The following is a 522,741-nucleotide window of genomic DNA, read 5'->3' as shown; positions in this document are numbered from 1 at the left end:
AATCCGCTTTCTCCTGTTCACCTCGCGTAACTAGGTAAGCACTTCCTTTTTCCTTTGTGAAAAATCCCCGTCCAATTCCCAGAGTTCATCTTTCAAGTGTGCTCATATGAGCCACTTGTACAGTATGTAAGCAATTAATGAGTATCTACATCTATACACATTTACATGAAGGCATGAAATTGAACAGTGTACATACAACAAGTACAAAAGTTATTTTTACACCCAAGCATCCGAAATTATCAAGTAAACAATTTGAGGATGGTCTTAAAAGTGGTCTTGACTTAATCTCATTTACTTTCTCTTCCTTCTTTCAGAAATCAAACCAATTATCCAGCTCTATCTGAGATTTTATGGGGATTCTTAGTTGGTTTAATATTTATTTATTTCTTAATCCAAAAAATGGTTCGGTATTTAGTGGGATCAACTCGATATTCCTATTTGTGGAATAGGAAAAGATATTCTACGGATTAAGATTGTAGAGGGGGGAAAACTAGCATCAAGTGGGGTGACAGCCCCAAAGGAGTTGAAATTACAATTGGGGCATACAGCAAAGAAAATCTTTTGAGGGAAATATTCTTAAAGTGCCAAGAAATTATTTGGAATGAGACACTTAAGCCCACTTGGAACCTACACTTTGGGATCTAGGGTCTTGAAGCACCGTGGTGACACTTTAGAAGGCAATGTATCAGCTTGGCGTTCGCCCAGGACTACGACCCTGATTTGGCTCGCAAATGAGTCGACTTACATCCGGCATCCAGCCTTGGTAACTTAATATGCCCAAAATTGCAGTGCATAGATCCGTATCTAAGTGAGCTTAATGTCTTGCTTTAATATGGCCGTACCCGACTTCGACAAATCTCATCTGGAAAATTTGTTTACAAAACAATAAAGAAATTGATGAATAATAAAATTGAATTAAAAGCTATAATTCAATGAAGATATTCAATTTGTTCTATTGTTTATTTTAAAGTGGAAGTTCAATGGAGTACATTAATCGACAAACTAATTTTTCTCTCCTGTTGAGACCAGATGTGTAACTAAAATTTTCCAAGATTAATAAAACTTCAGATCAAATAAAAACTTATTGAATTAGATACAAAATATTCTAATTATCTATTGGTATTTTTGAATTACTTTGAATTGTTCACACAGAAAGATCGTGATTTGGGATGAGCCAGCCTGCACCCCGGTGAGTTAGGACTTAAGAATACACTCAAAGTATTCCCCGCTTATCGTAAGAAGCGACTAAAAGAGATAGAAATTTGTGGGTTAGAAATCTGCATATTTTGGAACTTCATTACTACCGAAACGTTAACAACGCCTCGGATAGGGACTGACCTCACCACAACGACCTTTGCCTATCGAAAACAGACTATAATTGATTTCTGGAATGTGCGCACGCTCCTCGACAGCTGTAGCGAGGGTCCCCAGAATACTCGCTCTCTCCAACCTCCAGCGATATATACTGATTCTGAGCCTGGGGCTCTGGAGAGTACTCCTCTCCCTCTTGCGGCAATGTGCTTTTGTGGCCGATTTTTGACAGACTTCTAACTGCAAGATTTCGGTGTAGGTTAACCAATTGTACTTTCGATATAGTGGAAAAGGATGATTTCTACGAGCAATTAAACACAGTTCAGGAAAGATTTCCTAAAAGTGACATTGTGATCGTGATGAGTGATGTGATGGGGAAGCACGGTCTTGACGACCGCAACGGTAATGGCGGGAGGTTCGTGGATTTCTCCAGCTTCCACCGCCTCGCCATTGGTGGCAAATTCTTCGAGCACAGAGCCTGTAATCAGGACAGTTGGGTTCCAACTGACCGACCCCGTACGAGCAACCTTATCGATCACTTCGCGATTAGCAACAGATTTAGGGGTTGTCTTCTAGATGTGCGTAACAAGAAAGGCGCTGACATCGGCCTCGAAAGAGATCATCATCTTATAGTAGCTTACATTCGCTTGCGTGTTGCGTCCGCCACTTCTCACAGGGTAGAGGAGGTGCGACCTCCTAAATTCAACATCGACCGCATGGTACCTTGCTGAGCAAGCGGCAGATCTATTGAGTAACGTGCTTGAGAAAATCGACGACCATTGGACCGCCATCAAAAATGCTCTTTTTCTCGGGTGTTACACAGGTGGTCGGTTATATCCCGAAGGGTTGTCATATGATCAGGCGGACTGCGGAGTCGTGAAAGCGGAGCTTTACACATTCGAACTGCGATAGCGAGCGAAACCCTGAGAAATTCAGCTTAGTGTTCGTCGTAACAAGAGAGTGAAGTGGAAGATGCCGCAGATCGCAATGATTTCAGAACTATATATCACATCACGAAAAAGCTTGCATCTTGTCGCAAATCTGTCGATGTTTGAAGGACGTCATCGGTCGACTTGGGGTCAAGCAGTGCACTGCAGGATAGACTGACTCGGAACATAGCTCCCTGAAGGATGAGCTGTCTCTCCTCTGGGGCGGTGCGTGGCTTTTCAGGAGTCATGCCTCTCGTCCAACAAGACCGTTAGTGAGTGATGATAGCGACACCCTGTACGAGGTAACCCTACTAGGAACAAAATGCTACGGATCTAGACTGGGGAGTCGAAGAACACCTCCCCCAATACAGGGTGTCATGCGTACCGTGCCCATTAAATAGTTTGCAGTCGGGGGTAACTGACTGTATTCGAACGAAGCCTCACTGATATCTGGTCGCCTCAATGAGTAAATTAGACCTTAACGTGCTACGGGGGCTATGGCACGGCAAACCCCCCAGCAAAGAAAAAAACGAAAATCAATAAAGCGGGACCCCGTACCGCACACAAACTGGTTAATCAGGTGGAGGCACATCTCCGAAGTACTGAGAGCCAGGTGATTACACCCAATAAGGGAGAAGTTGGGACGTCAAGCAGTGGATCCAAGGTTAACATTTGTATACTGCATGGACAACAACCAACAAACGCCACTACTCAAAAAGCAAGAACCAGCAAAAGCAGGTCTGAGATAAATATATCAGACGTCAGGAAGGAGACAGGTCTCAGTGAAGAAAGTGCTAAATGGTACCTGCGCTATCTGAAGGAAGGCCTGAAACCAGAAGAGGCCCTTAAAAAGGCTCAGAATAGACTTAAGCCATCTCTACCGGAGCCGAGATGAAGGGAATGCTCCCAAAAAATTCAAACCTGAATCCAAGAGAATAGAAAACCCGAGCAGGTCAGGGATGAAGGCAGGACTCAGGAAGCCCGCCATTAACTATGCTAGTGCGGTCAAGGGCATTCGACTTGCCATACTGCCAAACATGTTTCCCGAGCAAATACTCACTCGTGAGGAGCAGGAAACCATTGAGGACCTTGTCGTCAGGGGGATGTGCAAGGGATGGACTTCGATACTGGGATACGCTTACGACCAGGCCTTATACTGATGGACCGCGCACCGGAAGACACTGCAGAGTGGATTAGAACCATAGTTCCCAAATTGCGAGGCTGGGAAGGGGTAGAATTATCAACATTTGCTGGGGATGATATACCAGGAACCCCCATGATAACAGTTTTTCTCCCAAAACCCGCGACAATAGAAACGGAAGACTTTATGGGCCTCCTAATCGCTCAGAATGAGGATCTCCATACCCGACTATGGAGAGTCTTCAAAAGCAAGGTGGGGCAAGGGTAAACTCCTCACGATGGAGGTAGATGACCGATCCCTGGAAGCAATCAAACGCCGAAGTTGCCATATCCACTACCTATTTGGCAACATACCCGTGCATGCGCACCGGGAAAAGCCGAGAAAAGACAGCTCGGAGGAAACACCGGGTAAAAAGCATACCGAGGTCCCCGAATGAGTCTCGAAAGCCATAGAGACGGAAAGGACTAGATCAACCAGGGAAGTAGACCTGCTGCCCAGTGAAGAGTAGAAGCTGAACGACCTAGACCTAGAACTCCTAGGGCTCAGGGTGGACAGTGATGCGCAGGAAAGCGTCTGCGACTGTGGAGAAGAGCTGCAAACAATAACAGAGCCAATAGCCAGCACTAAGATAAACTAAATTCGCGGTCTGCAAGGAGGAAGCATGCAGGTAATTTGGAACTCCTCTTGTGAAAAACCAAAAGCTTGCATAATTCTTAAGCGAAACTTAAAATACATATGTCTTTCAGAGTTCCTGACCGGGGACCCTGTGGCTACCCAAGTCTCATTGGAAGCCGGGAGGTGCACTCGAGAGGCAGTCGTGGCATCGGGATACTTCCCAGGAGACGAAATCCGGGAACGAGTCGCAAAATTGGCGAAGTATTGTGAAAAAAGGACGTTACCAGTTCTCCTCGGCTGCGATGCCAACGGCCATCACAAAGTAGCAGCGACACCAATCGAAGAGGTGAGCACCTTCTTGGATTTATTCTTAGCAATAAGTTATAATATATAACTTAGGGAACACTCCAACATTTGTGACCAGCACTAGGCAAGAGGAATAAAAAGAATAATAAGAAATCCCAGGAGAACGGATTGGGAATCCTACGCAACGCACTTGAGAAACAACATTGCCCACCTTCAAGGGGGCGGTGACATCAAGAGCAAACTGGAATTAGAAACGGTGGTGGAAAACCTCAAAACAGTCGTCATTGACACATGTGACGCCAGCTGTCCGGGTAAAACAGTTAAGTCATCAAGGAATGTATCATGGTGGAACAGGAACCTAGCCAGAATGAGAACAGAAGCACGAAAACTCTTCAACCGGGCAAAACAAACCGGGGACTGGCAAAGGTACAAGAATTCACTGACTGCGTATAGCAACACGATCAAGGAAGCAAAACGGAACAGCTTCCGGGAATTCTGTGAAGCGATCGAACAAATCACAGAAGCAACCAGTCTTTACAAGGCTGTAGCCAAAGACGGGGGAATATCCTCTGTCTGTTTGAAGAAGGAAGATGGGACATTTACGGAGAATGAGCAGGACAGGGTACACCTACTTCACAGAACTCATTTCCCGGAGTCCTGACACCCCAACAACGAACAAGGCGAAGAAAGGCGAACTGGAAACTAGCAAAAGAGATATGCTCAGCAGCTAGGCTAAGGTGGGCAGTGGGAACATCTAAACCACTGAAATCTCCCGGAGTAGATGGCATTTTCTCAACACTAATCCAGAGGAATTATCTTAGAGTCTCTTCTGAGGATGGTAAGGGGGAGCATAGCACCGGGATAAATACTAAGGGCATCGAGACAGAAAAAGCGGTATTTATTCCGAAAGCGGGTAAAAAGGATCCTTTTCACCCTAAATCTTTCAAACCAAGTTGCCTAACATCGTTCGTACTCAAAACGGTGGAGAAGGTCATATACAACTATATTAGAGCTAACGTTCTAAAGCGTAATCCCCTATATCACTGTCAACACGCTTACCGGGCATGACGGTCAACTGAAACTATTCTGTATCAGCTGACAGATGTACTACGGGATGCTATAGAAACAAAAGAAATAGAACTGTGTACGTCGGAAACACTTGTCGGAAAGCCACGAGGGCTCTGATGACTTGTAGGTCCATAGCAGGAAAAAAATGGGGTTGCAGACCGAAGATACTGCTTTGGATATATACTGCAATAGTAAGGCCAATGATTACCTATGGAGCGATAATCTGGGCAGAAAGAACCGAACTAAGCACACAATCCAGGGAATTACACAAGCTCCAAAGACTGGCTTGCGTGTGTATCAGTGGGGCGATGAGGACATACCCAACGGCATCCTTGAAAGTCATTCTGGGATTAACTCCTCTCTATCTTCACATACAGATGCGGGCAAGATGGGCAATATTCAGAATGGCCGGGAGTATCAGCGAGGCGGGGAGCTGCCTAAGCCGAAGGAAGATTGATAGTCTTTCTAGGCGGTATCCCGAATTACTGATACCAAAGAATAACATGACCACGAGGTTGCACTTCGATAAGAAGTTTCAAACACGTAGGAGTAACAAGGCAAACTGAGAGAGCATGGCTGCAACATACGGCTTAAACCAGCAACTGATAACTTGGGACACTGACGGATCCCTCACAGCAGAGGGAGCCAATATGGAGGTACACTAACATATTCCAGGCGGAAATATAGGTCATAGACAGATATGCCTCCTTTAATCTCCAAAGGAACTACAGGGGGCAGAACATTGCTATTCTCACAGATAGCCAAGCAGTGATCAAGGCACTTAGGTCCAACCAGGTGAACTCTAAACTGGTATGGAAATGCCTTAAGAGACTGAATACACTCGGCTCGTCCAACAAGTCATGGATACTTTGAGTTCCAGGCCATGCTGGGTTGGAAAGCAACGAGGCAGCGGACGAACTAGCCAGGAAGTGAGCAGGGACGCCTTTACACGGGCCAGAGCTCTTCTATGAAATCGGAAACGGTTTCATGGCTATGACTCTAAGAAATGAAGAGGAAGGATTGCTTAAACCTCACCAAAAAGAACCTCAGAATCATAGTGGGAATTCTCACTGGTCATTATCGGCTGAACTATCACCTAGGGAAGCTAAGCGCGTAGATAACTGGCACTGCCTGCAGATTCTGTGCGGAGTGTAACGAAGCCTCTATGCACGTTCTGGGACAGTGTCCGGCACTTGTGCAAAGAAGGTCCAGGCATCTGAGGGAGCACTTAATACCAGATGCAAAGTTGAAAGATCTGGAAGTAGGGAACATACTAAAGTTCTTGACGGTTATAGGCTTGCTTGAGATACTATGATCGATAAGTACACTATAACCAGTAAAAGGGGCACAATAGTTCTTCAAGGACCCGGTGCGACTTTCCCTTAACAGAATAATAATAATAATCGGTCGACTTCTCATCCACGATGATGAACAACATCGATCAATTTGAATATCTAGGAAGCATGGTTTCTCCTGACGGCGATACCGAACTGGATGTTGCCCGAGGTATTACCAGCGCTAGATCCGCTTTCGCAACCCTACGTAAAATCTGGAAATGCACGTATCTCAACACTAAGATGAAGTTAAGACTGTTCTGTGCTACTGTTCTTTCTGCGTTGCTATATGGAAGTAGCATGGAACAAACATGGAAAGTGAACTCCACTCTTGCTCAAAAACTCCAAGCTTTCGGTAAAAGGGCAACAATTGCATTGCAAGCTATGCTATGCAATCCACTCTCCTAAGATTGCCGACGAGTGGGTTGCCCCAAGGACACTTCGCGCAGAACAGTAGAGGACGAGTACGAGCGCCTCGGAGGGTCGTGGGGAAACTGGAGTGCACTTCAGGTAACCGCGAACGAGGTGTGATTCCACGCTATGAAGGGCAAAACATAACATATACACTTGCAATACGATATACTGAACTTTCTTTCCTTTTCTTGACATGATTTACAAGGAGTAGTAAAATATAATGTCTAGTGCTACGAAAACAGCTTATAACATCTCTCTCAACCATCTATCCCTCTTTCGCCGCTGGGGAGATGAGGAAAATGACGGCATGTATTCTACGAAGCAAATTAGAACTTCGTTGGACTATCCTTTTGGGTTACGGTTGGACGAAAGGCTGGCAACTCATCCCTGGGACGAAAATCGTTGCTACGAAACCAGCCTGACCGAATAGATTCAGCCCAAGAAGGCTATACGCAGGAGGAGCAACTGCAGCAGCATTGTGCACCTTTCGGATAGAGACAAGGTACGTAAGTGATATTGGTGTGTCGATGTCGCCTAGATAGTTTCCTTGTGTGTATTTCTTGATCTTATCCCAGTAGGAAAACGTTGCATCCAAAAGATTGATCTTGAATGCTTGATTACATTTACACTTCGCTAGCCAAGGCGCCACCATCAGCGAGCAACGTCTAAATTGTCTTATAACCAGAGCAAAGAGAAACGCGGACGGATATCGACAGCGAATACATCGAAAATGGCTACGGAAGCAAATGATTCAAATAGCCTTATCCACAGAGACAACTTCGTTCTCCAGTTAGTTAGTTCTCCCAGGAGCTGCTATTATAAAGGTAAGGAACCAACAAGGTAAACCGGTCGAACTGAGAGCCATATAGGACAACGGTTCCCATATCACTATTATAACCGAAGCTGTAAATAAACAGCAGGCTTATCTGGAGTTGCAAAATAACCGCATCAAAGGGTTGAATTGATTCTAAAATCAAGAGTATCAACCCTTACACGACAATTGGACACCCTTGCCCTGCTACATATAATCCCATCGCAACGATCGCACAAACTAGATAGCAATGCTTGGACTATCCGAAGGATAATCAATTGGCCGACCCTCAATTCAACCACCCAAGCCGTATTGACGTGCTGCTCGGAGCAGATATATACTACGAGTTACTGAATTTGTGACAAATAGGCTTGACCAAGGCCCTTCCAATACTGCAGAATACTGTCTGCGGGTGGATAATTGCTGGTAAAGTAGCAATACCCAGCACACCAAGTGTCAACTGTGCAGTCCCGAATATCAACAATACGGCTGTCAGATTGCACGGCCAGAAGATTCGCTTACGTGTTATTGGTGACCGAAGAGATCCACCATGGAAAATTCGTCTGGAACGCCGACGTGACTCACTAAGGCATCACATTGATAGACTGACTCAATTCAGCTCTGGCAATGCCAGCAGACGGGTGAAGAAGAAAGTGCAGAGGATTTACAGGGATTATGCCAACCCCAGTGAAACACCCGTCGTTAAAATTCTGGACACACTAAAACTGAAACTTTTTGTTGTATGCAGTCGGTTGCGACGGTATGACGAAAGTCACTGCAGACGTGTTCAGAATGCAACGTACGCGAGGAACCAGCGGGGCTTTCCCAGATCACTCAATGATTCCCAACAGAACGTGCAGACAGCAGTTTTTGGTGACGGAAGCGAGAGAATATTGGGGTGGACTTTGAGGGTCAGCCGCCCAGCATGCTGAGCATACCAAATGGACCACCGCCGAAGGCAACCGCCATGCTGCTACACCCGGCACCCGGGAAAAGGAAATTCGACGAGCCAGAAACAGGGGCCCTGATTTGGATCGGTCGCTGATTAAAAAAGAATTTACCGGTATACACAGTCGGTTGCCATATAGCATAGAACAGGTCGTTAGTCGGCCAGCGGAATTTCCACCCATCCTCACTGGGGAAATTACCTACCGTATCACTGAAAAGGACACGGTACAGGACCCCGCGGGCACAAGACCGATTATTTGCTTACCAACCATCTCGCTCAGGCGGGTGTATTCTGCTGTACTGTGATTTTAGTGTGGAGCTCGGGTGAACCTCCGCTAAGCCGCTCACACATTGCAGCGCCTCCACACTACCCTATCCCGGCAAAACCCGATTGCTGGCCCGCCAGTTCTAGGGGCGCAAACCTCAGCCCCGGGGAAAAAAGCCGTCGACGTCAAGTCTAAAGAAGTGCTCCCCTCGGTTTAAGACTTTATAACGGCCTTCACATGGTGATTGCAGGGGGTTCCGGGAAGCATCAACGCGAACCAAAACGTGTGCACAGGCGCCCAGGTTCTTGGGGGCGTCAACCTTCGTCGAAGATTGACGGGATGGCGGGGGTGATTTTAGCTTGACCACGGCGTCCCGAAGCAAGCGCAAAAGCTCAGTAGTGGAAAGGGCTGACCTAGTATCGAACACAGGATCGCTAGAAACTCTGAAGTTCTCCTCATATACCACTCGGCGGAGCTGACGCCAAACTCTTCACGATGGCTATACGTAGACCAAGGAGAACGAAAGGTGGGACTTGTGACCACGAAGAGCCATCGTGTGCCATTATAGCGGTCCTATACCAGCGTTCCAGTATCCCATTGGATTGCGGGTGGTATGCAATCGTCCAGTGGCATTTGAAGCCTAGGAGTTTGCCTAACTCCGAGCATTGGGTAAACTCGAACTACAATGACTTCGGCTAGTCTTCCAAAGCGTAAGATCCATTCCAACAAAGGACTTCGGCGCACGATTAAACGGCAATGTCGGCCAGAGTTATTGCCTCAGGCCACCACATGAACCCATCGATGATTGTGAGGCAATACTTGAAGCCATACGTATCTCGCAGGGGGCCAATTATATCGATGTGGATCGTGTGAAAACGCTTGGTAGACCGAACGAATGAGCCTACTTCTTTCTGTACATACTTGGTGGCTTGACACTTCTGGCATGCGATGCATTGTCTGATCCAGGAGTTAACATCCTTATTCATTGAGCGCCAGAAATATTTGCTAGTGAACAACTGATTCGTTGTCCAAATGCCTGTGTGGGGAAAATTATATACTGCATGGAATACATCCTAAAGTCGCCGAAATATATGGCCTAGGTCCCTTTTCGGAGGTTGAGTCGAAAAGAGAAAACTTTCGCAATTGGTATTTGGGATTGTCCCTGGAGCTCTGAAGCACTGCGTCATCCTTTTGTGCCTCGGCGATTGCGGAAAAATCGACCGAACCTGCTACGGTCTTTGATTTCTGAAACGCGTGACAAATATTGTCCTTGTCGAACACGTGCTGCTTGTCTAAAGTAAATTGGCTTATGAAGTTCAAATGCCGAAGTTGGCGAAGGAATTCTTTGTCGGGCTTCTGCTTCAAAGCGAAAGTAAGAAGCTTGTGATTCGTGAACAGTGTGAATAGCCTTCCTTCTAGGGAATATCGGAATTATTGACTGGCTAATAGTTCACGATAGTAAGTGCTGTAGTTCTGTTTAGCTATATTCAATTTCTTGGAAAAGAAGCTCAACGGCTGCCAGATTTGGTTCACCTTGTGGTGAAGGGCGAAGGGGGAATGTCTGACGGATCGACGAATACGGCTAGGAGTGTAGCGTCCGCCAGCTGTCATCTGGCTAGCTCAAATGCCTGAACAGCTTCTGTAGACCACGCAATCACGCGTAAGTCTTTGGTCTTAGATGCAAACAAGTAGGCGTTGAATATCTCTTGATGTTACGTGACTATGGCAAGAAACGGCGATAGTAGGTTAATATTCCCAGAAACCTCTACAGAGCCTTGATTGGTTTTGGTTGTGGGAAGTCTGTGATGACCTAAACCTTGTCTAGATCCACGTGGGTTTTCTCAGGGAAAATCGTGTGGCCTCAAAACTTCACCTGCTGTTGAAGGCATTTGCATTTTTCAACATTAAGTACAAGACACCGATTTTCCGTGTTACCAGTTTCTAACTGAGTCCCCACGGGTCCCCTAACTCGCCTAACAGGTTCTGCCAACAGCGAACTCTGCTTCGGTTTATTGCACTACTCTCTCTCCTTTTGGCTTATCTGTGCTCTGTATTGTGGTACATGACGCCTTCCGGTCGATTAAATGTTGCGTCAAGCGGCGGAGCTTGTGACACTCCTTCCAGAGCTCTGCAATTTTCGCCATCTCCCAATGCATAGAAGGTTTGCCACGTCTCGATGCCCTCCCAGGCATGGAAGTTTCACAGGGAATCGTTGTCAGGTTCATAACTGAATTTACGATCGTGTCAGCTGCAGCGCCACCACCCATAGAATTGTCCTCCAATGCGGTCCCACCAGCTTCAAAAAGATTCACCTTTGCGGCAAAAGTGCGAAGGGGTGGGGCACACCGAGAGGCTGCGTCAACCACTTGGAGGGCAATGTATTGACAGTCGCTTGCCGAGAAGTCTTCCAGAAGTCGCGACACCTGTTATTCCGACGCGAAGGTTACTTCTCAACCTGGACTTCCCTCGCAGCCTTGCCGTCGTAATGTTGGTATGAATCTGGTGTTTAAAAGTGTAAGTCCTGTTCTCGTCGCCATTTCGAAAATTCGTTTCCGTCTCGAGTCGGGGTGAGCCAAGTCCATTCAAGTACCCTTGCATTGAAGTCAACCCTGAACCGGATCTGCCACTCCGTGCCCAAGATAGCGTTCTCCAGAGCATCAAACCTGCGTCGAAAGTCCAGCGCAGTCTCATTCGGTGTTAGACAGGTACTGAAAAATGTTACCCCTAAACACCGAATGTAGACAAAACCGCCACTTCGGCCTTGGGGAATCCCATTCAGAACCCAAATGGCAACCGCTCCTGGTAAGTCGGTAGGCTATGAAACTGGATCCTTGTTCCGCTCACTGATCAGCACTAAATCAACTTTGAACTCCGCAGCGAACTTTACTAGCAACTTATACACTCTGGAGCATATTGATATGTGAGATGCTTTACACGGGCCAGAACCCTTGGAATCGGAAACGGGTTTATGACTATGCCACTAAGAAATGAAGAGGAACGGTTGAGGTAACTATACTGGTCGAGCCTACCAGGGATGGAGCAGTCCAGGGTGCTTATTGGGCGATACAAACCCATGCGCACAAAGGACCACCAAAAAGAACCTCCGAATAATAGTGGGAATTCTCGCTGGTCATTGTCGGCTGAACTATCACCTAGGGAAGCTAGGGATATCTACGGACACTGCCTGCAGGTTTTGTGAGCTCTATACACGCCCTGGGACAGTGTCCGGCGGTTGTGCAAAGTAGGTCGAGGCATCTGGGAGAACACTTAATACCAGATGCAAAGATGATCACTATCGTCGGGGGCACAGGACTAAATGTCACTCGTGGTATTGACAACGCTAGATCAGCTTTCGCTGACTTGTCTAAAATCTGAAAATGCAGTTATCTGCACCACGATCATGGAATCCCACTGTTAGTTGCAAGCCCTCGTCTACCACGTATCATCAGAGTGCAATGGCCTGATGCTAACTCAAACCAAGAGCTCTTGCGCACTGTGATTGCAAGGCGGAAGTGGCAGTGAATAGGTCACAAGGGTTAAATGGAAACCATACATATAATATATTCTTCTAGCATCCACGCACAAGGCCCTCGAAACACCGGATTTCTCCCGCTGTTCCTCACAGAGTAGACTCAATTATATACAAGTGCCATTCGATTCCTACTCAGCGAAAAGCAAAATCCGACTTCAAATCCACAGATTCATTATATAATGCAGAATATAATTCCCATATCAAGTCTTAACTTCAATTTAACCCAAAAAGTAAAAGTAATCGACTTCGTTATGAAACCACAGAAACCAAATCCAACCCATCTTCAAATCATTTCTACCGCCATAAAACTCCTTATATGATTCAAAGCCGCTTCCTAATCTGACCACCATTCCACCCTCTCTTCAAATGGAAATTCCAAAGTCAAAGAAAGTCTATGATGATATATGTAAATTTTACAACTTGCAGTTTACCTAGCCATTCCCCATTTATGCAGAATTAATTGAAACAGAGAATATGAATTTCCAAGGGTATGAATCTGAAGGGTCGAAAATCTGCTGAGGGGTTTTTTCCCTGAAAGGAGAAAATTAAATAACGAGGTCATAGTGCAATTGCATAACTGAAGATTACCGCAAACACTTTTAATTGTGAATGTTGGGAGGGATGTGTTTTTATTTTACGAGTGTTTAAGTGTATTCATATGAAGTGGGGGAGAAAGGTTTGTTTTTCAATTAAGATTGCACAAAGTTTTCAATATGAAGAGGCCCAAATCATGCGCCATGGTTTTCTCATACAATTTTTCGCTCAAACCATAAATTAGATATAAGATTTAAATATCTTTAGTTGGTACTATCATATGAAGCTCCCAACGAATATGTGCTCTGCACATTTAAAATGAAAAGCGGGGGAAGCGCCTAAATAATCGAGTATCATGCATACTTGTATCTTGTTTTTGAAACCATATAAACTGATAATTAAAGGACCAATAGGAAATCACTAAAATGTGGTACAAATCCAAAATATCCGATCCAAAACGTCCATTACCAGCTAATAAGCTAAACAATCTAAATACCGCGACAACGCTCCAACACAATCCAATCCGCCCAAACATGCAATTCATATGCTAATAGAAAAGATTCAGATTCAATACGAGCGAAAATAGCATTTAATTATTTAAATTTTTGTCTACTACGCGGTGGGGATTGTGGCTAGAGCGGTGGTATCCAAATGCAATTATAGAAACCCTGCATAAGCTACGTGATTGTTCCGGATTAACCTCAAAAATACAATATATACGCAAGGGAACATTGCAGAAATAGCTTGGATATGAATGTGTTGGCGTTGGTCTCCACTGATTTGCATAAAAAGATGCACAAAGTTGCAGTCTTTGGATATGCATTTCAACGTCTATGTAGATCCTGTGCTTATGCAGGCAGATTGAGGAGCAAATTTGTAAGCGTTGATATGAGAGGAATGATAGGAGCATGAGGTCACCGAAGGCTGCTTGAATGGAAGATTTAATCTTATAGGATGGAAATATAGTGAGCAGTCTCTGAGAGACACTCGTCGGCTGGAGGATCCTTCTGTATTGTACGCCAGAAGATGCTTAAGATTAAGTGATGTTGTTCGATATTGAATGCATTAGACTGAATTGGACCAGCCTTCTGGTAATCAAGTGGGCAAGAAGCACAAGAAAATGGTCATAAGAGGACTGCAATCAACTGTGGTCAAGCTTTGCTCTGTATAGCAAATAGAGGTCGAGAGCAGCAGACCATGTCCTCCCACACCACCTCCTTCCTCAATCTCAAGAATAAAATCATGCCCAGAACAATGGAAAGTCTCATTAGCAACAAAAAGGACGATACCACCAAGTCTTCATCCTTGACTAGCTTCCCCAAAACAATTAGCAATTCAAATAAAATAATGGTCACGTCGGGAGCTTGTAATCTATCTTTAGCTTTTTTTCAATTCCTACCCTGTCCTGTGAATGTCTATTCACCATTGACTGCACCTCCCATTGACTCACAAATGAGGGAGTGACGAGATAAGACAGGATGATATTCACGTGTGCCAGTTGCAACATTTTATTCCTCTTGCAACATCACTTCCGTACTCCAGAGAATTCTCTGCAATTCTATGTCCCGATGTGCTGTGCAATTTCGAAAAGATAACAATCTGTTTCAGGCAAGTTCTCCAAAGTTCGTTGAATATGTACAATTTGCATGCAGATATAGTGACGTGCATCGGTGAGCACATTCGAGTATCCTTATTGCTTCCATGCTAAAGTCATGCATGCATCCATGTATGTCTATGCGTTTAAACTAGAGACCAAGACCTCTACACTACAATTGTGTGGCCTCTGACATCAATCCTGTTCAAGTCATTCATTCCACGCTCCTGCGAATACCGAAATGATAGTGGGGTGGGGGTTGAATAGGATAGTATGCATTGGATGGAGGTTATTGTAAACTTGGCATTCAGTTTCTTCGCTGGTGAGGAAATACATATGAGTTTTAGCTGTATCCGGATGAAAACTTTTCAGATTTTCTGCACAAGCTTAACTAAGAGCATTCAGAGATTTTATTTTTGTTTTTGTTGTGATTTCTAGCTTTACAGTAAATGAACTCCTGTGATCCCTTGAAGCGATAACTTCCAATTTGTTTGAAGTTACATCTTACACCAGATTGTAGTGTCGTATCAAAATTATTTAGCATGAATATCGGTAATCTTGTATTCAACGGAAGTGTTGAAGTGGAAAAGTTTGGTTTTATGTAGAAGAAAATGGATAGATTGAGAAATGATATATATGAGCTCATCTGGAATTTGGCAGGCTAGACTTATACACCTTGCTTCTGGTTAAGGCTGCATAGTGAACCAACGCATACTTGACCTCCTTGTGGTGACCACTGCCATCTGTATAATATGAACAGGTTGCCTCAGTGACTTCTCGGAGCTGCCCGAGTAACAAGCTCTGTCACAAAACTGACAGTATACCTACTTCCTAAGTAGTAGTCTTGCCCGGTTCACGATGCGAGCCTTATGGGCCGTCGACAGTTCTCTGCCGACGATGATGGGGTGATCTGAGCCTAACTCTCCCAAGGTGATAATTATGACCTGTATCAGCAGCCAGCTCTTTCCCGTCAGGTAGGTGCACGAAACGGGTATTAGAAGACCGCGTCGCCACCAGCGTGCGCTGAACACTGTGTGATTCGCATGCCATCGGCAAGGTTCCTCCAGAAGAACGTCAGTAAAGATGTGAAAAACGGCTTAAAATTGGAAGAACTACTAGACCACATTTTCCTCTACAGGCGAACATGGACAGTAGGTGAAGATGCGCGAAAAGTATAAATAGTCACACTTCCTTCCGCCCAAAGTCATTGCCAATATGAATGGTAAATCACCAACAGAAAAGACGAGGGAGCGAAGACCTAGACTATCGGCTCTGCTCATTAAACCGGCAGAAGCAAGACATTTGTGGAAGTTTTCAACGAGATCCGCCGACAGTGCAGCATAAGTGTCTTCTTTACGGAGACCGGAGGGTGGCGAAGTACTCGTTGAATTAGGACCAAAGACAACAACGTCCTACGAGGCTTTCAAACGGCTACTAGCAGAAAAGGCTCTTATTGCTAGTTTAGAGCTTATGTGATCTCTTGAAATCCAAGATCTCGACAGAAAAGGTCGTTATCAATGTTCGGAGATAACCGATGCTTGGATAGGAATAACTTCTGCGAATTCTCGAGCCCAAAAACTCGATGTTGTGGAAGTTGCCGAGCAATACGCGCTTACACTATGGATTTAGGGACCTGTCAGGAGGACAGTATACCATAGATACGTCCAGGGAGATCTTTAAGCAAAGACCTGCAATGAAAAAGAAAATTGCGTTCCCTGCCTGGATACTGCCGACTCAGGGCGGTTTCCAATATTCATGGGAAAATGGAAATGGCTAGGACGTGGCTGATAGGATCCGTGTCCTACAAATTAACATTCACCGGGGTTCTACTGCCAACAAGTTGCTAGCGAAGTTCACTGCAAATGTTATAGATGATCAGTGATCAGAGAGCAATACCGAAGTAATGACAAAATTTCATGACATCTCGTCTTATCGGCTACTGCTACTCTCTAGGTTTGAAACGACACCCTATGTCGGGTTCTTGCCTGCCGGCTTTGTCTGGATTCGATGTTTAGGAATAATGTTTTTAGCATTTAGCTAACACTGAATGCGAGGATGCCGAACTTTCGACGCCGGCTTGATGATCTGGATGAGGACGGTTTTGGCACGAAAGGGTGATCTCTGGTAGGGGATAATTTCAATGCTAGGGCACTTGAATGAAGCCAGTCTCACCTAGTCTCCAGAGGGAAACAGCGGCAAGAACCGTGCGGATCAACGTCAAAATTACGGCCCCCAGGCTGCGAAGGAAGCATCGCTAATATAATCTTTGCATGGGAATCGCTGATGCCTTCAATGGACGGGAAGTGAGTTCTCGAAGACTTCTCGGCAAGTGGCCACTACTATATTGTGCTTGAAGTGGTTGACTCTATATGTCAGTGTGCACCAGCCGGCACGTCACGAAGATGACCATCGGGAGATTCATCGAAGCTCTTGAAGCACGCAGAGTCACGCTGAACGGCACTTCAGAGGGTCATCAGTAATGAACCTGATAACGACAATCATATGAAGCTATGTACTGGTGCATTGCGAAAATTGTCGGAATGCGAAAGGAGTGTTTTAGGTTCCGCCGTTTCGCAAAACGTCAACACGCCCGGGAGGAAGCATGCGCCACAATATGCATAGTAAAGCTGGTTATTAAGTGCAGAGCTAGAATCCTTCTTACAGTGGCTGCATACAGCCTAGACCAGCAGTTCAATTTTTCTCGTGTGCTAGTTTAAGGAGCTGTTTCCCTTTAAAAGAGCAACAAATAATGCCACTCTAGCGAATCTCGGTTCACAAAGGCTTACACTTGCCGCGAGTTCAAATTTCTCCATTCGGCTGCGTGAATGCTTGAAATTTCGTCCTTCAGCTGGTTCTAGCCACACCATTGTTGATTCAGTTCAATGGAGTTTGCCACAAACACTCTTCTGCCAATGAAATAGCATAGATCTCCGCCTGGAATATAGACATCATCTTTCCGAGAGGTCGGGCCAGTTCTATAATCGGATTCCCGAGAACATCCTTCTTCCATGACTAGCCCGTCGATGAAACTTATTAGGTTTGTAGTCCCAAAAGAATCGTGATCATTTATCGATCATTTTTCTTTTGGGAATTACGACGGAGCATGTTTTTTCAAAGACGAAACTGGAAGTCAATATGATTGGCAGGCATCAGAACCATTTGATTTGCTAAGGAATTTCCAGATAGACGCAGGACCGCCAACTTTCGGTTGTGAACTTGTCAACGGGAAAATCGGGAAAACCTTGAATACTGCCTTATATGGTCATTGTTCCATAGACATCCCATAGATAGTGATGGCAACAATGCAGAAGGCGGCGAGAACTGCCCGCTTTACACTATGGAAGAGCTCAAATAGGTAGCTCTCACTATGAAAAATAGGACGACAGGTCCTGATAGTATTCCGGCAGAAGTCTATAAGCTGACGTTCCTCCAACGGCCAGATTTACTGCTCACAGGGCCTTACCTGAGGGTATTTTTCCTTAACACTGAAAGGTGTCGAGGCTTGTGCTAATCAACAAAGAGAGCGGAAGCTCTGAGCTGCCGTCTGCATACCGACCGCTGTGCATGCTTGACACAGCTGAGAGAGTACTCGAAAAGTTCATCGATGCGTGCTACCGGGGATTTACCGCCGAGGCAGTTCAAATTTAAAGTAGGGAGATCCACGGTGAATGCTTTTATGAAAGTCGTGAATGCCGTTCATAACGCTGAGACACACAGCCGCCTTGTCGACTTGCCGCTTGATGTCAGAAATGCCTTCAATTCCGTAAGGTGGACAGATATGCTAGGTACATTGAGAAATTCATTCCATCTGCGGGGATTATCAGAGAAACTGTTTCCTATTCTATGAGGCACCAGTAAGCCAGAAGAAGATGTAGATTGCGTCAATCCTAGAGTCGGACCTATATAACACTTACTATGATGCTCTGCTAAGACTGTATATTCCAGAAGAGTCACGCCTGGTCGGTTATGCGGATGATGTTGCAGTTGATGCTCAAAAGTTGCGAGGCAGACGGGACAACAACCCTGTCGGCTGAGTGAACAACAAGCGACCAGGGAAAACCTCTACATGGTGGCACCGGGAAACGCTACATCCACGTTGACTTGCTAGTCGTGATGCAGTAGGCAAATGTCCTGAAGCCTAGTTAGGGGGATCAGGCCAAGGTTTCACCATCTGGTACCAGGAGAACCGGGATTGCCCTCCGAGGACACATGTCTCAACAGAACGCTTGGGGAAAATGTTATAGGTCGGGTTATTTGCAGTTAACCCCCGTAGAGAGTTCTATGGTTGTTGTTCTATGTATACTTCGCATCCACCGGTATGAACGCTAAACCCGCACTCAATACAACTTCGTCCTGCGGTACCTTGATGAGCAGGTATGCTGACGGCATTGACATAACTATATCTGGAAAATTTCTGAAAGCAATCTCATACCTGACAGAAAAACTCAAGTAAGATAGCCAAACATTTAAAGTCCTGATGGAGAACAAGGAACAAAATTCATAGTCATTAGTTCTGAAAAATTATATGCCCACATCTCCGTCATTGAATCAAAATACCAGATGGAAAACTTTTGAAATGCAGAAGGAAAAGTGAGCCAAGTTGTTGGAAGGATACAGAAAGCATGTGACGCTTCCGTGCCACACTACATTGCCCTCAAGAAGCGAATACCCAAGTTCTGATGGAATGCCGAAATTGAAGAACCTCGTAAAGTTTTCCTTAAAGCCAGGAGGCACCGCCGACGTAGCAGGAACCGACCTGAATCTAAAGATATCATCATCATCATCAACGGCGCAACAACCGGTATCCGGTCTAGGCCTGCCTTAATAAGGAACTCTAGACATCCCGGTTTTGCGCCGAGGTCCACCAATTCGATATCCCTAAAAGCTGTCTGGCGTCCTGGCCTACGCCATCGCTCCATCTTAGGCAGGGTCTGCCTCGTCTTCTTTTCCTACCATAGATATTGCCCTTATAGACTTTCCGGGTGGGATCATCTTCATCCATACGGATTAAGTGACCCGCCCACCGTAACCTATTGAGCCGGATTTTATCCACAACCGGACGGTCATGGTATCGCTCATAGATTTCGTCATTGTGTAGGCTACGGAATCGTCCATCCTCATGTAGGGGGCCAAAAATTCTTCGGAGGATTCTTCTCTAGAACGCGGCCAAGAGTTCGCAATTTTTCTTGCTAAGAACCCAAGTTTCCGAGGAATACATGAGGACTGGCAAGATCATAGTCTTGTACAGTAAGAGCTTTGACCCTATGGTGAGACGTTTCGAGCGGAACAGTCTTTGTAAGCTGAAGTAGGCTCTGTTGGCTGACAACAACCGTGCGCGGATTTCATCATCGTAGTTGTTATCGGTTGTGATTTTCGACCCTAGATAGGAGAAATTGTCAACGGTCTCAAAGTTGTATTCCCCTATCCTTATTCTTGTTCGTGTTTGACCAGTGCGGTTTGATGTTGTTGGTTGATTCGTCTTCGGTGCTGACGTTGCCACCATGTATTTTGTCTTGCCTTCATTGATGTGCAGCCCAAGATCTCGCGCCGCCTGCTCGATCTGGATGAAGGCAGTTTGAACGTCTCGGGTGGTTCTTCCCATGATGTCGATATCGTCAGCATAGGCCAGTAGTTGGGTGGACTTGAAGAGGATCGTACCTCTTGCATTCACCTCAGCATCACGGATCACCTTCTCGAGGGCCAGGTTAAAGAGGACGCATGATAGCGCATCCCCTTGTCGTAGACCGTTGTTGATGTCGAATGGTCTTGAGAGTGATCCTGCTGCTTTTATCTGGCCTCGCACATTGGTCAGGGTCAGCCTAGTCAGTCTTATTAATTTCGTCGGGATACCGAATTCCCTCATGGCCGTGTACAGTTTTACTCTGGCTATGCTATCATAGGCGGCTTTAAAGTCGATGAACAGATGGTGCAACTGTTGTCCATATTCCAACAGTTTTTCCATCGCCTGCCGCAGAAAGAAAATCTGATCTGTTGCTGATTTGCCTGGAGTGAAGCCTCTTTGGTATGGGCCAATGATGTTCTGGGCGTATGGGGCTATCCGGCCTAGCAAGATAGTGGAGAATATCTTATAGATGGTACTCAGCAACGTGATACCTCTATAATTGCTGCACTGTGTGATATCTCCCTTTTTATGTATGAGACAGATTATGCCTCGCTGCCAATCGTCAGGCATTGATTCGCTGTCCCATACCTTGAGCACAAGTTGATGAACCACTTGGTGTAACTGATCGCCTCCATATTTAACCAATTCGGCTGTAATTCCATCGGCTCCTGGCGACTTATGATTTTTTAGCCGATGAATTGCACGGACTGTTTCTCCTAAACTTGGTGGTGGCAGTATTTGTCCGTCGTCTTCAGTTGGCGGGACCTCCAACTCGCCGATGTTCTGGTTGTTCAGTAGCTCATCAAAGTACTCAACCCATCGCTCTAATATGCCCATTCTGTCGGAAATCAGATTCCCCTCTTTGTCTCGGCAGGATGAGCATCGAGGTGTATAAGGCTTCATCCTGCTGACTTGTTGGTAAAACTTGCGCGCCTGGTGCGGTTGCTCCCTGTACTTTTCGAGTTCACGGACTTGTTGGTTCTCCCAGGCTTCCTTTTTCCGTCTGTGAAGTCGCTTCTCCGCTCGACGGAGTTCGTGATAAGTCTCTGCGCGTGCCCGCGTTCTTTGAGAATGCAACATTACTCGGTATGCGGCATTCTTCCGTTCCGTTGCTAGCTTACATTCATCGTCAAACCAGCCGTTCCGACTCCTTTTGCGGCTGGGGCCAAGTATATTTGTGGCCGTATCCATGATAACGTTCTTCAGGTGGTTGTGAAGATCGTTAGTTGATGCTTCATCTCCAGGTCCTCTATTGACTGCGGTTATTGCGGCATCCATTTCCCTCTTATAGGTGTCGCGGAGGGTTGTGTTGTGGATGGCTTCAGTGTTCACTCTCACCTGATTGTCAGAGGGGATTCTAGGTGGTATTGTTATTCGAGCTCGGAGCACCATGCCAACGAGATAGTGATCCGAGTCTATATTGGCCCCCCTATATGTTCTGACATTCATCAAGGCTGAGAGGTGGCGGCGTTCGATCAACACGTGGTCAATTTGGTTGAAAGTGGTCCCGTCTGGAGAGGCCCACGTATGTTTGTGGACCGCTTTCCGCGCAAACCAGGTACTTCCAACAACCATTTCGTGTGACCCTGCTAATTGAATAGTCCGCAGTCCGTTATCATTTGTTTTTTCGTGTAAGCTATGGGAGCCAACGTATCGCCTGAATACGGGCTCCTTCCCTACTTGGCTGTTAAAATCCCCAAGTATGATTTTGATATCATATCTGGGACAGGCTTCGAGGGTTCTTTCTACTGCCTCGTAGAAGGTATCCTTCTCCGACTCTGCAGTCTCCTCTGTAGGGGCGTGAACGTTTATGAGGCTTATATTTCTAAACTTGCCTCGCAAGCGCAGAGTGCATAGCCGTTCGCTTATACTTTCAAAGCCGATAACAGCAGGTTTCATTTTTTGGCTGACTAAGAAACCTACTCCGAGCACATGGTTTACTGGATGGCCGCTATAATATATGGTGTAGTGGCTCTTCTCCAGGAAACCGGTCCCTGTCCATCGCATCTCTTGCAACGCTGTTACATCAGCCCTATATTGGGACAGGGTATCGGCTAGCTGCTTATCAGCTTCATCTCTGTACAGGGAGCGCACGTTCCATGAGAAAATGCGCAAATCGTTGTTCCTTTGTCGTTGCCGGGTCCGTCGTTTTAATATCCGTCCTATCCGAGGCTCCTGTTGTGGCTTCGTAACGGTTGTTTTCCGTGTAGGGTTGTCAGCCCTACCCAGCCCCCAACCTGGAGGACCAGTTGGTACAATTTGTCCCGTTTTTAGGCGCGGGAGACTCGCCTTCATCCTTCTCCGTCTGCAGCTTTTCGTCAAGAAAGAGCTCCCAGCGGTCACCACGTGGAGGTGGAGATAGGGTTTGGTAGTAGAGCTGTTGGTGTTGGTTCAGCAGGCATTTCCCAGGTTTTATGCTCCATCGTGGGTACCAATCCACGTTTCGCCCCGGGACCTATACTACCCTTTGTATATCTAAAGATATACAACCGTTTAAAAATGCCCAGGAGAGAATTACAAGCAATCATTTCTAGAAGTAAAACTGAACACTTCAAGAGGTTACGCAAAGAAGCGGATTCCGACCCCTGGGGAGGTGCACACAAGGCAGTCATAGCATTAATCCAGGGACAACGCGGGGATATCATTAGTACTCTCTGAATCCAACTTACCCACTGTTCAAACAGAATATAAATTCCCAAGGTAACCACTGAAGTCCTGGAAGCCGCTTAAAAAGGTTGTCGAAAATAAAGCCTCAGACTCAGTGGTTCAATAAAACATTTACAACGGGCTTGAAGGAAGAGATCTTCCCGAAAAACTGGACCAATAGAAGCTTGTCCTAATCCCGAAACCAAATAAGCCTTTGGGAGATCCTTGGTCTTATAGCACTATATACTTATTAAACGGCATCGGGGAACTTTTCGTGCGGGCCATTTGCAACAGGCTTGCAAAGGTAAAATAGGGAGGGTGGTCACTCAGATGCAGGTCGGATTCCAAAAAGCAAGATCTACTGTCAATGTGACAAAGACGAAACAATGCAGGTCAAACAATCTTGCGTGGTAGTTATTCTCGATGTTAAGAATGCCTACAATACTGCAAAATGGAACAAAATAAATTGCCGCTTTAGCCAAATTAGGCTCTTCCAAATACTTGATGCACATATTCATAAAATTCCTCCAGGAGAACAACTTGCGGGATTCCACAAGGATCAATCCTGGGCCCTCTCCTGGACGAGCATAAAATCGAGGTACTACTAAACGAAAGAAGCAAGCGTCGACAAAGATCAGGATTTGTGAACATATCATAAGTTGGCAACCACACTTAAATATCTAGAAATCATGATTGACAAAAAGTGAAATTTTTAGAAACAAAAGCTTCCAGAGTTGGCAAAAGTATTACCGAAGGTAAATGGCCCTAGGCGTCGTCGGTTCCTTACCTCAAGACTTGTCAGTTCCACCTTGCTATACGCAGCTCCAGTTTGGGCATCGGCATTAAAGCTAAAAGCAAACAGGAAAAAAATCGCAGCCCCACACTGATTAAGTGCAATGCCAGCGTCATGTGCTAACCGTAGAATAGCATACGAAGCAGTACGTGTAATAGCATCGACGTCTTAGCGCACGAGGATCGACAGGAATATGACCCAACATATAGAATCGGCGAGTCCTTCAATTAGTTGCAAAAAAGATGAAATGATTCACCGAAAGGGCGCTGGACTCACAGGATTATTCCAGATAAAAATGGATCAAATGAAAGCACGGTGAAGTTAGCTAGGACCTAACTAAATTTCTTAGCAGATACGGACAGTACCTTTATACCTTTATCGCTTCGAGCGCAACGACACCCCATATTAAGCGACATGCCAGATGATCCCGGAGGATACAGAGCATGTTGTTTTTAACTACCGAGGTTCGCTGCACGCAGGCCGGAGGTAAAAATGGTCACCGAGACGCTATTATCTCCGGAGACGAGGACCACATGCTAGCCTCTGAAACAACTCAGAGGGCGGTGAGAAAAATAATGAAAACGGCCCATAATCTTCTGAGAAAGAAGGAACCTCGAAGACAAATAGTTAATAACGTCACGATCATAACCGTTTCTTCACATTAGACCAAAGTACCACACGAGATACGAGCGAAATATCTTGGGACTCACATCTTCTAATTGAGGATAATTAGGAGTTACCCCATGACAGCATTGACCCAATCAAAACTATGATGACAAACTGCTCAAAATCCATAGAATCACCGTTTATCTTCGAAAAGCCTACGCATATCTTTTATCTGAACACGAAGCATGCCATCATACCAATCTGACGAAGTGGTCCATTGACTCATGGGGTTTTTATCAATTAAGTTCAATTAAAGTGAATTGTGGCATGTGAAAATGGATTATCATCAAAGAAGTCTGAAAGTCTAGAGCGAAATGGTTCTATCCATTGCATATTTTTAATTTACCCAAATTAAATGCAAGCTCCGCATTTAAATATTATGCAAAAATGATCCAATATTTCAGACTTTACTTTCAATTCAGCACATCCGAAAGTCAATAAAATTTATTTCAGGTGTTGAATGTAAAGCGGGAATTTCAAATTAACCAGGACGAGCGTATGCGACATAATCAATAGGAAAATATCGGGAAATATGCATAATTTAATGATTTCCGCAACATGCATTTAACTGTAGATTCACACGTTGAATTGAAGAGTGTTTTCCTATTGAAACTATGGTACTATGACATGGAAAAGCAGATTAAAGTTTCAGTAGATGCGCATATGGGAGAAATTTTATGGATATTGGTTGTGGCCCTTTTTGAAAATATTGGGAAATGCACGCTTTCAACACACCTGCATGGTTATCAAAACATTAATCTATATTTAAAATTGAATAAATATTGGCTTGATAGCTTTGAGTGAATGCTTTGAATAGAACTCATTCCTAGCGACAAGCTCAATATTGTCTGGGAAAAGGGCTTCCTTTTTATGTGTAGAAAATCCTTTTTGGAAAATGTACTATCAGACCAGCACTGGGGAGGAGGTGTTGGGAAAATCGGAACTTTGGCTATGATGGGCACACCAAATACAACGACTGGATAAAGCGCTGACATAAATTCACTGCAGCCGATAAGGATTACTTAAAAAGGGACAATATGGACTTTTATTGAAGTATTTTCATTTCCGTCAAGGATTTCATGATGATCACTTCGAAATCATATAAGTGAACAATTGGAACGTTAAAGTCGTAGTTAGATTGTGAGGTACTGAACTTTTCGAACTTTTCCTTTGGTCAAATCATAATGTGTTTACATTTAGAATGCCAGACTCACTTTTGTGTAATCCTGACATCCAAAGTATTAGATTGCACTAAATTTGCACAAAAATGACAACTTTGACCCATTATAACTTCGTTAGTAATAATGGGATTTGCACCAAACTTGGTAGCTTTACAGCTAATGTCAAAACTAATATCTGTTCTGAAAAGAACTAATCGAGTGGGAGAAAGATCGTGGGTAATCGTTAAGATTCCAAAGAAAGGCACCCGTTTTGAGTATAACAATTGGAGGGGTATCTGCGTGCTCCCTACCATCGCAAAAATCATGACTAAAATAATCCTGAAACGTATCTAAGAACATCTCGAAAGCTTGATCGACAGAGAGCGGAACAGGAAGTGTATCTCGAGTACTTTACAAAAGGGTTCCAGAGGTAAAATCTCATAAGAATTTGAGGTCTACAGCGAAGCCTACCAGGGTTTCATCCTGTCACCAAATACTACACACAGGTGACGTTTAACATTTTACCTTGTTCGAAGGACGTGAAAGAGTTCGATGGACCATGACATCCTTCCCCTTGATGACGTGTATTTGCTCTCTCACCGCGTCATGAACCTTGGCCAAATAGATCTGGATTTAGAAAGAGAGTCAAGTAAAGTTGGACTGAAGATAAACTCCGACAAAAGCTAGGTTCTCAATCTTATGAGTCATCGCACACTTCTGACACTATCTCAAACAATGAACTTGTCCAGGCACGTGCCTGTCCCTCGCACGCACCGTGATCATAAGACGGAAGACACAGTGGATAAGTCATACTTTAAGGAGAGGCGACAACATATGTAGCCTGATGTATTAACAGCACTAGATCGGCTTTCACTGTCTTTGGACAAAAATCTTGAATCATCTTGAAATGCAGCTGTCAGATCCTGAGATTGTGCTGATGTAGTGTTGTTTTTGTGTTGCTATAAAGGAGTAGCACACCCACTGTCACTCAAACGCACCAAGCCTTTGCCAACACCTGTCTGCGCCTATAGTAGTTGAATACTACACTAAAAGTGCCCAAAACACAAGAAGAGGCAAGCAACAGGTTTCTACTCTCCAAGTGGTAAGGAATCGTAGACTTCGAATCCAATGACGACTTTGAGCAATTGAAACACGGCTGAGACATGGATTTTAAAGGCCTCACTACATTAATTTTCCCCAACTGCCATAATGAGGGGAACTGGAACCATGACTAAGGCCGATCTGAGGATGACACTGTTGCCTTATTCTTTCAGAAAACGGAAGAGGAATCAACGAAAGAAGGAAACTTCAACCAGAAAGGAGAGGGCACTACAGGCTAAATCTTGCCTGTTAAAACCTTCTCCGTCCACCTTTACCAGGAAAAATGAAAGAAACGAAAGCTGATGTAAACCCAACTGATCAAACAAAGGTGTGTGCAACCGAATCCATGCAGCCTGCACATCGTTTGCCTGGGAAGGCTCCTACCCGACGTCAGAACAAGATATTGCAAAAGAAGGCAAAGACATGGAAGATGCAATATCGCATGTGGCTCTGACCAGAATAGGAAAAATTCTTTCCCATTGGATAGTATCCATGCTAAGAACCAAGACAATCGTTTCTTTCATTGAAAGGTGGGATACTTCACAAGCTACCATTGGCTCCTGCCAGACGGTTATGTGTGACTCACTCTCACTAAAGCCACCTCCTTCTTCTTCCACTCCCCCACAAGACTCCCGCGGGACTAGATCAGAATTTATTCAGCAATCGTGTTCGCGTTCGTGCTTCTCACTCGTTCCTTCTTCCGGGCTGACTTCCTCCTATCTAAGCCTCATGTGGGTAGCTTCGATCATCTTTTCATCCATATCCCCTTCGATTTCAGCATATGAGTCATGGTGTTTCCCGGAGTGAAATGTCCCCCGGTTGTAGCTCCTAATGCGGCGTTTTGAACCGAAAACCTCTGTCATTGAAATAGGACACGTCCTTTGCAATGTTCGATAGAGGCATGTTCCATAACCTTCATATCCGCTCAGAACCGGTGTTAGGTTGAAACCTACTTTCCAATGAGATCGCTCGATCCATCTCTGAACATCCCCTATGGTTCTGTAGGTTTATTCTTTCACTTTTCTACGTCTCCTGCCACTCAGCGATAATTTCAATCGATGCGAACTGCCGCCTACTGGCAAATGGTCCTCCGGTGAGATATGCTCGATCATAAAGGCATTGTCCTTTTCTCGCCAGAATATCAATCATTACTGCACCACGAAAACCGCTTCGTCGGATATTGTTTAGTAGGAGCAGCATGCTTGTTTTTTGCTTTCTATAGTAAGGCTGCACAAGGCTGGAGCAACATATATTCGGTAGGATTCTCGCCAGCAGTGTTTCGGTGTTATATTCCTTAGTTACTGCACTCCTCGCATATAATTTGAAATTTAGCCTCTGGTAGATCATTACGCCTAAATACTGGAACGCAAGCTGGGAATGTACTATCTGCGTTCCAACTTTGATCTTCATAGATGTACTCTTCCTTCGCTTAGTGATAAGTACTGCTTCCCTCTTATGCTCTGCGAGCGATAGGCTTGCGTTCTCCAGCCAGGACTTAATGACCTAGACTGTTTCTTTGGCGTAAATCTCGATCTTATCAATGAGACGTACGTTATACATAATTATCCACAAGAGTGGCCCTAGTACGGATCCTAGTGGAACTCCGCGTGTTGTTTGGTTTGATTTAGGTCCTTCATCTGAACAGCAGCACAGAAGCCTATCGATTGAAATGTCGGCAATGATGCCCACTAAGTACTTCGACCGGCCCAGTCACGTGTTATCACTGCACAGCATTTGTTCTTTCAATGGTAGCTTTAGCTATGTTATTCACCAGGGCAGAGACCTTTTCTTTCGAAATCCGAACGGGTTCTCAGAGAGATCATTTTTCTTTTCAGCAATCGGAAGTAATTTGCTGTAGATTATTCAAATAATTTATCAATATTATTTAAAAGACATATCGGTCTGCAGGACGAATGTTCACTCAAAGATTTGCCTGGCTTGGGAATGAAAATTAGCCTCTGCTTCTTCCACTCTATAGGAAATTCTCCTCTCCTTCCTTAAGACATGCGATAAATATCTCGGAAAACATAATTTGGCACTAAGAATTTGGCATTAAGAATCTTTTTGGGGATACTATTCAAGCCAGGAGCCTTATTTTCTTTGCAGTTTCCAGGACCTATTTCTCGCTTACCATTGGAATTTTGACGGGTTCCACTGGGATAATGGAGAGGCTAGCGGTATTCAAATTTTGTGAGAAAAGGTTCATCACTCTTTCGTGCAACAAATAAGAGCAAGTAGGGTGGAGAGCGTTTGCCTTTGATTTTGGACATCACTGTCTTGTGGGCGTACTATAGCCAAATAAATTTTTTTTCCGCGCCTCTTTGTATTGTTCAAGTAGCTGCTTGTATCCAGATCAATTTCTGTTCCATTGACTGCGTCTTCTGGCCTTGACACAAGTCTTGTGGCATTCCTTTGATTTCAGGTTGCACCAGAAGTCCAGTATTCGTTTTTGGGAACTCTGCAGCTTTTTCTACTTTAGTCCAAGTGAAACCTTGAATGCAATAGCCGTGCTTTGCCTTTAGTACTGGTAATCTTCCATTGGACAACTTTCTTGCGTTTCTTGCAGAGGTTTTTTAAGGGTCCGTTGAGGAGATTCTGCTTTCCCATTAGACTCTCTCAGTCAACCAAGGCAATCTAATCGGTAGTCCAGTAGAAACTATAGGCAGAGCAACCCCCGAAGGTAGTGCAATCTCACCGGTGCTGTGATTGATAATGATTCAAATTCGACTGATACTAGATAGGAGCTGGGTAAAGGTTGTGACGAATGGCAATGGCTTCGTAATATTGGTATCAGGGAGGTTTCCCTCAGCTGAAGTTACAGATGCCACGTTGGGAAAGTTGCCAAAGTGGAGTTGTTGATATTTACCACAAAGACAAGGATACCCAAATTCCGAAAATATCTGGGTGTGATCCTCGATCCTAAATTAAATTAGAGACTAAAAATATAACTGAGTGCAGGAAGGCCTAGACAGTCTTCTTCGCCTGCAAGAGGACGTTCATAAGAAAATGGAATACAAGGTCGAGCATGGTTCTTTAGATATACATATGTTAGTTGTAGTTCAGCATATCTTAATGTATGATTCTACTGTATAGTGGCCGCGCTTAGCAAGAAATTCAATAAAACTACGCCTACTAGGATTCAAAAAACCACATGTGCAGGTGCTACTGAGGCTTTGTACTCCTGTCGGATTTATGCCGGCTTCGTATTCAGTTGTGTGTGTGAATTCAAGGGCTCAAGTACCCAATATTTTATGTTGAAATCTCTGGCACCATCGATGGACGGGTGGTGAGTCCTGGAAGACTTCTCGGCAAGTGATCACCAGTAAATTGCATGCGCCATAAAGGCAGAGTATGGAGTGCAATAAATGGAAGCAAAGCGCGCGGTTGGCAGAATCTGGACAAGGAGGTGAATGAGTACTAAGTACCGACCAGATAGACCGCATTGTACCGGCATTATTCCCCAGGCATCCAGTACGGGTTGATGTTAATAGCGCAGAAAGCGTCAAGGATTGCCCCCTTTTTACAGTGATAGAGTTTGAAGAAGCAGATCTCACTATGAAAAATAAGAAGACACTAGGTCCTGATGATATCCCGGCGGAAATTTACAAACGCTTGCTTGAAGCAAGGCATTTTTCCTTGTCGATGGAAGGTAGCGAGGCTCGCGCTGATCAGCAAGGGAAAACGAGACCTGGAGCTCCCATCTGTATACCGACGGCTATGAATGCTTAACACCTCCGAGAAAATACTCGAAAACTCATTAGGAGTAGACACGCTGAAACGATCAGCGCTGCCGGCGACTTATTCCCAAGCCAGTTCGGGTTTAGGACAGGGAGATTCACGGCGGATACTATTATGGACAGTGCTCCTCATAACGCTTCACGTCAGAAATGCCACCAACTTCGTAAGATGGACAGATATGGTAGACCGAACTGCCTCTTGCGGATATTCAGAGATTATCTGAAAGACCGCTCCTCGTTCTGTAAGACGCTAGAGTGCCAAAGAAGGATGAAGATCACGTCGGGAGGAGCACAGGGATCCATCCTAGGGCCGGACCTCTGGAACGCTTCCCACAATAGTCAGACGCACTGTTGAACAGGTGCAAAGCAGACTTGGCATATTGGTACGACTGCTAAACGGATGGACGACTGCTCATGGTTTCAGCGTTCGACTGGAGAAAGAAACCGAAGTAGTCATCTTGACCAGAAAGAGAATCTCGGCCCTGTATCCCATATCGATCGCGATTGACTATAGAGTCAAAACCAGCGGTTAAATGCTTTGATTTAAATCTCGACTCGAACAAGGCCGCAGCTGTGGTCTCGAGCTTGTGTTTCGCAAGGGCGAAAACTTAAGAGAGGTGGTTGCCCATGAAGAATTTTAACGCACATTTACCGAGTGGACTGCGCAGCTCATCGACAATTTAGATCCGTGACTGAACCGAATGCACGGTGAAATTGATTACATCCCTACCAAACTTCTAAGTGGGCACAGAGTTTTTCAGTCTTACCTGCAAAACTTTTGGAAGGGACGATCTCTTGATTGTGTGTTCTGAAATGAAGGAGCGGACGACGTTGAGCACATCTTTTTCTTTTATGAAAGATGTGATGGCTTTCGTCGGCAGCTTTATGTAGATACAGGGGAACTCTGTCCAAACAACATTGTCCAAGAGATACTGAGAGGCGCTGGCAGATGGAGTCGTGTTGCGCATTATGTTCAGGGTCTTCTTATTGCCAAGAAGATTGAGCTCGACCGGCGAAGGGAACGGATGGCAAGGGGTTCCCTGAAATAACAACTCCCTTCCTCCCCTTCCATCCCGTTGGTGAAAGGAATTCCTTGACTCGAAGGCTCCCAGAGCCGGAAGAGCGGGAGGGCTACCCCGAACTAATGTATTAAATGGTTACAGACCAGTTCTCTGATGACAGCGTACTGCTGTGGGAGTCCAACACTCTGTACGTAAACGCATTCACCTAACTTAACTTTTGAAGCCTCACATTGAAACAGAGCAAATGGACGAACAAAAAGATACATACTGAACCGACTTTTTGGTTTACAATAAACCTTAGAAAGCCGAAAACTTCCAATAAATAAGGATCATACGAAGTCATCCCTTACGGTACTCACTTCCAAATACGAGACTTGGGTTGCAGTTTTTCGATTTCTATATTTACTGTGAAGCCGGATGAATTTTTATCGTAATTATCAACTTAAACGTATCAAACTCAGTCGGATCATTAGTAGATCTATCAATACCCCAGCCGAAATGGAATCCTAACGAAAATAACTCAGACAGAATAACAGTGATAATATCACAATAAACTGCAATTATTCATCACTCGATGAAAACATACACATGCATTATTAATTTACCACCTAAATTAAATGCATCCAAACTTTTTGGCACCCCCTTTCACCTTATTACCACCATATCGTAGTCACAGAGTGTTAATTCTTCGTATTTATTTTCAAAGCCTTCATGCATGGCCATTTTATCGTGAACAGAGGGACAAATTGCAGATTCAATCAAACAACAAACATCACAATGGAGTGTGAATGTGCTAAAGGTCATGAATAAACAAATAAATTATATAGAGAGAAAATATAATTACGTATGCTACAGTAAATAAATAGGAGATGAATTTTCCATGGAACCATAAAGACTGAATGGAGCTAGTTTGGACGTTATTTCACTCGGAAAATTATTCAAATTCCGGAACACATTTATTCAGTATTCCAATTTGATTTTGATGGAAGTACATCATCTATTTGTTCAGTTGGTACTAGGGTCGGAGTTCGAGAAGGGATAAATTGTTTTCTGATATCCATCCCTGTCCAGGATACTACTCCGGAGCTGAAATACTCAGCAAGTCGCTTGGGGTTGATACTTTATAATTTTCACTTCACTCTGGACTAAATCACTAGGTCACACAAACGAGAGCTTCCGGTGGCTGCATTCCCACAAGAGCACTATATTTCTCGGATAATTGAGCACTTCTGGTTGATACGCTTCCAATCGACCCTCTTACTTTACCCCCGAAAACTCATAAAATTAAAAACCGATGGAAACTTCTCAACAAACTTTCAAACTGTCCAACTCTTCTCCTTTTTAAGATGCATCGAGCAAGAACTATAACTCATTGTTACGACCAAACATTAAAATCAGCACTAACAGACCATTGAAAGTAGAGACTCCATACTATATCCATTATCGCGAGCAGTCATCAAAAATTCTGCAGTATTTCAACATGGAATTTCTAGAGCTCGCCGGCCAATTGGGAGAATTGAAAAGCGCGTCCATAATCTGTACGCATATTCACAAGTTAATTAAATCTGATCATGGACCAGAAGATTATTCTCCGTCATGGCTCTGTGATCAGAACATAGAAATTCCAATTACTTTTTGTTGACAAAGTTTTGAGAATTAGCAGTGTTAATGGGATTGATAGATGTTAGTCATTGAACTATTCCACAAGGGATGAACATTTGCCGCAAATCACTTAGTCGTCCATTGGTAACCATTAAGGTCTTGAACCGAATAATTTGGGGGATGATTATAGTTGTTCTACAAAGGCAGGATAAATTATACCGTCACTTCTTCTCCCTCATGCTGATCTTAAAGAGCGAGGAACCATTTAACTCTGCCTAATATCCTTACACCTCAGACCTTCCTAAAACGAAATCCAAGCTGAATATACTCACAACCAAGGGGCAAGGTGAGTAGCTGCTCATATTTCGAGCATGAAGACACCCAAAACCTATCAACGTGGGAGATCTTGTTAAAGTCGTAAGAAACCGGCAATTTCAAGTTTTTTTAAAGAACAGAGTATGAGTAGACAAGTGGAACCAACGTGCATAGCGGCATTTTCTACAGTATCCGCTTCCTTCCCTATGGATATAGCACATCACCCACACTTACTTAAGAAGTATCGACCACGAGTTGTAAAGAGTAGTTCCGCGCATTGAACCCACAAGGGGCTCTGCCCGCAATATAGGCGCAATCACCAGAAACAACCGGACCAAGAGCACATCCCTCAGAAATTCACATGGAGTATGTATATTTGTGGTTGTCATTCAGCCCTTGGTGGGATATAGCGCCTTCGGGCGCCCGTCAGACTGGTTGATGTTTATCTTCGGACCAGCTCTGCTTGCCTCTCTTTCAAAATCCAGAGCCACTTGGCCAAGCTGCATGACCCGGCAACAGAGCAAGCAGTTGTCGTCACCGTAGTTAAGTTGTTTGGGAAAAGATGTCATCGTCCATTGGGTTTATCCACATCCTCCGGTCGAGGCAGCAAGAAGAACGTCACCGATAACACCAGCGCTTTGAACCTGAAAATCGCCCGAAATTTTACCTTGGTGCAGCACGTGACATTTTGCACCATCATATGTCGCAATGATAATAGCTGTTAGTTTCTCCGGGATGCCCATCCAGTGTAGAGCATTCCAGATACACTCCTTGTTCACACTATCGAAAGCTTTCTCGATATCAGTGAAGAGCAGGTGCAGCAAATATCTCCGCACACTGTTCCCAAATGATCCATAGAGTGTTGATGTGGTCAATGCAGGAGGATCCCGAGCGGAAACCAGCCTACTCTCGGTCCATCAAGCTTTCAGAATGTGCTGTGATGCGTTCCAGGGTTATTTTAGTTATTATCTTTGTGACGGCAGGGTGCACGCAGATACCCATTCAATTGTCACGCTTAAAACGGGTCCTCTTCTCTCTTGACGATCATGCCCTTTTTCCACTCTTCGGGGAAAGATCTCCTATTCCCAAGATTTCCGTACCAGTGGAAGCAGCAGATCTGCAGTAACTGCAGGTGCTTATCCTTGCAACTCTGCGGGGAGCATTAATGGGTGAAATGATTTCTCTTCTGCTTGGAGGAACAGTCCATATCCGAATGTTACGGTGACTAACCATTTCATGCACAAGAGCAGGAACTTCATTGAGTGTGATATGGTTAAGAACCATGATAAAGGGTTCTTTCCACCTCTTCAATTGTTCATCGTCGTGGATGGGTAATCGACCGTTAACGCCCTTCACAGGACCATCGAAGGATTTGCAACAACATGCAAGTTCTTTCTGCGACATTTTCCACTTCCCTAACCAGCACAAATGTAAATTTCCGCTTGTCACGGCGTACACTATGCTGAACCTCTCGGGATTCTGCTCGGCATCCGAGTTCATGCGCGTCACACACAATACGTGGCCGACCATCTGCGTAAGACCCGAGAAAAAGCATTTTTGATGGTGGCCCAATGCTTATCGATATTCCCGGCCGTGTTACTCAGTATATTTACCGTCCGATCAGCTTTCTTACTGTCAAGTGACAGCTGAGTCATACAACCCTGCGAGAAGTGACGGACGTACGACGCAAGCGAACGCAAGCGACCATCAGATGCTGATCCCTTTCGAGGCCTATATCAGCACCTCCCCTGTTACGCACATCCAGAAGACAACTTCTAAATCTATTATACTGTGGCCGACCTTGTACGACGTCGGTCAATTGAAACCCAACTGACCTTATGACAGGCTCTGTGCTCGAACAAAGTGCCATCAATGATGAAGCGGTGGAACTTGCAGAAATCCACGAACCTCACACCGTCTTCGTTGTGGTCACCAAGACCGTGTCACACAATGTCACCTTTAGGAAGCGTCCCCTTAAAGCATCCTTCTCCACTATATCAGAAGTCCTCGCTGGTGTGTAGCATTGTACAATTGTGATGTTCCTTAACCTGGACCACAGTTACAAGTCTGTCAAAAACCGGCTCCCAGGTCAAGAGAGCGCGCCTTGCGATAGCCGTTAAAAGCAACTCGACACCGGATTTGCGTCTGGGACCACTTGGCTTTCCAGAATACAAAACACATCACCACTATAGGGAAAGAAGTAACCTCCAGGATCCAACCATCTTGCTTTGCTTAGGCCCAGAATGTCCAGTTTATATCGCTGGGATTTCCGCTCAAGTTGGAGAAAGCGAGCATTCTGAGGATCTTCGTTGCCGTTATCGAGAAGCATGCGCACATTCTAGAAACCAATCATAGTCCGCTTTCGATATGCAAAGGTCGTTGCAGAAGGTCAGTCCCTATCCGAGGCATTGTTGACGTTCCGATAGCAATAACGTTTCAAAATTTACAGGCTGCTGGTCCACAAAATTCTATCCCGAGGGAATGCTTTCGATGTATACATGCTTAAACCCTAACTCGCAACTGTTCTCAGATAATCCCGGTTCGGCTTAAAATTTGAAATTCTGGGGTAGTTCTATGCGTCAGAAAGGGGGCGGCTTGACAAAGGCAGGGAAATAGATAATAAGGGGGAACGCGTAATTTACATCCTCGAACCGAATCATTTTCACAACAGCTCAGATCTATTCACATAATTTTCACCCCGACTCTGGTTTTCCTCTCTATCCCCCTACCAACAAGGACCATTCACTATTGTACTAGAACACGAGTTAGTTTTTGGATTGTGAGTGCTCGCTTTTTCCAATTTGACCGAGAGTTCACAAGCTGGACATTCTGGAATTGAGTGAGGTCAGATGGAGAGGAGTCGTCACCTCCAGCACTATACTGTTAAACTCTGGAAAACATGATGCAAGCAGAGGTCAACTCGGTGTCGGTTTAATCCTTACAGCTACCTCAAGTGGCACCTTCATTATTTAGAAGCCAATTTCGAACAGGATACTAACTACAAGATGCCGGGCCAGAATGAAGAACACTTCAATAGTATAGTGTTAAACACCAACGGAGAAAATACTTTCTACGAACAATTGAATGCAGTCCAGGAGGCAACGGTCGTCTTCTGTTCCACAATGATGAGCATCTCAAGAGGTGGAAGGAGGGTTCTCAGTCGTATAACATCAGTGCCCATGTCGGGCGTTCAGTAGAGCGGACAATTTTTTAACAGAGATTTTGCTTATACAATGATCAACACATCGAAGAGATCCACGATCTCGGACCAACATGACAATGCCCGTCCCCGGGAGAGACAATCCGAAAATTCGCCAAAGTTCCCGTTCAACAACCTGCAGTATCAAACCCAACGAAATTCCTGATCGTTACCAGACAGACCTTTAGTAATTCCGTAAATGACCAGCATTTCAACAATAACACCACAGTCCACAGCTGGTATAATGACACGGTCAGATGAATCATCGTAATTTCCTTACACTCAATTCCAAAAAGGTTTTCCCTAGGAGCCACCCTGTGTCTCTCTGAGGGTGATATGTTGTTGGGAGCCAATTTAACTACCTTGAAGGATGAAATGTAGCCAGAAGCCAAGCCTCTCGTCTTCCAAGCTAGTGGGTGTTGATAGCCACACACTGTACGAGATGAGTCTACTATTAACAAAACACCACCGATCTAGTCTGGGGACTCAAAAAATATCTCCCCCAATCTAGGGTGTCATGCGAACCGTGCCTAATGAATAGTTTGCAGTCGCGATAACTGACTGTATCTGAATGGAGCCTCACTGATACCTGGTCGCCTAGGTGAGTAAGTTAAGTGTGACCTTACCGTGCTATGGGGGGCTATAGCACGGCGGACCCCCCCCCCCCCCCCACTGAAAGATTGCGCGACGGAAGACATTACGGAATGGCTTAGGACGACTGTAGTGCGTAAATTGCCAAGCTGGAAAGGAGCAGAATTGTCGACATGTGCTGGGGAGGATATACCAATGGCACACATGGTAACAGCGTTTCTTCCCAAAGCCGTAGCGCTAGCAAACAATGATCTTATTGACCTCCTAATTGCTCAAAATAATGATCTCCTCCTGTACACAATTATTGAGGGTCTTCAGAAACAAGAGCAAAGGCAAACTCCTCACTTAAATGAACACTCCCTGGAGGCAATCAAACGATGAAGGAATCTCGGAGGCCATAGAGGCTGGAAAGACAGGATTAAGCAGAGAAGTAGACCTGTCACCCAGTGAGGTAGAAAAGCTGGACGGCCTAGAATTGGATCTTCTAGGGCGCAGGGTAGACAGCAACATACAGAAACGCGCCATGTCAGAGGAGGAGAGTAATATTCCGATAGTGCAGAAGAGCTCCCAAACACTAACGGAGCCAATGGCCAATATTAAGATAGTCCAAATAAACCACCACCATACCGGGGGTCCATTTGCAATGATTGTAAGGGCAACCTTAAAGGACAAAATTGGAATAGTGCTGGCTCAAGAACCGTGGATGTACCGGGAGCAGATTCGCGGTCTGCAAGGAGGAAGTATCCAGGTAATTTGTTATTGCTTTTGTGAAAAACAAGAGCTTAATTTAAAATATACTTATCTTTCAGAGTTCCTGGCCGAAGACCTTGTGGCTGTCCAAGTTTCTCTCGAAGTTAAGGAGATATTTCGGGAGGCAGAGAGAGCAATAAGGAATCTTAAGAGAACGGATTTCGGCCCCTATACCAGGTACCTCAGCAACAACATGACTCATCTACGAAGGGGCGATGATATCAGGAGCGAACTGGAACTGGAAACAATGCTAGAAGACCTAAACAAAGTCGTCATTGAGGCATACGAGGCCAGCTACTAAAAAAGTTAAGTCGCCAAGGGAAGTACCCTGGTGGAACAGGAACCTAGCCAGAATGAAAACTGAGGTTCGAAAACTCTTCAAACCCGAAACTGACCGAGGTACAAAAATACACTGACCGCGTATAGCAATGCGAGCAGAGAAACAAAAGGGAACAGCTTTAAGGAATTCTGTGAACGGATAAAACAAAAACAAAAAAAGACAAGCCTGCTTGAAGAATATAAATGGGACATTTGCCAAGAAATAGGAGGTTGGAAGACGACAACATTCTGTCCGACACCCCAACAACAAACAAAAGGTGCAAAAAAGAGAGCTTGAAACTACCAAAAGAGATAAGGTGGGCAATCGGAACCTTTAAACCACTAAAATCAACCGGAGAAGATGGCATCTAAACAGTACTACTCCTGAGAGACCTAAAAATCATCTACGAGTCTCCTCGGAAGGTAGTAATGGCCAGCAAAGCTTGAGATATAAACCAAGGGTATGGAGGCGGAGAAAAGCTGTCTTTATTCCAAAATCAGGTATCCAAACTGGACTAAGAATTACTCATGCCTGGTGCAGGAAAACAGGGCTGTGCATTAATCCAGCCAAGGCCACCATAGCACCATTCACTAGGAAGTGTAAGCTTGATCACCTGAGAGCCATTCGGTTACATGGCATGGAGGTGAACCAAGAAACAGTGGTGAAATATTTAGATATTAACCCAGATTAAAAATTACTCTGGAAGACGCATGTGGGAAGCACATGTCAGAAAGCTATGACGGCTCTAATAACTGCCAGATACTACTTTGGATATACACTGTAATAGTAAGGCCTACGATCACCTATTAGGCGATAATCTGAACAGAAAGAACTGAACTGAGCACAACAGTCACGGATTTACATAAACTGGCTTGTGTGTGTACAGTGGGGCAGGTCGTTCTGGGATTAACTACTCTCCATCTGCACGTGCAAATGCAGACAAGAAGGGCGATCTTCGGAATGGCCGGGAGCCTCAATGAGGTGAGCTGCCTATATCGAAGGAAAATTGATATTCTTTCTAGGCGGTACCCCGTACTACTGATACTAAAGAATACCATGGCAGCGAGTTTTCATTTTGATAAGAAGTTTGAAACACGTTGGGGTAACAGGGCAAACTGGGAGGGCCTGGCAGTGACATACGGCTTAAATCAGCAAATCAGAAGGAGCGGGCGGCAGGGCAAATGGTCTAAGGAAAACGTACTTTGAACCAATTGATAAAAACACTAGTATATTCCACGGTGAAATATACACCATAGACTGATGTGCCTATTTCAACCTCGACAGGAATTATAAAGGTCAAAACATTGCTATTCTGACCGACAGCCAAGCGGCGATCGAAGTACTTAGGTCCAACCAGGTGAACTCCGAACTTGGTGTCACTGGTCACTGCCGACTAAACTACCACTTGGGGAAGCTAGGGATATCTAGAGACACTACCTGCAGGTTCTGTGCGGTGCGTAACAAAACGCCGTAAACGTTCTAGGACAGTGTCCGGCACTTGTGGGAGAATACTTAATACCAGATACCAGATAGGAGTACAGTAGTTCTTTTAAGACTCTCTCCACAGAATAGTAAATCAGTTCCAAAAGAGATTAGGCGGAAGCATGTAACCGATAATTAATTGATTGGGTATCTGAGGGTGATCTTAGTGTCACAGGGTGTAGTTACTTTATGTGACAACATAGACTCTGCCGTAGTTCCAAAGCTAAGCAACTAAAGAACTGTGGTAACATCTAATGGTGCTTCTACCCTGACTGAAGTTACATCAGCTGTCACAGAAGCCAAGAAAAGTAGACTTCCTTAAACCGCATTCTCCACTAATGCCTATACAACTGACTATACCATGCACAATAGCCAACTATCGTATCATCTAGGCTTTGGCTCACAGGACCAACATTTTAAATAAATAAAATAAGTTTTCTAAAGAACATACTTAACTGATAAAATGGCGCCAAAAACTGCCAAAAAATCGCAGTGGTTACGCAGATATTGACCCAAGATCTGAATTTACGACGTTACTCCTGCATCATTTCCGTCCTAAATAAATGAACTGCACACCCGCGGTAGCATCTTCTTTTCTTGCGAAGGATCATCACTTGAAACATCGCCGCATCGATAATAGGAAGCTTGCATATCAGGACGACGACACAACCAGAATGAACTTCCTCACCACAAAAATTGTTCCTCTACCGATAACCGCGCTATCTCTGGTCTAATAGAAGCCACACATCCAGGGTTTAATTTTCGACATCTTGTATGCAATCCCTTCATATACCATACCCAAACCTTTAACTCTTTCATGACTTTAGGACAAAAGACAATACCCCTCCCAATCCTTGCAAATTGTTTACCTGCGAATAATGTCACTCAATGTCCTTTTTCCGTCTGTCCTGGACGTCTTTATCACTCACGTCCTGCAGCCAATTAGATCTCTCATAAACTGTGCCAACAAATGTGATTCAATAAATTTGTGTTAAATTAAGCGAAATGTGAATGGAGAAGTGAAGACTTGCAAATTGATACTATCAAATCAAGTTTCATATACTTCCTGTGAAAGTGGAAAAAATATCTCCCTCAAGGATGCGAAGTCGCACTGAGCTTGTTACCACAACATTCATTGACTCGGAAGAAGATCCGACGGAATCCGATGACTCGGAAGAAGATTGGCGACCCTCGCAAAGTGGAAAACGACGACTGTCGAAGTCATCAAAGGTTCGTCGCAAAAAGCGAACGAGGCTAAATATTCCCCCTGCAACCCATAATGCATTCAAGGAAGCCTGGGGCCATAACCAGCCTGCTGAGAGAGTGGTCAAGGAGCGACACTACTTCCTGCCCAAGCAAGAGCCACATCAATCCACAGAAGATATAGTTGCGGAGCAGAAACTTCTTTTGGAGAAGTTTGCGGCTGGGAAAAATAGTTCCGAGAAAAGCAGCAATAGCGGTCCGTTCAGGCTGTATCTGTACAAGAGGGACTTGGATGAGAATTATAAGGAGAACTCGCATTTATGTTTGTGGGGACGAGATGGCACGAACCTGCTGCAGAAGTATATCCGCGTGAAGACAACGAACCCAGACGAGTTTATATTTACAACATCGTCAGTGGTAAGTGGCTTTATCCCTTTGTCGATTTAGAGACTCATGTTGACCATAGGAACTCCTTTATTATTTGCTTTCTACTGTCAATGAAGTTATACTCTCCATTCCAATGTTAATGAAATTCTATTTCAGTTATCATTGCACTCTGGGCACTAATGAGCCTGCGATAATCCACTTCCACCATCTTCATTGTCATCAGGGGTCGACAAACCAAATCAGCCCTTTGCGCCCATATTTCGACCATCATTGTACTTCTTCAAATACCACTTTTGCAAATATTCGCTATTTTCTTAGGGATACAGCCTTTTTGACCCTTGACCACCAGAATGCATTGCGTCGGTTCACAAAGGACGGCGCAATAACCGAGTTGGTTGAGTGCCAGCCTCTCAAACTCGTTGCTTCTTGGTTCGAACCCTCGTTCGTCGTGGAAGTTTATGTTCGTCTCTCTCCAGTCTTCTTTTCCGATTATCATTTGCACAATAGAGTGATGATAACGATACCTCTAGATGTCTTGGCAATTTCGCAAAGTCTGGTTCAAACCATCCAGAAGTATACCATTCTGTAAAAGAGCTCGAATAAACTCGATGGATCTTTGCAATAGCCAATCACCGGGAACCATCACCAAACCCCCTCTACATCTTTTACATCGGTGAAATCGTTCAAACCTAATTGCTTAGCACTGAATGCTGAGGTAAAATCCGGCATCAGCTCAAAATAACATAAAAGAGGCTCTATGGATTCCTGTTACTCCACAAAGGGGTGAACAGGAGACATACACTTGGTTCAGTGACCGCATCTATCAGTTCCTTATGCCTTTTCTCGTCTCCCCAACCAGTCTGGAGCTATCGATTTCCTCTTTGAGTACCCTTTACGGTATTCACAAGCCACCCATTCGTTGATCATGCCCAGTCCTTTGAAAGTTTCACATTTTGATCACCTTGTAGTTCTCCCGGTCATCGTGTATATCTCTGTTGTACCTAATTCCTCCGTCATCTCCTCGAACTCCTTCAAGAATTTTCCTGAACACCATCCTTTCAAGGCATTTTGCAATTTTTCAGAAGCCCCAGTCGAAATCCAAGTTTTGCATTGCCTCCTTTCCTTCATCGTCGTGCTTCACGAAGATTTCTTTGCCACCGAGGTAGGAGCATGATATTGATGTCATCGGCGCATGCTATCACTTCCACTGATTTCATGAGTAGCGCATCTTTGATATCAAGCTGGATTTTTCTGTCTAGGTGCTCAGGGGCCAAATAAGTCAGACTGTTCTGAATTTGCCCCTGCAAAGTTGACTCCATGATAGTAGCTTTTGTGAAGGTATCAGTGGCCGCTCCGAGGAGCCCAATTAGCGCTTTGGTGCACCGTTTTGATGAGCTTTTGTGAAACTAACTAATTTAATTAGGATGCCAAACTGGAGCATAACTTCGTACAGTACCTGACAACACCAAAAAATATCAGTTTAACGTCGATATTGGACTCCCAGCACTTCTTAAACACTTGTTCTAGGGTGAATAGCTGATCTATTGCCGAGCGTTCATCTTTGAGCCGCTTCGGTGCTCCCCGATGACTATTTCCGCGTAAGGTTTAAGAGTGCTTTCCAAGATTTTGGTGAACACGTTGTAGGTCGAACAAAGCGAGAGAAGAATTCCCTGAAGAATTTTTGCTCCCTTACAAGAGGATGGACTATTCCGTAGCCTATATAAGGACGAAATATATGAGCGATAACATGACCGTCTGGTTCTGGATAAAATCCAGCTCAATAGGTTGCGATAGACGGGTCTCGGAGACCTGGGTCCTTAGCAAAAAAAATTGCGAACTCTTGGCTGTATTCATGAGAAGAATTCTCCGAAGAAGTTTTGGCTCACTGCATGAGGATGGACCACTCAGTATTCAGACGAGCTGCATGACACTCCTTTGTCGGGAAAAACGGTGACCAAGTCCCCAATCAGGCGGAAATGCAAGTAATCTGACCTGAGAGAATGGACTTCACCCGAAAGACAAGGGTACAAGAAGAAAGGCTACTCAGGAAGTGCGGGGTAGTCCTACCGGAAATGAAGGCTGCTACCATCGTCCAGCGAAACATCTCCATTGTTGTCAGAAATAGCACCATGGAGATAGAAGAACTGCTGGACCTTAGTACAGTCCTGGTTGACTACCGAGGAAGAGCTGAGGAAAAAGCACATCACTAGTGCCGCATCTAGTTGCGCAAAACGCAGTGCCCTCAGCCGCCAGAGGGGGACAAAAAACCGACAAACGGAGGCGAGAGAAAAACAGCGGGATCTGCCGACGAGGACGCAGCATTGAGAATACCACGAAGTGGTAACCAAGCGGACCAAGCATCGTCGAAAATTGAAGAAAATCCAGCAACAACAACCTAAGTTAAATAGCAACAGCAGTGGCTCCGCTGTAGAAAAGTCGACTACGACATCAGCATCAAAGAAAAAGAAAAGAGGCAAACCACGGGCAGAGGCCATTCTCATTAGCCGAACGAAGGGAGATCTTTAGCGGAAGTTCTTCGAAAAGAAAAGTACGTCCTACGAGACAGTCCAAAGCATTCGAGGCAGCTAGAGTACCGGACCGCCTAACCATGCTAATTACCTCGTGAAGAAGAGTTCCTGTAGATTTGTCTTTGAGGTAGGCGTGCTGGGACGTAGATAAAGCACTTTCTTCTTGCCTTAATCAGCCTTAAGTAGATATCCAGGACGTTCACTAGTCTTCAACATGAAGGAGGTGAGGCTGATTGGTTCAAAGTCCTTCGCGGACCCATGGCCACGTCTGTTCATTTTCGGTATGAAAATCACACACGTGCGTCTCCAAGAGTGATACAACTCCGGCAAATGTCGACATGCCACGGCGCAGCCTTTTCTTGCTGCTTCTGTAGCATGACTGATATTATACCATTGAGGCCCGGAGATTCATATGCGGAGAGCAATGAGGATCTGACGTCTATCTCTCCTCACTGCAGGGGAGTGCGTCTGAACCAGCAGCTCCTGGGTGTTACCAGAAGCTTCCGTCCAAGAGCCTTCCCACTTGCTAGGAAAGGATGGATTCCTAGGTCTTTTTGGACAGAATTTTACTGAGTCTCGCAGTGGTTTCAGTGTTCGGACAATAGTCTAATCAGGACCGTCTCTTAGCAGTCTTGATGGCCGACAACTATTCCTTCTGGCAGTCTTTGTATGACTACGAATATTTGTGCCTGTTGCAGATTTCCTTCGTCAGCCAAGGTGACAATATCTTCTTGTTGTATTTAGCAGGGCACGAAACTTTAAAGGCGGTTTCGATTGCCTTTTCCAGAGCCACGACCTTTAACTCCAGTTCGCCTGTCATGCCAACCTTACCAATTTGGGCAACGGACGGTTGTTCTTGGTAAATTGACCCTTCTTCTAATTACATGTCATGAGCCATCCCAGCCGAGGAAATATACACATTCTCCGCTCCCGCTTGCTTCAACGTGCAGACTCCGCTCAATGAACATCTCCGACAGACTGGCCTCAACGCTCAGTTAGTAGTTCATGCCTCGTCAGCCGATTGTTACTGCTTACCTGTTTGCAGAGGTTGCCTTCTGCTAGTTTCCCAGCCATTTGTTGCTACATTCTTCGACAATCACCTACTATTTAACGAGTCCTTTTCATCCCACTCGTCGATAATACCGGATTTCTTATTTTTAGTAGGGGAAATCTGTTCCCTCCAAACACAGCAGAGTTTAAAGGAGCGGAATGCTTCCTGGAGTTCTATCATCTCAACTTAAATAATGATCACACAATGTCCAGCCAGAATAGTTGAAATCCTGACTGAAGTTGGAGGGAGGCATGTCCACATTGCAATAGTCAATTTGAACTCGTTTTAATTCCCACAGCTCTAGTGGTTAAGTTGATGCATTGAAAATGATGCTGCCAATTTTAAAACTGGGTTGAACTTTCCATTTCACCCCTTTAACACCAGTTTCTTCATGAAATACTCGACTATTGAAACCATAGCGACCTTAGGTCAACTGAACTTAACGTCGGGTTTGGCAAGGATTATTGTTATTTGTTAGAACTCCCAACCTTTTCATGTAAATCACTTAGTTTCCGCCTGTGTATAGCTTTTCACTGCATGGGCTCAGCTTAATCATAATTATAGGCTAACATTAACAGCCTTATGGTCCCGCCCTGTTTTCAACCATTGGAGATCTGATACTTTAAGTACCATCCACCTCCTTTCTGCAAGATCTCTTACGTGAAACCGAAAGCCATTACATAAATCACAGGGAATGAATTTGCTAGAGAAGGAATTGTTTAACTACCCCATGATCCTCGGTTTTCAGATTGCACAGCTTTGCCGCCCCTTCGTTCTTAACAATCTTTTACGAGATACCCTTACGCCATCTGTATCTCCGAAACCTGGCTGGACGATGCCATATCAAACTCCAAGCTCCCCGAAGGGTAGTCTACTTTCGCGCTATGACAGACGTCGGGATGCTTCTCGTAAGTCTACCGACGGTGGGACCTAGTTGTAATAAAAGATACACTCCCCGCCGAACTCGTGTTCTCTACTTCTGACTTTCTTTTTGACTGTGTTGCTCTTCGTGTCTCCCCGCCCAACTGCCTCCCATTCATTGTATATATGTCCCCTGTGCTTGCCCTTCTCATCTGTATGAAGAATTGTTTGACAGTTTGTCTGAACTCCTTATTGTCAGACTCCCTTCCCTCCCTTTCTTCCTTTGCGGAGATTTTAACTTTCCCATGCTAGACTGGCCTAATCATCCTTGCCTTCCAATTCCTTCCAACAACCTCTTCCAGTCTTCCCTTCTACTTTCTTCCTTTATGAACACTTGCTCTGTCCTGAATTTCAATAGCTCCAAAAACTCTTCGGGCCGCACTCTCGATCTCTTCCTTTCCAACCTCCCCGAACGCCACCTCTCTTTATTTGCTTGCACATCCCCGTATGTCAAAACTGACGCTCACCACACCCACTTGAACTTCAAGCGGATCTCCCTCGTTGAAAAGCTAAAAATGTATGTCTCCCAAATTCAACTTCCCCAAAGCCAATTTTGACGGTCTGAACTCAGCTTTGGCGTCTTTCAACTGGGTTCATATATTAAGTAACTCATCGTGTGATCAAGCTCTAAACACCTTTTACAATATCCTGTCCGATCTCCTTTCCTGTTATATCCCTTCTTCCCCTCCCTGCCTACGTTCGTACCCAACTTGGTTCACAACGAAAATTCTTATTAGCATTCGCCTGAAACATACACTGCGGATGAATTTTCGGGCTTCTAAGAATGATGCCGATCTTGCTCACTTGAAGGCTATCCGCTCTACTGTGAAGTCGATGGTTAGAAAAGCGCGTAAAAGGTACTTATTGAGCGTCGAAGTCGCCCGCGGTAACTTAAAACCCTTTTTGGTTGCACGCCCGCAATTCTCGTAATCCCACTCAATCTCTCCCTTCTTCTATCAGTTTTGCTGACTCCGCTGCCAACTCCCCACAACAATCCTACGACCTTCTCTGCACCTACTTCTCTTCAGTGTTTTCTCCCTCGAGCCCTTCACCCTCTACACCTCCCATAACTGCAGACTACTCCGAATCTCTGGCCATTCCTCTCCTTACGTCTTCCTTGGTTGAGTTCCCCATTGGTAATCTTGACCCCAATGTCGAACCTGGCCCCGATGCGCTTCCCAAAATCTTTCTCCCTAACTGTAGAAAACACATTTCGCTCCCCCTGAGTATAATCTACAACAAAATTCTAGAAGGCCTCTGGAAAGAAGCCCTTATTATCCCTATCTTCAAGAGCGGAGACCCTTCTTTTGCTGTGGACTACCACCCCATTTCCCTTCTCTCCTTTTACTCCAAAATCCTGGAAAGGTAGGTCAACGACTGGTTGACCGCGCACTTCGGTCACCTCATTGTTAAGGAGCAGTTTCGTGAAACATAGATCTACGGGTTCAAACCTTCTGGTCTTTATCAACTTTGTTGCTAAATGCTTTAATTCACGACAGGAGGTATAAATAGCATATACCGATTTCTCCAAAGCCTTTGATACCGTTGACCATAACATTCTCCTCTCTAAACTTTCATTACTAGACTTCCCTCCCTCAATTATCTCCTGGCTTTCCTCCTATCTCTCATACCGTTCCTGCAAAGTTTCTTTTTATGGTTACTCATCTCGTTCCTTCTCTCATTCCTCTGGTCTTTTCCAAGGCTCTATTCTTAGCCCGCTACTCTTCCTGTTTTTCATCAATGACCTCGCCTCCATCCTCACCTGCCCCTATTTGCTTTACGCAGACGACCTTAAATTGTTTGCTTCTGTCTCGTCTCCACTGGACTGAGTTCTCTTACAGTCCAACCTTGATAATTTAATCCGTTCGGTCAACAAGCTAACACTGAATGTCAACAAATGCCACTGGATGTGCTATTCGCTTAAACCCTCCCCAACTTCCTTTTCCTATTTTCTCAATGGACAACCCCTTTCACTACTGACCTCCTTCAAAGACCTGGGTGTAATATTCGACAGCAAACTTCGCTTCAATTCCCACTTCGTTGACATCATCAATAGAGCTTCCAAAATGTCTGGTTTTGTCCTAGGTTCCACCTCCGACTTTACCTCAATTCAGCCCTCCTTAGCACCCTTCTACTCCCTTGTCAGAAACATCCTTGAATATTGCTGTGTAGTCTGGTCCCCCTTCCGCATTCGTGATTGCCGCGCTCTTGAAGTTATACAACGCAAACTCACCCGGACCCTCTTTTACAAAAAGAACCTTCAACGGGTTGATTATCCTTCACGACTCCGCGCCCTCAATCTCCCCTCCTTGCAGCAACGCCGTATCTTCCTTGATATGTGTAATCTTTTCAAACTCTGCAATTGAATGATGGACTGCTCCGCTAACTCCGATATTACTTTCCGTATCGCCTCGTCTCATAATACACGTAATGCGGACATTTTTTCTGTACCCTTTCACTCTCCGACCCCGAGGCTATGCCGGTCCTACAACGCCCTACAGCTTGGGTCCTTTGACTCTATTTCCTTCTCTAGTTTTAAGCGTAAAATAAGCCATTCACTTGCTCCTCCCTCTGAGGACAATATGTAACAAGGAATTTGATTTGTCCTCATTAAATAAGTAAAATTTTTAACCACCAACTCCCTAATTTCTAGTATTCCAGCTGGGACGAGCGTCGACGAAGAGACTTCACCACCATATCCGTTAAATATATGGAAGAAAACAATCGACGTGTGACTCTGGTAAATCCAGCTGACTTGGTCAATTTAGCAAATGAAGCGATTGCACGCAGGAAAAACTTCCAAGAGGCAGGCAATAAGCAGCATTCTCCGAACGAAGCAGGATCAATGAGGTGTCACTTCGATAACGAAGATGAAAACGATGAGGACGACGACGAAGATGATGACATCGATGACGACAACGATGAAGATGAGGATGATGATGATTACGACGATGACGGAAGCTATGACGAATCTTCGGAACAAGAACAGGAAAACGAAACAGCACCCGCAACAGAAAACAATGCTCAAAGTTTTGATGCACAGGAGGATGATAATCTCCAAACTGATGACTCAAATGATCAATAATTAAGATAAGGAACGTAAACGATTTAAGAAGATAAATGTTAGGCTAAGGCTTGAAGACATATTCCTAAAATATCATAGATTCTCCGTTATATGTGTTTTATGGTAATCGCCTAGAATTTAAAGATGCAGGAAGCATTGCTCCTGCTTAGATATAGTCATTTTAAAGCGGCCCAATCACTACTTCCGCCGCAAAGGAAGCGTTCCAATTATAATAATACGAATACAATGCATACCTAACAATTCTCTGACTGTTCATGGCTAAACGAACATTAACACTTTATTTATTCCATTCGTGTCGCTCAAATATTTTCTAGTTTTTAGTCGCAATGTATATTTTTTATTATGTTTATATCGACGCTCCGTCATATTTACGTTGAAGGTGAGGTGATTTCAAAAATCAGCCCCATTTATGTCAGGATTCAAAATCGTTTTCATATTACTTATATTTTAATCAGAAGCTATTTTTATTCCATATAATTTACTAGAAATATTGAATAAGATTCTAGTCCTATGAATAAAGTTGACCTGAAATATTAAGGCCCAAAATTGAGTCTATCTTTCCACGCAATCAAACCCAGCGACCCTCGTACGAGTGCCAAAAAGTTTCGTCGGGATCATCCTAAAAAACAAACAAATCTCATGCATTTGCACATCTTTCATTGTTTTATTACATAAACTAGAAATTGAGAAATTAAAACAAGTTGTACACGAGAAAATCGGGCAACACACAGCATTTGCTTTTAAATATATATGTATATATATATCCATATCTGGTTTTCTTGAAACCATTCATCATTATCATTAACGCCGTCGACTCTTTAAGGAAATATTTTAGTAGAAAATTAAATGTCCATTGAAACATTTCCAGAAGAAAAAAAGGAACATTAAAGAGCAATCGATGCCTCGCTACCGACGGCGTTCACCTTTCACAGTTTTACGTTTCTCCTTTTTCTCTTCGCGCTGTTGTTTTTGACGTTCTCGGTCCTCTTTATCTTTCTCCTTTTTCTTTTGACTGTCCAGTTTTGCTTGTTCACGACGCTCTTTTTGCGCCTGCTGTACATCGTGAACATTTGTATTTTTCACTAAGCCAAGTTGGGCTTCCTCGTCGGAGGGTTCGTCACCTTCTTCACCGTCACTGACGGAGGTCTAGAAAGAAAAATTATCGATCAAGAAAATTGAATGTATAAAATGGATTAGTATTTTAAATGCTGGGCTTGGGAGCGTTATATGTCATTAACTACGGTAGCCTGCAGGAGGTAATGTGGTCAGCATTATGCTCACTCGGGATTAATACCCTAAATTGGCTCAGGTACTCATTAACAGGTGAGTCGCCTGGTGTCCGACATTCAATCACGATGTAAATCTCTCTGCCATCAGTGAGATTTAATACGCAACTTTCCATTGTGATAGCCTAGCGCTCCACCCACTAAGCGTGTTCTGTTCCACAAAATTAGTTTTCAGAGGTGGCGAGGTAGCAAACCCGTCGGTTGAGTCAAAACCAAGTAGCCAAACTCTAAGCACTGGCACCACATCGACTTGTTGGTCGTGGATGCAGTGGGCGAATGCTGTAAGGCCTAGGGCAATTAGGCCCAAGTCTACACGGGACTCATCTGAAATGGTTGCTGCCACGAAGCCTCACCAGAGATTATCTGGTGCCATCAGAACCGGATTACCCTTCTGAGAGCATATGTACCAGAAAAACTCCTGGGGGATGTTTTCTCGGTCCGCTTATGGGAGTTGCATGGTGGTTATGCCCATATCGCCAATGAGGCTCCTTTTGAGTTCCAGCGTTGAATTGCGCTGTGTAACTCGGACGCTATACCCCTTGGTTGCGGTAGAGATATTAAGCACACCTCGCATCCACTGGTATGAATGTTGAGCCTGCACTCAGTATAAACCAGTATAGCTATGCCAATCACGGTGAGACTCTAATTCTGGTCTCCCAAATCAATCGGGGCGGCCAAATTGTACTATACGTCCCAAGGCGAAAAGTGAATTGGTACCCAATGGAGCATTAAACTTGTGAAACGTTTCCTAAATCAACACCAAGACCTACCAAACCCTATCTCGACGTGGTTCTTTCTTAATAAAAAATTGCAGACGGAGAAGAATGAATGCGAGTCTCCCGCGACTAAAAACGAAACAAATTGTAACAATTGGTCCTCCAAATTTGGGATTGAGGATGAAGGCGAGTCTCCCGCGCCTAAAAACGGAACAAATTGTAACAATTGGTCCTCCACGTAGGAGGGAAAACCGAAGTTACGAAACCACGAAAGAAGCCTTGGACTAGACGAATTTTACAACAACGAACCCGGCAGCGAAAACGAACTAACGATTTGCGCATTTGCTCAGGGAACTTGCGCTCCCTGTACAGATCGAATGGTGCCCAGCAGCTGGCCTGTCCCAATATAAGGTGGTGCGTTCCAAAAGATGTGCTGGACAGGGACCGATTTCCTGGAGAAGAGCCGCTACACCATATACAGTATAACTTCGATTCTAAGACGCCATCGAATCCAAGACGCACCCTGTTTTTAAGGTTTTGTGTTTTGTGGTCTTTTGATTTCAACATCATCGGGAAGCAAACTGATATACTACTTCATCCGCGTCACAATAGCGACCTTTCTGAGGGTCGGTAAAGAACTTAACTGATGCCTTACAACTAAACAATCTTCTTTTCTCCTTTTTCCAACGACGCACATTACACTCATTAACATTCACACCCCTACAGAGGAGACTACAGAGTCAGAAAAAGTTACCTTTTACGAGACCATAAAGCGGGCCCTCGAAGCTTGTCCCAAGTATGCTATCAAAATCATTCTTGGAGTTTTTAACAGTCAAATAGGGACTGAGCGTATTCAGGCGATATGTCTACTCCAATAGCTTACATTAAAACACTTATAATAACGGACTGCGGATTATTCAGTATCACACAAAATGAAGGTTGGAAGTACCTGGTTTGCGCCAAAAACCGGGCACAAACATATATGGGCCTCTCCAGACGGGACGACTTAAACCAAATTGGCCACGTACTAATCGAACGCCGCCATCTCTCAGGCTTGATGAACGTCAGAACTTAATGGAAGGCCAATATAGACTAGGATCACACTCCGGGCTCGAATTACGACACCCTATAGAATCCTCTTTAAAGATCAGGTGGGAGTGAATACTGAAGCCATCCACAACACTGCTATCCGTGACACCTATAAGGGGGAAATGGATGACGCAATAACCGCGGCTAACAAATGTCCTTGAGATGAAGCATCAGCAAATGATCTTCACAACCACCTGCAGAGTGTTATCAGTGATACGGCCACAAACATACTTCACTGCAACTGCAAAAAAAGTCGGAACGGCTGGTTCGTCAATAAATGTAAGCTAGCAACGAAACGGAAGAATGCTACATATCAAGCAATGCGGGGATACGCAAAGGCCTGTCACGAACTCCGCTCCACTCGGCAGAGCGAATTCACAGACAGAAAGAGAGTTTGGGAGAACCAACAAGTCTGTGAACTCGAGAAGTACAGGGGGCAATCGCACCAGGCGCGGATGCTCGATTGGAGCGATAAATTGAAAGCTTGAATGAACTGCTCAACAACCAAAATATCAGCAAGTTGGAGTTTTACCCTGGCTATGCTATCATAAGCGGCTTTAAAGTCGATGAATAGATGGTGCAACTAATGTCTATATTCCAACAGTTTTTCCAACGCTTGCCGCAGAGAGAAAATCTGATGCTGATTTGTCTGGAGTGAAGCCAATGATGTTCTGGGCGTATGGGGCTATCCGGCCTAGCAAGATAGCGGAGAATATCTTATAGATGGTACTCAGCAACGTGATACCTCTATAATTGCTGCACTGTGTGATATCTCCCTTTTTATGTATGAGACATATAATGCCTCGTTGCCAGTCGTCAGGCATTGATTCGCTGTCCCACACCTTGACCATAAGTTGATAAACCATTTGGTGTAATTGTTCGCCTCCAAATTTAACCAACTCGACTGTAATTCCATCGGCTCCTGGCGACTTATGATTTTTAAGCCGATGAATTGCACGGACTGTTTCTTCTACACTTGGTGATGGCCGTATTTGTCTGTCGTCTTCAGTTTCCGGGCTCTCCAACTCGCTGATGTTCTGTCGGAAATCAGATTTCCCTCTTTGTCGCGGCAAAATGAACATCGAGGTGTGTAAGGCTTCATCCTGCTGACTTGTTGGTAAAACTTGCGCGCCTGGTGCGATTGCTTCCTGTACTTTTCGAGTTCACAGACCTGTTGGATCCCCCAGGATTCCTTTTTCCGTTTGTGAAGACGCTTCTCCGCTCGCCGGAGTTCGTCATAAGTCTCCGCACTTGCCCGCGTCTTTTGAGAATGCTACATTACTCGGTATGCAGCATCCTTCCGTTCCGTTGCTAGCTTACATTCACCCTCAAACCAACCGTTCCGACTCTTTTTGCGGCTGGGGCCAAGTATGTTTGTGGCCGTATTTATGATATCGTTTTTCAGGTGATGATGAAGATCATTTGTAGATGCTTCATCTCCAAGTCTTCTGTTGACTGCGGGTCTTACGGCATCCATTTCCCTCTTATAGGGGTTGCGGAGGGCTGTGTTGTGGATGGCTTCAATGTTAACTCTCACCTGATTGTCAGATGGGACTCTGGGTGGTGTTGTTATTCGAGCTCGGAGCACCATGCCAACGAGATAGTGATCCGAGACTATATTGGCCATTCTATATGTTCTGACATTCATCAAGGCTGAGAGGTGGCGACGTTCAATCAACATGTGGTCAATTTGGTTGAAAGTGGTCATTACAAAATGGACATGTAATATCTTGAAAAATTCCTATTCTGAACATATGCTCAGCTAGTAAATTATAGCCAGCCAGAATGCCCGCAATATTTCTGTTTTTCGACAAAAGGCGAGGCAAGGTCCACCCAGCCCATAAGCTGTGAGAGCTTGTTTCATCTTTTGCTCTACATGTTTGTTCCAAAGAAGCTTCTTATCTAGAATAATTCCCACTTTTTCAGTTTGTTAGGTAGCGATCAGTTCAGCACCCAGCAATCTCTACGATAGCATATCATAGATCCACTCAATTAAAGTTTCATCATCCGATTTTCCAAGAGACTTGGCCGACTCATCCTTCGTAAGGACTCTGCACAGCCTAGACGTCTCGCTTTCTTCTTCCACTTCCTCACAGTACGCTCTAAAGTCTCGCTTTGAACGTTTTACGAGCCTCTTATATTCGCCCCGTGTTCCGGGTATTCATCATCCCACGGTGCTCTTCGGACACATATTGATTTGAAGACCACAATCAGAACCCCGCCCCGCCGCACAGTGGTACTGATTTATACTGAGTGCAGGCTCAGCAGCATTCATACCACCACAACTAAGGAGCAAAGTGTATAGTTTTAAAGCGAAACTCCAGGCTTGAATCTATGAAGAGCTCTGCCCGCGATATGGGCATGACCACCATGAAACTCCGACAAGGGGGCCAACCGCAAATAACCGGGCCGAGAGCAAATCGCCAAAAAAAAAAGTTTTCTGGTGAGGCTTCGTGGGAAAAGCTACTTCAGATGCAATCTCGGGTCTGATCGCCCTTCTCGAGTTCGTGGTTACGGCTCTACCCAACGGGTAAACTGCAATCAGCTCTGTGCGGACACAATACGTAAGCAACGATAAACGACCATCAGGTGGTGATCCATGCGCCGAAGTCAGCGCTTTGTTACGCACATGCAAGAGACAACTCCTAAATCAACTGCTGATCGCAAAGTGGTCAATCTGATTGCTCGAACGGTGTCCGTCAGTTGAAGCAGTGTTGCAGAAAACCACGAGCCTCCCATCATTATCGTTACAATTGCGAAGACTTTGAATGAACTCTTAAGCCCCAGCTCATAGGGCAAAAAGGCTTCCATGGGCAGTGAAGATGGAAGGCCCTGTCCACCTAACGCTGTCAATGAGAGGGTGAGTACTAAGAAATGCCCCCTTTTCTCTGAAAAGAAATTAGAGGAGGCGTTCTTGGATGAATGGATTGGTATCCCTAGCGAAGTGAAAATACACAGTCGCCACTCTCGGCGAGTAGTGCTCCATGTGACCCTAGACATAAAAAACAATTCCCTAGCTCTGGAGAAAACCGAAGTCGTTGTCCTGACCAAAGAGATGATTCCCACAGTCCTCCATATTCAGGTTGGTTAAACTATGGTCTTGTTGAAGCCGGCGGTGAAATACCTCGGCATCATGATAGACACGAAGATGAACTTCTATGAGCAGAAGACTGCAAAGAAGACTGCGGCTAGAATATTCGTTCTTCTTTATGGTTCTGAAGTATGGGCTGATCCATACTCATACAACCGAGGCAAACAAGGAAACTATCACTTGTGAAGAGAGAGCCCACGCCCTATGTGCATGGCCGCAATCGTAGGAAAAGGAATCTAGAAGTAGATAAGCCTCGTATATCATCAGAGACATGCGTTCGTGGTTCAATCAAAAGTACGGTGAGGTTCATACTGAACAGACTTAGTCTGAAGCAATGTGGCAAACAGTTCTGAGTTTGTGTCGACGCACGTTTTAGCTGGTTGTGCCACAAAATCTCACGTACTGCATCGAAGTAAAGTCTTAAAAAGTTAAATAGACGATGACATCTTTTCTCAAACGCCTCGACTACCCTGATGAAATCTGTTTGCCCTACCACCGGATCATGGACCTTGGGTAATTGGCTTTGAGTTTGGAAAAAGAGGCAAGTAGAGTTGGACTGAAAATAAAAACCAGCAAAACCGTTAACCAAGCCTATTAATAAGCAACTTCGAATAGGTCGATCAATTTGTATATCTAGGAAGCGTCGTTTCTGCGGAAAGTAGCACCGAACTAGATGTCAATCGACGCATTAACAGCGCTAGATCCGATTCCGCTTCAAACGAAGGACTTGGCACACGATTAGGCGATGCAATCGGAAGGCGAGAGTGGCAGCGGATTGTTCACAGATTAAGGAGGAGCGACAATTGCATTGGTGGTTACCCCATGCAGTAGAACTCAATCTCCTAAAATTTCCGAGGAGTGGGTCGCCTCAAGATCACTTGGCGCAGAATAGCCCAGGAGTGCGAGCGTTGCTTGAAATTCTGAGGGGCTAAAGTGCATTTCAGCGAACTACGAACGCGTAGGGGTGAATGGCAACCAGCGTATCACATAGGATTACCTTCTGAACGTCAGAAGAGTGCCTAATATTCAAACTCGACGGAATGTCAACTTAAACCGCCAAACAAGTTGGCATCAAAGCAGTATAGAATCGAATTTCCTAGAAAATTATCACTTCGACCCACTAGCATGCATCGCATCTTAAAACGCCACTTACTATCTCTCCATACCAATGGAGTTAAGAAAGGTAAACCCATATGGGCTTCTGCATTTTACGAAGTTCAGATAGTGCCGCCTTATGGACCGTAACTAAGAAAATCATGCGTCGCTGGGACCAAGAATACCAAGGTTTTTTTATAAAAGGAAACCTTATTAAAAGCGACTCAATGTCTGTCTGTTAGTCTCTGCCTCTCTATCTGAACCTATTATCATGAAATTTAGTGAGAACATGTGGTCTGTGAAGACCTTTACATGCAGTAAGTGGCATAGTTTTCGACTAAAGGAGAGGAGTTCCCATAAATGGTGTTTTAAAGAATATTGTCAAGTGGGATATCAAATGAAAGAGTTCAATTAATGCCTTTCAAATAAAACCTAGTAATAACTGCCGTTTTGTTCATTACTGCTGGTGATATCTCAACACAGCGACATAGAGGTGCCAAGGATGGTTGAAGCCCGAAGAGCTAGTAAGGGACATGATACTTTTTTTGAAAAATCGAAATTTCTGCTGTCCCTAACCGAGCTTCCCACTTTGCTCCAGCTAAACTACAACTAAACGTACATAATGCACTACTCACTTGACTGTATTGCGCCAAAATCTGTTCCCTGATCCTCATCTCCTCAGCTGTGTACTGTCGAGGGGCGGTGGTTTGAATCTTCTGGGACTCCAGCATGCGAGCTAGTTGAGCATCAACATCCTCTCCAACCTTCTTGGCGCTCACTTCTTCCTTCTTCGGCTGACACGCATCCCATTTGCCAATTATCTCCTGCACTACATTGTTTAGGTCGTCTTCCTAGAAATCACACACGCAACGATTACATTTGACCTGATCCTCACCAGATCCTAGCTTCCACTCACAATCATTGCACCCAAGATGCCTTCGAGCGCCTCAACTTTTTCCTCGGACGTTTCATCTCCTTCAAGGATTCCTGTTATGTACGATCCGAAAACGCTCTCGTCCACATTAAGATTGCGAAGTTTCTCACTCAACCATTTAACAAAGTCAGCGTCCGCGGACATTCTTAGCTCCAGGGATGATTTTTCGCGCACCACACTTCAGAAATCCGATGATGTTGCTGGCACGGTGCGACCCAACGGCAAATCAGATGGACAGAAGTGGATTTTGACAATTCTGTGACATTTTACCGTGTTGTTGTTGTTGTTTATTGTGGACAGCTGCCGGTGATGCGCGCACGTGCTATGTGGAAATTATAGGAGTCGCGAATATTTCGCAATGTTAGCTGGGATTTAAACCGAATGGATTTTACGGGGAAGTGTACACAAATGTAGCAGGTACACAAAGATAGGTACGAAGCTTCGAAAATTCGTACGCAGGAGCTTCCAACTACCGATGCCAGCGCCCAACAAAGTGGAATCCAAATAGATTCAACAAGTAGCGAAGTATTTTCCTCCTTTTTCCCGAGGAAAATTGGCTTAAACTGCAAAATTTTGAGGGAGAAAACTGCATTTGGAAGGCTATGATTGAACGTTTATTGCAATACTCCAGCTATCGTAGTTTTTGAGTTATTATGATTTTAATAGTATAAAGACGACGACGTGAACAACGCCACGGATAGGGGCTGATCTCACGCCGAAGACCTTTAGCTATCGAAAACGGATCCTAGAATGGTCGCATTCTCCAACTCGAATGAGATTTCCAACGTTATAAGCTGGACATTCTGAGCCTAAGCGAAGTAAGACGATGGGAATCTGGAGAGTACTCATTTCCTTATTGCCACACTAATGGCAATGTGCTCTTATACTCTGAAAAACCGAGTAGTAGCAGACGCGAATCCAGCGTCTGACTGCAGGATTCCGGTCCAGGTTAAGGAATATCACAATTGTACAGGGCTATGCTCTAACGGAGACCTCCAAAATAGAGTAGAAGGATAACTTCTACGAGCGATTACAGGCAGGTCAGGAGACGCTTCCTAAAGGTGATATTACGACCGTGATGGGAGAATTTAAAGCGAAGGTGGGCTCTGATGACACCTTCCTCGAACATGTGATGGGGAAGCTCCGTGGTGGGAGATTTGTATTTCTGTAGTTTGCGCCGGCTCGTCATTGGCAGCACTTTGTTCGAGCACATTGTTTTCCATAAGGTCAGTTGAGTTTAAACTGACCGACACCGGACGAGCAATCAGATTGACCACTTTGCGATCAACAGTAGATTTAGGAGTTGTCTTCTATATGGAAGCAGAAACCGCCGCAGCTCATAATGATTTGAGAACTGTATACCCCCATCACAACAGCGATTGCATGGACCGTTAACGAACAACTCCTCCTCCACGATGACGAATAACTGAATGGATGAAATGAAGACTTCACCACGGTTCTTAACTGTATCGCATCCGGTGAAATTTCCCCACTTGTGGATGAATGAAATAGCTAGGCACCGTAACATGCGGATACCAACTGTTCCTCTAAACAGAAGAGAAATCATCTCGGCCATTAATGCCATCAAACGGAGCAAAGTCGCTGAGCTTGCAGGTCTCCCCGCAAAATTATTTATCGCTGCAACACTCGTACGGAAATCTTGGGAGTCTGAGACCGTTCCCATAGTGTGGAAGGAGAGGATGATCATTAAGATTCCAAAGACGGGTACCCGTTGTGATTGTGACAATTGGAGGGGTATCTGCGTCCTTGATGTCGTCGCAATGATAATAGCCGAAATATGCTGCCATCAACGAACACCTCGAAAGCTTGATCAACAGAGAGCTGGCTGCTCTGGATCCCCCTGCATTCACCATATCAACACCTTGCGGATTATTTTGGAACAGTGCGCGGAGATTAGATCTTCGCATCACCCGCTTTTCATCCAATTCGAGAAGGCTTTCTACAGTGTGAACAGGGAGTGTATCTGACGTGCTCTAATGATGTCGCAATGTGTCACGTGCTACATCAAAGTAAAATCTCAGAGTAATTTGAGGACCAAGACGCGAACAGTTTATCTTATCGCCTATATTATTTTCTATTATCGGTGACATTTTTGATACTGCCTTATCCGGAGGACGTGGAGAAGTTCAATGGACTATGTGATCTTTTCTCAAATACCTCGACTACACCAATGGCTTCTGTTTGCTCCCTCATCAAGTCATGAACCTTGGATCGTCGCGAGCCATTAAGGCGGCCTTTAGTGTCCGGTGCCAATGTTCCAGCATACCATTGGGCGGCGGATGGTATGCTGTAGTCCTGCGACATTTGAAACCAAGGAGCTTGCCTAACTTCGAGAAAAGAGTAGACTGAAACTGCATTCCCTGGTGCGTGATGAACACCAAAGCGCGGAATCCACTCCTGACAGAGGGCCTGATTGTGCCGTAATACCAGTCAGAGGTATTGCTTCAGGCCACGGCGTAAACCTGTTGCTGATTGTGAGTTAATACTTGTATCCGGGCGAGTCTCGCAAAGGGCCAATGATGTCCAGATGGATGGTGTGGAAGCACTTGGTCGACCGAGGGAACACGCCTACTTCCTTTCTTACGTGCTTGCTGATTTTGCACTTCTGGCATGCAATGCACTATCTGGCCCAAGCGTTTACGTCCTTGTGGGATGGCCAGAGGTATTTTCCAGTGACTAACCGGTTCGTCGTCCTGATGTCTAGTGCACAAGATCATGTACTGCCTGAAATATTTCCTTGCGACAATCGGCCGGAATGAATGGTCTAGTTCCCTTATCTGAGGTCTCGCAGAGTAAGTAGGAGTTTAAGTCGAAGATAGGAAACTCATTCAACTTGTATTTGGAGTTTGCCTTCAGGCTCTGAAGCTCTGCGTCGTCTTCCCGCGCTTCGGCAAGTGCCGTATAATCGACCTCGGCGGGGACTGTGACCTCCGATATTCACAACAAAGCGTTTACAACGACGTTGTCTTTTCCAGTCATGTGTTGGATGTTGGAAGTAAACTGGCTGATGAACCTCAGTTGCCGAAGTTGGCGAGGGGACGCTTTGTCAGGCTTTTGTTTAAGCGCGAAAGTAAAGGACTTGTGGCCCGTGAACACGGTAAACGGCCTGCCCCCAAGGGAGAAGCGGAAGTATTTAATGGATAGGTACGCGACGAGTAACGCACGATCGTAAGCGCTGTAGTTACATTGAGCTCCGTGATTGGCAGGGGAAAGTTTTTATCGTTTCAACCTTGTCTGGGTCAGGTTGGATTTCGTCAGCGGTTATCATATGGCTGAAAAATTTCACCTACTTCTGTAGGAATCTCCATTTTGCAACGTTTAGAACGAGCATGGCCTCAAGGCAACGTTGAAAAATGCACGCGAGATGGTCCAAAGGCTCAGATTCAGAAGAAGAGACGACCAAAACATCATCCACGTAAACGAAGAAGTATAATTTTCACAGGACAGAGTAGATGAATCTCTGAAATGTCTGCGCAGCGTTGCACAAGCCGAAAATCATCCTAGTGAACTCCAAAAATCCGAAAGGTGTGCAGATAGCCGATTTCTTTGAAAGCAACATGCATTTGATGGTCTACCTTGGCTAGGCCAAAAAGGACGTGAAAATACGGCAAATGCGCGAAATCATGGATGAGTGGAATAGGGTACCTTCATTCGCCGTTTGGCTTAGATACCAAATGAAATGGAGATGACCAACAGCTCCAGAGCTAAATACTTTATCTTTTTATGATATTAAATTATATTTAGCACTTAATTATATGCAACATGAAATTAAATTGATATTAATTGCCGCAATAGATAAGCTCGAAGACAGAAGACTCTCTATTATTTTCTTTTACGTCCTGCCGTCAAGTCATGGCACTCTGCTCTCCACTCCTGTAGCGAGGTCTAAACTGAGTGGAGAGCGCCGGTGGCGTCATCTGTCCGCTCGCATTCGCAACATTCGAAATAAATTTCGAATGCCGCGAATCCTGCCGCGCCACAAGCTATTGGAAGATTATCAAACACTTTTCTTGCAAAAGCTAGCTTCTGGGGTGACAGAGGACACCACGGTCGGCAATGTCCTCGAAAGCAATGGAAAGATTGTCGCCTTTAAACGGGTTGCGAGGTCTATTAAAGCTTTGTTCCGCAGATCCGCCAACAGCCCACAGTAACAGGAAGTCTGCGCCTAAAATGGGGATGCTAATGTCCGCCACATCGAATCGCCACGAAAACGTTCGGTGCAGTCTGAGACTCACATTCACCTGCCTCCCGGCACTGCGACTACCAGAGCGCCCATTTCGGGAGCAGATCTCGACCGTGACTGCGATCGAGATCGACATCCCGTGAGCTTCGTAACGCCATGAGGGATAACACCTCCAGAGACCCCGAGTCCGCGCAGACCAAGATTGAGCGGGTGCTTTCCAAGAACCGCTGCAACCAGAGGGACCTCAACAGCTCTAAGCCGACCTCATCCCCACCCATCTTCCTCATTTCTCGAAGCAACTGGCTAGGGGTATGGTCGCCCAGAGTCAGCTCATTCAGTAAGTGATTTAGCTTCGCTTCTTCAATCACTAAAAGCCGGCGTATGAGTTGCTCCTCCAGCCGCACATAGGAGCAAGGTTTTCTCCTCCCGCGACATGTCAACCAGAGAGTGAAGCCAAGACGGGACACCGGAGCGGGAAAACTAAAGCGAAGAACAACAAAAAGGAAGCCAAGTCAACTCACGAGGAGAAATTAAAAGAAAAGAAAAGATAATGATAAAGCGATGACACTATGAATAAAACAGATTTAGTGTGAACAAGTCCAAACATATATGAATATATATGTAATAACGCGTAGCCGGGGCGTAATTGGATACCTCTCGCAGATCCGCGCGAACACCTGACGGGGTCGACAGTTCAATTGCAGCCACAATCATATGGGTTTGGGGAGATCAATCAGGCGTTTAATGTCCTCTATTGTTAAGCCGTGCGCCCCTTCTGCAATATCCGCAAGAAAATGCCGATTGGGAGAGAGCAGATCAACGACTTCGACGTCGACTTCAATGACATCACTGACACCGACAAAAAGGCACATAGGCAATATTCACGAGTGTTTAGTGTCTTAAGCAGAGTTTCCGACGGGATAGAAGCCTTAGCTACTTTCTTATATTGAGAGGCGATTGAATGAGGCAGTAGCGTCAGTCCCTGCGCGCCGCAATCACGTCAGGCCGTCAGCTGCGTCGGCAGAGGCGAATTGACCACGGCATGCATCCGTGGTTCACGCCTCCGCTGTACCGCCACAACATCGTTGTCTTTTCACTGAAAATCCACGATACGATCATTTCCATTATGAATGAAGTGAGTAAGAGTGACAATGAACTCTCGTCTTTGTCACAGATTCCATATTTCAAAGGCACTGAACCGTGCAAACGGTGCCTGCAAACCCTGTATCCCATCTTCAAATACAGCGTCCAAGTAAATAAAGCTATTCTTTGACAAAGAGCTGATCAGACCTCTCCTCATTTTCGGTATCATCTTTTGGTCCAAATACATTACCAACCAAATCCTATACGATTCCTGCCAAACTCCCCACATCGACGCTGTTCTGGCCCGTCACGCCGTTTAGTTCCTAGCCTAACGCCAGACACACCATAACCCGTTTATCACTCAGGTCATACAGATTGAAACGTCGAAAAGAACCTTCTTCATACCCATCTGTCCCCTCAACTTCTCTTATGCTTTCAATCCCTAAACCGCCTCTTTGAGCCCCAAGATAGAGAATTCTTCTACATCGGTAACTACTCCCAGTCCCAATTTTCAATCCCTATCTATCCTTAGTACCAAACCCCAGCTTCTAACTTCCAATTCTGTCCAGCGTGGAGCCCACCCTGAACCCAGCCTCTAATTCTACCCCTTCTTCCACCCAAAACGAGGTTTTTCTCCCCCAGAACGACAAACCTAAATGCAAGCACTTCAACTTCTACGTATGGAAAAGATAATTTTGAATATCGTCTTTTTTATTCTTCAAGATAATATTAATCTATAACCGTAAATGCAATTTGCTATCGGATTCTTATAAAAATTCAGACTTTTCCTATAAAAATAAGTAACACAGCTTAGAAAAAAGACTTATAAGTCGTAAAAATACAAAACGCATCAATGTCCCCTGGAGATTGCAAGCAACGTGTGCAAGGTATGGCGCATCACCTTTTTCACACCTCATCTTTTGTCAAGCTGAGATCTAACCGCCGTAGGTTTTCGTATTAAACACAGGAATCAATCGTTCATCCGCAAAAACAACCGGAGTTCGTCGTCCTTAAAATCAAGTTATATGGAGCGTAAATATGTGATATAAAAATAAATAAGAGGATGAATACTCACTTTTAACAATTGGTTTAACGCCAGGCAAAGGGTCATCTGAAAAAGATTGGATGAACGTTGCTATCTTTAAAAATTGAAGTGATAAAAATTAACTCTACATCTAAGCCTAAACTTTAATATCCAAAGTCATTAGATTTAGGGACATTTCCATCGAAAAGGCATAAGACTCTTTTCAAAAAAGATCCAAATCCACAGTAGGTAAAAAAGGGAATGTGGAAAAAATCCCTTTTCAGTTGAGGAGGCTGGGAGACCTGAGTCCGGCCCCACTTGGTGACGGACCGGACCACTTGGGAAGCAACTTACTTCCTCTTTTGTAGTCCACGGACTCCTCTTTTTTGGGTTAAACACCCAAGTTTTCAAAAAAAAACGGAAAATTTGGTTGACGGTTTCGTCCAGGGCAGTAGCAACTCATCAGACGCTACCTCACCTCTGCCCTGGGAGCAGCGTGACCGAAAGTAACGACAGATGGTAATCGCCCCATTTAAATATAATCGCAAATACGTAATGGGTTCGAATTATATTCAAGTGAAGTGAAGGTGAGGCGGCGTCTGATGAGTGAATGGAGCGATGGAGTGATTACCATCTGTCGTTACTTTCGGTCACGCTGCTCCCAGGGCAGGGATGAAGCAGCGCCTGATGAGTTGCCTCTGCCCTGGACGAAACCGTCAGTCAACTTTTTCGTTCCTTTTTTAGGTCAAAGATATTTCTTTTTCAGCAGAAGGACTGTTTTTCGTGAATTAATTGTCCCCAGTTGTTCCCAATGCGGGAAACACAACTGGCTCCCGAAGTAAAGTACATCCAACGAAAATCAAAATAAAATCTTCAATCTAAAAAGAAAGAGTAAGAAATGGATTACGGTTTCCTCTAGAGGAAAGGCAACTCATCAGATACTACTTCATCTCTGCTTCAAAAACAACGTGAATGAAATTGCTGGCCAGGGATTAAAGATATCCCTTTATTACCCACAACATCCAAGCTAACTTTACATATTTAACGCTCAAATAATGAATTTATATATTCATTTAAACAAGAAACAACTCATAAAAACATTTACTCACCCTCACGCACGATCGTATCATCATCACTAGAATAGTATTCTTGAATAAGATCAGAATTTAGCGGATCTGACGATGCGTCGCTTTCACGAACGCGTTGCAATGATTTCGTCTTATCATTGTTATTGTCAGGTATAATTAACTGTTCACTTTCTGTAAGAAAAATTAGAAATATTCAAAATGCGACACAGACTTTGGAATACTTGAAAACTGAATACTACATTAATTCGAATCACAACACGTTCAGGGCCACCATGATATCATACAATGCAGGAGGTCGCTTCTTTGTGGACATTGCGCTTCTAATTACAATCAGCACCCAATACACTTCCTTTCAGGATTTCTGTAGCTAGCTGAAAGGAGGATATCAACTGTGTCGCTAATTTCTATCCCGCCTAGGATCACAACGTCACAACATTCGTACAAACGAATCCTTCCTGAAACCCGGGATCCAAAGCTCCAAAACCCTCTACTACTGAACCAGCCTTGCATTTAAGCTTGAAATTAGTTACCACGTTTCCCACACAGCGTACACCTTCATTCCTAGAAGCTACACTGCCGGTACTAATCACTCAGAAGTTGGGACCAGAACACAAAACTCCGCCATAACCGATCCTAACTTCGGGCAACAGTTTCAGTACTCGCCGAAAGTTCGGAACTATTTTTTAAGAGCATATAAATGGATCCTTTGCATCTACCAAGTATTCCCAGGCTCTATGCATTTACAGGAACTCCGAGAATTCCATCTCAAATCAATGATGAGATCGCGTCTCGATCGTAAGCTTACATGGCAGTACTGCAACTATAATCACTTGTGTATTGTGGTCCAGTTGGGGCTGTCACATTGCACGGTCAGAAGATTCGCTTTCGCGGGAACGTCGGCACAACTCATTAAGGCAGGACATTGCTAGGCTGACTCAAATCAACACTGGCAATGTCAGCACACGGTTCGGAGAACAAACAACAGAGTTTTCCGGAACTATGACATGCCCCAGTCCCCACTCATAGTTGATATTCTGGACAGACTAAAGCAGAAATTTGCGGATGTTACCGAAGAGGAAATACGATGAGGCCTAAACAGCTCGAAAAACTGGAGGGGTCCTGGGCTGGAGAATTTCTAGTACAAAATGTTCACCAGAACACACGCTCGGCGGGGAGATCTGTTACATCGGTGCAATTCTCTTGCTCGCATTCGGAGTTTGAAAATTCAAATTTGAGTCGTCAAACGGAGAGGAAATTTATCAGTATGAAGGCACTGCACCCCAAAATGGCAGGTGATTTTTCTGGGGGATTGAAGGATGGAAAGAGGAAAGGGAATGTTGCTCATGTTGCAATGGACCGCCAAGATTTTAATCGAGTAATAAAGGTGGGAAAAAGTAATCCCGTGGTCAAAGGGTAGTATAGGTTCCAGGGCGAAACGTTGAATACAATGAAGCATAAAACCTGGAAAACGCCTGCTGAACCAGCATCAGCAGCTCTACTGCCAAACTCTATCTCCACCTCCACGTGGTGGCTGCTGGAAGCTCTTTCTAAACGCAGACGGAGAAGGATGAAGGTAAGTCTCCCGCGCCTAAAAACGGGACAAAATGTTTCAACTTGTCCTACAGGTTGGGGGTTAGGTAGGACTGACAACCCTACAAGGAAAACCGAAGTTACGAAGCCACAACAGGAGCCTCGGACTGGACGGATTACACAACGACAAACCCGGCAACGACAAAGGAATAACGATTTGCGCATTTTCTCATGGAAGGTGCGCTTCCTGTACAGAGATGAAGCTGCTGAGCAGCTAGCCTGTCCCAATATAGGACTGATGTAACAGCGTTACAGGAGATGCGTTGGACAGGGACTGGTTTCCTGGAGAAAAGTCGCTACACCATATATTATAGTGGCCATCCAGCAAACCATGTGCTCGGAATAGCTTTCTTAGTTAGCCAAAAAATGAAACCTGCTGTCATCGGCAAATTTAGAAATATAAGCCTCATAAACGTTCACGCCCCAACAGAGGAAACTACAGAGTCTGAAAAGGATACCTTCTACGAGGCAGTTGCGAAGCCTGTTCCAAGTCAACTAGGCACGGAGCCCGTATTCCAGCGATACGTCGGGTCACACAACTTATATAAGGATACCAATGATAACGGACTGCGGATTATTCAGTTAGCGGTATCGTACGAAATGTTTGTTGGAAGCTCTTGGTTTGCGCAGAAAGCGGTCCAAAAACATAAGTGGGCCTCTCCAGACGGGACCACTTTCAACTAAATTGACCACATGTTGATTGAACGCCACCACCTCTCAGCCTTGAGAATGTCGAACATATAGGGGAGTCAATATAGACTCGGATCACTATCTCGTTGGCATAGTGCTCCGGGCTCGTATTACAACACCTACAATCCCCTCTTCCATTCACAACCCAGCCCTCCGTTACACCTACAAGGGGGAAGCAGATGTCGCAAAAACGGCAGCTAACAGATGCCTCGGAGATGAAGGATTGTGGCGCGGCAGGATTCGCGGCATTCGAAATTTATTTCGAATGTTGCGAGTGCCAACGAATAGATGGCGCGGATCTATCCACTTTGCGGAGCACGATACGGGAGTGGAGGACCGGCGAGTGTGCCATGAGTTAGGGGCAGAAAAGAAACAAATGAAGGGAGACGTCTTTTCTGCCTCTAACGTTTGAGAAGCAAGAAGTAAGTCAGTTCTCAACCATCAACCGGACTGGTCGTTTTGGTTTTGTATTTCATCTTAAATTAAAGAATAATTGTAAATAATATAAAAAAGATAAGTTCTATGATTATGTCAATTCAAACGATTCGCTTTTCAAATATTTTTCTTTTGAATTAAATTAAATATTTTTGTATATAAAAGACAATTTAGTGACAATAATGCAATAGCTTTATTAAAACTGAATAAATACTTAATTGGTGACCCCGATTTTAAAAAAAAAAAGTTCGTGCCCTTCAAAAGTTACAACTGATAACAACACATCTTGATGCCGAATTTCATCGTAAGGTCTATGAATTGGAACGCAGCTTGGAAGAAAGACATCGTGATATTTTCAAGAAACGTTTTGAGATCATAAATGGAGACTATGAGCCAACTGAAGAAGAATGCAATTATTCGGATGCTGAATATACTCTGGACTATACTCGCGCCATAGATGATTTCCCATTGTCAAGTAATAGAAATCCATCCACATCCCGAGTCGGAGCACAAGCAAGAAAGAAAAACGCCCTCCTGCACAACAACAACCACCACAAAATCAACAGCAGCAGCAACAGCCACCACAGCAGTATCAACAACAACAACATCAGTGCCACAACAATCAACAACAGCAACAAACGGACGTCCCCAGCACCGCCAACGCCGCAGCTACAGCCGACAAACTCGACCAGCGCCACCGTCGAGGAGCTATACTTAAGTGAAATTATTATTCATTTATATATAATATTTATTTATTTATTCAGTTAAAAAAATAGTAATAAAAAATTTTGAAATCGCTGCAAGAGACGGCGTGGAGGTGTTTGGCATCGCGAGTCCTCCATTTTTGGTGGTGTTTTTGGTCTGCGCTGGATAGCGTCCGCTTCGTTTTTTCTCGTTTCGTGCGTGCATTTGTGGGTGCGGCCTGCCGTGTCGGTGTAAAGTTCACCGCGTTTCAGTATAAACTCACCGCGTTTGCATCTCAATCTCGTACTTTTCGTGAAACAAGATGTCTTTTGACAATAAAGACGCAGCAGGCCCATCGGACCCGCAAGTGACCGCCCTCGCCGTACGCGTTCCTCCGTTTTGGCGGCGGAACCCCGAGCTGTGGTTCGTGCATTTGGAAGCACAGTTCCAAATGTCCGGCATCACATCGGACGCGACACGTTTCAACTACGCGGTGGTCGGCCTGGACGAAGAGTCCATACTTCTGGTGTCCGACGTGGTGAAGTCGACATCGTACGTGCAGCTCAAGAGCGAGTTGATCGGGCGCCTGTCGGCGAGCGAGTCGGCAAAATTAGACCACTTGCTGGCAGGTTTAACCTTGGGTGATCGAACTCCCAGCCAATTGCTTCGTGAAATGAGGCAATTGGGTGGGAGTAAGATCGGCGAAGACCTGATCAAGTCGCTCTGGCTGCGTCGGCTCCCGGAGGGCACCCAGGCGATCCTCGCTTGCGTCTCCGGTTCCTTGGAGGAACTGGCAGCGACGGCCGACCAGGTCCAGGAGGTGTACGTACGCCCAACCTTGGCGGCCGTTCAACCACCGTCGGATGAGGTGGGTGAATTGAGGCGCGAGATTGCTGCTTTAACAGCCAGTATGGCCGAGATGCGGGCGACGTGGGACGCTCAGCGTTCGGGCGCCAGATCGCGAGCACGCTCACGGTCTGCCATCCGAAAAGGGCGATCAGGTAGCAGGTCGTCAAGACAGTCCACGGACCAAGGGATTTGCTGGTACCACCGCAGATTCGGGGATAAAGCGACAAGATGTACGCTACCGTGTAGATTCTCTCCTACCGCAAAAAACTAGGTCCGCGGGGGGTCTTGGCGGCGGCCACCCAGAACGCAGCGCCACGTCGCCTAACTATTTTCGACCCCCTCAGCGGGCGCAACTACCTCGTCGACACGGGTGCGGAAGTTTCGGTTCTTCCCGTACCCCAGCATCATCAACTTTTCCCTCAACCGCTCAAACTTGCGGCAGCAAATTCCTCCCGCATAAACACGTACGGGTATAGGCAAGTAGACGTGAGTCTTGGCTTGCGTAGGACGTTTTCGTGGCGTTTCATCCTGGCGGATGTCAGCTTCCCCATACTAGGCGCAGACTTCCTGTGTCACTATGGATTGCTGGTGGACTTGCAAAACAAGTCTCTTATAGATTCCACGACCAACCTTAATTCGTCGGGACATATGGTATCTCACCCAGGCAATAATCTTTCCGTTCTTTTAGAAGACATTACCGACTCTCGTGTTCGGGCACTTCTCCAAAAGTTCAGCCAGATTACTACCAACTGTAGTCTCTCCAAACCAGTGAAGCACAATGTGCAGCACCACATTATCACTACTGGTTCCCCGATCTTCTCGAAGGTGCGTCCTCTACCATCTCAGAAACTGGCAATTGCACGGAAAGAGTTTGAACAACTCGTTCAACAGGGTATCTGCAGGCCCTCAAACAGCTGTTGGTCTTCCCCACTGCATATGGTCCCTAAGCCAAACGGCGAATGGCGCCCATGTGGGGATTACAGAAGGCTAAATGCACAGACTGTTCCTGACCGATATCCAATTCCACTCATCCACGACTTTGCGCATCACCTCGCGAATTGCCGCATCTTTTCGACCTTGGACTTAACCAAGGCTTATCACCAAATCCCAGTAGCTCCTGAAGACATTCCAAAGACGGCAATATGCACACCCTTTGGACTCTTCGAGTTCACCCGGATGACTTTCGGATTGTGCAACGCGGCGCAAACCTTTCAAAGGTTCATTCACTCAGTCCTGCGAAACCTCGATTTCTGTTTCGTATATTTGGATGATGTTTTGGTCGCTTCTTCCACTGAGTCTGAGCACTTAGCCCATCTCGAGTGCATTTTTCAACGTCTCCTTGAGGCCGGTTTAGTCCTAAACGTTGAGAAATGCAAATTCCTTCAACAACAGGTGAGATTCCTCGGCCATTTCATTTCCCCTGAAGGAATACAGCCCGACCCAGACAAAGTGCAAGCGATAACTAGCTTCCCGCGTCCAAAGACAGTGAGGGAGTTGAGGAGGTTCTTGGGCATGCTAAACTTCTACCGTCGTTTCCTGCCCAAGGCCGCCCATTTCCAGTCCATTTTGAACGCGTACTTGTCTGGCCCCAAAACTAAGGACACACGAGAGATCGTGTGGTCTGAAGAGGCTATCTGCGCGTTTGACAAATCTCGTCAACAACTGGCTGACGCTACACTCTTGGCATTCCCTCTGCAAGATGCACCCCTAGCCGTTTTTGTTGATGCCTCTGACATCGCAGTAGGTGCTGCCCTTCACCAAAAGGTGGACCAAGTTTGGCAGCCGTTGAGCTTCTTCTCGAAGCAGTTGAATCCCGCTCAACGGAACTACAGCACCTACGATCGCGAACTGCTCGCCGCATACCTGTCCATCAAATACTTCCGTTTCTCCCTAGAAGGCAGGCCGTTCACAGTGTTCACGGACCATAAGCCTCTCACGTTCGCTTTGAAACAGAAGCCCGACAAAACGTCCCCTCGTCAGCTTCGACACCTGAGCTTCATAAGCCAGTTTACGTCGGACATCCAGCACGTGTCCGGGAAGGACAACATTGTTGCTGACGCTTTGTCTCGTGTCTCCGAAGTTAACATCCCCGCCTCACTCGATTTCTCGGCTATTGCCAAGGCGCAAGTGGATGACGCAGCACTTCAGAGCCTCATGTCCAACCCCAAATACAAATTTCGGGAGTTGCCCATCTTCGGCTCAAACCTCTCGCTCTGCTGCGAAGACTCGGAAAAGGGACCTCGGCCATACATTCCGGCCACATTTCGCAAGGAAGTGTTCCACGCAGTTCACGACTTGGCGCACCCCGGCATCAGGACAACAAACCGGTTAGTCACCGGAAAATACTTCTGGCCCTCCATGAACAAGGATATCAATTCCTGGGCCAGAGAGTGCATCGCATGCCAAAAGTGTAAAGTCTCCAGGCATGTTAGGAAAGAAGTGGGCTCATTCCCCCGCACCACCAAGCGTTTCCACACCATACACCTCGACATAGTAGGGCCTTTGCGAGACTCGCACGGTTATAAGTATTGCCTCACAATCATCGACAGGTTCACGCGGTGGCCTGAGGCAATACCTCTGAAAGACATTACGGCGCAATCATGTGCTGAAGCCCTCTGTCGAGAGTGGATACCCCGCTTTGGCGTCCCTGCAGTGGTCATCACTGACCAGGGAATGCAATTTGAGTCCACCCTTTTCTCCGAGTTAGGCAAACTCCTTGGTTTTAAACGCCAGCGGACTACGGCATACCACCCACAATCCAATGGGATGTTGGAACGTTGGCACCGGACGCTGAAAGCCGCCATTATGGCACGCGACGACCCGTCCTGGACGCAAGTCTTGCCTCTCGTCCTACTCGGCCTTCGTACAACCCGCCGAGAGGAATTTGCTGCCAGCCCCGCGGAGTTGGTTTACGGGGAGAACCCAAGACTCCCAAGCGATCCGGTCTTCGACAAGAGATCGGGTCTCACGGAGTCGGGGTTGGTGCGTCTGCTGAGGGACAATCTTCGGCGCATCAAGGCGCCACCACCCACTCGACACTCGTCCATACCTGCTTGTTCGCCCAAGGAACTGGACACATGCACGCATGTGCTGATCAGAACGGATGCTGTCCGGAAGCCGCTGCAGCCTCCATATGAGGGCCCGTACCGCGTTCTCGAGCGGGGAGAACATTTCTTCCAGCTCGAGATCGGTGGTCACAGGAGGGCGGTCTCTTTGTCCAGGCTGAAACCCGCGTGCGCCCCGAAGCAACGTCGTGTCCGCTTTGTGGATTAACGGCGAACGAAGTTCGGGGATCAGTCGCTGAAACCCCCTAGGTTTCATCTGGGGGCGGAGTGATGTGGCGCGGCAGGATTCGCGGCATTCGAAATTTATTTCGAATGTTGCGAGTGCCAACGAATAGATGGCGCGGATCTATCCACTTTGCGGAGCACGATACGGGAGTGGAGGACCGGCGAGTGTGCCATGAGTTAGGGGCAGAAAAGAAACAAATGAAGGGAGACGTCTTTTCTGCCTCTAACGTTTGAGAAGCAAGAAGTAAGTCAGTTCTCAACCATCAACCGGACTGGTCGTTTTGGTTTTGTATTTCATCTTAAATTAAAGAATAATTGTAAATAATATAAAAAAGATAAGTTCTATGATTATGTCAATTCAAACGATTCGCTTTTCAAATATTTTTCTTTTGAATTAAATTAAATATTTTTGTATATAAAAGACAATTTAGTGACAATAATGCAATAGCTTTAATAAAACTGAATAAATACTTAAGGATCAAGAAATGATTTTCACAATCACCCGAAGGGCGTTATCATTGATACGGCCAGTCGTAAAAAAAGGCGGAACGGCTGGTTCGACGATGAATGTTAGCTAGCAATGGAACGAAAGAATGCCTCATGCCGAGTAATGTTCCATTCTCAAAAGACGCGGGCACGCGCAGAGACTTCACGAACTCCGTCGCTTGTCCAACTTCACAGACGGAAAAAGGAAGCCTGGGAGAACCAACAAGTCTATGAACTAGAAAAGTACAGGGAGCAACCGCACAGGCGCGGAAGTTTTACCAACAAGTCAGCAGGATGAAGCCTTATACACCTCGATGCTCACCCTGCCCAGACAAATAGGGAAATCTGATTTCCGACAGAATGGGCATATTGGAGCGATGGGTTGAGTACTTTAATGAGCTACTGAACAACCAGAACATCGGCGAGTTGGAGGTCCTCCCAACTGAAGACGACGGACAAATACTGCCACCACCAAGTATAGCAGAAAAAGTCTGTGAACATCATCGACCCATACCAAAGATGCTTTACTCCAAGCAAATCAGTAACAGATTTTCTCTGTGTGGCAAGCGATGGAAAAACTGTTGGAATATGGATATCAGTTGCATCATCTTTTCAACATTAAGGCCGCCTATGATAGTGCATTCGAGAGAAGTATCCTCCGAATAATTTTTGGCCCCCTACATGAAGAGCCTACATAACAATGAAATCTATGAGCGATACCATGAACGTCAGGTTGGGGATAAAATCCGGAAAGTCTATAAGGGCAATATCTATGATAGAACAAGAAGACGAAGCAGACCCTGCCTGAAATGCAGCAATGGCGTAGACCAGTACGCCAGACAGCCTTTAGGTGTATCGAATTGGTGGACCTCGGCGGATGTCTGGAGTTGCATATTAAAGCAGACCTAGACCGGATACCGGTTGTTGCGCCGTTGATGATGTTGATGATTAAAAGTAGTCCCGAGTGCTTAAGAATTTGTGTTTAATTCCTGATAGTCCGTTTCAGTCTAAAGTTTAGAAAAGTGTCGGCTTTGAGTTTTGTGGCTTTTGGCTTGTATGTATCCCCCCACCGTTCTCGGTTGCTCGAATAGCTGAATCCCAGTTCAAAGAAAGTTGCGGATCGTGATTCTGATCATGTAGCGCATTGGGTAGAAAAACACCCACGAACGCTTACCTGCCATCCCAAGAAAACGAATGTGAACTTTATCTGGAAAGGTTAGCCCCCAGAGGCTGTTAAATGGCCACCATCCCAGGGCGGGTGGAAAATTTTCGTGGTGAGAGGACGGTGTACGTCGAGCGCGAACGCTCACTGCGAGGGATAGAAGGAAGTAAGCAGTTTGTTACCAGGATCCTGCATTCGTTCAGGGGAATTGATTTTCAGAGCCGGCAATCAAGATTAATCCACGTCCGGATGCAGGTCCAGTGGTTGTGGATGCAAAATCAAGTCAAGTTGGTACAATTTTTCTAACATGTTTCACCGATAAGCGGAAGGTTTAGGCCCCTTGTGCGTTTGACTACCTTGTGCACTTCGATCCAGACAAGTAGAAACGCAACGCGACCGAGTAGTGTCGATGGGATGGTAAACTCATGCTTAACGGACTCAGAGAGACTACAATCAGTAGTAGTATTTTTGAAGAAGTACGCGAATATGTGGGTTGACAACGTCTTTAAAAACGATCGAAAGAGTGTTGGTCGTGTAGGTTAAGATTCTTCCTGATTAACTTAAGGGAAGTTGTGGGGTCAACAAGGGATCTGTTCTGCAGATCAACTAACAATCCATAGTGGCTCAGGAAATCTGCACCTAAGATAGGAGTATTGATATCCATGACAATGTAGCACCAAGAAAACGATCATAGAAGTCTTAGATTAATGTTTGCGTACGGTGCGTAATTTGCTGCAGACAGTTTTAACAATTGCGGTTTCAATTTATGATTCCAAGATGCAGGAAGAACCGAGACATCAGCGCGTGTTCTGACAAGGTAATCGAGCCAGCTCAAGGGGTTACAAATTGTTAGGCGACTTGGTGCTGCATTTCGGGTGACTGTCGACAGAGCTTCCAAGAAGGGTAGTTTCTTGTCTACAAAGTGGAGGGGCTAGTACATTTTGCGGTCTTTTCGCCAAATCTACGATAGTTTCAGCATGCCCTGATGACCTACTCCCCGATCGCCCTTTTCAACAGACAGACCAGACCGTAATCTAGTCTTACTTTTCGAATGCAAACACCGACTGACTCTGCCAATTTAGAATCGGTGGCTGTCAGCACTGCATACTTTCCGATGTAGCTGATCCCCTGGCTTGACGTCTCATGAGACACTTCGCCAACCACGGGTCGCACGTCGACCTTGTGAATTTTATCTATAGAGGCGACCCAACATATCCAGAGACCCCAAATCTGCGCATGCCAGGGTAGCCTGTGAGCTCTCTGAAAATCTCTGGAAGCCCAAAAACTGTGACAGTTCGGTACCGGCGTCATCACGACTCAATTACTTAATTTCGCAGAGCAGTTGCTTCAGCACAGTCACCAAGCTCTGCCAGTAATTGAATAAGTTTACCGGTTTCACTCACTAACAGGCGCGACTAGAAAGCATCATACCCGAGTCGCTCCTTTTGTTATTCTTTGTTGTCAACTATGACACCTGCCGGCTCGCACCTGTCACCGAGACTCCCAATATAGACTTCCAATGCACCCCAATCTCGCATCACCCCTCCCCCCCTGATAATCGACCAAACAGCGCAGCACCATGAACATCAACTGAAATCCATGCCGACATCAGCGACGCACAGGTTATAATCATTTAATTTGGAAACGCTAACAATGAAATTTACGATAAGTGGGACATAGCGTGTCACCAAGGGCTAACCACCCATCGTTGCCGTTTCAGCTCCCCCAAGATTTCCCGAGAAGCTTCCAATTTCCTCCATCATTCGACACTATGTGTTTCTAGGGTAAGCCACTCGTTGGCGTCCTGAAATTGCGAGGGATTCCTCTCTAGCTGATGTGTTTCCGGTCAACTTATGTTGGGAATGCGCCTATGGATCCCCGACCCTTCGAAGACTCGTCCCGTCAGAAATCATATAACTGTGACTTCTCTAGGTGCTCCTTAAAACTCAATTTGGCATCAATTATCACCCCAAGGTATTTGGCAACTGGCTTAGAGACGACCATATGCCCACCGACTTCCATATTTATAGTGTCCTTTCTACAGTTCTTTATAAAAAAACCGTCCCTGTTTCGTAATCCACCTGGGTTAGCCCGACACTTTACAGCCAAGACCTTAGCACTTTTATTGTCTCCGCTGCGTTGACCTCCACATCCTCTGCGTGCTTGCCTGCAATAAACGTAACCCTCTCCCAGAACGGGAAGCACAAACACCCTCTAAGCCTCTAGTAAAGACTACTTGTCCAAAAGTACACGGAATTGACTTTTTTACCTAAGAAAAACGTCCGTAATCATTTCCCCCTAGTTCTCGGCATGTCAGCTCATTGCTCTGACAGAGATGTGCAGAGGATATCGGCATTCGCACCGCCATAGTAACATCAAATACTTTCACCGCCTATTGGGTGATCTGTTTCTATGGGCGGATCATTCAGGGATATGTCGGGCTTGAGCACCGAAAAAAACGTGTCCACCTCAAAAGCAGCAGCACGATCTGAAAGTAGTTGTAGGCAGTAAAAAGTTGGCTGTATGTCGCCAGCGCATTAAATTCGCTGCTGTGATCTTCGGTCCACGTCTTCTCGCGAACCATAGTGCTGAGGATCTGCACACACTCGCCAAGTGTAGAACTGGACGATACATAACAGCTGAATATGAAGGACTTTTCTACGCAAACTCATAGCTTTACTTAGCCAGTTCGATCTTTAATCCAATTGTCACGATGGTGGCTTTGATACAGCTCACTAATTATAGCTTGCCAAAGAAAGGCCTGCGCCGTCCCGCAGGGGATAAGGTTGGTTTGTATCAGCCTCACCCACGATTTACGTTGAGGACTCTCGTGCACTCCGAGCACATAAGAGTTGTGCAACGCACTCCACCGTCGCTGCGGATGTAGCTCTCCGCTCCGCATCTCCTAAATTACTTCGACCTTCGCAATGTCACCGAAGCCAAGGTATCTAAAGTACCATTTCCGTGCCACCCGCCTCTATTTACTTTGCTTTCTGCCGCCAGTTCAAGTGCTACCTCCACTGTTAAGATGATGATAGCGATTTATGTCCCACTCTAGCTCTTCGTGGCGTCTTTGCCTATTATTCTCCAAGTCCGGTGGTAACTCTATGTATGTCCTTTCAAACTATAGAGATCTCCGCCTGCTAGACCTTATGTATGTCCACTAAATGACCTAAGGAATTTCCAATCCCTAGATTTCTTGGACTCCAATATAATATCTTCTTTCTGGAACTGACGGCTTACGTTATCTCCCAAATTGGTGAGTCTTAGATCTGCCTTCAATCTACTGAGTATGAACCTAATGTGGGGATCTGCGAACAATCAAACTTCTCCTGAACGGGTCCGCCGATAGGACCAGTGAAAAGAGAGTTGGAGGAGAAGTTATTTAGAGAGCGTAACCTGTGCCCTACGACTGCTTTGAGAGCAGAAAGGTCAAACAGACCGATGTCTATAGAATCTGTAGATGTTACTCACCATCCCTACTTATACTACTGGTATCACCTGCGACATGTCGTTCTTCCACAACCTCTTCCGTCTCATCAACGTAAACTATTCGCGTAGGTCGCCGCCGGGACGTCGACGGGGTTCCAGCATCCGATTGACGCATCTACCAACAAGGAAAGGTCAGAATTTTGTTGAAACTCTTCATTTTTTGGAAGAATTTTCTCAGACAGAATCCGCTTAAGGACTGAAATCATCACTAACCTCAGCAACAAGAGCTCGTCCCTCTCTGCTAATGCGCTGCACACTCCGCATTGATACTTGATTTACAATTCGATCGAAACTATCTTGAGAAGCTGTTTCCATCGAGCCTACAGTGGTTACAGCATTGCTCCGTGAACTTTCGTCCTCTGTTTGCTTCCTGCGAATGTACTCCTGCAGTCGATCCTTGGCGCGCTTATAACAGGTCGTGCACATGAGCGTCTCACCCTGAGAACCACAAACCAAACAGGTAAGATATCTTTAAAGATTTTCTATCAAAATAAACGAAAGACACAACTCCAAAGCAAACCCACCGTCACTTGCGGCTTATACTTCTTTATGCTCTTAAGAATGTTTCCTTGGGGCTTCTTGAATCGGTTCGATTCGCGTTTACAGAAATAACACCTATTCATCGTGGCATCTGAAGAATATAATCGGCCAGAATATTAGTGGGGAATCGGCACTAATGTAACTTACTGCCAGTTGAGTTCACAACAAAACATTACAAGACGAGGGGGAAAAGCGTTTACACAGACGGCTCGCGCCGTTCGCGCCTTTTCAAATCTGACAATCAGCAGGGAAAGGGTGACAGCGCAGACAGCAACCGAAATCTGCGCTGAATGAACCAATTTGACGGTTTGAGAGCCTATGAGCGGAGAAAATATGGACGGTTTTAAACTAATACTGACAAATTATTTTTGAAGAAATGATCCGGGGAATCAGATGCGACAGGAATTAGACAAATGTGTGCAAGAATTATTCGCGCCTCTACTTATAGATATTGAAGCCAGCACTTGAAAGTGTGAGCAAGAATCTAGACCAGAAGAATATAGCTATCAGTTGCTTACCGTTTTTGTTGTTTTTCGAAGAAGGTTTCTCATTTCATCTCTAAATTACGCATGGAACTAACAATAATAATACAATAAACTTATCCAACAATATGGAACGGAGTCAACAGATGGTGCATGCCACGAAGCACACATATATTTCAGCAGTTAACGCAGGGGACAATTCGGTATCCCGACGAAATTAATAAGACTGACTAGGCTGACCCTGACCAATGTGCGAGGCCAGATAAAAGCAGCAGGATCACTCTCAAGACCATTCGACATCAACAACGGTCTACGACAAGGGGATGCGCTATCATGCGTCCTCTTTAACCTGGCCCTCGAGAAGGTGATCCGTGATGCTGAGGTGAATGCAAGAGGTATGATCCTCTTCAAGTCCACCCAACTACTGGCCTATGCTGACGATATCGACATCATGGGAAGAACCACCCGAGACGTTCAAACTGCCTTCATCCAGATCGAGCAGGCGGCGCGAGATCTTGGGCTGCACATCAATAAAGGCAAGACAAAATACATGGTGGCAACGTCAGCACCGAAGACGAATCCACCAACAACATCAAACCGCACTGGTCAAACACAAGCACGAAGAAGAATAAGGATAGGAGAATACAACTTTGAGACCGTTGACAATTTCTCCTATCTAGGGTCGAAAATCACAACCGATAACAACTACGATGATGAAATCCGCGCACGGTTGTTGTCAGCCAACAGAGCCTACTTCAGCTTATAAAGACTGTTCCGCTCGAAACGTCTCACCATAGGGTCAAAGCTCTTACTGTACAAGACAATGATCTTGCCAGTCCTCATGTATTCCTCGGAAACTTGGGTTCTTAGCAAGAAAAATTGCGAACTCTTGGCCGCGTTCGAGAGAAGAATCCTCCGAAGAATTTTTGGCCCCCTACATGAGGATGGACGATTCCGTAGCCTACACAATGACAAAATCTATGAGCGATACCATGACCGTCCGGTTGTGGATAAAATCCGGCTCAATAGATTACGGTGGGCGGGTCACTTAATCCGTATGGATGAAGATGATCCCACCCGGAAAGTCTATAAGGGCAATGTCTATGGTAGGAAAAGAAGACGAGGCAGACCCTGCCTAAGATGGAGCGATGGCGTGGGACAGGACGCCAGACAGCTTTTAGGGATATCGAATTGGTGGACCTCGGCGCAAAACCGGGATATCTGGAGTTCCTTATTAAGGCAGGCCTAGACCGGATACCGGTTGTTGCGCCGTTGATGATGACAATGGAAGGGACAAGGATGATCCTTTTATCATGGCCGAAGAACTAAACTTGATTTTGGCCTCGAGGTTAGCTGAATAAAAGTTAAGTTTGAGCTTAAACATTTGGGATTAATCTTAATGGAATGTGTAAAACAAAACCTTATTAAAATCGATTCACTTTCTGTCTGCCCCACGCATTTTTCTCACAAACTGTTATAGCGATTGACACAATATTTGGAGGAAAGGTGCGAACTGTGAACGCACACGCTTACAGTGAGTTATGTCCTTTTACGTCGAATTTAACGGGAGGTCCCCATACATGCAAAAGATGGGTGTACATTTTTTCACCGAATATAATCATGTGGAGTATCAAATGAAAGGTCTCGATTTGTACTTTCCGAAGTTTTGACATCTGTTGGAAAGGTGGGGAGTGCGTCTGGTCGACAGTGATCATTTCTTCAGTGAACCTATTCTCTGCAACTAACCAACCGAAAAATCTGAAAAGAAGACGGCCACTATATGGTGCCTAGGCTCCGAAATACCCTCCATACTAATAGCTGTTCAAATAAAGTTAAGATAGTATATTACTATAATTTTTAGTAGTTAGCTGCAAAACCCCCCCTAAATTCATCTTAGCACCACTAAGTTATGAAGTGATGCTATAGCCTGCTATAGAGTGTGATCCTACCCAGTTTGGTGGAAATCGCACTATTACTAACAAAGTTATAACACGTCAAAAGTGTCGTTGCTTTGCAAATTCGGTACTGATGAGACAAATGCACACTGAAATCTCTTTATATAAGAAATACACAAAACCCTTTCGTATCTGAAGCATCCAACTTCCGGTTTCTCAACTTATTATTCTTTTATTTCTTTTTTGGCACAAACGAGAAAGAGCACTCATAAAGATGTGAATGCGTCGCAAGCGCTGCGCCAAATTCCCCTTGATGTCTGCCAATAAGCCGGGACTTTATTGGATCGGCGGCAAGAGCTAGCGAACCTATACATACCAAGCTAAAAACTCTGTCCACGGGTTTGCATTATGACGATTTGTTGAGGCCTGGTAAGCGTGTGAAAGCGCCAGATCGCCTACAAGCGCTAGCAAACCTACAGAAATCAAACCAAGCATCCTATCCACACGTTTGCGTTTGCCACTTTTCCTTAGGGTTTGTGGATGCACCTCTACGTTCTATACTTCAGTGGACAGGAGGCTTATCCATGTCTATGTCCTCCTTAGAGCTTTAGTTGCCATTTACCCCTTGGTGGGCATAATGTTGCAACCACACGTACACGTCATCATTCGGGTTTCGCCGAAATGCGCTTATGCTCCCCGCGGGGCTTCCCCCGCTCTTTCGTCGATCATCGTGACAGGGTCTGTCTATTCTCCTTAATATGCGACCTATCCGTTGCTATCAGCCAATGAAGAACTGCCTTCCACAACTGGTATTCATTGTGATCGACGTATCAACGAATGTCTCAAATCTAAAATTTACCGCATTGTCCTCCTTTATGGTTCTGAGTGTTGGCCGACTATAAAAGATAATGAACGGCGTCTTTCGGTAATGAGGATGAAGATGTTACGTTGGACTAGTGGCGTCACACGTTTTGATCACATCCGAAATGAGGATATTCGCGATCGATATGGGGTTGCACCAATCGTGAAAAAACTGCGAGAGAGACATCTTCGATACTATGTTCACGTAATTCGCGCCAACGAGAATTCACTTACCAAGATTGGTCTGAATATCGAAATCAATGGTAGGCGACCAAAAGGCCTGCCGAAACAACGGTGGGTTGATACGCTGGATGGGGATTTGAAAGCCTTGCGATTGCATCCAGATACGGCTTTTAATAGAACCAAATGGCGAAACCGACCACGACGGGTGGATCCCGCTTGTGAACGGGACGAAGGTTGAAGGAAAAGAAATTAAGACACTCGTTTGATGAATGATGCATTCACAAGGAAAAGGTCATAAGTGGCAAAGACAATACGATCGTCACCCTCATTGCGTGCTCCACCATGACACCTGTTGCTATCTGCCTTTTCACGCACGTAACCATTAAGGTCGCCTGCAATGATGATGCAGTCATCAGTAGGCGCAGAACTTCTTGCATCGAGAAGGTGTCCTCCTCGGCATCAGGTCGAGTCGTCTGTGGTGGATATGCAGTGAAGAAGTGAATAGTGCGATCATCATCAACGGCGCAACAACTGGTATCCGGTCTAGACTTGCCTTAATAAGGAACTCCAGATATCCCGAGGTCCACCAATTCGATATCCCTAAATGGTGTCTGGCGTCCTGACCTACGCCACACACCATCTTAGGCAGGGTCTGCCTCGTCTTCTTTTTCTACCATAGATATTGCCCTTATAGACTTTCCGGGTGGGATCATGGTATCGCGCATAGATTTCGTTGTTATGTTGGCTACGGAATCGTCCTTCCTCAAGTAGGGAGCCAAACATTCTTCGGAGGATTCTTCTCTCGAACACGGCCAAGAGATCGCAATTTTTCTTGCTAGGAACCCAAGTCTCCGAGGAATACACGAGGACTGGCAAGATCATTGTCTTGTACAGTAAGAGCTTTGACCCTGTGGTGAGACGTTTCGATCGGAACAGTTTTTGTAAGCTGAAATAGGCTCTGTTGGCTGACAACAACTGTGCACGGATTTCATCATCGTAGTTGTTATCGGCTGCGATTTTCGACCCTAGATAGGAGAAATTATCAATGGTTTCCAAGTTGTAGTCTCCTATCCTTATTCTTCCTGTTTGACCAGTGCGGTTTGATATTGTTGGTTGGTTGGTTTTTCGTGCTGATGTTGCCACCATATACTTTGTCTTGCCTTCATTGATGTGCAGCCCAAGATCTCGCGCCGCCTGCTCGATCTGGATGAGCGCAGTTTGTACGTCTCGGGTCATTCTTCCCATGATGTCGATATCGCCAGCATAAGCCAGTAGTTTGGTGGACTTAAAGAGGATCGTACCCGTTGCATTTACCTCAGCATCACGGATCAAGAGTGGAGAATACAAAAGTTTGTTTTGATCCCAAAGGCAGGTAAGCCGATAGGTGAACCAACATGCTATAGACCTATCCGTCTTTTGAATACAATAGACATGGTCTTCGAAAGAGTAATCTATAACCGGCTATATTCAATAATTGGTAGTAGCGGTTATTTATCAAATAGGCAGTTTGTCTTCTGGAAGGCTCGGTCAGCGGCTGATGCTACCAAGCTGGCTTTTGAGCTAGCCAGAAAAGTCTATGACGAAGGGAAATACTGCGCACTGGTACTTTTGACAACAAGAACGCGTTTAATTCTGCCAGATGGAACCATATCATCGAAGCGTTCAACGCGGCACAAATGCCAAAATATATATTAAATAGAATCTTTGATTACTTCCGAAAGCACTGACAAGGATGCTTCCAAATGTAGGCGGCTAGAAATATAGTTGACGATTACTTTTATTTCGAGTCGTCACCTCTGTCCTTCAATACGCGGCACTCGTGTGGGCGTCGGCGACAAAAATCGGAGAAAATCGCAAACATCATCAAGCTACATATCGGTTAACCGCTCTTCAAACTTGCTGCACCTACCAAATAACATCCTTATCCCAGACATAGGTATGTGGACTACGCGGAACCACGGAGAGACGTGTTACGATCTGATTCAGTTCTTAACCCGACACAGCGGATACAGGAATTACCTCTATAGGTTCGGTCTAGATGAATCGTCCGATTGTCCTACTTGTGAAGGTCCAGCCGAAAATGTAGAACGCATTTTCTTCGCTTGAAGTTTGAAACAAAGGTAAATACCCACTTAACGGTGAAAAATCTGCTTTCAAATACAGCATGGGGCTCGGTAGTCGCAATGGTGAAATGGATCAATCAGCAGTTAAAAGCAGTAGAAACGCAGCAGAGGCAAGAAGGGATGCTACTGCAATTAATGCCACGCAAAGCGGTAGCAAATCGTTTAGAGTGAACAGCTAAGAACTGAACAACCCCGCGAAGCAATACCAGAACGGTGGTCCCGTGGGAAGAGTGTGGAGAAAATATGGGATGCTTTAGTCGGTAAGAGTTCAGCAGGCGTGTCCTAAATTTCAGATGTGTATCCATGATCGATTTCGTCCAGTCAAAAAAAAGACAGACAGTAAACCGATTTTAATAAGGTTTTATTTTACACAAAATCTTATAAGCGCAGTTAGAATTATTGAACTAATAAAAGATTTGAGTGCTTGTAGTTGGGACTCACTCCAAACTAGTAACTTAGTTGAGTCAAAGTTAAACTCATAAGCCACAAACGATTAGTTTGTCAACATTAATTACATTTCTAGCCAGCTCCTAGCCCTTGTTCCTATTTCCAAAAAAAAAAATCTTCCAAAAGACCATACAAACCCTGCAACATGGCAACCTTTCCAAATCCACAACTTCCACTCGTCAGTGAAACTTTTCCACAACTTCATCGCCGCAATCCATCCGCTTTCCAATCAGCCAAATTCAATAGCTCAGACTGGCCGAAACCAAAATACACAAACCGGTGGCCATCTTGGAAAGCTCTCGCTACATTCGCTGCGTTCGCCCCGTGCAATACCCCCGCGCCAACTCCTAATCTAAACTTAATCTTCTTGATTTCACCCATTGCCATTGCCCGTGCGGCTCATCAAATGAATTTTTGACGCGTGAGATGTGTTTTATCATTTCGTCGCACTCGGTTTCTGTGCAATATCCCAGATAACTTTTCATCCCAATTCGCCGCGCCGCGACTGCTCGTCTCAAGGATCGAATTGGAAGCAAAAGGGAAAATGTCAGTTCACGGATTGGCAGTCGCGCCTGCAAATTGTTTTCTTGTTACGTTGTTGGTGTAGTTTTGCGAGCGGCGACAAGTTTCGTGACCGCGGCAGGAGTTTTGTTGTCCGCTGTCGGCACGAGCGAGACTTTTTTTTGTGTTCTTCTTGGCCCGTCCGCTTGGGGCGAGGAAAATTCACTGTCAAGTGTCGAGTGAATGTCGCGGGCAAGGCGCCGGAGCGTTTCCTAGGCCCGGGGACGAAGATGTTTTGATTTTTCCGCAGGAGCGCCGACTGGCTTGGTGTCCGCATAGGAATTTTCGCGGTGCACAGTCCGCCTGCACTGGATCGCGCGTGCAACGGTAAATCCTTCCATAAATAATTCGGGAAAGAAGAAAAAGCTGCGCGTTCGCTGGCCGTGCACTGGAATGGAAGTTTTCGACATTTTGTGATTATGGTAATGTTAGGAGAGTTTGTGCGACGGGTTCCATCGCGGTGCAAGTGTGCGTGCCGACGTTGCCGTTGAACGGTCGTTGGAGCGAGCGAGGAGCGCGAGAGCGAGACTGAGCCAGGAGAAGTGGCGAGCAGTGGAGTGGAAAACGGCCGTCTCGCCTCCCCGCCGAGTGATTTTCCCGTCCGCACGCTTTCCCGATGAATGTCAGACATTGGCAGGCGAAAAACACGTCCGTGCCCACGAACGCCGTTTTCGCGTGAATGTCAAAATCACCTGCACACGAAAACACAACAAATTGTCGTGCTGGGCGTCGGGCGCGAGCACGGGACTGAGTGCCGTCCATGGAGCGAGAGTGCGCGGAGTTGTGTGACTGAACAGAGAACGCGCGCGCACGGGTTTTCCTTTCGCCCGGAGACAGGACCTTGACGGGTGGTTTTCCACCGTGTGACTTTCAGCTGCCTTCCACCGCGAAAACAAACAACCAAAACACAACATTGTCGGGAACGCAGCGTGTGAAGGAATTCTCCTCGGCGACTTCGTGCGCTGTCAAGTTGGTGCTGCGCCGTGAAATCGACTCGTCGCCATGTTGACATATGAACGTGAAATGTGTGAGTGAATGACGACAAGCCGCCAACAGCGGAGTATTGGGTTCTGTTCGAAACGTCAGTTTTCGTTTTCTTGAAGAATTTTCCCAGGTCCGCGGTCCGTGCCGCGGAAAATCAAAGGAAATCAGTGATCCTATCGTTTGCAGTGCGACAGCGAATGCTCCCGACGGGTGACAAGTGCGTTTGAAGTGAATGTGGTCAAGCAGGGAAGAATCGTGAGTGAGAATAATTTGACGGTGGACGTCAAAGTGGAAGTGAAGTGACACGAATTTGGCTCTTCTCGCGGCGATAGGCGCCCGCGGGGACCTTCCTTTGGAGGACGTATCCACGCGCACTGCCGAAGGACTCAAGATAAACTTTTTCGTCGGTGGAGTATGTCAATCGGTTTTAAAGGTGAGGCTTGGATGGATAAATTAAGAAATTCTCCCCCGAATTTTGCCCACTTGCGAGCAGATTAACCTTCAGTTGTGTTGTAGCAGCAGCGAACAAACACACGCAAGCGGACAACTGACAAATCGATGACGTCTGACGTTTTTCTGTGCAGACACCGTCCCCCCGTCGCTCCACGAGCAATGTTTGTAGTTTTCAAATATTTCCAATTGGATTTCGATGGTTGCAGCTTGTGGTGTTTAGTTTTGCTGGTTTTTGGGTCGAATTGAGGAATCGCTTGCATATTCTTATTGTCTACGTCTCGATTTGGAAATTTACCGAATTTTACTAGGCTTGCGAGATGTTTGCTTCTGTTTTCAATAAATTTTAGTAAATAAAGTAATTACGAAGGAACCTATCCCCCTAGCATTGGAAAAAGTTCGGTACAAACCTACGTACGAACTTTCCGTCCTTCATAGAAGTATTTTCAACCACTTACAAACTCAATTTTTCAATTAAAAAGCCACCACAATCTTTGGGAATAGTGTCGGTATAATGCGGTCCATCTGCTCGGCCTTAATTGAACAGGGTTTTTGCAGATCCCCGATTTTTCTGGTTACCAGTTTGTAACCGAGTTCCCACGGGGCCCCATTCACCTCCATCCATTAATATGTAAAAGTTTTGCCACGTCTCGATGCCTTCCTGCGCGTGGAAGTTTCGCAGATCATCGTTATCAGGTTCATAACTGAATTTACGATAGTGTCAGCTGCAGCGTCACCACCCCAAGGAGTACCCTCCAGCCCGGTCCCATCTATTCCGAGAGTATTGACAAACCTCCCAGTGTTCACCTTCGCGACGTTCCAGGCTCAGAGAGCGCAGGGGTGGCGGCCAACCACTTTGAAGGCAATGTATTGATTGTCGTTTGCCGAGAAGTCTTCCAGAACTTGCCGCTTGTCCACCAGCAACACCAGTGATCCCGACGCGACGGTTACGTTTGGAATGCTTCCTTCGCAGTCTGGGTACGGCAACGTTGGGGTGGATCCGTTGTTTAAAACTACCAGTCCTGTTCTCGCCGCCATTCCGAGCGTTCGTTTCCCTCTGGAGTTTGGGTGGGGCAGGCCCCATTCAAGTGTCCTGGCATTCAAGTCATTCCCGACTAGAGTCCGCCTCTCTGTGCTCCCATCCTCCAGAGCATCAAGCCTACGCCGAAAGTTCGGCATAGTCTCATTCGATCACCGAATCCAGACAAGGCCGTCCTCTCGGCTTTGGGCAAGTGCCTAAGGAGGGTGCTGCCCCGAACCCAGATGGCAGCGGCACCTGATATGTCTAGGTGCCATGAACCTGGGTCCTTGTTGAGGTACTGCTCATTGACGAGCACTAAATCAGGTTTGGTTTCCGCAGCGAACTGCGCCAGGAACTCGCGGTTGTACTCCGGTGCATATTGATTTATAGGATGCGAATTATGTTGATTGCGTCCTAACTCTTTCCAGTTTTGCTCTGAAGACTGAACACCGCCCCGAGAATGCAGTATGCGCCTTTCCTTTTCAGCTTTCGCCAGAGTAGTCGACAGTGCTCCTACTCAGCTTAGATTCGAAACCATCTGGTTAGTTTCAGCAGTTTCCAACCAGGGCAAAGTGGAAGACCGGCGGCGTGTTGCAAGACTATGACACGGTATTCTTTACGGACGGATCAAAGATGGCCTATGGAGTCGGCGCGGGGGTTTTCTCGAATACACACGGTGTATCCAAGTCGTATGGTCTCCCAGGTTTCGCCAGTGTATTCCAGGCGGAAGTACTGGCGATATTGGAAGTCTGTCGATGGCTGGAGCGTGATTCGAGTCCCAAGCGTAACATAGCCATTCTGACCGACAGCCAAGCGGCCATCAAGGCCTTGTACTCAACGACGACATCATCCCGGTTGGTGGGGCAGTGCAGAGACACGCTCAACCATCTGGGCGGCACGCTCAAGATCACTCTCCTCTGGGTTCCCGGGCATAGGAACATAGAAGGGAATGAGCGGGCTGACGGATTGGCTAGGCAAGGCTCTGCTCTTCTCTTGGCAGTCCCTCGGGGAACACAGTCGGTGTTCCGCTGGCGGCTGTCGGGGGCCGAGTCTACTCGCACTACCTAGCAGCCGCGGGCCTGAGATGGCGAAGGCTTACAAGCTGTGCCAAATCAAGGAGAATTTGACCCGCTTATAACATAGCCCGATCACGAGAGCTCCTGTGCCAGACGCGCGCAAATGCATTCAAGATTACGGCGGTCTGCACGGGGCACTGGCCCATAGGGGACCATGTCGCTAGGCTCGGCTTACCCTACAACTCGCATTGCCGAAGCTGCGGAGAAGGAAGGGAAACCCTCATGCACTTTCTCTGCGATTGCCCGGCTCTGGCTCGAGTCAGGCTGCGGACACTGGGTAAACCATTCTTTGGGGACCTTAGTGAGATTTCTAGTTACAGGGTCGGAGAGCTGCTTTCCTTCGTGAATGCTATGGGCTGGCTCTGAAGATCCGAGCCAGCTGGACTCCGCTTCCCTGTTCCTATAACAACAGTCACGGTCTTAGGAGTTTGTGGCATCAAAACGGCGCACCAAAGCGCTAATTGGGCTCCTCGGAGCGACCACTGATACCTACCCTACCCTACCTTTCTGCAACTATAGCACTGCGTGGTACTGTCTGGGTTGCCGTCTCCGTTGCAGGTGTCGCATCACTTTGCGAGTCCTCGTTTCTATTTGCACATCCCCATGTTTCGTCGGGTATTTCAGTCCTTGCTGCGTCCTTCGCTGGGCGAGCGAGGGTATTTTCTTGCTGGGTATAAACGCAGCCAACACACTCTCCATTCCCACTATTTCCTCGTTCGTATTGTTTTTATTCGAAGAAGCTACCGAGTTCGACCTTGAGGCTGATTTTAGCAGGAAATAAGAGGGGTCTGTGCCATACGTTACAAGGAAGAAATAGTTGTTAATATTAGCATTATCTAAAACTTCGTTCGCTTATCAAGGACTAGTTTAGGAAGTAGGCACTATCTTAAAACTTCCTTCCTGGGAAATATGTTATTTGTTTGAATTTAATACGCTAAAATCAAGTCTGAGAAAAGTGCCAATGAATGAAAGTGAAGCATTAGGGCAGACTCACCGTTACCTTTCAAATCAAAGGTATCTTAAGATTACTTGATTAGCACTAGCTTTTTTTTCGCTCAAAGGGAGGTAGTCGCTACATCAGCTCGGCCTCCTGATGCTGGATGCTTTGAATGAAGCCGTCGTCCTGTTTATGAAACAGCCCCGTGTTAGCTCGGGATAATTGTTTCCTCAGGATATTCCTCACGTGCATTATGTGCTGTGGACGTGGTGGTTTGTTGAACCGATCGTAGATTTAATCCAAAATACAGTTCGGATGATCACCGATACTCATTAAGATATTAGTTGAGCAATGAAGTTCAATGCATTCAATCCTCTCCCACTGGCTAAGCTGTTCGGGAGTTAAGGATCTGGTCATCATATCGTACTCCAAGGTAATTCCTTGTGATGTCAGGAGCTGGGTAATTTCTATTTCCTAAGCGGTGTGGTTACGCCAGTGAAATGCATTAGATAAAACTCCGTTTTCTAGGATGGCGATACCAGATTTGTCTACTTCCTTCGGTACCACGATTAGCGTGCTCCCTAGCTTTTCTTGTATTCGTGACAGGGTATTCGCTAGGGTTGCTGCGGATAATGATTCCTGCTCCTGATTGGATTTTGTGAAACACTTCGTTGTGTTTCTGAATGTGCTCTAACCAACCGGTTTTGCGCCGTATTCCAAGGGGCCATTTCCGCCATTGCTTTGGAAACTTGGTCAACTTTTCCAGTAAGAACATCCAATTTGGCTGTTAAAGCTCGTCGTGTCTCTCTCTATCCATTTGATAGTGGTTAACAATAGGTTGCCGTGGTGTTCCATGATTTGTCAATGTCTGTATAAACTTCGTTATTTATTATTATTGACTTTTTGTTCTAACTGACTGACGAGCTCCGTATAACGTATGTCTAGACACCGTCCAAGTCCTTCCTTACCAATGTGCAATATGTTGGTATAGATTTGTTGAGTAGTATGTATGTCTGCGATAATCTCTTCGCTTGATATATTAACGTTCAATCAACATCGTCCCTTAACCAACCATACTTGTCCCATGTGTTCAACATATATACGTGGTTCAGGATGTTTAAGGGTTTAGTTGTCTCTGACACCCGTCAAACAGACCAGAAAAGTACACAAGGCAATCGCTAATTTAGACTTTTTACATGTTCGCTTCGAAGGCCTGGTCTCTTGTTTCCTTTTATATGTATTCGAGTTGATGACACCGTCTCCTGATGGTTGCTCGACTCCACAGTCTTCATTACTTGGTAACAGACTGATCTATGCGATTGGCCGCTGGATGATGTTGTTCTTTGTTTTTACTGTTACGACCCTTGATAGATCATCGCATTCGGGATGTACTGCTAAGATTCTTCCCAAAGGCCATTGACTAGATCCTGGTTTTAGAATTTGATCAGGACTAAGTCGTCTACCTTTATATTTTGGTTTCCATTGCACCATTTCGCTCGCTGTTGCAACTAAGTTAAATATTTAAGTCTCCATCGCTACCAGAAGTGTTGCTCGAGTCTCTGAATCAGTTGCCTTTTTTTAGTAATGTTGTTCTCCAAATGCCCGTCTGGTAATTCAAAAAGGTGCTCTCCGGTTGGAATACGTCCTCAAGTGAAGTGCGTTAAGATCATGTGGATCAGTACTTTCTTTTTTTTCAGCCTTTGTCCCGTTCACAAGTGGGGTTGGCTTGTCGTGATCGGTTTCGCCATTTGACTCTATCGAATGCCTGAGCTGGGTGCAATCTCGACGCTTTTAAATCCCCATCCAGCGTATCAAGCCACCGTTGTTTAGGCCTGCGTTTTGGTCGTTTACCATCGACTTCGATGTTCAGACCAATCTTTGAAAGTGATTTCTCGTTAGCACGAATTGCGTGACCATACCATCGAAGACGCTTCTACCCCATAACGATCGCAGATATCCTCATTTCGGATGTGATCAAAACGTGTCACGTCACTAGTCAAACGTAGCATCTTCGTATGCATTACCGCAAGACGCCGTTCATTGTCTTTTATAGTCGGCCAACACTCAAAACCATAGAGAGCGACAGGACGGACGACATTGCGATAAATTTCAGATTTGAGACGTTCGTTGATACGTCGATCACAAAGAACACCAGTTGTGGAACGCTACTTCATCCAGGTTGCGTTAATACGTGAAGCAATTTCATAACGCAGTTCTGCATTGGCTGATAGCGTTGACCCGAGGTATTTAAATCGCTCGGTTCTGGGCTGATCACTTCCGCTGACAGTAATTGTGCCTGTTTCATGGGAATCGGTCATCAAAAATTCAGTTTTGTTTAAATTCAATCTAAGACCGTGTACCATGAGGCGATCATTCCATTTTTGGACAAGTTGCTCGAGATCATTTTTGCTATTAGATGCTAGGAAAACATCATCTGCATAAAGCAGTATATAGGGCGCTAGACGTTGGATATTCTGTGTGACGTTGTTCATAACAAGAACAAAGCGGACTGGTGAGAGGGCACTTCTTTGATGAACACCAACAGAGACACGGTTTTGATAATAATAATATTGTTAAGAGACGTCACACTGCGCCCTAGTGGAACTATTGTGCCCTCTTACTGGTTAGTATACCTTTTTTTGCTCCCTCACAGAGGTGGGAAATCTTACATACGTTCGTCCCAGCTCCGCGGCAAAAACCCCGGAGCTACAGTGAGCGCGTGTGGGATTCGCAACCACTAAAATCCATCTCCGGTGTCTCCAGCCCCAGCCCGGTGGGACCACCATTTAGGTATTACTTCGCGGGGTAGGTTTGCCCTTAGGCACTCGTCCTTCTCCTCCTTTCGGCTTTTCTCCTTCTTCGCTCCTTCAGCAACTCCTCCAGGATTCGCACGATTGCGGCGCAAACCGTAAGCCAGTTCTCTCTTTCGGACCTCAGCTTCTCCGGAAGGTCTCCGACGTTCCTGCTCAACACTTGGTTTAGGCTCCTCCTTTCGATTGCGAATCTTGGGCAGTGAAATATCACATGCTCTGGATCCTTCGATATGTTACCGCATCTAGGATAATTCGGAGAATCATCCAACCTAAAGCGGTGCAGATACTGTCTGTAGCAACCACCGTGTCCCATGAGGACCTGGGTAATGTCATAGTTGGGCTCCCCATGTTTCCGCTCAAGCGACGGGAATGAGGCTGTGCGTGCACCGACCCACTCGTCCCATCTGCGTTGCCACAGATCAGCCGGCTTGGTTACGACCAAGCAACAAACTGGACAGGGAATATTCCTTCTTTCAGGCACGCCTCGAAGGTGTTGGCCAAAAAGCCATTCCTAGTAGTTTCAAAGCTCGGTTGGAGATATCATCTATACCTGGGGCCTTGCTGTCACCGATCCTACCACATATTGGTATTATGCCCTCATTTAGCTGACCTCTGGATCGTCGCCATCGGGCTTTCCTCTGAGCCTCTTTGCCCGGAAATATGCAGCTCGCTAACTTGCGTTGTCGTTGTTCTACCAGTAGTTGGGTTGCCTACTAAGGAGCAATCGCCTTCTGGGAATAGTAGCTTCCGACATCCATCGGGTGGTTTGAGTGATTTTTTCTCTAGGTTTGAGCGTCACGGAAAACGTGTCCCCGTCAAAAGCTTTCACTGTCCAGCCGAACATACGACCCGGCATTTTTCAAGAACTCTTTCAATCTTGATCCGCCCTTGATTTCCATGCAGATTGCCTGGGGATCGCTGTCAGCCAGTCAGTCTTCACTGACATACTAAGCGACTATTGGCTAAAACCGTACTCACGTATGTCAGGTCCACTAGAAACCCCAGGCCCCTTCCACGGAAAGTGGAAAGGCCCCAACATTCGCCAGTACCACGTCTAGCTCCGCGAATGCTTCGAGACGAACACGCCGCGCCAAACTCACATTAATTGTCTTGCTGCCCCACTCAAGAACGTACGCATTAAAATCGCCCACAATTATGGTCGGCCAACCTCCTCTTGCACCCAAAACAAGAGCGGCAAGCATATGCTCATATTCGCCATAGCAGCTGTAGATGGGGACGACTTTCACCTTCGCTCTGGCGAAGCCCTCCTCCGGGTGCTCCATTATTTCCTCGAAGGCTTATTCTCCACGAGCCAAAGCGCTGCTTAGTCCGTTTGATCTTTGCCCCAAATGCTACCATCATGGTTTCGATACAGCTCACTAATTATGGCGAGATTGACGTTTTCCTCACGAATGAGTTGCGAGAGTAGATCATGCGCCGTCTCGTAGTGGCTGAGGTTTATTTGTATCAACCTCATTTGCGACTTGTGTTAAGGACTCTCCTGTATTCCGGGCATCTGCTGCTGCCTGCAATGTGCCGATGATCCACCCTCTCCTTCCCTTTGCACAGTAGGTAATTTGGGATCGATCCACAGTCCTTGCTGATGTGGCCGTCCGTTTGGCACATCCGGCATAGCTTCGATCTGTCATCGGCACTAAAACATGCCTTCGCGATATGACCGAAGCCAAGGCATCTAAAGCACTGCTTCAGCGATACCTGCTCTCTAAGACGACACACAACCCAGCCTATTTTTGTTCTCCCTGCTCCCTACTACTGCTGCAAACAGTTTCCGTGCTGCTTCCACTCTTAGACTGATGATGGCGGTTTGTATCCCACCGTAGGCTTTTTGTAACGTCTTTACCGCTGACTCTTGAAGTCCAATGAAGTTGAACTCTTTTTCCGAAGCCTTAAGAACCTCCTCCTTCATAGTGATTTCATCTATACCCTTGCAGACTATAGAAATCTCCGGATTGCTAGCCCTGATTTCGGCTTTTTTACTTTCCAATTTGGCTCCAAAATTTATCCGCCGGTATATCTTTGGACTTCTTGAGCTCCAGCGTAAGGTCTTCTTTCTGAGTCCATCTAATACGGTTAATATTATTTACCAAAGTGGTAAGTTCGGGGTCTGCTTTCACTCTCTTGAGAATGTCACCGTATGACCCTTTGCCACGCTTGAAGATGATGGTAGCCTTCGACGGTATCCTATTTCTCCAGGCCTCCTTTTTAGGAGATTCGCATCCTCCCCCCAGAATTGTAGGTACATGCGATTCATCAGCAGTTTGAGCAATCCTCCTTATTTGATCCATCCCTTTTCTTTTCGGGGATTACTGGCAAGTTAACTCGTTTAACTGTTCGCGCTGCCTCTTCCCCGGTTTCTCCTCTCCCGAGTTTTTTGTGGCCATTAATTGTGTTGCCTGGCTTACTTTTTTAACCGAATCCTTCACTCCTCTTTCATCCTAGGCTTTGACGGAAACCAACCTAATGCCTCGAATTATGGCCCTTATACTTATATGGATATTCCGGCGTTCCTGGATAAATTTGTAAAACTCTAGGATTTTATTATCTAGTGCGATGAAGGCAGCTCCCGATTTGTCGCTGCATGTTATGTCGCTCAAGTAGTTATTCGGTATTGTTTCCTCCTTCGCGTAAACCACTGTACTCTCCCCCACGGGGAATGCCTGTAAGGGTGGGGATCTACAAAGAATCGAACTTTTTCTGAACGGGTGCTGCAGCCACTATACGAGGATCTATATAAGGTCCTTGAGCGTGGCTAACACACGTTCAGTTTGGACGTCGGTGGCAAGCCCAAGATGGTCTTTTTAGACAGGCTGAAGCCTTTCTTCCAGGATGCAGACGATACTAGAAGAAAGTGTGAGCGCCGGTGCGTAGAAACCCCTCGGTTTAAGCTGAAGGCGGAGTAATGTGGCGGAGCGAACGTACGCAATTGCGGCCGTGTTAGCCATGACAATTTTGCCTGTCAAAAATTGTTTTTCGAAGTCGGTGGAGAAAAAGTGGAAAAGTTATTAATAATCCCAGTCTTTCTGTGAAAATAATATAAATAGTTTGAACTTTAAGACAACTTAACAATAGGGTGGAAATCTCACAAAAATTATAGTAAATTTTACTCTCGAATTGTTTCCTCAGTGAGACGCGCCTCCATGTCTATGCAGATTAAAAAAAAGTCGCGTAGAGAAAGAGTCATCGGCAAAACGGAGAGTTATCGCTAAATCAAGGACCTATTTTGAAAGCAAAAGCTAGAGATGGACTGGTCTTCGTATTTTGTTCTTTGATTCGTTGAAGATCACTTTGACATCATTTATCACATCCAGGGCTTTGATGATCATGTTCGAAAGGGCCTTGTTGCTACCATAGCCAAATTATAGTTGAAACTGCTCCTCCTGCAATTAAGGCTGCATAATGGTTCATCAGTCATTTCGGAAAGGTGGGTGATTAGCAGAATAAAAAGGTTTATGCCATTTTTATGGTGCTTCAAATAGGAGCCGGTGAATCTTACGGTGATTTTTTGCCCATAAGGTACTGTTAAGGTATTGTCATTGAATAATGACAATCAACGGAGTTTTTTGATGATCTGACGCGACTATTTTTACTGATTTCCTATTCCAACGAACTGCATCCTATTTTAGTGATTTTTTATGCTTCGATTCGCCTTGAGTCGCGAAATATGAAGTTTCTGCCTGGACTTGCCATCCTCAAATTGAAATGTGTCTTGTAAATGCGCCATTGAATCATCAATTAGTTGTATTGTGGTGTTGCCTCTACGTTGTTGTTGAAAACTTTTTAAAAATTTTGAACTTCCCGGCTTTGTGCCTGTTTTCCGTTCGATATATAGAAGGCAACCACCCATGTAAAGCGATCCTGCATGCAATTTTCCGATTCGAGCTGATTACCGTCAGTTGAAATCATCCATAGATTACTCATTGTCCCAACTGTCCATCTAGTTGCCCATGTGCCATCAATAGCAAAACAATAATAACAGAAGAAATGAGATGTAAATAAATGATTTTTATAGGAAGCTGAGGATTTTCTTTAAATTGAGGACATTTGCCGTCTGCTCTTTTCTCAAAAGCCGCTGTCCATGTAGTCCACGTGATACAAGAGAGCGTTTGGAGTCCCAAAGGACGTGCGTTATTGTCAGCTAAAGCTTGAGGGGAGTGACAAATAAAGTTGCGGACAGGCTAGCACAGTAGCATGCAGGCTCGTGTCGATTGACGCTTCGATGAAGTAGTGCGGACCGACAATCGTGAATTTTACAATTGTGAGGTGTAGCCTGTCCTGGTAGTTGGCAATATCCAACTCATTAGGTCATCCCCTAATCTGTTTATTCATTATAAAGCACCGGAATGTATCGACAGCAATATGCAAATATGGATTAGTGTCTACTTCAGCATAGGAATGGGAGTCAATCCGTGTTAAGTGTTTAGTAGGCATCCATTTTGAAGAGGAGGCGACTTCAATTTTTCCGTCCTCTACAGATGAACCCTTTTCAAGTCAAATTATCCGGCTTTAACTCGAATCTCATCTTTTCTCTTGTAAAGGGATCCTCGCTTTTCATCTTCTAATAGTTCGTAGATTCATTCTCTAACCCTTCAGGTAGTTCTTGGATAAATGGAGTTCTAAGAACTGCAAAGATGCCTGGTTGAGATGGAGTTTCAAGTTTCGAAATTAATTTATTAATTAATCCATCATCCCCCAAACTGTGCATTGGAAAATTGAAACTGATTTCATATTTACATCCACTCCTCTCTGCTCTGTATCCTTCTCAAGTGAAAATGTCTACAGTGTTACATGCGTCCCTTATAGCTACCAAGAAAATACATCGAAAGAGCAATCATCGGTTCCTTTCTCATGTACGCGCAACGGGTGGTTGATGGACAAATCTGGTTCAATTACATAATGAGGGGGCGAAAAGATTTCGAAAGAGTAACACATAACATGCCATAATGAATGATTGCCTATTTTTAGAAATTCAGTTACGTCTTAATAGCAATTTAGCTGGATTAAAGGCAACCAACACGAGCAAGGATGGAGACAGGGAGCTGGAGGCTGTGGCGTTCTTACACCAAATATTTAACTTGGATTGAACACAACACGAAAACTCGATAATTTGACATGTTTCTTGTTATTATTTTATTTTTCTTTTACAAATTACGCATTCAAATTGGTTTAGGGTCCATTTGGTTGCTGTGCCTTTCATCAATCCCCACCCTTAAGTTTTAATAAGTTTTCAAGTGCATGACCGCTCTCAGATTTAGCAGCAAATTGAATTCAAGTTTTTCAGAAGCGGTCTTCCTGCACAAGAAAGCCCCGAGTAATTGGCTTTCATTTCGATCAATTTTAGGCCTGCGACTGAGGAAGAAGTTTCTTTTTGTGTAAAGAACGGTATTTTTCAGCCACTTTCTCGAAAATAAAACGTTAATTTTCGCAAGAATATTAATGCCTTTTTTGGATTCTCTAATAAGAGGGTGGAATTCATTTGTGGGGGTTCCCATTTCACATTTAATTCTAAATTTTGATGTAATACGTAAGCATTTTATTAAATTCTATTCGAATCAACAAAAATTGTCTAACGCGGAGTTACTGGGTGCTGTTTCTCCCCTATTTAATTGCTATCCCCCGTCTCCTTCATTATTATCACACTTGATTTCATGCAAGTTAAAGCCTACAATAGCGGGACAAGCACAAAGCACAAAAAAATACTCTTGGCGTAATCAGGGTCCGAACCCAGGGCACGAGTTCAGAAATTTTTCATATTCCAACATTTCAATTCTAGAGAGCGTTTTCTATTGGGGTAGTTAAAGGCTTGATTTTTGAAACGTTGCTCAAAATAGGGGCCTCCAACCGTGTTATTTTCTTGCTGTTAGGGTCTACTACCTATTCTACTGTCGTCCTTTATCTGATATTATCTTAGACATCAGGAGAAACCTTAATATCGAGCTTCTTCTGGAAGATATCATCACAAGCAACCCTTACTGGACTGTTTCCTGTGTCCCCTCTTCTGCAAGTACAATCCGCATTGGCCTATGGCTCACTTGTCAATATGTGTTTTTGGAGTGGATACTTTTGCGCACTTACTATAAATGTCCTTGAAAGTGCAGAAATTGATCTGATCAACTGGTTTTTCCCTGAATCAATCATAGCTTTGAGAGTCAAGGCGGTTACAATATACAAAATTTTGTCGAAACGCTGGTCACCAAGATGAACTCTCGGTAGCATAGAAAGGTGGTGTGTTCCAAAATATTGTGCTTTCTCGATTATTAATATGTTTACTTTCTTCAGTGGCCTCTCACTGCTCTTTTGTCAATCCAATTCGATTGGTGTCCGGATGGCTCAAGTCATTAGAGAGCCGGGCTGTCGTAGCCGAAGGTCGCGGTTCAAATCTCACTGGTGGCAGAGGGGTTTGTTGTAGTGACTGGAGGTCGGATACCAGTCGACTCAGCTGTGAATGAGTACCTGAGTCAAATCAGGGTAATAATCTCAGGCGAGCGCAATGCTGACCACATAGCTTCCTACATTGTACTGAAGTGTACTGTAACGGTCTTGAATGAAGTGCTCTAACACACTTCAAGGCCCTGATCCCGTGCCAACGATTATTATTATTATATTCGATTGTCGTCATTCGCACACTAGTTTCCTGATAGGCTACAATTTGGTTCGCAAGCGACTCACTTTCTCGTTGGGATCAATCGCGGACATTTTGTCGTATATCAAGTCCACTATCTTGATTATGTTGATAATTTCTCCTATCTAGGGTCGAAAATCACAACCGATAACAGCTACGACAATGAAATCCGCGCACGGTTGTTAGCAGCCAACAGAGCCTATTTCAGCTTGCAAAAACTGTTTCGGTCGAAACGTTTCACCATAGGGTCAAAGCTCTTATCGTACAAGAGAATGATCTTGCCAATCCTTATGCATTCCTCAGAGACTTGGGTTCTTAGCAAGAAAAATTGCGAATTCGCGCAGAGAGAAGAATCCTCCGAAAAATTTTTTGTCTCCTACATGAGGATGGACGATTCGGTTGCCTTCATAACGATGAAATCTATGAGCGGTATCATGACCATCAGTTTGCGGATAAAATCCGGCCCAATAGCTTACGGTGGGCGGATCGCTTAATCCGTATGGATGAGGATGATCTAGCCCGGAAAGTCTATCAGGGCAATCTCTATGGTAGAAAAAGAAGACGAGGCAGACCCTGCCTGAGATGGAGCAATGGCATAGGTCAGAACGCCAGACAGCTTTTAGGGATATCGAATTGGTGAACCTCGGCGCAAACCCGCGATGTCTGGAGTGCCTTATTAAGGGAGGCCTAGACCGGATACCGGTTGTTGCGCCGTTGATGATGATGATGCTTGCGAAACTGACTTCCTTACAAATTCCCGTCGGCAACACTAGTCGTTGGGCGGCTATACATAATGGTTCAGGTTCGCAACCCTTTCATTCCCTCTAGACATTTTTTGCAGCATTCAAAGGCAGAGTCTCCTAACAAGGTGCCGTTTTCCGTCTGAACTAGAATTGCCGTAATTCAATGAGAAACTTGGTTATAATCTTTTGCTCCTCGGAAGGGTGCGTCTTTTTCGAACATATTTTCCTTGATACAAGCGGGATCCGAAAGGATTAGGATCAGTTATACTCTCTTCCCAATGACACTGGCCAACTGTGATTCTACCCCTCGGTATAGGAACCGTCTGCTATTTTTAAGAAAATTAGTTTTGCTTACATTCATGTCAGTTCAAATCCAGAAACTACAGACACTTGTCTGCAACATCCTGGTTGTGGGACGAATTCGCTCAATACCACCAGTCCCCCGTTCTGACATTGGAAGGATGTGTTTTAAAGTACTTGCGGCCGAATAGCTAAATGTTCATATATGTATTAGGGATAGATTTCGACAGAGGCAGGTTCACAGTCGATAGTATTCATGATTTCCAGGAATATCTACTAGGCGTACCCTATAAGTCACACGGCTCTCAATTGGTAATCGACTGGAGCTTTGAACGTAGCATCGAAACCGAAACAGCCCTATGCAGTTACTTGCGATTTTTGCTCTTGTGAAAATTTCAGATAGTAAAGGATACCATAAAAAACGGGTGCAAGTTTTAAGCTCAGCGTGAATTTCTCCTTTTTCTCAATGTTTGCATTATCCATCGGCTGCCATATGCATTGAAAGGATCCTATGAGACCTTTTGTTTCTCATAAAATTCTGTAAGGAAGAAGGTTTACCGTACTCACAAATCTGCTGTTCATTGCCTATTCCCCCGTCGAAGGCGTCTAATTTAGCTACCCACAAAGGGGCCGAAAAATAAGAAGGGGGGGGGGGGGGGCGTCCATAAGCTCATCTCTTTTTCAAATCATCCACCGTGTTATTGAAAAAGACCTTGAAGTGTTAAACTTATCTGACAATCAGCTCGTGTTTGTACCTGAAATATTATTAAATTGGAAATATCCTCGAGCTTTTGCCCTAGAAAAAATGATAATTGAGTATAGTTGCTTTTACCTGGAGCGCAAAACAAACAAGGTAGGAAGTAATGGCGCTTCCAGAGGTCATAGTCACAAAAGAAGTCTCACTTATTTTTTCTTTGTAGCATCCTTCTTTCTCGCAACGTATTTTATATTACCCAAGGGAGCGAAACATGCATTCAGTGATTTCGGGGAGATGCCTGCTTTCCGCCGGTATTTCCTGAGTTAATTGTTGGATTCTGTTCCTAATGAACTACTTGCCAGACTCTGGTAATGAATCAACATTTTTGCTTTTTTTCTAAACTCTAAAAGGTAGGTACGTAGCGTAGACATCGGCTTTAGTGTTGTGGTCCGCTGTTTTTATGCTACAAGTTCCTTAGACTATGATTCCTGTAGGAGCGTCAAAGGGAGCGGAATCCAGCCAGCTCTGATCTTCATTGCCAGCCCGTAGAGTTTACAACAGAAGGTAATTCCGCATCCTACAACCAGAGATCTCGTTGTGCACCTCAAAGAATCCAGTGTTCAATGTTCAAAGACTGGCACTAGCTAAAGCTGGGCAATCGCAGACGAAATGTTTGAAGGCTGCGAATTATATCTTGAAACTCGGATTACGTGTGGCGTAATCCATTGAGAGTGACCAAAGTCCTCGCGGTACTTCGTATAGGATTCTACTGTGGGTGTAGGAGGTGTGAGAGTACATTAAGGGCTTCCGCCGAGCAGCCTCAGCAGCACTTATATATGCCGCTACATTCAATTGAATAGTACGTTGGGATAGGATAGACCACCGCTATGTACATCCAAAAACCCTCCTTGCACGGACTACCATTCCCTTACCGAGGTCTTCTTATAGGTGTAGAAGGCCTTCTTAACTCTCAGTTTTATATTAGAGAAACACAAGCAAAAACTTCACCTTGCTGGAAAGTACCGAGTTGGAATTCGAGCATCCTTGTCTCGGTAGTAAATGACATCAGCTCTGTTTTAGTTACATTTATGCCAAGTCCCCATTTTGCAGCCTTCATGAACAACTTTCTAACGCGTCCCCATAATCTCGTTCATAACGGAAGGAAACATCCCTGACACAAATACCACCAGAACGTTACCATACGCCATCATCTTGACTCCGCCTCTGTCAAGTATCCGTGGAATTCCATCCATTAAGCAGAGTATCGAAGAGATGGCGCCACCCTGAGGCGTCCCTATTGTCACAGCTCTGGTCACGTGGTCTTCTTTATCACATGGTCATTTGTCCCCAGATCCGATTCCATTCCATTCGTAAGATATCTTTCCAATCTTATTCTGTTTGGTCCAGAAGGTCAGGTAATGTATGTTGCTTGTAGTGCAACAAGCGCTCAATCGTGCTCATGAGCGGCGGCTTCTATGGATTTGCCTTTGAAGTAAGTGTACTGATATTTGGAGAAGAGCGACCTTCCCGTGACCCTAAAGTGAATGTTCAGGACGCACCCGACTCTATGCGGAAACAATGCACATGCGTCTTCAGGATTACGGTTCACATCTGAATGATATACAGCTCCGGTGAAATTCTACAACTCTTTTCTGCTGTTTTTGAAACATAACTCGCATTACGCCGTTTAGTCCCGGAGAAGACTGGGCCTGCATAACCTCCAAGCGGGGTTTTGACTTATAGTCCTTTTTGACGGTGTGGAAGTTTATCGGGACTATGTAGAAGCTTCAAGGTCTCATCAGAAGATTTGGTCTCCTATGTTCATTGGCCAGGATCCTATTGAGCCTCGTAGACTCGTTGATGCTTCCAATATTCTGACATAATCGAGCCAGGTTCGCTTTCTGGTAATTTCGCTAGCCAACTTGTATGTCTTTAAGCAATCCTTGTATGGCTGCCAGTGTTTGTACAGATCTTGAAGACCTTCCCGAAAGATTGAATAGATCTTCGTTTCGGTGACAACTCTAGGAGTTATCCTTTTTCTTGTGATGCTCGTAAGCAGATTAAGTCCATTTTTTGAAAGATCGATATTCATTGCGTCGGCGAGTCTCTTGTACTTGACCCTTGCCTTCTTGATAAAGGCGCTGTTCAGATAGTGGTTTCTATACTCCGCAATTTGTTTGCGTAGTTAACACAGTGTGTGTAGTGGACGTACAAACGATTATTCAAGTTAATTTGTGATAACTGAAAGCGTTTATCCTATATCAGAAAACTAATGAAATCTAATCGTCCAGAAGTTGGCAGCTACGTACAACTCCATCGAAGCGCTCATTAACATGTTTTTTTTTTAATTTTCTTAACCAGTTTGTATAGGAGAGTCCTACTCTTGGTACTTCAATTCATGAATTCTAAGCTCGGCAAATCCGGGGCTTGCACGAGAATGAACATTGTAGCTCAGACTGCAATTAAAGGGTAAATGACTGGAGTTTTTGTTTCAGGAGTGAGGGGTCCTAAGTCCGCATCTACTTGATATTGGACCGGACCGGATGGAGAGCAACTTACTCTCCCTTTTGGTCCACGGGCCCCTAATTTTGGGCTTAAAACCCAAGTGTTAAAAAATTAGAGAAGAAGATGTCTGGTGTTTTCGTCCAGGGCAGGGGCAACACATCAGACACTATGTCACCTCTACCCTGGGAATATTGTGGTTTAGAGATGTTAAGGATCCTTTTCATACATTCACAAAACATGCCATGAGAGCGAATTAAGACCAGCGTACATCCTTGTTCTGTAAATCCAAAATGAATTGCTCTCCATTTCGTTCGGTACGAAATCAAGTAGATGGTGACTTAGGATCTCTTATTCTTCAATCAAAGAATTAGTTCATGCTTTCTAATTAGACCAGTAAAGGTGCAGTTCCAAATTCTAAACCAGGATCGACAGTCGATCTTAAGCCTTTGGTCAAGAAAGAATATTATACTTCCATCCAGGAAGAATATTGTCATTATTCCAAGTAGATAATGTGGATTCAGGCAGACATTTCTTAATTGATCGTTACTTGAAGGATCGATACTTGCAGGATTGAATTGTTTGAATTTGTCAAGAAAGCACAACGGGGCGCAGGAAGGGCTTATTTCCAGGATTCGGAGGACACCAATATAACACATGGCTCAACCCAAAAAATGTAGAAACATAAAATGTTTGTCATTACGTTAATTTTATGTCAGAACTCCTTTCCCCTGTACATAGTCGTTTCAATCTGAAATATATTGGATGTAACCTCTGTTTTGAAGTGGTTTGAAACCAAAAGACAGATCAGATTCAGAAATATAACTCATTACGACCGTGCCAGGTTTGTCACAAACTCCTCGCAAAATATTGCCTCAGAGTTCCAGGTACCTTATGGGTACTGAACTTGTTAAAGAGGTCATCGATGAGGAAGGAAGCTATCATTCTATAATTTTTAGCCGAAAGGTATGATCGGGTTTTGACAATAAATGGAAGCCATTCTGATCACACAACAAATCACAAACTTTCGAAAGGAAAAGCTGCTCACAATTGGGTGAGGGTATGGGAGATGTTTTTTTTAGATTATCAACGAATCAATCTGCCCGTCCGTCCTTCGCTACCCTACCGTCGGAACAACTGTACAAATTGAAACTCGACAAATGAAAATAATAAGTTTCGCAAGAAAGCAAACGCATGTTGTCATCCTCTTACACTTTTCTCAAATAGAACATTTCCTCCTTTCCTGATGAAAAACATAAATCAGTAACAAATAATCGAATTCGATTATCGATTTTTGTGGTGAACTGTACAGAGAAAAAAGAGATGTTAACTAAATTGACGATGTCAGCAGGAATCCGTCACTCGAATATGACACCAGTCGACAAGGAAACGCTCTCACTCTTTAATTCAAAAAACGGACTTCCCACAAATAAAGGATAATCTGGGAGCGACTAATCCATCTTGTAAGTTTCTTAACTGCCTCCTCCTGCACGGTTGATGTCTCGTTTAAGATTCCTCCAATAACTGCATGCCAGGATCCTAAGAATTTTTCTTTTCATTCAAGTAATTGGCCGGTCGATCGAGTAAAAATAACTTAAAACTCATTCATTCCTTGCCACGAGCAGTCAACATAAAATTCATCACTCGCGTATAATGATCAAAACTACACGCTGTGCTTGCCAGCATGCAAATATTTCCGAACATATCCGCTTAGGTACAAAAATTTAATTATTACTTGTGCCAATTCATTAAGCAAAACACATTTGATAGCACGCTAGCATGGACATGTGCATAGCATTGCAATGCTATTTAGAAGGAAAAAAGGAGGCGATGATAATTTTTGTGTGTATAATTACTAAATAGGATTTAGGGTTTCGGGAACTTTTAATGTTGCATCTAAATTTTACTTTATATAAAATATATTTTAGATTATCTTCGTGCTTTCAGTCGCCTCCTCCGTTTCCTTTTCCTAGAATCCTAGAAGCAGCCTAAAAAATGTTCAATACCTGTGACCACCTTCAACATAAAAACTAGAAAAAAAACAGGACCAAAAACGATAAACACTGATCCTTTTTACCTAAACGATTCTCCAAAATTTTCTTAGAACCTACCCCGAATAAAAAAAGATAAAAAACGAAAAAAGATCGACCAATGTCCGGTTGTTGCTTTAGTTTTGTCCGTTTGCTAGCGACATGTTCGTTGAATTTTGTGTGGCTTTAAATACCCGAGTATGTCGTCGTCTCTAGTGTGCACAGAATTGTGCTCTTCAAAATCATTTAACATCACATCCCCAAAAAACGTTTCTTATGTGTGCATCTAAAATATCATATTCCTGTAAAAATAGTTCTTAGATCTTCTGGACGGATGGAGAATGGAGCTGAGAATGGAGTCTGGGGTCCTTAGGTTGATTCATTTACCTGCGTTGACTGGCTGGTAATTCCTTTCTTTTATGTCGTCTACCCAGTGGTTTTTTGGGGTTCTTTTTGTCTTTCTTTCGTCATTCAGTATATTGTGCACAGATTATTCAAACCTGAGATGAAATCGGGCGATTTCAAGTTTGAGGATTTTTTTTTAATTTGTTGATTTTTGTTGGGGAGGACTGTGCATGTGTGTTAGATTTCCTTTTTATTGTTGTTCCTTTTTTTTGAGTCGTCAGAGTAAATTTAATGTTTTGCTTCATGATTGGATGGATATGCTTGGGGGTATGCGTGTTTTCACTATACAAAGTAGGAGCTCATTTTACAATATGCTTTGAAATGTTGTCCTTTTTGGGGGTTATTGTTTTGGGTTCTTCACTTAAAGTATGAGCCAGTTGGTTTAGCATTCGGACTAGTATGAAAGGAGACGCTTGCAGAAACATGGAAGTGGTGACAGAATCTTGAAACTAATGATATCGGTCACAGTTCGTGGAAAAGACATTCACTAACATCCGAATTTAGATAAGAGTCCATTGTTCATTCACTTGGAAGCAAAAGGGTGGCATCACCTAACTAGCTAATACCACCTTTTTATGGATCGTCGGTTTCTATTCATCCCAGCAGTATTTGACAAGACCTCCTCATTGCTATTCCATCCCCAAAACTTCAGTAAATTCAATCACCTATAATTCCTCCAAAAATATCTTTCTGTTCTGGACATACCTCTCGATTCTTTATGACTAATAGCTTTCATTTCACTACTAAACATTTCGGATGCACGTTCGATAACAAAAACATAAAAAAAATAGTTTATCTAATGGGTCAATCACCTTCCGCACTCACGCGCAAGGTGGTGGTATGTTTATCCAGAAAAAAAAGTCGAAACAATACTATGTACCTCAAATACGAGAAACTCTAGCCGAGCAGTCGAAATTATTTAAGTTCTTATCTCTTAGTACGCCGTAAACGCAATTTAGACTCCCTCTCTGTGGCACTCGCCCCCTGGCTGCTCCCTCATCGAAAGTGCGTGCGCTGGCTCCACTCTCACCACATGTGTGCAAAAAAAACCCCGATCTTAGCATAGACGCGACACCAGCTCTCCCAAGTCCTGCAACTGATAGTCATAGTAACTAATGGCCCTGGGCATTTTTTAATAGTGTAAGAAATTATCATAGTCATACCACACACGTTAGGGAAGCATATATTCACCGCTATTCATTAGAAACCTCTGCAATAACAATAGGCTCTTAAGAAGCTACGTATGCGGTCTTGGATGTATATTTAGTGTTCAATAAATATTGAGGCGCGCAACCGAACACGGAGTTATAAAGAATAAATGATTGAAATTGAATTCTAATTTCATCGGTTCATAAATGAATTTATTGTTTTTCTTCGGTCGTTCGTTGACATTCGTACATCAGTCTATGGTGCAAGCAGTCAGAATTTCGCTTGAATCGTATCCGTAAACAGAACTTGTCAAATGTGGGTCACTAGAAAAAGAATTAGCAGTAAACGTTTGGATTTGTTTGAACAATGAAATCATCGTTAGAATCGATAGTTAGTAATCTCAAGTGGTAGATTCGTAAGGGGACAAACATTGTCGAAAGTAGTTTCTTAGAATTCTGCAATGGGTTTTTTGTGGGAATCTCTGCGATAGGGCCATAGTGTAATAGCATTTTTCGAGTTCTTAGTTCAGTGACCAATGCGAAGTTTGCACGTTACCGGCCTAGAAAGAATAAGCTTATTTTTTTCAAATCGAAAGTCAAGACTGTTTCGATCCTCCAGTGGGTCCTACAGAAAGGCAATCTCTATTATATGGCTCGTGAGGATATTCTATTCGTGTGAAACTAGAAATTTATGTAGTAGTTTTAAAGACCACACACCAGTTCGTATCTAAAATATAATAGATACAATAACTACATGGAAAAGTATATCTCATTTATCATTCTAATCTATTCTATTCTATTCTATGTATCTATTCACAGGACCAACAATCACCAAACAAAAATTAAATAAAAATCAATTGTTACTAAATTGTCCCCCATCTAAGTAGTATTCAAGTCCAACAATACTTAACTTCAGTGATCGTATGAGCACCGGTTTTTCCTTTATTTGCTTTTGGAATTGACTTAATTAAAGTTTCTTTGGTAATAGTTCATGGGGCACCATCATGATATTTTGTAGATTTTTCTATTGGTTGACCCACCTGTATTTTTGAACCACTATTTCACAACCAACTTCAGAACTAAGTCCTGTTTAATAAAACCATAATCCTTTCATTTGATACACTACAAAACTATATTCGAGGAAAATAATAATACATAATAAAGTCAGGTCGCAAATAGTAATTTAGAGAAGGTTACACCTTCTGACTCATTAAATTGCGGGAGATCCTAAGACCACTCGGGTTAACCAGGATCACCTACGAGGGCTAAGCTATCCCAAAATTTAAAAAAAAATGGCTTTTCGCTTTTGAAATAACACAGCCCTCAAGATCACTCCACAGTTCAGCGTGTTTTAACGAAGTACAAGGACATCCATAACAAAAGTGTATGAAGACCACAGGCATAATTCCACGGTCCTTTTCCGGATTAATTTGGAGACTAAAATTAGACACCCCGGCCACTAGCACCGCGGTACTGGTTTATATTGAGTACAACTTCAGCATTCATACCAGTGGATACGAGACCTATCTAGCATCTCTGCCGCAACTATAACAATAGTCCCATTACATTCGGCGTTCTACGTGAGTACTCAGAGTGTCGGCCTAACCCCAAGGCTTTTTAAGGCACGGATTTCTTTTATAACGACAATCAGAGCCTCACTGTGACAAGCCCAAGGTACCTAAAGCCTCTACTGAACTAAGGAGTACAGCATCCAAGTTGTACAGCCCAACCCCACGTTTGAGACCGGCAGGATTTCGTCCGACATTTGCACATAACTACAACCCCAATGGAGCTTCTACAAGGGACCAACCGCAAATAACTCAGCTGAGAGCACATACCCAGGAATTCTTCTGAGGCATATTAACTCAGAGAGCTATCTCAATTCCCATGATCGCCCTAACTAGGCCTGGGAGCATTTGCTTACTGCATCACGACCACCAAGTCAATGTGAATCCAGAGTTTCTCGATGTCATCACGTTGCGGTTCTCCATTGATTGATTCTATTGGCAGGTTTGCTGCCCCGCGCCACTGCTTAGAGCACAAGGCTATCATACGGAAGGTCGCGGTTCAAATCGCGGAATTTGTATCGTGGTTTGACGTCGGATACCAGTCGGCTCAGCTGTGACTGAGTACCTGAGTCAAATCAGGGTAATAATCTCGGGCGATCGGAATGCTGTCCACATTGCCTCCTATAGGTTATTGTAATCCTGTAGTGTATCGTTACGGTCTTAAATGAAGTGCTCTAACACACTTCAAGGCCCTGATCCATTATTATTATTACTATAATGTTTAGTAATTGACTAGAAAAGCCCCCTTAAGTTCATCATATGATCATGAAATGCAAGGTGGACTATAAGACAGAGCATACCAAATTTGGGGGAAATCGCACTATTACTGTAATAACAAAGTTACTACAGGTCAAGTTGTTGCTTCTGTGTCAGTATCACGGAAAAGTGGATATTCTTACATAATATAATCATATATTGGATTGGGGAAAAAGAAACGCCGTATTTGTGATCGAAATTTGACGCTTTATTTAACATACTTAGAATTATCCAATTTAAGTCAAATATGCGCCGTTTTGTTCGCAAACTTGTTGCCATTTAGAAGGCAACTTCATTATCCCCCCTTATAAAACCCCCTCCTTATTTACAAAAAACTCACACAGTCAGTTTTCGCAAGCGCCTTTTGAGGCCAAGTTAGTAACACCAAAAGCATTTTGCATGGACCAGAATCACTTGGTGCCAGGTCCGGACTATACGGTAGGTGCGATTGGACATCCCAACTCCCGTAGCTTCTGGCAGGTCATAAAAGATGTGTGAGGCCGAGCGTTGTTCTGGTGGAACACAACACCATTTCTATTGACCAATTCTGGCCGCTTCTGGTGAATCGTCTGCTTCAAACGGTCGAGTTGCTCACAGTAGAGGACCAAATTGAGGGTCTGGCTATAGTTGACCAGCTCTTAGTGGATGATTCCCTTCTAATCTCACCAAACACACAGCAAAGCCTCCCTGGCCGTCAATCCGGGCTTGTTGCGACTCGCGGCGCTTCGATAACGATCTTTTTCGCTTGAGGTTATCGTACGTGATCCTCTTTTCAAGAGATTTTTTTGCGTCAACTCGTGTCGCACCCAAACATCCAGTTTTTTGGAATCTAATCTTCTGCAAATGGTTCCAAACGGTTTTATGGTCTATACTCAGTTCCTGGCCAATCGAGCGAGTGCTCACATGCCGGTCTACTTGGATGATTTCGACGATTTTATCGGTTTCTACGATGATTGGCCTACCAGTACGGGGTATATTTTCGACATCCACTGCACCAGAACGAAATCGATCGAACCAACGCTGTGCTGTACGAATCGTTACAGTATGGCCTCAGGTAGTGAAAACGTAAAATATGACGAATTTCTTGCTTGGTGGATTCCATCTATGACGCGCTATAACTTGAGGCTGAAATGTACGATCACAACACACTCAAGAGACACTTGTAGCGCACATTACCGTCTTCAAATCGCCGTATAGTATGACCCGATGCGATAAGTACAACACAAGATATGTTTAAGGGTCGCCATCTATTGACAAAGTACGACATTTCTTTTTCCCTAATCCAATATTACGGGCAAGGTACTAATGGGACAAACGTTCACTCAAATGTTTTTATAAAAGAAATACACAAACCCTTTCATATCTGAAGCGTCCAGCTTCCGGTTTCCCGACTTGTTACTTATTTCAGGAGCCACTTCGCAATTTTTAAGAACGATGAATTCGTTGCTGCTATTATCTATCTGACCTCTTTGCCTTCTTTATGCAGATCGGGAAGGCATTTGATTCTAGGCAGCGAGGGACTGGCGATTCTCAGTTGGGAAGCTCTCTTAATGTTGGGTTTGTATTCTGCTAGAGCCTTTTTCACCCTTTTAGTAGAAACTGGCAGAGGGTCTTTCCTGATAAGTAAAGTAAGTTTACTTTCATCTAACTTTTTCGGTACTAGGTCGTCTTATGCTTCTTTGTTCATCATGACCACTGTATTTCCTTTGTGTGCTGGTAAGTAATATACGGGTTTCTCTTTCAATTCTTCAATTGCTTGGTCGACACACCATTCACTTGGCGTACGCTACACACATATGTTTCATTGATGGATCAAGCTATTCGTTTTATTCGTTGTGACAGAGACCGCGCGGCTTTGGGTACTAGAACTGGCGAAGACGTCTTGATCGCTGTTAAATCTTACTTCAGGGTTGAACCCATCCTGTGAACGATATCGTCTCCAGATTCGAAGCTAAATTGGAAACTGAACATGGGCCTGCAACTGTAGAAAGAAGTTCGTCCTCTCCCTACTCGCAGCTGATTTTTGCGCTAGGCGGCGATACAATAGAACAAACTTAAAAGGATTCGAAGAAACAAAAACCATGGCTTTTTTTATACAGCTCTTTTTCGGAAAGTTTTATAGTGCTTGGTCATGGTCCAACCAGTGAACGGAACGTCGTCGCTTACCCTAGAGAATCTACTTTTCGTCATATGTCACACTCCGGTCAAAAGACGTTCTTCATAACTAAAGGAAGAACAGAAGGCAGTTCAAAATGTTCCGTTTCACCTACTTGTCGAAATGGTAAGTTTCCCAATTTCTCGCAGGTGGTTCACAATTATTACAGTTGCAACTCCTAATTACTCTGCAAGTTCTAAGACGTTTGTGCGCGAATTGGCTCAGTTGGTCACTACCCTCGTTGTTTTCAATGCTCCCGTCATCATTGCGGAATTTCTTGAACCACCACGTTCGTTACTGGTTCTTGGAGTAAACGCATCATTGATGCTGCCAATTGTTCCGGCAATTTAGCCAAGGTTCGGGAGCGATGGGAGAGTTTGAGGAAAGTTCCCATCCTTCACACCCTCCGGACAAGGTAGCATGAAAAACGTTACCGCTGACAAGGAGAAATAATATCGATGACAAGATACAACCCTGAGAGACTCTACTTTGAACCTCAAATTACTGAGATTTTACCTCAATGCACATATCGCTCTGATAAAAGCTATTATATTGTCAGGAATGGCACTCCTGCATAAAGTACGCCACATTTACTCTCTGTTGACACTGTCGAAAGTCTTCTCGAAACCAATGGGGGACGCAGATATCCCTCCGATTGTTGCACTCAATTCGGGTGCTCTTCTTTGGAATCTTTACGATCATCCCCTTCTTCCAGTCTCCGGGAAAAATCTTGGACTCCCAAAATTTCTGTAGCAGTGGAAGTAGCAAATCGGCAGAAACTGCAGGTGCAGCAGTAAATAACTCTACGAGGGAACTGTCAAGCTCACCGGATTTACTCCGTTTGAGTGTATAGATGGCTCTCTTCTGCTTGGAGGAATAGTATATTACGGTGACTAGCCGTAGCTATCATCATCCACACGAGGAGGAATCTTACCGGATGTCATATGGTTACGAATCAGCTGCTTGCGGATGAGAAGTTGATCTTTAACATGTCTCATAGGACCATCGAATGATTTGCGACCATATGCAGACTCTTTTGTGATCCGGTTTACATTTTTGAAAACGTTGCAATGTGCAGTAGCTTTCGCTTCTCTCACCAGCGCAATAACAGATGGCGGTCCAATGTTCATCGATATTCTCAGGCGGGTTACCGAGGGTATTTGCCGTCCGATCAGCAACATAGCTGTCCCACTATCGAAGGGACCTGGATCATATAAGTGGTCGATCTTGAATTTAGAGAGGCTACAGATTTCCATCCCTACGGAAAATGGCGGGCGCAACATGCAAGCGATAGTAAGCGAATGCGATCCCTCTCGAAGTTGAAGTTCGCAATGTGATCAATTTCATGAATCATACGGTGTCGGTCACTTAAATCCACGTGACCTTAAGGCAAACTCCGTGATCGATCAATGTACCACCAATAACGAGGCGGCGGAAGCCTTAGAAGTCCACAAACCTTCCACCATTATTGCTGTTTGACCAGGACCGGAATCTTGCAATTAGAATCCTGTCATAAACCGGCTATTAGGTCAAGAGAGGCGTGCCTTGCAGTAGTTTTCAATAAAATCCGACACCGGATTCGTGCCTAGTACCACTTGACTTTCCAGAATACAAAAGGACACTGTCGCAAGAGTTAGGGAGGTACTCTTCAGACTCCCACCCTGGTACTTCGCTTAGGCCCAGAATGTCCAACTTATATTGTTGTCAACGACCGTACGCACACTTTAGAAGCCAATCCTACCTAGTCCGTTCTCAATATTCAAAAGTGTTGGCGTGAGGCCAGTTCCCATCCGAGGTACTGTTGACGTTTCAGTGGCAATGAAGTTTCGAAATTTACTGTAGGTCATTCTTTGTTAAGGATCTATTCGTTTTAAATCAGATGGGACGATACAGCGACAACTCTCAGCAGTTTGTTAGACTTCGATAACAAAGACAATCTTGTTCCACCAAACTTGGTTCCTTGTCAACAGCTTTTTCATGAGTGGCGTCTAAACCTTCAACGTTGTTGCTCCAATTGTCTTATAAACCTCCGATAGTTCCTTCTTCAGACAGGAGGCAAGACTTGAGTCCAGGACGGATCGTCACGTGCCATAATGGCGGCTTTCAGCGTCCGGTGCCAACGTTCTAGCATCCCACATTGGTTTGCGGGTGGTATGCCGTACTCTGGGTTCGCCTGGTGTTTGAAACCCAGTAGTTTGCCTAACTCCGAGAAAAGGGTGCACTCACATTCCACTCCCTGGTCAGTGATAACCACTGCAGGGACGCCAAAGCGAGGGATCCACTCTCGACAGAGGGCTTCGGCACAAGATTGCGCCGTAATGTCCTTCAGAGGTATTTCCTCAAGCCACCGCGTAAACCTGTCGATGATTGTAAGGCAATACTTGTACCCGTGCGAGTTCCGAAAAGGTCCTACTATGTCGGGAGAATGAGCCCACCTCTTTCCTTACATGCCTGGTGGCTTTACACTTCTGGTATGCGATGCATTTTCTGGCCCAGGAGTTGATATCCTTGTTCATGGAGGGCCAGAAGTATTTCTCGGTGACTAGTCTGTTGTCCTGATGCCTGGATGCCCTAAGTCGTGAGCCGCGTGGGACATTCCTTGCGAAAGGTGGCCGGAATGTAAGGCCGGGGTCCCTTTTCCGAGTCTTCGCAGCAGACAAAGAGGTTCGAGCCGAAGATGAGCAACTCCCGAAATTTGTGTTTGGGGTTGAATTTGGGGCTCTGAAGTACTGAGTCATCTTCCTGCGCCTTGGTAATAGCCGAGAAGTCGAATGCGGCGGAGATGTTAACCTCGGAAACACGTGACAAAGCGTCAACAACTATGTTGTCCTTGCCAGACACGTCCTGTATGTTGGACGTGAACTGGCTAATAATGCTCAGGTGTCAAAGCTGACGAGGGGACGCTTCGTCGGGCATATGTGAGAGGCTTATGGTCCGTGAACACTGTGAGCGGCTGCCTTCTAGGGAGAAACGGAAGTATTTAATGTTTAAAAGTACGCGGCGAGCAGTTCTCTTAGAAGAAGCTCAACGACTGCCAGACTTGATTCACTTTTTGGTGAAGAGCGGCACCTACTGCGATGTCAGAGCAATAAACAAAAACGACTAGGGGTGCATCTGGTCGAGGAAATGTCAAGAGAGTAGCATCAACCGGTTGTTGTCGGGATTTATAAAACGCCCGGACAGCCTCTTCAGACGATATAATCTCTCTTTGTTTTGGAGCCAGACAAGTACGCATTCAAAACGGATTGGTGTTGGGCGGCTTTGGGCAGGAAATGACGATAGAAGTTTAGCATGCCCAAGAACTTCCGCAACTCCTTCACGGTTTTCGGACGCGGGAAGCTTGTGATTGCTTGTACCTTGTCTGAGTCGGGCTGAATTCTGTCAATCTCACCCGTGTCTGAAGGAAATTGCATTTATCAACGTTTAGGACTAACCCAGCCTCAAAGAGACGTTGAAAAATGCACTAAAGATGGGCTAAGTGCTCAGACTCAGTGGAAGAAGCGATCAAAACATCATCCAAGTACACGAAACAGAAATCGAGGTTTCGCAGGACCGATTGAATGAACCTTTCAAAGGTTTGCGCCGCATTGCACAACCCGAAAGTCATCCGTGCGAACTCGAAGAGTCCCAAGGGTGTGCATATTGCCGTCTTTGGAATGTCTTCTGGAGCTACAGGATTTGGTGATATGCCTTGGTTAAATCCAGATGCGAGATGATGCGCAAAGTCGTGGATGAGTGGAATATGATATCGATCTGGAACAGTCTGCACGTTTAGCCTTCTGTAATCCCCACAGGGGCGCCATTTGGCTTAGGGAACATATGGAGTGGGGAAGACCAACAGCTGTCCGAAGGTCTGCAGATATCCTGTTGCATAAGTTGTTCAAACTCTTTCCGTGCAATAACCAGCTTCTGGGGTGGTAGGGGACGCACCTTCGAGAAGATAGGGGAACCAGTAGTGTTAATGTGGTGCTGCACACGGTGCTTCACTGGTTTGGAGAGCCTACACCCGGTAGTAATCTGGCTGAACTTTTGGAGAAGTGTCCAAACACGAGAGTCGGTAATGTCTTCTAAAAGTACGGAAAGATTGTTACTTGGGTGAGATGCCATTTGGCCCGACGAATTAAGGTTGGTCGTGGGATCTATAAGAGACTTGTTTTGCAAGTCCACCAGCAACCCATAGTGATACAAGAAGTCTGCTCCTAGTATGGGGAGCTGACATCTGCCAGGATGAATCGCTACGAAAACGTCCTACGCAAGTCAAAACTCACGGGGCGGAGGCTGGAACTTGATATCCTTGGGCTACTGCTGATCGTTGCCGCGGCTACTCCTGTCCCTGCTGCGTGGCTCTGCTTGCCGTTTCCTTCCCGTCAGATGTCCGCCGGTGACACTTAGACAGCTCAGGCCGTGGGCGTGATGTAATGAGCTCTAGGAAAGCTGCGAAGAGTAACGGCGGCGTCATCCACCCGCTCGTATCAACTCCTGCTGCGCCACAAGTCCACATCGCTGTCTCATTAAGTATAGTATATTTTCATGAAAAAATACCTGAGCATTCCGGCCATATTTTGCTAGAGTGTTGTTCGTTAGCATACCAAACTGTTTTCAAAGTTTGCTCGTTGAATTTTCCCACACTTTAGGTTGATTCCGTTTTACTAGTCCACAGACTAAATCGATCCTTGATTGCCAGTTTGGAATTATTTTTGGAATCAAAACCTTCCCATGAAAAGTAAAAGCCTTAAAACAGTATATCCAGCTCTGGGGAGTCTTCAGCAAAACCAGCCCCCTTGGTGACTACTTCGTTCTGCAATTCTACCTCTGGTAAAGCCATTAAATCCATAATCATATCCCTCGGTTCCGGCCAGAGCTGTGAAACAGATCCGATTTTTTTTAAGTATCTTTACCCCGTAGATATCTGTTCATACTATTCTGGGTAGCATTGTTCTTCTCTAGCTTGCTGACCACTGTGATTGCATGTCAGGTGATGTAAGGTGAGTCAGCACTCAACGAATTTATGCGCTACCTTCTTACCAAAATCTGCAAAACGTAGATAAGTTATGAGAATATCCAGTATAAACAGGTAACCGCATCTATGTTGCCTAAGCGAAGCTAATTTCAGCGCAGATATAAGGAGCGGACTACGTAGGAATCAAATCTGCTAGAGCAGCACCGAATCCATAAATATATCGTCAAATCGTAGAGAACAAAAGTTTCCAATCTACGCGAAGCCGCATAGCTCATAAAACTATCTGAAAGATACAACAGATATTTGGCAACGACGAATCTAAAAATTTCTTTTGCTTCGCTTCACCTTTTTTCTCGAATAAGCCACTAAGCGAAAATATGGCGGCTAGAAGAGAGAGAAAAGTTGTGGCTTTTTGTTTTGCTCTTGGAGATTTTTTTTATTGTTATAATGCTTTATGATGGTGTTGTGGATGATGATGATGATGATGTTGATGACGACACGAGCCTCCCCACAACTCCATGTTGGCGGCACGGGGAGCTTTTGGCAGTGCTGCCCGATGTATCGCTTCAATATATTTCGTGTTGTGCTGTTGTGTGGTGATGAAATTGTTGGGGTCTTGCGCAATGGAAATTCTCGTGGAGAATGAACCGAGATTGGGAGCTGAGTGGTAGGTTTTTGGCGTTGAAGCTTTCCAGCTTGTGGAAGCAGCGATACCAGCTTTTTCCTCGCCACCGTCCGAACATTGCGAACAATTGCGTGGAGAGCAAATGTTGATAACTATTTGGAATTGTTGCTGTTGTCGCTCTGGTTCGGTAATGGGTACTTTGGTGTTGTACCTCTAATGTCTCCGAGTTTCTTTAATAGTTTGTAGTATTATGTGATAATTTTTATGTTTATTACTGCTGCGAGATACCGACGGAATTTATATTCTGGGCAATAAAATTTTCTCTAAATGGAGAACGCTGGGTGAACACTACCAGACCTATCTGCGTTCTTTGTAAAATATGTTTCTATGCGGGGCTTAGAGCTCATTAGGTGATGATGCTCCGCAGTCCCTAGGAGAGGAGAAGCACCTTCCCTCTTGATTAGGCGAATTATGAATTGATTTCGTACTTGATCAAATCAAAGGGGTTTCTTGTAAAATTTCGGGTTTGCCCGTCAAATTCCTGATATAGATTCGTTGTCCGGGTGGGCAGAAGTCAGTATTTGGTCTGATTTGCAGTGGTATCCACTCCTTATTCAAATTTAGGTAGTTTCTAATTTCTGTGTATTGAATGAGCGTGGGTTACTCCCAAAATTGATTAAGGTTTTTCAAATTTATTTACCTTTCTTGACTAGCAACACCAATAACTCACTGACATTCTATAGTGTTCTAGGATCAGAGAATATACCCGAAAAAGACAAGTTTGAGCCACTATTATTTCGGTAATAATAATTGAATTTCTACCAAACTTTTCAATATTGTGCTGTACACCATAACCGATATTTAAATGTTTACTTCTAGAATGAACTTAGGTGTGTGTTCTAGGAAATTCACAAAATATAGAAATGCATTACAGTGCTCATTCCGTGATCTGACATTATCGGGGCTAAAAGCTGTGTTATCATAAATGTTCGGATTACAGATTTTTGTTGAAAACACATTTAATTGCATTTCATCATCATCATGACATCTAGAGTACATTACTTCCAAAAATCTCGATCCGTTGACCACAATTGCCAAATCCTATCATCTCTTCCTATCTTTTTCCACCACAACAAATAAGGCCAGTTGGTGTGCCTTAAGCTTCGACCTACAGCTGGATCATCAAAAATTTCAAGCAGCCCCCATGTAGGGCTAAGTTGGTGCCACAAGACTCTTCGCACAAAGATTCAGTTGCTTTTGGTCTAAATTTCACATCGAAGCAGAAACACAGGTTTGATAATAGTCCTGTATATCTGGAATTTGCTTTTCGTGTGCACCTTTTAAGGTTTTGTGTAAGCACAAAACCTTATTAAAACTGGTTTACTGTCTGTCTTTCTGTCCGTCACACGCATTTTTCCCGGAGACGGTTATAGCGATTGACACTAAATTTGGTACAAAGATGGGAACTGTGAACGCTCGCACATACAGTGAGTTACATCTTTTCACGTTGAATTTAGGGGGAGGTCCCCATACATGCAAAAGGGGGGTGTAAAACTTTTTTGCATCAAATATAGTTATGTGGGGTATCAAATTAAAGGTCCCGGTTGGTACTTTTCGAAGCCGGTTTTAGTTTTAACATTTGTTGGAAAGATGGTGAGTGTGAGGGGTTGAAAGTGATCATTTCTTTAAGGGGGCCATTCTCAGAAACTACCCAAACTGAAAAATCTAAAAAAAAACCAGGAGGCTGCCACTATATGGTGCCTGGGCTCCGAAATACCTTCCATACCGATATCTGTTCAAAAAAGTTAATAGTATATTACTGTAATTTTTGGTAATTGGTTGGAAAATTAAATTCATCCTAGCACCACAGTTTGCAGGGATGTAGGCTATAATGTAGAGCATGACCTTACCAAGTTTGGTGGAAATCACACCATTAGTAACACAGTTATATGATAATACATCAAAGTTGTAGCTTCGTTGAAAATTGAAGACTATGTGACTATGACTATGAATACTCTTACATAATATATGGATATATCACGTGCTACGTACTAAGAAATACACAAAACCTTTCGTACCTGAAGCGTCCAGCTTCCGGTTTCCCGACTTGTTTTTATTTCAGGATCAAAAAGACCTTATTCGCGAAACTTGTTCTCCGAATTTCATCCTCGTTTTTGATATTCTTTCTCAAGTGACCTATGTATCTTCAAGGATCAGTAAATAGTAGGATTGATTTTTTGTGGTCGATATAAAGCGACGGAAAGGAGTCTGGGGTGGAAATGCCTTCACGAACAGAACGCTACCTACTCAATAACCTACACACCTTTACAGAGTAACCACAGTGTTTTCTGTGAACATTGGAATCGCGGTCACCACCCAACGGAACCTCAAACAGCGCTACATCATCAAGTTTTGCTTCAAATTTGGGAAAACCGCCAAGGAAACCTTCGATATTATTAGACAACATCAAGCTATTCCAGCGGGGGGAAGCTCTTCGAGGATGGCTGATGCGCCGATCGCCCGTCCACATCAAGGGTTGTCGGAAAAGTGACAAAAGTGAAACTGGACCTTCGGTTATGAACTCATCTAATTGGTCAAAAGTAAAGCCTTTACTGTTCAAATCACCACCACAGAAAATTTGACACTGAGGAAAGTGTGCACAAAGTTTACCCCAAGAATTTTAACTGATGAACGAAAAGCAAATCGTTTTCCAATTTCACGGCCAAAAATCGCCAGTTCGCGGAAGCTCCATTCATGTCCCCTGCCACATCACCATGTTCGCGTGGGAGTGGCTGGCATGGTATCGCTTTGTCTACCTACCCTCTCTACAGCGCAGATATGTCTCCTCTTGCAATTTTCTCTTCTCCTATTATCATTTTCTCTCCTCCTATTGTCATCTTTTGTGGTATTGGCTTTGATTTTTTTTTGCTTGGGGCACTTATGTCTATTTGAGTTTTAATACAAATTCCTTTGCTGCAATATTAGCTCTGGTTTCGGGTATAGAAAGTTCCTGACGCTAATATCATCCGAGTATGCTACCAACTGGGTGGTTTTATTAGTAGTGTTCCATTTGAGTCGGTGAACATTCATGGATGACAGAGATACAGATAGAAATGTTTTGAAAACAATGGAAGCGTGATTGTCTCCTTGCTTCAAGTCCGAGTTTGTGCTCAAGCTCTATTTCAATGCTGTGTTAACGTGAGATCCTGTATTTTCCATCATCAGTTTTCTGATTTGCGCCATTTTCAGTGGAATTTCAAAGTCGAGTATTATTTTGCACTGCATAACATATTTTTTTTGAGAATGATGGGGTCCTAAGTCCGCATCAACTTAATGCTGGACTGGACCAAATGGGGGGTAACTTACTCCCTCTTTTTTGGTCAACGAACCCCTCGTTTAGGGCTTAGCATCCAAACTTTAAAAAAATGTGCATTACAGTAAGTTACGATCTATACTGCTCGCTGCAGCTCATATCAAGCCTTAGTCTCCAGAATGCATTGCCTCCAATTATCTCGATCAAAAAACCGTGTCTTCCAGTTCGAAAATCTTAGAATTGATCTGCAATTTGCGCCCACTGGTTTCTCCCTACGTTTCCTTGGCTTCGTTTTTGGTCAGCTACCATCGGCTCTGCCTTTCAGCATTCATTTCGGAATCCTTCTCTCGTGCATTCTTTTGATGTGGCCAGTCCATTGTAATTTCCAAATTTTGACTGGTGTCGATGCTGGTCGGTCGTCAAATAATTCATACAATTCATGATTGTATCTGATTTGCCAGGCATGTTCTCCCTTCACGGCTCCGAAAAGCTTACAAAGGATTGTTCTCTCGACGATATCGATCTGCTTTTTTGACATTTACGTCAAGGTCCACGTCTCGCATCAATACAGCAGCGCGAGACGAATAATATCTTGGTAGATGCGTAGTTTATTCCGTCTATGTTCTTTTCTCGATCTCGTTATGGGGAGTACCTCGTAAATTGCTTTATGAGCAATATTGCTCTGTCATTGGATTTCGTGTTTTTCGTTTCCGTCCTTCGATAGTAGGTCTCCTAGGTAGATCCACCTATTCGAAATTATGCTCACCCATTGCAATGCCCTGCATACTAGCAGCCGCCTTTCGAGTTTGGGTCATGTATTTCGTTCGGGATTCATTCACCCTCTGTCCTTCACTCGTTACTAGCTCCAACTGCTCGAACACTTCCTTTGCACGAAGCATCGATCGGACAAGGGCATTTAAGTCGTCTGCGTACGCCACAAATTGAGCAGATTTTACCAGCAACGTACCTCTGGTATCAACGGCGACCACCTTCCTCACGACGTATTCCAGCAATAAGTTAAATAGGGTGGGGGCGAGACCATCTCCTTGCTTATGTCCTGATACTATAGATAAGCTTTGTGTCAGTTCATTTTGGACTTTTACCTGGCTCTCGTTGTTAGTCTTAGCTTCGGTGGATTTGTCAGCTCGATCATTATTGTGTACAGAGCATTATGATTTACATTATCGTACACCTGATAGAAGTCAACGAACAGTTGGTGCACATCGATGTCATACTCCCAGCTCGTATCAACCACCTGCTTGGCTGCGAATATCTGGACCGTTGTCGATCGTCCAGATCTGAAGCTACCGTGGTATTCCCCGATGATGTTGTCTGTATATCCTCTCAGTCATCGTTCGATTATATTCGTCACACCCTGTAATACATGCACAGCAGAGAAATTCCTCTGTAGTTTTCGCAATGCAGATGCCTGGTCCTTTTTGTACACTGGACAAATTACACTTTTCCTCCAATCGTCAGGTATTTGTTCGGTTGTCCAGATTCTGCTGATTAGCTTGTAGATTCGGCTGGTGAGCTCTGTTTCCCCTTCTTTTAAGGGCTCGGGATACCATCGATTCCGGGAGCTTTATGTGATTATAATTTAAACAAAGGTACTACTACTTGCACAAAGTCGAGGGTGTGGTCATTTGTTCTCCGTTTGGGTCATCTTGAATTTCAAAGGGGTGCGGATGTGTCGTTGTTGGGTTCAAGAGGTCTTGAAAATACTGAACCCATCTTGCTTTTATTTAAGTCGCGCTGCTGATAATATTGCCCTTCTGATTTCTAAGAAGATGGTTCGCGGTTTGAAACCTACCCCCCATCTGTTTTACTATACTAAATGCTATTCGGTATTGAACTTTCTTTGTTCTCACCTGCAGATCTTCTTAGCGTATCGCCTTATTTGATACTCTCTCTCTCTATTCTCTGGCTCGAGCTCGTCTTTCGAAAAGTTGTCCATAAGCTTTATTTTTCTTGTTATTCGCTTCCGGGTAGGCAGCATTGAACCATTTGTTACGATTCCTCCATTCCATATGCCCAAGGGTGTTTTTAGCTGCAATCTGGATACCGTCCCTAATTTTTCGCCATATTTCGTCACAACTTTGCTGTGGACCAGCATAAGGTAGTGCGTCTAAATTTGTCTTGATTGTGTTAACCACTTCGACCATGTTATCTTTCAATTTTTCCACATTGATTTTAGGAGTCCAGCTACTGTGACTGCGGCGGTTTTTGGCTATTCGACAATGACATTTCTTTCTAACCAGAAAATGGTCTGAGTAGCGTCCTCATCAATATGTTTGTGGGAACTCTTTTTTTTTTCGCCGAATACGTGGCCGATTTGATTGATGCCCACGTTACTATATGTATGTTCTTATGGGGAAACCAAGTGGAGCTTACAACTAAATTTTTGTTACTGGCGAAGTCGATGAGCCTTTCGATATTATCGTTGGTTTCATTATGATTGCTCTGCTCTCCTGTTATGTCCCTGTGGAACAATTCGTTGACAATTTTAGCGTTGAAATCTCCCAATAATATTTTGATTTCATTGGAGTCGAGTGTGGAATTCGTCTTTAATGGCATCATCTTTGTCCTCCGTTGGTTCGTATCACTTGATATACCACACATTGGGAAACCTAATCTTGAAGCGGATTAGGCAAATTCGTTCAATTAATCGGTTTGAAGTCAGTCACCAGCTGCCTAATTGTGTTTTTTTTTGACAAAGGCGACATTGAATTCTTTGCTTTTGCGCTCTTTGTCGCTGGTAAATATTGTGTAAGGTCTGTAATCATTTACTTCGCTCCCGAGCTATTTCATTCCTCGGAGCGTAAGGGTGATAATGTTGTTACGGGATACTTCCTGGAGGAGCTTCCGCAGTTCACACGTTCGAAAAAGCGATCGCACATACAAGGCCTAAAAGAGTAATCCATTTTACGTTATTGAAGTCGTTGCCGTTTGATTCGTCCAATCCTAGGCTGTATCCTGAGTTCCTGGACATATTAATTTCCAAGAAAGCGTTATCAGCACTCCCCTACCAGGAGGGCCGATATGAATTTTTTTTTATTCGTTTTACGACGCGGAATGTCTCGCCTTCACCCTCCTCTGTCTGCTGATTTGATGGCAATTGGGTATTTTGCTACACAGCAGACGGAAGGTGGGCAGCGGTGAAGGTGGGCACTAAGCGCCTTAAAACAAAGAAAATCGTTTTAATTTTATGGGTAGTAGGGGTCATACTTTAGAAATGGGAGTCTTTAATAAGTAAATAATAAATAAACTTCAATGCAATGATCCAGGTATGTTACTGACATATTTTACCATCATCTTTCGAAGAGGAGGTGAAATACGGTCTTTTGAGCATATTTTGCATAAAATCCTATAAAAATCAATTCAATGTCTCCCCGCCTGTCTATCTGCCTAGATGTGCTAAGCCTATTGCCAGGAAATTAGTCGAGAGCCTATGATTTGTTAATTTCCCTGTATGCAGCCAAAAGCATACTTTTAGGCTGAGTTCAAAAGTAGAGGGCAGGTCGCACATACCTACGAAAGGGAGGGTATTTTTTTCTCAGAATATGGTCATGTGGGGTATCAAATGAAAGGGCTCAATTAGTACAATTCAAAGCCCAAATGTTAATATCTAATGCAGGTCTCGCTGCTAGAACCTATCCAATAAAAAAAATTAAAAAAATCAGGGTGATACATCTGAACGAAATCTAGGTCTTCAAGTACTATATTAGTCATTATCCTCTCTTATCCCCTCTCTACCTACCATGCTTGTTGGAGGATTTTAGGACATCTCCTAAAGGCAGAGAGTTGGCAGATAATATCCTTTCGAGGTATTTTCGCCTTAAGTTTGAATGGGCATCGAAAGTAATACTGAAGTGAGAAAGTGATGGTTCTTTTACTCTCCTATTCATATAAGATGCTTTGCGAGGGAAAGAAGAAAAATCTATCTGGTAGAACCTACACCAAATTTAAAATTAATCTGAAGGATCATCAAATTCATTGAAAGATGAACTTATAATGCCAAGGTATGTAAACAATTTCACAAATGGATCCATACTGCACTTATCGTAGATTTTCAAGGAAAAATATTCGTGTGGAGGACAGCTGTTCCACTGGTCATCGCTTTTTTCTGATTCTACATCAATATTTCAATAGAAATGAAAAAATAATGTTCATTCTATAACAACAATGTTAAGCAACTTGAAATAGGAGGATGGAATTACGATTTGTTCTTGGCATTAATTCTGCTGAAACTTCTCTTTCTCGTTTGAAACTTACACTTTTATTTATAGTTGCTCTATTCATAGTTGCCTTATTTATAGTTGCATTCTCAAAACATTGTAATATTTTCCAACACTGGACAGTTCTTGCATTAAACGTTTCCCTAAACTTTTCTTTCGACCTTTAACGGCGTTCTCATTGCACTCACCAACCAGCTTATTCGTGGATTCTGCAAAACTCAACTGTGAACAGCATTGAAACCACACATTCGTCAATTCAAAGTTGACTTTATTTTCAAATTGAAATGAATATTTTTCTTCCAGTTTTCTGGTTTGTAAACATTCTCAATAAATCATGAGAACCTCGAAATTTTGACCTTAGATTGAATTTCGGTGGATTGTTGTCACTTCTGGTGAATATAAATAGCAATTTGATATGATGGCTCTGCTTTAAATTAGAAATTTAAATTTTATATAGTTTTTGAAAACTGAAGACAGAACTCTATCTGGTCACGGAAGACTTTGAAGGGACGCAATAGAAAAGTTCCAGGATCAATCCTTCAGAATATTTCCTTTGCAGTTTCAAATACAAATCTCGTTGGCGCCTTGTGATCGGTTCGTGCCTGAGATTGACGTTACGAAGATGTCAGTTTAGTAGTGACATGAATACTTTAGAAAGGTTTCGAATCGTATTTAACATGGTGGGGTGGCACAGAAGAAGGATGTTTTTGCGTTCTTTAATAAATGTACAAAGTGGAATGACTAGAAGATTATCTTCAGATGACTTCTGTTAATTACCGACAGTGGTCAATGATGATATGGCCCTTTGTGATTGACAAAAACTGACTCGCAATGGTCTTCTCTAGCTCTCAAAAGATACTCTCTTTGTTGCGTTGCTTTGCTGCCACAAACTCCTAAAACCGTGACTACTGTGGGAAGGGAAAGAGAATCAGAATTTAGCCCGTAGCACCTTTCCTTGATGTGTCAAAGACTCGCGACTAGCGTCTGCAGGTAGCTAGATCTGGGCAGACATGTATACGGAATCTGGGGGTATCTCCTATGGCTAGTTCTTCGTACAAGTTGCCGAAATGCGTCAGGATTCCTTGACTTAATACAGATTAAAAGCTTTTACCATCTGAAATCACCGGCTGTGAAGTTTCCAGGAGTTGTTATGAAAGGAATGCTGATTCCCCTCTACCCCTGCTATCAGAAATCCAGAGGAAGATGGCTTTGAACGTGTCGTTCAGATTGTGAGCGACATGTGCTATTATTATGACTATATTACGCCTCCAGTCTTACCAGTGACTTCGCTTAGAATACCCTGATATATTCTAGAAGACCGTGCGGCCTGGCTGCTCTGTGGGTACACAAGAATACTCCGGATCCAATTCTGCAGACCATCTTAGCCCTGTCGGTAAATACCCAGCAGCAGATCGGTCTTAACCCCTCCCTCTGTCTGGTTGGAGAGTCCACCGCTTTTGTTTAATCTCAGCTTGCTTGTGGCAAAGTCCGCTGAGAATATTCAAAATTCCGGTGATATTTCATCTAGGATTTTGATATGACCCTGGGCCACCAAAATATTAGCATAAATCATCATATAGTGTCGTCCATCGCTACCAAGCAGAGCATCGGAGAAATGATACCACACTAGGGGTCCCTCTACTTGGTCTTCTCTGGTCAAATGGCTACCTCCCTCTCCTCTGGTTCTTTACTGGGTTACTATCCATTGCGTAAGACCCTCTTCCAATCCTATCCTGATGGCCGTGGCAATCACGATGTTGACTGTTTGCTCTATATTCTGGAGGTATATCATTTCTAGTGCAATCGTGCTGATTGCCTCGTAAAAAGCGGTCTCTGTGAATTTTCCCTTCAAGTAGACGTGTTAGAATTTGGAGATAGGAGATCCCTTTTGGTATGAAAATCATGCAAGCATGTCTTCAGTATTGTGATACACGTTTAAGCGAAATTTACCTCCTGGAAAGCTCTTACTGAGTTACGCACAGTGCCTGATTCTGTTGATGTTCTAACAATATTCCAGCCAAAACCGGTTCCTAGCAATCCTAGTATCCGCCTGATATCTTTTCAGGCAGTTCCTGTGTGGTTGTCATTATTCCTATGATTCAAGGTAGTGGTGACAATTTCTGAAGATGATTTCGAACACTTTTTCGAGAGTCTCGTGTTACAATTGGGTAAATTTAGCTTTGATAGCTTGATTAAACTTTCTCCAGTCGATCCTTCTGGCGTCTCTGAAAGGATTGAAAAACGAAATTTAAATTGAAAAATATCCAGCTGTGATCCGAGAAAGATCTATGATCAGACACGTTCAGTTGTCTACTTTGAAAGTCTCATCGCCAGTTAGTATTACATTATCAAGCACTTGCTCCGTATCGTCGCAATTCTCTGAGCTGGGGACGTGGAAGGTTGATGTACTGCCCCAATACCCACCAATAGGTTTGTTAACAATAAATTCGGAGGGAAACTTACCTTTTTCGGCGATTTCCGCGCTGCTGCAATGCGGTGTCGCAGTCTAACAAAAGATTGGCGTGTCTCGATGAGATGAAAGACGTCAGATGTTGTACATCTTCTGATGGTCCTGATAAGTCGTGAGCAAAGTAAGCCGAAGAAATATACAAGTTTTCCGCTTCCACCTGTTCCAGTCTTAACATCGTTAAGTCACTGCAATGCAGGTCCGTAAGAGTGCCAGCTTTTTCTGGCAAAGGTACATACTCTAGGCTTGCCCCGATTTGTCTTTCCAGTTCCGAATAAATTGCAATGATGATTCCGCTTCCTCAGATCCAAGGTTCCTGCGTTAGTGCTGATCTCTTCCTTAAGGGGGGAGGGCGGCAGTTTAACCGGGGCGTGCTTCAAATGTTGTAGATTTATCTGCTCTAACATCGGCATGCTGTATTTGCGTAGGGGAACCGGCGATCTTTATTTACTCCAAACGCTGGTTGGTGGCGTAAACTGGGTCCAAGTCATCGACCGGTTTCGAAAAGCGGAACAATGTGACCTTTGCATTCCGAATTGTACTCCATAGTTTCCGCAGCTTTTTCAAATCGCTCCAACCCTCCAAGGAGTAGAAAAGGTGGGTCGGTTGGGGGGGGGGGGTTGCTTCTCCTTGACCGGAATTCGCTGCAAAGCTGGTCTTTGCATGCTATGATATGCCTTGCCGTCAAGGAGTTGCTCAATGACTAGCTCCGACAGTCCGGCCTTAACGTTGGTGGATACCTTCGACGTAGCTGCCAAATTTCCCTCAGGCCGCGTCAATCGTAAATGACTCCTAGCCACATCGCTGAAGGGCTTTGCAGTGCGCGTTCAGTGGCATTTGGCTGTTTGCACAGACTACACGCGAATTCCTACAAACTCTCCTCTTGTACTCCTGTCCGAGCTCATCATGAAATCGGTCCCGTTTGAAGGCGGCTGTTTTTCCAGGCGTCTATTATTATATTCCTTAATAATCACCTGGTACTTAATGAGGTTATATTAGTTCAACTCCACGACAGCACTGATCTAGAAGACCGTACGGCCTCTTGAGTAGAACTGCAGTGACCTGCCGCTTTTTCGTTGGCTTCCGTTCCCAGAGAGACCCACAACGTAGACAGTTTCGAGGAAAGAACACTATAGCTGGTACCCGCTAGGTGCAGTTCGATGAGAATGGTTTCCAGGTTAGAAGTCGCTAATCCGCCTCGCTTCCGGAGGTCCCTGCTGTTAGTTCTGATCCACTACCTTCAACAGCCACTAGCAGTTTATCTTCCGACGGTGAGCCTGGCATTACTGATACTTTTTATATCATTCGTCTTATTACCACCAGTAATCTGGGATAAAATTCACCTTGGCTAGCCCGGCCAGTAGGGGATTGCCCTAAGTTGCCCAAAGTATTCAGAGCCCGTATACTAGGGATCTAAATCCTCGTTGATTACGCAGCTCTTGGCCTGCGCTGTTTTACTTTCAAATAAGGTCCTATCAACAGCTTATACACCAAAGGAAGGACGGTTGCCGGACTGTAGCTTCGATTCATCGTCCGCCAGATTCGGTTACCCTTAAAATATGATCACCATAATAACAGGAGTCTAATCAAAATCTAGCCTTGCGGACTCTTGATCCGTCCGGACTGAATTTCCAGGGGCTACATCGCGGAGGTCTTGTTTGGAGTTGTTCAATTATGCAATCTTCACCTGAAGCAAAATCGGACTAGGCTGCCTACATTCGAATGGTCCTTAAAAATATTTCCCTTTTTAGTCTACTAAGAATTCCTCGATAGATTTTCTCCGAAGCACAGGATTATTGCATACACTTCTGCCTAACACAAAGTGGAGTGTTGATCTATGGTTACCCACTCCCCATGCCATCCCCTCCCATCTCAACTTCTATTTTTGACGCATTTATGTATCATAGAATTGGGTTTCCCAGGTGACTGTCTCCATAGGAAAATTGAATCTTCTTGAATTATTGAGGTCAGGGCTTTATGAGTTTCGGTAGAAATTTATTAACATGGAATCGCCGCCCATTTCCAGGATTTTGTTGATGATTTCGTGTGTGACATTTGTCCGTATGCTGCTGATGTTCATGCGCCTTTCAGTTGAAGTCTCATCTCTCTCTTTATTATGATGTAAAAGGTTGACAGTTTCAATGACAGCCCCAGGCCAAGCGTGGGTGTATGATACCGGTAATGCACAGACAAGTAAGCTATTGGTACCAGAATAATTCCTCTGTAGCTTTCTTCTGTTCCACCTTGACTATCATATTAGAGCTCCATAGATGAGCATGGGTTTTACTACACCTGGTATATCCATTATGTCATGCGTAGTTTTAACCCTCATTTTTTATCTTATGGCAAAGAGTATTGGCTTGCCCTTGATTATTACAAGTTGACCTCATTTGTTAGCGAAAACTTTTCTCCAAAAAGGGTAGTAAACTCATATTCATATAGTTTTCTTTTCCTGATGTATGTTGGGATTAATTTTAAGATATTCCCGATCATATCAACCTTCCACCAAATGCATAAATTCCCCCATAATAAGAATGCTGATATCAGTGTATTTCTGGGCATAACGTTTCGGCCTGTTTGGTAGGACCAGCAGTTCATCTACTAAAAGGACTCGCAGTAGTAGATGGCATTTGAAATTCCCCCCTGTGGACATATTTGCCTTTTAGCAAGGATCGTGGTAATCTACATATGGTATTTCCTACACCGTGTCTTCTGACGATTGATATCATAGACTCCAAACAAGGAAGTATTGTGGGAAGACCCTGCTATACCCACAAGGACTACGTTAATTGTCTCTTTGTTGTTGAAGGAGGTTTCAATCCTTGATACTAGCCAATGCAAAGGTGTCTCTTAGGATTTCGTTGGTTGGTAAACATGTTGGTCGGGGTGCAGAAGGGGGTCAGACTGATTGGATTGTGACTTTCAGGTTCGGTTTTGCCCTGGTTTTGCTAGGAATGCCACTCCAATTTGCTTCTTTGCCATCAATGTCGAGCCGAGTGCAAAATTGGCTCTGTATATGTTATATTCACTAGCTGCTATTTCACGATCAAAGTACCCTGCTGTAGGATTATAGGGTAGACCAGGGAATTCGAAGAGTTCAAATAAGTTTATCGGCCATTTCATTATACTCAAATTTATGACCGAGTTGAATAATTTCCAGTCATCCTTGTTTGCTCGTTTATACGAAGCCCATGCTTCCAACTGGATTTCACGACCCGTTTTCAGGCTAGAAATTGGGAAGTGAACTTGAAGAGTTTCCAAAGTTTCTCAGTTCTTGTGTGTGATCCGTAGATTTTCAGCAGCGAATCAACGAAGGTTGGCAGCTTGGCCACCGTTGCATCTAATGCTATAAGCAGCTTAGACAAGGAGGTATATAAACCAAGCACATCGCTTCCTAGAATACCCATAGCAAAAGCGCAGAAGAATGTGCTCAAATGTGGGCGTCAAAAGCCCCAGAAGCCATAACCGCATCCGAGCGTAAGGGGTTAGAGGAGGGTTCTTAGGATTGAGAGCCGGCTCCGTTGAGAAGGAGCTCAACGATTATGAGATCTCCTTCAATATCTAAGGCAGAAAAAGACCTACTCCAATTGTACCCCGTTAATGCAGAGAAATGTGCAGAAAAAAAAATGGAGACTGTGGAACAGAAGTCCGACCTAGAAAAGTCACCCTTCATTTTGCTTGAAGTGAAAATTGTTAAGTTGCCGTTATTTATCAAAGATGAACACCACACGCACCAAGCATATGGTGAGAGCGATCCAATCGCGGGAGATGCAAAAAAATCCAAGGAGAGAGATTACTCCTTTAACAGTAACGAAGTCGAAGCAGGTGACACCTAACCGTATATTCATGGATGCGCAGAGGGTTCGGAAAAAGGAAGACGAACATCCAGGAAATCAGCAGGTGCCTAAAAAACAAAAAGGCGTATCGCCCACTTTCAGGAAGGCCCCTGTGGTAGGTGGGAAAATATTGCCTAAAACACTAGCGCCACCAAGGAAGCCGATATCAGACCAAAAGGTACACGAGAGTTGGACTAAGTTTGGGGCAAAAAAGCCTAAAAAAGAGAAGGATGAATTGAGGATCCGTCTTGAGGCGATCATCATTTCAAACACTGGTAGTATGACCTACGCAGTCGTACTAAGAATTGAGAAAGCTAACCTTGATCTCAAAGACTTGGGCAAAATGTGAGCAGCAGATCTCATGCTGGATCAGTCATTCAAAATTTGCTCTCGCAGGAATCGAAGGTACAAGTGGTTATAATAAGCGAAGCCTAACCCTAATAATAATTGGAACTTTATCAATCAATCTTTTGGAGTCGCATTCCTTCTTGTAAGGTCTCCACTTCCTCATAGAATTTCCTTCATTAGTCTTCTAAGGATCTCTATATTGTACTCGTTGTACTTAGTTGCATTCACCTTACTTACCCGTCCTCTCAGCCTTAGTTTCTATTGTATGTTAACAAGGTTGTGGTTCCGCCTGTTACATTTAACAAATATTAATATCCAGACTCCCGCATCTATTTTTAGTTTGAGTTCAGTTTAGTTTACTGGGGGGAGCCGCAGCTCCGAGCACTCAGGCCATTGTTAGGCCCATTGTACTATCCCCGTAAAACGCCTACTCAATGGCTTCCCGCCTACGGTGTGCGCAGGCTTTAGCGAATCTGAGAACATTCTCCAGAGGCAGAGAGTGTACAGATTCTTCATTGAAGAAAACCTTCCCAAGGTGTCTTCGTCTGAGATCTGGGGATGCCTAAGGCATATACTTTTCCGAACATCGCCTTTTCAATTTTTGCCGTCTCCGTATGGTTGCCTTTCTGGTAGGCGTGTTGTTTTTGGTGAAGTAGCCACTTGGGAATGCGTGTATCCCTTATGAACCGATCTACTAGTCTTTGTAATCCTTTTAGCAGAAAGGGCGTTAGACTGTCCGATCGGAAGCTTTTTGCGTCTGGGTAGGTGGATTCCCTGGTTTGGGAATGAAAAACACCTTCATATCACGCCATTTAATTGGAATATAAGCGTGTGCTAGGCATGCGTGATATATATTCCGAATATGTAGACCCAGGGCATCCATTCCCTCTATTACTAGCGCAGAGAATAATGCCATCCAGACCTCCAGACTTCTATCTATGGAACGAGTTCAATGCCCATTTTACTCGTTCCAGTGATACTACTTTACACACCAGATTCCAGTTTCTCGGTTGAGGGCTGTATCTACCTGTTGGGCCCGAGATTAGATTTTTGATGCTGCCTGGGAAGTGCACTTCAAGCAAATGGTTTGCCGTTTCTTCATCGCTTTCGGTGTACCTCCCGTTTTGCAAACTTAAATAACCCAGTTTCTGGCTACGTTCTATAACCAGAATCCGCTTCAGCTTTGGGGTTGCCTCAAGAGAATTAGTCTCTTCGCAAAAGCGTCTCCATGATGATCGTTTAGGCGATCTTATGCTCTTGTTTAGAGCCTTCTGTGCCTCTTTATAGTGATTCCAGCCAGCGCCTGAAAAACTCTTCAGAGCACGATTGAGGAGCATCCTTGTCGTTTTCCTCTGTTTTGCCAAATCCGAGTTCCACCATGGTGCTTTACCCTTCTTTGGCATCTTGAGTGGACAGCTTTCCTCGCAAGCTTCTCATACTAGTTGTGATCATCTGGGTTGTCTTCTCAATTCCAACGGATTTGATGCGCTTCCCAGGGATCGTGACTCGGGGGCTCAATTCTATTTTATACATCACCCAATCTGTCTTCCGCGAATTCCGGAGTAGGTGGAGGTGGACCTATGGCTATTACGAAATGAATGCGTCTGTCATCCGAGAGTGTGATATCCTTTGATACTCTCCACTCTCCGATAAGAGCCGCGATGTCAGGAGATGCCACCGTGATGTCGATGACCTCTCGCCTGACCACGTTGAAGAAAGTGGGTTCATTACCCAAATTAAGGATCTGCAAATCGGTTCCTACTAGAAACTCCAGATGTTCAAACTTCCCCAGCATATATGGTGAGCGTTGACATCACATCCTGCTATTATCCCCATGCCTCTACTTTTGGCATATTGGATAGCTCTGATGAATGTTGGGAACGTCTTCTGCGTCATAGGGAAAATATGCAGAGGACCATAGTATCTCTTTATCTCCCTGTTGACTTTTTATGGTTAGTTTAGCGGATGTGGTGTCGCCATCACATAGGTCGTAGCCTGGAAGTCTTTTGAGACTCAGGTTCTCCATCGATGAGCTTAAGGTTGCCCCTTCACTCGGGGTTGGGTCGTCACGATCGAGGTTTAATTGTGTTTGCTTAAAAGGTTTATCGTTTTGTTTTTTTTCATAATTGGCTGCCGTGGCCTCAGTTTTATCGGGGAAAGTAGGTCGATCTCGGCAGAGCCCCCTTTTGCCGAGACAAGGCTAGTTTAAACTGAAGATCGTCTGGTACCCAGAGTTCACCATTTACGACCACATCTTAACCCGTGTGACCATTCAGCCCTCAGCACGGTAGTCAAACCTTGACTTGGGGTTTTGATTACCGCTTGCCTTCAGGTGTCACCTCCCGTTTCCTAGAGGATGTTCCTTACTAAACTCCCTCACCACGACAAGGTAGGTAATCTTCGAGGAATCTGTATAGTTGACTGAAGGTTTATTTGAGTTACTTTCAGTTTTTCTTGCTCATCTACTGATGGGTCCGAAGGTTCACTGGGAGAAACTAAAATAACCTTTCCAGTCTCCGGCTTTAAGTACCTTCAGACTATCGTCATTGATGGACGTGGAATGAACGACAATCGATTTTCCGTTCTTGGGGACCCTGTATTCTGGATTTTGGTCTTCGCTTCTTCTTCGATTAATATCATTGTATCCAGGTACCTAGATGTTCTTGAACATCACACAGCCAGTGGACAAGTTTTACACCTCCTTACCTTAGACAGAATCGGTCGCTGGGCTGTCCTGCTCTTAGGCTAGTTTCCCTTCTCGTTTCACCGGGCCGACGAACGTTGGTCAAATGGAAGATTGATGAACACATGCAGTTACTTTATGTTAACCTATTCAAAGATGAAACCTTGAAAAAAATATTAAATCCGCAATCCGGAATATTCATCGAAATATTCTTTAGAATAATAAAATGCTTTATTCACACAAAACAACTTAAAAATATTTTCTCCCAGAAAACTATCAGAAATTTCATGTTCGGCATATTTCCCTGTCTCAAACTATTCCCACATTTGCGCATATTTTTTGCTTTTGATTAATCACAACACATACGTACTCTGCATACAATATTCCGCCTAAAGCAAAAAAAATGTGCTAAATTCACGAAATTCGTGTATTTCGAGTGAATTGCCATTTTTACAAGGATCGTTAAATGTTTTATTTTATAAACAGAGCCCGCTTATGATTCAGATTATTCATTTTCGTTTTCAATTTACTTTTAAAATTCATACATGCAATGTTTGACCTGGTTTTGATATGTTCAGTATCTTTTTTTATGAATTCACATCTCAATTTGCTCCAGATTTAAATAGATTTCAGTTTTTTGGGGGCGTCAATGAGTCATTTTCAAGGACAATGCTTTTTTCAGAATAAGTAGTTGCTGATTTTTAAAACTGCAATAAAAAATCCTTAAAATGACCATAAATGCTGAGAAGTAGACGCAAAATACAGGGAACTTTTTTATTACAAATCGAAGTATATTTAGTGCCATCATACTATCATCGACGCTCATCTTTCCTCTCTTTTCCGTGTCCCGATTGATGTTTGGTCCAGCGTGCTTCAAACTCAAATCTGGCAGCGAGTTTCCTTGTCAGAAGTAGTCCCTTTAGCTGTTAAGGGTTGGTTTTGTAACAGAATAAATAGTATACTCTGGGTAGCAACAAACTTCTCGTTATGTTCGGTCCTCTTCAGTATTGGACATCATGTCAGTTAGGCCAGCAGCAACTTTCCCTGCTTCCTCGTCTGTGTAGTTCAAGTAAAGGTTAATCGATGATCCAGCATAACACCGAGAACAGTTTGAATTATATCGCACGCTGTCCCAGGCGAAACCCTAGAACTTCTTTCATCTTGCGGCTGCTGACTATTACAGCCTCAGTCTTGTGTTTCAACAACTTGAACTTATGTGATACCAGTCATTCCTTGATAAGCCTGATCGATGCCCAGACAACATTCTCAAGACGTTTGTCCACTATCACAATTGCAATGTCGTCAGCACAACCAATAAGGTTAGCTTTCTGCGGAAGTTTGATTTCGTAGCACATGTTCATATATCACGTCCCAGTGTAGTGGCATCCTGTTGCATATAATGCACACCAACAGCTTCCATATATTGTCCAGTAAACAAATGGGTCGGTACGACGAAGATAGACCAGCATCTGCCTTTTCCATTGAGTCGGGAAGATGCCCTCTTCCAAACAGGTGTTAAAAGTGGAAATGAACCATTCTAGTTTGCTTATTGTCGCAGTCTTCAAAGCCACATTCGTTATTTCGTTCAGCCGGGTATTTTTTTCGCTGGGGGTGCTTTCTTTCGACTGCAATAATGCATTTGTTTGGCTGTGCAGACAGAGTGGTCTATTCTTCGCAATGAAACTCAATACTTAGTCTCCGGGGCCCTACGCCCTTTTTCATAGCCATTACCGCTCTACAGGTCGATGTTGATCTCTTCGAACAGCTCCTTAAAGGAACACAATTTGCTAAAATTTTTCTTTCGCTGCATCTGTTGTTGTGAAACTTTCCTTCCTGCAGTGTGGCTCTTATTATCGAAACATTCAGGGTCTTTCTCACTTTTGACCTTGCCAGCTTTCAACAACTTGTTTGTCCACACAGCTCGTCCCCACGTACTTGAGGAGGGCGATCAGACCCGGGTCTGCATTCATCTGAAGTGATTTTAGCCACGAAGCCTTACCGGAGGTTATCTGGTACCATGGGAATTGGGACAGCCCTCTGAGAGCATACGCTCCAGGAGAATTCCTGGCACATATTTTCCTTCGTAGTAATCTTGTCGCAACCTCCTCACTTAAGGATTTACTTACCAAGTTCCCCTAGTGGAGCGTCCTTTCATCCAGAAGCAGTTTTCCACCCTAAATACTTTCGCTAGCACTGCATCGATTTTCCCGTCGTTGATATGCACTCTGTTGTGCCCGGTGCAATCTTTGTCACTATCAATACCTGTGCTCCATAGGAAGTCCTTTTTATCCAGCCGTCGTTTTCCCGCTTTGGACTACCCACTTAACAAACAGTAGGCAGCTCCCAGTTCCGTAGGCTTTCCATACTAGTTCCGCCTGCACTATTCTGAGTTGGAATAATTCAGTTTAGGGCATCCTACGTCCACTAAACCGCAGTTCACCTGTGTCGTCGGGATTGCAAGAATTGGCGTGCAGGAAACGTTCACTTCAACTGAAAAGTCGGGACCCTACTTGGTGTGTCCTGTGGAGCTGGGAGAGACATGGGCGTCCAACTGGCACGTGCGGGTGGGAAGTCCATTTACAAGGCAACTTCTAATGCATGGGTGTGTGCCTGGGGCGCAGTTGCTGCTATTTAGATATCAACGGCTTTGATTTCTATTCGGGGTATTCTTCCCTGTTTTCCTTCCGTTTACCCAATCTGCGCGTGTACGCCTCCAAATGCGTACAAGTGCATGTTCGTACGCGCCGAGAATTCCCTTATCTGCACGAAGGAGCATGTCTGATTAAAGGTCTAGTAATTCCTGTTTGACTCTTTTTTCGGTAACACGCCCATTTGTCAGAAACCTTTATACCTATTGACACGAAATTCCGCAGATAGTTGCAGTATGCAGTGAATTACGCTATTCCACGTTGAATTTAGGGGGGGGGGGGGGTCCCATATATACAAAAGAGGAGGTATCATTTTTTTCATCGATTATAGCCGTATGGGTAACTATGGGGATCAAATGAAAGGCCTCCATTAACACTTTGCCAGAAGGTCTTAGTTTTGGCATGTGAAGGGATTGAGTGCAGGGGCTAAGAATAGAGTCAATTCTATCCCATTTTGGAAAGTACCCAAGCGGAAAATCTGAAAGAAAGTAGGCAATCCATGCATATGTCCTCTAGGCTGCAAAATACTCTCCGTCCTGATATCTGCTCAGATAAACTTATTGATATTGGCGTGATAATCCATTTGGATGTGGACCTTAAAGTAGTCAGCGTGGCGCTCGCACGTTATTATTACGCTGATTTGACTTAGGTACTCATTCTCCGCTGAATCGACTGGTATCCAGCATCCAGTTGCTATATAAATCCCAATGCTTGGATTTTCCGTACCTTCTGCTTACACAATCCTTCCCCTTCTGCTTCTGTACATCATCATTTTATATGAATAGAAATGTAGGTGTAGGACACAGGATGATATCTTGGGTTATTTCCATATTCCCAATATTTTTCTTCGGGAAAGTGGGAAATATCGTTAGTGTAGCTAACTAAAAAGCATTAATGTAGAAGTTAAGTGAGCCTTCTTCTCCTGGAATTTCCTCTTTGCTTTCAGGTAGGGTAAAGGGGCAGTCCCTTCATGTTACTCGTCAGATAATGATCAAGTACAACAAAATCAATACCGGGAACACTATCCTCTTAAAAATATCCCCTTCCCCCTTCCTTCATTTATTTAACCGGCATTATCCCTGCAAATGGTAGAACCAAAGGCGACGTGGAAGATGTCAATATCAGAATAAACCAGGATGACGTTTGTTACACCAAAAACTACATGGAGATCTCATAACTAACATCATCATCAACGGCACAGCAGCCGGTATTCGGTCTAGGTCTGCCTTAATAAGGAACTCCAGACATCCGGGTTTTGCGCCGACGTTCACCAATTCGATATCCCTAAAAGCGGTCTGGCATCCTGGCCTACGCCATCGCTCCATCTTAGGCAGAGTCTGCCTCGTCTTCTTTTTCTACCATAGATATTGCCCTTATAGACTTTTCGGCTGGGATCATTCTCATCCATACGGATTAAGTGACCCGCCCATCGTAGCCTATTGAGCCGCATTTTATCCACAACCGGACGGTCATGGTATCGCTCATAGATTTCGTTATTGTGTAGGCTACAGAAACGTCCATCCTCATGTAGGGGGCCAAAAATTCTTCAGAGGATTCTTCTCTCGAACGCGGCCAAGAGTTCGGAATTTTTCTTGCTAAGAACCGAAGCCTCCGACAATTACATGAGGACTGGCAACATCATAGTCTTGTACAGTAAGAGCTTTGACCATAGGGTGGTGAGCCGTTTCGAGCGGAACAGTCTTTGTAAGCTGAAATAGGCTGACAACAACCGTGCGCGGATTTCATCATCGTAGCTGTTCTCGGTAGATAGGAGAAACTGTCAACGGTCTCAAAGTTGTATTCTCCTATCCTTATTCTTCTTCATGTTTGACCAGTGCGGTTTGATGTTGTTGGTTGGTTGGTTTTCGGTGCTGACGTTGCCACCATATATTTTGTCTTGCCTTCATTAATGTGCAGCCCAAGATTTCGCGCCGCCTGCTCGATCTGGATGAAGGCAGTTTGTACGTCTCGGGATGTCGATATCGTCAGCATAGGCCCGTAGTTGGGTGGACTTGAAGAGGATCGTACCTCTTGGATTTACCTCAGCATCACAGATCACTTTCTCGAGGGCCAGGTTAAAGAGGACGCATGATAGCGCATCCCCTTGTCGTAGACCGTGGTTGATGTCGAACTAACTAACAAGCAATGCCAATTTTCGTATATCCATCTTATATGTTGAAAAAATTAAGCCAATTGGGTTAGCCAAGACATATCATAAACCAGAAGCCGCAGAGACAAAGAAATTCTGAAATGATCGCCAGACAATTCGTCTTGAGTCTGGTCTGGAACAAATGGAATTTCAATTATAGATTCAATTTCAAAATAGATGGGACTCGGGAAATCGAGCTTATAATTCTTGGTTTTGATCTGCGTTCTTTTTTGTCCCTTGGAATGGCTTCTACGTTGTCACTGTATTTATCTTAGCGTCTCTTCTGGGGGTGGTAAGGGGAAGAATAGCACTGGGATACATACCAAGGGCATGAAGACGGGCAAAAGTGGTCTTCATTCCGAAAGTAGGTAAAAAGAACCCTTTTCGCCCTAAATCTTTCAGACCAATTTGCCTAACATCGTTCGTACTCAAAACGGTGGAGAAGGTCATAGACAACTATATTAGAACTAACGTTCTAAATCGTAATCCCCTACATCATTGTCAACACGCTTACCGGGCAGGACGGTCAACTGAAACTGTTCTATATCAGCTAACAGATGTACTACGGGATGCCATAGAAACAGAAGAAACAGCACTGTGCGCATTTTTGTATATTGAAGGAGCATTCGACTACACATCGCACACAGAGATACAAGATGCCCTGAGCCGCAACTCCTGGACTGCTAACAAATACTGGAATACAAGTCCAGGGTTGCGCGGATGACATTGTTTTAATCTGTAGAGATAGAATCCAAACTGGACTAAGGGTTACTAGTGCCTGGTGTAGGAAGGTGGGACTGCGAATCAATCCAGCCAAAACCACCATAGTACCATTTACTAGGAGGAGGCAGCTTGATCACCTGCGAGCCATAAGATTACATGATATGGAGGTAAAACGAGAAAGAGAGGTCAAATATTTGGGAATTACGCTAGACCAAAAATTACTCTGGAAGACACATGTCGGAAACACTTTTCGGAAAGCCACGAGGGCTCTGATTACTTGTAGATCCATAGCAGGAAAAAAATGGGGTTTCAGCCCGAAGATACTACTTTGGATATATACTGCAATAGTAAGGCCAATGATTACCTACGGAACGGTAATCTGGACAGAAAGAACCGAACTTAGCACACAAGCCAGAGAATTACATAAGTTCCAAAGACTGGATTGCGTGTGTATCAGTGGGACAATGAGGACATGCCCAACGGCATCCCTGGATGCCCTTCTGGGATTAATTCCTCTCCAGCTGCACATACAGTGGCAGACAAGGAGAGCAATATTCTTTCTGGGCGGTATCCCGAATTACTAATACCAAGGGATAACATGACAACGAGGTTTCACTTCAATAAGAAGTTTGAAACACGTTGGAGTAACAAGGCAAACTGGGAGAGCGATGCTGGGACATACGGTTTAAACCAGCAACTGATTACTTGGTACACTGACGGATCCCTCACAGCAGCACTTCATTCAAGACGGTAACAGTACACTGCAGGATAGCCTGTATGGGCTAATGTGATCAGCATTGAGCTGGCATGAGATTATTACCCTGATTTGACTCATTGACAAATGAGTCGCCTGGTATCGGACATCCAGTCACGATAACAAATCCCCCTGCCACCAGTGAGATTTGAACCGCGATCTTCTGCGATGACAGCTCAGCGCTCTAACCACTTGAGCCATCCGAACACATAATTTTATAAAATGGAAGAAAAGCATTGCGCATGTTCGGCGTTCTTCGATCACTTGCAAGTGTATGTGATGCAGTGCATTATTGTGCGGCTAAGTGGTTGCAAACACAGTTGTTTATGGCTTGCCACATGAGATGGGGAAACATACACCAGAAGACCATCTAAGTGCCATCGGCACACTCCAACGACGAGAACCACGGGCCGGTTAGCTACCTCATATCTAGCCCGTGATAATGCAATGACTTACCATAACCCCTAAAAACTTGATTTGCTCATCCTGTGTGTAGTCTTCTTGGTTCGATGATAACATTCATTTGCTCTTTAACATATCTATTGGGTTGTTGTAACGTACATACAGGACAGGAAAATTAGCTCACCCATTGAATCCGATTGTGGCAAAATGTTTCCTCTAGAAAATCTACCCTCAGTCAGATTCTTTGTGACAATTCTATCACTGGCAGAACCCCCCGTCAGCTCAGTGCTTGGTGCTGCACTTCCAGTTTAAATTGAGGGGCAATTACGTTATATTCATTAATCACGTATTCTTCGCATCACTAGTATCTGGTCATTCGGTGCTACAGTGTTAGGTGGCGCTCTCCAATTTTAGAAGTGGTATTCATTAGATTCGGTAGATATATTAGATGCGCTTGTTATCAATGTTAAGCTTCGGTGAATTCTGGCTAGGTTGCTAACGCTGCCATCTCACTAAGTAATACCTCAATTGTGGCCAAAAAATAGATCAGTTTTTGTGGACGATCATGGGATTATACCTATTTCACAGATAGATAGATCCTTGTTTCCTTCAAATCTTTGAAATCTTACACGAAAATATCGTCCAGGGCAGAGGCAACTCATCAGATACTGCCCCACCTTTGTCCTGGGAGCCGCGTGATCAAAAGCGGCTACAGGTGGTAATCAAGCACACGACATGAGTGCGAATTATATCCAAGTGAAATCCGTCTGTCAAATTCAGACCCAAAATAGACCGAAGTGAAATTATTTTGTTTGAAGATTGAGGGAATCCTAAGTCGCTTTCAGTTAATGTAGGACCGGACCAATTGGGAAGAAACCTTCCTCCATATATGTGATCCACGGACCCCTCTTTTTTGAGCCAAATTTTCAAAAGGGTGACTGACGATTTCTCTCCAATTGGTCCGGTCTGACATCAACTGGATGCATACTTAGCACTCTCTAGATCCTCAAACAAAGTAGTGTAATAGATGTTAACCAATGCAGAATCGCATCAGAGGTAATTTTATTCGGTAGTGCAGGAGTCCTCCCGGAACGATGGCAAGAGCAATTTAATTGCGTTCTCATCCCCTCTCTATTTCCTCCTTTCTACCACTTGTCCAAAAATAGCTGAGATACTCGATCAGCTTTATAACTGCCATAAATCTGAAACGTTCTAAAATAGATAGATGCTGATGGACATCCATCTTTTTCCAATCATTAGGTCCTTTTGGATATTGAAATTAAGTGGAAATCTTTATCGTTATTGCGACTTCGAAACCAAATTTATCACAATAAATTGTTAAACGGATGTTTCTGGATTCATTTGCAGGATTTCATGTTAATTTTTCGTGCCTGCAATACTCATGAATTATAATAAATTAATCCTCAAGTACTAACACTTCCCAAGCTCAGCATGACTTTCATGTCCTCGATTTATCTTTTTTCCTGAAATTATACGCGTGCATTAATTACAAACGCACGTGTATTCAAAACAGTAAAAACAATGTCGTTTCGCTTCCAGCTTGCAGAAATCCCAACATATTTCCCATAAAAATATGCGTAGGGCATCTGAAATTTAAGAGGAGCGTTGGCTCAGATGTGCAGCCATACACGCTTCATTATATTCGAGCTTCAGATTTCATTGAATTGTGAAATTAAGAAAATTAATAATAAAAGAAAATTAGTCATGGCGCACTACTTGCATAGTATTTACATGGATACCTTACGGCATGTTTAGCGCGATGATTTTTGGTTGATTGAATTTGGCATATCTCCCAGTTGTGGGGCTGATAAAAGAGGTGGAAAGAAATGCGTAGACTCAGCTTCAGATTATGAAGTTCTACTTTCAAGTTAGCATGAATCGGTTAAATTAGAAGTAAGAATGCTCACTGGATGGATAGGGCTAGAAGCCGAGCCAAATATTTGGAAACTGTTATTTCAAACGTAACTTCAGTTACAGGTGTCTGCAGTGCTTGGAATTTCAATTAGCGATTTTGGGAAAGATTGAGAAATGAACCAGAAAAGCGGGAACTATGTATGATGATTTTCTGTGTTTAAATGTCGACGTTATTTGATGTTTGAAACCAGTAAATTTACCTTTTGTATAAAAGATACCTAGAAAGTTGCTCTTGGGAGTCCTATGGTTTCTAAAAAAAATCCTCTCTGTGGGTCCCAAGAAGAGCCAGACACGTGGATATCGCATTTTTTCAAGCAATCTTTCCATAAGTTTGATACTTTCAGATTTATTTGGGCAACTCAAATGACACTGTTTCCTGCAATGAATTTCACGATCTTGGCACTAATGTAAGGAAGTCCTCTTTAGTAATACTTTTTATTTTACCACTTGTATTTACAATTAATATTTTAAATAAAATACGAAATTAAAACGACCTGCCCGGTCGGTGGTTCGCAACTTAATATCTTCAATTACTTCTTTTCATATTCAGTTATTTTATTTACAATTCAAATTAGCAAAGCCTACTACGCCACGGAGAACCCCGGTGGTGGCATTTATCAATCGAATCAACAACATTCGAAATAAATTTCGAATGTTTCTAATTCCGCTGCGCCACATCACTCCGCTCCCAGATGAAACCTAGGGAACTCGGAACTGCGTTTCCATTATTCGGCAAAGAGAACGCGACGTTGATTTGGAGCGCAAACTGGCTTCAGCCTGGACAAGGAGACAGCCTCTCTGTGTCCCCCGATCTCGAGCTGGAATAAATGTTCGCCCCGCTCGAGAACACAGTACGGGCCTTCGTATGGAGGCTGTAGCGGCTTCCAGACAGCATCTGCCCTGATCAGGACGTGCATAAGTTGCTCAAATTCTTTCCGTGCAATAGCCAGCTTCTGGGTGGTGTTAAATGGTGCTGCACATTGTGCTTCACTGGTTTAGAGAAACTACATTCGGTAGTAATCTGGCTGAACTTTTGGAGGAGTGTCCAACACGAGAGCCAGCAATGTCCTCCAAAAGTACGGAAAGATTGTAGTTAGGAAGAGATGAGATTCTGCCTGACGAATTAAGGTTGCTTGTGGAGTCTATAAGGGACCTGTTCTGCAAGTCCACCAGCAACCCATAGACACAAGAAGTTTGCGCCTAAAATGGGGAAGCTGACATCCGCCAGGATGAATCGCCACGGGAACGTCGTACGCAAGCCAAGACTCATGTCCACTTGCCCGTAGGTAATAATGCGTCAACGTCAACGTCAAACCTGCCAGCAAGTGATCCAGCTTAGGTGACTCACCGACAGGCGCTTGATCAGCTTAGTTTTCAACAAGCTGTAGGAGGCCGACTTTACGATGTTCGCTACCAGGAGGATGGACTCCTCATCCAGGCCCACAATGGGGTAGTTAAACTTAGTCGCATCCACTGTGATTCCGGACATCTGGAATTGCGGCTCCAGATGGAAGGGACGCGCACAGCGCGGGCGGTCACGTGAGGGTCCGATGGGCCTGCCGCGTCTTTATTGTCAACCGACAAAACAAAAGCTAAGTTAATAACGCGAGTTTTTATCGAAAACGTGGCTGTATCGAATTCCACAAGGCCCTACTTTGACTACGGCAGACCTCACCCAAAAATGCCCGTACGACAGAAAAAGAAACACCACCGATGTACCCCGGAGCGGACGCTTGTCGCTCAGACCAAAAATAAACTCGCCACGACAGCGGAACTCCAACGACGAATTTTAAAAAGGATATCGTCGCCGTCCCTCGTGGCGGTTCTACATTTATTTATGCTTTAACTAGAAATTCAGGATGTAAGGGTGATCCTTGTCAGCGGCTCCGGCTCCCTGCGATGACGTCGTCGAAGTCAGCTTCCGCCTCTTAGAGGCTGGTGGCTCAACGGACTGATCAATGATTTCATCACTAGACATCCGGGGCACACGTCTTCCAGTGGGCGCTGATACGGGACGTCCTCTGCAGAATTCAACTACGTGGTGGCCACGACCACGACGGTGGCGTTCAATGAAATGAATTCCTTACGATCGCTCATTCGAAGTCGCATTCGCGGTGCTGCGTCTGGCTCCTTCTGGCGCACGATTTAACCAAATTCGCAACGAGCGGCACACAAAAAACAGCCCGAAACTGGCACTGCGACGATGTCGGCTCTTGCTCAAGTCCTGGCTGCGCAGCCTTGATCTACCTAGGCACAATCGTCGCAATTGAAAATTTCCGAACAATTAAAAACTGCAGATTTTTTCCCGTTCCAACCAATCGGGCGAGTTCTTCGGGGTCACTAATTGAGTAATACATTTTATTTTACCACTTGTATTTACAATTAATATTTTAGATAAAATACGAAGTAAAAACGACCTGCCCGGTCGGTGGTTCGCAACTTAATATCTTCAATTATTTCTTTTTCATATTCAAATATTTTAGTACACTTCAAAATTAGCAAGGCTACTACGCCACGGAGAACACTGGTGGTGTCATTTGTCAGTCAAATCAACAACATTCGAAATTTCGAATGTTGCCAATCCCGTTGCGCCACACCTTCATAATTTCTATGTACACATATTATATTTAATGTTAAATTGACGAGATACGAGATGACGATCCATTTTTAACATGATTTATTCTTTTTTCTTTACAGGTGAGCAACATAGAATTGTCTATTGAAAACAGGACTTTTGGACTAAAGATACTTTTCCGTATGTATTGTATCCTATATTCTTGTAAGAGTGTTTTGCATCCCATCTGGATTTTCAGTTCTTTCCAGCCATGTTTTTCTGAATCCGTCAAACCAAAAATTCTACGAAAATTGGAGTTAGTCATCATACCCATTTCTTTTTTTTGCGGCTAAGCCAGGATGTGGAATCTTTCAAAGACATCAACAGAAATCGCTGACGAGCAGGGTTCATGCAAGTAAATCCGCGCCTACGTACTAGGTCACATCCTTCAGCCGCACACCCCGCGAAACTGTCGTTAGATATTACTTCACGAGGCCGGTGAACAATTATGTCATTCCTGTGTGGCTATCATACGCATTTCTCTTTTCGCTATATGAAATTCTTTTTGGGCATTAGTTACGAATATCACTAATTGTCTTCCCAATGGAGCATGCGCTCCCCACCAGAAGATGCACGCTGGGAATATTGGCCATCCGCGCCCCGAAACGACTGCAATAGAATATTGTATGTTCTGTGTCTTCTTCCTCGCATGGGCAGGTTAGGCATCCTGGCGAGTCGTTATGCCCAAATCTGTGTAGATATTTGCGGTAACCACCGTGACCAGATAGAAACTATGTTAGCTGGTAACTAGATTGGATTGAACGTCCATCGGCACTTCGTTGAGCTACCCCATCGGGCCTACTATCTAACCATTTATGATGCCATTTCCTTATTCTTGATCAATTGCACATTGTCTTGGGTTGTCGTCCTTCTGATGTAGATTCGTGACCTCTCTTCAGCCAAGATGTTTACCGGCAATAGTTCGACTATAACTAGCGTCACGTCGTCCGATATCGTTTGAAAGCCACAAATCACTCTTGGGGGACATAATCTGCACGAGCCTAATATGTTTCTTCCGATTGCCTTAGTCGTTAATGTTGCAGCCCATACAGGAGCGGCATAGAACAAGACTGAGCTAATGACTCAAGATAGCAGCCCTCTACTGACGTATTTGGGTGTGCCAAAATTTGGCAGCATTCGCGAGAGTGCAACCTGCAACAGTGCTTCCTTTTTTCCGATGTGCTCTACATGCACTTTGAATTTGAGCATATTGTTGAGCACCACGCCTAAATATTTAGCCACCTCCTTGCTCCTTATGTGGTCTGGCTTCCAACACAAATTTTGAAGTACTTCGAGGTCTGCGGCTTTTGTTTTATGATCGGCGAGCCCTAATTCCGCAGTTTCCAATCAACTCTTCATCTTCCAGATCGTTTCATTGGCTGTTGCCTCAATCTCGTGGATATGCTTTGCCACAACAATCACAGCAACATCGTCGGCGAAACCTACTACTTTTACCCCTTCTGGTAAATGTAAGCGGAAGACTCCATCATACATGATGTTCCGCAAAGGGACCCCTGAGGAACTCCAGCTCATACACGGTAGTAATTTATGCCTTTGTCGACTCTCGTACTTTAGCTCCCTGTCATCATATACATATATTGGATTGGAGATATTTTAATGATATTCGGCTAATTTAATTTACAACTGCTTGGCGTTTTTCTGAAAAGTGGTCATTTCTTTCTCTTGGCGGCTCTTGTTGCAAATAATGAATCCACTAACGGGAGAAAAGAAGTGGGAGGAGAGGAAACATACACTGAGAACAAGTATTGGTATAGCAAATCCCATGATAGTTGGAGGGGAGAGTTAGCATAGACGCTAGACGATTTAATAGAAGGAGGAGGTAACTGAGCGGGTTTGCGGAAGTTGCGAAAATGAGACCAGAATGGTTTGAATTCTCCGCGCTGCAGTGAGTCTTCAGCACTGACTAGATATTCCTTTCTGGACTTAAATTTGCCCGAGGAACGCAGTTTTGAAAAAGAAAGAAGTCATAGGATCCAGAGGACAAAAACTTCTCCATAGTAGTGAATTTTTGACGAAGGTTTTTGTGGACATCAGTGGGACAACCAGATAGGATGAAAGCGCAAGGACTTAGGAGAGGAGGTAACGAAAGAGGGAAGAGGATCTGATAAAATGATATAGCAAGTTCTGAGTACTTGAAAAGAGGGGAGCCCAGTTGGCGACTGGCTGAGCTCAGGTCTTCGAAGTTTGCTTGATGAAAGTTAAACTTGGCAGGCTTGCGTATGGTAGGGAAGTGGAGCCGAGTGACCTGAGCATAAAACTCGAGAGCAGAATAATGGGTATCATGAGCAACGTAAGAGCATGCATGAGTGGATTGGAAAAGATCAAGAGTGCGATTCAAGTGATTATTGGAAAGGTTAAATTGGGGCGCGGCACACGCGTTCAGTTAAAATCCCCTCAAAGAGTGAAAGGAAGGATGGGGAATAAAACTTCTGGTAATCGGTGGAAGAAATCTCCGTACAGCGAAGAAGGGCTGAGGCAAGAAAATACGTTGAATATGATAAATGGGCATACGTTTGGTAGAATGACTGGACTGTGGAAGAAATTCCCACCGGACGCGCGGATGTAGGCCATAGTGCAGAGCACAATAAAGCGTTACCCACCACAAATGTGTTGCTCTTACGCTTCTTGCGCGCATTTTTTTTTTGGAGTAGGGTAGGTGAATGCGTTTACGCACAGAGTGTTGGACTCCCGCAATAGCACGCTGTCCTACTAACAACTAAACACCTACCTGGCATCAGAGAACTAGCCTGGAACCGTTTGTCACATTACTTCGAGCTAGCCCTTCCGCTCTCCCGGCTTTGGGAGCCTTTAAGTCAGGGAATTGCTTTCACCAATGGGAGGGGAGGAGGAGGTCAATCTTCTTGACAATAAAAAGAGCCCGAGTATAATGCGCAATACGATTCCAGCTGCCAGCGCTCTTCAGCATCTCTCTGACAATGTTGTCTGGAGAGAGCTCCCCTGTGTCTGCATAAAGCTACTGACGAAAGCAGTCCCACCTTTCGCAAGAGAAAAAAGTGTTTTCAGCGTCGTCCGCCACTCCATTGCAGAACACACAATCAGGAGATCGCGCCTTCCTAATCCTGCGCAAGTAAGACTGGAAATCTCCATGCCCAGGAAGTAATCAATCTCACCGTGTGTTGGGTTCAACCACGGGTCTAATTTGTCGATGAGCCGCGCAGTCCTTCTGTCCCTTGGCTCATTTTGCCAAGAAAGTTGCCACCAGCTTTGCTTTTATTTATAGCGCTGCGGAGTCTCCCTTTTACTAATCTATTCTGTGCCTTTATGGCATATGCCTCATCGTTGGCGTGCAAACGTTGTACTAAACGAGCTTATGACACTCCCCTCGTAGGTTGGCAACTTTTACCCTCCACCAGTATATAGAAAGCTTGTCGCGCCTGGCGCTCCTCCGGGGCATAGAGGCCTCACACGCCGTCGTTATCAGGTTCATCACTGAATTTACGACGATGTCAGCTGCGACACTACCACCCCCCGGAGTGCCCTCCAGCGCGGCCCTGCCTCCACCCTCCACCAGTACATAGAAAGCTTGTCGCGCCTGGCGCCCCTCCGGGACATGGAAGCCTCACACGCCGTCGTTATCAGGTTCATCACTGAATTTACGACGGTGTCAGCTGGTCAGCTGGCCCTGCCTGCACAAAAAGCTCCGACGAACTTCCCGATGTTCACCCTCGCGACACTCCACATGCAAGAGGGCGTCTTGTTGGTGCTCGCCGGCAGGTAGCGTCAAACATTTCGAACGCGATGTACTGGTGATCACTTGCCGAGAAGTCGCCACCCGTCCACCGATGATGCCAGAGATTCCGACGTGAAAGTGATGTCAAGAATGCTTCCTTCACAGCCTGGGCGCCGAAATGTTGGCGTGGATCCGGTGTTTAAAACTACGAACCCGATCCTCGCCGCCATTTCCAGAATTCGTTTCCCTCTGGAGTCTGACTGAGGCATGCCCCATTCAAGAATCCTAACATTCGTCCCTCAGTGCTCGAAACGGTATTGTCTCGTTCACGTCAGGTAAACGCTAACATACTTTATCCCTAAACACCCGATCCAGACAAACCCATTTCGCCCGCCTTTGGCAAGAACGATTTCGTGTTCGTCCCGAACTCAGATGGCAGCGGTGCCCGATAAGTCGAGATGCCATGACAACGGGTTCTTGTTTCGTTATTGCTCGCTAATCAGCCCTAGATCATCATTTACTTCCGTAGCGAACTGTGCTAGCAACTGGTGAGCGGTTGCACTGCGGTGCATGTTAATTTGTAAAATGTGAATCATGCCATTCGCATCCTAGCCCTCTCCAACTGCGCCCTGAAGATCGGACACCGTCCCGAGCCCGCAGTGTGTGCAACGCTCTCACCAGAAGCGACACGATCCCTGCAGAGAACGCAACTTTCGCTTTCATTGCAGGTCTTCGCTTGATGACCCACTTGGCCGCATATCCGGCATGCTATCCTCCTGTCCGGTCCCTTGCAAGCTGCTGACGTGTGTCCATAGTCCAGACACCTGGACCTTTTCCCCCAATAATAGCCTCTTGACCGCTTCGCAAAACGTGCTCTCATCATCTTTGGGCCCAGTTCAACGAGAACTCCGCCACTCTTTGTTTTCCGCATTGACTTCTGCTCCCTTATCTTCCGGTTTCATCCTATAGCGGATTTCACTAAGGACTTCCGCAAATGTATTGCTTCCATCGGCTTAATGAGCAGAGCCGACGGTCTAGTCCTTCTTCGTTTCCTCATCTTTTTTGGTTTGCAGTCTCCAAGTCTTTGGACAGACGTGTCTCCTTCAGGCACCCCGTCCTCTGCGTTTTTTCTCCAGTTCGCTTTGCAGTTGGTTATCTGCGGTCCGTTTGACGCAAGTAGCGTTCGCAGCGTGGAGTCCGGCGGTTTCTGCTCTCCCATCGTCTTCCGCTGCTCTCCATGTTCGCCTATAGAAGGAAATACGGTCCAATAGTTCCTCCAGTTCCATCAGCCCGTTTTTGACGCCTTTGCTGAAGTTCCTCTGGAGGAACGTTGCCGACCGAATACACTTCACCACTGCTGCGCATTTCCTGATGAGCCTTTCCTCTTCGGCTCTAGCTAGGACTGCACTTGCACTCGGTTTATGTCCGAATCCATCTGTTCAGGACTAGCGATTCTGACTGGGCTTTCTTCCGGAACAAGGGCACTACAAGGCATTGGGGTTGCAATCTCCGCACGGTCAGTCGCGCCACTTGATAAAGCTTCCTCTTTATTTGGGCGACCCGTTGTCACATCGGGTATGTCAGCCCTCGCTGCCTCTTTTGCTGATCGCTCCGGTGAACAACGCATTTTTATGCTCCGCCCAAATGTACTCAGCTCTTCCTCTTTCTCTGTTGTTTCGTCGATTTTTTTTATTAATTTATGTTTTTTTGTCCATGAAGAACTAATCAACGCATAGTGTGCAAGGGAGCGGCCCCGCAATAGTGTACCCTCGGGGACACAGCCCCTACCCCAGTTCCCTGAGGCCTGACCTATGTTTAGCTGATCCCGGAATTCACGGACGAATCAGCGCTCGCTCGGGCCAACGCGGTCTACTAACACCGGTTCAATGCACATTACCCAACCAGAGTCTGGAAGGGGCTCGCTCTTCACCGAGAAGCTCTCTCGAGACTATTACCTAGGACGCAGGTATACTGCCAGCTAGGGGATCAGAACTACTTACTCGGGCACCTCAAGGACGTCACACCCCGTATCGTAAGCCGCCCGTTAAAGGTCGCTAATGACCCCTTCTTGCGCCCATTACCCCTAACAGAGGAGTCTGGTGAATCCAGTGTGGGTCTCACCGGGGAAAGCAGTTTGTCCTCACCTTCCGCCGAAGATTTCGCTTCCTTTGGACATTACCGCACTTGGGGGTGCACTACAGGGTACCCCACCACGACAAGGTAATGTCCAAGGGCAGTATCATGCAGTTTTGATTGATTAAAGGTCCTGTCCGTTTTGTAGACGGAGAACTGAATTTTGTTTTGGTCGTGTAGCTGCTGTTGATGCTTTTTGTGTTTACTCTCGTCGGAGAATCTAAAGAAAGTTGTGTGTTGCAAAGCACAAGTCACGGCCGTGGATGTTAACAGATATAAAAGCAAATAAGCGACTGTTGGGGGTTCAGTGCACCTCAAACATTCCGCATTCTTGGATTCTGATCTCAAGTCCTACACGAGTCTTGTTCCGAGGTATGTGCAGTTGGGCACGTTCACATTTGATCCAGTTCGGTCTTATCGAAGTGTCCGATGCAGTTCTTGCCTCATCACTTTCGTCCTGTCCCCGCTCACGCGAAACGCTTCAATCACCCCTCGCTGCAGTTCCAACCGCAACAAAAGCGAATCTGGCAAATTGTTAATGTCATCAGCATACGCCAGCATCTGCCACCCGCCCCAAAATCGACTGTAATCATTACATCGCTCCATAAACACTCCATTCCTCCTTCCCATCCCGTGGGAAAGAAAATCCAATCCTCGAACGTCATAACAAATAATTAACTCGCCAGAAAACAGCTGTTCACTTGGCAACGCTGCAGAGAGACGGACCACGGCGACACGGTCAACAACAAATAATTTGTTCTCCTCATCGCGGCCAAGTTGAGTTGAAGTCGGCAAAGGACGGGGCCAGCCGAGCGGGCCCGACGCGGTGCGAGTGACAAGTAGCGCGGCGAGAAGTCATGTACGTAACGAAAATTTCAATGGTGCCGGCTTTGTCTGTCTCGCTCGCGCCTGGGTATCTAGCGGGGACTTTGCGTGTGCCGTCCCGTTCTGGCGGCTGAAGAGAAATTTCCAATGCTGTGTTGTTGACGAATGACGACGCAACTTGCTCGTCGGCCCGACCGTTGCCGACCGCGAGCGTGTATCTTTCGCTCTCTGTGGCTGTGGCTCGGTCGTGGATTTTTAGTTGGAGTTGAAATTTGACGCGATTTACACGTTACCGCTCGCTCGGTTGTCCGTTCGACTGCTCGCTCGTCGGTCCATTCGTTTGCCGAGCATTTTTCGAGTGCGTTGCGTCCTCTTATTTTCGGCAGCCACTGTACTGTTGCGTGCATCCTCGGTTCGCTCCTGCAGGGAATCCAGTGCCCGTCGCCGCGGCGATTGTGAACTCGGACGCGTCGGTCGGCCGTCTTCGCCCCAAATTGCGCAATTAGTTGAGTGTTTTTTTCGGCACGCACTTTCTTCGTCGTCGCAGCCGCGACGGCCTTCAAAAACGACGACTGTGCGTTGGGTTTGTGTCGGATGCGCGGCGCTAGTGTGATGGCCCGCGTGAGTGCGTTCGTTGTGTTTCGTGCTTGATTTTCCGCTCGATTGCGGTGGTTCGTGTGGGTCCGCAGCAGATTCGTAGGAGAGTGTGGTGCGAAAAAGGTGCGAGTCCAGTTTAGAATTCACAGAGTAAGCCCCGCTCGCCGTCAGTGTTTTCCGACGACGCGCGGCGGCTCAGGACGAAGGAATGCGTCGTGAGCAAGCCGAGCCCGAGTCTTCGTCGTGTTGCCGTGAGAATGTTTCCAGAGTGCGACCGGTGGTCGGAGCGGGACGGCGATAGTGCACGCAGAACCTAATGTCAGCGAAATGTGCACGGAGTGTGTGTGCTAGAAGCGATAAGAAAGTGCTGTGCCCACTTTGCAGCTTGCGTGGTTGAGTGTCGTTCCCGTCCGGCGGCGGCGGCCAAGTAAACAAATACACGTCCCGCGACTATCGCCGTCGCGGTCGCACCAGCGGAGGCTCGGGGATGCGTTGCTCTGGTTCCCGCACGGGGTGACTGACGGACGGCTCGCGACGTTTATGTGATGGAATGATGGACAGCCAGCGAGCGTCAAGAGCGATTTTGTTGTGATGCGATAATAAATTTTCGGGAAAAGGTCGTGGATTTTCTGTTGGATCGGAGTAGTCCCCCTGGCAGTGCGTGCTCCCGGGGGGCAATGACGCCCGTCGCTGGAATTCCGCTGACCCGTCAAGCGCAGACCAGGCTCCCTTCGCTTTCCGAGGAAAACCCAGAATTTCAGTCTCGGCCGCAATCGAATTTGTCATCTTGCGGATGGCGCTAGCCATTGTACACTTTTTTATTATGTAAATCGACATCAAAGCGAATCGACGACGGCGACACGTCTCGCCGATGTCGTCACAGCGAACGCGTTCCGCCACCAAATTTTATGGATTGCGGAATCGCGAAGTGTTGCCAGCCGAGCGTCTGGCATCCTTGCTGGGACGCTCGGAAGGGCTGCAAGGACACCAGCCTGGAGGCGTGGGAATGCTGCGCTAGGCAAGGTGGTCGAGAGAAGAAAAAATCGTGTGGAAATACGTTTCGCACCTGTTGCTCTCTCTCAAATCTCATCTTTGCTGTTGCTACCTGTTGGCTACGCATTTCTCAATCCACCCAGCCAACAACAACGTCCAATCGGAGTTTTGGCCTCCACACTCGACGTTGGAACTGATGAAAGTGGACATTCTGGAATTACCCGAAAATTTTAAAATTATCTCGTTGAGATTGACTCTGGAAGCAATAACGGTAATAGGAGAGTTTTCGTGTTGCGCATTTCCATATCAAGGGAAATTGTCAAGTGTTTCCACTTTTTGGTAGGCTGCCGACGCCTACACACCGCGCTCTGCACAGAAACAAAGTGATTTTTGTGAAAGCTGAGTACCGCGAAATTAGTTCTTGAGATTCGACGAGTTTTCTACAAAGGCGAGCGTTTCGGAGCAATTCTTTCATGGAGATGGTGCGTTAGAGGCAGGTTTTGAATGGACCAATCGCCTACTAAAGTAAACAAATACAATCGCTTTGAAGTGCATTCCGAAATTCTATGAAAATACCTAAAAAGGGAGTAAATGCCGGAGCTCAGGACGCCAGTGAATCGCAATCATGGTCAAGTTTTCTTAGAAAGCAAAGGAGCAACTATGCCGAGATCAAAATCATTTGCCCCGGAGCGACTCCCCATTTTGATTTAGGCAGAATCCCTTAATTCTTCAAATTAATGAAGATTCCGATATGCCACCCCATCAAAAAGTTTCCTCTTCGATTTTGAAGATTTGTACCTCGATGTAAAGGAGGCCGAGGATGTGATACAAAAAACTGATATTGGATGTGATATTTGAATGATCCTCTTGTGAGATTCATGGCTGCTTTGCTGTTGGAAGCAAAAAACTCACCATACCACATTTATTTTGCAGATAAATTACACGTTAATCGGTTGTGAACTACTGGCGAGTCCCTTCAAGGAGGGAGAGAAAAAGAGATTCTTTCCGGGCTTCCTGCGAGTTGTAAAGCTAGTTCTGAAATCACATCTCTCGAGAAAGAATAAATTAAGCGCATTGAATGTATCCGCTATCCCTTCACTGGCTTACGCATTCGAAATATTATGGACGGAGGTGAATGCGTTTACGCACAGAGTGTTGGACCCCCGCAACAGCACGCTGTCGGACTACCAACTAAACACCTCCCTCCTGTCAGCAGAGAACTAGCCTGGAACCGTTTGACACATTACTTCTGGCTAGCCCTCCCGCTCTCCTGGCTTTGGGAGCCGTCAAGTCAGGGAATTAATTTCACCAACGGGAGGGGAGGGGAGGAAGGGAGTTGTTGTTAGTTCAGGGAACCCCTTACCGTCCGATCCCTCCGCCGGTCGAGTTCAATCTTCTTCGCAATAAGAAGAGCCCGAACATAATGCACAATACGATACCAGCGCTCTTCAGCATCTCTCGCACAATGTTGTCTGGAGAGAGTTCCCCTGCGTCTGCATAAAACTGCTGGCGGAGGCCGTCCCACCTCTCGCAAGAGAAAAAGGTGTGTTCAGCGTCATCCGCCACTCCATTGCAGAACACACAATCAGGAGATCGCACCTTCCCAATCATGTGCAGGTAAGACTGACAACCTCCATGCCCACTTAAAAGTTGGGTAAGGAAGCAATCAATCTCACCGTGCGTTCTGTTCAACCATGGGTCTAATTTGTCGATGAGCCGCGCAGTCCACTTGCCCCTTGGCTCATTTTGCCAAGAAAGTTGCACTAAGGGTGCGTTGACGTTCTTCACGGGCAATCACTTCTCTTAAGTTTCCGCCCTTACGGCGATAGATAGCTTTGCGCTCCTTGGCAAGGAGGGCAACGGGAATCACTCCCGCAATCACCATCACAGCCGGTTCGGAGACGGTGCGATAAGCAGACGCCACTCGCAAAGCTCCCCGCCTCTGCACTTGAGCGAGGCGTTCACGATGCACCTCATTGTCAAAGGCATCAGCCCATACCTCCGCACCATAGAGAAGAACGGACTGCGTTGCTCCCATGAGGAGACGTCTCCTAGTTGATATAGGGCCCCCGACATTCGCCATTAGCCGACTCAAGTCCGTGACTCCAGCTGCGGCTGTGTCCGCTGCTGCTTTGATTTACTCGAAGAAGCTCATCTTCGAGTCGAGCATTAAACTAAGGTATTTAATTGCTGGTTTTGACTCTATAGTCAACTCGCCCATCGATATGGGACGCAGGGTCGGAATTCTCCTTCTGGTCAGGATGACTACTTCGGTTTTTTCCAGTGAAACCGTGAGCAGTCATCCATCCGCTTACCCGTCGCATCAATATGCCAAGTCTGCTTTGCGCCTGTTCAACAGTGCGTCCGGCAACGTCATCTGCATAACGGACCAGGCGCGACTCTTCAGGCATATCGAGTCTCAGCAGACTATCGTAGGAAGCGTTCCAGAAATCCGGCCCTAGGATGGATCCCTGTGCTACTCCCGACGTGATTTCCATCCTCCTCTGGCCCTCTAGCGTCTCATAGAGCAGGGAGCGGTCTTTCAGATAATTCCTCAATATCCGCAAGAGATAGCTTGGCACGTGAAAGGAGTTCTCTAGTGTGCCTAGCATTTCTGTCCATCTTTCGGAATTGAAGGCATTTCTGACATCATGTGTTATGAGGAGCACTATCCGTCGAGATCGGCGACTGTGTGCCCGGGCTCGATTAAACGCATCTACGACTTCCATAACAGCTGCAGATTGTACTATAGATTTCCCTGTTCTAAACCCGAACTGCTTTACGGATAAGTCCCCGGCAGCACGGATCGCTTCAGCGAGTCTACCCATGATTTACCTTCTCGGCGTGGTCATAATAAATGAGCGAGTGGAGAATGACCCGTGCATAATGTGTGCTTCGATGTTAAAAACGTTGGACCATCTTATTTCTGGTTTCGCTGTAATACACGAACAGGCATAATGCTATATGTAAGGTGATTAATCAAAACCTTGTATATAAACATGGATTGATCATGGGAACATGTCCGGTTTACCGATATGAGTCACCGTCAGTACTTGAAAGTTCTGCTTACAGCGCACATATCACACAAAAAGGCTAACGTGCTATTAGTTGACAAGACGGGTCGCCCCTTGTATATTAGTGATCTTGCTATCCCCTTTATAGCAACGTTGAACGGAAATACGTGGAGAAAAAAGTGAACTACATGCCGCTGGCTCAGGAATCTGGCATCTCGAACGGGTTTTTGTTTCTCCCATAATATTGTCAGCTGCAGATATTGTACCTAAATCCCTCACAGCTTCCTTTGATGTTCTGGGTCTCTCACACAGTCTGGTTCAAATCATGTAGAACTACAGTCCAATTAGTAGGTAGGATCGTCCGATTCTGAGCGCTTCGCGTTTAGTGGTGATTGGATAGAATCCGGCATCCACCAAGATTGTGAAAACTAGGCAAATAATAATATGGCCTTGAAGCGTGTTAGAGCACCTCATTTAATACTATAGCGGTACATGACAGGATTACAGGTACCCTGTAGGAGGTAGTGTGCCACAGCTGAGGCGGCTGATATCCGACGTTGTTATGATGCAAATCCCACTGCCCCCATTGAGATTTGAACCCGTACGATAGTCCAACTTTATATCCACTGAACCATACGGAGATCCTTTCTTTGAAAACAAAGTCAAAAGAAAACGAGCCAATTCGATGCGCTTCCTAACCTCTTCCTCCTTAACTGTAGAAAACTCATTTCCCTTCCCCTGAGTATAATCTACAACAAAAGTCTAAAAGAATGCTACTTTCGCCCATCTCTGGAAAGAGGCCCTTATCATCCCTATCTTCAACAGCGGAGACCCTTCTTTTGTTGTGAACTGCCGCCCCATTTTTCTTCCCTCTTCTTGCTCCAACCTCTTTTTGGAAAGATACGTGAACGATTCGTTGAACGCGCACTTCGACCACCTCATTGTCAAACAGCAGCAGCTTCAAACTTTCTAGTCTTTACCAACTTTGTTGCTAAATGCTTTAATTCATGACAGGAGGTACATGCTATTTATATCGATAACCATAACATTCTCCTCTCTAAACTCTCATTACTAGACTTCCCTTCCTCAGTCATCTCCTGGCTTCCCCCTATCTCTCATACCGTTCCTGCAGAGTTACTTTCCATGGTTACTCATTTTGTTCCTTCTCTCTTTCCTCTGGGGTTCCCCAAGGCTCTATTCTTGGCCCACTACTGTTCCTGTTTTTTATCAATGACCTCGCCTCCATCCTCACCTGCCCGTATTTGCTTTACACAGACGACCTCAAATTATTTGCCTTTGTCTGGTCTCCGCTGGACTGTGCTCTCTTACAGTCCAACCTTGATAATTTAGTTCATTGGTGTTCGGTTAACAAGCTAACACTGAATGTCAACAAATGCCACTGCCGCTTAAACCCTCCCCAACATCCTTTTCCTATTCTCTCAGTGGACAACCCCTTTCACTACTAACCTGCTTCAAAGACCTGGGTGTAATATTCGACGACAAACTTCGCTTCAATTCCCACTTCGTTGATATCATCAATAGCGGTGCCAAAATGTCTGGTTTTATCCTCTTGCTCCGACTTTACCTCAATTCAGCCCTTCTTAACACTCTTGTATTCTCTTGTCAGAAATATCCTTGAATATTGCTGTGTAGTCTGGTCCCCCTTCCGCGCTCTTGAAGTTGAACAACGCAAATTCACCCGGACCGTCTTTTAGCAAAAGAACCTTCCACGGGTTGATTATCCGTCACGACTCCGCACCCTCAATCTCCCCTCCTTGCAGCAACGCCGTATCTTCCTTGATATGTGTACTCTTTTCAAACTCTGCAATTGTCTGATGGACTGCTCCGCCAATTCGGATATTACTTTCTGTATCGCTTCGTCTCATGCGGACGTTTTTGATGTACCTTTCGCGGAACTCGAGATTTACTTTCACTTTCCGATCTCGAGGCTATGCCGGTCCTACAACGCCCTACAGCTTGGGTCCTTTGACTCTATTTCCTTTTCTAGTTTTAAGCGTAAAATAAGCCATTCACTTGCTCCTCCCTCTGAGGATAATATGTAATAAGGAATTTGTTTTCTGTGTATTGTCCTTATTAAATAAATAAATCTCGGGTAAGGTTTTTCCTACCTATGTCCTTGTTTTCCAGACATAATAATAATAAGTGCTAAATTCGAGCTGATACACTTGATGTACTTAGATGACATCAAGTTGATTGCTGATACTGACGACCATCTTAGAAGTCTGTTACGAATAGTAGACATGTTCAGCAGTGATATTCGGATGGAATTTGGATTAGATAAGTGTCGAATCGAATCTATCCGTAAATTCCCTGGGTAACCCATGCTCGAGGTTGTGACGACTACAGACGTCTGAATGCTCAGACTACTCTAGACCGGTATCTCATACCATTCATTCACGATTTTGCGCACTCTTTCGCAAACTGCCGGATTTTTTCCACCTTGGAATTATTTAAGGCATACAATCAGATTCCTGTAGCTCCCAAAGGCGTTCCCAAAACGACAATATGCGTAACTTTCTGACTCTTCGAGTTCACTGAGATGACCTTTGAATCGTGCGGCGCAAATCTTTCCGAGATTCATCCACTCTGTGCTGCGAAACGTCAACTTCTTTTTCGTATATTTAGATGATGTTCTGGTCGCGTCTTCCTCTGATTGCGAGCATTTAGAGTACTTCGGGTGCATTTTTCAACGTCTCCTTGAGGCAGGTTTAGTACTTAACATTGAAAAGTGCAAATTTCTGCGATCCAAACGATCCACCATCAATCGATCCTTAACGCGTTCTTGTGTGGGCCGGAAACCTGATTGTGTGGTTTCCAGAGTCTATTCAGGCGTTTGAGACCACCAAGCAACAGCTGGTGGATGCTACACTTCTGGCACTCCCTCAGCAAGATGTACCCCTGGTAATATTCGTCGATGCCTCAGACATTGCCTTAGGTGCTGTTCTTCATCAAAAAGTGAACCGAAACTGGCAGTTGTTGAGCTTCTTCTCCAAACAGCTCATTCCCGCCCAACTATAGCACCTATGATCGTGAGTTACTCGCCGCGTACCTCCCAATTAAATACTTCCTGTATTCCCTTGAAGGCACATTGTTCACGCGTCCCACGTAAACTTCGGAACTTGAGCTATATCAGCCAGTTCATCACACACGCCTGGAAAAGATAACGTGGTCGCTGACGTTCTGTCACGTGTTGCAGAGGTCAAGATCCTCGTCACCGTCAATTTTCCGGCAATTGCCGAGGCGTAGAAGAACGGCGGAGGTCTTCAGAGCTTGAAGACCAACTCCAAACACACTTTTAGGTAGTTAGCATATACTGAGAGACCTCAGACAAGGGACCTAGGCCATATATTCCGGCCGATTTCCGAAAGAAAGTATTTCACGCCGTTCACGATTACGGCTTTAAATGCCACCGGACATCCGCGTACTATCCCTAATCCAATGGGATACTCGAATAATGGCACAGGACGCTGAAGAGCGCTATAATGGCCCAAGACGACCCTTCTTGTTTGCAAGTCCTGCCACCCGTTCTTCTTGGCCTCCGAACAGCCAATCGCGAAGAATTTACTGCAAATCCCGCTGAGCTGGTATACGGAGAGAACCTGAAATTCCCTAGTGAGCGTGTTCTCGATATCAGGTCGGGACTCAACGGTACCGGTCTGCTCAAGGACGCACTGCCAAAGTTGAAGCTAACCATGCGAAAATCGTGGCTGACGTGCCTAGGGATCTGGGCGAGCAACTTGCGGGTCTCATGCACCAGAGTGTGAATCGTGGCGGCCATGACGTCGAAAAACAATTTTTGACAGCGAAAATTGTTTTTCAGTGTCACGACGATTTGCCTCTTCCCTGGTAAGAAACCGTGAAGCCGTCATCGCCTGACATTTTTTGAAGTTTGAGTGCTAAGCCCTAAACGAGGGGTCCGTTGACCAAAAAAAAGAGGGAGTAAGTTGCTCCCCGTTTAGTCCGGTCCGGCATCAAGTTGATGCGGATTTAGGACCCCACAATTCTTAAAAAGCAAATGCATTTGTTCTTTTATTTAATAATAATGATGTCTGGTGAATACGGCACGTGGGGTAACACCTTCCAGTCGAGTATTCACAGCGTTTCCTAGATCGCTTTTGCGACTTGCGACCTGGCATTATGGTACTGGAAAACGACCTTGTCCGTGTCTGGCCGTTCTTCTTGTAGCGCTTGGTTTAGACCCAATAGTTGCTGCTGGTGAAAAGTCCGCTGTGACCGTTTGACTCAGTTTCAAGTCCTCGGGGTGGATTACTCCTTTTTAGTCTCACCACATACATAGCGATGTTTTCTTATCGTGGATGTTCCTCTTCGGTTAGGATGTTGATGGCTGGCCTCGTGAAACCCATGTTTTTTATGGTTTGGATTGTCGTGGTAGCTCCGCTTTTCACCATCCGTTACAATCCGATGCAGGAATTGCTTTCTTTCATGCCTTCCCGGAAGCAACTCGCAGACAGACTTGTAGAGGTCTTCCAATGGTGCTCGCAGAAAATCCATTTGGCACCCATTTTCCTCACATGGTTTTTAGGTGGTATGGAGTAGATGGTCGATCGGGCTTGTTGCGTTTGACAGGAATCTGCATCCAATAGTGCTTGCAATTTCGCACCTTTTCTTCGATCGTCCATGGTCTTTATCTTCTACACTGAAGTCGCCATCTTTGGATCGAGAAAACCACTTTTGATACATGGCAACTGTTGGAGCATGGTCGCCGTATGCCTTTACAAGCAGTTGATTCGAATCCGAGGCAGTTTTCTTCAAGAAAAATAATGCAGCAACACTTTCTGCAAATGATGTTTTACAGACAAACCGATAAAGAAATAGAGTCAACTGCGTTAGATAGCTGACAGATAGGCCTTTCGAATGCAGTGTTCTCACATGTAAGGTTCAAACCGGTAACAATGATGTTGCCATTTATCGGCCATGCGAATAGTCATTTTCACATATCTAATTTTTGAATCATCCTCGAACTTAACTTTTGTGAGATTTATAAGACCTCAACAAAGTCGCATCTTAAATAGAAAATTATAAGGGATTTCGGCTTTTTGCTAAATATTTCGTTACGGAATTTAAGGAACCAGTTCCAGGACTCACTTGGTCTTACCAATAATTCTTGACAAAATTTCATCAAAGAAATTTCGATGGAAAATTGACTATCCATAGTTTCAGTATCTATTCATCATCATCAACAGCGCAACAGCCGGTATCTGGTCTAGGCCTGCCTTAATAAGGAACTCCAGACATCCCGGTTTTGTGCCGAGTTCCACCGCAATTTTTCTTGCTAAGAATCCAAGTCTCCGAGGAATACATGAGGACTGGCAAGATCATAGTCTTGTGCGGTAAGAGTTCTGACCCTATGGTGAGACGTTTCGAGCGGAAAAGTTTTTGTAAGTTGAAACAGGTTCTGTTGGCTGCCAATAACCGTGCGCGGATTTCATCGTCGTAGCTGTTATCGGTTGTGATTTTCGGCCCTAGCTAGGAGAACTTATCAGCGGTCTGAAAGTTGTAGTCTCCTACCTTTATTCTTCCCGTTTGGCCAGTGCCGTTTGACGTTGTTGGTTGGTTGGCTTTCGGTGCTGACGTTGCCACCATATATTTTGTCGTGCCTTCATTGATGTGCAGCCCAAGATCTCGCTCCGATAGCCGCCTGATCGATCTGGATGAAGGCAGTTTGTACGTCTCGGGTGGTTCTCCCCATGATGTCGACATCGTCAGCATAGGCCACTAGTTGGGTGGACTTAAAGAGGTTCGTACCTCTTGCATTTACCTCAGCATTACGGATCACTTTCTCGAGGGCCAAGTTAAAGAGGACGCATGATAGGGTATCCCCTTGTCGTAGACCGTTGTTGATGTCGAATGGTCTTGAGAATAATCCTGCTGTTTTTATCTGGTCTCGCACATTGGTCAGGGTCACCCTAGTCAGTCTTACCAATTTCGTCGGGATACCGAATTCTCTCATGCCCGTGTAGAGTTTTACCCTGGCTATGCTACCATAGGCGGCTTTAAAGTCGATGAAAAGATGGTGCAACTGATGTCCATATTCCAACAGTTTTTCCATCGCTTGTCACAGAGAGAAAATCTAATCTGTTGCTGATTTGCCTGGAGTGAAGCTTGTTTGGTATGGGCCAATGATGTTCTGGGCGTATGGGGCTATCCTACCTAGTAAGATAGCGGAGAATATCTTATAGTTGGTACTCAGCAACGTGATACCTCTATAATTGCTGCACTGTGTGATATCTCCCTTTTTATGTATGAGACAGATAATCCCTCGTTGCCAATCGTCAGGCATTGATTCGCTGTCCCATACTTTGAGCGCAAGTTGATGAACCACTTGGTGTAACTGGTCGCTTCGATATTTAACCAGGTTTTTTTTTCTTTTTTTCGCTCGATCCAACTCCAGGAGTTTTGTCTGCACCTCGGCTACTGCCTCATTTACCGCCATCCAGTTTTCCTCCGACTTCAGCATCTCTTCCACCAGGTTGGAGGACCCCTAAGATGCTGTTCAACCTCCTTTTCTGCTGCAGAAATCTGGGACAACATAACGTGCTCCGGGTCCTCCGTTGTAGCACCGCATTCAGGACAGTTGAGAGACTCGTCCAACTCGAAGCGATGCAAGTACTTCCTATAGCCACCGTGTCCCGTAAGGAACTGTGTGAGGTGGCAATTGAATTCTCCGTGCTTTCGGTTGACCCATTTCTCGATACACGGGATAAATGTATTGGTCCACCTGCCCTTGTTGGAGTTATCCCATCGTTGTTGCCACTTGCCACACAACTCTCTCCTGATGGCTTTTTGGATTTGCCTTCCGTTTTTCTTAGAGCCAGTGTGGGGGGATCATTCCTGCGATGACACACACTGCCTCCGTCGACGCCGTTCTAAATGCGCTGCACAACCTTAGCGCAATTGGCCGGTATGCCGAACTTATCTTCTTTCGGTTGACAGCGTAGTTCAGCTCCCGCCCACACAGGGGCCGCGTATAGCAGGATCCACCTCACCACTTCCGCGATGAGTAGTCTGCGACTATACTTCGGCCCTCGCACATTAGGCATCATCCTTGCAAGGGATGGGCTGGCATTTGCTGCCTTCTCTCGCGCATAATCCAAGTGTCCCTTGAAACTCAGCTTGGCATCGATCATCACCCCCAAGTATTTGACAACCGATTTTGAGACGACCTCACGATTACCAACCTGGATGGTAACCGTGTTGTTCTTCCTACGGTTCGTAATGAGGACCGCCTCCGTCTTTTCGTCCGCCAGGTTCAGCTGGGCCATTCGTAACCATGACTTGATGGTATGAATGACTTCATTTGCATAAAGCTCCACGTCCTCGGGATGCTTTGCAATTGCAACTACCGTCAGGTCCTCCGCAAAACCAATCAGCGTTATCTCCTCCGGCACGCGAATGCCAAGCACACCGTCGTACATTATGTTCCACAGCAGCGGTCCCAATACAGAACCTTGAGGCACACCTGCTGTCACAATGTACTCCTTCGGCCCGTCGTCCGTCTCGTACCAGAGAAGTCTGTCCGAAAGGTAACTCTCGATGAGCCGAGCCAAGTAGCTAGGAAAACCCAGTTTGGCCAAAGCGCCCTTAATCCAGCCCCAGTTGGCTGAGTTAAAAGCATTTTTGACGTCCAGCGTCACCACAGCACAGTATTTGCCCATGGTCATTGCATTTCGAGCCAATTCCACGACCTTTGCTGCTGCATCGACCGTAGAACGGGCTTGCCGAAACCCATATTGCCGCTCTGAAAGACCACCTGCAAGCTCGATGAACGGGAGCAGCCTGTTGAATATCACCCTCTCCAACATCTTCCCCATTGTGTCTAAGAGACAAATAGGGCGATATGAAGAGGGCACGCCGGGTGGTTTTCGGGGCTTCGATAGCAACACCAGCTTCTGCCTCTTCCACTGGGCGGGAAACACTCCTTCCGCCATGCACGATTCGAATGTGCTTGCGAACCACCTTGGTCTGGCCTTGACCGCCACCTTCAGAGCCCTGTTCGGAATTCCGTCCAATCCCGGAGCTTTGCTGTCCCCAATGCTCCTCTTTGGTAACATCAGGGATCGAGAAGACGTCCTGCTGAACTGCCAGTTGGGGTTATCTTTCGTCCTGCTGCTGCTGCGGCAAAAGAGTTGTAATTATTTGCAACAAGAGCCATGGGCATGTCACTTGAGATGATTTTCGCCCGCGGATCTTCTTCATTACAACTTGGTAGGCCTACCAAGACATTTAGGTTCTAAATTACTACATATGAGACCTTTAGGTCCTGGCTGACTGCATGTGAGGCCTTTAGGTCCGGGTTAATTGTAGATAATACCTTTAGGATCTGAGTTTTTTCGTGGCAGTTTGCATTTACTCTGGCTGCTGGTATTACCTAGTGGCCTAGTTCTCCCCAATTTTCATCCGTCGCTTAGTGTCTTTGATTGATTGTTAGAGGAGAACCTATTCCTTGCTCTGTGCTTCCCAAAATCTTGACATTTTCTTCCTTTCTACATGTTAGCAAGGATCCTTTTTTGGGGTTGTCACACCTACCTTCGCCTCAACCTATATTGATAATTTGTGCTTTATTAATCCGCTCTAATTGATACCATGGTTAGCGCGATTGACTGGTCAGCAGTTGACTTACGGATCTATGCCAAATTGAATCGCTCGCACAACATTTGATCGCTGATATCTCGCTCGCTTAGCGATAATGTCTTCAAATTTAACGAAAAGATTACGACGTTATCGTGACACGATTCAATAGAAAATTAACGGCAATCGCTCAGTTGAAAGTAAAATTCTTTTCTTCTAAGCAAATTTTTCGCTTGCAGATTTTAACGCGAAGCAAAATTAGATAAGAAAAAAAACGCACAATTGTATAAAAGATAAAGATACACCGAAAAAATTGTAATAATTGGCTGCATATTTCGCTGTAATTATAATAAAAGAAGTGAGAGAAGCTCCGAATCGTAAATCTTTATGTTTCCCTTTGTCGACAAGAGAGCATGGATATCTTTTTGTCGTCATCGTCGACTTTTAGTGCGAGTAGTTAACTAGTGAGCGTGAATGGATGTGACGAAATCTACATCCGCAACAACAAATATCAGAAAAGCAACGGCCACAGAAAACGTGTGCATTTATTTTTTTCCTCGACGAGACTTAAAATAGTGCCTCAAAATTTGGGATTACTCAGACTACGTAAGTTTCCTTTGTTTGATTTATTAATTTCTTTCATTGTCAATAATTCATGAGTAATGTCAGCCTCAGTCGATTTGTTTGCAGGGAGAAATGGGGAGGTTTCGATACCCGAGAAGTGGCCAATCTATCTTAATCCGAAATTCCTCGAGACCTTTATCTTAAACCAGTCCAATCTCGTTGTTTTTTCTTGGATTGTAAATGCAATGATTAAAGTAGAATTAATTGGAAATGCTTGCTAGTGTGGTAGGACTGCGGGGCTGCTTGTATGGGTCCAGCTTCTTTGTTTCCTAAAAATCAGTGAATGAAAAGGAACAAAAAAGGGCCTAGGATGGAATCATGTGGAACGAATCGGTTGGATACGACTCTGCAGCGCGCTACAAGGCTAGACGTTCTAGTTGGGAGTGTAATTGGAGATTATTAGATTGAATAATGGGGCTGCGATCACCTCAGACCCCTACAGGTTGGAGGCTAGAGTTTAGGTCCGGAATTACATAAGATTTTCTCCAGAGTCCCCTTGATCTTGCCTGAAATCTCTCCGACACAAACGACAATCTTTTGATTACAGAATTGAGATGTAAGAATCGGTAACCTTACACTTCATAAAACTGAATAATAATAGACTCCATTCACGACAAAACCAAAACAAATTAGGCGAGCGTGTAGTTGAGTGGGTCTGTCGCGGTCGGTCAGTTGGCTCCACGCATCTTGCTGCGGCTCATCTCCTCTGATGTCGAGCTCGCAGCATCCGCAGCCCCAATAGAGAGATCACAAGAAAGATTCGAAATTGTCTGTGACGGCTGAGATTGAAGCTGAGTTGGGCTGCACTGTGCAAGCACTCAAGCCCACAGAACATAGGGCCCAACTTGTGATTTCATTTTCAAGCTTAAGATTTTCGATGATTTTGGGCAAGATGGACAACAGTTTTCGGCGAAGCTCCTCTCGATGATCTTGGCGTAGTCTCACACGAGGCTCCAGGTCGATTGCGGTGCGGACCCCACGAATTTCTGCATTAGACAACGAAAATCTAAGGAAACAAGTTTTGAGGTAGTGATTCTGCCCTCGTCGTCTGGAACCCCCGAAAAATCTAGAAAGTCTCGAAACCACCACCACCACCACTATCAACTGATCGCTCTATTAAAAACGATTCGTATGCGAGGAGCTGTCTATTGTGTGGTGGCCAACAGCTTGGATCAAGGGGGGCTGCTAGCTGGCTGGGTTGCTTGCGGCTGGTTGTGATGTGATACGATAGCCGGAGAGCGGGAGAAAGAACACATTTTTCAAGGTTCTGATTCTGTAAGGCCATTGACATTCAATTTTTCGTTGTTGTTTGGGGGCTGCTGTTGCCAATGTTTGGATCTAAAGAACTCGCTGGCCAACTGAGACCGGGGCTGACGACTTGGACACCGAACTTTGGTGGTTCAGAGCTAAAACTGTTGAAGCCGAACAGATGCTGTGCCGCGCTACCTGTGGCCTTGGCTTCGGTTCATTTTATTCTTTTACTATTTCTTCAGTTGAGTTTTGGCTAGCTCTCGGTCAGCCACTCTCTTGGCGCGAATAGAGACAATGATGGTGATGTTTTGATCACCATTAGAATTTTTAATTATCGAATATTACGTAGTGTTTGGAGCACAATAGAAAATCTCATGTTTTGATTGCGCTTATATATTTGGAACTGGATCGTCAATCGTGGGGTTATTTATAGATGCAATTGCGAGCTTCTTAGGACTGACAGGTTTCTAATTTGATTTGAGAGTGAAGTAATAGCTGCTCATGAGACTAATTTGGAGGTAAAGTGGTGAAAATTAATTTCCATAAAGTTATGAAATCTCGTTACGCTTTCGAACAGAGCTCAACTAAGTTTCCGTCCAATTTAGCCTGTGACATCATCTTTGTGTGATTTCACTCCTGTTTACTGATGTATCCCCATCAGATTTGTTTTTCGGTGGAGATCTTAGACTAAAGCCGCCATTTGGAAATTTTCTCTGTTGTTTATATTTCTTTAATTCCTTTAAAGGATTGGGGAAAGAATGCTTGTCGTACTCTTTACTAGAGACAGTCTGAAACCTCTGCCTCAAATGGCTGGCTAATATGTGGAAGAATGCAATCATTTCCCTCTTATTTGAAGGCATGGCCGACATACTCGTTCGTTATATTTGACTTCTTTTTCTTCAGCCTTTGTCCCGTTCACAAGCGGGGTCGACTCGCCGTGATCGGTTTTGCCATTTGGCTCTGTTTTTAGGTTTTTAAATCCCCATCCAGCGTATCAAGCCACCGTAGTTTAAGCCTGCCTTTTGGTCGTTTACCATCGACTTCGATGTTCAGACCAATCTTGGCAAGTGAATTCTCGTTAGCACGAATTACATGACCATACCATCGAAAAGGCCTCTCGCAATTTTTCCACGATTGATCGAGCTGTACTCACATTTTTTTTCTTTGTGCGTACACGGAGGTGGAAAATCCTAGAAAGACACGTCCGCCGCAGCTCGAACGCCGGAACTACAGCGGGCGCGTGTGGGATTCACACCCACTAAAAACCACCCCCGGTCTCTCCAGCCCCAGCCCCGCGGGACCACCATTGGGGTATTACTTCGCGGGGTAGGTTTGCTCTTAGGCACTCATCCTTCTCCTATTTGCAGCTTTCCTCCTTCTTTGTTCCTTCAGCAACTCCTCTTGCATTTGGATGATTGCGGAGCCAACCGCAAGCGACTTCTCCTCGGACTCCAGCATCTCAGTAACCAAGCTCTCCGGGGTCCCGCTCCTGCCCAGCACCTGGTTTAAGCTCCTTCTCTCCATCGCAAATCGTGGGCAGTGAAACATCACATGCTCTGGATCCTCCGGTATGCCATCGCATCTGGGACAGTTCGGAGAATCATCCAACCCAAAGCGATGCAGATACTGCCTGTAGCAACCACCGTGTCCCGTGAGGAACTGGGTAATGTGGTAGTTGGTCTCCCCATGTTTTCTCTCAAGCCACACCCTAATGTTTGGAATGAGCCTGTGCGTCCACCGACCTTTCGTAGACTCGTCCCATCTGCATTGCCAGAGATCAAGCGACTCTGACTTTGCCGCATTTCTACGCTGTGCATGTCCCTCCATACGTCTTGCATTGTACAGGACACTCATTTCTTTGGCCAGAATGTCAACCGGGAGCATGCCTGCCACCGCCAATACTGCCTCATCTGATGTGGTTCTAAAAGCACTACAAACCCTCAAAGCCATCCGCCGGTAAACCGAGTTCACCTGCTTCCGTCTCTGAGAGTTTGCAAGCGCCTCTGCCCACACAGGCGGCGAGTAGAGCAGGATGGAGCGCACCACTCCGGCTAGCACCAACCTCCGGTAATGTTTCGGTCCACCAATATTCGACAACATTTTTGCAAGTGCCGTGGTGGCACTGGCTGCCCTTTGGCATGCATACTCTAGGTGTTCCCTAAAACTCAATTTGGTGTCAATTATTACCCCAAGATATTTAATAGCCGGCTTTGAGACGACCGTATGTCCACCGACCTCCTCTTTCACAGTGTTATTTTTTCTGCGGTTCGTTATTAAGACCACTTCCGTTTTCGCGTCCGCCAAGATCAGTCCGGCCTTCTCTAGCCAGGACTTTACTCACATACAACGGGAGTTAACCCGAAGTATCTCGGTTCGCATGGTAGCAGTATACTCCTGGTAAGGTTTCGTGACCAAATTGTCACTTCAGATGAGTCCCCGTGCAGAAGTGAGTACAGTGTCTCCCGGTGCTCCCACTATGGAGGCTCTCCTTGGCCACTTGGTTTTGGTTCAGCCGACAGAGTTGTCGCCCCGACTTCCTCATCGCCACCTCTGAGCACCTCATTTCGGATGTGATCAAAACGCGTCACGCCACTAGTCCAACGCAACATCTTCGTCTCCATTACCGCAAGACGTCGTTCATTGTCTTTTATAGCTGGCCAACACTCAGAACCGTAGAGAGCGACAGGACGGACGACATTGGGGTAAATTTTAGATTTGAGACGTTCGTTGATGCGTCGACCACAAAGAACACCAGTTATGAAACGCTAACTTCATCCAGCCTGCGTTAATGCGTGAAGCAATTTCATAACGTTGTTCCCTATTGGCTGATAGCGTTGACCCGAAGTATTTAAATCGCTCAGTTCTGGGCAGGTCTCTGCCGCTGACAGTGATTGTGCCTGTTTACTGGGGATCGGTCATCAAATATTCAGTTTTATTTAGATTTAATCTGAGACCGTGTTGCATGAGGCGATCATCCCATTTTTGGACAAGTTGCTCGAAATCATTTTTGCTATTAATTGCTAGGAAAACATCATCTGCATAAAGCAGCGTATAGGGCGCTGGACATTGGATGTCCCGTGTGACGATGTCCATAACATGAACAACGAAGAAGAAGAAGGTCGCTTGCTTGATGAACACCAACAGAGACACGAAGCGCTTTTGATACATCTGCCATATTTCGAACTTTACTTTTCGGATCGTGGTAGAGCAGTTGAGCCCAGAGCACGAGTTCTTCTGGCCCTAAATGTTGTCGTAAAGCATACCAGATGAGTTCGTGTGGTACACGGTGAAACGTTTTTTCTAGATCCAGAAATGCAATGTAAAGAGGGCGATACTTCTCACGGTGTTTTTCCATGAGTAACCGCGTAGCGTGTATTGCGTCAGTAGACTGACAAATCCGGCTTGATTCACGGTTATTTCAACCATTTCGCGAATATAATTGTCAAGAATGCGTTTAAAAATCTTTATGGTATGGGAAAGTAACCGGATCGGACAGTAATTTGAACATTCTGCTGGACTACCTTTTTAAAGGTTTTGTGTAAAACAAAACCTTATTAAAATCGATTCAATGTCTGTCTGTCTGTCAAACGCACTTTTCTCCAAAACGGCTAAACCGATCCGAACGAAATTTGGTGATGAGATGAGAGCTATGAAATCCCACGCATACAGCGAGTGGCATAAATTTAGGTGGAGTTCAATGGGGGGCTCCCCATACATGCAAAGGAGGGATTGAAACATTTTTTTCGCCGGATATAGTTGTGTAGGGTATCAAATGAAAGGTATCGATTCGTGCTTTCAACCCCCTTTCAATATCTCGGGTCAATGCTATAAGCTAATGGAGAACTACGTTATGCTCCTCACATAGGCAAACCCAAAACCTTTTATACCTGAAGCGTCAAGCTTCCAGTTTCCCGACTTGTTTTCATATTGGAACTGTGGTACTTTCTTGCCAGTCAGAGGTGTTCTACTTTCCTGAATAACCCGATTAAAGAATTCACTGAGCCACATTGTTGGGTCCACGCTCTCCGCTTTCCCGAGCTTAGATGTAATGTCGTCAGGTCCTGTGGCTTTCCCCGATTTCATTTGTTTTATTGCCTCCTCGACTTCAGTTGCGCTGACACGAAAGTCCTGGGGGTTTAACGTGAGTACCTGCCGTGAAGGCTTAATCCCACGGTCCTCTTCGGACACGGATTGATTTTGGGACTACAATCAGAGCCCCGCCATGCAGGCACAGCGGTCCTGGTTTATACTGAGTGCAGGCTCAGCATTCATACCCGTGGATGCGAAGCCTATCGAACACCTCTGCCGCAACTAAGGGGTACGGCACCCGAGTTGTACAGCGGAACTCCACGCTTGAGCTCCGAGGAGCTCTGCCCGCGATGTAGGCATAACCACAACCACCATGAAACTCCCACTAGGGGACCAACCGCAAATAACCGGGCCGAGACCACATCCTCCAGGATTTCTCCAGGAGCATATGCTCTCAGAGGGCCATCCCGGTTCTCATGGTACCAGATAACCTCCGGTGAGGCTTCGTGGCAGAGACACTTCAGATGAGTTCCTTGCAGACTCGGGTCTGATCGCCCTCCTCGAGTACGTGGGGAAGTTGCGCTCACAGGTGGAATTGCTACAAATGGTGACAATGGTTGTGGAAGTGGAGGATGAGCAAATTCTTCAGTTGAAATCTACTCGAAGTATTCTTGCCATCTATCTGTCGCGGCTCCACGGGTGGTAAGCAAAGTACCGGTCTTGTCATTAACGCAACAGAAGTGTTCGATATTCTGTGTGGTTTCGTTACGGCTTTTGGCAAGTCGATACAGATTTTTCTCGCCATCCCGAGTGGCCAGTTTATTGTAAAGATTTTGGTAATGGTCCGCTCGGGTGATAGCGATTGCTTTCTTTTCAGTTGGCATTTTTATAAATTTGTCAATTGGCCGGTGTTTTATCGTCGAGAAATTTGTGGTAGAGGCGTTTCTTTTCACGGACCTTTAATTCAACATTGTCTTTTCAAACCCAAGTATTTCGGTTGATGTACCGCTTACCTGGCGTGGTGACCCCGAGGGTTGCAGAGGCCGTTTTCTTCCACGATTCTTCCACTTTTGTAATGGTTGGTAGTCGCGTAAGTGAGATCATTTCTTCTTTCTTATGAAATCGTCACCATTTAATGCGCGGCGGGAAAATCCGTTCCTCACGCTGTTTTATCGGTGGCGTAGTTCGCAGGGCTGCAATCAATGGCCGATGTTAAGGTGCGATGGTCTCATAGGGAACGGCTTTGCAATTAGTGGCAGTGATAAAATGTGGGCATCTTATGAGGCAGGCACGTGACAAGTCTTTTCATGGAGAAGTTTCCAGAAGACATCGTTCTCGGCATCAGGTCGACCTGTCTGTGGTGCGTACGCGGTGAAGAAGTGAATAGTGCAATCAGCCGATATAATGGTGAGCTTCTCATTAACTCGTTCGACTCCTATAATAACATCACGGAAACCTCTGAGATGGCAATGCCAACACCATAGTGAGTGTGTGGGCTACCAAAATAGAGAAGTTTATAACCATTTTTACCACGTTCGCGTTCAATGTCACAGCTTTTGCACCAGACCATCGGCTTTCTTACAGAGCACAGATATCAATGCGCCTTTTCCGAGGAGCTCTTCCGAGTTCCTTGGTCTTTCAAGTTAGGGGGCCAATATTTAGCTTTTCACCCCCAGGACCTTCCTGAGACGTCCGAATACTGTTACTGTTCTGCAGCCAGTGCTCTTAGGGCGACACGTCTGCACCGACCAAGTTCTTCGTTTGAAATAGGTTAGCGTACGCTGGTGATAAATCACGGGCAGATGTTGAACTTGTCAACTTAAATAAGACGGGTATGACGTCATCGTCATATGAAGTGATTTCATATGAACGGCGGATTTGGAATTTGGAAACATATCAAGGAATATTTAGAACTTTTAGGTATGTACGAATGGGAAAACGTGCATAGGAAATTTCCCACACAAGATGCATACAAAACCTTTATATCCGAAGCGTCCAGCTTCCGGTGTTCTGACTTGTTTATTATTAAAGATTGCAGCATCATCACGAGGAGTTCATGTATGGAGTGAGGGGAATATGTAAGTCCACTTGGACATCGATCACAGTCCCGACGAAACCTACCTCAAAACCCAATGCAAAACAAAGGAACCGGCAGCCTATGGTATTCTGAGGTAGGGTCACAACTTTCTCCCAGTGAAGAGCTTACCTGTTCACTCCAGGTTTGTCGTTCATAGGTTAGGGAATGGGTGGAAGGCACTCATTTTTGGCAAGGCTAGGAGTTGGTTGGTGGGAACAATTTGACAAATTTTTACATATTAGGAGGTACTCTTTCGGCCACTTGGTCCTTGGCATGCTATCAGGGATGCTCCCCTGAGGTGATGACCAGCGATTCTTTGCCACGATTTCATTTTTATTGTGTTGGACACCAGCAGAGACCTTGGTTAAGCTTTGATAATACCTTGTTCAAGAATGTTGTGGAAAAACACGGTTTTAGGAACTATAATGACAGTAGTAAGAGGTTTAAAGACATTTAGAACTTTCACCATCACTGTCACTGGCGGTTCATTGTCCTAGTGATGGTCCTACTATAGGGTCTGTTGGGTTTGGAAACAAGGAACAGCACCTTGCCTATTACTGGAAGATTCCGCATTATCCTACAGCCTAAGTGCCGCTGACACCATCTGCATATGACTCTTGATTACTCCGTCAAATATTTTTTTTGCCATCTATGCTGTTCGGTGGTTGCATTATTCCGAGAGTTTCGCTTGGTCACTGTGCACCTGCCATACTTTGCCTAACTTTTTTTTCGATTGTAGACAGGTTTGTTCGGGTAAGCCGAGTTACCAAAGCAGGGAATTAACTTGATGAGAAGATGTCTAGGCTACTTGGAGGGCGCTTATGAACGACCAAGTATTTTTTCAATTACTTAAGCCTCGGCATATCCTTTCTCTTCCTGTTGTGCAGCTCCGTTAATTTCTGCGTCTGTCCAGAGCATCCCAACCTCTTTATTTTTTTTTTTTGGGTAAGTCAATGGACCAGAATTTTGCTGACCCTGAATGGAGGGTTCGTTATCCATATGATCGTAACTAGCAGTGCGAATGTCTTGTATTAATAATTTGACTAAGAGAAATCCTTTTAGTAACTTCTAGCAGTAAACATGGTGCATGACGTTTCGTACTTGACCTGTCACCCTTGAATCCACAAATGCTGGTCCTCCCAATGGTCCCGGTTATCGGTATTTAAACCATATCATTCCCGACCTAGTACAAGATCATCTTCCTCTTATCAGAAAATAGCCCCTGAATTCCAACCTCCGAGTTTGCAACGTTCTCACGAATCTCATAACCCTCACCTAAAATGATCTTCAAATTCAATTCGCTGATAAACACTTGGATGCAATCAACCCATTAAGATGTTTTGCCGGTGCTGATGATGCTCCCATCGAAAATAAAAATCAAACAAGACAAAGGGTTGAGAGAAAAATCTAAACAAGGCCAAGTTAATTTTCGTTTGGTTAGAGTTAGACGAAATATGACCCCGTGGCCAATCGAGCACAATCCGTTGTCTGCCCTTCTCTTTCGATAATTGCAATGCATCCTCCCAGAGTACTTGTATGAAGCTAACAATGACGTTGGTGAAGTACTGACGGAAGCAGTAGCGAACAATGATAGGTAAACAAAAACAGGGATCTGAAATAAAAGATTGAACCTAGCCGAATTGCTGCATCTCTTTTTGCTTGGATATGTACAGAAGATGCAGAAGCATTTGGTCCAGAGGAAGATGGGATTTGGTGATGCCGGTCAACGTAACAATTCAGCAAAGTAGATTTTTTTAAAAAACAATTCTTGGTAGAACCTCGGGTGCATTGATAGCCTCAGGGTATGGGTGTGTAGCGTAGAAGATTGAATAAATTGGTAATTGGCCATGTTTTGAGCAAACTCATCTGAAAATTATTTTTTTTTGTTGTTCAATAAATTAGCATCCGTTGGAGTGTTTTTTATTAAGAAGGTCTTCAAGCTTTCGGTCAGGTTTTTTTTGTACCTATTTTCTAATCGGATTGCTTGGCTTCTAATTACCAGAAGCCGCTCGTTGTACTGTAATTTTGGTTTGGGCTCTTATCATCAGTTACTTTTGATAAAAAGCCACTGTCGAATCGTTTTTATGGCAACTTGGAGTGGTTGGTAGCCGGTATTTCAAGCGATAAAATTGAAGGTTTCGCTTGTTTTGGTTCCAACGTAACTTATTAAACAAATGCCATATTTCGGGGATCAGTTTTCCCTTTCTTCACTGTTTTTCGTTGAAACAATATATATTTTTTTTACTGCTTGTCATTATCATCATTGCGTCATCAAGGCAAGACCTCACAGTCAGTTACTCCCGCAAGTCATCATCATCACGAGTATACGAACAACTGATTCCTGAAATATCGTATTTATTTGATAAATTACTTTGAAGCCAAAAACCAAATCATTTGTGTTGTGATTGCCAGAACTGATCACTACTACTGTTTCGTAACGTCCTATTTGATTCCCAGTAGTGGGCAGAGTTTTAAAACGCAGTATGGCATCTGGACTGCCTGTGCAAAATGAATAAAACTTTCCTCCTAGAGGAGAAGAAATTCTAAGCGACTTTCCCTTAACAAAAATAGATTGGATACTGATTCGCGATGATGGTATTGGTTTCAAGTAGCCTTAAAGGTTCAGTCAAGAAGACTGCATATGCGAAATTCAACTCTCAGCGCATTCTTCCAAAATTTTATGGGGAGAAAAATCATAGCGCATCTTCGATCGCTTTGGTAATTGCGGGAGAAAAATTCCGCGCATAAGGTCGGGTACTATGTAGTGCCGTGTATGTGGTGCAGTACATTTGTGTGCGCCCACGTGGATGCGGTCATGTGGCGCTGCACAGTTGTTTATGGCTTATCATATGAGATGGGAAAGCAAACAAACATTTAAACGTCATTGACACATCAATATATTACCCACATCGGTTAAAGATACACAATGACATTCCGTGCCCCTTTGACTCTGGATTTGCTCCCCCTGTAAACAGTCTTCTTGGGTTTAATATATGTTGGCTCTGAATTGACATTTCCTAATTCCTTGAAGGTGTTACAGTTTGGAGATTTCTATCTCCCAATTTTAGAAGGTTTTCCAATAGAAACGAGTCAATGTTGACAGGCTGCGGCGGTCATATTGCTTTGACAGCATCTTTCAAATCTGTTCTTTATGTTGCATTCGCTAATACCAAATCCTTTGGGAAATTCCACGTTTGGGCAACACCTGATTTAAGATTTCATTCGTTGTCCAATAAAGTATTCATTAGCACAGATATTATGTGCGTGGGGCCTATTTCACAGCAGACTCGGTGGCTCTTTAAAGTAGACTCTAAAATTGGTGGTTAAATTCGAAACGGCTGGTCAATCAGCCAACAGTTCAACTTTAAGGGGGATTTGGGAAGAGTTTTCCCGTATTGTTCAGAGAAATTGCAAATACTGTACTTCGGGAACTAACTGCCGCCTTCGTTAAAATGTTCACTGGAAGGCCATTTGGCTTCCGAAATATAGTCAATGTTCCTCTATAAATTCTATTTTCTTTTATCAGTTATTGTCCGTATGTCAAAGGATTTATAGTCTGAAATCATTGCCAATGTCCGTAAAAGTTTGGAAGAAAGTCTGAGGCAATAAATTCCTCGTCGTGCACAAGAACTTGGCTTGTCGCCTTGTTTGACCGTATAAGATTCATCTGACTCAGGAACTCAGAGTTAATGACCATAAGCAGGACTCCCAAGTTTGACCGAAAAACCATCTTAAGCACGAGTCGTATCTTCAACGATTGAAAAATTGTCGAGAATGGGACCAGCACCAAATGGAAATACATTTTGGTCCGGTGGACTTTTTTTGGCCTAAATTGAACAACCTTGTCGTGGATGGAGCCACACAGCCAACCTCACGATGGCCATTCTGCTGCATGAACGACCTGAAGGTATGACCACCTTTCAGAAAGATGACGTAAATTGGCTAAGGAGATTGTGTGATTAGACCCTTTTTATATGGTTTTCAGTAGTCGCAGGTCCAACTAAAATCTCCCAATAGATCGATGCCTTATAATCCAGGCCATCGATCAAATTCAAATTGAACCACTAAGAGGCTTTCACATTTATTTATCACGTCTGTGCTCGATAGGTCACTTTTGATGGCAGACATGGGGTCCAGTAGAATATCTCGACAGTTACTGTGGGATTAAGCACTGACTGAGTGTGTCCGCCAGAAAAATTGAAAAAAAACTGAAGATCATCCTCTGAATGACTACGAAAAACCATTCTTGACACTATCGATTGAAAAATGTGATCGCATAATTAAAATGTTCAGAAAAAGGGATATCGGGGACCAAGACTCCATTTGAATGGTGGCGGTATTGGTGAGGATGATAAAAGCTTCTATTCAATAGTATAGTATCTAGGTGCTCTGAAGTGGTTTCACGGTTGCACTTGTCAGGAGTGAGCGAACTCGGCACCCATCGCGGCGGCAGATTCCTCATGCAGGATTTGATCCACGCGGTCCTTTGGGATGCCTACTGTTTCAGCTATCTCGCGCACCTTCAATCGGGCGGTCTGTCAACACGAGATCCTGGATTTTTTTCACGTTATCCTCCGTGGTAGCCGTTTTCGGGACATCTGGGTTCATCAAAAATCTACTGCGACCACGTTGCAACTCGTGAAATCAATTTTTTACGGTCGCCATTGCAGAAGCAGAGTCACCGTACACAGAATCTAAGCTCTCTTTGATTTCCCTGCGTGTTTTCGAACACCGACCGATATTGCTCTCCGAGGACACACCCACTTCAATACACGGTCAAAACAAAGCTATTAGTACGATTCGGCTGAAAGGAAGGCAGTGAGGGTCTGCGAGAATATACTACACGATATTGAATTTCTCTTTCGATAGTGGCGCCAACGGGCGGTAAGGCTAAGTACTTGTCGGACCGCTCTCGTATTATAGTATTGATTCAAAAACCTGACATGGGTATGGTATTCTTGATTCAGACCTTACAGCTTAGACTAATCAGGTCTGAAACCACGGCGCTGCGCTTGATTTGATTCATTCTCATGTATTCGCATCGTAGAATTAAGGCAGTATCTGGAGAGTTACCTGTGCCGTGATCAAGAAGCCGAGTTTTTTTTTTTAAAAAAAGTTGCTATTTGCCCGAAAAAGATGTAGGGATCAGTTGCTTTTCGGAATTAATGCAGTCCACCATCGAAGAAATAGGGATCTGGGCTCCTGCCTCAAGTGGTTTTTTTTTTCTGCTAAGATCTGTATCGGCAGTGTTTCATTCGAAATGATTCATTCCAGTGTCAGAAAAAAGGTGATGGAAGTCAAACGTCGCAAGGTCAAGCGAGTATGCTGGAAGGGGCGAGAGTGATCTTCAATGCTTTTGTAATCTATCATGTTCAATGCCACAATTTGGTCGTCATCGACCTCGGTGAACCTTCCTGATTGGAGAGTATTTTTAATGTCGAAATGACCAGTGCGGAATTTCTTAAAGCTGGTCAGACACTGACGTTCTTGCAGAGCATCGTCACCAGAAATTTCATGCAACATTTTCCAAACTTGACATAATTTAAAAATGGGTAAATTTGGTGAAAATACATAGTTTGATCTTCTATCTTCAGCTAGATAGCTAGGTAGGTATCAGAGGCCACTTTGAGGAGTCCAATTAGCGCTGTGGTGCGCTGTTTCCGTAGTCCGTAGCATTTAGGAAGGATAACAGCTCTCCTACCCTTCTCCAAGAGATCTCCTTGACGTCCTCAAAAAATAGTTTACCTAATGTTCGTAGTCTGGCTCTAACCAGAGCTGGGCAATCGCTAAGGGAATTCTGGAGGATTTCACCCTCCACTCCATACTTCGTAAGCATTAGCACGCGTCTAGCACAAGAGGTCTTCCAATCGGATCTTGTTATAGGTGACCACAAGCTCCTAAGACCAAAGTAAGAAAAAGTGGAGCAGAGTCCAGCCAGCTCAAATTTTCGTAACCAGCCCGTAGCATTTACGAAGGATCTCCCTCCAACTCTACTCCTAAGGATCTCCCCCTCCTCTAGCTAGAACAAGGGTATTGCAAAGGGAATACCTGAGGATTTCACCCTTCACTCCATAATTCGTATGCATTAGCACACATCAGGCACAAGAGCTCTTACGGTCGGGTCTTGTTATACGCGGGCCAAATCCCTTGGCTTGGCGCAGGTAGGAAACCTTCGCCTTTTCAAGTCGGTGGCTGCTAAGCAGTGCAGTCCTGACAGTCGACAGCGGGATGCAGACTGTGCCCACCGAGAGAACTCCAACAGTGGAATCCACCCTGGCCAGTTCGCTTATACAAATCTATGTTCCTATAACCGGGAACTCGAGGAGAGTAACTTTGAGCTTGCCACCCAGACTGTTCAGCGCATCTCTGCATCGTCCCATCAGCATGAAGATTGTCGCTACTGAGAACAAGGTTCTAATAGCCGTTTGACTGCCGGTCAGAATGGTTATATTACGTTTAGGACTTGAATTGTGGCCAAACTATCGACATACTTCCAGTACAGCCAGTATTCTTGTGGTAGCGTACAAGTCACCTACATTGTGTGTATCCGAGAAAACTCCTGCATCCATACCCACAGACCACCGTTGATTCCTTGGTTGTGAGTCCTGTAAGCCGCGGGGTATATACGTTCTATATTCCCATTTTCTTCGGCTTGACCATTTTATAATCCATCTGTTCAGGTGACTCCATTAATGCAGAGCAGGAAAAGTTGACGGATTGGACGAGCTTATCCGTGCGGATCTTCGGAAACCTGGGAATTTCGTCGTATGTTATCTGCTTAAGTTTTACGCCCTTCCACGGGTTGCTGGTCTTAGTGACGTTAATTCGTGCCTTGTCGGCCGGTTGTTGCTGTTTTCCTGTTTGTAGATGTTGCTTGGTGTCTAAGCCATTGCACACTCTCCTCTTCTTGTTTTCCTGTTTGATTTCATCTTAATATCAATTACGCTTCGCTTTCTGCTGGTAGGCTTTGTTTTTGTATTCTTCAACAATCGCCTGGTATTTAGTGAGGACCTTTTCATTCAACCCGTCGAAAGTGTCGGTCTCATTATTTTTCGCAATTCTGCTCAGAATATATATGGCCTTTTGGTATTAGTTCTTGAGCAGGACTCCAGTAGGCCTTCGCGTCTTAGTTGGCTTCCGGGGTCGAAATTTTTACCCCGACATCGACAATTGCTGGTTAGGAGTAATATGGTTGGTACTCGTTACTCCCAGTTTGGTGACGCTCCCTTTGCTGTTGGTTTCAGCACAGCGGTGGTACAGCTGCAATCGACTGTGCTGTCCTCGAGGGCTTCTGTCTCCTGGCTGGATCCCAGCAGCTTGCCCTCCGATAATGCGCCTGGTATTCCAAACTCTTCTTCCTCTATCGTCTGTTTCTTTTTTGTTTTTGTTTGTTGAATGCATGTTTTGGTCCCTTGAGTAATCCGGGGGAAATGTCCACCCTGCCTAACCCGGACACCACAGTAAGGGTCTTACTTGAAACTGAAGGTGCCCAAGGTATTTAGAGTTCGGATGCTAGCATACTGGAGACCTTACTCCTGATTATTGACCACGTCGTATACTATTTCACTTTGGCTTGAGGTCTTTTTAGCACCGAATGCAGAGAGGTCCCGGGGTTATTACTTCGGTTCATCCTCCCGTCAGATACGTTGCCTCGAGAACATGACAGTCAGGCAAACAGATCCTCGTCAGTTGGATTAACTTACTCCCAGCCTGGCCCCACAGGTGAGGAGGTCCTATGAGGATTTGCGGAAATATGCAACTTTAACCTGAAACATAATCAAACCAGGAAACCCTTCCGTGTTCGGCTTGTGGAATGTTGTTGATTTGGCTCAGGTTTAAGTTGAAACCACTTCTGAATGCTGACAAACCGTTTGTAGTAGTATCCTTCCTTGGTGTCGCGCTAATTCCAAAACGTTATAAGGGAGGGGCATGGGGAGGTGTCAATGCATAGTGTGGCCCCTGCAATTTTAGTAGCCTGACAGTCTGTCTAAAACACAAAAGAATCCACTTCACTCACCAAAGTTGACAGTTTGGTCTGGAATCGCTTGACGGAATGTCATTGGGTCGGCTTTGTTTGAAGGCAGTTATGCCCGGACGGTAACTGTCAATTCAGTATGCTATATGGCCACATGTTGACGAAGTTTCTGGGTCTAAAGTTTGAAGAGTTGCGAGGTTATGACAGAAACACTTGGTATTCAGTGGGGTGGAGCTAATTGTCATATTTCAACTGAGAGTGCGTCATAAGCGATAGGTTGTCCCCCGAGGAACCTTCAATTTAAGTCCAGTGAACTCCTTGCAATCGAAAGACTGCTGACGTTCAATCCTTAATCATTCGCCAATTTTGTGGCAAAGATTGTGTAACTACACGATTTTTTGGACCATTCGGCTCAGGGGCAAATAGTTGCACTTCTAGCTCAGCACATTGCCCCTATTTATACGGTAATCTCTTTAAGATCAGGGAGTAATATATATTTCTGAAGTCATAACTAAGATGAGAGTATCTTTGATATCACCTAACGATAAAATTTAGAATTTTCATGATTTCTCCGAATCAACGTTCGTTTTCTGGAACTTACCTACAAATTTAAAACCTCCTCCGGGTATGAATTATTTATCTATCATATGTTTTTTTCTATCTTGTATCTTTTTTACATTTCACCATGAACTTCGAAAGAAATCGAAATGAGTAGAGGCTTCGGGGGAGAATCTTATCAACTCGTTTGGCTACTGTTGCCGGTGGGCTGAGATAGGTCTAATTAACGAATCATTTTGTTCAGTTCAATTTCCGACTGGAGCTTAACTTACGCATCATCGATTATAGGCGGATTTTTTTTTCTGTTGATTCGCTTTCCTGTGGATGGATGCCATCACGAAAAGTCAAACTAAGCGCACGATCTGTGTAGATATCTACGAGCAAAAAGATCGGAGATCGTTAGAAATTCAAATTTCTAAAACGACGAGATGTTGTTGCCTTGTTTACTTGGACGCTTGTTGAGTATTTTGATTTTATCAAAAGTGTTCCAGTACTGTACTATCTGAGGGATCTTTAACACGTGCAAGGTTATTGGCATCTTTGACTTTAGAGGATAATCAACTTTTAGGGATAGAATTGTCAGTTCACTGGATCAAGGACGGACAAAACGGGAAAATGATCTTAATAAATTGTTCTGTACGTTTGTAGAAGAGTTCCTAGGGGAAACACATTGTATTGAATTAGTCGAACGGAGGGTAGCTAACCAACTTTTCTTGTTGGGGCTGAGCTAACTGCGCGGCTTAGTGTTTAGAGTATTGAGTTCCTGCAACGTAAGGTCGAAGTCCAAATCTCACTAGTGGCAGAAGGACTTGTAAAGTAAGTGGACGTTGGATACCAATCGAGCCTTCTGTGAATGGGTACCTAAGCCAAATCGGCGTAAATCTCCCAGGCGAGTGCAATGCTAACCATATTGCTTTCTAGTGGGCTATGGCTTCAAATGTGAAAAAAACCCTATATTCACACTGGATTGTTGTACCACCACCTACTTTTGGAACAACCGACTGTGTTCAATTTTTCAGGCTGATCAGTTGGGAAGTTGGGAGAAAGGATCGGCGCTGTTTTTGGCTCTTCTCTAGGGGAACCTTCCGAAGAATACCAGCACAAATTTCCTACAAATGGAAACATTTTTCAGTTATCAGGACGAAACTCTTCCAATTTACGTCGTTTCTCAGTGATAGGCACCAATTTTTCATGATGTACAGTGTGTCTAAGAGGCATCATGAATTAGCTCTTTCTCGGATCATATAAAAATCCTGTGGTACTCTCCTATACTAATACCTTTCTCTTTTGTCGTTCTGTGCATCCACAATCTGTCCGGAAAGCGAAAGTTCCTTAAGAATGACGCCACGATGATCGAGGAAGATCACCGGCATCGTTTTCACCTAGGATTTGCTCATTCGGGTCTTTTCGGGCGAGGAGATTCAATTGTAAGCCATTCCGAACTTTTAGGCTTTGTTTCGGGGTCGTATTGGGAACACAAGGTTTTGCCTTCAGTAACTACTTTAGAGAGAAAATTTGAGGTTTTTCTAATGCTTTCAAAAAAGTTTGTTGGCATTTGCAAACGATCCGCTTTTTGGGGCAACACGACAGCCCCTGATATTGACAAGCTTTCCCCCTTTCCGAAACGACTCATGTAACTCAAATACACTTAACCGGTTTAGGCAGCATCCTAGTGGGCCTGCTCAATCATATTGAAAGTTTTATTGGCAATTTCTACAAGTTTTCATCAGAACTTCACCAGTCAGTATTGTTTTGATGTTTCAGGGTTGTAAAGCTGAGGTGCGATATTGGCAGCCGCCCTTAAAATTTGCTGTCATAACCTGAATCATTGATGGTTCCTTGTAGATCTTTTTGGAAGATTTCATATTTTCCATTATTTCTGTCAATTCGGGTCGTCGATGGTATTTCATCTTTTTGAAATAGTTTTCCCAACTGCTCAAACTCTCGAGGTTTTGCAAAATCATTACCTTGCGAACTGCTCAAATATTGCAAAAATGTATATGCCAGTTTTTCCAATTTGGAAACAAAGCTTTATAGTCGCAGATTGTGCACGAGAAAACATGCATTATTCACTCCTCCAGCAGAAGGTGTTATTGCAAAAACTCCGTCTTCCAGAAAATGAGTTCATTCCTTTTGGGCGTTGTGACTTTGGTTTCGGCACCAAAACAACCTCTGATTCTCGTTTCCATCGACCTTATGGGCCGAGTTTAAACACCGGCAATTGTCGTAGGTGTTTGTGATCCTTAATTATGGTACGATCTTCTTCTTTAACCTTTATCACGTTCTAAAGGAGCCCACTATAAAGGTTCCGTCAACAGGAAATCCGGGCCCTGGATGAAAATTATCCGGGAAACGGGGTCCGTGAAAATTTCGTGGGTCTCTTTTTCCTTCAAATTTAAATTTCCGGGCCCGGAGAATTTCTCGCTTTCCGTCCCCCTTTTGTCAGGCCTGTCGCCAATTGATAATCTATTTGTATGTAGAGGATTGAAATACTTCAAGCCTGATGTAATTGGAGATCTTTGAATGGTGAACTGAGGGGAATTTCAGCGAGCAGTGATGACTTATTGTCTAAGTCTGGCCTAATAGAACCAATATCCCCAGAAAATTTCATTGCATGTGACAGCCGGATAGACAGACAGTGAACCAGTTTTAAACGAAGTCTTATAAACGGCTCAACAGGGTGGACGAAACAATGTTCTTATTTGAAGTCCTTTCTAACTAAGCAGGGAAGGGAGAAGCTCATAGATTCGTCGATAGTCTGTTACTCTATTTGTGACTGTGGCTCACGCAATGGTAAAACTTCTACTGCAAATTATGCCCAACAAGCATACGCAATCCAAACAGACACCCAAAGGAGGCAACGATGTATTTGTATTTACCCTAGTTCGAATCCCAGCATCAGTCATGGATGTTTTTGATAGTGTATTCAACTTATTTTTGTCTGAATGCTGAAAATTACCTTTACCTCATTAAAAATAAAGCAGCTAGCGATCTATTCTCATATGGAATTGTGTATTTTTGCCCTCGTGTTTGGTACAAAAGAATTGTAAATTTTGTTTCTGGTCCACCGACCTATTCAGATCATAGGATGTGGGCTGGATAAGCCCTAGAGGTCGACCAGCACCTGAGCCCAATCTTCAGTAATCCCCGTCAAAACAGACTTACAAACTTCGTGGAAAATATGAATGTGAATTTAGTGAAAATTTTAGTGTTTATCAAGGAAGATTTGCCTTTCTTGATTAAAGTTTCTGTTTCATCTTGGCATGTACAATATTTCGGGAGCCAGTTATTTCTTTTTTTCATTTTTGGTGTGAAATTTACTACAAAAGGAAGAACTGGTTTCCGAAACACTATATATGCGGAACGCGCGGCATTCGGACTATGGCCTCTATTTGAGTTTCCTTCCCACGAATGTTGCAGATTCGGGTGAAGGACGCTAAATCGCACATGTAAGGATAAAACATTATTTGACTCGTTCTTTTGCTTAAAAGTAAAAATGAGTTATTCCTACTAGAAGAACACATCATATTTTTGAGGTTTGATTTCTGGTTGGTTTTGTAATACATTTTTAGGGTGCCAAGTTTGTTTGCCAAAATCATTTGGATTTAACAGTCCACTCAAGGCCAATGGAATGGCTTTATCTGGTTTCTGTGTGTATGTATAACGTTTTTCAGCATCTACCTAATACCGAAAGAGACCACCTCCGTTTTCGAAGCAAACTTGAAACTCTGGCGGTTGTTATTTTGGGCATCGAGGACAGACTTTGATGCTGGAGGTATACCTTATCCGGACTGCAGAAGAAAATTGCTTTGGGAACGATAGTCTTAGTTTTAGATTTGATTAGATTTATGTCGTGTGAGGAGGAGTGGCGAGTTTTGAAATAATTCTCGGGATACATCACAATACAATAGGGCGACCCTATCTTGCGGAAGGCACTAATGAGATGGGGGGGGGGGGATTCGTCGAAGGTTTTGAAACAGGCAGAGTTGTGTTGGACGATACTTCGCGGAGTAGAGGAGCTGCAGCTAACACTGTCGTAAATGCACTTATGAACTTGATAACAGTAGCCTGTGAGGCTTCCATAACCAGGAGAGCCAGTGACAGGCTGTCTATGTAGTTGTGAACGGCGATTGCCGAGGTGCCATAGGAATTTAATAAGATCTGCCCTCGGCATAGCGTCCAAACGACCGAAAGGAGACACGCATCAGAATACCAGAGATAGTCGACGAGGTCATCCGAAGATCCGGCTCCATTGGGGTTGATGGGGTTGGTCATTAGTATGAAAGGCACCGAGCATTGCCCGCTTTTCATCATGAGAGAACTACAAGAGTCATATATACATATATATAAGAAGGAGCTAAAACCTATCGATATCCTGGTAGAGAAACACAGACAGGTGCTCCACCAACTGCTGGACCTACTGCTATTGTATCATATATTCAACCCGTGCCTAAACGGGACATTTTTCTTTGTCACTGGATGGTGGCAAGGCTCGCGTTGATCAGCAAAGGTAAAAGAAATCTTGAGCTGCCGTCTGTATACTGACCACTCTGCATAGTTCACAAAGGCGGAGACCGCTCGAAAAGCATTAGGATTAGGGGTAGACTCGCCAAAGCGCTACGTGTTACGTAATTATCCTAAAGAACTGGTAGTGCTCTTTGTAACGCTTGATTTCAGAAATGCCTTCAGTTCCGTAAGATATGTAGATATGTGAGGAACACTAGAAAATTCTATACACTCGGCAACTCCTTGTGGATCGATCCCTGCTTTGTTACATGCTGGGGACCACAGGTGGATAGATATCACGTTGAGAGTGGCACACGGATCCTCCGGGTTCCTGTAGCGCTTCCTACGATAGTCGCTAAGACTCAACATGCCAGCAGAGTTGTGCCTGGTTGGATGCGTAGATGCCATCGCGATAATTGTTGACAAACACACTATTGAGCAGGTGCAAAGCAGATCTTTTTGGAAAACGACACCAGAGTCAGATGGACTGAATGGTTCGTTGGTCCGCGGTTGAGTCAAGACATGACGCAATTTCTAAGCGGCCATGGAAGTTTTAAGTCTTAGATGTACGAGATTTGGAAGGGACGACCTTCTGATTGTGTGTTTTGCAATGAGGTAGTGGACAACGTACGTTATACCCTTTTTTCTTGTGGAAACTGGGATCGGAATCATCAGCAACTCTATGAAGCTCCATGGGAGCACTACAAAGCATTACATTTGAGTTCTTCCTATCGCGTGAAAAATTTAGCTTGAATTTGCAGGGAGCGGATTACGTGAGGTCCTTCAAAAAAATTCGTGTCGCGAAGGCTCCCTAAGGTGGGAGAGCGGGAGAGCTAGTCCGAAATGAGTCAAACGAGGTAGGGGATTAGCGAAGAAATTCTGCCTCGAATTGGTCATTAGAGGAGCAGTGGAATGACTTTTGACAAGATTGACGATGTGACGAATGTTTTACCGCTCTACTAAAAAACCTTAGTTCCATTATCAAGGGTAGTTTCCCATAAGGGTTCAACTACCAAGTTTAGTGTCCTTTCCAGTTTTCTGTTTTTTTTTCTTTAAAACGTTAACTAAAGTAACATACTTCTGCATTTTTGGTTAAAAATATCGACCATCGCTAGCTACATATTCTTGTCAAAATGCCTATCATTCGTAGGCAAACCGTTCAGCCATTTTTTACGGATTCTGCCCAACTTATCTTCTCAACTCACCAAATGCGGTACCCATCGATGCAACTAATTGGGAGTAAGTCGGATGACATAGCACTTCCCAGTTGTCAGGCAAAATCTTTTCATTCAAATATTCTCTGTGTCTCGATAATAGTGCAATGCTGTATGTTATTACCTGAAATGCTCCGCTAATTGGAGGGCTTTTTTCTTTAACTTCTTTTATGCACGTAGGTATGTAGGTATCAGCCTTTGCTCCGAACAGCACTGTGATGCACCGTTTTGATGGCAAAAATTCCCTAAGACTGTGACTGCTACAGGAAGGGTAAGGGAAACAGAATGCAGCTCGTCTATATTTTCACAGATCTCTTTGAGTTTCCCAAACATTTGATTACCTAATGGACATAAGGTGGCTCTAGCTAGAGTTAGGTAATCATAAAGGAAGTGCATGAGGTTTTCTCCTTCCTCGGTATCTTTGAATTGCAGGGTATGCCGAGTCTGGTGACATAGTCCCTTATAGACGGATACACATATTCCTTCCTCTAAAGGTGTCAATCCATTACGGTTTCTGTCGGGTTTTAAGTGGTTTAGGCCTATCTTGACTTTCCTCTCGACTTTTCCACGATGGATGTGACATATCGATCGTGAATGTTCCCTTTTGGTACGTGATTATAGCAAGGTTTGTCATTTAACTACCACAAGAACTCCGTCGCCAGAGGTGGTAGTCGTTGGTTGTGCCGATTGCCTATAACTCGTCATAAAGGAGGAGAGAGGAACAGCACTGTATTACGGGTTAGATTTAAAACCTTAATTAATGCGACGATCACAAAAGACACTAGTTTTAGAGCGTGATTTTATCCGAGTTGGACTGATATTAGCACAGACCATCGTTGCCTGAAAGAATCGATCTAGGGTGCTAAAATCGCAGTTTTGGAAAAGCCTCAGTGGAGTTGATCATCAGGAACCGTAGGTTTCGTCTTTTTGTCTAAGCATTTCGATTTGCAGGATTTTTTTGTTGTTACGATTCAAAGCCATTTTCTGGATAGCGCTGATCAGTCAAACTATCAGGGCCGAATACTTTGATGAAGAATTGAACATGGTCCCTATGCTAGACAGGGGAATTCACTAGTTGGTTACGTCGCATTTCCCTGATAGCCCAAGTCGAAGTTACCTTTCGGCTAAATTTTAGGGTTTTGCCTACGACATGTACCAAGGGTTTTGCTGGTGAAAACCTTTGGTACCGATGCTGTTCTGTGTGTTATTACCTGGAAAACTTACTAGAAAAGCAGTTTGAAAATTGGAAATAAAAATTGATAATAAGTGTTAAGGGTGAACTGAAACCGAGAGCTGACAATGAGAATAAAGGTTGCTTCGGGTCATATCCACATCTCTAGAAAGGCAAATGGCACTTAATCTCAGGCACATGCCTGGAGTGAACCTGTCTTCTGCGAGACTAAAACTTGAATATCCACTTGGCCGGGAATTCTTCAGATACATATTCGAGTGTTTTGAACCTTTTCTACATCCATAATGTCAAGAGTTGACTCGTGAAGGATTCCTCCTAATGAAGTTATTTCTGAGGAAAACCTTTTGCTGCTGAAAAAACGAACAAAAAGCCGAAAAGTGATTTTAAAATATCCAATTTTGCCTTAATACCCCTCAGATTCTGAACACAATCAGCTTCCAAGCTTCCAGTTTCTTATCAAATTCAGAGATAATCTCCGAGATACAAATCAAGATTCAGATTACTTCTCTTATCGATATATAGGCCCGTCGTAGTCGTCGCCGCCGGGGCCGTTAACCATGAAAGTTTTTTTGAAGGGCAACAGAGCAAGCCCCAAGATTGTGTGCTTCTTAATTTTAATCTTGTCGGTCTCTAACATATATCTGACGTCATTGGCCGACTACTGACCGGACCATCACTTTGAACATATTCCAATTGGTATCTAGTCACCGCGGCGGCTTCAGCTCCCAACTGCTATGCCAAGATACATCTCAAGACTCTTCGGGTTGTAGTTCCTTTGGTTGCTGATTGCAAAAACATGTCCAAGTTTAGGAGAATTATTCATCGCACTGGCAAACGCGCTGTTCCCGGCCGGTAGATGAGGCCGACGGGAAGCGGAGCTAGGTAGCTATAAAGCTCTTGGGGTCGTTACGTAATGAACTAGCTAATGGCTATGTTACACTTTTGCATCCAACAATGGCTGACTGGCTGGCTGGCTAGCAGTCGTGGATGGATGCTATCCCGCAAGTTTAGCTGCAAAATTTATTGGATATTGAATGGGTTTTGTATGTAGGTTCGGCTGGTTCTCATCGTCATAAGATTTTCGATGACGCTTTCTATTTGTGTAGGAAGTGTGGAGCAGCTCTAATTTGATGTGTGTGCAACAATTCAAGAAATAGCTAGCAATCAAGCTCCCATATTGGTCGGGGGGACTACGTGTGTCTGCGTCATCTGCACATACTTTCATATGTGCCGCTGGCGGATTTCATATGTGATGCTGGGAGCTGAATCAGTAGTTTTTCGGACGTTTAGTCTAGGGAAGATTTTAGGGCTCTAAATGGCTGTTTGCTGGAAATCAAGTGCCCGTATTCACTTTAAGAGGATCATTTGTATTACTCTCAAATCTCCTCATCTTAATTCGGGATTTGTAACTCACATGATGTTGGAGATGGGTGAACGTTCTACGAACTTTTTCTGTGATCGAGTGGTATCTCTGCGGTATATATATGCGGTGGTATATATGATTGCGTTGTATTTTTATTGTATTTTTGACACAAAAGGCTGAATATTTTGCTATTCATTTCGAGCAAGATACAGAAGTCCTCATTTTTGGAAATTTGTGGGAATCAAAGACCTTAATACTTAACATCATTCTCAGCAACAGAGCTTTTAGCGACTTTAAAGGGGTAGGTGGAATTTGTATTGCTGATACCCAGGTGATCTAGGAATCTTATTTGGAGAATTTGAAATTAGTTTTTACAAAAGGACTATCCAATGCATCTGTCTTGCTTCGAAAAGAACAAAGGCTATCGATACCCTGGCTAGAAGAAAGTACCACTGCGTTGTCTCAAAGAACCATCCCCACCAGGGCTTAGCCTCAGACAAGCGCGCCGGGAGAGACTTTCCAGAAGATTACCCTGATCCCCGTGCTACTGCATGAAACCTTCGTTGGCGCAATAATTAAGCCAACCTACAATTCGTTTTTGACAACTACAGAGGTTGACACTTGCAAAAGATAAAGTGATATTTCCGGATCACTGGACAATATACAAGAGTTACTTTTGCTGGTTTCCAAATGTGACAATTTGGTTCCTACGTTATATCAGTTTGACGGGGTCACCTGGCTGTAGGAGGTTTCTATTCCATGCCTCCTGCAGATGACTTATTACCGATTTATTGGGGAATTTTGCTTGTCCTCCACTTGAAATTGTGATTTGCCATTTTACGGTTTTTTCTTTTTGTCGATTGCCTCAGGTTTGTGGTCATCAAAAATCTAATACTTCATAAGAGGCCTTATTTGATAGAAAAATGACCATAATTTCAATACCTAGGTACATTGTACACATCTATTCCGTTTGGACAATCACAAACATCCAAGGCTGTATGCTCCCTAAATCTGGTAGTTACCAGACTTTTCGTTCCGATTCGTACGATATACACCTTCCAACAATCTGAGCAAGCGATTTTATATATACTGCTCATCTTCTCTTCCGTTTTTCGGTTCTTTTCCCTAGCCACCTGGGATTTCACCTGGTAGATACGATTTGATCCTACCAGTTGTATGTCGAACCTTTTCAATCTCCGTTTTATATGCTTGGACAGATTTGAGATCTTTTTTTTAGAGGGGTTGAGGTCGATTGTTGAGTGTACAGTGTAGTGAGATTACTACGTTCTTCTCCTGATCATCGTGTCTATGGTGGTGCTGGTGTACCCGTTCTTCCTTGCAGTGTCCATAATGTAGAGTTTTTCGCTCCGGTAGGCTTCCTCTGTGAGTGGAAGCCATAAGCTGCCATTTTATGCTGGTCGCTATGGAACGAAGTGGCCGGGATTGTACGCTGGGTGCTAGTGGGTTTCCTGAAAATATAAAAAGAAAATTATCCGTTTTGATGTTTGCCTAATATATCTAAGAAAGGCAATTGGTTGTTAACTTCGATCTCATGAGTGAAAGTTATTTTAGGGTGTAGCGTGTTGATTTTATCCAACATCTTTTGGATACTTGTCAAAATGTCATCCACGTACCGCAACCATATATTTGGCAATAATCCATCCTGCTCCATTTTCTCCTCCAGTGATGCCATAAAGATTTCACTTAGGAGTGGGGAGAGAATTTAGTTAGTTTGGTTAACTGGGGGGAGTCGCAGCTTCGAGCACTCAGGCCATTGTTAGGCCCATTGTATGATACTATCCCCGTCAGTTGCTTATCCAATGGCTTCTCGCCTACGGTGTTCGCAGGTTTTAGCGAATCAGAACATTCTCCAGAGGCTGAGGATGCCGGGCAGCTGCATAAAAAGTACAGGGCCCTCTCCTCCTCGTCCTCACATTGGCTGTACATAGCCGAAACCACAACTCAATCTTTTTTATATGGTAGTTTAAGGGGCAGTGTCCCGTCAAAAGCCCTACTAGGGTTTTCATGTCCCACTTCTTAAGGGACAACAAAAATGCCGCTCTAGTGGCCCTAGGCTCCTTTACAAGAATTTTCGCTTGCCGGCAAGAGTCCAAATTTCTCCACTCGGTTGCGTGAATCCTTGCAATTTCACCCTTCAGAGTAGATTTGACAGTAGATGGTCGGATTCCAAGGGCTGGTTCTGGGGTGGGGAGAGAGGATTGCCCATCGCTACACCCGAGGTTTTCTTGAAATATTTTCCCTTGAATGTGAAATAATTTTCATTCGTGCAGAGGGAAGCCAACCTCGCATATTGTTTAGCCTTTCTCCTTCATTCTGGTGTCGAACCAAACCGTAGTAGTCACTCTCCAAATTTTGTTACTGCCTCTTTTACAAGCGCACTGGGAAATAGAGCTTTGACTTCAAATGACACTTTGCGTTCATTATCTGCCAAAGCCCTCACTACACTCAATCTTTCAATCAATTCTTTCGAATGTTTGACAGATTGTTTCCCGTTGATAGACCCCAATTTTTGGCGTTCCTCAACCAACCACTTCGCAATGTTGTAAGTAGGGGAGTTAGAATCTGCAATAATCGCCCTCATCTCATTGCCTGATTTGTGTATTTTTGGTTGGCATCTAATTCTGAGAGGGATTGGGCATCCACAGCCGGGCTGGGTTATCAACCACTTGGGAGCATTCTTTTAGGGCGTTCTCTACTTGTTTTTTGCATCCTGGTTGCGGATCATTCCTCAATTCAAAATATTTTCTTCCAGTCAACTTTTCCATTACTAGATTGCCGTAATGTTGCTTAACCATAATTACAATCGCATTACCTTTGTCCGCTTTTAGGTAGTATACCGGCTTCTTCTGCAGTTCTCGTACGATATTGGTCTCCCGCTGGTTTTAGCGAACTTTTGAATCTTAGTTTGGTAACCGATGGCTTTTGATAGTTCGTGCCGGATTGGAGGAGGTTGTTTAGGTTGAGGATAGAGTTTTGGTTCGCAGTGAACTTGTGAAGTTCTGATTTCGATACAGTATTCTTGACAGGACGCCGATCAACAGGAAAAAAGGGAGGGTATCAAGGACGGGCAGTGCCACTATCTTTTTAAAGATTACAGCTGCAGGGTTTCATTTGGGATGGAAAACGCTGCCAGATGACATGGGATTAGTTCGACCAATTTTCGGCTTTAAAAATTATCTTGAAAAGCTGAAGTCTCCGCATTCTGATAACGCGTTATTCGGATCCCAACAAGGAAGACTCTAGGCGGAGAGGTGAGTCATGAACTAGACAATCTTGGCACGGGACAGGGATGTTTTGAGCTTTCGATGGAGGCAGCTGCAAACCACAATGGTTTGTCGCATCATTGACAACAGTTTAAGCTGTAGACTCGTTGACCGTCTTTCTGCAAGATATTACTAGAATTCTTACTTGCTTTGCTAGCACAGTTATCCAAATCGGTGTTGTTTACAAAAAAAAAGCAATCTAACGAACTCTTGAATTGAATTGGCAACTGTCTTGTCTTGAGCAATTTATATTTGACAGCATCCTGACGATGATTTGTTCGCCAAATTCCCTCCATTAGATTGTTGGTGACAACTACTCGTTTCCCGAACGATAGGCCATTATTTCTTAACCTTTATTTTATCTCCAAGGTTGTTTCGTTGCCGCACATTTCGACTTCATCGATGCAGCTTGCTTAGATTGTCATTCGGAAATTAGTGGTGTCTTCAAGAAACAAGGCGTTAGTACTCTGGTATGCCTAACTATCTACAGCAACGAGTCCAGGACCCGGAACCTTGTGGGGCACCGCAAACGGCCAAAGATAATTTTGTCCCCTCCTCTGAGCTGCAGCACCGTAGCTTTCTTTAACAGGAATTTGAGGACCGTACATGGGATTTAGAAAGCCCTAGTAATTTATTTCAGGTGCAGAGCTACGATGTTGCCCGAAAGGGTTTTATTTTGATTTGTCACCAAATTGATTTTGGGTAAAGCATCGGTTTTTCATAAAAATAGTGCTTCAAGGTTTTGTCCAAGGCGGAGGTAACCATTGCTTTTACACTGAGAGCGTGACTAAAAATCATAATCACTCGATACAGCCCCCTTTTATTCATCATAAATTAGTCTGCTTACGGCTTAAGTTAGTCAAAGTAGATCCAGTTTAATTTTTGTATTGTTGGATGAAACTGTCAATCAGAATTGTTGTAAAAAGAACGGTGGTTCGTCCAGAAGGAATTGTCCTTCCATCAAAAATAGGCGGAAGAATTTATTTCTACTTCCATTAATTTGGGTTAAGTATCCTTTGGAGAGTATACTTGATCGCTGAAATAGCTACCTTTTATGCGCCACCGCAATATCAAAATTGGCTTAATGCCATAATAAGGTTTCCTAGACGTTCATACTTTACCTCCAGTTATAGTAGTTCTACGCTGTTCTGCATTAATGTCATACCTAGTTGGATCGCTAGGTTGATACTCATGTGATGTGGTTCTTAGTTAGAATACCGCTAACTAATCTAGTTAATAGTAGTTTTTATATTATTTGCAGATAATAATGACATTTACTTTCTTTTGGTAGCCTATCTGTGATGGCAAGTTCTGAGCTGCTTGAGAGTGAAGGCGCTTATTGCATTTTTTCTCTGGTGTGGTGCTCTCCTTAGTCACGCTCCTAAGCTGAATCTTTCAAAGATCTTTTTCATCGATATTAATTCAGTTGGCATATTACTAGACCATTTGTTTGTTTGATTTCGGCCATATGCTTTTTTAGGTTCTTTATATTTAACTTGCTGCGCAGGTTTCCTCCATGGTGAGGATCGGGTTTAGGTCCTTTTATTGGACTCCAACTAACAAGCGTCCAACTCATCGAATGATACTTGATATTTTTCAGCAGATCATTGTATTCGCTTTATTGTAGTTACTATATAGTTCAAAGTTCTAGTTGTTGCTATGTTTGTCTGGTTGCTAGAGCTTCTGATTAATAGAAAACAGCATTAGATAAATTTTCCTCGTCGGTTTGAAGTAAGTTTGATTCGTGGTTGGAATTCGATTCCTAACTGACACATTGCGATGTAGCTCTCCAAAGTCCATTAAGTTTTTTGGGTTTCATCTGGCCTATTGTCCTGGTCGCAATGTAGCGTGAAAGGATAACCTTCCATTATCACACTTTAATTTCGGTTCCTTCATTATTTTGATCCTTTTTTTAACTAGATCAATGTGCGAAACCGGGCACTCCAAGCAATCCAACGAAGGTTCTAACTGCTTGCAACATGGGGGCAGTTAAGCATCGACTGTCTGTTTGTTCCTCAGGTTCACGCAATTTAGTCGGAATCGGTTGTACCTATTGGCATTAAATTTGGTTGGGAGGGGGGCAAGTAAGGAATAGTATTTTATTGGGTTGAGTTCTCCGAACATTGTGATGTGGAGTATCATATGAAGGAGTCGAAAAGTACAGATTCTCGGAACCCATTCAACCGAAAAACAAAAAAAATTCAAGTTTTGTATGGAATCTATGTCTCGAAGTAAATCCCATTCTAATATCTGCTCAAGTCAAGGTTGTTATTGGAAATCCACTGTTAATTTTGACTTAGGAGTCCACAATTTTTCGATTCTTTTCAATATAAATATCGCATTAAAACGAGTAAACAAGCGATGCCCACATAAGCTAGACACTCTGTAACTTTTATCAATGCCATCACATGAAGGATCGTTTGGATACTTCTTGTGTAATATCAAAGTTAAGCCTTATTAAAAATGAATAATATTTAGATGGGGACCACTTGAGAGTTACTTTTTCGAATAATTTTTATCTTCAATTTTCGTTGTAAATTTCTTTATGGCTATAAGTCAATAGTGCTTATCTCCCATTACTGCGTGCGTTAAGCATCCAGCTCTGATGTAGGTGTTAACTGAATCACAAAAATAGGGTTAATTTCGTAGCTTTTTTGAGGAGACGCTTAAGATTTGCAGCTCCAGGCGACCAACAAAGTGAACCTTGCATGAATTTTTGCAATACTATATGTATCTGAGATTGGACAAGAAAATACAGTTCTTTGGTAGCTTTTGGGCGAATCCAACTGACATTCGCTATCATATCTTGTTACTTTTATAAGGATTACCCCCACAACAACCATCAAGAAATTTTATTTCAGCTAGAGGGAGAGAGCCTGTAGGAAACCAGCCAGGCAAAAATGGTAAGGGGATGAAGCTGGCATACGAAAATGCTGTTTCACCGAACGTAATACCACTAAATGTCGAGACGATGCCAATTTTCCAGTAGAGAGCCTATCTACGGATGGAATAAAGAAAACTATTCAAGTTGCCATTGAGGAAAACGACTGTCCAGAAGGTGATGAATTAGAAAGGAAAGAACGATCTTATAAAGGGCCTAAGGGAAGTAAAGGAGACACTTGAAGGGATTTTGCTCAAAGAAGAGTATAAGTTTGTGGTAAACTTTTGAAGGGTTTGATGGAGCCATTGAGAGGCCATACGAGCGGTCAAGTGATCACCATCAAGTTTTATTCAGCAAGAAAAAGGCATAGAAGATAGTGCTGGCGCTTGCAGTTAAAAGACAAAATGTCAAAATATGCACATATTTGTTGCAGGATATGTGGAAGCCCAGCTTCGGGGCCGGAAGTAAAACGTAGTAAGTCTTAGCTGAAAATTTTTGAATCTGACGAATGCTTCTGATAGGGCAATTGGAGCCAAATTGGTAGGTCCCCTGCGACAATTGGTATTCCTAGGTATCTCGTAACTTTTATTCAAGGCACGGTAGTAGGTAACGCTAAAAATAGCTTTGGTTGAGGTTGTACTCATGAGGAGATGCGGGGACAAGGAGGATTTGCATCAGGCCTGGATTTTTTGCGAAAGACACACATAATAAAGTAGTGAAAGCTAAAGGGACAATAGAGGAGCTCGCATAAGATGCTCCCTTTTTTCTCAACAGATCTTTTTCTAGGTCCTAATCAATTTCCGGGTTCCACTAAGCGTCTTAATTGTGGAGTATCAATTTACATTATGCATTTTAAATATCTTGATCTTCCGATTGATTATAAGCTTCGATATTGGTCGTCCTTTTTATAGATAAAGATGGATTAAAAGTATCTTTTGTTCATAAAAGGAATATTTGGTATCTGAAATGTGATCTCTCTCTTCCATTTTTTTTCTTTCATGGCTGAGAACATCTCTGAAATTGAGAACTATATTTCTTATCATGGTTATGGGTAGCTTACCAAATTTGTTTTTCTCCGTGAAAGATAGATGTATCTGATCCAAAAAAGAGCTAATATTAGATGATAAGTTACAACATGATCTGTATAAGAAAAGTTATGAAGCATGCATACGTCGACACAAGAAAAACTAAGCTTTTCATGTCACTCATCACTCGGGCCAGATTTTTTATGCAGTAATGAATCACTCTTGCCGGTCAATCAGTTTCAACGAAATTAATGCCTTTTGTTGACATGATTTGAATTATCACTTTTCTCGGAAGCAACAAGATACGCATGAAACGGTCCCCTCTAGCTAGCTATATCAATTATCATTTCTTTGGAAATTGGCTTAGTCGCCTAAGATTCAGATTTCGAGAAAACTGTAGGTTATAACTTGCAATAAGTACAGTTTCCTGAATATCTCTCAGCCCAGCGGGCATGTCCCCTTGATTTTTCCATGAAACGCTAACTTTTATCTGATTCCTCGTAAAACGTGCACTTTGGTGACGAGTGCCCCCAACCGAAAGATTTCGATCTTTCTATTCAAAAGTGATGGATTTCGGTGTAAATTTCTCTTTGGAAAGTTTCACCGACAATATCAGAAACACGAACGTCATTCTAGCTCGGTAACATGACTCGTTCTTATGCTTAGTTTCCGCAATTCGCTCCTCGACTTGGTTGACCTCAATCACGGCCTATTTCACATTACCTTGTTAATATACGCAATTTCAATTTAAATTCTACACCATCGTCCACCAAAGCTGCGCTGTCTTTTCTCAAAAGCATTTCTAAAAGCCCCTTAACCTGAAGAATGTAAAACGCCGGCCGGTTGTGCGTCGCGGGTCCCAAGTATCTTTATCTCCTCCTCACCATAAATCTTTCGATTTTCTTAGTCACTTTACCGCCATTCGGTTCCGTTGCTGGCTACGTCCATTCTGCAACTATCCAACCAGCTTGGATCGTTTCTCGTTAGCTTCTTATTGCATTCGCTGCTTCTGGCTATTTGGCTGGCTAAAAGGCTTGGCCGGGTCTCGGTCGTTTCGCTATAGATTCGAGCATACGCCAAGTGGTTATGAAACAATCTTTACATCCGAAGGTAGTTAGCTAACCAGCCATCTCTCGTGGCCACACGGCCGACAAACTCCTCGACACTCAATGCAAATATCCATTTGTTTATATTCTAACACCTTTTCTGCGCTCGGTGCTTTCCAGCAACGGTAGTACGGCGGGAATGGCGTTAGCAGTTTTCTTGATGGTGTGGCGATGATGCAACCATGCCATGGCCTACTCATTACTAGGGCTTCTCTCGGACGTCGAATAGTTGTCGTTGATTTCTAGTTCTTAACGGTAAAGTCTAGAGTAGAAAAAAAAATGTTGAAAATGAATGAGGGAGCCGCCAATGAATAGACTCCTAAGCGCAGGCTGCCAATACCGATGTAGTCGATTGAGTCATAAAGCTGTTGGGTTCGTCTATTGAATGATGAATACGTAATTTTCGTTATGTACCTTCATAGACTTAGGGGGAATGGATACGTGGATATATTGTCTTCTGAGAAAATGATTTTCAGTACGTTTTGTTTATCGGGAATTGCGCAGACAGAATATCCTAAGGTGTCCTATAGCGGAAATTCAGTAAAGATATTCTCTGGTTTTCCTTCCTTTGACACCTTTTCGCCCATTCATATCGAGCCTAGCTTGAACTGCGATCACTTCTATTATCTATCTAATTTGGTAAAGGACTAGAAATAAGTTACCTATGAATGTGGCAGGACGTCAAATCCGCCGTCAAAAAATAACGCGATCTAAGCCAATCACATACTGTTGTCGGCAAAAAAAGCTGGTGAAATCGTCAACCATTGAAAAAGAGAGTGCTCAGAAAGCACGCAGCGATCTCAAGAAACATGAAGACTGCCACCATTGTCCAGCGATTGCATAAACGTCAAAATGTCATCAGGTAGTTCCGAAGTTTTCAGAAAATCACTGAAGAAAAACTCAGGATTACGCAAACTGGAAATGCCGCACCCTCACCCTGCTGGAGAGGTAGCAGACACCAGATGCAAAAAGACGAAAAGAAAATGACAGACCTGTCAGCCATGACGCAGAGACCAAAACAACGTAGTGGTGCAATGATCGTAGTGACCCCAAAGTTAAAGCCAAATGCGATAGTAACAACTGCACCAAAGAAAAAGAGGTGAAGGAACCACGATCAAAGGACCTTTCTATTAAGCCGAACAATGGGAAGTATTTTGCGGGAGTTCTTCAAAAAAAAAAAGAAACCCACTACAGCGCTAAGCCAAAAGATGTTCAGGTGAATATCAAATCTGAGGAGTGACAAGGAGATGTTCTGCGAGCTACTTCAGAGCATCCTGGTTTCGCAAACAATTATCGTCAGCCTCGAATTTAGGTGTATCCATGAAATACGAAATCTGGATTGATGGTAAAAAGGTATACGACGCGATCAAACGGGCTTAGCCGGATCATAGTGGAAGTCATATTGGATTGGAGAAAAAGAAATGTCGTATTTTGTCAAAAGATGGCGACACTTAAACATATCTTGTGTTGTACGGATCGCATCGGGTCATACTGTACTACGATTTGAAGACGACAATCTGTGCTACAAGTGTCGCTTTGACAGTGTTGTGATCGTACGTTTCAGTCTTAAGTTATAGCGCGTCAAAGATGGAGTCCACCAAGCAAGAAATTCGACATATTTTACGTTTTAGGCCAATCGTTGTAGAAACCGATAAAATCGTCGAAATCATCCAAGTAGATCGGCATGTGAGCATTCGCTCGATTGGCCAGGAACTGGGTAAGGACCATAAAACCGTTTGGAACCATTTGCAGAAGATTGGATTCCAAAAAAGCTGGATGTTTGGGTGCCACACGAGTTGACGCAAAAAAATCTCTTAGACCGAATTAACGCCTGCGACGCACTGCTGAAACGGAATGAATTCGACCCATTTTTGAAGCAGATGGTGACTGGTGATGAAAAGTGGATCGCATACGACAACCTCAAGCGAAAAATTCCGTGATCGAAACGCGGCGAGCTGGCCCAAACCATCGGATTGACGGCCAGGAAGGTTTTGCTGTGTGTTTGGTGGGATTGGAAAGGAATCATCCACTATGAGCTGTTCAACTATGGCCAGACCCTTAATTGGGACATCTACTGTGAGCAACTCGATCGTTTGAAACAGGCGATTGACCAGAAACGGCTAGAATTGGTCAATAGGGATGGTATTGTGTTCCACCAGGACAACGCTCGCCTCACATATCTTTGATGACCCGCCAGAAGCTACGGGAGCTCGGATGGGATGTCCTATCGCACCCACCGTATAGTCCGGACCTGGCACCAAGTGATTATCATCTCTTCCGATTCATGCAAAACGCTCTTGGTGCTAGTAAGTTGACCTCAAAAGAGGCTTGCAAAAACTGGCTGTTTGAGTTTTTTGCAAATAAGGGAGGGGGGGGGGGGGATAATGAAGTTGTCTTCTAAATGGTAACAAGTTTGCGAACAAAGCAGCGTATATTTGACTTAAATCGGATAATTATAAGTTTGTTAAATAAAGCGTCAAATTTGGATCATGGTAGTGGGAAAATAACGATCTACCCAGTCGTTATGGTCTGTAGGATCCTGATCTGTAGGATACAAAAAGGGGTGGTTCTGAGTCGGTGCTCCAAGTACTGATTTGATAGGTTGATACCCGGCCCAGAACAGAACAGAAATGTGGTAGGTCTGGACATGTTCGCCGGTAGATGCTGTGCTCGAAGGATGACTTATTTATGTTTATTTTTTAAAATACGGAAACCGTAGTGTCAGCTTTGAGATCTTTAGTAGGTTCATCGTATTACATATCTAACCCCCAGTCGAGAAGCCGACGCCGCACCACCTTAACTATTTGCATAGATAATGCAGCTCACCTTCCTGTTTCAGGGTGATATCAGGCCTTAAAATGAGTAAAATCAAAAGTAAAATATTCTGCGAGCGAGTATACAAGGTGAGTCCATCCACTCACGAATATTAGAGAGGAGCTGACTTGTCGCTCCGCAGTGATCAGCACCGAGATTAGGAGCTTATCACTGTGGTATCCTGATACAGTTTGGATAGGAATTTGTAAGTTCTTAGAGCAAATACTGAAGTAATTTGAGAAGATTCCAACAGTCATAACTAAATAACGATAGCATTATGAAACTCCCGGCGCCGTGGTTATAAGAATAATACTATCCCTGGAGTGGTTCTTTATGTGGAGCCCTCAGTGGCAGCAGTACAACGGTCTAAGGTACTAAAAAATTACCTGCTCAGTGATTACCAATACAATTTTTTGTAGTAATGAGGGGAAATTGACGTAGGCACTTTTTTCAACGCCCCCTCAAAGTGAGGACGCGGATAGAAGGCAGAACTGACACTAACCTGCCGCACATTGAATGAGCTGAAGCATTGTTGGAATGGAATAACCAGTCGCCACTCTTCCACATTTTTGGCCTTTTGCGACGGTTGGCCTCTCTCGATCCATTTAAAACTTCTTCGTGATTCACTAGGAGCCTTCGAAGAGCATCAAAAGTACTTGTCAGCATCACCTTGCATTTCACTCACCTAATGAGGTGATGGATCGACTTTGGTGATCTTTTTTGGTTTTTGGTGATGTTTCACTCGCCCACTGAAACGAATGAAGCCTGGCGAGGTTTTTAGGTTATTATGAAATTTCACCCATCCACCTGGATTGCTGGACCTTCGTTTTAGTACCGTAACCGTAACCCATCGGCTTGTTGATTTTGTCAACGTGTGGGTCATCAGTTGATGCGGAACGGTATTCAACAATCCATGTCTTTTTGAATACACTTCGTACCTCGTACGTCCCCGAAAATTTGGAACTCACCAATCTTCACGAAAATAGTTAAGACGAAGTCGTGGAAAAGGGACGTACTAAAGATTGGTCGGTCTTCATTATAAGAGAACTGGAATAGACGATCTTGTCTTATGAAGACCAAAGAAACACCGGCGCCTTATGGTATCTCCACTGAAGCATTGAAGCTTGTGTTCTTCTTGTTGTACCTTCTCGTCAATAAGTTAGTTAAGCTCTAAAGAAAAATTGTAAAATCGGAGCTGCATGACATACCCTTGTTGGCAAAAGCACTGACGAGGCTATTAATTTCTTGCTAGTGCCAGCTATGTCAGCGGGGAGGACGAAAGACGAGGGCAGAAGGAGAAGCTACTCAACAAATGTAAAGCGGTTTTAAAATAAAATGAGGACGACTACCATCGTTCATCAAATGGATATGGGAAAGTGAAACGGATGAGCTTCAGGATCTTATCACGAACCAACGAAGCTCCTCGAAGGAGGCACAAAATATAACGCTCTCAGTTCGCGGTAGATGTGAAAGATGAAACGAGCCGAGGAAAAAACGGACATCTAGCGCCAATAGTGCAACGACTAAGTATTTTAAGATTTTAAGATGAAAGTATTTTAAGCTTCGAAATATGGAATTACAACCATTGTGCAAGCAAGAACTGTTCAAAATGGATTGCACAAATATGACCAGTTTCAAAGTGGAAGTTATAGTAAACTTCAAAGGGCTGAAATCCCCCCCTGTCACCTTCGCTGAGAAGATAGCGAAGCAAGATCTTGATGGCATAAAAGTATGTATGGATACCTCCCCCGATGTTTCTGGTTTTTTGGAACATAGCTGGGATACGCAAATAATTCGAAAGACAAAACGGGGGTAGGATCGAGATAGAGGTTCACCATAGCCGAGCGCATCAATGAAAACTGTCAGTATCACCATGGCATTGTATAGAACTTGCGCTTCACCCACCCATGACGACTGGATTCGATCGCTGGCAAAAAATTTCCCCTTCGTTCATGTCATAACCGTAGCCCATGGTTGATCATCCGTTATGATCCTTGACAAGTTTTTGTCTCTTGAATGATCAAGCAATTCTTGACAAGCATTTTGGTCATCTGCTATCAGCTTTGAGATTAATTTCGCGTGAAAACCTTCAGTTTTCGGCCAAAACCTCGTACCAAGCTACAATTGATTTTCAGCCCCAATTACCTAATGGTGATATGTCGATTTGTCCGCGCCGGTGTGTTGATTTTGTCGATGTGTGGTTTGTTAGTTGATGTAGCAGAAGATCTAGGACGCTCATCATCTTCAATCGACTGTCAACCACCTCTAAAGCGTTCATAACAGCATCACTGCAAGTCCGTAAGCTAGCGACAACAAAGAACAAAGAAGCAATGGCACCGGTACCGGTGCAACTGTTAGAAAAACTCGTCAAGTCAAGACTGCCTGATGCGATCTGACGGGCTGAGTTGGACTGCAGTTATTATTAGTCCTCAGTATCCATTACAGGTATGCTATAAAGTATACTTGCAATCCCATGGTTAAGTAGCTTAGGACATTGGAAAATCGGTTTCATGTTCCAAACTACCTCTTGCGGGAATGGACGGAAGGGAGAATGAAGAATGAGTATCACATTATTGATGTCAACCCGTTGGGAAGTACTCGTACTCAAAGAGAGCCGTCAAATCCGACCTTATAACACGTTCCATTGGAAGTGGCTCTTGTCACGAAGCCTCATCGGAAGCTATCTAGTTTCATGGAAAACGGGATGGCCCCCTGATAGCAAATGTTTCGGGAGAATTCCTGGCAGATATGCTCTCGTCCCGGTTGGCCCTCTTGTGGGAGTTTTATGATGGTTGCGGTTGTGTCCATATCGCGGGCAGAGCTCCTTGTGGGCTTAAACGTGGTGTTGCGCTGCACAACTCTTTGGTTGCGGTAGGACTATTAGATAAGCCCCGCATCCACTGGTATGAATGCTGAGCCTGCACTTAGTATAAACCAGAACCGCGGTGCCAATTACTGAGGGGATCTGATTGTGGTTCCCAAATCAATCCGTGTCCGAATTGTTAAATCCCCAGGACCTTTCAGCATATAGGTGGATCAGGGCTTTATCCTTGGTCTGATGTAGTAGTTATCCTGGTCAAAGGGAGGATTCCGAAATTTTTTTCTATGTAAGTTAATCAGATCACAATCAAGTCAACGCTGGCCTTGGGCTAGACTCCGAGAAGAGTTTCTTCGAGTAGAATCGAATTTGATTCGGTTAGTACTGCTACGTTTGTAATTAGCCAGATGATGACCAATCACAGAGTTCTCGCATCCGGTAAGCATCCTTCACTAATGTCTGGAGTTCAGTTCATCTTTCTTTATGGTTCTGAAGTGTAGAATGCCACCTTCAGTAATTCTACCACATTGCCTAGTTCAGATAAAATAACCTAGTGCTTTGTCAGCAGCACTCGTGTACCGTACTTTCCTACAGTCAAAGAGATGATTGGTGGTGTCATGAGTTATTCCGATCATTCTGCACGCCACAAAGCCGAGGTCTATATATATTACGAAAGGCGAGGAAGGTAAGGACGTGGTCTCTTTCAAAGAAAGGCTATGCATATGACAGCAATCCTGGGAATACAAATTCAAGAGATTGATTGCATAATTTGTCACGGACTTTCGACTGTGGTTCAGCCAAAGGCACAATAGAAGTTCCACCACGATGGTGCAACTTCTAAAGCCCAAGTCCCACGAGTTGTTTTGTTGAATCACGCTGGGCTCGAGGGCTCCAGTGTTGAAGCCTCCTACATTTATAATAATCATCTATGGAACAATAATCCCAATTTTCGTCGTAGGGCCTTATGGAGTATTAGAGAACTTCATTCAAGATTGTATGGTATGGCTAGCATCCAATTAGGAATCCTTACTAGGTACCAGTTGGGAATATCATGCAGTTTACGGCCGGGATTCGAAGATTAGGAAGTTCTCTTTTTTGTTCGTTAGTACTTTATGGAGAATTAATTAAATAGGTCTATCTCGAATTTTTGCTCTCATTCTCCAAGATGCCGTCTGTGTTACTTAAAGAAGGTACTCAGTAGACACGGTCACTTTTGGTCTTGCGCTTCAATTCGGGAAATCATGCTCCGGCAATTGTATTTACTGCAGGAAAGGAGTGGTTGTTGACCCCTACGCTTTCTTCTGTGAGTGTCATCTCCAATATTCTAGAGAGGGAAAGTTTTTCTCGGACTATTAATGGAAACTATGCCACGAAGCGAGGACGTGGAACCGAGTGTGCATTATACTTAAGCGATTCCTGCGACCGTTAGCTATTTCTATTTCTCTCTTCGATTCTGCCATCATTCTTCCTTGGTGATAAGATATTATCTCTAGGTTTTCATTTAAACCTTCTATTTGAAAAAAGCCCTTCTTGAGTTCATTATTTTGATGGACTTCAGGGAAATCCTTAAAAACCAGGTAGCAGTTTCACATCTTCTTTTGTGACCCTAGAATGATTAGGGTCTATTAGATTCGTAGGCTCTATTTAGAAGCATCGACTGCGTTTGATGCAAAACGCGAATGAAGAAGGGTGCGTGCATCAACCTAAAATCCTTTTTATTTTTTCAATTATTTCCATATTTTCCTAAAAGCAAGTTTCCATCTAAATTGATTTTTTTTCTCTTGCAGGTGGCTGGCGTCACAGCGACCACGGAGCGCCCTCCAGCTCCTCAAGCGCCTCCACAGGGCCCATCTACATTGCAGCTAACCGATGAGCCCCACATGTCAATTGCTGCAGCCGAAAATGCAGGGTAAGTCTCCTAAAACATTAAACATTTTTTTTTGTATTGCTTCCAGGAGAACCGAAACAATTGCTTTGTTTTAATTCCAACGTATCTGTCCTCTTCAGCATAGTAGTGATGATAGTTTTTTGTATGCCGTGAAAGTGGGCGCTATTTTTGAGAATTTTGGTTGAACTAGAAGGAATGTGAGCTATTTTTAGAGAAGTAGAATTCTAAGTATACTTCCATGTATAAAACTGCGGAGATTTTGCGAAGAAAATGGATATGGGCTATTCGTTTGTTTTATGAAATATTCAAATTAGTCCCGAAAATTAATTCACGGAATTCCTAAAAATGTTTCCAGGACGGAAATTCAAGATGTGATATTCTTGTGCCTCCTTATATCTTCCCATTTATCTCTGCTCATGTTTTCAGGCTCAATTAATGGCTGAACTTACTTTTACATAAAAGCGATGATGCGTAACTCCTGTAACTCCTCCTTTCATCAAGGAGGGTCACATACACACATAAACAAAGGTACATATTTAAAACATGATTATTTCCACGTGAAGCACTTTTCTTCTTATGATTTTCATAATTTAATCATATTTTTAACTGGTTTTCCTTCCTTCAAATCGAGCCTACTTGTCTGTTATGTTAGTAAACATTCTTGGCATATTTTCTTTAGTTTTTTCTCTACCGGTTTTTGTGCAGAAAACGAAAAAAACTATTCTTGAAGTGATCTCTTTGTCGGTATAATTGGAATTTTGATATTCTTTTAATATCCAATTGATTATAATCAGTATCTTTAGCTTTCGTGAAAATATTCATAACAGAATCCATTCCAATGGCGCTGGCGGCCATTAATCAAAAAAGAAACGGAAAAAATACTTGATTAAACCCAACTGACCTTGATCGATTATTTAATCAAATGGATTTGAAATTGAAATGTCTCAAGTTTCACTATAAAATCTATTATGTTTAAAATATGTAGAAACGTTGATTCTGCCAAGCAAAACTAGATGAGAAAATAGCAATGTTGGGTGTTGGGTTCGAGGAAAAATCTTTTTTTATGCATAATTAATTTGTAGTGATGCGATAGTTCCCTGAACGTGCAATTTCACTTTTGGCTTCTCACGTTTTTCCTTTCTCATTTCTTTATTTCTTCATAGGAAGATACAATTAGTAAGAATTGAACTTTCCTCCTCTTTAACGCCGTTCAAGAAGGAATAACTTCCAAATTTGTGTGGATTTTTGGTCCTTCTTCAAATGTTCTTTTCTGGTCGGTATTACCCCATGAGTGGTGCTTTTGAGGCTTCGTAGAAGATCTAGTTGAATATATACTTCGTAACATTGTCGTTTTTAAATATGCCAGGATAATAGCGGAGGAATTACCGCTCCTTGAGACGGAGTGGTCCCCAAGCAAATATAGTCCTGTGGGACCTCAAATGAAGGGTCTCGATTAGTAGTTTCTAGTGTCGGTATTAGTTTTGACATTAGTTGTAAAGAGGGGGAGTGCGGGGGTTGTGAAAGGATCATTTATTTAAAGGTACTGTAAACATTTTAGCTTGATAAAAATGAGACAATTGTTCACTCGAACGTATAAGACATACACAAAACCTTTCATACCTGAAGCGTCCAGCTTCCACCAGAGTAGAGGAAGATGACAAATGCGAAGCCGGAGATGGTTTCGATTGAGGCGATGGTATCCTCAAGGGATTAAACGACATTGGCGGGAAGAAAGAGCTGTGTGGCGAGAAATTTGGTGGAGACCAGTATTACGGTGCCTCCGGCAAGGTAGGAGGAGATTTCGCTAGGATGATGTCTACTTCGTTAGAGGGTACATGTGAAGCCGTGCGGTTTGGATTGCCGAAGCGGAAAGCAAGAAAGGCCGAGCGAAAAAAGACAATGAAATTACGTGTGTTCTAGTGACTGTGTTTGAGTTGGTCCGAGAAGGAGCTGCCCCTTTTTGGGCTTTTGCCATCACTTTGGCAAAGTTAGGGCAGTTGCGGTAGTTGACGGAGTGGTCACTTGCACCACAGTTTATGCAATTAACAGATGACTTTTTTTCTGCACCTTAGAACACTCACCTAGCTCACGTGTGCCTGCAGTTCGATGCCGCATGGCCGACTCGATGGAAGTTCTATACTTCTAAAGTGCTTTTACTGGAATAAGATCGTCCATTTGAAAGAGGCATCAAAGGTGAGGTTCAGTCTACGGCCGTTTTACTACGTCCTCGATGTGATGAAGGGTTTGACGGACAACACACTGGAGATACCTTAAACCTTCAGATTGTCGGTAATATCCTGCGCGAAGTATACGAATAATAAGTCACGTGGTAATTTCCGACGAGAGAGTGTAAGTAAAGAACTTCGCCTTATTCTCCACGTTGTTAAAGTTTGGATTTTTGTGGAGTTTTTGTGTGTTCAGCAGGCGCCGCTGGGGATATGCTTCATTGTGCGTATTTATGGCAAGGGAGGGAAATATAGCCTTTGCGCTCAGATAATACGGGTCTATAGTACTCGATGCCTAATCCCCATGTCGAATCAAAGGTTCATCTACATAGCACATAAGCTGCGAAAGCTCTTTTGATATTTGCCTGTACATATTTGCTCTAAAGATTAGACCGTATCAGAGCTAGCAGTAATGTTGATAGCAGAAGTTATTCTGATCGCTCTTCATGCTGTAGAGCGTAGATCTATACATTTCAAAAAGGTGATCGAAATGAAGAAGTCGCCGCTTGTAAAGAGAGAGCCCGCACTCTTAGCGCATAGTAGCAATGGTGCGAAAAAAAATCGAGGGGTAGATGGTCCGCCCTTCATCAAAGATGTGAGGCCGTGGTTCAATCGAAAGCGGCTATTATCTAACCCTACTGGTCGGGACACACGAGTGTTTCCAATCTTACTTGGGGAAATCCAGGTTACGCATTTACTGCAAGGATGTAATGGGCGATAACTTTTCTTTTGCAGAAGGCGGGAGCGCCATTGCTATCATCTGTCAACGAAAGGGTGTCAAGTATCTCCGGACTCCATAATGCAGGCCATACTGCAGAGCAAGGGCATGTAAACCAGAGTGACACGCGTTACACTCAAGCGCTCAAGGCAAAAAAGGAGATGGATAGGCGAGACGACACGGTAGGGGAGGCTCCTTGGACCACAGGATTGTGCTTTTACATTGAATAGGAGGTGCGTCAAACGTAACTAGACCAAACAGAGAGGTGGTTTAGCCAGCAGTCTTTCTAACTCACTTTAAGAACAAAGCATTCACCTCCTTACACAAAAAAGGATTTTAGTTTCATTTGAATTTACTGAAAGCCCATGCCTGAGGTACCAATTATCAATCGACTCAATAGCAACTTGTATATTCCCACACAACGTTCTGAGGTGACGACCAACAACTAGAACAGTCACGTCATCGTCATAAGTTTGGGTGTATACTGGCAAATTAGGTCGTTTACATAGCAGTGAGTCGATCGACATACTCCACAGAAATGACGATAGTATACCTCCTTGTGGGCAACATTCTGTTGTCAAGCAGCGATTAAAACCTACTTTAGCAAGCAGCAACTTCTGCGCTAGTATAACAGATCCACATAATTAAAACATCATCATCATACCTACAAAATTTTTGGCAGATCACTGAGGCGAAAATGCGTTCAATATACACGAACAACATGGCAGACTTGCCGTTCAGAGTTACGTACTTGATAAAATTAAAGGATGAAGCGCTGGCTCACTGGACTTTCCACGCTCGTAAGCGTGTTGGTTTCCATTTAGCCGATAAGAATATGGCAGTTAGATAGATTTGAGAAGAATGATTAAGTTCTCCGTGTTTGAATAGTAATCATCTTTCTCCATCTTGATTGTGATAACTACTTTAATTTTCTAGCAAAAAATGGGTGTGTCCGAGAGGAAGTGGTAGAAAAATATTTTCTAGAGGTTGCTCTAGGTACTTCTTATCCTCCTTTAGTATCAGTGCATAGTTGCTATCCATGCCAGGTACTTTGGAGTGCTTAAAAGATTGTGCAGAAGCTCTTACTTTTTCAATGGTAACCTCCACTCTTTTGCAACACTCTCGTATTGAAAAATTCCCAGAAGCCGTTGATTCACTTATACTTCTGTCACCTATTCTCCTGGCTGGTGCACTTCAAAGAGAATCCAACTTGATCCTTTTTAGGACTCTGCAAATTTGGAGTTTGTCATTCGGCTTCCAGTTTCTCACAGTAGTTTAGTTTGGTCTAATGAGCGAGCCGCAGTGCCAAGTACTCAGGCCTTTTGCTAGGCCCATTGTACTATTCTCTAAACTGACCTTTCAAATGGGCTTCCTCTTGCATCTGTCAGAGGCATAGAGGGCGCAGATTCTTTCTTGAAGAAGACCTTACCGAGGTATCTTGATCTACGGTCTGAGGGACCTATTCAGAACATAGATCAAGGGCAGCTGCGTTTGGAATGCAAGGTCGCCTTCTCTTCATCACATTGGCTGCATATAGCCGAGACCACCAGCTTAAGTTTTTTCATGTCGTAGTTTATGGTGGAGTGTCCCGTTGAAAAACATAGTAGGGTTTTCTTGACCCACTTCTTAAGGGAAAAACAAAAATTTCGGTTTAAAGTCTTCCTTCATAAAAATTTTCGCTGCAGACAGGAATTCAAGTTTCTCCAATCGGCTGCGGGAATCCATGCAATTCCGCCCTTCAGAGCAAACAATGGATGGTCGGATACCAAATGCTGGCACTAGTTCCACCATTATGAATCCACACCCTTGGCGATTCAATCTGTCAATTCTGCCATTACCAGTGAATGTCTTCGTTCAGTCAGTCGATCGTGCATGGGGCCAGACATATGCCCTATTTATAAAGCTAATCAGTCTCCACCATCAGCCTATTGATTCTACAAACTCGATTCCGAGTTAATCTGGTTGACTGCTTGAGTATTTCAAGTTCTCGGTTCAACCAAAGACCAGATTTATCACATTAACCTCGAGTAGTAGCGCTAGCCTCCTTCAAGCACTCTAAAAGTGCGTGATCCCGACCTGTCGCCTGGGGAGCTGCCCTTTATTTCCAAGAAATTCATTGAATTTTCCCCAATCCGTTTTCCTGGAAACCCATTTTTGTACGACAGTCCGGTCGCCCGGAATGCTCAAGCTAAATAAAGTAACGGTGGTCTGACAGGGAGATTTCATCTAACACTCGGTAGCCTTTATGCAACTCTTAACATTTTTGGAGTACACTTCTCCTTGGACTGATAAACGTGCTGGCACACGCCACTTCTGCCATAAATACTCGGCGATTATGTTTTGGGATCATTCTCGTTAGGGATACCTTTGCTGCCTTCTCCGTGGTCATGTAATCACCAACACGGGTATTAACAGTATTCTTTTTCCTGGGGTAATAAAGACCCCTCCACCATTTCTTCCGCCAGGTCCACTTTTTCCGTTCGTAACTATAATATCGTAGCATGAATGGTTTTATCTCTTTATAGTTCTGGATCCACAGGGCGCCAGTAGGTCGTTTGCAAAACCAATCAACGTCCTTTCCACAGGCACGCGAAGGCAGTGTACTCCATCTTGAATTGCGTTCCACAGTATTGGCCCCCAATACATATTGCCACAATGTACTCTTTTGATTTATCGACCGCTTCATACCAGAGAAGTCTTTCTCAATTAATCGATCTAAATAGCTAAGGACACTCAATTTAACCAAAGTGCCCTTAACCAACTGCAGTTTGATGGGTTAAAAACATTCTTGACATCTAGCGTTACCACTGATCAGCACTTACCAATCGCATCGCAGCAGCCTGTATATATCATCCTTTCCAAAATCTTCTTCATAATAAAAGATACGGTAACATGGCGGGGGCACAGGGTGGTTTTTGGGCTTGCCATATCAGAACCAATTTCTGCCTGCATCACTAGGTGGGAGACACTCCTACGCCTTCACGATTCAAATGTTCTTGCGAAACACTCGAGCATAGCCTTTGCAACTGACTTGAGAGCTTTTTTCGGAATTCCGTCCGATATCGGACCCTTTTATCTCGGCAGTTTCTACTCAATAACCTCATAGATGGAGAAGACGTGTTGCTCGATAGTTGAAAGAAGTTGGCTTTCCTGCTGGGGAAAAAGATCGATGATTTTGCCCAGTGTACCCAAGTGCGTATAAGCATCGAGGTACAGCTGGTTGTAGTAATCCTGTTTGCTTCTACAAACAGTCATTTTAAGGTTACTTCGGCGATCCCGATATTTTCCTTCCAACTCCCGACGTTTTTGTTTCCCTTTTTCCCTTTGGCAATGGATTTTATGTTGCATGACTGCGTTATATCCTACTGACCTATCATTTCCATCGCTGTTCCCTGTGGTTCATGACAAGGCTGCAAGTTATGTCTTCCTCAAAAATCCCGGTGGATCAGCCAAGCCTTCTCGCTTTTTACTTCCAGTGCATTTTTGCTTGTCGCTTCCACTGTTTCTAATGTTGGGAAAGATTGTTGGTAGCTCTGTTTGCTCACCCGCCAGACTATCCCTCTCAAAAATTAGGTACTGAAGTACGTCAGATTGACGATCGAATCTAACCCTCTGTCCCATAGGTTTCGAGCAGTATGGTGGCCGCTATTTTTCGTTGGGCTTTCCCAATTTAAGGTCCACGCCTAGAAATCGCCGCCAATTATTTTAGGGCTATGATCTCTAGCGTCCAAAATCACAGTGTCTAACATCTCCTCCGATTGTGCTATTCGTTGCACTGGTAGGAGGGTAGCAGCTGTAGATAAGGACGGCGTTCCTTTTTGGTTCTGACAAAATCGACTCCTGGGAATGCTATTATTTTTTGTAAGGCTTGTTTTCCATATACCCATATCACGGCGTTACAAGCCTTATCCTTGATTCAAGTTGCCCCTCCGCTGACTTAAGGATATTTCCACTCTTTTAAAAGGAACTGCTTAACTGTTAGCATCTCGACGTCGAGTTTAAATTCTGGTTCGTCATGGATGTTTGGGTTCGCCTATATCCTGTTTCACTGATGAAAGCTTGTCACTTACAAGGCACTAAACGCCGGCCTGATGACAGAGGTTGAAAAGATGGAGATTCTCCCCGGGCCAGGAGTTTTCTTGGTGACTCAGGATGGACATTTCAATAGAGAAATAAGAGGGATAATATGGGATCTGCATTATTTTCTCCTCAGATTTGTATAATTTTCACTCCGGGCCCGATTTTCAACCGAAAATTTACACTCCGGCCTTTACTGAGTGAAATGATAACGAAACTATTGAAAATTGTTTTTCTTCCTTTGCGGAGTTCTGTCAAGGAATTCGAAAATTGGAAAGTTTTGAGAGAATTCTTTGATAAAACATTGCTAGATACTAAGCAAATGAAATTGTTTTTAATACGGAATATTTTCGCGGTATTTGTTGAAATCACAATGGGTCTTGGGGTTGAATTTTCTGCGTAAATGATTCGAAATTAGGCCGGTTCCATCCGTCAATTTTTCCCTTTTCTATTTTCTCATAACTTAATTAGAACTGCTATGTTTTGTTGAAAAGTAAACTAAGGAACACAAGAAAAGGATATGTTTGCGTTTTTTTCCGCATGGAAAAGCAACTTCGTTTGAGGAAGTATTTCGCAAAGATCATAACTTCCTTAAAATAAGGACGTTTAGTCTGTTTTTTTTGCGTCTAATGTAACTTGATGGAAATCAAAATCAAAGTAGATTGTGATTCTTGAACTTTCTCATTGCCTATAGGATTCGGTTTAAATTGTGCTTAAAATAGCTAAAATTAACTCATTGTTTTCGGTCCATCTGAAGGAACAGGTAAATCTATTGATTGTTTTTTGAGGAAACTCCCGATGTGCTTAAAAAGGAGCCAAAGACAATTGAAACTATAAACATGTGAGGTCATTTTCGAAAAGTATCATAGTTGTTATGTTGCCAGATATAAAAGTAGTGAATTCTCCTGATCGCCTGCTACTCTTATCTCTTATAATGCGTAGGGTAAGAAGCTTCTCATAGTATACCAAGCGCCTTAAAGGGGAAGCCTGCTTGTCAATTCTTCATTCAAAGTCACACCTGCCGAAATTTAGATCTTGAGGCTAGTTTGATTCTCTTTTTGCAAACATTTATATTTTTGTTGAGGATGCTGGGAGTCCTAAGTCCGCACCCACTTGGAAAGCAACTTACTTCTTTTGAAGTCCTCTTTTTTTAGTTAAACCCAAATTTTTCAAACGGAGTCCGTGGACTGCAAAAGAGGAAGTAAGTTGCTTCCAAACTGGTCCGGTCCGTCACCAAGTGGGTGCAGACTCAGGACTCCCAGTATCCTCAACAAAAATTTACTTCGGCCTGGTTAAGGTCTGGACTTATGACGGATTTCACTTGAATATAATTCGTACCCATTACGTGCTTGCGATTATATTTAAGTGGAGCGATTTCCATCTGTCGTTACTTCTGATAAGTTGCATCTGCCTTGGACGAAACCGTCAGTCAGTTTCTTCGTTTTTTTTTTTTCAAAAACATTTATATGTTTAGTAGGCAGGAGAGTGAATAATCGTAAAAGAATTGAAAGTCTATGCATGAGGCAGCCCTCGAAATAGTACAGTCGCTTAGGGTTTTGAGTAAAACTCAAAATCAGGCTTAGTCGATTATCATTGTATTTTTTGGAAATTGATTGAAAGTTACTCTTAAATTCAACTAAAAATTATGAAATGGCTCAGTAAAATATATTGTGAGCTGAAACACGATACTGGAAATTTTGGTGCAAATCCTACTATTATCAACAAAGTCATAGGAGGTCAAAATTGCTGCTGAGCTTTCCGGTTTTCGACTTGTTTTGCAAATAGATTGGTACACATGCTCCTTGTAGATTCTTTATGTCCAAATAGTTTGATGCACATATGTGAGTAATATTTAGCCCTTTTATTGATTTGTTTTATGAATTGAGTTCTACCTCTCATTCCTCGCGTACAAGAGGGTCTTAGTTCAAAAACGTAATTGATTCTGTAGTTTTCCTTCTTTGCAGTTATTTTCCAGTTAAGGATAAATTTTGCCCTTCACTGGTTAAGCATTTTCAATCATGATTTCTGTCATTTTTAAGGGAAGCTTTTTTGCTTTTTATCTCGCAAGGACATCCTTCTCTACATCCACGTCATTGATCTTACATCGAAAAGATATTACATGGTAACGTAATGAAATATATAAATACATTACAAGGAAAACTCAATTACCTGAGGATCAAAGAGTCTACCTTGTCCTTCAAAAGACCATCTTCTCAACTTATCATCCAATTTATATTCTCTTCTTCTATAAAAGCTAAAATTTTATACGACCCACCATCAAACTGAATCTAACTAAGCAGCAATATCTGTCCATGTCTCAGCTTGTTTTTTTTTATCTCAATACTACCCTCAATACATGTTAACGTGAAAAAGCCAAAAGATAATGGATGTGAGCACTTGTGTCTGTGTGTGCTCATTTATCAATTTTACCTCAATAATAAAGTAATAATGAGGCATATTAAGTGAACTATGAGTTTTAGTTAGATAAAGCACCTGTTAACAGAAATTGATTAGATTTTTTTGTCTGATGTAACAGCTACGGGAGCTTAATATATGCTCGCTACACATTTGTATCTAAGATTTCGATTGAAGTGTATCTACATGAGGTACATTGTCTTAAACTAACGATAAGATCTTTTTTATAATGCATTAAGCGTGCGTGTGAGTAGTGGGAAAGATTAGATGGAATAACTAAGAAAGATACGGGAAAAAATGTTATTCATTTTGTAATTTATTCTCGCTGGGAATATCCTGAATTATATCAGTAATTGGTATATTTTCTTTTAAGAAGTTATTTATAAATCAACCCAGTTGTTGTTGAGATGACGGCAAACTTCAGAAGTCTTGGAAGGAATTCTTGAGTAAAAACTAACGACTCAGACTGCAGACCCGACAGGCTAGGCTGGAGAATCTTGTCAGTGACTAGATAGAATCTAAAAGAACTTCTTATATAGAGGGAGCCCTTGGCCAGTCTTCTGCTGAACTCACTTATTATTCACAACATCGAGGGCGGATCCTTGTGAACCCTGTCAGATTTTGAACATGACTATAAGACTATAAGATCTTTATAGAACTTCAAGTTATTGCAGCAACTCATTTTTTCTAAAAGAAAAGGACTAACGGTTTCGTCCAGAGCAGAGGCACCTCTTCAGACGCTGCCTCACCCCTGCCCTGGGAGTAGCGTGACCGAAAGTGGTAACAGGTGGAAAAACGCTCCTTTATATAATCATAAAAACACGGTAAGGTTGCGAATTATGTTCAAGTTAAATCGCCAATAGTTTAAGCCTAAGCTAGGCTAAAGCTAGGTTATCGTTTGGGATATGGGGGATCCTAATTCCACATCTACATGATGTTAGACCAGACCAAATGGAGAGCAACTTACTACCATGTTTTTTGGTCCACGGACCCCTCGTTTGGCCCGGTCCAACATCATGTGGATGTGAACTTCGTATCCCCCATTATTATTATTCTGTTAAGGGAAAGTCGCACCGTGTCCCCTTTTACTGGTTATAGTGTACCTGTTGATCATAGTATCTCAAGCAGGCCAGTAACCGTTAGGAACTTTAGTATGTTCCCCACTTCCAGAAGTTTCAGCTTTGCATCTGGTATTAAGTGTTCTCCCAGATGTATCGACCTACTTTGCACAAGTGCCGGACACTGTCCCAGGACGTGCATAGAGGTTTCGTCCTCCTCCTCACAGAACCTGCAGGCAGTGTCCGTAGATATCCCTAGCTTCCCTAGGTGGTAGTTCAGCCGACAATGACCAGTGAGAATTCCCACTATGATTCGGAGGTTCTTTTTGGTGAGGTTTAAGCAATCCGCCCAATATAGTTCCCTCAACCGTTTCTCTTCGTTTCTTAGATTCATAGCCATGAAACCGTTTCCGATTCCACAGAAGGGTTCTGGCCCGTGTAAAGGCATCCCTGCTCCCTTCTTGGCTAGTTCATCCGCCGCCTCAATGCCTTCCAAACCAGCATGGCCTGGAACCCAAAGTATCCAGACCTAGCCGAGTGTATTCAGTCTCTCAAGGCATTCCCATACCAGTTTAGAGTTCACCTGGTTGGACCTAAGTGCCTTGATCGCTGCTTGGCTATCGGTGAGAATAGCTATGTTCTGCCCCCTGTAGTTCCTTTGCAGATTGAAGGAGGCACATTTGTCTATGGCGTAAATTTCCGCCTGGAATATGCTAGTGTACCTGCCCATTGGCTCAAACTACATTTTCCTTGGACCAATGACACCGGCACCCGCTCCCTCTGCTGTGAGGGATCCGTCAGTGTAGCAAGTAATCAGTTGCTGATTTAAGCCGTATGTCGCAGCCACGCTCTCCCAGTTTGCCTTGTTACTCCAACGTGTTTCAAACTTCTTATCGAAGTGAAACCTCGTTGTCATCAGAGTGAAATTATGCGGTGTTTCCAACGATTAATTAATTGTCATATTGTCCCTCGGTATCAGTGATTCGGGATACCGCCTAGAAAGGATATCAATCTTCCTTCGATTTAGGCAGCTCCCCGCCTCACTCATGCTACCGGCCATCCTGAATATTGATCTCCTTGCCTGCATCTGTATGTGCAGATGGAGAGGGGTTAATCCCAGAAGGACCTCCAGAGATGCCGTTGGGCATGTCCTCATTGCCCCACTGATACACACGCAAGCCAGCCTTTGGAGCTTATGTAATTCCCTGGCTTGTGTGCTGAGTTGGGTTGTTTCTGCCCAGATTACCGCTCCATAGGTAATCATTGGTCTTACTATTGCAGTATATATCCAAAGTAGTATCTTCGGGCTGCAACCCCATTTTTTTCCTGCTATGGATCTGCAAGTCATCAGAGCCCTCGTGGCTTTCCGACATGTGTCTTCCAGAGTAATTTTTGGTCTAGCGTGATTCCCAAATATTTGACCTCTGTTTCTCGTTTCACCTCCATATCATGTAATGTTATGGCTTTCAGGTGATCCAGCTTACGCCTCCTAGTGAATGGTACTATGGTGGTTTTGGTTGGGTTGATCCGCAGTCCCACCTTCCTGCACCAGGCACCAGTAACCCTTAATCCAGTTTGGATTCTATCACATAGGGTATCTTCATATTTTCCCCTACAGATTAGAACAATGTCGTCCGCGTAGCCCTGGACTTATATTCCAGTATTAGTTAACACGTCCAGGAGTTCATCCACTACCATACTCCACATCAGCGGCGATAGTACTCCGCCCTGTGGACAGCCTTGAGTGGTGTTCATGCTAATAGAATTTGTACCTGTTTGTACCTCTATTTGTCTGCTTTCTAGCATTTTGCCCATCCAGAGTGCCAGGGTGTTTCCCACTCCTTTGCGGCTCAGGGCATCCTGTATCTCTGTGTGCGATGTGTTGTCGAATGCTCCTTCGATATCCAAAAACGCGCACAGTGCAATTTCTTTTGTTTCTATGGCGTCCCGTAGTACCTCTGTCAGCTGATACAGAGCAGTTTCAGTTGACCGTTCAGTATCCCCCATATCCCAAGCAATAATTATATTTTCTATTGGCCATGAAGAGGTCATTATTGTCATCTGTTGCTGTCCAGTTGAAGCTCTAGCGTTCGGTGCTCCTTTTCTATTTGGAATTGATTTATTGAATTTGTGAGAAGAACAGTGTTGGAGCAAGCTAATTTAGTTGAATTCCCTGCATGATGTGACGCAATTCCATCATTGTCCTCAACTCTCCTTTGGTCCTTGCAAGGGTGTGTAACCGTAAGGTGGCAAATATCACATTTAAGGGTCTTTCGTTTATTGCAAGCCTCTCGCTTATGCTTGTGTGAAGCGCAACTGACGCAGTAAATTCTCTTTGTTGCCGCTTTACTCGGGTTTGGGGCATTTAGGATTGTTTTGAGCCTGAGTGCAGATAAAACAATTAGCCCCATTTCTTCATTCCCCCGTTATGACTTGCTAATCTCTTTTTGAGATTTGTGTTTTGTGCTTACCTCGGCCTAATTGATCATGCTACTCCCCCATTTCAACTGGGAGACATTATAACAAATCGATTTTCGAGGAATTGATCAACTTCCTCAATTAAATTTGGTAATTTCGAGTAGCAACATCCTTTTTCCTTGTTAGTACAAAAGGGGCGAAATCCACACCGACTTTGGGATCGAATCCAATCTTCCGGAGATTTTTAATGACTGATATCATAGTATCTAAGGCCCTCCCAGGGGTTCTGGCGTCCTTCTGAGTTAATGATGGCAAGTCGATCAATGCTTCAATCTCCTTTTCCACTAGAGCCCGGTGATTACTCTACCATCGGTCCAATAAGTCCCACAATTTATTATCACGTCGAAGTTTGCTTTGCAGCATCATCAACCTCTTAGCTCAGCCTATGTCTGAACCATCGTCAACTGAATCAAATATACTTTTGAAGAAATCATATTGACTAAAATTTTCTTTAAAATTGGGGCTATCAAGTACCGGAAGACAAGGTCGAGGGCAATAGCCTCTGCTCCAAGAAGGCCATTCTTCTCTGAAACTTCTTCTGGGCGGAAATTGATCATGCGTGAAATGTGGGTTATTTTCTCTATTGTGGTAATCTGGCTGTCCGCTAGCTCCGTTGATTTGTAAGTTGGTCTCTTTGATCTTGAGGAGAAGGGCCAGCAACTGGACTCATTTGCTCTCTAGGGCGGTAGTTAAAACGTCTGTCGTGTGATTGCTCTTCTTCCTCCTGATTTGGTGATCCCGTTGGAGGTGCTCCAGTAAGATCATTGAAAGGATGATTACAATTCTGGACTTGGGCTTTTTCACAGAAACCTATTGGATTGCTTCTAGTCGCACCTTCCGAAATCGGCATGGCCTGCCCACCCAACGAATCCTCTGTGATAATATCGGGATGCACACGTTTTATACATCAGGTCCTAAGTTGAATTTTTGGCGAGAATAACTTTGTAGTCCGACCGAAAATCCAAAAAAACTCTTGGAATCTCCTTCCATGCCGCCTCAAACCTTTCCCACGTTGTTTTTTCTTGTCTGAGCTTGCATTCTCGAATATCCTCGATTTTTAGCAAGCGCTCCTGCTATTTATCGAAGATCCATTTTGGATTATCAAAAAAAAACCCGCTATATTTTCCAAGACTGGTTGAAATTTGATTACCCTTGAAGGCATTCCTGAGCTGTCAGTTTGTTTATTAATTCTTCTAATAAGGATGCTCGATACATCAATTTTGGAGCCTTATTGACTTCTAGCACACGCAGATACTTGGGCTGTATTTGGCCTGATCGTAATTAGAGGTTCTTTCGCCTCGAACGTGCACCAATTTTTGGAACCTTATTGACTCCTAGCACACGCAGATAATTGAGCTCGGGCACACAAACTTTTTAAGTTACTTCCTTGCAGGCGTGGTAATTTGAGGCTCTTTTGCTTCGAGCGTGCACTAATTTTAGAGCCTTATTGTCTGCCTAACACACGCAGATAATTGGGCTTTATTTATCGGACCTCATTATATTAAGACATTCCCCTATTGGTCTTGAGTTCACCCGATTGGTATTATCCCCTATGGTTTCTTCGGGGGTTAAAATAGGCACACTTATCTTTAGTTCATATTTCTGCTTGAAATACACTACCATGTTTGTGTACTTACCCATTTCGTATGCTTTCTTTGAACCGATGACCTCCCCTCACTCCAAACCATCAAAGCTTTGTAGATCTAAAAAATAATCAAATTTTTGTTATAAAAAAAAATATATTTATAACCCTTTTTACCAAATTCCTTCAGTCACCTTCAAAATACTGACTATTAGATGAGGTCCTCTTCTGAAGTTTTTCCCACTGTTGGCGGCTGGTTATTATTTTGTTTTGATAACCGTCACATAATCAAAATGCTTTTAAATTTTTCTTCATTCTCAGAACCAGGAAGAAGTCACACGGTTTATCGAATATGGAAGATGGAGATCGAGAGGACATTCTTTAGACGACAAATAGCAGGTTCACTCGTAACGCCGTATAAGCGTTATTGCACTTCCTCTGCACATCCTCTTGCAGATGTGTTGAAACCTCCAAGCTTTGACTAACCATTGACTAACCAAAAAAAATCCGAAGAGCAATTTCATTTGACCTCACTTTCTCGAGGTGTTAGGACCCTTCTATTGGCTTAACACTTCTTTAGTTTCGTGGTCATACCCGTTTGGAAACATCTGTACGGCTCATAGTATCCTAGAGATCTTGGTGTCGTATTTGGTAAGGTTCCGATACAGATTTTTCAAGTAGGAAGCAACATTTAAAATCCAACTTTTGTTTTTATACCTTTTACATAACGACTGCGCAGTCGGACTGCGATAACTGTAAGAGAAACTCAACAAGGTCCGTGCTAAATCCATTTCGCGGTAAAGTTTTCCCTAGTGACTGTCTGTCCATGTCTATTTGCCATCGTTCCCGGTTCGTTGAAATGCCCTTTATCACTCTCTAATTTTTTTCTGGGGACCTACATCCCCCCTTTACTATTCTTCGCCATGTGAATCGCTCGTTTGTCACTTCGAGAAGGTAGGTTCAATTGCAAAGTTAACAACGCGTTGGTTGCCCTTTCTTAAAGTGTGACCTATCTACTGTCACTTCTCCCCTTTAATCAACACATCTACGGCTAATTGCCCGTACCTCGTCTTAGGCGAACTTTTCTCAGCCCAGAGTATACCGTTGACATATGGGCTTGAAATTTTTGAGTAAGAGTGTTGGTCACATTCTTTGTGTTGCTCCCATATAACAGCACGGAGAAACTTTCGAGCGGGACAATCTCAATTTGGTACTGGTGTTGAGGTGAAAATTTTAGATAAAACAGCACAGCCAGACCAAGCGCTGTTAATGTGTCATGTGACATCAAATTGGGCGTTACCGTCGGAAAACCCGTTACCAAGATACACAGAATGATCGAAATCCTTTTTGTTTGGCCTGTTGATGGAAATAGGAAGAGTTCAATGAGCAGCCAGACTGAGAATTTTGGATTTGTTGGTGTTTATTTGCCGTTCGACTCTGCTTGCCGGTTTTCGCAAATCCAGAGCTATTTGGCTAAGGTCCATGACTCGATAAGAGAGTAGCCATCAGCGCGGTGAAAGTGTTGATAAGGTGAGGAAACGTGTCGTGGTCCATCGAAGTTCTCCACGTTCTCTGGACAAGGCAGCCTGGAGAACCTCACCAACAACAAGAAGGAATCAATGACAGAATGCAATCTTTCTAGACTCGGCTTTGAACTTAAAATTTCTCGGAAATATTACCTCAATGGAGCACATGATATGTTGCTCTGATACTAGCTGATACTCCCTGGAATGGTTCTCCTGCGTAGAGTATTCCAATTACACTCCTCCATGCTGTCGAAAGCCTTGAAATTGATAAAGAGCGGCTGAAACAGCGATCTAAACGCTGCACGTTGCTCCAGAATTATTCGTAGGATGTTGATATGGTCAATACAGGAGGATACCGAGCGGAAACCAGTCTGATCTATCCCGTTGAAACTTTCGATGTGGTTTTTTAATGCGATGCAAGATAATTTTAGCTTTTCTCTCTCAAAACGGGACCCCTTCTTCGGAATCTTCACATTCATTCTCTTCTTCCACCTAATGAGAAAGATCTCAGATTTCCAACATTTACGGATTGATGGGAGAGACAGCTACGATGACCATTTTCATGGGGAGAATGTCAAGCTCATTGGCCTTGCCCCACCCATTAATGGCCGCGACGATTTCCCTTTATTTGGAGGAGTAGCCCGTATTCGCATGCTGACTAGTCAGTTGAGAATCATTTTGAAATTTTCCCTTTACTTCTTAAACGGCCTGTTACCGTGGGCGAGGAATCTACTGTTAAGGTCCTCACTGGACTATACAGAGACTTGCCACGGCCAAAAAGTTCTTTTGCGATGCGGTGTACGGCAGTTATTATTTCCGGGGCCTCCTGTTTCCTTGACAAGCATAGTAATGAACTTCTTTTCGTCAGGGCACATGCTACGTTTTACTTTCCTAAATTTTCTGTGGTACCGGAGTTCAAGCCCATCACATTTGTTCCCACTTGCAGCATCAATAAGAGCCTTCAGTGTGTAACACTCTTCGATCTGCTTCCATGACGCAGCTATCAGCCAGATAGTATGGCGTTCCTTCGGGGCGGGTCAACAACTTTATTTGTACCGGAGAGAAAAATGCTTTTAATGGCGGCCCAGTGCTCATCAATATTCTCAGGCGAGCTCTTTAAAAGTGTCTGCCGTTCGATCACAAGATAGTTTTCCTACTGCGGAACGAAAGCTGGGTTCCGTAAGCGAATCTTTTTAACTTTAAAGGTCAAAGCTTCCCACCCCTGCAACAAGTTGCGGATGGCATACGCAAACGAAGTTAGGTGATCATCAAGTAGTGGTCTCGGTCGAGGCCGATGTCGGTGCCTCCCATATTCCGCACATCCAGGAGACACCTCTTGAGTCTACTGTTGATCGCCATTTAGTCGATCTGGTAAGATGAATGTGGCCAGTCAACTGACACCCAATTGACCTTAAAACAGACTCTGTGCTCGAACAGTGTGACGCCAAAGATGAGACAGTGGATGTTGTAGAAGGCCACAAACCTTTCCCCATTATCGATCCGGTCTCCAAGACCAGTTTCCAGTGAGGTTTTATCAAAATCCACCTTGGTATTCAGATCTCCCATCATGATTGCAATGTCTTCTTGGGAAGCCACCCCTGGGTTGCATAGATTGCTCGTAGGAAGTGTATTCGTTAACATCGGACGTTTCCTTTGGTTGAGATGCTGCTTAACCTAGATCTCGTCGTTAGCATTACAATCATTAATCCGATACAGGATTTGGACATACTTCTGGTAGGCTTGCCAGAATAAAAAAAACTCAGTGCCACAAGTTGGAGGGAAGTGCTCTCTAGAGTCTCATCATCATACCACGCTCAACCACAGAATATCTAGTCTGTATTACTTAAATTCTTACTGAAGTTGCAACAAGTTTTCATTCTGGCGAACTTCGAATAATAGACCGTTGATAAAAGCAGAAGGTCGTAGCTGAAGTTCAGTGTGATTTCGAGGCGTGGTAGCTTTCTATCTCTTTCAGTCCTTCCCCTTCATCTTCAGTTCCTTTTACGACAAGTATGGGATACCTTGAGTGAATTCTATAACCCCTAACTCATAGGGAAATCCCTATTTCAGCATGGCACCCACTTAATAGGAAGTGCCATTAGTGAGGGTAGGGTCGGACCTCGCTTGCTTCGTCAAGATGTTATGCGGCCATTCAGACAATCATCATTCTTCCTTTCGTTTGAGAGATAAACGAATTTGGGACCGTTTATGGCGGAGGTATCTTGTAACCCATTGCTAAATGTAAACTTAAGAGGGTACTCATCTCTTCAATTGGTATTGCTGCTTCCCTGGATATCGTTGCCAGCGTTGATATCACAGTCGAGAGGAAATTGTAAGTTTTTCCTCTGTCAGTACTTCACAAGTCTATTGATTTGTTTTGGTAGGATCGGGGATTTGCCTCCTTAGAAAGTTGCCTGATGGGAGGATTGTCTTTGGAGCTGTCGTCGATTCCCAATGAAATGTTGACAGCTCCGATTTTTGCAATCAGGAATTCTGAAGGACATATATATTTAAGGATTTAAGTTCTCGGTTTGTCACAAATGGAGTCTGGTCTTATTTCAAGATCATGAAGATGCCCTGGTGCCTCCGGGGATCTTAAGTCAGCAGATAATGTTTCAATGACCTCCTTGGTAAAGGATAGAGGGCCTAGTCTTGGTTATCTTATTGCTGGCCATTGGTTACATTAATGCCAGGAGTTCTTTTCATCGCGCTATGTCATCGTCCGACATAGCGCTTTCCTGTGATTCGCTCTTCGCCCTGGGAGATCCAGGTTCATTTCTTTACTCAATCTGTCGTTTCGAATTCCATAACTCATATGGTTCCTTCAGGGATCTCGGCGGACTCACCACTCGATGTATCCTCTGAAGTACCTTTCTCCCGTTCTTGCATATGCACAAGGATGTCACAGAAGCTGTATTTGATATGGCACTTGTTGCCTTTGCTTCCCTTAAACTGGCACATCTGATTGGTAGCATATTTTGGGACAGTAGTCGTTGCAGTGTAAAGCAGTACTAAGAGGAGGTAGCGGTGACAATTGATTTTAGTAACTTTTTTCAGCGCCTCCTCATGGTGTCAGATAACGTATTATCACTGCTGGAAAAATTTCCGCCTAAATCAATAGATTCCACAAACCAAACCCCCGCGATTCATATGAGTGTTATGTAAACTTTTGTTATTTTCGCATCATCACTGGAATTTTATCAGTTTAAAAAAATATTTCAAGGTTGTGAAATAAAGCTGGCATCAACATCCCCCCGACTGCTTGCATTTTACTTAAATCGCGACTGCTCCACGCTCTCCGTACTCTGCTATGTCAAAAGAAATGCAAAGAAAGTTAGCAGTAGCAGCTCCAAGTATCACTTTTTGAATGACTCCGGTGCGGTACGGTGCCGCGGAGTGGCCTAGGCCATGTTCGTACACATGAGAGATTACTGATATTAATACTAGACATCGACCAGGCCGACTCATACGAATCATGTACGTAACTTTCCCATTCAAGTCTCATTGAACAACAACAGAAAACTACCGAACCTCGAAAATTAGATTAGTAGGCCTGGGCCAACTTTCACTTTTCTTTTCCAGCAGCATTTGCAGTTTACTCAGTGCTCGGTGGCTGCCCGCCCCTCTCCTCTGGGCTAAGATTAGTACCTAATTGACGACGACACCATGAGTGGTGCTTGGAAATCGCATCTGAAAACTTGGCAGATACTGTTGCATCTCGCCGTGTGGAATGTGATGAAAACTTTGTAACTTTGTTGATTAGTCGAGTGGAGTTTTGACACCGCCATGAGATGGTGCCGACTGGAGCTGGGAGGGAAAATGAAGAGTGGAATTTTCAAGAGCTGATCTCAAAACTATGCTAAACTGTTCGGTTGCGCTTGAAGGACATTGGAAGCTTTCATCAGAAACATGAGCAATGTTCCGTCCATTTTAGGAGTAGGAGGTAGCTGGGTGAACTTGAGAATGAATCAGCAAGTTGGGATCCAATCGAGCCAGGCACCTGGAGTTCGATTTTTCAGTCGGAGCTTCGATTATCCGTTCCTTCTTCGTCTATGACCTAGGGCACAGACATTCCTTCCAGCAGCTCGGTGGCAGGCGTACTAACGCCATATGCATGTGGAATGCAATCTACAATCAAATGCAGTTGATTTCATGCACACACGCGACCGAATCTCAGCCCCGATGGAGGCAAAACAGCAGCTGAACTAGCTGACACAGTAGACAAGCAAACAAACAATCTATTTGCGGTATCAAACTCAACATTGAATTCAAATGTCATGTGCATCGTGAATGGGGCACGAATGGCACGGCAACGTTGCACTTCTTGTTTTGCTCTGCTGCACTTCGGCGAAGTTTAACTTGACGAAGGCAAGCAAAACATGCAGCTCCGTTTTGTTGTGCTGCGAATGCACATTTTCAAATTCAATAGCACAACACACACGCCAGCCAACCAGTAGTCCCAGGTCATATGTGCTGCACATGGGAGCTTCATATGCACAGTAGTCCGGGCGATTTCGTATGCAATCTCGCTACGACTGCAGTCTGCATTATGGTTGCATTGCACAACATTCACTCCGGCCAAGCAAGTCTCATCGTTGTTCAGTGTGCGTGGAAAATGCAGTGCTGGTTGAAAATGGCTCGTACTCTGGAGTTCTACTAGTTCGACCCGACCAAAGGTGACTCAGTTCTGTTTCGCTTTCAACCGAATCAGGATCGTTAAGTATCTTAGGCAATAAACGAATAGATTACCTGCCATCTAGCAACATGACCATCTTCATGAGCCTCCTAGAACCTCGCAATTAACTTCCGACAGAAGACCTCCCTCGCCGAATCAACTGACCACAGCAAAATCTGAGTCTAGAACCGCGACTCCACTCGACTAGAAAAAAAAAGATTTAAAGATTTATCTGATAAGTTTATATTCTTACGTAACCGCGACTTATGTTAGCCTCTCGCAATATACTACGGATTTTATGGTTTATGTGAAAATTCATTAGTCATTGCCCCCGGAGGTGAAGGGGGCTCTAAAGTATGGTTGTAATATATCAAGTTGTCACACAAAAATCTTTTAGCACATACACTGATTGAAGGCCTTTTGTTGCTCAGGTTTTTTCTCTTTTCAATCTTCCAACATCAACATCAGACCATTAATTGCTTACAAATCGAAGATAAGTTTAACTTTTTTTTGCTAAAGATGGATTTAATCAAATTTGAAAGGTAATGAAGCTGCCGTGGTTGATTGTTGGCTGTTGAGCTTAGCCTCGCGACAAGCCAAGTACAAGTACAGCTTTTTAATTTAAATTAAGTGTATCTTTAGCAGCAGATTGAGCTGTTTGAGGATTAATTAGGAGTTAAGATATTGCAAGAGAAAACCAGTATAATTCACTTGATTCGGGCCAGAAAAGGAAAGGAGAGGTGGCGTGAGGGTATATCAAATTCAATGGTAAACTACGTGTTATTATTGGATTACAAAGTTTTAAATTTTGAATGTTGGCCGCTTTTGATACGGAAGATCTAATGATGCAACTTAAGCACATTGACGTAACTGCAAAAATAGGCTTAGCAGTTGAATCCTCATAATTAGAGAAAGATGTGAATCTGCAAAGTTATTGTAATCAAAGTGAAGACTAGCTGCTTTCCGAGCGCAATTCGTAGTGCGACTTCAAGTCTTGGCAAATCATAGCAATCGGGAGCGGGTAAGCTTGCAGAAAGTATTTCAACATTAGATTTTGAGGGTACTGATTTCGTGCTACTAATTCTTAAGAGGGGACCATCATTCCAGCGCTCAAATTCTTTGGTAGATCCTCAGTCCTTGTGTATTCCTTGGAAAGGTGGGATCTTCATCATTATCATCAACGGCGCAACAATCGGTATCCGGTCTAGCCCTGCCGTAATAAGGAACTCCAGCCATCCTGGTTTTGAGCCGAACTCCACCAATTCGACATCCTTAGAAGCTGTCTGGCGTCCTGAGCCTTCGCTCCATCTCAGGCAGGGTCTGCCTCGTCTTCCATAGATATTTCCCTTATCGCCTTTCCGGCCTGGATCATCCTTATCCATACGGATTAAGTGACCCGCCCACCGTAATCTATTGAGCCGGATTTTATCCGCAACCGGACGGTCATGGTATCGCTCATAGATTTCGTCGTTATGTAGGCTACAGAATCGCAATCCTTATGTAGGGGGCCAAAAATTCTTCGGAGGATTCTTCTCTCGAACGCGGCCACGAGTTCCCAATTTTTCTTGCTAAGAACCCAAGTTTCCAAAGAATACATTAGGACTGGCAAGATCATAGTCTTGTACAGTAAGAGCTTTGACCCTATGGTGAGACGTTTCGAGCGGAGCAGTTTTTGTAAGCTGAAATAGGCTCTGTTGGCTGACAACAACCGTGCGTGGATTTCATCATCGTAGCTGTTATCGGTTGTGATTTTCGACCCTAGATAGGAGAAATTGTCAACGGTCTCAAAGTTGTACTCTCCTATCTTTATTCGTCCCGTTTGACCAGTACGATTTGATGTCGTTGGTTGGTTGGTTTTTGGTGGTGACGTTTCCACCATATACTTTGTCTTGCCTTCATTGATGTGCAGCCCAAGATCTCGCGCCGCCTGCTCGATCTGGATAAAGGGAGCTTGTACGTCTCGTGTGGCTCTTCCCATGATGTCGATATCGTCAGCATAGGCCAGTAGTTGGGTGCACTTAAAAAGGATCGTATCTCTTGCATTTACCTCAGCATCACGGATCACTTTCTCGAGTGTCAGGTTAAAGAGGAGGCATGATAGGGCATCCCCTTTTTGTAGAGCGTTGTTGATGTCGAATGGTTTTGAGAGTGATCTTACTTTTTTTTTATCTTGCCTCGCAAATTGGTCAGGGTCAGCCTAGTCAGTCTTTATCAATTTCGTCGGGATACCGAATTCTCTCATTACTGTGTACAGTTTTACCCTGGCTATGCTATCATAGGCGGCTTTAAAGTCGATAAAGGGATGATGCAACTTATATAGCTTATAGATGGTACTCAGCAACGTGATACCTCTATAATTACTGCACTGTGTGATATCTCCGTTTTTATATATGAGACAGGTAATGCCTCTTTGCCAGTAGTCAGGCATTGATCCGCTGTCCCACACCTTGAGCACAAGTCGATGAACCACTTGGTGTAATTGGTCGCCTCCATATTTAACCAATTCGACTGTAATTCCATCGGTTCCTGGCGTCTTATGATTTTTAAACCGATGGATTACACGGACTGTTTCTTCTATACTTGGTGGTGGCAGTATTTGCCCGTCATCTTCAGTTGGCGGGACCTCCAACTCGCCGATGTTCTGGTTGTTCAATGGTTCATCAAAGTACTCAACCCATCGCTCCAATATGCCCATTCTGTCGGAAATCAGATTTCCCTCTTTGTCTCGGCAGGATGAACATCGAGGTGTGTAACGCTTCATCCTGTTGACTTGTTGGTAAAACTTGTGCGCCTGGTGCGGTTGCTCCCTGTATTTTTTGAATTCACAGACCTGTGTTCTCCCAGGTTTCCTTTTTCCATCTGTGAAGTCGCTTCTCCGCTCGCCAGAGTTCGTGAAAAGTCTCCGTGCATGCCCGCGTTGTATGAGACTGCCGTTGCTAGCTTACATTCATCGTCAAACCAGCCGTTCCGACTCTTTTTGCGACTGGGGCCAAGTATGTTTGTCGCCATATGTATGATTAACACGTTCTTCATGGAACGTATGGAATGTATGAAGGTCATTTGATGATGCTTCATCTCCAGGATCTCTGTTGACTGCGGTTATTGCAGCATTCATTTCTCTCTTATAGATGTTGCGCAGGGCTGTGTTGTAGATGGCTTCAGTGTTAACTTTTACCAGAGCTCCCAACGGTTACCACGTGGAGGTGGAGATAGGGTTTGGTAGTAGAGCTGTTGCTCTTGGTTCAGCAGGCATTTGCCAGGTTTTATGCTCCATCGTGGGTGCCAATCCACGTTTCACCCTGGGACCTATACTACCCTTTGACCAGGATGGGATCTTAGCAAGACAAATTGACATTCGCATTCGGGAGTAGAATCCTCCATTGGCTTTCCACAGCCAGCCGTTTTCTGGTAGATAAAACCTTGTTCAATAGATTTCCTTTGGTGAGTCTCCTAATCGGTATGATAAGGATTGTTCATGCCTGAAAAATGTATAGAGGCAATATCTCTGATAGAACAAGAATGCGTGGCAGACCCTGCCTTGGATGGAGTGATGACATAAGCCAGGATACCAAACAGCTTGAATTGTCGGATCTTGGTACAAAACCGGGGCGCTTATACTCCCTAGGTAGGTACAAATGAAAAACCTTTCAAGGAAGAGGAGAAAGGACACAATTTCCAAATAACACCTGTAAGTTATTTACCAGGGAACCGGAATCATGATTCTTGCGGACGGACCTTATCGGCTAAATGTATATGCATTTTCTATTTCTTCTCTATCTTTTTAAAAGTTATCACACGCAATCCAAAAATTATTTCTCTGCACTAAAATGAGCGAATAGAACAGGGGATCATGCCAGTAATTGCGGACAGCAGCTCGGCACTCGACAACTACCACCGCCACTTGTACTAGGAAGAACGGTTTTGCAATGTGGTATCACATCGGAAGAGACGTTACAAAACATTCCTTATCATAAAAGTAATATCATCATTACTTCTCTGTTAGGTCATCTGATGGGTAGGTAGGTAGGTATCAGTGGCCGCTCCGAGGACCCCAATTAGCGCTGTGATACGTCGTTTTGATGCCACAAACTCCTAAGACCGTGACTGCTGTTGTGGGAACAGGGAGTCAGAGTCTAGCCGGATCGGATCTTCAGAGCCAATCGCCTGTAGCATCCACGAAGGAAAGCAGCTCTCCCACCCTGCAGCTAGAAATCTCTCTGAGGTCCCTTAAGAATGGTTTACTCAACGTCTGTAGCCTGACTCTAGCTAGAGTTGGGAAATCGCAGAGAAAGTGCATGACGGTTTCCCTTCCTTCTACGCAGCTTCGGCAATGCGAATTGTAGGGAATGCCGAGCCTGGCGGCATGGTCCCCTATGGGCCAATCTCCCGTGCTGACCGCCGTAGTCTTGAATGCATTTGCACGCATCTGGGACAGGAGCTCTCATGATCGAGATATGTTATGGACCAAATTCTCCTTGACTTTGCAAGTTACGTTGGGTTGTAAAATATTATCGGAAAAATACAAGACGGTCATTAAGACATACGAAATCCGTAGGTAATTAGGGTAAAGATGAAGATATGGAAAATCCCACAAAAGATAAAAATGTGTATTAGAAACGTAAGTGTAAACCTAAGAAGAAATTTGTATCTGGGTTAGTGCCAAGTCTTTCGAAACGAAGATCGAAAACCGATCTTTTAAGTGGCACAATAGTGCGAGTAGGCTCGGCCCCCGACAGCCGTCAGCGGAACACCGACTGTATTCACCGAAGGGCTGCCAAGAGCAGAGCCTCACCTGACCAATCCGTCAGCCCATTCATTCCCATCTATGTTCCTATGCCTGGAAGATATCGTCTCTGAGTACAAGGCCTTGATGGTTGCTTGGCTGTCGGTGAGAATGGCAATGTTACGCTTGGGGCTCAAATCTCGCTCCAGCCATCGACAGACTTCCAATATCGCCAGTACTTCCGCCTGGAATACATTGGCGAAACCTGGGAGAAAAATACGACTTGGATACACTGTGTGCATTCGAGAAAATCCCGCGCCGACTCCACAGGCCATCTTTGATCCGTCGGTAAAGAATACTGAGTCATAACCTTGTAACACCACCGCCAGTCTTCCACTTTGCCCTGGTTGGAAAGTCCACAGCAAAGTTTCTCGTGAAGTTTAGCTTGCGTGTGGCATAGTCCGTGGCAAATGCCCAGATTTCCCGAGGTACTTCGTCTAATGCACTATAGCGGTGTACATCCAAAGAACCATCTTCGGCCGGAGACTCCATTTCTTTGCAAAGGTTCTCTTGCAGGCATATACAGGCCTTCTTAACCTTCAGTTCTATGTTCAATCTCCAATTTAGCTTTGAATCCAGGATTACACCCAGATATACATTTACATTAGAGGAAAGAACCAATCTTTGTTCATTCAGCGGTGGTAGATGGAATTCAGGTATCCTTGTTTTGGTGGTGAATAGCATCAGTTGCGTTTTTGTTGGGTTTATGCTGAGTCCGCATCTTGCGGCCCACATGCACACCTTTCACAACGCTCCTTCCATGATGTCGCTCATAATGGACAGAAACTTCCCTGATACTAACATCACCGTCCGTCGGCATACGCCACCATCTTTAGCTCGCTGCTGTCCAATGTACGTAAAATTTCGTCCATTACTATTAACCAGAGCACCGGTGAAATGGCGCCAAGCTGGAGCGTGCCTCTGTTCACAGCTTTGGTCAAGTGGTTGCCTCCCAGATTCGACTGGATTATCTTGGTACTTAGCATGGATATAATCCAATGCGTGAGATACCCCTCCAATCCAATACCGGTCAAGGCTTCCTTGATGGCGTTGGTACTAACTTTGTTGAAATCTCCCTCTATATCCAAGAAGCTAGGTGCTTGGGTGTATTGCTTGTGCTGCAGCGATCGCTCAACCGTGCAAATTACCTCGTGGTGATGTGATGTTGTGATGTTACGGAATATTGTGATGTTAAGTGATGTTTTGATGCAGTTGCAGCACTTTCCATTATGGTAATATGATTGATGATATTGGCAAGAATTTGAACGAGTAACACACAGTCTTGAGATCTGGGACCTAACCATACACTCGAAGTCTTCGCTGCTTACCGTAAAAGGCGACTTATATAAAAATATAGGAATCTGTAGGCTAGCAACCTGCAAATTTCGAAACTTTATTGCTAACGAAATGTCAACAACGCCTCGGATGGGGATTGATCTCATTCCGAAGATCTTTGGTTATCTAAAACCGATTATGATTGGTTTCTAGAATGTGCGAAGGCTCCTCCACAACAGTAACTAGGATCCCCAGAATGCTCATTTTCTCCAACTCGAGCGAGAATTTCGACAATATAAGCTGGACATTTTGGACCTATGGTGGGAATCGGGAGAGTACTTCATTCCCTCCTGCGGCAATATGCTTTTGTCCTCTGGAACATCAAGCGATAGTAGGAGCTAGTTCGCTTTCGGGTTGATTTTTACGGCTGTCGCAAGGTGCGTTCTCTTGATCTGAGAGCCGATTTCTGTTAGGATTCTGGCTGCAAAACTCCGATTCAAGTTAAGGAGCATCACAATTGTACGTAACAAGAGAGGCACTGATATTGGACTTGAAAGGGTTAGAGGGCTGCGACCCCCTAAGTTCAGCGAAGACCGCTTGTATGATCCCGCCGTTGCTCGACAGTGGGAAAGCTATCTTGCTGATCAAACGGCAGATGCACAGATCAAATCCCTACCAGTTGATCTGATAAAAAAAGCAAGGGAAAGGAAATTCAAAGATCGATACAGGAGTATTAACTCCGGATAGATGGGGTGTACTCTGTTTTGCAATTGGTATTTGATGAAATCCGGTGCTAGCGGTTTTGGTGTCGAACAAATTGTTGATTGTGTAGCTTTTCAACATTAAACTGGCTGGATTTTGGCAGTTGAAACCTATTAATGGTTAAGATAGTTTCCAGGTAGTTATATTCCTCTTTAGTTATAGAGTTGTTTTCTCGACCCTGTGACAAAGTTGATTCCACTGTGCAGCTCTTCAGACGCGATCTTCTCAGTGACATTTTTGCCTTCTTGCTTAAACTTTGAGGAACCTCTCGAATTTGCAAGAAATGGTTTGAGCTATGAGTAGGAATGAAGAACTGGCGACAGAAAATCACCTAAAATTGATGTCAAATTTAAGTTCTCTAGCTTAGGAAAAGGTACCAAAGAATTGCTTGTGTGATCATCTTCCCAGTGTTGTTTATGTTTATGGAAGCACCAGCGCGTTAGCGTAGGTGCTATAAAGAGCAGAAACAATATTGGAGAAGGAATCACTTTGTTTTACGTTTTCAGGAGGAGCCTTTGTGAGAGGAGTACGTGAACTACAAAAGAGTAGTAAGTTGCTTTCCAAGTGCGTGTGGTCTCAGCATTCCCAGCATCCTCAACAAAAAAATTTACTTCGGCCTGGTTTAGGTCTGGGCTTGGATGGATGGATTTCACTTGAATATAATTGGTACCCATTACGTGTTTGCGATTATATTCAAATGGAGCGATTACCACCTGTCGTTATTTTGGGTCACGCTGCTCCCAGAGTAGAGGTGAGGCAGCGTCTGAGGAGTTGCCTCTGCCCTGGGCGAAACCGTCAGTCAACTTTTTCGTTCTAGCCTTCGTATATTACGCTCGCATCTACTCCGCGAGACTCAATTCTCTCTATCATTGGTTCACCTACTTAATTTCGAAGTCATCCAGGTTTTGCAGAGACGTTTTGGAATATAACCTTACATGAAAAACACTTCCTGCAATAAAAAAATGCGGCATGCTGGCCTTTTCGGCTGACAACATAATTTTTGTGTAAATAGATGAATATAAAGTGGAGAAGAAGGCTGAGAAGGTATCGGCTTTGTCGTACATCCAATTGCTTCACATTTTACGATTGCATTCAAAAACCATTTAATCTCCTCGATTAAGGAGTTGAGTTGCGAAATCTCTGATGAATCCTGGCTCTGTTTCTTCGACAACAGAAGTGAAACGTACCAAGCGGATAGCGTAATATGCAAAACCACTGCCAATTGCTGGTAGGTACTCTTATATTGGGTTCTTCGGCGATTTTCCATGCGGTTACTCGCCTGCTTTTTTTTTTTTTTAATAAGGTTTCGGACGGCCTCCATTTCAACATTGAACACTTTTGCTCTTGAGTGTCGATTGTGTCTCTAGTCGTCGGTCTTTTTTCCGTCAAGCGAAGTGAGAGGCCCAAAGGGATGATGAACAATAATATAATAGTATAAAGTTTGGCATTATGCCCTTAGGAACATTTAGGGATAGTTTAAGGGATAAAATACGCAGGCATTTAGAGACACATATGGGATGGCCTAGCTTTGCAATGACGCAAAGCCGTTTATCGTGAAAGTGGTGAGTAGTTTATCTAAATCTAAATTTTGAAAAGGAGCACTCACCTGGTTTGGCTGTCAAAAAGTGCAGAGGTTGTCAAAAACATCACTTGCAACCTTCTAGATACCATTGATCATTGGGGATTGACAGTCCACATGTTGGTTCTGTGGCCCTATGAGACAATTATTCTGCAGCGACATAGCTTAACTCGAATTGTACTCCATACTACTACTCTAAAAAGATTTTGGTATGAATTAATGTCTGGACATTTTGGTTGACACTTTGACATTACTATTGGGTAATCTACTCTCAGACCATTATCAGCGAGATGGAAATTGTGTGGTTTTCGTGTTTATGTCCGACCAAAAGGAGAGTTGTTTAATATCCAGAAGGACTTATACATTGCTAACCCGATTTGGTGGTCTTCGGTGGAAATTCAGGGTGGTTGGAGTCTCCTACTAAGGTAGGTAGGTACACTGGTTATCTGCTGTTTCCTTCGAATTTGTCTATTGGGTAGGCAACAGTCCTTTCGGTTTTGCAATGTATCATCATACTGGCACATCTTCCCATTTTTCTGTCAGATGTTGATTCAAAATGATAAATGAAACTCTTAAAATATACCTGGAATCCAAATGCAAAGGTTCTTTCATCTGAATTGGCCTTCAAGTTAAATGACTGAACGATATTTAAAAATTTTATTAGGATTTCGTCCCTAGCGTCCTGGGACAACGGTTTTTCTGTTGAGTTGTTTCAAGTTGAAATAGCCTTAATCTCATGAATGTGAATTATTAATAGCCAAAGTAGGACACTTCGTATATCCCATCCTTAAACTGGGATAATCGAATAGTTACCGCTAAACCCTCTGACTTGCCTCTGTTCAAAATATCTCGTCATGACGAACGAACTCCCAAATATCCGTGTGCAGATAATCCACTGAAATGGTACTTATCCCTGCTCCATATTCAAGCCCTGGTTTTCGCTTTCAGGACTACTAAATATGCCAGTAGACTGTCCCTAATTTTGTTTATATAAAAGCTGAACGCAATGTTATTTGTCTACATTTTATTCTCCTTTCAGGAGACAACTGATGATTTTTTTCATACATATAAAGCCTGGACAAGGATATACTCGTATTACGCACATCACCATTGACTAGTAATTTTTGTCATTTCATTTCTATGTTGTTTTATCATCATCGTCCAATTCCCGGTATTTATTTATCCTTTTGATGGTAGTTCGTCATTCAAACACATAACATTCATTTGATTGTGCTCGATGAAATTCATGGTATGGTTGGAAATCTCTCAAATTAATAGAATGTCAGGTTTCTGGAGAAATGTCACGTTCATCATATGAATCGCTTTGTTGAAATTAATCTGTTCCAGTTGAACTGGTATATTCCTAAATTTCTGTATAAACGACGCGATTTAATCGGGTTATGATGATGATGCAAGGCCATTTCCTCGATGAGCGAAGGTAGTGCTTGTCCTGTTTAGCTCCTAATTGGAACATATGACCTCCACAAAACCTTTTCATCGTGACTTATCCTGCGTTATCATAGGGATTTCCGCTCATTTTTTTAGTATTCATTTTCGTTCTTTGCTCTTTCTCTGATGCGTAGCATCAGCGTAGTTTAAATCCCCCACGCCCTTCGGACAAGGCAGCATAAAGAACGTCACCGATGACAAGAAAACATAATACCTGTGACAAGATGCGACCTTGATGAACCCCACTTTGGACCCCATTTGCTTTGAGATTTTACCTTAAAGCCGAACGTGTCACTCTGCACCATTATATGTCGCTTTGTTATTAACTATTATTTTCTCCGGAGTGCTCGTTGGATCATCTCTTTTTAGGCTTCTTGTCAGTTGCTGGGCATATTATCGACTCTCCTAGAATCCGGCTTGAACCTCTTAGTTCTGGTTCTCTCTGGTTTTTGGAACCAGCCTTCATCGTTTGAACGAGATTGATCTATTTGTGGAGGGGGGGGGGATGTGTATTTATTAAGTTGATATTGGATACCAGTCATGAAAGAAGCAGAGAGCAAAATTTGGAACCACAATTTGCATAAACCAAATAAACGATGTAACTGGAAAGAATCTGTAATCTGGTCGGCGGCGATCAGAAGTGACCAACTAATCAAGTAGGTTTTTCTAGAATAGATGCCGAGGACTGGTCGGAGTATTCTTATAATAAACAAAGACGCTAAACTCGAAGAATTGGAGCCCGGATATCACATACCTCGAGCCCTCTGTTGTTGGTAAGAGCCAACGTCACCAGGGACTTGATATTGAAGGTCAAAGTCAGTGACAGACTTCGAGAACGGAATTAGTGGTGTTTTCAATGAGACTGTGCGCCACTTTCATTATCATCACACCTTCTGTTGTGCAAGTGATGAGCAGACAAGAGAGTGTGCGACAACTCTATTCTCTGCAGATTAGAAGCCCCGGAGAAAACGGAACACAGCTAAAAGCAGTGAAGCTTAATTTTGTCGCGCCAAATTCGAAACTGGCATGTATCACTCTACGTTACCCTGCCCCTAAAAAAATATTGGATTGTCATTGTTCCTTGAATGGGTATACTGACTTTGTTATTTATGGCGGGGCTCAAATGTTGGTCCCCAAATTAATGTGTGTCCCAAAAGAACCTTAAGCCTAGATGGTAGATACAAATGCTGCCTGCCAAGAAACTGGGAATAGCGCGGCAACCATATCCGCCTGTCATCGTTGTCTGTTTTCGGAATTGAGTTTCAACTTCCTACTAGACTTCCCGAGAAGTTTGCACTTCTTCTCTACAACAGATTTCGCCTTCTTATCGGCAAGTGTTGCATACCGAAATGGCCATAGTCACAGACCAAAATAACAGATAGGTCTCAGCGCGTTCGAGCAATCGTAGCAAGCTCACAGGTAACAAAAGGCTACTAATGAGAATCTTCATTTAGAGAAAAAGTTGCACATGCGTTACTACATGTTCTTCATCAGGTTTCACCGTGCATCGACCAAGGTGCCGGCTTCGTTTAGAGAAAAGTCGCAAATCTGCTAGGAGAGGGGTAGGTACTCAGAAACTTGTAGATAGCCCTTACATCACCTTAATTATCCTCCGGCCGAGGAAGGATGGCAACTGGTTCTTTTGTGTAGACCACATCCATGTTACCACCCATCCATTGTTTTTTGCACAACGTTAAGGGTTGCACTCTTTTCAACATTATCGTATCGAACTAGCCGATCACCATGTCCTGATGGATTCCGAAAAGCAGAAGAAGAAGGTCCCATCAAACGTTCGTCATCTCTAAATATATCAAAACGCTCTGAAGCCTCACAATCTTTTCAATATTCACATGGCTCGGGTACAAATTATGCGCCAAGGGCACTCGATCACTGATGGAAAGATCGAATGCAGGAGCACCATCATTTTGACGAAAAACTTAGAAATTGCGTTGGAAACCACCCAAGGCTTTACCGTGCCGGCGAAGGTACTTAGACCTTATTTGTAAATGGAGGGCGAACAATTTCCACGTAGCAGTGGGTGGCACCCATCCTTTGAAGAAAGACCTTCCATATTGGCCAGATAACACTTCTGTTACGAACGACGAGCCGCGATGGATAGATCGCAGGCTCAACCATGAAGTTGCGCTGCACAATTTGCGTGCCATACCCTTTAATTGCGGCAGAGGTGTTAGAGAGGCGTCGCATCCATTTAAATCAATGCTGTGCCTGCACTCAGTATAAACTAATGCCAGTGCGCTAGTCACGTCAGGGTTTTAATTGTGGTCGCAAAATCAATCTGTCCGAAAATAAAACATGGGATCATGCTTACACGGCAAGTATTCACATAAAAGTTCCAGCACCTTTATGTCAGCGACACTGAAGTCGAGGAAGCAATCAAATGAATGAAATTGGAAAAAGCAACAAGGCATGATGACTTCGCATCTTGGTTCTGGAAAGCAAAGAGCTGGGACCCAACACTGTGACTCAGTGACTTCTTCAATCGGATCGTTCAGGAAGGTACACCATAATCTGACTAGCAATAAAGCACCACCGTTCCAATATGGAAAAAGAAAGGTAGTCCTGCAGAAATCGGTCCGATCGGTTTCTGATCCATAACATGAATATTTTCCAATAAATTCTTGATAACCACATTCGCGCATCGTTCAAATAATCGTGAACCAATCCGGGTGTGTCAAGAACTGCGGAGCTACTGAACGCAATTCCTACATTTCTGGATCTAGAGAAAACGTTTGACACGAACTCATTTGGTACAAGTGCCAGAGGAACTCATACGCTGGGTTAAATTGCTCTTTCACGATCCGAAAAATAAAGTCCGAACTGTGACGGATATATCAAAACTTCTTCGTGCCTCCGTCGGTGTTCTGTGCATTCGCGAGCGCCCTCTAACAAATCTGTTACACGGCACATCAAACATCCTTACATACTACTCTATACAGATGGTGTTTTCTCACCTCTTATAACGAAGCTCATGTTGATCAATTGATTATTTGTGATCGACCCATCAATCATCAATATCAACGGCGCAATAACCGGTATCCAGTTTAGACCTACCTTAATAAGGAACTCCCGACACCCGAGATCCACCAATTAGACATACCTAAAAGCTGTCTGGCGTCCTGACCTACGCCATCGCTCCTTCTCAGGCAGGGTCTGCCTCGCCTTCTTTTTCTACCATAGATACTGCCCTTATAGACTTTCCGGGCTGAATCATCCTCATCCATACGGATTAAGTGATCCGCCCATCGCCACTTGTTGAGCCGTATTTTATCCACAACCAGAAGGTCGTTGTATTGCTCAGAGATTTCGTCGTTATGTAGGCTAGGGAATCGTCCATCCTCATGTAGGGGGCCAAAAATTCTTCGGAGGATTCTTCCCTCGAACGTGGCCAAGAGTTCGCAGGTCTCCGAGAAATACATAAGGACTGGGGAAATCATAGTCTTGTACAGTAAGAGCTTTGACCCAATGGTGAGACGTTATTTGTCCGTCGTCTTCAGTCGGCGGGATCTTCAACTCGCCGATGTTCTGGGTACTCAACCCATCACTCCAATATGCCGTTTCTGTCCGAAATCAGATTTCCCTCTTTGTCTCAGCAGGATGAGCATCGTGGTGTATAAGGCTTCATCCTGCTGACTTGTAAAACTTGCACGCCTGGTGCAGTTGTTCCCTGTACTTTTCGAGTTGACAGACCTGTTTGTTTCACCAGGCTTTCTTTTTCCGTCTGTGAAGTCACTTCTTCGCTCAACGGAGATCTTAGTAGGTCTCCGCGCGGTCCGTCATTTGAGAATGCAACATTACTCCGTATGCAGCATTCTTCCGTTCCGTAGCTAGCTTACATTCATCGTCGAACCAACTCGTGGTCCGACTTTTCTTGCGGCTGGGGCCAAGTATGTCTGCGGCCGTATCAATGATAACACTCTGAAGATTATTTGTTGATGCTTCTTCTACAGGATCTCTGTGAACTGCGGCTATTGCGGCATCCATTTCCCTTTTATAGATGTTGCGGAGGGCTGTGTTGCGGATGACTTCAGTGTTAACTCTCACCTGATTGTCAGAGTGGATTTTGGGTAGTGGTGATATAGAAGTTCGGAGCACTATGCCAACGAAATAGTGACCCGAGTCTATATTGGCCCCTTCTTTTGTTCTGACATTCATGAAGGCTGAGAGGGGGCGGCGTTCAATCAGCACGTGCTCAATTTGAAGTTGAAAGTGGTCCTCCCCCTGGAGAGGCCCACGTTTTGTTGTGGACGACCGCTTTTCGCGCAAACCACTGAATAAATCGCAGTCCGGGCGGCGGGCATATCGCATGAATACGGGCTCCGTCCCTACTTGACTGTTGAAATGTGTGTATGATTTTGATATCATACTTGGGACAGGCTTCGAGGGTCCGCTCAACTGCCTCGTAGAAGGTATCTTTCCTCGATTCTGCAGCCTCCCCTGTAGGGGCGTGAACGTTTATGAGGATTATATCTGGAAATTTGCGTTGTAAGGGCAGAATGCATAGCCTTTCGCTTATATTTTCAAAGCCGATAACAGCAGTTTTCATTTTTTGGCTGACTAAGAAACCTACTCCTAGCACGTGGTTTACGTTATAATATGTGGTGTAGTGGCTCTTCTCCAGGAAACCGATCTCTATCTAGCGCATCTCTTGTAACGCTTCTACATCAGCCTTATATTGAGACAGGGTATCGGCTAGCTGCTCTGCTGCATTCGGTCTGTACAGGGAGCGCACGATCCATGAGATAATGCGCAAATCGTTATTCCGTTGTCGTTGCCGGGTTCGTTCTTTTAAAATCTATCCTGTCCGAGGCTCCTTCTGTGGCTACGTAACATCGGTTTTCCATGTAGAGTTGTCAGGCCTACCTAACCCCAAATCTGGAAGACCAATTGGTACACTTTTTCCCCTTTTTAAGGCGCGGGAGACTCGCTCGCCTTCATCTTGCTCCGTCTGCAGTTTTTCAGGGAAAGAAAGAACTCCCAGCGATCACCACGTGGAGGTGGAGATAGGGTTTGGTAGTAGAGCTGTTGGTGTTGGTTTAGCAGGTGTTTCCTAGGTTTTATGCTCCATTGTTGGTACCAACCCACATTTCGCTTTGAGACCTATACTACCCTTTGATCCCCGACCCATCAATGGACGTCTGAAATCCGAAATTTACCGCAGTGTCATTAATCCTGTCATCTTCTATGATTCTGTGTATTGGCCGACTATAAGAAACAATGAGCGGCGCCTCGCGGTAATGGATATGATCACATCCGAAATGAGGATAGCAGTGATAGATATGGGGTTGAATTGATTCTGAAAGAATCTCGACAAAGGCGCCTTCGATGACATGGACATGTAATTCGCACTGACGAGAACTCATTTATCAAGATTAATTTGAACATCAGAGTCAATGGGAAATGGCCGAAAGGACGATGGAAACAATGATGACTTGATACGCTGGATGGTGATTTGTGAGCCTCATGATTCTATCCAGATCAGACCTTCGACCGAGTAAAATGGTGCAGCCGATCAAAACGAGCCAACCGCACTTCTGAACGGATAAAAGATGAAGAAGAACAAGATAACAATGAAGAATTGCAGCAGAAAGTTCCGTTTGGTTTCCATTTGTCCACTGTATCAACCGACCGAAGGACACGTAAAAAGTAAACACATCGCAGTACCAGGCAAGCGATTTTAATACATAAACATTGACATAGTTCGACCACTATCGTTCATGGAAAGATGTCGGTATTGCTTCACTATGATCAATCGATTTACTAGATCGCCTTAAACGAATATCGTGGTATGCACAATATCTGCTCAGGGCGATCGGTTCGAAACTTCGTCTCAAATTATTTCTTATCCATGCGCTTAATTTGCCACTCAATTATTTAAATCCTTTATAGGATTCATCGGCGTAGGGAGAATCAAGACGACCGTATAACGCCCGATGAATTGTTAGTACGCGGGCACCAAATTCTGAACGTATCTATCAAAGTTCACGAAACTCAGAATCAAACAAATATTATTCCGACCATTCTTTTAGGGCTATGAAACAACCTGAAGGAGAATATCGGCACATCAACTGCTGAGGGGACTTTGTTTTCTGGGTAGGGTAGGTGAATGCATTTACGCACAGTGGTGGCATCCCGGTTTGGTGCGTGGTCGGATTACCAACTAAACATCTTCCCCTCGTCAGAAAGCTAGCCTGGAACCGTTTGTCACATTACTTCGGACTAGTCCCCGAACTCTCCCGCCTTGCGGAGCCTTCAAATCAGGGAATTCCTTTCACTAACGGGAGGGGACAAGAGGAAGGGTACTGTCAGTTCAAGGAATCCCCTGTCATCCAACTTCTCCACCGGTCGAGTTCTATCTTCTTAGCAAGAAGTACCCGAACGTAATGGCAAACATGGCTTCACCTGTCAGCACTTCTCACCATCTCTTCGACAATGTTGTCTGGAGAGAGATCCCTTATGTTTGAATAGAGCTGCTAACGAACCCCATCTCACCTTCTACAAGGAAAAAAGGATGATGCGTGTCGTCCACAATTTCATTGCAAATCTTCTGCAGGTAAAACTGAGAACCTCCATGCCCACTTAAAAATTGGGTAAGGAAATAGTCGATCTCACCATGCTCTGCCCTCTGCCTCTAGTTTCATTTTGCCAAGAGAGCTGCCACTCGTGTAGGGTGCGTTATCGTTCTTCACGAGCAACAACCTCCCTTGGCTCATCTACCTTGCGCTTGTATATGGCTTGACGCCCCTTAGCAAGAAGGGCAACGGGGATCACTCCTGGGATCCCCATCACGGCCCGTTCAGAGACGTTCACGATATTTCTCCTTGCCAAGAGCGTCAACCCATACCTCTGCGCTGTAGAGCAGGACAGACTGCGTTGAGCTCATCAGAAAACGTCGCCTTCTAGACGTAGGACCCCTAATGTTTGCCATCAGCCTACTTAACGCCAACACTCCAGCTGCCGCCTTGTTCGCTGCTGCTTTGATTTGCTCAAAAAAGTTCATCTTTGAGTCAAGCGTCAGCCCGAGGTGCTTTGCCGCTGGTTTTGACTCGATTGTCGACTCGCCGAACGATATGGGACGCAGGGTCTGAATTCTCTTTTTAGTCAGGATGACTACTTCGGTTTTTTCCAGTGCAAAGTTGAAACCATGAGTAGTCATCCATCCGCTTATTTGTCGAATCAATATGTCGAGTCTGCTGAGATAACACTCTGAGCCTGCCCGAGGATTTTTTTTTTGAGAGGACGTCGGAACTAGAGTCTTTTCTGCATCACCTGAGAGAGCCTCATTAAAAGGATGATGTCACAACACCATTGCAAACATGTTAATCAAAGTGGGCGTCAATCTAACGTTCTGATGCGTCCCTTTCTCCATTTCAAAACTTATTATTTCGTCCTATATCTTTGTGGGAGAGAGAACTAATGTGTTCCACGGAAGTATGGATAACAGCCTGATTACTTTCGTCCCTGTGGGCTACCAAAATCAGTTTTTCAAGTTTTATAATGTGAAGACAGTAGAAGCGAGTACTTTTATTTACGAGCAAATATCCACTTCAAATAAGGCTACCTATTTTCACTATCTTTACGCATATCAAGTCGAGATTTCTATGCAAGTAGGCCGCGTCCTTAAACTAAAAATTATCTAAAATCAATTCATATCTTTTCCGTTTGCCAAAGCTACATTTCCAAATATTTCATACTTTTTTTCTTGAAATTAATTGCTTTGTACATTGTATCATCTGAGAGCCAGCCGCCGCTGCTATAATCACGAAGCTACCATGCTGATTCGAATATTCAAGAGTGATTATTTCAAATTTCGCGGTATGTTTGGCGTTTTTTTTTTTTGTTGGAATTTTTTTCTGCTATATATGCTTGGTGTAGTAATAGCCTTTGATTAGATGAAAGAAAATAGGAAAAATACTGAAAGAGGCGAATGAAATGAATCGATGGCTGGGACCATCCCTTTGACCATTAGCTAAATTTCAGACGAGCTCGCGACGAACACGCCTCTACGCGTGGCTGGCCCTCGCCGTTCCTGGAAAGTAATGAATGGCTAGCCTGACGGTCATTTGGAGAGCTCGCTCAGGATGGAAGTCGTGTTTCTGTTTATAGATACATTATTTTATACAGAGGAACAGAAGTGACTCTTTTGAATGGGAAACTTCGTTTGAAGCTTTTTTGGTATTTAGTACTGGGGGAACCTATTAGGTCTAGTGGAAAATTAGATAACAGTCGGTAGCCGGTCGATAGGTTGGATTTCCATTACGGGAGGAAGGAGGACGCAAATTTTTGTAGTCGATCCTCTAATTTGGCCAGAGGCTTCGGTCGTTACCTTATCTTCAGGTGCTGTCAGAAGTTTTGGTCTCATCTTTTGATTGAATCGTTTTTCGGCTCCAAATCAAATGCAAAGTGCCCTTAACTAAACAATTCTAGATATTTCTGAATCTAACCCGGTTCCCGACTTACCCTTCTAATACCCCAACCGGCACCAACTTTCCCACTGGTCTTATCGCTTCAGCTATCTCTCAAGCCATCTAAAATCCAAATAAATGAAAGCTTTTTATTTTTGCGTCGCAAAAATTTTGTCGGTGTTGCTAGAATTCTTCGTTTCTTCGTTCGTGTCCATACTGTGGATAGAAATTCAAGAGAATGAATAGCAACCGTGGAAACTTGAGCGTGAATTTCTGCAAAATCTGTAAATAAAAGTGAAACCTCTTTCGGTTGGGTCGCGCTTACGTGAGGCTCTCTGGCCTCTATATCTCACGACACGGGCCTGGCCTGGCCCCCGGTGTATCTTCTGTAACACTGTCTACACAGCACAACACGGCTAGGTTGCGCTATCTAAACTTAATTAAAATTATTATAATAAGCAAAGCGAGCTCGTGTGTTTTCTTCTATTATAAAAGAGTCTTTTTGTTGGGGCCATTGTTATCGTTCGTCATCCAAGCGCTTTTGATTCGTTTGCAGAAAATTGAATGATAAACAATTTTTGTGTGTATGAAAGTTTTCTTGATTCAATTACAATATTTTTACTCGGTGATTGCATGTTCTTTGTTTTCATCAGATTCTCACTGGACAGTCAGATTTCAATTCGCACGGTCAAATTGTTTATACAATTTCGAGGAGCGAAGGGAGGGGCTGAAATAGTTTTCAATTGCTTTAGTTCGTTTAGCTGACGGGAAAAAAATCCATACAGGGCCTTAGTGATGAAAAGTAGGACTTCAATTCAGTTTTCCGGAGGAGTGATGAATGAAAACCTTACGGCAAACGTTCATCACCCATTCAATGGCTATCACTGTGTACTATAGAATCATCCACGACACCTGGGACCTGGGAAAATATAAAGCAAACAAGGGCCTGTGTTTTACATCTAAAAGGATAATATTGTTTCTCATCTGTCAGCGTGGAAGGACCGCCAATTTGTTATTGGATTGGTTTTTGTGCTTAGGATAACCCAAACCAGGAAAATCCATCTGGTTTTTTGACACCCATGGGTCAAAAAAACTGTTCAAAATTCCAACTATGCATTCATCTTTTCGAGGACACCTCACCTAAAAATCGTCTTATTCTAAGCTACTAAGGTTTGTCATTAAGGGCAGCACCACTGGAGTGTTCCGCCGACACACCTTTGCTAGCCTTTTCTTTATCCAGAAGGCGAACAGTGGGTCGGTTTGTTAGGTACATCCGTTCCTCCTACGTTATGCACAAAGTCACGAGTCTAAGCTGAACAATAGTTATAATATCACGAACATCACCTTTCATTACCCTAACCGTACAGGTGATGTCATATTGCCAACATCACATATTACACTCAGAAGCCGATATTATCTATCGCCGTAATCATTTTCCAGACCAAATTCAACGAAAAGGACAGGGAATTACAAAATTCGCATTTTCGCACGCGATTGTCGGCTGCAGAATTCACCAATCGCTACCGCCACTTGTACTAGCGAGAAAAGGAAAAATTCACGGACATTACAAAACATTACTTATCACAAGAGTGATACTGCCAACATTTCTCTACTGAGTGATATCAAGTGATGTTGTGATGTTTGGATCACGCTTGGTGATGGAAATGTAATATTACACTTTAGGGTGCAATCACATTACCGCATATCTCGCAAGCACGGCTGTCGTGGTCGATAAATATATAGTTGTTATTTACCACTTGATGGGGTGTAGCGCGTCAACCACATCTACATCGCTTGCGATCCGCTGAAATGCGCTTCAACTCCCTCAGGATTTCCTGAGGCGCCTGAATTCCTTCTCTACTGTTGTGCGATAAGTGCTCTTGGGGTGGCACACTCATCGGCAATCTTGAGAAAGTGGGTTCTACTGCATGGCATAGTCAGAAATAGGATGTTCGTCCCTTTTTAATATGCGACCTATCCACTGTCACATCCGCCTTGAGAACACATCACGTATGGATGGCAGACTTGTGCACTGACCAATTTCTTCGTTTGAAATAGTTTGAAAATATTAAGCTAGCGTACTCCGATGATACGTCGCAAACAGGTGTTGACGAAGACTTGAAGCTTTCGAGTGTCAGTGGACTGGGGAAAAAAGGAATAGAGGAAAACGGAATGGAATAGTTTCCAAGCCACAATAAAGAAGGCCAAGAAGAAAAGAAAGAACAGATACACGGATCCAACCAGACGACAACAGTAGAGCAGAAGTGTCTTCCATATGGAAAATGAAGTGCTATGAGGTCCTCGTTGTATTAGGTTGGAGAACAACTGGTCAGGGTACGCTCTATTCGGTGGTCAACAGGCTACTGCGATAAATAGCTTTCTGGCCTAGAGCCCATGTTCTCTTTGAAAATCTACACTAGGGCGGAAGTGGAAGACGCCATCAAGGAAAGATATCCACCAGTATCCAGAGAAGTATCAACTCAGTAGCACAAAATCTCGCTGTAGTAGAAGCTTTTGAACAATATTCAATGAAACGTCTTAACAACAGGAAAATCAGAATTGTTTGGGCAATATGTAGGATCCGGCTACAGTCGACTATGGGTACTCATCTACAATCTGCCAGGGGTTTGATTGGAAGGGTCCATGTGGCATCATGTAGACAGATAGACCATAATACGAATACCAGTTACGAAAACAAAGGTTCCTTTTCCTGCAGGGACCATGATGTGTTCCCTGAGGCTTGGTACGACGCCCAATTTACAGCGTGTAACTGGGGATAGGACTAGGATAGGATCAACACGGCCAGATGGGCCAAATGGGCTCGGGTAGACAGGGCAAAGCTGTTTGGTGACAACGATCCTTGCTATTTCCCAACCAAACCGACTCACTCCTCAAAGTTAGTAGCTCGCGATAATCACAAGTCTAACTGGTGGTGAACCAACGTGAGCGGCCATAACGACGGCGGGTCGGCATGGCATGAATTTATGATTTGATAAACGATTCGAAATAGGCTGCATATGAGCCCTTACTACCCTAGAGTGACATCTTATAGGAACGGTTTTTAGATTAATGTCGTCTTTGTCCCAGTGGTGGGGCTGAAGTACCTTCAACACTATTACACTATTGTATTGGTAATGCAGGTTCAGTTGATATGGATCCTAGCCCCTGATCCCGGCTCTGATCACAATCCTTAGAAATCTGTACCAACCCAGGTGTGACCTCGCTGCTCGCATAGGCAATCACGGAGATCATTTAAGGCGACTACACTTTCTAGCGGAGATAGCAGCTTGCAACTAGGACTAAATGCAATGACAACAACAACAACAATTATGACGACAACTGGCAATAGCGGAAATTTTTAGAAGGAGCAACAATACTCCATGCTCTTCGCTCCTGGCAGCTAAAGGGGAGATTCCAAAGAGGTGAGACACCGTTGAGTTCGAATTCAGAAAAATGGCCAGAAACAAAGATGGCAAGTTTCGAGCTGCGTGACACACCCTTGTCGGGAAAAAAGATTGACGCCAGGCTACTCTCCATGTACTACTTCCATATTGCAACACATAAAGAACACTAGCACAGAACAGTCTCAACTTGATTTTGGTGTTGAGACAACTGCGCTTCGAGATTTCAGACATGGCAGCGAAGGGCTGCTACGTCAGCAGAAACCAAATTTCCTATATACAAAAAGGATTGATGGGCAGCAACATCAATGCAGATAGGGAGAGTGCGATGACTCTCTAGACTGACAATATTGGTTTTCGTGGTATTTGCCTTCAGTCCAATTCTACTTGGTTCTCAAATTCATAGCGATTTGGCCAAAAATAGTAAAGAAATGTAATCAGTGTAGTCGAAGTGTGTGAGGAAAGATTCTTCTTCTCTTCCTCCGGGCAAGGCAGCAAGAAGAGGGTCATCGATAACAAGAAGAAATAATATCGTTGACAAGACGCAAACCTGACGGGCACCATGACTCCGAAATCATATTTCTCTGAGCAGCACGTGACATTTTGCGCCATCAATTGTCGCTTTGATAATAGCCCCTCCTGCGTAGAATATGCCATATACACTTCCTGTTCACGCTGTCGAAATCTTTCTCGAAAAAGCTGGAGTGCAGGGAGGTCAATGTAGGAGGATCGGGAGCAGAAACTAGCATGCATGGTTCCGCGATCAGCCAATTCTTATGACACCCCTTCGGAACGTGACCAACGATCTGCGTAGCACCCGAGAAAAGAACATTTTTGATGGCGGTTCAATGGTCGATCGATATTCTCATGCAGGTTACTCAGTGTATCTGCCGTCCGATCGGCAAGATAGCGGCAACTGGATCATGGCAGCGGTCAATGTTGATAGTAGGAGGACCACAGCCAACACAGGCGAAGGTAAGCGACTATCATATGGTGATTCCTTTCGAGGCCAATCTCAGCGCCTCTTTTATTACCCACGTCCAGGATATAACTTCTAAATTTTCTGCTGATCGCAAATTGCTCGTACGGTGTTGGTCAGTTGAAACCCAACTGACCTTATCGCACACTCTATGCTCGAACAAAGTGGCCAATGACGAGCCGGTGGAAGCTGTAGAAATTCACAAACTTCGTTTGTAGTCTCCAAGACCGTGTCTTCCCATCACATGTCCGACCAAGGTGTTGTCAGAGTCCACCTTGGTATTCAGATCACCCGTTATGATCACAACGTCAGCCTTAGGAAGCCCCCTGAACTGCGTGTAATTGCTTGTATTTATAATTTCTCCATTATATTGGAAGTTTTCGTTGGTACCAAGCACCGGACAATCGCAATCCTCGTTAACGTGGACCGGAATCTTGCAGTCAGAATTATGGCAGAAAGCGGCTTCCAGATCAAGAGAGCGCGTCTTGCGGTAGCTAACAGAAACAACCCGATCCTGAACTCGCGTCTCCTATCACTTGGCTTTCCAGAGTATAAAAATACATTCCCACAAGCGTAGAAAGAGGGTTGCAAGGTTTGCATGGTGTCTCCAGCCAAAGCTTCATTACCATATCAGACCGAGATTTTCCGCTTCAAAAGGTATATACAGGAGATATGAAGGTGGTTGCACTGAAATATCAGCGTTAAATTTTCTAGGGAAGAGTAAACAGTTGATGAATCAGAGCATGTACTTCTGGATAATTGCGAAGGACAAGGAAAAGTTACTTTTCGGGAGGGATGTCTCTCTTGGCACGTCAAATATGTCATAGGTTTTGCTAAGGGACAAACTCGGAATGCTTGGCAATAGTGGTTCGTTTAGGTGTGGAAATTTTTCTGTTAAAAATAGTGAGAGTATGAAGTCTAAATAGAAATGTGTGGGTCCTCCGGCTAACAAAACATATTACCTCTTTCTCAAAATATTAAAAAGTAAAAAGGTTCATAAGAGAACTAAAATAACCTCCACAATGCAATGATTGATCTAATCTTGTGCTATCGCAGCAAGACCTGGACGAAGAAGCAAAGGGGAGAGTCCTCAGAGAAATTCTAGATTCAGTGAGAATCTTCCCGATGGCAAGCCTTATTTAGCAGGGCATTGTGTGGTTATATGACGAGTGAAAATCCATCACCCATCCATATTGAAATTCAGGAGCATGTGAGCCTTATATAAAGGATGGGCGCGACTTGCAAGTCGCAGTAGAAAGAAGAAGAAGGTTGTTAAACATGGATAAATGACAATTTTTCCAGTAGAATTGACGACGTCCTCAAACTTAGATGGCCTAATATTGTGCTTAGGTCGGACGGCTTAAAAGACACATTTGTACCTTGTAAATGTAAAATCAAATCCAACTCAGGGTCCTCCAGTATTCCTGCATTTGGGATGTTATCCCTAATTTGACTTGGGGGGGGTAGTACAATTTCAGGCCCAGCCACCTATTAATTTTGGTAACACCAGGCCATGCATTAAACAATGTATTTGTTTCTATAAATTTAACTACTTTGAATATCTTAGCTAAAACTTGCAAGTAACCATTTATTTTCTCTTTCATTTCAGGTAAGCTGGAAAAACATCCTTTTTTACGCCAACGAGTGATAAGTAATAATTTAAGGAGTTTCTACACGCATTGATGAAATCATTGAGTTGTCTATGGTGTCGATTTTAATTGCATTGTCTTTAATTTGTTGATTAGAATTTTGAAATAAATTTCGAGACATATTTTTTGAGTAAATTCAATGTTGGAGAACATCTCCTTCTTCCTTAACCTTTGCCTCGTTCAGAAGCGGGGTACACCAGTGATCCAATGCAACATTTTCGCACCATTACGGCGAGGCGTCGTTCATTGCTAACAATGAAAAGGGCAAAAGGGCGAACAAGATTGCGGTAAATTTTTTATGTGAGACGTTCGTTGATACGCCGATCATAAGAGCGCCAATTTTGAAAGTCGAAGCTCTACTTATTATTTTTCAACTTTAGCCAGCCTACTTTATAAAACATACTCAGAAGAAATTTGGTCCGTAAGTGGGAGATCGTGCATTAATTGCGCCTATGTGTCTTCATCGCCGGTTTCTGAGAATACGTTTCTTTAAAGCTTGCTAGGTAACTAACCCTATTACATACAATCCTAGGAAGACTCAATAGTAGACCTTGTTTTAGCAGGATTAGTTTCTCGCAATTGTGCACCTAAACGCTTCTACACCTTCGTCGTCGTCAAAATGGTGACGTTGCATTTTTTTCCCAGTGGTCGGAAATATGTGGTAATCACCAGGTGACATATTGGGACTGTAAAGCGGACGTTACAATGTTTTCCAATGAATTTCGACCAATTTTTTTTTAGGTAATGCAGTTATGCGGGGCCGGACGTGTCCATGGTCAAAATCGAACTGCATGGCATGGGTTGCCTTTTTCGTGGATAGGCCAGTTTCATTCCATCAATCGGTTGGCGGTTGTTTGTTTATGCCCTCCACGCCCTTAAATTCTCTTCACAAATGTGTATAGGTCCTTATTTTTGGCCGATCATGAAGTGTAGAAGTGCCTTTGTTTCCATCGTTGTGCCCGTGGGCGCACTGCCAAACTATATGCACATTGTATATCGTCAATCGTCCTAATAGATGTCAACCAGGGGACTAAAATGGCAAAATCCCCCAATATTAACACTGATTAAAAAAGGTATTGTATTGAAAATAAACTTGGCTAAAGGATGGACCTTTATACATTTCCTCCATGATAAGATTTTGGATTAATCGTAACTCCGCAGGTGTATTTATTTTGTATGCATCTTCTGGCACGATGAACGCCGTGTCTCTTGGTCCCTACTTTCGCTCCTGAGGTACTCAAAGTTTTTTCACTCTTGAATTAAGGCTTACATATTTGGTGGGCAACTCTTTCTGTCTGCTGCTCTCCTCCTCCAGCTTTGGTCATCCTTACGTTTTTGAGATATCATGGCTTTAAGCCATGCAAATATCGAAACTTCAACAACGCCTCGGGTGAGGGTTGAGATCATGTCGGAGACGAAAATGGATTATGATTGGCTTCTGAAATCCACGCACGCTCCACGACAACGATACCGAGGGACCTCACAATGCCCGGTTTCTCCAACTCCAGCGAGAATTCCAACAATAAAAGCTGGGACTCTGGAGAGTACTCCTTTCTCTTGAGGCAATGTGCTTTTTTACTTTGGAAAGCCAAGTGGTAGTAGACGCGATTCGGGTGTCGGTTTCTTTCTGACGATTACCGCAAGTGCGCTCTTGATCTGCAACCCGGTTTTTGACAGGATTTTCACGGCAAGGTTCCGGTCCAGGTTAAGAGGTATCATGACTTTGGAGTGCTATGCACCAACGGAGATTTCCGATATAGGGGAAAATGATGCTTTCTACGCACAATTACACACCGTTCAGGAGAGGTTTCCTAAAGGTAACTTTCTGATCGTGATGGGTGATATGAATGCCAAGGTGGGTTCTGACAACACCTTACTCGGATATGTGATGGGGGAAACACGGTCTTGGCAACTGTAACGATAATGCGCCTCCGTCACTTCTCGCGGGGTTGGGGAGCCCTCAAGTTCGACATCAACCGCTTGTATATTCCAGACGTCGCTCGACAGGAGGAGACCTATCTTGCTGATCAGATACCCAAATACACTAAGTAACCTGCCTGAAAATATCAATAAGCACTACGCCGCCATTAAAAATGTTCTTTTCCTGACTGCTGCACTGGCCGTACGCTTTGTTCCGAAGTGGCAGACTGTAGAATTATGAAAGCGGATTGATGAACGGTAGAAATTGCACGCTTTTTAGGAGTGATGGCGGGCGTGACGCTTTGTTACCGAACGAAATCCTGGGTAGATCAACGTAGTATGCACCGTGACAAAAGGGAATTTATTATTGGGCTTGCCAGGAATACGGTAGATATCCACAGATCGCAATGATTTCAGAAGTGTATACCGCATCACGAAAGAGCTTTTATGTGGCCAACAATTTTTCGAAGATCCTGCGAAGGACATCAACGGTCGACATAGAATCCACGATGACGAACAACTGATGAAGTGGAAAGAACATTTCACCACGGTTCTTACCCGTATCACATCCTATAAGGTTCCTTCTCTTGTGGATAAAAAGAAAGAAGAAAGTCTAAACAGAAGAATTATTTCGGCCATCAGTGGTCTCAAACGGAGTAAATCCGCTGGGCTTGACGGTCTCTGCGCAGAGTTCCATTCGTAGGGAAATCTCGAGAATCCGAGGTCTTTCTCAGAGAAGCAAAGTAGATAATGATCGATAGTTAAGATTCCAAAGTAGGGCACCTGTTTTGAGAATGATAATTGGAGGAGTATCTGTGTCCTTTTTGCTGTCGTAAAGATAATAGCATAAATAATTCTGGAACCATCAAAGAACACTTCGAAAGCTTGATCGACAGAGAGCAGGTTGGTGTCCTGCATTGTTCACATCAACATGGTTCACTTCACCTGCTCTTCATCGATTCAGAGAAATTTTTCGACTGCGTGAAAAGGGAGTGTATCTGGCGTGATCTACTTCGCTCTCTATGTCACGTGCTACACTGAGGTAAATTCTCAGAGATTTTGAGGTTCACCGGAGTGCGCATCTTATCATCGATATTATTTCTTATTGTTACCGATGACGTTCTTCATCATGCCTTGTGCGGAGGACGTGGAGGAGTTTAATGGGCTGTAACATGTTTCCTCACACATCACAGCTACACTGATGATATGTGTTTGTTCCCTCATTAAATTAAAGAGCTTCGTCACATGGCTCTGGATGGGAGAGGCAAGTAAAGTTAGAATGAAGATAAACACCAACAAAAGGCACCCACCCTCATCCCTGAAGTATCCCGACTGTCATTGAAAAGTTCCAAATCTTCATTGACACCTGTCTGCGACGTATCATCGAAGTACTCTGGCTTGATACTATTTACAACAAAGAAATTGGTCGTCGTACAGTGAGTCATTGAGGGTTTTACGTGGGTACCTGTCGCGGAAACTTAATCCCACGGTCTTCTTAAGACACGGATTGATTTTGTGACCACAATCAGAGCCCCGCTGTGACAAGCAACGACGGTACCAGTCTATACCAAGTGCATGGCTTAGCATTTATACTGGTGGATGCAAGACATACCTAAATCTTTACCGAACTAAGTAGTACGGCACCCGTGTTGAAACGCAACACCACGCCGAGGCCCGAAGGTCTCTTCTCGCTTGAGCATAACCACAACCCCATGAAGCTCCCACTAGGGGAGCCAACCGCAAACAACCGAGCTGTACTCACATACAACAGGAATTCCCCCGAAGTATGTGAGTCCAGGGGCTATCCCGGTTCCCATGGTACCCGTATACCCTTGGTAAGGTCTCGTGACCAATTGCCACTTCAGATGAGTCCCCGTGCAGATTAGGCCTATGGAGCATTCGCCTGCTGCATCACGACCGGCAAGCCAAAGTGAATACAGCGTCTCCCGGTGCCACCACTATGGAGGTTCTCCTCGACCATTTGGTTTTGGTTCAGCTGAGAAGGTTGCCGCCCCGTCTTCCTCACCGCCACCTCTGAGCACCTGGTTGTCGTACAGCCCAGATACTCGTTGATGATGTAATCGGTAGGTTGAAGTGGCAGTGGGTAGGTTACATATTAATGATGACAATTCCATTACTGGCCAATCCCAAGGTGGTCGAAAAGTAGGTCCCCCCAAGAGGAGTAATGCAGAACGGTAGAGGAGGAGTCTGGGGGGTGTCGGGAAGTCCTGGGGAGAGTTGAAGCGCATTTCAGCGAGGGGTACGATGGTGTCAGTTTTTGGAACGTTGGTCTCTGCGTAGTTATGACTCTTAGTTTCTCTGTAGTTATGAGACCTTATGAATGTCCTTTCTCCGTAAAGTATTCGCAATGTTGTTATCAGCACAGTGAATGAATTAAAATGGGAAAAAATAGCAGGGAAGGGTGTTAGATATGCGGGTTGTTCAGTTTCTACCAAGAAATCTGAGTTAATTGTGGTCTGTCTAAAATTGTCTTAGTTGAAATGTCCGTTCAGTGATGTCATTCTTAATGTGGTAAGGCCGGGATCGTAGGGATGGAACCAGGTCCGGGAGAAGATTTTGCGAGGTTTCCCCAAAAAAATCAATTTTTTAGGTCCCTCTATTCTGGCCCCAAAAGAGAAAGCTCTGGAAGGAATTATCCCCTTTCTCCTCCCCGATCGGGCTGGGAAAAGGATCTTCTAGAACGGAAGGATTCATGCATTTATTCCGGCCTCCCTTCTCGTGTATTTCACTTTTCAAATGAAATTCTTTCTCCCGAGCTGTATCTCGATTCTGAGCTGTTCATTTCCGTGTCCAAAAATTACCCAACAATCGCAACTGCCACTACCGAAGCTACCTCCATATGTACAGATACAGTTATTAGCAAATATCGCACGATCGATCACAACAAAATGACTCACGGTCGCGAATCTCTCCCCCGGTCTTGGCGAAAGATTGAAGATTATAGCACGCGACAAGACGCCAGTAAGGCAGCAGCGTCGAGTGTTGTGCAGGTCGATTCCGCCATAGGAAATGGCTGCGTCTTGGAGCCGTGTTAAGCTCATTCCTCGCGTGGAACCGGCGAGTTCTTCTCTCTTCCCTGATTTATTTTTAATCGAAATCTCCAAATGGAACTGTACTTGTTCAATGGGGGCTGCAGATGATGCACACGCACTCGCTTGGATGCGGTGCAGGAGAGCGGGCTCGGCTCTTCCCAATCGAATCAACGAAATTTTAATGCACTTTCCCTTATCGCAAAATTTCGATGCACCAACAACAACTGCCACGAACTGACGATGTGCAGCAGCGTCGTGCCGAAATTGCTGAGGCCACAGAGCCCGAGTGTTGGTTGCATTGTTGTGCGGGGGAGCTGGGCGGGGTGGGGGAGGAACGCTGAACCGGTGCAAGTGTAAACGTACTTTACATGCAGTGCCATTGACGGCTCTACCTGTTTGCATCACCTTCGGAGCGAGGGTGAGGCGACCGTGGTTCGATTTGTGGGGCCGGGGCCGATGCATCGAGCGCACTCCATTCTCCACATGTTCCGTGCCGTGTGGCATTCGGAAGGCAATGACTAATTGCAAGTGCAATAAACCTGTGTCAACAGCAGGGGCAGATGCTCCTTCTGGCGGCGGGCGGCCGAACTGTTGTGGCGGAGCGATGGCGCGCACTAGCCGGGGGGCGAGGCTGAGGACGGGGGGAGCATTGTAGGTGAGAAACCGAACGGAATCAACACAATCCGCTTTCAGGTTGCCACAGTCACGAGTGCGTAATCGGGCCCGGAGTGCTTTGTTGTTGGCGGAATGGCGTCTCTTTCGCCAGAATTTTGGGGCTTCTGGGGAGCTTTTCGCTCGTCCACCCAGTACGGATGGGGGCCGGACCGGACGACGGACACTCGCTTGCTGGAGTCTCGCCGCTTCCAGGAACAACGTGCGCTGCCTCACAATTCCTGCGCCAGGGAGGCGCTATCCCTGCATCGCTTCCCTCCGCTAGTTGTTAACTTCCTTCAATTTTTCGGCAGTGAAGCGGCTTTGAACGCCACACGAGGACATTGACATTGACACTCTGTTCATTGACATCCAACGTCGAGAAGCTTCGCATGAAACTTGCACAAACTTTTGGGCGCAGGCCGGGGACGAATGCGGGGGTGGCATTTTGGAAACGGGACTTTTCGGCATCTCCGGCTTCAATGGCATCCATCAGGACTGACCGGAGAAAGTTGTCGGGGGGAGGAGAGAGTTTCCATTTCGGCTCGTCTTGTACATACTTTCACCAGCGACGCCACGCGAATTTTCACTGTGGAAATTCTATTCTTTCGACTTGTCTCCTGGCAAAAGGATGCGACGCGAAAATTTGTGATGGCGTTAATGCCGCAGTAATAGCGTGTGTGATTGTGAGTTGAGGGAGGTCCTTTGCGTGCCAAAGTGTTAAGTTTCGTGTACCTGAGTGGCAAGGGAAGGATTGTTAGAGTGGAAATGATGTATAAGGTTGATAATTACAATGAATGCGTCATTCAGATCGTTATAACTTAATAACTGGCTTCTGTGAATTGCAAATTGAGCCGTTCTTAGTGACGAACAATTAACTTTGAAAAATATTCAAATTCGAATTGAATAAAAACCGTTGTGCGAGGTTTCGAGTATTTGGAAGAAAGTGTGATACAAACTCCTTGAAGATGACAATATACCACAGGTGAGACGTCAAAATTGACTCCTAGATAAGTTCAATGCAAGCGATCGGCACTTTGCAGCCCTAAATATTAAGTAATCTCTGCTATTCTGAATTCTGTAACGGTAATCCTAACGTAATCCTAAAATTAGTCAAAACCCAAACCGGGCGAATTTCCAGTTAGATGGTCTCATTTTGCACATTTAAAAGGTCCTTGGCCTCGTCTGACCCTGACCATGGCATGGATGTTCGAGCGTCGAACGCCTCTGCTACACTCGAAAGTTAACTACGATTAATGATAATATTTAAAGTAAATCCGAGAGTTTAGTGATAATCCCAGAACAATGGATTGAAGTAGGAAGATGCGACAAATAACTTGTTTTTCCGGCGTCTGGTTCAGGGATTGGAGTCTTCTGGTCAGTGGCAGGTCAATATCTCATTTTTCTTGGGTGTGTTTTTTGTCTACTCCCACTTGATATGTGGGACATTCGAATAGTTTCTTTTTGTTTACTGTTTCCATTTCGCCATTGATTTTGAGTATTTATTGCAAATTTATAAGCCTTACGTATCAGGATAGCCACGACAGCTCTAACACGATTTTAAGGGTTGATTCCTCTCTTATAGCGTTGAAGCGGATGCTGTAGCTTCAATAATCGTACATCAAGTGTTATAATGAAAGCGCCCCTTTCCTATAGCATCGGCTGCTAGTTGGAGAAAATAGATCTCCCAGTATTGCAGTTACGGACGGATCAAAGATGGCCTGTGGAGTCGGCGCGGGGGTTTTCTTGAATACACACGGTGAATCCAAGTCGTATGGCCTCCCAGGTTTCGCCAGTGTATTCCAGGCGGAAGTACTGGCGATATTGGAAGTCTGTCGATGGTTGGAGCGAGATTCGAACCCCAAGCATAACATAGCCATTCTGATCGACAGCCAAGCGGCCATCAAGGCTTTGTATTCAGCGACATCTTCCAGGCTGGTGGGGCAGTGCAGAGACGCGCTGAACTGTCTGGACGGCACGCTCAAGGTCACTCTCCTCTGGCTTCCCAGGCATAGGAATATAGAGGGGAATGAGCGGGCTGAAGGATTGGCCGGGCAAGGCTCTGGTCTTGACAGTCGGTGGCGAAGGCTTACAAGTTGTGCCAAGTCAATGAGAATTTGACCCGCTTATAACATAGCCCGATCACGAGAGATCCTGTGCCAGACGCGTGCAAATGCTTTCAAGTTACGGCTGTCTGCACGGGGCATTGGCCCATAGGGGACCATGCCGGTAAGCTCGGCATACCCTACAATTCGCATTGCCGAAACTGCGGAGTGGAAGGGAAACCCTCATGCACTTTTTCTGCGATTGCCCGGCTCTGGCTAGAGTCAGGCTACGGACACTGGGTAAATCATCCCCAAAGGGGACCTCAGAAAGATTTCTAGTTGCAGGGTGGGAGAGCTGCTTTCTTTCGTGAATGTTACGGGCTGGTTCTGAAGATCCGAGCCAGCTGGACTCTGCCTCCCTGCATAACATAACGTAACAACAGTCACGGTCTTAGGAGTTTGTAGCATCAAAACGCCAATTGGGGTTCTCGGATGGGCCGCTAACACTTACCTACCTACCATTGCAGTTAGAGTGCAAGTTTACCTAACGAATGGCTGTGTTGAGGTTCTCGGGATTCGGAAAAAAGATAGTGGCAAGATTGCGCGTGCCAGAGCCTTACGATTACAGACCCGAGTTTGACGATCAAAAGGGAAGATCCATGACGTATCAATCCTTATTCGATGCTTCTCCTGCCTCAATATACAATGAGGCGCAACCTTTCGGGTCTTTTGACTTCTGCTCTGAGACTAACCGGCTAGCATCATGGCAGGCGTTCAGCCGTCATAAGAAAGCGTAGGTGTTCCCAAGGATGACCATGATTTGTCCAAAGACAAGGTGGTAGCGGGAAGTCTCTAGACCTGCTTGGCTAAACGAGAAGGACAATTGATGGGCAACAATTTGGTATCTCGATTTTTTTTTATTAGGACCGAAGTAAGCGCGTATATCAACGAACAGGGAGCGACTTACTCTCCCCGCAAGAGTTTGCTTACGGGGAATTCAATGCGATGTAGATATGTTGGATAATTTACTGGTCCGAAGCCATAGGCCTTAGCTGTACCACATATTTAAGCGTTATGGATTCGAAGATTCCAAATACATGATTTTCTCCTACCGTTACCTATTGTTGTAACGCTTGCTGTGGTACCATGTTATCTGATGCGATCCAACTACTATATTAACACAGGGGTACTTTAGCGTCGACTTAACATGTAATTTCCAAGTTACCTCTAATCTACTTCCTCAAGATTCTGTTTCATTGGACACCAACGTAACCTCGGCTTTTGCGACCCATCTACCAGACTCTATATATGGCCTGTCGGCGACTGCAGCTAACTACACTGGCGCCATACCTATGTCGCTCCGGCCGATTAATCTCCCGCTTTCCTCTACTATGCACTTTTCTATAAAAGATCGCCCAACCCAACGGTATCTCCAATTCTGCGTCCCTCGGGAGAATCCTCAATACTTGAGCCCAGAAAAGAATATCTGCCCGGAAACCTCAATCCATTCTGGTCCCACCTTGGCAACTCCCGCAGTCACGCCCAGCTATCTCTTTCTTCCATTGAATTTTCTGGCTTCTCTGGTAACTCCCACCAGCTATTTTATGACTTAGTCTGCCGCTATTTTTTCTCAATCTATGTTTCCTCTCCTCTTTTCTCAAGCTAGTTGATGCGGCCTGATTCGTACCTCCTACCATTCCCCTCCTTATTTCTCTCCTTGTCGTCGAATATCTCGTTGAAAAGCTTGACACGAAAGTCGGCCTTGGATGCGACAGTTTTCCAAACCTCTTTTTGCCTAAAACTCTCCATTTCCCTCTCTATTATTTTCAACAAGAACCTTGGAGAGAACCATTTTCCTGACGTGTCAATGGCTTTGTCAATGTGTGGTCCAGCATTTGGTCAGACGATTGTGTCAAACAACTACGATATCCTTCTTTTGGGGGTCTCTTATTTCTTCCTCCTAGCTCCAATGGGACTTTTTGTGTTTGGGTTGGTCCGAAAATTCTTGCGTTTTTCATCAACATCAATACGATACCTCGTCTTTGGGAGTGGTAAATAAACGGCACTTTGTTTTGGCCATGTCTAAATTATTAAAATGACATCCACATAAAAATAGCATTTCCCCGAACAGTTTTCATAAATTAGAACAAAATTCCGATCTCATTTGCTGGATGAAGTAAAAGTAGAAGGAAGCATCGAGTTCCTGGATTACTTTCTTGGTGAATGAAAGTTTTGTTTCATGAATTTCGAAGAAAATTTTGACAGACAGTCAAATTACTTTTTGGCAACAACTATTTGGTTTTCAAAGCACGTAAATATGCCAAATACTTGATGGCTGGACAATAGTGCAACATTCCAATTCAGGCCACTGACGTTTTTTGCCTGTTGGGAAGGCGGTTTCAGGATGCTTTTGCTGAATCATAGTTGACGAGTACAAAGGGAAATATGAGTATCTGATGACTGCATATTGCTGCACGATACCAGAGCATTTTCCTATTGATCGAATTTGGCTCCGGATTTATTTTTTAGTCAAGGCTCGCAGTTCCACAGGTTTCAGCTCCATAGTATGGTGCTTCTGGTCCTCTCTTCGTTTGCTTGATTGTTGGTTCATTGTCTTCTATTCCACTGTGACTCGGGAGTCTGAGTGTTCAGGCTTTGTTGTACACCCCGAACTTAGCGTACTTTAAGATATTTACATCAGTTTAGCTGTTGTCTTGGCTATTACTTGGAGTTTCAAAGTTTTGCATCCTGCAGTCCTTTGGTGATTGAAATGCAAGTGCCTGCCCATGTTGTATATCTTCTCCTGCAGAAGTAAATTTTCCGTAGGCCAATGACTTTTAGCTTTCTTCGTCTGTATACTAGGTTATAGGTTATCATTTCGTGGTTTTTTTTCGTACACGGAGCTGTGAAAATCTTTGAAAGTCACGTCCACTCCAGCCAAGCCGCATTATCGGAGCTAAGCCAGTCTTCGACTTCAGCATCTCCGCGACTATATTGTTCGGACTCAGGCTTGTTCGCAGAACTTGCTTCAGATTCCTTCCTCCAGTATGAATGTTGATCAGTGGAACACCAGTTGCCCCAGCTCCTCCGCTATACCATCCAATTCGATGAATTATCCTACCAGAAGCGATTCAGTTACTGCCTGTGGCAACCACGGTGTTCCGTGAAGAACTGGGTACTTGGTCTCCTTGTGTCTTCGCTAAAGCCTTATATTGAGAATGAGTCTGTGCGTCCAACGGGCCTCACATTTGCGTTACCAAGGATCATACGTCTCTGACCTTGCCGCGGATCTACATTCGGTGTGTCCCTCCATACGTCCTGCACGGTATATCCCAACTTTTATTTCGCCAGAATGTCGACTAGAATCATATTTGCCATTACCAGTACTGCCGCATCTGATGTGGTTCTAAAAGTGCTACAAACCGTCAAAGCCATTAGTCGCTAAATCGAATCCATTTCCTTCCTTCAGGAATACCTATGTCAACCAACGTCCTTTTAATTCGGTTTCAGTTGGTGGATTTAAATGCATTTTTGACATCTAATGTTAACGCCAGAATTCAGTGCGTCACGTTCATCACCATGTTTATTCCATACAACGTAAAATATGGCGCGGCGAAATCCATACTACTGCTCTGGTAAACCATTGTTTCTTTCGACGATGAGAAGCATCCTATAAAAGGTGTTAGCGAAAAGGTCGGGCCTAGTCTTCATCGCCAGGATGTCATCCAAACCTGGGTCCCTCTATTTCCCGCAGCCTCTCCTCGGTTACTAGAGGTATCGCGCACTCATTGAGTTGAACCAACGTTTGCCTTCCGCTGTTTTGTTGATGAAGACCGAAAGTGGCTACAAATGGAAATCGAATATAATGCGTACTCATATATTTGCGATTATATCTAAAGGAGCGATTTCCACCTGTAGCCACTTTTAATTCTATTGGCTAAAAAGACACTCTCGTATGTCAATCCCAATATAGACCCCAAATCCCTTGGACTTCCGCGATGATCATTATTAGGAAACTAGCCTCGAATCGTTTGACACATTGCCTTGATCTATCCGCCCTCCCCAGCGCTCCTACCTTAGGAAGTCTTCAAGTCAAGGAATTCAAGGTAAGGGAGAGGAAGAAGGAAATTATTAATTCAATGAGCCCTCTGTCATCCGGTCTCTCCGCCGGTCTAACTGCAATCTTCTTCACAACAGGAAGATCCCGAATGTAATGCGCAACACGACCATCTGCCAGCGCCCCCGAGCCTGTATAATATTGCCAACTAATCGCAACCCACGTCCCACAAGAAAACCAAAATGTGATCAGGTGGTCCACCACCAACCTCCCCCCACAGCCAGAAGTTTTACCTTCGCAATCTTATGTTGGTAAGACTGAAAGCTTCCTTACTGATTTAGAAGCTGGGCGGGTAATGAAGGTCGTGGGAATATAACGTGATTACCTCCCGTATGGGCATAATCCCACGATCCAAGGAGGCCAATCACAATTTCTGGACGGACAACATATTCCCTTGAAAATATGCTCTCAGAGGGCCATCTCGGTTTCGGTGATCACTTCAGATGAGTCCCTTGTCGAATCTGGCCTCATCGCCCTACTCAAGTACGTGGGGACAACCATGGGTGAGGTAGTAATCAATCTCATCATGCTTTCGGCTCAGCTCTCTAAGTTGCTGATGAACTGCGTAGTCTGTTTGCCTCTTGATTGGTTTTGCGGAGAACTGCCATGATTTCATCATCACAGCTGCCAATCGACTTGATACACGAGGTCTATATTCTCTTTTTGGTAAAGATATTTCGATTTTTTCCAGTAGAAAAGCAGCCATAAATCTGCTAACTCATTGTATCAATATGACTAGTCTGTTTTGCCACCGTTCAATATTGCGTCTGGTAACAAGTGATGCAAAATTATCCACATCACGGACCAGTTGCGACTCTGCCATGTTGAGTCTTAGCATGCCTTATTCTCGACCTGATTTCCATCCTCCAAAAGTTCCGGCGAATATCTCGACTTTTACCTTCGAGACGTTCGGAAGGAGAAGACCAGACGGAAGCTACGTCGAGAATGCTTCCTTCGTAGCCTGGGACGAACGTTGACGTGAACCCGGTGTTTAAAATTACGAGCCACATTCTCGGCAGTCACTTCCGGGGTCCATGTCTCTCTGGAGTCTTTATGAGGCACTTTCCATTCGAGTGCCCTGGTACTGAAGTCAACCTCAACCAGAATCCACCTTTCTGTGCCTAAGAGACAGCATCCTCTAGAACATCAAGCCTGTGTCCCGTCGGTCTTGGATCCGAATTCCAAGTTAGGGACCATTCCGAACTCTCATGGCAATGGTACCCCTTACGTGCGTACAAATAGAACAAGCGTCCAGAAAATATTGTTTACGTAATATGACGGTGGTAAATATTTCCTAAACGGTGCATAGTTTGTCCATCGCGCCTACACCCCTTCGTTGCAGATTTTGCCTGAGAATCCTACACTTCTCTACTGTTCTGTGCCATGAATTTCTACGGATACCAAACGTACGTAATATTTTTACTTTAGATGCCTAACTTTCGATTTCTGTTGTATGCCAGCACACCTTCTTCGGCCTTCGCTTTTTTTTGTAACGAAATGGGCTCGTTTAGGTCTTGTTCGCGGCATTTTTAAAACATCTAGCATGACATGCCATCACTGTTTCGAGTGATCGTTTCCGATCAACCTAAATATTTAGGCCAATAATAGTTAGCAAGTTATCAGCACCGTGAATAGACAATCGAAGGACGATAAATTCGACGTCATCCCTTCCACGACGTAATCTTAGCAAGTTTGTAAAATCAAACGAAACAATCATAATTAATACAAATAGCTGTCAAATCGAAACTTGTAATGAAGCAATCTGGGAACTTTATGTGGTGCTATTCAATGGTAACTATCTCTTGGAAATATTCTTCTTTGAAACACCAGCACTTATTGATCCACCATGGTAGAGTTCGCCATAACGTCTGATCGCCATGTTGGTTAATTTCGAATGGTTGTTATGACAGAAGAAAACGTCACAGCCTTGCCAACCCAAATTTAATTAGTCAATATTTTTTAAATATTTTTTTGTTTATGTGAAGTTGTGTTATAGTCGGGGAAAACCATGAGTGACGGTTAGTTTTAAATTAACCTGAACCTGTTCGAATTGAGATATCACTCCCCAGCTGCATCCATTTTTGAATTTATGGCAGAACACTGTGAAATGATAATTTCAAGGAAAAATTACTTTTCATTTTGCCGGCCCTCGAAGTCTAGATTGGAGGGAATTTAAAAAGAAATATTTCTTCGAATATTTCTCGTTTCATTTAACATGCAGATGAAATTCAGGCTGCCATGTATGTATGCAGTAGAGCCTTGTCAACAAAAACAGCCAAAGTAAATGAATGATTAGTTGAAACCATACCACAAGCTGCCGTTGGGCATTTTATTCTCATTTCCACACTCCCATTGTGTATCTAATCATGTTTTCTTTGGTCTTTCATTCAGGATCTTATCCCATTTTCTTCTTATTTTCAATTTTCAACCCATTATTCATTCACCCACAGAAAGGGGGTTGATTTGCCAAAAATACGTGCCACCTACATGACCGAATCGATTTATTAGCGTCTGAAACAGTAGGATATGAATGGAAACTAGTCCGTTTTGCTAATTCTAAGCAATTGAAGATTTGCGTGGTAGCTAAAAGTGGAGTGGAAGTTTTCCAGCTTCCTGGTAGTTTGAGAAATAGGTTTCTAGCTCCTGACCGGCAGGGTGTCGTTTGTAGTCGCATTCATGGAAGGATGCGAACCCTTAGTCTGAAATAATCGTGAAAATATTTCGCGTGGTATTCCAAGTCCAATAATGGAATAATGGCAATATTTGGGTGATTCTTTCGACGATTCCACTCTATATTCCTGTCATGTCTGAATGCATTGGGGGAAGTCCCTTTGCTCTTCTTCTTAATTGAATGTCTCTTCTAAATGAAAATTAAATACGACATTTCCACTGTTTGGTATAATAAAGCGAGCAATTGTCATCACCATCATCATATAAACAACAGTTGAGGAAAATCGATACGAGGTGAAAGCAAGCGAACCAACGAGCAAGCCTGTACTGAAGGAAAAGCAAGCAAGGCTTCCTCCTTTCATTCCGTCGCCCGTTCCAGGAATTTTCTTTTGCGTAGTAGCAAAAGCGAAGCAAAACAAATTTAAATAACTATAGCAACGTGTGCCATACACAACAGAACACAACATTCTAAGGCCATCACGCTACATTTGCAAGGCATTGACATCAAAGATTCGAGCGCGTTACGATGGAAACGGTGCGCTCGTTTTTCTCATGAGAGAAAGAGAGATTGAAGTGAGGCTTGTCGACATGGTGCCCTCCTGATGGTGCGGATGATGGCTCATTCCGCAATGGGGGACGATGTGATGTAAGCTTTCCGTGGGAATCTTCGTCCCAGTCAGCGACGTTTTCATGTTAGGCTTAAGAGGTATCAGGCCTCACGCTGGAAGGATGCTGAAAAACCCAATGGTTGTTGCTAAGTACAGATAGCAAAAACCTCCTGAATGCTGAGCTACTTCCCTTCAGAATCAGTCAAGGGTAGAAACAGATGAAAGTGAGATGTTATCCCTTCTACAGTTTGACAGCGAACATGGCCAAAACAATGGAAGCAAACCTCAAGTCAGATGGGTTAAGTCTGGAAACAAAGCCTCCCGAAAATACTATGTACATTCAATTCTCCGTATCAACTGGCTACATCCCAAGCATTCCCGTCCTTGGTCAACATGAAATATAAGATGAGACGCCGCAACCACGTGTCATATAGTCTTACCTTCCCTCTAGCTTGTGAACGTCTAAGGAAACGTGGCGCGTGCTGGGGGTGTGAAGATGGTGGAACAGGTGGCAGAAAGCTTTCTCCTTGCAGGGATGATATTATGAAATGCGCAAAGACAGTCGGCCCCCAAACACAACCTGCAAATTCCTTGTCACTCTTGTCGAAAACAACTCGGTCTCACATCGAACGTGTGGGGGGGGGGGGGGGGGTTGAGGTGGACAAGTGTGTACATCTATTTGTTCAGTTGGCAATATGGGAACGGTGTGTGTCTGTCTTATCTTCAAATTGATACGTGCTTAGTAGCTCAGTGAAGTGGCTGAAGATACGTTTTTTTTTTGTTATCATTCAATGTAGGCTCGGCTCTGGGTCTGCTTGACATTCCTGACCTACTCTAATCCCCAAGTCCTTTCTTTCGTTTCGTAGCTCTTCCTTCTCACTCTCAATTATTGTCACTTTGCTTTTCACTACGTTTTGTTGTTGTCGTTGTTAGCAAGGAAACAGCATAAGTAGCGAGGCTTGTTAGGAAATTGCGTCTTAACTCACACTTTTTGTGTTGCCTATTGAGAAACACAAAAAAGAGCGACTTTGAAGTAGGTGGAATGTATCTTGTATCTGTTAAATGGGCAGCAACATTCAAGTACCTGCATTTGGTATGGTTCTAAGTATTTTTTGATCTTTGCAGGACCGTTTGGTAGTTCCAAGGACAAGTTTGGTTATATTAAAATCTCATGTGACAAAGAATGAATTGAAAACAAATTGAAATATTTCTGTCTACCATTTTGTGCTGTCGCATCGCTTGCGTTACAAAAATAGAGCATACAAATGGCTCCTGATATTTGAGGGATCAAAAATTAGATATCTACTTGATTCGCGTGGCGATAAATTCTTAATCAAGTGGGATGATTGCTATGTGAGATTTTGATATTAATTTTTCATCGCCCTCTTTGACATTTGTTAGCTAATTGGATGCCCACAAGGAATATTTTGATTTAGTTTAAATACAATAGCTTAGATACTCTTAGACGTCAGAAACAGTTCCTAAAATTGTATTAATTGCATCTTATTTTGTCACTCCCAATGGACTTTATCTTTAAAGTGAAATACGTAAGTGTTTTACCACATATCCGGGACCAAACGAAAAAGCAAACCGTATCATTAAGGGAAGAAATCTAGTCTCAAATTTCCATACTAGTGCGTTTGTGAAATTAGCCAGATTTTCACCTTTATTTGACTTAAGCTGACCTTTGAATTTATCAGTAACAAACCCTCAATAGAAGTACAACAATTCCTTCTATTTCCATTGATTATATGCCAAAGTCATTTCTGTATTTGAAGCCAGCGGTAAAGCTCGTGTGTCGTCTATTTTCAAGAGGAATAAGATAGGTAGGTAGGTATCAAATAGTAATTCTCTAAGCCTACAAGCAGAGATTTGAACTCCCTAAAGAATTCTTTACCTAGTGTCCGCAGCATGGCTTTAGCTAAAGCTGAGCAATCACAAAGGATGCACCTGGGGATTTTTCTCCCCTTTCCGCAACTTTGCCATTGCAAATTGCTTTGGTCAAACCGCTTTAATCCTGTGCGCTATTGTGTGCATTTGGCCCAGAGATTCTCGCGGTTAGGTTTTAACCAGATCCTCCTTGACTGGTAAGATCGTTTGCAGTTATCGGCTGTCAGGTGGTGCGAGTAGATTCTATCTTTCACAGTCGTTAATGGGACGCGAACCTCACCGACCGTGAGACCATTAAGAGCGGAGCCACGACTCACTAGTCCGATTCCTTCCTTCCTTCTCAGTTCCTCTATGTTCCTATTATCTAGTGGGGATAGAGGAATGCCACTTTGAACAAATCGTTCAGATGTTCCTACTAAGTACAAAGCCTTAATGACTGTCTGATTTTGCGTGTGATTCGTATCATACCCCAGCAATCGGCAGACCTTCAGTATCGCCTCGAACCTCCACTTGGAACATATACACTAATCACGGAAACGGACTAGGCTAAATTGCACTTTTCCGAAAAACTCCAGCATCGAAACCAGATTATCTTTGATCCGTTGGTAAAAAATACTGTGTCATAACCTCGCCTTCCAATTCTTTCTAATAACTTCTCCCACTCTCCCTTTCTACTATCTTCTTTCAAAACTACTTGGGCCGCACTCGTGATCTCTTCCTTTTCAACCTTCCGGAGCATTACCTCTGTTTTTTCCTTGCATATCCTCGTATGTCAACATCCCGCCATCCCCCATTTGGCTTTGAGACCTTTTTCGATCAAAATCCAAAATTGCACCTTAACCTACTAAGCTAATTTTAAACTTAGCGCCAGTCAACTGGGATCACATATTATCCTATTCAACGTGCGGCAAAGCTCTTAGTATCTTTTACAATATTTTGTCCGATCTCCTTTCCTGTTATATCCCCTCTTCTCCTCCTATATACTTGTCTGCGTTCTTATCCAACTTGGTCCACCAGGGAAATCCTTAATAACATTCGCTTAAAGAGTGTGCTGAAGAAATTGTGGGCTTCTCAAAATGACACTGAACTTGCTCATGTTAATACTATGCGCTCCACTGGGAAGCCTATTATTTATAAAACTTATAAAATATACTTGTTGAGCGTCGAGGCTGCCCTTCCCCGCGGTAACTTGAAATCATTTTGGTTCCACACTGGCCATTCCCGTAACTACACACAATCTCTCCCTTCTTCATCAATTCATCAATCAATTAACTTTGCTGATTCGACTGCCAAATCATCGGAACTATGATGCGACCATTTCTCTGCCTTTAATTCTCTTCCGTGTTTACTCCCTGGACCACTGCGCCGTCTACGCCTATTTTTGGTCCAGGCTGCTCCGAATCTCTGGCCATTCCTCTCCTTACGCCTCCCTTGGTTGAGTTTCTTATTGATAATATTCATACCGACGTTGGACCTGGTCCCAATGGGTTTCCTAACCTCTTCCGTGTTAACTATAAACAACACACTTCCCTTCCTCTGTGTATAATCTTCAATAAAACTTGAAGAATCTACTTTCCTCTTCTCTGGAAAGAACCCCTTATTATTCCTATCTTCAAGAAAGAGATCCTTCCCTAGCTGTAAACTGTCGTCTCATTTCTCTTTTCTCCTCTTGCTTCAAAATTCTCGAGAGACATCATCGAATGGCTGAGCGTACGCTTCGGTCACTATATTGTCAAACAAAAGCATGGTTCCGTATAACATCGGTCTACTGCTTCAAACCTTCATGTCTTTACCAACTTCCTTGCTAAATGCTTTAATTCACGACAGGAGGCACATGTTATTTACACTGATTTCTCCAAAGCCTTCGATACCGTTGACCACGATTTTATCTTCTCTTCACTTATCCCGTCCTTTCTGTCCTTCCTCTGATGTTCCCCAAGGCTGTATACTTGGCCCTCTACTATTCCTTTTTTTATTAATGTTTGGATTAACGTCTATCAAATTTCGATTGAATCGGTGTAGCCGTTTTGAGGAAAAGTGCGTGTGCCAGACAGTGTATCGATTTTTGTTTTGTTTTACACAAAACCTTATAAAGAAAAACAATTTGATCACTATTGCCGGAATAGCCATATTGATTCCATGTAGGGAAGCGTTGTTTCTGCGGACGGTGGCACCCCACTTGATGTCGACCGACGCAGTAAATTCTGCCTTCGTCTAAAAATTGAAAATGTAACTACCTCAACATCAACTGCAAGTTGAAACTTAGTCGGCGTACAGTCCAGATACCTCTGGTTGTACTGATTAGAAAACATAGTTGGCAGTGAATAGGTCACACATTAGAAAAATTGGGAAACTTTGTTGGGGGTTGTGTCATGTAATGGAACTCATTATTCCAGCATCATCATCATGATCGGTGCAACAACCGGTATCGGAGGCTTTTCGGGCTGGATCATCCTCATCCATACGGATTAGGTGACCCGCCCACCGCAATCTGAACAGCCACATTTTACCCACAGCCAGACGATCGTGATATCGCTCACAGATTTCGTCGTTATGTAGACTGCTGAATCATCTAGCCTCATGTAAGGTGCCAAAAATTCTTCGGAGGATTCTTCTCTCGATGACGGCCAAGAGTTCATAATTTTTCATGCTAAGAACCCAGGTCTCCGAGGAATACATAAGATCTAGCAAGATCATAGTCATAATAGTCAAAGTCGTACATTAAGAGCTTTGACCTTATGAGACGTTTCGAGCGAAACAGTTTTTGTAAGCTGAAATAGCCTCTGTTGGCAGCCAACAACCGTGCATGGATTTCATCGTCACAGTTGTTATCGGTTGCAATTTTCGACCCTAGAGAGGAGATATTTTCGGTCTCAAAATTGTAGTCTCCTATCTTTATTGTTTTCGTTTGACCGGTGAAATTCGATGTTGTTCGTTCTTTGTTCTTTGGTTCTGATGTTGCCACCATGTACTTCGTCTTGCCTTTATTAATGTGCAGACAGATCTCGCGCTGCCTGCTCGATCAGGATGAAGGTAGACAGCATATCTCGGGTGATTCTTCCCATGATGTTGATATCGTCAGCATAGGCCAGTTGTTGTGAGAATGAGAGTGATGGTGCTGCACATTGGTCAGGGCCAGTCTAGTCAGTCTTATTAATTCACTGGGGTACTGAATCCTCTCATGGCCGTGTACAGTTTTACCCTGTCTATACTGTCATAGGCGCCCTTGCAGTCGGTGAAAAGATGATGTAATTGATGTCCATATTTCAACAGTTTTTCCATCGCTTGTTGCAGAGAGATCTGTTGCTGATTTGCCTGGAGTGAGGCCTCTTTGGTGTGGGCCAATAATATTCTGAGAGCATGGGGCTATCCAGCCTAGCAAGATGGCGGAGAATATCTTATAGATGGTACCCAGCAACGTGATACCTCTATAATTGCTGCACTACGTGATATCCCCTTTTTATGTATGTGGTAGATAATGCCTCGTTGGCAGTCGTCCGGCGTTGGCGCTGTTCCACACCTTGAGTGCCAGTTGATGAACCGCTTGGTGTAATTGGTCGTCTCCATATTTAACCAACTCGGCTGTAATTCCATCGGCTCCTATCGACTTATGGTTTTTAAGCTGGTGGATTGCACGGACTGTTTCGCCGATGTTCTGGTTGTTGAGCAGTTCATCAAAATACTCAACCCATCGCTTCAATATGCCCATTCTGTTGGAAATCAGTTTTCTCTCTTTGTCTCGGGAAGATGAGCATCGAGTTGTATAAGGCGGCATCCTGCTGACTTGTTGGTAATACATCCGGCGCGTGGTGCGTTTCCTCTCTGTACTTTAGGTATGATTATACTTGCGACAGACTTCGAGAGTCCACTCAATTGCGTCGTAGAAGGTATCCTTTTCCGACCCTGCAGTCTCCTCTGTAGGAGTGCGGACGCTTATGAGTCGTATATTTCCAAATTGCCTAGCAAACGCAGAGTCCATATCCTTTCGCTTATATTTTCAAATCCGATAACCACAGTTGGCAGGCGTTTCCCGGGTTTTATGTTCCATCGTGGGTACCAATCCACGTTTCGCCCTGGGACCTATACTACCCTTTGATCGCCCGTTTATTCGAGCATGGCTGATGAATAAGTCGGAGTTACATGACGTGGAGCAGTTTAAGAGTGAAAACTTCTCGAGAAGTGTAAGGAACTGAAACACATTTCAGCCAATTGACAACTTCAGTGGTGTATGATGCTCGCCTGAAATTAGTACCCTTATTTAACACCGGTAATTATTGACAAAAATAAAACAACACCATTCAATACCAGTGGGCAATTGAAATTTAAAATTCCTTCTATCTAGACTCGAAAATCACAAACGATAACAATCCTCTCTATCTTTTCAAATGCAAAGCCATTTAGCCAAGACCCATGACTCAGTGAAAGAGCAAACCCTCCAGATAAGACAGCGTGAAAAACGCCACCGATAACAAGAAGAAATAATATCGGTGGCAAAGTGAATCCTTAGCGGAGTCCGTTTTTCACCTCAATTTCACGCCAAATTTCGCGTCATATGATGTCTCTCTCAGAATAGCTATTAGTTTCCCCAGAAAACCCCACCTGCGTTGAAAGCTTTGTCGCAATCGATGAAGAGCTAGTGAAGCAAAGATTTAAACTACGCGCAATAGTCCAAAATAACCCATAGGATCCTGTAACGCATGTAACGGTGATTGACCATTTTATCCACAAGACGGGAAACCTCCCCGGATGTGGTAAGTTAAGAATCGTGATGAAGTGTTCTGTTCACTTCTTCAGTTGCTCGTCATCGTAGTCAGGAGTCGACCAATAACGTCTTTCGCAAATCCATTGGAAAGTTTGCGACCACATATAAGCACATTTTATAATGCGGTATACACTTCCGAAATGATTGCATTCTGCGGCATTTTCCGCTTCCTTGACCAATGCAACAGCAAATGCCTTTTTGCCATAGCACACTACACTGAATTTCTCGGATTTCGCCCGCTATCAGAATTCGAGCGCGGCACCATCATCATTCGCAGCGATAAACAGAGTCTCCAACTCCTCGTTCATCAATCAAGATTTCACAGTAGGCCAGCTCTCGCGACATGGCTGACGACCTGCATAGCACTTGAGAAGAGAGCATTTTTGATGGTGGTTCAGTTCTCATCTATATTTTTAGATGCGTTAATCAGGGTATCTCTCGTTCGATCAGAAAGATGGTTCTTCTATTCTCAGGCAACAGGTGGATAATACAAGCAGTCGGTGTTGAAAATGGTGGATCGCAGTTCTTCAACGAGAAGTGGCGGACGCAACACGGAAGTGATCTCTTCGAACCCGAGGTGAAGGCCTTTCTTGACACACAGATCTAGGAGACAACTTAAGTGAACTTAAAGCAATCAATCTGATATCATATGAGTCGGTCAGTTAAGACCTTGCTCACCTTACGGCAGGCTCTCTCTTTTTCTTAGGAAATGTGCCATTTGTGACGAGGTGGTGGTAGCTGCAGAAATCTCCCACCATTGTCGTTACTGTCGTCAAGACCACGTTTCCCCAATACATGTCAGAGCAAGGTGTTGTCAGAGCCTCAGGGTCTTGACATTGACATTGATTACTATCACAATGTCACCTTAGGAAGCCTCTCCTGAACTGCGTGCAATTGCTCGTAGAAAGCATTCTTCTCCACTATATCAGAAATCTCCATTGATAGATAGATAGCACTGTACAGTTGTGATGTACCTTAACCTGGACCGGAATCTTTCAGTCAGAGGTCTGTCAAAAACCGGCTACCAGACCTTGCGGTAGCCATCAGAAACAACTAGACACCGGGCTTATGTCTGCTACCGCTCGGTTTTCCAGTGTACAAGAGGACATTGCGAAAGTGTGACAAGAGGAAGAAAGAAAGACCTAGAATGCCCAGCTTATATTAGTGAAATTCTCGCTCGAGTTGGAGAAAGCGAGAATTCCGGGAAGCTTTATCGAGGAACTTGCGAACATTCCCAAAGTCAATCATAGTCCGTTTTCGATAACTAAAGATCTCCGGCGTGAGGTGAGTCCCTATCTGAGTCGTTGACGTTTCGGTAGCAAAATTTGCAGGTTGCTTGCCAACAAATTTGTATCTCTTGTAGTCGCTTCTTACGAAAAGCAGGGAAGATTTTGAGTGTATTCTTGAGCCCCAACTCGCAGGACATATGATTATTACCACGTGCGGATGTTTATTGCTTCCCCAACGCAGGACATCCAAATATACATGAAAAAAATAAAGAGTTGACTACGGATTCCAGTAGAAAACTTCTGTTTCGACCTTGTGAAAACGTCCCTGTCGTTATGTCATTGCCATCATTGAGGCCCAGCTTTTTTCGTCCTGTATCTAAAAAAAGTGTTCGCAGAATCCTTAGCAATCAGATTAGGATGTCAAGAATGTTAACTTTAGGAAGCTATTTTTGGATTGCATTAAGTCGGCTTTTGAAAATGTCCTTTCCTTCTGGATCAAAATTTCCGCCGGCGCAAACCTATTTATATCATTTTGAGGTGTCGCTCAGCTCTGTCTAGGCCGAAATTTCACGGAAAAAATAAGGGAGAGGCTGAATTCAATCACAAATAATAAGCCAATTCTATGAATTTGAAGTGAAGTAAGAAGTTCGACATCATTTCTATCCGCTGGGGTATCGATCGACATACGAACTGTAGATTTGTTTGCACCTGGACCACAATTACATAGAGCGTAGTACCTTGAAGTTCTCTGTAGATCTCTTCAGTTGCTAATGCGAAATTTTACCATAACTTTCGGTTAATCCGACTCAGCCAACAAACATCGACTCAAAATTTAAATAACAATTCTCGGTCCGCTATCATCCGCATATCCAACCAAATTTATTTACGTCATCGCACATACTTTCACCAGGACCACACAATATCCCCATCTAAAGGTATTTAAACTCCATGTCAGTGCCGTTAAGCAGGTTAATGGACAGTACGACATAATCCATATTGCATGTGTACTAGAAAGATACATCCATCTAAAAAAATCATGGACCGGACGGATCTGTAAGTGCTTTGACACTGAAATTTCTGAAGGCAGAAATGAATTTTTTCCCGTTCAATGACTTACCTTCCTTCCTACCCCAGAACGAACTTGCACGTCCGTTGAAAGAGTGAACATTGCGACGTCACTCCCTAAACTCATATGTGAAGTGTACTCGGTATCTGCAGAGGCATTGGCTGCATGTGAACTCTCCTGAACGGGGGTACATACACTCATTTTTGGGAATTCACTTTTCGTAAGTGATTGTACTCACCTATCAAGTGTGTGTATCTAATCGATATTAACACGTTAATAAATGACGTTTGGTAAATGATATCTTTAGATATTTTCTCACAGTTTTATTAGAAGGTTTTCAGCTATTTATAGGGAGACTTTCATTTAGTTTATGAGAAGGGCGGAGTTTTTTCTTACTTGGAAATAGTGGGAATGTCACGCAGGAAATACAAGTGTTCATCTAATAATAGGATGTACTTAGTGGTCAGCGTGAAGGGAGTAGTAATCACCGCAAACTAACTTGAACCATCAAAAACTTCTTTTAATTGGTATCTTTGAGAAAACGCATTAATCTTTAGTTCGTTTCAAAACTATTACAAGACGAAGCTATCAAGACCCCACATCATATTCTCATGCTCATTATCTTATGTAGCTCAAAATACCGATATAATAAAAGTAATATATTTTCTCTTCTCTTTACAGGTAAGCTGGATTTTCCAATGATTAAGATAATATTGAGGAAAATTGATAAAACGCAAGTACTTGAACACATGAAAGCAACTGAAATGAGCGATAGTAAATATGTTTTGCAACCAATTGTAATAACAAGTTTTCGTTTATAATATTGAATCGAGTCTTTCAATTATTCTAGCACGTCTGAGATTAATTAAGGTAATTGTGTCGATATTTAAGATATTGCATCGTTTACTCTGGATGCTCATATTCTTCCATAGTTAGTACTGAAAAAGTATTTGGGTCAAAATTGCTTCCCCAGTCTTTTGTGAACCACATGGAATTTTTTGACAGTTTGGCACATTTCAGCGGTTTCCTTCAAAAGTTAACGAAAATGGTTTAATTTCTGATCGATCGTTATATGTCAGGTGCTAAAGACTAGGAATGAGCTTATTGGAATACAATAACGTTTCTGAGAAATCAAATCTTTTCTGGATAAAATTCTAGTCGGATTACATTTACCCAATAGCGCCTGAACAGCGCACCAACCACACCTACGGGGTTACGGTTCCTTGAAATGCCCTTCAACTCCCCCGAAGACTTCCCGATACGCCCGCACTCTCCTCTACTGTTCTGCATCGGAACCGCTAGGAGAGTGGGTTTCACTGCATGGTATAGCTGGCAATTGAATTGTCGTCCCTCCTTAGTATGTGGCTTATCTACTGCCAGTTCCGCTCTCCGGCTTGTGTGCCGACCGGGTTCTTCGATTGTAGGCCAGAATACTCGAATGATACGACGCTGGCGGGTGTTGACGAAGGCTTGGTGCTTTTGAGTAACAGTGATGATATAGCAACACAGAGAGAAGATCAGGATAGAACAGCCTTAGCTTGATCTTGGCATTGAGGTAACTGAATTTCCAGGTTTTAGACAAGGGAGCAAAAGCGGATCTAGCTCAGCATCCAGTTGCGTGCGCCGTTGGCAGAAATCATTCTTAAATATACAAATCGATCGACGTCTTCGATTCTCTGCCCATTAATTCATATAGGGGGAGTGTGTTGACTCATATGCATAAAGCAAAATATAGAGCGCTAAACGTTGGATGTCCCGTGTGACAGTGTTCATAACCAGAATGAAGAGAAGTGATAAACAAGGGGTAGCTTCCTCCAAACTAAAATTTTTAGTTATAAATGTAACTATATATTTCGGGAGCGACTTACCCCCTTCATCAGTACAGAGTGATGAGAGGGCGCTTCTTCGATGAACACCAAAAGAGATATGAAGCGGTTTTGATATACTCACCACACTTTGAACTTTACTTTTCGGATCGTAGGAGAACAATGTAATCCAGTGCACGATTTCTTCATAGGTTGCACAGGTCGCTTTGTGGACCGTGTCTTTATCTTGATTCCACGATTCTTCCACATTCATAATAGTTGGTAATTGCCACCATTTTATGCGCAGTAGGCAAGGACGTTCCTCACGCTGCTTTATTGGTGACCTGATTGACAAGGCGGCGATCAACGGCCGATATTGAAGCGCGATGGTTTCATAGGGAACGACTTTGCAGTCAGTGACGGTGATAAAATGTCAGCGTCTTATGAGAATATAGTCGATTTGCGTTTTACTGTTTCCACTATAAAATTTACGAAGATGAAACAATCGTTTGATGTATTCACAAGTACTGTGAAGTGATGGGTGTGGCATCTTTCTCGGCATCAGATCGACTTTTTTAATAGGGTCACGGGAACGCTCTGAAACGGTAATGCTAACACTGTATTGAGTGGTACCAAAATAGAGAAGTTTATATCGATGTTTACCGCGTTCGCATTCCATACGTTAGACACCAGACCATCGGGTTTCTTATAGAACACAGATTTCAATGCGCCATTTCCGAATGACTCTTGCAAGTTCCTTGGTCTTTCCAGCCAATATTTAGCGTGCAGATACGTGTTTATTTTGATCGGATTAATTTTCTTCCGACCTGATGCCGTCCATGAGTCAAGAACCCTTGCCCAGTTTGTTGAGAATTGGACCGGTTCCCATCCTGCCGCGTTGACTGAGGTGAATGCCCTAGCATTTCAACGAGGCTCAGCATTTTTGAACACGGTTATTTTGTTTAACGATATTAAATGCATTTTGTTGGTCGGCCTGTCGCCGGACCTGTCACCAAAAGAGATCAAATATGATTTAGCATAATGGGATAACTCCAACTATACTTTATTTACCTCTTTCTTTGATCTCAACATTTTATTTTATATATTTGTATTTTGACGCGGTGGTTGAGAGGCTGGAGAGTTAGTCTCTCATTCTCGTTGCTCTGGGTTCGAATTCCAGTTGTCATAGATATCTGTGTTGGTCTCGCTTCTGTGAGCTTATGACATGCACAGCGTTAAGTGCGCTGACAGTGAAATCGAAGCCTCAACTGCACTAAGGAGTGAACAGGGAACACTTTTTACTGAGGATAGTACAAAGTACGCTGCCTCGAATCCTCCGTCTTTTCCTGGGCTTGGGACCTTTACAGCGCTTTTTCATCTAAACTTAAAAGTATTGGCATTGTGCATTCAATATTCGTAGTAATTGAAATGTCCCGATATCAAGGATTAGTTATGTCTGCTGTTGCTTCTGGTTATTCAAAACCGTCTATAAAGTTATACAAGCAAAAGGGGAGTAATCGTCTGATACAACATTTTGATAGAACAGTGCCGTCCGATTATCAAAGCCAGAAAATACCGTCAACAATTTATTCGTGAAAAAGGACTACTTTTCAGCTCTAGCCCCCTACTTGTGCATTAAATGCCAGAACTGAGACCAACTTTGAAAAGTACTAATTGAAACCTTTCGTTCGATACCCCAAATGAATATATTCGGTAAAAACCTTAAATTAAACTTGGAACAATGTAGCTACCCGCTTGAGTGCTAATTCCCAGTTTGCACTTTCCCACCAAATTTGGTGTCAATCGGTATAGTTTCTGAGAAAATTGCGTGCGAAAAACGAACAGACAGACATTCAGTAAACCAATTTTAATAAAGTTTTGCTTTGCACAAAATCTTAAGAAAAGATAGGGTTCCACGGGAGAACTGTTGCATAAAGGGATTAAAAATAGGGAAGTGGTAACATCTATCGGCACTGGCACTGGTTCATTTAGACCGGATTAGGCACTTCTCTCGGTTACAGGCTAGCCCGACGTGAGTTGCTTCGATGACTTCGATGATCTACTGAGTTTTCGCCAGCGCGGAATACGACTATGCCATCGAAAACACTTACGTTGGGCCCACTTGCATATCGATCGGCCAGTAATCGGGACAGTAAAAGAGTTCACCGTTGGCTGATATCATTTATATCGAATGCGAATTAAATGCCACCTAGTTCTTAGAAGGAAAACATGATGCGACCCCACGTAAGAGTGTCTATTACAAGAGCAAACAGGCAACATGAGAGAGCGATTCCTTGATGAATCATCATCATCATCAACGGCGCAACAACCGCTATCCGGTCTAGGCCTGCCTTAATAAAGAATTCCAGACATCCCGGTTTTGCGCCGAGGTCCATCAATTCGATATCCCTAAAAGCTGTCTGGCGTCCTGACCTACGCCATCGCTCCATCTTAGGCTTATTAGAGCACGCTAGATAGGCTCCCTGTTGATGCCGTGAAAAGCTTTCTTGATGAAGAGCAGGAGAAGCAAAAATCTAAACTCCACACCCTATTTCAGAATGACCCGCAGCGTGTTGACGTGCTCTAAACAGGAGGATATGAAGCGGAGACCACACTGTTCTCTATCGATCAAGTTTTCGAAGTGTTCTTTGATGCGATCCAGAATTATTGTAACTGTTAGATAATCCTACAACTGTCACACTAGCTATCCTTCTTTGTAATCTTAATCACCATCCCTTTCTTGCATTCTCTGGGAAGGATCTCGAATTTCCGTACGACTGGAAGTAGCAGATTTGCAAAAACTGAAAGTGCATTGATAAATAACTATGCGGGGAGACCGTCGAGTCCAGCGACTTTACTCAGATGGAACTTCACCAGGTTAAAAATCATCTCTTTTGCCACTCGTTACTGTGAACGAAAAGTCGATTGTTAACGTCCCTCACAGAACCATCGAAAGGTTTGAAACCACATGCAAGTTCTTTCGTAATGCGGTATACAGTTCTGAAGTCATTGCGTTCGACGATATCTTCTGCTTCCCTGACCAGGGCAATAATAAATTCCTTTTTGTTACGTCCCTTTTGTGGCCGATGTCAGCATCTCTTTTGTTACGCACATCCAGAAGACAACTTCTGAATATTCAGCTGATAAAAAAGTGGTCGATCTGATTGGTTGTACGGCGTTGATCAGTTGAATCCCAAATGATCTTATGATAAGTCCTGTGCTCGATAAATGTGCCACCAATGACCAACCACCAATCCACAAACCGCCCACCATTAGCGCTGTGGTCGCCAGTATCATCCTACCACATCACATGTCGGAGTAAGGTATTCCAGATCACCCATCGCGATCACAATGTTACCTTTAGGAAGCCTTTCCTGAACTATGTGTAATTGTAGAGAGCATCCTATATACCACTATGTCGAAAGTCTGCGTTAGTGCATAGCACTGTACAATTGTAATTCTCCTTAACTGGGATGGGAATCTTGCAGTTAGAAATCTGTTAGAAACCAACTTCCAGGTCAAGAGAGTGCGCTTTGCGGTAGCCGTCAAAAGCAACCCACTATTGTGTCTGCCATCACTTGGCTTTCAAGAGTCCAAAAGCACATGGCCACAAGAGTCAGAGGAGTACTCCCCAGAGTCCCACCATCTTACTTCGCTTAGACCCAGAACGTCCAGCTTATATCCTTGGAATTTTTGCTTAAGTTAGAGAGAGCATTCTGAGCACCCTCACTATCGTATGCGTATGCATATGCACATCCCAGAAACCAATCATAGTCCTTTTTTGATAGCCAAAGATGAGGTCAGTCTCTACCCGAGGCGTTGTTGACATTTCGGTAGCAATAAAGTTTCGAAATTTGCAGGTTGCTAGCCCACAAATTTCTATCTCTTTCAGTCGCTTTTAACGACAAACAGGGTGGATTTATTCTTAAGCCTCAATTCACAGGTAGGGGTTTTCTAGCAAATCCGGTTGTTTTCTGTCAATTTTCTTCCTGGTATCGGATTGGCTTATTACTGTGTGTTAAGGTTTTTTAGACTAACGTGGAAGGAGTAGCTGCCCTGGTCTCATATTGAGCTGCAGGAGTAAGTTGGAATGCGTGCATTATCTCTAGATGTTTGTCTGGGAAAAAATTGGGCCTGGTGGATAGTTGATATCGTGCAAAAATTTTGTCATGAACACGAAGGCTCGTTCAAAAATGTGGTTCGGCAGAAGAAGCTCCGACGTCATTTTCCAGAACAGTTTGCAGTTAGAGGAGAACAGTGGAAAGTTTCTGCACCGAATCGGTTGTTTCGTGATACATGAGAGAAGCTTTAGGTGAACGGTGCCAACATTCAACCATGCCCTTCGTCGTTAGCTGGTAAACATTTGTCCTTGTCTTCTTCGAGCCAATTAGTTTGGCAAACGTGAAGTTCATATCGCTTTGAAAACGTCTGAAATGGTGTTTGTGTCGATTTGATTGATAGAAGTGCTTTCAGGCCTTCGGCTGAAAACTGCAAAGCTGCTGGCTCCTTATTCCTATTAGCGTACTCCTTAGATAAAAAAGAATCATCAGCGTTAGAGTCTACTAGAAATACGGATCGTGTAATTGAATCCTTGAAACGCTTGACCTTTCTTCTTGACCTCTCCTTCGATTGTTTGAGTTTCTCTAGTTTTCCTGCTTCTTATTCGAAGGTTGTTTTCAATTGTAAGGTTTCTGGCACTATCTAGCACGGTCTCCAAAATCTCGGTGACAATAACATCTCTGGAACAGCCTCAAGGACTGGATCATCCTCTGCCTTTGCTTTGGTTCTTCATGGAGAAAAGATAGCTTCAACCTCGTCAAGTCGGCCGGGCGGGTTGAGACTTCTTGAATTGAGAAACAAGTGTGATGTCGAAATTTTTGGCGTCGTGCTAGAATTTTAATGTTTCTGATGTTATTTTGCTGAGCAGAGATTTTAGCTCGGCCATGCTAAAGAAGTTCCGCGGATGGTCGCGGCAGAATGGGAGAATTCCTATAGTGTTCATAGCGCTAAGGATATTTTCCTTTGGCTCGAATAGAAGAAGAAGATTGTACTGCAGCCTAGTTGTTTTTTGCTGGGCAGTAATGCATGTTAAAATCAAGGCAATGGAACAACTTTGCTCGATTGTGAGGGGTCCATATTGGTTAGGTTCGGATCAGATTCTGTAATTGTTTGTTTTACCTTGATTGTCGTTCGTTTTGGTGGGTGGTCGCTCGATCATCATGGTGGTCTATTTTCGTTCCTTTTCGGCTATGCATCTGTGATCCAGTTTCAGTTTCTCTCTATTTTCAGTTTCAGCTTCCTACACTACGAATAGCTCCATCTGAAAACCGCTGGCGAAAGTTGGGAGACTAAACTCAGGGAAGTCATTTGACTGAATACATCCCGGCTTCGACTTTACCGTTTTGAATTCTTCAGTGACGATTCTCCCGCATCATCCTGCTGGTTGAAATGCTCTTGGCGAAGATTTTAGTGAGGCTAACCTTTCTTGCAATATAGTTAGCTGAAGATGTTACAAGTTCTCTGGAAAGTGGCTCAAGAATACTGTTGTTTGTGTAAATCTTGGCATTCAAATTTTTGCCATCGAGGAACACTACATACTATGGTATATATCATATGGTAGTCGAGGGGTTATTGTAAACTATTCAGCGCCTCTGCAGGCCATGATCACAGTCTGTTGAGCTTCATGGTATTGTAAGTTTTCCTCAGAGCAGGGTATCCCGCAAGTCAGCCATAAATAAAGATGGAATGTACTATGATTATGTATAACTAGAGAGCCACTTTTGAACAAAAATAACAAGCCAGTATGGCTTTCTTGGCTCACAGTGCTTCGTATCGAGGGAAGTTTTGCATCTAGTTCCGCGCCAAGATGCGTCCTATTGGTACATACATGTCGTTCTTTGGTTATTCAGTTCGATGAGGCCGCCGTTGTGATGTCCTGTCGATCACTGCGTGGCACGATCGGTTTCATCTCATCTTCATTTTTGGTCAGAACAGTCTCGTATCTTTTGTTTCAACAATTCCTCGTATTGCTCCTAAAACATGACGAACATGCAGGTAGGTCATTGTCAGTAGAAACTGCTTATTCCTAGCGTAGCCTTGCATTCATTCCTAAAGGAGTGTCAGGATTCGTCTGCTATGAACTTTATGATTGATTGTGATGCCACTCATGCATGGGCAACGATGAGTATTCATTTAGTGTGAACAGGAAAATTGGTTTGCCTACCTAGGGGTTGCAATTACTAAGTGTGGCAATGCACATCACGAAATTCAGTGATTCAGTTCGCACATCCTAACACGTAAAAGATTGAAGTTGTAACCGCTTGATTTGTCCGATCTGAGATTGTGGGCATCTTGGGCACCTTATCAATGTATCACCCAACTCTCAAATTGGATGGCTGGTCTCATTTTTTTTCCGTTTCGGGTTGCAAAACACTCGCTTTCTTGCTCCTTCTCAGGTTTCAATATTAAAATATCTATTGGTTACCACGACGTGGTGGAGAAAGGTGGCTTATCATTAAGTATCTTTTCTTGAAAAGTTGCTAAGGAAATACACGCTTTTATATCACAGTAACACGATGTAAGATGTTCAGTTGGATAGAACGCCTCGAAAATGGCCCGTCCATATCGTAGATAAGGAACACAGAAAAAACGATGTCCTGGTCACTCATTTAGCTAAGATCTTACATGACAGCATCCCAGGATTTATTATTAGCGAACTTCACTGGAAAAGGGAGCGAAGGACAAAGCCGCTTGGCGTTCCATTGAAAACTTTAAGATGCTCCAGTGTGATCAGGGTTAATTTTGCTTCGGTTGAGCCAGATACTAAGGACTAATCGGTGGTTTACAAATGCCAATTATCACCCGACGAAAAGTTAAGTTCAAATCTTTTTGGGAAAGTAACATATATTATTGACGTTTTTTGGGATGCAAGGGGATCATAAACCTACTAAGCAGAATAAATTAGAAGATAATAAGAACTATTAAGAAAAGATGCCAGGCAATTTTCAAGTGAGATTCTTTTTTACCAGGACGCCGCATTTATTTATAAAGCCGAAGTTACCAGTCGCAGATCGGATTTTGACCATTGAACCTTATTCCACAGATCTGGTCTCCAGCGAATTCCACTGCACCTACATCCTCGTTACAAAAAATAGCTTTGAGGACAGAAATTTCGGGGTGATAATAATGAACGAGGTCGAAATAAAAGGAGAATATCACCGTCGTGGATGAATCGCTGTCAAAGATGATCCTTCTCTCTTCCCTTCTGTCTTCAACAATTAATCAGATTCAGCCGAACGAACCTCTGGACGCAGTCCCTCGGTCCACCTTAATTAAGAAAGAAAGTTCTAAATAGTTTCCAACAGAAGAGGCCCTCTCCCGCCAAATGCTGGAAGAACGAGGCACGGAGCAACAAACTTTTCGTTGAAGTAATTTCGAAGGAGGCTTCCTCGTTCTCTAAACATTCATGGTACCATCTTCGACAGACAGTGATGAATTCGAAGGAATCCTAGGAAATCCTGAGTGCTTACCCTTGCCTTTTTGGAGGATAAGTTAAGTGTAGAGTTTTGCTACCAGGAACCATTCATAATTCTATTGGTTTACGCAAACATGAATTGGTCAGCACACTATTGAGATTCTCCCTCCGTCGAAATTATGTTCCCACTCATCAATTTGCCTTCAATCGAGAGTTCAAAGACGGAAGAATAAAATTACAATAATCAAAATGAACATTGATATCTATATATCATAATTGTGGAGTTGTCTACGAATATATCGCGTGTGGGTCTCCCCAATACCTACCTTCCATGAGGGGACTGAGTTAAGGATCATAATCCTTTACTGTGTATAGTAATTACCTAAATTGCTATGCTATCCACTTTGTATTTCGTAGCGAATTCAAGAAGGGTTTGGATACCGAGTAGGGTTTGGATTTCAGGACTATAAAGGATTCACTCATTCTCGGATGCTTATGTTATTACGGTTGGTCCTTGGCAGTAAGGTGATACGAGGTAGAGACTTAGTTTTTTTACTGGAGCATAAAACATTTTAAATCCCCCAGAAGTTTTTAGATTATTTAACGTACTATACGAATACTCTACGGTACCAATTTGTTGGGAGTCTAAACAAAAAATGAGAATTGGGAGATATCAGAAAAGTTCCCATAATTCTCTAGGTTCCCTGCTTAATGGAGTATTGATTGGGTGATATCACAGGACCTGGGCCTAGATATTAAAACAAACATTCCCAAAATTAATTACACCCTGGCTCCTTGGAATCAACTCTTGCAAACGGGTCCGGAATTGTTAAACGAACTTCCAGTTCCAATGACGACACCATCTCTATCTCCGAGGTAAATGCTTTGACTTCATCTTAAAAATCCAGTGCCCCTTTTTGAAGAGTCTGAAGTTACGTCATGCACTTGGTCTTCTAGAGCTCTATCCCGGATGATATTATCCTACATCCTAATTTGCCATTAATGCACACATCAATAATTCAAGAAGCTCTGCTTGGAGTCCACACACTACTTGGAATATAATTCAAGGGCACATAAAAATGTCACCCATATGCAATCATGTATAAAATGAATCTCTTCTGAAAACATATTATTGTAGGATTCATATAAGAGGGAGTAATGCATGGGCAGCGAATCCTTCTTGCCGGGTATGGATGGCTAAACGTAATAACAATGAATCAAATTTAACTGATACTAGTTTGATTTTAATACGCTTGGTGCTGACTGGAAAGGAAGTTTTCGATACATTTTTCTGCATTTTGTTAAGATTTGTATCGTTAGGAAAGTTATGAGTGCGAATTTCAAGTATCTAATGCATGGGGTTTCAGCAAGCTGTCTGGAAAATTTGGTAATACATCATTTTCAGCATACGTTTGTCTGGCTGTCTACGTTCTACAATCGAAACTACTGAAGATAAAATTGTTTAGTTATGAATCAGACTGAATAGGTCCTTAAAAGGATGCTGCAGATTATGCTTGCTCTTTCGTTTAGAGGTGGAGTTTGAGGACTATGAACCTAGGGTGGGATATCTATTCAAAAATATATTTTGAACGAGATTGATACTAGAAGTTCTAGTGATACCTTGTACTATGCGAAAGGAAATATTTCCTGTAGGACTTTAGATAATCAAAATGGAAACCGACCAAGAAATAATCTTTTAACTTTGCCGACCCTTTTTAAGTCCGACTTGCGTCCCGGTGTCGGGTGCGAAGGATAGAATCTACTTGCACTATTTGACAGCCGCTGACTGCAGATGCTGAAATTTCACCATCTGCGCTACGTCGAGACGGATTTTGTACCCGATCGCTAGTGCTTTTGGGCCAGACACTTGCAACTGCATACAGGATTACGATTGTTTACGTCGGGCACTGACCTACAGGGGACCATGGAGCCAGATTCCACATACCCTACAATTGGCGTTGTCAAAGCTGCGAAGAGAAGGCAGAAATCCTTAGACACTTCTTTTGCAATTGCCCTACTCTAGCAAAGTCCAGGTTGCAGACACTATGTAGCTAGGGCACCCTAGGACCTAGGGCAAGGTCATCTACAGGCAGACGTCCCACCGACTCAATCGTCGCGCCAGGGTACTGCACGTTAAAATCTGCTTTTTTAGCAAAAGGACAGAAACACCATTCAACTCAAAAGAAAGAGAGGATAATTCCCCGTAGTTAGAACGGGAAAAGCCTTTCATAGTTCGTCCGCATTAAATACAACTGATGTTGTTTTCGGAAAAGACTATTATGGAACTGGTCTGACCTCTCGGGGGACGAAATGACGACCAAATCCCAGGTGAAGATATAGGTACATATGGCAGCATACAAAAAGTGAGACCGCATCATTTGAATCTGTATTGATTATCAAGCAACGTTATTGATAGTAAATAGTAGGTTCATATGAAACCAGTTTGTGTGAAACTGCTTCCTCTTACTATTGAAACTTGGTCAAGTGTACAAAACATTCCTGTTGTGAAGGCCAAAACACTCGAATATTGCTGGAAATGGGAAGGTTGACAGACTGCTCCGTCAAAGGTTTGGGTTCACTATGGAGGGATCACTTCAAACTGTTCCTTAAAATTCTGCGGTGGAAAAGGTGGAGATGACCCTGCATTTCACATAGAGGTGGCCAATTTCCTCAGGCCTTGGACGTAAATAGCAAAAGTCGGCGGACGATGCAGGTAGGAAGTCATTGAATAGGGGACTTCGGAAGGCAATGGGTCCATGAAAAGGAACTGCGGCATCCACAGTCTTTTAATTCACTTAAGATCTAAAAGGGAAGCTGATTTATTACTACATCATTATTAGGCCAGCCAGCAGTCGATGGCTTCGAAGCAATCGACCATCATTAGCGACACTAAGAGAGTTCAACATTTCAAGGTATTCAGGAATGGCGCAGAGCGGAAAAAAGGCTTTAGGAACCAATCAAGGAGATGGAATCCTCTTTTGCCAGGACTACATACTTGCACACAGTCGAAGTTAAAATGACTGAGACTTGCGAATCGGACTTGTAGCAGTTCTTTATTTCCAAGGCAAACAGATGGAGTTACCTGTCTCAAGGAGCAGCATTGAAGACAGGTACTCGGAGATAATTGCTGCTGCAGAGGAATTTTTTAACGCATAAGATGACATATTCTTAGATGGCATTAAGGCTTTGATGAAACGGTGGTTGCAGGGGTAGAGCGCCGGCCTTTCAATCTCGCTTTTCTGAGTTCGAATTCCAGTCGTCATAAGTGTCGGTGTTTGTCTCGCTGTGAGCTTATCACTTGCACAGCGTTAAGAAACTGAAGCACAGTTCAACTGAGTGGTTGCCCTATACTCCACTAAGGAGTGAACAGGAAATCATTATTGGGCCTTCCATAGGTACTTAAAGTCTGTGTCTACAAACAATTAAAAAGGCTCTACATTACTTGCGGGTAAGTAAGCGCAGACGGGTAGGGTCATCTACGTGGGCGAAGCTCTTCTTAAAAAGAAGATGAACCCCTTCATGTACGATATAGTAACAACTGTATTCCAGAAATCTGTCTGACAAATGTAACGCCAGGGTCGTGAGAAGACCTAGGATAGGACAGAATTGACGAAGTTTTGGGCGAGTAATACTTTGACTGGTACTTTTATGTTTAGGTCAGTGATCAGTGCAACGTGTCCAAGTGAAGAATACGAATAGATGTGAACTATGATAGCACAAAACAAGTATGAATAGTCGAGTAAAGGGATGCCATTGAAATTGAAATAATAGAGGAGCTAGATTGAAATCCTGTGGTTTACTAAAGAAGTGGAAAGTGAATTAAGTTTGGATCACAACATATTGCAATTTACCGAGCCATTTCCTACTGAGGATTTAGAAATTGGACCACAAAGTCCAATAACTGTTAACTCGTGGCTCCCCTCTTTTCACTATGTTTCTTTTTGCATTCAGGAATACTCGTTTTACTCTGCAGTTCAATTTCACCAGGAACTCTTTGAATCGGTATTTGAATAAATATTGTATTTCTCTATTTCTTTACACATCAACCAGCCTTTGAATTTCGTTGATTGATTTAAATCATGATGACACTATGCCTGCCTATAGCAAAACACCAACATGGATTTGTGAGACCTTGAAACTACTCGCTTTCACCGGCCGTATTGCTAAATGTCTTATTTCAGGGCAGGGTAGTTATACATCCTGGTCCTTCCTTCATGATGTGAAGTCCCGTAAAGCTCCATACTAAACCCCCTATTGTTCTTATTTTTTATTAATAGCTTCTCTCCTTTCGTTACGTGACCATGCTTATTCTACGTTCATGACCTTGAACTGTTTGCTCCTGTTTCATCTCCATTACATTGTATTTCTCTGCAATAGAACTTTGGTATTACATATCATTTGCTGACTCTCTGTGAATAAGCTGACACTAAACGCCAGCAACTACCATTCAATATGCTACTCGTCCTATTTCTCTAAATTCCTTTTTCTGATTTTCTTGGTGGGCAACCTCTTCTCATCTAATTACCTGAACGCAACGTTTGACGATAAGTTCCTGTTCCAATTATCACACAATTGTCACACTCTTTTCTTTGCATCGCACTACTCTTGCGTTTTCACGCGCTCCCCTCCACTTTACGCTTCCTTCTCCTCTTTGACGTGTCTCTCTTCTCGCTTTCCTGCGTCCCTCCCCCCTTTTCACGCGCTCCTCCCTTCCTTTTCATGTACTCGTATACCCTCTTTCTTGTATTCCTTTTCCCCTTTCAAACGCATCTCTCTCTCTCTTTCACAAGCTTCTTTCATCCTTTCACGGGCTCCTTTCTCGTACTCCTCTCTTCCCTTTCTCGCACTCCTCTTCTACTCTCCTTACTTGCATTCCTACCATTTATGACATTCCTCCCTCTTTCGGGGCACTTCTCTCTCCTTTCTGGCACTCTTCCCCTCTGGCTCCTGATTCTCTCCTTCCCTGAATTTCTTACCACTTGCTCTTCTCCTATTCCTCTCCCGTGCCTCGCACTTCTCTTTCCTTCTTCACACTCTTCTTCCCTTCTTCGGCTTCTTCTTCCCTCCCTCGCACTCCTCTTCCCTTCTTCGGTTTCTTCTTCCCTTCTTCGGCTTCTTCCCTCCCTCGCACTCCTCTTCTCTTCCACATACTGCTCTCCCTTTCCTTATACTCCTCTCTTCTTCCTCGCAGCGGTCTTCTCTTCCACGCACTTCTCTTCTCTTCCCCGCACTACTTTTCTCTTCCCCGCACTCCTCTTCTCTTCCCCGCACTCCTCTTCTCTTCCCCGCATTCATCTCCCTTTCCTCGCACTCCTCTCACGTTCCTCTCCCCTTCCTCACATTCTTCTTTCCTTCTTCGCATTTCTCTTCCCTTCCTTGTGCTCGTCTCCCGTTTCTCGCACTCTTCTCTCCTTCCTCGCACTCCTCTCCTCTTCCTCGTTATCCTCTCCTCTTCCTCGCACTCCTCCCTCCTTCCTCGCACTCCTCTCTTCTTCCTTGCACTTCTCTCCTCTACTTCGCATTCCGATCCTCTGCCTCGCACTTCTCTTCCCTTTTTCATACTCTCCCCTCTCTCCCACTCTTCTCAGTTTCCTCGCATTCTTCCCTTCGTCGCCCTTCTTATTTGCACTTCTCCACACTCCTCTTCCCTTCATCGAACTCTACCCTCGTTTGCTTGCTTCTGCCTTCCTCGCATTCTTCTCCCCTACCTGGCAATCTTCTCCACTTCCCTGCATTCTTCTCCACTTCCTTGCAATCTTCTTTCCTTCCGTGTATTCTTCTCCAATTCCTTGCATTCTTCTTTCCTTCCGTGTATTCTTCTCCAATTCCTTGCATTCTTCTTTCCTTCCATGCATTCTTCTTTTCTTCCGTGCATTCTTCTTCTCTTTCTCGTGCTCTTCTTCCCTTCCCCACACTCCACTCCCCTTCCCCACACCCCACTCCCCTTCCCCACACTGCACTCCCCTTCCTCAAACTCTGCCCTCTTTTGCACGCTTCTCCCTTCCTCGCATTCTTCTCCCCCATCTGGCATTCTTCTCCCCCATCTGGCATTCTTCTCTCCTATCTTGCATTCTTCTCCACTTCCTTGCATTCTTCTTTCCTTCCGTGAATTCTTCTCCATTTCCTTGCATTTTTCTTCTCTTCCTCGAACTCTTCCTGCCTTGCACGTCTCTTCCCTTTCTCGCAATCTTCTCTTCCTCACATTCTTCTCCCTTTTCTTGCATTCTTCTTTTCTTGTCACCCTCTTTCTCGTACTCTTCTCCCCTTCTTCGCACTCTTCTCCTCTGGGACACAGTCCTCTCCTCTACCTCACACCCATCTACTTTACCTCGCACTCCTTGTCTCATACTCTTTTCTTCTTCTCTCCCACCTCTTGCACCTTTCTCCTCCCTCCAAAGACTATATGTAATTAGATTTGTCATTTTTGGTAACTGTTTCTCCCAAATAAATAAATTATCCAAACTTTCACAAAGCTATGTTGCTCTTTGCCTATGGAATGGTTAAAGATCTCAACGATTTTGCATTAAGACGAGAGTAGTGAAATAGGAGAGGAAATTCTCAGCGAGAATGGTATCATCGCTTTGGGGTTTGGAAATAATTAGGGCCACTTTCCGAAAATTAAAGGAATGGTTGCTTCTGAGGCTCTTGTTTAAAAATTTCCTGGTATGAAGAGAATATTTACTAAAATACCCCAGTTTGTTCCTTTGCTAAGGCTTCATGAGAAAAGGATGAAGCTTGGGTGTGGAATTAATCCAGTATAGATAAGTCACCTTGACAGAAGCTATCGCACGATCATGGCTGTTGCCCTTTGAACGTTTAACACACTAATAAGACGAAGGAAACAAGCTGAACTTGCTTGAAGGCAGATGTGACCTAAGGTGCCGTGATAATATGTTGAAGACATGTCGCACTGCAGCATTTTGTACGCTAACAAGGTTGGTCAGCGAAAGTGTGATGCTATATTTCCCTGAGCAAGGGTTTTGTCTTTCAGATGAAGCGTAGGATTCGTTATTGGTCGACGAATCTTCAAACAAAAAAGTCATTTGTCGGGTAGAAGGTGCTTGCTTCTTATAATTATGGTGGTCTTGAATTCCATATTTCTGGGAGCTGCAAAGTGTAGGTAAGACTCCTATTGCCTCAACAACGATATCTCATAGGTTTATTACAGTTGTCCATTGGTTCAGCAAAGCATCTATCCGTATAATTGCAGAGGTCATTCCTTTTTTGAAAAGATGCCTACGATACGCTGTTAGGTTGTTCCATGTTTGATTTCTACATCGACGATTGCCTCATTTACTAGTGAGACAGTGTCAGTTTACTCATCTTCTTAGGAAGTAAATCTGCATAATCTGAAATGCCACTAGTTTTTAAAGGATGCTATAAGGAGACCATGCAATTGCGGTAAATATCTGAGAACCACCATGAAGTTTTACTCATTTGCTCAAGGCACTGTTGTCCGCTCATTTCGTTACACTGGTGGTAAGAGCCATAGTCTGGTCATGGCATTAGCTAATCCTATCGTGTTTCGAATGACACACGAATGAAGTTCTTTACCATCTGATTTTCTATATTGAAACAATCCCGTCTCAGGACAACAAGTGTGCTCATTTTTCGTCCCTGACTAAATACCGTCCCATTTCTGATCAGGAGCGAACACGAATGGTGTTATGTATCAGTTTACCTGATAACCTCCTGATAATGACCTCAGACCCCTGAAAACTTCATTATAAATTCTTCGTTGTTATAAAAGTCACTGCGGATGCCAGAAGGGTATCCCACTTATTCTACAATAACTGAACTCACTACAACCACGGTATCTATCCCATTGGAAAAGAATTTTGCACGGCTCACTAGCAAATCCTTTATGGTAGGTCATTACCACCTATAATTATTCTTGTTTCTCTTCAGATAGAAAGGAAAACGGTAGCATTATCGATTTGTAGAGTCCACACAAAAGCAATAACAACCATCATCGCTACTACACTGCTATTCTCTCCATAAAATGTGGGGATTGCTAAAGAACTTTTCAACATCCTTATCCCCCGTAAGTTGCATGTTGAACAATAACACGATGGCTACATACATGGCTGCACATTGTATAGATTGAAATATGTATTTAAGTTAAAACAAGAAAAAAGGAGCAGTGAATGCACACACAGCAACAGAACGTACATGTGTTTGAAAGCAGAGAATACGGAAAAATTGTCGGAGGAAACTTTTGTTTTCTTGTTATTTCTGCTTATTACATAGTGAAAAGCAGCAGAAGTTTCGAAAATTTCTTTACAAAAAGCATGTTTTAAAATAACAAAGGATCAAAGGAAGATGAAAAACCGGAGGGGCCCAGCGGACAGACCCAACACAATGATAGGGCTAAGTAAAGATTCGAAGGAATTTCTGGTGAGCGCTCTCATCGCAAAAGGGTGGTAGGGGGAGTATAGTGGGAAAAACTAACGGGGATCCTCCACATAATACAGCACAATGGTCTTTTATTGTAATGGCACGCGCGCACCCCCCACCTCCCCCATTGCTTCTTCCAGGTACTCGAACAAAAAGGATAAATTGTATACGTTTTACTTGTGCTGCTCTTCCTTACTTACGGAGTACACATCATAGATATCTTCTTGTTGTTTTAAATGATTGCTGATGTATTTTGAGTTGATTAATGTGTTTTTCAAAAAAATCAATACGCACGTGCCCAGGATGGAGAAAATGATGTTTGTGGGTTGCCCTACGTTTCGGTCGTGAGTATTCTTTAATGATTTACAACTTGGGGGGGGGGGTAACGAGAGTTTTGTAATTTTCGGTTGTTAGAAGGGAACATTGAAGTTCCTTTGGAGTAATTTTTCGAAAATATTAGCGTGTCAAGGAGGTAATTTGTTTCCGCATGAAAAGGAAAATAATAAGAAGATATCAGGGTTCGATGGGATACCAACCCAAGCGGAAAAACAATGGTTCGATATGCAAATTGGTGCTACTATCATATAGGTTATTTCTTCCGTCTTGAACTGTGTTTACAGTCATTGTTGAATTTGAAGGTATTTCCTTTATAGGTCAAAGTTTTTATTTCGATATATTTACTGTATTTCGGGATCCGTTTGGTCCCTCCTTTAGTGTAAAGTCCCACATTAGAAGCAGTTCAGAATCAGTGTAAAATCTTATCTTAAATGAGGGATAAAATGGTTCGTGAAATGCAATCTAAGAAGTGCAAGAGTCCTGAAGGAAGGTAAAATGGTTCCCGAAATACCGTACATGTAGGACGGTGGAGAGAGAAATCAGGCCCGGAAAAGAAATATATGGAAACTATGCATCAGAGGAAAATTATGCGAGCTCCTTTCACTTTATCTTCTGGACCCCAATAAAATTTCCGGAGGAATTACCCCCTTTCGTCCTTTCTCGTCAGATCGGAGTATTTCAGCCTCCCTAGGGATATTTGAAACTTCTATTTCCTATAGATTTTTTGTGCAGTGCGTTGGGTCAATCACTTGCCTGAAAATTCCAACAAAGCTGAGTGAAAATCAGGACTTCCTATGCAACATCGCCGGAAAGAGACTAGAGGTATAGCGTGTTCCAGAGTCCTTCGCGACTTTACCCAATTATTAATGGGTGGTGACCGTTTTTAGCTGCATTAATTGTCTGGTGAAGAACCAATAAGGCAACGAGACGAAATACAATTTTTTTGATCGCATTCCTAAGAACGCGGTGGCGAACTCTACACCATCAACGCCGTCTGTTGCATCTGTTTCAATGCAAATGGTAAGCCTCATATCTACGGATACAATAGCTCATTGAATTACTTAGTGAAACGACGCAAGGTTTGGATATAACTACAGCCACTCTGCTTGCTATGTAAATTATAGCATTTCCTTTTCGCTTCTAATATTTTGTTCTCATTTAGTTTCAGCATTTTGAACAAAAATAAATTTCCTCAATCTTGGGCGAAAACGATCCTCTTTCATATAACAACAAAGGACAAAGGACATTACCCAGAAGCGTGGACAGTAAAAACTTCATAAAATACAGTAGCGAGATCTCTATTGCTATTGTTTCTTGGAAAATGGCCTTTTCTCTGATCTGAAAGCGTTGGAAAAAAAGCCATGAATGTCGTAGCTCAGTTCTGGGGAGTTTTGAAATACCATCTGTATTCGGCGGCCCGCCGGAGTCAGAGTTGGCTGCTTCCAAAGATCTCAAATGGGGCCCCAGATTAAATTGGACAAAGCAATACAGATGACATGGAAATTCGTACAGTCAAACTCTGGAGCAAATATAACATCCTTGATAGAACGTGAAAGAAAAAGTTACTGAAATAGGTATCATTGGGAAACGTTTTTCGATACAGCTTGCTGGCCAGGATTAAAAGACAAAAGCTTTCAGGCTAAACTCATGTTCGATGGTATGGCGCATTAAGCTAAGTATCCTATTCTGAATATTCCAAAAGTGGTAAAGGCAGATAGAAGCTACTAGTTCTCTTGCTGGTAGCTGCCCCACGTCCTTTGATTGATGAATTATGAAACTCAAATGTGTAAGTCACCTATTCCCCAATGGAAAGCCACTATCCTACCAAAATAGTCCACATAAAGCCTGGCAGCAGAGGCAAATACTTGATTAATGAAAACAGTTGAAAAATTTTACCTCTTTAGGTTAAAGTATTCTAAGCTCTAAAAAGGTCAAGTGGAGCTTGTCGAGCATTTCTTCGAATTTATCCACCCTTCAGAGCAAATAGTTTTCCATTGCCATTTTTCGGTACTTATTTGCTCTTGTATCTGACAGAGGTTTGCACCACGAGGTTTTAAGACCTTTTTCAAGACCTGTATTTAAGATAATCCAAAACCAATCTAGGGGCAAAATTTTAATGCCTCAGTAGACTCAACGTTTAGCGTCGCTTATAGTAAACTAAGAATTCACCAGGAGAAGGAAAAAGTTCCTGGAATTATCAATTGATAAACAATTTTCTAGTGTTTAACTTCCTTCCTTTCTTACAGGCACCAGGAATGTCTCCCCAGAAGTCCCAGTACATCAACCAATTATTCTACCGTTTCCAATGTCGATCCTGTTGGTCACCTTTGGTGTTGTGTCACTCACTCACCAGATCATCCCACTTGCCGACGAGGTTCTAAAGTATGTCAAGTCGATGATCGAGCCCAATCTGCTACTTCGGAAGGTTGCCAATACGATGTTTCGAGTAGTATTTGACCCCCGGTCGCTCTGAACATATTTTTACTTGGCCCGCGGTAATGAAGTTAACTGCTGATTCCAGTGTAACCTCCATATGCCTTCCTCATCATTTTTATGGCACTCTGTTATCTCTGATATCCTCCCGCGATGTAACCTCGTCTAGAGCCTTGTATTTTATTGTTGTCTCTTGACTTTAACCGCATGTTCACCTAACGGCTTTTCCGGACCGGGAAAACTATGAAATGATCGCCCAAATCCGTCAATTAGGGTTCCGGATCCAATTCCCTTTTTCGAAGGATATCGGTGTAAGGAATATCTATTTTGAAAATAATTATATATATTTACGGATCTTCTTTTTGCTGCCCACCTTTATCTATTTCGCAAGATTGCGAATTTTCCAGTGCTTCCCTTTTTGGCAGTGATGATGGTCATTGAAGAGGTTTTTTTCTTTTTAGCGCTTGCTAGGACCCAAATATTTGGGAACTATTCATATTACTTTCTGAATCCCGAGGACCAAAATTGTCCTTGTGAGGTCTTGCGAAAAGCATTCTGTGTGGATCTCAGTTCCGCTCAAACTTGGAGCATTAGCTGCCAAAGTAACCAAGTTCCCCACTGCTGGATGTGACATACTTTTTCTGTCGGTTGCTGTCATTGATACTGACACTGTGGGTTATCCTAGTAATGTCCTAGTCCAATGATTGACGGTATCATTAGAATTGCCTTTTCTGTAGTCAACTTTTGGCAGGGCAGTAAGGGTCATGAAAGGGGACTTCCCAATAACTAAAATAGCCACAGTAGCAATAACTGAGCGTTGTTCCGTTTATGCGTGCAGTCTGTGAATACCTGGTTTGCAAAAAAGACTAGTATTTCTGGTGTAGATAGCTGCTTGGTTAGAGCACAAGGCTGTCGTATGGAAGGATAAACCTGTGGAAGATAGAGTATTTCGGCTCTCAATTGAGAGAACAGTTTGCCAATTTTGTTGCCACTTAGACTCCATATGCGCTTTTTCAAACGTTGGGATAGACGCCTTTTCCCTAAAAAACAATGTTTCTAAGTCACATTCTTATTCCACCTTGAAAGCCTGCCATAAACGTCTAGTCATTCTTGTGAGTACAAATGAGTCGTTAATGCGGGTATTAAAACTAATTTTCAGGATGAGATCGGGACATGTAATTTGTGAAGTTGTGTGACCTTTGAATCTTCATTACAAACCTGTAGGCGCTTCCTCATAGGTTTATATCCGCCTCTCCGCACGGAGGCCACTCATCAGAGGTGAGGCAGCATCTGATGAGTTGCCTCTGCCTTGGACGAAATCGTAAGTTATACACCTCTTCCACTTTCCACTCTCCCCACGTAACCCCTATAACGTATTGCGTCGCGGGGTTGGATCAGCTTTTAACGACGGCTCATTATGGTTCTCTCTCTTTTTTGTTTCGGCGTAGTTTTTTTCTGCCTAAGATGATGAATAGCTTTCAGTTCCTTTACAACCTGGTTCCAAGCGCCCGTTCACTTCAGCATGAACTCCAAAATATTTTCGGGTGTTAAGCGCCTGTCTACGACCACGTCCACTCTTGTTCGGTACGCGGTAAATCTAGGGCAACCAAATATGATATGCTCCGCGTTCTCGGCCATGTTATCGCATCTTGGGCAGGGTGACCAAATTTTTAACTCGTAGCTTAATTCCCCGTGGCTTCACTCAAACCATTTCCGAAAGTCCGTAATGGTGCGGTATGTCCAAGGACCAGTTGGTGACTCGTCCCATCTCTTTTGTCTCACTGCGATACTTTCCCACCGTTCCAGCTGCCGTCGAAATTCGCTAAGATTTCCCAACTGTATACGTTTTTTTACAGAGATGCGAACCTTCATTCGGCAAGATGTCTATGGGGAGCATCCCTGTTAGTACATATGCTGCTTCTCCTGATCTTGTCCGATATGCACTGCATACACGGAGTTTACTTTGTTGACCAACTGTTCTGCTCAAACTGGAACTGCGTAGACTAGCACGGAGCTGACTATCCTAGAAAGCAGAAGACGTCGACATTGTCTTGGTCCACCAATGTTCGGTAGTATCCTCGAGATCGTTGCAGCTATGGAAGATGCTTTAGTTGCGGCACACTTTTTTGAAGTTGAGCCTCCAGTCAATCATTACTCCCAAGTATTTCAGCGATGGTTGGGAGTATTTTGATTTTCACGATTCTGTTCTTCTTTTGCTGATGGGAATTACTTCTGTTTTATGTTCAAGTGATAGGTCGGAATTGATCTCCCATATCGCTTCATTTGCGCAGATCTTGTCTTGACGTTTTGCAAATACTGTTATTCTGATATTGGTCAAGCCAATAGTTGTCACGTTATCTGGAAGGTGTAGTATTAACATTCCATCATACATAACTAGCCACAGTAAGGGCCCTAGGAAAGAGCCCTGTGGCACCCCGCAAGTTGCCGGGAATATTTTTAGCCCATCGTCTTGAGTCGCGGTAAAGGCTTCTCCCAAGGAGAAAACAACAATGCGTACAATGTGTTGCGGGCCTGTAGTTTGACGAATGCCTCGATGATTTTTTTCCATTTTGGAGTATCGAACGCATTTCTTATGTCGAGGGTTATTACTACGCAGCATTTACCTTCTTGTATTGGAGCCTGAGCCAAACTAGTCACCATGTTGATTGCGTCGACAGTTGATTTAGCCTTACGAAACCCGAATTGTTTGTCGGAAAGGCCTCCTTCTTTTTCCGCAACAGCGAACAGTCTGTTGTATATTACTTGCTCAAAAAGTCCGGTCAATACCGAACTTGCAATTTGCATTTTGCATTTTTCTATTGCACATGTAGCTCCTCGGATTCAGGTCGGATTCTTCTGCGTTGGGAGCGCCTTCTAGTTTGAGGCACTTTTTTCCGGCATTCCTCGATGTCTGAATTACACCAGAAATGGGGACTTCACTGACGAAGGTGAAGTCTACCACCGACTAAAATCACCCCCCTAGGAATGGTTGGTTCCCCCGGAGTGGGCACGTTCAAGCGCGAGAAAGTCTCCAGTGGTATTCATCATCTTGCGTTGGTTTCTCTGCTATCTCATTCTTCTGGGGGATTGTAGCGGCTTGCATTGAAGAAAAGTTTATCCAGCAATGACGTGAGTTCCTCTGATGTGTGGCACTCCTATGTTGGCATATTTGAACCTGTCATCAGGATCTTTATATATATCTTCTATAGCTCAACTTCTGCAGCTCCATATCGCGGCCTTACTGTTTTTGTCTGCTATCCATATTCCGCTATACAGATCCTTGCATTGTTCGAACACAATAGCTACATCGACATTGCTTTGCAATAGGCTTTGGGAAAGTAGGTCTTGGGCTGCTCAACAGTGATTTAGATTTAGTTATATAAACTTCATTTGACATTCTTTAGTAACGCCTTTCTGAACGCTGGGTATTTATTACTTCCTGTAATGTGGGCGCTGTTGCTATTTTTCCTTTCCACGCAGAATCCGCACTTGGGCATTCCGTTGTAGTTATCTACGGTACAGATTGTATTTGCATTTATGCACTGGAGTCTGTTCCCGTATCTGGTAGACCACCCCATATTTTGCCTACTGCAATTGTTTTTTTTTCGCTGCTTCGGTAGGAAGGCTTATCGACACTGTCTGCGTGTCACCGTAACTCGTAGCACATTAGACTCACTCACCGGTTGTAATCCTTATTGGGTCTGCCAGGCTTCGCAGATCTCAGACTTTGTAATGACTTCATCTACGCCCTTGCACTCGATCACTACCGAATCCTTACTTATTTTGATCGTAGCAGCTTCACCTAGTGACACTTCAATTTTCTTTCGTAGGTCTTCACCTCCATTATCACCAGCTTTAAGTTCTAGCAACCAGTCGCCTTTCTGTATTCGTCTTATTCAGGTAACATTTTCTCTCAGATCAGTCAAGGAGGCATCGGCTGTGACCATATTGACGTACGTCAACTCGATGGTTTTTGTTATTATCAGCGCGTCCGGCTGCTCTTCTTTTGCAGCTTTTTCTTAGGTTTACCTTCCTCCAAGTGGAGTTTTCGGTGCCGCTAGTGGCCTTTTCCGCATGGTTTTTTCTCTTGTTGTTATTCGTTAGGGAGATTACACTTCTTCATTAGGGTCTCGTTGTCCTTTATTCTGAATCTCGGAAATATCATTTTGGAAGGCTTCTTTGCCGAAGAGCTTTTTGGAAAGAGATGTCTTCTGCGTGGTTTGGGTTGCTACGGCAACTATCGCTTCCACTTGGCTGATCGGCACTATCCCTTCTTCACGTGCTTTGCAGTATATTACCCTGATAGAACACACCTTTAATCGCGTGGTATTACGTTGAGTAACGTGCTCCATTAGATTATTGATCATTGATTCTAGCCTCGTGAACGCATCACCCTCATCTTCAGCAGTAACTATACTGCTGCTACTCTTTCGGTCGAACATGCGCGTTAATTTAGCACTCCACTTGAAAGGAACGCGCGCGCTGAAAGATAACAATGGCGACTTCTCACTGGCCGGAAGGGGGGTGTACATTTTTTCACCAAATCTAGTCATGTGGGGTATCAAATGAAAGGCTTCCGTTAGTATTTTCCGAAGCCGGTCTTAGTTTTGTCATTCGTTGAAAAGGTGGGGAGTGCGGAGGGTCGAAACTGATCATTTCTTTCACGGACCCATTCTTAGAAACTACCCAACCGAAATACACAAAACTTTTCATACCCGAAGCGTCCAGCATCTGATTTCCCAACTTGTTTTTCAGATAAAACCAAAATAGATAAAGTATGGTCCTCCAAAATAGGTTCATTTTATAGAAGCTTATTATATTTTCAACCATTATCTATCTTAATACAAATGGCGGAGGAAAGGTTCAAGCCATTTTTGTAGGCATCTATATTTCATCTAAAATTCAAAGACCACCGAAGTGAAATTGACTGCAAATATTTTTAGAAGAGAATATGCAACAAGAAAAATAGAAATACGCCATAATATTTATGTTTTTTATAACATTTGTTTCTAAGGGAAATTTGAATTTTATGCGTAAGCAAACTGTAGGTGTTGGCACGCTTTTTTCCCAAAAACAAGATACAGATAAATGAGAATATCTCTCGATAACTTACGTCATTTTCAAAATCTAATAACGTCCCACTTGTGCAATAATTGACGTAAAATTTTAGTCCTCAATTTAGTAGCGTTTTCTGAAAGTCCTATCCCGAAAAGAACCATCAAAAGTTACATAAATTGTGCTTCTAAATCTGAATTCGTCTTCAAAAAAGTATCTATAAAATTTATTAGAACGCATGATGTCGACGGCAGCCCACAATAATCAAAAAATATGGAAAAAATATGCGTTTCCCATTACTCAAAACAAATCAGTCTGGAAGGTAGGTGGAAAGTAGAAAACTTGGTTTTTCATGAGCTTGACGCGCTCTAGTGACTCAGTCCATATATTCGTCATTCGACACCAGCCACTGACAAGGTAAATACTTGTAAAATGGCAGAAATATTTGATGTGAGACATATTGTAAGCGCTGTATTGAATGAAATTTCACCAGTTGTGCCTGCATCTGAGTATGGTATTCAGTCGCTACAAGTTTGTGTACAAATTACGGAGTGAAAAAAACAGATAAGCCCAAGGCTGCTGCCAATAATGCCTCTATCTACATTCCGAATATTGTTTGTGAGCTCCACCGCTCCAACGTTCCATCCAAGGCATTTTGGTGATATCAAAACAATACAATGGTATCGTCTATTCACGCAGTCATTATGGAAGGTACACACAATAGAAAAGAAATTAAAATTGCAAATTCAGGTGGCTAAAGCTAACGCTTTGATAAATTCTGTACGAATTTTATTAGTCACCCCCCTCTAGGATGGGCCATATTCATTTTATGAGGGTATTTTATTGCGCGTGGGTTGTTTCTTTTGGTGTCACTTAAATAGCAATAGATACAATATGTCTTTATGATTATCAACCTAATTTCTAGTGAGATCCCAAATTAACTAGGCAAACGGAGCCAGGTGGAGAAGGGGTTCCACCGTCTTTGAAACATCGAGGACTAGCTGTCGAAATTGAACGAGGCTGGTATCTCGTGGTGCTCCATAGGCGATACTGTGTGTTGGGTTGTGGCTTCGGAGCTGAGCATTTAAGTTATTCGCAGGGTTGCGACCAATATCCTTCTCGCAATCAAAAGAAGAGACGAATCTTCCGCTTGTCTTGTGGTTTTTGATTTGGTAATGAGCTGAGAGTTTCAACGCTTAGCTGTATGCTAGCTTAGTGATGCTGTTCGTCGTTTGCTTGTTAAGAGCAGATCGTGAACCTAAAAGCTCTGAATAGAGGCAACGAGTCTAAATTGGATTTCCTTAGTGCCTTCGTGGATTTGATAAGGAGTTGCTTTAATGCCCTCAATTCCGACTAGATTCTTGAGATCAGCGAAGATTGCAGACTTGAACTGCTGTCCCTAGTTAGTTCTAATCCGATCCGATGGAGAATGCCATAATATTACCATCTAGTTTTCATACTCCAGTCAGGCGACTGTTTCTATCTTCTGCAGGGATAGCCTCTCGTCGGCGGGTGCATCTATCATCATTGTGGCATAATTCATGTTAATCCACAAGAATCCTTCCGCGACCACGGGCAAAGGGGTCCTGTGTTGGTAGAGAAGTGACAGATATAGTTCCATTGTCGGATCCTCATAGGCAACAAGTTGGCATTAGCGAATTGAAGGGTTGGTGATCCGTTTATACTGAGAATTTCCTTGCTTCTATTAGTGAGTGGGAGTAACATAATGCAGAGACTAGCTGCTCCCTATAATAAATAGACTAATTCCTCTGTATCTTGGTATCTGGTTGACAGATTGATTCAGAACGTGGGTAGGATACACTTCCGATTGCTTCATTTGAAGTATAGTAGTCTTGATCTCCGCATTCAGGTCAGGATGTCCTAGTGTCCCTGAAATTACAGTTTTCAAATGCATTAATGGCAGCGTCTGCCAATGCTGTTGAAGTCTTGTCACTTTTTTAACCAACCGTAGATCGATAAAAAAAAATTTCAGAGCTGTATTATGTTTCCAGATCGGGGTTAATTATGGGTTGTCTATACTTTGCAGATTTGGGGGATGGTTCCTTTAAAAATTATTCTAGCCTAAAAATTCAATTTTCGGTTCTCCCATTATACATTTGCAGAGGTTCAACCTTTCGTAACGGTAAAGCTTCTCGTAATTTGTCTACGTGCGTAGGGTAGGTTGGTATCAATGTCTATTCTGAGGATCTCAATTCTCTCTCTGCTAAGACCATGAGTGCTGTAGTAAGAGCAAGCTCAGATCTTCAAAACCAGCTTATAGTATTTTCGAAGGATAGCAGCTCTCACATCCGGCAACTATGGATCTTTTTGAGGTTCGCACAAAATGATTTATCTAGAGTCCGTAACCTGGCTCTAGCTACCGCTCGGCAATCATAAACGAACGGCCTGAGGGTTTTGCCTTCTCTCCGCAACTTCGTCAATGTAAATTGTAGGGTATGCCGAGTTTGCCGGCATGGTCTCCTATAGGCTAATGCTTCGTATAGTCCACGGTATGTATTTGCACGCGTCTTCCATAAAACTTCTTACAATCGGGTCCTGTTATAGGCGGGCCAAATTCTCTTGACTTGGCGCAGGTGATGAGTCTTCGCCATCTGAAATCAGCGTAGTAGGATAGATTCCACTCCTGAAAGTCATCAGTGGGATGCTTACTGTGTTTACCGAGGCACTTCCCAGAGCAGAATCCCGCCTGGCCAGTTTCTATTATCGGGAACCGAGAAGAGTGAGTTCGAGCATGCCGCCCAGGCTGTTAGGTGCGTCCCTCCATTACCCCACTAGCCTGGAAGAATTCGCCCCTGAATACAAATTTTAATTACCGCTTTGCCGTCGGTCAGAACGGTTTTGTTACACTTGGGGCTCGGATCATGCCGCAGTCATTGACAGGCTTCCAGTTTCGACAGTACTTCTGCTTCGAATGCACTAGCGAATCTTAGGAGAACGTACGACTCGGCTACACTATTTGTATCCGCGAAAACCCCTGCATCAACTCAATAGACCATCTTTAATTCGTCCGTTCCGATTAATGTATCGTAATCTGGCACACCTTGCTGACCCTCCACTCGGCTGTGGTTGCAAGGTCGACAGCAAAGTTCCGCGTGAAGTTCGGTTTGCGTGCGACGTAATCTGTTGGGAATACCCAGAATTCCCGGGTTACTTCGTTTAGGTGTTAATATCGTTTTAGGACTCCGCTGTCGAACTTGTCTCGGTCCACGGAGAGGACTCGTAGTAGTATATTGAGAATATTTACTGGGCAGGACTGCAGAACTCGATTAGCATCGACATACGCGGTTCTTTGCATCCTATGAAACTTGCTTCTATTGTACTTGCTCAGCGCTTGTCACCACACAGTAGAATCGTACGTTAGGGTGGGACGAACCACGGCTGTGCACATTCAGAGAATCATACTGGGTTGAACATTCTATTTCTTTTCAAAGGTTCTCTTGTAGGTGTAAAAGACTACACAGGCCTTCTTAACTCTCAGTTTTATATTCAATCTTCAATTTAATTTAGGATTCAGAATCACACCCAGATACTTTACATTGGAGGAATCAATCTTTGTTCAATTAGTCGCGGTAGATAGAATTCGGGTACCCTTGCCTTGATGATGAATAGCATTAGGTCTCGATTCTCAATGGTTGTGGGAGCCAATTATCCAATCGTCGGTGTATTAATAGATGGGAATGTCCTTGAAGATCAACCGCACCTACACACCATCGTGGTCGGTCCCCGGCACTGTTCATCAGCTCCGATCATGATTTTCTGAGAAGCTTACACTCTTCCTTTACTGCTCTAGGTTATATAGCGCTAGAGCGATCTATTCGCCAATTATCCTTGGATGGTGGATTTCATTGCATTGTATACTCCGCGTCGGAGTTTTTTGCTCTTTCTCAATGGTTAACCACTTCATTGCAATTTCTACCTTCTAATCAACACATCTACGGGTATTTGATCCGTACGTTCGCGAAGTTTTTCATTGTTTGAAATGCTGGCTTTCGAGTAACGTTACAAAAAGGACATAAGTGCGAAGAACTTCAACTTCATGTTGCTCTAAATTTTAGACAAAACAGGCGATTTCACATTCAAATATAGTGCTGTCAATGCGTCAAGCGACATATGTTACTACTGTCGGAAAAAACAACGATTCCTAGTTATACAAACTGTTCGACAACCTCGATGTTCTTTTGATCAATGCACATGAAACGTTCACGGTAACCTGAAAGACTAAGAAACTTGTTTTTGTTCATATTTATCTTTCATCTAACAGTAGCAAGCATCCTTTTTCAAATTCAGGGCCATTCTGCCAAGGTCCATGATTCGTCAGAAACCAAGGAAGTATCATCAGCGTCGTCGAGGTGTTTGAGAAAATATTTCTATTGATCCACTTTACATTGTCCAGTTAATGCAGAAAGAAGCACGTTACCAATTACCAGAAGAAGAAGTGTCGGTCGCTAAGTGCAATCCTGGCAGTTCTGTAAAATTTTAGCTCAATATTGCAAGTGACATTTTACACTATCATATGTATATTGCTCTTTTCTCTGGAAAGGCCCTTCTGCTTCAAATATTCCAGATACACATCCCTGCGTTTATCCCTACACATGTCGTAAGGTACTAATGTGGTTGATTCAGGAGTATCCACAGCTGGTAGCAAGCTGCTCTCTGTCAATCAAACTTTCGAAATCTTCTTTCATGACGGAAGAAAGCATGCTAATGTCCCTCCGATTGTCACACCCAAAACGGATGCTGCTTTTTCGGAATTTTAACGAACATCGAGTTCCTAGGATTTACAAATGAGTCGAAGTAGCAACCCTGCGGAAACTACAGAGTCTGCAAGAAACACTTGCTTGAGGAGGCCGTGGAGACTGGCGCCTTTACCCCATTTGAGCGTGTTGAAGGCAAAGAGGATTTCAATTCTGTTTGGAGGAGCAGTTGTATCCAGATGTTACGTTTGTCATACCATTTACCAGATGTAGAACTTCACTGGATGTTATGCGAGTGGGAATCGTAGTGAAGTACTTCTTCGACCTTTCTTCTTCTCGTTGGAGTTCTTCCGCTCGTTGGAGAAGGTAACAGATTTCCAGGATTTCCAAAAATAAAGTCATCCACTCTGCAGAAACCCAAGAAATTGCAAAGGAAAGAGCATTAAGCCTAGTGGCTTTACGAAACTGGATCGTTTTGCATTTCTTGGAAATTAGACAAATGTAGCTCAGCCAAGTCATACGCCATGGACTCCAACAAGTGATTGTCATAAGGGATCAGATCTGGTGGATACGGTCTATGGCCTTTTGATTGTGTCCTGAACGATGAAAGTGCGATGGCACGGAGTGTTGTCGTGCTGCAAGATCACTCGATCGTGTCTCAAAGACGTGAAAGCCACATTTAAAAAAAAATGAATGAAAGACTCCAGGGTTTCGTCCAGAGCAAAGACAACTCATCAGACGCTGCCTCACCTGTGTCCTGGGAGTAGTGTGGCCGAAAGAGGCAGCAGATGGAATCGCTCCTTTTTATATAATCCCAAATATTACAAGGATGCAAATTATATCCAACTTAAAACCGCCAGTACTTTAAACCTAAGGCAGGCTGAGCTAAATTTGTTATGTTTGGGATTCCTAAAATGTATCCATTTTTCATCGCTAGTAACATTTTAATGAAGGGAAAGCTCTTTCTTCCATCCCGCAAAAGCAAAATTTCGAAAATGACTCTTTGATTCTCCATCTTTCTTAGTCAATTCATGCGGCACCAACTTTCCTGTCCTTTGGGACTCCATGGTGTGTAAACATTTCAACATGCATTGGCGAGTCATGTTTAATCCCATTGCAAGTTGACCTTGTGTTTACATTTCGTTTTCATCCAATAACGCTAGCAGATTGGTGTCCTCAAATGTTTTTGGTGTACCAGAGCCCTTCTTGTCCTCGGTGTCGAAATCGCCATTTCTAAGCGTTTAAACCAATTTTTGCAGGTAGTTTTCGGCAATGCTCAAGCGAACGATGTGCTTCGGCTGCATTTTTTTGAAATTGCAGTTCCTCGCAAATACCGCTCATTTGGCACTTGACGTTCTTCAATGTTTAAAAAAATATGTTTGCGTTGTTATATGTTGGTATTATAAGAGTTTATTGTTGACAGATGCCCAAGCAGTAAAACAAGAATTTTCGACATTTAAAGTAGTGTAGTGATGGTAGCACCGTCTCTGCGTGAATCTCGGGAACTTGGTTGCACCTAATGGGTGCGCAAGTGGTTTCGATCTGATTCCAAATCCTTTGAAGGAATATTTTGGATAATTTTCTGGCTAGAAACTACCATTTATTTCACTCACCACTGCTTGTTAGTGCTTGTATAATATAAATAAAAGTCAAATATTGACGGTATTATGGTCGATATACCAACTAATCCAACTAAAACCCCAGTTGTGCATAGATGCATGAGCGCTTGAACTGTGGTGCAATCCTTAAGAAAATGGTAAACAATAGTAGAAAGTTTGGGGCAAATGTTATTATTATTAACACAACTATAGTAGATCAAATTTATCTCTCAATCCCATTGCTCTGGGTTCGAATCCCACTCATCGTGAATATTTTTCTTCGTCTTTAGGCTTGTCGCTGAGTCTACCACTAGCTGAGCCTCACTAACATTTTATTTTCAGCGAGGCGAAAAATCCACAATAACATCAAAGGAAGGGACTGGGGGAATGCCATATACTTTAAGATGTTCTCAAACTCGCAAATTTCTGTGCTCCTGATAAAAACTGTCAACAGATGCGCTAGGGCCTATCTTGAAACTATGGTTCGCCCCGTCCTTGTATCTAACCTAGGTTTAATATTTTTTCTAAAAAAAAGGTTTTTTTTTTCAATATGGACACTAATTTTAAGATTCTCCCCTCTTAACCATAAGCTCCAAATTATATTTAGTTCCCAGTAGGTACTTCTTTTTACTTGGAGTTAATCAGTGTCCAAAAAAGTGTCACAAAATAGAAATTACTCAGAGATAATGGCATACTCCAACACTTTGTCACATTGTTTACTACAGTCAAGAGTCCCAGATCTGTTTTTATTTTATTCTCTTGCGTACCAATTCAATCCCTCTTGAAAACTGGTACTTTTCTCAAAAACCTGCAATGGACATTCTGATATACCTTAAAAACTCAAATCTATTTAATGTTTCCAATTTTGACGACCCACAATTTCGCCATCTCCTCAAATATTGTTCTTTTAAACGTAGGCAGCTTGCCAATAAAAACATACAATATTCGCCGTGACAATTGAAAATATGGACAAGTTTTCCAATAATTTATGTCTTTCTCTTTCAATCTTTTTTGAGTTGGATTGACAGATTAATGGATCCCTTTTGTAGGTGTTACTTGTTCAATTTTCGGCTAATTGAGTTTGGTTGTGTTCGAAGCTGGACATTTCTACACTCATCAAATCAATTTCTATACTTTTTCCGAAACATCAAGACATGTGAGTTATGGATTCCAGCACAATACCAAGCAACAAAGTTTTGTTTTGATTGGAAAAGTGGACAAGGACATTGCGTAATATAAAAATGGGTTCTTATGTCAACATTCCATTCCGTTTATTTACTTTTGTCTCATTTATTCAATACTGAAAAACTTTACAAAGTAACGTACTTTCTACAAAGTTGGAGAACGAGTTGAAAAAAGATGCTTCCTTCTTGTGAAGATCTCGCGCTAGAGAAGGAGACAACTGGGCTCTGAAATAAAAAAAAATCTTAAAAGGGAACACCTTCTTTTACTCATTTTGTCAAATGTTGATTTTCTGCTTGGTTGAAGTCATTTTCGGCTTTGCATCCCACTTTCTTCTCTTATATGTAAAGGAAGCAAATTTTTGTCTGCCACGACAGGGTGGCCTCACCTAGCTAGCCTTCACCAAAATGCAACGTTTCCACATAACGCAAGAACTGTGTATTTTATCAACTGGTGACATCTTTTAATTACCTACTTTTTCAAGAGCTATCTTAATCATATTTTCAGTTATGTCACACTCTAAATATAGGTAGGACGGTGGTAAATCGGTTGAGTCTTTGTTTTCTGATCGTTAATGGCATCATTGCCAAGATTTTCAACGTAACAAGGAAAAAAATCGCAGGCCTGAATGCAGAAGGGACGAGAGATCAGCAAAAATCCTTAGAAGAGAAAGTGATTGTTCAGATCCACCGGCATCTAAGTGCAGTTCTGCAGAAGTATCCGTGGAAATGTACTTACATGTTCGCTATGTTAACTAGTTTGTAAATAAGGGCGAGGTTTCTGACAGTTCTGCCCCTGAACGTCATTGTATAAAAAAAATGTTGATACCCATGAATGGGCTTTGGGATTCCTGCCCTTTCTGGCTTCCTGGGGTCTGACTAAATTGAAGATTTCCCTTAGTTGGCAAATTCTTGCTGGAAGCTAAGAGGAGAATTGAATTGCCTAGGGTACTACGAATTTCCTGGTAGTTACTTTCGTTTTTGTTAATAGCGGCGCGACAACCGGTATCCGGGCTAGGCCTGCCTTCCTAAGGAACTCCAGTATTGATAAATTCATTGTTTAATCAATGTGCGCAAATCCAAATATGAAGTAATTCCATCTATTTTTCGTCGTCGGAAATCTAGAAATTTTTTCATTCAAGCCACTGTTGTACGACTAGCCTCATTAATACGCTTGGAGCTGGCATCATCGGAAAAAAATTTGGGGCTTATTGGGTAGAACACCTTACTAATAACTACGAATCTGGCGATTTATATCTAATGACAAACGAGTTTTTTTTAATACAATCTTTCAGAAACTATGATAGACTTATCGATGTTCACTACACCGGTACCCAATTGCAGCTTGTCCACTCAACTACTACCAGCCTTTTAATGATTCTCCTAAAACCGTTTTTTTTTTGTTGAATGTAGTCAGCCCAATTTAGAAATGTCACTTACTTCTAGATTTGGCCTGATATTCCTCCAGGTATACCTTCCTATTTGTGTACTAGTGCAGGACATTTCGAAATTGGGAATTTCACTATTCTGCTCACATAATTTGCAGATACCTTTAGCTTCCATAGGTGGTAGTTTAGCCTGAAGTATCGTATGAGTATACCCACTACGATCCTCAGGCTCTCATTGATTAGATTTCAGCCATCCTGTGGACACTTCGGTTCATATGCTCTCATAAACACTTTGGAGCATTCAATTTCTGGTAAGGTCGCCCAGTATAGTCCCCTCAACTGTTCTGCTACCTTCTCGAGTGTCATAATCTTGATTTTTTTCTAAATTCTGTAGAAAGGTTCTGATCCGTACCGTGGTGCTTCTGCTCCCTTCTTTACTAACTACTTACTGAGTTTGGAGTTCACTTGGTTGGAATTGAATATCTTGATGACTGTGTGGTTGTCAGTTAAGACTGTACTGTTCCACTCTTTGTATTTCCGCCTGAAATATGCTGATGTGCTTTCTTATTGGCTCCACCTATTGTTGTTTGAACCAGAAAATCCTGCTCCCTCGGCTGTGAAGAACCCATAGGTATACCATATTATCATTTGTTGGTTTAGGTAGTAGGTCTTTATCACACTCTTCCAGTCTATCTGGTGATTCATTCTTTTCCCGAATTTTTTACAAAAATGAAACTGCTGTGTCTCGGTTGCAGTTAATCAGGATAACGCGACGAAGGAATGTCGCCCTTCCTTCGACTTAGATAGCTCCCTGACTTGCTCGGATATTTTCTGCATCTGTATGTTAAAAAAAATCAATTCTAAGAAGACTGGCCCATTCAAAAGGTCAGGTTATTCCTGACTATCTTGCGGATGAAAGTATTCTGTATTTGCGATGTGCGATGCGTTGTTAAGAAAATTCACGTAGGATTACTTCTTTTCTATATATTACGTCGCATAAGGCATCTGTCAACCGATAGACACCAATTTCAGTTGAAATTCCTATCTGATGTGTTTTGACATGTTAACGCAGATTTGATTCCTCATTATGTCTTTGGCATATATCCCACATCCCCTGAATCCAGGATATACTGTCCCTGATTGTTTTCAGGTCTAACAAATTTAGGGTTGTGCTGGGAAAATGCCTTCTCAATTCCTACTTACCGAAACACATCTCTTTCGTTATTTGCGAGGTATATTCGTTCCTCCTCTTTGATATCGGAGTATCAGACAATGTGATACTATCTTGCATCAAGAGATAAGATCCCAGCAAATGAGGGATGAAAACGATAAGACTCCGGAACGCCACTAGGTCTTTAGTTAGGAAGACTTGTTCGTATATACTTAAAACTGAATCTTGGGATGAGTTATTTCCGTTTATTTTTTCGCAAGAGGTATTCTAAATTGTCCACTTGCTACCACCTGACAGACCACAATTCCAATGTCATTCTTGAAAATGCCCTTCGCAATTACTGCCGACGTAGTTGCATTGTGGAGATTTACCTGATTGAAGCTCTTGTCTAGTGTTAGAGTATACTATCTCCTCCTCTCACATAGCGTCTTCTTAGTAGTCAGCAGAGTTCAATTTCTTCTTCTTTCTCTCTTTCGCTCTGGTGTTGGCCAAAATCCATTGCTCCTTTCTTCAATTCTCCTCTTAAACGCTTAAGTCGATCCTTCCGATTTCAAACCTTAATTCACATAGCTCACATGTCATTTGACTCCAGCACCAGGCTAAAGCTCTGTTCAGTCCATTATTTCCGACTGTAAGCTATCCAATTGGCATGGTTCACATAACACCCGTATCCGTAGCGATTTGCTAAAAGTCGTTTGGATCGGGTTTGCCGCACCACCTACTTTTAAGTACTTCAACTTGACATCTAGTATTGAGCATTCTTTCAGGTGCCTCAACCTACTTTGAGCAGAATCTGCAGATATTATCCGTAGATATCCCCAACTTCACCAGGTGATTGTTTACCTAGCAATGCCCAATAAGTATTCCCTTTTGTCTTCTTGGTGAGGTTTAAACAATTCTTTGTGAGCCTAGGTTTTTATCCGCCCATGAACACTGAGGACTGCTCCATTTCTGGTAGTTCTCCCAATATACTTCCTTTAGCCGTTCCTTTTTATTTTTCAACGACATAATCATCATCATTTATTTCCGATTCCACAGAAGAGTTCTGCCCTGTAGAGGCGTCCCTGCTGTTTTCCTGGCCAGCACTGGGCCTCATTGCCATCTAATCCAATGTGAACTGGAAGCCAGAATATCCCGATCTTATTGATCGAGCCGAATGTTGTCAGTCTACCAAGGTATTCCCAGTTTAGGGTTTCTCTGGTTGAATTGAGTGCCTTAATAGTAGCTTGGCTGTCGGTCCAAACAGCAATGTTCTCCCCTATAGTTCTTTTAAAGTTTGAAGGAGGCAGATCTGTCTATGGCGTATATTTCCGCTTGGAATATACAAGTGTGCTTACCCATTGATTCCAAATACGTTTTCCTTTTCCCAATGACCTCTGCGCCCACTTCCCTTGCTATAGGGGATTCGTCAATGTACAGGTAATCAGTTGCTGGTTTCAAGCGTATATCACGCTACCCTCTTCACTTTTGCTTGTTGCTCCAACGTGTTTCAAATTTTTCGTCTAACTGAAATCTCGTTATGCTATCCCTTGATATCTGTAATTTGGGATGCTGCCTAGAAAAATATCAATCTTCCTTCGGTTTAGACGACTCCCTGCCTCACTGATACTCCCGCATATTCTGAAGATCGCTCTAGTTGCCTGCATCTGTATATGATGATGAAAAAGAATTAATTCCGCAAGACACAAGGATGCCGTTGGCCATGTCCTAATTGCCTCACTGATTTTACCGCAAGCCAGTCTTTGTAGTTTGTGTAACTCCCCATAGGTAATTTTTAACCTTACTATTTCTGTATATATCCGACGTAGTACTTTCGGGATGCATCCCCAGTTTTTCCTAGTTATGGATCTGTCGAAGCTCTTGTAGCTTTCCGACCTATACCAAGGTACTATCCAGTATATTTGCCTTTATAGATTAAAACAACGTCATCAGCGTAACCCTGGACCTATATTCCGGTATTTGTTAGTTAATCCATCACTATTTTCAACATTAATAGTGATAATACCCCACCTTGCGGACCACGTTGAATAGTGTGTTTCTATGGCATCCCATAATACATCCGTCAGCTGATACAGGCCAAAAAATTGACTGACGGTTTCGTCCAAGGCAGAGGCAACTCATCAAACGCTGCCTCACCTCTGCACCAGCGTGATCGACAGGTGGTAGGAGATTAGATATCGCTGCTATTTGTAGTTTAGCCTAAAATTGATAGGCCAGTAGCTTCCTCCAAACTACAAGTAAGTAGCTTTGTACTGATGACGGGGGTAAGTTGTTCCCGAAATATATATCTACATCGAAAAATAAATAGACGGGTGGTAATCGCTTCGTTTATTTGTAATCTCAAACACGTCTCGCTTGAAGTTTTTCCCGACCTCTTTCCTCACTCTGGCTAGGTTTCTTTTCCACTACGGTACATCGCTTGATGGTGTGACTGTTTTAGTCGGATAGCTGGTCTTATGTTCATCAATGACGACTTTGTTGAGGTCTTCTATCACTGTCCCCAGTTCCAATTATCACCGTTTCTCCGTAGATAGCCCATTTTATTGCTCAGGTCCCTTGCATAGGAGTACACAGCTTTTCTCCTAGAATTCCTTATTATCCTTTTTACTTTTTTTAAGTTGTCTTCAATGTCGAATCCAATTACTTTGTGATCTGAGAGTGCTCACTGGATAGCCTCCCATTCTTGACTAGACAGCTCATCAGAGTATTTCCTAGAGTTATGTCTAGGACCTCTTATTCAATGCTGGTGAATGCTAAGACAATAAATTCAAGAAATTACTCAACTCTTCGATTAGTGTCGCTGCTTCCTCCGACTGTGTGAGTGGAGAAGCCTTAGCCTTTTATTCTCACAGAATTCCATCAGTCTAGCGACTAACTCTGGTGGGATCTGGATGTATTTTCTTGGGAAGTAGCCGAATACTACAGTTGCCTCCCAAATTCGTCTGCCTTTTTCCAATGAAATTTGAATAACCAGAAAGTCTCCAGTCATGAACTCTGAAAGATTGATCCACTTTGAATTGCGTTTAAGAATAATGAAACTCATTGTTCTCTGACAACAGGAATCCTAAATTACCTGCATGCTTTCTTCATGCAGGCAACACCCGCACTATTCCAACGTTATCCTTGGAAACACTACATTTACAGGTCTTGAACGATGAAGTCCACCTGGGCTACTTTAGTCTTGGCCGTTGATTCCATTACTGTCTAGGTCTTCACAATTCTCCACTGTCGGAGTGTCATCTTCCACCTCCGACAAGTCGTCCAGCTTCTCCTCTTTATTGGGGCGGAGGTCCATTTGCCTGCTTGGTTCTGCCCTTTCAGCGTCTTGGGGTTTCTGGGAAATCTCAGTAGGCTTTCCACCCGATGTGTCCTGTGAAATATCTTTTCTTCGCGTCTCCGAGTGAATAGGTACAAATATATTGCCAAGTCTATAGTTTATAAGGCAGATGTATCGTTTAATTATCTTCAGATATCGGTCATCTATCCTTATTGTAAGGAGTTTGCCTTTGCAATTCACTTTCTTTTCGAAGATTCTGTATAATCGCGTATGAAAAACGCTATTTTGCACAATTAGGAGGTTCTAGCGATGCGGCTTTTTGAAGGTACACTCACCATTTGTGTCCCTGGTATATCATCCCCAGTACATGTCTACCGTTCTATATCCTTTCAGTCTGGAAATTTAGGTACTGTTGTCCTAAATCATTCAGCCTTCCTTCGCCCAGTTCACCGGTAAAAGAGCTGGTCGAAAACGCATGCCGGTGAACACGAGGTCTCCGCACTCCATCCCTTGCACATCTGCCTGGCAAAAAGGTCTTCGATATTTCCCTGCTCCTCACGAATGAGTGAGTATTTGCTCTGGAAATGTTTTCGACAGTAAATCGAATGTCCATGATCGCATTATGATAGGTAACGACAGACCTATCGGTTCCTACCTTCGCCCCCCATTATTTCCTCCATCTTGGGTTCGTGTTTATGTTTCTTGGGAGTATTTCGCGCTTGTAAATTGATGTCCTCCGCTCCTCTCTTCCTTGGTTCCATTGTTGACGGCTAAGGTATATCCTGAGCCTTTTTAAAAGCCCCTTTTGGATCGAGTCCCTACTTCACATAGCGCAAGTATATACATATAAACTTTCGTCAACTCATGTATACGTCGTGTCATGGAGGCACATTGGCCTGACCTGGTATCCCGTCGGCGGATTAGATTCTCGTAGATGTGGTGAGGAGGCAGAAGTGGCAGTGAATAGGTAACATTGAGAAAGGGCGAGGACTCCATTGTGGGATTTAAAATGCAATGGAACCAGCTATCCCAGAATAGTCGGCGAGTGTGGGCCATTTGGAGCTACTTTTTGCAGAACAGTTGAGAGGGAGTGCACATTTTTCGAAAACTCTAGATAGGAGCAATGATGGCACCTAAGTATGATTGGGCATTCCACATAATTCAATACTCTCTCTCTGAATAAGTCACAAGTTAGGTTTTTCCATTTCTTTTTTTGTGTTCATTTTATCTTTATCTTTATTCATTTTACCTTGAGGCCAAATACAATTCCAAAGTGTCTCTCGTTTAACGACCTGCTTCCTTTTGGATGGGAACTCGAGCCACTCGATTAAATCTTGGTTTTTTTTGCAAAGATCGCATCATCCGGAGTTGCACACTTTTCTAATTCGTTATGGATGTGTGTGGAAATTTTTAGATTTTTTGCAAAGATAAATATTCCCACGACACAGAGCCATTTGGGAGCCTGTTCCTAGACAGATTGTGCAAATCTTGCAAATTGCATAAAAAGGACAATAGCATCATTCATCATCCCCTTTTGCTATTTTCTCTAAAGCCTGTTCTTCTATTGCCTCATCTGATTCAGCCTGAATATGTCTGTGTATTATATATCTCTTCTTTCCTGCACTTTTTGCATTTTATGAATTAGATTTCCGGTTACTTTTCAGATATTTCAAACTCACAGCGCAACAAATAAAAAAGATAGGCTCAATTTGAATTAAAGCTCTCGCGTTCGTCCGCTTCGCTCGTTCCTAGTTGGTTTCCTCGCACTGGGCAAATGTGGAAATATAATGGAAATAGAAAACTGGTTCCTTCAGATGAGACTCGACCCCGAAGATCGTTTCTTGGCTTTGATAATAGCTTCAACTAGCGGCAGCCGTTTCGGTGTGGGAATCGAATTCACAGAAAAAACAACTAAAACCTAAAAGAGCTGAGAAGATTTGAATTTACGAGATGTAGTGGTGGTCGGAAGACGACGACAACGACATTCACTCCTGAACCTGAGATGAGATAGTGCATCGTCGCATCCTAGCACCCTCCAGGTGGAAGGCAATTATGGTGATGATGCTGACTAGGAGGAACGTGAAATTGTGTAATGCGTGCAAGAATGTATCAACGGAATATGTAATGCCTTTTGAATTGTAAGAAGTAAATGAACTCTTGGAAAAGTAGGGGATTGTGTTACTAGAGAAAAACGCCACTTTATGCGTCTCTGTGACCGGTTTGTTGCATTTAAGTTGCATATGTCCATTGGTAGCTGATGTTTCTTTCTTCCTTGGAAAAGAGGATCTATGTTCGCGTATGTGATCAGATGATAAGGAGTCTATTCAAATAAAAAATCATATTCGAGTTCGGGGTCAAGAATTTGTATGATTCTCAGGAGCTGGAAGGAGCACATATGCTGGTTGAAACTTGGGAATATTTGGTGCGTTCCCCTTATGATTGCCAGATTTCATTTGATCATCATCATCAACGGCGGAAAAGCCGGTATCCGGTCTTGACCTCTTCTGAAGACCGAATTGATCAAGCGCCCGTCGATAAGTGACTCAGCTAAACTAGATCACTTGCTGACAGGTTTAATATCGGGCGATTGAACTCCTAGCCAATAGCTTCGCGAAATGAGGCAATTGGGTGGGAGCAAGATCGACGATGACTTGATAAAGTCGCTCTGGCTGCGTCGACTCCCGGAGTGCACCCAGGCGGTCCTCTCGTGCGTCTCCGTTTCTTTGGAGGCACTGGCAGCTGCGGCCAGTCATCGGGCCAAATATTATCTCACCCAAGTAACAATCTTTCCGTACTTTTAAAAAACATTACCGACTCTCGTGTTCGGGCAATTCTCCAAAAGTTTAGCCAGATTACTACCAAGTGTAGTCTCTCTAAACCAATGAAGCACAATGTGCAGCACCACATTAACACCACTGGTTCCCCGATCTTCTCGAAGGTGCGTCCCCTACCACCCCAGAAGCTGGCTATTGCACGGAAAGAGTTTGAACAACTTTTGCAACAGGGTATCTGCAGACCTTCGGACAGCTGTTGGTCTTCCCCACTCCATATGGTCCCTAAGCCAAATGACGAACGGCGTCCCTGTGGGGATTACAGAAGGCTAAACCCGCAGAGTGTTCCAGACCGATATCCTGTTCCACTCATCTACTATCATACTTTGCGCATCATCTCGCAAACTGCCGCATCTTTTTGTAACCTTGGATTTAACCAAGGCCTATCACCAAATCCCTGTAACTCCAGAAGGCATTCCAAAGACGGCAATATGCACACCCTTCGGACTCTACGGGTTCACGCGGATGACTTTCGGGCTGTGCAATGCGGCGCAAACCTTTCAAAGGTTCATTCATTCGGTCCTGCGAAACCTCGATTTCTGTTTCGTGTACTTGGATGATGTTTTGGTCGCTTCTCCCACTGAGTCTGAGCACCTATCGCCTATGCCTATCTCGAATGCATTTTTCAATGTATCCTTGAGGCCGGGTTAGGTTAGAGAAATGCAAGTTCCTCCAGACACAGGTGGGATTCCTCGGCCACTTAATTTCCCCTGACGGAATACAACCCGACCCAGATAAGGTGCAAGCGATCTCAAGCTTCCCGCGTCCGAAACCCGTGAAGGATTTGCGGAGGTTCTTAGGCATGCTAAACTTCTATCGTCATTTCCTGCCCAAGGCCGCCCAACACCAGTCTGGCTCCAAAACAAAGGACACGAGAGATTATGTGGTCTAAAGAGACTGTTCGCGCATTCGATAAATCCCAACAACAACTGGCTGATGCTACGCTCTTGGCATTTCGTCAACAAGATGCACCTCTAGCCGTTTTTGTTGATGCCTCTGACATCGCAGTAGATGCTGCTCTTCACCAAATGGTGAACCAAGTCTGGCAGCCGTTGAGTTTCTTCTCCAGATATGATAGTTAAACCTCGCTCAACGGAATTACAGCACTTACGATCGAGAACTGCTCGCCGCGTACTTGAGCATTAAGTACTTCCGCTTCTCCCTTGAAGGCAGGCCGTTCACAGTGTTCACGGACCATAAGCCTCTCACATATGCTTTGAAACAAAAGCCCGACAAAGCGTCCCCTCGTCAGCTTCGACACCTGAGCTTTATAAGCCAATTTACGTCAGACATCCAACACGTGTCCGGCAAGGACAACATAGTCGCTGACGTTGAACGTACATGAACACGGATGTCAACTCCTGGGCCAGAGTGCATCGCATGCCAGAAGTGTAAAGTCACCAGGCATGTAAGGAAAGAAGTCGGCTCATTCCCCAGCACTAGCAAGCGATTACACACTATACACCTCGACATAGTAAGACCTTTCCGAGACTCGCATGGTTACAAGTATTGCCTTACAATCATCGACAGGTTTACGCGGCGGTCTGAAGCAATACCTCTGAAGGACATTACGGTGCAATCCTGTGCCCAAGCCCTCTGTCGAGAGTGGATATCTCGCTTTGGCGTCCCTGCGTCCCCGCGATCCGTCCTGGACTCAAGTCTTGCCTCTCGTCTTATTCGGCCTACGAACAACCCGCCGAGAGGAATTTGCTGCCAGCCCCGCGGAGCTGGTATCCGGGGAGAACGCAAGTGATCCGGTCTTCGATAAGAGATCGAGTCTCACAGAGTCGGAATTGCTGGGTCCTCAGCATCATGGATCACTTTCTCGAGGGCCAAGTTAAAGAGGACGCATGATAGGGTGTCCCATTGCCGTAGACCGTTGTTGATGTCGAATGGTCTTGATCCTGTTGCTTTTATCTGGCCTCGCACATTGGTCAGGGTCAGCCTAGTCAGTTTTATTAATTTCGTGGGGATACTGAATTCCCTCATGGCCGTGTACAGTTTTACCCCGGCTGTGCTTTAAAGTCGCTGAAAAGATGGTGCAACTCATGTCCATATTCCAACAGTTTTTCCATTGCTTGCCGCAGAGAGAAAATCTGATCTGTTGCTGATTTGCCTGGATTGAAGCCTCTTTGGCATGGGCCAATGATGTTCTGGGCGTATGGGGCTATCCGGCCTAGCAAGATAGAGGAGAATATCTTATAGATGCACTGCAGTTTGTGATATCTCTCTTTCTATGTATGAGACAGATAATGCCTCTTTACCAGTCGTCAGGCATTGATTCATTGTCCCACACCTTGAGCAAAAGTTGATGAACCACTTGGTGTATTTGGTCGCCTCCATATTTAACCAATTCGGCTGTAATACCATCGGCGCCTGGCGCACGGACTGTTTCTTCTATACTTGGTGGTGGCAGTATTTGTCCGTGGTCTTCAGTTGGCGGGACCTCCAACTCGACGATGTTCTGGTTGTTCAGTGGTTCATCAAAGTACTCAACCCATCGCTCCAATATGCCCATTCCGTCGGAAATCAGATTTCCTTCTTTGTCTCGGCAGGATAAGCATCGAGGTATATAAGGCTTCATCCTGCTGACTTGTTGGTAAAACTTGCGCGCCTGGTACGGTTGCTCCCTGTACTTTTCGAGTTCACAGACTTGTTGGTTCTCCCAGGCTTCCTTTTCCGTCTACGGAGTCGCTTCTCCGCTCGCCACAGTTCGTGATAAGTCCCCGCGCGTGCCTGCGTTCTTTGAGAATGCAGCATTACTCGGTATGCAGCATTCTTCCGTTCCGTTGCTAGCTTACATTCATCGTCAAACCAGCCGTTCCGACTCTTTTTGGGACTGGGGCCAAGCATGTTTGTGGCCGTATTTATGATAACGTTCTTCAGGTGATTGTGAAGATCATTTGTTGATGCTTCATCTCCACATCTGTTAGTTGCGGTTATTACGGTATCCATTTCCCTCTTATAGGTGTTGCGGACGGCTGTGTTGTGGATGGCTTCAGTGTTAACCTCACCTGATTGTCAGAGAGGATTCTGGATGGTGTCCTAATTCGAGCTCGGAACACCATGCCAACGAGATAGTGATCCGAACTTATATTTGCCCCCCTATATGTTCTCACATTCATCAAGGCTGAGAGGTGGCGTGGTTCGATCAACACGTGGTCAATTTGGTTGAAGGTGGTCTCGTCTGGAGAGGCCTTCCAACAATCATTTCGTGTGACACTGCTAATTGAATGATTCGCAGCCCGTTATCATTTGTATTTTGATGTACGCTATGGGAGTCAACGTATCGCTTGAATACGGGCTCCTTCCCTGCTTGGCTGTTAAAATCCCCAAGTATATTTTTGATATGATATCTGGGACAGGCTTCGAGGGTTCGTTCTACTGCCTCGTAGAAGGTATCGTTTTCCGACTCTGCAGTCTCCTCTGTAGGTTCGTGAACGTTAACGAGGCTTATATTTCTAAACTTGCCTCGCAAGTGCGGAGTCCACAGCCGTTCCCTTATGTTTTCAAAGCCGATAACAGCGGCTTTCATTTTTTGGCTGACTAAGAAACCTACTCCGAGCACATGGTTTATTGGATGGCCGCTATAATATATGGTATAGTGACTCTTCTGCAGGAAACCAGTGCCTGTCCAACGCATCTCTTGCAACGCTGTTATATTAGCCCTATATTGGGACAGGGTATCGGCTAGCTGCTCAGCAGCTTCAGCTCTGTACAGGGAGCGCACGTTCCAGGAGAAAATGCGCAAATGGTTAATCCGTTGTCGTTGCCGGGTTCGTCGTTGTAAAGCCCATTCTGTCCGAGGTTCCTTCTGTGGCTTGGTAATATCGGTTTTCCGTATAGGGTGCGATGCTGAATCGTGGCCTATATAGTCTTCTACGTTTGTAAAAAGACCTTCACAGGGAAACGACGTTTCCAGTCGAGGATGGTTCTTTGAATGTCCACAGTCGTAGTTCTTCCCATTCTAACGAAAGATTAGATGTGGGATGTAGGATTCATAGAACTGCGTGTGCATGCATTATTGAGGTCCTACGGTCCTGCCTGCCGGATATCCCCAATGTATTCTTACATCTCCCCTCCTGGGCGCTCATATTAAGTACAGCATATCGATTAGTGCTGAAAGACTGCATAACTCCGGATGTCAGACAGCGAACCCCAACGATCCAAACTGAAGGGCGTTGTAGGACCGCGATAGTCTCGGAATCGGAGAGTGAAAGTAGATACCGAGCTCCACGAAGGAAACTTCAAAAATGGCCGCAGTACGTATACTATGAGAAGCAATGCGGAAAATAACACTGGAGTTGACACAGCAATCCATAAGGCAACTGGTGAGTTTGAAAAGGTTGGAAAGAAGGTTGGGGGTGCGGAACTGTGACGGATTGTGCACACAGGAAACGTTCTTTTGAGAAAGAGGGGTTGGGTCAATATTCGCAGTTTCAAGAGCACGACAGTCACGGTTACGGAAAGGGAATCAGATCACACAGCAATATTCAAGGATGTTCCTGACAAGGGTGTTCAAAGGATAGCTAATTTGAAGTGAAGTCGAAGCAGGAACCTAGGATAAAATCAAACATTTTGAAAGCTCGACCACGACCACGTGGAGGTGGAGATAGGATTTGGTAGTAGAGCTGTTGGTGTTGGTTCAGCAGACGTTTCCCAGGTTTTATGCTCCATCGTGGGTACCAATCCACATTTCGCCCTGGGACCTATACTACCACCGACCACTATCTGATACTGAATCAAAACTGAGAAGGCAGATGAAATATAGGTGAACTTTCCAGTTCTTGCCTCAAACATTTATCATTCACCTAAATTACCTCTGACAACATAAAAAGGGCCACCAAAACTCCAATTAATTTTCCATTAACCATCACGAGACACATTAATCATTTACATGCGTAAATAATTTCACAAACTTTTCATTTTGAATTTTTTCCTCCTTTCCCGTGTTTTCAGTAACACCTTCGGGTCGCATTATCTCCACCGAACGCTGCTGGTTGGCCAGTGGCTCTGTTGGTGTAACCGCGAAAATTTGCTTAAAACTCGCGGAAATTCCTAAACACGCAACAAGATGCTCTTCAGCATCATCATCATCATCCATCAGAGGAGCGCTGGCTGTTGGTTGCACAAATCATGGGGAACGAATAGGAAATGGCAACAACAAAAATCGCGGACCGTAGACCGCTAAAAGCTCCACAGATTTCGCAAATTTTCATAGGTGGTAGCACAGCGCATGGCGTATTAGTCAGAGTTGGATTCAGGCTCGGGGGGGAGCATTAAGATGGGAGAAGCTTGTTCGCCGTCTGCGTTGCTTCAGTGCCTCGGATCGCAAAGAGCAACCAAGAGTAGTCAAACAACGAGCAAATGATGCCAGTGGGTCAGAGTCAACCCGCGCGCGCTCACTAGACTTTGGTGACTCGAATCTGGGGTAAGGTTGTGTATCTTCGCTACAATAAAGTGATGTGATGATATTGCTGCAATCGAACAAGCGGGCATGATATGGGAATTGCAGGCAGCCAACTAGTCAGCGATCTACCTAATGGAATTCCATTGAACGGAGCTACTAGCGCGAAATTGCATCTGCGCGCGTGCTTGCGGAGATTTGAATGCAGTTAGCCAGTTTTCTTGCTAGCTGCCGAGCATTTTCTTGTTTTCTGGCCTTTTCAAGTCTTTTTTCGCCTCATAATCAGAAAATACGGTATGTTATTGAATATACACAATAATGGCACGAACGGTAGCATTTTTCACATGGAATAAGTGTGAGACGAAACCCGATTTGATGTTCTTGACTTTTAAACGAAGATGAATGTGCCGCGGCTCATTTTGGACCATTAGGAAATACAGAAAACAATGCCTTAATGGGGAGTTTACAGCTTGAATCACTGCAATGCGCTATTACCTGGTACTTTGTACCTGCTAAGTTTCAAATTATTTGCAAAAAATAACGACCGCCTCATTAATTCAAAGAAAAATTTCGATTGAATCCGCTTTAATGTTCATTTTTAGAATACTTTATTTCTCCTAAGATAAATCTCATTTAACCGTTTGTATCTTTTTATAATTTCAGGCTTGGCCCATGTGATCTACCTTTGTCAGATCCCTGGGTCACTCATACAACACAAACATCAGCAGGTGTCTGTTCACTGCCACTATCATCACCCGCATCGGTTACAGCGGCCGTTGCTGTATCATCTGCCGTATCAGCGGTTTCACTAGGTGGAAATTATTTACAAACAAATTCAACAAATACAGTACTTTTACAACATCAAGTTCAACAACAACAAATTCAACAACAAACCTCATCAGCTGCTGCTGTTCTACAGCATTCACCACAAGCAAAAATTATGAATGCCGTTGCTACAGCGGTACCATGTCCAACGCCGGCTTCAAGTAGAAAAATACGACGAAAAACTGAAAATAAGGTTAGTTTAGATTTTTTCAGTATTTATAGTTTTAAGATACATTGCATGTCATTCTGTTGAAAAAGCACCATATCCCCCCCAAGTTTCCACTCTCTAGAAACATTCCGCGCTATCTACCATTTAACAAGTGACTCAAGTGACTCACATGCCAAAATGTCATGACAATCTGACGTTTAGTTCACACACTATTTCTGTAATTTTTCAAACAAATTTCCTGCGCGAATAAAACATCTCATTCCTTTTAAATGGAAAAAAATACGATTCAAGCAAAGCAATGATTTGATCGAGGCAAATGGTGGTTTACTGATATCGAAGGTGTCTGTACGAACACTGATGATGTTAAACGTTCTACTTAGCCGATGTCGACAGTTCCTCCAAGAAACATAATGTCTACAAAAAGGTTTTGTGTATCATGTTTACCCAATTTCAATCAAAGATCATCAGCGCGTTCCTAATACTCTCCGATTTGGGTCTCAATCAATATCATGGAAATGCTGAAACAGACCACCGACCGATTTTGTCAGATCTACGACATCATTGACGTTATCCATGTCGTTCGGTTGTTGATAAAGAAACGTCGTGAGAAACATTACCTTTCTCTATATAAAGAAGACGTTTGACCGTATGCACAGAAGTTTAGTTTTTACAGTTTCCAAAGCCAAAGGAACTTATCTGTTGGGTTAAACTGCTCAATCAGAATCCAAAGAGCAACGTTTGAAGTGTGGTGGGTTCATCAATGCCACTCCACATGTCTGATTGTGTTTTCTTAGTCCCTCATTGGAGAGCTGACAGTTGAAATAACTCTTCCAAATTTAGCATCATTCATATAATGCTGTCTGCGGCCCAAATCGAAGAAAGCCGTTTCCGCAGTCCGGCCTCAGTCATGCTACCCGCGCTGCTGGTTACATGCTGACTGAAATTGGCTTGAATAGTTAACTCCATTAAAAACATCGCATAAGCTGCTCGTTACAGCGAATGTTTGACAGCGGTGGGGCAGCGTCTGATGATCTGCCTCTGCCCCGGATAAAGCCGTCTGCCCAAAAAAGAGGTTCATCGACCACAAACCTGGAAAAAAGTTTCTTCCAATTGGTCCGTTCCTACGACTTCCTCGATCCTCAAACAAAGAAAAAGAAGTGCTTGACATGTTAAAGGACAATCGGAAAAATTGATGAATTCGGTGTTTATCAATACTGGCAGGCTATCTGAAATATCTGTCATTTACGCAACTATTGAACGGCAGGGGGATTATGAAATCGATTTGTGTTAAATTTTAGGAAGAAGGAGGAGGATCCTTGATGAAGTCTTGATCTACCAGTAAACATAGATATCACATCCATTCCAAAGTAAGCGATTATCAAATAATGGTTTTTTCCAGGTCGATATCATTGCCTCGTTTACGCCTATTAACTTCTACTATTGACCATAATGTGGCCAATCTGATTAGCTATTCGTTTTTACTCAGTGGAAGGATAACTGGCAGGCTTGGGATTGGGTGCTTCATGGGGGTTGTGGTTGCGTTGAAGCGAACAGAGATCTTCGGGCCTCGGCGTGGTGTTGCTTTTCAACACGGGCGCCATTCTCCTTAGTTCGATAGAGATTTAGGTAGGTCTTGCATCCACCAGTATGAATGCTAAGCCATGCACTTGGTATAGACTGGTACCGTTGTTGCTTGTCTCAGCGGGGCTCTAGTTGTGGTCACAAAATCAACCGGTGTCTTAAGAAGATCGTGGGATTAAGTCGTCCAGACAGGTGCTCACTCTCAAGGACTCACTGTTCTTGTTACGATGCACCAGGACCATATCTTCCCAATAAATCCTCCAGCAAGGTGTTATTTAGGTACTCCATTGATATGTGGCGCTACACTATTGTGATGCTCCTTAGCTTTGGTGAATCAAGATCCGACTTGAAGTTGGTTTTCGGATGATGAAAGAGCACCTTATGAAAATTGTTAGCGGTCATTCGGAATTGCGTTCACTACTTCAAGATTAACCAAAGTTCAAAGCGCAAAGGACGGGAGTGCGTCTTAGAGTCTCAGTCTCTTATTTTGATTAGACCTTTCTAGCTTTTCATAAGGTTCGTCCAATTGATGCAATGCTTTAGTCTACAATGGATGCGGGTAGTCAAGTAGACGCTTTGTAGCATCTAGTTGTTCTGGAATAACAACCTGTTCCTTAGTTACAAATGGTCCCATTGGAACATCTGCCTTTCTTCCAGTTCCTTCTTGAGTTTAATTTCTGGTCTTTGTCCCAATCTTATCTTATGTTTTGTTGCTGTGGTTTATGCTTGTTTTAAGTTCAACCGTAGTGACTGTTGTAAACATTGTCAACAGGATTTCTCTTCCGGTAATTCACAACTGCTTGTGGTTATTTCCGGCTCGCTTGGTGCAACACCCTGACTCAGAATGTCTTCCATTGTATTGTTTTTGCACTGGTAGGCAATATTGAATCTTCTGGAATCGTAATTACTTCGGCCGAAATCACTTTTTCCTCAGTTGGAATAGATTTTATAGCGCCTTTGGTTTTGTTTTAAATATCTTCTTAGATTTTCTCTTTGCCTAACGATCAACATTCTGATCAGACGTGAATTTTTCAATTTCTTTTTCGGTAACGGGTTTAGCTACCTTCATGGTACACATCCTTGGATTTCTCTGCCTCCTCGTCTGCACTACTTGTTAGTGGTAATTTCAAATGTTTCTCTTTCTCTCTGGCTTCAGTGGCTCAGGTTCTTCCGTTTTAGGTGCATCTGATACAGCGCGTTGGCTCAGAACAGCTGCCCATGTAAACCTGGTTGAATTAATGGAAGGTTCCAGTTGCATAATAGATCCTTAGTAACAATTTCAGTTGGTGAATTTTGCAAAGACTCCTCTGGTATGAGTTTTGACATTTTCCTGGGCTTTATCCTGACTAATTAAAAAAAAAATAAAACTAGGTAGCTTTCCCCTACTACAATATATTTTAATAGTAAATACGTATTTCGAAAGCTACTTACTCTCTTCCTCAGTACTTAAGCTACGATAACTATTTGTCCTGGCTTTGCGGGCAGATTCACTTTTTCCATTTTGCATCGGGATAGCGTAATTGAGAAAAGTTCCCAGATTGCCGAAACCAACCTTGGGATCAAACGCGATGGTAACAAAAGCGGGAAACTACCTTAGAGTGGTAAATGCGCTAGTCAGTAGATGGGGTCAAATATAGTATAGAGACAGGCAATGCAATAGCACATCGACTTACTGCAAATAAACTACTTTAAAAAGATTGAAAAAACCGCTGTATTGACCCGTAAAAATAGCATGGTGAAAACAAAGTTATTTTTACGGACGCGTCCAAGTCGGAATTATTCGTGTAAGATTGCTCCAACGTCACTGAAGACTATCTTTCGTAAGAAAGGAGATTATCACATCGATGACTACTCAACGAAATGATATTTCCCAAGAAGATAGGAAAGCTGATATGCAAATATCTGTCAAAGTTGACATTTATCAGGTTTAACATTTCAACGGATACGCACATACTTCGGAAAGGTTTCCAAGCTCTACAAGAAAGATTTGAAATCGAGTATATTCATTTGTTTATCTAGTATCAGTGGACACAGTATATCTTCTTCTTCTTCTTCTTCTTCAGGCCTTTGTCCGGTCCAAACGCAATGTCGGCTCGTCTAGATTGGTTGTGCCATTTTCCTCGGTCAAAGGCCTGGTTTATGCGTTATAGTTCGCGTTTAGTTGAAACGCAGCTTCCTCCACGATTTCCTGACACGCTAGTACTCCTTCTCTGCTGTTCTGCGCCAACTGCAATTAGGACGACCCGCCCGTCTGTGATCCTGGGACAGTGGATTCCGTTGGTTGGCGTAGTGACCAATGCACCTCTCCCCTTACCTTAATGTGCGATCTACCCCACTGTCACTTCCACCTTCCGATCACAATTCGTAAGAGTGCCTGGCTCATGCACTGACGAAGTTCTTTGTTTGAGATAGTATCAACGTACTTCGATGATACGACGCAGACATACGTTCACTAAGTCACGGAGGCTTGACACTTTCGAGTTACTGTGGTAATCACTTTCAATGTGCTATTCCGATATAGCAACACAAAACGAACACTAGTATGGAACAGCCTCCCCTTAGTCACACATAAAAAGGGGAGGTCTGATCTGGTTGGAGTCGCGGGGTCTTAAATCATCATCCCGCGACATATGAACCTGTAGATCTGCCGTCGGGATGGTATGCACTTAGAACAAGCGAACAAGGACATAATCAACACGTACAAAAGGTGTACAAATGGTTCCTCTAGTCCAAGTGTATAAATTTGATTCTTTAATCAATTCCTGATTTGTTAAGACGCTGTACAAACTCCCATTCTGAGCCAGGGTAAGTATGTAAGTATCAGAGACCACTTCGAGGGGGCTATTTAGCGCTGCGGTGCGCCATTTTGATGTCACAAACTCCTAAGACTATGACTGCTGTGATAAGAGCAAGGAGACAGACTCCTGTCGGCTAAGATCTTCAGGGCCAGCCCGTCGTAATCACGAAGGAAAGTAGTTTTTGTACCGTGCAGCGAGAGATCTCTCTGAGGTCGTTGCCTCTCTCTCTATTGCCCAGGCAATAGCAAAGGAAGGGTTTTTCCTCTTCTCGTAGCTTCAGCAATGCGAATTGTCGGGTATGCGGAGTATGGAGTTGTGGTCTCTTATAGGCCAGTGACTCGTGTAGACCCTTTGTACCGCGTCTGGTACAAGAGCCCTCACGACGGGGTTTTGTTAGAGGCGGACCAAATCCTCCTTGACGTGGTACAGGCAGGAAACTACATAAGTACAAAGGTAATGTCGGAAGTCCAAGAAGACCAAAGTTGTTGCCTGTCGCTTTTTTGCCGTCCACGGTGGCCAATCGTGTATGATGCAAAGAGAATTGACGATTTCTGTAGCTCATTCTATTCTGTCCATAATTTTTACTATCTGACTTATTACTCCGAACACAAATGCATGTGGAATCCCTTTCACGGTCATGGATGTTTATGATTATTTAAGTGGGACGGTACAATAATCAACTCGAGAAAGCCATCCCATTCATTTGATACCTACCAAATACCGGTGTTCTGAGGTGGCGAGGATGTAGACGGGGCACCATCTCTATCGACCGAATCAACACCAAGTTGCTGAACATAATTCTACTTGGTGACTCCGAGAAACGCTTTCTTCACATTGATTTGCTGGTCGTAATGCAGTAGAAGAATGCTGCAAACCTTAGCGCGTTCGTGCCCGGAGACCAGTCTGAAGTGCCTCATCAGAGGTTATCTAGTACCATGGGAATTGCAATAGTCCTCTGAGTTCATATGTCTCAGGAGAATTACTGGGGCACGCGTTCTCAGCTCGGTTATTTGCGGTTGGCATCCCAACGTGAGTTACATGGGGGTTGTAGTTACGCCCATATTGCAGATAGAGGCTTTCGGGCCTCAAGCGTGGAGTTACGCTGTACAAATCAGTGGTGATACTCCTTAGTTCGGTAGAGACTTTACGTAGCTCTTATAATCTGAGCCATACACCCAGTATGGACCGGTACCGTTATTGCTTGTTACAGTGGGGCTCTGATTGTGGGCACAAAATCAATCCTATGCCGTTAGTCCTAAACGGCGGGAAATCACATTAGACCATTCGGACTTAATCTCCGCATATGAAATGTTGGATGCCATGAGAAAGCAAAGCTGAGCCATTTATTTTTTCCCTCGTTTTGAGGAATCTATTTGTTTGTATTTAACTTGGAACTTTAGTAAACACCCAGTAGTTTATCGCTCGACGGCGTATTACTATCGTTCTCAACAACGGACAAATTTAATTATCCATTAAATGGCGGGTAAGGGCTGTTTCTTCAAGTAGAATAGAAATCATTTCGACCATCAATGCGCTCAAACGGAGTAAAGCTGCTGGTCTCGACGGTCTCTCGGCAGTTACTTATCTGCTGCTTCCACTCGTACGAAACCTTGGGAATCCGAGACCTTCCTCAGAGAGTAGAAAAAAGAGATGATCGTTAAGATTCCAAAGAAGGACACCCGTTTCTAGTGTAACAGGAGTGGGGAGGTACCCGCGTGTTCATCCCCGTCGCAAAGATAAATAAATAAATGAAGTAATCCCGGAATCCATCAAAAAACATCTCGAAAGCTTGATCGGCACAGAGCAGGCTGGTTTCCGTCCTAGATCGTTCTGTATTGACCACATCAATACCTTCGAATCATTTTGGAATACTGTGGAGTTTAGATCTTCGTTGTCGATAGCGGAGTCCGTCAGGGATACATCTTGTCAACGATATTATTTCTTCTTGTTATCGATGGCGTTCTTCATGCTGATTTGTCCGAAGGATGTGGTGGAGTTCAATGGACTATGACATCTTACCCTAAACACCTCGATTACGTTGATATTATAATATTTGTTTGCTCTCTCACCGGATCATCGACCTCGACCAAATGTCGCTGAATTTGGAAAAAAAGGCAAATAGATTTAGATAAAAATAAACACCAGTGAAATCAAGGTTCTTAGTCTGACGGATCATCACACTCCCTCCATCTGCATTAATGGGCAGAGCATCGAAGCTATTGATCAATTTGCATATTTAGGAAACGTGTTTTCTGCCAACGGTGGATCGAAGTGGATGTTGCCGTACACATTAACATCGCTGGATTCGCTTTCGCTGTCTTGTCTAAAATATGGAAATGCAGTTATCAAAACGCCAAAATTAAGCTAAGACTGTTTTGTGTTAGTGTTCTTTCTATGTTACTATATGGGGGTAGCCCATGAAAAGCGGCCCCGACTGTCACACGAAAGTTCTATGCCTTCGTGGACTGTTTTTTTTGCGACGTATGATTGGAGTACGTTGGCTTGATAGTATTTCAAACGAAGAATTTAATCGGCACACAGGCCTGTCACCCGTGGACGATGTGATTGGAAGGTCGAAAGTGGCAGTGAATAAGTCAGACATAAAAAAGTAGCGACAATTGTTTTGCTGGGCACGCCATGCAGTGGAACTCATTATTCCAAAGTGGTTAAGGTCGCTCCAAAAGCATTTAGCGTAAAATAGTAGAGGAACGGTGTGGGCGTGTCGGAAAGTCCTGGGTGAAGCTGAAGCACGTTTCAGCGAATCACGAACGTGCGTAGGAGTGATTGAGCAGTATACGCCTCCAAGGTGTGATTGGCAATCATATAATGACTAAATGAGCCATGCAGATGCACTGAGATTTTACATTCGAATCCTTTTCACACTTAACAAAGAAATTCAAACCTCTAAACCACAAGATTCGAGTGTTGTCCAATATTTTCTTTTTAGTAGACAGTATTTTGCTTACAACCGTCGAGCCGCAACGGATAGATAGCGAGAATTCTTCGAATAGATTTCAAGTGACGAATTTGCTCATCCTCCACTTTCACAATCATTGCCGACATTTGGACCAGTTCCACCTGTCAGCGCAACTAATTAGGGCGATCAGACCCGAGTCTGCACGGGGACTCATCTGAAGTGGCAAATTGGTCACGAAACCTTACCAGGGGTATACTGGTACCATGGGAACCGGGAAAGCCCCTGGACTCACATACTTCGGGTGAACTCCTGTTGTATGTGAGGACAGCTCGGTTATTTGCGGTTGGCCCCCCTAGTGGGAGTTTCATGGTGGTTGTGGTTGTGCTCAAGCGAGAAGAGACCTTCGGGCCTCGACGTGGTGTTGCGTATCAACACGGGTGCCGTACTCCATAGTTCGGTAGAGATTTAGGTAATTCTTGCATCCACCAGTATGAATGCTAAGCCATGCACTGGTATAGACTGGTACCGTTGTGACTTGTCTCAGCGGGGCTCTGATTGTGGTTACAAAATCAATCCGTGTCTGAAGAGGACCGTAGGATTAAGTCTCACGACAGGTGCCTACGTAAAACACTATGGGCTTCACTGTCAGCGCAACTGAAGTCAAGGAGACAATAAAATGAATGAAATCGGGGAAAGCCACAGGCCCTGACGACATCGCATTTGAGCTCTGGAAAGCGAAGAGCTGGGACCCAACACTGTGGCTCAGTGAAGTCTTTAATTGGGTTATTAAGGAAGCAAGAACACCATCTGAATGGCAAGAAAGTACCACTGTTCCAATATGGAAAAAGAAAGGTAGTCCAGCAGAATGTTCAAATTACCGTCCGATTCGGTTACTTTCCCATATCATGAAGATTTTTAAACGCATTCTTGACAACCGTATTCGCGAAATCGTTGAAATAACCGTGAATCAAGCCGGATTTGTCAAGCACTGCGGAACTACTGACGCAATACACCCTGCGCCCTACACACTGCTTTATGCAGATGATGTTTTCCTAGCATCTAATAGCGAAAATGATCTCGAGCAACTTGTCCAAAAATGGAATGATCGCCTCATGCACCACGGTCTCAGATTGAATTTAAACAAAACTGAATTTTTGACGACCGATCCCCATGATATAGGGGCACAATCACTCTCGGCGGGAGTGATCTACCTAGAACTGAGCGATATAAATACCTCGGGTGAACGCTATCAGCCAATGGAAAACTGCCTCATGAAATGGCGTTCCACAACAGGTGTTCTTTGTGATCGACGTATCAACGAACGTCTCAAATCTAAAAGTCATCGCAATGTCGTCCGTCCTGTCGCCCTCTATGGTTTTGAGTGTTGGCCAACTATAAAAGACAATGAACGGCGTCTTGCGGTAATGAAGACAAAGATGTTGCATTGGACTAGTGGCGTGACACGTTTTGATCACATCCGAAATGAGGATATCCACGATCGTTATGGGGTTGCATCGATCGTGGAAAAGTTGCGAGAGAGGCGTCTCTTCGATGGTTTGGTCACGCAATTCGTGCTAACGAGAATTTACTTGCCAAGATTGGGCTGAACATCGAAGTCGATCGTAAACGACTAAAAGGCAGGTCGAAACAACGGTGGCTTGATACGCTGGATGGGAATTTAAAAGCCTCGAGATTGCACCCAGATCAGGCATTCGATAGAGCTAAATGGCGAAACCGCTCACGACGAGCCGACCCTGTTTGTAAACAGAACAAAGGCTGAAGGAAAAGAAGAGTAGATTGCAGAAAGCCTACCACATGATAGAAAACTGAGGTTGGACTCAAAGCATCGGGCCTTCAGTAGCAAAAATTCAAATATTTGTTTTTGTATTCAAAATTAATTTTATTGAATTGTTAGACCACCTGTCGTTTTTTGCCTAACGTGATTATTCCATCAGTATAGAATTTCTAAGGTTTTCGATTGATTAAATTTTTTTCACTTAATTCGTGAAGCCTCTAAACATCATCATCATTAACGGCGCAACTGGTATCCGGTCTAGGCCTGCCTTAATAAGGAACTCCAGACATCCCGGTTTTGCGCCGAGGTCCACCAATTCGATATCCTTAAAAGCTGCCTGGCATCCTGACCTACGCCATCGTTCCACCTCAGGCAGAGTCTGCCTCGTCTTCTTTTTCTACCATAGATATTGCCCTTATAGACTTTCCGGGTGGGATCATCCTCATCCATACGGATTAAATGACCCGCCCACCGTAACCTATTGAACCGGATTTTATCCACAACCGGACGGTCATGGTATCGTTCATAAATTTCGTCATTATGTAGGCTACGGAATTGTCCATCCTCATGTAGGGGGCCAAAAATTCTTCAAAGGATTCTTCTCTCGAACGCGGCCAAGAGTTCTAAACATCTAGTCTCGTTATTGTAATCACCTCGTTTCAAATATCTTAGAACTCTTTGGTGGTTGATCTGAAGTTGCGATGTCATGATCGTTCTTGCGGTGGTCTTGTACAATTTTTTCGATGATTTCATCAGCTTTTTCAATGAGAGGTCAACCAGAACAAGGCGCATCTTTCATTTGAAAGTTCCAGAACGAAAGTAACGTAAACAGTGCAAATCGCATGCCTTCTACGCATTCTTCCATTTCTCGAAATAAAATTGTAATATATGCAGAATTTTGTTGGAAATTTCATTCACTTTTGCTTTCAAATAAATTTTGATACAACGCACCTATCCCAATAAAATTATTCATTAATGATCAGCTCACATTTCAACTGTCAAATGAAAAACGGAGGTGCCAGATGATATTAATCGTCTTAAGGGGGTCATCCCGTGTGTCGGGTTGGAGAAATCGATTTTTTTTTGCATGAATTGTATCTATATATAGTGGAGAATATGTGGGCAAAGGGATTTTCCGATATCCCGAGTCCTTCAGAAATTACAGTGTTAAACAGGTAAGGAGTTTGCAGCCGCGGCTAGAGTGCTTGATGAGAGAGAGCATCGAATCTTTTTTTACCTGTTAGTTTTTTACCTGAGCCTTATAAATTCGAACACACGTATAAATATAAAAAGATGGAAAACCAATCAATTGTCTAAACTTATTTGCTGTTTGGAATAAAAAGGATAATCCAGTCTAGAGTGAGCATTGAAAGGCTTTCAAGCTATACTCAGTTATATTTTGTTGTAAGTATTGCGTCGTTTGTGTGTTTAGTGATTTTTTTAAATGGACGAAAGCAGATCGCTTTAACGTTCAACGTCATGCTCGCACTAAAAACGAGTATTTCATGGGAATCGATATTTATCAGAGAAGAAAAAGGACTTCGCATCAACATCAGCAAAGAAACTTTTAGCAAGCATGAACATGGATGTTCCAATTGCGGCAAGTTTTGTATATTGGATTTTGCTGGAGTTTTCTCTGGTATTTCTGCAAATTTCTGTAAATAATAAAATATACGTAGTAGTGAAAAAGGAATGCGTAGGATATGTCGAGAAAAGAATGGGAACGGGGCTTAAAAATGCAAAGAAGAATCACAAAGGCATTGGTGGAAAAGGGGCTGGAAAACTTACTGATAAGGTTATTAACGACCTCACTACATTTTTCGGGCTAACTATTCGTCGACACGCAAATTCGATAGAAGGAATGAAGCAAGAAATTTGTGCAACTTTCTTCCATAAATGTTCAACTGACGAAAATTCTCAGCATCAAAATTGTCCAGCAGGCGAGGACAGTTGGTGCAAATGGCGCAAAGCGGAAGCTAAAAGAGAACTGGATAGTTTCCACGACGAGAAGGCACCTTTGACTGAAGAAGTTCAAACAGTCATCAAACCAATCTACGGAAGATTTGTCACGAGGTGATCTCTTGAACAAATGTTTAGGAGCAGAGACCCAGAATAACAATGAGTCGTTAAATGCATTGATCTGGCCTTCGCTCCTAAACGCCTTCATTCTGGGGCCAATGTCGTAGAAATAGCCACTTTTCTGGCTGTAATTATTTTCAATGAAGGATTCAATGACATTCTCAAAATCCTAGTGACAATGGGATGTCAAGTTGGTCACATATGTCAGGTTTATGTTGATCGCCGTAATGAAGCGCGAATTTGGCAGTCCGAACGACGATCGACTGACCTCGCCAAAAGAGCCAGAATTGAAACCAGAGAGCAACAATCGGCCTTACAAGACTTTTTTGAAGAAACGGAGGGTGCTCTCTATAGACCAGGTATAGCAGATTTAAAGTTTAAAGTGAGTTAAAATTTTACTGTTGATAATCACATTTAAATTTTCAAATACGTTTTTCTCGAAACTGCATCTTGAAAATCGGCTACCACCATAGCTCAAAATCTATCCAACCAAATTCTTTGAAATTTTCACGACTTCTTTAATACATATTTTTACGGTCCGCAAAGTAAGATAATTGCAATCGGACGGGTGTTTTTTTTTAACGTTTTGTGTGAAACAAAACCTTATTAAGATCGAGACGGTGTCTGTCCGTCTGTCTGTCTGTCACATCCGATTTATTCGGAAACGGCTAAACCTATTGTAACGAAAATTGGTGAGAGTATGTAATCTGGTGTTCCCTTTACATGCAGTAAGTGGCGCCATCTTGTGTTAAGTTTAAGGGGGGGGGGGGCTCCCCATACATGTGAATGGAGGGTGCAAATTTTTTTTCACAGAATTCGGCTATGTGGAATCAAATGAAAGGTCTCAATTAGTACTTTTCGAAACTGGTTGAATATTTGATATTGGGTGAAACATAAGGGAGTGAGGGCTCAAAATGTGACCCCCAAAAAGTGTAACAGGTCTCGTTCTCAGAACCTATTCAAATCTAAAAAAAATCACAACGGTGCATCTCTATGAAATCTAGGCCTCAAAATACATCCGGTTCCGAAATCTGCAGAAATAAAGTTAATAATAGTATATTTCCATATTTTGGAAATTTACCCGGCACCCCCCTTATGTTCATCCCAGAAGTACAAAATTTGGCATGCGTGTAATGAAGAACTTAATGCACAATTTGGTCAAGTTTGAAGAAAACTATTATTAACAAAGTTATAGGGGGTGAAACTTTACAATTTTTTGTGAATTTCGTGCATTTTACAACCTGCAGACGATCTGCTAGAGGAATCAATAAACATATGTTGAAAAAAGCACGTTTCTATCTTTATCCAGTCTTCCAAAATAATTTTTCAAAAAAGACAAAAAAGGCCTTCACACTGGATGACCCCCTTAAATTTACGATACGTACGTACTCGTAAAGTAAGCAAAAAAATAGTCCGACATTTTTTTCACCAACTTAATGCATTTGTATCTTATTACTTTAATCCCATCCATAAATAGCTTACTTGGAAATCTTCCCAAATTTATATCAAATCCTCATAACAAAAACGAATCCATTGAATTCCATATATTGTGTGTAATCGTCTACATCTAAATTTCAAGTTCCCAGGTTTGGCTATATCTATGCACTTAGCAAAAATTAATAAAGCCAAAACCTCTCGTTGTCTTTCCGAATCAAAACACCTGCGTAATGTGAAACTGACTGCATTGACCGGTCTCTAGCCTCAATGACCGTCAATTCACCTGATGACGGAATCTGTAGAAATTTCAAATGACAGAAATTTAGATAGAATCGAATTAGATGATGACAAGATTTTGTAATTTTTACTCGAATATAATTTATTATCTCACAAGATTTGGTTTAATAAAATTTATCTGATTTATTGCTTGCGGTGGTGTTATTATTCACTTTTGTTTAGTGTTGTTTTTTGAGTTTTAGATATTTGCATTTCTTGAGGTTATAACGGTCTATAAATATTTGTTTTGAGGGGTTAATATCAATCAATCTACATAAACTTCCATACCATGACGTAGTACCTTTGGAAAAAAGATACTGATCTTATAGCACTATAACCAGAAAAATTAAACAGAATGCGTGAGTACTATGAATCAGATACCTTCCAAATCTACGGGGAATGCATCTTTTGATTTGTCCAGTCATCGGAATTTAAGGCTAAACTATTAAATTCACCTCCTCGCATTAACACGTGTAAGTTTTTCGCATAAATTACCTCCAAAACGAACAACAACTCAAACAAAAACAACTCCAACCTCCCCATGATGGTTTTGAGATACTCAACAAAAAGCATGCATTACTCTACCGCCGTATCTATGCGTCGGTATTTCGTCAGTAACTTTAGTATTCTGCACTGTGTTTATGTATCTTTTCTCCCCGCAACATTTCGCATGCTTACATTTCTGTCACAATTGAGTCATACGAGAATTTCTTCAATTTCATCGCGGTGCTTGCAAACAAAGACCAGTGTTATTATTATTGTTATTTTTACTTTAAATTTGGAAATTAATGTGGATCTGATCGAATTTGAATTTATAATCGTTAATGAGATTTTCTTTGTGTATCTTTTTAGCCTCAGTCACAAATTAACAAATGTAATAATGAGAAACGCCGAAGGGAATTGGAGAACAACTACATTGAGCAACTGGGGGAATTTCTTCAGCTCAACAAGCGAGGTGATATGACCTCGACGAAACCAGACAAAGCCGCAATTCTTAATCAAGTTGTAAAAACGGTAAGCGATAGAATACAAGTATTTCCATATTTCACTATTATTACTAACAAATAAGATTTTTTTAAACATTTTTTCTGCACGGCACATAGAAAGGTTACAATTTTCTAAGAAAATTTCATTTAGCCACCTGAATCTCTCTAGCAATCCATAGCTAATTTTGAATATTTGAATCTTAGACGTCAATCTGCAATTGCTGGATTGCTGCTGGAAAATTTAATTAGGGAGCGCATTTAGCTTCATCAACATTATCAACGGCACAACAACCGGTATCCGGGCTAGGCCTACCTTAGTTTAGTTAACTGGGGGGAGTCACAGCTCCGAGCACTCAGGCCATTGTTAGGCCCATTGTACTATCCCCGTAGTTGCCTATTCAATGGCTTCCCGCCTACGCAGGCTTTAGCGAATCTGAGAACATTCTCCAGAGGCAGAGAGTGTGCAGATTCTTCATTAAAGAAAACCTTGCCAAGGTGTCTTCGTCTGAGATCTGAGGATGCCGGGCAGCTGCATGCCGTCTCCTCCTCCTCCTCGCATTGGCTGCACATAGTCGAAACCACTACTCCAATCTTTTCCATATGGTAGTTTAATGGGCAGTGTCCCGTCAAAAGCCCTACTAGGGTTTTCATGTCCCAATTCTTAAGGGACAACAAAAATGCCACTGTAGTAGCCCTAGGCTCCTTCACAAGAATTTTTGCTTGCCGGCAAGAGTCCAAATTTCTCCACTCGCTTGCGTGAAACCTTGCAATTTCACCCTTCAGAGTAGACTTGACAGTAGATGGTCGAAATCCAAGAGCTGGTTCTGGCCCCACCATTGTGGATGCAGACCCTCGGCGCGCCAGTCTGTCAGCCTCCTCATTACCGGCGATGTTAGAGTGTCCGGCACCCACATCAGAAATATTTCGTTCAGTCGGCCAAGTTTCAGCAGCACCTGATGACAACTCCACACCAACTGACTTGATATGTCGTTGCCATCTAGTGCTGATAACGCCGCCCGACTGTCGGAACAGATTCGAATGGTACGACCCCTCCATTTTTATTGCAGGCATTCTTCTGCTGCCAATGAAATGGCATATATCTCCGCCTGGAATATGGTCGTAATTTTTCCGAGAGGTCGGGCCAGTTCTATAATCGGATTCTCCGAGAACACCCCTGCGCCCGATCCATCCTCCATGACTGACCCGTCGGTGAAGATTATTAGGTCTGTAATCTGAAAAGACTCATGGCCACTTGTCGACCATTCTTCTCTTTCGGTGATTACGACATTGTATGTCTTTCTAAAGACGAATCTGGAAACCATGTGATCGGTCGGCATCAGGCCTACCGGATATTTTCCAAAGAATTTCCAGATAGACGCATGACCATTTGATTTGCCGCCTTTACACGCCCCAATGGTATCGAGCCTATATGCGTCGTTGGCCGCTTTCCGTTTCACCTCCAAGTGAAAGGGGGGTAAATTTAGGATAGCTTCAAGTGCTGCCGTCCGTCAAGTCCGGATAGCTCAGTGGTTAGAGCACAAGGCTGTCATACGGAAGGTCGCGGTTCAAATCTCACTGGTGGCAGTGGAATTTGCATCGTGATTTGACGTCGGATACCAGTCGACTCAGCTGTAAATGAGTACCTGAGTCAAATCAGGGTAATAATCTCGGGCGAGCGCAATGCTGACCACATTGCCTCCTAGTGTACCGTTACGGTCTTGAATGAAGTGCTCTAACACACTTCAAGGCCCTGATCCAATATGGATTGTTGTGCCAACGATTATTATTCAAGTGCTGCAGTCGGCGTAGTACTCATTACTCCAGTAATACTTAGGCAACCAAGTCTCTGAATCTGCGTTAGCAGCTTCCTGCTGTTAGCAAAGTTCAGTCTTGGCCACCAGACGATGCATGCATACATCAAAATGGGTTTTATTATGGATGTATACATCCAGTATATCCGTTTGGGTGAATGTCCCCAGGTCTTACCTATCGCATTCCTACAGCACCAGAGCAATCTGCAGGATTTCTGATATTGTTCCTGGATATGATCATCATCATCAACGGCGCAACAACCGGTATCCAGTCTAGGCCTGCCTTAATAAGAAACTCCAGACATCCCGGTTTTGCGCCGAGGTCCACCAATTCGATATTCCTAAAAGCTGTTAGGCGTCCTGACCTACGCCATCGCTCCATCTTAGACAGGGTCTGCCTCGTCTTCTTTTTCTACCATAGATATTGCCCTTATAGACTTTCCGTGCTGGATCATCCTCATCCATACGGATTAAGTGACTCGCCCACCGTAACCTACAGAGCCGGATTTTATCCACAACCTACCGGTCATGGTATCGCTCATAGATTTCGTCGTTATGTAGGCTACGGAGTCGTCCATCTTCATGTAGGGAGACAAAAATTCTTCGGAGGATTCTTATCTCGAACGCGGCCAAGAGTTCACAATTTTTCTTGCTAAGAACCCAAGTTTCCGAGGAATACATGAGGACTGTCAAGATCATTGTCTTGTACAGTAAGAGCTTTGACCCTATGGTGAGACGTTTCGAGCGGAACAGTCTTTGTAAGCTGAAATAGTCTGTTGGCTGCCAACAACCGTGCGCGGATTTCATCATCGTTGCTGTTATCGGTTGTGATTTTCGACCTTAGATAGGAGAAATTATTAACGATCTCAAAGTTATATTCTCCTCTCCTTATTCTTCCCGTTTGACCAGTGCGGTTTGATGATGTTGGTTGGTTAGTTCTTGGTGCTGGCGTTCCCACCATATACTTTGTCTTGCCCTCATCAATGTGCATCCCAAGATCTCGCGCCAATCGCCGCCTGCTCGATCTGGATGAAGGTAGACTGTATAACACGGGTGGTTCTTCCCATGATGTCTACATCGCCAGAATAAGCCAGTAGTTGGGTGGACTTAAAGAGGATCGTACCTCTTGCATTTACCTCAGCATCACGGATCACTTTCTCGAGGGCCAGGTTAAAGAGGGCGCAAAATAGGGCATTCCCTTGTCACAGACCGTTGTTGATGTCGAATGGTCTTGAGAGTGATCTTGCTGCTTTTATCTGGCCTCGCACATTGGTCAGGGTCAGTCTTATCAATTTCGTCGGGATACCGAATTGTCTCATGGCCGTATACAGTTTTACCCTGGCTATGCTATCATATGCGGCTTTAAAGTCGATGAATAGATCTGAACTGTTGTCCATATTCCAACAGTTTTCCTATCGCTTGCCGCAGAGAGAAAATCCGTTATGTAGCTGATTTGCCTGGAGTGAAGCCTCTTTGGTATGGGCCAATGATGTTCTGAGCGTATGGGGCTATCCAACCTAGCAAGATAGCGGAGAATATCTTATAGATGGTACTCTGCAACGTGATACCTCTATAATTGCTGCATTGCATGATGTCTCCCTTTTTATGTATGAGACAGATAATGCCTCGTTGCCAATCGTCAGGCATTGATTCGCTGTCCCATACCTTGAGCACAAGTTGATGAACCACTTGGTGTAACTGGTCGCCTCCATATTTAACCAATTCGGCCGTAATTCCATCGGCTCCTGGCGATGAATTTTTAAGCCGATGAATTGCACAGGCTGTTCCTCCTATACTTGGTGGTGGCAGTATTTGTCCACCGGCTTCAGTTAGTGGGACCTCCAATTCGCCGATGTTCTGGTTGTTCAGTAGCTCATCAAAGTGCTCAACCCATCGCTCCAATATGCCGATTCTTTCGGAAATCAGATTTCCCTCTTTGTCTCGGTAGGATGAGCATCGACGTGGATAAAGTTTCATCCTGCTAACTTGTTGGTAAAACTTGCGCGCCTGGTGCCGTTGCTCCCTGTACTTTTCCTGTTCACAGACTTGTCAGCTCTCCCAGGCTTCCTTTTTCCGTCTGTGAAGTCGCTTTTCCGCTCGAAGGAGTTCGTGATAAGTCCCTGCGCGTGCCCGCGTTCTTTGAGAATGCAACATTACTCGGTATGCGGCATTCTTCCATTCCATTGCTAGCTTACATTCTTCGTCAAACCAGCCGTTCCGACTTTTTTGCGACTGGAGCCAAGTATCTTTGTGGCCGTATCAATGATAACATTCTTCAGGTAGTTGTGAAGATCATTTGTTGATGCTTCATCTCCAGGATCTCTGTTGACTGCGGTTATTGTGGCATCCATTTCCCTCTTATAGGTGTTGCGGAGGGCTGCGTTATGGATGGCTTTAGTGTTAACTCTCAACTGATTGTCAGAGGGGATTGTAGGTGGTGCCGTAATTCGAGCATGCCCCCCCTATATGTTCTGTCATTCATCAAAGCTGAGAGGTGGTGGCGTTCAATCAGCACGTGGTCAATTTGGTTGAAAATGGTCCCATCTGAAGAGGCCCACGTATGTTTGTGAACCGCTTTCCGCGCAAACCAGGTACTTCCAACAATCATTTCGTGCGATACTGCTAACTGGATAATGCGCAATCCATTATCATTGGTATCCCTATGTAAGCTATGAGAGCCGACGTATCGCCTGAATGCGGGCTCCGTCCCTACTTGACTGTTGAAATCTCCAAGTATGATTTTGATATCATATCTGGGACAAGCTTGCAGGGTCCGCTCAACTGCCTCGTAGAAGGTATCCTTCGACTCTTCAGTCTTCAGTAGGGGCTTGAACGTTTATGAGTCTTATATTTCTAGACTTGTCTCGCAAACGCAGAGTACATAGCCTTGCGGTTATATTTTCAAAGCCGATAACAGCAAGTTTCATTTTTTGGCTGACTAAGAAACCTACTCCGAGCACATGGTTTACTGGATGACCGCTATAATATATAGTGTAGTGGCTCTTCTCCAGGAAACCGGTCCCTGCCCATCATATCTTTTGCAACACAGTTACATCAGCCCTATATTGGGACAGGGTATCGGCTAGCTGCTCATCAGCTTCATCTCTGTACAGGGAGCGCACGTTCCATGAGAAAATCCGCAAATCATTAATCCATTAATGCTGCGTTCGTCGTTGTAAGATCCATCGAATCCGAGGCTCCTTTCGTGGCTTTGTAACATCGGTTTTCCGAGTTGGGTTGTCAACCCTACCCAATCCCCAATCTGGAGGACCAGTTGGTACATTTTGTCCTTTTAGGTGCGGAAGACTCGCCTTCATCCGCAGCTTTTCGTTAAAAAAGAACTCCCATTGGTCACCACGTGGAGGTGGAGATAGAGTTTGGTAGTAGAGCTGTTGGTTCAGCAGACGTTTCCGAGGTTTTATGCTCCACCGTGGGTACCAATCCACGTTTCGCCCTGGGACCTGTACTACCCTTTGACCGCAAGTATTTCAATATTTCACTACTGTTGCCAACAAATATGATTGTTTTAAACATTTTTTCTGCACGGGTCCACATAGAAAGGTTACAATTTTCTAAGGAGATTTCATTTAGCCACCTGAATCACTCTAGCAATCCATAGCTAATTTTTCCATTAATATTTGAATCTTAGACGTCAATCTCCAATTGCTGGATCTATTTACTTGCAATCTCTTTGTCCTATGATCGATTGTTGTAACAGCAAAGGAAAATTTAATTAGGGAGCTCATTTAGCTTGCTCCCTTATTATCGACGTTGCACAGACATAGCCAATAAACAATTGAATCTGTTCCAGGCATTGATTCCCTTCTGTATTTCCTCTTACCATCTGAGACGTAGACAGACGGATTTCCTAGAATAATAGTAGAATTCTGTGTCATGGGAAATAAAAATGAATTAGGTGAATGTAATTAGGCTAAAGATATATGGAGAAGTAGAATTAAAACTTCATTTTATGCTTCTTAAGTGAACGCATACATGTGTGAGGGGGTCAGTACATTTATTGGAAGTTCTTCTTTAATTACAAGTCGGAGATAAGAAAAAAAGATTAATGACCACGAAGGAATGTTGGATCTACTGGGTCATGAAGTAATCCATACAGACATAAATATATTTTTATTGCTTGTACTCGTGATTTCGAGATTTGTTAAAATTTTTTTATGAAAGCCTCATAATAAATGTTGGTCCTCTTTAGAGCCCTGTTTAGATTATTATAATGATGTGGTATTTTTTCCCTGGTCATTTGACTAATATCGATTTCATTGAGGACCTATTTCTCGCTAAAATATACACCACTACTTCCTACGGTGATTTCAGCTTTTTGATTCTTATGCTCCAAACTTGAGCCCCGGTTCCAGCCATGGATGTTTGTGTTTACCCTTTGTATTTGTCTCGCTGCTATGGGCTTATCAGCATCATGAATGGACTTCTCCTTCAGCCTTTGCCCCGTTTATATTTAAATTGGTCAGTTCCAGGTAGGTTACTAGCACTTAAAGTGATAGTGCCTGTTTCATTAGAATCAGCCGTAGTTGCAAAAACTAATACGATGACCAGCTTTGACCACATATGCTTGCTATGCGCTGAAATGCGCTTGAGGTCCTTCCAGCACTGCTCTGCGCCAAGTGCTCAGGGGGCGACCCACTCGTACGCCATCTTGGGAGAGTGTGTTTCGCTGCATGGCGTAGCCAGCAATGGAATTAACCACCTTTTTAATATGCGACCTATCCACTGCAACTTCCGCCTTCCGGTCAAGACGCGTACAGATGATAGACGTGTTCGTCGACCAAGTTCGTCGTTTGCAATAGTATTATTCCAGCGTATTCCTACGAGATAACGAAGCCAAAGGGTTTGAAGATTCCGAGTGGCTTCGGGGATCATTTTCTATGTGCAATTTCCATAAAGCAACACTAGCACGTAACAATCTCAACTTGATCTTGGTGTTGAGATAACTGCATTTCCAGATTTTAAACAGGTCAGCGAAAGCGGATCTATCGTTAATGCGCCCGACAACATCCGGTTTGGTTTCAACCGTCTGCTGAAACGACGCCTCCTGTTAATTCTCCTTAATACAGATAGAGGGTGTGATGTACTGAGACTGAGAACATTGATTTCGTTGCTGTTCATCTTCAGTTCAACTGTACTTGCTTCTGCTTCCAAATCCAGAGCTATTTCGCTAGGATCGATGACCCGGTGAGAGCAAACAGATGCCATCAACCTAGTCAAGGTGTTTGAGGACAGATGTCATCGGTTTAGTGAAACCTCTCCCCGTCTTCCGGTCAAGGCAGCAAGAAGAACCTCATCGATAACAAGAAGAATATCCTAGTACCAAGATGAGGTCTGACAGCATCTTGCTCGGACATGTGATGTAGAGACATGCTATTGGTGATTGTAGCAACAACGGTGAACGATTTGTAGATTTATTTCATCGCCTGGCCGTCAACATATACTGTTCAAGCACCGGAGACGTGCGATATTAGATCATCTGATGGTCGCTCAATTTCGCTTGCGTTACGCTCGCCCCGCAGTTTTTGCACCGCTAGGGCTCTTCGTGTCTATGTTGTCACATGTCGTTTGATAATCGACAATTTGGACTTCATTCTTTGGAAAAATATGGGCAACTTATTTTAGTTTTAGAAGTTTTGAAACAAATTAAAAATAAAAGGAACCCCAAACTGTGCGTTTTCGCCCAATGCGAGTGAAGTCCATTAAAATTTTATGGTGCCAATGCTCCAAAAAAGCCTTCGTGCCAAAACTGGTCTAGAAAATTTCGCGCTGAGCATTTTGGCATTAAAGACACTCCTCGATCAGGACGACTCACCGTAGCCGGTTCTTTTGGTGACACTTACTGGCATCTGCGATAAAGTGTTGAAATGTCAAGAAAACTAACCTTATTAGAATCGAGTCGATGTCTGTCTGTCTGTCACACCCTCTCAGAACTTATCCAACCGAAAAATCTGGAAAAAAAATCAGTGTTGTAGCTAAACGAAATCTAGGCCTCAAAATACATCCCGTTCCGATATCTGCACAAATAAAGTTAGTAATACTATATTTCCATAATTTAGAAATTTAACCGGAAACCGAACGATAATTGAACGGTTTGAAAGCAGGGGTGCGCTCCATGACGACAATGAGTTACGTTAAACTCAGATGAATAGAGGGGATAAAAAACTCGTTTAACATGCCTAGGTAGGATGGTGACGATGAAAACCTGTTCTTCGAGAAGTAACGCACTGATCTGCTCGGATTTCGTGTCAGTACTGCGCTCAGGTTTTGGATAGTGTTCTTGGGCCTGGTAGACGCACGCCCGGTTGCACAACACTTAACGATCTATCTGCTTAGCAAAAGTTTTTTGCTTAGTTTAACATTATTTTACGATCGGGTGGATTTTTATGACGTTTTATATTATATTCTTCTTTCAATGCCCGCTGCCCCGCATCGGTAGGACCGAGTAGAAGCCTCTATTTGCGAGCTGAATTCGTCGTTTTATTTCTTCGAATTTACTTTCATCTTCCGTCAATTGTACGCTTAAGTATATAAAGTTGTAAACATTTTCTAGGTTTTGTTCATCAATCGTTATATTTTGGTTGGACATCTTTTTTCTAACATAATTTTCGTCTTGTTTTCATTATTTCATAAACTAACTTCGTTTGTTTTTTTATAAAAAAAATCTCCTTTACTGATGTGAAAGATCGCACCACGATATTTATATCGTCTCCATATGCGACAATTTTGCATAACAGGTAGCGTGCCTTTTGTGTCCACAGGCAACTTTATATAACCCGCTCCAGTGCCAGATTGAATGGTAGAGGTGGCAGCCCATCTCCTTGTTTTGAATCGAAGTTTGTCTCAAACGCATCTGTCAGGCCTTTATTGACTCTGATCTGTGCTGTTGTGTGGGGATTGATGTTCCTAGTATTTTTCTAGCATCTGTTTGACTGTAAATAGCTGATCAATGGTCGATCTTCCAGTCCGAAAACCTTGTTGGTATTCACCAATCATCTTATCGGCATACAGTCTAATTTTTCTCTCTAGAATTTTTTTTGGAAATTTTATAGGACATACAAAGATACTCTGTAATTGTCGCATGCCAAATAGTTATCTTTTTTGAGGATAGGTCATATCACACTTTTTTTTTTCGAGAGAACCAAATTAAGGATAGCTTCCATAGTCCATGGACCGCCTGATTTGATGAGTTCAGATGTCATCTAGAGCCTGGCGGCTTGCTCGATTTTGACATTTTCTTTATTGCTGTTGGCGGTTCAATATTCCAACTATAATCTTGTGGATTTTGGTGACTAATTTGCATGCTAGAGGTTAAGGAATTCTTCGTGATTCATTTTCGTTCCGGATGATTGCTCCGTTTTTGTTTTTCCAAAGGGTGGTTTTGAATTGATACCCAGGCCTTAAGCTCTTTACTACTTTCTAGGTTTGTCTTGTATTGTTGCTCACGATGTTGTCGTCAATATCTCTCAATTTGTCGTCAAAATGTTGTCTCTTTTTTCGCCTTAAATTTTATTAGTTGCTCGTCGGAGATTTTCTCTGTTCATCCTTATGTTTCGTTCTATATTTTGTTGGTATGCCTGCTTTTCTTGTCGAGCGGTTCCTAGCATTTATCATCAAATCAATCATTTCTCCGGCAGCGCCAGGATTTATATCAAATCACATTTCTTCATTAAGTGATGAGTGAGGTTATAATGCGCTAAGGACTTTCCTTTCCTCAATAGTAGCATCTGGGATTATATGTAGTTCGGTTTTACTCATCTGATGAAGCTGTCATATTCAATTCCAACATGATGTCCTTCCGTGATTTCTATATAATTGAATGGGTTTCAATTCTCATACAAATTTCAACTTCATCAGGCCGTAGACACTTGAATATTGGGCAATGCTATGAGATCGACTATGGTTCTAAAAGACTTAATGACTTTCCCCGGCCTGGAGTTCCCTCGGCAGCCCGGAATAGAAAAACATTGACAAAATCACACCAAATTTGCAATTCTGGATGATCTTGCATGATTATATGCCATTTTTCCTCCCTACAACCCTGCTAATCCCACCCCCTAGTGACCAAACATGAATATCTGGCAATGACGTGAGAAGTAACAAAAGGAACAAAAGAAATATGTGTCTGCACGTTAAATGTTGGTACCCTAACTGGAAAGACCGAGGAATTTGCAAGAGCCCTTCGGAAAAGGCGCATTGATATCTGCGCCACAGTAGATATACTATAGGCAGTACCCTTACAAAAATGACCCCACTTGCAAATGTGCTTCCAGAAGCTTATCTGTACACATCAGAGACGCTAAACAAGGAAAAGGCATAATCTTCGTCAAATCGTATTGGTAAGAGAGAGATCGGTGAGCTTTTGCTATGGTGGTACTACGGCGTGCTCACCCATATAGCAAAAAGTTGTTTCACGTATTCACTTATACATAAGCAAAAACTTGCCAATCTCACCAATACATTGGCAAGTCCGGGCGGTATGTCAAACACAGCTGATCGGGTTTTCGGTACATCTCGCTCATGCTCAAGGGCAAAACAATTTGAAATCGTGTGTACTCGCACTGATTTCCCCCCTTGCGGGGCAAGGGGGAGTGAGGTAGCTGTCTAGTATCTAACTGTGATCTGCGCTCTACAAGAAACCCGATGGTCTGGTGCCACAAGCTGCGACATTGAACGCAAACGCGGTAAAAATGGCTATAAACTTCTCTATTTTGGTAGCCAACACACTCAATATGATGTTGGCATTGCCAGCTCATAGGGTTTCAGTGATACTATTAAAGAGGTCGAACGATTTGATGATTGGCTGATGAAGCTCACCATTATATCAGCTGATTGTACTATTCACTTCTTCATCGCGTATGCACCACAGACAGGTCGACCTGATGCCGAGAAAAATGCCTTCTTGCAACTTTTCGATGAAAAGACGTGTCACGTGCCTGCTGTCGACTATTTTATCATTGCCGTCGACCTTAATGGTCATGTGAGTGAAAAGGCAGACGGTAACAGGTGCCATGGGGGAAAGGGATTCGGAGCGCGCAATGAAGGTGGCGAGCGTATAATCGATTTTGCGGACACACATGACCTTGTACTTATCAATTCATGGTTCATCAAACGATTGTCTCATCTTCCCACATTTTATAGTGGGAACAATAAAACGCAAATCGACTATATTCTCATAAGACGTCAACATTTTACCACTGTCACTGATTGCAAAGCCGTTCCCTATGAGACCATCGCACCTCAATATCGGCCGTTGATTGCCGTCACCACCGATAAAACAGCGTGAGGAACGCACTGGCCCGCGACGCATTAAATGATGGCGATTTGGTGGGAAGAAAGAAGAAACGATCTCACTCACACGATTACCGACCATTACGAATGTGGAAGAATCGTGGAATCAAATGAAAGACACGATCCACAAAGCGGCCTCTGCAACCCTCGGGATCACCAAGCCGGGTAAACGGCACATCAGCCAAGATACTTGGCTTTGGAATGATGATGTTGAAATGAAGTTCCGTGAAAAGAAGCGCCTCTACCACAAATTTCTCGACGATAAAATGCTTGCTAATTGGCAGGTTTATAAGAATGCCAACCGGAAAGCAAAGAAAGCGGTCACTGTCACCCGAGCGAACCATTACAAAAATCTTTACGGTAAACTGGACACTCGGGATGACGAGGGAGATCTGTATCAACTTGCCCGAAGCCGCAACGAACGTACACAGGATATCGAACACTTCTGTGGCGTTAATGACAAGACCGGTACTTCGCTTACCAACCGTCGAGCCGCAACGGATAGATGGCGAGAATACTTCGAACAGATTTCAACTGAAAACTTTGCTCAGCCTCCACTTCCACAATCACACACCGCGAGAAGCATCGCCCTCTTTATATTGCATTTCTGGATCTAGAGAAATTGTTTGACCGTGTGCCACACGAGTTCATCTAGTGCTCCGGGGTCAATTGCTCTACCACGATTAGAAAAGTAAAGTTCGAAGTATGGCGGTTGTATCAAAACCGCTTCGTGTCTCTATTGGTGTTTATCAAGGAAGCGCTCTCTGACCATTCCTCTTTGTTCTTGTTCTGAGTGTTGGCCAACTATAAAAGACAATGAACGGCGTCTTGCGGTAATGGAGACGAAGATGTTGCGTTGGACTACTGTCGTGACACGTTTTGATCACATCTGAAATGAGGATATCCGTGATCGTTGTGGGGTTGCACCGATCGTGGAAAAATTGCGGGAGAGGCGTCTTTGATAGTATGGTCGCGCAATTCGTGCTAACGAGAATTCACTTGCCAAGATTGGTCTGAACATCGAAGTCGATGGTAAACGACAAAAAGGCAGGCCAAAACAACCGTGGCTTGATACGCTGGACGGGGATTTAAAAGCCTCGATATTGCACCCAGATCAGGCATTCGATAGAGCCAAATGGCGAAACCGATCACGACGAGCCGACGCCGCTTGTGAACGGGATAAATATAATAATAATAATAATAATAATCGTTGGCGCAACAATCCATATTGGATCAAGGCCTTGAAGTGTGTTAGAGCACTTCATTCAAGACCGTAACGGTACACCACAGTATACTGTGGGAGGCAATGTGGTCAGCATTGCGCTCGCCCGAGATTATTACCCTGATTTGACTCAGGTACTCATTCACACCTGAGTCGACTGGTGTCCGACATCCAATCACGATAACAAATTCCTCTGCCCCCAGCGAGATTTGAACCGCGACCTTCCGCTACGACAGCCCAGCGCTCTAACCACTTGAGCCATCCGGACGTGAAAGAGTATAGAGGTTCCACAGGTGCATCTACAGAGGAGCTTTTAAGTACTTATAGTGCTTACTGACCACTTTTTCATATTGTTGAATAGCTGTGTCCTAGTAGTTGACAGTGGTGAACTTTGACTTCTTTGAAGAACACCAAAGGACATTCGAAGGAGTATAGATGCGTCTGCCACACTTCGAACTCTGCCCTTTAAATCGTGGATGCGAGCTCTTCTACCAGATGAGTGTATGTAGCATGCGGGCAAACGCCATCCTCAGTAGAAAGGGTGATGAACTACATGGTCTCAAGTTGACCAAATTCTGCTAAAGCAATGTGGCAATTGTATCTTATCTACTAACTATTCTTATTGGACAAAATGTGAACGGTGATCTAGATCGATCGAAAGAGCTACGTTCAGGTAATACCTTGGGTCCAAATACGATCTTGGGCGACTTTATAGTAGCAATGGCAGGAAAGCACATTTCAGAGCTTAGTACCAGTTTAGCTCTGCAAGGATTTAAGGGATTTCTTTTTTATAGAGAAAACGAGGTTTTTTTCTTCATTTTGCTGAACTGGCTGATTATCGTCAGTGATTGTTAGAAGAAACAAGACTTCTTTTCTTGCCAGAATAAATCCTCTAGCATCTTAATTTATATTTACTCTTTGGTCACTACTAAGGCCTTATCCTACCCCTTTGAGAAAACCCTAGCTATGGTGTGAAATTACATTTCCTTTTTCAACCCAGAACCAAAGACAATGCCGAATTTATCTAATTTATCTAAAGCCTATCCTCAACGAAATCGAATTTCAAAATGAACCAAAATCAGCATCATTTGCATTTTTACTGCGCTGCTGTTCTTGCAAAAGTTATTCTTTCATTTGTGTGCAGATTTATTGTTATTCCTTCCGCTGAATCACTCTTTGCGACGGAATCAACGAACGAATTTCGCATAAAACTTCAAAAAATTAAATAAATGCTTCATCTCGAAGATGCTCCAACTAAACATAAAACCAAAAAAAATGCAGAAATATATAATAGATATAATCTAGTTGTCTAAATGCGCTTTAGTTTCCAGAAAGCAAGCGCGAAACGAACCAAACTCTTAAACACATCAGTTAAATTAAAAATGTAGGATGGAACCGGTTGCTTACTGCTGCTGCCTTTCAGCTACATCTATCTTGACTGTGTAGATATTCACACCAAAAAGTTTTCCTTCTCTACATTAACATTTTATTATAGCGTCTAACAACATTTTTATTTTGCGGTTTTGCCAGTTTTGTATCTACTCTTATTTATATTATATTCAAGCGTTTAGTTTTTTTTGCTTCCAATTTGGTTTGTTTGTGTATATTCTTCATACATGGAAAACGAAAAAAAACAATGTGTGTTGATCTTACCGGGGTAACTTTTATTAAAGACACAATTAACGTGCTATCAATTTAATGACAGACAAAGGCGTATGAACATGAAAGAATCGGGTCTTTTGTAACTATTTTTATCATTCTCCCATTATTCTGTAGCTCCTAGAAACGACTTCAGATTCGCTGAGCACATGTAGGGATTCTCAAAATTGTTACTTTCCTAGAATCATCCAGATCAGAAACAGATTTTAGAAGCAAATTTTCACGGAAACTCTTCAATAAAGCAAATAATTTCTATTAAAAACTGAAGTGAATGATGAAAAGAACGTTACAGGCAATCATCGAGTTATTCAAAAATATGGAGGCGTAGAATGTCTTTTTGATGTAGCTTGTCAGGAATGTAATATTGGATAATGATAAGAAAACAAGGCAATCGACGGCAACAGTCATGTGAGTAAGCGAGTCCTAGATGGAAGTGAATTTAAAGTATTTGTGGCTTGAAAGGGACGATGAACGATTTCGTCCAGAATAGAGGTAATTCATAAAATCTAGACTTTTTTTCTGTGGTAGGAGCTTGTTGATCACTGGCTTATATACATAAGCAAACACAATATGCAACAACCGTCTTGCGCAGGCCTAAGCTTCCGGACTGTTGATTTGGAGATGCCGCGGGAAAGCTACATTAGACCTCCTCAAATGAAATGTTTGTCTAGAGAAGCACTAATATAAATGATTTCTCGTTTCTATTAGCACTAAAAAAAGGGGCAAATATTGAATCTTATCTTAAAGTGTGATATCACATTGCCATTATCGAGCGCAATCCAATCATTACAATATCACATAGCATCACCGCATTACCTAACATCACCACATTACCATAGGGATAGTGATATTACTTCTGTTACAGGTAATGTTTTGTAATCTGATAACACATTACAAAACATCACCGGTTTTCGTAGTAAAAGTGGCATCGGTCCAGTGCCGATGCCGTGTATCGGTTGCAATCTATTATATTGTTGTTCTTTCGGCTGACTTCGGCTTGGCTTCAGGCTAAAAAATGATTTTGGGTTGATGTGAATATAGGGGATGCAGTAAGTAATTGATTCGTAATGTTATCGGTTGATAACGGATGATTAATGTGTGTATGTTATTGGTCTACGTAATATTTTCCAGTACAAGGGCCAGGGGCGACTCTCGACTACCATCTGAGATTCTTCTCTCGATTGGCTTTGATGTGAAAAGTAAATTTCGATTTTGTGCGGGATGTATGAACTTTTAATTATACCAAGCAAAGTTAACTTGTAACTGAAGTGATGCTCGTTAGCAAAATTTTCCTTCGCGTAACATAATAGTTTTTAATCATCTTTCTTAGAATGCTGAAATATGCTGTAACTTCTTCCTACCTATACTGGATACTTGCATCACTATCCAACATGGCTGTTCTCCACGACCTGCATACGCCACAATCAGTGCACTAGAAATTCATTCCTTCAAGTGCAAAACTGATTCCCGCTGCTCATTGTTCCAGTAAAACCAGGTACAAATCGCTGGTAGTAACAGACCAAGGAGACTTCTCCGCCCGTTTGAATTCCTAGACCTTGAATAATTTTCCCCTATATCAGCACGTTTTCCATTGCACGCTCTTCAATAGACGTTCCATGGATCTTGCAAATGATATGGAGGCACTTTCATAATCCGAAACGCTTCCCACGAGCCATGACCAACGCTGAATGCAGTCTTGTCTTGGTCGTTATCGTCGATTTCTATTTGGGAGTAAGCACTTTGCAGGTCCAAGGTTGAAAATAATTTGGATTGGGACCGCTACCAGCTCCAGGCATTGTGCTCCAACTTCTCCCACGATATTTCGAGAAACTTGTACTCTTCCTTCCCCGTTTTGAGCAATATTTCATTTCATCAGTTTATTTAGCTCATTCCAAATGTAACCTTTCTCAGATTTGTGTTTGAGCCCTCTGGGGGCAGTTCTTATGTTTCTGCCGTGGAAGAAGTCAAAATCTTCCCTGCTTGTCGTAAAAGACGAAAAAGGGATAGAAATGTCTGGGTTAGCAACCCGCAAATTTTGAAATTTTAACTTCATTAACGCCTCAGATAGGTAGCGACCTCACTGCTGCGACCTTTGGCTATAGAAAACTGACTATGTTTGGTTTCTGGACATAACAATGGTAGCGAGGGTCCTCAGAATGCTCGTTATCTCCAATTTGAGCGGGAATTCCAACGATATAAACTGCACATTCTGGGCCTAACCGAGATAGGATGATGGGACTTTGAACAGTACTTCTCTTTCTCTGTCCCGGCAACGTGCGTTTGTACTTTCGAAAGCCAAGTGGTAGCAGACGTGAATTCGATGTTACATTGCATCTGTGGGTTACCGCAAGACGCGGTCTCTCCACCTGAGAGCCTTTTTCTGACAGACTTCTAACTGCAAGATTTCGGCTCAGGTTAAGGAGCATCACAATTGTGCTGTGCACTAACGAAGACTTCCGATGTAGTGAAGGATGTTTTCTACGAACAATTACAGGCAGTTCAAGGGAGGCTTCCTAAAAGTGATGTTGTGATCGTGATGAGCGATCTGAATTGTAAGGTGGGCTCGGACATGTGATGGGGAAGCATGGTCTTGGCGACCGCAACGATTATGGTGGGAGGTTCGGGGATTTCCCCAACTTCCATCGCCTCCTTATGGGTGGCACATTTTTCGCGCATAGAGTCTTCCATAAGGTCAGTTGGGTTTGAACTGACTGAGATCGTACGAGCAATCAGATCGACCATTTCGCGATCAGCAGAATTTAGAAGCTGTCTCCTGGATGTGCGTAACAAGACGCTGATAACAACGAAGATCATATTATGATGGTCGCTTACGTTCGCTTGCGCGTTGTGTCCGGATTTATCGTAGCGTTTTGGAGCTGCGACGCACTTAGTTCACCATCGACTGCTTGTGTGATCCAACTGTCGCTCGACAGTGGGAGAACTATCTTGCTGATCGGGCGGCAGATCAAGTGACTAACCCGCCTGAGAATATCGACGAACATTGGCCCACTATCAAAAATGCTTTTTTTTCGGGTGCTACTTCGGCTTCGTCCCGAAGTCATAAGATCTGGCTGACTTCGGAATTGTGGAAGAGGATCGATGAATGCTGTGAGCGATGGCAGGCGTGACACGCTTGAACTCGGATACCGAGCGCAATCTCGAGAAATTCAAAATAGTGTACGCCGTGATAAGAGAGCATTTGTTATTTCGCTGATGAAGTGTAAACTGCATCACGAAAGAGCTTGTTTGTGATCGTAAATCTTACGATAGTCCTGTCAATGACCTTATCCACGATGACGAGAAACTGAAGATGTGGAAAGAGCACTTCACCACGGTTCTTAATCATATCACATCTGATGAGGTTCCTCCTTCTGTGGATGAAATGGCTGGTTACCTTAATATGCGGACATGGACTGTTCCTCCAAGCAGAAGAGAAATCATTCCGGCCATCAATGCACTCAATCGGAATAAAGCCGTTGGGCTTGACAGTCTTCCCGTAGAGTTCTTTATCACTGCATTTGAAATCTTAAGACTTCGAGACCTACCTGGGAGAGTAATAGAAAGTTTGCTCTCTCAAGTTCACTCTGGCGGTTCATCGTACTCTTCCTGTCTGCATTAAAGGGTAGATCATGGTTTTTACCGACGGTAGCATCGAACTAGATGTATTCAATGCATTGATAGCGCTAAATCCACTCTCGCTGCCCTGTCTAAAATCTGGAAATGCATTTTTCTCAACACCAAGATTGAGTTGAGACTCTTTTGTGCTAATATTCTCACTTCGTTGCGATATGGGAGTATCACATGGAAAGTGAATTCCACTGTTACTTAAATCCTCCAAGCCTTCGTAAGCGAGTACCCTGGCCTGATACTAAACAGGCAAAGAACTTGTTCGGCGCACAGGCCTAGTACCTGTATGCACTGGGATCGGGAGGCGGAAGAGGTAGTGGATAAGGTTATGTATTAAGGATTGACGACGGTTGCATTGCTAGCTACTCTACGCAGTAGAATCCATTCTCCCATTGCCGATGAGTGGGTCGTCCCAAAGGCACTTGACGCAGAACAGTATAGGAGTGCGAGTGTCTCGGGAAGTTGTGGGGGGTGGTAAAGAGCTACACTTTCCATGTAGGGCATCAAACTCCTCCAATACAGAACTGGTATTCCAATGCAAAGCTTAGTATCACTGTGATTCGCACGTTGGGGCTCATATTGGGGTCATAAAACCAACCTATTGTTTGTTTGTTTGAATTCTAGGTCTAGGTGATTTTGTTTCTGTCCAAAATGTTGTTTCCAAACTATGGTTAAAGAAACTAATGTGTTGTTAAAAAGATCAGCCAGACATTTCTGTTCCTTGAAGAGGGAGCGCCGTGGGCGCAGTTGGAATTTGCTACAGCTGAATATGATGTGGTCATTGGTTTCAACTTCACCACCTGCGTCGCAACGGTCCTTGGTGGAGGTACCTATCCTGACCAGAAAGACCATGTTGAAGGTGTGGTTGGTGACCAGGCGGTTAACTAATTTGGTGGTTTCAGATTGAGTTCTAACGTGGTTCTGTGCTGCACGGATAGCAAATTTGATGGCGACTAACTCAGCATTGAGGATCGAAGCTTCATCGAGATTGAAAAGTAAACATTCCTCAGACATGGGAAAAACAACAGTGCTGTCTATGGAATATAAGCCGAGCGTCCTGGGTTAATACCAAGCAGATGGAAGCCACGATTTGGGAGCTCATCACGAGCTAGCAACATTGTGCTGCAATTTGGAGCCAAGAAGGGTTGGTTGGAGTTCTGTGCTCCAAAGTGGTTTAGATTTAGATGGATCTGGTGGGTGTTTGATTGAGTTTCATCTAAAGAAAGATGCTTCCAAAGGCTATAAATATTGCATTTAACCATTCTCAGCTGCAAGGCTTCGATAAATACTGCCAAAAATTTTCTTGTTGAAAGTTTTTAATTTGATGATTTCTTTTGTAGTGAAAATCATACTTCGGTGTCTGGCGTAGATCCCATGCTTTGGAGTGGAGTTGGCAAGTTCTGCACAACGTTGCAGTTGGGAGGTTGTAAAGCTGTCCAACTTTTTGTTAATGTAACTTGAGCTGTTGACAGTGGACGCTGCAGCATATTCAAGCTTGGTCTGACTAAGCTCCTATGGAGTATTAAGTTTATGTTGGGGTGGAGTCCACTTTTAATATCGGACACTATCCATAGAGTGTTGATTGCAGCTGGAGCATTTGTTAAGATATCATCAAAATTAAGGTCAATAGTGAGGGAGCTGATTATCGTTCTGCCAATGAGTTTGATGTGGGTGGTGAGTGAGATCAACTAATCTCCTACCCTAATATTGAGTCCTTCCTTTTGATGGTTGACAAATCTTATGGTACTGAACTTGCTGATGTTGATAGGGAGCGCTAATCTGTTGCACAGGCTAACAAATTGACTGGCTGACAATTCTCTGATCTTATCAGACGAAATGACGGGGAGGATGAAGTAAATTAGAAGATTGACATTGAAGTGTCCTCAAAAGCGTGTAGGCTGGTTCTATACATTGAATAAAACAGAACTAAGGCAGCTATCTTGGAGTAGGCTATTTTGAAGAAGTTTGTAGCAGTTGCCGACTTTGAGTGTTTGCTCATACAGGAAGTTTAAAATCCACAACGAAATGTCTTTAAGGATAGCATGAGATTCAAAGTAACATTTCAGTTGAGGTACTTTGGAGCGGATGAGGAAACGTGTTTGGAAAGCACTCTCATCAGACCCTCAAGTGAGGAAAGTTGTAATACATCAGCCATAGTTCGTCCAGACGGAGGCAGCCGGGATGGTGAATAGTATTGAGCCCTTAGCCGATCAAGGTATTTGACGTTGGATTCGTAATTACATCAAAAATTTTGGTTGATTTTCCTGCGAGGAGTTCCGGATTCGTTGGATAAAGGCCCTGATATCTGAAAGATTGGGAGTCGTAGCTTATTTCCTTAATTTTGGCGTTCCAATGCTGACGTTTGGCCGCTCAGACATTTTCTTGTGTCACGGTCTGTTTGATATGGGACTTTTTGGAAAAAAATTTTGGGTCTGAAGGCGATTGCGACATACCCAAACAACGAAGGTCTTAGAACCAAGAATAAAGAAATTACTACTGTTTTTATCGAAATTGAGAATTTCTGCCAATATCACTATATCGGCATTAATATTGTTAACATAATATTAAAGAGACGCGTTATTCTTGCGTAGACTTTGTATATCATTTGAAGGATCCGCACCATTTTCTGCTTTTATGATTTCTAAACCGCTTTGAGGTGTTAATTTAATCTGCTGTTTTGCGGAAAATATGGTAAATGGATTTGAGCTCTTTATCATTCAGTTTGTTAGCGATTGTATTAAATGCTTTTAACCTTTCGTTTAGCAACTTTTAATAGTGAGAGATTATTTGATAACTGGGATGGTTATAGGCAGGGAACCTATTGAAGGTTACCTGCTTAAGTGTAGGGAAGATTGACCGGTTTTGTTTGCGGGGTGGGATAGTGTTTCAGCACTGTGCTAAAGGAGTGTTTCCTGTTATTATTTTTATATGCTCTCTTCTGGGTTTCTGATGGGTAAAACCCTCTTTTTAGTGAGAGACGGGAATGTTTTTTCTGAAGCCGAATCAAAAAGTTTGTCGCGTACTTGGTAGTCGGGGCTGAAGCAGAGTAAGCACTTTGGGCTTTTGCATGGAGCTTTGCAGTGGCTAGAAGAGCCACATTGCCAGAGTTTGGAAATTTATTCTACATTCAGCCTTGTATATCCAAAATCAAATTTTTTGGGGGAGATCAGATGCCTCGAAAGTAAATTTAGTAGTTGTAGACGGAAGGCTCTCCACGGGATTCTTCGGATTTATTCTATTTAATCGTGGGACTTTTACAATTTTTATTGGGGAGGTGTTTTCTTCGAGGGTTTCCTCCTTCGTGAAGGAAGTAGGTATCCTCTTTGCAATGGCGAAGCGATAAACGTAGTTAGACCCTCAAGCTCTTCTCCTTCAATTTTCCATTTTTCGCGAAATCGTTCGCATTCTTAGGAGTGTCAAGAATAGCACGAAAATGTCAAAAATCGATTTTTTTGGCGTCGGTGATACCACTTAATTTGAGCTTTTTGATCGCTTTGAATAAGTGGAGATCATCCAGGCTTTTCCTGCACTGGTTGAAAAACCTTGTTAACTAGCATTAGGAAGGATTTTTTAAGGAGGCAATTATCGTAACTGACTGTTTGCATGTCCTTTTCGTCTTAGGGGACCCTTTCAGTAGCGGCTGAAGCTGTGGGCTTCGACATATTGAAAGTATGCAAAGGAGGCCGAGATAATGACCCGTCTATTTAGGTCCGTTTCTCCTTTTGGGCCATGTTTAAATTTTAGGACATTGTGAGGGCCACTCGTGGATACTGATGATGCAAAACAGCGGCTTCCGGTTATAATTACCCTTTTGTTTGTTGATAATAAAACCTATCTATGTAGGGTCAGCGACATTAACTGACAAAACTTAAGTAACAACAAGACTGGAGTTGACTGACGCTGTCAAGTTTTGAACCACAAAAAATAAACCCTGGAAACTATAAGGACTACACTAAAACTTGTCAAAAGAAAAATACCACGATCCGTAAAGCACGGCGGCTGGGTGAAAAGTGATCTGTATCCACATAGGAAAGTGGAAACATCTCCAATTCGGATCTTAGGTTAGACACGTGATCAAGATACGGATGATGACGTTTAGGCGAACCTATCAACAACTAATTCATTGCAGATGCCACTGAGTTAATATTGTAGGAAATCAGTTCCTTTTAAGAATGAGTTAGCTGTAGAAACAGATTTTCAGCGAAGTGGTTCGTTTATGCAGAGTAGGGCTTTTGCTGCTGCTGTTCGCCTAACATTTTCACATCTTCTACTTTTTATCCTCAACCAAAAATCTACTCATTTTTTCTTCCGCAGTTGATAATCATAATTTTTCTATTCATTTCAGTATCGTGATATTTGTGACAAAGGTACAAATCGTGATAACACCACTACATCTCGCTGTACTCGATGCCCAAATAATTGTGCTGATACGTGCACCTTACATCCTGTGCAACAAGGTGAAGTATCATCAACTGAACCTCCAATTCCAGAATCATCGCGAGTTAATGGCCAACCGCCTGAAATATCTGCCTACTTTGAAGCGCTCGAACATTACATCTCATGCGTTGGATGGGTCCTCCTACAAATCAATACGGAGGGTATTATTGAGTCGTGTACAAAAAATATTAAAGATCTTATCGGCTATGATCGATCTGAATTGCAAAAACAACCTATCTATTCGTACCTGCACACTGGTGATCATAATAAACTTGGTCCCATACTAAGTAATATGTCCTTTCAACTTGGATGGGGTGGCGAACAAGAGGACCAACATCATAAAAATCGACGTGGCATTACAGCTAAGGTGCGAATGTTGGTTAAACATCCAGAGGGATCCAATGAGACTATGGAACAGAAGCAGCAACGTCAGGATAAATATGAGGAAGTTGTTTTAATTGCGGCACCAGTTAAAGGTATGTGTTTTTAGGCTTTTGTTTTCGTTTCAATCCTGCAATGTTCTCCTTGTTCAGATGATGGCGATGATAGTTCAACCGTTTTATGCTTGATTACCCGCCCCGAAGAAGAATCATCAATCGACACCAATATGCAACAACACACGCAGCAAAGGAGTCCTGACCAGCTCACATTGAAGCTAGATAAAATGGGGAAAATCCTCCAAGTGGACGCTAACGACTTCCGACCCTCCTACCAATTTAGCAAAGAAACCGGCCGATCAATTCAAGAGCTGTGTCATATGCAAGATTGGCATCGTCTACAAGCTCATCTGAAAGAAGTGCAGACTTCGCAAAGTCATTTCTGCTTTTCATCGGCTCCTTTTCGATTGAGATTGGGAGCGCCTGACGTATATGTGCATGTCAAAGCCAATTCGAGACTGTTCCTTAACACGACTCCCGGCGAAACAGACTACATAATGTGCATTTTGACTGTATTGAGTGGTAATGACTTGAACTCTATTGAGCCGAACCCAAATGCAGTGTCAGGCGTCGGTATGACTAGTAATATGAGTATTCAAGGTGTGAACCAAATATCCTCGTTACCTAGTACTAGCCATCATCATACTTCAACAACGAATGTAGGCGGTCCTTTAATGACTTCCGTGATAAATGGAACTGTACCTCCAGTTCAGGTATCACCACGGACGAATAGTGTGGTGACAACTTTCTCGAGTCCCCCCTCTGTATCTGAAAGTACAACATTCTTTCCTGAAACATTTGACTTTGATTTTCCTGGTTGGGAATCTCGGCCTGACTCCAGAACAAGCATTACGCCAGTAAGTACGTCTAGACCGCCTTCGGTGCAAGCTTATAGTCCGGCTGGACAGAATGTTTGCTCATCACCACTGGCTCAATATCATACGCCACAAAACGTGGTAGTCAGTCAGCCAAGTCCTCAAAATAACAATAATGGAAATATGAATATAAATACCAATAATAACAACAACAATGGCGGATTCCATAGTTTCGGTTTTACGAATTTCGACGACAAAGATCAGAAAGATCATTTGAATAATAACAACAATTCAAATAATAATAATAACCACAGCAATAGTGGCGCTGTTATTGGTCCGAATCCAAATGTGGGAGGGAATCAAAATCATGATTCAGAACGCCTTAGAAATTTATTAACTCTTAAGAGATCTCAAGGTAGTGCATCGTCATCAGGGGTGGTAGCAGGTGTTGTTGGTGATGATCAGGATAGTAGAAATACGCATCGGATATTAAAGGTGAGAGTTTGATTTGGATAAACCTTGGTTTCCCTTAATGTGGGGGTGTTTTTTTGCAGGGATTATTGAACGCGGAAGAAGATAAAGACGGTAATGCTTACACGAAATTAAATAACGCCTTGAACGTAAGAATGAATGCTCAGAGACCGCGAACAGCGGACAGTAAAAATAGTGAAAATCCGATGTTGCTCCAGGTAGTATAGATCAGTTTTAGGAATAATGCTCAATGCTAAAGCTTTCGTCATATTTTGCAGATGTTAAACGATAGAAGCGATGAGGGTATTACTCAAAGTGAACTTCTGCGCCAATTAAAACGAGATGATACACCAAAGGATCATAATACCACTAGTAATAATCAAACCAGTACCGAGGAATTGAAGAATTTATTAAGAATAAAGGGGAACGATTACATAAATCGTAAGCGTCCCCTGAACGAACCAGACGACGGGACGGTGCCCAAACGATCGGAGGACAAACCGTCACAGCTCCGCGAAAAGAATAAGATGCTTGCATCTCTCTTAGAAAATCCATCGAAAGCACCGCCGCCAACGGTTCCGAACCCTGTGGTAAAAATTATCCCAGATATTCCAAGTCGAGTGTCAAGCTCATCAGCGATCGGGCCGGGTCCACCGTCTGGTGTTGGTGCACCCGGAACACCCTCATCGATGATGAGCTTACAAAATAAACCTCCAACACCCGGCCAACCACAAGCAACGACCACGACCAATCTACATGCGAATCCATCTACACGAGGCATTCGCAAGCCTTCTGATGCCTACCTCAACCAACCTCAAATGCAACCGCAAGCAGATCAAGCCAAAAATCAATTGATGTTAAGTCAAGCCCAGTCACCCTCAACTTCGTCCGTTCAACGACCGCAAACAGCGGCAAGTTTTGCATCTTCTTTGGACCCTTCCCCATACGCTTCGTCAACAACATCTACCTCATCATCATCACCGCTTAGCGTAGCTTCCTCAACGACGCAATCCAAACAATTGGATAGTGTGGTTGGAAGTCTTGTGCAACACTTACAAAGTGAATTTGATCCGGAATTAACGAAATTATTGAATGAATTAGTTGATTTCGCGCCCGATTTTGACTCAACGAATCAATCAGTCGGAAATTCTCAAGAAGAGAATAACAAACTTTTGGCCATTAAGAAGATTGAAAAGTCGTTGATGCAATTCGAAAGTAATTCATTTTCCAATAGTCCGCCTGCATATCCGATGATGAGTGGTATTGTAGGACCTCAACAGGGAGCTCAGGTGAGTACATTCCAGACAGTAAGAACAGCAGTTTAATTTTGCAATTGAAAATATTTTCTGTAAATGCTAGTTTTATCGTAAGCACTTAAGCAGTCTCTGCTTGGATCTTCCTTAGCTTGTTTTAAACAAAGTTCCTTCATGACGCAATAATCGTCTTAACTTGAACTCTTCTCGCGATTCTGTACCAATTCAATTGCTACTGCCTAGATTTCCTAAGTTCTACTTATAATTTTTCAAGTTTAAACTATTTTTCTTTTCAGCCTTTTCAACCACCTCCGGTGTATACTCAACGCTCGGCGCGTCTGGCACAAATGTCTGGTTTGCGCCAACAACAATTCCACAGGGAGCGGCTGCTGCAACAACAGCAGAAGGAGCGTCTCTTGCAGCAACAGCAGAAACAGCGTATGGTTGTTCCTGAAAGTGCTACTGCTTGCGCTGATCAATTGAGTAAGTTCTGCAGAAATGTTGAATCTATTGAAAAATACATCAACATTAGCTTCCTTTCGTATCTTCTCAACTTTTCTCTAAACTGCTTACAAAAAACAATTTATATTCAAATATAGGTCTAAATCCAGGTATGTCTAATATCGGTTCGCTTTTGAATAACACAGTCGCACCGAACGTGTCACTGGCACGAAGTACATTACCTGACTCGCAGCTAAGTCCTGGCTTCCCGCAAAATCTGATACAACAACAATTGAGCCCAAGTCAAAGGGGTGCTCCATTTAGTCCGCAACAGGGTCAAGGTATTACTATCTGTGCATTGTCAACGACATGATGGAACTTAAAAGAATTATTTCTTGCTTAGGTTACCAACCGTCATTTCCAAATAATGCTCAAAGGCTATCACCGCAACAGCAACAACAACTATCACAAGTTCAACAGCAACAGCAGCAACAACAGCAGCCTCAAATTTCGTTTCCTACGGGTACAAATACTAATACGAATGCCCAATTATCGCCGATACAGCCGCCATTCAATGTTACGGCGCAACCTGTTTCAGGAGCGGTTGTACAAACAGCACAAGGACAACCTACACAGCAATGGAATTTGGGAAATTCTCGAATATCGTTGCAGCAACATAATCCTATGCTGAGTGCTCAATTGCAGGTGAGTTACTAGATAAAAATCATCTTAAATATAACGATCGGCGCTTATTTGGATGCCCGGTTTCTGCAATATTTCAGCCTCTAACCCATCCTACACTCATTTAATACTCTTTCTTCCCTTCCAGAATGTTGGCTATAACCCGCGACAATTTCAAACACAACGACGTTCACTCAATTCTCCTGGTGCGACTGTGACTAGACAAAATTCTTTTCAAGGTCAAGATGGTAGCGGTTTTCCAGGTCCCCCTTCGCCTAGCCCACAAGGACCATTTGGTACAACAACAAATGTTTTTAATAATCAACAATTACAACGAATACAACGACAAAGCAGTGTACCACAAGCTACACAACATCTTCCAGGTAGGTGTTTATCTAATCATTGAATTCTATATATTTTTTTCATTTGTGACACGCGAAAAAAAGACTTCTTTCGAGATATTTCTATGCAGAACAACTTCCAAATTGTAGTAATCTTCTTTGATTTCGAATGTACAGAAGTATCGAGATTTTTTTTTTTTTTTTGATAAGAACACGAATTCAAGTAATTTCCGAAACTAAATTCGGTGGTTGAGCAACTGCTACTTTTATTAGTTTTACTACATTCAATTCGCATCTCTTTATCTTCGTAATATGGTGAAGGATTGACAGTGAAAGATAAAGTTGCAATGTAAATAGAAAGAGATGCTGTTCATCGAGTATGCAGAAGTGGGTAAAGTGGACCCTCCGAAATAGTTAATTTTATGTCCTCCTTAGAAATAGTATGGTTCGTCAAGAGAGTGTGCTCGACTACTTTGAATTTGAAGTATGTCGGTCCGTTTTTTCCGCTCACCCAGACGGTTCCAGTTTTCGATGTGCACTTTGTTGCAGCTTGTCTGTCTAATGTACACATTGATATAACGGGTCCTTGGTTGACAACAGGAGAGTGTTAAGTAAGATATTCCGGCTGCAGAAAACGACGTCCAAAACATGTTTCCACAACTTTCGTTTCAGAGAAAGGAAAGGCTTCGTCTGAGGCAGGGGCTGCCATGTTTTCTTTTTCCTGAACTTTTCGGGCTGGATCATCCTGACGGATTAAGTGACCTGCCCACCGCAACCTATGGAGCCGGATTTTATCCACAACCAGTTGTGTGCATCCGGTCGTGGTATTTCATTGTTTATAAGCTACGGGATCGTCTATCTTCATGTAGGCGACTAAAAATCCTTCGAGGAATTCACCTCTCGAACATGGCTAAGCGTTCGCAATTTTTCTTGCTAAGAACCTAAGTCTCCGAAGAATATATAAGGATGAAAATTTTTGTTTGGGATGAGTTGTCCTGAGCCCACCATCTACTTAATGGCGGGCTGATGAGATCGCCTCTGCCCTGCGAGCGAAATCGCATAGCTAATATTATAAGTTTTAAATATATAAGGACTGGCATGACTATTGTCTTGCACAGTAAGAACTGAACATCGAAGTCGATGGGAAAAGACCAAAAAGCCGGCCAACGATGATTTGATGCAGTGGATGGTGATCTGAAAGCCTGACGACTGGATCCAGATCAGGATGAGCCGCCCGGGACAACGGCTGAAGAAGAAGAGTAATAGCTTTGACCCTATAGTAAAACCTTTCGAATGAAATAATTTTTTTAAGTTGAAATGAGCGCGTATTTCATAGTCGTAGCTGCTATTGGTTGTGATTTTCAACCCTAGAGAGAAGAAATGATCAGCAGTCTCAAAGTTTTAGCCTCTTTATTGTTCTGGTGGTGCTTTTTGGTGCTGACATTGCAACCATATATTTCGTTTGGCCTTCATAAATGTGCAGCCCAAGATCTCACGCTGCCTCCTCGATCTGGATGAAAGCAGTTTGTATATCTCTGGTTGTTCTTCCCATGATATTGATTTCGTCAGCATTGGCCAATAGTTCGGTGGACTTAAAGAAGATGATGCCCCTGGCATTTACCTCAGCATCACGGTTTATTTTTTGCAGGGCTGGTTTAAAAAGGATGGACGATAGGGAATAGAGTGAATGTGAAGCTTTTATCTGGCCTCGTACATTGATCAGTTTTACTGGATAAGCTATCATAGATGGCCTTGAAGTCGATGAAAAGATGGTGTAACAAATGGCCATACTCCAACAGTTTTTCCATCGCTTGCCGCAGAGAGAACATCTCATTTATTGGTGAATTGCCCGGAGTATAGGTCGATAGTATTCTGGACGTATAGGGCTATCCGACTAAGCAAGACAGCGGAGAATATCTTATAGATGGTACTCAGAAACGTGATACCTCTATAATAGCTGCACTGCGTGATATCTCCCTTTTTATCTATGGTACAGATAATGCCTCGCTGTCGTTAGGCATTGATTCACTGTCCTATAGCTTGAGCAAAAGTCGTTGAATCGCTTGGTGCAATTGGTCGCCTCCATATTTAACCGATTCGGTTGTAATTCCATCGGCTCCGGGCGACTTATGATCCTTAAGCCGATGGATTGCACGGACTGTGTCTTGATGGTGGGAGCATCTGTCCGTCGTCTTCAGTTGGCGGGACCTCCAACTCGCCGATATTCTGGTTGTTCAGTAGCTCATCAAAGTGCTCAACCCATTGCTCCAATATGCCCATTCTGTCGGAAATCAGATTTTCCTATTTGTCTCGGCAGGATGAACATCGAGGTGAATAAGGCTTCAATCTGTTGACTTGGTAAAACTTCCACGTCTGGTGCACTTCAATCTGTTGACTTGGTAAAACTTCCACGTCTGGTGCGGTTGCTCCCTGTACTTCTCTGAGTTCACAGACCTTTTGGTTCCCCCGGTTTTCATTTTTTTTTTTCAAGTGAAGTCGTTTTTCCGCTCGAGGGAGTTCGTGGTAGACTCTACGCGTGTCCCCGTTCTTTGAGAGTGCAGCATTCTTCTGTTTCGTTGCTAGCCTACATTCACCGTCGAACCAGTCGTTCCAACTTCTTTGCAACTGGGGCCAAGTATGTTTGTCATTTGTCGATACTTCATCTCCAAGACCTCGGTTAACTACGGTTATTGGGGCATCTTTATCATTTTGTTGTAAATGGTTCACCCTCACTTGATTGTTAGAGAGGATTCTAAGCCATGTTGCATTCGAACTATTTCAACGAAGTAGTGATTCGAGTCTATATTGACCTTGATCTATGTTTTGTCGTCTTTCCACGAGTACAGGCAGGGGTGTCAGCGATGGGTACAGTTGGGTCGCGTTCTTTAAAATCCATCGATAGAAATTTATTATTCCCAAAAATGTTCATCTGTCATTGGCGCTTTTGGGCTTTTAAAATCTTGGCTTCTCGTTAATCCAGGATTGGTCCAATTCCGTTGTGATTAATGGTATGGCCCAGCCACTTTCGTTCCATTCTGAGTGAGCGTATGACGAAGACACTCGACTAACACCTGCTACATTAATGCCGATTAAGCATTCATAGAGGACAACTCTCAATTGTTGTTCGTGTTCTTTCGGATCCCGGGTTGAATATCGTCCGCATAATGACAGAAATTTAATCCTCTAAGTACCTCATCCATAAATCGCGGAGAAGTGTGTACCGCGTTTTTCTAACCCGTAAGTCATCACTGTAAATTGATATAAACCAAACGGCATGATGCCCGCTATCTTCGAGATATGCTGTTTCGGCACGAGGATCTGGTGAAAAGCCGCAGGAGGTTCAGTTTGGAAAACATATTTTTCGCGTGTAATCCAGTGGCGATAGCCTAAATGTGGCGGAGCAGATTAGGATGAGCTTTTTTTGTTGAAGTGTCGGTAGTGCTTGCAGGGGCGCTAGGAGTCTTCCCTGGATACCCGATGAATCGCTCGAAATAAATTTCGAATGTTGTTAATCCTGCTGCGCCACATTTTCATATCTGTCTGGTTTGAATTATGGAAACGATTCTTTCGCACTTCAAATTTCTACTCACCCCTTGCAAAAAAAGTAGAATTGCCTCAAATTTTACCTATCCAATGTGTAATACTGAAAATAATATTCTTTAAATCCTTATAGCACGTCGTCATCCAGATGCTTGTCGTGTTTGAGGAATTGATTTTTAAGGTTTTGTCGAAAACAAAACACGTGAGGCATCAAATGATAGAGCTTGATAAGCACTTTTCGAAGCAGATATTAGTTAGAAGTGCAGGGGTCCGAAAGGGTTCAATTACTTCAGGGAACCGTTCACAGAAGCTATATAACCGAAAAATCTGTAAAAAAACATGGTATCTAGGGCTCAAAATACCCTCCGTTACGTTATCTGCTCAAACACAGTTAATAATAGTCAAAAATTTCCGTTGTACCTCGTTTAGATCATCCTATATCTGCAAAATTGCAGTAAGATAGGTTTTCATAGTGTGCATCATACTAGAAATAATAATAATAATAATCGTTGCACTACTCTGTAGGAGGCAATGTGGTCGGCATTGCGGTTGCCCGACATTATTACCCTGATTTGACTCAGGTACTCATTCACAGCTGAGCCGACTGGTATCCGACGTCAAATCAAGATACAAATCCCACTGTCATCAGTGAGATTGGAACCGCGACCTTCTGTACGACAGTCTTTTGCTCTAACCACTCAGCTATCCGGACACACCATACTAGAAAGTTTGGTGTAAATTCTACTATTGTTAACAAAGCTATCGTGGTCAAAGATATAAAATGTCAGTACCGCATCGAATCACATATCGGGTATATTCAGCGTATATATAAGTGGATCATCAACAAAACCTGAAGCGCCGAGCTTCCAGTTCCCGACTTGTTTGTTCTCTTTCTTTGTTTAATCGATGTCATATTTGAAAGAATTTCAGTAACTACTGTTGAAGACGGTTCCAATTTTAACAATTTTACCCATTTCTGCATACAATTTCATATCACATATTTCTAAGTAAATTCATTTAAAGAAAATTTTCAATTTGAAATAAGCAAACTGAACTAACGGAACATATAGTTAGCTGTAATATGTAATAGTGTGAAAAATAAATATATTAAAGTAAACAAAAACAATAAAACAAAATATTTTGCTCCACCGTAGTTAATATTTTTGAATTTAAAATTTTTAAAAAACAGGCTCGCCCCGTTCATTCGGTGGATCGGATTATGGCATGATGTACAACAATATGCAACATGCTGCACAAGGGCCACCTCCGCCAAATGATTTCTATGGTCGCACTCAGACCGGTAAGGCTGGTCCCACACCAAAAATTCAAAACAAAAAATCAAAAAAATTAATATCAGTATATTAAGAACAAAAGCAAAGCAAATTCCATCTGCCACTGATTTTTTTCATATTTAATATACATATAAAAGGATTGATAAAGTTCGTGTCTTTATATGTGTATTAGATGAATTGAAATACCCTCACGTTTTGTACCCATTTTATTGATGGTCCTTAATTGTATCAATAACAGCAACTGGGTTTAATGTGAAATTATTTAGAATGGGGATTTGGGTGCTTAATCTGATTGTAATTGGATATTCTTTTAGAAGAGGTTGTAAATTATATTGCTAACTCCCTAAAATTCAAAATTGTGCTCACACATATACACTGAGAATACCTTATTATTCCTTAAATATCCATATCAGCTCCCTTAATTTTAGAACTTCATTGAAATGTCATCTATATAAATAATTCACGAATTTATGATTTCACTTCATCATATAGTAATAAACGGTACCTAATTGTTCACATATTTAGATAAATCAGTAGCGGTTTCTTGTTTTCCAAATTCAAACTCAAAAGCAATGGAAAGCGTTGAGCTTTATAAGGATTACCTTCAAGATGTATTTTCGACAGTTTTGCCAAGCACTGGTTTGCCAAAAAAAGGGAATGCTCTTCTGATGTAGCGGTATGACTAAAAATACCAAAGTTCCTGCATTCCCTTAGATCTTGTAACTTTTTAGATTTATCCTTTTAGGATAAAAGGGTTAATTTTGAATTATTTTCAAAAATCAAAGAGACCTTAATCCTTAAACAAAATTAAAATATAGAATGAGAAGAAGCAACTGCTGGTAAAGTTTCCAATAGCTCCAGCGATTACAAAATACAAAGGTGACTCGAAAAATAAATAAAAAAGATCTATTCGTCTTACCTGCTTAAGATTTCCATATATTCCTCTTTTCGTAGCGTATCCTAGTACTCCGCCATAAATGTCATGTGCTCCTTGTACTTTCCTGCATGGTCAAGTCATCTATAGATCGAAATTCGAACCTATAAAGTCCTTTACATAACACATAAACCAATTATTGTAAACTGAAAGGAAGCCGTTACTGATTACACCATCCCTCATCAATCCTGTGGGTAATTAAGATAAATGTTGTTTGATATTATCATCACATTCCTGGCATCATAGCAATTGAATGTGTATATTTTATTTTGTAAAACTTACAAAAGTAAATATTGGTGTCTCCTTTTCGTTTTGGTGGTAAAAATGCAAGATAAAAAGTTTTTGAATGGAAAAAAACCTTTTGGCCCAATAAAAGAAAAAAAAATATTTTCAAAATTCATCATTTCCAAATATCCAGTGAATCAACTTCGAAAAATCAGAGTAATTTTACAAAATAAAATAAAGCAGATTTTTCGAAGTTTTTAATGCTCGGCGAGCTAGTTTTTTATAATTTCTCATTTAAAAATATCACATCATTACTTGTGGCTAACAATATTATACAAATATATTAACTTGTTTTAATGTTCGTTGTTCGTACTTTAATTTTATTATTGTGTCTCTGAAATTCTCAATTATTATTCACGATGACCTTTTCTCTTTGATTTTATTTTCCATTCTTGGACGTCGTCTTGCCTCGTGATTGTCGTGTCGTTCCTGTGTGATAAATGTACAATTTTCGCCTTATGATACTACCTACACAGGAAACGGAATGAATTCCTCAGAATATGTGAGACAGGAACTGAGGGCAGTGGTTAGCGGTCGAACACAACAGACAGCGAATAGTGGTACAGTGCCAGGCGGTGGAGGTGGTGTTAATGCTGGTGGTACCGGAATGAGAACACCACAGAGCCCCCTCGGTGGTTTAGGCCAGGGACCGATGGTGGGCACAACTAATACAAACGCTATGGGTGGAATGGCACAACAAACGCAACAGCAACAACCGCAACAAACTACTGCCCAGCAACAAATTCCTGGCAATGCACTGTTGAATACTTCGCCGGATACAATTTATAATTTTGAAAATGGTGAGTAGAAAGACTATAATTTTGGCACTCTTTTATAAAAAATAACTTAGAATACATACAAAGAATGGAAATGGAAGGTTTAGTTAATTATTTGATTGGACTAGAGTTAGTTTGACGTTGGATAGTTTTTCTTGGATAGTTCAATGAAATGCAAAATCAATTCCAAACGACCCCGTTTGGATTTCCTCCGAAAAGATCCACCGAGAAGCGCCACCATCTCTCTTCTCAAATCAATTACATAAAAAATACTCAATCAGTACTTGTTAAGCCTACACCTTGCCGGTGATCATAATGAAGTTGATTGTCGTTACCGCCGTTATTGAGGCTCAACAATCTGTTTCGCACCTTGGTCTTCAGAATGCATTGCCTCCAGAAATCTCCATCCTTCGGTCAAATTTTCAATATCTCAACAAAACTAATAAGGGTAACTTAGTTGACCTTGACCAATGTGCTAGGCTAGATAAAAACAGCAGGATCACTCGCAAGACCTTTTACCACCAGAAATGGTCTAAGATAATAAGGCGCGCTATCATCCATCCTTTTTAATCTGGTCTAACCTGGTTGCGACGCTGATGTTAATGCCAGAAGTACTATCCTCTTCAAGTCCACCTAACTGCTGTCCTATGCTAACGATCGTGGCATAATGCGAAGAACAAGTCAAAATATATAAATTGCCTTCATCTAGATCAAACAGGAGACGCGAGATGCTGGGCTAGACATGGCATCATTATCAGATCCAATAACAACAATATCAAATAGCATTGACCAGTGCTATGAGATCAATAAAGATAGGAAACTACTTTAAGAGCATTAATAACCTTTCCTATCTGGAGTTAAATCACAACCGATAAAAACTATAACGACGAAATCCGCCCACGGTTGTTGGCAGCCAACAGAACCTATTTCAGCTAACAAAAAACTGTTTCGTTCGAACCGTCTTACTATATGGTCAAAGTGCAAAACAATGATTTTGCCAGTCCTCCTATATTCCTTGAAGAATTTGGTTCTTAAGAAAAATTTCGAACTCTTGGACACGTTCGAGAGAAGAATTCTTCCTTGCTGGCGTAGGCTAGACCGCCAGCCAGTTACTAGGGATATTGAATTTGTGAACCTCGGGGGAACACGGGGATATTTGAAGTTTCTCACAGAGTGTTGGACTCCCGCAACGCCGTCGGATTACTAGGTTCAAACCGCTTCCGATTTTCTATCTTAAAGAATTTCTTTGACAAATGGGGTGGGGGGCGGGGTGAAGAGAAGGAAGATGAGTAGTAATTCAAGGAATCCGTTCAGCTCCTCCACCGAGCTCTATTTTCTTTGCAACAAAAAGAATGGGAATATAATGTGAAACACGACTCCATCTGTCGGCGCTCCTCATCATCTCTCTGGCGATGTTGTATGGAGGCAGTTCACCAGTATCTGCATAAAGTTGTTGACGAATCCTATCCCACTTTCCGCAAGTAAAAAAGATATAATTTACATCGTCACAGTCAGTCCTTCTCGAACTTGTGCAAGTAAGACTGAAAACCTCCTTCCAAACTTAGAAGCTGGATAAAGAAATACTCTGCTTTCGATTCAACCGTGCAATCCATCTGCCTCTTGTCTCGTTTTGCCAAAAGGGTTGTCACTCTTTTAGTGTGTATTGCCGGTTTTCACGAGCAACTACCTCCCTTGTGCTTGTAAAGGCTTTACGCTCCATAGCAAAAAGTGGGAATATCTCCCGCGATCATCATTACGACCGGTTTAGAGACAGTACGATAGGCAGTTGCTACACCCAAAACTTCCCGTTTCGGTACTTACACAAGGCGCTTAGGATACACCTCCTTGCTCAGAGCATCAGCCCATATCTCCGCATCGTAGAGCAGAACGAATTGCGTTGCACTGATTAGAAGACGTCGCCTGCTAGATGGAGGTCCCCCAGCTATCTTAAGGCCGAAACTCCCGGGGATGCAGGATCGGAATTGTCTTTTTTGGTTAGGATGACTGCTTTGAACAGTTCCATTGACAGCAATGCGCCCCACAACAAGTGTCGCAGTATTATCTACAGAACCATGCGCAACTCTTCTGATATGAGAGTCTTAGCTGACTATCGTAGGCAGCGTTTCTGGGCCCCGTCCCTAGGTTGGACCTCTGTGCTGCACTGGTCTGGCCCTCTAACGTCTCATAGAGCAGGGAACGGTCCCTCAATATCCGTGAGAGATATTCTGGCATGTGGAATTAATTTTCAAGTACGCTTAGCATGTTTGCCTATCTTACGGAATATAAGTCGCTTCTAACATCAAGCTTTAGGAAGAGCACTATTCGCGGAGATCGGCGGTTCTGTGCTTCAGCTTGATGAACCGAATCCACGACCGCATCCACTGTGCCCTGCTCTAAAACCGAACTGTCTTGGAGATAAGTCCCCGGCAGATAGTCTACTCCTGATGAGCTTTTCGATCACTTTCCCGACCGTGTCAACCATACAGAATGATCCTTTTTTCCCTTTGATAGTCACCGCAATACCACCAACTTCCGCCGGAAAGAAAAATTGCTCTAAATGCCGTCGCACAGTAGGTGCCCCCCATAGTGGAACACAGTTTGTATACCTCTGCCAGGATACCATCGTTTGTTGGCACCTTTTCATAGAGAGGATTGTCCCAACTCTTTTATTGGTGCTATCATCAACCCGTACGGAATATCCAGAAATAATGCTCGCACAATACGGTCCATTTTCCAGGGAATCCATTGACATTAAGTGATCAGGGTTTCCGTGAGCCGCGATTTTGCAACGTCTTGGTTCCTTCAAAGTCATGCAAACCCCGCAGGCTGTCGTTATCAGGTTCACAATTGACACAGTGTTAGTTGTAACACCGCCACAGCCGGGAGTGTTCAGGAAGAATAGAGCCGCGCTCACCTTGTTGCCTCGAGAGGTTGAGTCGTCGCGTCATTTTTAGCTGGAAGCCGCATTTCAGGCTTTGCCTTGTAGGCTAGTCTGATGTTGCTATTCATCAAATTGTTAACACATTTCCTCAGTTCGTCGCTCGAATATCTCCACTTTTTTGTCTTACTACTCTTTGTTTTAAAGATTCCCACTGCCCACCTTACTCTAGCTTCCGAGCATACCCTTTTTTGTTAGTTTCCAGTCCTCCTTTTTGTTCCTTTTGTTCGTTGTTCAGGTGTTAGAATGTTATCACTTTCTGTCGCGGGGTAGGGTCCCGGAAAAAGAGTTCTGAGAAGCAGATGTACCCTGTTCCCGGCATCCTCGGTAAATGAAATTTTCTTATTCCGACAGAAGGTATTGTTCTATCTTTCGCAATAACTTCCTATAGCTTGTATGCTTCTGTGCTTTTTCCCATCCTCTCCCTCCTAGAGTTTCGTTTTGATTCCCTGATCGCGTTGCTATCATATACTTCGTCAGTTCATTTTTGTACTTCTGCCAGTCCCCGGTTTTCGAAGTTTTCGGACTTCCGTTTTCATTTTGCCTAGGTTATTGTTACAACACGCCATTTGACTGATGACTTGACTGTCTTAGCCGAACAGTTGGCTTCATATGCATCAATGACAACTCTCCTGTGGTTTCTTATTATCTTTTTTTACTTCTGAGTTGCCCTCGATGTCGAATATGATTATTCTGTGATCCGACACTCTTCAATTTTTCAACAAAGCCGTTCATCAGAGTGTTCCCTAGAGTTATGTTTAATACCTCTTACCTGGTGGTGGTTACGAATGTTGGCATGTTCCCTATGTTATATATTTCTACCTTATTACTGAGGATGAATTCAAGAAGGTACTCATCTCCTCGATTGGGGTGGCCGTTTCCCCAGATCTCATAGTGAACATTGTCATCTCAGCTGAGGAAAAGTGGTAGCGGCTTCCTCTCACAGAATGTCGCTAATCTAACAACTAATTCGAGTGAGTTCCGCGTGTCGTCTTTCCTTTCGACTTCGTCCCCCAAATCAAACTTGGACAGCCACGCGGTCTCCAACCAGAAAATCTGAAAGACATTTATATTTGAAGTTTCGTATGAGAATATTACAATCTCTTGGTTTCTCACAAGAGAGGTACCAAATTTCTATATGCTTCCTCCTAGCAGACCGTGAATCAACCCCCAATACACCCAGGGTTCTTGAGCCAGCACTATTTCAATGTTATCCTTGGAACTTGTCCTAGTAATTACTCCAGAGATACCTTTTGCATGGTGGAATTTTATTCGGGAAAAGCATCTTTTCTTAGTTTCTTCCTGTCCACGTCCAAAGGTATGCCTGTAATTGAAGGCACGGCCATTTATAACAGATTGTAGTGATCTTCTATGAGGGAATTATTTTGACATTCAGGAATTTCCTTGCGATAACAATGCCACTTTTAAAGAAACTTGTCTGAGATGCATCAAGTTGAACATCTTTTCTCTTTTTGAAGTTTCATATATTGGCGTCTAATACGACGATACGACGATTGAGCGCAATGCTGACCACATTGCCTCCTACAGTGTACTGTAGTGTACCGTTACGATCTTAAATGAAATGCTCTAACACACTTCAAGGCCCTGATCCAATATAGATTGTTACGCCAACGATTATTTTTATTATTAATAAAACGATTGTTTCAAAAATAAGGTTCCCTATGAGGCTAGGTGAAATCTGCCAACATCACCTTGTTCGCTGGTTCCCCCACCAGCGATCCCAACAACAATCGCGACGGTCTGTATCCGCCTGACAGCCATCTGTGGTGGAGTTCTTCATCGCCGTCACCACCACGTGCGCAATTAAGCGAATCATGTTCGATGACCGGCGAATCATGATCCAGCAATTGGCTTCTGAAATTCCCGAGGCTTTTGAAGCTTCAATTGATAGAATTTTGACTCCAAGGTGTGTGCGCACTGGGTGCCGCACATGCTTTCAGAAATCCATAAATAGCACTGCATCGACTTGCTCGGGAATTTCTGAGTGAATGCGAATACCAAACACTTAAACTCGATTGTTCCGGGGGATGAAATGTGGTGCCAATACGTTACTCCGGAAACAAAACAATTTCACCAATGGAAACACATCGAGTCGCCCAAACCAAAGAAATTTAAGCAGTCAGCAGGACGGTTTGGGACCACAATAAACTGGACAAGTTGTTGCTAGACCTTGAAAAGGCTCAAGATCGTCGTAGGGGAAAACTCACCAAAGGCGTAAGACTGCGCCACGACAATGCATGCCCGCATGTCTCGCAACAACTGAAGAACTTAATCGAGGGATTTCGCTGGGAAGACATTGTCCATCCCTCTCACAGCCCTGACATTGCACCCAGCGATTTCCATCTGTTTCCGAAGTTGAAGGAATATCTAGGCGGTCGTCGATTTGAGACGGACGACGAGTTGCAAGACAAAGTTTCCAGGTTTCTCAATAGATTGGCAGCGGACCTCTTTTAGGCGGGAAGGGAAAAGTGGATTACTCGTCAGATAAAATGGCGCTTATGTAGAAAAATAGTTTAATGATCAACATTTCCAATGGTGATTCGCTTTTCAAATAGAAATTTCTTTGTGCTTGAAAAAATTGTGGGAGCCTTATTTTTGAAACAACCCTCGTATTTTAACTTTGTAAGGCCCCCCCTTACTTTGGCTATAGGCGTATACAATGCCAGTAATAATGTTACAGTACTTTGGATTCGCACTTTGTGAAGGCTCCCCAAGGAAGAAATACTCATATCTACTAAGCGCTGGGAGATGTACGGGGAGTTATTGCTTGCCATCATTTTAATTCTTGAATCATCAGACGCAAACTATCAATATTCTTATCAATGAACAAGTTGAATATGTATATCATTCCAGATAAATTAATTGAATTAGATATTATTTTTGAAAGTTATGAGTCCGGCGCAGACGCAATCCAATCCTTCCATTTCATTTAAATTTCAGAACATTAATCTGTTATCTTTAGTTAAATCACAAGCAATAACAAAACAATTTTGTATTTATTAAAACAAATTTTATAGTGACAGACTTTTTCGGCGGCAATTCAACGCGGTGACCCTAATAAAGGCAACTTGTGATTACTCCTCCATCAAAAGTAATTGTTAAATTTCAATTCAAACAAAACTAACTAAAAGTGTTGAAACACTCTGGATAAACAGCAACGGCTAAAGTGATGTATGAAAAGATATTCTTCCGAAATACAAAAACATAACAAACAAAAAAAAACCGGGATTTTATTAGCAGTGATATCATGCAGGATGCGGCACACAAACCTTAGATCATTACAAATAATAGTAAGCAAAACTGTAATACAAAATTTTGAAATCCAAACAGAATGTAAAGAAGGTGAAATAAGGCAGAAACGTAGAATGAAAACATAAATCCAGAAACAATAGAAACTCTGATTGAGATATTTATACGAAGATTGTACATTTTCAGTGTGATAAAAACCATAAAAATAAATAGCAAGAAAACAAAAATGAATAAAAAAAAAACAGAATATTAAGAGAGAAAAATTTGATATTTTTTTAAAATATTAAATTTAACGGAAATTAGATAAGATAGAAAAGCAGAAACTAAAGATATATATATAAATATATATTATGTATATGATTGATAACAAGCGAGTGTTATACATAGAGTAATTCATAGGACTATAAAGTGTAATGATACGATAAGAGCGAGTAACATTAAACAAGAAAGTACGAAGAAAATGGGAAACATTTTAATTTTTTTTTTCAAGGTTTCTTCATTCTTATTTTGTATAATATAAATTATATATACATGCATCTGTTTATCTTGTAAACCCTCTTATACAAAATAATGATTAAAACATTTTTGAAATCGGATAAACGTAAAATCATCTATACAATAAAATCTGGGTATAGTTGAGCCTGTGCACAGAGAGTAACGATAGGGCGTGGTAAATATATGCCAAGAGAATGCAAGGCAAAAGTAGGAAAAATACTATACGAGAGCTAAAATTAAGCAAAAAGGAAAAGAAAATTATGAAAATTAAAAAACATTAAACAAAAAACATAATGTGATGTTGCATAATATTAATATTAATGATAATGATATAAAATTACATATTAATATTTGAAGAGACAATGTTAATGTTTTATAATTATGAAATGGTGAAGTAAATTCGATTAAACTACATTATTTAATTTTAATATATTATTATTATTTTTTTTTAATGATTATCATTTCTTCTTTTGCTTTTTTTCTGAATTCTCAGTGTAAATATTTATATATATATGTATACATATAAATATTACAAACATAATTTTTCTTACTTAGGTGTATATTTATCTATCACGTTAATATTAATTGTAAAAGTAATTATATATCTATATATTAAATTCAATGAAATAAGTGAAAGGTAATAACTTAGAACAAGATGAAGCAGAAAAAAAGGTAATTTAATGTTAAGTACGATAATAATAATGAAGTAAACAAGAAAATCACGATAAAAAGAAGCAAAATAAAACTCACACAATAAAAGTCATCAGTGATCATAGAACAGGTACGATAAAATGGAAACGCAATAAATACATTCACACCGCTAGGATGATTGGGTTATAAGGATTAGATGTGGGAATTCATGAGAATAAAATTTTTATTTTAAGAACTCTGCGTGAAAATAGAAGCATCTGGCCAATAATCGATGGTAATTGCTCTTAATCGTAGTTATTTATCTATGCTCCATACATCAAACGGTATCGAACGTCCAAATTCTGCCTGACCAAAGTTTTTGTTTGAAGTTGATTTATCTCATGGCTTTTCTTCCTATTCTACCGATCAGATTAATATTTTCCTTTGTTGGGGTTACTATACAGGCAGCAATGCAGAAAAATTGCTACTTGACTAAAGGTAACGCCTGCTATGCTACTTTCACATCTAGTGACAATCAGATGTCCCTCAGCTCGATTTTATCACAAAGTGGATCCATAATTTAAAGTTATGTTGGGTTTTTGTTACTAAATGCCCACATGAACCCAACCATTGGCCGACATGACCAAATTGATATCGAAAATATAGAGGGATTCTGATTTATTTTTTTCCTTATTTTAGTGATTAAAATCACAATCAAACCACACGTACGGAAGAAGCCCGCTATTGTGAGTAAGAAAGGAACTTCCGCACTCGCCGGGGTTCGGAACAAAAAGGAAGTGGAAGGTCAAAGTACCGGCTTCGGCGTAAGTCGCCAGCTGTGTCGGCCGCAGTTCAGTGCGTCGGCGGAGGTGTTCTCACGGCCGGCAATACAGTCGGTTGTTCTTGCCTCCGATGAGCCACCACAGTTAATCGTTGTCGCTATATAGGATCATTCATTGTGCTAATAGAAAATTGAATACTAGCTCTACAAGTTTCTAAACCATCTCAAATCAGAAAGAGAAATAACATTTAGTTTTCTTCTTTTTCTTCAGCCTTTGTCCCGTTCACAAGCGGGGTCGGGGTTGAAAATATGAAACTGAAAAGTTCTTCAGAGACTATCTCAAGTTCGCTTTCATTGAAAATCAAAAATGTCAAATCACTTTTTACTTCCCATTATTTTTTTCGACCCATCAATGCCTACTCCGCCACGGAAAACATCGGTGGTGGCAACTGTCAATCGAATTAACAACATTTGAAATAAATTTCGAATGTTCTTAACCCCGCTGCGCCACAAACATAGCCACAAGTTGTATCTCAAGTTCTGTCCTCGATCTTTACGATTTTCTTCCTCGATTCTTGTCAATCTATCGACCATAGTCATCAACTGATGAGCTGGAGGGTCGTATGGCTTACGATGCCAATCAAATTTTTTCATCTGTTACCTTGTTTTCTGGCTTCATTGAATTTCTCGGACTATTCAGATTGTAGATTTACCAGGTGTACTCCTAATTAATTTCCGTTTTTTTTGTGAATAAAACAAATAATTCCAAGGGAACTGTAATAGTTATTTTATTCGAAATATTTTCCATCGCTTTCTACATCTTTTCCCATCTTTTTGAATACCACGCCAGTAGAATTGACTGTGTTTGGAGGTGAACCACTCAGTGAGCCATTTCCGCAAATTTTCGTAGGAGTCGAAGCGCTTCTCAGAAAGTGCGTGGCCCAACGAGACAAAGAGGTGGTAATCCGATGGGGCCAGGTCTGGTGGATAAGCTGCATGGTTAAGCACCTCCCACTTGAATTTTTCCAGCGTGTCGCGAACGACTTTCGACTTATGCGATAGTGCATTGTCGTGGAGCAAAATTACCTTTTTCTATCTTTCTTGATATTCTGGTCGGTTCTCCGCAATGGCTCGGCTTAAATCTTTCATTTGTTGTTTGTAGCGAACGGCAGCAGTTCAAAGTAAATCACACCGGTCTGGTCCCACCACACACACAGCATGACCTTCCGACCATAACGATTTGGTCGTGCCGTCGATTTCGATGCTTCACCTGGACTCACTCATGATTAGTTGCGTTTAGAGTTCTCCAAAACAATCCACTGTTCTTCGGCCGTAACAATTCGATGGAGAAAAGACTTTATTTTGTGCCGTTGAAGCAGCATTTCACACGTCACTTTTCTATACTGTTGAAGCAGTATTTCACACGTCACTTTTCAGTTCTCCATTTGTCTCTCGGTCAGTTCATGCGGCATCCACTTTCCACACTTCTGAATTTTTCCCATGGCTCGCAGACGCTTCGAAATTGCTTGCCGTTGAACTCCCAACGTATCTGCAAGCTGTCGTTGCATTTGTGTGTTGTCTTCATCCAATAATGCTTGCAATTCGGCGTCATCAAACGATTTTCGCTTGCCGGAGCGTGCGGCGTCGTTCAGGTCGAAATGTCCATTTTTGAATTGTCGAAACCAGGTTTCACATGTTCGAAGTATTAATGCACGATTGCCATAAACTTCCATAAATGCACAGTGGCTCTCGGACACTTTTTTTCTTTGATTGAACATGAAAAGCAATGCATGGCGCATATGCTCGAAATTCGATACAAACGCCGACATTTTTGACGGAGGAAATTTTTTGGGGAAACGTCAACGCAGTTTAGACACTCGACACCAACTAAACAAAATGACAGGTATGTGTGACCAACAGCGACACAAAGCATAGAACGCCATCCATCGAAAGAAAACCGGAAATTAATTAGGAGTATATCTGGTATAATCGTAAAGGAGACTGTCATTTGTTTTTATTTTTTTCAAATTTTCTTTTAATTATCTTGAAGTGTATCCTGTTCGTATGTCGAAGTGAGATTTTTTCCCGCTTAATTTGTGTGTCTTCAATTTTTAATTTGACGCTCTATTCAATTTTTAATTCAAAAATATGTTTGTGCTCGGAATTCGGCAACCAGAAACAACTTCCCCCCTCCTCCCTTTTTTTTAAAGTCCTATTTTGTGGTATCCATTCTCTTATGGAAATCTTCCTCATCAAGAAGATGGGAAAAATAATTTTAAATAAATGCATCATTATACAGAAATTTTACGTAAAAATCGTTCAATCGTAGCAGAAAGCAATCCATTGTAATAAAAATTTTAGTTGATTTCATCTGAGTTTTGCTTTTGTAGGGATTCTGAAGTCTTTTCGTTTTCATTTGTTTGGCTGTCTCACTATTTCTCAAATCTAATCCTTATTCAAACTTAAACAATAAAGTGGTGTCACTGCGAACCGTTTACTACCATTAAACTGTTTAATCTAACAAAAAGCAAAAATACCGCGAAAAAACGTAAAAAAGAAACAACACTTGGAAAATAGAAATACCTCTATTTAAGTTCAAAACTCTAAATTTAGAATATAAAGTAAATAAAAAAATCTATATATAAATATATTAAAAATTGAAGTGAAAATTCTATATATATACATACTACAAAACAAAATTTACGGATGCAAGAATGAAAACAAAAACAAAAAAAAATATTGTAATTGAAACCAGAAAATGAATAAATAATATATTAATATTAAGAAAGCAGACACAGCAACAAAGATGAAAAGATGAAGGAACCTCTTACACTTTAACTTGTGGTATAAAATGAAAGAAACAAAAACGTAAATTTTAAAAATCTTAAATATATATAAAATGATATGTTAAAATGATTATATACATTAAAAAAAAACCAACCAACAGGAGATACACTTACATATTTTTATTTCTTTTCGTGAAATAAAAAAGTGAAAAAGGAAAATGAAAAACGATACAAAGAGATGGACGAAACAAGGATGGGCTTTTGTTGTTTTTTTTAACTCTTTCAATTTATATATAAATCTATATATATTATATTAATTACTATCAATCGTTGTTAATTATTGTTTAGAGTTAAACTTAATTTTTATTTTTAGTTCATTTTTTTTTCTAATTTTAATTTTGCCCCCCTTATATGTATACAGATAATTTTTTTTATTATTTTCTCATGTTATTAAACAATAAATAATATTTTCCGTAAATTAATGTTGAATTATTATTAATTTTTTATTTTGTAATTAATGGGACGACAACAACAGAAAAGATAATTATGGAAAATATATATTTAGTCGTTAAATTAGAACGCTAGAAAACAAAAAAACACGTAATGAAAGCAAAAAAAGGAAGCAGAAGATAATGGATAAGTAAAACAAAGAAATGTGATTGTGGATATTTAAGAAGATAATAGAAGAAATAATGTCGAAAAAAATGAAATTTCAACAAAAAAAATACAACATATTGTTACTTGTTTGATGATGGTGATTGGTTTCTTGTAAAAAAACAAACAAACACACACACGACGTATAGGATATTATAAATGACAAAAATTCTTTAGAAATTCATTTTCTTGGTTTTTCCTTTCTTTTTCTTGTATTATTTTCTTCCTCGGATGTAATTCTATTTTCTATACATATTTTATTTTTTGGAATACGTGCAAGGAACTTTATATATAATACGTTATTGGAAATGATGGATATTATGTTCGTTGGTTCGTTCTTTTTTATTTGGAAGAATAATAATGAAAGATTAAAACGTGAAGAGCAAATAATATATGTTGAAAGCGTATCAACAATATACATACACATGATGCAGACTTCTTGATAATTCTAATTTTATTATTATTATTATTATTTTTTTTTTTGTATAGAAGAAAACAGAAATAAACACAAGTGAAAAATTGTGAAAGTAATATTCAAATAAAACAAAGAAGGAAAATAAGATAAAAATGAAAACAAGAAAAAAAAATACACTGATTGCTTAAATATGCCTTAAATTAGAGATGAAAAATTATTTGAACGTAATCTTTGTTGTCTTTTTCGAACAATTTCAGTTTGAAATAAAGTTAATCGATATAATGTAATGATGGTAAAATTGTTTCTTTTCTTTTCATGCAAGTAGTTTAGAAAAATCTTTTATTTCGACTTCCTCTCATACAAGAAGACTCTATACAGGAGAATCAACTCCCAGTGGGTTGTTTGCAATTTCGAAGAATCATTTTGCATCTTCAACGGTCAAAGGGTAGTATAGGTCCCAGGGCGAATTGTGGATTGGTACCCACGATGGAGCATAAAGTCTGGGAAACGCCTGCTGAATCAACATCAACAGCTCTACTACCAAACCCTATCTCCATCTCCACGTGGTGACCGCTGGGAGCTCTTTCTTAACGAAACGCTGCAGACGAAGAAAAATGAAGGCGAGTCTCCTGCGCCTAAAAAAAGGATAAATTGTACCAACTGGTCCTCCAGGTTGGCGATTGGGTAGGGCTAACAACCTTACACTGAAAACCGATGTTACGAAGCCACAACAGGGATCGCGGACTGGACGGATAACACAACGACGAACCCGGCAACGACAAAGGAATAACGATTTTGAGCATTTTCTCAGAAAGATGGAGCTGCCAAGCAGCTAGCCGATACCCTGTCTCAATATAGGGCTATAACAGCGTTACAGGAGATGCGTTGGACAGGGACCTGTTTCCTGGAGAAGAGTCGCTACACCATATATTATAGTCCGAGCATATGGTTTACTGGATGGCCGATTCAGTAAACCATATGATCGGAGTAGGTTTCTTCGTCAGCCAAAAAATGAAACCTGCTGTTATCGGCTTTGAAAACAAAAACGAAAGGCTATGCACTCTGCGCTTCCGAGGTATTAGAAATATAAGCCTCATAAACGTTCACACCCCTACAGAGGAGACTACAGAGTCGGAGAAGAATACCTTCTACGAGCCAGTAGAACGAATGTGCGAAGCCTGTCCCAGATGTGATATCAAAATCATACTTGGGAAAGTAGGGACGGAGCTCTTATTCAGGCGATATGTTGGCTTCCATAGATTACATCAAAATACAAATGATACCGGACTGCGGATTATTCAATTAGCTGTGTCACACGAAATGGTTGTTGGAAGCACCTGGTTTGCGCGGAAAACGGTTCACAAACATACATGGGCCTCTCCAGATGGGACCACTTTCAACCAAATTGACCACGTGCTTATCGAACGCCGCCACCTCTCAGCCTTGATGAATGTCAGAACATTCTCTCTGTCTTCATTCTCGTGGTGCTCCGAGCTCGAATAACAACACCACCCAGAATCCCCTCTGACAATCAGGTAAGAGTTAACACTGAAGCCATCCACAACACAACCCTCCGCAATACCTATAGGAGGGAAATGGATGCCGCAATAACCGCAATCAACAGAGATCCTGGAGATGAAACACCAACAACTGATCTTTACAATCACCTGAAGAACGTTATCATGAATACGGCTACAAACATACTTGGTCCCCGCAAAAGGAGTCGGAACGGCTGGTTTGACAATGAATGTAAGCTAGCAACAGAACGGAAGAGTGCCGCATACCGAGTAATGTTGCATTCTCAAAGAACGCGGGCACGAGCAGAGACTTATCATGAACTCCGTCGAGCGGAGAAGCGACTTCACAGACGGAAAAGGGAAGCCTGGGAGAACCAACAAGTCTGTGAACTAGAAAAGTACAGAGAGCAACCGCACCAAGCGCAGAAGTTTTACCAACAAGTCAGCAGGGTGATCCTTACACAACTCGATGCTCACCCTGCCGAGACAAAGAGGGAAATCTGATTGCCGACAGAATGGGTATATTAGAGCGAAGGGTTGAGTACTTTGATAAACTACTGAACAACCAGAACATCGGCGAGTTGGAGGTCCCGCCAACTGACGACGACGAACAATTATGGAGACGACCAATTACACCAAGTTGTTCATCAACTTGTGCTCAAGGTGTGGGACAGTGAATTAATGCCTAAACGACTGGCAAAGAGGCATTATCTGTCTCATACATAAAAAGGGAGATATCACACAGTGCAGCAATTATAGAGGTATCACGTTGCTGAGTACCATCTATAAGATATTCTCCTCTATCTTGCTAGGCCGGATAACCCCATACGCCCAGAACATCATTGGCTCATACCAAAGAGACCTCACTCCAGGCAAATCAGCAACAGATCAGATTTTCTCTGTGCAGCAAGCAATGGAAAAACTGTTGCAATATGGACATCAGTTGCACCATCTTTTCATCGACTTTAAAGCCGCCTATGACAGCATAGCCAGTGTAAAACTGTACACGGCCATGAAAGAATTCGGTATCCCAACGAAATTGATAAGACTGACTAAGCTGACCCTGACCAATGTGCAAGATCAGTTGAAAGCAGCAGGATCACTCTCGAGACCATTCAACATCAACAACGGTCTACGACAAGGGGATGCCCTATCATGCGTCCTCTTCAACCTGGCCCTGAAGAAAGTGATTCGCGATGCCGATGTAAATGCGAGAGGCACCTTCCTCTTCAAGTCCACCCAACTACTGGCCTACGCTAACGATGTTGACATCATGGAAAGAACAACCCGAGATGGACAGTCTACCTTTATCCAGATCGAGCAGGCGATCTTGGGCTGCACATTAATGAAGGCAAGATGAAATACATGAATATGAATAAAAACCGAAAGAACGAATCGCACTGGTCAAACGAAAACAATGAAGATAGAAGACTACAACTTTGAGACCGTTGAAAATTTCTCCTATCTAGGGTCGAAAATCACAACCGATAACAGCTATGACGATGAAATCCACGCACGGTTGTTGGCTACCAACAGAACCTATTTCAGGTTACAAAAATTGTTTCGCTCGAAACGTCTCACCATAGGATCAAAAGCTCTTACTGTACAAGACTATGATCTTGTCAGTCCTCATGTATTCTTAGGAGACTTGGGTACTTAGCAACTGGCAAAAAACTGCGAACTCTTGCCGTGTTCGAGAGAAAAATCCTCTGAAGAATTTTTGGGTCCCTACATGAGGATGGACGAATTTATGAGCAATACCACCGCCGTCTGGTTGTGGATAAAATCCGGCTCAACAGATTGCGGTGGGCGGGTCACTTAATCCGTATGGATGAGGATGATCCAGCCCGGAAAGTCTAAAGAGGCAATATCTATGGTAGAAAAAGAAGACGGGACAGACTCTGCCTTAGATGAAGCGATGGCCTAGGTCAGGACGCCAGACTGCTTTTAGGGGTATCGAATTGGTGGACCTCGACGCAAAACCGGGATGTCTGGAGTTCCTTATTAAGTCAGTTCTAGACCGGATACCGGTTGTTGCGCCGTTCATGATGGTGCGATAGATCTCTGTGGGCAGCCGCGCTCGACGTTCCGCCAATTCGGAAGCCATACTGTTCGATACCAGATAAGATATTTTTGGTACGTAGCAGTAGTACAATTCCGAAACGAGCCAACATAGAGAGCGAATGAATCTCTCATGCTGCTTTGGTCCGAGTACTCGCACGTCCCAAATGCAGAACCGGCAATTATGGATTAAAAATAAAGCCGAGTCGAGGTAGGGAAAGTGCCCTGTCTTAGTTTATACACTTCCTACACTTTTCGGTGAGATAGACATATTTCAAGCATTTTTTAACAGGAGGAGAAGAATGAAATAGGACGACAATTCTCGACAAGTGAATGATTGTGGTAATCATGTTTATAGAGATAATGCCAGAATAATTCCTCGGGTTAGGAAAATGACAACATTCGAGACAGTTGTTACCAATTATACAGCGGAGCTGACAAGGGAAGATGAATAGTCTGACTTTTAACAAAAAGAATGAGGACTAACACTATTGTCAAGGTTGTCAATGTGGTACTCCCTGCACCCTGCTGGGAAAAGAGGAAGAAGGAGGAGAGGAGTTATTCACCGAACCAAAGTAATTACAAAGTAAGTCATACTATAATTGAGGCCGGAGTTTGCAAACTTGATCAAAATAGAAGAAACCCACTCTTTCTTGGCTTGAGATATCATTGGCATAACTAAAGTTCGCAAAACTTTAAAATTATTGAGTTCAGAATGGCTTCTGGGAGATTTAGAATTTTCCCTTCCAGTGTATTTAAGACGGAGCTTCTTATAAATCCCAAGTTTCAGAAACGCAAATGATACCAGCAAGTAACTTGGTTTTTCGGTGAGATAGACGGTTAGCGTACAAACTTCACCTTGATTTGTTCCTTTGACAAGACCAACCGATAGCGGCGAATAGGAAGGTTAGGCGACTTCTTCGAAATAGTAGGGATACGTTATATTGAAATAAGCTATTACACGGCCGGGGTGCCATCCTTCGTCAGCTTGGCATACAGTGGATTTGAGCAAATTTTACTCCTGATGTAGTGGAGAATGTCTTCGATCGAAGTAGAGTCAGCCTTCTTGAATATGAATGGTTGGTGAGGTGGTGGATGAAGAAGAAGATACTGGGATAATGGAAGGTGGAGCTTACGATTCTGCGGCAGCTATCTTCGGTAAGATGACATGCTTGCATCAAAATTCATTTCATTATGGATGTGTACATTTAGTAAACCCGTTGTGGTGAAAGTCCCAGGATATTAATTATGGCATTTTTTCGGCACCAAACAATTTACAGGAGTTCTCATATTTTTCCTGGATATGGGTTCGAAATAGATTCCTAAGTACTTGACTGTTCCTGTGTGGAGTTGCCAATTCTCCCATCAGCACGTCCCTTTGTATGGATAAGGGAAGGCTCGGCAAATGCATTATGGGCATGTACGCATCAAAAAATGTGCGCGCATGTGCATGCTTATACGGAGGCTGGGTAGGTGGGAGCACACTTGACACCACCGAGGGCAACGTTACCCCTCGGCTGTTGAAGAGCGCATATGAAGAGCGCATAAATTAACTCTGTGAGTTCAAGGACAGACGGAATATCCAATAAAAAATATCAGGGCTCTAGATATGAGGCACTAGTGGGGTAGAGCGCCCAAACGTTGTATGGCAATGACAACTCCTTAACAAAAGGTGGATGGGAATGCGAACAAACGGAGTAGGGACAGTATTAGTGAACTCCTTGGTACCCAACAAGCGGCCAAGAAAGAAGCCTCCCCGCCGAAGAAATAATAATCATTATTTCTAAAAAAAGAAAATATGTCCTACGCCGATCTCCTTCGCAAATTCAAAGCCATGAGTCGTATCGTACGCAGAAAGGGGATTCGATGTTGAAGCTAAACAAATCCAGCGAGAAGACAGCAGATGATTTTCGCGAAAAGATGCTGGAAGTGCAAGCAGAAGTGCATGTTGTGCAAAAGGAAAGACGAAATAGACGACAGGCACGTTGTAGGTAGCGCCAGGTGTTCGGCATATATGAGGGAGGTGAGTCGTAGGGTTAGATGAGGTTGATACAAATTAACTAGGGAAGTTGAACACCAGGGATCAAATTCTGTTTGTCCTCCGCGGAGCTGGGCATATATTAATGAAGATAAAAAAGTCGCTTGAAGAGTAGCTTCTAAAGCATATGATCGATTAGACATCATCGTGCTCAATTTTGTGCTTCAATTAGTTTATTAATTTTTAGCTTTAAGAACTGTTCATATTAAGATTCTAACAAGATGGCCATTTGTTAAGTTTTTCAAAAGTGTAACAATTTAATAATTATGAATTGAACTTGAAATCTTTTCTTGAACTGGTCCTAGGAAGCGCCAGTCCTCCCATCTGTTTAGAGTTCTCTCCATTCTGTTTGAAGCGGCAGGGGGCGAACAATTAGGATGGGGTGGGCCCCCGCGGGGCTACCATGTCATCAGCCCCTTATGAAGGTGGGGGTCACTCGTCGCAAAGGTAAGTGAATCAATTGAGATGACTAATCCTCCCTCGTCGTTCCCTCTGCGCGTTAGTTTTTATTTTTATTTAGTCTTCTCTATTGTTAGGCTTCATTTCGTTGGTATCAACCCCCCTAGAGATTTAACATCTCTAGTAGAGTAACTTGCACCGGGTGGGCTTAGGTGTTTGCCTATGAAGTCAAGGCACGTGAGAAAATCTCTTCGTCCTGGCGAGGAGATAATATTGTTGAAAGAAAAACCCCAGCCATCTAGCATTCGGATTAGCTCCAGCACGTGCCATCTCTCAAAAGTGTTAGGGAAATTTGGTTGGTAGACAGCTTTGGTGATCGTGTTGGTGTCAAGGTGCGGCAACAGTCTTAGGCTCTACCTCTCGGAGAGACTTCTTTGATACGAGACGGATGACGGGCCGAAAGAATATGTTGTGACAGTGGATGTTCTCTACGGCTCCGTATTGGAACCCCTGCTGTGGAACACTATGTGGGACGGAGTGTTGGCCTTTGCGAGCAAACAGAGGCAACGTTGATTGGTTGGTTAGTTTTGGAGACAACTTTCAATAATGTGCAGCCCAAGATCTTGCACCATCTGCTCGATCTCGTGAACTGTACGCCTTGGGTTGTTCTTTCCATAATATCAATATCGTCAGCGTACGGCAGTAGTTGGGTGGACTTCAACTTCTTCCAGGGCCAGGTTAGTCTTATCAATTTCGTCCGGATACCGAATTCTCTCATGGTCGTATTTTACCTTGGCTATGTTATCATAAGCAACCTTAAAGTCAATGAAAAGCTGGTGCAACTGATATCAATATTCCAACATCACCGCAGAGAAAAAATCTGATCTGTTGCTGATTTGCCTGGAGTGAAGTCTCCTTGGTATAGGCCGATGATATTTTGGGCGTATGGGGCTATCCGACCTAGGAAGATAGCGGAGAATAGCGCAATACCTTTATAATTGCTGCATTGCGTGATTTCCCCCTTTTAATGTATGGGACAGATAATGTCCTGTTCCCAGTCGTCAGACATTGATTTGCTGTCCCACACTTTGAGCATCAATTGATGAACCGCTTGGTGTAGTTGATCGCCTCCATATTTAATCAATTCGGTTGTAATTCCATCGTCTCTTGGCGACTTATGATTTTTGAGACGACGAATTGCTCGGACTGTTTCTTTTATATATGGCGGTGGCAGTATTTGTCCGTCGTCTTCAGTTGGCGGGACCTCCAACTCGCTGATACTTTGGTTGTTGAACAGTTCAGCAAAATACTCAACCCATCGCTCCAATATGCCCTTTCTGTCGGAAATCAGATTTCCCTCTTTGTCTCGTCAGGATGAGCGTCGAGGTGGTCTGCTGACTTGTTGGTAAAATTTCTAGCCGTAGTGCGGTTGCTCGTTCTTCCAGGTTTCCTTTTTCTGTGTGCGAATTCGTTTCTCCACTCGACGAAGTTCGTGATAGTCCTCTGGGCGTACCCGCGTTCTTTGAGAGTGCTGCATTGCCCGGTATGCAGCAGTCTTTTTTGTGGCTAAGGCCAAGTATAATTTGTGAAGATCATTTGTTGATGCTTCATCTCCAGGACATCTGTTAACCGCGGTTATAGCGGCATCCATTTCCTCCTTATAGGTGTTACACGGCGCTTTGTTGTGGATGGCTTCAGTGTTAACTGTCGGCTGATTGTCAGAAGCAATTTTAGGCGGTGTTGTAATTCGAGCCCGGAGCACTATGCCAACGAGATAATGATCCAAGTTTATATTGGCCTCCCTATACGAGTATGTTTTGAGATTCATCAAGCTAAGAGGTGACGGCGCTCAATCAACACATAGGCAATTTGGTTGTAAGTAGTCTGGTCTGGAGAAGCTCACGTTTATTTATGGACCGCTTTCCCTAGACAGAACCAGGTACTTCCAACAATCATTTCGTGCAATACTGTTAACTGAAAAATCCGTTGTCCGTTATCATTTGTGTTTATATGTAAGTTATGGGAGTTGATGTATCGTCACACGGGCTCCATCCCTAGTTGGCTGGGCCAATCTCCAAGTGTGGTTTACTGGATGAGCGCTATAATATACAGTGTAGTGGCTCCTCTCCCGGAAACAGATCCCTGCCCAACGCATCTCTTGCAACGCAGTTACATTAGCCTTATATTGGACAGGGTATCGGCTAGCTGCTGAACAGCGTTCGGTCTGTACAGGGAACGCACTTTCAATGAGAAATAAAGAGCAAATAATCATGACTCCATTTTCGTTGCCGGGTTTTTCGTTGGAAAATCCATCCTGCGCGAGGCTCGTGACTTTTCCGTGTTAGCCCAACCCTCAACCTGAAGGATCAGTTGGTGCAATTTGTCCCGCTTTTGCGCGCCTTCATTATTCTTCGTCTGCACTTTTTCATTAAGAAAGAACTCCATGTGGAGGTGGAGCAGGGGTTTCCCAGGTTTTATGCACCATCGTCCATGTCCCATGTTTTGCCCTGGGACCTATACTACCCTTTGGCCGCCAGTTTACATACCTGGGGGTCATGATTGACGTCAAGTTGAGCTTCAAAGGACACAAAGACAAGCCGCGGGAAAAGGCTAATTCATCTTTAGCAAGGATGATGCCTAATATCGGAGGGGAAAATCTCCTGTCTAGGTGGAAGCACTGGATAGCACGGTGAAGCAGAAAAGGGTGATTTCGGTATATCCGGGGAAGTGCGGTGCATATAGGACAGTATTTGGTGAGGCAGTGTGTCATTGCGGGAATGATTCCCTTGGATTTTCTGATGAGTGAGGCATTCTGGGAAAGGTGAGCCAACTATGTCAGCGGGGAACATGGCGTGCGATTCTACAATTCCGCGGCGGTATTTGTTGAGATCAAGGTGCTTGCGAACGAGGAGATTTTACCAAAGGATAAGAGGGAAGCCAAAACATCGACAAATGGAGAAAATATTCTGCGATCTTTGAAGTAGCGTTAAGAAGGCCGCGCGGGAAAGTAAGTGGAATTGCTACAAGCAGCTGTGCCTTGAGGAAAATACGAACCTGTGGGTCGCTGCTTGTAAGATTTGAATGAACAAGATTCGTGGGCAAAAACGACACCAAGCGACGTGCCCACGAATCTTCTTCAAAGTAATTGCAATTCCTTTCCCAGAACATGAAGAAAGTAGACCACAGCCAACGATTCTTTTCGATATCTATTAGGAACTATAAGAGATCTGTGAACGGATTGTCTCGGGATTGTTCGAGATTCCGAACAAGGCCCCGAAGTTGGCTACTAAAATCAAGCCCATATGATGCATAAGCACATTTGAAGAGGCAGCGATTGGTTCTGCTGCTGAAGCCCCAAAATCATCTGACACAGCCTCTTCATATCACCCTATCTGCTTTTTTTGGACAGTATGGGGAAGATGTTGGAGACGGGACATAACAGGTTGCGCCGTTTGGGCGGAGCGGCAATATGGTTTTCGGCGAGCCCATCCAACGGCACGGAAGGCGACGGCCATTCTTAAATGCTGCGCGTTGGTGACGCTAGATGTAAAGAATACCTTTAATTCGGTCAATTGTGGTTGGATTAAGGGCATCTTGGCTAAACTGGGTGTCTCTGGTTACTTAGCTCAAATAAACGAGAATTAACCCCCGAAGAGACTTCTTTTTAAAGAGACGAATGACAGGCTGAAAGAATATGTTGTAACAGCCAGTGTTCGTATTGGAGCCTCTTCTGTGGAAAATAATGTAGATTGCAAGAGAACAATCAAAGCTCCACTATGCCTAGCATTGCGGTATTTTTTTTTATACTGAGTGCAGGCTCAGCATTTATACCAATGGATGCGAGGCTTATCTAACACCTCTGCCGCAACTAAGGGGCACGGTACTCAAGTTATACACACAACACGCAAGTACGGCCGCAATCAACACGAAACCGGACCGAGAAGATATTCCTAGGAATTCTTCCGGAACATATTCTCTTAAGGGGCCATCCCGATTTCTAAAGTTCCAGATAACCTTCGATGAGCCTTCGTGACAAGGGTCATTTCAGATGAGTCCCTTGCAGACTTTTGTCTGATTGCCTGCCACGAGTACGTGGGACACAGGAAGTACCTGTATCAGTTCGGATTGGATGAGCTCCCCGTCTCGAGTGCGCCGCTATATCCGAAGACCCAGAGTACGCTATGTTCCATTGCCCGAGATTCGTGCATGGAAGAGGGAGGTTAAACGACGTCATCAATGTACATATTGGACTAATCGGATTCTAATCATAAGCTTACATATTTTTATACTATTTAGAATAGCCCTTACATAATTTTTAGTGCTTATTCTGTATATACCCTTATTAAGAAAGGAGTGTTCAAGAGGAAAAGGATGTAACCGCTGTTTTAGTTTGATGCTCACAAATTGGCAAGATCTTAAGAATGTCGCCAATAGATTTTGTTACCCTACTGCTACAACTGTCCTGTAAGAGGATTGGGGGACGATTCTCCGTTTTTGGCAGGGCATATGAGACGAAAGGCAACCGGAATAGGGACTTTCGAAAAGGCACTAGGAAGGAGCTGCACAGGAGATGGTAGCAACGGTAGAATAATTCCAGAAACGACTACTGGATCCAGACACTGATCCCGTGTTTTGAGAGATGGGCCGGACGAAAGCAAAGAGAATTGAATTACCACCTAAAGCAATTTCTTGCGGCACATAGTGGATGCAGGAGTTAGTTGTATTGCTTCGGATTGAGTGAATCCCCAGATTGTTCCAAATGCGCCGCTATACCCAAGAATCCGGAGGATGTTGTAGTCCATTGTCCGAGATTTGCGATTGAAAGAGCGATTGAAAACACCCTAAACATGGTTATCGTACCCCACAGTCTTGTGAAGGAGATGTTGGGGTCGGGACCAAATTGGAGCGCGATAAATGTAGCAATAACTGTGATACAGGAAAAGTTACAGGAACTGGATTGAGACTGGAAAACGCGACGGACGCACGAAGTAATACTTCACGGTCGTCCGGTGGGTATTTGGGCAGAGAAATGGAGGTTGGTTTAGTGGGTGAGAATCCCATACACTACTGGAACCTGGATCAGTAGTGTCTTTTTAAGATTTCCACTTCCATCCATAAAAAAAAATAATTGGCTATTTGTAGCAGCTGGATTCTCACCTCTAAAAATGAAGGGTTGCGTGTAGTTCCAGTATCTATCGTTCCTAGTGAACGTCGTTAGTCCTGTCTTGCTAGTGTCCCCCTTGAGTCTTTTTACTTGCTTGGTTCAAGCGGTTACATACTGTGCTCGCAAATTTGCTGAAAATTATTATCGCTTGATTATCTATAAATGCTTATGCAAAGACCTTTGTGTCTTCGAGGAGCCAAATCAAAGGGGCTATCGTTAGGCTACCTTGTTGCGTCCCAAATCGCTGAAAACTAGGCTTAGTTGAGGGTACCATCGATAGCCATGAATACGACCAAAACATTCCTTCCCGGATATCGGCTTCTTAATTTTTTTTGCGGCAGATAAAATTTGAACCAATGATACTACAAGGAGCTTAATATATTTGCCATAAGGAGATAAATATTTTGAATTTTCGATAGAGACAATTATGTCAGACATAATTCGTATTTGTTATGAAATTTGAGAAATAAGCCCAAATCAAATGCGCAACATATCACTCGTCACCCTGTGCAAATAATGGCGCCATTATTGAGCAGTTGTGCCAATCGCCGGACGGAAAGTCAACGAGACAAATTCATCATTACCGAACGCAGCCGCGTAATATGTTTGGTGTTTGTTCGGACGTCGCCATTTCTAATTTCTTTCAAAATAAAATGTAAAAGAACGACAATTTGGATATTGTCAGCCAAGTTTTAATCGCCATCCGCTAAATAGTGAAACTTTATCCAGCGCGTGCAGTGTAATTGAAGTGAATTGCGACGCGCCGTCATGGAGTAATTGGGAAAAGTGTACGTCCGCGAAAAAGTTGCTCACCACCACTCCATAGATTTTTTTCGTTCGGGCCGCCGTTTTTGACAAAAAGGTTTCGTTCGTGAGTAGTGCTGAAAGAAAGTGGTGGAGTGGAAAAAGTAGTTTCACGGACGGATATTTTGGCATTTGGCGAGCCGCATGAACCTGTAGAAAGTGTGTGAATAATTTCGGGACGCATCTGACTAATGCTGGCGGAGCGCTCGTCCGCGATTTGCCTGCGAGATCTCCCTCGAGCGCGTACGGTGCGGTTTGCGGAGGAATGAACCCATTGGAGGTAAAAAGCTGTGGCGGAGTTCTTCACACGAATTTTTTTGGTTGCCGTGTACACGACGGTGTTTTGTGCGGGAGCAGCCGTGCTCGGCGTCGTGAATGGAGCGTTCTGGCGCCGCACGCAGCCACGGCACCTTGGCCGCCGCGGGACGGGATTTAGCCCGCGCACTCTGCTTTCTTCCCGACATTCTGGTCTCCGTAGCGGTAAATGCCAATGTTTTGTGTGTTTTCACATGTCGGGAAAGCGGTGCAGCCGCGCTCGGTGACCAGAAATGTGTACGGGAGAAATGTCAAGAAGCGCCGAAGACCCATTGGGACGGTTTGTGGGTGTCGCTGGCCTGGCTGGCCCTTGGGTCCCTGGAATTCGCGGTGGGAAGCTGACAGACACCGCGGAAACATCTGCAGCTCCGTCCGCAAGAGACTCCAGCAATTGTCAGAGTTGCACAAATGTGGGCTCGTCTGCCTACAAAGTTGCAGCGGGCGAACGGCTGAATTGTGTGTTGATGGAGCCAAGTGAAGTTCACGCATGCAGATCGCAGCAATGGCCAGCTCTTTGTTGTGCTTTCCACGATCTGTACGTGTCATCTTGCGGCTTAGTGCCTTTCGCATGGAGAGATGCGTGATTTGCATCTGATCGGTCTAGTCATCTCGGTTTGGGCTTGCTCCGAAGTTGGAATTGTTGTTTTCGTCTGGGTTTTCACAAGAAATGAAATGCAAACTGGAACTCGGAGTGGTACTGAACCGTCCCAATCGGATCTAAACATATCGCAAATGTTCTGCATTCGATAATTGGGTCATCTGTGAATGCTCAGCCACTAAAAATTATGTTTTGGGAAACAAGAATCGGAATTTAGAGGACAAAATTGTTTGTTCTCCGAGCATTTGCTGGTGACAAAGTAAATGTTTTTGTTTAGTTTTCAGTGAGGCAATGGTCCAGCAATTTCCATTTATTTCAGTAGCTTTGTACACCAATGCCACTGGACTGTTGGTAGCCGCCAACTGCATGGATTATGGAGCTTGTTTTTAAAGTGAATTCTGAAAAGAACCTCCGCTCCCCAATGTATAATCATAGGATGTAGACTAAAGGTGTTGTCCTATTTTACGGATCGTGGGAGTCAAATTGTTTATATGTTCCACTGTCAATCAGCCAGAACTAAAATGATTTCTCCTTCTCCACCCTGCAACGTTTGCTAGTATTTGCTTTACAGCTTTATCAATTTTTGCCACATAGATTTAGCCGGACCGAAATCTGTCGGTTCTGTCCCTGAAATAGTTCTGTTAAATTCAGTCTCGCCAAGCCGATTGGTGGTGGTACGCGTCGGGGAGTCTCTATCTCTGAAAGCTTGCTGGACCTACAATAATAAACTCCGAGCTTCCCAAAAAGTTTTCTATTTTCCGCTGCGACAGAGGCTGGGATGTATCACTTAAATCCACTGTCGCCGGGATCCTAACTGCAATAAAAAGGGCATCCTCGCCTTCTCCTTCGTTTTCTCTTCTTATGAGTGTCTCCTCGTTCATTGTACCTTGTACATACGTCCCCTTCCCCCTTGTCTGAAGAATTCCTGTATGAAGAATTATTTGACAGTTTGTCGGATCTCCCTTCCTGTCAAATTTCGTTCCCGCCCTTTCTTTTTTGCGGACATGTTAACCTCCCCATGCTCAACTAGCCCAATTATTCTAATTCCGTCCAACAACCTCTCCCACTCTTCCTTTCTATTACCCTCTTTTATGAGCACTTGATCTGCCCTGAACTTCAACACCGATAAAAATTTCTAGTTCCGCACTCTCCATCTCTGCCTTTCCAATATCCCCGAGGGGGGTCTCTCCTTATTTCTTTGCATATTCCCGTATTTTAAATTTTATGCTCATCAAATCTCACTTTGAAGCAGAGCTTCCATTCAAACTTCAAAACTGCGCGAAAATCTACTAATTTCAAACTTCCGAAAAGCCAACTTTTAACACTTTTGGCAATATCTTCTCCGATCTCCTCTCCTGTCTGCGTTCTTACTCAATTTGGTTCACCATAGAGATCCTTAATTTTAAGCTATGCGCTCCACTGTGATCCTTGGTTAAAAAATAGTTGCTGAGCGTCGAGGCCGCCCCCGTCCTTGGTAACTTGAAACCGTTTTGGTCTCGCACTTGCTATTCCCGTAACCTCACCCAAGCTGTCCCTTCTTCCACCAGTTTTGCTGACTCAACTGAAAAAATCCCCTTAATAATCCTGCAACCTTCTCTGTTCTTATTTAACTTCTGTGGTTACTCCTTTGACCATTGCACTTTCTACGCAACTTCTAGATGCTCCGAACCTCTGGCCAGTCCTCTCCTTACACGTTCCTTAGTTGAGTTTACCAATGAGGAACTCCAATGTCGACCTGGTCCCGATGTGCTTCCTTTCCTTTTCATTCTTAACATTACATGACACATTTCCCTCCCTCTGTGTATAATCTTCTATGAAAATCTCGAAGAATGTTACTTTCCTCATCTCTGGAAGGAGGGCCTTATTATCCCTATCCTTAAGAGCGGAGATCTTTCTCTAGCTGTGAACTACCGTTCCATCTCTCTTTTCTACCTCGCTACAAAATCCTCGACAGATTAGTCAATAGTAGACTAACCACTATTTCGGTCACCTCATTGTCAAAGAGCAGCATGATTTCGTGAAACATCGATCCACTGCTTCAAACCATTTACATATTTCCTTGCCAAATGCCTTAATTCACGATAAGAAGTGCACGCTATTTACATCGATTTATCAAAAGCCTTTGATACTGCTGACCACGATATTTTCCTCCTCAAACTCTCTCTATTAAACTCCCTCGCCCAATCATTCCTTGGCTTTGTTCCTACCTCTCATACGGTTCCTGCAAGGTTTCTTTTCATTGTTTGCTCATCTTGTTCCTTCTAGCCTTCCTTTGGTGTTCTTCAAAGCTCTATATTTACCCTCTACTATTCTTCTTTCTTATCAATTACCTTGAACTTCTGCTGACTTCCCTTGAAGACCTGGGCATAATATTCGATGACAAATTTCATTTCAATTCCCACTTCCTTGATATCATCAATCGAGCTTCCAAAATGTCTGTTTTTATCCTACATTTCTGCTTTGACTTTACCTCGATCCAGTCCTCCCTAACGCCTTTCAACTCCCTTGTTAGAAACATCATTGAATATTGCTGTGTAGTATGTCCCTCTTCCGCAGCCGATATTATGCGCATCGTCTCTCATCGATCACGTAGGATAAACATTCTTGAAGTTCCCTTCACTCGCCGATCCCGAAACTATGCTGGTTCTACAATGCCTTCCAGCTTGGGTCCTTTGCCTCTGCCTCTTTCTGAGGACAATATGTAACTAGAAATCTGCTGTGTATTATCATTGAATAAAAAAAGGATCTCAAATAGCCATCACCGGTCAGTTCTCATCCAAATCGTCATGGTCACTCAAATCAGAGTGTCTAACATCGGACACTCTCAACTCCATCATAGGCTTTCTACAGTCACCTTTCCGTTAGTATTGAAAGAATAAGAAATCAAATCTTACTCTTTTAAATGAAATGGCACGGACTCGACCCAGAAGCCCTGGTGGAGTGTGGATTAGTCTCTCTCTTTCGGGTAAAGCAGGTGGCCTTCAGGAACTTCAGAAATATTGCGAATCAGAACAACTTCCTAGTCTTCGTCGAGGCAAAGGATAATTGGACCCGCGCAGTAAGGGAGGGCTTTGTGGCACAACACATGGATGGGTGTTTCTGAATGTAACTCATCCAAAAAGTTTTGGAGCACAGATTAACCGATCCACGAGCATAAGGACCATTTAAGCACCTGGGACGGTACAAAGTGTCTCCACTTCCTAAACCTCGTAAAAAAATATTACAACATTGGTTCCGTGGTTTTCCTTCTGGCATTGATATTTCCTTGTCACTCAACCTGTCTCCACTGATGGATTCGGCAGGGTCCCTCCAGGTCTTACAGTTGTTTATGGCTCGTCGAACTTCCTCTTCGGAAACTATCGCAAAAATGAAGCCAGCATAATATGAGCAAAGCTAGCTTTGAGAGGTTCTTATCTTGTGGTATCCTGGCCATAGCAGTAAGTTTTATAATGAAAAGGCAAATGAGGCTGCTTAACGAGCCAGAGTGCCCATTTCTCATAGAAGAAGATCCTAGTCCAATCCAATACCACAGATTTTACTAAAACGAACCCGTGACTCTTGTAGCAGAAATTATATACTATTTTATCATCCTTGTTGCCAGTAGGAAAGAGGAGACTTTGACATGTGTGTGTGATAAGGGAGAAGCTACAACTTCTGAGCACTCAGGCCGTGTTGGCCCATTGTACTCGCCACCCCCGTCTAACGGAATATTCCGGATTTGTTAACGTATCGCAGGATTTCCGTTAGTGGATGTGATGCTACCCGTCGCAATTGGAGAACATCGGCACCAAAGATCTGATGCCTGATGCGTCCATAGGCGGGGCATTCACATAGGAAATGCTCCGTGGATTTCGCTTCCTCATTACAGGAGGGACACGTATCATCTTGAGTGATTCCTATTCTGAACATATGCCCAGCTAATGAATTATGGCCTGTCAGAATGCCCACAATACCCCTGCAAGTCCTCCTGCCTTTCGACAGGATATACTTTGCGGAACGCATGTTCTGTTCTGGCAGGAAAACTTCGGTGTGTCGAGCAGCATCTGTCATTGTGGGAAGCTTGTTCCCAGTTTTTGAAAACAGATTTAGCCAATGCTATTGATACTCCAATTGCTGGTTCCGGTTCCGGTCCCAGCATAGAGGAGATTGACCCCTCTTTCGCTAAAGCATGCGAGATTTCATTTCCCTCTACGCCACAGTGACCAGTTACCCAGAGTAGTTCCACCGTATTGAATCTAGAATTAGAGTTCAAACGGTTTCTGCATTCCTGAACGATTTTCGAGGTAATCAAAGGACTATTCAACGCCCTCAATGCAGCTTGGCTATCACTGCAGATTACGATGCGCTTGCCCTTCAACCGCTCGTCAATCACTCAGTTTGCCGCCCTTAGGATCGCATAAACTTCGGCTTGAAAAACCGTTGCATATTGTCCCAAAAGAAAAGCCCACTTCTCGTTTTTATTCGAGAGGTAGACTCCGGCTCCAAAAAACTCTTAAGTTTTTGAGTCATTGGTGTAGAAGACTTCCGTATATCCCACCAAACATTCCTCTGGGACTTCCCAGTTCTCTCTGACACGAGAATCGGAAGAACTGGATTCAGTTCTCCCAGTAACTCTTCCAATGCGCTGTGCTCTACACATCCGTTGTTTCCCCATAGATCTAATCGAATTAGTCTATGACCTGCTCTCATTGCAGTGCTTTGAATAAATATATCCAGGGGCTGCAAATTGAGTAGTGCATTCAGAGCTGCGCTGGATGTCGTGCTCATGGCACTAGTGATACCCAGATGCACAGTTCTTTGCAGTGCGGCTAGTTTAAACCTTTTTGTCTCACCTTAACCTACCACACTGTGGATGCATATATGAACATCGGTCTAATGATGGCAACGTATATTCACATTACCATATAAGGCTTTGACATGCTGCGGTTTAATTTGCCCAACCTTCATGTTTGTAGACATAAATGTAGTCTAATGTGAAAACCATTGCTAGATCGAAACTTGCCTGGCTACCAGCTTGTCCTGACCTTCCGCCGAAAATTCCTCTTTGTTGGGCCCGATTTCCCTGAATATCGCCACACTTGGTTTTGTAGCAATGTTCATGTCCTCATTCCCAAGAAACTTCGCCTTTTTTCGTCGTGCCTTTCGCTGTCGTCGGCTGCACAGTCCCGTTTTCACGTCCCGGAGATAGCCCAGTTGCTCCCTTTTCTTTCGCTTCTCCTGGTAGAGGCGGAAGCGGAGGCTCTCACAGGTAAGCCTGTGCTCCTCTGCTCTGCGGTTGAAGTGCTCTTCTGCCGAGCCTTCGGCTCCCTTTTGCTAACAGAATTATGCAAGATTGCCATCGATAGGACAGCTGTAATCAGGTTCTCATTTCCTCTCAGCGAGGGAGTTGCTGTACTATAAAGTAATAAAGTATTAGGTTGTTGCAAATGAAATGGCCGATTTGGTACTAAAATTTGAAATGACTGTAAAGCTTACAAAAATTTATTTATTTGACCAAAATGAGTGCCAGTCGATTCAAAACAGTTCTCCCAGCGAGATTCAAGAGCATGTATGCCAGTTTCGTAGAAGTCTAATTTTCGGGTGTTGATAAACTCGTTGAAGACAATTTTGATGGCCTCTTCATTTCTAAATTGTTTTTCCGCCAAAAAATGATCCAAATGCTTAAAAAAGTGGTAGTTGATTGGCGAAAGGTCCGGTGAATAAAGTGGATGAGGCGGAGTCTCATACTGCAATTCGTTCAATTTTTGAACCGTTGTTCAGGATACATGAGGTCGTGCATTGTCGTGAAGGAGTATCACACCATCTCTGTTGACCAATCTCGGCCGTTGAATATTTTTTTTATTTTTGGTGCATTTATCGTTTCTCCAGTGCCAAAAAATAATAGTGGATAACTCAGTTGTAGACCACGAAACAGTCACCATTACCTTCTTCAGATGGAGGCTCGATTTCGGCATATGCTTCGGTGGCTCATCAGCATCTAGCCATTATGCTCATCGGCGACGATTGTCGTATAATCACTTTTCATTACATGTCACTGCTAACCCGTTGGGGAAATCCGTCCCCACGTACTCAAGGAGGGCGATCAGACCTGAGTCTGCAAGGGACTCATCTGAAGTGGCTCTGCCACGAAGCCTCACCGGAGGTTATCTGGTACTATGGGAACTGGGATGGCCCTCTGAGAGCATATGCTTCAGGAGAATTTCTGGAGGATCTGTTCTCGGCCCGGTTATTTACGGTTGGCCCCTAGTGGGAGTTTCATGGTGGTTGTGGTTATGCCTACATCGCGGGCAGAGTTCCTTGGAGCTCAAACGTGGAGTTGCGCTGTACAACTCGGGTGCCGTAACCCTTAGTTGCGGCAGAGGTGTTAGATAGGCCTCGCATCCACTGGAATGAATGCTGAGCCTGCACTCCGTATAAACCAGTACCGCTGTGCTAGTCATGGCGGGGGTACTCACGTTAAACCCCAAGGACTTTCATCACATGTCACTATTCTGTGCAAAAAGGAATCGCTTCTGTTGCGGGTGAGTAAAGAACTGCAAATTTCTATTCGAAGCGCCATGTTTTGCTCTGTAAGGGCATGTGGAAACCATTTGTTGAGCTTTCCAAGTTGTTGCAAGTGCCGGGAAACTATTGAATAGTGTACGCCCAGTTTCTCTGCACTGCCTCTCACAGACTGACGTGTGTCGGATTCGAATATCAAACGCAGCTCGTCGTTGTCAATCGATGGTCCTGGATGCCCACGTGGCTCACTTTAACCGGAATTTTTCGAACCACCGCCGTGTGGTTTGTTCGCTTACCGTATCAGCTCCAAATGCGCTGTTAATGCTCTTGGTCGCCTCCGCTGCTTTATGATCGAGTTTGAACTCATACAGAAAAAGTATACGTTCTTGGCCCTTTTCCACCCTTTTTAAGGTTTTGTGTAAACACAAAACCTTATTAAAATCGGTTTACTGTCTGTCTGTCCGTCACACGCATTTTTCTTGGAGACGGTTATAGCGATTGATACCAAATTTGGTAGAAAGGTGGGAACTGTGAACGCTCACGCATACAGTGAATTACATCCTTTTAGGTCGAATTTAAGGGGGGGTCCCCATACATGCAAAAGGGGGGTGTAAAATTTTTTTTCATCAAATATAGTCATGTGGGGTATCAAATTAAAGGTCTCGATTAGTACTTTTCAAAGCCGATCTTAGTTTTGACATTCGTTGGAAGGGTGGGGAGCGCGGGGGGTTGAAAGTGATCACTTCTTTGAGGGGGCCATTCTCAGAAACTACCTAACCGAAAAATCTGAAAAAATCAAGAGCCTGCCGCTATATGGTACCTGGGCTCCGAAATACCTTCCATGCCGATATCTGTTTAAATAAAGTTAATAATAGTATATTACTACAATTTTTTGTAATTGGTTAGAAATCTCCCTTAAGTTCATCCTAGTACCATGAAATTTTGCAGTGATATAGGCTATAATATAGAGCATGATCTTACCAAGTTTGGTGGTAATCGCACTATTACTAACAAAGTTATAATACCTCAAATTTGTTGCTTCTTTGAAAATTGAAAACTATGAATGTCAATATCACCCGAAAGTGGATACTCTTACATAATATAGATATATTACGTGCTACGTACTAAGAAATATACAAAACCTTTCGTACCTGAAGCGGCCAGTTTCCGGTTTCCCGACTTGTTTCCTTTTTATTCACTGTTATCACAACGATGGTCAAAACTGAAATGACTCCTTGATTAAATGTAAGAGTAGTAGTAGTTTGATGCAGCAAAATCGCAACTAACTTCACTTGATTGCCAAATCGGTCATTTCATATGCAACTACCTAATAGTACACTACAGGCTCCTCCACACCGTCAAGGTGGTGTCCGAGTACAAAGCCTGACTATTTCATTTGTAAAGTATCATGTTTACCTTGCAGTCTATGAACCCTTCCCAATTATGGTTATTTTTTTCCACAGATAGTCCAGAAACACAATATAGAAGTCATGTGATACGATCACTTCCTTGAACTAGAGTTATCCTACCACTTTCATGGAATTAAGATAAAGTGAGTATCCCCTCACAGTGGAAGAGGTTACTTCTCTGCTAAATGCGGGTTTATATTCCAGATTAAATAAATGCATATGTAAGTTAAAGCATAATGACCGATCGAGATATACCCAGCGTTCCGGTTACTACTTTAGCCGGATTGGCAAGTTTATCAGATTGTAAGTACTACTCCTGCTTTATTCGCTCCTATTAGGAACAGGCACAAAGGGAATCGTCTAACCATTTTGATTTTTGCAGTATTAAGCGAGCTCCCAGTATCGGATTCCATTTCCAGCGTTTCTTCCCTGAACAAATCACTGCTGTTCCATACACTGGTGGCGGACGAATCCAAGAACCTCTTGTCTGTTCGTGACGATAATCTTGTAAGGCAACTAGTTAATGCAATAGAACAAACAAGCTCAGATCATATGTGAGTAGAGAGACTGCAAAATATTTCACCAACGTATTTTTTATTTCTGTACAATTTTAGTGAACTTAAACCGCAATACGCTTACAATCAACTTGGCACAAACATAAATGAGTCCCCCGAGCTCCTGCAAGGCATTTACACATTTAGGCCTACCGTTTTTAATACTCCACCTAGCCAGCGGATACGTGAGTTTTCTGAGAGATTTGTTGCTCCATGACTGCTAACGACATTTAACTTTTCAGAAATAAATAACGTTTTTAATAAAACCTCTCCAGTGTTAGTTCATCAACATCAGCAGCAGCCGCAGCAGCAGCAACAACAGTCGCCACAAGCAAGAAGTAACAAGAACTTCCCTCAGCAACCAGATCAAAATGAATTGCAAACTCCTGCCGTTCAGAAGGTGAGCCCAGCCCTAGTTATTTCCTTGCGAACAGGCTTATTTTAGTACCTTCAAATTTTAGAACGTCATTACCACAAGGCACAAATCACAATTAGCTGGTGGGCAACACCAAGTTATCACATCACCGACGAACAACAGCAGTGTCCAGGTCGGGACTGGGGCGGAAGTCAAATTGGAATCGAACATTGGCCAGGGGCCCCTTGTTGTAAACTCCACTGCGAATTTGCCATCACATCCTAATGCAATCAATGTGTAAGTTTTTTTTTTGAAATTGGTGTATCTCAATAATATCCAAGGCTTCGTTTTAGCAACAACTATCACCACGTAGATTCGATAATCCAGCAACATCCCAACTCTAGGCAACAGCAAACGGCAGTGCAGCATCCACAAGTTGCTTTACAGCAGCAGCAACAACAAGTTGCTTTGCAACAACAACAGCAGCAAGTTGTGCTGCAGCAACAGCAAACTGTTCTGCAACAACAACAACAGCAACAATATTATCAGCAGCAACAGCAAATTCAACTTCAGCAAAAGCAGCAAATACCGCAACACATTCAGCAGCAACATCCACAGTTGCATCAAGCTATTCCGCAACAAAATCAACAGCATACTCAGCAGATACAAAATCAACAGCATCAGCAACAAATCCAAGCGCAACAGCAATATGTGATCCAACACTCGAACCAGACGCAACATCTTGTACAGCAGCAGCAACATCAACCGCAACCGGTGTTACCGAATGCAGTACAAGCCGTTCAACACCAAGTGATATCAGCTCCGCAACAACACAACGTCCAAAATACGCAGCATCCGCCATCGCTTCAACCACATCAAATTCAGCATCACCATAATCAACAACAAATCATCGACAATGCAGTTCACGGGCCAGCGTTGGTGAATCAACAGCTTCAGCAAAAGCCGCCTCTACAGCAGCAGCAGCCACCTCAGCCCAATCAAACCCGAGTTAATTTACAACATCCTCAAGTGCAGCCGCAGCCTACGGGGCAGCAACCGGCGATCCACACGCAAATTCAACAACAAAAGACGATTCCTCGCAACAACGAATATCTCGAACAACAAAGCATAAACTTTGACCTTCGCGGACCGTCACCTGCCCAGGCGAGCGTTGCTCCGGATTCCAATCAAATAGGCACTCCACGACAATTGTCCCAATCTCAATCGCAACAACCGCCCACTTCCACTCCATCTGCACCACTCCAGCAATCTAAGCAGGCCGAGGTGGCCAAACTCCCAACAGCAAACACCATGGGCCGAACAGCTACAACTCAAGCTGGCGGCGGCAAGGGCGAGAACAACGGGTCTAAGCTGCCGAAAGTGTGTTTGAGTCGATTAAAAGTCGAAGACGAGAAGCTGATGCAGGAGAGCCTAACCAAGTTTGTGAAAAAGTCGCCTCAGCTGGCGAAGAAGCTTGGACTGGATATTGGGGCGGATGGAGGAGGCGGGGCGGATGGAGGAGGTGGGGCAGATGGAGGAGTTGTGGCTGATGCTCCGGCCGTCGTGGATAGGGTTAATGATGAGGCGATGAAAACTGAGAAACCTGTAAAAGATGATAAAACGGTTCTTAGGAATGAAGATATATTTTCTGTGATGAAAGCGGACGATCGTAGGAATGCATCGAAACGTAAGCTTCCTGTGACGCCGAATGATCTTCCCCCGGAAGAGATATGTAAGTAATTGTATGATGTCTTTGTTATTTTAAAGTTTTAGAGGTATGATTCGTATTTTCTATATCTTCTTGTGGGGGCAATACTAAGAAAGTGGAACTCTAGGCTTTCGAAGTGAAGGTCTTGGATCTATCTTTTTGGAAGGACACTTTTAGAAACACACTACAGCGCCAGATTACAGCAGTGAGACATTCCCATCCACTAGAACCACCCCAATTTCCGGGTTTACCTTCTTCATTTCATTTCTTTGCGAGGAGGACTTTAAGCGATCAAGTCTCATCTGAATCCTCCTTTTGGCGCACCAGTTTTCTTCTGGCAACAGCATTTCCCCGATAATGTTCTTGTTCCTTTAGTGGTGGGGTCGGTTCGTCTTGATCAATTGCGTCTTTTTCTCTGCATTTATGAATATATTCAAAGCCTTCCCTGAAATAAGATGGTTGGACTCTAGAGAGTATTCCTCTCCCTCTTGCGACTCCTCTTCATATTGCTTTTGTGCACTGGAAAGCCAAGTGGGAGCAGATGCGAATCCAGTGTTGGGCTGCTTCTGACGGCTACCGCAAGGCAAACTGTCTTGACCTTGGAAGCGGTTTCTGACAGACTTTAAATTGTAAGACTTCGGTCCACATTGTAGAGCATCACAATTGTACAATGCTACGCACTAAGAGAGAGTTCATATATAATAGAGATGAATGCTTTCTACGAGCAATTAAACGCGGTTCAGAGGAAGTTTCTTAAAGGTGACATTGTGATCATGATGGGTGATCTGAATACCAAGTACGATCTTGGTGACCATAACGATAATGGTGGGAAGTTAGTGGATTTCTGCAACTTCCACCAGCCCATCATTGGTGGTACATTGTTTGAGCACAGAGCTTGCCATAAGGCCAAGGGTTTCAACTGATCGACGCCGTACGAGCAATCAGATCGACCATTTCGCAATCAGTAGTAGATTCAGGAGTTGTCTTTTGGATGTGCGTAACAAGATAGGCGCTGACCTCGGTCTGGAAAGGGATCACATCTGGTGATCGCTCAAAAATGCTTTTTTTTTCTCAGATGATACACAGGTCATCAGCCACGTTCAGAAAAGCGTCATAAGATCTGGTTGATTGCGGAATAGTGGAAGTGGACTGATGAACGGAAGGTGTTGGAGGCTCTACTGACTGCTGCGAGTGGCAGCGGACGTAACGTGCTCGAACTCCGAAACCGAATGAAATCTCGAGAAGTTCAGCGCATTGTACGCCGTGACAAGAGAGAATTGCTATTGCGCTAGTCGATCCAGTTCTCCGCTCTGAGCTAATTCTAGTTGGGGAGCGCCGTCCTCACGTACTCGAGGAGGGCGATCAAACCCGAGTCTGTAAGGCACTCATCTGAAGTAGTTCTTGCCACGAAGCTTCACCGGAAGTTATCTGGTACGATGGGAAGCGGGAGGACCCTCTGAGAGCATAGCTCGAGGACAATTTCTGGAGAATGTGCTATTTCGCGGGCAGAGCTCCTTGTGAGCTCAAGCGTGGAGTTGCGCTGTACAACTTGGGCGCCGTACCCCTTGAATGCGGCAGAGGTGTTAGATCCGCATCCACTGGTATGAATGCTGGGCTTACACTCAGTATAAACCAGTACCGATGTGCCAGTTATGGCGGGGCTCTGATTGTAGTCTCCAAATCAATCTGTCTCCGAAGAGGACCGTGGGATTATGCCTACACGGCAGGTACTCACGTTAAATTCTCAGAAACTTTATTGTGCTGGTCAGTTACTGGTAATTTGCTGCTTCCACTCGTACGGAAATCTTGGAAATCGGAGACGTTTCCCAGATAGTGGGAGAAGGGGATGATCGTTAAGATTCCAAAAAAAGGACACACGTTTTAAGCATAAAAATTGGAGGGGTATTTGCATGCTCCCTGCTGTCGCAAAGATAATAGCTAAAATAATCCTGGAACGCATCAAAGAACATCTTGAAAGGATGAACGATAGAGAACAGGCTGGTTTCCGCTTGGGATCCTCCTGCATTGACCACATTAACACTCTACGAATCATTTTGAAACAGTGCCCGGAGTTTAGATCTTTGCTTTCATCGATTCTGAGACATTTTTCGATAGCGTGAACAAGAAGTGTATCTTAAGTGCTCTAAGTAGGCGGGACATTCCGGGAACATTAATAGCTGTTATTAGAGTGATATATGATGGCGTAAAATATCACTTGCTGCACCAAGGTAAAATCTCGGAGGATTTTGAGGTCCAAAGCTCAGTCCGCTAGGCTTGCATCCTGTCATCGATATTATTTCTTCTTGTTATCGGTGACGTTCATTATGCTGCCTTGTTCGGTGGTTGTGGAGAAATTGAATGGACGATGACATCTTTCTTCAGACACCTCGAATACGCTGATCTCAGTTTGACTGGTCATCGCACTCTCTTAATTTGCATTAATGAGCAGATCTAACCCAGCGGACGAATTTCTCTTGTACTAGTTTTTATTGCAAAGCATTCGCTCCAGATGAATTTGAATGGCACACGTAGTTCAAGTAGTTCCGCAGAGCTTGACAAACCCGGTACGGCTCATAGTTTATTACGAGGTCGCGAACGCGGTTATCAATAATTCGTTCAATATTCTTCATGGTAAGGGATAACCACCGAATCGGACGGTAATGAACATTCTGCTGGACCTTGGTGCTTTCTTGCCAATTACAACAATCACGTTTTTCCACTGAATGGCTTTATCTCGTGCAGCGGAGTCCCCGCTCGTTTACTGGGAAGCTCGTTCGTTGCCTCATTGCCTTCTGGTCCAATGTGGCCTGGATCTCAGAGTATTCAGAATTTATCGAGTGAGCCGAACGTGTTCATTTTATTAAGGCATCCCCATATCGGTTTTATTCATTTGGCAGGATCTAAGTAGCTTGGCTGTGGGTTAGAACACAGGGTATAACATATTTCTCTTTCAACGTTCAGAACGATTGACGACACTCACGTAAATTTTTGAAGTAGAGACGTTTGTTGATACCTCATTCACAAAGAACGCCAGTTTTGTAACGCCACTTCATCCAGGTTGCGTTAATGCGTGAAGCATTGCTGTAAGAAGCCCGTCAATGTACCACATAAAGACTCGCTGCTTGAAGCTGTATGCCAATGCTACGCTCTCTTAGTTTTTGAACCGATCTCGCTTGTAAACGAGACAAAAGCTGAAGAAAAAGAGACCCCCCCTCCCAGTTTTTCCTATGGCTGCAACTTGTTTCAAACTTTCAAACAAAGGGGAATACCAGGATATTCTGAACATCGTCCTCCTTGTAGATCTCCAGCCAGAGTCTGCTCTGCGCTGCGATGTTGCTTTCTCTGATTTGAATCGTTTGATTGTTTCCTCGATTTCTGTGGCGGGACAGGTGAAATTTGCGTGCCAGTAGTGTTTCTGAAAATAGAACATGAGCAAATTCATCGCAAGAAGTAGTATTCTCCTCTTCTTCTTGTGGGGTGGGGTCGTGATCGGTTTCGCTAATTGGTTCTGTTAAAACGCTGATCTGGATGCAATTGCGAGGCTTTCAAATCCCCATCTAGCGTATCAAGCCACCGTTAATCTGAGTGAAATTATGCGGTGTTTCCAACGATTAATTAATTGAAGTAATAAAAACTTGTTGTTTCTTTTTCGTTGGTGTGAATATTTATTTATTATATAACAACTTGTTAGCACTGATGAAGGGAACAAGTGGTTCCCGAAATATCGGTATTTGCAAGAATAAATATCCACACCAACGAAAAAGAAACAACAAGTTTTTATTACTTCAATTAAGCCACCGTTGTTTCGATCGGCCCTTTGGTTGCTTACCATCGACTTCGATGTTCAAATTAATTTTGGCAAGTGAATTCTCGTTAGCGCGAATTATGTGACTACACCATCGAAGATGCTTCTCTTGCAATTTTTCCACGATCCATGTCCTCATTTCGCATGCGATCAAAACGTGTTACGCAACTAGTCCAATGCAAATCTTTGTCTCCATTATCGCAAAACACCATTCATTGTCTTTTTATTCGGCCCCAATACTCCATAGAACCATAGAGAGCGACAGGACGGACGACATTGTGAAATTTACTTTTTGGATCACGGCAGAGCAATTGAACCCGGCGCGCGAGTTCTTCTGGCACTAAGTGTTGTCGTAGAGCATGCCAGATAAGTTCGTGTGGTAAACCGTCGAATGCTTTCTCTAGATCCCGAAATGCAATATAAAGAGGGCGATACTCCCAAGGAAAGTTTCGAGTCTATTCGTCTTTTACTAATTAGTGCCAACTTCCGTGAAAAAATATGGATCGGTTGAGCTGGGAAGCAAATCAGACAATACAGGATCCACTGTCGCACTAGAGGTATTAGTCGGTGCTGACGTTTTTAATCCTGCAGAGGCGAAGTCACGCCGCCTCCAGAATCGTGCTATTCTTCGTTGGACGGGACTAGAACCCACGCTTTTATTTTTTTTTTAATTAAGTCTTCCAAAGCCTTAAACGTTCTCCCGAAAAAGGTGTAGGATCGGTGTGAGTTTAATGTAAAAGAACATTATTCTCGTACATTGAAGTTATTTTTCCGGCTCTGATGAGTCTACGCATCGAAAGTTATAGTTTGATTGCATAAAGGTCCTTCGGCAATTGTGACATTTACAAGTTTTTTTCATCTTGTGGCCCTCTTTGAAGTATTAAGAGATTTAAAAAAAAATTTTGTTTTCGTCTCCGCGCTAATATGTTTATCAATAGTGGTACATGCAGTACAATCATGAATAAACTTTATCTTTGCAGTTACGAAACCCAAACTCCGACGTGTGGAACGCATTGTAATGCCAACAACTCCAAAGACATCCAAGGAGGAGGTCATGAAATCACAAACTTACCAGCAATTTATGAAAAACATGGAACAAATCATTGAATTGCTGGATGACACAGAATCACCGAACTTCAATTCAGGTATCGTCGTCGACCCAAATCCAGTCTAGGTCCAATTTACTTATCTTTCATATTTTTTATCTATAACAGAAGAGACGGATGAGAATGTTGAATGCATTTCGTCGAAAATGTTGACGGTAGTCAGCAACGACGTCGCGAAACTTAAAGCGAAAGGTGCATTGGATTCGATCCCGAAAAACAAGCTGACGCTGCTAATCAATTATGCAATGCGAAATGTGTATCTGGCGAGAAACTATTCAGCGGGACCGGTAAGTAAACGCTACTTATACATGAGGAACAAATCCCTTGTATATTTAAGGGAAGATGGTGATATTGATGAACTTACTTATTCGCTTCTCAGGACGTTGAGGAGGAACTCGGCGGCGACGAGGCCATGGAAAAAATTCTTAATGCAATCGAAGCTTGTCTTCTTATTTGCAATATTTATTCAACTGTGAAAGATTTGAAATTTCTCCAGGAGGACAACATTTCGTTGATTGTTAAATTCGTTCAATTCCAATTCCGTGAAACCATCTTCCCGTCGTATGATCCCGTCTACACTGTGAAAACAATGAAAAAGGTTGATAATCGTAAGAAAAAGGCCGCGACTAATCACAACCGAAGTTTGCAATTACTCTATTCGAAATCGGTGGAACTGATGAAGGTGTTTGTAACGCTCTTCGATAAATGCATATTCGTTGACACGATAGTGCTGGCACTGTCGACGTTAGCTGTCGAACCATTTTTTGTCGATAATATCGAAACGTTACAATTTGTTTGCTTAGAATTGGTCACAACGGTGCGTATTTGTAAATTGTCTGTGCAATGGTGGCAATTATATGGTCCTGTGTGCTTCTCTTTGTAGATTTTTCGGAAAGAGCAATATGTAAATATGCGCAGCAGTATTCTGGCTGATATTTTAGCTTCCATCGATAGGTTACCATGTTCTAAAAAGAATCTGCGACCATTCAAGCTCGCCAACAATGGCGGGAACATTCAAATGGTGACCGCACTAGTGCTTCAATTGATCCAGTGTGCATCGGTTTTGCCCGAAGCACTCTGTGAAAAACCACCCACCAGTCGGTCAAATAAGAAGGCAGCAAGCAAAAATAACGAACTGTCCACGGATGACAATTCAAACAAGCCGAAACTCGACAAAGATCTTGTAGTTATGGAAAAGTATGATACGGCCGTAAGTATAGGTGGTAATTTTTTAACGACGTTCTTAAGTAAATGTAAAAGCCGTTCGAGTGAAACCGACTTCCGTCCATTGTTCGAAAATTTTATTCATGACTTATTGGCCACGGTGAACAAGCCGGAATGGCCTGCAGCTGAGCTACTTTTAAGCTTGCTAGGAACCCTCCTGGTCAAATATATGTCAGACAAGTCGATTGAGCAATCGATACGTCTGGCATCGCTCGACTATTTGGGTATCGTGGCAGCGCGGTTACGAAAGGATACGGTAGAATCGCGATGTAAGGTACAAATAATGGATCAAATGATAAAATGTATTAAGGCTGAACAAGAGAAGGAGGGAGACCTGCCAGATAAAGACGTAATTTGCATTGAGATTTCCAGGAAGGGCAGATTGCTAACGTTGATTCTCTCTGCAGAGTAAGATTGTCTTGGATCCTGAGGAAGAACGTGTCGAGTTTCTGCAAAAAATACTTTTGGACTTTTTGGCTGTAAACGCTCAAGAAGAGAATTTAATTTGGGACTACGCCAGGCATTTCTATTTGGCGCAGTGGTATCGAGATATAATGCAAAACAGAAAACGAATTGCCGAGGGAGAGAAGGGGTATGCATCTCGAAAGAAAACAACAAAGAAGAGAAAAAAGAGAGGAGGTATGTGAGATTCTTCGTCTACAATGAATGTAAGCATGAATTACAAAAATCTCCATTACTTTTTTTTGCAGAATCCTCGGAGTCATCGTCCGAAGAAGAAGACGACAAAAGTGACGATGCCTCAGTGGAAAATATGAAATCATCCGGTGCTGGCTGTCCAGATCAAGAATTGAATCTCGAAATATTTCGTGTATTAGATGAACGTAAAAAATATTTGCTAAGCAAAATAAAACCATACTCGGATGTCAATTGTACATCACAACATATAAAGACGTATATCGACTACAATAACGCATATTTGATTGCACAATACTTAGCGAGTAAAAGGCCGTTCAGCCAATCGTTCGATAAATACCTTCAGAAAATTATATTAGTAGTGAGGTAAGTGCCCTTTGCTTTACTTTGTCATCTAGTCGCTAAGACCCACAATTATTTTCGATTTTTGCCAATAGGGAGCCGGCTATCGCCATACGAACTCGTGCAATGAAGTGTCTCGCGACAATTGTCGAAGTGGATCCTCTTATTTTGAAACGCAAAGACATGCAAATGGGTGTGAACCAAAAATTCCTAGACACTGCAATTTCCGTGCGTGAGGCTGCCGTCGATTTAATTGGGAAATACGTGCTAAGCAGTGAAGAGTTAATTGATCAGTATTATGAGATGTTATCAACTAGAATTTTGGTGAGTTTGAGTTTAACCTTGCAAGTCTTGGTAAAACGTTGAACGCTTCTTCTTGTACAGGATACTGGAGTTTCAGTTCGGAAACGTGTCATCAAAATTTTGCGAGATATTTGCATCGAGTATCCGGACTTTGAAAAAATTCCAGAGATATGTGTTAAAATGATCCGTCGGGTTCACGATGAGGAGGGCATTCAGAAGCTGGTTACAGAGGTTTTTATGCGAATGTGGTTCTCACCGTGTGCTGACAACGACCGGGTATGCCCTTGATATTAAGCAAATTTGTAGAAAAACAATTCTGATTTTTGTTTCGTCTCTAGGTCGGAGTGCAAAGGAAAATAACTCAAATTATTGATGTAGTGAACTCTGCACATGACACGGGGACTTCATGGCTTGACGGCCTCCTCACAAATGTAAGTCATTTTTCAAATATTTCTATTAAGACCAATTTTAATGTGAATCCCCATTTAGATATTCACACCAAAAGAGAACAACGCAAAATCTGGAGACAATGCTCCCGGTGAACCAGTGAAGAAAAACACCGAACCACCTGCTGATGTGGTGCTATCCTGTCAACAATTAGCCGATGGATTGGTCGACAGACTGATCATGTTGGAGGAGTCGGATAATAGCCGTATGTTGGGGTGCATAACAACAATGTATTTGTTGGCAAAAGTTCGACCGCAGTTGCTAGTACGACATGCTATCACAATAGAACCCTATTTGAATATAAAGTGCCATTCAGCAATTGCGCCGAAATTTATTAGTTCGGTCGCGGAAATATTAGAACAGGTAAGTGAGACCTTCATTATATAATTACTTCATATTTTACCGTTATAGTTGTATAAATTATTGACCAAATTTTGGTAGAAAACTCAGGTTTTATACTATTCGCATTCCGGGAGATTTTCTTTCTTTAAAAAGCCGCGTGATAACGATAATTTAAAATTCTCATCTGGGAAAAAAGCGATGGCGATTTTGTCCAACACTACGGATATACCCTTCAACTGGTACCACTCTGTGGTGCTGGGGCACACCTGCAGTCAAAGTGCTGCAACGAATAATAATGTGGACACTTCTTCTTTTTCTTCAGTGTTTGTCCCGTACACAAGCGGGGTTAGCTCGTCGTAATCGGTTTCGCCATTTGGCTCTATCGAATGCCTGATTTTGGTCGTTTATCATCGACTTCGATCTTCAGACCAATCTTGGCAAGTGAATTCTCGTTAGCGCGAATTATTCCACGATTCGAGCAACCCCATAACGATCGCGGATGCCCTCATTTAGGATGTGATCAAAACGTGTCACGTCACCAGTTCCACGCAGCATCTTCGTCTCCATTACCACAAGACGCCGTTCATTGTCTTTTACAATCGGCCAACACTCAGAACCATAGAGGGCGACATTACGGAAATTTTTCGATTTGATACGTTCGTTGATACGTCGATCACAAAAAACACCAGTTGTGGAACGCCAATTCATCCAGGTTGCGTTAATGCGTGAAGCAATTTTATAACGCAGTTCTCCATTGGCTGATAGCGTTGACCCGAGATATTCGAATCGCTCAGTTCTGGGCAAATCACTGCCGTTGAGAGTGATTGTGCCTGTTTCATGCGGATCGGTTGTCAAAAATTCAGTTTTGTTTAGATTCAATCTGAGACTGTGTTGTATGAGGCGATCATTCCATTTTTGGACAAGTTCCTCCAGATCATTTTTACTATCAGATGCTAGGAAAACGTCATCTGCCTAAAGTAGTGTGTAGGGCGCTGGACGTTGGATTACCCGTGTGACGGTGTCCATAACAAGAACGAAGAGGAATGGTGAGAGGGCGCTCCCTTGATGAACACCAATAGAGACACGAAGTGATTTTGATACACCCGCCATACTTCGAACTTTACTTTTCGGATCGTGGTAGAGCAATTGAACCCAGCGCACGAGTTCTTCTGGCACGAAGTGTTGTCGTAAAGCATACCAGATTCGTTGCCACACTGTCAAACGCTTTCTCTAGATCCAGAAATGCAATGTAAAGAGGGCAATGCTTCTCACGCGCAGCGTGTATTGCCTCTACCGAACAAAGGAGTACGATACCCGTGTTGATACGCAACACCACGTCGAGGCCCGAAGGTCTCTTCTCGCTTGAGCATAACCACAACCACCATGAAACTCCCACTAGGGACCGCAAATAACCGAGCTGTCCTCACATACAACAGGAGTTCACCCGAAGTATGTGAGTCCAGGGGCTTTGCCGGTTACCATGGTACCAGTATACCCCTGGTAAGGTTTCGTGACCAATTTGCCACTTCAGATGAGTCCCCGTGCAGACTCGGGTCTGATCGCCCTGATTAGGCCTTTGGAGCATTCGCCTACTGAATCACGGCCGGCAAACAAAAGTGATTAAAGCGTCTCCCGGTGCCACCACTATGGAGGTTCTCTTCGGCCACTTGGTTTTGGTTTGGCCGATAGGGTTGCCGCCCCATCTTCCTCGCCGCCACCTCTGAGCACCAGTTGCGCTGACAGGTGGAACTGCTCCAAATGTCGGCAATGGTTGTGGAAGTGGAGGATGAACAAATTCTTCAGTTGAAATTTGCTCGAAGTATTCTCGCCATCTATCCGTTGCGGTTCAACGGTTGGTAAACAAATTACCGTTCTTGTCATTAACGCATCCTTACGGCTTTTGGGAAGTTGATACAGATCTTTCTCGCCATCCCGAATGTCCAGTTTATCGTGAAGATTTTTGTAATAGTCCGCCTGGGTGACAGCGGCTGTTTTCTTCGCTTCCCGATTGGCATTCTTATAAACTTGCCAATTGGCCGGTGTTTTATCATCGAGAAAGTTATGGTAGAGGCGTTCCTTTTCACGGACCTTCAAGTATCTCGGTTGATGTATCGCTTACCCGGCTTGGTGACCACGAGGGCTGCAGAGACCGGTTTGTGGATCGTGTCTTTCATTTGGGTCCATGATTTTTACACATTCGTAATTGCGTAAGTGAGATCATTTCTTCTTTTTTTTTTCACGAAGTTGCCACCATTTAATGCGCTGCGGGCCATTGCGTTCCTCACGCTGTTTTATTGGTGGTAGGACGGCAATCAATGGCCGATGTTGAGGTGCGATGGTATCAGAGGGAACGGCTTTGCAATCAGTGACAGTGGTAAAATGGGGGCGTCTTAAGAGAATATAGTCAATTTGCGTTTTACTGTTCCCATTATAACATGTAGGAAGATGGGACAATCGTTTGATGAACCATGTATTCATAAGTACAAGGTCATGGGTGTCCGCAAAATCGATATACGCTCGCCACCCTCATTGTGCGCTCCGAACCTCTTCCCCTTGCGGTTGCCAGCCTTACGGAGACATTGAAAAATGCTCGGAATCTGAGGAAAACACGACCAGAACATTATCCAAATAGACGAAACAAAAGTGGAGGTTTCGTAGCACAGTGTGGATGAATCTGTGAAAGGTTTGCACTGCATTGCACAGTTCAAAAGTTATGCTAGTTAAAATGAAGAGTCCAAAAGGTGTGCATATTGCTGCTTTCAGAATACAGTGAGTCGGTGATAAGCCTTATCCAAAGTCCAGAAAATACGGCAGTATGTGATAGAGTGCACAAAGTTGTGTACGAATCGACTGGGCACTTAGACTCCTGTAATCGTCACAAGGTCTCCATTCGCCATTGGGTTTAGGGACGATGTGAAATGGTAAAGGCCAACAGCTGTCTGGACATCTACAAATACGTTGCATAAGAAATTCATCGAATTCTTTCCGCGCAACTGCGAGCTCTGGAAGGGAGGCAGTAATGTTGATGTAGTGCTGAACATCTTTAAATTACGCTGGGTAGTGAAGTATATTTGAAGAAGTGCTTCAAGAACGTTGGAAAGAGTGATACGTGCAGGTTGAGAGTTTTGCTGATGACTTAAGGTAGGTCGGGGAACCAATGAGGAAAATGTTGTGCAGATCAACTAGCAATCAATAGTGTCAAAAGAAGTCTCCGTCTTAGATGCGCCAAGGAATCGCTGCTCGAAGTCCTAGACTTATGACTACCCGCCTGTAGCCATAAGTGTGGATTGATGAGGAATTTGCTGCCGCGAGTTTCACCGATTACGGCATTAGTGGATGATTCTGGGATGCGAGAAGAACGGAGACTCCAGCGTTTGCATCGATAAGGTAGTGCGCTCCGGCTCAAGCGGTCACTAATTTTCGAGCGACGAGCTGGATTTCGGGTAGCGGTCGCCAGGGCTCCCATCAAGACTAGTTTTTCGTCGAAAAAATGCTGGTACATTCTGCGGCCTTTTTCGAAATCCTACGATGGTACTAGCATCGTTCGGTACTTGTCAAAGGTCCTGAAGACCTACTCTCGTATATATGCTGTATGCTCACCGGAAATCTGCTAGGCGTCGACTTTATTACTACCTATCTGTGCCTAGCATCAAACGTTAGCTTGGTCAGTAAGATTAAATTTGGTCGTTTCATTCACTGATTTGCACTTAATGAGCTGCTTCTCCACGTGGGGTTCATTGTGACGCTGACTAGAGCGGATTGCGTCTCGAGCTGGCGGAATAGAACCATGTTGTCGGGTTCGCAGACCAACACACAAAGACAACCAGCACACGGGAGGCGAGAACTGGAAGAAGAATTCTTTGTCGTCTCTTGCGGCGTTTTCGGTTTTGTTATTTCTTTAAAGCAATAATAACAAATAATTTATTCCAAAAACAAAGTTTACCCAGTAAATGCAATTTTTTTTTGGTGAGCACATTCAAGCGTTTCAAATCATCCACATCATTGATGATTGGATGAATGGTTCTCACGAACCTGTTTTTCCGGCAAACATATTAAACGTGCAACACGGATTTGTGCAGTTTTCATGATTTGAACTCGCTTGATTGGAATCTTCTAGTCAAGATCCTATCAGAAACCGACCCCCAGGTCAGTACGCCTTGACGTATCAGTCGCCAACAGTCCAGCACTGGAGTCGCGTTAGTTATCACTAGGCTTTCCACAAAACAAAGCATAGTGCCTTAAGGAGAACTTGCTCAGGTCCTAAATGGCCAGCTTATATCGCCAGGATTCGCGCTCAAGTTAGAAAAAATGATCATTTTGGGACCCCCGATGCCGTTGTCTAGAAGCGTACGAACATTTCAAAAATCAATCATTGTTAATTTCCGTAGTCGTGAGATGAGTCTCTATCCGAAGTAAGCATCTAGTTGGTTGCTAGCCAACGCAGCCCATGCAGTTCGCATCAGTATAATTTTAGAACCAAAATGAAATGGGATGTTAGATATTTGTTAGGCTTTAAGGAGGTCAATGGAACAAAATAGCATTTTTCAAAGTACTCATCGTCATATAAGATCTGATATGCTTTATTTAATTTATTAATATTCTTTAAAAAAATTAAGCTTGTAAGTTCCTTCAGTGTAGCTTATCCATTATTCAATTTCATTTCAGGTTGTCCCATTGATGGAGCATCCCAGTGAATCATTTTTAGCCGATTTAGAAGAACATTTAATGGTGCTTGTTGTATCGCTTAATCAGTCTGTGGTTCTTAGTTGTTTATCGTGTTTAGGAGCTGTTATAAATAAAATCACTAAAAACTATAAGTTAATAAGAGATTGTTTTTCTAGGTAAGTAACTACCAAAATGCGGTTCATCTGTTTGATTATTTCGATATCTAATTTTGGATGGAAATCTACCTTTTACAGATTTTATAGAACTTTAGCCAATAGTCGAGATCACTTGGTGAATAATCCCAATTTACCAATCGAACATATTTATCAGCCGCTTTTTAGGCGGAGTTTATACACAGCAGGGATACTAACGCGATTTTTTGATTTTAACAATCCTCAAGTCTTCGGTCAAGGTGAAGGTATATATCTCCTTTGTCTGTACTAGCGATGAATGTAACTGAATCACCCCTTCCTTTTGTTTTATATTCCATATAATAGCTGACGGCTTACCCCCAACAATTTGTGAAGAAGTTTTCGATTGTTTGATGTACTTCATGAATTGTTCGAACTTCGACATACGGAAGCAAGCACTAGTGTCTATAGGATTTTTTTGCGTACAAAATGATGAATATCTCACACGACCTATACTACGGGATTTATATCGTGAACTGTTAACATCACCGATTGTTGAAGCGTACGTCAAAACACTTGCTATGAGGAACATTTTGATGTATCTGACGGAGTCGGAGATGGTTATGCACAATAAGGAAAAAGACTGTAAGCACCAATTGAATATTTTTGTTGCGTTTTGATCTTTTAACATGTATCGCTTGTTTCTTCGCATACAGGGCAAACGCAAGCACAAACTGAGGATCTAAAAGAAATGAATGATGTGATGTCGGGAATGGCGAGTAGAATTATTCAACTCTATCTAACCGAAATACTCAATTGCTTTCTACACCCCGATTCGACTGTGCGTCTTTGGGCTGTTCGTGTAGTACAAATTGTTTTAAGGCAAGGTTTAGTGCATCCTGTTCGAATGGTGCCGTATCTTATTTGTTTGAGTACCGATGAAAAAACGGATGTAAGTATGAAATCAACTATGCGAAATCGCACCAATCCTTCAAAAAAATACCACTTAATTGTGTGCATTTCACTAAATACGCCCACAGGTTGCCCATCTTGCCGATTCGCTTCTCAAAGACATTGATCGAACGTATTCGGGCTTTGTCAATATGAAAGTCCAAGTGGGCTTACACCTTTCCTTTGTGCTTCAAGAAATTCTGCAAATGCGTGGAGAGAATCGCATCGTTCGCGGCTATACGTATGTTATCACTTTTCTTCCAAACGAATCACAAAATAATACTCTTTGTTCCAAATTACAGCATCAGAGAAGACCAAGCAGTTGCAATGAATGATTTCTTGTACACACTGTTACGAAATACTAAGCCACAAAGACGAGCACTCGTACAGACAATTACGAAACAATTTGATGATCAAAAAACCACTCTTCGTCAAATGCTGTATTTGGCTGATAATTTGGCTTATTTTCCCTATGCAGTCCAGGATGAGCCGCTCTATCTAATCCATCAAATAGATATAATGATATCAGTGACTGGAACGAATTTATTAGCTAATTTTAAGGAAGGTTTAAAACCTATGGATATTCCTGAGGAAAAACGAAATCCACTAGATGACGATGATGACGACGAGGATAAAGATAATATTTATAGTCGATTGCCTGAAGATACGACGGATCTACAGCGCTGTATAATTGCTGCACAAGGCTGTATGCTGTTGTTGTTTTTAAAGCAGCACTTGAAAGATATGTATGGTATTACGGATGGTAAAGTCAACCGGTACTCACCATCAGAGCCACAGAAAATATATGAGAAGGCTATATCGCGTAAACAAGTTCCTAAGTTTGATCCGAAAGGGACAATTGATGAGATTAAAAAGGAGCATATTGTTCATGTGGACATAAGTGAGGAGGAAAAGAAAGATCTGATAGACAAGTATTTAGACGTGAGTATCAAATTTGTTGGTTCCGGAGCTTGGTAACACTATAATAATCGTGCTAATATCTTGTTGCAGTTCAAACAACTGATGCTTAAACTTGACCCTGAAGATTCGGATTCGCAGGACGAAGATAAACAAAAATTGAATAATTCAGTAAATACAACGCCAAAGACGAATGCAACAAATACGAATGGCAATTCTGAAGCAAACGATCAGGAGAACAATGCGACTGGTCATGTAAATAATATTAATAATTCGCTCACACCGGCGCCGGCAGCAACAGTAGTTCCAGTTAAGGTAGGCGTTGGTTTTTAATATTTTATAGTATTGCAATATTCGCGAAAGCTATAAAGTCAGTAGTATTGATTTGGAAATGAGAACAGTTAGGTTGCTCTGCAAAGATATTTAGTAGTAGCAACCATGTATGTGTTTCATTTGTGAAGCTGCGAATGCGCATGTCAATATTGGCATTGTTCTGGTTTCGATTAGTGATGTGAAGGAATGGATTAGCGGATTTTTCTTTGTTTCGGACTACATTTCGATCCCATTTTGATTTTTGTTCAAGATTTGGTGATTCGCGTGCCAGGTTTTGGCAGAATTCTTTGAAATTTCAAGTAGAGGAGACAAAGTGATTTGAGTCGGTGTGATTATGAGAAGGGGACAGACGTCGTATGATCTTTTGAAGTAACAAACCTGAGAAAGGTCGGTGTGTGCGAGGTCTTCACACAGGTTCACGCTATCGAAAAATTACGATTAACTGTACATTCTAAGCATATTTTACCGATATTCTCTCTGATTATCTTTTAAAAGTTTTGTGCGTTGTAGAGGGACAGACCGGCGGTATCGTAATTAATATTATTTTCCTCTGCTAGGTGGCGAGTCCGCCTGGCTCTATTCTAAGTGTGTATTGGCAGATTTTGTAGTTCGCATAGTAGTGAAGCAATCTACATACTCAACAGAAGTGGCGATAGCACATCCCGTAGAGGTCAGTCTTTCGTCGCTTGTCAGTTAGGGATCAACACTCACTTCAAGATACAGCAATCTCTGCGTTAGCAAAGCATAGATCCACTTAATTAAAGCTTTATCAACAGCTGACTGAATCACAGAGCTTCTGCAAAGGTGCACAGCCAAACGACCCGTCAATGCCTGTGAACACTGCCCCCATCGAATAATCGCTTTTCAGAGTTCTTTCAAACCAAAGAGTGAGAAGCAGACTCACAGGAATTTCTACGCTGGCAAGCATGTTTCATTTAGTGGGTTCGATCTTAGCGTCTTCTCACGAATGTGATGCTCAACTAGTCTCTCCAGACATTTCAGCGAAAATCAGGTTAAGCTGATTTGTCTGAAGTTCATTGAATTTGAATAGTCACCTTTCCCAGGCTTAATTATGGAAACTATTTTAATTTTCTGCTAAGAGATAAACACGTGGCCCATCCTCAAAAAATATTTTTTAGAAGTTGCTCTAAGTGCTACCCTTTCGCATCGCTGGATAGATGCCATCTATGCCAGGTACTTTAAAGTGTTCAAAGGATAATTAAGTAGCTCTCGCGTTTTCATTGGTAAAAATCGCTTTTGCAGTATCTTAATTCATCTTTCAACACCTTCATGTTGAAGCTTTGCAGAAATCGCCAATTCTCTCCCTCCCACTTCCGACGCTTGTTCTCTCGGGTGGTTTAGAACCAAGGGAGTCTACATGGAGCGACCTCTGGGGTTCGTGAAAGTTCCATCTGGTCGAATTTGGCTGACTCATTCTTTTTAAGGACTCTGCACAGCTTGGAAGTCTCCCTTTCTCCTTCCAGTTTCTTGCAGTATGCTTTTAAAGCCTCCCTTTAAAGGCTTGACGAGCCTCTCATTATCACGGCGTGAATTCAAAAATTTTAACCAGTCTTTATTCTTATCGCTTTTGCAAGTACGATCCAGAAACCTAGTTGATTTCCTGTCTTTACAGTTCTCGGTCCCACCATGAAACCGTTTTGTCGCTTTGGCCTCGGGAAATAAGATAAGCCTCTTCAAAGCACTCTAAAAGTATACGATACACTTGGCATATTAATGCAATTGTTCATGGTTTCAGCCTGGCGCTGGAAAAAACCGAAGTAGTCATCTTGACGGGAAAGAGAATCCCGAGCCTGCGTCCCATATTAATCGGCGAGTTCACTATAGGGTCAAAACTACCAGTTAAATACTTGCTGGAGTTTCGGCCCTGAGTCGGCCAATAGCGAATGTTGGGGGCCTTATATCTACTAGGAAACGTCTTTTTATGGAAGCAACGTAGTCCTTTCTGCTCTATGCCGTGGAAATATGGGTTGATGCCCGTGACAAGCGCCTAACTCAAGTACAGAGACGGGGAACTTTGCGAAAGGCATCTGCCTGAGAAACCACCGTGATGGTGATCGTGTGAGTGATCCCCCTTGCCCTTCTTGCTAAGGAGTGTAAAGCCCATCGTGCTAAGGAGTGTAAAACGTAAGAGAGGTGGTTGTCCGTGAAGAACGCCAACACACTTTTACCGAGTGGCAACTCTATTGGCAAAATGACCCAAGAGGCAGATGAACTGCGTGGTTCATCGACAATTTTAGATCCGTGGCTCAACCGAATGCATAGTGAGATTGATTACTTCTTACCCAACAAGCGGGCATGGAGGTTTTTAGTCTTATCTGTACAAGGAGAAGGAAGGCGCGATCTCCCGATTGTGTTTTCTGCAATAGAGTGCGGGACAACGCTGGATACACTTGTTTCTGTTGTGAAAGGTGGGACGGCTTTCGTCAGCAACTTTATGCAGACACAGGGGAGCTCTTTTCAGAGAACATTGTCCGAGAGATGCTGAGGAGCGATAGAATCGTGTTGTGCATTATGTTCGCGGTCTTTTAATTGTGCGGAAGATTGAGTTCGACAGACGGAGGGACCTCTTCCTCCCTTGAAGGCTCCCAAAGCCGAGAGAGCGAGAGGGTTAGCCCGAAATTGGTAGTTGGTAGTCCGACGGCGTACTCTTTCCGGAGTCAACACTCTGTACGTAAACGCATTCCCAAAAAAAGTGTACGATTCAGAGTTTCTAATTGATCTTCTTTCGCCAAAGGAGTCTTTAGTCGCCAACAAGTACATTAAACTTTGTTCAATTCGTTTTCCTAGGATTTCTACAGACTGTTCCCCTGCAATAGACTAAATTCTATGACCAGGTGATCTAGCAGTGGGACTTTATTTAGTCTTTATTTTAGAGTCTCTAATCAACTAACGATTTTGTAGTGTAGATTTTTAGGTCAATTCTCTCCTTCTCCTTGGCCCTAAGAACGTAGTGGCGCACTATAGGTTCTAGGATTGCATAAATTGATTCTGCATACACTACTAGATCCCTTAGTTCTAGCGTCAGTGGAGGACACAAAAATCATAGGGTAAGTAAGCAGAGGCAAGTTTCATGCTTCTCCTTTTGCATGCGGTATTGTAAGTTGATCGCCACTAGTCTTGGAAACAGAATTGTCTCAGTATGGTTGCTTCTAAAAATTTTAACATCAGGGTGTACGCTCTCAGTCTCGAGGGAATCTCATCGAAGAAGATCCTAGTCCCCTTTACTTAGGCTGAACAAAGAGAAAGAAAGAATTGGAACGTTGCCAGTTTTGCTGCCAGTAGATAGGAAGAGGATTTAATTATCATTTGACTATTCTTTACCATATGTTCGTAGACATAAATGTAGTTTAATGTGAAAATCGCTGGTAACTGAAGAATCTACTGCATCCAGTGTGGATCTCACAGGGGTTACCTACTTGTCCATACCGAACGCCGCAAGTTCCGCTTTCTTGTCTACGATTTTTTTGGATATCGCCACACTTCGTGGAATAGCAATGCCAGAGTCGCTTCCTTTCACAGCGTTTTCAATTGTCCCGTTTGCAAGTTCACGGTGGCACGCACGGTGCATGGATCCGTTGCCACATGGCGGTTTTAGACCAGTTGCGTCTACATCATCAGCTTCCCTTCTTCCGCTTTTCCTTGTAGAGACGGAAGAGAAGGTTCTGACCAGCAAGCCTGTAGTCAGCCCTCCTGCGGCTGAAATGTTTTTCTACCGAAATTTCGTCTTGTGTTATCTCAAAGAATTAGGTAATAGTTTCACCGACAGGCCGGCCGTAGTCAGGTTTCCATTTCCCCTCATTAAGTGAGTTGCTGTATTATTCTTTCTGGTTGACTGCAATACACTGAATACACTGAAGCGGAGAAAATGTTTTTTACAGGCTTCTCTATGGGGGAATAAGAATGTGATGAAGTTTCCAAAATCCGTGCCTCAGTGGTGACTTGATTTCTTAAAGTCGCGGGTGGGTTCATAGTCTGTGACTCCTTACTACTTGGGGAGATGCAATCCGTTGCCTCCATCTTCATCTATTTTGGACACCCTTAGTATAGTAGTAAACTGTCATAGTCTCCTCCACTACGATAAAGTGGGGTCTGCGGAGGAGTGTGATCAGGAAGAAGGTTTTTATTCCAGCTAAGCTGGGAGTCTGCCTCGACTTTTTTTCTCACTTTCCCGCATCGCGAGTTTTTGCTGGGGATAGTAGTAAGTATTAACATTTTCTCATAGATAAGATTTATGCTGAATTTGAAAGTTTAAGGGCAAAATTTCTGCTGCTTGTAGATTGTACTCCAGACTGAGAGATAATTTCTTACCAAGCTAGTTTAATGATAGCGAGCCCGTATAGTTTTCACCCCGGGCCAGATTTTCTCTCTACGGCCTCGTCCAGGGCCATAACTTCATGTACAAGCCAGTTTTAGTGATTCTTAGTTTTGACGTTATAGTAGCAGCAGCTCTCGGATTTTACAGCTTCATTTGTTACTCCGAATAAGAGAAAAGGATATCTCATAAACTTCTTACGTCAGACAAACAATCGTGTCAATACTTAAGTTGCCAAAGCTTTTCGTCTCCACTTGACTAATAAACCCAAAACATAAAAATGAATTTCAGGATGTACCAGTTACCCCTACTACGAGAAGTTCGAAATCTGCAGCGAAAACGACTTCCACACGGAAACAACCCACCCGAAGTAAACGAAAAAGAAGGAAGATTATTTCCTCAGACGAGGAAGATAGCGATTACAGTGGTGGTTTTGATTCTTCGTAATAAAAATACCTAATATGGAATGATGATAATAATGTCTTTCATTTTGTTGTAAAAATTGTAATGGTTAGCTCGAACTAAAAAAGAAATCAATTACACTCAATGCAAATGTAAATAAGAAATTAAGTTTCAAGTGTAGTTTTAAGATTAATCTATGTAAAAGAGAAAAAGATGAAAGAAAAAAATCGATAAAAGGATAAGACATTTAACATTTTACTATAAGAAAAAAGACTATACTTAATGAGAGAAGAAGAAAATGAAAATTTTTACTAATTTAAAATGAAAAGGTAAAGGTAATATAATTTTGTAAATGAAAATAAATGTTATCTAAGGATAAGTTAAAAGAACACATCCACACACGCATATACATGTATGGTCATTGCAAATAAAACTAGTAATTATAGTAATGATAATTTAGAAATCATGATAAAGATCGAAGTCCTTGTAATATACATATATTTATCTAAAACATTTTAGCTTTAAAATATTATAATTATAATAACTATGGAGTTACATTGAATCAATCTTTCGTTTCTTTAGCATATTATTATGGAATAGATTCTTTGTGAGTATTCATAATTATAAATAATATTTATTTGTAATTAAGAAGTATATTAAAAACAGAAAACACAAAAAAGAGAAAGGACAAAAAATTTAAACTATAACTTTGTATATGATAAAAGAGACAGCAATGAAAAATAAAAATGTAAGAAAGATTTTTTTTTCTGAAAATTTAAGTTGTAAACTTCATGTGAAATATGATAAATAATAATACATCGATACTGTTTCATTGTCGAAAAAGAGTAGTTTCCGTTGATTAGGATTTGTCGCTTCAAAGTAAGAAAATTGTATTTAATTTATTTCGTTGGTGGTTATTTGCAATATGTTCTAAACTAGATAGTTGGGTGGCAATATACTGGCGGATACCGGGCACGAGGCTGAAAATTTGCAAGACAGAAGCATTTCAATCACAGCGGAAACAGCAATCAACCAAATCGATCTCCAAATCACGCCATTGATCTCAACTATAACAGTTTCAGTTCGGTAGCGGGGTCGGCTCGTCCGATTCGGTTTCGTTACTTCTCTCACTCGCATGCTGTGTCTGCATAGAATCCAAGGTTTTTTAAAGCAGCGTGCCGAATCACCGTTCTTTTGGGTGGCTTGTGGGCATTTTCTATCGACTTGGATGTTCAAGCCAATTGCACCTAGCGAGTTGTCATCAGGGCGGATGATATGATTGTATGCTTCTCTCTCAACTTCTGGATGACAGGCGCGACACCATATCTGCTCTAGCGCAAGATTTTCATTTACCGAACATTTTCATAAACCGAGGGCCGCAGGGTATACGAAGCTTCCATAGATTTTGGATTTAAGGTAAGTCAAATTACGACTTCATTTAAAGTGAACAAATAGATTAAATATTATCAAATTTGATTTACCAACATCCATAAATTGGAACTATTGAGAAGTTTGGAAAGTATGGAACAAGTTTTCGATAACTAGAGAACAATGTTCGCTGTTGCAGTGCAATTAGGATATATGTTTAATGGTCTTTTTGGATACTCAGAATTATGTTTGTAACATGCCATCTACACCTGCAAATATTCTGATACGAAATTTTGTGTGGAAAGCAGACACCCTGGTTTCGCGACAAGGTCCAGTTAGTTCGATATCCCTAAAAGCTTGTCTGGCGTTCTGACCTACGCCATCGCTCCATCTCAGGCAGGGTATGCCTCGCCTTCTTTTTCTATCATAGATATTGGCCTTATAGACTTTCCGGGCTGGATCATCTTCATCCATATGGATTAGGTGATCCGCCCACCGCAACCTGTTGAGCCGGATTTTATCCACAACTAGACGGTCATGGTATCGCTCATAGATTTCGTTCGTTATGTAGGCTACGGAATTGTCCATCCTCATGTAGGTGGCCAAAAATTATTCTACTCTCGCACGCGGCCAGTTTTTGGGTGGACTTAAAGAGGATTGTGCCTCTCGCATTTATCTTAGCTTCACAGATCACTTTTTTCAGGGCAAGGTTAAAAAGGATGCACGATAGGCCATCTCCTTGTCCGTTATTGATGTCGAATGGTCTCCAGAGTGATCCTGTGGCTTTTGTCTGGCCTCGCAAATTGGTCACGGGGGGGCCTGGTCAGTCTTATCAATTTGGTCGGGATACCTAATTCTATCATAATCGTGTACAGTTTTACCTTGGCTATGCTAACATAGGCGGCCTTAAAGTCGATAAAAAGATGGTGCTATTAATGCCCATATTCCAACAGCTTTTCCATCGTTTGTCGCAGAGAGAAAATCTGATGTTCTGGGCGTATGGGGCTATCGCACCTAGGAAGATAGCGGAGAATATCTTATAGATGGTACTCAACAATGTGATACCTCTATAATTGCCACATTTCGTGATATCTTCCTTTTTATGTATGGGAGAGATGATGTCTCGTTGCCAGTATTCAGGTTACCACACACCTTGAGCATAAGTTGATCAACCGCTTGGTGGTGGAAACCAACATTTGGTGAACGTGCACCAAGCCACCTGCTGCGCAAAATAAAGCTTTTGGGTGGTAACAAAGTTGGCACGGAGCTGCTAAAATCTTTCTGGCTGCAGAGAATTCCGGAAAGTACACACGCGCGATTTGTAGACGTAGCAAGGAAGATTCGATGTTGTTGCAGGTATGGGAAATTGACCATGCGGAACCGAGAAAGATAATCTACAAGGAAAATTCATTTAAAAAATTGAATCGATTGAGTTTGCTTTGTACAGCTTCAAGAACGAGGCAATCACAGTTGCGGAAGGGAAACCAAATTACGGAGCAAAATTTGAGGATTTTTCTAACGAGGGAGGGTTGGATTAAGATGAATTAAGATAAAATCAGACATTTTGGAAGCGCGGTTGATGATGTCAACAACGTGGAATGAAGCTTGTCGTCGAAGGCAACACTCAGGAAGGAGATCATAGCTGACAGGTTTTTACACTTTACACTAGGAAAAGGAAAATCAGTGAACGGCGTGTTGCTGTGATGGAGACAAAGATGCTACGTTGGACCAGTGACGTAACACGACATGATCACATCCGAAATGAGGATATTCGCGATCGATATGGAGTTCCACATATCGTGGAAAAATTGCAAGAGATGCGTCTATGGTCAGGTAATTTGTCCTAAAGAGAATTTATTTGCCAAGATTGATCTAAACATCGAAACAACGGTGGCGTTGGATGGTAAGCTGAAAGCCTCGCGACTGCATCTAGATTAGGTCTTTGACAAAATTAAATGGCAAAACCAACGAAGACGAGCCGATCCCTTCTCTAAACGGGACAAAGACTGAAGAAGAAGAAGTAGGAAGAAGAGAGGGGCAGGATTTAAACGAGTGACACATCTGACATTTGGGCCGGACATAAGTTGAGGCGCAGCTTGGTCAGGTGACATGATGTGGCTCAGCGTGAGTTTTCGTAAAACTAAAAGGCCTACAAATAAGTTCTGTCGGTCTTTGTGTTAAATTTGAAGCTTTATTGTGAAAAATTGGTTATACATTCATTGTTCAAAGTATTGCCCATCGCTAGCCACAACTTTCTTCCATCTTTCAGAGAATTCATAGATACCACCGCGGCAAAAATTGGCCGGCTTGGCCGCTATCCACTTATCGAGCCATTTTTTGAGTTCGTCGTAATTGGAGAAGTGCTGGTCAGCCAGGCCATGCTGCAGCGACCGGAACAAATAATAATCAGAAGGAGCAATGTCTGGAGAGTACAGCGGGTGGGGTAGGACTTCCCATTTCAACGTTTCTAGATATGTTTTAACGGGCTGTGCAACATGTGGACGAGCATTGTCATGTTGCAAAACAACTTTATCATGCCTTTGCTGGTATTGCGGCCGTTTTTTCTTGAGTTCGCGGCTCGAACGCATCATTTGACGTCGGTAGAGTTTGCCCGTCCATCCACATCCAGCTGGTCCCACCATATACACAGCATGATCTTCTCGCAATGAATATTCGCTTTGGCCGTCGATGATGAGGCATGGCCGGGGTATCCCCACGTTGCCCGACGCTTGGGATTATCGTAATGGATCCACTTTTCATCGCCAGTAACTATTCGATGCAGAAAACCCTTCCTTTCTTGTCGTTGGAGCAGTTGTTCGCACGTGAAAAAACGGCGTTCGACGTCTCTTGGCTTCAGTTCATACGGAACCCAATTTCCGACCTTTCGGATCATTCCCATTGCTTTTAAACGGTGGGAAATGGCTTGCTGAGTGACTCCAAGTGTTTTTCCAAGTTCTTCTTGCGTTTGCGATGGGTCTTGGTCGAGCAATGCCTCTAATTCTTCATCTTCAAAAATTGTTGGCCGTCCGGCGCGGTCTTCGCCTTCCAAGTCAAAATCGCCACTTTTAAACCGTCCAAACCACCTCTGACACGTTCGCTCAGATAGAGCATGGTCATCATAAACTTCCACCAAAATGCGATGACTTTCGGTTGTTTTTTTCCTCATATTGAAATAATGAAGTAGAACTCCCCGCAAAAACACATTATTTGATACAAAATTGACCATTTTCGTTTATGAAAAAAGTATTGTTGTTTACACTTCAATTAAATAATTTATACTGACGTTTGTACCTATTGACAGTAGCTTTCCGATGAATGTTTGGAAATGTGGTTCAATGGAATAAAAAACAAGTGAAAACCGACAGAACTTATTTGTAGATCTTATAAGAAATGAATTTCTGGATGGCTGAGTGGTTAGAGCACTAGGCTGTTGTATGGAAGGTTGCGGTCCAAATCTCACTGGTGGCAGTGGAATTTGTGTCGTGATTTGACGTCGGATACCAGTCGACTCAGCTGTGAATGAGTACCTGAGTCAAATCAGGGAATAGTCTCGGTCGAGCGCAATGCTGACCACATTGCCTCCTACAGTACACTGTAGTGTACCGTTACGGTCTTGAATGAAGTGCTCTAACACACTTCAAGGCCCTGATCCAATATGGATTGCGCCAACGATTATTATTATTATAAGAAATGAATTTATCTAGATCTTTTATCGAAAAAAATGCCCTTAAACAGAAATTTTCTTTTCCTTCAAACAATTTCCACGAACTCTTTTTACGAAATATTGGTACAATAATTTCTTCATTAGAATCAGATTTTGTCAGATTCAAAAAAGATATCGGCCGTGTACCACCAGTTCACTGTCGCAAGCAAGTAGGGGCAATAAACTTTCGCTCTGCCTGCGCGCAGACGATGTCAGTTTCCACTTTACTGTCAACTTCTTCACCAAATCTCTAACGCGCTAAAGTATCTACGTTGGAGTGGAAGGAAGCACAGTTCATCCTAAACAGGACAGAGGCAACTAATTTAAAGTTGTCTGCGTACAGTAAACACAGGCGGCAGAAGAAAGAGGGAAGATCATTAATAAACAAGTTGGGATACCGGGAGCTGGGCGCTCCAAGTAAAAGGTTTCGCGTTCATATTATGCGATGAACTCCCTGTGCATGGTTTTCCGTTCGTACATAGCTTAAAATGCAAAATATTCCTTCATTAATTGCTGAACTCCAAATATACATGTCTAAATACATATCAAAAACATCAATATTTTTATAATCCTAAAAAAACGTTGCCTCTCCAAATTGATCTGACACATCTTCACGTATTTCCACTTTACCCTAAGCACAAAAGCATACTAACACGTACTTAAAGTAAATACTACTGACACCAACGTACATACATGTCTATCCTATTGGGCGCTAACCGCAAACTTAATTAGCACATAAAGCACAAAACGCTAAAAGAGGATAAATAAAACGACCCCATGGACACCACCGCGTTCATATAATTTCACTTTATATGATGATGACCTTCTTAGAGTGAAATGCGAAAGGTTCAATGCCAATAACTTTGTTAATAATAGTTTGATTTTATTCAAACTTTCCAAAGATGGGCCTTATATTATCCCTTATACCAATGCCAGATCTTGTACTTCTATGATGAAATTAAGGGGGGTTTTTGGGTAAATTTCTAAAATATAGTACTATGCTATTATTAACCTTATTCGAACAGATTTCGAATAGGTGCACCATTGTGTTTTTTTTCAAATTTTTCAGATGAATTTTGGGGCACACATTGTGAACCCTCACTCCCCTATGTTTCATCCAATATCAGAAATAAGATCAGTTTCGTAAAGTACTAATCGAGTCCTTTCATTTGATACCTCACATACACCATATACCGAAAATGTACACTTAACTTTCGCATGTATGGGAAGCCCCCTTCAAACTCAACATAATGGCCATTTGCCATATGTGAAAGGGTTCACAGATCACACCTGTTCACCAATTTGTGACAATTGGTTCAGTCGCTTCCGAGTAAATCGAATGTGACAGACGAATCAACAGACAGACATTGAATCGATTTTAATAAGGCTTTGCCCCACACAAAACCTTAAAAATAGGAAAATAGGGAGTCCACAGCAGGAGGAACGACAGCAGTAGCCAACAGACAAATTAATGAACGCTTTTAGTGCTTTGCTCTTAATGCATTGAATGTCCGTATCTATATGTTACGATGGCTTGCCGTATCATCCACAGTAGATGCAAGATTTAAATCGATTTCTCTTCGAAAGTTACAACCGATAACAGCTATGACGACGAAAACCGCGCACGGTTGTTGGTTGCCAACAGACACTATTTCTGCTTACAAAAACTGTTTCACTCGAAACGACTCACCATAGGGTCGAAGCTCTTACTGTGCAAGACTATGATCTTACCAGTCCTTATATATTTCTCAGAGACCTGGATTCTTAGCAAAAAAACTGCGGACTCTTGGCCGCGTTCGAGAGAAGAATCCTCTGAAGAATTTTTGGCCCCCTAGGATGGACGATCCCGTAGCCTACATAACGACGAAATCTATGAGCGATACCATGACTGTCTAGTTGTGGGAAAAATCCGGCTCAGCAGGTTGCGGTAGGCGGGTCACCTAATCCGTGTGAATGAGGATGTTCCAGCCCGGAAAGTCTACAAGGGCAATATCTATGGTAGAAAAAGAAGACCCTGCCTGAGATGGAGCGATGGTGTAGGTTAGGAAGCTAGACACCTTTTAGGGATACCGAATTGGTGGACCTCGGCGCAAAACCGGGATGCTGGAGTTCCTTACTAAGGTAAGCCTAGATCGGATACCGGTTGTTGCGCCGTTGATGATGATGAATCGTGGATAAAGTGTTCAGCTGTTCATTATTGTGGATAAAGAGCCTCACAGGAATATCGAAAGGCGTACGACCAGGGAGGGGAGGGGTTATGAACTTTTTTCTTAATTTTTTTTCTAGAATTATAATTAACTTTCATTTTCTACTTTCTGCTATCAGACCAGTGATCAAACGCTTGATTTCATTGCCTCCATGGTTCCTGAACAACATGAGTAGCTCCTCCGCAAATACTGGTCTTGAAAGGTTATCCGAATTTAGGATATATTTGATGTACGATATAAATATATTCCCCGCTTAAGGACATTTCTATCTACGGTATTTATAATGGCATGTCCCCATTTACTCAATTATTTCTGGGCTTTTTTTCAACAAAAACTGGATCTTTTCTATATTATGTTTGGCAATAATTGGACATCTATTCAACATACATACTTGCATCCGCAATTTTCAACGGAAATTCAATTATTTCTGGAATGCATCTGAATTAAAAGCCCTCCATGTTTTGTATTTACCAAAGCTTCACATTGTCACTATCATAAATTCTTGCATATTTTGCTGAGAAAATGGGGACAATTAAGTGAAATTAATTTCATTCTACCATTATAAGGCGTAACAGTATCTTTGCAGATTTACTGTGCAACATATTCATGATATATGGCAGCAAATTGTGCAACGAGGCGAAAGTTTCCGTTTGCCAGTAGCCGTAGGGCGATGCAATGGCTTAAGTTCAACAAGAAATTCAAAACTTGGCTGTAGATAATTACAAACAAATTATATTATGGTTTCCCAACCGCATTGAAATTTTAGTTAGTGTAAATGGGCGACAATGATTTATGAGACGTTCATGGGGTGTCCTGGGGTGCAGCGGTATAGAAAGTATTGTGAGTTTTTAAGGAGTTTTTATCGCCGTTGTTAAAGTTCAAGGAGAACGTTAGAAGAATATTTGAAGCTGTTTTTTGCTCAAAACTCTACTCAAAACTTGGGCAATTCCTTTTAAGCTTTTGTGCCAAAAAAAAAGACTGAAAAATCCCCCACTCAAGGAAAAGATGGGGTTCTCCGTGCAAGCGAAAAGAAGAGGATTCACATGAGTGCCGGCTATGTTGGCTTACCCCATGGTCTTCTTAAGACACGAATTGATTTTACGACCACAACCAAAGTCTCGCTGTGATAAACTCAACGGTACCAGTTTATACTGGGTGCAAGTCCAGCGTTTAAACTGGTGAATGCAACACCTACCTGAAGTCTCTACCGAAGTAACGAGTACGGCTCCCGAGTTGTACAGAGAAACTCCACGCTTGAGTGCCAAAGGACTCCTTTCGCGATAAGCAAATAGCTGGCCCGAGAATCCACGCCCCATGAATTCTTCAGAGACATATGATAACCTCTGATAAGGCTGCGTGGCCGAAGGTACTTCAGATGAGTTCCCATGCAAACACGGATTTGATCGCCTATTGCATCATGGCTAGCAAGTCAATGTGAATGCAGCGTTTTCCGGTGCCACAAAGTCTTTGGCCATTTGGTGTTGATTCGGTCGGCAGGGCCGCTGCCTCGTCTAGCTCCTTGCCACTTCTGAGCATCAAGAGAAAAGTGTGCCATTTTTTCACCAGTGTTTTTTTTATGGATGGAGGTGGAAATCTTAAAAAGACGCAGCTGCGCCAGGTTGCAGCAGTGGGATTCTCACCCACTTCTTCGCCCATATACAAGCGGAACCACCGTGAAGTATTATATTAATTCGCGAGTAGAGCTCTGGGTTACACAAGCACAAGTAAGTCACGCGTGTGTCGCGCGTTCTTGGCTCGTTTCAGTTCCTCCGACTTCTCCTGTATAGCAGTTACTCTTCCGTTTATCGCACCCCAGTTTGCTTCGGACATCAGCATCTTCTCCAGGAAATTATGTGGTCATTCGCGAATCTCGGGCAGTGGAACATAACATGCTCCGAGTCGTCGGGTATAGCGGCGCATTCGGGACAGTCTGGGGACTCATCTCATTCGAAGCGATGCAGGTATTTCCTGTATCCACCGTGTGCCGTAAGGAACTGCGTTAGGTGGTAATTTAATTCCACATGCTTGTGTTCGACCCATCTCTCAATACACGGGATCAGTGTATGGGCCCAGCAGCTTTTCCCGGAATTATTCAACGGTTGCTGCCATCTCCTGTACAGCTCCTTCCTAGTTACTTTTCGGAAGCCCGCAGTCACTTCGGTGGATTCACTGTCCTTCTCCAGTAGAGGCAGTATGCCTCATTCGTTAGAGGGAGGGAATCATCCCCGCGATGACACATATTGCTTCACCTGGTACCGTCCTATATGCATTGCACACCTTCAGCCCGATTGGCCGATATGCCGAACTTACCCTTTCCTGTGTTATCCAGTGCGCCCGGCCAAACAGGAGTCGCGTATAATAGGATGGATTTCGCCTCCCCTGAGATAAGAAGCTGGCGAATAGATTTTAGCCCTTCAATATTTGGCATCATCCGTGCGCATAGTCCAGGTGCCCCTTGAAGCTCAACTTGGCATCGATCATTACTCCCAGGTATCTAATGATCGATTTTGAAACAATTCCGAGATTACCAACCCGGATTTTGACTATGTTGTTTTTCCTGCGATTGGTAATAAGCACCGCCTCTGTCTTATCTTCCGTTAGCTTCAATTTCACCATTTGGAGCCATGTCTTGATGGCTTGGATGGCTTCACTTGTATACAGTTCCACGTCCTGGCCTGCAAAGCCAATCAATATTGTTTCCTTAGGCACGCGAAGACCGAGCACTCCGTCATACATTATGTTCCACAGCAGAGGCTCCAGTACGGAACCTTGGGGAATACCTGCTGTCACAACATATTCCTTCGGTCGTCCGTCTCGTCCCAAAAAAGTCTCTCCGAGAGGGAAATCTCGATTATCCGAGTTAAGTAACCAAGAACACCTCGTTTAGCCAGGGTGCCCTTCACCCCAGTAAGCCAAGTTAAAGGCATTCCAGACATCCAGCGTCACCACCACGTAGCACTTACCAGCGGCCGATGCCTCCCGGACCAGAACTACGATCATTGCAATGGCATCGACCGTGGACCGCCCTTTGTGAAACCCATCCTACCGCTTTGATAGACCTCCCGCTAGCTCGATGAACGGAAGCAGCCTGTTGTATATCACCCTCTCAAACATCGTCCCCTTAGTGTCTAAAAGACAGATAGGGCGGTTTGAAGGGGGTGCGCCAGGTGGTTTTTGGGGCTTCGGTAGCAGAACCAACCTCTGTCTTTCCACTGAGTGGGAAAAACTCCTTCGACCATGTACGATTCAAATGTCCTTATGAATCATGCAGGCCTGATTTTAGCAGCCAACTTCAGGATTTTGTTCGGAATCCCGTCCGATCCAGAAGCTTTATTGTCCCCAATTCGTTCGCAGATCTCCACGTGGTTCCTCAGCAATGGGGATTGAGAAGACGTCCTCTTCAACCATTAAGTGAAGTCCGATTTCTCTTTGTTGTGGGAAAAAAATTGCGATTATTTTGAACAAGATTCGCGGGCACTTCACTTGGGGTGATTTTTGTCCACGAATCTTGTTCATTACAACCTTGTAAGCAGCGCCCCACGGGTTCATATTTGCTTCAAGGCACAACTATTTGCGGCAATTCCACTTACTTTCCCGTATAGATTTCTTAAGGCTACTTCGAAGATCACGGTATTTTTTCTCCGACTGTTGATGTTCTGGCTTCCCTCTGGTCCTTTGACAAAGCCTCCATGCTCGCAGACATGATGCTCTCTCTGCGCGATTTCCTGGTTCCACCAGTAATTTGGCTTCGTCGCATGCCTCAGTTACCCGTTGACATAACTGGCTCACTTTTTTGAGCGCGGTTCCCTTCGAGTCATAACCTCCTTCTAAAGCTGCCAGGTATGTCTTTTCCTTGAAAGTTCCAATGGACCACCCAGCTATCCTCGGTTTTCCGTTTTTTGTTGCCCACTTGACTGCCGCCTCACTCTGCTCCTGATGTCGAGAAAGATGGTCTGGTGATCACTGTGGGTGTATTGTTCACCCACCCGCCAGACCATCCCTCTCGCCAACGAGGTATTGAGGTAAGTCAGATCGACGATTGAGCTTAGGCCTTTGCCTCGGAAGGTGGGCACGCATCCAGCATTGGCTTGTACGCTGTCCAGCTTCGCGAAGGTTTCAAGCAGCATTTGACTCCTGGTGTTCGTCACTCGACTTCCCCAGTCTAAAGTCCACGCATTGAAATCGCCGGCAATGACTTTGAGATTGTGATCTCTAGCGTCCAACACGAAGTTGTCTAGCATCTCCTCATATTACGCTAATGCTGTACTAGGAGGAACATAGTCTGTAACCTGTAACGTGGCAGTCGTCTATTCCCTTTTCCCTTTGCACAATTTGCATCGTGGATCTCCAGTACAGTCTCTTATAAGTTGGCCTTCTTCTCCACACTTTCTGCAATTGGACGAAGGAGTAGAATAATAAATTGAAGAAAAATGATCTCGGAGAAGCTGACATGCAGATTCAGGAGAACTGGCAGTAATTAATAATAGGAACGGGAGGAGCTGCCAAAAGGCAAGAAGTGTGAGCGTCTGACCAGAATGGCCTAAATTTTCGACGCCAAATGAGGTTTCAATCCCTGCTATATATTGCAAGTACACTTTCTTTATCAGAATTTTAGTGGACGACCTTAAGGCTATAAAGTTGGCTCCATCTTTGACACCAGCTAAACGGCGGAATCGCAATAGAGACTGGTGTTTTGTAAGCAGGGCATCATGGATATCAGCGGTAAACCAAACAGGATATTTCCACAGAGAGGAACAAGAGAACGGAACGAAAGAAGGAAGAAATTGTCCAAGTACATCACAAAACGTGAGGACACGCTCAATTGCTAAAATGAAGTTATTCAAGACTACAAAATCCGTAGCATCGAAATTGAATTTGTGTGTCTTATGACGTAGATGTATGGCAGAACGATCAATTTGAATCTTCGTACAGAGAAGACGGGCTGAGGCAGGGAAAATATAGACAGGATATGATCAAGGGGGATACGTTTGGCGGAATGACTCGTATGGTCATAAAATCGTAGGTAGAGGAGAAGAAAGAAAAGGTGGTTTCGTCACGGAGGCAGACTTAACAACTATTAGGGCACTTCCGCCGGTTGTCTTGCCAACCGCAGCACAGTCTCTGTCACAACAAAAGGCAGAGTAACCTTCGAGGAGCTCGGATTCTAAAATCCTACCATCCAGTCACGACAGTTTGGTCCCTCAAGTCCCAACACTTTGATAAAAAAGTCTTAAATTATGAACAGGCAGGCCGGTAATTTTTTCGAAGTTTAGTCTTCCTATTGGATTGTTGCGCCAACGATTATTATTATATTTTAGTCCTCCGATAAGGCTTGATGAACATCCCTTCTGCCCAAAAGGAAGATTGAGCGATACCATCGAAATCGTGGGGATATGTCACTTTGAGGGAAGCTATCACTCGCCATCCTTCGCCCGCTACACAGATGAGAGAGGTCACAGGGTTGAGTTGGCCTTCCTCTGATGTAGGCCAGAATATCGTTGGAAGTGGTGGAGTACATTAGCCTCGACACGAATAATTGTTTCGGTCGCGAGGCAACGTTCTGTACGGGGTCGTCCGATTGCGGCCGTCGACGAGCCGAGGCAGCGACAGTAGGACGAAGGCGATTGTTAATTTGCCTTGGGGACACTGTCGGGTTGGTGTGATCTTTAATAGTTGCACTATGCCTGGCAGACAAAGGCGGGGGATTAGTCAGTCCGGGCGACTTAGGTATGGTACTAGTATTGTTGGCCGTAATCGAGGGCAGGAGCATATTAGAGTCGGGACACGTCTCAGTTACACCGTGGATATTATACTAAAGCCGTGGTTAAACGAAGCTCTAGTAGCTTGGTCCTCAGACCCCCACGACTCTCACAATATAAGGAAAATGGCACTAAGTGTCAACTTAATACAGGCGAGAGGAGATGGAAAATACCCCAATCTGCGCTCGGCATACCTCATCATCGTTTAAGGTGTTAAATGCTAATCTCGAAGCAAAGACGCATAAACAATGATCATCAGTAATCCGTAACTAGGTAATGGCGGTGATGCAGAGTCAGATGAAGCAACCCAAATGTACGAAGGCAATGCAGATGAAAGCTCCGACTAGGGGCTTTGGGTGCAACTGTTCGCAGGCTATTCATTTTTAAAGACGCCTGTGGTACCGACGACGCCTGGGAAGAAATTGAGGCAACACTGTTAAGCTCAGCAAGCGGTGCATTTCTACATTCAAAATGTCGTCGAATGAACTGCTATGTTGCAGAGTACACGTAGGTAGCGACAACTTATTTCTTCTTTTTCTTTAGCTTTTGTGAACGGGACACAAGCGATGTCGGCTTGTCGTGATCGGTTGCTCCATTTTCATTTGCTTGATTCGGATGTAGTCGCCGGGCTTTTCCTAGCGGATCAAGCCAGCGTTGTTTCGGCCCGCATATTGGTCGTTTACCATCGACTTCGATGTTCAGATCAATCTTGTGAAGAGAAGCCTCATTAGCGGGAATTACGTAACCATTCCACCAAAGAGGCCTCTCTCACGATTTTTCCCATGATCGGTGTAACCCCATATCGATCGCAGATGTTCTTATTTCGGATGTGATCGAGATATGTTACGCCACTAGTCCAAAGCAACATCTTCGTTTCCATTACCGCAAGATGCCGTTCATTGTCTTTTCAAGTCGGCCAATATTCAAAACCATAGAGGGCGGTTGATACTGCCGTCAATTTTAGATTTCGGACGTTCCCTGATACGTAGATCACAAAGAATACAAGTTGTCATACGAAACTTCATTCAGGTAGCGCTAATGTGTGAAGCAATTTCATAACGCAGTTCTAAATTGGCTGATAGCGTTGACTTGAGATATTTAAATTGCTTAGTTCTGGGCAGGTCACTGCCACTGCATGCACCATGTTGCATGAAGCGATCATCCCATTTCTGAATAAGTTGCTCGAGATCATTTTTGAATATAGCAATGTATAATAGTGCAGTGACAGTGTCCATAATAAAAACAAAGAGGAGTGGTGCGAGGGCGCTTCCTTGATGAACATCGACAGACCCACGAAGCGGTTTTGGTACACCCACCACACTTCGAACTTTACTTTTCAGATCGTGGTAGAGCAATTTAACCCATGGTCAAACACTTTCTCCAGATCCTAAAGTGCAACCTAGATAGGTCGATGCTTCTCATGCTGTTTCTCCATTTGTAACCGGGTAGCGTGAAGTTCGTTAGAAGTTTCGCAGTTCTTGACAAACTTGACTTGATTCAAGGTTATTTGAACAATTTCGCGCATAAGGTTGTTAAAAATTCGCATGGGATGGTAATTTGAATACTTTTCTTTTCCATATTGGCAGTGAGATGGTGTTTATCTTCCTAAATAACCTTAGTGAAGAATTCACTGAGCCACAGTATTGGAACCTAACTCTTCTCTTTGAAGAACTCAGATGTATTGCCGTTAGCTCCTGTTGCTTTCCCCGATTTCATTCGTTTTACTACTTCCTCGACTTCAATGGAGGATGAACAAATTTTTCCGTTCAAATTTGTTCGAAATATTCTCGCCATCTATCCGTCGCGGCTCGTCGGTCGATAAGTAAAGTACCGTTGTTGTCATTAACGCAACACAAGTGTTTTATATCCTGTGTGCGTTGGTGTGAGCTTTTGACAAGTCGATACAGATTTCCCTCGCCATCCCGAATGTCCAGTTTATCGTAAAGGCTTTGTAATAGACCGATCGGCTGACAGCGCTTACTTTGCTTCCCGGTTGGCATTTCTGTCAATCTGCCAATTGGCTAGCCTTTTATCATCGAGGAACTTATGTTAGAGGCCTTTCCTTTCAAGCACCATCATTTGGACATTGTCATTCCAAAGCCAAGTATTTCTGTTGATGAACTGCTGCCTGGCTTGGTGACCCCGAAGGTTGCATAGGTTGCTTTGTGGATCGTGTATTTAACTTGGTTCCACGATTCTTCCACATTTGTAGTGGTTGATAATTGCGCAAGTGAGATCATTTCTTCTTTCTTCTGACGAAACCGCCACCATTTAATGCGTTGACTCGCCAGCGCGTTCCTCTCGTTGTTTTATCGATAGCTTGATTCATAAGGCAGCAATAAAAGGCTGATGTCGTGGTGCGATGGACTCATAGGGAACTGCTTTGCAATCAGTGACGGTGGTAAAATGGCGTCTTATGAGAATATAGTCGACTTGCGTTTTACTGCTTCCCCTGTGTGTTAATTGCTGGATTTAGTTTAGATGCTGTGAGCTTCTGCTTCCGCTGGAAATGATGAAACAGCCGAAGTACCCTCTCTGTACTATTATGTGGAAGCTGCAAATGGAAAGTGATCGTCTCTGTTACGCGAAAGGTCAAAGCCTTTATTAACATCTGTCTCCGTCGTGTACTCTGGCTTGACACAACCTTCAACAAATGATTATGTTAGCGACCCGGTACAGGATTTTTTGATTATAAGATGAAAGTGGCAGTGGGTAGGTCACACTTTAAGAAAGCGTTACAGTGCTGGCTATGCTATACAATAGAATCCACTATACTAGAGTGGACGACGAGTGGGTCGGCCTAGAATCACATGGCACAGAACAGTAGTGGAGGAGTGTTTACTTTGCAGGAAGACCTGCAAGGAGCTGAAGCATATTTCAGCAACCCATCAGCGATAGCGTATATGTACATATTTAGACAACCATATTCATATATCAACTGTTAATTTATCGGTAATATTTTCATTGCAAAAGTTGAAAAGAGTTCCAGATAGATCTTTAAAAACAAATAGCTCGTTTAACTTGAAGTACAGCGAAGACTAGAGGAGATAAATCAGAGGTCGTTATATAGTCATAGTACTTATCTTGTAATGGATTCGAGAAGTTAACAATTTCAATTTTTTTTTAATTTTAATTTTCTCAAATTTTTCATTTTAATCGTTTAAATTACTAAAAGCAATCAAAACCTCTCAAAAGCACTTATTTTGCTGTTTAATATTCTGCTCCAGATACTTTACTTGATTATCCGTGCACATTTCGCGATAATCCTCCACCATTATACCGTTTAGTTATTATTTTCAACACTTTTATCCAATTGCATTCAAATTAACTAATTGCATTGGCTGCCACAATGGCCGGCCGCATCAGCACATCGATTGGCTGTTTAATTATCATAAAACCAGGATCACGAGGGAAAGGGGTTTCCGGGAAGAACTGTAGAAGTGTGTGCGCTCGCAAATGTATGTAATGAGGACAAGAGCCGTAAAGGACATGGAAATTGATAATTGAATTGTAAATGGGAGCGAGTGTTTCGGCATCAATTAAAGAAATGCACTTACCTCCTTGGCTCCATCCGATGTTTACCCAGTTCAAACATATTTATCTTCAATCAGACAACAACAGAGCCTACGGAGGACGGTTCGCCCGAAGGGGATTCCCCACCCCGTCCCGACCGATATTTGTGTGCCGAAACTTCGCAAACCCATTTGTATTATTGAAATAAGGTGTGAAACCGAATGTAATATCAGTGGGAATTAAAGAAGTGGTGTTTTGCTTTGAAATTCTATTTGTAACCACTTTGAAACTTTCAGCAGGAGCGACGTACAAAAAAGGACCGTCTGGAAGTGCTTGCAAGTGCACCACCAACAATACAAAACTCCTCCCCATTATCCTGCGGAGTGGCACGAAATGGCCAATAAAATTAAGGTATACAAGCACTATGGAGGGCCATTTACGTTATGTGAAGTCTTGGGAGAAGAGCACGCGCGATGTAAATTGAAAATGGGGGAAAATTGACTATAGTGATAATACTTGGAATGTAAGGACATTTATACTCTAGTTGGGAAGGAAATGATTGTATTTGAGGCTAACGTAGTAGTTGAGGAAGAAGGCGCTCATTAAAAGTAGAAATTATACGAAAGTTTATGGGATTGATTTACGTACCTATGGTTATCAAAGAATTTCGGTGTGGATACGATACAGTAGAAAGATAAAAGAGAGCTTTAAAACCGTGGGAAAGAAATCTTAAGTACATTGGCCCATTTATGTTCTATGACGTTTTAGGGTGTGGTAAAGATACGTGAACCAAACAAATCTGACCTAATGTAGCCTCGTTAATAATGGTAGAATTTCCAATGCTTATGTTGATGCATTTTTTTTTTACTTTCTGGACAAAATTAAGCGGTTCTTCTAGAAAATGTAATGCCACCCCGTACTTCTTTATTTCACTTGCTGAATGAGCTATTTTTAGGCGACCATACCCTCAGCCAATTGCTTCGTAAAGTGATGCAATTGGGTGGGGATAAGGTTGACTCTGGGCTGCTGAAGCCCCTCTGGCTTCAACGACTACCGGAGAGCACCCGCGCCATTTTGGACTGCGCGGACTCAAGATAGCTAGAGGTGTTGTCCGGCACAGCGGACAAGGTGCACGAGATCTACGCGTACCCCGTGGTCGCGGTTTCCCGGGACACGACTTGGGTAGTGGAGGATTTGAAATCGATGGTGACGGTTGGTACTTTGCGTTCGGCAGGTAGATCTCGATCGCCATCACGGTCCAGGTCTGCTTACCGAAAAGAGCGTTCGGGTAGTCGCTAGCCGGGACCCTCATCGACTTCGACGGTTTGTTGGTACCATCGGAAATACGGAGCTAATGCGACTAAATGTAACACAGGTTGTACATTTGGCTAAACGAAAAACTAGATTCACTGGGTGCCTCGGCGACGGCTACCTGAAGTGCAATACCACGTCGTCTTGCAATCTTCGGCCCTCCTAAGCAGACGTTGCTTCCTGGTCGACACGGGCGGTGAGGTGTCAGTTCTCCCTGTACGCCGTCCGAACACCCTTATTCCGTAAAATTTGAGTTCGGCGGACGCGAACCCATTTCCCATCAGCACCTATGACTAAAGGCAGATGGACGTAACATAAGTCTCGGACTCCGCCGAACGTTTTCGTGGTGTTTCATTCTTGCGGACATCAGCATCCCCATATTAGGCATAGATTTCGTGTGTCACAAATTTTTAAATTCCCATACTCCTCAACCCATTTAACTATTTCGGTGGAAAAAACAAATTATACTCTGAGTGTAATTATGCGGTGTTTCCAACGATTAATTATCTGAAATAATAAAAAAATTTGTTGTTTCTTTTTTGTTCGTGTGGATATTTATTCTTGCAAATACCGATATTTCGGGAACCACTTGTTCCCTTCATCAGTCCTAACAAGTTTGCTTTTATATAAATTATACTCACTTTTTGCGTATGTATGACTCTCTCGGTGTATATTTTCTTTCACCATATTCGATTTTTCACTCTAATATGGTACCGACACTCTATGATGCTTAAGGGAGCATTAAATTCAGGCGAAAATTGAAGTAGCAGTACCCACGATGGAGCATAAACCCTGGGAAACGTCTGCTGAAACAACACCAACAGCTCTACTACCAAACCGTATCTCCGCCTTCACGTAGTGATGGCTGGGAGTTCTTTTTTCATGAAAAACTGCAGACGGATGAAGGCGGGTCTCCCGCGTCTAAAGACCGGACAAAATGTAACAACTCGTCCTCCAGATTGGGGGTTGGCTAGGGTTGACAACCCTGTACGAAAAACCGATGTTATGAAGCCACGGAAGGAGCCTCGAACAGGATAGGCTTTACAACGACGAACCCGACAATGACAACGGATTAAGGATTTGCACATTTTCTCATGGAAGGTGCGTTCCCTGTACAGACCGAATGCTGCTGAGCAGCTAGTCGATACCCTGTCCCAATGTAAGGCAGATGTAACAGCGTTGCAAGAGATGCGATGGAGAGGGACCGGTTTCCTGGAGAAGAGTCGCTACACCGTATATTATAGCGGCCATCCAGTAAACCATGTGCTCGGAGTAGGTTTCTTAGTCAGTCAAAAAATGAATCCTGCTGTTATCAGCTTTGAAAATATAAGCGAACGGCTATGCACTTTGCGTTTACGAGGCAAATTTAGAAATATAAGCCTCATAAACGTTCACGCCCTTACAGAGGAGACTGCAGAGTCGGAGAACGATACCTTCTACGAGGCAGTTGAGCAGATCCTCGAAGCCTGTCCCAAGTATGATATCAAAATCATATTTGTGGATTTTAACAGTAAAGTAGGGCAGGAGCCCGTATTCAGACGATACGTCGGCTTCCCATAGTTTACATAAAAATACAAATGATAACGGACTGCGGATTATTCAGTTAGCAATATCGCACGAAATGGTTGTTGAAAGTACCTGGTTTATGCGGAAAGCGGTCGACACTTTTAACCAAATTGACCACGTGCTGATTGAACGCCGGCACCTCTCACCCTTGATGAATGTCAGAACATATAGGAGGGTCAATATAGGCTCGGACCACTATTTTGTTGGCATGGTGCTCCGAGCTCGAATTACGACACCACCTACAGTCCCTGCTGACAATCAGGTGAGAGTGAATACCGAAGCCATTCACAAGATAGCCCTTCAAAACACCTATAAGAGGGAAATGGATGCCGTAATAACGGCAATCAACAGAAATCCTGGAGATGAAGCATCAACAAATGATCTTCATAACCAACGTTATCATTGCTGCCACATAGGCATTTGGCCTCAGTCGCAAGAAAAGTCAGAACGGGTGGTTCGACGATGAATGTAAGCTAGGAACGGAACGGAAGAATGCCGCATACCGAGTAATATTGCATTCTCAAAACATGCGGGCACGCGCAGAGACTTATCACGAACTCCGTCGAGCAGAGAAGTCACTTCTCAGATGGAAAAAGGAAGCCTGGGAGAACCAACAAGTCTATGAACGAGAAAAGTACAGGGAGCAACCGCACGCAAGTTTTACCAAGCCAACAGGATGAAGCCTTATACACCTCGATGCATATCCTGCCGAGGCAAAGAGGGAAATCTGATTTCCGACAGAATGGGCATATTGGAGCGATGGGTTGAGTATTTTGATGAACTGCTGAAAAATCAGAACATTGGCGAGTTGGAGGTCCCGCCAACTGAAGACGACGGATAAATACTGAAACCACCAAGTATAGAAGAAACAGTCCGTGCAATTCATCGGCTTAAAAACCATAAGTCGCCAGGAGCCGATGGAATTACAGCCGAATTGTTTAAATGTGGAGGCGACCAAACTCACCAACTTATGCTCAAAGGGTGGGACAGTGAATCAATGCCTGAAGACTAGCAACGAGGCATTATCTGTCCCATACATAAAAAGAGAGACATCACACAGTGCAGCAATTGTAGAGGTATCACATTGCTGAGTACCATTTATAGAATATTCTCCGCTATCTAGGTAGGCCGGATAGCCCCATACGCCCATAACAGCGTTGGCCCATACCAATGAGACTTCACTCCAGGCAACTTAGCTACAGATTAGATTTTCTCTCTGCGGCAAGCAATGAAATCCGCGCACGGTTGTTGGCAGCCAACAGAGCCTATTTCAAAAATTGTTCTGCTCGAAATGTCTCACCATAGGGACTATGCCAATCCTTATGTATTCCTCGGAGACTAGGTTTCTTAGGAAAAAAATCTGCGAAAGCTTTGCTGCATTCGAGAGGAGAATCCTCCGAAAAATTTTTGGCCCCCTACATAAGAATGGACGATTCCGTAGCTTATATAACAACGAACTCTATGAGCAATACCACAAACGTCTGGTTGCGCATAAAATTTGGATCAACAGGCAGTGGTCCGTAAGGATGAGGACGATCCTGCCCGGAGAGGCTATAAGAGCAATATCCATGGTAGAAAAAGAAAACGAAGCAGATCCTACCTGAGATGGAACGATGGCGTAGGTCAGGACGCCAGACAGCTTTTAGGATATCGAATTGATGGACCTCGGCGAAAATCTGGGGTGTCTGCAGTTGCTTATTAAAGCAGTCCTCGACCGGATACCAGTTGTTGCGTTGATGATGATGAACTTTCGCACACTCCCTAATAATGAAGAACTGTTAGTGTGAAGCACATGAAGTGACTATTATCGATACAGTACTTTCCAGATCAAGCTATTTCTAGTGTGCGCAATTTAACTGTATGCAAATGAAATTGCCATACACTCAAAGTTCCTTACGTAAGGAAACACAAGACCTTTCATACCTGAGGCGTCCAGCTTCCGGTTTCCCGGTTTTTATTACTTTGATTTATTTTATTTTATTTTATTTTATCATTGGTTGGAATATACGCACATAAATTACAGCTAAAGTCTTATTGATTTGAGAACTTCCTCTTCCCGCACCATCTTCTCTAACCCCGTAGAACTTACAGTAATAAAGGAGCGTCCTCCAATTTTAATGGCCTGAGGGGTCTTCAAAGCCTGCGCTTTATTTGACATCTGAGGTAGAAAAAGCATCAATTGAAAATGCGTATCATGGATGTTCCGATCGCGGCATTTGGGTCCCGAGATTTATGGCTCCACGCCCGCGGTTGACCCGCGCATCGGTTAAGAACAGGTGAAGTTTTGTTAAATGGCACGTGAGGAATCGAGGTGTTGAAAAAGCTCCCTCCCTTCCCATTCACGGGCTAATAGTATAGAGACGAGCAAGTGCGTGTGTCCAGATAGATCAGTCGTTAGAGCACAAGGCCGTTGTATGGATGGTCGTAGTTCAATCCTGTAGTGTATCATTACAGTCTCGAATGAAGTGCTCTAACACACGCCAAGGCCCTGATCCAATTGAATTGTTTCGCCAACGATTATTATTATTATTAAGTGCGTGTCGACGGATTTGGTAGAGTTTTAGTACTTGCGGACCTTCACCCTCTTGGTTGTCTCCGAGCACCACAAAACCTCATTATGTCATTAGAAAGTTTTCTCGACTATCTTATCCAACAAAATCGACAAATGAGTCGCCGTCGAGGTATAGGACAGAGCAATTGAGGAGGAAGGCAAACTTGAGAAAAATGAAATAAAATGACATACTAGGCTTCACCTACTGAATATAGCAATCAAATATAATGTTCAATCGCAATTTTCAGTATCCTTTGTAGGTTCAACACGCTTCCTCCAATAAATCCTTCACCTACAGTATAAACCATCTCCTTCGTCGTACCCTATTTTTTCAGTTGTCCTTTATTTTCCTGTACATACCATGAAATACCATTCGATTGGCTGGTGTGAGACTTTCTCCCAAACTATCCCTTCCGAAAAGGACGGACTTCCCTCGAGATACTTTTGCCATTGTGTATCTTCCACACAAACAACGTACGAGAACACACTTGGTCTATACTTTAATGTGCGACGGTGGCAATGAACGATTTCGAGTAAACGTTTCGGAATTTAACAAATCCTTATCCTGTATCCTTCTAGTAAGCATCATTTGCACACAGTTTTCATTATCGGGCGGTACTTAGATTGCAATTACTTAATTAATTGCGATCATCTTCTGTGCGAGACTACAGTACACTTGTTTGGGGGTTTTATAGTTACGGAAAATTAATTCAGTCGTCGATGAATTGGAGTGCGGGCTCGATGAGTGTTGTAAAGTTGCAGTGAAACAAATTTGTGAAGTATCTAATTAAAGGAAGCAGTGAATCTGCTGAGCAGATTGCACACATATTGGAGCTGAGTGATAATAATTTAGTGGAAGATCTCAAGTGAACTATTGGGAAGTTGACTGGTTGATTGGTAATAAAGTCTTGCTGGATTCAGGATCAACAGGCCACATGTGAGTTTGGAAGGAGTTGGAATTTGGTGGTACTTTGATTTTCGGAGCTGGGGATTGAAATTTGAATAGTCAAAACATTATTACTACTGCTGGGGCCGATTGCTGTCTGAAATGCATTTGATAGTTCCCTCCCTGATTTATTATTAAGTGTTTTCTTATCAATTATATTTTATTTGAGATATTGATAGTCATATGTTAGCTTTGTATGTTGAATCATACCGCAAGCTTCTGCTCTATCGCGAATGCAAACTTGATGGCATTTTCATCAATTGATTCTGTTTTTCACGGCCGTTTTTTGCTATCATTCTAAAGACTAATCCTCAAGGTGCCATTGGAACTATCCGTCGGACAAAATATTTTAGTTGTTTAGGTAATTTTGGTAATTCTGCAGTGAATCTAATAAATGATGGAGAATCGGGAAAATTATGTTTTCTAATCGACCAATATTGAATGATATCCTATGAGTGGATAACATTACCCCGATATTGATGGCAATTATTTTCCCTATTATTGACTTTATTAATTAGAAGCAGCTCAAATTGAAGGTCTTCTTCACACTTAATGAAAAGTTTAAGTATACCTTTTTCGAAGCATGGAATTTTGATCATCTGCTCTGTCCACTCCTTCTGCTTAACTTAGTCGCGGAGAGGTTATTCAATAACATGAAGTTTTTACCGATGCTACATGTTTCACCTAGAGACGAATGTGATGAATCTACTACATATTTTTGTATACAAAAAGGACATTATTGGTATTTAGTTTATTCTCAATAATGCCCCGAACAAATTTGATCCTGAAAATTATCCTTTGCGATGATATATAAAGACTAAAGTTTGTCAGACCCTGCTCTCCTTAATCCTTTTGAAATGCTTGTTTCCAAAAGTGTAAGATTATGAGGTTGAAGTGATTTCTGCCTTCCCTACTCTTTCGAAAAAATTCTTTTATTCTATAGTTAATGAAATCGGCATGACAATAGTGCGGAATATAATCCTCTTGCCAACATTTTATATCATTTACCTTAAAGTGTATTAGATTTTTGCTTGAATTTATATAGTACGACATTCCAGAGTAGGAACTTACAGTGTTCTAGTCTGTAAACCACGTAACCTCCAGTTGTTCTGGCCCGACCACAGTTTTCTCAAGTCTAAGAAGAGTTCGTTATTTACATCGATATCACTTCCTTGAAACCTTTACTGAGTCCGAGGAGTTCTGCCTCATCCATTAGCTTCATATAGTTACCCTTAGCTAACTTTCCACGGATTGCGGAGTTTTATGAAAATCGATTCTACCTCTTTATCCTAAAATTGGAAAAGCTCATTTTGATAACAGATTCGAGTACATTTCTCTAGTTTGGGCCTGATGACACCGATTCTGATTTGACATTTTTACTTGTTGATTCAATTTTCTTCCTTTTTATTTTTATATGCCTACAAAAAACTACTCCTCACCTTGAACCTGTTAGTTCAATTGGTAATTGTGTGTCCTGATTCTAAGGAGAACAAGTCCATTCTGCTGTCAATGCACGATTGGATAATACATATATGTTTGCCATAAACCACTATAAGGTGTATGGGGTGTCAATCATACCTGCACACCATTGTTGCAAATTCTTAGCGATATGCTCTAACTTCCCTGGCTTTTTTTTGAGACGCTTGTACTCATCTTTCATTGTTATACGTCACGTAATTCAAGGATGATCTACTGTTGAGATAATGGATTCCAATCATGGGATAACCCGTAATAAAATTGTCGTCCCTCCTTAACGTGAGACATATCCGCTCCCACTTCCACCTTCTCATTAACACGTCCGCAGATATCAGGTCCATACTCCTAGGAGTTTCTTAATCTGCTATTATGTTATGTTAGAATACCCTGATTACACGGCGTAGATACGAGTTGATAAAAACTTGCAACTTCCAAATACCAGTTTCCATGTACTACAACCACAATTTAACATAAAGAGAACATTGGTGCGGGACAGTCTCAACTTGATGTTAGTATTGTATTTCCAAATTTTGGGCAAAAGAGTGGATTGAGCACTGTTAACGTGTCGGGCCATATCAAGTTCGGTGCCGGGGAATAGCGTGTTAACCAAACCTACACCCCATCGTTTGCGGTTAACTGAAATGCGCATCAGCCTTCCTTAGGATTCCCTGAAACGCCTGCCCGCCTTCTTTACTGTTTTGCCCCGAATGCTCTTGGGGCGACCCACTCTTCGGCCATCTTGGTATACTGGATTTCACTACATGGCGTAGCCAGGAATGGAATTATCGCCGCTCCTTATTGTGTGACCTTTCTATTGCGACTTCAGCCTTCTGATTAACACGTACATAGTTAACTGGCTAGTGCATCGCATGTTCTTTTTTCGGGATAGTATCAGACCGGCGTCTCCCCATGATATGTCGCAGGTAGGTGTTACTTGGCTCTCTTTCCAAATCCAGAGCCAGCATCCGGAATGAATCTTCTTTCTAGAGCGCTCTAGATACACTCCTTGTTCACGCTGTCGAAAACCTTCTCGAAATTGATCAAGAGCAGATGAACTGAAAATCTGAACTACACACACTGCTCGAAAATGACCCCCAGGGTGTTGATGTGGTCAATGCAGGAGGATTCAGAACGGAAATAGACTATTCTTTATCGACCAAACTTTTAGAGATGTTCTTTGATACGTTTCAGGATTATTTTAGCTATTATATTTGTAATGGCTGGGAACACCTAGATTTCAATTTTCATACTCCGTACTGCCCTTCTTTGGAATCTTAACGATCATCCCCATCTTCCACTTTCTGGGAACGATCTCAGAGGGCCAAAATTTTCGTACCAGTGGAAGTAGTAGACATACAGCAACTGCAGATGCAATGATAAATAACTCTGCGGGGAAACCGTCAAACTCAGTGACCTTACCCCGTTTGAGGGCATTGATGGCCGAAATAATTGACGATGATCCGCATGTTGCGGTGTTACCCACCATCCACAAGAGGCGAAACCGTATCCGGTTAAGAACCCCGGTGAAGTGTTTTTTCCACCTACTCATCATCTATCATCGAAAGGATGTACTACGCGGTTCTGAGATTATTGCGATCTGCGGCATCTTTCGCTTCCCTAACCAGCGCAATAACAAATTTCTTTTTGCCACGGCGTATATTATGTTGAATTTCTCGGGATTTCGCTCGGTATCAGAGTTTTGCGCGTCAGGTCCGCCGTCATTCACAAAGGTCAATAGCGCCATCAACTTCTCCGTTCATCGACCGGCTTCTATAATTTCGCAGTCAGCCAGATCTAATGACACCCCTTCGGGACGTGGTTGACAATCTGCCTAACACCTGAGAAAAAAGCATTTTTGATGGCAGCCCAATCGATATTCTCCAGCGGGTTACTCGGTGTGTCTGCTTTCCGATCAGCAAGCGTCTCAGATCTCTAACTCTGTGAGAAGTGGCGGAAGTAGCACGCAAGCGAACGTAAGGGACCATGAGATGGTGATCCCTTTCGAGGTCGATATCATCGCCTCTCTTGTTACGCGCAACTCCTAAATTTGCTGTTGACCGCGCAGTGGTCGATCCGATTACTCGTATGGCGTCGGTTAGTGCACCACCAGCTGACCCAAGCAGGTTCTGATCTTGAACAATGTACTACCAATGACGAGACGGTGGAAGTTGCAGAAATCCTCCCACCATTATCATTACAATCGCCAAGACGGTGCGTCCCCATCATATGTCCGATCAAAGTGTTGGCAGAGCCTATCTTGGAATTTCGATCATCTATTACGATTAGATTATCACCTTTAGGGATCCTCCCCTGAATCGCATGTAATTGCTCGTAGAAACCATCTTTCTTCACTATACCGGAAATCTCCGTTGGTGAATAGTGCTGTACTGTACAATATTCGGCCTTTTGAAATGCATCCTCATCCAAAAATTCTCCGAATAAATGCTGTAATGCTTTAAGGAATGTTCGTTTAACTTCTTTCTACTTAATTGTTGAAAATTCAACTGCCTCGCCCCTCATCCCTTCAAATTGATAGCGCCTTAAAGTGAAGTTTCTTTGATTCCTTTATGATAAAGTTTGACTTTACAACCCTTGAGGAGCTAAAGGTCAGTGAGAAAAGGGCCAACTGCACCTTGAAATACAGGTAGAGGAGCAATAAAAACTTTTTATTCGGCATTTAAAGCATAAATTTAGCCTTTTTCGTTTTAGTTTTTTTCCCCACTATAAAATAAGCCGAAGAAACGACATACATAAATGAAGAAATAACTCTTGAGGAGATGAGCATTGTATGTAAGAGGAAGAGGAAATTCCAGCCTCTCTAAACTCATTGAAAAAACGCGGGATTTGGAGAGAGATGAAAAACCGAAAAGCCCCATATTCTGTAACGTCGCTACTCCCTTTAAAAAGTTATTGTGCCTCAAAAAGGATAGTGTGATATAGTACCAGAAGAAGGGTTGAGGCGAGGATCTAGACTCCCCTATTAGCCCGCAATGATTCGACGAGCATTAACTTGGTCAGCATAGGAGGATCTTTAGGGGAATCAATGGCATTCCGGCCCAAATTGCGCCTTGCTTCCAAGATACGTAGTCTCTAATAGATAGATCCAACAATCTCGTCTTCCAGTTTTCAGAACTGAGAATCGCCAATTCAGCTCTTCTAACTCTTTAGTTGCTGCGGTTCTGACAGTCGTTTCCTTCAGCATTTCCGTCAGTATGCGCTTGGAAATTATCGTGCGTTTATGTGCCCTACATGACCGATTCATTGTAGTGGCTTACACTTTTTATTATAATGACTATAGCTGGGCCTAATAGATATTTTACTGCTCATGATTATCCTGGATTTTCCATTTTGTTATTCTTATTTGCCGCTTGCTGCGAATTCAATGTTGTAATTTTTCATTGTCGCACGGTTGAATATGCCATGCTCTGGCTCTTTAGATATGCTGGCAAGTTCGCTACAAGGGGGGAAATGATTCAACCTGAATCGCAACCGATATTTCTTTAGAAAACCACCGTTCCCTTTCCCGGGTATCTGTGTATACATCCAGTGACTCCTTTGCAAATCATTTCGCATATGTTGCCAATTTTCCAATGACTCTGACCCAGCCTTTTTCCTAGCTACCAATATATAGAATATTAACTGCAATCCTTTTTCTACGGTGGTTCATCGCTAGATTCTGTTGAAGCTCAACCATACTCAACTACGTTTTTATGAGGGTGATGGTTCCAGTAGCTTACATTCCGACATCTTCAAGTCATTTCGCAACGTTAACCGCAGAAATCCACTGAAGTAACTGCAGTCAGCTCCTTCCATACGAAAAGAACCAGAGTTATTACAAAGGATCCAACATTGAGCACCATGGTTCCTCCTCAATCTCATATCAAAGCATTCTTTCGGAGAAGTAACTCTTAAGTAGGTGAAAATATGCCAACCAAGTTAGCTGTTGTGTTTGCTCACATATCCCTTCCCTCCGAACAAAGTTCTTTAAAGCGTTCACACTTGCTGGTAGATATGTGCTATTTAAGCATATTCCGGAGGCTCATGGTTACTCTCTGCTTACCCTCAATTCAGTCCGCATCTGCCCCAGTGACAGAGTCTTCTTGCTCAAAAGTAGTTAGTAGTCTATAAGTCTACGATTTCGTTCTTGTAGAAATAATGAGTGTTCCGACATGCCATGTCACATGCCCCCGTTATATCTAGTTATTTGTATTGCCTTTTCTGCGTCCTCGCTTTCAAGATTAGGGCCGTTCAACAGGACTTATATAAAGACTTCTCCCTCGAATGCTTTCCCTCTGAAGTAGTCTAGTGTTCCCTTATTTACTAGGTCATCCTTCTTGGTAATGCTATACTCCCATATGTCAAATCGACTAATTAGCCGGAGCCTATTTCTTACCTTACATTTTATACCGCGAAACTCTACAGCAGAACACAGCAGCTGATGTTTGTAGTTGGACTACTCCAATCTACAGTCCAAGCATGAAGACCACCGGCTATGATTGTGAGGTTTCGACGTCTTATATCCGAAATCATAGCTTCTAGCATTTCCTTATTTCACCGTCGCGCCAGCTACTTCTGCCCCGATAAATTAGTTTTTCTCGTTTCCTGAATGGCTTAATTTTACCAGGTTACCAGCTACTTCTTTGATCCAGACTGCACTGCTGTTGTTATCGTAATGCCCACAGATTATGACTGCATCGCTATTATGATCATAGGTGGTTCATGGGAATAGGTCATGTGTTCTCTAGCAATGGTTAACGTTGATTTTTGTCAAACTCATTTTTTATTCCGTTCGAAGATCTCCTAAATACATTTAGTGTCGACATCCTCCTCCTTGTAAAGCATACATTTTGGATTAGCTTCACACTGTTTGAATATGTAGCATTCCTCCCACATTTCCTGCATATTTTTAACCTCGGTGCATATTCCCACTATGTGGCTAAATTCATGGCATCTTGTTATTCAGTTTTGCTGTCAGCACTGTCTTTGTCAGCAAACTCGTGGTTGCAGTTTGAATGCCATACACTTGCTTCAGTGCTCTTCTAATCTGAATGGTCCAAATTGGTCTTTAATGGCCTCGTGGATGTCCACTTATATCATAACTTCATCAATGTTCTTCCATTGTAGGGTGATCTTCCGCCTTTTGCCCTTACTTATTTACCCGAGATGTACTCTTTTTCTATTGTATATTATCTTTCTCTCTGCGCCTACCTTGGTCACCCCTCCGGAATCTTTTTTTGAGACTTTAAATCATGTGCAGTCACTGAAGCTGACCTTACAGTTTTTCCTTGCGTCTGCAAGGATCTTATTCTCCCTGTACTCCTCTTTTCAAGCCTATCGCTCATCGTGTTTTGAGGAGGCGTCACTTTCGTCCCTGACACGGTTGTACAAAACCCTAATGGCCACGATAATGTTTTTGAAAGCCTGAAGCTCATTGTGTTTGAATTATTTTTGTACCGAGCAGGGGAAGAGGTGAATCGTCCATATTCGGTCTCTTTTCCTCATTTCGTTGTCTGTTTTGTGTCCTTTCACATTTTGGAGTTGCATGAGAATTCCCTCGCCCTCAACCTAACATATCATCACCTGATATCGCTGGGTTGTCCACTTTCTTCTAAATGGGCCTGGCCTTAGTTCTATCATCCCTTGCTTGCCAGGGCCGTAGAGAGGAACCGGGCCACGGTCAAAAATAAAAATTACGTCGGCCTCCATATTATCCTTTTTTTCATTGAAATTTGTATTGCGGCCCCTCGATAAAAATAAGGGCCCGGGCGGAATCTCCTCCGACCCGCCTGGGTCTTTCCAATATGAGCTGACAAATGCTCTGCTTGCATCTTTGTGCACTCTAACAATCGATTTTATCATTCTCCAATTTTGTGGGAGATTCGCATTGTTATGAACATTTCATCCCTTTGGTAGCCCTCGAAAGTAGCGGACAAACGTTTATTTTTCAAGTGCCGATTTTTAATCTTGCTTGCCAGCTCACTTTGGTGTCTTGGCAGATGCTGGGTAGTTTTAACGGCGGAGACCTGCATTTTTGCCATTTTGTGTTTATCTAGCGTTTCACGACAACTATCTATTGGATTTTTGTTCTGTTGTTTTAGACCGTTGCGCCATGGTAACTTCCAAATCTACCTTCCTTGTATTTCAAATATGCAATGCCTTTATCCTCCTCATAGATTTTTTCGAGAGCTTTAAAGTGAAACTCGTGATTTTGCTAAGCGTTAATAATACTTATTACTCAAAATCAGCAAAAAAATTGTTTGCTTTCAGGATCAAAATATCTCGTTAACTATAATTAAATAGTGAAACAGTTTATTAGCTACAATATGGTTTGGCAGGCGCCTTACATTTAGTGTTTTGGTGAACATAGAGGAGTAATAAGAGGTGCTAATAATAAGAGTTCTTAAACAATAACACCCCGTTTAACATAATAAGATGGAGCAGCTAGCACAGTTCGTGACCAAATCCTTTGAATACAACAATAACCGAGTGATGGACGTGCTAAATATGTCGATAAAAGATGTGAATAGTAAAGTGAACAGATCTAGTGAAACCTCAGAAATATTATCATTCCATGGAAGTAGTGAAACGGACGGTGATGAAGATTCCATCGACATTGATATCACCGACTTGTCAACAACCGAAGACCGCGTAAACAACAATAACAACAGCAACAGTAGCATCTCCCGAGACCAACCCCTATCGCTTGTGAAAAAGATAGACAAGGATATGAGTCGACATAAGACCCGCAATTGGCTAATTTCAGACTCCCCCAAGAGAAAATTGGAAGGTTTGTTGGATTTTATCCGTCATAAGTTACAAATTTCATGGATGTATCTTTTTTTTTGTATCTTAGCAATTTCAGAAGATAGCCCCGAACGTACTGAAATTCTCCAACTAATTCGTGAACGTAATGGAACTGACGATGGGTTCAAGAGTGTCACAGTTAGGCCAAGACCAGTTAAGGACCTGATTAATGATGTGAAGAAATCAAAGTGTTCAATGAAAGATAAAATGGATGATATCAAAGATGAATTTGAAATTATTTCCAAGGAAAAGGGATCAGAAAATCGGATAAGCTTTGAGGATGTTGATGGTGAGTGACGATTTTCTTTTCTGTTATTGTTTATATGACTCCATGAGGGAAATATATACTGAAGAGAACCTTCTCCAAAAGAGTTACCTTCTTAGCTCTTCCTTCCTTAAATAAATTCTTTTCATCAATAACTATTCCTCCGAACCCATTACATCCACAAAAACCAACAGCAAAGTTCACTTGAAGTGAGTTCTTCATTACGAATTGAATTTTATCGTTTCATCCAATTTAATAGCTTTATTACTTTCCACAGTACTCTCAAAAGTATTCGATAAGATGGTATAGTCTGCAAATTCAACGGTAGTACCGTCGATGTGGCCAATTGGCTGAATGGCGAATTTCAAGGTATCTACTCACATACCCTTGAAGCATTCGGATCTTTGCTTGAATTGTTATGGCGATAGTGAAGGACGAAATGCTCTCGAAACGTTCAATACCATCTCAGCTCTATAAGGTACATTGAAGATGCAATTGAATCGTTTTTATTACATCAATACTATTAGAAAGTACTTTGAGAAATTCAAAAAACAAACAATCAGCTTCTATCCTAATGGATGAACATAAAATGAGATAATTTGATTAGGAGCTTGGTTTGTTCTTTTCTAGGGAAGGAATATTGATTGGACATTACCATTGCAAACAGAGTTGATTTCCAAATTGAACTCTCAGTTTTCAATGTTCTTAACGATTTTTGAAGGTAATTGGGGGTTGAGGAAGCCATTGTTATTCCTTCATGCGTTTTTACTTTATTGTTGTCAATAAAACCTTAGTAAAATCGGTTTACTATCTGTCTGTCGGTCTTTTGTACCGACTGGCACGAAATTAGGTGCGAAAGTGAAAACTATGGACCCCCACACACTCGGGAAATCACACCCCACATTGAACTTAAGTTTGGTTCCCATATACCTAAAAGAGGGATGCAAATTTTGTTTTCACCGAATATAACTACGTGCTATCGAATGATTAGTACTTTCCGAAGCAGATATTGGATTCCCCAGAAACTGAAAGGAGTCAGATACTTCAAGGACCCATTTTCAGAAATTAATCAACCCAAAAACCTAATCATGGTGGTAGTTAAGTTAATAATAATAAATACGAACCCCTTTTAAATTCCTCCTACCAATAACACACTCATTCTAGAAAGTTTGGTGAAAATCCTACAATTATCAACAAAGTTATAGTAGGCCAAAGGGGCAACTTTAGCGTTCAAATTACTACTCGCCATGAGATAAGCTGTCAGTACCACATTGAATTGAATGTCGGATATATTCAACGTATATACACTCGACCGATCTGAACTCGCCGAAAAGATGTCTTTTGGAAACTTCTCGATACAAAGACCTGTAACGTACTTGCTGATGATCATATCATCATTGCGAGCAGCATTAATGGTCATCTGAAAAGGTAGATGGCAACAGGTACCATGGATGAAAGGGTTTGGAGCACGCAATGAGGGTGGCAAGCGTTGATTTTGCGGACACTCATGATCTTGCATTTGCGGATACATGGTTTATCAAACGGTTATCTTATTGTCCTACATTTTATAGTGGAAACAGTAAAATTTAATTAGAGTATATCCTAATGAGATGCCGACATCATCATTGACTGCGAAGCCATTCCCTATGAGGACATCACACCCCAATATCAGCCACCGATAAAACAGAGTTAGGGGTGCATTGGCTTCTCCCTTATTAAATGATGTCAATTTCGTAAGGAAAAAGAAAAAATGATCTCAGTTGCGCAATTACCAATCATTACAAATGTGGAAGAATCGTGGAACCAAATTAAAGATACAATTCACAGTGCGGCCTATGTTACCCCCGCGGACGACCAAGTCTGGTAAACGGTTCATCAATCGAGATACTTGGCTTTGGAATGGCGATTTTCAAAAGAAGGGCCGTACCGCTTTTACCATAAATTGATCGACAATGATACACTGGCCAATTGGCAAATTTACAAGAACAGGAGCAAAGAAAGCGATCATTGTTCCACGAGCGGCCTATTACAAAAATCTTTACGATAAATTAGTCGACATCAACGCAAGCGCGACATCGAACATTTCTGTTGCGTTAATGAGCGACGAGCAGCGACGGATAGGTAGGGAGAATATTTCGAGCAGATTTCAACTGAAGAATTTGTTCATTCTCCACTTATATTGCCACAGATATTGCCAAAATTTGAAGCAATTCCACCTGTCAGCGCGGTTGAAGTCGAGGAAACAATAAAACGAATGAAATGTGGAAAAGCAACACGACCAGAGGACATCGGATCTGAGCTCTGGAAAACGAAGAACTGGCACCTAACACTGTGGCTTATTGAGGACGTTAGAACACCTTCTGACTGGAAAGAAGGCACCACAGTTCCAATATGGAAAAAGAAAGGTAGTTCAATAGAATGTTCAAATTAACATCCGATCTGGTTCCTCTCCTACCCTGAAGATTTTTAAATGCACGCTTTGCTGTTACTCATGGATCGTGAAAAACATCGCCCTCGTTAAATTGCATTTCTGGATCTAGAGAAAGCGTTTGACCGTGTGCCATGTGAACTCATCTGGCATGTTCCACGACAAGATTTGATGCTAGAAGAACCGGTGGACTGAGTTAAATAAATACCTTGATCCGAAAAGTAAAGTTGGAAGTGTCTCTGTCGGTGTTCATCAAGGAAGTGCCGTCTCACCATTCCTCTCTATTATGGGCACTATCGCACTATTGTTATGGGCACTATCACACTATTACGTCCAGCGCCCTATATGGTGCTCTATTCAGATGATGCTTCCCTAGCGTCTGATAGGAAAGCTGCTAGAGCAACTTTTCCAAAAAGGGAATGATCGCCTCAACAACAGAATTTTTGACAACCGACTCCAATGTAACAGGCGCTATCACTGTCAGTGAGCAATTTAATTGTGACGGATCAATGCTATCTGCTAGTGGTGAATTAGCACACCTTGGATGAAGTGGCATAGCACAACTGCATTTATTTGTGTTCAACGCGTCAGGTCATCGTACCTCAAATCGAAAATTTACCGCGATATCGTCTGCCTTGTCGCCTACTATGGTTCTGGGTGACTATAAAAGACAATTATTGGGGCTCGTTGTAATGGAGAGTAAGATGAAACAGTGTGATAACAAGCCATGATCACATCCGCAATGAAGATATTCGTGGTTGACATGGGGTTCGTCGAAAGGTTGCAAGAGGAACGTCTTCGATGGTATGGATATGTGAGCTGATCAAGACTCAATCGGAAACGACCAAAAGGGCTGCCGAAGCAACAGTGGCTTGTTACACTGGAGAGTAGTTTGGGAGCCTCGCGACTGCAACCAGATCAGACCTTTGACAAAACAAAATGGCGCCACCAATCATGAGAAGCCGACCCCGCTTTTAGAAGGGACAAGGCTAAAGATTGAGAGGCTAACACCCCTCAACCATCGCTCCGTCGACCTGTTTAAGGGTCTCAACCAAATAACCAGGGCTCAGAATATCTGCAGATCACCGCAATAGTTATTACTTTTGCCGTCTTTGAACGAAAAGCCATGGTTTTCTCCCAGACGTTCCAAAGTTATACTGACTCATTCTTGATAGATCTCAATTCCTCAACCGGTTCAGTGTCATACAAAACCAAATGGGACTCAACGAATCCCACTGGAAGCTGCCCCTCCGTATACGGATGGGCTCTGAGGTATTAGCACCCTCAGATGTACGCACCGATAAGGTCGTATGCCACCCTTCCATGACTGTCGCCAAAAACTTTATTAGTTTCGGATCAATGCAATACAGATGTAGGATATCGATTAGCCAGGTATGCGGAACGCTAGCAAAAGCCTTGGCATAATCGATATAGCAACTAACGAGGTTTCTTTGGCCTCTAGTTGCTTGTCCTACAACTACCGACTCGATAATGTGTTGCTCTTTGCAACTCCTTGACCCAACTCGGCAGCTTTTCCTCTCCTCGGACAGAATGTTGTTGGTCTCGAGGTGCGCATTAATCTTTCCACTAATAATGGACGTGATGAGTTTGTAGAGGGTTGGTAAGCAAGTAATCGATCTTGTGTCTTTGAGGTCCTGCACCGTGTCCTCCTTAGGGATAAGGCAGGTAATCCCTGCAGTGAGGAAGGATGGAAATTCCTCCGGCCGACTCATGACCTCATTTATACTGCGTGCCAACCGACTGTGTACGCTGGTAAATTTCTTATACCAGAAATTCTGCACCCAATCCAGACCTGGACCCCTCCAGTTCTTCGAGCTACGTATGGCTCGTTGAACTTTCTCTTCGGTAAAATCCGCAAAATTCATGTCAGGTGTATTGGCATGACGGGTGCCTTCGGCGGTGATCCACTCAGCATGCTGGGCGGCTAATCCCCAAAGTCCACACCAATACTATTTCGCTTCCATCACCGGGAACTGTTTTGTCTGGATGCCCTGTTGGGATTCGTTGAGAGATCTGAAAAAACTCTGCTGATTCCTCAAGTATGTTGCATTCTGGACACGTTTGGAGTGACTTTCGCCATACCGTCGTAACCGACTGCATATGACAGAAAGTTTCTGCTTTAGTGTGCCCAGAATTTCAACTACGGGTGTCTCACTGGGGATGGCATAGTTCCGGTATACCCTCTGCAATTTATTTTTCACCTGTCTGCTGGCATTGCCAGTGCTGATCTGAATCAGTCTAGCAATGTCCTGCCTTAGTGAGTCCCGCCGACGTTCCAGGCGAATTTTCCATGGTGGACCTCTTTGGTCACTCAACCCAATAGCACGAAAGCGAATCTTCTGACCGTGCAATGTGATATCCGCAACTGCACCACAATACACAAGTGATTGTAGTTGCAGCAGCGACATATCAGCACACAGTCGAGATGCAATCTCATCATTGATTTGAGATAGAATTCCCGAAGTTGCTGGAGATGCATCAAGCATGGGAATACCTAGTCTGTGGAAAGGATCCATATCCGAGAATTCTATACAAGCTCTTTGGAATTCGTCCTGAAACTCAACGGAAACCTCAGCTGGACGGTGGAGAAGATTGCTTCGACGAGTACTGAAACTGTTGCCTGCAGTGCGGCGTGGTGTTATTGATGCCGCCGCCTCTGCTCCCGTCCACTCTCTGTCACCAGTTTTCCCGATGGCCTCAAGTCAACCACGCCTCCTGAGGGCGGCCGGGATTGTGTCGCTGCGAGTAATAAAGCGGTAAACTCGCTGCACAGTCATATGCGCGAATTGGGGGAAACGCTCAACGAATCTTTGGTGCAACAAGGGGCGGTAAGATGTTGTCCGTTATTGTTGCCGTTATTTCGTAGTAGGAGCGATGAAGAGGTTCATTTGTTCAGTCCATTTTATTCGCTGCCTACGCGAACCTGCTGAAGTGGTCACCAAGTCAGATGAATCTCGCCGGTTATCCGTACCGGATCTTAAATTTCTTCTTTTTCTCATATATGGATTTGCATTTTATACCTAACTACCAGGTGTGGGGATAGCTTCCTCAGTGAGTAATCCCCGGAATGTCCAATAAATTTAATTTTTTTTAAAACTGCTATTACGAGATCCCCGAGAAAACTCTAGACTTGAGGGAAACACTCTCTTTCTTCTACCAGTTTCCATGGGCCTGCTCGAACCCAGTTACTTAGTGGTCGTAATACGAATAGGTGAAATCTGGATTTAAAATTCTTACAAAACGGGAATATAATATCTTGATTGAGACTGCTGGTTTCTTTTAGCTAAAGTTTCAGAAAACAATTACAACCCTTAACCGCGACTAATATTTCTTTTTAGGAAACGCCAATAAATTGTCCAAATTCAGATAATTATGATGAATGTGCTGAAACTACGATTAGCGTCAATATATCCCGCGAGATTACAATTAATGACTTGAACTGATAGAATGGTCATAATTACACAAATCTTGATGATTGAATAGATATAGATGACTCTCTAAAATATATCCTAAATATGGTTTGCGTATAAATCCGGGTTGCATCATTTATCAGCGTACGCACGACGAAAATGCTTACTTGCTTAAATTCCCGAAAAGTGTTTATCCAATTAGATTAATGCAAGATGTGAGGGAGAAGCATGTCCTTATTTCCCAGCGGACAAATAAACATGAATAATTTCATTAGCACCCTACAATTTCCTTGCTACTGTTACTTGGAGTAATAGCGAGGAAGACGGAGGCAGGAAACGAATCGAAAGGGGTTTATCCTGGCTGGGGTTGATTGTGTGCACAATTTATTATTTGCCGAGACTTGTTCGCAGTTAAAATACAAATTTGATTCAGTCAAATGATTTAATAAAATTTGATTTTGGAAAATTGTTTAGGTAAGATAGATATTTGATTGTGATGAGATATGATGAACTTCCGGGGGTGACTATTTAAGGGGTTGTTGCTGTACTGTAATAAGTTTGAAGGAATGATATCCAAGTGAATATCACTCAACAAACGTGAAGCCATTTATTATAACTGCAATCTTTTCTCGCTCATTACAGAAAAACGAACCGTGTCTAGTCCTCTGATAATCCACGAAGGAATTGACAACAATAGTTCATCATCTGCGTCGCCCCGACCGTGTGTCCCCACCAATTTAAGCCAAACTTCCAATAGCAAAGAGTTCTTAGTTCAAAACACGAGTAATGTCAATAGCAGTAGCGGCAATAACAATTCGTCAAGCAGTTGTAGTCCTAGCAATACCAGTAACAATAATAAGCAACGTAGATCGCGCACAAACTTCACATTGGAGCAGTTGAATGAATTGGAAAGACTTTTCGAGGAGACCCATTATCCGGATGCCTTTATGCGGGAGGAACTAAGTCAACGTCTCGGGTTGAGTGAAGCTCGAGTTCAGGTGAGTAATTGAAATTTTGCTTAAAAAGGATTGTGTTAAAAAGGATGCATTAATTTTGACATATATGACAGCGAGCTGCTGAAGGGTCTAATTAGTTAGGTTTTGTACCACCCTTATCGTTCTGGTGAACCTGAGCGGTCACAATTCGCCACTTATTTAGTTTGCCCTCATGGTTAACAATAGCTAACTTGGTTGATAATTTTAATAATTCTCATTTCACTGATGAGAGCTATTACAATAACTTCCACTCCCATACCTTTGGTAGGTCCATTTACCATACTCTTTAAATAATTAAAAACCTCTTTGAACAGAGTCCACCCGTCGTATAAAAAGGACGTCAGCCTCAAGAATTTTGACGACCACACCAAATTCGTATGGACTAATTTTGCTCAAAAACAATTTTTATAAAACTTAAATTTGAAAATGAAGCGCTTTGGGATTCACTATGTAAATATCATCATGGCCTGCCTTAAAAAGGAACTCCAGACATCCCGGTTCAGCGCCGAGGTCCACCAATTCGATATCCCTAAAAGCTGTTTGGCATCCTGGCCTACGCCATCGCTCCATCTAAGGCAGGGTCTGCCTCGTCTTCTTTTTTTACCATATATATTGCTCTTATAGACTTTCCGGGCTGGATCATCCTCATCCATACGGATTAAGTGACCCGCCCACCGTAACCTATTGAGCCGGATTTTATCCACAACCGGACAGTCATGGTATCGGTCATAGATTTCGTCATTGTGTAGGCTACGGAATCGTCCATCCTCATGTAGGGAACCAAAAATTCTTCGGAGGATTCTTCTCTCGAATGCGGCCAAGAGTTCGCTATTCTTCTTGCTAAGAGCCCAAGTCTCCGAGGAATACATGAGGAGTGGCAAGATCTTGTACAGTGAGAGCTTTGACCCTTTGGTGAGACGTTTCGCGCGGAACAGTTTTTGTAAACTGAAATAGGCTCTGTTGGCTGACAACAACCGTGCGCGAATTTCATCATCGTAGCTGTTATCGGTTGTGATTTTCGACCCTAGACAGGAGAAATTATCAACGGTCTCAAAGTTATAGTCTCCTATCATTATTCTTCCCCTTTGACCAGTGCGGTTTGATGTTGTTGGTTAGTTCGTTTCGGGGTTGACATTGCCACCATATACTTTGCCTTGCCTTCATTGATGTGCAGCCCAAGATCTCGCGCCGCCTGCTCGATCTGGATGAAGGCAGTTTGTACGTCTCGGGTCGTTCTTTCCATGATATCGTTAGCATAGACCGGTAGTTGGATGGACTTAAAGAGGATCGTACCTCTTGCATTTACCTCAGCATCACGGACCACTTTCGTCAGGTTAAAGAGGACGCATGGTAGGGCATCTCCTTGTCGTAGACCGTTGTTGATGTCGAATGATCTTGAGAGTGATCCTGCTGTTTTTATCTGGCCTCGCACATTGGTCAGGGTCAACCTAGTCAGTTTTATTAATTTCGTCGGGATACCGAATTCTCTCATGGCCGTGTACAGTTTTACCCTGGCTATGGTATCATAGGCGGTTTTAAAGTCGATGAATAGATGGTGCAACTGATGTCCATATTCCATCAGTTTTTCCATCGTTTATCGCGGAGAGAAAATCTGATCTGGTGCTGATTTGTCTGGAGTGAAGACTCTTTGGTATGGGCCACTGATGTTCTGAGCGTATGGGGCTATCCGGCCTAGTAAGATAGCCGAAAATATCTTATAGATTGTGATCAGCAACGTGATACCTCTATAATTGCTGCACTGTGTGATATCTCCCTTTTTATGTATGAGACAGATAATGCCTCTTTGCCAGCCGTCAGGCATTGATTCGCTGTCCCACACCTGGAGCACAAGTTAATGAACCACTTGCTGTAAATGGTCGCCTCCATATTTAACCAATTCGGCTGTAATTCCATCGGCTCCTGGCGACTTATAATTTTTAAGCCGATGAATTGTACGGATTGCTCCTTCCATATTTGGTGGTGGTAGTATTTGATGTTTTGGTTGTTTAGTAGCTCAGTAGCTCTTTGTCTTGGCAGGATGAACATGGAGGTGTGTAAGGCTTCATCCTGCTGGCTTGTTGGTAAAACTTGCGCGGCTGGTGCGGTTGCTCACTGTACTTTTCCAGTTCATAGACCTATTGGTTCTCCCAGGCTTCCTTTCCGTCTGTGAATTTGCTTCTCCGCTCGTCCGAGTTCGTGATAAGTCTCCGCGCGAGCCCGCGTCCTTTGAGAATGCAACATTACTCGGTGCAACCGGGGTGGTGTTCTTATTCGAGCTCGGAACACCATTCCAACGAGATAGTGATCCGAGTCTATATTGGCCCCCCTATATGTTTAGACATTCATCAAGGCTGAAAGGTGGCGGCGTTAAATCAACACGTGGTCAATTTCGTTGAAAGTGGTCCCACGTATGTTTGTGGACCGCTTTGCAGGCAAACTAGTTACTTCCAACAACCATTTCGTGGGACACTGCTTATTGAATGATCCGCAGTCCGTTATTGCTTGTGTTTTGGTGTGAGCTATGGGAGCCAACGTATCGCCTGAATACGGGCTCCATCCCTACTTGGCTGTTAAAATCCCCAAGTATGATTTTGATATCATATCTGAGACAGGCTTCGAGGGTTCGTTCTACTGCCTCGTAGAAAGTATCCTTCGTCGACTCTCTCTTCTCCTCTGTAGGGGCGTGAACGTTAATGAGGCTCATATTTCTAAATTTTCCTCGCAAGCGTGGTAATTTCAAAGCCGAGAACAGCAGGTTTTGTTTTTTGGCTGAGTAAAAAACCTACTTCGAGCACATGGTTTACTGGATGGCCCCTATAATATATGGTGTAGCGACTCTTCTCCAGGAAACCGGTCCCTGTCCAACGCATCTCCTGCAACGCTGTTACATCAGCCCTATATTGGAACAGGCTATCTGCTAGCTGCTTTGCAGCTATATTTCGGTACAGGGAGCGCACGCTCCATGAGAAAATGCGCAAATCGTTATTCCTTTGTCGTTTCCCGGTTCGTCATTGTGTTATTCCTCCAGTCCGAGGATGTTGTTGTGGCTTCGTAACTTCGGTTTTCCATGTAGGGTTGTCAGCCCTATCCAACCCCAATCTGAAAGACCAGTTGGTACCGTTTTTAGGCGCCCATCCTTCTCCGTTTGCAACTTTTCGTTAAGAAAGAGCTCCCAGCGGTCACCTTGTGGAGGTGGAGATAGGGTTTGGTAGTAGAGCTGTTGGTGTTGATTCAGCAGGTTGTTTCTAAACGACGAAGCCACGGGACTGATGCAAGTGACATTAATAATCAGTACTTGCAACTAAAATAATGCATTCCGCAATTCTCAAAACGAATTCAAATTAATTGCATTCAAAAGTAGCAGCCGAAAACGAATAGCGCCGCCAAATTGAAAATGGCGTAATCTGTCATCGAAACAAATCTTGCCGATGCGGAGCGAACTTTGCCGACTTGAAATCTCCATTGTACATTGAAACTCGTAACTGTGTTTCCCGCTTTACTCTGTACCCTAAAACATACATACACGCCCGTCCATTTTATTGATCACTACCCGCAAATTTCATTAGCATAAACATGTACACACATATCTCTGGCTCCAGTAATTGATATTCATATTCAAATAACTAAAAAAAATTAAAAAGGAAAAGCGAAATTGTGTCCATTTACGCCGTTCATATACTCGTAAGTTCACTATACATGTGATGATGACAATAAATTTACCTGAAATGCAAAATTTTGAACTTCTATAACTTTGTTAATAATATATGGATTGCATTCAAACTTTCCAGAATTATGTCTTATATAATCGCCTAAACTGATGTACTTCTAGGATGAACTTATTAAGGGGGTTTTTCGGGAAAATTTCCAAAATGTGTGGTAATATGCTATTATTAACTTTATTTGTGCAGATATCGAAACGGGATGTATTTTGAGGTCGAGCTTTTGTATAGATGCATCAATGTTATTTTTCAGTTGGATAGGTTTCGAGAACGAGACTTGTTTCACTTTTTGAGGCGTATATTTTGAGCTCTCGGTCCCCTTTGTTTCACCTAATATCAGAAATCAAAATCGAGCCTTTCATTTGATACCCCACATGGCCATATTCTATAAAAAAAATATTACGTTTGCCCTTCCCCCCCCCCCCCCCCCCCCCCCCCTCCCTTTCGCATGTGTGGGGAGCCCCCTTCAAACTTCACATAAAATGGCGCCACACACTGTATGTAAAGGGACACACATCCGTTTCAGAGTAAATCGAGTATGATAGACAGGCAGATTTACAGACGGACAGACGGACAGACGGGCAGACAGACATCGAATCGATTTTTATAAGCTTTTGCTTCACACGAAACCTTACAAAAGACTACTTAATACTCCGTATGGAGACTTTTAGCATCGTATACATCCTTCACTGGGCAGTGGAATGGATTTGACCAAACGCTGCATATATTCAGCTGGAATTTTTCTCCATTATTCGCGAGGACGTTCGATCAAATGTGTTTTGCTCGAAATGAGACTTTCACGAAGCAGGTTTTTAATAATATTGCACTCTGAGGATTGTGCAGAGGTTAGACTTCGCGAAAGTTCCATGTACATTTTTGGGTGTAAATTTTTTTCACAGAATATGGTCACCTGGGATATCAAATGAAAGGGCTCGATTAGTACTTTTCGAAAATGATCTTATATCTGATATTGGCTGTGTGTCCAAAAAAGTGAAGGAGGTCTCATTCTCAGTAGCTTAAAAAGCTATGGCGCTTCCAATTGCAGATATTTTGATATCATTGTGGTTTGCTAACTTCACCCTCGTAGGAGAAGCGTTCAAAGGAGATATATAGGAACAAGAAGAAGGCCCCTCCTGAAAAGTTCCAGCGCCTCGAAATGGGGCTATTTTCCTATTATTAATAAGCTTATTGATAGGGCATCGTCTCGGTGTGTAAGGGGGTGTGCCCTCTATTCGCAGGTGCGGGAATGTGGTAAACTGGCGGACAAACATCCATGCAGCAGAAGCGTCTCCATCGAGGCTCTTATGTGACGCAAATCCTTCGATATACGTCAAAGAGCGGACAATGTTCCGTAGCGCGTAGGTTGGATATGGAATAGATTAAAGGAAACCCATAGTCGCAATTCCGCCTCACTTGTGACCTTCAGCTTTTGCCTGATTACTCTGATAGTTCTCCTCGTCCTTAACAAATAGCCAATTTTCTGTGGTGTAACTGAAACGGTAGTGTTCTTGCCACTATTGCATGGCAACTATATACACTAAATATACCCTCGCTAACTTTCCCGACCCCTTTGCATTTTCCAATTACCAAAAGAAATAAGTCTGATTCAATGCAATAAATGTCTACTTAACTCCAATCAATTGGAATTAATTACGAAAGAGACAAAATTCACCAACAGTAAATTTACGTTTTCGGTTGGTATGTCCTTAATCTTCCTGGCAAAAAGAAATGTCAAGTGAATCCTTCGCTCAACAAGGAGTTCGACACGCTGTTCCTCAATTGAAGTGTTTCCGTAAATCGGTTTCAGATGGCGACACATTTATTTATGACCTCGACTTTATATCACCCCATTATCTTTATCGAATTTATTTGTATCTACATTTGAGGGAGGTAGGCAAGTCTTCCCCCTCCCCTGCCTGTCCCTAGTCGCATTTCATCCCGTTCTTCTTTGCATCATGGCCCAATGCGTTTGTGTCGCATGCTTCCAGGAATATTTCGCAAATGTGAATAAATCTTACACTAATGTGTGGGTTAAATACCCAAATGCCCACAAACCGAACGAATTCAAGTCGACATAAATAAAAGTTTCCAGCGAATTACTTACTCCCAGAGTGTGATTGATTGTTAAATGTAACTTAATTTACGTAAGTGATATGCTCAGTTGGGAGAGGGGTTGAATGCTCTTGGACACCTACGATTTTTCGAGAGAGGGTAATATGTGAGCTGAAAGTGTGGAACTGATGTGGTCTGATATTCCAAAGAGCCCTCACTCAACATATTATTCCCGTTTTGGTGATGTTTTTACCTGTGGTCGTTAAGTTATTTTCTGGAACCAGCCTTTAGAGATTATGTAGATATGGCGAATTATACTGCAGGAGGTTTTTTTCGAATTAAAGGTCCAGGCAGAAAATATAATATACATTGACTTTAAGGGGGCAAAAATTTACCGGCCAGCAACCTTGGAAGCGAGTGGAATTCGAACCTGATGGAATCAAACTGAAGAAGGGCAAAATGCATCCAATATACAAAATCCTAACCTATTGACTTTACTAAAAAATTGTCGTAAAAGCGCTGCGTGAAATTAGTCCCCCATTGATTTTGGTGTTACTAAAAACGTGAAGCGTGAAGTGACAACGAGTGAAAACTTCTTTGCGCTGTTTTCAGACCAGTCAAAAGTCATTATGGAACTTGCGACCGTACCAATAATAAGGAATATAGGCATCAAGACCAAATCTGCAGACCTAAAAAAAATAAGCAAGTTGATCGTTCCATGAAGTCCTCAGGAATCAACAGGAACAGGAGTTACAAAGTTGTTTACGAGGTCTGCTATATTAGCTGGCGCAATCCAACATCCCCCCGACCCAGGTCGCATGCATTATGCCCATAATTCAAATACCCATCCTCCCAAGCAGCATTACTAGTTGAAAATCACACGATACCTAGTGGAAAACAAAGTGATTTCTCAACACGGCTCATGTAGGAACCGACCTCATGACAACGACTTTTGGTTAGCGAAAACGGACTATGATTTGTTTCTGTAATGTGGACACGCTTCTCGATAATGGTAGCGGGCACCCTCAGAATGCTCGCTTTTTCTAACTTGAGCGGAAATTCCAGCTGGGCATTCTGGGCCTAAGCGAAATAAAGTGGTGGGACTCTGGAGAGTACTCCTTTTCATTTGCGCGATGTAATTTTGTACTCTAGAAAGAAAAGTGGTAGCAGACCTGAATCCGGTCTCGGACTTCCGATATAATGGAGAAGGATGCTTTTACAAGCAATTAAGCTCAGTTGAGAGGAGGCTTCCTAAAAGTGACATTATGATCGTGATGGCTGATCTGAATGCCAAGGTGGGATTTGACAACACCTCGCTCCGATATGTGATGAGGAAACTCAGTCTTGGTGACTGCTGAGTAACCCGCCTGAGTATATCGATGAAAATGGGGCCGCGATAAAAAGTGCTCTTTTCTCGGGTGCTACATAGTCGTCGGCCACGTCTCGAAGGGACGTCATAACATCTGGCTGACTGTGGAATCGTGGAAATGGATCGATGAACGAATGAGGTTGAAGGCTCTATTGACCACTGCGAGCGATGGTAGGTGGGACGGGCTGGAACTCCGATACCAAGCGAAATCTCGAGAAGTTCAGCGTAATGTATGCCAGGATAATAGAGAATTGACTATTGGACTGGTCAGGGAATCGGAAGATGCCGCAGATTGCAATGATTCCGGAAATGTATAGCGCATCACGAAAGAACTGGCATGTAGTTGCAACTCTTTCGATAGTCCTGTGATGGACGCCAGTGGTCGACATATAATCTACGAAGATGGACAACTGAAGAGGTGGAAAGAACGATTTTTAATCGTATCACATTCGGTGAAGTTTTTCTTCTTATGGATGAAATGGGTAGTCACCTTAATATGCGGATGCGGACTGTTCATTTAAGCAAAAGAGAAATCATTTCGGCCATCAATGTACTCAAACGGAGTAAAGCCGCTAGGCTGGACGATCTGCCCGCACAGTTATTTATCGCTGCACCTGCCGTTACTGAAGATCTGCTGCTTTTACTGGTACGGAAATCTTGGGAAACCAAGACCATTCCCAGAGAGTGAAAGAAGAGGATGATCGTCAAGATCACAAAAAAAGGGACCCGTTTTTAGTGTAACAATTGGAGGGTATCTGTGTGGTCCTTGCCGTTGCAAAGATAATAACAAAAGTAATTCTGGAACGCATCAAAGAACATCTTGAAAGCTTGATGGACAGAGAGAAGGCTGGTTTCTACTCCGGATCTTCCTGTATTGACCATATGAACACACTACGGATCATTTAGGAACATTGTAAAGAATTTAAATCTACGCTGGACCTGTTCTTCATTAATTTTGACAAAGCTAGTGTGAACAGGGAGTGTATCTGGAGTGCTCTACGCAGGAGGGCATTGCGGAGAAACTAATAGCTACTACTAGAGCAACATATGATGGCGCAAATGTCCCGTCTGCAATTTTACCTGGATCCATTTTGAAGTCCAAAACGAAGTAAACCAGGCTGGTATCTTGTCACCGATATTATTTCTTCCTATTATCGGGTTCTTCATACTGCCTTATCCAGAGGATGTGGATGTGAGCCGAAGGGCATTTCGGGGAACCGCAATCGATGGCGCATAGATGCAGTCGACCCGTTATACCCCACCAAGGGGTAAATGGCAACCATATATATTCGGCTCCAGCAGTAAGATTCGAATTCTTCATAAGCAGAATAATTTTCTTTATTTAGTGTTCATCTTAATACCAAAAAAGATAACTATCTAGTGGTCGATCGCTGCTCTTAAACCACTAAGGGATAAAGGATCCAATTGCATAACCGGTTGCCGCTGATTCATTTGTAACCTATCCACTACTTCTGCCTCTTCGTACCACAAGGAAGTTTTTATTCGAGATTGTGTCGCGACAAAGTACTTTGATGATGCAACCGAAACAAGTGTCTCCAAGAAGCTTCGAGTTGGAAAATTTGGGTTCCGGGGGGGTTGTTGGAGGGTTTGATTGAGTGCCTTCATGACCACTTTCCGTATGCTCGTGGGAGGTTTGCTAAAACCTTACATCTTCTAAAAAGCTTGTACTTTTGGCTATGGCTAAAAACTTATCCACTTCACGAAATTCGTTTTCGTGGTGCCGAATCGGTGCTTTGTAGCTGAAATTGTAACCTGATTTCTAGTGAATCAGATTTTTAATGTCTTTAACAGTCCTGAATTGAATTTCGTTCCGCTGATGAAGCAAAGGGCATTAAACACGTGTTCACCGCTCTGTATTCTCCTCAGGCGAATGCCTCCGAACGGGCTAACCGATCTCTAATAGTCGCCATTCGAGCTTACATCTCTCCTGATCAGTGCGACTGTGACCGAAAGATAACCATTGGACACACCCTTACTTTTTGACTTTTGCTCAGAATATGATCACTCATGGAACCAATTGATTTCCTTCAGGATCCTTCTTCGAGCATCTCGGAGCTCCTAAAACAGGAGGTACAAGAGAAACCGCGATTGGCCCAGCAGAGAGCAGGTGGCCATCACAACTTGAGGACACCTTCGAGGTGGGTGACAGGGTATTCCGGAGGAACTTGCGACATAGCTATTTTAATAAACATGGACCTGAAGTTCCCGCCCAGTGTATTGAAGGAGTGGCTTTGCGCCCATCTGTATCGGCTGATGGATGGCCGTGGGAGAGATGTGGGGGTGTTCTATGGGAAAGACATAAAGTTCTCAGGACACTCCTAGGCAGCCAACACGCCCTCGGGGCTAAACTGCTGCACATCGATCCGTCGCTTCGGACGAAGTTGATATCATGGCGTCCTAAAATTCTTCACTATCGGCACAACAGTTGCTCGAGACGATTGCCCTATTCAGAAGGTTCAAACTGATGTGTTAAAGTTGATGGACCAAGTGAAGCAATTCAAAAGCGGTTCCCGAACGAGCAGAGAGTATTCATATCTAGACGAAATGCTTACACAGTGTCTTCTTCAACTGGACTCGAAAGACTCGGGTGACAAGGCTAACATCCAGGCCGTTCGGCAGGAGGCCTCCCGACGCGTCTAATAGTTCATTTTGGTGCTGGAAGGCTGGCAAAACCCGACTCGAGCGTCGCTGACTAAGTTATGCAGGTTGTTCTCCTCGGCATGGGGCCGACGAAGCTTTTTTTAAATTTCAAATTGGAGTCGTCAGGCTTCGGCCACGGAAGGGAAATTTATCGTGGTGGCTGCTCCGATCTGTTTTGCCGCGTAACATGGCTGGGGAATTTGGGTCTGGCAAGAAAAAAAGGAGGGAGATAATATTTGAAAACCAAGAACTCCAGCACGTGCCGTCCGGTTCCATATATTATCTCGGGCACTTGGCGTTCACGACTGGCAAACCTGTAAGGGGAGTTTGGTTGGTTGACAGCTTTGGTGATCCTGTTGGTACCAATGCATCGTAACACTATGTTCTTTATTGTCTCGGAAATTGTCCTTTTCTCGTCCTGGAGGAAAATTTTTTAGGTATTACTGAATTCAGTAATATCAACAGAAATTTGGTACACCAATAAAATTTTACGTAATTGGTAATAAATAAATGACAACCCCCATTTTATACATGATTTTATCTAACACGCTCTGCTGACCATAATTTAATGAGTAAAACGTAGTAACATATTTATCCCAAAAAACACAAATCTTCATATTCCACATGTTTACAATATACCAGATTCAGATCCTATAACTTGCCCAGGAAGCTGCATGAGGGCGAAGTAATAAAACCTGAAGGTGATAAATATTCAAGCTGTCTGCCAGGAAGGTTGACCTCTGGCTTCCTTACACTAAGATTCCTCGCACTGCACGTTCAAGATACGTACACCAAACTTAGTCCTGTACCTCTTCCTGCCATAGCATCTTGTAGTGAGTTTTTTAAGTTGTGATTTTTCATATATACGAGGGGCTGAATGCACAGACTCTAGGGGTGGCTATAAACAAGCACGTTCTTGGGAGGCATATTTCGTGGTAAAATATTTACTTGGATTTTTTTCGTTACAAGTATGGATGGTCGCTGGCTTGGCCGATGGTCAGGAAGCAGAACTTGCAAGCAGCTAATCTCTGGAATGCTTTCAATCCACTTAGGATACGTTTCACATTTTCTCAGCTTTTCCTTGGTTGATTTATTTAACTGTCATTTGTAATTTACAATTTTGCGAATATAGTGAAGAACTTACTAGCATTTCTGCCTTTCAGGTCTGGTTCCAGAACAGGAGAGCCAAGTGCAGGAAGCATGAAAATCAAATGCATAAAGGTGGGTGCAATTTTCTTGCATGTGTTTGATATATGATCCGGAAAAGTGTTATGACTTTATTACCTCTTGACTATGTTGTGCAAGGAATTCTTTTGCAGAAATGATTCAGGGTCCACATATTATGTCAATATGGATTTCGATGATATATCACCGAAACGACAAGCACACCAATGAATGCTAGTATGAGTGAATAAGTCCTAATTTGTACAAATAAATACAGTTATCACCAAGGATTTCCTGGAACTATCGTACAACTTGCTCATCAGCCAATTTGCAAATCCAAACAAGGACGTTAGTCAGTTGAACAACATCAACTCGCTAAGCACATATACCCACTAGCTCCGCATCTGTCGCCTGCTACAGCCATGTCCTTCGAGTTTTGAACCAGCTGGGTTCAACCGTGCATACTATTCAAAACCAAATCCATATGTTTGTCTGTCTGCGTCCCCGAAATCAAGTCCTCACCCTCGACATTTTCCAGACTTGATATCGGCTGTCTTTAAGTGATTTAAAAATTATTTTAAGGGTGCGCAGAACATTTAACGCTTCTAACACGGGGGATAAAGTTAATCATCCCGGAATTTACTGTGATTTATCTGTTAACGATTTACTACAAGAATTTGCATGGAAATTTCAATCCAATTGCACGGTAGAAGATGAGGCGAAGGACGGATCCTAACTTGGGAACAACCACATTGGGAGTGAATTCACAAGGGTGTGAGACTTGCTTATACCGAGAAGGACGATGTTCGCATGTACGTGCTACGGGAGTCCCTCGACGGTTATGTACATATACGTACCCACCCCTAGTCAAGTGGGGACCGTCATGAAATTCAATTGTAATTTGTACTGCAAATAGCAGAGAGACACTGGCCCTGGTATGTCCTCTCTTGTGAAATTTAATTTAATTATATGATTACGTAATCTGTTATGTTTTGAGTTACCACTGGAAATTATTCGCAGCACGACGTAACGAATTGTTGGATTAGATTGTAGACACTACAAGATGGATATAGGGTGAGGGGGATGTGCGATGCAAAGGTTTATACAATAGTTTTTTGGTAGTGAAATGGATATTTACCGGTGTCTTTCGGTAGTTATATAGATGTAAAATGCCGGAAGCTCAAGTTTAGGGATAGATTCGTCACATCCGGCGTATGAAATTTGAAATTTCTTGAAAGTTTTTTTTTGCAAGGGAGGTTAAATGCATTTACGCCTAAAGTGCAGTTCTGTCTCAGATAGATTACCAGCTAAAACACCCCCTGGAACGTCTAGGATTCTGACCCGGAATCGTTTGACACATTACCTCAGGCCAAGTCCCTGTGCATTCGCCTTAAGAATGCCTTGAGTGTAACGTGCCATTTGGCTCCACATGTCCTCGCTCTGCGTGTCCGGGGACGAAAGACACCCTTCCATCGTAAGGTGATGGCGATGGCGCTCCCACCTTCCGCAGAAGACAAAAGTGTGGCAGACGCAATCCACCACATCCTTGCATTCGAGCGATCGTGATTTGCCGATTGTGTGCAGGTAAGATCGAAAATACCCGTCTCCACTGAGCAGCTGGATTAGGTAATAGTCAACCTCACCATGCTTTCGATTGAACTACGGCTGCACATCTTTTATGAAATGCGCGGTCCATGCACCTCTCGATTTCCATTCCCAAGATTGCTGCCATGCGCAGATAGTACGGGCTCTCTATTCACAAGCGACAGCTTCCTTATTTCCCTCGCGTTTTTTTAGGTAATATAAACCTCCACTCGACATCATGAAGAACAATCGGAATAATTCCCGCTATCACCGTTACTGCTAACTCCGAGACAGTATGATAAGCGGACACAACTCGTAGAACCCCTCATCTTTGTACTTGCTTGCGTACAACTCCTAACTGAGGGAGTCAGCCCAAACATACTTCGGAACTATAAAAGAAGATGGACTGAACCGCGCTCATCAACAAGCGACGCCTTCTGGATAAGGGACCTTCGCAATCGCATCTTTGTCTGCGGTGTCTGCTCGAAGAAACTCATCTTCCTGTCTATCATGATGCTGAGATATCTCACCGCCGGCTTCGCCAAAACCATGATTCCCCTGAGGCGCCCCTGCGTCTCGTAGAGTAGGGCATGATCTTTTAAGTAGTCCCTTAAGGTTTGCAATAAGTAGCCTGGAGTATGGAAACGATTTTCCAGCGCCTCAAGAATGTGGCACCACCTCGCAGAATTGAAGGCGTTTGGAGACTGTCTGCTTCAGCCAGTTTTATCGCTTGGATCACCTTCTTAATGGATTGAATTGTGGATTGTCCCGCTCTAAAACCATATTGTGTTGGTGAGTAGTTTCCCATAACAGTCAGTCAGAATGTCTTGGCTTGATGAACGTCTCAAGCAGTTTCAACAGCAACATACTAACTAACTAGGATACGCTGACGGCGCTTTGGATGAAATGAACAGAAAAAAGGGACTGCACGATTTCTTCCATATTCGTTGCTTCCATAGAACAGGGCTACCGATGGGCACCAAGTTTTTTGGTAACCAGCTTATACCCGAGGCCCCATGCCTCTATGCCAACCTCTTTGATTACCTTCTACCAGCAGTATGCCTTCTGCTTGTTTCGTGGCCTAGTTCAGCATCATCTCGTCTTGGCCTCTTACGCGCTGAGCAATTCACCAAAGTTTGAGGCAGTTCCTTCGTAGGCTTTCAATTTCAGCTGTCCACCAGTGCGCAAGTAATTTCCCGGGACGGAGTTTCCTTTTGGATGCTGATGCATTAGAAGCTGCGTTAATCAGGCTCATTGTTGAATGAACTAGCGATTCAGTTGCAGTTCTTCTGTTTGCACATGTGTCTTGACGCTGATTTACCCCTCTTAAGAGAACTTCCACACATTTTGCAGCGTTTACCGGACAACAGAAAATTGGCAAGAGCCTTTTGTGACTTCGAAGGAAATATACAGACGATCACTGACCGTGAAATCATCCAGTGCCTTTCATCGTTAGACTGCTGCCACTTCGTAGCAAAACTTACATTAGGGATAGTGTCCTCGCAACCAGGACGTCGGAATGTCCAAGTGGTACCGGTATTTAGGACAATGAGTCCTGTCCTGACGGCCATCTCCAAAATCCGTGTGCCTCGAGAATCTGGTTAAGACATACTCGTATTTAATTTGAGAGCTTTGACATTAAAGTCTCCTAGAGTTAGAATTCTCCCTTCTGTGTTTCTAATTTCCACTTCCAAGGTGGCGAGCCTATTCCAAAAGGCTTGCATATATTCGTTCGGTGTGAAGTAAACGTAGAAGAACGTCACTTCCGTACAAAGAACCCAAACGAAGCCGTCTTCTCAGCCATGGACCCGCACTTGCAAGTTGATCATATCTCTCACCCAAATGGCAGCAGTGCTAGATATATTGAGCTCAAACCTCGATAAGCTGGGAAGCAACAAGTCACCACTTGTTTCTTACACCATCTGCCCCATCAGCTCGTAAGAATGTTTGCTTGCAGGATGTGGATAATCGTGCTTGATTTTTCGCTTTCTGTAACTCTTTTTTGAAGAGCTGGCAACGGTACGAACCGAGAACATGAACCACCTCTTCTTTCTGCAGGCCGCGGTCCTTGCAAAGGACACAGCACTTAACCGACTCACACGTCTTTGCTTTGGATTGGAACTGCCCTTCGCCTAATTCTGCAAATAATCTACTCGATCTTTATTTTCCCCCCAATGGATGGGTCACTGTTCTCTCAGGAAGAGTGACAATAGTCAATTTCTGTCCTCTGAAGTTGACAGACGTAACTCCCACCTTAAGGTTGCTCACATCTGGGTAATCCCGTTTTATCACTTTCTCCATCACTTCCGTATTAGTAAGGCAACGCAGATCCTTTATTTCAAGGGTGCATATGGGTTCCAGGCTGGCTGCTTCCGTACCTAGAATGTTTTCCAGGAGTTTCGCTCGTGTGTAATAAAGTCCAGCAGTTCTTCCATTTCCATCATTCCATTTTTCACATCCATGAAGATGTTTCGCTGGACGATAGTAGCAGCCTTCATTTTCCGTATTACCACCCCACACTTCTTGAGGAGCCTTTCTTCCTCCAACCTTGTCTTTCTGATGAGGTCCATGCTATTCGTCACCGTTTTCCCCGACAAAGGGGTGGGTATCGCAGCTCAGAGTTTGCCATCTTTTCTCGTTACCTCTTTTCCGAATTCGAATTTGATGGCTTCCCTCCTTTTTTGTCCGCCAGGACTCTTAGCCTCTACGGTGTCACTCTCTTTTTCACTTCCAGCCACCTTTGCCGTTTCCACTTTTTCAGCAGCTAACCATTGTTACTTCGCGCTTAGCTACCAGAAGTGGTGAGCGTGGTGTAAGGAGCAACCCCTTCTAAAAGTGTTGGCTATTGCCGTTTGTGCCGTCGTGTTTGTTGTTGGTGTTATTATTTCAATTTGGGTCCCAGCTGCAAGGCACTGTCTCCGCCAGAAAGTGTAGCTACCTTAAATAATCGCCGTGATTGTCTATTTGAGCAGGGATGTCATACGTGGATTGACATAAGTTCTTATCGAGAAAGGACAAACCCCTTCAAAGCACTCTAAAAGTTTGCGATCCAGAGTTTCCAACAGATTTTCTTTCTCTAAAGGAGTCATTATTCGCCTAAGGAGCACTTTGTCCAGTCCGTTTTCCTAGGCTTGCATCTTTGTATTGCAGTCTGTTCACCTCAATAGCCAGAATAAATTCTAAGTAAGAGTAATTTGACTGTGAAACTTCGTCTAGCCTCGTCAGTCTTTAATCAACTGTAACAACTTTGAAGTGCAGATTGTTAGGCCAATTACTTCACTTCCTATTGGTCTCACGAATGTAATGGTGTACCCAAAGTTCACAGTCATCAGACCAGTTGAAGCGATAAATTAAATACATAGCTTCTTTCCTCTAGAATTGCATTTGCTTTTGCTCCAACAAATTCAACAGATTCTGTATACACTACCAGACCCTTTAGTTTTTGTGTCGGCGGAGGACACAAAGAATCATAGGATAAGTAAGCAGAAGCAACTATGACGTTTGTTCAACATTACCATTAACCTGGTATTGTAAGTTGACCTCAACAAGGTCCTAGGAACAGAATTGTCTCAGTATGCTTGCTCTAACAATTTTGACATCAGAACGCAGGCCGTCAGTCTCGAGGATCTCTTATCGAAGAAGGGGACTACTTTACTGATGCAATACCACAGATTTTGTTAAACCTAACCCATGGCTCTTGAACCATATATGAAGACAGTCCTGCAACTTTAGTAGTTCTTCCTAGCCTTAGGTAATGGTAATCTGTACGGTCGAACAATGTGCCAGCAATGACACGACGGTGGAAGCTGCGGAAATTCACAAATCTACTACCATTATCATTGCGGTGCCTAAGACCGGGTTTCCACATCACGATCGAGGCAAGTAGAGTTGGACTGAATATAAACATCAACAAAACGAAGATACTCAGTCTGACGGATTGCCACACTTTCCCTATCTGCATTAAAGTGGGGAGAGTATCGAATGCGTAGATCAATTTGCATATCTAGGAAGCGAAGTTTCTACCGACGGTAGCATCAAACCAGGTGTCGCTCAACGTATTAACAACGTCAGATCCGCCTTCGTTGCTTTGTCTAAAATCTTGAAACACAGTTATCTCAACACCAAGATTAAGTTGAGGCTGTTCTTCCTGTGTTGCTATATGGGAGTAACACATGAAAAATCACCAGAACTGATACTCAAAAGCTTCAAGTCTTCGTCAATACTTGTCTACGACGAGTCATCGGAATGCGCTGCCCTGATACCATTTCAAACAAAAAACTTGGTCGACGCATAGGTAGGCGGAAGTGTTAATGGATGGCTCAAACATTAAGGAAGGACAGCAATTCCATTGTTCGCTACGCTATGCAGTATCTCAAGATTGCCGACGAGTGGGCCGGCCCAAAAGTACTTGGCGTAGAACAGTGGAGGAGGTGTGGGAGCGTCTCGGACAGTTCTGGTAGGAGTTGAAGCGCATTTTAGCGACCCCTGAGTGATGGCACATAGGAATGGTTGACGCAATATGCCCCACCAAGGGGTAAGGGATTTACTGGACAAATCATTCGAGATGGAGGTAGCCTAAGTAGTCTTTGTAATACCCTCCAGTAGAGTTGGCATTTACCCTGGACGAAACCGTCAGTTCCGTTTTGATTTTCTGCGGTTATTTTATTTATATATCATCAACTCTTCTTTCCCGCTTCCGCTCCGGAGTTAAATCATACATCCCTAATCGAGCCATCTTAGAGATACTAAATATTGTAAAGAAGAGTTGATAACAGATTTCCCTTTATTTTCTGCATCTCCCGGGCATTCTAGTCCAAAGATTGACATTTTCACGAAGCATAACGACCCCACGTAATCAATTGATTCTGCTCTTCTTGGCATCATAAAATTAACTTCGATACTTCCGGAAGTTCAATTCATTACTACAAATTGCTCTTACATCCTCAAGAACAATCTCAATTAGCATAAATGAAACAGGATAATCTCATTCTTCCCTCATTACTCAAATTGGCATTAATCACTTGGAGCAGCATCTTTTTGCGTGGCGAAAGGATTTACCATTTGTTCAGTGTAATTTCCAGGCGTTGATTAATGACCATTCGGCTAATCGTCGGCTTTCGCTAGGATATCTTACGAATTCGCCTGCAGCCCAACCCGCCACACGGAAAGAGTTCAATTGGAAAACTTTACAAACACTTGACTGAAATGGATCTTTAAATCACTCGAAAAAGGACTAAATTAAAATTAATTTTATTTCCTTTGCGGCCATTGTACGTGGATTGTGCGCGTGTAAATGAAAGAAGGGGAGAGAATCCTCAGATTTGGGCTACAAGCGTCGACTGTGTGTAGGTGAAAGTCAACCCCTGGATGTACATAATCAAATAAAAAGTACTCGAAGAAAAAAAAGCAGTGAACGAAACCCCAAGGGTGTCATTTGTTTTTTTCGTCCCGCTCTTCCGGGTGGAGTAATAAACAAAAGTACTTTCCACTCCACTTACCTTAGCACCCGACCATTCTCTAAATCAGCTTAAATTTTTTATTGCAATTTTATTTTGCGTTCTTTTCTCGTGTATTCTAGCAGGAATTATGCTCACAAGCCATAGTCCGCCAGTGTCGACACCTTTGGAGCCGTGCAGGGTGGCACCTTACGTAAACCTCCCGGCTCTGAGAAGTAATTCTAGCACGACAAGTTCGAATCCCGTTCAACAGCATTTCGGCTCTTCGACAGCAACACCATTTTCTGCCTTTGATCCTGCTCTTATATCCGCAGCAGCACATCAGGTGAACTTTTGAATTTTCTACTAATTATCCTTTTAGACCCGAAAAAATTGATATCCTGAGTAGAGTTTAATTTTTGATTTTATTCTGCGCTCTTTTTTCAGTACGCCGCGGTAATAACCAGCAGCAACACAAGCATCTTCTCTATTCCTCAATATCCTTTGAATCTGGCCGCGTTAGCAGTAGCCCACACGAAGAACTCAAGCATAGCAGATCTCAGATTGAAAGCCAAGAAACATGCCGAAGCCCTTGGATTAGCGGAGAACCCAACATAATTTAACAAATTATCGCAATTATTTAAGATGATATTTAGATAAGGACATCGCGAAATACTTTACATCATTTTCGCAATCACCTTTGCATAATCGTTTCAGTTTTAAGTCCGGGTTAGGAGTCCGTTTTCTAGGACTACTACCGGAAATTGCTCAAGTAACATTTGGCTCAACTAATATGACGCTATTTTCATTAATTGCTCAACTCCTTCTCAATTTACAAACTGCTCAAAAATTAGAGTCCTTCATTGTTACCGATTTGCTCCTGGTTTTGTATAAAGTGCGCCTCTAGTCATAGGTTTGTATCAAGGGATGTAATTTTATATTCTGTGCAATTTTTCAACATTTTCGTTTGTATATACTTTATCTTTACGATAATAAAGCAAATGACATTCATTTAAAAGCAGAAATTCTTTTTTTGATGTTCTACATTTGAGAAACGAAAGAAAGAATCGTGGAAGCAGGTTGACCAACGTAGGGGACTGAAGGCTCTCGTAATCGAGCGTCAGGCGCTCGAATTTCGATACCGTAATGAAATCCCGAGTAGTTCAGCGTAGTGTGGGCCATGGCAAAAGGGAAGCAGTCGAACCTTCAACCACAATGGCGAGCATCTGAAGGGCTGGAAGGAGCGCTTCACCACCTTAATCATACCACATCCAGCGAAACTACACTTCTTGTGGATGGAAAACATCCTGTACATCAATGTACTCAACTAGAGTAAATCCACAGGGCTTGCAGCGCAGAGTTGCACGTTGGAGTCCTCGCACAGCTTTCATCGTTGCATCTGCAGTTTCTGTAGATTAGCTACTTTCACTTATACGGAAATCCTGGCAACCCAAGAACTTTTTCAGTGAATGGAAGAAAGGAGGGGAATGATCACTAAGATTCCAAAGATGGGTACCCGTCTAGAGCACAGCAATATAATAGGTACTTACATGTTTCCTATCAGTTCAAAGATCATATTATAGTTAAAATAGATGATTGTAAGCTAGCACCGAAACGCCATATACCGGGGAATGTTGCACTCTCAAAGAACAGGGACACGCGCAGAGACTTGCCACGAACTTCGACGAATAGAAAAGCGACTTCACAGACACAGAAGTCTAAGAGAACGAACAAATCTGTGAATTCGAGAAGTACAGAGAGCAACCGCACCAGGCACGAAAGTTTTACCAACAAGTCAGCAGGATGAATCCATATATACCCCGATACTCATCCTGACCAGACAAAGAGCAAAATCTAATTTCCGACCATAACTGCTCAACAACCAAAATATCGGCGAGTTGAAGGTGCCTCCAACTGACGACCACGGAAAAATGCTACCGCCATCAAGGATGGAAGAAACAGTCTGTGCAATTCGTCGATTTAAAATCAAAAGTTGCTAGGAGTCGATGGAACTACAGCTGAATCGGTTAAATATGGAGGCGACCAACTACACCAAACGGTTCATAAACTGATGGCCAAGGTGTTCTTTTTTGGGAGTAGGGTAAGTGAATGCGTTTACGCAAAGAGTGCTGGACTCCCACAACAGCACGCTGTCGGACTACCAACTAAACACCTCCCTGCCATCAGAAAACTAGCCTGGAACCGTTTGACACATTACTTCGGGCTAGCCCTCCCGGCTTTGGGAGCCTTCAAGTCAGGGAATTCCTTTCACCAACGGGAGGGGAGAGGAGGAAGGGAGTTGTTAGTTCTGAGAACCCCTTACCGTCCGATTCCTCCGCCGGTCGAGTTCAGCCCGAACATAATGCAAAATACGATTCCAGCTGCCAGCGCTCTTCAGAATCTTTCTGATCTCTGACAATTTTGTCTGGAGAGAGCTTCCCTGTGTCTGCATAAAGCTGCTGACGAAAGCGATCCCACCCATCGCAAGAGAAAAAAGTGTGTTCAGCGTCGTCCGCCACTCCATTGCAGAACACACAATCAGAAGACCGCGCCTTCCAATTCTGTGCAGGTAAGACTGAAAACCTCCGTGACCACTTAGAAGTTGGGTAAGGAAGTAATCAATCTCACCGTGCGTTCGGTTCAACCACGGGTCTAATTTGGCGATGAGCCGCACGGTCCATCCGCCCCTTGGCTCATTTTGACAAGAAAGTTGTCGTTGACGTTCTTCACGGGCAACCACCCCTCTTAAGTTTTCGCCCTTACGGCGGTAGGTAGATTTGCGCTCCTTGGTAAGGAGGGCAACGGGGATCACTCTCGTGATCACCAGCAGACGCCATTCGCAAAGCTCTCCGCCTTTGCACTTGAGCAAGGCGTTTACGATGCACCTCCTTGTCGAAGGCATCAGCCCATACCTCCGCACTATAGAGCAGAACCGACTGTGTTGCTCCCATAAGGAGACGTCTCCTAGTTGATATATGGCCCCCGGAATTCACCATTAGCCGACTCAAAGCCGCGACTCCAGCTGCAGCTCTGCCCGCTGCTTTGATTTGCTCGAAGAAGCTCATCTTCGAATCGAGCATTAAACCAAGGTATTTAACCGCTGGTTTTAACTCTATAGTCAACGCGGCGATCGATATAGGACGCAGGATCGGGATTCTCCTTCTGGTCAAGATCACCACTTCGGGTTTTTCCAGCGCAAGGCTGAAACCGTGAGCAGACATCCATCCGTTTACCCGTCGTATCAATATGCCAAGTCTGCTTTGCGCTTGTTCAACAGTGCGTCCGGCAACAAATGCCGCAACGTCGTTTGCATAACCGACCAGGCACGACTCTTCGGGCATATCGAGTCTCAGAAGACTATCGTAGGAAGCGTTCCAGAGGTCCGCCCTTAAGATGGGTCCCTGTGCTACTCCTGACGTGATTTCCATCCTCCTTTGGTCCTTTAGCGTCTCATAGAGCAGGGATGAACTTCTCGAGCACTTTTCCGGCCGTGTGAAGCATACACAGCGGTGGGTCTGCAGACGGGAGCTCCGGGTGTACTGTACCCTTACTGATCAACACGAGTCTGGCCACTCTCCAGCGACAAGGAAAACTGCTCTCCTTCAAGCAAGCGTTGAACACTTCAAACAGCAATTCTGGCCGTTGACGGAACACCAGTTTGTAAACTTCCACCGGGATGCCTTCAGGGCCTGGCGTCTTCTTGTTTTTCATAATGAGAACCGCTTCTTCGAGCTCTCTCATTGTGAAAAGGGGGCAATCCTCGAAGCTCTCCGTGCTATTTACATCAACCCGTACAGGGTGTCTGGGGAACAATGCCCTCACAATGCGATCTATCTGGTCGGTACTTAATATGCAGGGCCTCCGAAAAACCCCGATTTTCCGGGTGACAAGCTTATAGACAAGTCCCCACGGGTCCTTATTCACCTCGTTAACAAGGCGCTGCGGAGTCTCCTTTTTGTTGATCTATACTGTGCTTTTATGGCACATGCCTCCTCGTTGGTGTGCAAACGCTGTGCCAAATGGCGGAGCTTATGACACTCCCTCCATAGGTCGACAATTTCTGTCGTCCACCAGTGCATAGAGGACGGGTCCTTGTTTCGGTATTGCTCGTTAATCAGCACTTACTCCCGCAGCCAATTGTGCTAGCAACTGACGAGTGGTTGCACTCCGGTGCATGTTAATTTGAAAAATGTGGATCATGCCGTTCGCACCCTAGCCCTCTCCGATTCCGCTCTGAAGATCGAACACCGTCCCGAGCCCGCAGTGTGTGCGACGCTCTCACCAGACGCGCCACGATCCCTGCAGAGAACACAACTCTTGTTTTCATTGCAGGTCTTCGCTTGATGACCCACTTGGCCGCATCTCCGGCATGCTGTCCTCCTATCCGGACCCTTGCAAGCTGGCTGACGTGTGTCCATAGTCCAGACACTTGTAGCACTTGGTGGGGACTATCCGCATTCGCATCCTGTATACTACCCATCCGATTTTGATTCTCCCGCTGCTAAGGAGTTTCCTCGCACATTGCTCGGGGACTTTGGAAAGTTTTATAAAGAAAGATTTGTATACGCCAATCAAATGAAGATATTCGAAATTATTGTGATCGTTTAAAAACGCCAGTTTATATGCACGCTGCTGAATCCATTAGGAAGCTGATACATTATATCAAGTTAAGAGGCTTCGAAGGACTCCGTTAGTTCTGGGCGTGCTGACTAGGGGCCTTCTGAACCTTGATACCAAATATTTCGCGGGGCTGCCAACAAGAGGTGCAATAGGGTACCTGAGTTATCGGGACATTGCCATGCTTAAATGCTTAACGTGACAAAGCTCGAGTATCACCAAGTCGAAGGACAAATTAATAAGGTAACGGAGCAGCAAGATGAATCAATGGTTAAACAGGAGATTGTAGTTAAGCACCGCTAATTGCGAAAACTTCGGTCTACAAAGGAGTTAGCAGAGTGTGTGAGTAAGGTCAACAACAAGCTTTCCGACATAATATTGCCAAAATAAGGGGAACCAGAGACAATTTTCCAAGCTTACCCAATGTCTAATGTCTCAGGATGGGATGGTTAGCATCGATTATAAAATCCACTTATTTATCGCGAAAAATTTAAATGTGTAGCAGTCATTACAACTGCCGACTTGGGATCTTGGGGTACCGATTCCATTCCGAATGTAATTTTTAGGTCCTGAAGAGGATGAACTCTTTTTCGATGAAGAAGCAGTGGAAATATGTGATGAAATATCTATGATAAAGTTATCAAAAATTTTATTTGTATTTAAAAAGGGTCTATTTTCTCAAAATTTGCAGATTTTCTCCACAGTTTTTATACATAATACTATTTATTTGCTTTTTTACAATTGGAGTCATTTTGGACCCACGACACCAATTACGCAGCTCAAAATATCGACTCCAGTTGAGGGTCAAAATGGAAGTTCGAATCTGATTGATTTTCATTATAATTCGTTCATTTTTGTTGGTGTGCCAATGTTGTGATCATTTTCTTTACTTTACTTGTGTGATCTATATTACGTGAGGAATTGTGTTTAAATGCGCGTTCTTCAAACTCCTCACTCCTAGAATAGTGTTTCGAAGTCTGTAAACAATATTGGTAGTTACATTACACGACATATATGGGTGTGATACAAAATACAACAACAGAAGAAATAAGAATCTTTTCTTTTTGCTTGAAACTAGGTACGGTCATATAAAGGTATCTTTATTATTTTTTTGTCATATTTTTCGATACCACATTTTTTGTCCTGCTCTAAGAAGTTCACCAGTCTATACTCAATTAATTAATTTAAATTATTAATTTTATTTGAGCAGTTATCGGCATGGAGGTGAATATGAATTCGTAGCAATCGTGTAGTCTCTGAGAATGGGCCCGTGCTGTATTTTAGCCCTCATTAGGGCCACATTCGTATCATCAATCGAAGATTTTCCAAAATCGTCGTTCAAGGAAAGCTGTCCACTCTGGAACGTTGCAAACCAATTTGACACAGTTTTCAGTAAGGATGGCTTTGTCCCATATGCGTTTTGACATTCATTCATTTGCATTGGCTTCAGCTGGAGTCGAAAACCCTATGGAATCTTCTTTTTCTTCAGATTTCGTTCCGTTCGCGTCGTGATCGGTATCGCCATTTGGTTCTATCAAAAGCATGATCTGAACGCAACCGGGAGGCTTTCGAATCCTCATCTAGCATATCAAGCCACGGTTGCTTCGGTCGGTCTTTTGGTCGCTTACCATCGACTTCGATGTTCAGATCAATCTTGGCGAGTGAATTCTCCTTAGGGCGAGTTACGTGGTCATACCGTCAAAGACACCTCTCTCGCAATTTTCCACGATCGGTGCAACCCCATATTATCACAGAACTAGTCCAACGAAACATCTTCGTCTTCATTACCGCAAGACGGCGTTTGTTTTTTATAGTCGGCCAACTCTTAGAACCATAGAGGGCGACACAACGGATGTCACTGCAGTAAATTTTAGATTTGAGACGTTCGTTGATACGTCGATTACAAAGAACACCAGTTGTAGAATGCCACTTTATCCAGGTTGCGTTAATGTGGGAAGCAATTTCATAATGCCGTTTTCCATTGGCTGATAGCGTTTACCCAAGATATTGAAATCGCTCAGTTCTGGGTAGGTCACTGCCATCGACCGTGATTGTGCCTGTTTTATGGGGATCGGTCGTCAAAAATTCGGTTTTATTCAGATACAATCTGAGACCGTGTTGCATGAGGCGATCATTTCATTTTTGGACAAATTGCTCGAGATCATTTTTGCTATTAGACACTAGGAAAACATCATTTGCATTAAGCAGTGTATAAAGCGCTGGACGTTGGATGTCCCGTGTGACAGCGTTGATAATAAGAAGAAAGAGGAATGGTGAGAAGACGCTTCCTTGATGATGACGGACACCAACAGAGACGCGAAGCGGTTTCGATACATCCGTCACACTTGGAACTTTACTTTTCGGATCGCGGTAGAGTAGTTGGACCCAACGCACGAGTTATTCTGGGAGCAAGTGTTGTCATAGAGCATACCAGATGAGTTCATGTGGCATACGGTTAAACCCTTTCTTTAGATCGAAAAATGCAATGTAAAGAGGACGATGCTTCTCACGGTGTTTCACCATGAGTAACCGCGCAGGGCATATTGCGTCAGTAGCTCCGCAGTTCTTGTCAAATTCGGCTTGATTCATAGTTATTTCAACGATTTGCGAATACGGTTATCCAGAATGCGTTTGAAATTCTTCACGGTATGGAAAAGTAACCAGATCCGACGGTAATTTAAACATTCTGCTGGACTGCCTTTTTTCCATATTGTACCTTTCTTGCTTGTCGCATGATGTTGTACCTTCCTCAATAAATCGATTGAAGAATTCACTCAACTACAGTGTTGGGTCCCAGCTCTTCGCTTTCTAGAGCACATATGCGATGTCGTCAGGCCCTGCGGCTTTCCCCGATTTCATTCGTTTTATTGCTTCCTTTCCTTTTTCTTGAGGGATCATTTCTTCTTCCTTCTCACGAAATTGCCAGCATTTAATGCGCGGTGGGTCAGTGAACTCCTCGTGGTGTTTTATCGGTGGCTTGATTCGCAAAACGACAGGCAACGGCCAATGTCGAGGTGCGTCTCACAGGGAACGACTTTACAGTCAGTGACGGTGGTAAAATGGCGGCGTCTTATGAGGATATAGTCGACTTACTTTCACTGCTTTTACTATAAAATGTAGGAAGATGAGACAATCGTATGATGAACCATGCATTCACAAGTACAAGGTTATGAGTGTCCTCAAATCGACTATAAACTCACCACTCTCATTGCGCACTCCAGACCCTTTTCCCCCCATGGCACCTGTTGTCGTGTGCCTTTTCACCCACATGACCATGAAGGTCACCGGCAATGATGATATAGTTATCAGCAGGCAAGTCTCTTAATCGAGAAGTTTCCAGAAGGCATCTTTTTCGGCATCAGGTCGACCTGTCTGTGGTGTATACGCGGTGAAGAAGTAAATAGTGCGATCAGTTGATATAATGGTGAGCTTCATCAGCCGGTCATCAACTCGTTCGACTTCTTTAATTGCGTTACGGAAACCCTCTGTGATGGCAATGCCAACATCGTATTGAGTGTGGGTTAACTTCCAAAATAGAGAAGTTTATAGCCATTTTTACCGCGTTCTATATCGGAGTTTTGGCACTAGATCATCAGATGGCGAAAGTTGTGCAAGCCTACCATCAACAAATGTGTGGTTAGTCTCCATTTTCACATATTTTCTCCACTTCAAATATCGTTAAATAATGACGAACAAGCTGCAATTTATGAAATGGTTCTGATTTTTATTAGTCCTTCCATATGTACTAATCATCCGGCTGCTTATCCCTTGCGTCATTTGTCTGGACCCTAAAACTCCATGTTTCACTCAATGACTTAATGAGAATCCTTCATTTGGGGTCTGTACCATTCTTTTGGTCGACTATATATCCTTTCCGAAGTATTTCTAATTGCTATTTGTAACAACTGGTTTCCCTTTTTTAACTTTACATTAATTCAAACTTTCGCTTATGACTTACCTTGCAAATCAGGCAAAAATATCGAAAGGGCAATATTTAATCAACCGTAATAAAAACAGACAATGACGCCTGGATCAACAGCATATGCAGTCCACCAAGTAAACAGAAGATTGTGAACTTTGCATTATGTGTGGTCATGGTTATTTCTCTGTAGACTCGCAGGACAGTCATGAAAAATGCTTCACCCTCGGCTATTATATGGCTAATTCGATTTATTTGTCATTTCTAATGGAAGTTGCTTTTCCATCGAATCAGAGCAACATTTGAAGTGCACCTGAACGTAGACAGCGAAACTTTAATTCAATTGCTGGCCATTCCCCACTCACTGAGAACACGAAAATCACTTATTAGTTCTGATGTGATTACGTCAAGTTAAATGTAATTCTGATAAAAGTTATGACGATGAGAAACAAAATTATGACCGACGTTGAGAGAGTGATTGTATCGATTACCGAAAGGAAAGCTATCGGAATGGATTAAAGACGTTAAGGGATATGATGATGATATCTTGTGTTCGAGAAGGAGAGCAGGAAACAATTTAAATGAAATGCAATAGTTTGACTTTGCTGCTATTCAATTATATTCATCTATGCTGGCATAATTTTCGAATGAAAGCAAAAAACCTGAATAAATTAATGGAACTATTGTAATCCGAAATCTTAAACTTTTAATTTAGGATTAACACGAGTGTCACCGTGTTGGACATTTGGCAACACCCTGTTCTTGGAGCTGTTGCTTTTTGCGTTCAAGCTTCATACTTCTTTTCAAGGCCTTCTGTTCCATCTCTTCAAAGTGTTCTGAGAACAATATTTTCAACGTGGGATACATCAAATGTAAAAGATTTAGCTCGCTTATTGTCACCTGAAAAAACAACGGTTCAAAATGTTATCTACAACTAATTCATATTCACTTACTTCCATATTATCAAACGCTACTCCTACATTTTCGGCTAAGGCGGTGTTGATGCGTGGAATCTTGGCGTAGCGTTGACTGAAATGCGTTAAAATTGTATATTTTGCATTCATTTTCCTCCCTTGTTCAATCGCCTCAGAGACTGTGCTGTGTCTTTTCCGTCTCGCTTCTTCTACAAGCTCGTCCTCCATTGTTGCTTCGTGCAGGAGTAAAGTCGAATTATTTCCCAAATTCACTAGGTCGTCACAAGGAGCGGTATCGCCGCTGTAAGTTATTTTGATTAAGTCGCTCGGGTCCTGCGGATTATTGAAGTGAATTGCTATGCCGTAAGCGAATGGACAATGTCGCACTAAGCAGGTGGAGATACTTTTGATGCCCATTTGTGATAACGCTGGATTAGTGTATGGTGCTTGTACCTGTAATAAATGTCTATTTTAAGACAAAAGGGTAGAGGAAATGAATAATTTCAGAGGTTATTTTCCAAGTCACCCCTTCATTGCGAAAATTTTCAAAAACGAATCAGTTAGTTAAGGAATGTAAAGGTATCCGCCTCGCTATCAGAGCCGACTCTGTAAGGGACTGAAGTGGCTCTTAACACGAAGCCTAACCAGAGCCTTATCTGGTACCATGGGAGCCCGGGTGGCCTTCTGAGAACTTATGCTCCAGCTGAATTCTCGCCGGACGAGCTCTCAGACAGGTTGTTAGCGGCTGGTCCATTGTAGGAGTTCCTTGGTGGTTTTGGTTGCGATATCCTTGTGGACCGAATACGTGGACTTGCGCTTTACAACTCGGGTGACGTACACTTTAAGTGTGGCAGAGATTTGAATAATGAAACTGCACTCAATATAACCCATTATCGCTGTGCTCTGATTGTGGGCGCCAAATTAATCCATGTCCGAAGATGACTGTGGGATTATGACTTCACTACAGTTATTCATGTTAAACCCACAGAACCTTCATATCCTTTTCATCAGCATTTTGTCATTTTACATTTCATTTCGAAATCGAAATCTCATAAGTGATCGCCTTCCAGCTGCCCCTAGAAATAGATCGTTTATTGCTGCAAAAATTCTTCTTGGTAAACTTCACCTTCCCGTAGTGCTTGCTGGATAGCGCTAACGATAACAATACTGATTGCGAAACGCTATATTCTCGCCTGCCAGTGAAGGGCTAGCAACTCTTTCTGGCACTGCTCTATTGCCAGCGCCTCCGCGGACACAGAAAAGCATGGACATCTTCAGATCGACGAATGTAAGGAACTGGAGCTTCTTTTTGGTTTCCTGACCTTTTTTAGTTGTTTCCTACTACAATTAGGTTATCGGCGACCTCTAGACGCCATGACGACGAGGAGCATGGCTCCGCCTGCTGTTGCTGTTTGCCCACAATGTTTGGCGAACATTTCAGCAGGTTCGCAGAAGTAGCAAATAAAGTGGAATGAGGAAATCTTTCTTCTTTTTCTTCAGTCTTTGTCCCGTTCACAAGCGGGGTCGGCTCGTCATGATCGGTTTCGCCATTTAGCTCTATCGAATGCCTGATCTGGGTGTAATCTCGAGGCTTTTAAATCCCCATCCAGTATGTCAAGCCACCGTTGTTTCGGCCCGTTTTTTGGTCGTTTACCATCGACTTCGATATTCAGACCAATCTTGGCAAGTGAATTCTCGTTAGCACGAATTACGTGACCATACCATCGCAGACGCCTCTCTCGCAATTTTTCCACGATCGGTGCAACGCCATATCGATCACGGATATCCTCATTTCGGATGTGATCAAAACGTGTCAGGCCACTCGTCCAATGCAACATCTTGGTCTCCATTACCGCAAGACGCCGTTCATTGTCTTTTATAGTTGGCCAACACTCAGAAATATAGAGGGCGACAGGTCGACATTGCAGTAAATTTTAGATTTGAGACGTTCGTTAAAACGTCGACCACAAAGAATACCAGTTGTAAAACGCCACTTCATCCAGGTTGCGTTAATGTGTGAAGAAATTTCACAACGCGGTTCTCCATTGGCTGATAGCATTCACCCGAGATGTTTAAATTGCTTAGTTCTGGGCAGGTCAATGCAATTGACAGTGATTGTGCCTGGTCATCAAAAATTCAGTTTTATTCAGATTCAATCTGAGACCGTATTGCGTGAGGCGATCATTACTTTTTTGAATAAATTGCTCGAGATAATTTAGCTATTAGACACTAGGAAAACATCATTTGCATAAAGCAGTGTATAGGGGGCTGGACGTTGGATGTCCCGTGTGACGGTGTCCATAATCATAATAATAACCATTAGGGCAGCAATCCATATTGAATCAGGGCCTCGAAGTGTGTTAGAGCACTTGATTCAAGACCGTAACGGTACACTAAAGCACACTGTGGGAGGCAATGTGGTGAGCATTGCGCTCGTGGTGTCCATAACAAGAATAAAGAGGAATGGTGAGAAGACGCTACCTTGATGAACACCAACAGAGACACGAAGTGGTTTTGATACAACAGCCACACTTCGAGCTTTACTTTTCGGATCGTGATAGAGCAATTGAACACAACGCACGAGTTATTCTGGCACTAATTGTTGCAGCGTACCAGATGAGTTCTTGTGGCACACGGTCAAACGCTTTCTCTAGATCCAGAAAGGCAATGTAAAGAGGGCGATGCTTCTCACGGTGTATCTCCATGAGAAATCGCGCAGCGGGTATTGCGTCAGTAGTTCTACAGTTCTCGACAAATCCGGCTTGATTCACTGTTATTTCAACGATTTTGCGAATACGGTTATCCAGAATGCGTTTAAAATTCATGGTATGGGAAAGTAACCGGATCGGACGGCAATTGGAGCATTCCGCTGGACTACCTTTCTTTTTCCATATTGGAACTGTGGTACTTTCTTGCCAGTCAGATGGTTTTCTTCCTTCCTTAAAAACTCGATTAAAGAATTCACTGAGCCACAGTGTTGGGTCCCAGCTCTTCGCTTTCCAGAACTCAGATGCAATGTCGTCAGTTCCTCATTCGTTTTATTGCTTCCTCGACTTCAGTTGCGCTGACAGGTGGAACTGCTCCAAATGTCAGTAATGATTGTGGAAGTGAGTGGAGTGGAAGTGAGGATGAGCAAATTCTTCAGTTGAAATCTGCTTGAAGTATTCGCGCCATTTATCCGTCGCGCGAACCACGCTTCCTAGATATACAAATTAATCGACGCCTTCGATGCTCTGAACATTAATGCAAATGGGAAAAGTACGATAATTCTTCAGAGTGGTATTTATCTTTGATCCAACTCTACTTGCTTCTCTTTTCAAATCTAGAGGCATTTGGCCAATGTTCATTACACGGTGAAAGAGCAAATAGATATCATCAGCGTAGTTGAGGTGTCATGTCATAGTCCACTGAATTCCTCAATATCCTCCGAACAAAGCAACATGAAGAACGTCACCGATAACAAGGAAAAGTAATATCGGTAACAACCTTGGCGGACACCATTTTGGACATCAAAATCCTTCGAGACTTTACCTTGGTACGGCATATGACATTTTGTGCCATCACATGTTACTTTAATAAAAATTATCCTGCGTAGAGCACGTCAGATACACTTCCCGTTCACGCTATCGATAGCTTTCTGGAAATCGATGAAGAGCAAGTGAAGATCTAAGCTCCGCGCACTGTTCCAAAATAATTCGTAGGATGTTGACCAGCCTGTTTTCTGTCTATCAAGCTTTCGAGATGTTCTTTAATGTATTACCTTTGCGACGGCAAGGAGCACGCAGATAGCCCTCCAATTGTCACATTCAAAACGGGTGCCCTTCTTTGGCATCTTAACGATCATCCTCTTCCGCCAATCTCTGGGAAAGATTTTGAATTCCTAAGATTTCCGTACGAGTGGAAGTAGCAGATCTGCAGTAACTGCAGGTCCAGCAATAAATAACTCAACGGCGAGACCGTCAAACCCAGTGGCTTTACTTCGCTTGAGTGCCGAATTTACTTCTCTGCTGTTTGAAAGTACAGCATTTGTCGCATGTTATCGTGACTGGCAATTAAAATATGCCGCAGGAAAAAAACTTGGCAGTATAAAGGTAGGACCCTTGATCAAAGACAGATGAAAACCCTGTTTCAAAGAGCGCTGAAAACAGCCTCCTCTCAACAAAACCCAACCTACATAAAATCTAATGCAACGAACGGACCTATAGAAAGAAAAATCGATTGCTCAATGCCTACAGGAGAAATGGAATACAGACAAGTTCATTCGCCCTTCTAATGCACAATTCAACTACCGAGCGCATAAACGCAGTTTTCAACAATATGCATATAATAGCGCAAGATAATCTCATTTTCCTTTTCGATAGAGCCAAATGGCGAAGCCGATCACGACGAGCCGACCTCGCTTGTGAACGGGACAAAGGCTGAAGAAAAAGAAGAAGAATTTATCAAGCGGAATCTCATTCAAGAACAACCTCAAATGTTCTGGTTCACTTTCAAGTTCAACAATTTCAGTGCCAAAGGCGCTATATTGCAAATTACCTCTCAAGAGGTTCTTTTAACTTCGATAATGCATAGTTAAAATTTTGGTGGCACATTGCATTTGCCATCCAAGTGAGAACGTATCCAAATTTATTCATGTAAATAAAAAACAATAATTCCCACAAGAAAATCAACTTACCAGAGTATCATTGGAGACTAGGGTAAAAGTATCTCCGATAGGCTCTATTCGTTGATTGTAGAAATACAGCCAAGCATTAATTTGTTTTGGAGCTAATAGAATGATAGGTTCCACCGTTTTCCCAAGAATGTCTCTCCGCGTATTCAAAATATTAATTAAACCTGGAATCAAATGATGTTCAATGGAAGAGATGACTCTTTAAAAATATCCTTACCTATGTGGTGATCAGCATGCAAATGTGAAATATAAATTAGCTTTAATTTGGCCAATAAATCGGTAGCTTCCTCTTCGCCATAAAACCTTATCATCTGTCCCCACGTTCCCTCGCCACAGTCTAGTAAAATACACGCATCTGGTGAACTGTGTATTAAAATAGAACTGACATTCCTGGTTTTATTTGGTATACACGACCCAGTTCCCAAGAATAAAATTTTCGGGAATTCGGTCTCGCGATTTTTGTGCACGCGCGCTTTTGCCATTTCCTGTTTAAGCAATTCCAATGATTCATTGAAATTATTTATTTTGTACGCTTCTTCCAGATAACTGGCTGGGTCTAGAATTGCTTCGTTACTACGATCTAAACCCTTGAGCGGACGCAAATGGTAAGCTGTTAGGGAATTGGTTAGATCGATGTAACCATCTTGACAAACGTCCCTTTTCTCTTCTGGGCTATCAGTTTGTGCAGCCAACTCCTCGGTTGATGTATCACTACTTTCTGATGGTGGAGTAAATTTCATTGTTTTGCAAGAAATATGAAGTTTGTCGCACTTGAGATCAGGACATTCTCTGAGAATGTGGAGACAAATGCAATGCATTAATTCACGTACGTTTGAAAATTAAAGAGTTTGAAAAGGAACAAAAAAACTTACTTTAGTAAGGGAAATATATTTTCATCGATCTGATTCAATTGCCACTGAATCCGATGTGCTGCTGTATAACCAGAAAATCTAAAAAAAAAAAGTTTTACTGAACTATTAACCTCGTGGTTACTTGTAAACATACTTATTCGAGCCATTTAAAACTAAATGCTTTGTACTAGCTGGAAAATCTCCCATAAAATCGTCATATATTTCCGTATTCACTATTTCCGCCGGAGAAAAGTGTACGACACAGAGAGCAGCATTATGATCAACTGAAGCATTTGAATTGTATTCCCTAAATATGTACTTTTTGTCTTTGAGATACGTCAGGTATTCTACGCTAGGAATGTCAATGACTGAAACCATTTATTAATTAGGACATGGGACGGTACTAAGTGCAAATGTTTCTCACAAATAAATACTGGTCCAGGATCACTCGGAGCGGTGACCTCTTCTGCAGTAACAACTGTCCCATCTGGTAGAGTGATGTCTTTTCCATTTTTTAATTGGCCTAGCAAAGGACCTGGTGGGACACCCTTATCGACACATTTTTCTAGATTTAAAGCACCTGGTTTCGGCTGGGAAGTGAAATTTTCTGATTATTGCATTCCTAAGGGTAAATGATGCATACTTTTAGTTTGCAAATGTAGCATATGACAACGTTCTCCTCTCTCTTGTTGTAGTCCAATACCAAAGGCGGTGAAGGTGAATCTGAGTTGCGACCATCTGAAAATCGAAACAATAAAATGGAATGAGTAGTAAACTGACTGCAGACATAATTACAAACATAATCATCCACGATTTTTTATTTTAGTACTGTTTAGTTATATTTAATGTTAAAATATCAACAATGAAATGTTTCCTACCACAAGAGTCAAATTATTGCTCAGTTACAACAGAGGCATATCCACTAATCATGCGCCAGATGTAGCAAGAGTGAAAAGCAGCTTCTGCCTTCAACGGGCGGGTACTTCCGATATCGTTTGCGGAATTGTGGATAACAATACAAGGTGAAGTTGAAACAAGTTTAGGGGAAACGGAGAGAAAAATGACGCCTACATTAGACGATTGATGAACACGCTAACTCCTTTGAATTTAACGCCTATGAAATTGGGTGAATTGCGTCCCCCATTCTGAGTCAAAATAAATTACGTATCGTTCAATAATTCCGCAGGGATGGATAGGACAACCTTTACTAAACCTCATCCCACATTAACGTGATTTAATTAATCAAACCACAAACTTTTATCTGACTGAAAATGTAAAACAGAAAACCGGAAATTTAGTGCTTCAACTTTGAAGAGAGAAATTTTTTATGAAAAGATTTAAAATCGACGATTTAGACCAAAAAGCGGCAATGAGAATACAAAACAAAAGCCAACGAACTCGGCCAAGAACCACAATATTTCGAACATATATATACGTATATTTGGTTTCCACTTGGTAGGGTATAACGCGGCAACCACACCTACCCGCCATCCACGCGGTTACTTGAAATGCGGCTCACCATTCCGCAGAATTTCCTGAGATGCCCGCATTCTTCCTCTGCTGCTCTGCGCCAAGTGCTCTTGAGACCTAGGTGGTCTCAAGGTTACGTCGTCATCTTAGTAAAGTAGGTTCCATTGCACGGCGTAGCCAGCAATGGAATTGTCGCCTTTCCTTCATATGTGACTTATCCACTGCTACTTTCGCCTTCCGTTCTTCTTTTGAGATAGTGTCAGGCCAGCGCATTCCGATGATGCGACGCAGGTAGGTATTGACGAAAGCTTGCGGTTTTTCGGTAACAGTGGAGGTCCATGTTTATGTGCTCCCATATAACAGCACAGGACAGTTAACTACATTTTAGACAAGGCAGCGAAAGGAGATCTAGCGCTATTAATGCGTCGGATGACATCCAGTTCGATGCCACTGTCGGTAGAAACCTCGCTTCTTAGTTATACCAATTTATTTTCGATGCTCTGTCCATTAATGCAGCTAGATAGGCTGTGATGACCCGTTGGACTGAGAACTTTGGTTTTATTGGTGTTTATCTTTAGTCCAACTATATTTACCTCAAAATCCAGAGCCATTTGGCCAAGATCCTAAACCCGGAGGGAGAGGCAAACAGATGTCATCAGCGTAGTCGAGGTGTTAGAGGAAAGATATCAAAATCCATTGAACTTCTCCACGTTCTCCGGACAGGACAGTATGAAGAGCGTCACTGATAACAAAAAGCAATAATATCGGTGACAAGACGCAGCCCTGGCGGACTTTGCTTTCGTTCTCCTTTGAGATTTTATCTCGGCCCAGCACATGACATTGCGTGATCATCTGTTGCTCTGATAATAACTACTGGTTTCTCTGGCATGATCTGTGCATGAGGGTCATATGCGCAGATCATGCCAGGTATACTCCCTCTACAGGCTATCGAAAGCTTTATCAAAATTGATGAAAAGCATATGAAGCGAAGATTCAAACTATGCGTATTGTTCCAAAATGATTCCCAGGATGTTAATGTGGTCAATGCAGAGGGATCCAGAGAGTCTGTTCTCGGTGGATTAAACTTCCGAAATGTTACGTTCCAGGATTATTTAAATTATTATCTTCGCGCAGGAAGCACGCGAATACCTATCCAATTCTCACGCTAAAAACAGGTGCCCTTTTTGTTATTTTAATGATCATCCATTTTTTCCATTCTTCCTCTCTCTGATTTCTAACATTTCTGTATAAGTCGGAGTAGCAGATCCGCAGTAACTACAATTGCGGAAAGATCATGAAACCCACTCCGTTTGAGTGCATTTATCGCCGAGGTGACTTCTATTCTGCTTAGAGGAGCAGCTCGCTTCCGCATGTTACGATGACCAGTCATTTCACTCATAAGAGGACGAGCTTCACCGCATATGATCAAGAGCCGTAGCGAAGTTTTCTTCCACCTCTTCTCTGCTCGTCATCATGGATGATGGTTCGACCGTTGAAGTCGCCATTACTCACAAAGGCCAATAAAGCTTTCAATTCCTTCTCTTCGTCGATACGCTTCTACGATTTCGAAATTAGTCAGATCTTGTGAAACCCCTTCGGGACGTGGCCGGCGACCTGTGTAGCACCCACGAAAAGAGCATTTTTATGGCGGCCCAATGTTCATCGATATTCGAAGGCGGGTTACTCATTCTATCTGCCGTCCGATCAGCAAGATAGCTCTCCCACTGGATCATATATGCGGTCAATATTGAACTTGGGGGGTTATAAATCTGCAACCCTATGCATATATGTTGCTGGCGCAACTCGCAAGCGAACGTAAATTACCAGTCAGCACCTTCCTTGTTACACATATCCAGGAAAAAACTCCGAGATCTACTGCTAATCGCAAAGTGATCAATCTGATCGCTCGTATGCCACCAAAGACGTGACGGTGAAGACTCCCGCTGTTATCGTTACGACCGCCATTACCGTGTTTTCCCATCACATGTCAGAGTAAGGTTGTGTCAGAGGCCACTTTGGTATTCAGATCACCCGTCACGATCACAATGTCACCCTTGGAAAGTCTATCCTCAAGTGCGTGTAAGCTTCCTTTTCCATTATATTGGTATGAACCAAGCTGATCTCAATCAACCAGTTGGAGAGTATCTTTCACACGTATTCGAGGAGGGCGATCAGACCCAAGTTTACAAGGGACTCATCTGAAGTGGTTCTTGCCACGAAGCCTCATCGGAGGTTGGTCAGGTGTACCATGAGGACCGCGGTTGGCCCTTTGATCACATATGTTCCAGGAGAATTTCTGGAGGATATGTTCTCGGCCCGGTTATTTCCAGTTGGAATCCTTGTGTAAGTTTCATGGTAGTTGTGGTTATGCTCATATCGTAGTAGAGCTCCTTGTGGATTCAGTTTTGAGCGTATACGAAGTGGCATCTTCTAGAGGGATTCCTTAAGTCTCCATGGCACTTAAACCTCATTTCATGATGCTAGAAGTCATGGTGTCGCAATATAATATGGCCTACGGGATAAGTGCGAGCTGACACACTTGATATACTTATATAACTTTAAATTGTATGCTGGTACTCATGACCACCATAGAAGCCTGTTACGGATAGTAGACATGTTTTGCCGTGATATTTGGATGGACTTTGGATTAGACTAATCCAACCCATTCGCAAAGGTCATCACGAGTCGCATGCCGGATATAGCATGAACTCCACATTCAAGCTATAACCGAAACAAACTTCTACAAATACCTAGAAGTTTTGCAAAAAAAAACCGGCATCTGCCAAGATTGTGACAACTCGAAATATTATAATACCATCTCACAGAGCTCTAGAATCGGTTTACATGCGTACATACACTTGCACTTAATTCCTTTTTTTCCAAATCGAGATTCTAGTCTCTAAAAAATCTTAATTAATTAATTAAACAGCCTCATTCATTCTCGTTCACAAAAAAATCTATTTGTTTTCTTTCCCATTAAATTTGCTATCTGAATATTGGAATGAGGCACCAGGTTGCCACTTTACGAAATAAAACGGATCAATATGCACTATAGAAGGAGTTTCTAATTTAAATCATTCAAGACTCGAAACAAACCTGTTGCAGCTCCCAAAACGAGCTAATATCTCTACACCAGGCTTGACATCAATTATTAAGTTTAGTATTTAGGAATACAAAAACCGTGTTAGGAAAAAAAAAAGAATTTTTACATCAAGTCTAGCACTTAATAGACGAAAATTATCTCTAATGGATTCCAAATTACTCCAAAGTTCTCACATAGAAGATTATCTTAAATCATCGCACTATCCTCACATCCACTTGCCAATTTGCCTTTTTCTATCCAGATATTCGCATTCCCTTCTCAGGGACAACTCTTTTGCTATCCAGATCTTCGTTCTCACTTCCCAGCGACCTTGAAACTCCTTTCCTTTTCCAGATCTTCACACAAACTCTTCCAGTGACCTTGAATCAACCAACCGCTGGTAACCAGGTACACACATGTCTATTATATTGGTCACTACCTGCAAGCTTTATTAGCAAACAACTGAAAAAGCTAAAAAAGCAAACGTAAAACGTCCCCCTGGAGCGCGCCGATCATATAAATTTACTTCACATGGTGATGACGTCATACACGTCTTAGGGTAGAATAAATCTACCTGAAATACGAAACTTTGATCTTCTATAAATTTGTTAATAATAGTTGGATCGAGTTCAAACTTTCCAGAATTGCGTCCTATATTATCGGCTATGCTGATGTATTTTGTAGTTCTGCGGCAAATTTCTAAAATATGGTGGTATGCTATTATTAACTTTATTTGTACATATATCCAAACGGGATGTATTTGGAGGCCTAGATTGTCACTGTGATTTTTTTCAGATTTTTCGGTTGGATATGTTTTGAGAACGAGACCTGCTTCACTTTTTGGGGCACACATTTTGAGCCCATCGCCCCTATGTTTCAACTAATATCAGAAGAATATAAGATCAGTTTGACTATGCCACATACAAGCTGAACTTCACGAGAAACGGGCTGTGGACTTTCCAACCAGGGCAGAATGGAAGACTGGCGGTATGTTGCAAGCCTATGACACAGTATTTTTCACCGGTGCCGGGGTTTTCTCGAATGCACATAGTGTATCTGAGACGTATGATCTCTCAGGTTTCGCCAGTGTATTCCAATCGGAAGTGCTGTAGATACTGGAAGCCTGTCTATGGTTGATCCGAACCCTAAGCGTAGCATAGCCATTCTAACCGATAGTCAAGAAGCCATTAAGACTTGTACTCAGCGACGACATCCTCCAGATTGGTGGGGCAGTGCAGAAACGCGCTGAGCAGTCTGGGCGGCACGCTCAAGGTAACCCTCGTTTGGTTTCTCGGTCATAGGAACATAGAGGGGAATGAGCGGGCTCACGGAATGGTCAGACAAGGCTCCGCTCTTGGCAGTCCTTTGGCGGGTGCGATTGTCAAGGGTGGAATCTCCTCGTACTACTTAATAACCGCGGACCTCAGATGGCGAAGGCTTACCACCTGTGCCAAGTCAAGGAGTATTCAGCCCGCTTATAACAAAACACGATCACGGGAGCTCCTGTGCTAGACGCGTGCAAATGCATACAAAATTACGGCAGTCTGTACGGGGCACTGGCTCATAGGGGACCAAGCCGTCAAGCTAAGCATACCCTAAATTTGCATTGCCGAAGCTGCGGACAAGAGGGGGAAACCCTCAGGCACTTCATTTGCAATTGCCTAGCTCTAGCTTGGGGACCTCAGAGAGATTTTTAGCTGCACGGTGAGAGACTCTGCTTCCCTGCTTTTAGAACAACAGTCACGGATTTAGAAGTTTGTGGCATCAAAACGGCGCACCATAGCGCTAATTGCCACTGATACCTACCTAGCTAAGATCAGTTTCGAAAAGTACTAATCGAGCCCTTTTCTGTGATATCTCACATGACTTTATTTTGTGAGAAAAAAATGTACACCCCTCTTTTCGCATGTATGGGAACCCCTCCTTCAGACTCAACAGAAAATGACGTCACTCGCTGTATGTAAAACGACACGCAAGCCACATGTTTTCACAAAATTTCGTGGTAATCCGTTCAGCCGTTTCCGAGTAAATTGGATGTGACAGACAGACGGACAGACAAGCATTGAATCGATTTTAATAAAGTTTTATTACATATTTTTGAATATACTTTCTTTTCAGATTGTCTTTGGAAAAGAAGAATGAAATAACGCCCATCGTGAAGCCGTACTGGTGCGAGTCCCTGATCTGAATGAGCAAATACTTTTGATCCATAGATAACGTCAAGACGTAAGCATAGTAGTACGGACCACACAAGTTTACGTCTAAACATTGGTATGTGATGTGATGTCAGGAACTGCATAGAACGCAAATGTACCAAAAATTACTACAAACTCTTGAAAAATTGATGGTCCATACAGCCAATATGGTGTGGGCATTACCACCTCTGAGAGCTTCCATTAAAGCAGTCGAGCGGGCTATATTAGGTTACTGCACTATCCATTTTTATAGCATACGTACCACATGCATGTAGACAAAATGCCAAGAAAGATACATCTGTTCGACGCAAGGACCTGCAATGTGCCTGCAATGTCCAGGACTATTCACTCATTGAGAGTGATATTGATGGTCATGACAGCGAAAAAGCAGACGCCAATCGATGCCAAGCAAGTAAAAGCTTCAGTACATGCAATGAGGGTTGCAGGCGTACTTTCAATTTTGCCGACACGACTTTGTACTTATCTTGCTTACCGACCGACGAGCCCCGATGGGCAGATATCGACAATGCTTAGAGCCAATTTCAACGGAAGAATTAACTCACCATTTTAGAATAATCCAATCAGCGGCACAGAAGTTGAAAGGACAATCCAACAAATGAAATTGGGAAAATTAACTGGATCCGGCAAAATGGCGAAAACCTCTGGAAAGCGAACAGTTAGAACCCAACACTTCGTCTTGTTGAGGAGTATAGAACACTATCTGATTGGAAAGAAAGCACGACTGTCCTAATATGAGAAAGAAAGGCAGTCTCGCGAAATATTAAAATCACCGTCTGATTCGGTTGTTTTCTGAAAACATGGGCCTTGCAAAAACTGAAAAAACACCTTGAAAAGCATACATTGTATTCCTGGACCTAGAAAAGGCGTTTGACCTTGTGCCACACAAACTCATCTGTTATTCATTGCTTCAACACCTAGTTCCAGAGGAACTTATGTACTGAGTTAAATTACTCAACCGCAATCCCAAGAGTAAAGTTCGAAGTGTTGCAGTTGTTTAAAAGTGGAAAAGTCACCGGATACAGACCCCAATGAAAAAGGGACTATCACGACTATTGGCAAACGGTGAACAGTGATATGAAATTGCTGCACGCATCGGTACAGCCTGAATGAAGTGGCGTTCTTTGTGATTGATTGATTGTGAAAAATTTTTAAGAATGGTGACCGAAAGAACAATGGCTTGATACGATTAATGCTGATATGTGAGTCCTGGACTCTGCTGTAATATTTCATCTAAAGGAATATTGTGTTTATGTTACTGGGATGTGATGATCAGCTAAAGGATACTGACGTACCTATGGGCATCGGGCGTGAGCGCCTCACCGCCCACAGAAATCGAATTGACGAAAACCCTCAACACAAAGTTAAATTGAAAACCGGCACAACATTCCATTTACTCACTTTCATATTCGTAGTAGTCCGTATTGTCGAGCTCCAAGTCCGATAAACTCCATTTATAGCTGCTTTCCAGCATCTTAACAGGTTTCCTGGGCAAATAGATTGTTAACTACTTGCCGCATAACCAAAACAAGGACTACCTACTTGTCTATAAGAATATATTGGACCGTCATGACCTCATCTTCGTAGACACCTCGCTCCTCGCAAGTTTCAGCATCAACTTTGAGATTTTTCAATATTACGAAGCGTCGCATCGCCTTAAATATCTCGTCCTGGAATTTCAAGCAGACCAGGAAAAACTAGGATTAACTCCTTTTGTGAGGAAAACCTGTACATCTTACCAATCCAGGTGGACCATGCAAAGTCAAGTTGCGAACACCAGCATCTTGGACCGTTAAACTGAGACCAGGCAGGCCCCCGATTCGTTCCCAACTTGTCCTAGTAAGAAATATGTGCTCCAGACGTGAGAGCTTAGTCTTGTGTTCATGAGCCAGGCGCTGTGTGCCCTCACCACAGTTGAAAAGATACCTAGGAAGCGTTGAATTTAATAAGGAATCCAGGCACCGATTTTTTATCCTTCTTACCTAGACTGGTCAGTGAACAAATAAACAGCCCCTGGCGAGCCCGAACCTCCGCAGCCCAGTATCTGCAGAGTTACTGTTCCTGGACAATACTTCGTCCCTTTGTCCTTCCCAGGCGGCTGTTGTCTTTTTGGGCTAGAACGGCCCGGATTACCGTCGTTTTTCCGAGACATGTTGAGAAGCAATCGGTTGAGGTTATACGTTTGGCTTGCGGTCGATTTAAATCGGAAGTGACTTGTGAGAACTGTAAGAGTTTTCGACACAGAATCCTTTAGCAACATAGGAAAAGTGGGGATCGGGGGCAATCTATTGTACGTTTTATCATAACGAAGTGTTGGATTTTCTATTTACTGACTAGAGAAAGCCAAACTGTCCGACCTGCACGTGAAATTTCGAAAACAGCTGTTCATGACATTCCACTAATGCCGTTCGTTGTGAGTAACGTGCTGTACGATGTAAATAATGAACAGGGGTGTATTTCGGTTGCCTAGGGGAATATATTGATTTTTTTAAATCTGAGCGTAGATGAGTTCTTGGGATGCAACCGAAGTAAAATATCTTCTTAAATACACTGCTCTACATGCACTTTAGTGATTTTTCTCGACGGAAGAAAGCCTCTGATGTTGTAAGCAAATAACGAAAGGAGATGGGACATAGAAAGATATTATCATAAATAATGAAGGAGTCGACTGAATCCAAGCATTCAAGGAATCGCCAGTGATAGTTTCACTTGAGATGGAAACAAATTTGGGAGGTCGAACTACTTAACGGATATCGGAAATCTAATCAAAAATTGCCACTAATACAGGAGAGTGCAAAAAAGTTTCCAACTAAGCGGGAGCTACGAAATATTTTCAGGATTATTGGTGACTGGCATTGGTGCCTTCTAAATGAATCCCCCACGTTAACACGGAAAACTTTTGAAAGTTGGCTCCATAGTCTTGGACTGATCCGTAGTGAGAAGTTATTTTCTCAGAAGAAATAACCATTCAACGCTCTACATTCTACTTTCTTGAATTACCATCGTGGGTACCAATCCACGTTTCGCCCTGGGACCTATACTACCCTATGACCGCCTACTATGAAGCCATATATATATAAAGTTGTTTTCAACAGAGCCTATTCAGCTTACAAATACTGTTGCGCTCGAAACGTCTCACCATAGGGTCAAAGCTCTTACTGTACAAGACAATGATCTTGCCAGTCCTCATGTATTCCTCGGAAACTTGGGTTCTTAGCAAGAAAAATTGCGAACTCTTGGTCGCGTTCGAGAGAAGAATCCTCCCAAGAATTTTTGGCCCCCTACATGAGGATGGACGATTCCGTAGCTTGCATAACAACGAAATCTATGAGCTATACCATGACCGTTCGGTTGTGGATAAAATCCGGCTCAATAGGTCACGGTGGGCGGGTCATTTAATCCGTATGGATGAGGATGATCCCACCCGGAAAGTCTATAAGGGCAATATCTATGGTAGAAACAGAAGACGAGGCAGACCCTGCCTAAGATGGAGCGATGGCGTAGGCCAGGACGCCAGACAGCTTTTAGGGATATCGAATTGGTGGACCTCGGCACAAAACCGGGATGTCTGGAGTTCTTTATTAAGGCAGGCCTAGACCGGATACCGGTTATTGCGCCGTTGATGATGATGATGCCTCTTTGGTAGGGGGCAAATGATGTTCTGGGCGTATGGGGCTATCCGGCCTAGCAAGATAGAGGAGAATATCTTATAGATGGTACTCAACAACGTGATACCTCTTTAATTGCTGCACTGTGTGATATCTCCCTTTTTATGTATGAGACAGATAATGCCTCGGTGCCAATCGTCAGGCATTGATTCGCTCTCCCATACCTTGAGCACAAATTGATGAACCACTTGGTGTAACTGGTCGCCTCCATATTTAACCAATTCGGCTGTAATTCCATCGGCTCCTGACGACTTATGATTTTTAAGCCGATGAATTGCACGGACTGTTTCTCCTATACTTGGTGGTGGCAGTATTTGTCCGTCATCTTCAATTGGCGGGACCTCCAACTCGCCGATGTTCTGGTTGTTCAGTAGCTCATAAAAGCACTCAACGCCTCGCTCCAATATGCCCATTCTGTCGGAAATCAGATTTCCTTCTTTATCTCGGCAGGGTGAGCATCAAGGTGTGTAAGGCTTCATCCTGCTGACTTGTTGGTAAAACTTACGCGCCTGGTGCGGTTGCTCCCTGTACTTTTCTAGTTCACAGATTTGTTCGTTTTCCCAGGGTTCCTTTTTCCGTCTGTGAAGTCGCTTCTCCACTCGACGGAGTTCGTGATAAGTCTCTGCGCGTGCCCGCGTTCTTTGAGAATGCAACATTACTCGGCATGTTCCGTTGCTAGCTTACGGTTGCGGTTGGACCCAAGTATCTTTGTGCCCGATCAATAATCACGTTCTTCAGGTGGTTGTGAATATCATTTGTTGATGCTTCATCTCCAGGACCTCTGTTGACTGCGGTCATTGCGGCATCCATTTCCTTCTTATAGGTGTCTCGGAGGGCTGTTGTGGATAGCTTCAGGATCCACTCTCACCTGATTGTCAGAGGGGATTGTAGATGGTGTTGTAATTCGAGCTCGGAGCACCAGTACTTTTACTTAGATTTTTATAATCTTAAACACAGGAGAAAATCGCAGGTAAAAAATGTTTCAATTACTTTATTATTAAATAAATAATAAAATACACATACAATATGTGGCATACGCTAAAATAAATCATCAAAGAATGATTCACTATTATATCCTAATTGTTGAAGAATTGATTCACTGGACATTTTAAACTGCAAGAAAAAATTTTATTGCATTATCTGTTTGGATTAATATTGGGAACTTACTTTATCACATAACTCGCCCATTTCATACTCCTTCATTTCGTTACTTCGCAGCAGAGACATTACATCATTTACATCAACTCTAAAGCTAGCACAGTCTTTTATTATGTTTACATCTATTTCATAAGGCAGATTGTTGTCTCCATCGAATTTGTTTTCCATTGAATTTGTGGGCATCATATAGATACATCTAAAATAGAATGCGAACAGTTCCACATGTCAAAGCATTATGAAAATGTAGATATACAGCCGAATAACAAAAGCAATGAATATTTGTAGTAAATGAATATTAAAATGGAGATGTTAATCAAAGTTAGTTTGATCGATAGCGGAATTCCTGGTTCAAAGTTGCGAAATAATTTGTGGAAAATCGTATTTTCGAATTTCTTCTCCAAATAAATTTTGTGGAAATATTGTCCACTAAAATGTCAGGCGATGACGGCTTTACGGTTTCTTACTAGAGCAGAGGCAAATCGTCAGACGCTGCCGCACCTTTGCCCTGGGAGCAGCGTGACCGAAGCGGCTCGCAGATGGTAAATATTCCTTTATATAATTCGCAGAACACGGCATGCCTACGAATTATATTGAGCGCAAATCCGCCTTATTGACCAGAGCTTGGCCAGAGCTGAAAATATTTTTTTTGAGAATTGTGGGGTCCTAAGTCCGCGTCAACTTAATGCCGGACCGGACCACCAGACTGGACCGGACCGGTATTAAGTTAATGCGGACTTAGGACCTCACAATTCTCAAAAAAAAATATTGTCCACTAGTGTGGTTTTTAGCAAAGAACTAAGAAAGGTACTTCTAGAATTCAATTTTTCTACTATAAGTTTCGTTTTATGGTACCATTCGGTCCCGTTCATTTTAGGTTCTGTTTCGGTCGCTGCCGAAAACTATGAAACTGTGTTTCGGTTTCAATTCAGTGTCTATTCCGTACTTAATTGAAACCGTATAGCACCGAATGCTCCCATGACACGATTAGACTTTATCGGATTTCAATACGGTTCGAATTCGTGTGCAGGAAACAAAAAGCAATCAAGGATTTTATACAGGTACACATGGTTCAGTTTCGGTTTTGACTTCACAGCGAGTAGATTTTAATGATAAATTGTTAAAACTTGTCGGGTTTTATTTGGATAAGATGAGCAGTTCACCGAATTGGAATCGTGGGGTTTCATTCAAAAACGAACCGAATGGAACCGTATACGTGTGAAACGACCCTAAGGAGTGTTGAAGAGACTAAAATAGATAGCAGTTTGACGGTGAAAGAAGTGAGTACAGGGCTAACGACCAAGTTTTATGAGCAGATTATGGACCGAAGAATTTATACCGGAAGAATAGTTCCAAAATGTAATATGTCCTATTCATAAAAAGGTGACAAGTTCTACATTGAGAACTATACAGGCATATGGTGGTTGTATACATTTTATAGAGCCTACACGGAGGCTCATCTGAAGTGACTTCGGTTCCGAAACCTTACCATGCGAACCGGGATAGCCCTCTGAATTTACATGTATCAGGAGAATTCCTGGTTCATGTATTTTCTGAATTTGAAATGGATAATTCTGAAATTGGTTAGGAAAAATCTCAAGTTAATTCGGACATTAGTTTGCAATAGTTGCATTAGTTTGCAATATTCTGAATTTTGGTCGGAAAACTCTCAATTAGACTTGCAAAACTATATAATGTTAGAAGTGACCTTCGCGACACTTCATCGGTTATGGTGCAGCAGTGATATAGCCACACCTGACGAAGGGGGGTGGGGGGCTTCGGGGGAATTCCTCGAGTTCGGAATAAACAAAGGAGTAATATGAAGGACCGCATAATTTTCATTGTAGAGTCGTCTAATTTTCATCCCGGGTCTGATTTTTTTCCCGAGCTATAGCGCTCTTTCAGAGAAATAATTCCCTGCGATTATAAGTAGCTAGATCGTTGGACAGTGCTTCCATTATGCGACCTCAACCAATAGGATTGAAGTCGTTTATTATATGAAGGGTGATAACTGTGCAGCACTTCTTGGGTCTGCTACAAGTTTATGCTCTTTTGATGTTGTTTAAACAACTTTAAACAACGACATCTACCTTACCTTCCAGAGATCACTCAAAAGGGACGAATTTTGTAGTCACTATCCTATATCTGTACGGCAGTTGAATAGGAGTACGTATATAAATTCTAGCCCGAAAAAATCAAAGAAGAACAATTAGAAAAAATTTAACAACCGGGGATCGGGGAACGAAGGAGAATTTTGTTGTTACTCGGTTTGCGGAAAAAAAGGTTATTTCGTATCATTTAGGAAGCTCCAAGCACCTGTCCCTCCGATCTTAATTTATAATCAGTAATTCCGGATACAAAGAATTGAAAAGTTGTATATGCGTAAGAGATCAAAAAGATAGAAAGAAAGAATCTAAACACAGATATCTTTGTCATTGTGTTATCTGGAGGAAGGAAGGAAATTCGTAGTTACAAGTTTCGGGTGAAAAGGGTTAGAAAAGTAGAATAAGAACCGAGAAAATCGAATTAACATTTGAGAAACTTTAAACACGATATCCCTAATATTATTCAAAATTTAAGAAAAGGCGTGAAATTTGTAGTTTGAAATGGAGAAGAAGCTGAAAAAGGGTGTATAAATTGGATTCGAAAAGGAGCCAAAACACATGAAACATCAAAAAATTATTTATTATTTGAAATTGGGGATTGTATGTAGAATCCTGTAATCACTAGTTTGGCCGAGAACCTATATATGGGCTTGAGGTCGCTAAGCTGGAAGAGAAATCGGATAATCGGTTGAAGTAGAAATAATTTTCTTATATGAATGAGGGGGGAGGGAACCAATTGGGATGAAACCGTCTCCCCCGACTCCTGAAAAAGCAGAAATGGGGGTCATTCTGGCACAGAAAAGGATTTTTGAATAAAAATGTGACCTAGAGAAATCATTCTTCATTTTGCTTGACCCTGAAATTGTTGAATTTATCAAAGAATCCAAGAATTTCAAGGAAAGCCCAAAAACTACTCCTTCAGCGATAATGTAATCAACACGACACAGATGTGGGCAGAAACAAAAGGGTATGAGAAAGGGAAGGACCCTCAGGGGACCAGCAGGTACTCAAAAAATGAAAAAAAAGCTTGTCACGCACTTTGAGTGAAGGAGCTTAAACTTTGGTAGATGGGAAAATAATGCCCAGAATGCTAGCGCCAACAAGAAGCCGATGTTCAATCGCAAAGAACGTCACGATTGGACTAAAAATATGAAAAAATGAGGATCCATCCCCAGACGATTATCATTTTTAACATGGGCTGCTATACGCAGACATATTGAGAATGGTCACATTTCCCTTCAAGTTGAATGGCAGCAAGTCCGGAAGAACCAAAACACTGAAGTTCAACAGTCGGGCGAGATGTAGAAATCAATACCGTAGAAGAGCAATTTAAGTTGTAAGATTTAGAGGAGGTATCTATTGTCAGCCTCCCAAAAATGCATGGTGGCACATAGAAGGCATTCGAGCAGAGACAACGAATAAGCTCCTGCAAGTTGCGAAGATCCGTCTTGGATGGGTGTTCTATAATCTAAGAAGGCCGATCTCTTTGAAGAGATGCTGCAATTGTCTCTTATGCAGACATCTCGCGAGCGCATGTAGATAGAGCTACGTTTCCCGGGTCTCAGGTTCACGCTGCTGCTCATAGTGGAAGTTTCATTGTGTTGTGATTACGTCCAAGTAGGCAAGGAGACATGGGATGCGTCTCAGCTCGGGTGCCGTACTCTTTTGTTAGGTAAGTGTTGCATACACCAGTATGAATGATGGGCCACGCACTATAGTATAGACTGATTCAGTTGTTGTTTGTCTCATCGGGGCTCTGATTATGGTACCAAAATCAATCATTTCCTTAAGAAGATCGTGGGATTAAGTCCACGCGGCAGGTAATCACGTAAAACCACCATTTCGCCGATGCTATTTATTCAACGTGATATTTTTGTAACAATATTGAATACGTTTTCTTGATCGGAACCAACCATCAAGAAAGATCAGGTAGGATTTAGCATAGTGGAGTAATTCCAACCATACTTTATTTATCTGTTCCTTGATTTCAGCATTTTATTTTTTCTGCCACAAATACTCTTCCGTTATCTGGGCTTGGGACCAGCACGCTATGTAAATAACATGACGGATTACTTTGTCTACCTGTGATATGTTTTTTACGTTTGTTCTCGTCTTGGACGCTTTCACGCTAGGTATCTAACACCCTGAGTTCTACACACTGCTCTATGCAGATTTTTTTTCCAATTAACAAACAATAAACGGGATAAACTCCAGTTACTTATTGTCCTCAGGAGGAGAGGGAGGAAGCAAAAACATTAACTTATGCTTAAAACTACTTAAAGAAGGAACATTTAAAGGATCAAGCTGTTGTAGGTTATAACTTCGACAAAGTCTAGGAATCGGGGAATGAAAATAGACGTTGCGTTGCGTGTACTGCAAGAAGCAGGACGGTAAGTGATGTCGTTAGAGGCGGAGCAGTCAGACCCGAGAAAAGTTTAAAAAATGCGCATAAATTCAGATAAGTTCTACGCTTTTGTAGGAAGGGGAGATTCAGAAAATAGAAGTGGGAGCGATAGTTCACACAGGGGCAGTTTTTCTTAAAGACCAAATGCACCTGCACCTTTTCAAGGACAAGACAATCATAGTTACGGGAAGGTGACCAGATCACGGAGCAGTACTTGACGCTACTCCTCTCGAGGGAATTGAAGAGAGCTAAGGAGGATTGGATGGAATTCAAAATCAGAGGAGGGGCGAAGTATAGGGTAGATAGGTAGGTATCAGTGACCGCTCCGAGGAGCCCAATTAGCGCTTTGGTGCGCCGTTTTTATGCCACAAACTCCTAAGACAGTGACTGTTGTTATGAGAGCAGGGAGGCAGAGTCCAACCGGCTCGGATCTTCAGAGCCAACCCGTAGCATTCGTGAAAGAAGGCAGCTCTCCCACTCTACAGCTAGAAATCTCTCTGAGTATAAAGTATAAAGCCTGACGATTTTGCTGATCGATTGTTGGAGTTCTGGTATGTTACGTACGTTACGAGAGTAGGAGAAGGAAGTGGGTGAGGATTTAAGTGAATAGCACATAGAGTGGCACTTCCTGACGTTTAGCGCTAAACCATTAGCGGAGCACCATTGAACTAGAGTTTCTAGGTTTGATTGGAGGGCAAACACAGTCCATAGGTGACGATACAGTGGAAAACAGATTAAGGTCGTCGGCATGGAGCAAACAAGGACATGTATGGAGGGGGGAGTTCATTGCTAAAAAACAAAAATAACAAAGGACCCAGAATAGATCCTTGTGGGACGCCAGAGGAAGGGAACTTCTTCCCGGGATTTGCAGTCATCAAAAGAGACGCGGCAGCATCGGTTGGGAAGGTAAAAGGCAAGTCATAAAACAAGTGGTATGCGAACGCTTAAAGGGGAGAGTTTGGACAGGAGTATCTTGTGATTTACAGTATCGAAGGCTTTAGCAAAGTCAATGCACTTCCTGTCGGGAATTTAGACATTTAGCGACATATCTTTCCAAGATTTTGGAACAGGAGGAAAGGAGCAAAATGGGACGGTAGTTCTCACCAAGAGTAGGATGTGACTGGGGATGATGAGAGCTTCTTTCCACAGGCCAGGAAAATGATTCTTTTCTAGGCTTTTCTTCAAAATAAGGGATAAGAGAAAGGAGATGGACTGACCAGTTTTAAAGATCGTAGCCACCAGTTTTAAAGATCGTAGCCACGGCTGACGTTGGTATCAAGTTGGTATTCGACAAGGAGACGTGTTAGGGGGAACGGTAGGCAACGCGGGGCAGGCTACATCAACTAGTGGAGAAGGAATAGAAACTAATGAAAAATAGCGGCAGAGTAAATCATAAGATAGTTGGGCGAGTTAGCTCAGTCAGAAAATTTAATGGACGAAAGGGATAGCTGGGAGGGACTGCGGGAATTGCGAATGTGGGACCAGAAAAGTTTGAAGTTTCTGGCCAGATATTCCTTTCTGGACTTACGTATTATATAGTTGACCGAGGAACGTAGAGTTTTGAAAAAACGAAGTCAGCATAGGTTCTGGAGGACAGGAACTTCTTCCTCGCAGTGTGTTTTTGACGAAGTTTTTTGTGGACTTCAGTGGTGAACCAGACAGGGTAAGAGCGCAAGCACTTAAGCGGGGACGTAAAAGGGAAGAAGATCAGATAAAGTGGTATAAATGTGCTGAGTGTTTGGTTACACGCTATTGGAGAGAGAAGGAAAACCCAGTTGATTGCCGCCAGGTTTGTTCAGACCTTCGAAGTTCGCTTTTCGAAAGTTCAACTTGGGAGAGTTGCGTGCGACAGGGGAGTGGAGTCGACATATCTGAGCATCAAACTCAAGACTAGGATGATGGGCGCCGGGGGCAACGTAAGAGGGGCATAAGGGGATTGGGAAAGGCAATGCACGGCGGCTTCTAGAAAGTTTAAATTGGAGGGCGGCGCAGGTGTTCGTGAAAGTGATAAAGGAAGGGAAAGGCAGGTGGAGTTATTAGGGAGGGAAGGAAGGCCGGGAGAAAAAGGGCAGGGGAGCATTGAGAGATTAAAATCGTTACAGAGGATGAAAGGAACTGAGGGGGAACAAAATGATTAGGACTTCTGATAATCTGTCGAAGAAGCCCTCGTACACAGAAGGGGGGCTGATATGCTTCCAGTCTCTCACAACAAAACTTATCTCCTGCAACTTGTCCAAAATTTAAATGGCCGCCTGATGGAACGCGGTTGATAGCCCGATCTGAACAAAGTAGATTCAGAAAATCGATCTTGATAAGACTGAAACGATCTTTATCGATATGGTCGGTACTCTCCCCCAATGGTAGTCCTGCATGAAACTGTTTCACAACCCCGATAATGTGGTGCTTTGTAACTAGCATCCTTTACAAACAGAATATAAACGAATGCCCTAAGTACATTTATCACAGCGTCTGTCAATTGCTCAGTTGCTCTTCATGCGCAGCGTGGTCACCAAAGGCAACAGATGCCGTCTAATGGTTATGTAAAGGATAATGTAGTGTTGGACCAGTTGCGCAACTCGCTTTGGATACTACCAAATTGAGATCATCGACGGTAGACGGCATTGCGTCTATCGTCAAGGAAGAGGGAAGCTCTTTAACTAGTAATGAAAGAAGATCGTTGACTACAATTGGCTTCAATTTTGGGCAATTTGGTGACTTATAATGAACAAACAATAAAAGAAAGTTCCTTTGGTGATAACTTGTAAAATGCTTTGCCAGTAGACCTCTCATTTAAATTTGATATCCCCATTTTCTTTCCCTTCCACAAGCCTTTTGCGTAAGCGACAAAACAGTGTGGAAGTAATTCTTAACCTGCAGCCCAAAAACCAAGGGGAAAAACAAGGATCGATATTTCTTTCATCTACAAAACATAATGATCTTACTTACTTGAGTGTCATATTCAAACAGCTTAGAATTAATCCTACAAACGGTCGATCATTATCAAATGAAAATTGCAGCTGCATCTCTTTTTGCGTTCGAATATCGGTACGTGAAGGATTCGCGGGGAACAGTGGATGTGAGTGGAACCATCCGAGAAGTTCATAGCCTTCCGAATTGAGGCTGGCCGATTGTTCTACCTGAGAAACTGAAACAAAAACATTAGAGCGCATCAATTTAAAAGATTCGCATTACCTTACCTGGGCACATTTCACATGTGGTTCCACTCTGAGCTGAGGTCCGACAGGGTTTGTATCTTGTTAAATGTATTCGCTTTTTCCCCGCTGAATGGCTTTGATATCCACCTAAGAAACCCATTACTTCGTGCTGTGAGGACAGAGCGTGTAGTCGTAAGCATAGCAGAGTCGAGAGTGTGATGGAAATCGTGAAGGGCGGCTGAATTGACAATTTTGATTAATCAGTGACAAAGTTGATGTTATTTGAAATATTACAGAATTATCTTCGGAGAAAGTAAGGCACTTGATGAGGTCCAATTCACTTCTGATATGTCTTGTGTTTGTTCGTTGCTTTGTGGTATTACTATCTTTTTGTGGAGGTGGATTGGGTCGCATTATTCCATCCATGTGAACAATTGTGTAGTTCACATCAGCATCCTACAATCTTGCATTAAATCTGATTGCTTGCGAGTTGAAATTACTACTTACATCACCATCTCCTTCTGCCACTGTACTAAACGTATTGGTCCGAATTCTTTGTCGTCGCTCCTTAAATTGTTGAATGGCTGGAAAACTATTCGAGTTTGTCCTGTTCCTAGGTACTTGTATGAACATTGAAATAAACGTCTCCAACGGCCGAACATAATCAAAACACTTCCCATCGAGTCCAAAATTGATAGCACCGATTTGTTCGAGTAACCTATGAATGCGGCTTATGCAATTCACATCGCCCCCATGCTTCAGCCCGACTCGCACTGCTGTTTTGCTGATGTAGTTGGGCTTCGATATTTGCCACATGCTTAGAATATGATTTCTTATTCGCAAATACTGCTCAGGGGTTTTGGTTGTGCGATTCTCGAAAAAGTCAGAATGAATGAATTTCTCCAGTTCGGAGACTTGGTTTGGATTTATTCGGAGCTCTTCAGTGGGAATGTCGTGGCTTTGAAGTTCAGCGATCAGAGCTGCGCTCAAACTAGGAAAACGCTGTGCCAACGGTATCTTTGGAAGTTCTTCATCTTCGCTTGTTTGATGTTCGAAAGACTTGGCCACCGGAATTTCAACTTGGGGTTCAATTTTGGGAGATGTTATTGAGTTTTCAGGGCTGCTGACTGTTTCTTTGGTTTCCGTTGGAGTGTCCGACTCGATATCAACTTCAACATCGCTATCTGACTCGCATTTATCCAATTTGACCTGAAATGATAGGGGAGTAAATACTTGCTTGAATTGAGCGAATGGACAAACATTCACCACTACACCAGGCGACATTGAAACGATTGGCTTTGGACTTTCCATTTCGTGGCTGATAGTGATGTTTTCATCACCGGACAAACGGTTCCTTTTTTGCTTCTTCGGTTTGTGTTTACTCTTTCCAGCTCCCATTGCGAATAGCTTGTATTTTTTAGATAATGGTGCAACCTTCCCATTCTGCATGTCACGCGAGGACATTTTCACAGTTTCTTTGAATTTAGGTGGGGCCTTTTTCGGAGGTTTAACTTTTTTCGCAATCGGGGACGGTTCCCTGAAGGTGATTTTTCGTGCGGCTTGTGATTTTTGCACCATTTTCAATAAATTAGAATTTACTGACAAAGTTTGTCTGAATTTTGTGAGTGGGCGAACACCGTCCCCTTTCACGTTAGTTTTGAGCAAACTTCTGGATGAAGACGCTTTCGATTCAACAGGTGATTCCATCTTAACTTTTAACAGACTCCGGGAATGAGTTGGGCCTATGAACTTGATATTTTCCGGGGGAGGATGTGTTTCGTAAGCGGCGGTTTCTAAATCGAAATTGTCGGTTTCTGATGTAGTTGGACTAGCTTCAAGGATCGTGTTTTCTTCCTCTTCTTGATTCGTAACCACTTCTTCTATAGAAGCTGGGATATCGTCTTCGAAGACAAGGTCCTCGTGGGATCCGATCTAAAAATGAATACGTTTACAGCGTTGTACGGAGCATAGTAAAGCGGAGTTGGAACTACCTCGCCTGTCCATTCGACCTCGGCTATGTTCGGTACTGGTTCGGGCTCCTCTATTACTACCTCTTCGGAGTGTAGTATTTGGACGTTGTTTTCAAGATTTTCACTTTTGGGAACGCTAAAAAAGGATATGATACATACGAGTTCTTCTTCCATTTACATACATAGAAGCGTAATTATACATATAAGCAAAGTGGGGTATGCGAATAAAATGCAAAATCGATTTCAGGTGAAAACAAAGCCGAAAGGATATAACCATTTTATAAATAAATTAGCACAACTTGTTTTGCTAGAAGAGAAGTGGACCAATTCTTAATTTGGAAGCTGCTTACCTATCTGTCCAATAACTCCCTCCCTCGGCGTTCTCGTTCAGCCAATTGGGATGTACTGTATAGTCGCAAGATAGCAACTGCCCCGAGCTAATTTTTGAACTGCAAACCCAAGGATAAACATGGAATACTCAGTAAATCAAGAGTTCAGAATACTTACATGTCCTGGTCATTTTTCGACATAAAATTATCGTAGCTTCCCCCAACGATGTCGATTTCTTCTTCCTCATCCATTGTGCATTTTTATTGGTTTCTGGTGGCTGTACTAGCAATATGGGATGTTGTTTAACAAATGTTTAGAGATCCCCAACATTGGGATGTTTACAAACTTGGCGTAAAATTTTTGGCGTTCGCTGTCAAACAGCTGGCGCAGTCATTATTCCCTGCAGTGTATTTGCTATATGCGCGCCATCTCTGGGCGGGAGTAACGAGTCCTCAGTATTGTCAAAAAATTCGAAAGGAAGTAACATTATTCGGAAGTGATGAAGCCAAACTGAATGAATGCAAATATAAACTTCCAGGCCGGGTTTGATGGGTTACCTTTGCTCTGGACGAAAAATCACTCACTGTTTTTTGGGAAAAAGGTACAGCAATTCTTATTAAAGGGGATAACCTATGCTTTTAAACGGGTTTCCACCAGGTTACTTTAGAGGATTTTTTTAGGCGTAGGGGTTGTAAAATTTTAAATTTTATTTGATTGTAGTACGAGCGGTAGGCACATATGTGTAGAATATGTGGTTAAAATTCCAAGCGAATCAAGTGTTTAGTTTCGGAAAAATTTACAACGCAACGTTCAACGTTTTTCGGCTAAGAGAGGCCGTTGTGCGGGGACACACAAAAATCGTTTTAATTATAAAAGTGCTGTTTAGATCTTCACAAAATTTTAACAGAGAACTTATAAATATTAACTGGCAAAGGTACAAAAATGTACTGACTGCGTATAGCAACGCGATCAGGGAAGCAAAACGGAAGAGCTTTAGGAAATTTTCTGCGAAAGGATCGAACAGATCATAGAGCAACCAGACTTCACAAGGCTGCAGCCAAAGACGAGGGTATGTCCTCTGCCTGTTTGAAGAAAGAAGGTGGGACATTTACCGAAAATGAGGAGGACAGGGTATACCTGCTTCTTAGAACTCATTTTCCGCGGTCCTACCCCACGGTGGCAGGCGACGAGATTCTGCCTGACACCCCAACAACTAATAAAAGGAGAAGAAAGGGGAACTAGGGAGGTATGCTCAGAAGCTAGGCTAAGGTCGGCAGTGGGAACTTTTAAACCACCGAAATCTCCCCGGAGTAGATAGCACTAATCCAGAGATGCCTAGGAATTATCTTAGAGTCTCTCCTGAGGGTGGTAAGGGGGGGGGGGCATGGCACTAGAATACATACCAAGGGCATGGAGACGGGCAAAAGTGGTCTTTATTCCGAAAGCGGGCACTCTAAATCTTTCAGACCAATTTGCCTAACATCGTTCGTACTCAAAAATGTGGAAAAGGTCATAGAAAACTATATTAGAACTAACGTTCTAAAACATAATCCCCTACATCACTGTCAACACGCTTACCGGGCAGAACGGTCAACTAAAATTGCTCTGTATCAGCTGATAGCACTGTATGCGTTTTTGGATATCGAAGGAGCATTCAACAACACATCGCACACAGAGATATAAGATGCCCTGAGCCGCAAGAGAAAACACTCTGGCATTCTAGATGCGCAAAATGCTAGAAAGCAGGCAAATAGAAGTACCGACAGGTAGAAATTCTATTGTCATGAACACTACTCAAGGCTGTCCACAGGGCGGGGTACTATAGCCGCTGATATGGAGTATGGTAGTGGACGAACTCCTGGACGTGGTAACAAATACTGGAATACAAGTCCAGGATTACGCGAACGATATTGTTTTATTCTGTAGGAGCAAATATGAAGATGCCCTATGTGGTAGAATCCAAACTGGACTAAGGGTTACTAGTGCCTGGTGCAAGAAGGTGGGACTGCGGATCAACCCAGCCAAAACCACCATAGTACCATTCACTACGAGGCGTAAGCTTGATCACCTGAGATCCATAAGATTACATGACATGGAGGTGAAACGAGAAACAGAGGTCAAATATTTGGGAATTATGCTAGACCAAAAATTACTGTGGAAGACACATGTTGGAAAGCCACGAGGGGTCCATAACAGGAAAAAAATGGGATTGCAACCCGCAGATATTACTTTCGATATATACTGCAATAGTAAGGCGGAGCGGTAATCTGGGCAGAAAGAACCGAACTCAGCATATAAACCAGGGAATTACACAAGCTCCAAAGGCTGGCTTGCGTGTGTATCAGTGGGGCAATGAGGACATGCCCCACGGCATCCCTGGTGGTCCTTCTGGGATTAACCCCTCTCCATCTACACATACAGATATAGGCAAGGAGAGCAATATTCAGGATGGTCGGAGTATCAGTGAGGTGGGGAGCTGTCTAAACCGAAAAAAGATTGATTTTCTTTCTAGGCGGTATCCCAAATTACTGATACCAAGGGCTAACCTGACAACGAGGTTTCACTTCGATAAGAACTTTGAAACACGTTGGAGTAACAAGGCAAACTGGGAGAGTATGGCCGCGACATACGGCTCAAACCAGCAACTGATTACTTGTTACACTGACGGATCCCTCACAGCAGAGGGAGCGGGTGCCGGTGTCATTGTTCTAAGGAAAATGTACTTCGAGCCAATGGGCAGGAACACTAGCATATTCCAGATGGAAATATACGCCATAGAGGGATGTGCCACCTTTAATTTGCAAAGGAACTACGGGGGGCAGAACATACTTATTCTCACCGATAGCCAAGCAGCGATCAAGGCACTTAAGTCCAATCAGGTGAACTCTAAGCTGTTATGGGACTGCCTTGAGCGATTGAATATACTCGGCTCGTCCAACAAGGTCTGGTTACTTTGGGTTCCAGGCCATGCTGGTTTTGAAGGCAACGAGGTAGCGGACGAACTAGCCAAGAAGGAACAGGGACGCCTTTACAGGGGCCAGAACCCGTCTGTGGAATCGGAAACGGTTTCACCGCTATAACTCTAAGAAATGAAGAGGAACGTTTGAGGGAGCTATACTGGGCGGGCGAACCAGGAATGGAACAGTCCAGAGCGCTTATTGGGGGATACGAACCCATGTGCACAAAGGATTGCTTAAACCTCACCTACAAGAACCTCCAAATCATAGTGGGAATTCTCACTGGGCACTGTCGGCTGAACTATCACCTAGGGAAGCTAGGGATATCTCCGAACACTGCCTGCAGGTTTTGTGAGGAGTGTAACGAAAACTGCAAAGTAGGTCGAGACATTCGGGGGAAAACTTAATACCAGATGCAAAGTGAAAGATCTGGAAGTAGGAACATACTAAAGTTCCTGACGGTTATAGGCCTGCTTGAGATACTATGATAAATACGTACACTATCACCAGTAAAAGGGGAACAATAGTTCTTTAAGGACGCGGTGCAACTTTCCCTTAACAGAATAATAATAAATATTAACACTTTCGAAAAATGCAAAAAAAAGGTTTTAAAAAGTGTTAGATTAAATCAATCTAGATTTATTACCGCTGCGCAGATATTAGGACATGTATTCTGAAATGAATATTAGCTTGCAGAGTTGCCTTACCCAATAAATAGTATCTATAAGGAGAACCAGGATTTTTTGTTTTGGGGTGGGAAAGACGTTAACGTAGAGAGTGTTAGATTCCTGCAACGATACGCCGTAAGACTACCAACTAAACGCCTCCTCATTGTCAGAGAGCCTGGGAGCGTTTGTCACATTACCTTACCAGGCTTGCCCGCTGCTGCTTTCACTTGCATGAAAAAGCTCATCTTTGAATCAAGAGTCAGTTCAAGGTACTTTACCGTGGGTTTTAACTCGACTATCGACTCGCCGATCGATATGGGACACAGGGTCGGAATTCTCTTTTTAGTGAGGATGAATACTTCGGTTTTTCCAATGCAAGGTTGAAACCATGAGCAGTCATCCTTGCGCTTACTCGTTGCATTAATATGTCAAGTCTGCTTTGCATCTCAACAATCGTCGCGACATCATCTGCGTAATCAACCAGGCGTGACTCTTCCGGCATGTCGAGTCGAAGCAGATTACCAGTGGGAGCGTCCCAGAGGTGCGGCTCTTGGATGGATTCCTGCGCTACCGCTCCGGCAGCAATTATCGCTTTCCCAGCAGTATCAAGCACACAAAGTGGTCGGTATGAAGTCACATTCTCCTTTGCGCGAGTTTCAACACCTTCCAACGAGTAGGGAAAATGCTTTCTTTCTGGCAAGCGTTGAATGGGCCGAGCAGTACGTCTGGCCGATGTTGCAAGTTTGTATACCTCTGCTGGGATCCTGGCGTTGTTTTTCTTAGAGAAGACTGGATCTTTCACCTCTTTTATAGAGAAAAGTAGGCAGTCCTCGACGCTCTCCGCACTCCCTTATAGGGTACACAGGGAATAGTTTTCGTACAATGCGGTCCAACTGTTCTGCCTTAAATGTACAGGGTTTTGGCAAGGCCTCGATTTTTCGGGTTACCAGTTTGCAACCGAGTCCTCCTAGCAGCGAGTTTTGTTCCTGTTTATTGTGCTGCGGAGTCTCCGTTTAGCTGATCTGTACTATGTGATTATGGTACACGCCTCCTCCCGGTCGTTTAGACGTTGCGTCAGTGGCGGAGTTTGTGACACTCCTTATGTACTTTTGTGATTTCCACCAGCCAGCAATATATAGAAGGCTTGCCACGTCTCGATACCCTCCTGAGCATGGAAGCTCCGTTCGTAACTGAATTCACGATAGTGTCAGCTGCAATGCCATCACCCCCAGTAGTGCCCTCCAGCGCGGCGCCGCCTGTTCCAAGAGTTTCGACAAACTTCCCGGTCCTCTTCGCGATGTTCCACGCATAGGCTCCATTCTGCCCCTTTTGCTCTTCGAACAGCAGTCGTAGTTTTAGGAGTTTATGTTATCAAAACGGCGTATATAGCGCTAATTGGGCTAATCGGTCACTGATACCTATCTACCTACTTGGCTCTGGTGTAGTTGTCAACCAAGTCCAAAAAGGACGTTACACGTCCTGAATGGTTACGAAAATTTGAAGACGGAGCGATGAACGTAAGGAGCTGACAGCTCTGCTGAACCCTACGGCCGTGAGGCGTTACAGCTCCAAAACCGTGTTAAAAAAACCAGAAATGCAGAGTGGTGTATGCAGTGAGGAATTCCACCATTGGGTTGACCAGAGAAGCAGAAGTTGCCGTAGGTAAAGACGATTTCGGTATCCTACACAACGTCCTGACAATGTTTGCAAGCAGCTGTAAATCCGCCGATGGTTTTGTGGTCGATGTTACCGGCAGACTTTCCAGTCAACATGATGAGTAGTTTAAGAGATGAAGTGCTCCTTCTACCCTTCGCCTTTTCAATCATATAACATCTG

General features: G+C 43.4%; 8 protein-coding genes across 14 annotated transcripts; 4 read left to right on the top strand and 4 right to left on the bottom strand.

The window, feature by feature from the left end:
- Window positions 1-40,677: 40,677 nt before the first annotated feature.
- On the top strand, window positions 40,678-49,530 carry LOC119651598 (nucleolar transcription factor 1). The gene is made up of 2 exons (XM_038055248.1): window positions 40,678-41,429; window positions 48,553-49,530. Exons 1-2 carry the CDS (start codon window positions 40,908-40,910, stop codon window positions 48,982-48,984), a joined length of 954 nt encoding a protein of 317 aa, XP_037911176.1. The 5' UTR covers window positions 40,678-40,907; the 3' UTR covers window positions 48,985-49,530.
- A 94-nt stretch (window positions 49,531-49,624) lies between these two features.
- On the bottom strand, window positions 49,625-57,339 carry LOC119651328 (coiled-coil domain-containing protein 43). Its single transcript, XM_038054868.1, has 3 exons — window positions 57,178-57,339; window positions 56,897-57,112; window positions 49,625-50,130 (listed from the first exon to the last, which is right to left on the bottom strand). Exons 1-3 carry the CDS (start codon window positions 57,337-57,339, stop codon window positions 49,891-49,893), a joined length of 618 nt encoding a protein of 205 aa, XP_037910796.1. The 3' UTR covers window positions 49,625-49,890.
- A 5,827-nt stretch (window positions 57,340-63,166) lies between these two features.
- LOC119651779 lies at window positions 63,167-77,939 on the bottom strand. Its single transcript, XM_038055534.1, has 6 exons — window positions 77,797-77,939; window positions 77,486-77,710; window positions 77,255-77,387; window positions 64,616-64,765; window positions 63,558-63,593; window positions 63,167-63,491 (listed from the first exon to the last, which is right to left on the bottom strand). Exons 1-6 carry the CDS (start codon window positions 77,893-77,895, stop codon window positions 63,418-63,420), a joined length of 717 nt encoding a protein of 238 aa, XP_037911462.1. The 5' UTR covers window positions 77,896-77,939; the 3' UTR covers window positions 63,167-63,417.
- A 6,188-nt stretch (window positions 77,940-84,127) lies between these two features.
- On the top strand, window positions 84,128-375,557 carry LOC119650576 (nuclear receptor coactivator 3). 7 transcript variants are annotated; one of them, XM_038053397.1, is made up of 16 exons: window positions 151,206-151,674; window positions 164,408-164,774; window positions 204,673-204,794; window positions 321,570-321,924; window positions 335,636-335,797; window positions 357,743-358,310; window positions 358,368-359,581; window positions 359,641-359,775; window positions 359,836-360,846; window positions 361,107-361,293; window positions 361,410-361,592; window positions 361,655-361,956; window positions 362,081-362,315; window positions 367,003-367,113; window positions 368,801-369,124; window positions 375,077-375,557. In XM_038053397.1, the coding sequence occupies exons 3-16, from the start codon at window positions 204,766-204,768 to the stop codon at window positions 375,109-375,111; spliced, it is 4,851 nt and encodes a 1,616-aa protein (XP_037909325.1). In that variant the 5' UTR covers window positions 151,206-151,674; window positions 164,408-164,774; window positions 204,673-204,765; the 3' UTR covers window positions 375,112-375,557. The 7 variants fall into 7 exon arrangements, with proteins under 7 accessions (XP_037909324.1, XP_037909325.1, XP_037909327.1 ...); XM_038053396.1 differs by lacking the exons at window positions 151,206-151,674; window positions 164,408-164,774 and adding an exon at window positions 84,128-85,781; XM_038053399.1 differs by lacking the exon at window positions 164,408-164,774.
- A 17,276-nt stretch (window positions 375,558-392,833) lies between these two features.
- Window positions 392,834-425,281, top strand: LOC119651151 (nipped-B protein). The gene is made up of 26 exons (XM_038054557.1): window positions 392,834-393,332; window positions 401,930-402,018; window positions 402,080-402,178; window positions 402,258-402,429; window positions 402,490-402,614; window positions 402,672-402,829; window positions 402,891-403,081; window positions 403,138-404,516; window positions 409,278-409,442; window positions 409,512-409,690; window positions 409,783-410,220; window positions 410,287-410,976; window positions 411,035-411,266; window positions 411,338-411,647; window positions 411,719-411,947; window positions 412,008-412,202; window positions 412,265-412,357; window positions 412,416-412,736; window positions 417,381-417,556; window positions 417,635-417,798; window positions 417,878-418,156; window positions 418,228-418,463; window positions 418,552-418,703; window positions 418,765-419,404; window positions 419,474-419,695; window positions 424,338-425,281. The coding sequence occupies exons 3-26, from the start codon at window positions 402,112-402,114 to the stop codon at window positions 424,491-424,493; spliced, it is 6,969 nt and encodes a 2,322-aa protein (XP_037910485.1). The 5' UTR covers window positions 392,834-393,332; window positions 401,930-402,018; window positions 402,080-402,111; the 3' UTR covers window positions 424,494-425,281.
- A 29,999-nt stretch (window positions 425,282-455,280) lies between these two features.
- Window positions 455,281-481,694, top strand: LOC119652179 (retinal homeobox protein Rx3-like). The gene is made up of 6 exons (XM_038056123.1): window positions 455,281-455,635; window positions 455,702-455,941; window positions 462,419-462,774; window positions 473,736-473,793; window positions 480,902-481,101; window positions 481,203-481,694. Exons 1-6 carry the CDS (start codon window positions 455,281-455,283, stop codon window positions 481,371-481,373), a joined length of 1,380 nt encoding a protein of 459 aa, XP_037912051.1. The 3' UTR covers window positions 481,374-481,694.
- Window positions 481,695-489,886: 8,192 nt separating this feature from the next.
- Window positions 489,887-504,879, bottom strand: LOC119652643 (ribonuclease Z, mitochondrial). The gene is made up of 12 exons (XM_038056890.1): window positions 504,476-504,879; window positions 504,233-504,419; window positions 504,036-504,163; window positions 503,895-503,980; window positions 496,372-496,466; window positions 496,153-496,318; window positions 495,883-496,096; window positions 495,750-495,827; window positions 495,095-495,666; window positions 494,881-495,041; window positions 490,245-490,658; window positions 489,887-490,191 (listed from the first exon to the last, which is right to left on the bottom strand). The coding sequence occupies exons 1-12, from the start codon at window positions 504,751-504,753 to the stop codon at window positions 490,021-490,023; spliced, it is 2,550 nt and encodes an 849-aa protein (XP_037912818.1). The 5' UTR covers window positions 504,754-504,879; the 3' UTR covers window positions 489,887-490,020.
- A 2,254-nt stretch (window positions 504,880-507,133) lies between these two features.
- Window positions 507,134-517,644, bottom strand: LOC119652178 (histone H2A deubiquitinase MYSM1-like). The gene is made up of 10 exons (XM_038056122.1): window positions 517,458-517,644; window positions 517,301-517,399; window positions 516,972-517,086; window positions 516,247-516,912; window positions 515,488-516,189; window positions 515,275-515,436; window positions 515,023-515,218; window positions 514,772-514,970; window positions 507,329-507,515; window positions 507,134-507,274 (listed from the first exon to the last, which is right to left on the bottom strand). The coding sequence occupies exons 1-10, from the start codon at window positions 517,529-517,531 to the stop codon at window positions 507,200-507,202; spliced, it is 2,475 nt and encodes an 824-aa protein (XP_037912050.1). The 5' UTR covers window positions 517,532-517,644; the 3' UTR covers window positions 507,134-507,199.
- Window positions 517,645-522,741: the final 5,097 nt, after the last annotated feature.

This window comes from Hermetia illucens, chromosome 3 (assembly GCF_905115235.1).
Source record: "Hermetia illucens chromosome 3, iHerIll2.2.curated.20191125, whole genome shotgun sequence".
Lineage (NCBI taxonomy): Eukaryota > Metazoa > Arthropoda > Insecta > Diptera > Stratiomyidae > Hermetia > Hermetia illucens.
The sequence above is the reverse complement of the archived record's forward strand: the minus strand, read 5'-3'. Positions and strand labels throughout refer to the sequence as shown.

What these genes read in the sequence shown, in the direction of transcription:
- LOC119651598 (XM_038055248.1), top strand. Translation starts at nt 40,908, where the DNA reads ATGCGAAGTCGCACTGAGCTTGTTACCACAACATTCATTGACTCGGAA. An exon ending in TATTTACAACATCGTCAGTG is followed by an intron (nt 41,430 to 48,552) that starts GTAAGTGGCTTT and finishes CCTAATTTCTAG; the next exon opens with TATTCCAGCTGGGACGAGCG.
- LOC119651328 (XM_038054868.1), bottom strand. Translation starts at nt 57,339, where the DNA reads ATGTCCGCGGACGCTGACTTTGTTAAATGGTTGAGTGAGAAACTTCGC. An exon ending in GCATCTTGGGTGCAATGATT is followed by an intron (nt 57,113 to 57,177) that starts GTGAGTGGAAGC and finishes TGTGATTTCTAG; the next exon opens with GAAGACGACCTAAACAATGT. An exon ending in TTTTGGCGCAATACAGTCAA is followed by an intron (nt 50,131 to 56,896) that starts GTGAGTAGTGCA and finishes TTTTCTTTCTAG; the next exon opens with ACCTCCGTCAGTGACGGTGA.
- LOC119651779 (XM_038055534.1), bottom strand. Translation starts at nt 77,895, where the DNA reads ATGAATAGGTGTTATTTCTGTAAACGCGAATCGAACCGATTCAAGAAG. An exon ending in CAGTAGTATAAGTAGGGATG is followed by an intron (nt 64,766 to 77,254) that starts GTGAGTAACATC and finishes TTTTTCTTACAG; the next exon opens with AAAGTGAACAGTTAATTATA. An exon ending in CGTTAAACCAATTGTTAAAA is followed by an intron (nt 63,492 to 63,557) that starts GTGAGTATTCAT and finishes CTTGATTTTAAG; the next exon opens with GACGACGAACTCCGGTTGTT.
- LOC119650576 (XM_038053395.1), top strand. Translation starts at nt 321,109, where the DNA reads ATGCAGTTAGCCAGTTTTCTTGCTAGCTGCCGAGCATTTTCTTGTTTT. An exon ending in TGCTTGCGCTGATCAATTGA is followed by an intron (nt 361,294 to 361,409) that starts GTAAGTTCTGCA and finishes ATTCAAATATAG; the next exon opens with GTCTAAATCCAGGTATGTCT. An exon ending in AATTTATAATTTTGAAAATG is followed by an intron (nt 369,125 to 375,076) that starts GTGAGTAGAAAG and finishes CAAATTTTATAG; the next exon opens with TGACAGACTTTTTCGGCGGC.
- LOC119651151 (XM_038054557.1), top strand. Translation starts at nt 402,112, where the DNA reads ATGACCGATCGAGATATACCCAGCGTTCCGGTTACTACTTTAGCCGGA. An exon ending in GAGACCTGCCAGATAAAGAC is followed by an intron (nt 410,977 to 411,034) that starts GTAATTTGCATT and finishes TTCTCTCTGCAG; the next exon opens with AGTAAGATTGTCTTGGATCC. An exon ending in ATAAGAGATTGTTTTTCTAG is followed by an intron (nt 417,557 to 417,634) that starts GTAAGTAACTAC and finishes TACCTTTTACAG; the next exon opens with ATTTTATAGAACTTTAGCCA.
- LOC119652179 (XM_038056123.1), top strand. Translation starts at nt 455,281, where the DNA reads ATGGAGCAGCTAGCACAGTTCGTGACCAAATCCTTTGAATACAACAAT. An exon ending in TGAGTGAAGCTCGAGTTCAG is followed by an intron (nt 462,775 to 473,735) that starts GTGAGTAATTGA and finishes TCTGCCTTTCAG; the next exon opens with GTCTGGTTCCAGAACAGGAG. An exon ending in TATCCGCAGCAGCACATCAG is followed by an intron (nt 481,102 to 481,202) that starts GTGAACTTTTGA and finishes CTCTTTTTTCAG; the next exon opens with TACGCCGCGGTAATAACCAG.
- LOC119652643 (XM_038056890.1), bottom strand. Translation starts at nt 504,753, where the DNA reads ATGTTGCTAAAGGATTCTGTGTCGAAAACTCTTACAGTTCTCACAAGT. An exon ending in TGCATGGTCCACCTGGATTG is followed by an intron (nt 504,164 to 504,232) that starts GTAAGATGTACA and finishes TTGAAATTCCAG; the next exon opens with GACGAGATATTTAAGGCGAT. An exon ending in TAGCGTTTGATAATATGGAA is followed by an intron (nt 490,192 to 490,244) that starts GTAAGTGAATAT and finishes TTGTTTTTTCAG; the next exon opens with GTGACAATAAGCGAGCTAAA.
- LOC119652178 (XM_038056122.1), bottom strand. Translation starts at nt 517,531, where the DNA reads ATGGATGAGGAAGAAGAAATCGACATCGTTGGGGGAAGCTACGATAAT. An exon ending in TCGAAAAATGACCAGGACAT is followed by an intron (nt 517,400 to 517,457) that starts GTAAGTATTCTG and finishes TTGGGTTTGCAG; the next exon opens with TTCAAAAATTAGCTCGGGGC. An exon ending in CACATGTGAAATGTGCCCAG is followed by an intron (nt 514,971 to 515,022) that starts GTAAGGTAATGC and finishes TTTTTGTTTCAG; the next exon opens with TTTCTCAGGTAGAACAATCG.